General features: G+C 36.9%; 11 protein-coding genes and 1 long non-coding RNA gene across 23 annotated transcripts; 6 read left to right on the forward strand and 6 right to left on the reverse strand.

The window, feature by feature from the left end:
- Nucleotides 1-6,512: 6,512 nt before the first annotated feature.
- On the reverse strand, nucleotides 6,513-140,525 carry fdl (fused lobes). Of its 3 annotated transcripts, XM_067775837.1 has the most exons (9): nucleotides 128,768-128,835; nucleotides 83,964-84,103; nucleotides 23,852-24,034; nucleotides 22,955-23,739; nucleotides 17,604-18,339; nucleotides 17,308-17,531; nucleotides 17,145-17,239; nucleotides 11,591-11,685; nucleotides 6,513-11,524 (listed from the first exon to the last, which is right to left on the reverse strand). In XM_067775837.1, the coding sequence occupies exons 3-9, from the start codon at nucleotides 24,013-24,015 to the stop codon at nucleotides 11,365-11,367; spliced, it is 2,259 nt and encodes a 752-aa protein (XP_067631938.1). In that variant the 5' UTR covers nucleotides 24,016-24,034; nucleotides 83,964-84,103; nucleotides 128,768-128,835; the 3' UTR covers nucleotides 6,513-11,364. The 3 variants fall into 3 exon arrangements, with proteins under 3 accessions (XP_067631938.1, XP_067631937.1, XP_067631936.1); XM_067775836.1 differs by lacking the exons at nucleotides 83,964-84,103; nucleotides 128,768-128,835 and adding an exon at nucleotides 139,963-140,525; XM_067775835.1 differs by lacking the exons at nucleotides 83,964-84,103; nucleotides 128,768-128,835 and adding an exon at nucleotides 92,388-92,595.
- On the forward strand, nucleotides 23,878-80,214 carry s-cup (stanley-cup). Of its 2 annotated transcripts, none has more exons than XM_067775838.1 (4): nucleotides 23,878-24,055; nucleotides 54,540-55,260; nucleotides 60,850-60,997; nucleotides 78,625-80,214. In XM_067775838.1, the coding sequence occupies exons 2-4, from the start codon at nucleotides 54,764-54,766 to the stop codon at nucleotides 80,128-80,130; spliced, it is 2,151 nt and encodes a 716-aa protein (XP_067631939.1). In that variant the 5' UTR covers nucleotides 23,878-24,055; nucleotides 54,540-54,763; the 3' UTR covers nucleotides 80,131-80,214. The 2 variants fall into 2 exon arrangements, with proteins under 2 accessions (XP_067631939.1, XP_067631940.1); XM_067775839.1 differs by lacking the exon at nucleotides 23,878-24,055 and adding an exon at nucleotides 51,416-51,561.
- LOC137247065 (uncharacterized) lies at nucleotides 125,769-126,566 on the forward strand. The gene is made up of 3 exons (XR_010951769.1): nucleotides 125,769-125,908; nucleotides 126,036-126,195; nucleotides 126,251-126,566. It is a non-coding gene; the product is annotated as an uncharacterized lncRNA (long non-coding RNA).
- Nucleotides 140,526-145,519: 4,994 nt separating the features above from the next.
- Nucleotides 145,520-151,328, forward strand: LOC137245339 (probable cytochrome P450 4p3). Of its 4 annotated transcripts, XM_067775843.1 has the most exons (9): nucleotides 145,520-145,870; nucleotides 147,938-148,138; nucleotides 148,197-148,278; nucleotides 148,491-148,591; nucleotides 150,137-150,226; nucleotides 150,278-150,401; nucleotides 150,465-150,682; nucleotides 150,739-151,053; nucleotides 151,115-151,328. In XM_067775843.1, the coding sequence occupies exons 1-9, from the start codon at nucleotides 145,672-145,674 to the stop codon at nucleotides 151,276-151,278; spliced, it is 1,494 nt and encodes a 497-aa protein (XP_067631944.1). In that variant the 5' UTR covers nucleotides 145,520-145,671; the 3' UTR covers nucleotides 151,279-151,328. The 4 variants fall into 4 exon arrangements, with proteins under 4 accessions (XP_067631944.1, XP_067631943.1, XP_067631942.1 ...); XM_067775842.1 differs by having other exon boundaries at nucleotides 147,941-148,138; nucleotides 150,137-150,401; XM_067775841.1 differs by having other exon boundaries at nucleotides 145,521-145,870; nucleotides 150,137-150,401.
- A 3,149-nt stretch (nucleotides 151,329-154,477) lies between these two features.
- Nucleotides 154,478-167,664, reverse strand: LOC137246121 (uncharacterized). The gene is made up of 4 exons (XM_067777214.1): nucleotides 167,527-167,664; nucleotides 158,906-159,138; nucleotides 154,703-154,813; nucleotides 154,478-154,628 (listed from the first exon to the last, which is right to left on the reverse strand). Exons 1-4 carry the CDS (start codon nucleotides 167,662-167,664, stop codon nucleotides 154,478-154,480), a joined length of 633 nt encoding a protein of 210 aa, XP_067633315.1.
- Nucleotides 167,665-172,329: 4,665 nt separating this feature from the next.
- On the reverse strand, nucleotides 172,330-173,188 carry LOC137247066 (putative uncharacterized protein DDB_G0279653). Its single transcript, XM_067778134.1, has one exon. The coding sequence runs from the start codon at nucleotides 173,059-173,061 to the stop codon at nucleotides 172,570-172,572; it is 492 nt and encodes a 163-aa protein (XP_067634235.1). The 5' UTR covers nucleotides 173,062-173,188; the 3' UTR covers nucleotides 172,330-172,569.
- Nucleotides 173,189-175,614: 2,426 nt separating this feature from the next.
- Nucleotides 175,615-179,798, reverse strand: d4. The gene is made up of 3 exons (XM_067775845.1): nucleotides 179,084-179,798; nucleotides 178,687-178,953; nucleotides 175,615-178,622 (listed from the first exon to the last, which is right to left on the reverse strand). The coding sequence occupies exons 1-3, from the start codon at nucleotides 179,454-179,456 to the stop codon at nucleotides 177,721-177,723; spliced, it is 1,542 nt and encodes a 513-aa protein (XP_067631946.1). The 5' UTR covers nucleotides 179,457-179,798; the 3' UTR covers nucleotides 175,615-177,720.
- A 5,499-nt stretch (nucleotides 179,799-185,297) lies between these two features.
- Nucleotides 185,298-186,687, forward strand: kune (kune-kune). Its single transcript, XM_067778135.1, has one exon. The coding sequence runs from the start codon at nucleotides 185,429-185,431 to the stop codon at nucleotides 186,221-186,223; it is 795 nt and encodes a 264-aa protein (XP_067634236.1). The 5' UTR covers nucleotides 185,298-185,428; the 3' UTR covers nucleotides 186,224-186,687.
- Nucleotides 186,514-188,329, reverse strand: Josd (Josephin domain containing). Its single transcript, XM_067778136.1, has 3 exons — nucleotides 188,107-188,329; nucleotides 187,860-188,031; nucleotides 186,514-187,791 (listed from the first exon to the last, which is right to left on the reverse strand). The coding sequence occupies exons 1-3, from the start codon at nucleotides 188,180-188,182 to the stop codon at nucleotides 187,425-187,427; spliced, it is 615 nt and encodes a 204-aa protein (XP_067634237.1). The 5' UTR covers nucleotides 188,183-188,329; the 3' UTR covers nucleotides 186,514-187,424.
- A 1,547-nt stretch (nucleotides 188,330-189,876) lies between these two features.
- LOC137245341 (ribonuclease kappa-B) lies at nucleotides 189,877-197,756 on the forward strand. The gene is made up of 3 exons (XM_067775846.1): nucleotides 189,877-190,138; nucleotides 190,273-190,392; nucleotides 196,562-197,756. The coding sequence occupies exons 1-3, from the start codon at nucleotides 190,070-190,072 to the stop codon at nucleotides 196,658-196,660; spliced, it is 288 nt and encodes a 95-aa protein (XP_067631947.1). The 5' UTR covers nucleotides 189,877-190,069; the 3' UTR covers nucleotides 196,661-197,756.
- Nucleotides 197,757-204,141: 6,385 nt separating this feature from the next.
- On the reverse strand, nucleotides 204,142-293,157 carry LOC137245342 (uncharacterized). Of its 5 annotated transcripts, none has more exons than XM_067775847.1 (9): nucleotides 288,859-293,151; nucleotides 245,026-245,151; nucleotides 243,548-243,643; nucleotides 235,508-235,693; nucleotides 233,630-233,947; nucleotides 233,346-233,543; nucleotides 232,759-233,286; nucleotides 205,374-205,500; nucleotides 204,142-205,089 (listed from the first exon to the last, which is right to left on the reverse strand). In XM_067775847.1, exons 1-9 carry the CDS (start codon nucleotides 292,687-292,689, stop codon nucleotides 204,974-204,976), a joined length of 5,526 nt encoding a protein of 1,841 aa, XP_067631948.1. In that variant the 5' UTR covers nucleotides 292,690-293,151; the 3' UTR covers nucleotides 204,142-204,973. The 5 variants fall into 5 exon arrangements, 2 of the variants coding, with proteins under 2 accessions (XP_067631948.1, XP_067631949.1); XR_010951305.1 differs by lacking the exon at nucleotides 205,374-205,500 and adding an exon at nucleotides 230,062-230,294 and having other exon boundaries at nucleotides 204,955-205,089; nucleotides 288,859-293,157; XR_010951304.1 differs by lacking the exon at nucleotides 204,142-205,089 and adding an exon at nucleotides 230,062-230,294 and having other exon boundaries at nucleotides 288,859-293,157.
- A 26,209-nt stretch (nucleotides 293,158-319,366) lies between these two features.
- Ir41a (Ionotropic receptor 41a) lies at nucleotides 319,367-337,863 on the forward strand. 2 transcript variants are annotated; one of them, XM_067775849.1, is made up of 11 exons: nucleotides 319,367-319,443; nucleotides 319,537-319,787; nucleotides 326,262-326,418; nucleotides 326,497-326,744; nucleotides 326,808-326,943; nucleotides 331,610-331,718; nucleotides 333,879-333,956; nucleotides 334,023-334,370; nucleotides 334,490-334,592; nucleotides 334,660-334,768; nucleotides 337,179-337,863. In XM_067775849.1, the coding sequence occupies exons 1-11, from the start codon at nucleotides 319,383-319,385 to the stop codon at nucleotides 337,586-337,588; spliced, it is 2,010 nt and encodes a 669-aa protein (XP_067631950.1). In that variant the 5' UTR covers nucleotides 319,367-319,382; the 3' UTR covers nucleotides 337,589-337,863. The 2 variants fall into 2 exon arrangements, with proteins under 2 accessions (XP_067631950.1, XP_067631951.1); XM_067775850.1 differs by having other exon boundaries at nucleotides 337,184-337,439.
- Nucleotides 337,864-549,327: the final 211,464 nt, after the last annotated feature.

Consider the following 549,327-nt stretch of genomic DNA (forward strand, 5'->3'; position numbering starts at 1 on the left):
AATATATTATTATAACTGTAGCATTGTCAGACGTTGCTTAATTTTGAACAACTTATTTCGTTTATACAATACTGCGTCATGAACGTAATAATTTATTTATTCTAGACAAACATGCGAATAATATTTAGTAATGCTGTATTATAAATATATAGATTTTATTGCCTTAATTGTTTTATTTTCTATCTCGTTCTTATAAAATAGTTTAGCTAACGTTGTTTTTTTTTTTGTTTTTTTTTTGTTTTTTTTTGTTATATTATACATAGAGAAAAATTTTATGAGATGTGCGTTTATTGAACTATTAGCTAAAATATATTTAAGTTATCATAATAACGTGCAATATGCATATTTATATACATACATACTTATTATATAAAATGTGATTCATACGAAATAAAAAGTTGGAAAAATGAATTTAAAAAGCAAACAACAAAAAAAAAAATAATAATAATGAAGATATACTCACGGAAAAAGCGTATTGGCAGAAGGACTTTTTGCAGTTTTCACTTATTTTCGCTTAAGAAAAATCAATTTCGTTATTTTTTAAATAAAATCGCTATATATAATATATAATAAAATCAATATAAAGTTCATCTTACGCAAAATTCGAATTCTAAAAATTGTTAGAATTTTTCTGAGCATGCAGTTTTGTAGATCATTGAATTTTAGTGTGACAGTGTTAATCTTAATCCCCTCAAAAAATTTCTGATTTTTTTCAATGTTTTTTTTTTTTGTCAGTTGAGTTCAGCATTTTCTTCCTTATAAAAAACGTAACGTTTATGTTACGTTAGTTTTTATGCAGTGCTGCTCAAAATTTTTTATAATGAAATGCAAATCACAATACATGTACAAAATTTACTTTTTTTATTTTAAAATTAAAAATTAGATTTTTAAATATTGAAAAAGCTCAAGAGTTTTAATATATCGATTGCTTAAAACATTTCGTAAATCGCTATATCAGCAATTAAACTTAATTCTCAAAATCCAGCACAACTTCCCCCAGCACCGATTGATATTTATTTCAATTGTTATTGTTATCATCTCTACAAATTTTTTTGTACGATACGTGAATTATAACCGGAATTAATGCTTCGGATTTGTGGTGAAAAACTGAGAATTTCATAATGTCAAAAAAGATGCGTATGCAAGTTTCCAAGTCTTATCTCAAATTCCCAGGTCAAACCCTTCAATGACTGGAGTAAGTTTAATTTTCTTAATGAGTAAGTTTTTAATAAAAATTTTTTTCAGTGTCATAATATATTGAATAATTTTTAGCTCTCAATTTGTTAGTGTACATTTGTTTTTTATACCGAAGTGCTCGTTCATCATATGAAAGTGCTTTTGCGTTGCACTTACATACATATGAAAATCAAAAACTTCCATATGAATTTTATTTACATGTAAGGGCATACGGGAGTACTTTGAATTTTTTTTTTATATTTGAAGTGTCAATTTGTATCTGTGCCTATGATTCAGGGCAAAACAAAAACAAAAGTGCTTTAAGTGTATAAGCGTGGAGCAGTTCTGTTTGTGTGGAAGAAAATGCTCAACTCAGCTGAATGTTGAATTTTTTTTTAGGGGATTAAGATGCATACTTTATTATGCTATAATTTAATGATCTACAAAACTGTGTACTTAGAAAAATTCTTAGTGAAAATTTACTGTGGATTTGTGTTTCGAATTTGACTTTTCACGAGTTTGCATATGATCTTGAACTATATTTTTTTTTTTGCTAATAGCGAAAATTATTTTGCTTAAGTACAACTAAAAGCCCCGACATATAAGCAGTTTTTCATATATATGAGTTTAACACAAGCCTATGCATTATGAGTACATTGTACGTATTTTTATGGAGAACGGTAGAATGAGCGATACTGGTGCTGATATTGAAAAGTGGCCAGCTCCCAAATTTTGTTGAAAGCAAATCATAAGAAGAATTTGACATTTGCTTTGGCTAAAGGCCGTGACACAATGACATTTTCACATTCATAAAGATGCGCTTAACGCAAGCTTATGCATTCCAATAACATCGCCACAATCAACCAAGATGTTGCATTTGTAAATATGAAAGAACTTCAGACTTGGCAATTGAAGTTTATTTCGCCTTGCCCATTCACATAAAAAATTTCGCAAAGCACTGGTATAAACATTATCCCTATACAACAAAGATACTTGCTAACATATTTTGTGTCGTATTCATTTGTTATATTATAGTTTTTACTTTCGAAAGATGTTGGAAAATTTACCAACTAGTGGGAAAAATAATTTCACTTGCAAACTGTGTCAACACTCTTAACCAAAACAAATGTCACATTCTTCTTCTTAAAACAAAGTTTGGGAGATGGCTACTTTTCAATATCAGATGGCGCCAGTGTCGCTCATTCTACCGGTCTCCATAAAAATGCGTGCAATCTACTCATAATGCATAAGCTTGTGTTAAACTCATCTATATGAAAAAGTGCTTATGTGTCGGGGCTTTAAGGGCGTTGGCACACTTTGCAAGTGAAATTACTTTTCCCAAATCGACCAAAACTGAAAAATACGAACTTTAAGCAAAATTTGAAACAAACAATATTTCGGTTATTTTTTTAAATAATTGCCAGAAAAGTTCATTTGAATACATTTTTGTGAGTAGTAGAAAATCGCTAGAGTTGCGGTTTTTTTTTTTTGGAAAATTTGAGAATCTTAAAGAAAATTTACGACCCAAAAGTTTTTTTAAAAAGAACATCTAAACTATTGAAATTTGTTGGAGTTTTGGAAAACAAGTGCACTTTTGAGAATGTGAAGAAACAATTATTTGAAATGATTTATATTTGTTGTTTTTTTTTTTTTGTGAAAAGCAGGAGTTGTAAAAAAATGTGAAACAATAAAAAATTGGTTACTTTTATTATGTGGGGGAAAGCGCTGCTAAAACACCAAGAGCAACACCAACGCGACTGCGATAAAACTACAACGAAATAAGAATGAAGTGGCTATTCGTCGGAAGTTTTAATTTTTTTTTTTTTTTGTTTTCGTCCGTAGTGAAGAACAATGAAGAAAAACAACATGAAATTAAATAAGAGACAACTCAACATTTTTTGTATTGGATTTTTCGTCAAGTTGGGACAGCCAAATAAATAATACGCGTTTAACAAAATTGGTCGATTTAAGAGAGAATCACCCATATTCATATACACAATTTTCTTATACACAAATCTAATATAATAAATAAAAATAAAAAATTACACTATTAGGAGTTACACATAAAATTAAACAAAACACGTGTTGAATATCAATGAAAAATTTAAAATTTTTTAATAACATAAATACATCTGCGAGTAAAACAATAGCAATACAAATTATTTCCAAATTTCGTTACTTATATTCTTCTTTCGTTTTTGTTAATTTAGCAAAAAATATAAAGAACTGCATGGCGAAAGCTTTATAAACCAACTTCGAAAACGTGAAAATAATATTTTAGAAACTTTTTGAGTATGCAGTACAGTCTATTAAAATTTGCAATGATTATTGAAAATTTTGTTGTCCGAAAGGCTTTAAAAGTTTCTTCTTATATAAAAAAAATTTTACACTCTTTGTATGGAAGTTAATCTTAAACACCTTTCGGAAAGAAATGGTCAAAAGAAATGTAAATTTCAAGGGACTTAAGCTTTATTTTTGTACTGCAAATTTACCTAAAATTGTAAATAAAAATTTGGAAATTTTCGCGAAATTTGGAAACTTTTCGAAACCTTTTTTTTTTTTGAAATTGATTTACATAGTTTTTAGCATGGTATAAATATTGGAGGGTGGGGCCGTGTGTAGAAGTCCACGAAAGTGGGGAAAGCTTCTGACCGCCATTCACCTGGGAATGGCCAGAGCGATTCTTTTGCATGCGGTTCAAGCAGCTCACTACTGCCGGTCGCTTGCGGCCAAGTATCCTCTGGGTAGCCGCTAAACACCCGTTTAGCGGTGAGCTAATGTGAGAAGGCGACAACCTGGCTAGACCACTCTGACATAATCGGTTTAAGGGCTAGCGGGGGGAGATTTCATCGGCAGCGTCTGTACACCTCTAGGTGCGGCTGCAAGCGGGCGTCTGTCTTGGAGCAAGCGGCTCGCTATATAAACGTGCCAAGTAATATTTTCACCCCCGCTGAGCGGGTTGTGCGCTGGGCTTGGGACCCGCCACGTAAAACCATACTCCAATGAAATATAACAACAAGCCTCGGATAAATACACTCTCTATTGATGACGACCATGGCAAACGTTTGAAGGACAATGAATTGAGGGCATGCACCTGGAACGTCCGCTCCCTGAATGGGATTGGTGCAGATGCCCGGCTGGTTGATGTCCTCGTCAAAGCAAAATCTGACATCACCGCCATCCAAGAAATGCGTTGGACGAAGCAAGGAAGAAAGAAGATCAAAAATTGTGACATATATTGGAGTGGCCATGCGAATAAGCGCAGTTTCGGCGTCGGATTCGTGGTGGGAGAGAGACTTTGTCGCCAAGTGCTGGCGTTCACGCCTGTGGACGAGCGTCTCGCCGCTATCCGAATAAAAGCAAAATTTTTTAATATACATATCATTCATCTGCGTCCATGCGCCGACAGAGGAGAAAGACGATGAGGTGAAAGACACTTTTTATGAACAATTAGAACGCACATACGAGCGCTGCCCCCGTCATGATATAAAAGTCGTGCTTGGCGACTTTAACGCCAGGGTGGGCAAAGAAGGTGTTTTTGGCCCTACAGTCGGAAAGTTCAGCCTACACAATGAAACTTCTCCTCACGGACTGAGGCTGATTGACTTTGCCGGTGCTCGAAACATGGTCATATCAAGCACGAGGTTCATGCATAAAAAGATACATCAAGCTACATGGCTGTCTCCTGATCGAAATACTCGCATTCAGATCGATCACGTTGTGATAGACGGACGGCATGCCTCCAGTGTTTTAGATGTGCGCACGATCCGAGGACCTAACATCGATTCGGACCATTATCTCGTTGCAGCCAAAATACGCACCCGCCTCAACGCGGCTAAAAACAAAGAACAAAAAACACAAGGTAAGCTAGACGTCGAAAAGCTTCAATCACAACAGACTGCCAATGATTTCGCAACTCGACTCTCACATCTGCTCTCTGAGGGCACAACTCATCCTGAAGGAATACCGGAGCAGTGGGAGCATATCTCCAAAGCACTTCGTACTGCCGCCGAGGAAAAAATTGGTTACCGGCGGCCACGAAAAAACAACTGGTATGATGGAGAATGTCGCGTTGCAACCGAAAGAAAAGACGCTGCCTACAGGGCTACGTTAAAAGCGAGCGCGACAAGAGGAGTGTGTGAACGCTATCGTGAGTTGAAAAGGGAAGCGAGACGCCTTTTCAGGAAGAAAAAAGCAGAAGCAGAAAGGCGTGAGTGCGAGGAGCTTGAGCTGCTAGCCACCAGGAATAACGCCCGAAAATTCTACCAAAAAATACGGCGACAGACGGAAGGTTTTAAGACCGGGGCAAACTCCTGTAGGAATGAAAACGGCGACCTTGTAACTGATGTCCAGAGAGTGCTTAGATTATGGAGGGAACACTTCTCTGCTCTCCTAAATGGAGGCAGCAATTCACCGCGCAGAGATGAAGGACCCGATCCCGCAATCGATGATGATGGAATATATGTCCCCCCGCCCGATTATGACGAAGTTAGAATAGCAATAACCAGATTGAAAAACAACAAGGCCGTGGGCGCTGATGGATTGCCTGCGGAGCTATTCAAGTTCGGCGGCGAGGAGTTGGTAAGGCGCATGCAGCAGCTTCTTAGCAAAATATGGGCGGACGAAAGCATGCCCGACGGTTGGAATCTAAGTGTTCTTTGCCCAGTCCACAAGAAGGGTGAAACTGCAAAATGCACCAACTATCGTGGAATCAGCCTTCTTAATATCGCATATAAGGTCCTTTCAAGTGTATTGTGCGAAAGATTGAAGCCCACCGTGAACCGGCTGATTGGACCTTATCAGTGCGGCTTCAGACCTGGTAAATCTACCATCGACCAGATTTTCACAATGCGCCAAATCTTGGAAAAAACCCGTGAAAAGAGAATCGACGCACATCACCTCTTCGTCGACTTTAAAGCCGCCTTCGACAGCACGAAAAGGAGCTGCCTATATGCCGCTATGTCTGAATTTGGTTTCCCCGCAAAACTTATACGGCTGTGCAAAATTACGTTGAGCAACACCATCAGCTCAGTCAGAATTGGGAAGGACCTCTCCGAGCCGTTCGAAACTAAACGAGGTTTCAGACAGGGTGACCCCGTATCGTGCGATTTCTTTAATTTGATGCTGGAGAAAATTATACTAGCTGCAGAACTTAACCGCACTGGAACAATATACTATAAAAGCGTGCAATTACTGGCATATGCTGATGACATTGATATCATCGGCCTAAACACCCGCGCTGTTAGTTCTGCTTACTCCAAGCTGGAAAAAGAAGCGGTAAAGATGGGTTTGATGGTGAATGAGGGCAAAACGAAGTACCTGCTGTCATCGAGCAAAGAGTCAGCGCATATGCGCCTTGGCAACCACGCTACTGTTGGCAGCCATAATTTCGAAATAGTAAAAGACTTCTTTTATTTGGGAACCAGCATCAACACTAGCAACAACATCAGCACTGAAATCCAGCGAAGAATCAATCTTGCCAATAAATGCTACTTTGGACTAGGTAGGCAATTGAAAAGTAAAGTCCTCTCTCGGCGAACGAAAATCATACTCTACAAGTCACTTATCGTACCCGTCCTGCTATATGGGGCAGAAGCATGGACCATGACAACAGCAGATGAAGCGGCTTTGGGAGTGTTCGAGAGAAAAGTTCTTCGAAAGATTTATGGACCTCTACGCGTTGGCGATGGCGAGTACCGAAGAAGATTTAATGATGAGCTGTACGAGCTATACGCAGACATCAACATAGTCCAGCGAATTAAAACGCAGCGGCTGCGCTGGCTAGGCCATGTTATGCGAATGAAAGATGATGCTCCGGCCAAGATAGTGTTCCTATCGGAACCCGCCTATGGAAGCAGAGGTAGAGGGCGGCCCCCACTCCGTTGGAAGGACCAGGTGGAAAACGATTTAAACTCCCTTGGTGTGACCAATTGGCGCCGGTTGGCGGAGCGAAGGAGCGGCTGGCGCGCCTTGTTGGACGGCCATAACCGTTTAGACGGTTAAGCGCCAATTAAGTAAGTAATAAATATTGAAGGTAGTTTCACTTAAAAAAATTTTACGTACATAGGTAGCTATATAATACAAAAAAAGTTTAAAAAATCTTCCTTGATTCAAGAGATGTAGTACAATTTAGAATCTGGGTCATTTGTTTACCGATTAATTCCCATTTTGCACTGAATGATAAAAGTTTATGTCAAATTGTGGATTAATCTTCAAGTGGGTACCTATATATTGTAAAACAAAAAACGTTAGCCTTTGCTTTGGTTGAAGAGATATACACAAATCGGCAGTAGTTAGCGATAAACTAATTAGCCCACGTAGCGCCTTAACCGTTGATGATAGCCTTAAATCAAATTGAGGTTTAATGTACTGTAATGTAATTGTAAGAATACAAAAATTTTGAAATTTTGATTTGTTCATGAGATCCCTGCAAAAATCGTTGGAGCATGCGGTCCACTGGAGTACTTACCATAGTACTCCACTGTAATGCAGCAATGGACCAACTCATATTTCTTCACGAACATATTGTAAGCCGATCATTGCTCGTTTTTAACGATTTTAATCACTACACGATGTTTATTGGACTGTGGGTACTCCATGGATTACTCCGACGTAATGCGGAGCTGGAGTATATGGTCCCATCCTAGGACATCGCAATGTTAATTGGACCATATTTTTTGTATGAATTGTGGTTAATTTTGGAACACTCGGTTGGTCCATAGCGAGTACTCCATACATGCATGCATGGAGTACTCGCGATTTTTGCAGGGATATACACAAAAATAAGTTAGTAATCAGCACTGATCGATCAACCAATCAGTCGCATATTGAAATTGAACCTTTAACAATAGAAACGTAAATTGTGGATTAATCTGCAAGTAGGGTGCTATATATCACTAACGGTTAAGGCACTACGTGGGTAATCGGTTTATCGACAACTACTGATTTGCAAATAATTTTTACTGCCATTTGCATACTCGCAGGCATACATGCATTTCTTTACATAAAAAATTCCAACAAGCAGTTTAAAATTTGTGCTTTGATGGACTAAAATTTAATGGGAAGAGCAAAGCTAGGGATACAAGTTTTAGTTTTTTAAATTTTGTACAAAAAAAAAAACATGTAAGTTTTTAAATTTTATTATTTTAAAAACTAAAAAAAAACTTTAGAGCAGGGCCCATATCCTGTTATACGATCACGGACGAAAAACATATTTGACTCAAATGATAAATATGAAACATTCAAACTATTTATAAATATTGTAATAAAACATGGGTCTAGTGCGTGAGTATGGTAACTAGTAAACATATCGTTAGCTTAATGTGAAAATGTGCTAAGTCACTTTTTACGAATTTTACAAGAGACGAAAAAAAATTAATAATTTTTGAAATAACCTTTTTTTCAAAACTGTGAATAAAGATACCTTAGTTCCAATACTTTTGAATGTAGAAGATTTGAAAAAGAAAAAAAAAATCATGTATGCTAACCCAGCAGCTATTTTATGACTTAGCACAATTTCCTCACTCAAAACTAATTTTTTCTCCTGACTTAGCACTTTTTACTCAATATGTTTCCCCATCACTCATACCCTTTAATGATTGAAATATAACACTAAAACTATATATTTCACAAAAAGTACTTTTTATTTGTCAAACTATTTCTAACTATTGGCGACCACCGTGGTGTGATGGTAGCGTGCTCCGCCTACCACACCGAATGCCCTGGGTTCACACCCCGGTCAAAGCAACATCAAACTTTTAGAAATAAGGTTTTTTAATTAGAAGAAAATTTGTCTAAGCGGGGTCGCCCCTCGGCAGTGTTTGGCAAGCACTCCCGAGTGTATTTCTGCCATGAAAAGCTCTCAGTCAAAACTCATCTGCCTCGCAGATGCCGTTCGGAGTCGGCATAAAACAAGTAGGTCCCAATTTGTGGGAAAAATTAAAAAAAGGAGCACGACGTAAATTGGAAGAGAAGCTCGGCCTAAAATCTTCGGAGGTTATCGCGCCTTACATTTATTTATTTATTTTATTTCTAACGGTTCTGATCTGGACTCTTTTGCCGGATAGTGCGCAGACAATAACTTATTTTTAAATTCAAACAAATGCTGTGTTGTGTCTTATTCCATAAAGACAACTGCCACATACTTTATCTACAAACTAAATGCTAAATCTCTTAATCGTTGTCAAGAGAGGAAAGACTTGGTTGTAATTTTTGACTCCAAACTCTCTTTTTCTAGACACAGTGATTTCGTTGTTTCAAAATTTGTTGCAATGGTTGTGTTCAGTAGACGTAACACCAGTGACTTTAGAGTCCACGGCGAAGGCACTTTATATATCCTTCGTCAGAAGTGGTATTGAATATTGCTCAATAATATGGAATCCTTTCTATGAATCCAACTTCTATAAAATTGAAGAAATTCCAAAAATATTTACAAAATTGGTTTACGTATGCTTCACTGGCCAGACGGCCTCCCATAATATAATAGGCTTTGCATGACAGAAGAACTTTTATCTCACTCATGCTTGCCTATAATGTAATAAACTTGAGCATAAATTGCTCTGATTTATCTACTTTGTTTATTCCATATATTCCAATGCGTGATCTTCGGCATAATAGATTATTTATCCAAATAACTCAAAACGAATTATGCTATGAATGATCCTATAACTAGGACTATACATTTAGCAAATCGATTCAATAATGTTATTAATTTTAATAACAGATTATATAAGTTTAAGCTGGAATTGTTTTCTATTTTTAACTAGCCTGTAAGAAAGCATGTAGTTATCGACATGTAAGAATTGAAGTAGATTATAGTCAGCGCAAAGCATTTATCATACACCAAAGGCATGTCTCAATTGGGTAAATCCAGTTTCAAGGGGTTGCCAGCACAATATATAGCTTCTCCAACCCAATTGTCAACTCACCTAACCGTGGCGAATACTGTTTTATTGACAGCCGAGGCTCTGGCGACCCCAAGTTCCTCATGGAGCTAGGGGGTGGGGAGGGCGGGATGGCCTAGAAGGTTTAATGTGGTCATATAAATCGTTCCCGAGATGGTCGAGCTAGTAGTACCTTAATGATGCTTTGTTACCGAAAAGTACCGGATCTATATCCGGCAAAGGGACATCAACATCGGTAACTCTCCCCAAAGCCTTCGACTTAGCACATTTATACATCATTGCCCACAGAACGTAAAAATTGTAAATTTAAATATTTTTTTTTTTTTGTGATCGATGTATTTTGAATTCAGTTTTAAAACTACATTAAAATACAATTTTTCAAAAGAAGTAACTTAGCACATTTTCACATTAAGCTAACGATATGTCATTCAAAGTATTCTCCATTTCAGAATTATTGTGATTTAAATAATGGATTTCGATCACGGATCGTGTAACACGATACCGGCCCAGATAATATACAAATCTTAAACTAAATAAAATAAATATTGAAAACATGTCAATATGAATGCGTGCTTATATTATTGCAAGGGAGTATACCGACTGCTGAGAGAAATATCATCCCATCTCGGCTGTCAATTCGAAAACGCCCTATCTCTCAAAACTTGTAAATAACGTCCATTTAGAAGTGATGTAGGGAGAAAAACATAAAATGGAGTTTATTTGTCTGAATTGGGGCGTAGCGGTTTTTTGAAAAATATTTTGTTATATGGCGTTTTCGAACTGGCAGCCAATAATATGCATACTCAGCCGTTGATATGTTGCGCATAAACCAAATATATAACAAGGCCAAAAAAGTTGATTAGTTTTGTTTTGCTGATTTCCGACAGGGTGGATAATTGATGTATATTGGAACCATTTTCCGGCTTGCCTTGACAAATTTGGTTTTTATACAAAACGGAACGAACGAAAAATTACACTGATGATGGCACAATGCCGAAACCGGTTTGACAATGGATAACGGAAAATCGTTTCAATATATACCAAAAAAGTTTGTTGTCATAGCTTAGTAAAATAAATGTAGTTGCATAAAATTAAAACCTAATAGTAATTTCGAAAACTGTGACATACATTTTACACACTCTTTTAGGCACATATCGATCCAAACTGAGAAATAAGTTAGATATTCCATTATTTTCTTACGCACCATATGCGCGTGTTCATAAAAATACATATATACAAATGCAAATTTTAGTTTTGTTTTAGTATCTGGCAATTAGAAATAATATCAAATACATTCGCCTGGATGTTGTGCACAATATTTGGGAAATATCGGTTCGGCCTCTAAACCCAATTCCACAAGTCGATTACGAAATACGGACATACGTTTGAAGACATCGCGTGGCACAACATCAAATTCACGATCATCATCCAAATCGCTCCATAGTCTAAGTGTATAGAATTGGAAATTTAAAATAATAATACTAATAACTAAGGATTATATAGCTTTTTACCTCTCACCCAGCGCCGCTGCACGTGGCCATAATCGATTATCCAATTGATATTCATCGGTTTGTTCGGTCCACAGGCACGCCTCGCCGCCAAGTACCTAAAAAGATAAAAAAAAAATGTAAAGGTACTGAATAAAGAGTAGCCCCGCAAGTAAAAAATATGTATATGGAAGAAACTCGATAGCACCCTTCAATTAAAATAAGTGGTCAAAAACCTATACGAATTTTGAGAGACTTCAATTGAACTTCTAATTTGTCAGCCTAAGATTAGTCGAACTATAAAGCTGCAATAAAAATTTAGAAATTATCATCAAGGCTTTTAGAACCTTTTCGAATTGTTAGAATTTTTTCGAAATCCTTTTCGAAATGGGATTACATCACCTTTCATGATAAGTCAACTTATACGATTCCAGAAATTTAAATAAAACAAGTAAAGGTGTCCAAGTTCCGGTGTAACCGAACATTATATACTCAGCGTGAGCTTCAATTGTATATTCCATTTCAGATAAATTACTTTTCTACATAACACGTGGCACCGCCCATTTAAAAAAAACGTCTCCCCATTTCCTCTTACAATAAAACTTGATAAGTGAAATATCATTGATTCAAAACTATTTTTATACTCAGTTGAGCAGAGCTCACAGAGTATATTAACTTTGATTGGATAACGGTTGGTTGTACAGGTATAAAGGAATCGAGATAGATATAGACTTCCATATATCAAAATCATCAGGATCGAAAAAAAATTTGATTGAGCCATGTCCGTCCGTCCGTCCGTTAACACGATAACTTGAGTAAATTTTGAGATATCTTGATGAAATTTGGTATGTAGGTTCCTGAGCACTCATCTCAGATCGCTATTTAAAATGAACAATATCGGACCATAACCACGCCCACTTTTTAGATATCGAAAATTTCGAAAAACCGAAAAAGTGCGATAATTCATTACCAAAGACGGATAAAGCGATGAAACTTGGTAGGTGAGTTGAACTTATGACGCAGAATAGAAAATGAGTAAAATTTTGGACAATGGGCGTGACACCGCCCACTTTTAAAAGAAGGTAATTTAAAAGTTTTGCAAGCTGTAATTTGGCAGTGAAGATATCATAATGAAATTTGGCAAGAACGTTACTCTTATTACTATATGTATGCTTAATAAAAATTAGCAAAATCGGAGAACGACCACGCCCACTTTTAAAAAAAAAAAATTTTTAAGTCAAATTTTAAGAAAAAATGTAATATCTTTACAGTATATAAGTAAATTATGTCAACATTCAACTACAGTAATGATATGGTGTAACAAAATACAAAAATAAAAGAAAATTTCAAAATGGGCGTGGCTCCGCCCTTTTTCATTTAATTCGTCTAGAATACTTTTAATGCCATAAGTCGAACAAAAATTGACCAATCCTTGTGAAATTTGGTAGGGGCATAGATTCTATGACGGTAACTGTTTTCGGTGAAAATGGGCAAAATCGGTTGAAGCCACGCCCAGTTTTTATACACAGTCGACCGCCTGTCCTTCCGCTTGGCCGTTAACATGATAACCTGAGCAAAAATCGATATATCTTTACTAAACTTAGTTCACATACTTATCTCAACTCACTTTATCTTGGTATAAAAAATGGCCGAAATCGGACTATGACCACGCCCACTTTTTCGAAATCGAAAATTACGAAAAATTAAAAAAATGCCATAATTCTATACCAAATATGAAAAAATGGATGAAACATGGTAATTGGATTGGTTTATTGACGCAAAAAATAACTTTAGAAAAAAACTTTGTAAAATGGGTGTGACAACTACCATATTAAGTAGAAGAAAATGAAAAAGTTCTGCAGGGCGAAATAAAAAACCGTTGAAATCTTGGCAGGAATACTGTTCGTGGTATTACATATATAAATAAATTAGCGGTACCCGACAGATGATGTTCTGGGTCACCCTGGTCCACATTTGGTCGATATCTCGAAAACGCCTTCATATATACAACTAAGGGCCACTCCCTTTTAAAACCCTCATTAATACCTTTAATTTGATACCCATATCGTACAAACATATTCTAGAGTCACCCCTGGTCCACCTTTATGGCTATATCTCGAAAAGGCCACCACCAATAGAACTAAGGCCCACTCTCTTTTAAAAAGACTCACTAACACCTTTCATTTGATACCCATATCGTACAAACAAAGTCTAGAGTCACCCCTGGTCCACCTTTATATCGATATCTCGAAAAGGCGTGCACCTATAGAACTAAGGCCCACTCCATTTTAAAATACTCATTAACACCTTTCGTTTGATACCCATATTGTACAAACGCATTCTAGAGTCACCCCTGGTCCACCTTTATGGCGATATCTCGAAAAGGCGACCTCCTATACAACTACTAACACTCCCTTTTAGAACCCTCATTAATACCTTTAATTTGATACCCATATCGTACAAAGATATTCTAGAGTCATCCCTGGTCCACCTTTATGGCTATATCTCGAAAAGGCGACCACCTATAGAACTAAGGTCCACTCTCTTTTCAAAAGACTCACTAACACCTTTCATTTGATACCCATATCGTACAAACAAAAGTCACCCCTGGTCCACCTTTATAGCGATATCTCGAAAATGCGTGCACCTATAGAACTAAGGCCCACTCCTTTTTAAAATACTCATTAACACCTTTCGTTTGATACCCATATTGTACAAACGCATTCTAGAGTCACCCCTGGTCCACCTTTATGGCGATATCTCGAAAAGGCGTCCACCTATAGAACTAAGGCCCAATCCCTTTTAAAATACTCATTAACCCCTTTCGTTTGATACCCATATCGTACAAACAAATTCTAGGGTCACCCTTGGTCCACCTTTATGGCGATATCTCGAAACGGCGTCCACCTATGGAACTAAGAATCACTCCCTTTTAAAATACTCATTAACCCCTTTCGTTTGATACCCATATCGTACAAACAAATTCTAGGGTCACCCCTGGTCCACCTTTATGGCGATATCTCGAAAAGGCGTCCACCTATAAAACTAAGCCCACGCCTTTTAAAATTCTCATTAACATCTTTCATTTGATACCCATATCGTACAAACAAATTCTAGAGTCAGCCCTGGTCCACCTTTATGGCGATATTCCTAAATGGGGTCCACCTATAGAACTACGGCCCACTCCCTCATAAAATACTCTTTAATACTTTTCATTTGATACACATGTCATACAAACACATTCCAATGTTACCTTCGGTTCATTTTCCTACATGGTTATTTTCCCTTATGTTTTCACCATAGCTCTCAACGGAGTATGTAATGTTCGGTTACAACCGATATTAACCTTCCTTACTTGTTTTTTTAAGTTATAGCTTATTATTCTAGTCTACGACTCTTTTAAACTTGTTTTATATCTAAGTTGCCGTGGTCTTTAAGCGATCCCGTCCATTTTTACTAAAAATATTTCCCGCTATAGGGAAAATTTGTGTACCCAATTTTATTACGATCCGTTAATTTTTCGTGGAGTTATGGCTCCCGCTATAGGGAAAATTTGTGTACCCAATTTTATTACGATCCGTTAATTTTTCTTGGAGTTATGGCTCCCGAAACATAGAAAATTGCTTAGTCATAAAAGGGGCGGTGTCACGCCCATTTTTTTAAGTTTGAAGTTTTTCCTATTTACTGTTATAAATCCACTTAGGAAATGAAATACCATTGATATAAATCTCTTTTTTCCAAAGATATAGCTTATTTTATTCGTCCACGACACTTTTAAATATCTTTTATATAAAAGTGGGCGTGGTCCTTAAGCGCTTTCGTTAATTTTTCTTCAAAGCATTCCTTATAGGAAAGGTAACCCCTCTGCAAAATTTGATTACGATATATTTAACGATTTTTGAGTTATGATTAATAATATTTGTAAAATTGATTTTATCACAAGTGGGCGGTACCACGCCCATTTAAAAAATGTTTTTCAAATTTTTATCAAGAGTCTCAATATCAGTCCACATGTCAAATTTCAACATTCTAGGTGTATCATTTACTAAATAATCAGGTTTTTTGTGTTTGTTATATATATAAAAAGTGGGCGTGGTTATCATCCGATTTCGCTCATTTTCAATACCAATTTATTCTGGGTCCAGATAAGCTCATGTACCAAATTTGGTGAAGATATCTCAATATTTACTCAAGTTATCGTGTTAACGGACGGACGGACGGACATGGCTCAATCAAATTTTTTTCCGATACTGATGATTTTGATATATGTAAGTCTATATCTATCTCAATTCCTTTATACCTGTACAACCAATCGTTATCCAATCAAAGCTAATATACTCTGTGTGCAAATCACGCTGAGTATAAAAAGCCAAAAGCGGAGTCCATACGCGTCGAGTCCTTCTTCTCATTGCCCCTCTCCACGGAAATTTTAAGTAAAAGGCGAAAGATTTATTCAAAAACTGTAGATAAGACAGATTGGGATTCAAGCGGATGCCAGCGCAATTTACAGCTTCTGCAACCCAATTGCCAACCTCGTCTACCCGTGGAGAATCTTGTTTCTTAAGCAGGCGAGGCTCTGGCGATCTAAGCTCCACACCGTAGGAGGGTGTTGTATGGCCTGGAGGGTTCAACGTGGTCATATCAAGTCGTTGATGAGATGGTCGGGATAGTACCTTAATGGTGCTATATATCAAAACGTACTCCACTATTACTCCATGAGCATCGATTAAACTCCCCACAACGTTCGGGGAGTCTCCCTGTCACTTCAAGAAGAAGATGCAACTAATGAATGAGTAAATCTATTTACATTTCTTTCCTACAGCCAAGCTGCCATAAAATCACTGAAATGGGGTGATACATCGCCACTAGTTGCATTAAAGTACAGGAAAGCTCTAAACAAGCTAGCTGATAAGTGCAGCATGAGCATAATAAGGGTCACAGGCCACAGTTACATCTCAGGAAACTGTGAGCTATTAAGGGAAGGCGCCAGCTTTAAAACAATCATCTTTGCTGGCTGGGTGAATTCTCCTCTAAATAACTTCAAGCTCTGGTTTCGATCGCAGTTGACGGAATAAGCTAACGCGAGATGGATCATGGAACCAACAAGTAGAGTGTTCAGACAAATCTGGCCCCACCTGGCCGAAAGAGATCGCAATCGGTCATACATCTGAATCGTCTCTTTATTACCCCATTAGTGGTTATTCTTACACTGTCTTATGAGCTTCCATAGTGCTTCTGCCACAGCTACAGGGACGATAAAGGATAGAAAGCGTAGAGTATTATCTATGCCATTGTCCCGCTCTGTCGAAGACCAGCTACCGTTGTCTCAACGGACACTTCATTGGATGCCTCGCGGAGCAAGAACCGGCAAATATAAACGAAATTCTACTACACATTAGGCAAACGCGCTGATTTAGCTTAATGAGAGTATGAACCACGTTTTACAGAAGAGAAACAAGGGCTCTTCGTGGTATCACAACGGTCCACAATGGCCTAAGTGAGTCTCCGCGGGCAACGGAGGAGGCCATTTTAACCTAACCTCACCTACTAATGAATGACCCATGAATGAAATACGTACCTGCTTTCTCTGCGCTTTATTTAGCCTCATACGCTCCCATGGTCTATGTTTGTAGACATTCTGCCAAGTGCGATAAGGCGAACAAGCGCCCTCACCTGTATAAAAAAATTTGCCAGAGTTAATAACGCAAAATATGAGTTATAGATTTTTATTAAACACTCACCCGTTGAACGCCAATTACCGAAGCCACAGTCTAAATACCATGCATCCACATGTGAAAAAATCACATTAAAACCATTATCGATGAGATCATAGTTCTCCTGCCACGTACTACCGCCCCACACTTGCACAGCAAATCGGCTATTTGGAAGACATTTTGTATTTGTCAAACCACTTGACCAAACACTCACCACGCGCGGCTCCAAATTATTATTGGCAATTTTCAGTCTAGAAGAAATAAAAAAAAAAAAGGTAAACGCAAATTTGGAAAATTATAACGCTTCTTCCTCATTTCCATACCTTGCCAATGCATTGTGCATAAAATCACACCACAGTCCACGCATATCTGTATCATTAAAATATTGACTCCAGCACTCAAGATTCACTTCATCACCACCAAGATGGAAATAATCTGTTGGACCGGTAGCATTTAAGAGCTCCTCATAGAGTCGCTGTAATATCAAATAAGTATTGTTGTTTTTAGGATTCAATTGTCCACAAGGCGGTTCACCACAATAAAAACTCCAAGGTTGCTGATTTACACACAAAGCTAATTCACCCAGTCCATGTTTTGGCCCCCATTCCCAGCCATTACCAGAGTGCGCAGGCGCATCTATCTCTGGTATCACTTGTACACCATGTATACGCGCAAATGCCGCCACATCACGTACATCATCCAAAGTGTACATCTCACGTTCCGAGTAAGCGCCATGTATGGCCATTTCAGGAAAATGTTTCGAAACGTAAGGAAAACTTTGCGAATCGGTGATGTGCCAATGAAAACGATTGAGCTTCGCATGCGACATACCGATTATAGTGCGTTTTATAGATTCTATTGAAAAGAAATGACGCGAGGTGTCCAACATGAGCCCACGAAAACGAAATCGTGGTGTGTCGACTATGATTGCCTTCGATAGAATTCTCAAAAGATTATCATCGTCATCATACCAAATGAGCTGCTGCAAAGTTGATAAGGCATGGCGAGCGCCAAAGAAGGAATTGGCTGTGAGTTGAATTTTAATAGTACGTTTCTCATCTGGAATAGTTATTTAGTTTTTTGATTGGTATCGTTAATTTAAATTTAAAAATTTTGTACATTAATTGCATTATTCAAGATATAAAATGTTTAACCGTATATCACACTTTGTTTCAGGGAGTATACATACCAGAAACTGATATAGCCGGAAAAATTATATTAAATAAATAGTTCGAAACAGGGAAGGGAGAGATAAAGAGAGAGGAACAGACGCCGTGGGGGAGCGTGAGAGAGCTCTCAGGAATGACTGAAGGAGATGGCAAAGAAAGAGACGGATATGTCGTTGTAGAGCCAGAAAAAGAGAGAGGTATAAAGAAAGAACTGGGTGAAAGAGAGAAATGCAAGAAAAAGTAGATATGAAAAGGTAGATGGAAAGGAGTAAATGGTAGATATTTTTTGAAATTCTCTTAACATTATGCGGGTGAGTTACAGCTGCCGAACCCGACTAGTGTGAACTAATATTATTCAGAGAAAATATTTGTTTGTTATTATTGAATAGGTTTCGAAACTACTGGACAGATTGTTATAAAGTTTTGTACGTATATTCATAAGGTCAGTAAATATATTCTTAGCTAGGGTATTAAGATCAAAGCGTGGACCCAGATAGCCGTAGAATCTGTCCATATAATATGGGTATCAAATGAAATGGTCGGGCTAGCACCCTTATTGTGCTGTGGTACCAGAGCGTACCGGATCTGTATCCGGCAAAGGACCATTACATCGATAACACTCCCCAAAACCTTTGGGGAGCAACCTTATCGCTACAACAACAACAACATGAGGGCTTTAATGTAGAACACAACGCCGAATATAAATGAAACTTTTTATGTATTAGTATGTGTTTACATCGAGAATGCTTGAGAAGAAACATCCCCCCATGAGCGATTTACTGCTTAAAGTAGCAGCTAGAACTGATTGACTGCTTGCTTCCCTGAATCTCTGTCGCTATGCTCACATGGCATGTATGGAGGCAAACGTCGAATAGTTTTCCGAAGCTCTACGAAGCGCTCGAGTGCAGCACTGATGTATAATGACTTTTGTTTTGATATCTCAATCCTTTTCGTGTTGAGAACTAAATGGGGACCATGGGTACCACTCGACGAGTCTTAGCGATATGAGTATCACACAGGGATATTAAAAGGGGAAGTATTTTAAATTCAGCCAGAGGTGGCCCTAGATAATGTTTTTACGGCGTGGGTATGAAACGAAAGGAGTTGACGCAGGTAAAAAATTGGGAGGAAGATGGAGATGGAAAACGCAAGAAGATGAAGGAGGGAAGGGAAGAGGCAGTTGGAGAGGAAAAGGGAGATAAAGAAAGTAAGAAATGGTTTTCAAATAACAAGGTAAACCAAAATTTCGTGTCGACAATGTATGCGGGTCTGCTATTATAAATTGAAATCATTGAATAAACCCAAATAAGAACAGAAATAAGAATTTTAGTATTGACTGAACCGTAACGGATATCCTCCCGAGTCATTGAAACTGGCTCTACACAGGCGGGGTCTGCTCACCAAGACAACTCTCAATATTTAGCACTACACGATCCAACGAAGAGATTCCAACTTATATCTCCTTCCGCGACAACCACAACTAAGGTGATCTATGACGAAGTAAGAAAATAAATCTGTCCACAAGGAGTATGACGGTAAGTTAAATATGAGAGGGACATTTAGGAAAACATTTACGTCCATTGTGAATGCTCTGAGTGAGGTCCGGCTTTTTAATGCACTTGTTTAATCCACAACCTACTTTCCCATTGAAATAACAATTTCCTTTGCTTCAGATAGGTTACCGAGAGGACGTATCCGCACAGATCTGGTTCGATTAGCCTGTGACCTTAGACACCAAAAAAGGAAGTGACCGACTCCGACTCCGTGCGCTATTCATCCCTAGATCTTGGTACCATACGCCAACGTCCTATTTCAGGTAAATATTCCGGCAAGTGCTTTCATCGATTTGTTAAGCTTGAGAAGGAAGCTCTATCCTTTCCTAGCCATACCTGCTCACAGTGACCCTGAGACTTCGTTATTATCCCTATTGCCAAATTGGCAAATACAACAAACCTCAAACGGGCCGCGGACCATGAAATGCGCATGCGAAGCAGCTTAAGGATAAATCATTCCTCCTGATCAATGGAACGTTGTCAAACTTGAAATACTGATACATCCTTAGCGGAATACACAGGTGACATTGAAGCAATCATAGCATAATTGTAATCAGCATGACGAGCTTCACGCAGATGTGAAAGTAGTGCAGTTAATGAAAGTTCAAAGCCTTCGATGACTACGCCATGGAAACAGAAGACGGGGGTACCTCCGCTAAGCTTGGATAGGCAGGTGGGGGAGGAGTTGACTTTCCTTGGTGCTTCCAATCGGCGGCGACAGTTATCGCGAAACAGGGATAGCTGGTGTGATTTGTTACGAAACGGCCAAAATCGCTTAGACGGTTAAGCGCCAATTATTATGATGATGATAATGCGCAGTTAACAGTGGCTACACTCGTACAGTGTAGCTGACAAAACAGAGAAAACAGAGTTGATATTTCTAACAATATGCACATACCGCTAGAGGTTGGCAATTCTGGTTCTTGTAGCGATAAGGTGAGTCCTCGTAAGTTTAAGTTGGCTGAACACTGCAGCATCTTCCAAGCGGAAATTGCTGCGATTAAGGATGCGGTAGATGAAATGCTATCCAGTGCTACTACGGTTAGGGAACTCAACATCTACTCTGATATTCAAGCGTCTATCAAGGCTTTGAGTTCAACTATCTAGGGTGGTATAGGAGTTCCTGACCTCGCTTGTATGGGAAGCCGACCTCTTAGCCCGCATCGGTACAATGGAGTCGGATGAATATGGCTGTAGGGATTTCGAGATTCCGCTGGCCACCTTTGGTCTGCTCCAGCATAGATGGACCTCGTGTCAGCTCAACAAGCGTTTGGTAGCAAGATCCTTCTAGACGGAAGTGGATGGCAGGTCTGCCGTAATAATTGGGTTCAATGAGTCTCATCTATCAATGGTCATTGGGGTTTTGACAGTGCACTGTCCAATGGGAATCTATGCGGTACGTCTCAATATACTGGAAACCCCATCCTGTTGCAGCTGTATGGAGGATTGTGAAGTGGAATTGAGTCACTTTATGCTTGATTGCCCAGCTTTTGCCAGAACTAGGCGAAAGTATTTCGGTCGCGACTCACTAGGATCCCCCGGAGATCCTTATCTCATTAGAAATATATATTGTTGCTACGTAACCATTCTCTATGTAGCTATAGTTACGTCACCGTCATTTTATGTGGTATCAAAACGGACCTTCATGCTGTCCAAGTGAGCTTCCCCTACCAGGGCAGCTATAATCTAACCTAACCTCAGGTACTAGCCCTACCATCATGGGAAAGATTCGCTATGACCACGTTAAGTTTTGTAGGTCATCTAACCACATTCTTCTGTGAGGAACTTGGGGTCGCAAGGGCCGTGCCTGCTAAATAAATAGGATTGGTCACCGGTAGGTAAGGTTGACAATTGGTTTGGAGAAGCTATAATTTGCGCTGGCAACCCGTTAATGGCGTTGTGTTACACAACTAATTAAATCCCTAAAAGTTTGGATCGAACCATTTCTGGAAACATAGCCCCGAGTGATAGTTACCTACGTAGGCGTAAGATTAGACTCCCAACTAACATATCTTCCGCAAATTTCGCCTGAAGCAGAGAAGGTATCTCGGCAGAAATCACATAATACATACTTCTGAAGAATAATTTTAAACTTGTAACCCTAATATAATAGCTCTCAAAACAGTCCCTACTATCGCACTGGATCAAGACCAGCCGTATAATGAATCACTAGAACAACTCCCGTTGACCTATCATAGCTGGCAAGAACAATCAAAATAGCAGACGAAAAACGAGCGCACGCAAATCGTTAGTCAAGTAGGAAGAAACGTTTAGGCTTTGGTAAAACCGTAATCCACTACGTTACCTTAATGGTCTCAGAGACGGCATAAAACATGTATGTAGGTCCCGACCCGTTAATTTGTACGAAAAATTAAAAAGACAAGCTCTGCCTAAATTTTTTCGAAGGTGAAAAGGATTTAGTTTTTTTTTTAATAACACAGTTGAAAGTAGTCGACGGTTCCAAACAGGATATGTGTTTTATGCCACGGACATGCAGATGCCGCGTCTGTAGCAATTCACCTCACACAGAAGCCAGTTCTATTTACCAGAGTGACTCGGACTTTATTTTCCGGCCAACAGCTGCCATTCCAGTGTAAAACAAACAACTACAGCAATTACGGTGCGTTTGACATTTCTTCCGATCTATGCATCGAAAAGTGAAAAACCTCGAAATCTGTTTCGACTAAGGCAACAATTTGGAATGATGCAAAGATTTGGCCACTAATCTGAAATATAGTAAAACGAAAGCAAGACTCGATGAACAAAATTTTAATTCTATTGCCGATCGCCACTCGAATTATGGAGTACGTTTGTGTTTTTCATATAAAATGTTTCATAAACCTGCTGAGGACTACAGACGAATGATAAAATGAAATGAATGAATGAAACATAAAACTTCTACCTCAGAACGCTTAGTATAAAAATAAACTCACATCAGTGTAATTTACTTACGTGCAACAGAAAGTTTGTAACTCTCATCGGTGTCTAAGTTCAAATTTATATCACCGGATTTATGCACCTCCACCTGCACCAACAGTTTGTCTACATCCAAATGATGACGTGTTTGGAATACTTTGCCAAAAACGGTAGCTGGTGCTATTTTCTCAGTTAAACTATTACCCACAACATTGCCAATATCGACATGACGACGTTTGTGCCGATGATAGGAAGCATCTGGCGGCTGATGCACACTCTGATCACTCCCAGCACCAGCACCAGCGGCGGCGGCAGTAACGGCAGCAGAATGAGAAACATTATGTGACGCCTTCGAAGTATCACGGCGCTGTCTACTGGATTGCTGCTGCTGCTGCTGTTGCTGCTGTTCAGGTAATGGAGAGCGCATAGCTGCATCGGCACTTGGCTCACGACTAAAACCACCACCACCTTCATCCTCACCAGCGACACCTTCCGCACCATCATCTGGACTGGGCAGTCGTTGAATGCGTCGCAAATCGCTAAGAAAATAGGCAAATGCATGTTTGAATTGCGTTTCTACGTCGCTATGTGGCGTATCCATTTGTAGTTGAACATCTTCCATTGTGAATTTCAACGATACCGAACTTATGGCAGTTTTTATAGTTGGATGCGGCCAAATATTCACCTCGCCGCATGTCATTGCACATGTCATGAAGGGTATGCGACGATCGGTGGGCGTTCCACCACCTTCATGGGTGGAATATGAATGACGTACGCAACGTTCATTTTCGCATTTATATGTCCAGAGTTTTTCGTCAGGTCTGGCGGAGAAAGTTATAAAAATACAAAATACAAAATACATACATACATACGTAAAAAGTAGAAGCAGAAACCGACAAAAATTTAAAGGATCGGAAGCGGAATTCAACTTACATTGGCGGTCGCTTATTTACATCCACTCGACGTTTCATCGATTTTTCTACTAAAAATGATTGCGGCTTCATGTCATCCTGATTCCAATATAAAAGCATTAGTATGAATACCGTTGCAGTCAGCAGCATTAACAAAGCGCGGCGCAATGACACAGTTAAGGCCATTTTAAGGATGTGACGAAACCTGAAAAACACGATGGAAATGGTAAATTTATTTTTTTTATTATTTTATTTCATGTACTACATTCCTTTTCATTTAGTAAAAATCACGATAAAATAAATTTTTTGAACTTTAAATCAATGGCAGAGAAACTAAGTCACCATAAACCAAATGTATTCCAAGAATGTTTTATTCAATTCCTAATATTTGTAGGTAAACGATGTTATAAGTAGTAAATGGAATCCAATTACAAATGTTACAAGCTCTCCAACAAAACATTTTAAATTGCAATAACCTATAACCACTTAATATCCAAACGGGGGGAAAAAAGGGCTTTGTGGTATCGGTTTAAAACAAATCAAACAACTGAAATAGGACACAATAGCAATAGTCAAAACGCCGGCTGATTAAAGTAAAACAATAAAACATAATTAAATGGCGAATATTATTGAATATTAAAATTTATGATTAGATACTTCATAAAAGGAGTTGAATGAACTTGGTAATGTCTCTAGACCTTTTCCGGTTTAAGATCAGAAAATTACAATTCAAGTTCAGAAAATTACAGTTCAAGTTAAGAATTTCCAATTTAAATTCAGAAATTGACTACACTCAACGAAAAAAATCGTTCTAAAACGAACTTAACAAGTTCAAAACAAGTAAGAAAGGCTAAGATCGGGTGAAACCGAACATTACATGCTCAGCTGAGAGCTTTGGAGACATGTGAGAAAATTAACCTATGGTAACCCTGGAATGTGTTTGTATGCCATGGGTATCAAATGGAAGGTATTAAAGAGTATTTTAAAAGGCAGTGGGCGTTAGCTCTGTAAGTGGACGCCTTTTCGAGATATCGCCATAAGGCTGGACCAGGGGTGAATTATAGATATTATATATGTGTTTGTACGATATGGGTATCAAATTAAAGGTATTAATGAGGGTTTTAAAAGGGAGTGGCCCTCAGTTGAATATGTGAAGGCGTTTTCGAGATATCGACCAGAATGTGGACCGGGCCGGGTATCGCTAATTTATATACATATGTAATACATATGTAATACTACAGTATCCCTGCCATGATTCCAAGGGCTTTTGATTTCGCCCTGCAGAACTTTTTCATTTTCTTCTACTTAATATGGTAGGTATCACACCCATCTTACAAAGTTTTTTCTAAAGTTATTTATATTTTGCGTCGAAAAACCAATCCAATCACCATGTTTCATCCCTTTTTTCGTATTTGGTATAGAATTATGGCATTTTTTTCATTTTTGGAAATTTTCGATATCGAAAAAGTGGGCGTGGTCATAGTCGGATTTCTCCCATTTTTAATACCAAGATAAAGTGAGTTCGGATACACTGAAAGAAATGGTGCTAGTAAAATCAACAAATCGGTTCTGTTGTTCTTGACTTAAAGGAGAAACGGTGAAATTGATCGAATTATGGTTAATTCGACCGAGTTCTTTGTCAAGCGAACAAATTAGTTTAGTCATTTCAACAGACGACAAATTATCGCTCTTAAGTTAACAAAATTCTGTAAAATTGACAGATTCCTAATCAATCTAACTGATTTTTTTGTTAACACAACTGATCTCACTGGTCATTTCAACAACGATCAACAGTCAATACATGAGCAAATTTCAACGAGAATTTTACGCTCACTGCGCTCTCTACTTTGTACTTATGTATGCGGTGTACAATATGTATGCATATATTTACGTATGTATATGGCGGCCGCCGTGGTGTGATGGTAGCGTGCTCCGCCTACAAAACCGAAGACCCTGGGTTCACACCCCGTGCAAAGCAACATAAAAATTTTAGAAATAAGGCTTTTCAATTAGAAGACAATTTTCCTACGCGGGGTCGCCCGTCGGCACTGTTCGGCAAGCACTCCGAGTGTATTTCTGCCATGAAAAGATCTCAGTGAAAACTCATCTGCCTTGCAAATGCAACATAGGCACTTTCGTACAAAGCTGTCGCAACAACTTTTTTTGTTCATTTGACTACTAAAACGGTCAATTACGAATCAACGATTTGTGCGCAGTTGATTCAACATCTTGTTGCGATGGATAAAAATTTACAGAAATTTCGGTTGATTTTACCAGTCTCTTTCTTTCAGTGTAAGTACGTGAACTAAGTTTAGTAAAGATATATCGCTTTTTGCTCAAGTTATCGTGTTAACGGCCGAGCGGAAGGACAGACGGTCGACTGTGTATCAAAACTGGGCGTGGCTTCAACCGATTTCGGCCATTTTCACAGGAAACAGTTATCGTCATAGAAGCTTATGTCCTAACTTCACAAGGATTGGTAAATTTTTGTTCGACTTATGGTATTAAAAGTATTCTAGAAAAATTAAATGAAAAAGGGCGGAGCAACACCCATTTAGAAATTTTCTTTTATTTTTGTATTTTCTTGCACCATGTCATTACTGGAGTTGAATGTTGACATAATTTATTTATATACTGTAAAGATATTCAATTTTTTGTTAAAATTTGACTTTTAAAATAGAGATCTACATACCAAATTTCATTAAGATAGCTCAAAATTTACACAGGTTATCGTGTTTACGGACGGACGAACGGATGGACATGGCTAAATGAATTTATTTTTTCGCCCAGATCATTTTGATTTATATAAGTCTATATCTATCTCAATTAGTTTGTGCCGTTACGGGGTACCGTTATGCGAACAAAGTTAATATACTCCGTGAGCTCTGCTCAGCTGAGTATAATAAAATTAATTACGAATAGTAATGAATATTAAAATTTATAATTAGATACTTCATAAAAACTTAAGAGTTCAGTGAACTTGGTAATGTCTTTACACCTTTTCCAGTTTAAGAAAAAAAAAAAATTACAATTCAAGTTCAGAAATTCCAATTAAAATTCAGAAATTTACAATTCAAGTTCAGAAAATTATAATTCCAGTTCAGAAAATTACAATTCAAGTTAAAAAAATTTGTCAGGTATTTTTCTTTCATCCAATGGAAATGAATGTATATAAGATGGTATCTATCTGTTAAGGATGCATTGGACTTCTTAAATCGTTTAAATCAATTTTTCGAGATAGCGAAGAAAAAAACCCTTTCCCCTCTACTCTCTCTTCCGCTCATAAGAAGTCAGTTGCAATACCATCCAGCTATATTCTTAGGGTAACAACCACATTGTTAGGGTAACAAGCATTGAGTATGACGGCAGTGATGAAGATATGACCACTTAAACAGTCAACGGAGCGTCCACACTTCCGCAAGTAAGCTTAAGCCTTTTAATTTCAGTTGTAGAAAAGCAAAGCTTTTTACACCATAGAGAATTATTCTACTCAGGAAAAATTTACACAAAGGGATTACGATGATCAATTGAATATTCAATAAAGCCAGTATACCATTTTTTTTTCAGCCTTCTCAGCAGGTAATGCTGCTATACTACAAAGACTGGGAGCCCATACAATATGACAACTATTAAAATTATGATCCCTCACCAAACAATGAATGCTACGAGCTACACTTTTCAGAGTAAAAAATTATGAGAAGGTAAAACCATTGTGAATTCATAAAAGTGAAAAATCTTGCTATTCCTCCATTGCCGTACCTACCTGTCAAATAATTGCTGACAGGGAGAATAGCTGTCGCGAATGGCCAGAGAATGGAAGAAAGGTTTGTTTTTTGCGCGCCGTTATTAAATTGAAAAGCCGTGAATGGCCCATTTGTGTTTCAAATCAGCTTTTCCTTTAAATGTGTATACAGAAAATCAGACTACATATTAATATTCAATTCTAAAATCTAGTTAATAGATTAAATGTGAGCAGCGAGTTAAGCAAACTGTTTAAAATATGTAAATAATGCAGTGTACCAGTCCTCTACAAAAATGTTTGAAAAACACTATTCAACAAATCATCTAAGTAATCGAACAGCGATTGAACAGGTGATCGAGGCCGTTTACTATTGTTGAATTCATAATGGGTAAAACCATTCTCTCTTCTAGGCGACCATAATGGTCATTGTGAATTCATACAAGTTCCGAATGTTTGATAAAAACGTTCACAATAGTAAACAGCCTCGATCACCTGTTCCATCGCTGCTCGATTACTTAAATTATTTACTCAATAGTGTTTTTCAAACAATTTTGTAGACGATTGGTTTATTACATTATTTATATATTTTAAAATGTTTGCTTAATTGTCTGCTTAGATTTTATCTTTTAACTAGATTTTAGAAATGAATATAAATATGCAGTCTGATTTTCAGTAAAAGAAAAGCTGATTTCAGACACAAATGGGCACTTTATGGCAGTTCAATTTAATAGCCCCGAGCAAAAAACAAACCAATCTTCCATTCTCTTGCCATTCGTGACAGCCATTCTCTTTGTCAACTATTATTTGACAGGTAGGTATGGCAATGGAGGAATAGAAAGATTGTTCACTTGTATGAATTCACAATGGGCGTGTGTATGGGATAGAGCTGGCAAAATTCTCAGGCATTTTGATTTAAAATCAATGACCGCAATCAACTACATTGCTTTTATTCTGATATTGAAATTTAGACTCTACAATCACTTTTCAATCATCGATTGCAATCGATTTGTTTGTAAGCCTATTGTTTGCAGTCAAGTTGATTGCAATGAATTTAGAGATTGAATCTACCGTCAATAAAAGTCTCTCATCATATTCAGAATTATAGACATAAAAGCAGATGGCATGGTTTAGTTATTAAAGCTTATCCTTATTTCAGATAATTTTTGAATAACTCCCTATATTCAGAATGGCTTTCAAAGACGCCCTATTAAATCGGGAGTGACATTTGACATACCTTTTTTGGTCACATTCTCCAACTACACTTGATCCAAGGCAATTTACAATAATGACCTGCGAGTTGGCTCAGAAACAGGGTGATAGGATCTGACCCTTTGGTCAGACTTTTTAAAACTACGTTGTAACGTTGAGCATCTATCCCTTTTACTGTTAGCCGACATACAAGACACACATATATTGTCCCATCCCTCCGTATAGTGATCGATCTAATCTTGTTGTCTATATTTTACTCAGTTGATTTTAAAACAAAATATTTCAAGACTTATTGGTCTGAAATATACCGGCAAGGAGCATATAAAACGCTTGTTATCTTCCACGCCCTTGGGATAATTTATATTAAGTGGGAAATGTGAGATACATAGAGCCCGGGTGCTCGCAACTTCACGGAATAGGCTGGTCAGAACGTATATTTCGTAATTGAGGTTTTGAATTTGTCAACTCTCTAGCTAACGAGCAATGAAAAAAGCGTTCCCTTCAAAGCTTAAGCAAGTCCTGAACGTCGGTTACCAGGTCGCCATTATTGTTTTTCCTTGGGCATGTGACCTTCCACCAACCGTGGAATTTTCTTTTAGAATTTTTCTTTCATATATTCATCGCATTTGTTTATTCGTCACTGCTCATTTTAGATTAAATAACTACTTTAAATTCAGTTGTGAAAACGCTGTCTGTTAATATATCGATTGACTTATCCTCTGAACTTGGGAGTTGTTGAATATATGTATGAATGCATATTAAATGTATATGTACTTACGTATGTATATGTTTTTCAAATTTATAATGGCTAAAGTACGTTTGAGCAAAATTAATAAGGTTCGATAAGCGAAAATTCTCTTGAGAACACAACAGGTGTTATAACTGTAATGACCTTGGTTTTATGCTCACAGGATAGTAGGTTTTAGCAAACTTAGTCAGGGACATCAACTGAAAGGAGGATAATTTCGCTAACCTTGTTCTCTCCAATAGTACATGCAGTGGCATGTGGAAAAATGGCTACCACATTCAAAAAGTACAAATTAAAACTAAGTATTTATAATTTTCTTTAATTTTTAGTTTAAGTAAAGGAAGTTCGATCTATAACAAAAACTTATACAAGGTTCACAAAAACTAAGCAAACTAAAAACTAAAAAATTAAAAATTGTTTGCCAAGGTTCTTAGTAGTTTGTTTGATGATACCCGGTTACGCAAACGCCTGGGTAATTCGAGTAATACCCGGGTACCCACTTAATACCGGGGTAATAGGGCGCCCGGGTGCTTTTTGCAGAACTCAAGTTCTAAATGAACCAAGCGTGGATACAAATATTCTCTGCAATTTTGGCACAGATAACTTGATCGGCATGAAAAAAATAAAAATAGGGAGTGGCATCGTCCACTTATTAAGAGGGTTTTTGATCAGCATGTGTTACCGATATCGGTGAAAGATATAGTGATGCAATTTCGTATGCACCTTATTGAAAGATGATCTTCTCTGAATAAAATTTGGGTACTTTGTCCCGAAAGGGACGCAAACAAAACCTTAATTGCTGTCAAATGCTCACAACAACTAACCCGAAATATACTTATGTTAAACAAGTGAGGGTGTTTAAGTTCGGGTGTAATCGAACATTATATACTCAATGTGAATTTTAGTTGTACAATTCATTTCAGATAAATTACTTTTCTAATCCTACGAAGGCATATTTGAAACACAAACTAATCCCAAAAAACTAAGGGAGTCTAAGTTCGGTTGTAATCGAAGTTGGATTTGCGCTGCTCTTTATTTTACATATTTACATACATATCTACACCTCTGCATTTTAAGGAAACGTACCTAAAAATTGAAGCTTTCGATATGATTCAATATTATGAATGATAAATGGGTTTTTCCAAGAAACATTAACTAACTGTTTTCACGCCATTTCATTTTTTTTTTTTCAATTTCCCTTTTTCTTATTATAATGACACTTTGAAAGTTAAATATCACTGATATAAAACAATGCTTCGAATAGATTTTGCATATTAAATTCATCTACGAACTTTTCCAAAATTTCTTAAATAAAAGTGGGCCTGGTCTTTAACCGATCTAGGCCATTTGTACTAGAAATATTTCTGGTTACGAGGAATTTGTTTGTTTTTTTTAGGCTCTCGAAATGTTGTGTAAGCTTGATCGAAATAGGGGTGTGGCACCCATTTAAAAAAATGTCTTCCAATTTCCTCTTACAATAAAACTTGTTAAGTGGAATATGATTGGTGTAAAGCTAGTTCTTGCTAAAATATAGCTTATTATTCTAGTCTACGACTCTTTTAAACTATATAAATGTGGCCGTGGTCTTTAACCGATCCTGCTATTAGGAAACATATGTACCTAATCTTTTTATGATCCGTTAATTTTTCTTCGAGTTATGGCTCCCGAAACATAGAACTTAGTCATAAAAGAGGCGGTGCCATGCCCATTTTCAAAAATTTGAATTTTTCCTATTTCTTGTTATAATTCCACTTGGGAAAAGAAATAAAATTGATAAAAAGCTCTTTATGGCAAAGATATAAAAAAAAATAAATGTAAGGCGCGATAACCTCCGAAGAGATCTAAGGCCGAGATTCCCTTCCAATTTGCGTCGTACTCCTCTTGATTTTCCCTACAAATTGGCCGGACGGGACCTATATCTTTTATGCCGACTCCGAACGGCATCTGCAAGGCAGGTGAGTTTCCACTGAGAGCTTTTCATGGCAGAAATACACCCGGAGCGCTTGCCAAACACTGCCGAGGGGCGACCCCGCTTAGAAAAATTGTCTTCTAATTGAAAAACCTTATTTCTAAAATTTTTGATCTTCTTTTGCGTGTGGTGTGGACCCAGGGCATATGGTGTGGTAGGCGGAGTACGCTACCATCACACCACGGTGGCAAAGATATAGCTTATTTTTATTCATCAACAACCCTTTTCGAAATATATTTTATAAAAGTGGGCGTGGTTCTGAGCCGATTTCGGAAATTTTTGTTCGAAGTGTTTCTTATAGTAAGGTCAACCTCTCTGCCGAATTTTGTTGTAATAGGTTTAACGGTTTTTGATTTATGATTAATAGTTTTTGTAAAATTGATATTATCACAAGTGGGTGGCGCCACGCCCATATTCAAAAAAATGTTTCAGTTTTTATTAACATCAGTCCCCACATCAAATTTCACCTTTCTGGTGTATTATTTACTAAATCCGATTTCGTTTATTTTAAATAGCGATGAAAGTGCCAAGGAACCCATATACCGAATTTCATTAAGATATCTCAATATATACTCAAAGTATCGTGTGTACAGACAGACGGACAGACATGGCTAAGCCAATTCCTTTTTTCATCCTAAGAATTTTGATATATGGAAGTCTATATTTATCTCGATTCGTTTATACCGTTACGATCAACCGTTATGTTACGAAAGATAATATACTCCGTGTGCAAAACACGCTCAATATTGCTTAATTAACCCCAACTCAGGCAAGGTGGGTGGATTCAAGTTTTTTCTAGCTTAATGCAATTGTTATCTTCGAACCACTTTTGGTTGATACAACAGTAATGTGCTGGAAGGAATATCACAAGATGTTTTTGAAGAACATTTTTTATGAAAATTTCTGTGTTGATGTTTCCCGCCATAGGAATGGAAAAATGTTCTATCTCCATGTTTTCCCCGAATGAGCAATGTCTGCTTCATACTACAAGCAGTAGAACCATTTTCATGGTTTTATGTAGCGACTAATCAGGGAGAGATGCTGTTACATAAACAACAGCAGGATACATTTGTCTACCGTATAGAATGAAGTTGTTGAAATTTGATGTATAAAGAAGCCTGGAATAAGCCTGTGAACACAAAAAACCAGACTCTGTGTCTTGTCAAAACTTAACATTGATCCTCATAAATACTTTAGGGCCCACTTGCAGAACGGCAATTTATCTTTTCACCTAAGAGTTATTTTTAAAATTGTCCGAAATGTAAAGCGTTCAACCCCTTGTGAGAAGATAACTTCCAAGTTCTGCAAGTAGACCAAAATGGACAAAAGTTACAAACAAAATTTTTGAACTCGTAAGCACATGATATCATGTTGATGAAAAACAATCAAAAAAGCCTTATGCCCCACTTGTAAACGCACACTAAATAAAGTTTTGTAAACACACATTAAGTTTCACGTGTTTCATGAATCGCACACGCATACACACTCACTTTTGTTTGCAGCACTTAATAAAAATCAGCGCAGAAATATACGGCATTCTCGGTAGTAAATTTGTTGCCGCAAAACAAAAAAAAAATTGTTGTTACAATATTTCGAATTGTTGTTGTGCTACGAAGAAGCACCCACCATATGCAATGATAACAAAATTAACAACAATAACAATAATAACTCCATTCATAGATGCGAAAAAACTGGAGTTCACTTGTGTATCCCATTCGAAAAAACGTGTTATTTTTTTTTTTACCAAGTGCGTATTTACTTCATCATCTTCAACAACACTGAATATTTGCCGCTCAAAGGTGCTTATGTATGATTCGAGTATATTTTTTTGCAAGTGAATCGAGTCCTTGTTGCCGCTGTCTGTGGTGTTAGCGAGTGCGCGCCTTATTTAACTTTGAACACGTTGAATGCATACAATCGACACAACGAACGGCAAGGCACAGCATATCGCAATGCCATTCAGCGCTTGTTAGACATCGCGTGCAACAAAATTACTAGCACGCCAAATATGTTAGCCACCAACAACACCAAAAGCGTAAAGCAAACGCACACATTCACACATTTAAATTATGTATGTATATTCCCAGAAAACATTTTGTTGCACATGAAAACGGGACGTATTTGGTATCAAACAAATAGTTTGGTGATTTTTGGGAAGAGCGTTTCCGAGATGTAAATGTTTTATTATCGATAGCGAATTATTACCGCTGAATCTCTGGGAACCAGCAATGAAATCAGCCAGCTTGGGATTCAAACGGAGAAAAACTCTTGGCAACAAGTGCTACGTTCATAACTATTCTGTAATCGAGTAAAGAATGGATCGCTCTTGGAGTGTCCGAGAGAAAAGTCTATCTAAAGATTAATTATGCTCCTTTCTGTGATCCCGACGGCGAGTATCGAAGGATGTATAATGAGCTGCATGAGCTTTTTGCAGGTATGAAGATAGTCCAGCGAGTAAAAGCGCAAAACCTTCTAATGTTAGGTAATGTAATGCAAATGAGCAAAAAGCACGACCATTTAGAGGCGGAAAAAGGGTGAATTCTCCACTTGAGTTAGGATAGACAGGTGGGGGAAACTTGTCCCCCTTTGGTGCTTCCAATTGGCGGCTATAGCTGGGGTGACCTGTTACGAAACAGCAAATTCGCTTAGGTGTCAATTAGCGATGAATGATGATAGCACCCCGATAACTTTTCGATATCAAATCGACAACTTCTAGAAAAAGATATCGATAACTTTTCAATAAATGATGGAGACATTTTCGACAATACATCCATAAATTTTCGATAAAATAACGAATCTCTTGCATAGGACGTCTGACGCTGCCTTGGCGTGGTGAAGGTTCAACTGAAGGCATTTAAGACGCTTTGATTTATGGGCATTTACTGGGAGAAGATACAGTATTTGCGGTGTTTGTGGCCATCGGCTGACCATACACCTGTAAGTCCTTCATCAGTTCCGCCCTTCAACCACTAATTGTTCTACCATCCACTGTTTATCATCAAAGAGCCCCACCATGCCACTTGTGAAGGGTATGAGCTGGGTTATGCAAAATATGATCCACTTTGAATATTTTTCGAAGCGATTAAAGGGATTTTCGAGCGCATTTCATTGCCTAACCCAATCTACACGAGGCGAATCCTGCTGAATGCTTACGTTCATATGTTTGTTCACCAGGCGAGGTTCTGTCAACCTCAAGTTTCTTACCGGCATAATGGTTGAGGGTTGGATGACGTTGAAGGTCAAATCATATAGTCGGGAAAGTACTTTAAAATGCAACTTGCAGAGCGTACTGGATATAGTTAAATCCAGGAAAGGACTTTCAACATAGATAACACTGCTGAAACCCTTCAGAGACTCGTCTTATCCTTTATATAGGCACAATATCAACTAAATTGATTTTAATTCCACTTAAACTAAATAGCGTTGGCTTTGATTTAGCGGATAACGAAAAGCTTTTGTATTGAATTCTAGAAGGAGGTTGATCTCATAAAGAAAGCTTAACGTAATCATTGCAAAAAGATTACATAGTGACAAGAAAAGGCCAGTGTATATTTCGCCGGTCTCTGCAAGAAGGGCTGATTCAGAGCAAATCTGCATGGCATTCGAACAAGCTATACAAAGTACGACCGCATAGATTCTTCCTGATGAAGGAAAGTTTAAGTTTTGCAGGAGCACGTTTGCGGAAAGGCAAGAAGAATTCGTATAATAATAAATATTAGGAAAGGCTGAAATAAAAGTTGAGAGTTAGTGTTAAGAACTGGGCTGCGACCATTGGTATGCTGTGCCATCATCTCCTTTACAGCATCTCATGCAAACCGACTTCCCTGATGAAGTCAAGCAATTCCTTTGGCTTGAGGGTTTTTCTGTGTTGATTGCTCAGGCCATGGCGAGCCCACAGCTTGAGATTGTGTTGCAGTCAGCCGTCTTCTCTGCTCGATCGCAGAATCGGCAAGTATCCCTTTATTTTATTGCCATGTGACTATTGATTGTGTAGTGTCGTGTAAGAATACCTGTTGAAATTCTTAGTTTATTTTTTCAAAGGCCTATGAATGTCCTGTAGCGATTTGTGGTATAACCCTCCAACGGTAATTTATATTGTCTTAAACCAGTATTCTTATCGCTTCTCCCTCCCTTCTAGCAATATGCGCCCCATAATTTCCTGTGGAGCAACTGGAAACAGCGGCACAGGCCCAAAGGCTCGTACAGTCCTAGTTGATTCAGCTTTTCCACTCACTTCAAGACAAATGTTGATTTGATTTCGAAGGGCGAAATTTCCTTGAATGCGGATTGACTGTCGCTAAGTATGGCGATGGTTTCGGTAGAATACTCACGTTGCAGGTTCATGTGTACCATCTGGCTACATTTCATACTATCTTATATCCCACTGTTAATTCATATCTTTTCTGAAAGACTACCTGCTCGAGACTAGCATCCCTCAGAAGTTTAGAGATTGAGATCTTCTCTCTCAATACCTTTATGTTGCGGGATAAAATAACCTTTCCTTTGCCCGAGCGCGCCTTTGCGATATTCATGAGGCTCGGGATTGACTGACTGCGCCATCACTACGTGTAGCGTGGTTAGGTCGAGAATAGCTTCCAATGCTAAGCCCCACGTTATTCTTACACACGCCAGTCGTTGGAGTTTTTTCAGAGATTATACCGTTGTCAACCGAGTTGTTCTCGAAACCCAGGCTACCAAGCCATAGGTTATAATGGGTTTTACTACCATGGTATACATCCACCTTGGACTTTCGCGAATTCATAAAAAATGTAAGAAGCTTTTTCTTATGCTTGTTGGGTTACATTTATCTACCTAAAAACAAAAACCTTTTGTATACAAGTGTGAGAGTCAAAAGGCCAAATACATGTGTGTTAGAGGCCAATGAATTGTAGGAGCAAAAAAAAAGCTCACAGGCCCAAGTGAATGTTTAGCACACTAAATAATAGCCGAGCAGAAAATGAGCATACAAATTAGACCGATTTTTTTACGAGCTTAAGTTTCGTTTTAGTTGTTATCGGTTTGTTATCGAAGGGTTATGAATGTGTTATCTTCTTTTTATAGACGAGTTATAGATTTGTTATCGAAGGCTAAAAAATTTGGAATCGATAACAAAATTTACCGTTCAGTTATCTATTTTTTATCGAAGAGTTATCGTTTTGCCCAATTATCGAAAAGTTCTCCATTCATCTTTCAAAAGTTATCGATGTTATCAAAAAGTGATCGATTTGTTATCGGAGTTTTGTCAATTTATTATCAGCACATCATCGCTTTTTTATCGAAAAGTTGTATGTATAAGAGTTATCGGTTGAGCGAGCTCTAGTTAATTTAACTAGAAGCTATATTTTACTTTTCTATCGCATTGAACTTCACGTGTATTTGGTACTCACGCCTTTCCTTATTTTTTATACTCAGTTGAGCAGAGCTCACAGAGTATATTAAGTTTGATTGGATAACGGTTGGTTGTACATATATAAAGGAATCGAGATAGATATAGACTTCCATATATCAAAATAATCAGGATCGAAAAAAAATTTGATTGAGCCATGTCCGTCCGTCCGTCCGTCCGTCCGTTAACACGATAACTTGAGTAAATTTTGAGGTATCTTGATGAAATTTGGTATGTAGATTCCTGGGCACTCATCTCAGATCGCTATTTAAAATGAACGATATCGGACTATAACCACGCCCCCTTTTTCGATATCGAAAATTTCGAAAAACCGAAAAAATGCGATAATTCATTGTCAAAGGCGGTTAAAGCGATGAAACTTGGCAGATGGGTTGACGTTATGACGCAGAATAGAAAATTAGTAAGATTTTGGACAACGGGCGTGGCACCGCCCACTTTTACAAGAAGGTAATTTAAAAGTTTTGCAAGCTGTAATTTGGCAGTCGTTGAAGATATCATGATGAAATTTGGCAGGAACGCTACTACTATCACTATGTATGTGCTAGATAAAAATTTGAAAAATTGGATGAAGAACACGCCCACTTTTTTAAAAAAAATTTTTTTAAATTCAAATTTTAACAAAAAATTTAATATCTTTACTGCATATAAGTAAATTAAGTCAAAATTCAACTCCTGTAATGATATGATGCAACAAAATACAAAAATAAAAGAAAATTTCAAAATGGGCGTGGCTCCGCCCATTTTCATTTAGTTTGTCTAGACTACTTTTAATGCCATAAGTCGAACAAAAATTTACCAATCCTTCTCAAATTTGGTAGGGACATAGATTCCATGACGGTAACTGTTCTCTGTGAAAATGGGCGAAATCGGTGGAAGCCAAGCCCAGTTTTTATACACAGTCCACCGTCTGACCTTCCGCTCGGCCATTAACACAATAACTTGAGCAAAAACTGATATATCTTTACTATACTTAGCCCACCTACTTATCTGAACTCACTTTATCTTGGTATAAAAAATGGCCGAAATCCGACCATAACCACGCCCACTTTATCGATATCGAAAATTACGAAAAATGAAAAAATGCCATAATTCTATACCAAATACGAAAAAAGGGATGAAACATGGTAACTGGATTGGTTTGTTGACGCAAAATATAACTTTGGAAAAAACTTTGTAAAATGGGTGTGACACCTACCATATTAAGTAGAAGAAAATGAAAAAGTTCTACAAGGCGAAATCAACAGCCCTTGGAATCTTGGCAGGAATACTGTTAGTGGTATTGCATATATAAATAAATTAGCAGTACCCGACAGATGATTTTCTGGATCACCTGGTCCACATTTTGGTCGATATCGCGAGAACACCTTCACATATACATCTAAGGGCCACTCGCTTTTAAAACCCTCATTAATACCTTTAATTTGATATCCATATCGTACAAACACATTCTAGAGTCACCCCTGGTCCACCCTAATGGCGATATCTCGAAAAGGCGTCCACCTATTGACCTAATGCCCACTCCCTCTTAAAATGCTCAGTAACACCTTTCGTTTGATACCCATATCGTACAAACATTCTAGAGTCTCCTCTGGCCCACCCTAATGGCGATATCTCGAAAAGGCGTCTACCTATAGACCTAATGTCCACTCCCTCTTAAAATGCTCAGTAACACCTTTCGTTTGATACCCATATCGTACAAACATTCTAGAGTCACCCCTGGCCCACCCTATTGGCGATGTCTCGAAAAGGCCTCCACCTATAGACCTAATGCCCACTCCCTCTTAAAATGCTCAGTAACACATTTCGTTTGATACCCATATCGTACAAACATTCTAGAGTCACCCCTGGCCCACCCTAATGGCGATATCTCGAAAAGGCGTCCACCTATAGACCTAATGCCCACTCCCTCTTAAAATGCTCAGTAACACCTTTCGTTTGATACCCATATCGTACAAACATTCTAGAGTCACCCTTGGTCCACCTTTATGGCGATATCTCGAAAAGGCGTCCACCTATAGAACTAAGGATTACTCCCTTTTAAAATACTCATTACCACCTTTCATTTGATACCCATATCGTACAAACACATTCTAGAGTCACCCTGGCCCACCCTAATGGCGATATCTCGAAAAGGCGTCCACCTATAGACCTAATGCCCACTCCCTCTTAAAATGCTCAGTAACACCTTTCGTTTGGTACCCATATCGTACAAACATTCTAGAGTCACCCTTGGTCCACCTTTATGGCGATATCTCGAAAAGGCGTCCACATATAGAACTAAGGATTACTCCCTTTTAAAATACTCATTACCACCTTTCATTTGATACCCATATCGTACAAACACATTCTAGAGTCACCCCTGGCCCACCCTAATGGCGACATTTCGAAAAGGCGTCCACCTATAGACCTATTGCCCACTCCCTCTTAAAATGCTCAGTAACACTTTTCGTTTGATACCCATATCGTACAAACATTCTAGAGTCACCCCTGGCCCACACTAATGGCGATATCTCGAAAAGACGTCCACCTATAGACCTAATGCCCACTCCCTCTTAAAATGCTCAGTAACACCTTTCGTTTGATACCCATATCGTACAAACACATTCTAGAGTCACCCCTGGCCCACCCTAATGACGATATTTCGAAAAGGCGTCCAATTATAGACCTAATGCCCACTCCCTCTTAAAATGCTCAGTAACACCTTTCGTTTGATACCCATATCGTACAAACATTCTAGAGTCACCCTTGGTCCACCTTTATGGCGATATCTCGAAAAGGCGTCCACCTATAGAACTAAGGATTACTCCCTTTTAAAATACTCATTACCATCTTTCATTTGATACCCATATCATACAAACACATTCTAGAGTCACCCCTGGCCCACCCTAATGGCGACATTTCGAAAAGGCGTCCACCTATAGACCTATTGCCCACTCCCTCTTAAAATGCTCAGTAACACTTTTCGTTTGATACCCATATCGTACAAACATTCTAGAGTCACCCCTGGCCCACCCTAATGGCAATATCTCGAAAAGGCGTCCACCTATAGACCTATTGCCCACTCCCTCTTAAAATGCTCAGTAACACTTTTCGTTTGATACCCATATCGTACAAACATTCTAGAGTCACCCCTGGTCCACCTTTATGGCGATATCTCGAAACGGCGTCCACCTATGGAACTAAGGATCACTCCTTTTCAAAATACTCATTACCACCTTTCATTTGATACCCATATCGTACAAACACATTCTAGAGTCACCCCTGGTCCACCTTAATGGCGATATCTCGAAAAGGCGTCCACCGATAGACCTAAGGCCCACTCCCTCTTAAAATGCTCAGTAACACCTTTCATTTGATACCCATATCGTACAAACAAATTATAGAGTTAGCCCTGGTCCACCTTTATGGCGATATCCCTAAATGGCGTCCATCCATAGAACTATGGCCTACTCTCTCTTAAAATACTCTTTAATACCTTCCATTTGATACACATGTCATACAACCACATTCCAGGGTTACCCTAGGTTCATTTTCCTACATGGTGATTTTCCTTATTTTGTCTCCATAGCTCTCAACTGAGTATGTAATGTTCGGTTACACCCGAACTTAGCCTTCCTTACTTGTTTTAATATAGGCCAGATCCTGAAAGAAAAGTATGCTCTTTAAAACTCACACTTACATAACCCGGCGCCTGACTTTGTTGAAAGAAAAATTGGCTGGAGCTTATGTACACTTGTGAGAAAAAAAATAGCAGCAACAATTGTTAACAAATTGTATCATTCTTTTCTGCTTTTATTGTAAAAGCTGTAAAAAATATATAAAACGGTCTAATATAGTACATAAAAATATGTATGAATAATTAAACAAGTAAGGAAGGCTAAGTTCGGGTGTAACCGAACATTACATCCTCAGCTACCAAATTACAGCTTACAAAACTTTTAAATTACTTTCTTTTAAAAGTGGGCGGTGCCATTGTCCAAAATTTTTATAAATATCTATTCTGCGTCATAAGGTCAACCCACCTACCAAGTTTCATCGCTTTATCCGTCTTTGATAATGAATTATCGCACTTTTTTGATTTTCGAAATTTCCGATATCGAAAAAGTGGGCGTGGTTATAGTCCAACTTCGTTCATTTTAAATAGCGATCTGAGATGAGCGCCCAGGAACCCACATACCACATTTCATCAAGATACCCCAAAATTTACTCAAGTTATCGTGTTTACGGACGGATGGACGGACGGACGGACATGGCTAAATCAATTTCTTTTTTCGCCCAGATCATTGTGATATATAGAAGTCTATATCTATCTCGATTGGTTTATGCCGGTACGGGGTACCGTTATGCGAACAAAATTAATATACTCTTTGAGTTCTGCTCAGCTGAGTATAATAACGTACATATGTTATTCATCCGCCATGGCACACCAATATTGTAGTTTAATTTGGATCTACATACTTAAGGTGATACGAATGATTGTAGTTTCAAGTACATTCTTCCGTTCTTACTTTGGGAGTATACAACATAAAAAATTACATCTCATTAGAGCGAAGGCAATTAAAACAAGTAAGGAAGGTTAAGTTCGGGTGTAACCGAACATTACATACTCAGTTGAGAGCTATGGTGACAACATAAGGGAAAATAACCATGTAGGAAAATGAACCGAGGGAAACCCTGGAATGTGTTTATATGACATGTGTATCAAATGGAAGGTATTAAAGAGTATTTTATGAGGGAGTGGGCCATAGTTCTATAGGTGGACGCCATTTAGGGATATAGCCTTAAAGGTGGATCAGGTTGACTCTAGAATGCGTTTGTACGATATGGGTATCAAATGAAAGGTGTTAATGAGTATTTTAAAAGGGAGTAACCCTTAGTTCCATAGGTGGACGCCGTTTCGAGATATCGCCATAAAGGTGGACCAGGGGTGACCCTAGAATTTGTTTGTACAATATGGGTATCAAAAGAAAGGTGTTAATGAGTATTTTAAAAGGGAGTGATGCTTAGTTCCACAGGTGGACGCCGTTTCGAGATATCGCCATAAAGGTGGACCAGGTGTGACCCTAGAATTTGTTTGTACAATATTGGTATCAAAAGAAAGGTGTTAATGAATATTTTAGAAGGGAGTGATGCTTAGTTCCACAGGTGGACGCCGTTTCGAGATATCGCCACAAAGGTGGACCAGGTGTGACCCTAGAATGCGTTTGTACAATATGGGTATCAAACGAAAGATGTTAATGAGTATTTTAAAAGGGAGTAATCCTTAGTTCCATAGGTGGACGCCGTTTCGAGATATCGCCATAAAGGTGGACCAGGGGTGACCCTAGAATTTGTTTGTACAATATGGGTATCAAAAGAAAGGTGTTAATGAGTATTTTAAAAGGGAGTGATGCTTAGTTCCAGAGGTGGACACCGTTTCGAGATATCGCCATAAAGGTGGACCAGGTGTGACCATAGAATTTGTTTGTACGATATGGGTATCAAATTAAAGGTATTAATGAGGGTTTTAAAAGGGAGAGGTGGTAGTTGTATAGGTGGTCGCCTTTTCGAGATATCGCCATAAAGGTGGACCAGGGGTGACTCTAGAATGCGTTTGTACGATATGGGTATCAAATGAAAGGTGTTAATGAGTATTTTAAAAGGGAGTTATCCTTAGTTCCATAGGTGGACGCAGTTTCGAGATATCGCCATAAAGGTGGACCAGGGGTGACCCTAGAATTTGTTTGTACAATATGGGCATCAAACGAATGGTGTTAATGAGTATTTTAAAAGGGAGTGGGCCTTAGTTCTATAGGTGGACGCCGTTTCGAAATATCGCCATAAAGGTGGACCAGGGGTGACTCTAGAATGTGTTTGTACGATATGGGTATCAAATGAAAGGTGTTAATGAGTATTTTAAAAGGGAGTAATCCTTAGTTCCATAGGTGGACGCCGTTTCGAGATATCGCCACAAAGGTGGACCAGGGGTGACCCTAGAATTTGTTTGTACAATATGGGCATCAAACGAATGGTGTTAATGAGTATTTTAAAAGGGAGTGGGCCTTAGTTCTATAGGTGGACGCCGTTTCGAAATATCGCCATAAAGGTGGACCAGGGGTGACTCTAGAATGTGTTTGTACGATATGGGTATCAAAAGAAAGGTGTTAATGAGTATTTTAAAAGGGAGTAATCCTTAGTTCCATAGGTGGACGCCGTTTCGAGATATCGCCACAAAGGTGGACCAGGGGTGACCCTAGAATTTGTTTGTACAATATGGGCATCAAACGAATGGTGTTAACGAGTATTTTAAAAGGGAGTGGGCCTTAGTTCTATAGGTGGACGCCGTTTCGAAATATCGCCATAAAGGTGGACCAGGGGTGACTCTAGAATGTGTTTGTACGATATGGGTATCAAATTAAAGGTATTAATGAGGGTTTTAAAAGGGAGTGGTGGTTGTTGTATAGGTGGTCGCCTTTTCGAGATATCGCCATAAAGGTGGACCAGGGGTGACTCTAGAATGTGTTTGTACGATATGGGTATCAAATGAAAGGTGTTAATGAGTATTTTAAAAGGGAGTAATCCTTAGTTCCATAGGTGGACGCCGTTTCGAGATATCGCCACAAAGGTGGACCAGGGGTGACCCTAGAATTTGTTTGTACAATATGGGCATCAAAAGAATGGTGTTAATGAGTATTTTAAAAGGGAGTGGGCCTTAGTTCTATAGGTGGACGCCGTTTCGAAATATCGCCATAAAGGTGGACCAGGGGTGACTCTAGAATGTGTTTGTACGATATGGGTATCAAATTAAAGGTATTAATGAGAGTTTTAAAAGGGAGTGGTGGTAGTTGTATATGTGAAGGCGTTTTCCAGATCGCGACCAAAATGTGGACCAGGGTGACACAGAACATCATCTGTTGGATACCGCTAATTTATTTATATATGTAATACCTGCCAAGATTTTAAGGGTTTTTTATTTCGCCCTGCGGAACTTTTTCATTTTCTTCTACTTAATATGGTAGGTGTCACAACCATTTTATAAAATTTTTTCTAAAGTTATATTTCGTGTCAATAAACCAATCCAATTACCTCACCATGTTTCATCCCTTTTTTCGTATTTGGTATAGAATTATGGCACTTTTTTCATTTTTCGTAATTTTCGATATCGAAAAAGTGGGCGTGGTCTTTGTCGGATTTCGTTCATTTTTCATACCAAAATAAAGTGAGTTCAAGTAAGTACGTGAACTAAGTTCATTAAAGATATGTCGATTTTTGCTCAAGTTATCGTGTCAACGGTCATGCGGAAGGACAGACGAAGGACTGTGTATAAAAACTGGGCGTGGCATAAACCGATTTCGCCCGTTTTCACAGAAAACAGTTAACATCATAAAATCTATGCCCCTACCAAATTTCAAAAGGATTGGTTAATTTTTGTTCGACTTATGGCGTTAAAAGTATCCTAGACAAATTAAATGAAAAAGGGCGGAGCCACGCCCATTTTGAAATTTTCTTTTATTTTTGTATTTTGTTGCACCATGTCATTACTGGAGTTGAATGTTGACTTAATTTACTTATATACTGTAAAGATATTAAATTTTTTGTTAAAATTTTACTTAAAAAAAAATTTTTTTTAAAGTGGGCGTGGTCCTTCCCCGATTTTGCTAATTTTTATTAGGCGTACATATAGTAATAGGAGTAACGTCCCTGCCAAATTTCATCATGATATCTTCAACGACTGACAAATTACAGCTTGCAAAAGTTTTAAATTACCTTCTTTTAAAAGTGGGCGGTGCCACGCCCATTGTCCAAAATTTTACTAATTTTCTATTCTGCGTCATAAATTCAACTCATCTACCAAGTTTCGTCGCTTTATCTGTCTTTGGTTATGAATTATCGCACTTTTTCGGTTTTACGAAATTTTCGATATCGAAAAAGTGGGCGTGGTTATAGTCCGATATCGTTCATTTTAAATAGCGATCTGAGATGAGTGCTCAGGAACCTACGTACCGAATTTCATCAAGTTACCTCAAAATTTACTCAAGTTATCGTGTTAACGGACGGACGGACGGACGGACGGACATGGCTCAATCAAATTTTTTTTCGATCCTGATTATTTTGATATATGGAAGTCTATATCTATCTCGATTCCTTTATATATGTACAACCAACCGTTATCCAATCAAACTTAATATACTCTGTGAGCTCTGCTCAACTGAGTATAAAAAGGATATCAGTATGACCCAAAAGCTCGTTTGTTCGAAATTATATAAATTAGCATTATTATCTGGTTGTCGCAATAATAACATTTTGTAAAGGGGTCTACCACGTTATCCCTAAAATCAAAATCCCCAAAACAAAATCCCCAAATCAAAATCCCACAAAATCAGAATCCCCAAAATCATAATCCGTAACACAAAATCCCCATTTTATGTGTGAAATAAATTCAAATTCGGTTTAAAATCGCCGCGACCAAACATACCAACTTTCTGCATAGGCGGCCTTCGGCCGCGCTTATAAAAAATAACCCTGGGCTACGCCATGCCAAGTCCGGGTGTGTGGTATAACTGTGGCTACCGCCTTCTGCGTAGTACACGCTTCTGTTAGCTTGTTCGAATTAGAGCGACTAGCAGTACTATATATGGATAAGTAAAAATATGTATTGCCAAAACGTGAATATATAGTTATACATACATAAATATGATGAATGATGATGTTTATCATAGCACTGGGATTTTGATTTTGGGGATTTTTATTTTGGGGATTACTTATTTGGGGATTTTTTTCCTTGGGGATTTTGTGTTTGGGGATTTTGTGGTACTCCCTTTGTAAAGTTTTATCGAATACTTCAATTTTGAAGCAAATGTATATAGGTATATTTATATAAAAAATATAATTATTATGTAATAAAACTATGTTGTGCATTAAAGAAGTCCTTTCTTTGCGTTCAAACTCATGCATCAAAATATTTCCCAACCTATATAGTACATACATACATCTTCATCTAGCTTATATTATTTCATACATACAATGTTAGTATGTAGATATGTCTATTCTCAGGTAAGTAGTTAAATTTTACGACAGCAACAATAGTAAAAAAAATTGCGCCTAATTGAGTATTAATACTTAACGTGGCAACACACAAAAGAGAACAAGCTAATCTATAGACTCTCTCTTTGTTTAATCATTTTCCATCAAAATTCTACTGTTAAAATCAAAAAGTAAAACTGTTATTCATCAAAAAAAAAAAAAAAATATATATACATATGTACATAACAAAGGAAAGCCGACACAACATTTAGGTACTCGCCTATACCGTTAGCTTGCGAACGACGAAAGTGATTCTCGTTGATACCGTTAAGTGTAAACGATTGTTATCTGCAAGAGTTGCGTGTCCTTTGTAAATGAGTACAAAATAAATGGTAGGAAGGTCGTTTGGGGGAGGCCACAGAAATACCAGGAAATGGGTGCCTATGCATTTAAGTTATTCATATACCAGTACATATGTGTTTGTAAAGGATATTTGTCTACATATATATAAACATACATACATGTGTGTTCATAGAATGAATGTTTCTGCTTTGCATTGTCGAAAACTGCAGATCGTTCGAAATATTTAGTATTGTTGATGGTCGGACGATTTTAGTTGTACAAACGGCGGCCGAGAGTCAAGTTGTACGATTAAATAAGGATAATCGGTTTTTAAGAAAGTGTTTCAATTCTTAAGTGCGTGTAAATATTAGAATTGTATTGGGTAAATTGAACAAATTTTAGTGTATTATTAATACGTTAAGGGCCGTTTTCTCATGACAACTTTGACATTTAGCTAAATAGAATAATAAAGCAAAAATACAACATAGAAGGCACTTGTATTTAACAACGGTTATAATGTTGGTACATGGGATCTAATCCCAATACCCATGCATCGCTCTGTTAGAAAAAAGAAAAATTATTAAATTTAAATAAAACAAAATAAAATAAAACTAAATATATTAAAAACAAACAGAAATAAGAAATAAAATGATATGAAACAAAAAAGTTGAATAAAATGAGATAAAACAAAATAAAATAACATAAAATAATAGATTGTAAAATGAAATGAAATAAAGAAACAAAAGGTGATTTAAGTTTTATTTGCACCAGCATAAATCAGATCAGACTAGCCTACCAATCATAATAAATACAAATTGTTGAACTGATCGCAAAAAACAACAAAAAAATAAAAATAATATAATATAATATAATAAAGTAAATGAAATAAATAAAGTAAAATTAAAATAAAATAAAATGAAATAAAAAAAAACTAAATATAATAAAAATAGACAGAAATAATAAATAAAATAATATGAAACAAAAAAGTAGAATAGAATGCGATAAAATAAAATAAAATAAAATAAGAGAATAGATTGTAAGGTAAAACAAGTAAGGACGAGACTGTCTTCGGCTATGCCGACTTCATACCTTTCATGAATGGGGCTGAACAATAATCTTATCCCATTCGTAATCTCCAAATAATGCGCTGTATAAGATAAGAAATATATAATGAACAGATGTACATACCTAAACGATTTTAAGATAAATATAAAAAAATGGCAAAAAACCCCCTTATCTGAACGATCGGTTGTATGGGATATATATTATATATAGCTCCGATCGAAATGATTTTTTCATGAAATCTTCTATGATATATTAGAATAAATATCACCAAGTTTAACGTTTTTATATTGGAAATTAAGGGAGAAATTGCCAAAAATCTTTCTATCTGAATGATCGGTTGTATGGGATATATACTATATATAGCTGCGATCAAAGTGATTTCTTCACAAAATCTTCTATGATAATTAAAATATATATCACCGAGTTTCACGTTTATACTTTCTAAATTAAGGGAGAAATGGCCAAAAATCTTACTATCTGAATGATCGGTTGTATGGGATATAACTATATATAGCTCCGATAAAAGTGATTTCTTCAGGATATCTTCTATGATATATTAGAACACGTATCGTCTAGTTTCACGTTTATACTTTCTAAATTGCGGCAGGAATGACCAAAATCATCTTATCTGAACGATCGGTTGTATGGGAGATATATGTTATAGTAGTCCGATCCTACCGGATCCGACAAATGTCTAACATAATACAAAAATACATCCTTGTGCCAAATTTCATTGAGATATCTCATAACTTGAGGGACTAGTTTGCGTTCAAACAGACAGACGGACGGACAGACGGACATGGATATATCAACTCAGTTCGTCGCCCTGATCAATTCGGTATACTTAATGGTCAGTCTATCTTCTATATTTCTCAACAATACAAACATCGGACCAAAGTTATTATACCATTTCATGTTCATGAAAGGTATAAGGAAATAAAAGAAACAAAAATAAAAATAATATAATATAATAAAGTAAATGAAATAAATAAAATTAAATTAATATAAAATAAAACAAAATAAAAAAACTTTAATATTATAAAACAAAATAAAATAAAAAAATAAAATAATATAATTAGATTAATGTTCAAAAATACAAATACATGTAATGAAATCTTTGGCAGGATGGATATAGTTATAATGTCAACCGGTATGTTTGATTCTTTTCAGTTTTTATGTTCTGATAACGAATAAAACTTTAATACATAAACAAATTATTGTGAAAGGCGTATACAACCCATTAAAAGTTACAAAAGTATTAAAAAATTAAAATAAAATAAAGTAAAAAAAAAAGAAACAAAATGAAATAGAATGAAATATAAAATCTCATAAAATAGAATAAAATTAGTTTGACAAAAAAAAAACAATAAAAAACTTAAGGTTATAAAATAAAATAAAATGTGATAAATAAATATTAAAAAAAAATCAAATTAAATAGAAAACAAAAACAAAAAAAAAAAATAATAATAAAAATAAAAATAGAAAAAAATAATTTAACAAAATCGAATGAAAAAATTTTTAAATTTTGGGGTTTCTAGTTTTCATATTGCACCTCGATAACTGATACCAATTGAGAGTACCAAGGAAGTTCAAGTCTTCCACCTGTCCCTTCAAGCTCATTGGAGATCTCTCGCTTCCCCTGCTTCCATATATGGCTATCGATAGAAAAACTTTGTGGACTGGCAATTATTTTATCGTTCGCCAGCATAGTCTTTGGGATTTTATTCTTTCCACTATTTTCACGTCTCCATAAAGCTCATACACCACATTATACCTCCTTCGATACACGTTGTGGATATAATGGACACGACAATAAATCTTTTGAATACATTTTCTCTCGAATACTCCCAACTTCTCTCGAGACCGTCCATGTTTCCGAGCGATACATCAGGAGAGGTCTTTACTTGTCAATAGTATACTCAATGCAAAGTAACACTTGTTGGCACGAATGATTCTCAGTTTGATTTTCAAGCTGATATTATTTTCGTTATTAATGCATGCTCCCAGATAGACGAAGTCTATCATTTTGTCGAATTAATATCCCTAAGCAATAACAAGCTGTCAGAGCGCTAATGTGCCAATTCTTTCTGTGATGACAATAAGTACTTCGTTTGTTTCGTCTTTTATCGCAATAACGTCAATATCGTCAGCTTACGCCACTATTTGTATGCTCTTATGCTTGGTTTTCATAAGGTCGAAAGTGAAATTTTAATATCAAATTCGCAATGCCGTCGGGTAATTGTCGTTTTCACTTATGCGTCGATTTAAGTTTGCTTTGCAGTCAAAACGGACGGCAAACGAATTTGACGTTTTATTACAAGCCGTTTTCAAGATATGGCCAAATCTCTGGTTAAATTTGTCCTGGTGAAAACCAAGCATTTTAATAGATCGCGGTGTGGATCTGATGATATAATTATCTTCTCCAGCATCAGGATGAAAAATTACCCCATGAGCAGTCGCCTTGTATAAATGTATGTCTAGTTTGGTTTCGAATGACGTAAATACGTCCTTCTTTATCTTTACGGAGCTGGTAGAACACTGCTAAAAGTCATTAGGCAAAGCTTACATCGATCTTCTGACCGGAAAAAACTCTGCCACCAATTTTCCATTCACTGTTGGTTCACAACGGACTGTCCGGACTGGGATAAATAGCTGGACGCACGTTCAGCACTATGTATATTCGGGGCCATGGTGGGTGTTTTTCGCGGAACGCGTTCGTTGTACAAACACCAACATTTCGGTACCCCGCAATCCCATTTATCTCCTTTGCCTACAGTGGGATTTAATTGATACTCTCTAGTCCCTTTATGGATTCTCACGAACAGTGGGTTCGGCAGAACAGAAAAATATTCTGAGATAGGGTTTTCGTCAAAATACTTCTGAGATAGATTTCGAACCAGCAGCCAAGAAAGATTACACCACTCAGTCGTCGAAATGTAAATAAAGTATGTCGAATTACTTGGATTGGAAAATTGGTAGGAAAGGAGATATTATTAGTCAATCAATTGCACTCCACCTTTATATTTTTACTTCTCATAAATATTTTTGCAATTTCCATGTCAAAATTTAAAAATCAAAGTTTAGCAAGAATATGTCTTTATATAAGGAGACATTTTTCGCTGATTTTTTTCCATTTATATAAAGTGCTTAAAATTTTTTTATTTTCCCTTTTGATCCTTTGTCACGCTATCTTAACCTGTCTCTGAGGTTTCATGTTTGTAGCTCAATGAAGTTACTTCAAAATCGATCTCAAAACACCAAATGTCCAAATTCTTATCTAAATATTTCGATCCATGCGCCATCTAACGGAATTTTTTTATCCTTTTCTTACATTTTCTCGGTGTCTTATCCTATCTGTGAAGTTTTACAGTTGTAGCTCAATGAGAACTTACATACAAATCAATCCCAAAATTCCCTCCGTTTCGTACGATTTTTCTAAATATCGCATTCCGTGCGCCCCCTAACGAATCCTTTTGTATCGAGTCATATCGGCTGTCATCGACCTCTGAATTAAGTTTGAAATGTCAAGTCTCTAGCTCATCGAGAAGTTGCTTAAAAGCTGGTTTGAAAATTTTCAAATTCTTATCTAATTATTTCGATCCGTGCGCCACCTAACGGATTTTCCCACTTTTGTTGCATTGTCCCGGTGTTCTAACCTATATGTAAAGTTTCACGTTTGTAGCTCAATGAGAAGTTACTTAAAAATCGATTGCAAGATTTGTATGAAAAGCGGACAAACATTCAACCGACCTAATATAAAGGAAGTAAAAAATTTATATCTTCCAAATAAAATCGTTATAAAAAATTAAAAATAATCAAAATTTTGCACACATACAAAGAACTGTTAACACACATGTACGTATAATTAAGTGAACTTAAGTAATTACAATGCAATCGTGTCTATTATTAGGAATGGCGTGAGAATATCAAGGTATGCCAGCAAGTAAACTAAAAAAGTAGAACACCGTTATTTAGACCAACATTCGGACAATACAACTATAAAGTAAATATATAAAAAGGAGAATAATAAGTGTGTATGTGTGTATCTGTGGGTTATGACTTCGTAACGGACATTCGTGTTAGACTAGACTAGACTAAATAGACTTGCTAGAATGCGTTCGTTTGTTATCCTGCACGTTTAGTTTGGTAAATGTGAGCGAGCTGTGCAGTTTGAAAGAAATAGCGCCAAAACGGAGAAAGGCAAATAATTTTGATAATGTTTTAAAATTTTATGACATGGAGAATGGGTAAAAACAAAATTGAAATAAATATTCAAACAAGATTAGGAAACCAAAACAAAGGTTAGGAGAGATATGTACAATGACGATTTTATAAAATCAAAAATAAAAAATTTTACTAAACAAAAAATAAAACATAAAATAAGTGAAATATCCATTAAACCAGTGAACAAATCGATGACAACCAATTTTGTTGGTGTGATTTTATCACATTAAAAGGATTTCGTAATCAATTACAAAGTTAATGGAAAAATTGCCCAACGCAAAAGGATTTATGTTGCAAGTGATTAGATAATGTAGTTGTTCTCACTTTTGTTCTACATTTAGATTCGGTTTTTATACTCAATGTGATTTGCACACTAAGTATATTTACTCTGATTGGATAACGGTTGGTTGTACGGGTATAAAGTAATAGAGCTAGATTCGATATATCAAAAACATCAGCATGGTAAAAAAATTTGATTAAGCCATGTCCGTCCGTCCGTTTGACCGTCCGTTAAGACCATTACTTGAGCAAATATTGAGATATTTTTACAAAATTCGGTATACGGGCTTGTCTGGACCCAGAATAGATTGATATTGAAAATGAGCAAAATCGGATGATAACCACGCCGACTTTTTACATATATAACATTTTGGAAACACACAAAAACCTGATTTTTACTTCCTTTATATTATTATTTTTATATATTTATATTATCGGTTGAATGTTTGTCCGCTTTTCATACAAATCTTGCAATCGATTTTTAAGTAACTTCTCATTGCGCTACAAACGTGAAACTCTACACATAGGTTAGAACACCGTGACAAGGAAAAAAATCCGTTAGGTGGCGCACGGATCGAAATAATTAGATAAGAATTTGAAAATTTTCAAACCAGCTTTAAAGTAACTTCTCGATGAGCTAGAGACTTGAAATTTCAAACTTAATTCAGAGGTCGATGACACGATACAAAAAGATTCGCTAGGGACGCACGGGATGAAATATTTGGAAAAATCGTACGAAACGGGGGGAATTTCGGGATTGATTTTTATGTAAGTTCTCATTGAGATACAACTGTAAAACTTCACAGATAGGATAAGACGCCGAGAAAATTTATGAAAAGGAGAAAAAAATCCGTTAGGTGGCGCACGGATCGAAATATTTAGATAAGAATTTGGAAATTTGGTGTTTTGAGATCGGTTTTTAAGTAACTTCATTGAGCTACAAACATGAAACCTCAGAAACAGATTAAGATGCCGTGACAAAGGAACAAAAAAATTCCGTTAGGTGGCGCACGGATCGAAAAAACTAGATAATAATTTGGAAATTTGAAACCAGGTTTTAAGTAACTTCTCGACAAGCTATAGGCAAAAAATTGAGAGCTTAATTCAGAGTTCGATGACAACACAAAAAGTTTCGCTAGGTGGCGCACGGACTGAGATATTTAGAAAAATCAAACGGAACGGAGGGAATTTTGGGATTAATTTTTATGTAAACCGTCATTGCGCTGCAAGCGTAAACCTGAACAGATAGGTTAAGACACCGATAAATTGTTAGAAAAGCAGGAAAGAATTCCGTTAGATGGCGCAGGGATCGAAATATTTAGATAAGAATTTGGAAATTTAGAATTTTGACATCGATTTTTAAGTAACTTCTCATTGAGCTACAAACACAAAACTTCACAGATAGATTTAGACGCCGTGACAAAGGAACAAAAGGAGAAAATAAAAATAAAATGAAAAAATTTTAAGCACTTCCCCTATATAAATGGACAAAAATCAGCGACAAATGTCTCCTTATATATAGAAATTGCAAAAATATTTATGAGAAGTAAAAATATAAAGGTGGAGCACAATTGATTGACTAATAATATCTCCTTTCCTATCAACTTTCCAATCCAAGTAATGTGTGCTCCACTTTTATATTTTTACTTCTCATAAATATTTTTGCAATTTCTATGTCAAAATATAAAAATCAAAGTTTAGCAAGAATATGTCTTTATATCAGGAGACATTTTTCGTTGCTTTTTGTCCATTTATATAAAGGAAGTGCTTAAAATTCTTCAGTTTTATTTTTATTTTTTAGCAAATAATACATCTAGAATGTTGAAATTTGATGGTTGGACTGATATTGAGGGTCTTGATTAAAATTTGAAAAACATTTTGAAATTGGGCGTGGCACTGCCTACTTGTGATAAAATCAATTTTACAAATATTATTAATCATAAACCAAAAACCGTTAAAGCTATCATAACAAAATTCTACAGAGAGGTTGCCTTTACTATAAAGAATGGTCCGAAGAAAAATTAACGAAATCGGTTAAGAACCACGCCCACTTTTATATAAAAGATTTTTAAAAGAGCCTTGGACGAATAAAATAAGCTATGTCTTTGCAAAAAAGAGCTTTATATCAATGGTGTTTCATTTCCCAAGTGGAATTATAACAAGAAAAAGCAAAAAAATTCTGGCACCGCCCCTTTTCTGAACAAGCAGTTTTCTATGTTTTGGGAGCCATACCTCGAAGAAATATTAGCGGATCGTAATACGATTGGGTCCACATATTTTCCTTGTCAAATTTGGTTTCGCGACAAACCGGTTTCGGCATTGTGCCATCATCAGCGTAAATTTTCGTTCTGATCTGATGTATTTATAGTTGGTAGGTATAGTTCAGGTATTGTCAAAATAGCTGTTTGTGTATGTGTGTTCATTCTAAAAAATTACGCAGATAGATCAAAACTAAGGCAGAACTACACCTGCCAGGTCTGCTAATTTATATATATTTGCATATGTAGACATTAAATTTGGAATAAAATGTAGGGGACAATAACAACACAACACATAGGTCTAAAAAATTGTGATCCCTGCCTTTACATAAATGCATAAGAAAGCCAGCAGGAAATGTGTCCCTAAACAAAGACTTGATAGATCTCACTTTGCAGTAGAGTAGTGGTGTGCAGGGCCGATCGGACAGAGCCGTTTTGTTAACATTTTTTTTTTTTTTTCATAGAAAACACCTTCAAGTGAATGGAAGTTCTCGACGACCGGTTACAAAACGGTTTAACTCAGGATTTGTTTCGAAGACTCTCAACTTCAGAAATCAGTTGAGAAGCGCCGTATCTCAGAATTTACTGAGCACAAAAAATATTTAAAGTCCATGGTATTTCAGAATAAATTAAGCGTTTTTCCACTGACAGCGAATCTTTGCAACCTTTTATATGCAACATTTTATAAATGATATCCCCAAGACGTTTGGCTCTAATTGCACCATTAACACTAAAGCACAACAAACAAAACAAAACTACAAATGTTAACAATTCAATGTCATTTCAAATGACAACAACAATAAATGAACATGACCGCGGTGTCACAACAACAACAAGTCTAGATATTAAGCAAACAGCCCTAACTAAAAGTTCCCACAAAACCAATATTCATCGAATTATCAACAATAACAACATCGATAATGATGATGATGATGATTTTGATAGTTACACCGACGAAAGCAGTGACAATAGCACCGATGACAGCAATGAAGCTTATGCAAATATAATTCATACATATTCAACCAGCGATGGTTTGCAAACGATACGCGCTAGTTTTGGTATAAGTGGCCTGATCGGTCATAATCCAGGTGGTGGTATTGGTAGTATTAGCAGCGGTGGGAATGATGGCGGACATCAAACATATTCTCATACAATTAAAGGAAATGCCAATTTACTGTTATGTGGGTGAGTTTTAAAAATATTTTTGTTAGTATATATTAAAGTTAAAGCAGAACGTTAAAAGATGCACAACAGCGAAAAGACAAATAGCAGCGGTAAAGTTTTATCAAATTTCTTCAATTAAAACCGTCTTCCTTTATTTTCGATATTTTATGAAAAAACTTCTAGGAATTCTTTGCGGAAACTACTCAAACCAATCTCGAAAACGTTTTCGAAAAAAATTTAAAACTAGGGAAAATTAAACGAAAATGTCGAACTTTTTATTTGGAGTTCTCTGAATTTTTTTTTTTGAGTATGCAGTTCTGTAGCCAGCCATAGACATTTTAGTCTAGCAAAAAACAAGTTGCAGGCTTCTCGGAATTCTCATTGATTCACAAAAAAAAATCAAAAATCAGTACGAATTTTGAGAACCTTTCAACTTGTATTTTGTTAGACTAAAACGTCTATGGCTACAGATGCGTACTAAAAAAAAATTCGGAAGCCTCCAAATTAAAAGTTCGAAATTTACCTTAAATTTTCTTAAATTTGCAAATTTTGAGATTAATTTACATGGTTTCCCTTTCATTGAAACTTTTTCTTGAAATATCGAAAATAAAAATAAATTAAAATAATTGGAGAAATTCGATAAAAAGTTCCACTGCTATTTTTCTGTTCGCTGCTGTATATCGTATATCTTCTATACTAAAATATGTTTTTCCGGATGGCAAGCGATGTAAATAGAAACGCAATATGAAAGGGACAGGTAAAGAGGAAGAAAAATGGAAGGAGAAAAGGAGGTTGATAAGAAAGGAAAGGGGACGAGAAAAAGAAAAACACAGGAAAGGGAATGGGAAAGAAAAATGGAAAGTGGAAGCAAAGTGTAAGAGAATTTGAAAGACAAGGGGAGAGGGAAGGCGAAGGTGAAGAAAAAATGGCATAGCAAAAGGGAAACAAATTTAAGGAAAATGGAGAAAGGTGAAAGGGAAAGGAAAAGAAAAAGGAAATGGAAAAGGAAAAATAAAAGGAAGAGCAAGGGAAAGAAAACCAAGGCTAGAAAGGATGAAGACTCTCGCGAAGGATCGTATACTATCAGATAATAGTCAAGCCAATTTCGCTTAATGCACTACCCAACGTCGGTTTTAGAACGAATCCAACCTTGGCTTTGAACGTAATTCTGAACAAATATGCGGTCAATGTTGTGGTCATGGAGGCTGCAGGACGAACGTTAATGAGGCTCCAGAAATCTTACCAACTTTGAATTTATTCCAGGCGGCCGCCGGGGGGTGATGGTAGCGTGCTGCGCCTACCACGCCGAAGATCCTGGGTTCACGCCCCGGGCAAAGCAACACTAAAATTTTAGAAACAAGGTATTTCAATTAGAAGAAAATTTTTCTGAGCGGGGTCGTCCCTCGGCAGTTTTTGGAAAACATTCTGAGTGTATTTCTGCCATGAAAAGCTCTCCTCAATCTCTAAACGAACTAGCCTCTTCGTGCAACGCAATGGTGATGATGGTGCCGGTTCACATTGGTATACCTGAAAACTGTGTTGCTTATGAACTAGCGAGAAAATCCACTGAACCAACCGAGTTAGTTCAGTTGAGAAAGATGGCTCGTCCGCCATAAATGAGAACCAAAGTAGGTTCAATCTCATTGTGTCCATTGATCGGTGTATTAACGGGACAGTTTTTGATTGTGGTACACGACAAACGCATAGGAATCACAGCGAATGACTTCTGTCGAGGCTAAAGGGATGAGGTGAAGATAGAGAGTGTTGAACATTTCCTCCGTAGATGCCCTCAGTAGTTCCTTGCATTTGCTCGCGAGATCAAATATGAGTAAAACGCAGTTCATTTGCATGAGGCTTGCTGGCTTTCTTAACACAACAAAATTACTCACATAGCATCCGTAGTGTGAGTGTAAAAATTGTTTAAATAGGTGTTAGGCATTTTTAATGGTACAACGAAATCCTCGAGACCTTATTGTTTATACCTTCGATTCATAGTTTATCCGTAAAGCAAAGATCTTAGAACTTTACATTCTAAAACTTTAGTGAAAATGGAAGTTCTTTAAAAACGTTCTGTTTCTATATCTGCTTTGAACACTTCGAATGAAAGTTATTTATTTCAGCGATTGGTATCTACTCGTTTATTTATTTGTACACAAGAACGTAAATATAAATAAATTCCGAGCACATGAGAAGGGAATGACCGCAAGAGACACGCAAGCAAAAAGTTTAACGTTGTATCGATTTTGTAGCTTTTTTATACAAGTAGACAATAGAATGGTATAAAAATGTGACGTCAATGAATTTTTTTTTAACTATTTAGCATATCACTAATTACCATTTAAATTTATTATTTGTAAACGACCGAAAGTGGAAGACAATAGAAATTTTTGTTTAATGCAGCTGCTTTACTCAGAAAAAAATGTTTAAGAATATTTAACTTCAAATTACAAATATATATTTACATATACGAACGGTCGGCAGTGAAAACGAAGTTTGTATTAGGAGTGAATAAAACCGAATATATCCACAAAAGTGCCGTAAAAGCAGAAAAGGGCCGGAAAAACGGAACTTGTTTCCATTTCCCGTAATAAGAAGCTATAACAGATCATTCAATTAAAAGTGGGGACATCATGTTATTCAGTAAAGAGGGGTATGTGCATGCATATCAACTATTATGGAGCTAATCCCACCTTCGTCCGTGCGTAACGAGTTGGCGGACTTTGATAAAAATTTGAAGGCTGTGGAATTATATAGTATACTAGCTTTATCCGGCGTACGTTGTAACGCCCGAGATCGAATGAATGTTGCGTTATTTTTTCTGTTTTGTTTGTTGATAATTAAGTTTATTGTCACGCCCGCCGTGGTGTAATGGTAGCGTGCTCCGCCTACCACACCGACGATAATGGGTCCACGCCCCGGGAAAAGCAACATCAAACATTTTAGAAACAAGTTTTTTTAATTAGAAGAAATTTTTTCTAAACGGGGTCGCCCCTCGGCGGAGTTTGGCAAGCCCTCCGAGGGTATTTCTGCTATAAAAGTTCTCAGTGACAACTCATCTGCCTTGTAGATGCCGTTCGGAGTCGGCATAAAAAAGTAGGTACCGTCCCGCCAATTTGTAGGAAAAATTAAAAAGGAGCATGACGCAAATTGGAAGAGAAGCCCGGCCTAAAATCTCTTTGGAGGTTATTGCGCCTTACATTTTTGTTTTTTTTTTTTTTTGTTCTGTAAATTGAATTGAATTTTGTACGCATATTTGGTGAAGTTTTCGTTTAACACATTTTATTATTGTATCTTAGGGTACACAATATTTTTGGTTTTTTCGTTCGGTGCAAAGATAGACAAATTTTTTGGCGTTCCAACTCTAGAGAAAGCAACATATAGCTGGCCATGGGAAAAGCACGGACTCTCTAAATTTAATCCTGCAACAGTAAGCGATTGTCCTTGTGCTTTGTTGATTGTAATTGCGAAAGCAAGGCGTACAGGAAACTGTAAGAGCTTAAAATTGAATGGCAAATCTGTAGGAATTATTGGGATCCGTGGTATGAGCACTTCTTCACCTTTGCTTTTACCGCTGATGATTGTTGCTTCGATTACATTCGGCATTAATTTCTTAACGTAAAGTCTGGTTCCATTGCTCAATTTTGGTGGGTCTAAATTCCGAAGAAGCGTGATTGGTGAGCCAATTAACAAAGTTAATATACGCACAGGCATTCCAGGTGGTTCTAAAGAGTTTAGAAATTCAATTGGATAATTCACAATTTGATCTTCATCTGTAACTGTGTCGATCGATTCATATTTCGTTACTTCACCAGGAATTTAGTTTTGAATGCGATCATCGATTTTGTTAACATGATCATTTTTGGGAGCTAAGATTGCTCGTTCGCATAGTCAAAAAAAAATTAAATTTAAAATTCTTAATTCTGAAATATGAAAAACCTTCGTCTTGATCGAAGGAACCTATAGCCAAAATTTGGTGATGATGGAAGTGCGGGAAATACGTTTCCATAGCGAGTACACGCACAGAATTTGATTTTTATATATATAGATTCAGGGATCATAGTGGGACTACTTCGAAACTGTTTCGTGAACATTTCTCAATGGCTTCAGGAAGAATTCGGGACTATTTTAAGGACAATTTCGATGCAATTTCGGAACAAATTCAGCACCAGTTCTTTTTTTCAGAATAATTTTGAGACTATTTTCGGACCAATTTAGAATACTACGAAATAATTTTTGGTAACATTTCGGGACAACTTTTTTATAGAAGTACCATCTCGAAGCTAATTTGAACTAATTTCACGACAGTTATGGAATCAATTCAAGTGATCCTTCGCGACTCTTTTTAAAAATAACCTCGATTTCGACCATTTGGTCCTGTAACAGTCCTGAAATTATTTCGAAGCAGTCTCGAAACGATCCAAAAGTTGTCCCGAAACGATACTTAAAATAATACCGGAGTGATCTTGAAATTTGGTTAAATTGGTTCCGAAATAGTCTCGAAGTAATTTCCAAAAAATAATTCCTAAGTGACGCTGACATGGTGCTGTAACTGTCTCGAAGTGCGTTCGAAATAGTTTCCAGAAGTTGTACAGAAATGATACCTCAAATGATATCGAAGTAATCATGAAATTGTCCTGAATTGGTTCCGAAATAGTTTCGAAATAATTCCGAAAACAATAGCGAAGTGATCCTGTAACTGCCCCGAAATGATACCTGAGTTAATTTCGAAGTGATCCTAAAATTGTTCCAAATAGTCTCGAAATATTTCCGAAAATAGTCCCCAAGTGACCCAAAATGGTTCTAGAATATGTGACCCCTACAAAATTTGATCGAAGTCCGTTAATCCGCATGGACAAAAGTGGCAATAAGCTTCATATTAGCTCATATGCATGCGCATCCCACCTTTACTGAATAACATGATGTGTCCACATTAAATTGATTGATTTGGTATATCGTCGGCTTATACTCAATACCCTCCATCAGAAATTTTTGACGAAAATGAGGTTTAGATGGAAAATGTTCTTTGACTCACCTTCTTTGACTCACCTTTAATATATGACACATTTCATACATATATGACCGTCCGCGGTTATCGTTTCTGATAATACCTGCTTTGAGAACCAACTCTAGCTTTATGCACTATTATAAGGAGTCATTTTCAAAACATGTGTCAAAATAAACGCTATATCCAAAAATCTAATATTTGCCTTCCCTTACAATAACCTCTATCAACAAAAGTTTTTATAAAAATAATTACCATTTGAATGGCAAAAACATCTATCTAACTAAATAAGGCCGAACTTAAAAAAAAACTGATTTGAATACACAACTGGACTTTTCATCCCCCATTGGGATACTCCATATTATTAGCAAATCCCAATCTAGCTGTAAAAATGGTTTCTTTGCTCTCCTGAACTGAATAAAGGCCGACATTATCTTTTTCTTATGGAATAAAACGTTGATTTATTGTATGAATTAGTGTGTGCTCATTTTATGGAAAAAACTATAGGTCCTGTTTTTACTGTCTTTTGGTGCCTTAATATAAATCCCGTTTTTACTTATATGTATTTAGTAGTTAATTGATTTTTTATTTCATATTTTTCCATGCAGCGCTATGCTGTCAGTTGTTACGACGATATTATGTGTTGTTTGTTATTGTTGCCATCGTAACATAAAAAAACGTACGGAAGCCGCATATCGCCAGCAACACCAATGGCTCGATAATGATCCAAATATGGAAATTTATAGTGTGGAACAGGTGAGTAACTAAATATGAAATATGTAAATTTGCTAAGCTAAGTGAACACAAAAATTCTTGCCCGGCAATGTTATTATTGTTTAAGCAGAAATATTAATATCATAGCATAGTTAATAGAAATCGTTTATTATTAGCTGAAACCATTGGGGAGAAATCAATCAAATCAAAAAACACCTTCCAAAGATTAAGTATACGAGCCGTACCCGTACGCATCTTGCGCAACCAGTCTAAAAGTCTCTTATCAAATATCAACAGAAATCAGATGTTCTATCAGTCAATTAAAACTTACAGCTTGCGCTGCCATCTGGCGTATGAGAGCAACTGCCGGTAATGCAGTGCAAATATATATTAATATTTACTAAATTATATATACATATAGCGGCGTCCACCGTGGTGTGATGGTTGTTTAGAAACAAGATTTTTCAAATAGAAGAAAACTTTTCTAAGCGGTGTCGCCCCTTGGCAGTGTTTGGCAAGCAGTGAAAACTCATCTGCCTTACAGATGCCGTTCGGAGTCGGCCAATTTGTAGGAAAAATTAACAAGTAAGGAAGGCTAAGTTCGGGTGTAACCGAACATTACATACTCAGTTGAGAGCTGTGGAGACAAAATAAGGGAAAATCACCATGTAGTAAAAAGAACCTAGGGTAACCCTGGAATGTGTTTGTATGACATGTGTATCAAATGGAAGGTATTAAAGAGTATTTTAAGAGGGAGTGGGCCATAGTTCTATAGATGGACGCCATTTAGGGATATCGCCATAAAGGTGGACCAGGGCTGATTCTAGAATTTGTTTGTACGATATGGGTATCAAATGAAAGGCGTTAATGAGTATTTTAAAAGGGAGTGGGCCTAAGTTCTATAGGTGGACGCCTTTTCGAGATATCGCCATAAACGTGGACCAGGGGTGACTCTAGAATTTGTTTGTACGATATGGGTATCAAATGAAAGGTGTTAATGAGTATTTTAAAAGGGCGTGGGCCTAAGTTCTATAGGTGGACGCCTTTTCGAGATATCGGCATAAAGGTGGACCAGGGGTGACTAGAATTTGTTTGTACTATATAGGTATCAAATGAAAGGTGTTAATGAGTATTTTAAAAGGGAGTGGGCCTTAGTTCTATAGGTGGACGCCTTTTCGGAATATCGTTATAAAGGTGGACCAGGGTTGACTCTAGAATGCGTTTGTACAATATGGGTATCAAACGAAAGGTGTTAAAAAGTATTTTAAAAAGGACTGGGCCTTAGTTCTATAGTTGGACGCCTTTTCGAGATATCGCCATAAACGTGGACCAGGGGTGACTCTAGAATTTGTTTGTACGATATGGGTATCAAATGAAAGGTGTTAATGAGTATTTTAAAAGGGAGTGGGCTTTAGTTCTATAGGTGGACGCCTTTTCGGAATATCGTTATAAAGGTGGACCAGGGGTGACTCTAGAATTTGTTTATACGATATGGGTCTCAAATTAAAGGTATTAATGAGGGTTTTAAAAGGGAGTGGCCCTAGTTGCATATGTGAAGGCGTTTTCGAGATATAGCCATAAAGGTGGACCAGGAGTGAGAATTTGTTTGTACGATATGGGTATCAAATGAAAGGTGTTAATGAGTATTTTAAAAGGGAGTGGGGCTCAGTTCTATAGGCGGACGCCTTTTCGAGATATCGCCATAAAGGTGGGCCAGGGGTGACTCTAGAATTTGTTTGTACGATATGGGTATCAAATGAAAGGTGTTAATGAGTATTTTAAAAGGGAGTTGGCCTTAGTTCTATAGCTGGACGCCTTTTCGAGATATCGCCATAAAGGTGGGCCAGGGGTGACTCTAGAATTTGTTTGTACGATATGGGTATCAAATGAAAGGTGTTAATGAGTATTTTAAAAGGGAGTGGGGCTCAGTTCTATAGGCGGACGCCTTTTCGAGATATCGCCATAAAGGTGGACCAGGGGTGACTCTAGAATTTGTTTGTACGATATGGGTATCAAATAAAAGGTGTTAATGAGTATTTTAAAAGGGAGTGGGTCTTAGTTCTATAGGCGGACGCCTTTTCGAGATATCGCCATAAAGGTGGGCCAGGGGTGACTATAGAATGTGTTTGTACGATATGGGTATCAAATTAAAGGTATTAATGAGGGTTTTAAAAGGGAGTGGCCCTAGTTGCATATGTGAAGGCGTTTTCGAGATATCGACCAAAACGTGGACCAGGGTGATCCAGAACATCGTCTGTCGGGAACCGCTAATTTATTTATATATGTAATACCACGAACACAATTCCTTCCAAGATTCCAAGGGCTTTTGATTTCGCCCTGCAAAACTTTTTCATTTTCTTCTACTTAATATGGTAGGTGTCACACCCATTTTACAAAGTTTTTTTCTAAAGTTATATTTTGAGTCAATAGACCAATACAATTACCATGTTTCATCCCTTTTTTCGTATTTGGTATATAATTATGGCATTTTTTCATTTTTCGTAATTTTCGATATCGAAAAAGTGGGCGTGGTCATAGTCGGATTTCGGCCATTTTTTAAACCAATACAAAGTGAGTTCAGATAAGTACGTGAACTGAGTTTAGTAAAGATATATCGATTTTTGCTCAAGATATCGTGTTAACGGCCGAACGGAAAGACAGACGGTCGACTGTGTATAAAAACTGAGCGTGGCTTCAACCGATTTCGCCCTTTTTCACAGAAAACAGTTATCGTCCTAGAATCTAAGCCTCTACCAAATTTTACAAGGATTGGTAAATTTTTGTTCGACTTATGGCATTAAAAGTATCCTAGACAAATTAAATGAAAAAGGGCGGGGCCACGCCCATTTTGAAATTTTCTTTTATTTTTGTATTTTGTTGCACCATATCATTACTGGAGTTGAATGTTGACATAATTTACTTATATACTGTAAAGATATTAACTTTTCTTTTAAAATTTGACTTAAAAAAATTTTTTTTAAAAAAGTGGGCGCGGTCGTTCGATTTTGCCAATTTTTATTAAGCATACATATAGTAATAAGAGTAACGCTCCTGCCAAATTTCATCATGATAGGTAGGTTGAACTGGCCGGTCCATGAGGACCTCACATAGACTGATTGAGTCCGTAGTGTTACCAGAAGTTTGTTTTAACGACCAAACTGAAAAACCCTATCAAAAACCAGGACCTATGTTATAAAATAACTCCGTCCTCTTGGCAAATACTAGAAGCTTCCTAGGACTTAAGCCACTTGCTGCTTCTAGATCTGACAGCTGTATCACTCTTAATAGCTGGAGTCTTAGCCTGGCAAGTGCAGGGCACGAGCACAGAACGTGCTCGATCGTTTCCTCCTCCAACCCGCACTTCCTACACCTGCTATCACTGACCAAGCCTAATTTAAAGGCATGTGACGCCAGAAGGCAGTGTCCAGTCAGAATACCCGTCATGAGTCTACAGTCCTCTCTTTTTAATGATAGAAGCAACTGTGTTAGTCTAAGGTTGTAAGACCTACACATAATCTTCGACACTTTACAGCCCCGCGCTTGAACCCACGCCTTTTCTGCTTGGTCGATCATGTGCACCTCTCGCCTTCGCTTAATCTCGCCCAATCTAATTGGGACGTCTACGGAGCAAGCTTCAAGGGATGCGCCCTTTTTAGCTAATTCGTCCGCTTTTTCATTCCCATCTATTCCCATATGCCCTGGGACCCAATATAGATGTATGCTTCTCCCTGTCCCGATTCTCTCCAGAGACTGCTTACACTCTAACACGCATTTAGATGCTGTGCTATGCGAGATTATTGCCTTAATTGCTGCTTGACTGTCAATATAAAAGTTAACACGGTTGCAGCTTAAGCTATTCTCTTCCAGGGTTTCTACTGCTTTGGTTACGGCTAATATTTCCGCTTGGAAAACGCTACAGTAATCCGGCAGCCTGTAGGATCTGCTTAATTCCGGATCAGCGCAGTATACCGCAGACCCTACTCCTTCCACTATTTTGGAACCATCGGTGTACACATGTATCGCCTCGTCCGCCATTTGCGCACCCTTGCGCCAACCGTCCACCTCTATTGTGGCCTTAAGATCTCCCTCAAAGTGCAGGTAGGGAATCATGTAGTCTGTTCGTCTTGTGACTGAGGACGCTATACTACTATGGCCATATGGTCGGCGCTCAAGCTGCCCCGAAGCACCGAGCCTGGTTGCGGTCGTTAATGCTTTGTTCTTTGCTACCAGGTCTACAGGTGGAATGTGCAGCATGGCATACAGTGCAGCCGTCGGGGTTGTTTTCAGGGCTCCCGTAATGCAAAGCATCGATAGTCTGCATACCCCCTCTAATTTTTTGAGGTATGTTGTTTTTTGTGTGGCTTTCCACCAAACAAGAACTCCATAGTATAGAATAGGGCTTACAATCGCTGTAAAAACCCAATGAGAAAGAGAGGGCGATAGGCCCCACGTACACCCCAGCATTCTTTTACATGCATAGAGTGCCGTTGAGGCCTTCTTGACCATCTCCTCCACGTTGAGCTTCCATGACAGCTTACTGTCTAGGATGATTCCTAGATATTTTGTGCAAGGTTTCTCCTGTAAGGTCACCGCTCCTAACTTAGGCCTGGTCCAATTTGGGACCTTGTACCTCTTTGTAAACAAGACCATATCCGTCTTCTCCGCATTGACTTTCAGCCCGACATTAGATGCCCAGGTATGAATATCCCGAAGCGCCCGATCCATCAAAGAACTAATCGTTGGAAGGCATTTTCCACTTATGACAATTGCAACGTCATCTGCGTAAGCCGTAAGTTTTACGGGTCCCTCATCGAATTGCCTGAGCAGTTGGTTGATGACCAGTGTCCACAGCAGAGGTGATAGCACCCCTCCCTGCGGCGTGCCCCTGTCCACTGATTTCGTGGCCTCGTACAATCCCCATTGTGATGTAATCTTTCTGCAATTTAACATGCAGCCGATCCATCTGATTAAGGCAGGATGTACTTTAATGTAATTAAGACCATCCATAATCGCCCATTTTGCAACATTATTGAAAGCCCCGGCAATGTCCAAGAATACTCCTAGAGCATACTCCTTATATTCCAGGGATTTCTCTATGCTTATTACCACCCTATGCAATGCGGTGTCTACCGACTTGCCTTTGGTGTACGCATGCTGTGTTGTGGAGAGCAGCTTTCCATCCACGTTGGACTTTATGTACACATCTATCAGCCTCTCAAAGGTTTTGAGCAGAAATGATGTTAAGCTAATGGGTCTATAGTCTTTGGGATACACGTGACCGATCTTCCCCGCCTTTGGTAGAAAAGCTACACGAGCAGTTCTCCAAGAGTGCGGAACATGATTCAGTCTTATGCACCCATCGAATATTATTTTAAGCCATTCCACGACCGCCCTGCTTGAGAATTGTAGCATGGCCGGGAATATACCATCTGGGCCCGGCGATTTAAACTTAGAAAACGTCTTCACTGCCCACTCGATCTTGGTATCGGTCACCAAGCCCGGCACCACTAGCTCCGTGATCGAAGTGTGAGTGATGTCTGCTGGTTCTTCTAAACCGTCTCCCGATGGGAAATGTGTATCGAGAAGCACCTCAAGGGATTCCTCACTATCACGTGACCATTCCCCGTTCTCTTTCTTTATTAGTCCCTGGACTATGTTTCCCTTTGCTAGGACTTTTTTCAACCGTGCTGTTTCACTGGAGCACTCTATGTCCGTACAGAAACTTTTCCATGAGTTTATCTTTGCCCTGGTAATTTCACGCTTGTAGATCCTCAGTAGATCCCTGTACTCGTCCCGACACGCTTCGCTTTCCGCGGTCTTTGCGAGTTTAAACATTTCTTTTACCTGTCTTCTTAGAAGACTCAGCTCATTGCTCCACCATGGCGGCTTTGCTTTTCCTCTGAATCTTCTTAGAGGGCAAGCTTTGTTATACGCAGTCATAAGCGTCCTTGTTAGGAATTCATTCGACTCCTCTAGTTCCTCTACATTAGCAACCTCTTTGGGTTGTCCCAGTTTCGTTTCTACATGTTTCTGGAATTTAGTCCAATTCGTTGCCCTAGGGTTTCTAAAGGTTCCTCCCTTCTCTACCCTCTTTAGTGGGATGCTGAAGCTTATATACGCATGGTCGGAGAAGGATGGTCTATCGAGAACCATCCAATCATACCTTGATATATCACGCTCGGAGCTCAATGTAATATCCAGAACATTGCTGGATGTTGGACCAATGTATGTAGGAACATTTCCCCTGTTGGCTATCTGCAAATTGGTTTGCAGGATGTAACAAAATAGAGATTCGCCTCTCTCGTTCGTATCTGCTCCTCCCCACGCATTGTGGTGCGCATTTGCATCTGCGCCTATGACCAACCGCTCTTTGCGCCCTTCCTCCTGTACTAGCCTTTTGCACTCCATCGGTGGAACCTCCGCAGCATGGGCCATGTAGCAGGACGCCAGGATAAATGCCTGCTTATTCTTTTGCTCAACGGCCACCGCTACGAGATCCTCGGTGGTGTAATTAGGCAGCATATATGAATGCAGCTGTTTCCTTACCATTACTACAGCTCGCACCCGTCCTTCCGTTTGTGCGTAGTAAACGCCAAACCCGCGCGCGCTAAGTCCAGAAACCTTTCCTCCCGATGAGAGCCACGTCAAACGAACCCTCCTCAAGGGTTAGGAGGAGTTCGCTCGACGCCACTTTACTGTGTTGGAGGTTTATCTGTAGGACTCGCATTGGGCTGTTTGTCCCCCTCCAGCACCTTCGTCTTGACGTCGTCGTCCTCCTCTTGCCCTTTTGGTTTAGAGTATTCGAGGCCCCCTTCAGCCCCTCGTGAATGTTGTGCCGTGTGTTCCTCTGTGCGAGTCACAGCACCATTTAGCGGTTGGTCCTCTTCTAGCACGTTCGTGGTGACGTCGGGGACCTCCACCTGTCTTTTTTCCCTTAGGCTTCTGAAGTCCTTTTCGACTTCGCCCACTTCCACCGTGTTAGGATTTTTATCCTCGGGACTTCTTTTCCTGAGTCGCATGTAAATTTTGCCAGTGCCAAAGGACATTTTGCCAAGCTGCGTGTACAAAATATCCTCCGCCTGCTTGTTTATTTGGAAGATGTAGAACTGACCATCCTCGGTAGGCGGAGATACAGTAAGTACCTTCCAATCCTGTGTCGGTATGTTCGGATTCTGATTCTGCAGAAGTCGCAGTGTATCCTCCGACTTCATCACGCATGGTATCCATACCTTAACTTTTGGTACCGTGGGGATTTGCGCTTTATCCACCACCTCAAACCGCGCGTTCGTGCCTTGCCTTTGGAGGTTTGGAACGACTTCCTCCAGCCACCGCAAGCTCGCGATGTTGTCGCACGCTATCATCTTCACACCATTATACCATCCCCCCGAATCAAAGGTTGGAAGGGGCTTACTTGGTTGTTCCCGCATCATCTTAAGCATTAAGCTAATAAGCTCCCTTTCCACAGATCTCCACCTTTCAGTAGTCATTTGTCCGAACGGACTGCTACGATCAACCAGCGCCACAGTCAGTGACTGCTTTGCCACATCACTCATCTTCTCGGGAAAAGCAGGAGTCTTAGTGTTATCTCCCTTTAGAACCTCCGAGAACACCGGAGTCTTCGCGTTAACTCCCGTTAGCGCCTTCGAGAAAGCCGGAGTCTTAGCGTTATCTCCCTTTGGCTTATCTCCTACTTCCGTAGTTGGAACTTCCCTCTGACTGGCAGCTTTCGAGATAGTTGCTACCTCGCTATTGGAACCCATCTGTCTTACAGCTTTGGGCCTACTTGTCTTGTCTATGCGACTGCCCTGCCTCGCGGCTCTAGGACTGGGTCCTTTCTGCCTCTTGAAAGCAGGCTTGTCGCCTTCTGCCGAACGTTGCCTCTTCATTCTGCCATTCGACGCTTCTTCCTCCTCGTACCGGTTGCAGAACCGAGGGTTTCTCGCAGCAAACCTTTTGAACTGCCTTCGACCTACTTCTAGCGCTTCATGGGCCCATTCCAAGCGCTCGATCTCCACTTCTGTTGGGTCGACCACTGCTCCCAAGCGTTGTACAATTCTTAGTGCTGCACGGTACTGCGAGAGAGCTCTTTTACTTCCTCTGCTCCGTACCCTTCTCCACTCTTCTACTCCGTTTTCATTTGTGTGCTTCTCCAACACGGAGTTCATTGAATCAGCACTACTCTCGCTCCCCGAGTCCGACGCATCGCTTAATTCGTATTTGTCGTCCTTGGATTGCGACTCAGTCCTCCTCTTTACATCCTCCTTATTACATTCAGGTAATGAGTTGTTCATCTTGGTCGTACGTCTTGGTCGTTCATCATGATATCTTCAACGACTGCCAAATTACAGCTTGCAAAACTTCTAAATTACCTTCTTTTAAAAGTGGGCGGTGCCACGCCCATTTTCCAGGCTTTTACTAGTTTTCTATTTTGCGTCATAAGTTCAACTCACCTACCAAGTTTCATCGCTTAATCCGTATTTGGTAATGAATTATCGCACTTTTTCGATTTTTCGAAATTTTCGATATCGAAAAAGTGGGCGTGGTTATAGTCCGATATCGTTCATTTTAAATAGCGATCTGAGATGAGTGCCCAGGAACCTACATACCAAATTTCATCAAGATACCTCAAAATTTACTCAAGTTATCGTGTTAACGGACGAACGGACGGACGGACGGACATGGCTCAATCGAATTTTTTTTCGATACTGATGATTTTGATATATGGAAGTCTATGTCTATCTCGATTCCTTTATACCTGTACAACCAACCGTTATCCAATCAAAGTTAATATACTCTGTGAGCTCTGCTCAACTGAGTATAAAAAGAAGCACGACGCAAGTTGGAAGAGAAGCTCGGCCTAAAATCTCTTCAGAGGTCATCGCGTCTCACATTTATTTATTTTTAAATTATATACATATGTAAGTAAAGTAAGTTATATCATTGGACATATCTACAAGATTACTTTTCACTTTACCCAACCCTAACTAGCAACGCGAAAATTTGTTACATCATCTACATTAACGCGACCACATTTGTTGTAATTTGACCTGTCTTTTTTATTTCCCTTTTTTTTTGATACTAGTACTTTCGCTTTCATAAGTAAATATAATTAAGTTTTATGCGGCATTTAACTTTCGCCTTAAAAATGTCAACGCTAAAAGCTGCCATAAGAAATTTCTAATAAATCGGAAATTTGCTATCATTAAATCAGTAAATTAAGACCACAATAAAACTTGTGCAATATGTCCATGGCATTGATTATTGTTTATTTAGCACTGCTACAAAGAAGTCATCCCTTTGCAAACAATTTTAGGTGTTAACCAGGGGGGGGGTTGAAATGAAAGTTGTGGGAGCCCAATAAGATTTATTGTTGTTGTTACTGTTGTGCTAGTGCTTCGCCCCATCCAATTTGTGCGATCACTTACAAATTGTCGTCAATATCCTCAAATGGAAGTCCAGGCAAACTTACAGTCTCAACAATGTTGGAGACGTGGGTGTTAGATGCGTTGGTTCCACATTGCAATTGAAAAGATGGTTGGTGTAGAGACACATTACATGCAGCACAAACATTGGGTATGTCGGTGTTGATTCTGGATAAGTAAGAGTTAAACCTATTAAAGTATCCAGATCGAAGTTATGCCAGAGTGACGCGCGTTTCCTGAGGAGACCGCTTTTCTCAACTGCGAGTTTCGGTTACTTGCATTAAGAATGGGTTGGCCATGTATTTATCGGCATATGACTTTGGAAACTCTTTGTGGACGACTCTGAGCGTCTTTCAATATTATTTTCGTCATAAACGGCCGAATTGTTTTGTGCCGGATTTCTTCGCAGTGCTTGCGGAGATTACTCCTTACAATCGAAAAGTCTGTTGAGATTTGGAGTGATATCAAAACCAAGCCGCTGTGGTGTGGTGGTAGCGTGATCCGCCTTTCACACCGAACGTTCTGAATCTTCAAGTGCCGGCCGAAGCAACGTACACATTTTTATACCCAGCGTGCTTTGCACACAGAGTATATTAACTTTGATTGGATAACGGTTGGTTGTACATAAACGGCTAATTAAGATAACAAAAGCCAAGTACATGGAAAACAAAATCAACCATAGTGCTGGTGATAGTAAGGTTATGTGGAAAAACTTGAAAAATTCCATAAGCATGGCTAAAGAAAACGATGGTATTAAAAAAATTAAAATAAACGACCAACTCTACACAGAGGAAAATGAAATAGCGCAGTCTTTGAATAACTATTTCATTGATAGTATATTGGAGATTAGCATGAATATTCCTACTTCTTTTAGTAATGAAGGTACTATAGATGGGCAAAATGGCCCTAATGTTTTTAAGTTTCAGAAAGTATCCACCTCAGAAATAGTTGATATAGTAAGTTTAAAAATAAAATTGGAGGGAAGAAACTTGTATCGGAAGGAGTCGTTAAAGACTCCATAACGTATACAGGTTTTTTCTATTCTGTGCCATTAGAAAAAGTTAAAAATACCATCAAAGCTGAGGAGATAAGACCTATTAACACGTTACAATGTGATGAAAAGATTTTGGAAACAGTGGTAAAAAATCAGCTGGTAAAATATTTAGAAGATAATGTAATTATTATACCTCAACAATCTGGTTTTCGAAAGAAACATTCCTGTGAAAGTGCTTTGAATTTGGTTGTACCTAACTGGAAAGAACACTTAAGCAGGAAAAAACACATATTAGCTGTGTTTTTGGATTTAAAACGTGCATTCGAGATGATCGACCAAAACTTAATGCTGAAAAAGCTTTCTTACATTGGCGTTTCTGGTATAGAACTAAAATGGTTTCAAGACTTCCTAATTAACAGATACCAAAGAACAGTGATTGGAACGTCCGTATCGGATAAAAGGGAGGTACCTGTTGGTCTACCTCAAGGGTCTGTGCTGGCACCCATACTGTTCAATATATATATTAATGATATAACTAGCTCCATTAAGCACTGTGAAATAAAATTGTTTGCTCATGATACATTGCTGATGATAAGTGGGAACAATATTACTGAAATATATGCTAAGCTGCAAGAAGATCTTAACAGCGTAAATGGTTGGTTATGCGTAAACCGACTAAAAGTGAATGTCAATAAAACGAAATTTATGCTTATATATCTAGACGCAATTTTCAAAACAGTGAGTTACAAAATTTAAATATAAATAACGAAGTAATTGAAAAAGTCAGCACCATAAAATACTTGGGAATAAAAATAGATGATAAGCTGAATTTCAACGAGCACGTGGATTATACGGTAGGAAAAATAGCGGAAAAGTTATATTTTACACAACGAACTTGCAAATATTTAAATAGAAGCTATAAAATCATCGTCTACAGATCTGTAATCGAACCTCATTTTATTTATTGCCCAACTATATTTTTCATCTTGCGAGATAGTCAGATATACAAGCTACAAAAGCAACAGAACCGAGCTATGAGATTCATTCTCAAAAAACGGTATGACACACCTATCAGAGACATGCTATGCTCTCTTAATTGGCTTAGCATTAGACAGCAACTTTTTTATTATACCATAAAATTTATTAAAAACATAATAGAAGGAACTTTGCCAGCGTATTTGAGTACTAATATAAAATATGTAAAAGATATGCACTCTGTAAATACTCGTAATAAAAATGATTTTAATCTGCCGGCTTATAAAACTGAAGCAGACAAATGTAATCTGTATTATAAAGGTCTTAAATCCTATAATGAACTACCGAATGATATTAAATCATGTCATTCCAATAAATTTAAACAAAAATTGTACAATTATTGCAGAACACTACCAATTTAGTGCTGGACAGGCGGGCTTCCATAGCATCGATAGAAGTGCAGCGAAACTATACTGCTATGTAGCGCCAAGACTTCCAAGCTCTTGTACGCATACAAAAAAGGTTGACGAAGCACATACTGAAACGCATCACTCGATTAACTCAGTGCATTGCCGTGCAGATGTTGCCTTCGCGCTTTACTAACATGAGTAAAATGCCTACATACTACACAAGCACAACACTTTGTTCGCATGATCTGGAAGTCTCCCATCCATAGTACTCCAAGGTAGGACATAGATGTAACTATTCTAGATTGCATAGTCCAGAAGACAATTATAAACATGTAAAATAGATTTAAGTTAGGCTTAGGAAAGCCGTAATAAATAAATATATTACATTACAGGTATAAAGGAATCGAGATAGATATAGACCATTCCATATATCAAAATCATCAATATCGAAAAAAAATTTGATTGAGTCATGTCCGTCCATCCGTCTGTCCGTTAACATGATAACTTGAGTAAATATTGAGGTATCTTCACCAGAATAGATTGGTATTGAAAATGAGCGAAATCGGATGATAACCACGCCCACTTTTTATATATATAACATTTAGGAAAACACAAAAAACCTGATTATTTAGTAAAAAATACACCTAGAATGTTGAAATTTGACATGTGGACTGATATTGAGACTCTTGTTAAAAATTTGAAAAAATTTTCAAAAATGGGCGTGGCACCGCCCACTTGCGATAAAATCAATTTTACAAATATTATTAATCATAAATCAAAAATCGTTAAACCTATCGTAACGAAATTCGGCAGAGAGGTTGCCTTTACTATAGGGAATGCTTTGAAGAAAAAATAACGAAATCGGTTAACGATCACGCCCACTTTTATATACAAGATTTTTGAAAAGGTCGTGGAAGAATAAAATAAGCTATATCTTTTCAAAACAGAGCTTTATATCAATGGAATTTCATTTCCCAAGAGGATTTACAACAATAGCAAACACTTCAAATTTTAAAAAATGGGCGTGGCACCGTCCCTTTTATGACTAAGCAATTTTCTATGTTTTGGGAGCCATAACTCCAAGAAAAATTAACATATCGTAAAGAAATTGTGCACACTTATTTTCCTTATAGCAGAAAATATTTCTAGTAAAAATGGACGGGATCGGTTAAAGACCACGGCAACTCAGATATAAAACAAGTTTAAACGGGTCGTAGGCTAGAATAATAAGCAATAACTTAGCAAACAATAGTTTTGAATCAATATATTTCACTTATCAAGTTTTATTGTAAGAGGAAAAGGGGAGAAAATTTTTTTTTAAACGGGCGGTGCCACGTGTTATTTAGAAAAGTAATTTATCTGAAATGAAATGTACAATTGAAGCTCCCGCTGTGTATATAATGTTCGGTTACACCTGAACTTAGGCACCTTTACTTGTTTGTATTGCTATTATAATTGAATTCCATTTTTAGAATAGTTTTTCTCACCACTTTTTGGCGATAAAACTCACAATATTTTGGTTTTTATAAAGAACAACACCACAAAGCAATCTGGACAAGTGTGATATCTTATCCGTCAACTGCCTGACAGGATGTTCAATATGGCTCCTTTTTAGCGTTTTGGTAGCGTTTTGACAGGATGTTCAACATAGCGGGTCATACGGGGGGTGATAGGAAGAGATACAGGATGAGGGCAAGATAGTCACTTTGAAAATCAGGTGATCCATTCTATTTGTAATTTTTACGTCGACGAAGATATGACACTTGTCTTATCCACAATGCCAAAAAAAAACCGCAGGCCAACATTTTTTTGCTTTAATGCAGTTTTCGTAGTTTGATTTTAGACTTATGGGGGGCAATCTGTACAGCGAAGGCCAAATGAAAAATTATTTTATTCATAGAAGCGCACGTTTTCGAAATTCTAAAGAAAAAGTGTAAATTTTAGACCATAGACTGAACTTTGATTGCTGTGTTTGCTTTTAAGATAACAATTTTAATTTATTTAAAAACTATTAAGTCTAAAGCCAGTGGAAGTTCTCAGTATGTGAATGTGCCCATTTCCCTATTCACAAACAAACTTTACGAAAACAAAAAAAAATAAATAAATACATATAATTTTTCTTTTCAATATTTACTTATTTTAGCTTAGTTAGTAATCAAATGTGACAATATTTGCTTAAATATATCAGCGCAATAAAGCATGGTGTTAAATGTTGACTTCACAGTTAAGTAAACAAACAAAAAAAAAAAACGCTTGCTCAAGCGAGAACGATATTTGATTGCTAATTTTATACTTGCATATTTTTGTTAAATTGTTTGCATTTTAAACACAATTGACGTTTGAGTCAATTTCAAGAATAATAAAATATGGGAGCTATAGGGTGACTCAACAGCTAGAGAGCATAAGTATGTTCCGATGCTAGGTCTCAATAGCAACAATTTACAGGTTGCTAGTGTTGCTTGGGAACAAAAAAAAAACACTTGGCGGGATTTACCCTCAGAGGACAATTGGGCGAAGTTACTCTTCCAATTTGCGACGTGCTCCTTGTTAATTTTTTCTTACCAATCGGCGGAATGCTATCTACATCTTTTATGCCGACCCCGAACAGCATCTTCAAAGCAGACGAATTTTCACTGCGAAGCATTTTGTTGCAGAAATAAACTCGGAGTGTTTTCCGCTGCCTTTTTACTAAATTTTTAATGTTGCTTTGCTTCGCGCGGGGCTTGAACCCAGGACCTTCGGTAAGTTAGGCGGAGCAAGCTAATAAAACACCACGGCGACTGCGTACACTTAAAAATTGCCCTCTAAAATAATTTAAAAGTTCCAAAAATATTCTTTGCATTTTCATGTTAATAGATGTAAAAACTTATACACATTTTTCATTATTCAGGGGTTAAAGCCAAGGAAACATTAACAGTGTCCATAATTTAACTATTACAAGAGTCAACATTTTACAAGCCTTGGGACCGGGTGTACTTCTCTAAAGATGTAGTTTCGAATTACTCAAATTTAAATTCGATAGGTTTACTCATTAGCTTGGGTTTGCCAAATGTATTTAAAGTAAAATGTATCCCTTTGTTCTTATTCAAGCCCGTGTCTTTTTAAAATCAAGAACGATTTTATTTTCCGACGCATAACCTCAACGTTACAGTTTCTTAGAAAGTTATGAAGCGATACGAGACTCTTAAATTTTAACGGCCTTAACAATCTATGTTAATTAAAAAATCGTTTCAAAGGCAGACAATGTTTTTTTATTTACTATCAGAGTCGGCGGCCACCGTGGTGTGATGGTAGCGTGCTCCGCCTATCACGCCGTATGCCCTGGGTTCAACTCCCGGGCAAAGCAACATCAAAATTTTAGAAATAAGATTTTTCAATTAGAAGAAAATTTTTCTAAGCGGGGTCGCCCCTCGGCAGTGTCTGGCAAGCGCTCCGATTGTATTTCTGCCATGAAAAGCTCTCAGTGAAAACTCATCTGCCTTGCAGATGCCGTTCGGAGTCGGCATAAAACATGTAGGTCCCGTCCGGCCAATTTGTAGGGAAAAATCAAGAGGAGCACGACGCAAATTGGAAGAGAAGCTCGGCCTTAGATCTCTTCGGAGGTTATCGCGCCTTACATTTATTTTTTTATTTAGTCGGCGGAAGTTGCCTGTTTGATTCACTTGGATAGTTTTTTAAGAATTTCAAAAATTTTATAATACTCATTCCTCCTCTTCTCTCTCCTTCTTTGTTTCTCTCCTATATAATATCCTACTACTTTTCTTGTGCCCTTTTTTATTTTCTCCGTTTACCTAACTCTACACTTAAACCTCTCTTCCCCTCGCTCGCTTCCGACACCACTCTCGATTTGTATACCTATCATGAAAATGAAATGGTATATTAAGTTCGTCACGAATCTCAAATTCTTAGTCCTTAAAGGAGAAGAGATATACCCAATAAGTATGCCGATTTGATCAGAATTACGATCTGCGTCTATCTGTACGTCCGTCTGTCTGTTTGAACGAAAACTAGTCCCTCAATTTTTGAGATATTTTGAAGAAACTTTGTCAACGGGTATATTTAAGTGTCGAATTAGACATTTGTCGGAATCGAGCGGATCGGACCATTATAGCATATACCCTATAGCTTCTGAGGTTTAAACCGTCTTCAAAATTTTTTTGGGGAAGTACCATGGAAATTATATATACAACCGATTTTTCAGAACAGAGGATTTTTGTAATATCTTCCTCCATTTATCCGTTGGAAGCTTCAAATTGGACCTAATACTTTCGTATATGGCACATATTGTTGCCTGAAGAAATCGTAGAGATCGGTCGTATATGTAGCATATATTCCATGCAATCGATTGTTCGGATAAGAATATTTTCGTAATTTCTACCACATTTTAACAGCTAGCAGCTTGAATTTCATCAAATACTTACGAAGACGTTAAATATTAGTGATTTATGGTCATAGCTATCTCTTGCAGACCACAAGAAACGTGAAACTTTTATCGTCACACAAAATACTGATCTATTTTTTAATTTTACATCTTTTCTCTATAAATAACATATCTTACACGGTCAATTTTTTGGATATTCGTCTCTACTTGCTTCTCTAAAGATTTGTATGAGTGGTGTCCCGAGGTTCATGTTTCGCAACACGCAACAACGAGAATTATATGAACAACAAGAAATAAAAATTGGTTTTATTCTAAGAGAGGAAAATGGGGCAACTCATTAAAACCTTATATGAAAGTTTTATGGGGAGTCCCGGTTTTACTGAACTTTTTTTATTTCGTTTTCTATGGATATGTTAAGTGTTTCCTTTATCGACTCCTAAAATAAATCCAGTTTTAATGCCGCCCGTTCATATATGCGGTAGATACCGCAAATTTACAGGAAATCGTGCAAAATTCGTATTATTACTATTTTATTGCCTATTCGCTGAAGATAAATAACAAGTTTTTTATAATTACAAAGGGCTGATAAGTTTTCGGTCGAATATTAAGGTTTGATTATGGTGGATATATGCACGTTGGAACAGGTTCCCGCCATACCAGTTTCAGCTTTGTGCATGAAAATTGTTTTTATAAACCTCCCAACTGGCAATTTATGCTGAGATAGAGTAGTGAAAAAGGCGGTTTCCAACCAAATGGGATGGAACGTCTTTTAATAAAATCTACTGTACATAGAATTTCAACTCTGACGTTTTTCAAAAGTTGTCTAAAGACGCTGTCGATATAAAGCAATCTTGCGCTCCGATATTGGTTCACAGAACAATCTAACAAAATATGGGGAAGTTGAAGTATCTGAGTATAATGGTGTACTACTTCCAAAATTTGTCCTAACATTTGGCAAGTTTATATAGTTTTGCGCTTACTATGAACGACAACTTTCAAGGCATATACCTAGGCTTTGATGTCTTTTTTGGGTTTTGGGCTTTGGTGCATAAGGTAAGCACACTACTCAGCGGACACAATTAGAAAACACTTTTTTAAGTGGGCTCGTCCCTCGGCAGTGAGTGCGAAACCACTCCAAATGTATTTCTGCTGTAAAAAGCTTCTCAATGAAATGATTCTGCCTTGAAGCAACGTTTATGGCATAAAACAAGTAAGCCCCGTCCCGAAAATATGTAAGGCAAAATTTAAAAAATGGAGTACCACGAAAATTGTAAGAGAAGCTCGGAGGTAAATCGAGTCATGTATTTTTTATGTATTACATGCCTCATGTTATCTTTTCCAGTATTAGTTGGATTTACAGAGTATACCACTCAACTTGGTTCTTATCTTTTCATTATTCCACTTCTGAATTAGTTTTAATTTTCTTTATAAATAAGATTTTCATATATACAAATTTCTTACCTGTTTTTTTACAAATTTCCTTGCAGAGCTACGAAACATCTTGTCACTTCTTGCCTGAGTCTAGTGATGGATTCACTACAATGGCTACGCTGCATCACGAGCCGCCTCCATCATACGACGCCGTGGTTGCAATGCAGGAGCAACAGTTGTTGCAACAACAACTATATCAACAGCAATATCTGCTGCATCAGCAACAGCAGCAGCAGCAGCAACAACAGCCACAAACACATATGCAACACAACTCCCCACCACCAGGCTATCGTTCAACGCTCGCTGTTAATGTAATGACAACACCAACAATATCAGCATCTGCAGCTGCCAGCAACATGACTATAAACGCTCTGACCAATGGCAGCAACAATGATTTAAATGGAAGTTGTAACCTGAGCATAAGTGGTAACAGCGTTGGTGGCAACAGTTGTAATAATTTTTTTGCTTGTAGTAAATCAAACGCACCTATCAGCAGATGCAATGTCAACAACAGCGACACATCATTTTTAAATATGAAAAAGGCGCTAAATGCACAGTCCTGCTGTTCTCTGCAACGCGCTGAAGTGGAGAATATGTGGAACGCAGCGGCTGCTGCAGTAGCAGTGCGCGCCTCAAGAGCCACCTCATCGCCATGTGGGGCGGCCAGTTTAACAAGCGGCAATTTTTCAAGCAGCAGCAACACCAACAATAACCGCAGCCACATATCACCCATGCTTCTGACGCGCAAAACATTGCCTGCCAAATTCACAACAAAAACAAATGGTCGACGTTATCAACCACATCATAGTACTTACTATCGCCGCGGTTGCCCACTTTGTGGTAAATTTCGCTATGATGGCGATGAGACACTTACACTATCGATGGAGAGTGCATTGGATGCACCTACTACTAGTTCGGCTTTAACAGTAGCGACTAACGCCACAACAGTAGCACCAAAACCTCCGGCTATTGTTGACGCAAGCAACAATAATGTGTTAGTCTTGGATGACAGTTGTCCGAAGTTAACTACAATGGATGAGGAGCAAAACACCAATGTGATGACGACGCAAGCAAGCCAACAGGTCGCAGGTGAGCATATTATGGCTAAGGTAATTACGCCGGGCGCACCGCTGACAAGTGAAGATGAGCAATGTGCGTGTGTTGTCAATATTTTAGAGTATTCGACAAAAGGTAGTGATAGTGATTTTAATGGGAACAACAACAACAATAGTATGAAGGTGATACCAGCAAGCACAAATGGTAATGAAAATTGCACAATGATAATAGATCAAAACGCAAACGGGCAAGCAATGACGGAAGAGCTAAAGAAAGAAATTAAAAGTTCAGCTAGTGATGCTGGCGTTGCTTTAATTAATGAGAATGCAACATCATCCACTCCTAACGGTAATATTGCACCTACTGTTTTACCTGAAGATACAACATTGGATGATCTCAATAGCAGCAGTGGCTTAATACGTGTTAATATGAGCAAAATAATCGATGAAACCGGCCTACCCACCTACGAAGCATCCTCCACGTTGGAATCAAGTGGATATGTTTAATGATAGACCGAATTGTTTAATTGAAAGTCAAATGTGCTTTATTAGGTTTAGTTTAAAATTTAAAAGACACTACAAGTGCAACAAAAAAATTAATAAAAAAAACACTACACATTTATAAAAACCACAGAATAAGGCGTTTAAAAAAAAAATATGTAAAAGATAAGATAAAGGCATTGAGTTTTTTATTTCAAAAATAGTAGAATATCACACTATTTCGGCTGATAATTCGAAAACGCCCTATCTGAGAATATTTTTCAAGATATTTCTCAAGAATTTTTTTTAAACCCTTATCTCAGAGTTCCGTTGAAGAACGTCTTTTCTCAGAATTTTTTATAAACCTCCCAGCTAATGTCAAAATGTATTGAAGTTAGGCTCAGATAGGGATTTTTTTAAACGAATTCTTAATTAGGACGTTTTTGAAACAAATCCTTGAAAACAACTCTAAAATATATTCTCAAAAAGAGCGTTTTCCAATTGGTATATGAGATAGTGTGATACTCCACTCAGTAGTCGATATTGGATATGCCTGGAGGGCATAGGAAATTACTAAAAAAAAATTAATAAGACCTTAAGATTACCTTAAATATTAGAATATTTGAAGTGCCTTCGAAGCTTAGCCTCAAAATGCAGAAAGCTCAGCGTGTATCTAAAGAGGTTTCCTACCTTTTTCGGGCCTTGGGTGCCCACGATTTAGATCTGTATATATATATGTTATACCTGAACTAACTACTTATCACTTTTATGTGTAGGTTGAAGGACCTCACATAAACTAATTGTGTCCATAGTGTTACCAGAAATTTATTCGAAGACCAACCTGAAAAGTCCCCTCAACAACCATAAAATATATATTAGGCCGGGTCGATTTGTGGGGAGGCAAAAAAATCGCCCATTGATATGTGAAAATCATATTGTAGGGATCAAAATAAGAAACTTTGCCGAAGGAACCTTTGGGTCGTAGGGGCAAATTTTGAAAAATCCCACTTTGAAATGCCTATGTTTTTTCTTTTTGGAGTTTATTTTTCTCTTTAGAAATTTATTTAATCAGAACATATGTAAATGAAAAAATTAATTTAACTTAGTAATAGAAAAGAAATTAAAAAAAATTATTAGAAATTAGCGTTTTTACAACCCCTTTTTAAAACCAAGGATCACTGTGATGCATTTGCATGTCGTAAACATAGTTGTGTGGGTTTTTTATTCAATCGTTTTAAAAAATGAAGGTATCACTTTGACACAATTGCAGATCGTAAAATTGCTTGTGTTGTTTTTTTTAAGCCACCACAAGACACAGCAGGTAGAATTGAAATTGCTCCTACCCAAAAGTTCGACCCAAAGGGGGGGACATCAGAATTCGTTTTAGAGGTATGTTCCTTCGGCAAAGTTTCTTATTTTGATCCCTAGAATACGATTTTCACAGAGCAATGAGCGATTTTTAAATCGACCCGCCCTAATATATATGTATGTAGCCTTGCGAAAATCTAGAAGTTTCCTACGCTTGGTTTTACACCTTTTCTACTTGGTTGATCAGATCATCAGCCTTTTCGTTACCATCTATGCCCATATGACCAAGGCCCTATGACGAACACATACAAATTGTGCATTCTTTTTTTTTTTAATGGAAAACAATACGAAACATTTTTTGGAATAAAAATTTTGAAAAATCAATGCGTATTTCGAGAGATCAATAACTTGTACTTTTCTAGACTAATATTGAATTGGCTGAAATATTGCATACTCAAAAAAATTAAGAGAAAAGTTGAAATTTTCTCGAATTTTTTCGAAAACGTTGTTGAGATTGGTTTGCACAGTTTCGGTTACAAAATCCAAAGAAGTTTTCTGTAAAAGTATCGAAAATAAAAGAAGAATTTAATAAACGACATTCAATAAAATTGTCCACTACTATTTTTCTGCTCGCTGCTGTTCATACTAATATCTAGCATATTTTACGAAATCACTCTTCTATCTTTACCTAGCATACACTTTATTGATTTTGTTAAATGAACAAGAAGAAAACAATCAATAATAAACGCCTGACTATGTGTAACATTAAAAAACTCAGTTACCGACAGGTTTGACATATTTACACAGATGGGCGTTTTAATACAGGGTGATGCGAATCAACAGTAAAATTCTGGTTTGTGACAACTGAAAGTTTGTTTAGTACAGTTCTCATTAAAATCTTGATTTCCAGCGACAGTAATGAAATGAAGAACCCTTTACCGCCTCGGAAAAGGAGCCACACAACAGACTTAACGAGGACTTGAGTCAATTTAGCTTAGCTTCGATCTGTATTGGAGTAAACTCTTACCTGTCTTGTCAGTTGCTAAACAAATAATTCACACACTGCCCTTCGGAGGCATTTTTCTCTGTTGAGGGTGCCGTCGGGATTGCCGGGGGTGGAAGCATATTCGTCCAACCATTATTCGTCAGTAAACCACTTGCTTCCCCACATGAACTTAAGTAGATGCGCAGGATACACCTTACATATCTGCGCCAAACTATCTAAAAACCGTCGCAGAAGTCTGAGTCGTGTTGTTTAAAGTCCAGAACATCGGAAGACTAAGTGATAAATCGACTCGTTTTCTCTTAATCCCGCTTCTGCAGAGGGACTTTGTTGGTGTACGCCATCGCTGCGATGGCCCAGTGTCCTGTGATGTAAATTGTAATACCCCGGCCACTATCTAAGCCTTCCTCTTATTCTTCCCTAGAAACATACCTTAAGTTGTGTACCTGGAAGTCAGAAAATGCCCTAATATTGTCCGCGTCAGACATAAGATTAGTTTCCTTTTCTTTAAACGTCCTACTGCGGTGTTATGAGATGAAATCAGCGTGCATATATTCGGCTTATTTCTATTGCTTGGATTATTTTAGTCTAAGAGCCCTTTTTGCTGATGTTCATGCAGGTCACACGCATATGCTAAAGGTCTTATATAAGGTTTAACCCTTCCTGAGGTGCAGCTCGATGCTAGCTCTCCGCCTCTAAGCCCTCACTGCATTTCTATTTTCGTCTAGCACCTTACACCATACTACAGCACCATGTTTATACCATAGGAAATATACGAAGACAGTTCCTCCTGAATGCCCTTTTGCTGGTATAATACGCTGACAATACCTATTTGTTTTATTTCTCCTCATTCCGGGTTGATTTAGAGTCGATAATAAAGCCAATACAGATTTAGTGTTTTCTTGCTTAGTGTCGAACAGGACTAGGTCCGTTTTTTTGGAATTCACATCTAACTCGTTTTCCCAATCATTCGAAATGCATTAAATTGCCGTTTCCAATAGCTCGCCAAACGTTTCAAGTACTTTAACAGTTAGCAGTATTACTAAGCCGTCAACAGATCCGACAACCCTCGTCCTACATTAATGACAGTATCGATGGGAGAGGAGACGGTACGTCGTAGCTCTACTGCTGAGCATAGAATCAAGACATGAAACTATAGAACAGCCGGCTTCCGTTTTAACCTTATTGACGATGAAGCCTACCAGGGTGTGCTCCTTGAAGTTTAAAGACTTCTCAAAGTCTTGTTAAACAGATTCATGTTTCTAGTATGGGTATTGAGTTTTGTCAATCCGGAAGAAGTTAGTGTTTTGCCTTATGTGCAAGTAACTACTATACACTTTAGGTCCTTACAGTGTTTTCAGCATAAAGAGAATAAAGCTGATTGGATTGTAGTCTTTTCTGCTGTTTGGTTTAGTTTACAGATAAACTAAAAGCTGTGTCTTTTATTATTCATTCTGTTGTTTCAGCGGTTAGGTCAAAATATATTCAGACCAAATATCTGAATTTTATTCAGTGCTTGGACAAATATCTTTCTAGGTAAAATACTCACCTAATATCTGGCACATCCGTTTCATGATTTCATTGGAAATCAGAACATTTAAATTTTACGACTAAAATCTTCAATGCAAAGCTTATTTTACCACTTTAATGATGTCGAGAAGCTTCTACGGTATTTTGTGATTGTCTTACCTGAAAATAAAAAGAAATTTAAATAAAAATTATTATACATGTTTAGAATTTGTTTTTTAATGACTAACAATAATAATTTATAATTTTTTTTTATCATCTGTTTTTTATTAGCGATACGTGTTCATATTGCTTTATACAATTGTTTTTGTTATTGATATTAGAGAAAACAAAAAAAAAGCTAGCTGATGAAGAAGTGAAATTCAGAAATATGTTTTAGTAACCATCGCTGTTTGTAAACTTTGCACTTTTTTCGATAGTTTTCTTCAATAAATCGATAACACCACCACAACCAATTGGTAACACTCCAATAACTTTTCGATAGCAAATCGATAAACTTTTGACAATGTATCGATATTATTTAATAAAAATTGGTTAGCTTTTCCATAGTAAAACTATAATTTTGAGTAACAAATCGGTAAAAAATCAATAACACGCCGATAACTTATTGGTGACAATCCGGTAACAAATCGATAACAAGTCGATTACTTTTTATAGTATATAAATATTTTTTTGATTTAAATTCGATAACTTTTCGATAGTAAATCGATAATTTTTGGGTAACAAATCGCTTACTTTTTAGTAACAAATCCATAACTTACGATAACAGTCTGATAACACGCCAATAGCAAATCGATAGTTTTCTGATAACATATCGATAACTTTACTACAGATGATCGGTAACTTTTCGATAATGAATCGATATCTTTGCGATAAAAAACCGACAAATATCGCGTTATCGAAAACAAATTTATAACACTTCGATAACAAATCGATAACTAGTCTAGACCCAGTCGAACACACACGTAACAAACCTCTTCTGTGCTTTCCTTTGTTTTTTTATACCTTTCATGAACATGAAATGGTATATTAACTTTGGTCCGATGTTTGTAACGTTGAGAAATATAGAAGATAGACTCACCGCTAAGTATACCGAATTGATCAGGGCGACGAACTAAGTTGATATAGCCATGCCCGTCTGTCCGTCCGTCTGTTTGAACGCAAACTAGTCCTCAAATTTTGAGATATCTCAATGAAATTTGGCACAAGGATGTATTTTTGTATTATATTAGACATTTGTCGGATCCGGTAGGATCGGACCACTATAACATATATCTCCCATACAACCGATCGTTCAGATAAGACGATTTTGGTCATTCCTGCCGCAATTTAGAAACTATAAACGTGAAACTCGGTGATATATATTCTAATATATCATAGAAGATATCCTGAAAAAATCACTTTGATCGGAGCTATATATAGTTATATCCCATACAACCGATCGTTCAGATAGAACGTTTCTTGGCAATTTCTCCCTTAATTTCCAATATAAAAACGTTAAACTTGGTGATATTTATTCTAATATATCATAGAAGATTTCCTGAAAAAATCACTTTGATCGGAGCTATATGTATATAGTATATACCTATCCCATACAACCGATCGTTCAGATAGAGATTTTTGGCCATTTCTCCCTTAGTTTGCAATATAAAAACGTGAAACTTGGTGATATGTATTCTAATATTTCATAGAAGATTTCCTGTTAAAATCATTTCGATCGGAGCTATGTATAATATATATCCCATACAACCGATCGTTCACATAAGGGGGTTTTTTGCCATTTTCGTTTAGGTATGTACATCTGTTCACTATATATTTCTTATCTTATACATCCGATTATTTGGAGGTTACGAACGGGATAAGATTATTGTTCAGCCCCATTCATGAAAGGTATGAAGTCTTCGGCACAGCCGAAGAAAGTCCCGTCCTTAATTGTTTTCTTTTCCTTTTATTTCATAGCATCGAACTTTAGCTCCAATTAGGCGTTAACTTGAACGATTGAAACTTTTTGCGTCTAATTGCAACACTCTGTATGTCTAGTCTAATGTGTTGAGGATTATCGCCTTTGAATAGAGTGTTAACCAACAATTTGGAAACACAACAACTAATATGAGAACCTGCATATATCGGTAAGTGGCACGTGTTATTCGATTGTAACTCACTTGCGTGGCAGCTGTCACACTTGACGGCACACAGCAGGTGGCAACAATGGATATTTATACTATGAAGCAGGTCATTGTATGATTTTGATATTGGGAAAGACTACAGACTATAGTCCAAATCTAATTCGCTTCATTTGTATGCGAAAATAAAAACGCTACAGATTACGTCCAAAGAATAATCACAGAAAGTTAGAAAGTGAAATCACACATGAAAATGTTTCAATTTCCATAAATTCAAGTACACGACAGTCAAAATGACCTTTCTATGCCAGCGCACAGTTTCTTTATATCAAATTTAATACGTCGTTTACCAAAGAACATAATGCAATGCATGCACTGCCTACTACATTAATATGTATTTAGTTATAAACATATGTTTTCGTTAAGTGTGCCAAGTGCAAAAAAGAAAGGAAGCCAAACAAACGGCTTAGCGGAAAATGATGACTACAAACAATTAAATCGACGTTGCAGCGACGCTAGCACACAGGTAATAGAAGACGTGAATGACCTTGAAATGTAGGCCGTGTGCGCATGATTGCAAGGCATTGTCCATATGACGGATGAGAAAGGTAAGCACAAGAAGGTGGAAACTTGCAACAAAGCGCACAATAATTTTTTATTGCAAAATAAAAAACATGAAAATAGTCTATAATCATGCATATATGTATGTATGTGATATAGTTTTAGTTATCCTCTCAAGGATAATAAGGCAATGTATCATGATGGTTGCATACAAAATAACAAGCAAAGTCAACATGGTAAGAGTATGAAGTAGCTTTATTATATTACGTGAGAATGAATGCAACATACAGGCAAATAACAAATGCATAGACGCTCAAGCTTTTTGTTTTTAAATTTTTATTTTTATTTTTTGCCTCACTGGAAAACTATCGTGCAGAAAGGAAGTGGTTTGCGAGAAACGGATACAATGTACATATATGACAAAATGACTAAGAGATTCAACGTTCAGGTGGACATTAGTATTTTATACTCGGCTGCGTATCTGCGCTATTAAGTATACGGCTCTGTTTAAAAGTGGGTTTGGCATTTCAATTCTTGTCCATATATATACTAGTAAACGTTCCTTTGCAGTAACTTTGGCCTAGCCAAACAGGATAAATATAATAAGAGCCACCAGTCTGCTACGAGTGGCGAGTAACTCGCTTGGAATCAAAAAATTGATGCAGAATGTTTTCTAAGAGGGACATTTTTGAATTGTCTCGCATTTATCCATGCGGTGTAGGCACCTTGTGAAACTGTGATTTTTGAAAAGAGAATTAATTAATTAGACACGAATACCTCACGAAAATGTATAGAAAACATTTTATGTACATCTCGCCCAAAAAAAAAAAAAAACCAGAGACTACCTCTTAGAAAACATCGGACAAATGGCTGCGAGTAACGAGTGACGTCTCTTATCATAATTTATCCTGTTTGGCCTAGCAACATAACTTTCAATAAGTTTTTACCTCTTACTGTCCTCCTTATATTCACTCCAGTGCTTAATAATATACCTGCTGTAAACTAATAATATACCTATGGAAATAAAAGTAAAGGAAGGAAGGAAGAAAAGGAAAAATAAAAAATTAAGGATATGAAAAGTAGAAAAGAAATAAAGAAATAAGCGAATCGGGGAATGGAAAGAAAAAATGAGAAACCGAAACCAATCAGAATATTATCCGTATGTTATCAGCGGCCACCGCGGTGTGGTGGTAGCGATCTCCGCCTACCACTTTGAAGATCTTGGGTACAATCCGCGGACAAAGCGACTAAGCGGGGTCGCCTTCCGGCAGTGATTTAGTAGCAAGCATTCCGAGTGCATCATAGGACCATCAACATCGATAACACTCCTACAACCTACCAGTGTATTTCTGCCATGAAAACTCATCTGTCTTGCATTTGCAGTTAGGAGTCGGCATTAAAACATCCCTTTCATATTTGTTATAGACTAGGTATAGATGAACTACCTATTTGTAATTTAAGTAGGTTACATTTTTTATCGATAACAAAGGTTATCGATGAGCTATCGAGTCGGATTCAAGGAGTTGATAAGCGCAATTCACAGCTTCCGCAGCCCAATCGTCAACGTCATCTACGCGAGAGGAATCCTGTTACAAATATGAATGTATCATACACACATTTAACATAATCTGGCTACCCCAAGTTTCTCATGGCATTAGAGAAGGTTTCCCTACAAAAATCGTTGGATCATGTGGTCCACTGGAGTACTTACCATTGTACTCCACTGTAATGCAGCAATGGACCAACTCATATTTCTACACGAACATATTGTAAGCCGATCATTGCTCGTTTTTAACGATTGTAATCACTACACGATGTTTATTGGACTGTAGGTACTCCATGGATTACTCTGATGTAATGCGGAGCTGGAGTATATGGTCCCGTCCTAGGACATCACAATGTTAATTGGACCATATTTTTTGTATGAATTGTGGTTAATTTTGGAGTACTCGGTTGGTCCATATTCCGTATTCATCGTGGTTGTACGTGTGGTCCATGTATGGAGTACTCGCGATTTTGCAGGGTTTATTACCGTTTAAAATTTTTTGAATCAGGAAAGTAGGGGACCATTGCACCCACTCGTAATCAGGCCCATTTTATTTGGATACAAAAAATGTTTACCGAAATTTCACTGAGATTAAGTGATGTAACGTCCTGACTTCTAAATTCCACTAGGTATAAAAAAGTTACGTTTTTCACTACCAACCGCGGCTTATACATAACCTAAATTGTGCGAAATATTTCGGTACAACGACACGGTTACAATCATCACTCATACCACACGTACAACCACGATGAATACGATGAGAGAAACAAACTGCAATACAATGAACTACACGTAGAATTATACATATTACGATGTAGCAGACGCAGTGTATTATTATTTTGTTATTTTTGTTGCACCGTGCATAATGCGGCTTAATGAAATATGCATAATGGGTTAAATTAGTGAGATTCACACATGGGGCTGTACATTCTTAGACTATTTTCATGTATAATTGTATGTACATATGTAGGTATGGTACTATGTACTTATTACCGGCTCCAGTTTTGAAAAGGATATAGGAAATTGCATTTAATATCATTTTACCTTTAGTTGGTTCAAAAGAATATCTCGTTCTTGGTAAAGTCAAAAGCCGTATTTTGTTTTCATGGTTTTCAGTATAAAACATTTTAAAAACATGGCACATACGACCTTGTTAGCTCTCTAATTATATGTGTCAATGTTTTAAAAACCAAAACGTGAGTATCAAGCACTCTTAAAGTTCGATGTGTAAAAATGCTGTTAAATAGATGCTACTTTCCCATAGACCAATAATTTCGGAGTTTTTGAGAAGAACTTCGTCGACTTCTTGTCGATAACAACCGATACCGACATGTTATTGTTTTATTATCGGCCTATTATCGAAAGCGAAATATTGGCTTTTTATCGACGTTTTATAGAAGAGTCATCGATTTTGTATAGAAATTTTCTCGGTATCATTTTCAGAACAAACCGATCATACTTCGTTAACTAATCGATAACACGGCGCTAAAAAAACACGCCAATAAGAAATTGAAATTTTTTAGATAGAAAAATCTCAACCTTTTTGATAGTTAATCGTTAGCTTTTCGATAACATACCGATAATAAATTGGAATGACTCCAAAACAAATTCGATAACTTTATGAAGCAAGTCTAAAACTTTTCGATTACAAATCAAATGTTTTTGAAAACAAATCCATATTATTTCTTCGATAACTTTTTTATAACAAATAGATAGTACGCTGATAACGAAATGATACATAGTACTTTTTTAACACATCGATACCACTTCTAGATAGCCGTTACATTTCCCTAATAAATCGATAGCTTCTCGAGAACAAATCGATACGCTGATAGCAAAACGATAACACTTAAATAAAACCCCGATAATTTTTGGATAACAAACCCACAAATTTTTGTTGACATATCGATAACTTTTCAATAAACAACCGACAATATATATATATTATAATAAATCGATAACTTTTTGATAACAAATCTATACCTTTTTATAAAATATCGATAAACTTTTGATTATTTTTTTAAATCATGGATAATTTTTCGATAAATAATCGATACATTTTTGATAACAAATCGCTAACTCATCGATGAAAAATCGATAACTCTCCGATAACATTTGGCAACGATAACAATTAAATAACTTTTCGATAAACAAATCCATAAATTGTCTATATATACCTCGTCGATAACATAACTATAACAAACTTTCCTTTCTTTTCATTGCCTTCTTGCTTTGCCTTGTATTGTTACCACATTATCCTAAATTATACTCAATATATTTCCGCTTACGCTTACATACTGTACTGCCCACGCAGTGAGCTAAGATGTTTAAACATCAAAAACTTATCTCTGACTGTGAAGGCGAGATTTCCCTTCACTAGAATATCCGATTACAAAATTTTATTCTGCTATATATGTATGCATATTGTAACGAATTTACTTGCAAATCCTCTTATTTGCCCTTCTGCTAAGTTCGAATCACTAAACTGTTGAATAAATAACTCCAATATTGAATAATGGAAAAATGGCCGTTATTAAAGTACTTCACAATAACACTTATACTTTGCAACAAATAGCTTGCTTAATAAACAAACTGATTGATAGCTCAAATGAAACTCTACTTTCAAAATAATACTGTTATGGCTTGCTAGATAGCGCCTTAATCGAAACTGCTTGATAGCTCAACTCAAACTGAATTCCAGCGCCTCTACATTTGCTGCCTTTTATACTCTCTGATTTCAACGTTCGCATCTTCTAGGCGCCTCCAGAATCTACTAGTTGCCATCAGCTCTCAAACTTCTCAGCTGTAACTACAATTGCACGATTTTATAGCTTCTCTCATTGCATACTTTTAGAAGTATCTCAGATGTATGCATGTGTTTGTGCATTGATTCTCCGCTGCTCGTATACGTACATGGTACATATGTGTAGACGCAATTTTGTTCGTTTATGTAGATACATAATGATTGAATTATTGATGTGAATTCACGTCACTGCTTATCATCGGCTTAGAGATAGCAGCACCCCTTAGTTTTGCTAATATTCGTTACAATATATTTTCTTAGATACATATGTATGCTAGGTTGGAGCACATCATATAAAAACATTTTTTGATGAAAGCAACACTAAGCCTCGTTAGTAAGAGTCTGGTCCGATTGCAGCTAGGAATTATTCGTATATTTCTTTGAGTGTTTGGCATTGGCCAGTTAAGGAAGAGCAGTTTGATCATAATTGCAGTTCATAAACAAGCAGCGCTCTCCTCACAGCAGAAGATGTAAGCAAACAGCTCTGCTCGTGCTTTACTATCTCGGCCTCAACAAACGATGGCAAGGAAATCGACACAGCTCAGCTAATGGATTCTCCAACCTTCCTTTTCTTCTGCTTTATTTTAAAGCAATCACGACACCCTAATTAAATAATTGTTTTCACCGCTATTTTTCCGTTCGCTGCTGTATGTTGTACAATAGAGTTTCAGATGTATGTATAGTATCATATGTGCGATTCTTAGAGCGGATGTATCGACAACAGAGTTGGGCATTATTCGGCTAAATTGTTATTTAGATATTTATTACCTTGAAAATGTATTGTACGAAGATTATTCAAAGCTATTTATTCATGAAAGATTTATCTTAGAATGAATTCTCGATGGTTTTTTTATTTTTGAATAATTTATTTTAAATTTTTAGTTTTTTTTTCAAAAACTGAAATAAACTACTCAAAAAAAAAAACAAAAAAAAATTATTTTGTTGAATTGATTTGAAACACTAATGGGCAATTCATGGCACTTCAATTTATTAAACGCGGACAAAAACAGACCTTACTTCTCCCAGTCAACTATTATTTGACAGGTAGGTATGGCAATGTAGGAATAGAAAGATTTTTCACTTGTATGAATTCACAATGGAAAAAACTGAAGAGTTTTTTTTTCGCTTTTATTTATTACCAAATGTTTTATCTTTTATTTGTTATTCCAATAAGTTTTGCCGAACTCTTATCGACAATAATGAATTTAATTTTCTTGATAAAATAATTAGTCAATCTATAAGGTATGCTTGCCGCCGTATGTGCTATGCTTTAATCAAACGTTATATTCGGAACCATGAAAACTCTTGTGAATTGCCCAGATGTAATTTGTTTTAAGTTATTTGTATCTTTTTTTTTGTATATATAGTAAGAGGTACTTATTCTATATTTAATTTTCAATATGTCCCTCCTACCTGCGCGTTAATAGCATTTTGTTCACACTATGCAACTTAGCCAAGACAAATTTGACACACCAAAAAATACACACAAACAGAAGTACAATACGGATTAAATTTTTCTAAAATTTGGGAACGTCATAGACCATGTCAACAACAAAATTTGCTACCGCTTCCACCGTTGAACAGCTGACATTATTTTTTGAATAAAGATTTGAATTGATAATAATTATACAAATATTTACACCACCACCAATTGGATTCGCGCGTTAATTACAACTGAAACATTGACGAAAGTGACGCAGTGTAAAAAGCAACAGCGCAGACATTCTACTTATGTGTGTCACCAGACACAGTCACCAGCCACCATCGACACAAACGCCACCAATACAAGTGAAAATGCAAAATAAAAATAAGGCAACACCTCAGTGATGCAACATGAATAGGCTGAAACAGCTGATGCTCGGTAGCCCTTACAGCAGCCGCCAACCGCTAATCGTTCGGTTTGAACAACAGCCAAGGGTCGCTGGGTCAAGGGGGCCAAGTGGTAATCGAATAAGGTGAGCAGTGTGCATGTACATACTTTGTTATTTGTTTAAACACATTTATAGATTTACATATATGTAGATATGTACAAATTAATGGACGCACATCACTGATGGCCAACACCGGGTGTAGCTTTTGTTAGCGACAATAAATCCTCATTCATACTACACCACGCTTTGCCGGTATATCACACACATACATACATACATACATGTTTTTAAGTATGTGAGTAGGAGATTAAGTGCAAATACAATTGCCGTAGTGAGCTTAATTCTATGCATCGCACTATGGGCAAAACAATTACCGTCTTTGGTCAAAAGTCAATAAACACTCACAACTGTTAAACATTTGTTGGTGATTTCTTTTATAACTAGTATATAGTTTTTAAATAGGTGATTCTAATATGGCGCATAAGTAGCGACTTTATTCGAGAGCTATTGACCGTGTCGTATGAGTAACTTGCTGGCCCGCAATTTAAGTGTAACCAACAAAAATACAGATATTATCCGTTATCAAGCTAAATCAAAAAGAAATATTAGTGTAAGTGAATTTTGAGGTTTGTTTACTTTTTTTGTGACCGCAAATTGATACTTACCTCAAAAGTGCTTCTCTGTGAAATCCAATAAAATTGTTTTATTATTTTAATATGGAGCTTTTACAAAATAAGGCGATTAATTATTTTATATTATATTTAAAATAAAATCAAAACTGTGTTTTATACCAATGAACGATCAAGAATAACTCACTGGTGCCATATATCGATACTGAGTCTGAAAAGACATATTCTGGGGAATTAGAAAACGAGATATGCGTTGGAACAAGAGTGTACAAGAAGAAACGAAAACTTCCTAAAAGACTTCGGGGTAAACAACGAAAGCTGTATGAAGTTAAACCAAATCTCTGCGTAGGTAAAAAGTGTGGAAACAAGTGTTGTAAAAAGCTTAGTGAGCGACGTTTTTTAGTCGCTCAAACGAATCTCTAGCCTCATCAGTCATCGTAAACCTTTTTATTTTGTCTTTAGTGAGATAGTCGTGCAGCGGAGCTGCAATGATTGCGTAGTCTTGAATAAAACGACGGTACCAGCCTGACATCCCTAGAAACCGTCGGAGCTGCTTTGGTGTTTTCGGCGGAATTCGGAGAAATCCCTCACAGCAGCAACTTTGTTCGCATCGGTACGGATGCATCCATCGCCCACTACATAACCTAAGTACCTAACTTCTTTAAAACAAAATTTACTCTTTTCCACGTTAATGGTAAGGTTAGCCTCACGTAAACATCTAGCGACCTTTTCCAACAACCATAAATGAGACGAAAAATCTACGGAACATACCAACAAATCATCTAAATACACAAACACGGAATCACGTAAAGAAGCGGGTATAACCTTGTCCATAAGTCTACACATTCTTTGCGCTGCGTTACACAGTCCAAACGGCATGACTGTGTATTGGTATAGGGGACGCCCTGGCACTGTAAATGCTGTCTTTTCCCTAGATTTCTTTTCGAGCGGGATCTGCCAAAAGGCATCTTTTAAATCAATGGCCGAAATGAACCTAGTGTTCTGCAGTCGGCTAATGATCCCGTCGATATTTGGCAGTGGATATGCATCTTTGATGGTGCGTTCATTAATTTTTCGTGCGTCGAGGCACAGACGCTTCTTTTCTTCCTTTATCACCAGCGACACAGGAGAGCTCCAGCTACTATTGCTCTCCTCTATCACGCCTAAACCAAGCATCCTATCGAGCTCTTCAAAAACTAGCTTTTGAATCGCTGGTGATATAGGGTAATGCCTTTGCTTGACTGGGAGGTTTTCATTTGTGACTTCTATCACGTGTTCCTCCACATTCGTTTTCCCTAAACCTAGGACCGCAAATGAGGGAAACTGCGCCTTGACCTTCTCCAACGCCACACTTTGCTCTCTTGTCAGAACATGCTGTACCGCTTCAAATGATAAGTCGCCCTCGGCGGGTACAAGTTCTGCAACGCCAGCGTGAGTTGGATGCGATAGAACCCCACGACTAACAACCTGCAGATCGAAAGCCTGCCAAAAGTCTACCCCTAAATACGACTAATCGCCTTTCATGGTGACAATTGTCGCTACTATTTTATTAATAAGTCTTCTCATATTTTTTTTCTTTGATTGCATCTTCATTATCTTTTTAAAATTTCTATTTCTTTTCTTAGCAAGAAACTCTTCGCAAAAAATTCTTTGTCTAGCTGCTTCGTACTCCAGCTTCCTTTGATGTAGACTTTTTGGCTCGGCTTTCCCTACACATAACTTGACTCTACACGCATTGTCGTCCGCCCTTTCTAAAATTCTGAAGCTGGGTTGGTCTCCGAGTAGTCTGTCCCCTGGCGAGATTTCCCGGCAATCTCCGCCAGTTGGGAGTTTCCCTTACCCGCTTTGTAAACACAAAAAGATATATCACCCCCACACGCAAAACATAACATATCATGAAAGGACGATTTACAACGATTATCTCTCTTCAATTCGGACGGATTCTTGACAAAAAAATCTACAGGCATTCCACACGAAAAATATAACATGAGGTGAAAGGGGACGCACAAAACGAATTGGTGGTGGGTTTGGAGTTGCTCAAAGCTTTGTGTTGGTTCGTAGCTCCCGGTACTGGGCGATATGGTTGTTGGTTTGGCCCTCTCGGTTTGGCCGGATTCGTGATCGCCTCCACGGGTTGACTATTGATCCCCTCATCCCCAGGTGTCACTTCGGGATATTCTAATTCGTTGACCGGTTTGGGACGGGTTCGGTTCTCCTTTATGAGCCGATCTGCCCTCCTACACTCAGCCTTCAGCTCCGCCAACGTGTTAATCTTTGATGCGAAGGTTAAGTTCGCAAGGTAGGGTTTCAGGTTGCCCCTAATGATCCCCACTAGCTCCTTCTCCTGGATCTGATCTTTTTCCGCAGGCGGAATGTCAGGTTATGGACCTCACCGTAGAAGTCGTCGAACCCTTCTTGTGACTGTTGTTTGCGCTCCATAATTTCTCTTATAATCTCGTAATCGGACTCTGCAGTCTTGAAGTGGGCTAGCAGTTCTGCTTTGAGCTCAAAATACCCGAACTCGGGTTCGTCGGCGTGATATTCAAGAACTTGCCAGTACCACTTCAAGGCAGAGCCCGTTTCGAGGCAATGGAAATCGGTGAAGAGCTGAAAGTGGGATATGTTGTGTTGTTGCCTCAACTTTTCAATCCTAAAAATGAAGCTCTCCACCGTAATTCCCTTAGTCGTCCCGTCAAACTTCACATGCCACTTATCCAGGTCCAACTTCTTCCATCTCGGTGGGTCCTGGGTGTTCCTATCGCTACCTGAAACCCCCCCTGCTGCACCTGGACTGACACGCTGGTTGGCTGTGTCATTTCTCGCATCTCTAGGCTCGGGTGTAGACGCGCGCTCAGCCCGGTGCCCTAACGGTTGTGCCTAGTTCTCCATATCAGCGACGCGGTTGCTGAGGTTCGACACGTTATCCCGGATATGACGGACCTCGTTCATGTATTGTGCCATCACCTGGTTTTGCTGTGCCATCATCGCCATCATCTGGCTTAACTGTTCGATGCTGGCGGCTGTGGAACTAGGTCCGCTTCTCCGGGGTTCCGCTGCCCCAGCACCCGCGTTTGCTGGTGGCTCAATTCTCCTAGGGACTGCCTCCCCAACAGCACCTGGCTCCTCCGTATCCGTCATCTCAAATAGTTGGTCTATTTTCCTGGAAAAACTTGAACTCTTTTCCTCCTCGCTGAAATAGAAACTGTCTGATCTCCTAATCGTAACCGGACGTATCACCTCCTCCCGACTAGTCGACCTAAAAACCCGCGAAGTGCACCTGTTAAAAATCCCTGTTGGCAAAAAATCTACGGGATGGGGTACGCCCGTGTCGATCTGCGTAAAGATTGATCCGACCACCTGGTTCTGCAGCGCTCTGCTCACACTCCTTGTGACCCTCTGGTTCTTGTTGAACAACCCCAATCCACCAGCAACTCGTTCCGGTGCGTCTTCCTCCTCCATACACGACAACAATCGCTCAGGAAAGGAAAACTTTCTTGACCTACAGGGATGTGGTCGCCAAACAGAACTAAATCCCAAATACAGAGTTGATAGAGCCTAACTATAAAAAGACTCCAACAGTCACCACTAGTGTGCGAGTTAAGGTTGGGGAAATAAGGGTGGTTAGCAAAAAAAAAAAAAAATAATAATGTTCTTCCTTGTGAAAAGAAAAATCGAAGGAATTAAACAAAGAAATCCAAAAAGAAAACGGTTTAGAAACTAAAACTTTACACCAGCCCACGGGGGGTTAAAGCCGAAGAAAGGACCCTAGATTTAAAATTCAAACAAAACTCAAAAAAGGAAATTTCAAAAAAATTTGTTGCTACGCAGTTAAGGGTTGATAAACTCAAGAGTAAAAAAATGTATCCAAACAACTATAATGTTAAGCTTGCCCCAAAGCAAGTAAAGTGTGTCGTTCTTAAAGCAATCGGCAACTCGATGTATGAACTCGGCGATACCAGTGGCAAGAAAGTCGGCGTATACCACGCTAAGGATATTTTTGTTGCTTAATCACATGTTGAATGTTAGTCTTGGTGACCTATGTTAAATGTAGATGTGTGCAACGTTTTCTAGCTTTAGTTTTAGCTTGACCATTAGAGTAATTATTTATGCAATTATTTATTTCTTTGACTATGTTTATAGTTGACCTTATTTATTCATTTATTTATTGTTTTTTATTATTTATTTATTTATTTTTTATTATTATTTTTATAGATTCTGTGATATTTTATTACTAACATACTAAAAACTGTGACATAGATTTAGGTAGATAGATATCTGTGATATAGGCTTAAATACTTACCAGTGATATAACTTTAGATTTAACCCGCATGCCATTCTAGTCATTAATATAAGTAGATATCTGTGATATTAGGTTAGTAGTAGAAACACTTTTTTTATTCCGCGTGCTGCCCTTATACGAGTTAACATAAACCCTACATCATCGGAAGAATAGGCAATAGCCCGGCTTTAGGTCGTGGGTCGAGGCCACACGTTAGGCGTTTGAAGGTAGCTTTAGGACAGACTGCGCATTGAATTTTTTTTTTAAGCCCACGCTCCATGTTGCATGCAACATCGGCGGTTGCGAGCCTGTAGCGGCAGCCTGTGGGTTAATGCGATGGTAAGGATGTTCAAACATTTACGTATGTATCTGTGTGCGTATACCAGCATAGCTACGTTTACATGTGTTAGTAACTGGTAGAAAGCAAACACTTGGATAGATGTTCGAACATGTATCTGTTAGTATGCGTGAAGTTAGTTCGTGTTAGGCAACAAGATACGACAAAGAGATTGGCTTCTATCGTGCATGACCCGGAAATGCGTTCAAAGGAGAACATCAGATAGCCTTAAAAAACAGTGGAGCTATGCATATTTCATTACCTATAACGAAAAGCGTTTTAAAGTTTGTCAGCAGTTTTTACTGAAAACACTTAATATTTCCCAAAACACCTTAATATGTGTTAGAAAAGAAAAAACTCTTCAAATACCTCTTGCCTAACAAAAAAAAAAGACCTCCTCCCCATAATACGTCTGACGAAATAAATGTGGCTCTTTTGAAATCATTCATTGAACACCTACCAGCAGTTCCTTCCCACTATTGTAGGAACAAAAGTACTAAGTTATATCTTCCACAGTACTTTCAAAACGTGCCAACTTTGTATAGGTATTACATGCAGCACTTGATAAATACAAATCAGGAGCAAGCTAAGTTATCCCTAAGAGTTTTTCGTACCATTTTCAAAAATGAATACCATATAGGCTTCCATTTGCCAAAAAAGGACAAATGTATTATTTGTGAAAAGTATAAGAATTCGGTCATAGAAGCACAAAACCTTTTACAACAAACTGAGGAAAATAAAATGCACATACGGGACAGAGATAAATCAAAAGAAATTTTCTTAGAGGACCAAAGAAAAAGCAAAGAGAATGGGACGTATATCTGCGCCAGCTTCGACCTTCAGAAAGTATTGAATACACTACACGTAAAAAGCGTAAACCTTTTCTATTCAAGAAACTATGCTTTTTATAATGAAAGCGTTTACGAAAACGGCACAAGAAACGGTTATTGCTTTTTATGGGGTGAATCGGATGGAAAACGTGGATGTAACGAAATTTCCAGTACAATTTTCCAATACTTAAATACCGTGGATGAAAGGGGGACTCATTCTGATATAAGTCTATATTGTGATAGTTGTGTTGGGCAGAACAGGAACAGAGCTATGCAAGCAATGATAATATATTTCTTAGAGAAGGCTGCTAACATAAAACACATTAAATTAACTTACCTGTTGCCTGGGCATACCATGATGCCCGTGGACTCCATACATAGCACTATTGAGTCTTATTCGCGATAGAAATGTTTGGGCTCCAAGTGAATGGTATACAATTATTTCGAACGCAAGAACTATACCAGAAAATTATACATGCATTTCAATTCATAATTCGGATTTTAAAGATTGGAAAACCTTTTCTCAAGCTTTGCTTCCAGCTTCAGTTAAAATATCATTTACGTCTTTGTGTTGCGCTATCTTCGAAAAAAATTCTCCATTGGTTAAACTACACTATGATTATTTTGACGATAGCGCAAAAAAGGTATACGATCTCAGTACAATTGTGCGGTCAAGACGAAATTCTCTCATACTTAGTAAGGGTCCTGTTACCTTGTATGATCACTGCTTACACATTTCATCTTCAAAATATAACGACCTAATAGCTCTTTGCGAAAAAAATATCATACCAAAACAATTTCACTATGAATATATTAGCCTTTCCCATACTGGAAACATAATAGATACATTGCCTGAGACAGACGAAGATGAATTATTTTGTTTACAACAATACTGTTTAATATAATGTGTTCAAATTTGGAATTGTATAAGTTTCCTTTAATTTCAAATGTATGTATGTACTGAAAAATTACAATAAATACGCCTTTAATGTGCCCCTATGTAATCTGAAAAATATAATTGAATAACTTAAAATTTAAGGTAACCAACAAAATAGTGTTTGGAAAGTGAGCCAACATGACAGCAAAAATAGCGTAAGTACAGATAACAGGACTTTCGGTACAGTGTGGTCAAAAACCGAAGTCTTAATTGTAGGCTCAAGAAATATTTTATACACATACCAAATTTCATGGTAGTAGCTATATTTTGTCAGAAGATAATTACAAAAAACCTTCTACTGTAAAATTTACTTTTTGTTGGTTACACTTGAATTGCGGTAAGGGCTCGATTTATTGGCAATTTATTACCGCAAAAAAAAATTTATAGCTACGTCTCGTTCCGAGAAAAGTGAGTGTCTGCCGGCTTAAGTCTCAAGCCAGCAGACACTTCGTGAAAACACGACGTACATCGTCCGAACGATTACAATAATTTATACCACATTTATTAGAAATTTATTTCCGCAAAAAATTTATTGCTGCGTCCGTTTCCGAGAAAAGTGAATGTCTGCTGGCTTAAGTTCCACTTTTTTTCCATCTCTATTTAACTAAGAAAAGGCAAAACTCATGTCGCATTTGTTAAGACCAATTAAGTCAATTTTGGCAGCACCAGTAATAGTACGTTCTTATAATAGATTGGGCCATCACGGTTTAGTGCTAGAATTATCTTCTCCAAACCCTCGGAGAGGTCTTTCTAAATTCTTAAGAAGCAAGTGGTATTGCTCAACATCATTTGGTAGAGCGTTATTTACTTATTTACTAACAATAAAAAGAAATTGCAAGTTTCGTTTCTCTTATCGTTAGTCTTCTCGAGGATGTGGCGCATCGTGAAGATATGGTCGATAGTGGATTTACCAGGACTGAAGCCGCACTGATAAGGTCCAATCAGTTCGTTGACTTTGGACTTCAATCTTTCGCACAGTACGCTAGATAGAACCTTATACGCGATAATAATTATCTTGTGGATTCAGCTGAGCATATTTGATGTTCAATCTGAAGGCATGCGCTCATCCGTCCATGTTTTGCTAGGAGCTGATGCATGGTCTTTACCAGCTCTTCGCCTCCGTGCTTGGAAATAATGAAAAAACTATAAACTCCTCATAGCACTCCGGAGAAATACTTAAGCACGTTTTATAATCAGCAAAAAAGTATCGAACAAGTCAATGGACTTGCAGGCTTTGGTCTTCCAGATAGTTTCCTGATACACCGAAGTAGAGAGGAGAAGATTGCGTCATTCGTCCTTATGCCTGTGTCCACCGAGGTATACATAATTACGGACTTATCATGAAGTTTCATTGAATTGAACAAAGATTTAACTTTTTCTTTTTTTTACGTTAGCACAGAAGAAGCTACAGGGCCCTACATTAAGTAAAGAAATGTGGTCATATTGCTTTAAGCGTAGACGTAGCGAGTAACGTTATTGCACAGAACTAAAATTTTATGAGACGAGACAGAGTCCAGCTTACTATATACAAGATCGGAATATGTAATATAAGGTAGGATTAATTGCACAGCTAATTTTTTTCTTGTGTCTAACGGTGTAAACGAGGCTGACATTCTTAGGCTGCGCAACACAGTGTACACGTTGCTTACAACTTTCCTTATATGGTTCGAACAGCGAAGAATTCATAATAAAACCTAAATTTTGTATCTTGTCAGTAAACATGAGACAGTTATTCCAACAAAAAGCTGGGGAATGTCTTCAACATGAACAGTACTATTACTGATGGGTAACACATACGACCAAGTATAGACCCCTGTCGAACCCCGGATTCAACAATACTTGACGACGATGACCCAGCTCTACTCTTAACCTTTTGAGATCTTCCTGTAAGATAGCTGGCCATAGGTTCAACGAAACTTGACGACGATGACCCAGCCCTACCCTTAACCTTTTGAGATATTCCTGTAAGATAGCTGGCCATAAGTTTAACAGCACTTTTAGACAATGCAAAGTAATATTTCAGCTTTTTACAAAGTAGATCAAGGCTTACCAAGTCAAATGCATTGAAATAATCCGAAAGGCAAAGAAGATTCAGATCTCCATCATCAAATTTTACACGAATATCGTAGCACAGCTATGCTTAGATCTAAACTCTGAGTGTAAAGGAGACAAAATATTATATTTTTGTATAAACGATGATATTTGAGAGGCTATTAAAGACTCACACACTTTAGAAAAGGTCGGCAAAATACTTGTCGGCCTGTAATCAGAAGGGTTAGTGGGAGTATTCTTCTTCGCAACGGGGACTATGATAGCTTTTTTCCATGCAGAGGGAAAAGATGATACAGTGAACGCTTCCCAAGGCAGTCGGTTCTATGTACCGGAGCGACTCGGGATTTTTCCCGAACAAGGACTGTCATTTCAGTGTGACCCCATCTAATTTGCTTCGTCCCTCCCACAAATTGTCATCCACCCAGCAGCTCCTTGCAGCAGGACTGCTCCATATTCTCTTACTCCGGGAAGGCATCGAATCCAATGCGGGTCCGTCTCCTGACCCCGGTCCTGAGAAATGGTTTTGCTGCATCTGCCGGAAAAGAATCTTTTTAGGACGGTCATACTCTGTTCAGTGTGTCTCGTGCAAGGGATGGTTGCATCGGACAGGTTGTTCTGGGCTTGATCCCAAAACCCGACGTCCACGTAACTTTTATAAATCTTTTGTGGCTCCTTGCTGTTCACGCCCAAGGGCGTCCTGTAGTCTACGCCTTAGCGCCCCCCCCCCCCCACTACCTTCCAGCAGCCCCGCTGCTCAGCAAGCCACAGCAAGTACCCGCTGCTGCTCGCGCCGCACGGCGCCAACAACTCAAACAACTGATACCACTCATAACTAATACCTTCGTAGTAGAGTTGGTAGCAATGCTGAGCATCAGCCCCTGCCCCCGTCTTCTCCCCCCCCTCTTTTCCGGCAGCAATCGTGCAGGTCAGGGAAACAGACTCTTAGTCCCTACCTCCGTTTGCACCGTCTGCCAGCACAGAATATATAGGTTTGCGACATCCGCCCAATGCAGCTCCTGCCTTGGGTGGTGCCACTTCCCTAGATTTTCTGGTCTCCGCGACGGCAACCCCCCGACGGGTTTCATCGCGCCATGTTGCCAGGTCGCAAACCCAAATCATCCGGGTACCCCAATGCTTGCCCAAGGACGCCCAGTCCCAGGGCCACAACAGCAATTGCGTCCTGGCCTTCCACAACCTAGGCGTAATCACCCGTCACTTCCCCCAGAGTGGCGACGTCTCCCCTTATGCACTTCAGAATCCTACAGTTAAACTGTAATGGACTAACTGGGAAGATTAAGGAGATAGTCGATTTCATGAAGCGGCACAACATCCGCATTGCTGCGATTCAAGAGACTAAACTCACAGCAAGATCTGCATTGCAGACCTGCTCTGGGTATAACGTCCACAGGAAAGACCGCGAGAGCGGAAATGGAGGCGGTCTCGCGTTTATCATACACTACTCTGTGCAATATTATATATTTGATCCTGGCATCGACCGCAGGGACAATGTCTTAGAACGTCAAGGCCTATCTGTCCGGTCAGGCGATGCAAACCTAGAAATCATCAACATCTACATCTCTCCTGCCACCTGTTGCCCCAGTGGATACCGCCCTAATATCAGGGCCTTACTCACTGGCAACAATCGCATTATCTTAGGCGATTTCAATGCCCATCATGATCTATGGCATTCAAACTTGCGGGCGGACAGTAGGGGTGAGATGTTGGCGGATCAAATAGACGGTAGAGAAATGCACAATAAACGGAGACGCCCCCACACGTATGGTAGGAAGCTGTCACAGCTCGCCAGATATCTCAATCGTGAGCGCAGAACTCGTAAACTGCGTCAACTGGCAGCCGATGGTAACATTGGCATCCGACCACCTGCCAATCGCTTGAGCGTACCGCCGACTTCATCGTCACTGAAAAACGCACTTTCATAAACTTCAAAAAAGGAAAGTGGGAAGAATATAAATCCTTTACAGACAGCCGCTTTGCTGCCCTCCCTATCCCGACTGATGCCCGCCAAGGGGAGCGTGCCTTCCGTAAGGTCATTAAATCCGCCTCGGCACATTTCATTCCCGCCGGGAGAATTCCCGAAATCCGGCCCCACTTCCCGGCGGAGGCCGCAAACTTAGCGAGAGAACGTGACCTTATAAGACAGCTTGATCCAGGCGACCTCCAAATAAGGGATATAAACCAACGCATCAGATTGCTTGTGGATGAACACAAGCGGGCGAAATGGGAGGAGCACCTAAGAGGTTGTAACCTCTTTACCGGTGTGGGTAAACTTTGGTCCAACGTAAAGTCCCTATCGAATCCGACTAAGCACAAAGACAAAGTTTCCATCGCCTTTTGCGACAAAGTGCTGTCGGATGCGAAAAAATGCGCGAGCGCTTTCTGCCGACAATATATAATGCATCCTACGGTCGACAAAGATAGACGGAGAGCCAATAGACACGCACATAAACACAAATTCAGCGCGTCACCAATCACCACCACCGCTAAAGAGGTTGAGGACGCCATTGGTCGTGCTAAACCATCTAAAGCAGTGGGCCCAGACGGCATAGCCATGCCGATGCTTAAAAGCCTAAGGAAAGAGGGTTTCAAATATTTAGCGCATGTCTTCAATCTGTCTCTTTCCACCTTTGTCATACCTGAGAAATGGAAAATGGCCAAGGTGGTCCCGCTACTAAAGCCTGGGAAACCAGCTAACATAGGTGAGTCGTATCGTCCGATATCTCTCCTATCGCCAGTGGCAAAGACGCTTGAAGCCATTTTGCTCCCTTATTTCCAAGCAAATTTGCACCTAGCCCCTCATCAGCATGGCTTCAGAAAACTCCATAGCACTACCACCGCGCTAAATGCCATTAGCACCCAGACAAATTGCGGTTTAAATCAATACCCCCACCATAGAACAGTACCCGTAGCGCTAGACCTATCAAAAGCTTTCGATACGGTCAACCATGGCTCGTTACTGCAGGACCTGGAAGGGTCTACCCTTCCCCCATGTCTTAAAAGGTGGACCGCAAATTATCTGGGTGGTCGGCAGGCATCGGTGCAATTTAGAAACGAAACATCAAAACCAAGGAGAATTAAACAAGGGGTGCCACAGGGTGGTGTCCTATCCCCATTTTTGTTTAATTTCTACATATCTAAGCTACCTTCACCACCGGAAGGAGTCACAATCGTTTCCTACGCCGATGACTGCACAATAATGACCAACGGCCCAGGCCCAAAGATCGATGTGCTATGCAATAAAATAAACGGCTACCTCCCTGATCTCTCCAGTTTTTTCGCCTCGCGAAACCTGGCATTATCACCGACTAAATCTTCCGCGACCTTATTTACAACATGGACGCCCCAAATGTCGACCATTTTGAACATCCACGTCGATGGCACTAAGCTACCGACTGTCCTACACCCCAAAGTCTTGGGAGTGACGTTTGATCAGGATCTACATTTTGGTGAGCACGCAGCCGCAATTGTTCCGAGAATTCAGAGCCGTAACAAAATCCTCAAATCCCTCGCTGGCAGTACTTGGGGAAAAGATAAAGAAACGCTCATGACTACATACAAATCAATTAGCCAGCCGACTACGCGCTACGCGTCACCCATATGGTCGCCAAGCCTAAAAATCACCCACTGGAAGAAACTACAGGCCTGCCAAAATACTGCTCTCAGAATCGCCACGGGCTGTCTTCTTATGTCCCCAGAACACCATCTGCATAATGAGGCGAGAATACTCCCCATCAGGGAGAGAAATGAGATGCTTACCAAACAGTTCCTGTTGAATACCCAGAAACCTGGGCATCCCAACAGACATCTGATTGATGAACCAGCACCGGAGTCATCTCCGTAAGCATTTTGAGGAAATATGGCACCTGAGAACCCAGTCGTATGAAGTGAAAAAACACAAGCAGGTCCTTGGTGAACTCCATAAACAGGCGTCGGACCTCTATGCCGGGAATTGCCCGGTGAATCCAGTGCTTAACGAAAATTACATAAAACTTGCGGAAGAGGAACGCATACTCCCCAGGGAAACGCGTGTCACTCTTGCTCAACTTCGTTCTGGATACTGTAACAGTTTAAACTCTTACCTATCCAGAATCAACCCCGACATACAAAATGTATGCCCCGCTTGCAACGTGTCCCCACATGACACCAACCATCTCTTCAATTGTAATGTGGAACCAACGCCTCTAACACCCCTTTCCTTATGGTCCACCCCCTGTTGAAACGGCAAGTTTCCTTGGACTCCCGTTAGAGGATATTGATGACAATTTGTGATCGGTCGCGGCTATTAGGTGGGGCGAGTATTGCTACAACAACAACAACATGATACAGTGAAAATATGACTAATTACATGCGTTAGCGTTCCCAGGATGAAAGGCAATACCAGTTTAACAAATTTTAAGGAAATTTCGTCATCTCCAACTGCAACGGACTTAATGGCCATGACTGAAGTAACATCTCCTGTCTCAGTGACGCCAACGAAATTGAGCTCCCCACTCAGTTCATGCTGCAATATGAAGTCTTGGGCCGGAGGACTATCACTGTTTTTACAGGCGCTATTAAAATATTCATTTAGTACATTAGGGTCAATACTACATTCTGACTTCAGTCTTCCATGTATGTACATCAAAGTTTCTTAGATTGCGTCATAAATCTTTTGATGAAAGGGAAGGGTTCAACTTAAAATTACAGTATTTACGCTTGGCCTCCCTGGTAATGGCAGTAGCTATGTTTAGGGCAGCCTTGTTCTGTGCTCAAGCAACGTTAGTTTTGATTCTCTTCCATTTCGAATGAAGTCTACTACGCACTTTAATAGCTAATTTAACACCATGATTATACCAGAGACAAGACATATTCTTAACATGACCACTACGAAAAGGAACATGACTACAAAAACCGTTATTTAACGTCTTATTTACAAAATCAAGTTTTTCGTCTAGTGACGGAAGAAACCAGCAATCACCCCAGTTAATATTAGACAGGTCATTGAATAGTACACCATCGTTAACATTTTTCAAATCGCGATACAAAAAGTTTACATTCTCAGGAGAATAGTTAAACGCAACATCGAATGCACAAAAAAGAAGATGGTCAGAGATAAAACACATTTGGTCAAATTTAAGGACATGGTCAAGATTAGAGCTGATTACAAGTTCCAACTGCGAGGAATAACAATTATTGGAGTTCCTTGTTGGTATAGTCATGTTTACTACTTCAAGGTCTGTAGTAGAGACATGGTTCGATAGCTTCGTGGAATAGGGGTCTGTCACAAGGAGATTTACGTTAAAGTCCCCACATATACCATATCGTTCATATTCAAGTAAAAACACAGATAGCTCAGTAAAAAAAATAATCTAATATGAAACACTTATGAGGGTTATATACACAAGCAACTAGTACCATCTGAAATTTCAGCAACAATAAATTCGATTTCTAGGCTATCCGGTGTTGATAGAATATTTATATTAAGGCTAGATTTGCAATTCGGTCATGTCGTACGAGTTTAAAATTTGGTATATTATAATAAAAGTCGGGAATATCAGATGTAAACCACGTTTCTGAAACACATATGATATCAATATCCAACTCTTCAAAAATGCTCCTTACATAGTCAAGTTTGCCACCACTAAGGCTTCGCGCGTTAAAATGTGCTACCTTACGGCCTTTTGAATCTTTGCATGAAAAAAATAATTAAAAAAAAATGTTTAAGTTAAACGGTTTTATTGAAAACCATACTTACATGAAGTAATAATAATACTAAAAGCTAGAAAATAATTAGGTAGGTCCTAGGTACTAGTCATCATACTCCTCATCAATATAGGGCGTTGATCAGACAATTAAATAAAAGCGTTGGACGCGTAAATTTCTATTGATAGTCATATATCAGACCAACTGAACCCTAATCAGGTTATGCTACGCCTCACATTTTTAGAAATTTTACGCGCCCAACGCTTTTATTTAATTGTCTGATCAACGCCCTATATTGATGAGGAGTGTGATGACTAGTACCTAGGACCTACCTAATTATTTTCTAGCTTTTAGTATTATTATTACTTCATGTAAGTATGGTTTTCAATAAAACCGTTTAACTTAAAAAATTTTTTTAATTATTTTATTTTTTCATATGTCGCTTTCTATTCATGTATGTATTATGTGTTCCAAATATGAGCCAAATCGGACCACAAATACGATTTTTGTGAATATCTCGATCCTTGCGCCACCTAGCGGCGATTTTTTTCTTATTATTGCATTGTCATCGGGTTCTGAACTATATTCCAAGTTTCAACCTTGTAGCTTATCGGGAAGTTACTTAAATTTAAATTACAAAATTCGTGCCAGCCAGCCAATCAGCCTGTCAATTCAAGCTAAATAAAACCGTTTAAAAATTATGTGGTTGCCTTCAATGCCGGAGATATATTTCCTACTGGTGCTTAAGACCATCAAATTATGAGACAACTACAAAATACATACAGCACAATAAAAACTTTGTCAACAATTAAAGTAAGAAACAAGTAAGGAAGGCTAAGTTCGAGTGTAACCGAACATTACGTACTCAGCTGAGAGCTTTGGAGACAAAATAAGGGAAAACCACCATGTAGGAAAATGAACCTAGGTTAACCCTAGAATGTGTTTGTATGACATCGGTATCAAATGGAAGGTAGTAAAGAGTATTCTAAAAGGGAGTGGGCCTTAGTTCTATAGGTGGACGCCTTTTCGAGATATCGCCATAAAGGTGGACCAGGGGTGACTTTAGAATGTGTTTATACGACATGGGTATCGAATGAAAGTTGTTAATGAGTATTTTAAAAGGGAGTGGGCCTTAGTTCTACAGGTGGACGCCTTTTCGAGATATCGCCATAAAGGTGGACCAGGGATGACTCTAGAATGTGTTTGTACGATATGGGTATTAAATGAAAGGTGTTAATGAGTATTTTAAAAGGGAGTGGGCATAAGTTCTATAGGTAGACCCCTTTTCGAGATATCGCCATAAAGGTGGACAGGGGTGACTCTATAATGTGTCTGTACGATATGGGTATCAAACGAAAGGTTTTAATGAGTATTTTAAAAGGGAGTAGGCCTTAGTTCTACAGGTGGACGCCTTTTCGAGATATAGCCATAAAGGTGAACCAGGGGTGACTTTATAATATGTTTGTACGATATGGGTATCAAATGAAAGGTGTTAATTAGTATTTTAAAAGGGAGTGGGCCTTAGTTCAATAGGTGGACGCCTTTTCGAGATATCGCCATAAAGGTGGACCAGGGGTGACTCTATAATGTGTTTGTACGATATGGGTATCAAATGAAAGGTTTTACTGAGGGTTTTAAAAGGGAGTGGCCCTCAGTTATATGTGTGTAGGCGTTTTCGAGACATCGACCAGAATGTGGACCGGGGTCGGGTATCGCTAATTTATATACATATGTAATACTACAGTATCCCTGCCATGATTCCAAGGGCTTTTGATTTCGCCATGCAGAACTTTTTCATTTTCTTCTACTTAATATGGTAGGTGTCACACCCGTTTTACAAAGCTTTTCTAAAGTTATATTTTGCGTCAATAAACCAATCCAATTACCATGTTTCATCTCTTTTTTTCATATTTGGTATAGAATTATGGCATTTTTTTTATTTTCTCGTAATTTTCGATATCGAAAAAGTGGTCATAGTCGGATTTCGGCCATTTCTTATACCAAGATAAAGTGAGTTCAGATAAGTACGTGAACTAAGTTTAGTAAAGATATATCGATTTTTGCTCAAGTTATCGTGTTAACGGCCGTGCGGAAGGACATACGGTCGACTATATATAAAAACTGGGCGTGGCTTCAACCGATTTCGCCCATTTTCACAGAAAACAGTTATCGTCATAGAATCTATGCCCCTACCAATTTCACAAGGATTAGTAGATTTTTGTTCGACTTATGGCATTAAAAGTATTCTAGACAAATTAAATGAAAAAGGGTGGAGCCATGCCCATTTCGAAATTTTCTTTTATTTTTGTATTTTGTTGCACCATATCATTACTGGAGTTGAATGTTGACATAATTTACTTATATACCGTAAAGATATTAAATTTTTTGTTAAAATTTGACTTAAAATTTTTTTTTTAAGTGGGCGTGCTCTTCATCCGATTTTGCTAATTTTTATTTAGCACACATACACTAATAGGAGTAACGTTCCTGCCAAATTTCATCATGATATCTTCAACGACTGCCAAATTACAGCTTGCAAAACTTTTAAATTACCTTCTTTTAGAAGTGGGCGGTGCCACGCCCATTGTCGAAAGTTTTACTAATGTTCTATTTTGCGTCATAAGGTCAACCCACCTACCAAGTTTCATCGCTTTATCCGTATTTGGTAATGAATTATCGCACTTTTTCGGTTTTTCGAAATTTTCGATATCGAAAAAGTGGGCGTGGTTATAGTCCGATTTCGTTCATTTTAAATAGCGATCTGAGATGAGTGCCCAGGAACCTACATACCAAATTTCATCAAGATACTCAAGTTATCGTGTTTACGGACGGACGGAAGGACGGACATGGCTAAATGAATTTCTTTTTTCGCCCAGATATATTTAGAAGTCTATATCTATCTCGATTAGTTTATGCCGTTACGGATTACCGTTACGCGAACAAAATGAATATACTCTGTGAGCTCTGCGCAGCTGAGTATAAAAAGGTAAAATAGGATGATAATAAGTGACATGAGAACGATAATAAACAGAAAACAGGTTTACATACAGCGAATGAGGAAAATAGAAACAGAATAATAAGCAAGGAACATTTGAATAGAAAAGGTGAGATTATAATATAAAAACAATCATAACATAATACAAATAAAGCATAGGACTAACTAAAGAAGACATACATATATCAATTTTTTTTTATTGGGTGTGAGTGCTAATAAGAGCATTCACCTCGGATCTGCTAATTAGAAGCGAAGCTATTGATTTATAATGGAGAGCAAAAAAACAAGATTATCTTAGTATAGCTTTAAATTAAATTTAGAAGCATATATGTAATACTCCTATATTGCTAATAGAAAATGCTCGCAATGTGTTTAGAATTCGAAATCAAAACAAGACAGCCTATAAAATTTTTGTGATTGTAGCAGCATAAGTGTGACAAGAAAAATTTTAAATTTAGGTACTAGCCTTTTGTAGCAATATAGGAGTATTACATATATGTTTAGAAGTATCTTTATTATTTCAAATTCCTGAAATCTTGAAGAAAAATTGTTTGTGTATATTTTATTCACACAACCCAATATTATACAAATAGCGCCCACAAAATTACTTTCGGTGTATTTTATACTTAAAAAGTGTCGAAAAAGTTCTAACGTAAAATGTTTCGGGAATCATATCGGAAGGAATGCTACCGAATATTTTTTAACTATGTATAGCCGTTGTTTTCGGAACTATTTCAAGATCATTTCCAAAGATACGTTTTTCAGGGCAGCAATTAACCATTAAGCAATCTAGTATAACCTTTCTTCTGTTTATCACTGTGTGCTTATCGCCGCGACTGCGAATATTTCACCATTTTTTGGAACTATTTAAAGATTGTTTTCATAAGAAATTAACCTCTCATTTACACTTAACCCAAGATCTTCATTATGTTAGCCCACTTAAGTTCGAGCAGTGTTATGGTTCTAAACTTATGTATGGTTTTGTTGCAGTATACAATAGAACATATTAGGAGCTTGGAAACAGATAAACCTAATTAAGTGTTCCACTATACTTTTCTGTATTTATTCATCAAAAATACAGCCGCTGCACGGTGGGGTATTTGATCAATCTAGCTGGCCAAAAGTAGATTTTTAAAATATTTCAATTTTTTTTTTTTAATATACTCCCTGACCTTCCTAGATGCCCACTAAAAGTATGCATACCACAAAACCCATCTGCAACGTATACGGAGCTAACCGCGCACATCTAAAGTTGTATAAAAATTGTATGTAGTTCGATGTATTTTTGGATTAAAAAGCAATATACCCTTCTAACCTAAATACTTGTTCACTTGTTTAGCCTTAATCAAATCTAGTTACATTTGCTTTTAGGACAGGTATATGTGTTTTTAATTCGTATGTTAGATGTTTTATACCGCATGTTTTAACTGAGTTAAACCACTTGTAATACTATTATTTTTCAATATTCAATTTTTTAAAAACCTTGTAAACAAAAAGATATATCTCTTTTTCATTGCATATCATGTCAGTAATTTTTTGGCAATACATAAGCTTGTGTTTGTTTCAAAGTTTAATAACAAAAATGGCTGCGCATACCCACGATTTTTTGAGTGGTGATCAATTTTGTAAGAGACTGATACCCCTATTGGCAAAAGGTGGCAACCTTGTGAGAACATCCTCAGTGGCAACATCTAGGTTAAAAGTCTTCAAATGTGATACTATAACGATGTACCAAATTTGATTCAAATCGGTTAAGCCGTTTCCGAGATGGTAGTGGATATACAAAGAAATATAAAAAAATAAGGTGAGGTGGCAACCCTAAGTGGCACGCCTACTTAAAAGTGTCAATAGAAATGCGGAGTAAAATACCTTTCGTTTGATACCCATATTGGCATACATATCTCATGTAGTGCTCCCTCCGAAACCGGGCTCGATCCATAATAGTTCTGCCCGGAACAGCGTGAATTTACTGTCAAATATTTCCTTTCATAACAATGATCACAACCACTTTTTTAACAGAAATAACTGCTGTTTTAGTTTTGGTCAGCTAGATTGATTAAATACCCCACCGTGCGCTGTACACATTTCAAATTAATAACACAATTCCACTCTGCGAATACATATATAAACAAACAAACAATTACAAGGAAAATTTCTTTTGAAAAACTAAAGCAATTGTTTTGTTAAAGCTGAGCTGTTTGTTCAACTAATTAAAAAAACAGATTTTTTTTTTGTATAGCTTTAATATCAATTTAGAAATATTCCTGAAATGCGTAAGAAAAAGATTTTGTTTACTATTTACTCACACGACTCAATTAGGTATAAATAGAGCCCCCAAACTTTATCACGCAGTAGTTTATACTTAAAAAGTAGTGCAAAAGGTGTTAAAATAAAAGAAATGAATTCAAGCATTAATTTTTCGATCCTGTTTATCATGCTAAGCTGTCATTTGACTTCTACGAATGCGCAATTTCGTCTTAAAAATGCCGAAGATATAAGAATAGAGCAGAGTCGACATTCGGTAGCAATTTTTTATAAAAACATGTATGTATGCGTTGGTTCATTAGTCAATATGAATTCGGTGGTAACAGCTGCGCATTGCATACAAGATCGAGCTCGGAGGGAGTTTGTCCTTGTAGCTGGTGTAACCGATATATGTGAAACAGAAGAAGGGCAAAAACACATTGTGTACGAAATTCATCATCCTCCTGAATATAATAGAAGAACAGCATATATGGATATAGCTGTGATTAAAGTGGTGGGATTTTTTTTGGAAACAGATCAAGTAAAACCAATATCTCTTTGCGAAAGTCAATTAACAGAGAACACGCCACTTCAAATTAGCGGATGGGGTTCGGGAACACTAAATACTAGAGCTCATAATCATCCTCTCCAAACTATTCAATTGTATATAGTAAACTTAAAACGATGCAAGCGTATTTATAAGCATAAACAACTACCGCATGATTTTCCAGAAACATTCATTTGTGCTGCATCTCCTGAAAAAAATACATGTGATGGAGACTCTGGAGCAGGGGCCCTTGTGGAAGGAAAACTTTGTGCGGTATTATTTGGTGGTTATCAGGACTCCAGTACTCCGAGTTTATATACAGATATAACAAATCCATTAGTTAACAACTATTTAAGATGCTTGATATGAAGTCATTGAAGGGCGTTGTTATAAATTGAGTGTTGAGTGGAATATCACCCTAACTCGACTGAACGGCGAATTACGAATTATTTTGAGATGGGGCGTTTTCCAAACAGCAGTTGAGATATGGTGATATTCCACTCAGCAGTCGAAAAAGCGATATTTTTTTTCTTGTATCATGTACAAATAAATTTTTATGATTACGTGTCAATAAATATTTTTGATTATTTGCAATAAAAGTGTGACGCATGTAAATGCCTTTATTTGTGAGACCAAACTTTGTTCACGACTGTAAAGCTCAATCATGTATGAATTGATCATGAGATAGAAAGAAAGTTGCGAAATAACTACCAAACTTATGGAAATTAATGTAATAGGCTATTGAAGCCATAGAATAACGCCTTTGTAATAACGATACCATAGCCAACCAATGAGTTTTTGGTTTTCCGCCATATTCATAATCTATAAATTTTTGGGTTGGCAAATTTATTCACATTTTGGAGACTTTATTTTTTGTTTTAAAATTTGTTGACGTTTCCTATTTTATGAAGTTATCACATTTTTTAGGTTGAGGCACCAATAACAGATACCAATATATATATACATATGTGTTATGAATATGGCAAGTTTTCAGGGCCTTTAAAGGGTCATATTAAAAAAAAATTATAGCTGCGTCCGGTTCACTTCGTGAAAACACGACGCACAGCTTACGAAAGACTTGAATAATTTAAGACTTAAGCCAGTGTGTCTGCCACCTTAATACGACCCAAGGTTTATAACATAGCATTATCATCATCTACATAGAGCGTCCTCTTTAAGAAATGATACAATTTTAAGAACATAATAAAAATGTATTTTGAGAGCTATTGAGCATATACATATTTCATCAATTAATTCGATTATGTTGACTGTGGCTACAGGCAGCACCCCCGGTTGTCCCAGTCTCAGAAAAATATACATATTAAGTACAGCTGGGACTGTCCGCATATTCGAATATTCGGACGTCTATACGTATAATCCGCTGACACGGATAAAGTCCAGGAAGCGTGGATATCCGGTTCATACTCGTTTGTGAAACTATACGCCAGCCGGATTTATGACGATACGGTTAATAACCTTATTTTGGGATATTCAGTGAAAGCAAAAAATGTATGTACTATATTCGTTTATTTAATAGTACACGGTTAGAAATGAACTTTGAACTTTACCGTTCACTGCTCTAAGCAATTTTTCTAAAATTTTTCTTAATTAGCGAGACCTGCTCATATTGCTTTATACAATTGTTGTGTTATTGATATTATTATTTTTTTCTCTAATATCAATAACAAAACAATTGTATAAAGCAATATGAGCAAGTCTCGCTAATTAAATACAGATGATAAGATTGATATAATAGTTAACACGGAAGCACTGCTAATAAAACAAGTAAGGAAGACTAAGTTCGGGTGTAACCGAACATTACATACTCAGCTGAGAGCTTTGGAGACAAACTAAGAGAAAATCACCATGTAGGGAAATGAACCTAGGGAAGCCCTGGAATGTGTTTGTATGACATGGGTATCAAATGGAAGGTATTAAAGAGTATTTTAAATGTGTTTGTACGATATTGGAATCAAATGAAAGGTGTTAATGAGTATTTTAAAAAGGAGTGGGCCTTAGTTCTATAGGTGGACGCCTTTTCGGGATATCGTTATAAAGGTGGACCACGGGTGACTCTAGAATGGGTTTGTACGATATGGGTATCAAATTAAAGTATTAATGAGGGTTTTAAAAGGGAGTGAACCTTAGTTGTATATGTGAAGGCGTTTTCGAGATATCGGACCAGGGTGACCCAGAACATCATCTGTCGGGTACCGCTAATTTATTTATATATGTAATACCACGAACAGTATTCCTGTAATGATTCCAAGGGCTCTGGATGTCGCCCTGATAACTTTGTCAATTTCTTCTACTTAATATGGTAGATGTCACACCCACGCCCATTTTGAAATTTTCTTTTACTTTTGTATTTTGTTGCACCATATCATTACTGGAGTTGAATGTTGACATAATTTACTTATATACTGTAAAGATATTCAATTTTTTGTAAAAATTTTACTTTAAAAATTTTTTTTTTAAGTGGGCGTGTTCGTTATCCGATTTTGCTAACTTTTATTTAGCACACATATAGTAATAGAAGTAACGTCCCTGCCAAATTTCATCATGATATCTTCAACGAATGCCAAATTACAGCTTGCAAAACTTTTAAATTACCTTCTTTTAAAAGTGGGCGGTGCCACGCCCATTGTCCAAGATTTTAATAGTTTTCTATTCTGCGTCATAAGTTCAACTCACCTACCAAGTTTCATCGCTTTTTCCGTCTTTGGTAATGAATTATCGCAGGTTTTCGGTTTTTCGAAATTTTCGATATCGAAAAAGTGGGCGTGGTTATAGTCCGATTTCGTTCATTTGAAATATCGATCTGAGATGAGTGCCCAGGAACCTACATACCAAATTACCTAAAAATGTACTCAAGTTATCGTGTTTACGGACGGACGGACATGACTAAATGAATTTCTTTTTTTGCTCAACAAATCATTTTTATATATAGAAGTCTATATCTATCTCGATTAGTTTATGCCGTTACAGGGTTCCGTTATGCGAACAAAATTAATATACTCTGCGAGCTCTGCTCAGCTGAGTATAAAAAGTATTGCTGTAAAAATCCAATGTTACTAAGCTTTTAAGCGCGCCTAAAATATTCCACACTATTTGGATTAAATATCGTATAGAATTAGTATGTACCTAAATGGTGAATGAAAGGAATAACAACAAAAAGGCAATACTTAGAGACCAATTGCAAAGTGAACAGCGGGGCATTCATATGGCTGAGTGGTTAAAGGCATTTGCCTTTACACTGGTATGAATGTTGGAGATTCGAGTTCAATACTCAGTTCCCGAGAAGCTAGCTGATGAAGAAGTGAAATTCAGAAACATGTCCTAGTAACCATCGCCGTTTGTAAACTTTGCAATTTTTCTCTAATATCAATAAATTTGAAACCTTGTACTTTACTACTGAACTTTTCAGTTTCAGAAGTAGAAGCAGAGGTGAATTTTTTTCAAAAAAAAGTGGCAAGACATGAAAAAGGCAAGGCGAATTCAGTACCAGGTGTTGTCATCCCAACAGCTGATTGATTCTTCTTGATTATTTTCCATACAACGCCTTGTCAGTTAGTCGAAATTAATTAGAATTTTCTTTTGACTTGACATTCCTCTACACGGCGAATCGGTTGAATTCGCTTTGTCAACACCTGGTATAGATTCGCCTTGAAAGCAGTTTAAAAATTTGTCGGAATTTTTAATTTTTATTCGAAAGTGAATAAATATTTGAGCCTGTAAATGAAAATCAACATTTGGAAAGAAAACAGGCAAGTATTTTATTTAGTCCTTCAATAACAAATATTCTTATATTTTACTGTCCATCTGTTTTGCTTGAGCTACTTAATTCGCTATGAGTGGTATGAGTTTCGGACCTCTCGCTGTACTCTTAATTAACTTTACAACCATTAAGGGCCTAGTTGTAACTTCTGAGCAAGACCGTTCATATAGGCGATGAAAATGCTAAACATTTATGGCGATGGTTAAAACTAGTATGTGTTTTCGTTATTTATGGTAAAACAAACAATTAAACAATTCTGAAATACGTTATCCTTCTGCGGCTCCACCTTTTCCTTTTACGACTTTCAGAACGCTGGTTACTAATAGCAAGAAACCGCCGTTTTGGTGTTAGCCTCAATAGATGTTTCTGAGCGCCAATGCGCTAATTGGTAATATTTATTGTAAATTTATAATAAATAAAATAAAGCTATGTACATTAGACTGGGTCGATTTATTAAACGATATCGCGCCATCGATTTTTCGATAGGATTTGGGCTCAGGAAAAGAAAGTTCCACTACGCATACCTAAAAAAATAATTTTCGAGCCAGCGCAAAAAAATGGTGAAAGGGTCAATTTTTCGACCAAAACACTCCCCAAAACCTAAAAAATATTTTTTTTTTTTTTTTAAAAACTGTTATCGCCAACGTTTTTACAACAGTTTTTTGAAAAAAAAAATTATTTGTTGGATTTTGGGGAGTGTTTTGGTCGAAAAATTTAAATCGAAACTGAGCTGAGCCCATCACAATCCACCAAGGAAATAGGCAATAAGTCAATAGCAATCATATTAGCCAACACTTGTTTAATGCCGACTCCGAACAGCATCTGCAAGGCAGATGAGTTTGCACTGAAGGCTTTTCATGGTAGAAATACACTCGGAGTATTTGCCAAATGCTGCCGGGGGCGATACTGCTTAGAAAAATTTTCTTCTAATTGAAAAAACTTGTTTCTGAAGTTTTTGATGTTGCTTTTTACGGGGCGTGAACCCACGATTTTCGGTGTGGTAGGCGGAGCACGCTACCATCACACCACGGCAGCCACCGATTACGGAAATATGAAGTTACGTGCAGGATAATAGCACCTGCGGCATGCATTTTTTTTTTGTGGGAGGGTTTATTTCCGTTTCCTGAGAGAAAAGGAAGAAGTTATATTCAACGGAACTGAATGGCTGAATCCTTAGAGTATCACATTGTCCACAACTAAGGTATATGGAAACATATTAATGACGTCAGCGAAATGATTGACGATCTGGAACAATATCATGAAATTGGGGATTAGTTAAAGTTGGGAAGCTTGTAATACGAAAACTCGAGATTGACGGTATACGGTCTCAAGACCCAACATTTATCTATGTAAACCAAGCGTTCAAGTAGGCTCATTGAGCAGAAAGAGGTGACTGGTGTCAAGATATATAGCGGAAGAGATTTTACAGCAACGTTGCTTTAACAATTTTTTTTTTTTTTTATTATTATTCAGTATTATCTTCTGAATGAAATTTAACAGATTTTAACATTAGTACATTAGTGAACATACAATAAGTAGATACAATAAGATAATAGCTAATGGCGTTGAGTGATCAAAATGAGAACAGTGATAACGCCATTTCTTCTAATGATTACAATGGAAGTTAGAATGCGAAGTGCAATCAAATAACATTTAAACGGAGTTAGAAAGGTTTAATATTGATGATGAATAAAATATTAAAATAAAGTAATTAAAATAACTAGAAATAAGCACATCGGTTCATTACGTAGCAAGCAACTTAAAAGTGAGCTTATTGAAAATCATACACGATACTATGGTATAGAAGTTTCGATAAAGAGTTGTGCGTGAGGCAGGAACAGTAACAGTTGCATTAGAATTGCTCCTTAACATACGTGACGTGTATATTGGACTATGTAGATAACCACTTCTCATAAAAAAAATGTTTAATAATTTAAAGTAGTACAAGTGTCTTACAGGGAGAATATTTAATCTTCTAAAGAGAATCATCGAGTGCGTTAAACGGTTAGCATTAAAAATTCTTCGTATAAGACACTTTTGCAACATTAAGAGTGGTCGAATTCTACTAGAATATGCACTGCCCCAGCAACTTATGCCATATTGAAGTTTTGACTGTACAAGTCCATAATACATCATTTTCAATACACTATTTGCATATAGTTTTTGCAGGCGATAAAAAGAGCGAACAGTTGCTAGCAAGTAAACTTTCATAGCTGAGATATGCGAAGACCAGCTTAGGTTATGATCGACTATAACACCTAGATATCTAAAATTATTGACAACTTCGACGTTGAAACACATTGCGTCACAGTTTAAATAAGGAAAATAATTAACTCGAGACTCGTTTTCAATACAAGCACTAGTACAAAGTTTATGCCGCAAACAACTTGCAGAGTGAAAAATAATATCACCACTAGTTGCTTCCTTTCCACCAAGACCAAAATACATTAGCTTAGTTTTATTGCTTACAATAAGCTTATGAGAAGCGATCCATTCTCTTAGGAGGCTCACATCGTGATTTATATCCACATATAGATTAAAAGTATTGTTTGATCTATATGCGATTGCCAAATCATCGGCAAATGCTGCGACTTTTCCTACAAAAGATATTGAAAAAGCGAGTTTATATAAATCAGAAATAAAATTGGTCCTAGGACTGAGCCCTGCGGAACACCCAAATCAATTAGTCTAGGTGAGCTTAGATTATTGTTTACTTTCACTTTTTGACTTCTTAAATTTAGATATGATTTAAACCAATCTAGAACGTTTCCACGGAAACCTGCTGAGTGCAACTTACTTAAAAGAATATTATGGTCAACCATGTCAAAAGCTTTTGTAATATCAACAAAAGGACTAGCACAAGTCCCTTTTACATCCATTGTTTTATAAATAAACGAGCATAAGTTAAGAAGAGCGTCTTCAGTAGATACTCCTGACCGAAATCCATATTGCAATGGACTAAAAAACTTGATTTTATCCAAATATTGCAAGAATCTGCATTTAACACTCTTCTCAAACACCTTAGAGATTGATGGCAAGAGGGAAATAGGTCTGTAGTTATTTTTATCTTTCTTATTACCTTTCTTATGTAATGGTATGACAATAGCACATTTTAGATCGGCTGGAAACACACCTGTGACTATACTTAAGTTGAATAAATGCTTTAAAACGTCAACAACATAGAAAGCAATGTTCTTTAAAGTACGATTTGAGATACCATCATTCCCAGAATAATCAGTACTTTTTAAAGAATTTATTAAACTTAAAATCTCTGACCCAGAAATTGGTTCACAGAAGAAACTACAACCTGGAGAAGTATCTACAGAGTAAATTAAGCGGTTATTGCAAGTGCAGCGTATATTATTATTATTTGGAGCGGACTCTTTACCAATTGTAATGAAAAAATCATTCAGGTGAGTGGCAATTTCTAACGGGTGAGAAACAAGTTTACCGTCGATATCTAGAACAAACGAATTAGTTTGGTCTTCCTTATTCCGATTAAGAATATCGTTGACGACATTCCATTCTTTCTTCACGTCACCCTTCGCAGCTAAAAATCTATTTTTATAAAAACTGAGATGCCTATAACGACATTCTTTATTTATACTGCATGTGAGGTGTTTTACACGCTTCCGGAGGCGAGTGTTTGTAGGATGCTTGCGACATTTGACGCGTAATTTATTTTTAAGTTTAATTTTCTTAAGTAGATCGCGATTGATCCAGGGTTTTAGAATAGTCTCAGAACGTTTAGGTGAAGTAACAAAGCTAGAATTTGTTATGTGCGATTGAAGCGTAGTCAAAAATAAATTGTAAGCTTTACTCACATCCATTTCAGCATAAACAGTTTCCCATTTTTCATAACGAAGTGAATTATAGAGAGCGCTAAAATTTATTTTTTGAACGACTGCCGGACTCTTATTCTTAACATTAGACACATTATTTAGACAACTGATTTTCAATCCAGTCATACAATGCTCAGAAACTCCAAGATCAAAGTTCAAAACAGCAGATGGGCTAAGTGTACTATTATCAAATCAAAGCTTATAGATTAACCTTAAGGGAAAAGTCTTTGGCTTATCAGAACTTTATTTTAAACAGTTCTGGGTAACCCTGGAAACGTTTAAACAAACATGAAATACTCCCAGATGTATGATCAAACCGACAGCATTGTTCTGAATTTCTCTATGTATCCACCTGCCCGTCCTCTGTTCGGCTCATTAAATTTCCCTATCCCTTTTATTCTTCCGTAAATCTTCCCGCTCCTGCTCCTATCCAAGTCTATCTCTCACCATTACCATAAATCTTATCCTTATTCTTAATCTTTCTGTTAACCTCTTTTTACTACTTTGTCTCAAAACATTGCCGTTATTCTTACTTTTACTTTCACTCCCAAAATGTTCCTTGTTCTTTTTAGTTTTCCGATTTGCCTTCAACTTCCTCTACTTTTTCTTCCCATTTCCTCTGTTTTCTCCTTTTATGATTTCTCTCCATTCCACCCGCCCAAAACCAACACACAGATTTTGAAAATCGGTACAGAGGTATGCTGTTGCTGTTGAGATGAGCCAACCATATAGTTGAACCATGGTTCTGGTATCCGGATATTCAGCTATTGTATTCGTTTATCGGGATATGCGGATTTCTGGATTTTCTGTTTACGTAGCCGGAGATATTTTGATAGCCAGATTTTTTTCTTAGCTATCTAAATATTCGAAAATTCGGTTTATCCAGATAGTTGAAAAAGCCGGATGAAACTCCCAGCCCTAATATTAAGTATGTACGTACGGCATACAGAACTAGCACGATTTAAAAATAACTAAATACAAAAACACAAAACTTATTAATAAACTTCCAATTGAGAAGTGAAAGAAATATTACGGGAAAAGGCAGAAAAAATGGAACTAAAATGTGAGAACTTGCGTATCCAGAAAAAAATGGCACAAACCTTATCTAAGCCTTATTTAAATACGTTACAAAAAGTAAAGTTTGTTACGGAGAAAGAATGCTATGTCAATGCATTATGTTCATGTTTTGATGAGTGTAAACTGGTTACTAAGCAAATTTTCTAAAATGGGCTAATGTTTTTAAAAATCCAATTTGTTTTACACTTATTCTGCTGATTCCTTCAAATAAAACTAAAATGCTATATTTACTAAATTCTTTGAATTTTTTTTTTGAAAAACTTGTTTTCTAAATTGTTTGATTCTTAGTTGTTTTCTGATGAATAGTACTTCAAATAAATATGCCTTATACAGCAGCTTGTTAAATGCTTATTAGATGGATTCATGCCGCGATTATATGACCCATACTGCTGTATGGAATAGTCGTACGGTGACTGGCCTTAAGCAATGCGGGTAAATTCCACAGATCTAATATTATCACGATAAGTGGTGTTCTAAGAACAATGCCTAGTGAAGCTCTTCAAATAATGCTTGACATTCTACCATTGAATCTAGCTGGTTTTCGAGCAGCGACAACGTTAGCCCTGCGTTTAAGAGATTTGTCCAATTGGAGTACTAAAACCATAGCATGCCTAGCAAATACAGTTTACTTCTTCCTAGCACAGATCGCTGTACGATCACAACGATTGCGGAAGGCAGCTTTATAGCAAACATTCCCAGTGTTCATGGTTTGGCTGAGTTGGATAGGTGACTTGTTGTTGCATTTTCATATACACCGACGGGGTTCTCCTAAACGGCAGAGTTGGAGGCACCTAGATCTGGAGGCACCTATACCTCCAACTCTCCTTCAGACTACCTTATCACTTTAGTTTCTTCCAGGCAAAAGTATAGCCCATCATGCAAGCCGTAGTTAGGATAGGAACATACAGTATCGGCAACGAAATCTTTATTTTCAGCGACAGCAAGGCTTCTATCAAATTCCTTGGATCTTACTCATTCAATTCTGAACTAACACTAATCTGTCGCAGATTTCTTCAAGATTTGGCCCAATAGAACCATATTTGCTTGACATGGGTCACGAGACATCGTGGAAAACTGCATTGCAGATGAACTCGCTAAGCAGGATACGACCAGGAAGACTGTTCCTCACCCAGAACGCTTAGGAATGCCCCTTGCTATATGCAGAATAATGCCAAGCCGACGAAGGATGGCTACAAACATCGGAGTGTCCGACATAGAAGAAAACCTGGCCAATATGGGATCTTTAAAAACCCCGTTATCAGAGATCACCACAGCATACGTAGGGGTATAACTTTTACACTTGTAGGAGGACTAACTGAACACTTCCTTATGGGTTATGAGCGCCTTGATGCAGGAGTTGTAAGGAGGAAGAGAAGGAAACGCTGGTTTACCTCGTCTTCAACTTCCTGGCGTTCATTGGCAAAAGGCAGCGCTTTCTGGGAGCTCACTTTCTGGACAATATGTGCCAGGTCGTGGACTATCGAGGACTTGGAAGCCTTCAGCAGGTTCCAAGAGGAAAGGTAATGGTGACTTTTAGTGGTAATAAAACGGACCCAATGTTTCTGCTCTATGTGTACCCTGCACTCCAACCTAGCCTAAGACCTACATAATGTAAAGTTGTTAATTCTTATAATGATCCGTTATGTAGTAATATTAGGTTCAACAGATATTCTTTGCAGATTTTAGGTCTCGTGCTATAGGAATTTTGGCCCAAAAAAAATAAGTATTTTCTAAGGTTGAACATTTTTTGAAGTGAATGCACGTACATTCGCACTGACTCTTTAACAGTTCGCATAGAACATATTAAGTAAAAGATAAATGAATATGTGCTAATAATAGATTTAAAAGAAATTAGGCAATTAAGTGGCTGAGCTGCTGAATGATTATGCAAGACACCAAACACACACAGATTAGGCGGTACAAGTTGTATAGGGGACGGCATGGTGGATTGTATTTTTTATCCAAAGACTACGTGATCTTGGGGTTGGAACAAATCAGCTGCAGCTTTTGATTGTTCGACCATTGTTGTTGTTGTTGTAGCGATAAAGACCCTTCCCGAAGGTTTTGGGGAGAGTTATCGTTGTTGATGGTTCTTTGCCGGATATAGATCCGGTGCGTTGCGGTAACAACAACATTAAAGTACAAGCCCAAACATTTCGGGAACAATTCAATATGACTATAGTGAACCTTCTAGGCCATCCCACCCTCACCCCCTACTTACATCAGGAACTTGGGGTCCCCAGAGCCTCGGCTGCTTAAGAAACTGGATTCGCCACGGGTAGGTGAGGTTGACAATTGGGTTGGAGCAGCTAAAAATTGCGCATGCAAGCCCTTGAACCATTTTAATATTTTAGTCACCTCTTACGAAAGGCGGGTATATTCTAAGCTCCCTAACCCGCTGGGTTTTTATTCGACCATCGAATAACTTGGTTATTATACTGAGCTAATAATAAAAAGTATAGGAACAAGATCTAAAACTTAATGGGTAGGGAAGACTAACTGGAAGGAAAGACTAACTGGTCAATCCTTCCTTTGTGCTGCTATTTTCGTGGTCGCTGTGGTGTATGGTAGCGTGCACCGCCTACCACACCGAAGATCCTGGGTTCAACTCCCAGACAAAGCATTATGAAAATTCAGAAACAAGTTTTTTCAATTAGAAACAGATTTTTCTAAACGAGGTCGCCCCTCGGCAGTGATTTGGCAAACACGCAGATTGTATTTCTGCAATGGAAAGCTTCTCAGTAAAAACTCATCTACTTTAAAAAAAAACCCCGTCACATAAGCAGTTTTTCATATATATGCGTTTAACACAATCTTACGCATTATGAGTAAATTGCATGTATTTTAATGGGGAATGGTAGATTGGGCGATACTTGCGCCATCTGATATGAAAAAGTAGCCAACTTGCAAACTTTTGTTGCAAGCAAGAATTCGAAATTTGCTTTGGCTAAAGGTGCTGGCAACTTGGCAAGTGAAACTATTTTTAACGCTCGTTGGTCACTTTTCTAACATTTTTCGCAAGTAAAAACTGCAATATAACAAATGAATACGACACAAAATATGTAGGTATGCCTGTCGTAAGAGGCAACTAAAATACCAAATTGATTCAAGGGATTGTGTAGCGCACCCCTCTCAATGGGTTGCCGGCGCAATATATAGCTTCTCCAACCCAATTCTTAAGGTCACCTACCTGAGGCTCTGACGATCCCGAACACCTGATGTATCTAGGAGGTGGGAGGGCAGTATGGCCTAGAAGGTTGCATGTGCTCATACCAAATCGGTCCACACTCAAAAAAAAGTATCACTATCAGTTTAATACCGGTTGTGCTAAAATGACATTTTTAGCAGTATCATATTTTTATTATCAATGTAAAGATGAATCATATAAAAATGATAGTGAAAAGTATTAAATCTATATCTTGCTTATTGAATTGCTGAGGAAATATATTAATTTTACATCTCAAAAATGTCAAATTGAGACCAGTGTAATATCTTCAGTATTAATATAGCAGTATAAATCATCAAATAGATCCTCAAAGATATTAGATTACAACTTAGCTTATTATTTTGATAACTAATTAATTAGATTTTATCTTCAAAATGTCAAATTGATATTCACCTAAATATTTTCATAAGCAATAGTATCAGATTGAAACTGACTGTTGGAAAAGTCGAACTTCGCTGTTCGCACGCGACTCGATAGTTGTTCGGGGTTAATTATTTGTCGTTTGTTGCCGCGAATAGTGTTGTCGTGATCGGTTGGTGAAAAATAAAAAATTAAAAATTGCCTGCAGGAATTGCAACAAAACAGAAAAGGTGAGTAATATTAAGTTTGGTTGCAAATAAAAAGTGATATACAGGTGTAAATGTTTGTGATAATTCCATTTTTGTTAAAAATTAGAATCAACACAATACTAACTCACATATGTACATATTTTTTCAGTTTGAAGAAGATTTTAAAGAACTTTAACCTGAAAAACAATTCATATTAACGTCGAAATAGTGTGAAGCATTTCCAAAGCTTACTGCTTACTTTGAGCACAACATAAAGGACAAATACTACAGGAATCTATTGACATCTGCAAAAGGCGAGGTCGACATAAGTAAGTCCTATAATCTCCTATTTATAATTAAATACTCGACTAAATCCGCGAAAAGTTCCATTTTACATATAGCAACGATAAATGATTTACAACACCAAATAGAATTGCGTACTAAAAATTCCACAGAGTCGAAATCGCCAATGCAGCCATTTATAATTGTAGTGGGTCTTGATCTTTTGAATTTAACAGATTTTTACGTGAGCTTTGGTTATCACAAATTTAAATTTAGCTCGATTGTAGTTTCATTGGACATTTGCTTTAAAATTTATTAAATATTTTCCTTGAAATACCCAGATGAATCCTATCATGTATGGAGTTTTTACAACATTTTTTTTACGATATTTCGACTTCTTACGATGTAGAAAAACCATTTGTAACTAATCTTATTTCTAATTTAAGCCATTGTATGTAAATGCAGTAACACTGTTCAGTTTATTTGGGCAAAAATGTTTTGTTTTAAATACCACAGAGATTTTGTTAACTTGAGAGATTTTTACTCACATTTCAATTTACATCATAGGTTAAATGAAGTAGATATTTACAAATGTACTTACAATAATTTTAATCAAGAATATACAAGTTTAAAAAGATTTAAAGTACACATAAAAAGACATATGAATTTAAAAGTATTCAAAAATACTAAAATTGTAAGCAATACTGAGCTATTGAAAACTAATATTGACACCAGTGTAACACATAAACAATCCAATAATAATTTTGAAAGAAAAATGTACTCATGTAATGAGTTAGTAATCTGTTTTCAGACCACAACTAATAGTAGTGAAGATGAGAATGATATCACTATATGTAAAGATGAAGTATTTTCAAAGTTTGAAAGTCTCATCACCAAAGCTTGTTAAGATATTTTAATGAAATGTTACGCAAAAGATAATTTTGTAGAAAAGACGTATTGTTTATACAAGAAAAACTATAAATTTAACTATTGCAGACGCTTTAAAACAAATTTTTTTTTTTTTTAATTATTCCAGAAGAATTGCATATAAAAACAAAAAAGTCCTACATTTTTGCTCTAAACGTTTTACTAACATTGACACGGAATACAAGTTAAACAAACAAAAAAAAAGCTTCAAACCTAGAGAAGCTAAAATATATTCCCGAAATGTTATGTGTAGAAAGAATATTACATACTCGTTAAGTATAAAAGCTGCATTGAAATTTACAACATTTTTAGAACAATATGCGAATGGTATTCCAAATACATACTAGATCTTCCAAAAAAATATTGTAACATAGAAATGTAAGATTTTGCTTACGTACTGTCTAATGTCAATATTAATTTTGAAAATACTACAACACCGCACTTAAATTATAATGGATTAATTTATAAAGAAGATTACTTCTTAACTCTTAGAACAAATATGTTAACTTTGCACAAAATTAAACATATTCTGATAAGTCATAGTAATGAAATCTATATTTTAAGTCAATGTTATAATATAAAAGGTTTATAATGAGCACTAGCAGTGCTATGAAGTTGGAATTAAAGAAAATGTTTTACAAATAAACAATATAACTGAATTCGAAGGACCCCCTATTCGCATGTACCACAATGTAAAAGGAATTTGCTTTATAAGAATAAAAAAATTTTAAAACCGAAAAAAGAATTTTCTTTTTGTGAAATGGTTGAACTTATGGAAGTATAAAAATGATACTAAAACTGGTATGTTTTATAAAAAGTAAATATCATATTAGAGCGCAAAAACTATCAATTTAATTAAAAAATAATTTCAAACTGATACCAAATAGATACTATGTTATGGCAGAAATAATAGGAGAGAGCATCAAGTTGATAACACATACAAAATATCAAATTGATACTTGTTAGTTAGTATCAAACCATAAAGTTCGAAAATATCCAATTGCCAATTTCGAAAATATCAATTGCATAACACGGTTGATGAAGAAGAATTGATACTCCAAAGTTGCATATTGATGATTATTTAGCATCGCTCTGATACCAGCTTTTTTTTTTTTTTTGAGTGCAGAGATGGTCGGGCTAGTACCTTTATGGTACTTGTTACCGGAACGTACCGTATCTGCATCCGGCAAAGGACTATGAACATCGATAACACTCCCCAAGGCCTGTGGGGAGTGTGCTTATCAACAACAACACAAAATATGTTAGCAAGTAGTTTTGTTGTATAGGGAGAATGTTTATAACAGTGCTTCGTGAAATTTTGTATGTGAATGGGTAAGGCGAAATAAAATTCAATTACCAATTCTGAAGTTCCTTCATATTTATAAACGCAACATCTTGGTTGATTGTGGCGATGTTACTGGAATGTATAAGCTTGTGTTAAACGCATCTTTCTTTGAAAAATTTCATTGTGCCGCGGCCTTTACAAATTGCGTTCGGAGTCGCCGTAGAAACATGTAGAGCCCTACGCGCGTATTTGTAGGAAAAATGAATAGCAACACTACGCAAATTGGCAGAGAAGCATTTATTTTCATGTTCACAGCTGTGTGTGACTTGTATAGGATTATTTGACTTTAATGATAATTACTTTCAAATCAGCTCATTGAAGGTATAAACTTATATCTAATAACTCACTATTAGTTTGAAGCCAGGTCTCAAGCGAGATCTAGAGAGCTTCCCTTACAAAAGTCGGTTTACCGATCGATTTTTCTCTTTCCGCCCTCAACTCCTTGCCGTTTGGGTTCAACAGCAAAAAATCGAACAGATGGAGTTTATATAACATTTTTCATATACATACATACATATGTACGGTTTTAATACAGCAATAAAATTTAATTAGGTTGACGTCGAGACAATAGACAATTTCAAGACAATTACACATTTTTAATCAATTCTAATTGTTATCAAGCGCATAACTTAATAATGGAACCTAGCCTAAGTGCGCAACGGCCTCGCTTTCTCTTTTCTTCTTTCCGTCCAATTCGCCTTATGCATTAGAATGTATTTAAATTTAATCTCAACTCAATACTTAGTGTTATCAGCAGTCAAATTATCGCCATGTTCACATGTATGTAAGTATATACATTAGGGTGTCCCTTTTAAATTAAATTTCCAATTTTTCCAGTCTCAATTAATTTAAATATGAACTTTAACCACTGTGTTCCAAAGTAGTGGAAGGAGTAGGGTCTGCGGTATACTGTACTGATCCGGAAATAAGCAGATGCTATAGGCTGCCGGATTACTGTAGCGTTTTCCAAGCGGAAATATTAGCCGTAACCAAAGCAGTAGAAGCCCGGGAAGTGAATAACTTAAGTTTCAACCCTGTTAACTTTTATATTGACAGTCAAGCAGCAATTAAGGCAATAATCTCGCATAGCACAGCATCTATATGCGTGTTAAGAGTGTAAGCAGTCTCTGGAAAGAATCGGGACAAGGATAAGCATACATCTATATTGGGTCCCAGGGCATATGGGAATAGATGGGAATGAAAAAGCGAATGAACTAGCTAAAAAGGGGCATCCCTTGAAGCTTGCTCCGTAGACGTCTCAATTAGACTGGGCGACATAAGCGAAGGTGAGAGGTGCACATGATCGACTAAGCGGGAAAGGCGTGGGTTCAAGCGCAGGGCTGTAAAATGTCGAAGATTATGTGTAGGTCTTACAACCTTAGACTAACAAAGTTGCTTCTATCATTAAAAAGAGAGGACTGTAAACTCATGACGAGTATTCTGACTGGACACTGCCTTCTGGCGTCTCATGCCTTTAAATTATATTTAAACTCAGAACAAGTTTTCATCTATAAATAAAAAAAATCAATGCAATGCAGACATTTAGTGCCCTGTAACCCAATGTGAATGAAATTTGCTGGAAGTTTGGGGGACTTGTTGTAAAAATTTTCATAAATTCTAATATTTGTGCGACATATATAATACGTAAGTGTGTAATAGCACGAAACTGCAATAAGCAAAAGACAATAATAGCGCTGCCAACCAGCTGAAAATATTAAGGTGACCAGAAGTTGTACGTGTTTTTGTCTCGCTCCGAGGTTTTTGCTTTTTCTTATTTTTTCATATTATCATATTTTTATCGTTGCTGAGTGTTGCTGCAATGGATGATTTTTGTGGTAAATGCAATAAAATGCTTAAATCGTTATCATCGTCATGTCGTGTTGTGTAAACATTGCTACATACGAGGTAAATACATATGCTTAAAGCTAATCGCCATTTATTGTATCTATGTGAGCAGTGTGTTGGCATGCCTACAATGCTTGCTACAGCTTTGGAATCAATGCTTCTGAATCACAAATTCGGTTTTGATTTAGTTACAAAAGCTTTCGACAATAAATTTGATGCTTTATCGAAGCAGATTGCAGATTTGGGTGACCAGCTAAATGCTTTACAATCGTCCAATAACAATAACAGTGCGGGTGCTACTGAACTTGTGCCATTTGATATAAGCAATGATAACAACAAAGGAAATGCTCCAGTTAGTGCTAGTGTTAGTGCAAAGGAGAAAAAGAGCAAGAAAAGTAAGAAAACTCGTAACTACAATGACAAAACCGGTGTATCAGCGACTGATCTCAGTTCACTTATGTCAGCTTTTGTTAATGCTGGTGCCTTAAATGCAAACTACCACCAAAATGCTGCTGACTGCTGTTTGCCTCCGAATTCTGATCTTTTTACTTTTTCGCCCATGTCTGTGGCTGATAACCATAATTCCAACACTGCTGCTGCAGCTTCGCTCACCGTTACCCATACTGCTCTTCAACCTGCTACTAATAACAATGGCAATGCGCTCTCTTGCACCCACACAATGGATACTGCTGATGCTGCTTCTGCTGGTAATACCGCTACCACTATTCCTACTGCAATTGTTTCCGAGATTGCTGCTGCTGATACTGTTGAGTCTTCTACTGCTGCTGCAAACTCTGCTGTTTCTAATTTCATGTCCACTGACGCTGCTGACCCTATAAATGTCAATAGTAACAGTATTTTCACATCTGTGCATCATAACAATAGCGCACCATTGTTTACGGCTGTAATTGGAGCACTGAGCTAGAAACCGTAGTTAATACGAAGTGGCTTCACATCTCATCGTTCAAGCCTACTGTATCTGAGGGCAGTGTTATCAATTTTGTTTCCAAGTACGCAGGCATTGATCCTAAACATCTTTCATGCGGAAAGCTCGTCAAAAATGGTATCCAGCTGGATAGTCTACAGAGCGTAAACTTTAAGCTTGGTGTTGCTACTGCCTATTATGAATCCCTTCTAGACCCTAATGTATGGCCTTCCGGTGTTAATGTTCGGCCCTTTCGATTCATGCATGACATCTAATGCTTACAATAATAATATAACTTCTGAAAGTTTATACATTCCAAATTCCTTTGTACCGCCTACTGAATGTTTTGGAATTGGTACTGCTTCCCTGGACGGTAGCCAGACATATCTAATAAACTACTACCAAAATATCTCCGGTATGCGCACTAAAACCAACTCATTCTTCAATATAACTTCGCATGCCGACTACGATATTTTTGTTCTAACCGAGACCTGGCTCAATCCTGAATTTCTGGATGGCGAGTACCTCGGCTTAAATTTGTACACGTTTATCATAAGGATCGTGATTTTTCAAAAACTGGACTCTCCAGGCGTGAAGGGGTTTTAATTGCCATTCGCCGTCATCTCCAATCATCGCTTGTTGAGTTATCCGAGGTGGATTCACTTTTGGATCAACTTTCTGTCTCAGTTCGTGGCTGTTCCGAAATGTTTGCGTTTCATACATTCCAACTTCTAGTATAGAATCTCTCTACAAATCACATGTTAACAACGTTATAGACCTTGTTCGTAATCATGATGGTAGTAACTTTTGTATACTTGGTGACTTCAATCTACCCAATATTGAGTGGTCCTATCATTGATAATTTCTTAAGTGTCAATCTTTCCCAGAAAAACAGCCTCACAAATCAGTTATCGAGAACTCTGGACCTTGTCTTCGTTAATGATAATGTCAACTGTACTCTTAGTGAATGTCTTGACCCGTTGTCTTGAGCAAGTTTGCATCACATCCCACTAACCCTGGCCATGGAATTCTATACCTTTTGTGGTATCCGTCCATATGACGATGCCCATAGCTTTTCATTTAGACACGGAAATTTTGGTATGATTTTTCTGGAAGTTTCGTCTATTGACTGGGAGTCTCTTTTCTGGGAAAGGATCTTTCTAGTTGTTTCAACATTTTTAAAACTGTTGTTAACCAAATTTGTATTGAGAATATACCTCGGAAAAAAGCGCGTTGTTACAAGATTCCGTGGTATACCAGAAAGCTGAAGCGGCTAAAGAATTTGAGAAATAGATTCTTCAAAAAATTCAAACTCACTAAGTCCTTGGTCTATAGATCTAAATTCCTTCATTATTCTAAAAAATTTAAAGTATTGGGCAAAAGACTCCACAGGAATTTTGTTCGTAACTTTGAACTTGGTAAGACGTTTTGGAATTACGTATAATCCAAAAAGCTATGCTCTAGTATTCCAGCATCAGTTTTTTATAATACTGAACATACCTCTTCACCAGCTGAAGCGCCTAATCTTTTTGCAGGAGGTCCCCTTTTGGGCTGACTCTTCTATCAACTTTGGTGCTTTGACCTTATCCCTTAAAGATGTTGTGGAAGGAATCCAAAACATAAAATCATGCACCTTTACCGATATTGGCGGCCTATCGTCTTATCTTTTTAAAAATTGTTTGGCATTGGCGATCCCACTCCTTCTTATTTTTAACAAATCTCTCGAGTGTGGTGAATTTATCGATGCATGGAAGATAACTTTCATTAGCCCAGTTTTCAAGAGCGGTAATAAAAATAACGTCGACAATTATAGACCCTTAGCAAAGTTGTCGACTATTTCTAAACTTTTTGAGTATATTGTGAAACAAAAAATGTATTTTGCCTTTAATCAGTAACAATCAGCATGGTTTCATGTCCGGTAGATCCACTGTGACAAATTTAGCAATTTTTTCTGACTATTGCCTATCCGCGTTTAATAATCGTTTACAAGTCGATGCTGTATACACTGAATTCTCAAAAGCGTTTGATAAAGTTAGTCACTCGATCCTAATTTCTAAATTGCTTTCTTTGGGTTTCCACTCAACATTTCTTTCCTGGATAAGGTCATATCTTCAACAGCGTAGTTGTGTTGTCTTAATTGACAATACTCACTCTAACACTTTTATTGCCACCTCCGGCGTGCCGCAAGGTAGTATTTTGGGGCCACTGCTTTTTTAATCTTTATAAATGATATTTCGGCCTGCTTTCAGCGCTCTAACTTTCTTTTGTACGCTGATGATTTAAAGGTTTTTGGAACCATCTCGAATGTCACTGACGCGGAAATGATTCAATCTGATCTCGACAATGTCGGTGTGTGGTGTAATACCAAAAATCTGCCACTAAATGTTGGGAAATACTTTCATGTTACCTTCTCCAAAGTCCGCGATAGTCTCCCCACCTCTTATTTTATTAGAGGCACCCGCCTCTCAACCCTTAGTGAGATAAAAGACTTAGGGGTAGTATTCGACTCGAAATTTTCTTTCACTACTCACTTAAATACTACCATTGCTAGGGCATATTCAGTGCTCGCCTTTATTCGGTGCTTTAGCTCTTATTTTACAGATCCCTATACTTTAAAATTATTCTTCATTGCGCTTGTTCGCTCTAAGCTTGAATATCCTTGCTTTATTTGGAGGCCATATCACGAGTGCCATACTAAGAGGCTGGAACGTGTACAAAAAACTTTTGTTCGTTTCGCATTGCGATTGTGCAATTTCTCTGATCCGATTCCCTCGTATGAAGACAGGTGTGCACTTATTAGCCTACAGTCTCTTCAATGTAGAAGAACCATTATCTCTCTTACTTTTGTCTATGACATTAGCTGTGTTTTTTTTCCCATCTATATACGTTTACGCTTAAACTTTATATGGAATGCTAAGCGACAAACTTTAAATACACCTCTGAAATTGCTACGTATAAAATTAGTACTACTAAATTTCAATGCGCATTATACTCAGATGTAACTGAAATATGTGTCTATGTTTCACCCTCTGCTCTAATTCTGTGTATTCTATGCGCGTCCACTATTTATCACAACTGATTGACCTATATGTTATACACAGAAATACAACAAAGGGTTGTGTCTCCGCTTTTCGCTACACCCTGTTGCTGTAGCTAGTTGTTTAACCACAGCCGCTAGATGGGTCCCTAAGCATTATCTAAGCGAGGATAGGCGTTTTTTTCACGCGCAAACGAAACGTATACGCGTGTAAAAAAAACACGGCTATTTTTCGCGGAGCAGTGGTTGCACCTTGCCTCCTCGCGAGTATACGTTTTTGTATCCCGAGCAGGCCGCTTCGTAACAGAGTTACTTTTTATACGGACAATGCCAGGACCCTCTATGCCTCTAATGCACCTTTGTTTAGAGCCATGACCGAGTTTAATCTATTCTCAAATTCTTTAACCATCGATTTTTCTTTGCCAAAGCAGACTTTTAAATCAACACTCAGTGATATTTGCTCTGTGTAATCTGTAATTTTATTGTAGTACAAGTGGTTTGTAATTATCTTAGTTTATCATTAGCAAAGCTAAAATCTGTTAAATAGTCTGTAAAGCCTGAAACACCATAGACTGTAAATAAATAAAATAAATTAGGCTTGGTCAGTGATAGCAGATATAGGAAGTGAGGGTTGGAGGAGGAAATTTCTTCATCGATAATACTCCCTAAAACCTTGGGGAGTGTTTTATAGCTACAACAAGAAGAAGCCTAAAGATTTTGCAGTGATATTCTCCATGGATATTATGGATAAGTCACTTTAAAATCATATATTTCGCGAGATATATATAAATTTACAATAGTCAATTAAATTCTACGGAATTTTTTTAATTTTAAATAAACACAACAATGCTTGGTCTGGTATCAATTGGTTTTTTTTTTTTTTCAGAGTAAAACTTTAGTTGAAGTTGACTGGAATTTATTAAACCTTCAGGACATCCCTCCCTCCCCACCGCAGAGCCTCGTCTGTTAGTGAAACAGGATTGGCCGCGGATAGGTGAGGTTGACAATTGGGTTTGGAGAAGCTATATATTGCGCTGGCAACCTGAAAGGGTTGCGCTGCAAAGCCCCTTGAATCTTGTATTTTAGTCGCCTCTTACGACAGGCATACCTACCACGGGTATATTCTGACCCCCTAACACGCTGGGGCAGTACAATGTTACGTTATGGACCAAAGTTGCATAAATAAACTGATCTCAACTTTAACTGTTGTTTAAACCCATACTATATACAGAAACGGGCCTCAGTAACTTAGATATATTCTACTTGATTCGGGATGGCCTAGAAGGTTGATGTGCTGATATTAATCGAGATGATCGGGCTAGTACCGCAATGGCGCTTGTTACCGGAAGACGCCGGAAGGTTGATGTGCTGATATTAATTGAGATTATCGGGCTAGTACCGCAATGGCGCACCGCATCTATATCCGGCAAAGGACTTTCAACGTCGATAACACTCGCCAAAACCTTCGGGGAGTGGCTTTATCGTTACTACAACAACAATGATGCTCCGTCGTCACGGGTAGGACAATTGTATCCAATATTTCGCCCTGGCTCTCATTGTTTGGTTTTTAACTTACTTACTTTTTTTTATCCACATTGCTTACTTATCTCACCTTCCCTGCAAAAATTGTTGGATTACGTGTTCGTTCATGTTGGAGTACTCTAACAATACTCCTTTGCAATGCGTTTGCGGACCACCATCAGCCGATCATTGCTCGTTTTTTAACGACCGTGATCACGACACGATGACGATCGAACCGAGTTGCCAAAAGTAAAATATTGCATACAAATAACTGATAATAAAATTTTACTATGGCAACTCTGATAAAATGCAACCACGCACTGGCTTTAGGTATACATACTATAGTATAGGGAAATATTAGTTTCTTTATTCACGCAAATGCTAAATAACATAAGAATATTCGTAGTAAAAATATAAAAGTTGTATTGCCCCTCCTCATTTACTTTCATTTTAAATTTAATTCACTCCGATAATTCTTTCCGACACAATTCCTCTTTAGTACTTTGGCATATGATCCTCTGTGGGTGCTCCATGGAGTACTACAGTGAAAGTACTCTCACGTATGTACTCTATAGAATACTCACAAACAAAGCGAGAGTGGGATCACCTCCTCCTCTCCTAGGACATCGCAGTGTTAATTGGAGCACATTTTTTGTATGAATACAGATTAGGTTTGGAATACTCCTATACTCCCAAAGGAGTATTCCTTACATTATTTATGGGGTACTCGCGTTTTTTGAAGGGTTGTACTTTACTAACCCTACTCCTAAAATTTATCGACTAATCTTAATATCAAGGATTCATCAGCACTATTTGTTAACCATCACTACTTTTCACCAAACAAAATATATCAGCAGCAAAACTTTAATCGTGTTGAGTTTTTATTTATTAATGAGCTAAAATCACTGTAGTAAGTTCTTTTTTTCTATTAATGTATCCAACACTCATAGATAAGCTGAGACACTTAACATTCAATAATTACTGTTGTGTAAAAAAATATATATCGACTAGTTTCCAAAACACCCTATCTCAGAAAATTTTTAAATAACGCTCTATTTCAGAAATGCTTTCAAAAGCGCCCTATATCAGATTTCGGTTGCAGAACGATCTATCTCAGAATTTCAAATACACTCTAACTGAGCTCAAATTCAGTTGAAGAAAGCAACCTCCCCAGGGAGACAGGCGTCACTCTACCTCGGCTTCGATCCAGATAATGTAATAGGTTAAAATCTTACTTATCCGAAATAAACCCGGACACAACTAATGTACGTCCCACTTGTAACGTGTCCCCACATGACACCAACGATCTTTGCAATTGCAATGTGAAACCAATGCCTCTAACTCCCATATCTCTCTGGCCAAGCCCTGTCATAGGTGCACATTTCTTCGGACTCCCGTAAGAGGTTATTGATGAAATTTTGTGCGTGATTGCACCTTTGGGATGGGGCGGAGCACGGCTTCAACAACAGCAATGTAACGAACTCAACTTTGCCAATGTAGAGTGTGTCGCTAGAAGCAAATTTGGTTTTCGTGTTTTGAGCTATTTCAAATGGTTTCTCTATGAATCGAACACAGAGAAGGCTGATATATGTATTTGGGTTGTTTCTATGATGGCTTCCAGTTTTACCACATTCTCACAAGACACATACTATGTAAGTTGGTATTTTGTCTGCCTTCAGACTTGTTGTTGTTGTTGTAGCAGTGCTTCGCCCCATCCAATAGGTCTGACCGATCACAAAATTGTCATCAATGTCCTCTAACGGGAGTCCGAGGAAACTTGCTGTTTCAACAGGGGTGGACTATAATGACAGAGGCGCTAGAGGCGTTGGTTTCACATTACAATTGAAGAGATGGTTGGTGTCATGTGGGAACACATTGCATCCCGATCGAAGTTGGGCTAGAGTGACTCGCGTTTCCCTAGGGAGTGTGCGTTCCTCTTCTGCAAGTTTAGGGTATTGTTCTATGAGTACTGGATTCACCGGGCAATTCCTGACATAGAGGTCCGACGCCTGTTTATGGCTTTCACCAAGAACCTGCTTATGTTTTTTGACTTCATACGGCTGTGCTCTCAGGTGCCGTATTTCCTCATAGTGCTTACGGAGATTACTCCTTAAGCCCCTGGGCGGTGTTGGCTCATCAATCAGATGTCTGTTGGGATGCCCAGGTTTCTGGGTATTCAACAGAAACTGTTTGGTTAGCATTTCATTTCTTTCCCTTATTGGGAGTATTCTCGCCTCATTATGTAAATGGTGTTCTGGGCAGATAAGGAGACAACCCGTGGCGGTTCTGAGGGCAGTATTTTGGCACTTAGGTAGGCTGGTAATTTACCATACTTGATATAAAATACAAATTTCATACTATGGTAAAATATCAACTGTTTCACGCTCAGCCAGTTTAGTGCATCAAGCATACTCTTTATGCTTTGTTTTGCATAATTTGTAACCTGTCTACTTGTGTTTCATTGGCAATAAAGAATATTGTAGGGCAATATAAGAAGTGCGGTTCTATGATGGATCTATAAACTTTCAACTTATATTTCTTACTAATAAGTTTACACGATCTCTTCCAAAATCCAATTTTTTTGCCCATTTTGGCAACAATATAATCAATATGATCCGTAAACCTCAGTTTATTGTCAGGATCCCTAAGTACTTAAATATTTTGACATCATCAATGCTCGTATTCATTATTTTTAGATCTAAATTAAGTGATTCTCTATTAGTCGTCCTAGATAAAACCATGAACTTAGTTTTGTTAACGTTAAGCTTGAGTTTAGTAATGCAAAGCCATCTATACAATGAGTCTAAATCTTCTTGCATTTTGCTCCTTGCTATTGAAATGTCCGTTTCTTTTACTTCAAGTAGCGCATCATCTGCAAACAACCTGACTTTACTATATTTCAGTGCTGATGATATATCGTTTATGTAAATGTTGAACAGGATTGGTGCTAATACCGACCCTTGTGGTAAACCTATGTCCACTTGTGCCTCGGATGAGACTACTGACTCGATGGTTGTTCTTTGTTTCCGGTCTGATAAGAATCTTCTAAACCACTGCAATTTATTTTCCCTAATACCAATTTTTTGTAGTTTATCGAGCATTATATGCCTATCAATTATTTCGAACGCTCTTTTCAGGTCAATGAAAACTGCTACTATATGTTTTTTTAGGCTCGGCTCTTCCTTCCAGCTAGATATGACGTAATTTAACGCCGTCTCGCAAGAGTGCCTTTCTCGGAAACCGGATTGTTCCTTTATAAGGATTTTATTATTTTCTAAGTAATTAAGCAGTTGATTTTTTATTACAATTTCCAGAATTTTTTCCCTGTTCGGCAATGTATTTATCGGCCTTAGTTCTTCTGCCATTATTGAATATTTTACTATCCTAATTGGTACTATTGTCGAAATTTTCCACATATCTGGCACTATTCCAGTAGTCATGGATTTGTTTATAGCGGTTGCATAGAAGAAACCCATGTACGATACCGAATCTTTAATTACGCCTTCTGAAAGTAAATTCCCCCCCCCCCCCCCCCAGTTTTATTTTTGAACCTGACCTGTAGCTTCTTCCAGTGGGTAATCTTTAGGCTTGGCGACAATATCGGGGACGCGTAGCAAGCAATCGGCTGGCCAACTGCTTTGTAAGTGGTAATGCGGGTTTCTTTATCTTTTCCCCCAGTACTGCCAGCAAGAGATTTGAAGATTTTATTACGGCTCTGGATTTTCGGTACAATTGCGGCTGCATGCTCACCAAAATGTAGATCCTGATCGAACGTCACTCCCAAGATTTTGGGGTGTAAAGACTTGTGGTTGTTTAAAGCAAGTGATTTCTATTTCGAAGAATGTGTACTGATCTTGCCTATATCGAATAGCTCGTCAAATTAATATTGACATTGTTTGCTTTTGAATATCCTCGCAAAAAGGAATCATTAGAGCTAATACCAATACTCAGATAAGATTAGCTTGTATTGTTTTTGAATTCAAAGAAAATGTTTTACAATATCTGTAAGTACTTTGAATAGCTAACATTGCCATAAAGGACTTTTTTTGCAGTGTAATTACATTTTTATTCATTCGTTACTATTCAGCTGTAAAAGTAAATATGCCCGAGTGCCGACGCAGAATAGATTTTATATAAAGTGTTCGATGGCTCAAGCTTGGAAAACGCAAAATACTGTATACAAACATGCATAAGCATATAAAATAAATGTTTACCTTGGTGGAGTCAATTCGAGGCAATTAGAAAACTATTTGCATATCCTAAAATTTCACAGTTGAAGGCACTCTCACGGCTGATGCCCGCTGTCGCCTCTTTTGCCTTTTTACACAAGTAGAGCCTTAAGGCAAAGACAAAGACGCTACATTAATTTGCACGAGATGCAATCTTTCGTCATTGAGTGGGATCAATCCGGTCACGAAATGTGGCTAAAGCCCAATAAGTTGTTCGATTTCATAGATTTTCACTGTTATTACATTGCTAGACACTTCAGTTGCAGCGCGCGTGTAGCATTTTGTTAATCAAACGTTAAAAAAAAAAAGCTATAAAACAATGGCAAAGGCAGGCAAAGGGCAACCTACAGATTCTCGGTATACCAGAATCACTTCAGCACGAAACGATCAGAGCGGCTGAAAAACCCCACTTTGCTTTTACTTATTTATCTAAGGATTATTCATTATTTGTGGTATAATTGATTAAACACTTAATTTTGTTTAGTTTTAAAAAATTACAAAACTTTGTTGGACACCACAAATAAATTCCAGCCACTAATCGAAGCACTTCACTCGGACATTGTAGGAAAGCGATGGTTTTGACATTTTGCTTTGGTGTGCTATTTCCGTTTTTGTTTTCAATCGATTTGACAGTATCGTTTTGCTATAGACGATGCTGCCACCATTTTAGAAAGCAAAATTATTTTAACCACAAAATGGGGAACATTTATTTATGACGGCAGTGACATGCTATGAAGAGCGTCGGCAGGCGTCGGTTGAATTTAGGAACGAAATTTCTAAAACTAGAAAAATTAAACAGGGGGTTCCACAGGGTGATGTCCTATCCCCGCTTCTGTTTAAGTTTTACATTTCAAAACTCTCTTCCCCACCAGAAGGAGTCGCAATAATGTCCTATGCTGACGACTGCACGAATATGGGTACAGGGCCTGGCTCTTCAGTTGATGAATTACTTTCTAAAATAAACAGCTATCTCCGCAATCCTTCTGGTTTCTTCGCCTCGCGCAACTTGGCGTTATCACCGACAAAATCCACGGCCATCCTGTTTACGACGTGGGAGGACCAGATGTCGCAAATATTGGACGTACGCGTCGATTGTGTCACACTAAAGACTGTCAGTCACCCAAAGATCTTAGGGGTAACGTTCGATAATACACTAACCTTCAAGGTTCATCCCACCGAGATTGTTTCTAAAGTACAAAATCTCAAAAAAATCCTCAAGTCCCTAGCCAGCAGCACATTGGGAAAAGATAAAGAAACGTTGCTAACCAGGTACAAAGCAATTGTCCGGCCGCTCATGACCTACGCGTCACCAGTCTGGACGCCTAGTCTTAGAAATACACACTGGAAAAGGCTAAAGGCCTTCCAAAATGCTGCAATCAGAACTGCCACCGGATGTCTCCTTATGACAATGAAATACTGAACAAACAGTTCTTGCTTAATTGTCACAAACCAGGACATCCTAGCAAACAACTGCTTGATTTAGCACCGCCTTTAAGGGGATTAAGGGAACATCTCCTAAAGCACTATGACGAGATGCGGCACCTGCCAACACTGCCGTTTGATCCAGGCAAGCATAAGCAGGCCCTTGAACGCCCGGTGAACCCCCTTATTAATATGCAATATCCCACCCTTGCAGAAGAAGAATGCACACTATCAAGGGAAACACGAGCCCAACTTCGTTCTGGATAATGTAACAGGTTAAACTCTTTCTTGTCTAGAATGGACGCCGACATACGTAATGTATGTCCTGCATGAGATGTGGAACCTACGCCTCTAACACCCATCTCCCTATGGTCCGCCCCTGTTGAAACAGCCAGTTTCTTTGGACTCCCGTGAGAGGATTTTGATGACAATTTGTGAGTGGTCATGCCCATTGAATGGGGCGAAGCACTGTTCATACACCAACAAACACGACATTCCCATGACAACCAGTTTGTGCCGTTCATAACCGTCATCCTCCGGGCACCTCCTGTCAGCTTTCATGCTCTCTTGCCCCGGGAAGGGTAAATGTCTACATAGAACAGCGGTCTATGCTAATACATGGTTGGCAGGGTTGTCACAAGGCTCATTTTGACCTCTTCGGAACCGTGGGGTGGGATCCATAGAATTATATAAAAAGAAAGGCTAAAATGTGTGTTAGTTGGTCGCCGGTGTTTGAAGAGAGTCATACGGAAAAAGCTTATTAAAATGTATGCAGATAGGCCAAATTTAGGGCAGGACAACGTCTGCCGGGTCTTCTAGTGAATATATAAAATAAGGTCGATGAGATTAAATTTAAAGTGTGCTTTGCGTAATCTTGAAAACAAGAATTGCATTCCTTTTAGCCTTTATAATAGCATTTAAGGTTTAATCTGAGTTATTGTGCGATGAACAGAGGGCCAAGGATGACGAGCGGCTGGTACCTAACCATGGTAGATTCAGACCTGTTAGGCATGCCAAAAACCAGATTTTTCGATACCAATTGAAAGCTATAGTTCTCGCTAGAAGGTGAAAAACCTTTCTCCATGAGACTTCCATAATTCATATCCTGATGTGCGTTTCGAAGTCACCGATGATGTCGAGGAAAGATAGATTTACGCTTGGAGTATTCGAGAGAGAAGGTCTTCGGAAGATGTAAGGATGTATGCCAATGTACATATGTATGGGTGCGATAAGCTGCGTAAACCTTACGCGGGTTCAGGGGTTGATTAGCGCAATACAAAGAATTAAAGTTTTCTCTAAATGGTGGGGCTTGTTACCGAAATGCACCGGATCTCTATCTAACAACAACAAGCTTTACGCAGATATACATAAAGATAATGCACACAGATGCTACGTTGGCTAGGTCACGTTTTTCATCCGTTATGAGATTTTTATTAATTTTTTATTCCTCTTCCATTGCCAGTATAAGCGCTTGATTTTGAGGGAATGCTTACAAATATTTTACTAAGCCTACTCGTGGTATCCTTTTCTAATAAAATGACTCATTTTATGCCGCCAAACCTAGTGCGGAGCTGATGACCGTACATATTATTTAGCACATAGCTATATTTTTAAAGCTGGGTGTTTTAACCCCGAGCCGTCCCCCCCCCCCTCCCCCCGTTTGTATAATATCCGCCCATTGTAATACTCCGAACGTATAAGCATGTGAGTTTATATTCAACCCACCCCGTGATACATATTACTAAATGAAAGATATACGGGAACTTATTTTATTAATATATAAATATACATACATGCGACATAAGAGGGACGGTCAACAGATCTTCTTCGATTTTCCGGCATGTATGATGCCCGTAAAGTAGTTCTCACTGTGTACGAGAGCAGGTGTGATATCTTCATACAGGAAATAAAATGAAGCTCAATAGTGTAAGAAATTGCCGCTCCGGCGTGACCATTTTTGCATATAAAACCGTCCAGTTATGGACTTCGGAGAGTAGACCACAAATTTAGCCAACCGGTATTACATTAGTCTAATTTGTGGGACTAACTAGCCAAAGGTCTGAACAACCAACATGATGGGACTGAACAACGAAAATCAAAATTACTTTCGAAAAGTTTTACAAACTTGGAAAGCCCTTGGTTTGTCCTTCTGCCAAGGAAAACTTCTCAGCATGAATTCATCTGCGTTGCAGCATAAAACATGTGGGTCCAACAATGTCTGGCGAAAAAGAGCCAACACACAACAAATTGAAGAGGTCGGTCCTACTCTCCCCGGGCGTATATCGCGCCTTTATATTATAATTATTATTATTAGGCATTTACGAGCCTAAGGCCAACATGATTGGACTCATTCGAAATAACCCCATGCTTGTTTAGGATTGAAGATATGAACAGAAAACGAATACCTAAGAATTACTAAATGCAGAAAAGTTATTACAGATGGTGCCGACTTAACTGACAGTGATTCCAACACGCATTATACTCAGTGGTAACTTGACCAGATGGATGCTGCTGCAATAAGTAGTAAATTGATTTCCAGTATCCAGTCCATGTCCGTTGTACATTTGAAGACAATTGTCTAAGCCATTAACATTGCTTCAAATCATGCGCTATTCTGGAAGACTTCAACGACGTAATCCTCTTAATTTGGACTATATTTTTGCAAAAAGAGACTGAGGATAAGTTGAACCACTTCTACCAGCAAGTTGCTTGGATGAAGTGCACTGGGATTCAAAGATGTGTTAAGCACAATGCATAGCTTCTTCAGCCAAAGCTCCAACTTCACTACTTGAGGTAAATACAGTTATGAATGTGAGCAAGGAATAAAGGCTCCATTACTGATACTTAGCATAGACTTGACTTGGCTTGCGAACTGTCACTTACAGTTCTGTTAAATTAACATTGCATGTTACTGATTACTCAAAACTTAACTTGACTTAGAAGTCTGTTGAATTTTGATTTTCTATGTAAGTTCTAAGTGACGTTTACATTTTGAGATGCCATTTGTTTGTTTCCATTTCATTTTGACATTTTGTCATACAAATTGACATTTATTTAAAAATTTATTTCAACGCTGATTATGATGCCAGATTTTATGCGCCAAGTGGAATATAATCGTGGCTAAGTTGCCAAGTTTACGCCAAGTCAAGTCAAGTCAATGCTAAGTATCAGTAATGGGGGCTTAAGAGTGTCAAAGCTTCACCTAATATGGCAGCATATATGTATGGCAGCTTCTAAAGAGCAAAAAATCCGCGTTGCCAAGATGTTATGCCTTCGGGAGCGAAAAGGCAATATCTATCTATGAGACACTTGTTATGTGTTTGAAGCGATCTCCTTGCACAAGATGTTATTTGGGAAGCGTAAGGGCAATAAAATAAACTGACTCATTTGTTTTGTTGATTTTCCGACAGGGTGGATGAATGATGTATATTGGAACGATTTTGGTTTCGAGACAAACAAGTTTCGGCGCTGTGCCGTTCTATACGAAAATCGACACTGAAACGCCGAAACCGGTTTGTGTCGAAATGAAATTTGACAAAATAAAATAACGAAAGAAACTCGAGAACAGCTTCTATAAGTTACACTTAATCCTTCCGTTTTTTACGGGGAATGTATGCGTACAAATATTTATCAGGAGAGGATATAACGACTACACCTTTCTTAGGAAAGAAGTGCTGGGTGATCTAGATGGTTCGTCGTTGTCATATAAAATCGTCAGTTGATAGCACCCGAGCGTGTCGATCAACCCATAAGGGGAATTATGAAAATGCTATAACGAAGATGTTTAGCTGCTATTTACGAGAAAGTTTCTTTGCAGTCGATACAAACATTTCCAGCCGAGAGGTGGAGCTGAGACTGAAATTAAAAAAAAAAAAAACCATATACACAGGACGATTCAAAACATCTGAATGAATATGAGGTTACAGGTAGCTAGGTTTTGAAAAAGTATTTAGTATTTTTTAGTTAGAAAGCCTGTGTTTTCCGAGATCAAAGTAAAAAAATTAATTCAGTTTTACCTAACGACGTGTGATACGTTTTCCAGTATCTACAGTTATTGACCGATCCTCGTGCTTCGAATTATTTATCTTAAAAGCAATGCAATTGCACGCTACTTGTAAAACTAAAGTTTTAGTCATGTTTTTATAGCTTGGATATCTGGTATTGTTCACCGCGAAATTCTTAACATAAAACACAAAGTGCTATTAAATACAATTTTGAGTGCAAAACAATTTTATGACAGCATAAGGAATAGTTAATAGTCAAAAACGCTCAATGTTACTCAGCATATTCATCGTAGGGCTGACGTTTGTTGTTGTCTGGCTTTACAAGCTCAATCGAGATTATTGTGTTATGGCATGTTTTGCGAAACGTTTGAAGACCGTAGACGGCAGACCATTAGAGCAAGTTGTACCGCAAGCGAAACCCGAAACAATATTCGCGAATGTTTTCGATTGTTTTGGTGCTGACAATGGTAATAATCCAGGAAATTCTATACGACAGCATGACACTCTTAATAAATGTCCAAAAATATCAAGAAAGGGTAACAAAAGACGCGGTTTGGATCCAGGATCGCGAATCCGAAAGGTCAAAAATTTTGCGTCTGCGATCCTGGATCCAAAACGCGTCTTTTGATACCTCTCTTGATATTTTTGGACGTGTACAAGTATTAAGAGTGACATGCTGTCGTATAGGATTACCAAAATCCATTCAAATACTTGAAAGCAAACTGTGGTGCGAATAAAACAAAAGATTCTAGTAAGTTTAGAATATTGCAACACATTTTTTACAGTGTAGTAAAGTTTTCTTTGGTCTCGAATTTGCGTATGGGCAACAAGGTGCTTTATTCGCCGCATGCGCGGTTTTTATCAAATTTTGGTAGAGTGCCTTAAGGTCAACTTCCATTAGTTTAATTGGCCTTATGACCACTTTAAGTGACCACAGGGGGTCAATAGACTATACGCTCCTTAAGCCGAAGTCATTGGTGCCGTATGCCGTATCGCTGTATCCGTATCCCTAACGTAATCCGCTGTTTATCGTTACGACGGTAAACCAAAACCCAATACGGTTACGACCTTAGCGGCACCAATAATCGATTGCATTGATTCTCATAATTTGTCCAACCATGCGTTTCAGTCACCAAACACGATTTCGATGTCATGGCTGCTTTTTAGTTTTTCCTTAAATTTGGCCTGACGGAACCGACATGTTTTATGCCGAGTCCGAATGGCATCTGCAAGGCAGATTAATTTTCGCGAGAAGCTTTTTATGGCATGGTTTGCCAAACCACTGTCTAGGGGCGGACCGCTTAGAATATTTTTTTATTATTGAAATAACTTTTTCCTAAGTTTTGATGTTGCTTTGTCCAGGACTTGAGCATAGGACCTTTGACGTAGTGAATGGAGCATGCTACCATCACACTACGGCGGCCACCCGGCCCCATCAATGCTTCCCATTTTACTGTCGCAACCAATTTTACCACACGGGCTTGTTACCGCGTCATACGCCAAGATTTCACACGTTGACCAACAACGATCTCGATCCCTCGAAAGCAAATCGAAAAGTAAATATTATTGTATAATTTTTCAAATAAGTTAGAATACTTTACGCCATATAAGAAAACTTCAGTACACTTTAAAAATCTTAATATATATAAATTTCGAGTCACGTTGTTTGTCCACGATGGACTCCTAAGCTATTTAACCGATTGCAATCAAATTTGCACACCGTGTGCAGTTTAGTCCAACTTGAAAATAGGAAAGCGTTCCTATGAAGTTTCTTTCGGGGAAGTGGACTAGGAACCGATCTATTCGAACAAATTCTATTCACGGTTCGATTTGCCTGAAAATTGCCTAGATTAGTATATTAACCATATTTTTTTTTTTGGGAAACGGGCCAGGGACCGATCATTTCGAACAAATTCTGTTCACGGTTCGATTTGCCTGAAATTGGGCATATAGATAGCACTTATTAGTATTTATATACTTTTTTCGGACTGGGACTGGGAAAAAGTGATGGAGAAGAACAAGAATAACTACAGGGAAGAGAAAAGATGGAAGAAGAAAGAGATAGAGTTAGACGAAGATAAAGATATATTGATAGTTGGAGCGGAAAAAAAATTGAGGGAAAAGACGGACAAGAAGAAATAGACGCAGAAATAGAGAGAGGCAGAAGGAAGAGTGAATAGAAACAAAAGGAAAAGGGGCAGAGAGGGGAGGGGAGAGTAAGAGGTAAAAACCGCTTAAAAGATATGCGGATAGCCCAAAGCTAGGGCTTAGCAACGTCTGCTGGGTCTGCCAGTTTAAAAGCAAAATTGTGTTAAAACAAAAAAATTTTAAATCGTTTAAAAATTATGACCTGCAAAGAGGAATGAAAAAAATTAAATTTCTCCCCACTGAGCGTCAGTTAAAAAAGAAAAACCACAAATTAAGGGTACCACCTCTCAATAAGATTTGAATATCGTCTTTGGCAGACAGAATAAATAAAAAAAAGCTGCATTACAATATTGTAATCTAAACTTTTTTAAAATTTTATTTTACAGTAGTTCTATTTAATAGTTGTCGCATTTCTGCTGCCAATTTACAAAAAAGTTACGTTGAATATGGACTATTTATGACTTTTTACAATGTGATAACCGCCGAAGATGCAGAATTATTGCTGAACGATAAAAATCTAATTACAAAGGGTATCGCATATTATTTCCTTGAGCCATTTTTACATACGGGCTTGTTGACATCAGGGGGTAATACTTCATAAAGATAACAAAACAAAAACAGATAATGGAATTTATCTTATTTTAGGTACAAAATGGCATACACGCAGAAAATTACTGACACCCGCTTTCCACTTCAATATACTGGGACAATTTGAAGAGGTTTTTAAGTAAGTGAGTTAAGAGGGGAAATAATGATAAGATTATAACAACGTGATACATACCTATACCGATTATACCTCGACTATGATTCTAATCAGACCATTTGAAACGGAACACCAGAGGTTGTATTCATTATAAATAATTGTCCCATACTTCGAATATTTGTTCTACATAGTATTGCTGTCTTATTCTTCACAAGCATTGATCTCTTTTCTTTCAGAGAGGAAAGTCAAAAATTCGTGGACCACTTTGAAGACATTGATATGAACTCAGTCACGTTGAATGAAATAATTCCTAAATTTACACTAAATAGCGTGTGTGGTAAGTAATTAGGTCGGTGTTCAAGAAAATAGCCAATTAGGCCATATTAAATCGTTCCCTATATGGTCGAGCTAGTACCTAAAAGCCTTACGTTCGTACGTACAGTCGGTTCTAAAACTGAAGGGCATTCAACATCTCTTCCCACTTGCTTAAGTTTAACCGAATGCAAATAACTATTCGGTGACTACACCTTTTCCAGTTGAAGTTCAGAAAATTACAATTCAAGTTCAGAATTTCCATTGTTAAATTCACAAATTTCCATTTTTAATTCAGAAATTTACATTTCAAGTTCAGAAAATTACAATTCAAGTTCAGAAAATTGTATTCCAAGTTCAAAAAATTACAATTCAAGCTCAGAAAGTTGGTCAGGAATTTTTTCTTTCATGCAATGGAAATTTAAGTATGTAAGATGGTAAATGTTAGCGCTAATAATTTGATACAAAGATATGAAGGTCTACTATCTGTTAAGGAAGCATTGGACTTCTTAACTCACTTAAATCAATTTTGCTCACATGAAGGATATAGCTAAGAAAAAACACTTTCCTCTCTTGTCTCTCCTTCTCTCATAAGAGGTCAGCTATATTCTAAGGGTCACAAGCATTTATCCCCATTAAATATGACAGTAGTCATGACGAAATCAACGGAGCGTTCACAATCCCGCAAGTAACGTATAAGTACTGTGTGCACAGATCAAGTCTTCCCCCACCCACCTCTCGCAACTCTGTGGAGGTCTCCTCTTCCACTTTCTTTCCAAGTTCTTTCATGGCCGGAGCGTCCTCATGCGACTTGTTGCAAAGAGTTATCCTCCGTTTGATTTCTTAGCTCGGGATGTACACGCCTCAGAGAAAACTTAGGGTACAGTATATCCAAGCCACCATTGTCAACGAAGCATCAACACTTCCGCAAATAACATGTTAGTACATATTACATTACGTAGTATGAATTGGAATAACTTTTGAAAAATACACCCTACTTATAATATTCTGAATTTGAATTGTAATTTTCTGAACTTGAAATGTAATTATATGGACTGGAATTGTAAGTTTCTGAACTTGAATTGTAATTTTCTGAACTTGAAATGAAAATTCTGAGCTTGAATTGTAATTTTCTGGACTTGAATTATATTTTTCTGAATTTAAATTGGAATTCCTCAATTTTAATTGGAATTTTCTGAACTTGCATTGTATTTTTCTGAATTTAAATTGGAATTTCTCAATTTTAATTGGAATTTTCTGAACTTGAATTGGAAATTCTGATCATGAATTGTAATTTTCTGAACTTAAAGTGTAATTTTCTGAACTTGAATTGTAAATTCTGAACCTGAATTATAAATTTCTGAACTTCAATTGCAATTTTCTGAACTTCAATTGTAAATTTCTGAACTTAAACTGGAGAAGGTATAGTGTAGTTCTGGCATATTGGTATATCAAACTAAATCTTCGAATAAATGGCAGGCTCTTACTTTTTTCACGGATTGAATACGATGACAAGGCTTTATGTAGAGACTTATTCTTGGAATATATTATGCAGTATATCCTCTTACAGAGGCCTCTCTCGGTGTGAAATTAGATGAGCAAATGAATGATGAACAATATCGCGCCAGTTTCAAAATGATTGAAGAAGGATTTATAGCACGTATAAGCAATCCTTTCTACATGATCGATATAATCTATAATATATTTTTAGCGCCGAAGATGGAAAAACACTTAAAAACTGTACATGAATTCTCAAGTAATATCATTCATAGGCGACGAAAATTATTCGCTGCTGAGTTGGAACAAGATGAGAATACAGAAATCATGGAACAAGAGTAAATAGGATGGTATGATCTATGCTAAACATTTTAAGGCTAGCTTCTTTTCGACTATCGTAGATTTTCAAAAAAGAAACGATATGCCATGTTGGACACTCTGTTACAAGCGGAGCGTGATGGACTAATTGATCATGAGGGCATTTGTGAGGAAGTGGATACATTTATGTTTGAAGGTTTCGATACTACATCAATTGCGCTAATATTTTCTTTGATGAATTTATCGTTGTATCCCGAAATGCAAGAAACTTGCTATGAGGAGATACTCGAGCATGTTGAGGGTTTGTAGTTTGTTATCCCAAAATGTATAATATTGTTAGCTGTGATATATTTGCAGATGACCTCACGAAGCTAGATATAAATCAACTTGGTAATTTAAAATATTTGGAGTGTTTTATTAAAGAGACATTACGTCTTTATCCATCTGTCCCGGGTATAATGCGTAAGGTGTTGCGAGACACTGCCCTTTCGAATAATGTGTTTATGCCAGCGGACACAGAGATTTCCATACACATTTTTGATATTCAACGTAATCCGAAGTATTGGGAAGATCCGGATAGCTTCAAACCCGACCGTTTTACTCCCGAAAATTCTGTAGGCAGACATCCTTATGCATTTATACCCTTTAGCGTAGGTCAGCGAAACTGTATTGGTGAGTTTGTGTTGAATTCTTTTTTTTTTTGTAAATTTCTTAAATTTTATTTCGTTTTTAGGTAAAAAATTTGCATTGCTGGAGATGAAAACTTTATTAGTTTTCATGTTGAGGAAATTCAAGATTGTGTCTTTAATGGATCCAAAGGATTTGAGATTTGAAACTGGTATTATTTTAAGAACACCAAATGCAGTGCAAATCAGATTGGAAAAAAGATCCTGTTAAATGTTTCGAAAAAACGAATAAAAACTAAAGCTGATATTTACATCTGTCTATACCCATGGCTGTTCTAGAAATTTTGAAATGCGTTTTTTTCTGAAATGTAAATCTCGAGAAGAGCTCAACCGATTAAACTGAAATTTGTGGGTTTCGTCCAAATCGCCAATTTGTGGACCCTTATAACCCTAAAACTGTTTTATTCGAAACGACAATGAAAAGAAAAGTTAGGTAAGGTTGAACTGGCCGTTCAATGAGGACCTCACATAGACTGGATGGGACCATAGTGTTACCAGAATTTGTTTGACGACCAAACGGAAGAACACCAATCGGGTGGCAGGACTTATGTTAAAGAATAACTCCGTTCTCTTGGCAAATACTAGACCATTTCTAGGACCTAGCTTAATTGCTACCTTGAGATCTGACAACTCTGCCGTCCCTAAAACTGGAGCGTTGTCCTGGCGAGCGCAGGACACGATCACAGAGTGTGCTCAACCATTTCTTCGTGCAGCTTGCACTTCCTACACATGCTGTTACTAACGACGCCTAACTTATAAGGATGTGACGTCTGAAGGCAGTGTCCAGTTAGTATGCCCATCGTGAGCCTTAAGTCTTCTTTTCTCAGAGATATGAGCCACTTTTTGTGTGTAATAACATAGGCTTTGCACATGATCTTAGAAATATCGCAACCTCGCGCTTTTGTCCACACTTTTTCTGTTTGATGGATCATATGCAACTCCTGTCTCCTTTTGATTTCTCCCAAACGGATTGGGACGTCTATCGCCGATTCAGCGAGTGCTGCACCCTCCTTTGCCAGCTCATCGGCCATTTGGCTGCCATATATCTATCTTTGGTCTGGCCTGAGCGAACTTTTACAATGCTTCTTTGCATTCCAGAATCCTTCTTGATGAAGTACTGTATGAGATTATTGCCTTAATCGTCGCTTGATTATCAATATATGTATCAACGCGACTGCAGCTTAAGCACGCTTCCTCCAGAATTTTTGCTGCTTTCTTCACCGTTATAATTTCCGCCTGAAAGAGTAGTCTGTCTGTAGGATCTATTTATTTCTGGATCGACACAGTAAACAGCAGACCGAACATTTCCGTTAACTCGGAGCCATCGGTATACCCGCGAATAGTATGTTCTTAGATTTCTGCACTCTGTCTCCGATTCAATTGGGGCACCAAGATATTTTTCGAAGCCTAGGCACGAGACCGTATATTCCTTTTGCCCGATATCAGATGGCGCTATACTGCTATGGCCATACGGCCTCCACTCAAGCTGACCAGAGGCCTTAAGCGTTATTGCAGTTGGGAGCGCGATATATTTAGACCATTATGTGTGCATGCGGGATGTGTAGAATAACATGCACTGTTGCTGTCGGCGTAGTTTTTAGGCCTCCCGTTATGGTAATCATTGATAATCTGCATACACCCTCTAGTTTTATGGTATTCGTACATTTTTGTGCAGCTATCCACCACATTAGAACCCCGTAGCAAAGCATGGGTGTGAGAATTGCTGTAAATACCCAATGAGAGAGTTTGGGTGATACGTTCCACATGCAGTATTCACGACAACATACTGTTTAGTATAACTCTTTTGCAAAATTTTTCTTTTAGGGTTTCCATACCAAGCTTAAGTTTGGTCCAATTAGGGGCCTTATATTTCCTATTAAATAGTACCAGATCGTTTTTTTCCACGTTGGCGGATAACCAGACTCCAGATGCCCAGGCATATACATCCCGAAGCGCCCTATCCATCATAGAGCTGATTGTTGTTAGGTATCTGCCGTTTATGATGACGGAAACGTCAGCTGTATATGCCGCTAGTTTGACTGGCTCTTAGCCGAACCGCCTATGCAACTGGTTGATGACGTACAGTATTGGTAATAAAACCGCACCCTGCGGCGTTCCTCTGTTTATGTCGTATATACCCCATTGCGACGTGATAATTATGCAGCTTAACATGGAGTCGGACCAATTTGTTAAGGCCGGATAAACTTCAATCGAGTTGAGACTGTCCAAAATTGTTCGTTTTGAGGCATAGTTGAAAGCTCTGGCAATGTTCAGAAAAGCACCTAGAGCATATTCCAGGCCTTTGTCTATGTTCAAGACTACCCTATGCAATGCAATATGGACTAACTTACCTTTGGAGTCAGCATATTGTGCTGAAGAGAACAATTCCTCATTCATATTTGCCGTTCTCCAATATTGTGGGTCGGGGTTATGTTTTATGCAACCCTCAAAGATTATTCTAAGGCATTCTATAACCCAAAAAATCTGAATGGAACTCGATAACATTAAATGAAACTACTCCAAGACTTACACTGAATAGTATACGCGGTAAGTTTTCATTTATATTCTATTTTAAGTATACGGAGATACAGATTGACTCGAAAATGGTTTTTTGAATTCTCCCAATGTGTGTTGGCTGGTGGCATCTTACATTCTTACCAAGATCGAATTTATCCCAATCCGAATAGAAAATTGTGCATATTGTGCATGGGCAACTGCTTCCAGTGTGGGCTTCAACACCTTCGTACCCTCGTGACAGGACCCCGGGCGAGAACCTCTGCTGCAGAAGTGGACCAGCTAACTTATTAGGCCTCGATACGCTGCGATCTCTATTTAGATCTATTATCCGTGATCTTGCCGCCTTTTGCACTTTGTGGAGTACCTGTTGTTGTTGTTGTTGTAGCGACGATGACACTCCCGGAAGGCCTTGGGGAGTGTTATCGAGTTGATGTTGTCCTTTGCCGGATGCAGATCCGGTACGTTCCGGTACGATTTTTTATGACCACATGCGACCTTCAGGCCATACCGCCCTCCCACCCCCGAGTGAAAAGGTTGCGCTACACAACCCCGTTGAATCTGGTAATTTAGTCGCCTCTTACGACAGGCATACCTACCGCGGGTATATTCTAACCTCCTAACCAGCTGGGGAGAGTACCTCTTTAGGCTTTTTACTCCATATTACAAAGAGATTGGAAACTCTTTTAATTTTAAGGCCTTTTCTATACTAATAAGGATCGTTTTCTCATGTTAACTTTAAATTTTATAACCCCAATTTTTTTTTCACAAAAAATTTTATTATTGGACATATTAACTATAATGTCTACCTGAGAAAAAGATCCTTATGTTTATATTATGATGTTGAAAACTTAGTAGCTCGAAATAATAAACCAAACATAATATCCAATATTTATTTAGGGGTAAATTTTCATCACGCTTGATATCCAATTTAGCAAACTTATTTTACAATCATAAAAACCACAATCACCAACACCTTTGCCAATTTTCTCAGCTTGTTTGTAATGTGAACTCTCTGGTGTTTCCTTGTCAGCTGACTTACTAGGGCTAAATTTGAATATATGTATAAGTAGATATGCAATAAAACAATTAAAACGAGTGATATTTTTGAAGATAAATACCTTAGAAAGATGTGTAAAAGCTCTGCAAAAATATTATGACGACGTTCGAAGCTTATTGAGCTCGCTTCACAGATTGCTTTCAGAACGCATTCAAAGCCCCTATAGCCATAACTGTGTAAGAGATTATGAAAAAAAAAGTTTAAAAAAAATTTTAAGTTCAACGGTTTTATTGAAAACAATATTTACATAAAATAATAATAATACTAAAAGCTAGGAAATAATTAGGTAGGTCCTAGGTACTAGTCATCACACTCCTCATCAATCTAGGGCGTTGATCATACAATCAAATAAAAGCGTTGGACGTGTCAAAATCCCTTTTTTTTATTTTATTAACATCTCGATCCTTGCAGCACCTAGCGGGATTTTTTTTCATAAAGCGATTTCTATTTCTGTATGTAATATGTGTTCCAAATATGAGGCTAATCGGACCACAAATACGATTTTTTTTAATATGTCGATCCTTGCACAACCTGGCGGCGATATTTTTCGTATGTCGCTTTCTATTCATGTATGTAATATATGTTCCAAATATGAGCCAAATCGTACCACAAATACGATTTCCGTGCGCCACCTATCGGAGTTTTTGTTATCTTATTATTGCATTGTCATCGGGTTTTGAACTATGTTCCAAGTTTCAAGCTTGTAGCTTAAATTTTAATTACAAAATTCGTTCACAACGGCCTGTCAAGTCAAGCTAAATAAAACCGTTTAAAAACAGGATTGCTCTGTATTGTTTTAAACTATTCTTGTCTACCTCATAGAAGCCGATTTCATTTGGAAAGCTTAATTTTATGTTAAACGCGGTGAAAAAGCGGGCTTATTTACCTTTGGTTGTACATGGTAAGTCAAGCCATTAACATATGCCTTGAGTTAGATTTGCTCTATATGAGGTTTCTCATTCTTGTACTTGTGGGTTTGATATCTTCAATGCAAGCCTCCTAACTTGGCGGCCACATTACTGTTTACGGATATAAATTCCAAACTGTGAAAGGCTACGCCCATCTGTGAGCCAGTGTTAACGTCGAAAACAATGTCAGCATCGAAATCATGCGGAGAATAATTCTTGCAACAAATACTTCTTTGAACTTAGCAGGATATGGAAAAGCAAAGTCATCCCTCAACGAACAAATATCATACTCTATAAGTATGTCACCAAACCTGCCCTGATGTATGGCTCGGCACCATAGACAGTGTCGAGAGGCGATGCAATTGCTCTTGGAGTGTTCTTGATAAAACTTCTTCAGGAAGTTTTATGATCCTATCCGTGATGCCCAAAGGAGGTATTATGATGAGCTATATGAGCTTATGCCCGACACGAAAGTATTCTTATCGATATTCGTATTTGGAAGCAAATGATAGGAGGGATAGATGAATGAAGACTTTATCTACCTTGGTGGTCCCTATCAGTTGACACAAAATAGGGATGCCTGGCATGGCTTGTTACGCAACAGCTAAAACCACCTAGATGGTTTAAGCACAAATTAGATATGATGATAATGATATTTATACTGAAAGCGGCTGTAAATACCTTAAAGCTTGGGCTGAATTTCCAGTGCATTTAGCTTCTGATGTACTTCAGCCATGATTATGTCATAGCGGAAATATCAGAACAGTGAAAACTCTCAACTCGGGCATATTTCGATACAGTTGGTTTTCATGTTACAATTATTAATCGTGCGCACTTATTATCAACCCCGACCCACGCATAACTAGATCACCGGCCATATCCTTTTCTTTTAATCTGCGATGCCTCAGCAACCAGATTAAAGAAACAATATATTCTCCTCTGCATTCATGGCCTACTTTCTACAATGCATAACAAGGTGGGGTGCTATAACCCAAACGGCAATAACAAAAAATTTGTGTTATTTCCCATTCAAATGAGAAATAACACCAAATTTGGAGGTTTGCTTTATTACCACTATGGAAAAACTCGAATTTTGGCTTATTGCTCAAATATACTATTTTTTTGCCAGAGTGGAAGATCGCCATCGCTGGGCGGTCTTACTTCGAAAACGTCGTATCTAGCAACGTTCTATTTACAAATTGACTGGCTTTAGGCGTTTGCTAGAATAACAGATTGCAGAATAATATGCATATTTAAGAAAAAATACTTTAATGAACATAAGTTTTTTTTTAAGGGTTGGAGCTATTTCGGTCGATATATATAAAGAAAAAACCAAGAGTTTTTACTTTTCTCTTCTATGCATTAGTTGCCATTCTCGTTCGCAGCATATAACGCAAAGAATATAATTCTGCAGACTTTCATCTTCAGGTAAAATTTCTGCAGTATCTTCATCACCCGATTCACTGTCAGATGTGTGGATTTCGTTTAAGAAATCATTAGAAACCTTAACTGATTTCAGAACAAGTGCAGAATACATACATTTGTCAAAAAATAAATAAAAAATCGGACTATATAGAGATTTTTATGCTGATTCCAACGGTATATTTCTTTCTTGTGCAAATGAAAGGTTTGGGGTAATTCCATGTCAAACGGCGAAATTATGAATTTTTCAAATCAAAATATCTCCGAAACTAGTGGATGGATTTAAAAAATTAAAAAATCGAAAAATAACTTATAAAATTACCTTTCATCTGATGTATATATATCTTTAACTTTTCTAGTCTTTATTTACCAAAAATTTGAAAAAGCTCTTTTTTGCATTCGTGAACGAGCTGATATTACCTTATAACTCTTATGTTTATTGTTATGTTAGCCGATCCAACACCGGCTGCCATGCATAGTAATTCTACGTAGAACACCTTTCTGCATAGGCGGCCTTCGGCCGCGCTTATAAAAGACAACCCTGAGCTACGCCATGCCAAGTCCGGGTGTGTGGTATAACCGTTCCTACCGCCACGGTGATGTCCTTCTGCGTATTATACCCCTCGGCGCAGCCGGTGTTGGATCGGCTAACATAACAATAAACATAAGAGTTATAAGGTAATATCAGCTCGTTCACGAATGCAAAATTTTCAATAGTTTACCTTTGACGTATATTTTAGCAATAAAAAATTAGCAATGTTATACATTATATATTTTTGCAATTAATTAATACAATGCATAAAGCCATCATCATATATATACCTACATCGATAAAAATAATTTAACTCATATGACACCTTCTTTGTTTTTCGCCCCTAAATAATCAAGTTATACCTTCTAATATAAAGATATATATACCAAATTAAAGGTAATGAAATTATCTTCAACATGATAGTATTAAAGTATTTTGTCAATAACACATTTTTTCGACTTATTATTCGATTTATGATAAGTTAGCAATCATTTTCCCATAAAAACCTAATTTAATTATAGAAATTTCTTCTAAATATAGATGTTTTATATATCAAACAAAACTTTGTTTTATTACCTATCTATAGACTATACAATTTTCAAGATTGACTCAACAGTTTCAAAGATATTTTGTTTTAAAAAAATGTAAAATTTACCTTTTGACGTGGAATTACCCCTATAGTTATTATTTGCACAAAAAAGAATTATACGGTTGAACTCACCATAAACACCACTACCGATACTCATATACATTTTTTTAATTTGACAAATGTATGTATTCTGCACTTAAGCCCTGATTTCATGTATTATATTCCAAATTTTCGCCTGCGGCGCTTTTTACAATAAATTCCAAATTCATAACATAAAGTTTTTTTGTTTTGAGGTTATAACAAAAATAAATTAAAAAAATTTGGATTATAAAATCGCTTTTGGCATGCGAATTAACGTCAATGAGAAATAACAAAAATTTGGGTTATTGCCGTTTGGGTTATAGCACCCCCTCGCATAACAAGACCTGACGCTATCGTATTTGAACCAAGTGTCCAAAAAACAGTCCGGCTATCCGGTCAGATCGTTACTAGATTACCGAAACTATCAGTGGGCAGTTATGTCTGACATGCTTTCCTTATATCGAAGTACAGGTCGAGAGCATTTTTGTTCACCCTGCAAAGTTTGATGGAAGAATGGAAGACAGTAATTGGATAATACTTTAAAATAACCAGTCAAGTTTTTTTAATATTTTTACTATATACTAAAAGCAAATTTCTCACTGAGTGCTACTTCTTATCTCTTAAAATGAGTTGGTTAAACTCACTGGTTTGGATCCGTTCTCCCACTTCATAAGTAACGACGCTTCTCATCCAAGACTCACATACATACATAAATATACTTTTGATACTCACCTATCTAGTCGATCTGCTATATAGGAATACAAGCTCCAACGCAATGTTGATTTTCTTGAGTTAACTGCATACGTACCAAGCGAATCGTTGTATTTATTTCTATACTCTGGCCAAAACGGATTCTCACGAAAAACTGTAGCGTTATATGGCAGCCAATATTGTGCCTTTAGCACATAACCAATGGTAAGAGATTCATATTCAAGATCCGCTGGTATACCAATGCCACCAATAAACTATTGAATTATTAGTTATTAACATAGTGATGGTCAAAACTTGTGAAAAAATTCAATATTCATGAGAATTTCAGGCTTAGAAAGCCATCCTTTAACTAATAAAAGCGTCTGATCCCAACTCAATCGGGAAAGCTACCACTCATAAGATATGACTCCTGAGATTCTCTTTTGTCTCAATGATCTGGAGAAAATGAGCATATTATGGGAGCATTCTAAAGGAGTTTCCGTTCATGAAGGAACTAATTTGGTTTTAAGGAATGTCATTCACATTCTTCCTAAAAAGGCTTTGATTTGAATGTTAGGTTAGGTTGAACTGGCCGGTCCATGAGGACCTCACATAGACTGAATGAGTCCGTAGTGTTACCAGAAGTTTGTTTTAACGACCAAACTGAAAAACCCTATCAAAAACACATATGTTATAAAAGAACTCCGTCCTCTTGGAAAATACTAGAAGCTTCCTAGGGCTTAAGCAACTTGCTGCTTCTAGATCTGACAGCTGTATAACTCCTAATAGCTGGAGTCTTAGCCTGGCAAGCGCAGAGTACGAGCGCAGAACGTGCTCGATCGTTGCCTCCTCCAACCCGCACTTCCTACATCTACTTCCTACATCTGCTATCACTGACCAAGCCTAAATTAAAGGCATGTGATGCCAGAAGTTAGTGTCCAGTCAGAATACCCGCCACGAGTCTACAGTCCTCTCTTTTTAATGATAGAAGCAACTTTGTTAGTCTAAGGTTGTAAGACCTACACATAATCATCGGCACTTAACAGCCCCGCGTTTGAACCCACGCCTTTCCCGCTTGGTCGATCATGTGCACCTCTCGCCTTCGCTTAATCTCGCCCAGTCTCTGATTTGAATGTAATACCAATAAATGTTCACTGAGTGTTGATCCCCCCAATTCACCCTGAACTTTTTATTTAACCCATGAAAAATATCGGAACATGAATTGCGAATACTTAAAAGACGGAATAGAAGTATTGTTCCTCTAAATATTCTGTCCAGTTCTATTGAGTCTGTACGAAAAGTACATAGCCCAATGAATATCTTAGACTCTATGGATAGGTCCATCGTAATAATGAACCGTCTCTTATAATACTAAAGCGCGATAAGAGCAAGCTACTCTGGTGACATATATACGGACTTGTCTTCCAACTCTATTCTGAATAATATCTTAAAAGTACCTTTTTGGAGACGCTGTCTCTGTAACGTAACCGGTATACCCGAAGGAGCACTTCTTTCTAACCCATTTAACTGAAGTGTGTCAAAAAGAACCCTAAATATTTCTATTTTAAATCTTATCTGACCTAAAGTCATAAGGAATTCATTTCGTAAAGTTAAACCTTAGGCTGGATTTACTGAATTTCTCAAACTCTTGAATTTTAATAGACCTTTGAACTTATCAACTTTTTTGTTGACGAAACTACACAATAACAACACGTGCAAAAACTACACTCAGGCTACGTATCATTCATTGTATTTTTCTCGTGTTCCTTTTCCTCTTTATTAAGTATATTCGATCCAAATTTATCTATTTTCAAAATCTAGTTCTGACAATAGGGAAGGTAGCGCAGTAAATGCCCGTCCCTTTAATTCTCCTAAGTATAGAGCCAGGACTTACACATATTAACCAACAACCTGATGTTGTCTTAGCAGTGCTTCGCTTCATCCAATAGGTACGACCGCTAAGGATTTTTATTTTAGTCAGGTTTAGATCAGAGGAATGTTGCTATTAGAGGCATTCGATACACATTACAATTGGAAAGAGGATTGATGTCATGTGTACGCCGGAGGTGATTCGGGATATGTAAGAATCTAACCAGTTGCAATATCCAGGTCGAAGTTGAGCCAGAGTTTCACCCTGCATACTTGCGTTTCTCTTATGCAAGAATTTGGTGTTAGACTTTGATCACCGGGCTCAACGGGAGTGAATCAGCAAAAGAAATTTACCGACTGTGAGAAAAAGCTCGAACCCCACTTCGTACCTAAACAGTTGGTTTGTAATCTGTCGAATCGCATCAGAGTGCTTACGACTATTTCACCATATGGGCGGGGAGAAAATGTTTGTTTAGATGCAAGGACGCTAATTCCAATTGCGGCAGAAACAAGTGTAAATAATGCAATTGAAACTTTTCAATTCACCGACGTAGAGTTAGATGATATAATGAACATTACTAAATCTTTTAGAAACAAATATGGTGGAAAAAAGCTTTTGTCGGAGGGGGTATTTAAAGATGCCATGATTTACATTGCTCACTTCTACAAAGATATAATAAATGAATCAATAAACAGTAGGATTGTTCCAAATTGCTGGAAAGTATCAACTATAGTACCTGCGGAAAAAGTCAAAAATACAGTAAGGCCAGAGGAACTGCGCCCAATTAATACGCTACCCGTGAAAAAATTATGGAAACGGTGGTTAAAAATCAATTAGTGGCATATCTAGATAAATACCAAATTATTATACCTGAACAATCTGGGTTTAGGAAAAGCCATTCTTGTGAAACCGGACTGAATATGGTTATTGCGGAATGGAAAGAGGATATAACTGATAAGAAAGTTGTGATCTCAGTCTTTTTAGACTTAAAACGTGCTTTTGAAACTGTGGATAGAGAGGAACTGCTGAATGTTATGTTTAATAATGGGATAAGAGGAAAATCCTTGGAATGGTTCAGAAGCTATTTGAGTAATAGAAAACAGAAGACGATAATTGGACCGGTTGCTGATGTACATATTGGGCTACCGCAAGGTTCAGTATTGGCACCGCTATTGTTTACAATATATATTAACGATATTAAAGAATGCTTGAAATATTGCAATATTCGACTATTTGCGGATGATGCATTGATAACCATTAGTGAAAGAAGTGCCGGCTTTGCGGTATCGAAAATGCAAGAAGACTTAGACTCCCTTTACAAATGGCTATGCCATAGAAAGTTGAAAGTGAACGTGGATAAAACCAAAAGTATGATATTTTGCAAAAATAAAAGCATTATGGGTGCCAATAACCGTAGCAATATTACTCTGAAGATAAGAAATGTTGAAATTCAGCAAGTAGACAAGATCAAATACCTAGGAGTCTGGATCGACAAAAACCTTAGATTTGGAGAACACATAAGTTATTTAGAAAACAAAATTGCAAAAAAAAATTGGTTTTATGTACAGAACTTGTAAATATATTAGTCAACGACACAAATTATTAGTGTATCGATCAATTATTGAACCGCACTTTATCTATTGTCCAACAATCCTGCTATTAGCAAATGACACACAAATAAAAAAACTGCAGATACAACAAAACAAGGCAATGCGATTAATTTTAAAATGTTCGCTTAGAACACCAAAAACTACAATGCTAAATATGTTAAACTGGCTCAGTGTAAAACAGTCGATATATTATTTCACATTGAAATTTATACATCATATGAAATTAGGAATAACACCGAATTATCTGAACGGGAGAATACATTTTAATCATGAAATACATAACTATGGAACTAGAAGCAGCGGAAATATAAGACTGCCTAGAGTAGGAACGGAGTTCGCGAAGAAAACTTTAGAATATATAGGTTATAAAATGTACAATGAATTACCAAATGCGATAAAAGACTGTGAAAATATTAATAAGTTTAAAGCAAAATTATTTTTATTCTGTAAGTCATTAAGCATGTAATGTATATAATTTATTTATATAGATATATATATATTTTTTTTTTACCTTGAACTAGGTCTTAAGGCCGTAAATAAATAAATTATTATTATTATTATTATTATAGTCTTATAACTAATATTTGTGAAAGTGGGACAGATGCACACAAGATAATCAGCCATCTCATCTTCAATAAATCAAAAGTGTAGTAAAGGCACAAAATTTATGGGCAGAAGGGTATACAAATTGGATAAACAAGATCTTAATCATCTTACGACAATCCTCACCGCGAGTATATTGCATACCTTAAGTCATTGGAATGAAACCACCATTTAATATTAAATGGCACTTTGTTGTTGTTGTAGCAGTGCTTCGCCCCATCCAATATGTGTGACCGGTCACTAATTGCGATCAATATCCTCTAACGGGAGTCCAAAGAAACTTGCTGTTTCAACAGGGGTGGACCATAATGAGAGGGGTGTTAGAGGCGTTGGTTCCACATTACAATTAAAGAGATGGTTGGTGTCATGTGGGGACGCATTGCAAGCGGGGCATATATTTTGTATGTCGGGGTTGATTCTGGATAGGTAAGAGTTTAACCTGTTACAGTATTCAGATCGAAGTTGAGCTAGAGTGACTCGCGTTTCCCTGGGGAGTATGCGTTCCTCTTCCGCAAGTTTTGGATACTGTTCTTTGAGTACTGGATTCACCGGGCAATTCCTGGCATAAAGGTCTCCGGCGCCTGTTTATGGAGTTCACTGAGGACCTGCTGTTGTGTTTTTTTGCTTCATACAGCTGAGTTGTCAGGTGCCGTATTTCCTCAAAATGCTTACGGAGATGACTCCTTAAGCCCCTGGGAGATGTTGGCTCATCAATCAGATGTCTGTTGGTATGCCCAGGTTTCTGGGTATTCAACAGGAACTGTTTGGTTAACATCTCATTTCTCTCCCTGATGGGGATATTCTCGCCTCATTATGTAAATGGTGTTCTTAGGACATAATGGCACTTTGTATTCACTGTTATCGCATTAGGGAACCATTATCTCTGTGAAGATACTGCTCTACTGAGAAATATTTAAACCGCGTCATCTTAAATTAATGGGCGCCCTAGGAAAGGCAACAATGGGAGATAAAATATGTGGCCCGGCCTATGAAAAGGTGGCTTATGACTAAAAAAAACAGATGTTTCTCGCAAAAAAAACAGCTGTTAACAGCTGTTTCTCGCAATTTATTTTTTGAGTCATAAGCCACCTTTTCATAGGCCGGGTAACATATATTGCCTTCTACAAAATTTAGGGCTTACCTGGTAACGTGTTGGTGCCTGTCGAGGAAATATGAGAAATCTTTTATTTCTTAGTAATCCTGCACTTGAGTATTTTCCACGATGGTGCTACTTATTAGGATGCCAACAAATAACAAGAAGATGAATAAACAATTCATTGTGATCAACTGAAGTCAAGTAAAGCAGCCAAATACTGTTAGACTAAACCAGTTATGACTGCCTTCATTTCGTTAAACCTGGAATGTTACGATTTTACTAGCAGATACGTTGGCATAGATGAAAAGGGCAAGGAATAGCACATGAAGTGGCAGACAGTAGCAAAGTGTGAATGCTAATTGCATTATAATGATTTCGCACCTCATCATGAAGCAACACCAAAACTTTTTTCTGCAAACCATTTATGCTTTCTTTATCCAACTCTGATCAGTAAGTTAGGGTGAGTATAACAAAGACAGCGTAAAATTTTACCTACTCAAGATCTTAACGCGGGAGTTAGTCTTATATATTCCTATTTTTGCCAGCTGTATCTAGATTCCAGAAGAAGGTTCTGGAAGCAGAGGTCTTAAACTTCATCTTAATGAATTCTAATATTCAACACCCTTTATGCAAAGTTTTCTAAAATCACCCCAGCAACCCGACACCAAAAGGTCCCTTAACCCCAATAAGTTGCATATTCCACTAACAGAAAGAATTTCTAGAATCCCACCCTTAACAATTCTTTCACCTCATTAGTCAAATGTTAAAACTCATTCCCAAATCGATAAGGGATGACAAAAATTTCTTCATTCAAAATTGACCTAGAATGATCGTTCAAGACTCCATCTCCGCTACGGACTTACAGTATTGCAGAATACAGTCTTTTTAACTTCTTTTCATTCCTCGAATCTATTTTAATAGTCCATACGCTCTAAAGTTAGATGTGTAGTAAAAACTTCAAGAGAAAAACAAGTAAGGAAGGCTAAGTTCGGGTGTAACCGAACATTACATACTCAGCTGAGAGCTTTGGAGACAAATTCATGTCTCATTTCATTCTCTTTTACTTAATATGGTAGGTGTCACACCCATGGTCATAGTCGGATTTCGCTCATTTTTATTACCAAGATAAAGTGACTTCAGATAAGTACGTCAACTAAGTTTAGTAAAGATATATCGATTTTTGCTGAATTTATCCTGTTAACGGCCGTGCAGAAGGACAGACGGTCGACTATATATAAAAACTGGGCGTGGCTTCAACCGATTTCGCCCATTTTCACAGAAAACAATTACCGGCATAGATGCTACGCCCTTACCAAATTTCACAAGGATTGGTAAATTTTTGTTCGATTTATGGCATTAAAAGTATTCTAGACAAATGAAATGAAAAAGGGCGGAGCCACGCCCATTTTGAAATTTTTTTTTTATTTTGTTGCATCATATCATTACTGGCGTTGCATATTGACATAATTTGTTTATATACTGTAAAGATATGCAATTTTTGTTAAAAATTTACTTTAAACAATTTTTTTTTTTATTCTGGGTCATAACGTCAACCCACCTACCAAGTTTCATCGATTTATCCGTCTTTGGTAATGAATTATAGCACTTTTTCGGTTTTTTCGAAATTTTCGATATCGAAAAAGTGGGCGTGGTTATAGTTCGATTTCGTTCATTTTAAATGGCGATCTGAGGTGAGTGACCAGGAACTTACATACCAAATTTCATCAGGATACCTCAAAATTTACTCAAGTTATCGTGTTTATGGACAGACAGACGGACGGACATGGCTAAATGAATTTCTTCTTTCGCCCAGATAATTTTGATATATAGAAGTCTATATCTATCTCGATTAGTTTATGCCGTTACAGTGTACCGTTGTACGAACAAAATTAATATACTCTGTGAACTCTGCTCAGCTGAGTATAATAATAGCAAGGACAATGTTTCTAGCTAGAAAAATCGAACTGTAGCAGAAGCTACTGCTGCTAAAACTACGAATGGAAGATACTACAGCAGTATCGGAGTGAAAGCAGTTCGCCCTACTTAGTCGACTCGTCTATTCATGAATTATCACCGAAAGTTTCTAATTTATAGGATACTTGTGGTTTGGACCACGGAAACGTTAGTGTTAAAAAACTTTCGATCGCTGAGTATTTTAAAAGGGGATATTGAGTCACGATATTAAGACTCCTTGTAGATATCGTTGATGTACAGCATGAGATCAAACTTTGTGCTTACCGAGGTGTTCCGGTAGCAAAGGTGGAGGGCAGAAGCAAATTTATTTTGTGGTAGAATAATTTGGCGTCATCGAACGACAAAGTTTCCAAGGATGTCGGAAGCATCTATAATAAAAAGGACTATTCTTTCAAGGCTTTGAAGAAGCATGGCTTGGTTGACCGCTTCGAGCTTTTAATGAAAGGAGAGCATGGGTTGGTCCAGCAGCTTCGATGTGATAACAGCTTAGGTAACTGAAATATTCGGAGCTAGTATTTATCGCCTTCCACTCTCCCATAGTAATGGAAGGAGCAGGGTCTGCGGTATACTGCGCTGATCGGGAAACGAAATATACAGATTCCACAATATTCCAGATCACTGTATTGTTTTTCAGGCGGAAGTAGTAGCCATGACCAAAACAGTAGAAGCACTGGTGGAAAATTGCTTAAAATGCAGCCGGGTAAATTTTTATATTGACAGTGAAGTAAGAGTGTAAGCAATATCTGAGAAGAATCGGGATAGGAAGAAGTATACATCTATATTGGGTCCCTGGGCATATGGGAATATATGGAAATGAAAAAGCAGATGAGCTAGCCAAAAAAGGCGCATTCTTTGAAGCCTTTACCGTAGACGTCGCAATCAGATTGGGCGGCATTAAAAGAAGGCGAGAGTTGCGCATGTCCGACGAAGAAGAAAAGGCATGGAACCAGCAAGGAACTGTAAATTATCAAAGATTATGTACAGGTCCCAGAACCTTAGACTAATGAAGTTACCAGGTGCCGTATTTCCTCAAAATGCTTACGGAGATGACTCCTTAAGCCCCTGGGAGATGTTGGCTCATCAATCAGATGTCTGTTGGTATGCCCAGGTTTCTAGGTATTCAACAGGAACTGTTTGGTTAACATCTCATTTCTCTCCCTGATGGGGATATTCTCGCCTCATTATGTAAATGGTGTTCTTAGGACATAATGGCACTTTGTATTCACTGTTATCCCATTAGGGAACCATTATCTCTGTGAAGATACTGCTCTACTGAGAAATATTTAAACCGCGTCATCTTAAATTAATGGGCGCCCTAGGAAAGGCAACAATGGGAGATAAAATATATGGCCCGGCCTATGAAAAGGTGGCTTATGACTAAAAAAAACAGATGTTTCTCGCAAAAAAACAGCTGTTAACAGCTGTTTCTCGCAATTTATTTTTTGAGTCATAAGCCACCTTTTCATAGGCCGGGTAACATATATTGCCTTCTACAAAATTTAGGGCTTACCTGGTAACGTGTTGGTGCCTGTCGAGGAAATATGAGAAATCTTTTATTTCTTAGTAATCCTCCACTTGGAGTATTTTCCACGATGGTGCTACTTATTAGGATGCCAACAAATAACAAGAAGATGAATAAACAATTCATTGTGATCAACTGAAGTCAAGTAAAGCAGCCAAATACTGTTAGACTAAACCAGTTATGACTGCCTTCATTTCGTTAAACCTGGAATGTTACGATTTTACTAGCAGATACGTTGGCATAGATGAAAAGGGCAAGGAATAGCACATGAAGTGGCAGACAGTAGCAAAGTGTGAATGCTAATTGCATTATAATGATTTCGCACCTCATCATGAAGCAACACCAAAACTTTTTTCTGCAAACCATTTATGCTTTCTTTATCCAACTCTGATCAGTAAGTTAGGGTGAGTATAACAAAGACAGCGTAAAATTTTACCTACTCAAGATCTTAACGCGGGAGTCAGTCTTATATATTCCTATTTTTGCCAGCTGTATCTAGATTCCAGAAGAAGGTTCTGGAAGCAGAGGTCTTAAACTTCATCTTAATGAATTCTAATATTCAACACCCTTTATGCAAAGTTTTCTAAAATCACCCCAGCAACCCGACACCAAAAGGTCCCTTAACCCCAATAAGTTGCATATTCCACTAACAGAAAGAATTTCTAGAATCCCACCCTTAACAATTCTTTCACCTCATTAGTCAAATGTTAAAACTCATTCCCAAATCGATAAGGGATGACAAAAATTTCTTCATTCAAAATTGACCTAGAATGATCGTTCAAGACTCCATCTCCGCTACGGACTTACAGTATTGCAGAATACAGTCTTTTTAACTTCTTTTCATTCCTCGAATCTATTTTAATAGTCCATACGCTCTAAAGTTAGATGTGTAGTAAAAACTTCAAGAGAAAAACAAGTAAGGAAGGCTAAGTTCGGGTGTAACCGAACATTACATACTCAGCTGAGAGCTTTGGAGACAAATTCATGTCTCATTGCATTCTCTTTTACTTAATATGGTAGGTGTCACACCCATGGTCATAGTCGGATTTCGCTCATTTTTATTACCAAGATAAAGTGACTTCAGATAAGTACGTCAACTAAGTTTAGTAAAGATATATCGATTTTTGCTGAATTTATCCTGTTAACGGCCGTGCAGAAGGACAGACGGTCGACTATATATAAAAACTGGGCGTGGCTTCAACCGATTTCGCCCATTTTCACAGAAAACAATTACCGGCATAGATGCTACGCCCTTACCAAATTTCACAAGGATTGGTAAATTTTTGTTCGATTTATGGCATTAAAAGTATTCTAGACAAATGAAATGAAAAAGGGCGGAGCCACGCCCATTTTGAAATTTTTTTTTTATTTTGTTGCATCATATCATTACTGGCGTTGCATATTGACATAATTTGTTTATATACTGTAAAGATATGCAATTTTTGTTAAAAATTTACTTTAAACAATTTTTTTTTTTATTCTGGGTCATAACGTCAACCCACCTACCAAGTTTCATCGATTTATCCGTCTTTGGTAATGAATTATAGCACTTTTTCGGTTTTTTCGAAATTTTCGATATCGAAAAAGTGGGCGTGGTTATAGTTCGATTTCGTTCATTTTAAATGGCGATCTGAGGTGAGTGACCAGGAACTTACATACCAAATTTCATCAGGATACCTCAAAATTTACTCAAGTTATCGTGTTTATGGACAGACAGACGGACGGACATGGCTAAATGAATTTCTTCTTTCGCCCAGATAATTTTGATATATAGAAGTCTATATCTATCTCGATTAGTTTATGCCGTTACAGTGTACCGTTGTACGAACAAAATTAATATACTCTGTGAACTCTGCTCAGCTGAGTATAATAATAGCAAGGACAATGTTTCTAGCTAGAAAAATCGAACTGTAGCAGAAGCTACTGCTGCTAAAACTACGAATGGAAGATACTACAGCAGTATCGGAGTGAAAGCAGTTCGCCCTACTTAGTCGACTCGTCTATTCATGAATTATCACCGAAAGTTTCTAATTTATAGGATACTTGTGGTTTGGACCACGGAAACGTTAGTGTTAAAAAACTTTCGATCGCTGAGTATTTTAAAAGGGGATATTGAGTCACGATATTAAGACTCCTTGTAGATATCGTTGATGTACAGCATGAGATCAAACTTTGTGCTTACCGAGGTGTTCCGGTAGCAAAGGTGGAGGGCAGAAGCAAATTTATTTTGTGGTAGAATAATTTGGCGTCATCGAACGACAAAGTTTCCAAGGATGTCGGAAGCATCTATAATAAAAAGGACTATTCTTTCAAGGCTTTGCAGAAGCATGGCTTGGTTGACCGCTTCGAGCTTTTAATGAAAGGAGAGCATGGGTTGGTCCAGCAGCTTCGATGTGATAACAGCTTAGGTAACTGAAATATTCGGAGCTAGTATTTATCGTCTTCCACTCTCCCATAGTAATGGAAGGAGCAGGGTCTGCGGTATACTGCGCTGATCGGGAAACGAAATATACAGATTCCACAATATTCCAGATCACTGTATTGTTTTTCAGGCGGAAGTAGTAGCCATGACCAAAACAGTAGAAGCACTGGTGGAAAATTGCTTAAAATGCAGCCGGGTAAATTTTTATATTGACAGTGAAGTAAGAGTGTAAGCAATATCTGAGAAGAATCGGGATAGGAAGAAGTATACATCTATATTGGGTCCCTGGGCATATGGGAATATATGGAAATGAAAAAGCAGATGAGCTAGCCAAAAAAGACGCATTCTTTGAAGCCTTTACCGTAGACGTCGCAATCAGATTGGGCGGCATTAAAAGAAGGCGAGAGTTGCGCATGTCCGACGAAGAAGAAAAGGCATGGAACCAGCAAGGAACTGTAAATTATCAAAGATTATGTACAGGTCCCAGAACCTTAGACTAATGAAGTTACCCTTATCATTGAAAATAGGGGACTGTAGGCTCATTATGGGAATATGACTGGACAATGTGTTATGGCGTCAGATGCTTTAAATTATACCTATTCAGTGAAAACAGATGTAGAAAGTGCGGGTTGACTCCAGCTACTGAAACTTTCCATCGATATTAAAATTTAAAGTGTTTGCCTTTTCGCATACGCAATGAGAGCACAATTGTGCTATGGAATGCAGATCGCTGATAGTAGACTATAGATTAATAAAGCGATCTCGTTCAAACTATGCACTTTGACTACCATTAGGCTTGTTGTTGTAGCAGTGCTTCACCTCATCCAATAGGTGCAATCATCAATATCCTCTAATGGGAGTCCTATGTAGGTAACCTATTGTTTCAACAAGGTTGACCAGAGAGATAAGCATTTTGCAGGCATTGGTTCCTCATTTCAATTAAAAAGATGGTTGGTGTCATGAGGGGACACGTTACAACCAAGACCTACTTTGATTATGTCGGGCTAGATTCTGGACAAGTAAGAGTTTAACCTAAAATCTCTGACATAGTATGCCCGACGATTGAGGGCCTTTTCATGCTAATTTTCTTCATAGCGCTAAATTCTTAAGTGCGGGTTTCTTGAAAGTGCTTAGGGGAATGCTTTTTTAATTTTCTGGAACGTGAGGCCTCTTCAATCAGATGCCTGTTGGGATGCCCAGGTTTCTGTGTATTCAGCAGAAACTGTTTGTTCGGTATTTCATTTCTCTCCTTTATGGGAAGTATTCTCGCCTCAAAGTGTAGATGATGTTGCGGAGACGTAAGAAGACATCCCGTGGCGGTTCTGAGCGCGGTGTTTTGACAGGCCTGCAATTACCCCCAGTAGGATTATTTTAATCTCGGCCATGGAATTTGTTGTTGATGTTGTTGCAGAAGATTTTATTATGACTAGATTGAACCTTCTAGGTCATAATGCCACCCCCTCCCCCCCTAGCTATGTACATTAGGAACCTGGGGTCGCCAGAGCCTCGCCTGACAAAGAAACAGGATTCGCCACAACAGCGGCTAAACATTTTTATAAATTAGAGTTTCTCCGCCTCTATGTAGACTTTTTCTCACCGCAATAAGCTGGAATTCCGGTAATAATTAACGTACCGTTAAAAAAAACTTGGTGAAGGTAACTTACTTCCAACAGTAATGACTACTGCCTCGAAGTACATATGTATGTACATATATATATCCCAAGCCTAGGTCAGTCAGTGCGTAGGTTACGTAGGTACCTGTCTAAGAAGACCTACCCCACGCTGTAACCAAACACAGATCAATGTCCGTTGATCTTCGGCCCAACAAGTTGATACCAATCGGTGAGCTGGGTGTTCAGGTCGACCAGCCTTGGTTTGGCCGGGGAGGACTATCCACCCTCCCCTTCCATTTCGGGTTGATGGCACCCGGTTGCACGGCAACTCCACCGCGATTAACAAGTTAATCAGATTAAGATTTGTGTTTTAGGAAATGTGACCAACCTTTTCTACCCCGCGGTGTCACAACAATTTAAAATACATTGTTGACGACGGAGCTGGTTTTGCTTAGACATTGCTTAAAGGTGGCACCTCCCTCCAACGCTATGCATCATTTTGATATGATCAAAAACGCCCGTTCGCTGTGAACCAACTACCGATGTAATCTGTCATTGCAAGTGTCTTTCCAGCATGAATAACTACTTAAATGTTCCATAGAGTGGGAGCGTCCCAAACCCAGGTCAGGTAAAACAAATTTATTTAGAAAGTCACGTTTTATTTTCGCGAGCTTTTCATCAACACAATGAATTTATCGACGATTCAGTTGACGCCGAAAAAAAAGGATTAGCTAAAAGCTTTGTATGCGTACGGGAGGATGAATACATGAAATCGGGATGAAAAAGGATCCTATACTAATACACACATTAATGCAAAAAAATAATCACATTAATGCAAAAAAATAATCACTTGAAATTTTTTTATAATCGATAAAAAAAAGGAAATTACTACCAGTTCACGAAATAATCACAATAACTAATTACAACAATTTTAAAAAAAAAACGTTAATATTTTGTTTAGCGCCTAATGACATTGATAAGAGCAGCACCACACGTTCAATAATTTCGCTGCAAAATGCGACGTTTCGCTTGGTCCTCCTCGGTTTTTAGGCTGCTCTTCTTTACATGCAGCTGCCATGCATCGCTCAGCTGAAAAATGTCCACCAATGTTTTGAAGGAAACACTCTTCTTCGCACTATATTGACGATGGGAATGATTATAAGTGTTATTGTTGTGATGATGTTGATGATATTGAGCATATTGCTGTTGATAGTCCAATTCTTTTTCTTCTTCAGCGTCGCCAAGGTCTGGTTCTCGCAAAGCACCCTCACTCTCAAAACTATCTTGCTCGCCCTCCTCTTGGACGCACATATTGCTTATCGTCTCATGCTCTTTTATGATTGCACTCGAATTGACCGAAATATTCTCCTCCAATAAGGAGGCCATATCCACTGATTGGTTATCATGTTCATGTTGTTGTTGGTGTTGTTGAACTTGTTGCTCTTCCTGCCGCTGCATTTGCTGTTGGTTTTGAGTTTTATTCTCCATAACGATGGTGCTTGAGTTTTGTATTTCCGAATTTTTTATAGATTTTATGTGTTTAAAAAAATATTAGAGATTAAACAATTACAATTATAATTAAGTACATGAAAAGCGATTTTTCAATTAAAAAAATTAATTTTTTCGAGTGCAGTTGTGAAAATTCAAAAAAACCGACAAGTTTTTGAGAATTTGAAAAATGTCATACAATTTATGGAGAACATTTTTTTTATAATGGGTGTCTCAAAATTTTTTATCGATCGTTAGAGATTACATATCGAGAGCTGAGTGTAATATCGCTCTATCTCGGCTGTCAGTTCGAAAAAGCCCTACCTCCGAAGATTTGTATAAATGTCATACCTCATGTCAAAATTTATAGAATTTACGCTCAAATAGGGCAATTTTGAAACTAATTCTGAGTTAACACGTTACTGCATTCTTCAAACAAACCCCGAAATAGGTTGATTTTTAAAACTTCTCTGAGATGGGGCGTTTTCGAAACGGCAGCCGAGATAGGGCGACATTTCACCCATATCGGCGTTTGAGTAAATCCTTTTATTGGTTTTTCAAAAACGCGGTCTCTTAGCTGAAAATCTGGTTAAGTTTTGGATGTTCAGTTCTGGTTAATTTTTTAATGTTCAGTCATCAATTTTCTTGTAATTTGAGGGAGTGTCAGAACAAAGTAACCAGAAAATCAATTCGTTGAAAAGATTGTTCAGGGATTAAAATGCTTGGATTTGATATCATACGTTGTACCAGGCTCTAGATCAGGTCTGTTAGAAGTCTTACACAGACCGTATGGATGAGTTGTCACTTCCTGCAACAAATGCTCTGTGATATTGTGCTGTGCTCAGGGGCGGGAGGACTCTGTAAAAATCTGTCAAAATCGGCAAACACAGGCGACAGTATCGCTTGTTATGGGACTACAAACATGGTTTTAATACTATTGGGAACTTTTGGCCTTGTAGGCGTGGTGATGCTCCACCTCCCTAGTTTAATGTGGAACACAATCAAATTGACTGACCAACCAATTAACCAGAGGTCGGTGTGCGGATATACATCCGGGCCCGGTTAGCAGCCAAACAAACAAACTTTTGTACAACATGACGAGGGTAATGTAAGGACGAACCGGGTAAATGAAATGAAGAGTGAAGGTCAATGTTGCATCACTGAAGATATCACAGGCGCCATTTGGGAACAGGATGGTGACGCAGAGACTTTAGATATAAAAGATGGCAACGATTGTAGAAACGAACGCAAAACCTACCACAACAAAGGAACAGATAGACCTGCGAAACATGTCTGTGTTAGCCGTGGAAACTGCAGGAGGCACAAAAAGCCCGACTATGCTCATCAAAATAGGGGTTCGAGTCCATACCCACTGAGTGGCATAGGCAGTTCGGACCACGAAGGGGAGTCGAACCGACACCAAATACCGGCCCATCTTCAGTGGGGTGGGCCACAATCGATAATAATATGTGCAACGACACGCTGCAGAGGAGGTTTTGTCTACTTTACTGTGGGTTGTGGTAGATAGCAAGCATCTGCTGGTTGCTCACGTCGATACCCTGCCAACCTTGTCAGTATTAAGTTTCTAGTCACGCTGCGCGATACTTTGCATCGATATTTGGACACCGTGGCTAGGTCGGCTGAGTCTTCTTGTAGCGATAAAGACATTCATTCTCTCAAGGCTCTGAGAAGTTTATCGATGTTGACGATTCTTTGCTGGGCATCGACCGGCTACCTGGGAAGCGATTTCATATGACCACGTTGAACCTTTAAGGTCATCCAAACCCCTTCACCCGTGAGGAAGTAGGTTTTGTCAAAGCCTCTACTGCTAAATAAACAGATTTCGCCACGGGTGGGTGTGTTTGACGATTGAGTTGGATAACAGTTGACACTGTCATTGGTGATTGGCCATGCGTAACAAATAAGAGGGCGGAATACTTCCAAGCAGGATTTGGCCAGGCTTCTCTTCCAATTTGCGTCGTGCTACATTTGCATTTTTCCTAAATATTGGCGCGACGCGACCTACATGCCTTATACTGACTCCGAACTGTATCTTCAAGACGGATTTGCTGCTGAAAAGCTTTTCAAGTCTTTATATACTGGAATACCGTAGATTTTGCAGCTGCATGGAGATTGGCGAGGTGGCATCATAGAGCCATGCTTTTGAGATAACTAGCCGATTTCAGGAAGATTTGTCCATTATCTTAATCGGAAGTTTATCGTGCGTTTTTAAAGTGCTCCGGACTTTTTCGGAAGCGGTTTGAAATTGGCAACTTTGTGTGTTCTAGGATATACAACCCTCTCTCTTTGTAAAAAACTTGGAGTCAGAATTCGGTTGAAGAAGCTGACAAGGAGAAAGCTCTGTATTGCCCTGATAAACATAGTTTCTATCCTTTTTAAAGATATTCAAGTATCGCTCAGCTGTCGACTATTTACTGCGATTAAAGATTATTGTTGCTGGCGTTTCTTTTGGCGGGGCGAATAGAAACCCGCATATTCCACTTACAAATTTTACACATAGAAAGAAAAACACATTTGCATATAATGTAATCAAGTATATGTGCCCAATGTTAAATATTTATTCCGAGCATATATTTTAGTAATGAATTACATAAGTTCTATTTTTAAACGTAAAGCCTTCTCAAATGCATGTTTATACGTATGCTTTCATGTTACCAATAATTTATAGCAGTATTATCAGATGCATTAAAGTAAATACTGAATTTTTGCTTTGCTTTTGAAATTTTATATATTATAATTTGTTTGTATTTTTTTTTTTTGTTTTTTTTTTTTGAGAACTTGGTAGTTAATTGGAGTAAAAAAAGTTATTACATATAAGTTTTCTAAAATTTTACTGAAGCAACATACTGCACATACGAATAAATGGGCTCTTAAAATAAATACTATTTTATACTACACATATTGGAAAGCTTTTAGAACTTAGCGGCGGTATGAATGATTTGATATCCATTAAAACTAGTACAATTTAAGACCTAATATACAAAATAAAAACAAAATTGCTTTGAATCTTTACGCTTAAACTAATACAAAAATTTAAAAAAAAATTACATACAATAATATTTTCTGTAAATTGCCCTGTGAAACCAAAAAAAAATAGGCACTAATGATATAGGTGTACCTAAACGTCCGCAGCTTTTTACTTTTAATTGAAAGCAGAGGTTCGTTCGACGCGCTATGAATTGAGTTTCCTCCAGTTATGTTTTTAATATTACCGCAAATAATTGAGTACTAAAATTCCGAACGAAGCGTAAAAAATAGAATAAAACCGGACGACTATCTCCTGTGCAAATAATTATCCTCAATATATTTCGAATTAAAAAGTAAACATAATTAATTATGCAACACAGCAGTGATGAGCGTAAAAATCCATTAAAGAGTGACAAATGATCGTGTGCCCATGGTTCAAGATATGTTGAGTTTATTCAAAAATAATGATTCAAATTTGATTAATCATTATTTTTGAATAATACGTTTGCGAACTCCAAATGGTCCTGAATGATCCCCAGAGGGTATCGTAGTTAATTTCGAAATGTGTTTAAAATATTCGCTGAATAATACTGATTGTAATTTCTAAAAAGTTCGAATATACCACAGATGTTATCTTGAAAATCGTTCAGAATTGTTTCCAAAATTACCTATATCTAGGGCTCGAACATAAAACCAAAATGATTTCGAAAATGTTTCTAAAATTATCTTAAACGTATTTCTCACTTTCACCGAAAATGCCCCGGTAAGTCTAGAACAGGGGTCAACTGCTAATACGCGTCCAAAAACATGGGGAGAGGTGTCAAAAGGCGCATATTGACCTCGACAACAATAATCCGAAAGCCGAAAAGAAACATTTTATCTCTGTTTGGAGATATTTGCAATTGAAGTTGGCAATTTTCATGTGGTTGTTGTAATGTTGTTGTGCACTGAAAAAAATTGTGTGTACAAAGGGATTTTGCACACATTTAATTTTGGTCCTAACCCATTGGTGGATCGGCCAAGGTAATTTTTTATAAGCGCGGCCGAAGGCCGCCAACGCAGAAATTTGGTCTTCGTAAAATTACTATGGATTCCACCGCCGGTTTCGGAGAGACCCCTGTTCTAGACTATTACCAATGTCCCCTGATAATATAGATGATTTTATGGACCTGTGGTGTGTTTGAATTTGTTACGAGTTTGGTCGCAAAAAATTTGTTAGTCACCCGAAATTCTAAAAAACGAAAATATATATATATTTATTTTTAAATATTTTCTTCAAAAGCGCCCAACACTGCAATGTAGCATTTTTTTTTTTTGTGCAACGCATTCAAACTTTCAAATGACTTGTCTTTAGCCATGACAACTTCGTAAATCAGTTATCTTTCACATTACGAGGTTGAAAAGGTTTTTTTTACAAGTTTGAATGAGTTGTGCCATTGCAACTACCTTATGAATTAACCTCAATACCACGATTTTCACGGAAGTCCACAATAGTATTTTTATATAAAATTATGCCATTCCACAATTATTCCCGCCCTCTCTTTCCTTCTTAAACAACTCAGTCTAATTTCTTTGTTAGTTTAAACGGGAAGTTGAGTGTTTCTTATCATCATTGCCACCAATATCATTGTCACTATTATACTTATCAACGCATTTTAAATTTAGATTTTATTATTTCTCATCTTTATGAAACTCATCCATACAAAGTTTGCAACTCCATGAACCTTCAGGTGGCGTTATCAACGGTGGTGACAAACAATACATATGATAACCACGATCACAATCATCGCAAAATAGTAATTGATCATCATTGTCTGATGTACCACAAATGGAACAATATTTGCATTCAATGCACTGCCAACGATAACGTTTTACAGAAATGATCATATTTGGTGTAAATTGTAAACAAGATGGATGTCCTGAACGGCCACAATCTGAACATGATACCAATTCCTCCGGCAAATTGGTCTTTTTATTCTCACGTTGATCACCCAAACAGAAATCGCAATAGGTTGAAGGTGTTGCCACCTCGCGGTCTGGGCGCAATTTACATTTCAAATCTTTTTTCAATGCAGCATCAGCAGTAGTGGCGGCGGCGGCAGCGATTACCGCTGTAGGAGCAACAGTTGCGGCTGTAGTTGTAGCTGTTGTTGTTGCTGTGGTTCCAGTTGTTGCTGCAGTAACGCTTGTAGGTGCGGCGCTGCTTGTACTAGCTTGTGCAGTTGTTGCTGTGGCATCACTTGGGACAGCAGCGCCAGCACTGGCACTTCCTGAGCTATTCTCGCTTAATGTTTTGTGAAATGTGGTAGCAGTTGTTGGTGTACCTGGAGGGATAACTATAGCTGATTGTGAAGTTTCGTCATTAGTACCAATTGGTGAAGCTGAGTTTGAATTGCTGGCTTCCATTGTTGAGGCTACAGCACTGGCAGCGGCAGCAACGGCTGCAGCCGCGGCAGCTGCTGCGGCAGCTGTATTTGCGTTGCTACTACTTGCACCACCACCTGCACCTCCACCACGACGACGACCACCGCCACCACCACCTTCACCATCAGCATTATTACGCCGCCGACTACCTGTGAACGTGAATAAAATATATAAGTTGCATAAACAGAATTGCAATCTCAATATATATACTACCTGATTTACGTCCGCGTTTTGGTGTGCCATCAGTGGTAACTGTGCTTCTGCGCCCCGAGCGTGTACCACGTTTACGTTTACCACGACTACTATAGGATTCGTCGAAGTCATTGTCCGATTCAAAATCCTCTTCGAAGTCATCCACATGATGATAATGTGACATATCAATATCTTCATGGAACCAATCTTTTTCAGCGTTGGCGTGTGAGTCTTTGCTATCGTTATCGCCTGAAGCACTCATAGAATTACCATCAGCAGCAACAATTGCTGGAAATTAATTGTTTATGGGAAGTGTATACCATGTAAATTAGCAAATTTCATTCAGTGTGCGAAAGTTGCAACATAATCTATTATTTTTCGAAAAGAAACTACTACTACATTTAGCTCGTATACATACCTGCACTTTCTGCCGATGAATTGCCCGTTGATTGATGGTAATGTGGCTCACGATATTGATACGCTCTATAACTGTGATGATGATTTAGTAAGTACTGCCGCTTTGGTTTACGCCAACGTGCAGATGGATATGTGTATATTTGTCCATCACGAAATCCGGGCATTCGTTGGCGTTGTTTCATGAATAGAGCACAATGTGTCTGTGCGACACCAGTCTGTGGATCCAAAAATGGCATACGTAGACGACGTTCAATACATAAACGTGTATTAAAGTTTTCGCTATTTTCTAGAATTTCTTTATAAGCCGAATCGTTGAGGAAATTCTGTATTTTCTCAAAATTATTGATGTTTCCAATTTCTATATCAGAGGCCATTGTCCCTTTTATAGGTGCACCTATACAATGCTTTGTGATTCTCGATAAAAGTTGAATGGACTACTTTTGCGTATAATTGGATGTGTTTGTGTCTCCGTTTTCACAATCTGGCTGGCTGCTAGCACAGATATCGAAGGTTAACTTCTTCTGCACCTTTCAAAGTTTTCAATTTATAGCGCCTTCGCGAACTTTATCTCTTACTAAATATTTAATATCTAAATATGTAAGCGCACTTTTTTGTTAATAAATTAAATTCTTCACAAATTAGAGTATACCACAAAGTGGAAAAAATGCAGCTGCGTCTGAAACATTGTAAATTTTACCAAGTAGCGCAACTAACAGCTGATCGGTGAAAATTCGCACATTCACACGCACAGTTTTCGACTCAGTTTCAAAAAAAAACTTTAGATTATTTAATTCAAATTTTAAAGTAAGATAATCCTTACAAATGTATGTATACAGAATATATATGTCGTTTTTGTTGTTATTAAGACAATAGTTTTATTTATATTAAAGCTTTTGTAATTTTTTTTTTAACTTTGAAAAATCTCCGAACACCATTCCTTCATTATATGACATTCGACTGCCTAGTCCACTGCCTTCCACTCTATTCGCAACATAACCTCCACTTAAGCTGCCAAACTTTATAGTAAACAATGGTCTGAAACGAATAAACAACGAGAATGGCGGAGAAGTTGCCATATTGTTCAAAAACCGGTTCAAATTTTTTTCCTTCCCCCTGACTTTTCTACAGGAACAGGAGTCGAAAAAGTCCTGGTCAAAAAATTGTCCTAGGTGAAAATGTTTGAGCTCCCAGGTATCCCTATAGCAATATCATGTCGAATCATGCATCCTTTTTGCTTTTTGAACTTTTTCCATAAAAGTCCACATATAAAAGTAAAATCTGTATTTTAATTTTTTGAGTTAGTTATACTCGGACTTTTAAAAATAAAAGTCCGACAATAAAAGTTAAATCCGGACTTTTATTTTTTAAGGCCAAAATAAAAGTCCGGCTTGATAACAAAGAAACAGCTTATCCGAAATAAAAAAATGTATTTTGGCCTTAAAAAATAAAAGTCCGGATTTAACTTTTATTTTCGAGCTTTTATTTTTAAAAGTCCGAGTTTAACTAGTTCTATCGGACTCAAAACACAAAAATTCGAAATTAATTTTTATCTTGATCCAAATATATTTAAAGTCCAAACTTAACAGTTTTGCAAGGAATGATGTTATAAAAGGAATAACAGTTTCAGCCCCTGCTTTTCTGCACAGTGGATTCAACGTGCAAGAAATTCCACTCAATTGGACCACACGTTTTTTCTGCTAAAATTGCACAAAAAAGCTATTGAAAACATTAAATAGTGGCTATGTATCAAAATAAAAATTTCCCAAAGGTGAATTACCTCTCAAAGGTGAATTACCTACCCAGGAAATGATTTTTTAATGCTTCTCACTATTCCTTCTGTGGGCGGATCTCTTCACCTTTACGTCTCTGAAGGAAATATATATACCTATTCTTTTTGATAAATGCTCGCCGCACATATGATGTACTCACTGCATGAAAAGATGCTGGCAAGGTGAATCCATACCAGGTGGTGCCAAAGCGAATTCAACAAATTTGCCGTGCAGAAGAATGTGACGTCAAAAGAAAATTTCAATTGATTTCGATTAACTCACATATTAAAGTACAAGGCGCTGTATGGAAAATAAGAAGAAGCAATCAGTTGTTGGGATAAAAAAACCTGGTACTGAATTCGCCTTGGATACAGCATAGATTTTCGAATATTAGCTGTGTTTTTTTAAACGGTTTTATTTAGGTTGAGTTGACTGGCACGAATTTTGTAATTGAAATTTAAGTAACTTCCCGATAAGCTACAGGCTTGAAAATTTGAGTATAGTTCAGAACCCGATGACAATGCAATAATAAAAAAAAATTGCCGCTAGGTGGCGCAAGGGTCGAGATATTCACAAAAATCGTATTTGTGGTCCGATTTGGCTCACATTTGGAACACATAATACATACAAGAATAGAAAGCGACCTAAGACAAATAAACACCGCTAGGTGGCGCAAAGGTCGATATATTAAAATAAATCGTATTTGTGGTCCGATTTGGTCCATATTTGGAACACATAATACATTCATGAATAGAAAGCAACCTATGATGTCCGATTTGGGTCATATTTGGTACAAATATTACGTACAGTCCGGTAGAAGTGACATCAAAATATTTTGAAGTTGGAGGAGGGACAAGCATACGTGGTGCAGAGTCGAGTAAAATCTTTGGAAGGATTATGTATTCAGGATTTAGATTGTAAAAACTTGTTAGGAAAAAGTCCTTATAATAATGAGTTACTAAATGAACTGAATAGAATGAGAAATTATAGGCAATTAAATAAAGACTAAACATTTGAAAATAAAATAATAATAAAAAAAAATTTAGTTATACGGTTATATTGAAAACAATACTTACATGAAGTAATAGTAATACTAAAAGCTAGAAAAAAATTAGGTAGGTCCTAGGTACTAGTCATCACACTCCTCATCAAAATAGGGCGCTGATCAGACAATTAAATAAAATCGTTGGACGCGTCAAATTTCTATTGATAGCCATATAAAAGACCAACTGAACCCTAATCAGGTTATGCTACGCCTCACATTTTTAGAAATTTCACACGCAAAACGCTTTTATTTAATTGTCTGATCAACGCCCTATATTATAATAATTTATTTATTTACGGTCTTTAAGACCTAGTTCAAGGTAAAAAAAAAATATATATAAATAAATTGTTTACATTACATGCTTAATGACTTACAGTATAAAAATAATTTTGCTTTAAACTTATTAATATTTTCAAAGTCCTTTATCGCATTTGGTAATTCTTTGTACATTTTATAACCTATATACTCTAAAGTCTTCTTCGCGAACTCCGTTCTTACTCTAGGCAGTCTTATATTTCCGCTGCTTCTAGTTCCATAGTTATGTATTTCATGATTAAAATGTATTCTCTCGTTCAGATAATTCGGTGTTATTCCTAATTTCATATGATGTATAACTTTCAATGTAAAATAATATATCGACTATTTTACACTGAGCCAGTTTAACATATTTAGCATTGTAGTTTTTGGTATTCTAAGCGAACATTTTAAAATTAATCGCATTGCCTTGTTTTGTTGTATCTGCAGTTTTTTTTATTTGTGTGTCATTTGCTAATAGCAGGATTGTTGGACAATAGATAAAGTGCGGTTCAATAATTGATCGATACACTAATATTTTGTGTCGTTGACTAATATATTTACAAGTTCTGTACATAAAACCAATTTTTTTTGCAATTTTGTTTTCTAAACAACTTATGTGTTCTCCAAATCTAAGTTTTTTGTCGATCCAGACTCCTAGGTATTTGATCTTGTCTACTTGCTGAATTTCAACATTTCTTATCTTCAGAGTAATATTGCTAAGGTTATTGGCACCCGTAATGCTTTGATTTTTGCAAAATATTATACATTTGGTTTTATCCACATTCACTTTCAACTTTCTATGGCATAGCCATATGTAAAGGGAGTCTAGTCTTCTTGCATTTTCGACACCGCAAAGCCCGCATTTCTTTCACTGATGGTTATCAATGCATCATCCGCAAATAGTCGAATATTGCAATATTTCAAGCATTCTTTAATATCGTTAATAAATATTGTAAACAATAGCGGTGCTAATACTGAACCTTGCGGTAGCCCAATATATACATCAGCAACCGGTGAAACTGCACTTCCAATTATCGTCTTCTGCTTTCTATTATTCAAATAGCTTCTGAACCATTCCAAGGCTTTTCCTCTTATCCCATTATTAAACATAACATTCAGCAGTTCCTCTCTATGCACAGTTTCAAAAGCACGTTTTAAGTCTAAAAAGACTGAGATCACAACTTTCTTGTCAGTTATATCCTCTTCCCATTCCGCAATAACCATATTCAGTGCTGTTTCGCAAGAATGGCTCTTCCTAAACCCAGATTGTTCAGGTATAATAATCTAGATATGCCACTAATTGATTTTTAACCACCGTTTCCATAATTTTTTCATCTGCGGGTAGCGTATTAATTGGGCGCAGTTCCTTGTTGTTGTTGTTGTTGTTGTAGCGATAAGGTTGCTCCCCGAAGGCTTTGGTGAGGTTGACAATTGGGTTTGGAGAAGCTATATATTGCGCTGGCAACCTGAAGGGTTGCGCTACACACCCCTTGAATCTGGTATTTTAGTCGCCTCTTACGACAGGCATACCTACCGCGGGTATATTCTGACCCCCTTACCCGCTGGGGCAGTTCCTCCGGCCTTACTGTTATTTCGACTTTTTCCACAGGTACTATAGTTGATACTTTCCAGCAATTTGAAACAATGCTACTGTTTATTGATTCGTTTATTATATCTTTGTAGAAGAGAGCAATGTAAATCATGGCATCTTTAAATACCCCCTCCGACAAAAGCTTTTTTCCACCATTTTTGTTTCTAAAAGATTTAGTAATGTTCATTATATCATCTAACTCTACGTCGGTGAATTGAAAAGTTTCAATTGCATTATTTACACTTGTTTCTGCCGCGATCGGAATTATTTCAATGCTATCATTAATTTTAGCTATGCTCTGTACAAAAAATGTATTTAGGGCATTGGCTATATCGTGTTCCTTCTCGAGGCATTCACCGTTAATTACTATTTTGCTAACGACCTTTTTGTCATTGGTGAGCTCAGCAAGATCTTTTAAAGACTTCCACATCCGCTTCATGTCTCCTTCACTATCGAGCACTTTATCTTCCATATATTTCTTCTTTTTATACATAACAGTTTTTTTTATATATTTTTTTAACGCCATTATAATCCTCCCAGTTGCCAGTATTTCTAGCAGTATTATAGGATTCAAGTTTTCTTTTGTGCAGTTCCCTTAGCTCACGGTCATACCACTTATTGCTCAGTTGTATTTGGATCCTCTTCTCATACGTCAGTGCTTGCATAGCTTCAGTTAAAATATTGTTCAGGAACTCAGTTCTACGTTCTACTCCTACATGAGACACAGAGCTAAAGCCGTATGTTCGCAGCAGATTTAAAAGATTTTCTGCGCTATAGTACTCCCAGTTGGTGACAGTAGCAACTTTTCTCAATTGTTTCATGATCGGAAATTCTATATTCACTTACATGTTCAGTTTTAACCTGCTCATTATTGCTGAACAATAAGTCTATTTTCGTAGAAGAGTGCTCAGTTATTCTTGTGTTGAAATTTATTCTTTGTACCATAGCCATTTGATGAGGAGTGTGATGACTAGTACCCAGGACCTACCTAATTATTTTCTAGCTTTTAGTACTATTATTACTTCATGTAAGTATTGTTTTCAATCAAACCGTTTAACTTAAATTTGTTTTTTTTTTAATTATTTTATTTACATCTATCTACGTTTACACTTAATCTTTATATCATGCTAAGCGTTAAACTTTATCTACTCTTCTGAAATTGCTGCGCATAAAATTAGTACTCCTAAATTTCAATAAGCATTATACTCACATGCAACTGATATATGTGTCTATGTTCCACCTCTATACTAATTCTATGTATCACCTCTACAAATGGTGTGTTTTCACTATTCATCGGAACCGATTCAGCTGTATGTTATACACTATGGCCACCAGAGGTTTGTGTCTGCGCTTTTTGGTACAACATGTTTTGTAGCTTGTTGCCGCTAGAAAGGCACCCTAAGCATTATCTAAGCGAGTACAACCGTTTTTTTCACGCGCAAACGTAAACGTATACGCGTGTAAAAAAAACACCGCTATTTATGCAAGTTGTTTATACCGTTACATCTGGCAACGTCAGTGTGTCATCAAAAATTTAGTAGTTGGGCGTGGAAAAGTAAAAACAAATTTTTTACTAGTTTATTGAATTTATGTTTAAAGAGCCTTACTTAAAATTTTAATTTACGTACAAATAACGCAAACGAAATGGGGGCCAGTAATCGGACCACACGCATAGCTGTAGGAATCTCCGCGGTGTCCTTCCTGCTATTTCTCATTGCTTTCGTCACACCGTATTGGTTGGTGACAGATGGACGAATTGCTAATCCACGCTTTACAAATCTAGGGCTATGGGAAGTGTGCTTTAATCACTTTCGAGATATTCATCGGTTTTATGACACCGTCTTCAATGGTTGCATGTGGGTTTTCGAAGAGGAATATTACATTATACACGACTTCCTGCTGCCAAGTTTCTATGTAGCCGTTCAAGCATTTGCTACACTCTGCCTCGTTATTTCTCTTCTTGCTCTGCCACTGACATTGGCTTTCTTGCGCACATCACGCGACGATGACCGCTACGTTCTGTTGCTTCTTGCCATTGGATCGTGTCAAGTGATTGCATCTATATTCGGCTTTATTGCTGTTGTTATATTTGGTGCCAAAGGCGATTCACGTGATTGGATGCCTGGATGGCAGAATAATGATATCGGTTGGTCATTCGCATTGGCTGTAGTAGGTTGTGTAATGCTTTTACCAGCTGGTATACTGTATATAGTAGAAGCAAGACGAGAACGTTATCGCCATTTGAATGAAATTAGTAATCGTGATGTTGTGAGTGAATATGGTGGCGCTACAGATGATTATTATCAACAGCAGGCACAACAATATTTCGCACCAGAGCCATCAAGACCAAGACGTCCACCACCTGGCCAAAGTACTTCAGCAGCAGCGGCCGCCGCTGCAGCTCAGCCCGTAGCGGGTGGCATACAAACAGATATTTGAGGAGTGAAGTGGTAGTTTAATATGTACTCCAAATCTTCAAAGGAAAACAGGAATCTCAAAAAACGCATTCCCTTAATCTAAGTCGATCCAAGTCCGTCCATGGCATTCGATGTTTTATGTTAAAATTTTTATGAACCATATATAGATGGTACACAAGAGTGTTCAACGATTTTTAATGCTAAAACGTTACCTTGTAGATATAAGTATCAATCACATAATTAAGCACAAATTGTTAACCTTAAAAGTAGTATTTGCCTCAAACTAGTAAATGACAATTACACAAATCGCAGCAATGCCAACCTTTAAATTTAAGTCAAAAGGTGACCAATTCGATATATATCAATTTATTTCAAACTGTTTTTGTACTCGTACATACATTACATGTCTTTTATTACTATGCATAATTTTTACAGAATCTAATAAAGTTTTTACATACAAATTTATATCTACGAAAAAATTACAAATAGTTTTACTTCACATGATTGAATGAATGTTTAGATCTTACTCGAATCTACATAGTATATATCGTCGGCGTTCAAACTAAAGTCATTAAGTTCGTTTTTGGTATTTGAGTTAATGACAATGAATATTCTTAAAAATAACAATTTCGACAGGCAAATCTAATTAAGTCCGTTTCGGCATGTATAGCTGCTGACATACTTTAGATTTAATTATCTGGTCACATACGAGCCTTTTTAATGACAGGCTAAAGTCATTTAATCATTTTGGACTTAGGGTGTTTTCTAGAACGTCGACGATATATTATGTATCAAATATTTATAAAATTGATTTTTCGGTTTTGTTTTTACCTATTGCCGTACATTAGCATAAGCCTCGTAAAATTTTTTTGTTGCAAGCGATATCATTATATGCTTCAAGTGATATCACATCGTTATTTGCATGAACGATGCCGGCAACATTGTGCAAACATCCAGGGTGTTCTAGAATCGGATTGCTAACATTGTCTCAACAGAAAGTATGAACAATTTCTGCATTGGCTCTTTTCGGTACTATTCGGTTGAAATAGTTCACCAAACCAAGAATTAAGCAGGTTAAAACTAAAATGTTTGTTTCCAGAACAACGCCGATTGAGGTATGTATGATGCTATTGCTATAATTTTTGTACTTAAAAGTATTTCTTGTGTACAAACTTATGTAAACATAAAACGACTAGAGGAGTTTTAAGAAATAATTTTCTTATTTAAGTTGCTCCATTCAAACTGTTGCTTGTAAGTTTGTCATGCTGTTTAGTCATCGTATCAACTTTTAGCCATTTCGCAGTTTGTTGCTGCTCACCAGGATGCGCTTTCGATTTCTCCACTATTACAAATAGTTCCCGTTTATTGGTATCCAATTGTGCTCGCAGATATGTCAACAAATCTGTTTCTCCACCAATGCATTCTGGTTCACGCAATTTGGAATCTAAATTATAATATTTTCCATCAATATATCGTATTGCTATCCAATGTCGTTTCTGTAGGGGCAACGTAACGAACGCAAATTTATAATCTGAAGGCACGTTTAGTATGAAACCTACTATTGCATGCAAATTAATGCAGGACGGATCCCTAATTGATAAAAATGAACGAAAAAAGGATTGCACAAAAGTTTTTGCAAATATTATTTTCATGCTTACTTGCGTTTATCGAACCATACAGCTTCACAGTTACGCATTTGCAACGCCGTCATTATTACGTTGATATCATAGTTGCCCAAGCCCAATGGCGAGCGATGGGGATTAATCCAAACGTTAGGACTGAGATCATTGCATATTTGATCCAATTGCTCTTTTGTAAATGCTGGTTGACCTGAAATTGTGCAAAATATATTTGTATTTATATTAAAATGCTTGCGCTGCAGAAATTTTGTTCATTTTTGCTTACCTTGGAAGAGATTATTGAGCGTATGGAGGGCACACAATTGGCGGGTCTGCCTTTCGTGATATATATTTGTTGGCATTATTGTAAACTTCGTTCGCTTCAGTTCTGCACAAGCATTAATACATTCCCTGCATAGATTGTTGTGTTTTAATTTTAGACGCGTATCTTATTTTTGATTATGTTATTCTAGGTTTTATATTTATTATTGTCACGTTATTTATGACATTTAGCCATTTTTGCTCTTCTACTGAATGTAGTTCAGTGCTGGAAAGGTGTTGAAAAGCCTTTTGGTCATTCTTTACTTTAAGGACCCGTCACATAAGAAGTACTTCATATAGAACCGTTTAATACAATCTTAAGGGCCAATTACATTCGTAAGTATTCTGCCGCAGCAAAAAATCGTTTTTGTTGAAGATGTCCGCGTAATTATACATATTCGTTTTTATGTATATGTGTTTGGTTCAAGATGTGAATTGTGTGACTTAAAAAATCATGCTTTGTCTGTTTAAATAAACTTTCGTTTATAAAAATAAAAATTTGGAAAAATGTGCAATATAAAAGTTGAATTTACCTAAATCATCATAGTCGTATGATATAACTTAAGATAAAAAATGCAAAATGTCGCCATATTGCTAAATAAATTTGGTATAATGATATATAAGAACTGTACTTAAAACGTAATATCATTATGTATAATATACAAAACGGGAATTACCCAAAACGGTGCATGATATAACGGAACACACATATATTATATTGGAAAAAATTTAAAAATTAAGAAGAAATTAACTGAGTGACTAGTTATGGACAACATTTAAGGTTCATGCACATTATACGACGCAACATGTAGCGACACGTTCCGATAAAATTTTCGCGGCATTTTTGCCTAGTTCAACTTGGTCGTGTTATGTCGTACGACTGTCGCTAGCTGTGCATGGCATCATAAGAAAACATGCAAAGTCGCTACGGCACCAATGACTCCAGCTGTAAATACTCATTTGAAATTGCTGCGCATAAAATTAGTACTACTAAATTTCAATACGCAGTCTACTTAGATGTAACTGAAATATGTGTCTATGTTTCACCTCTACACAAATTCTATGTATCACCTCAACAAATACTATTCATCGCAACCGATTCAGCTATATGTTATACACTATGGCCACCAGAGGTTTGTGTTTATGCTTTTCGGTACAACATATGTTGGGTAGCTAGTTGCCGGTAGATGGGTCTCCTAAGCATTATCTAAGCGAGGATCGTTTTTTTACGCATAGACGTAAACGTATACGCGTGTAAAAAAACACGGATAATAAATCAACCACAAACCACATCACCTTACTTGCCGTCTTTCAGTGAGTTTTACAGCTCCGGCTCACGCTCAATTCTCACGGGAATGCTCTGGATCATTGAGAGACTTGAGAAGCAGATGTCGTGAAATTTTCGCACACGTGAAATGTGATAGGCAGATGTCGCCGCTGTTTTTCATTTAACTCATACGGCGAAGGGCTAAGCAGCGACATCTATTTTTGAAAAAGTAGGTATATTAAAGGCCGCGCTGCCAACCTAAAAAGAAGTAATTAACAAATTATCTGGCTCACAAATTGAACCACACTTCTATCTGGATTTATCTGGCTCAAATCGTTGTTGTTGCATTTCATGCAAAATTATTTATCTGGCTTAGGATTTTGCCACCGGATGATAGCTACTGTGCGCACTTAAAAATTCCTCCAAAAATCCACTAAAAAATCAAATGTCAAATATTAACACATATTTTCCTACTTGAAACTGTCATGTGATTAATAAATTTTTCACCTGACTGACATTTTTCTTCGCGAATTTCTTCAATATATTTAACGAGGACTTGGAGAATTTTCTAACTTTTCCTGCGTGGAAAACTATTGATTCAAGAAGAAAAATCTAAGTTTCTCCTTTCCACTCGGATTCAACAAATTAAATAACAGCAAAAATGAAAATCTGTGGACCAAAATTATCGCTCTGTGGTTTGATTATCTCCGTATGGGGCATCATACAATTGGTGAGTTACCAATGAATTTCTTTATACTGCTAGTAATATTAATTTCTTTACAATCGATAATACATAGTGGGTTTTAAATCTAAAACATGTATTCAAGTTCGAAATTGACCTCATTGGTACGTGCTTCGTTTTAGGTGCTGATGGGAATTTTCTTCTTCATACATAGCGTTGCGCTGATTGAGGACCTGCCTATATTGGAGGAATATCATTCAATGGATGAGTTCTACAATGCAGCAAATGCTGCATATAACCAGGTATTATTCGATACAATGAAAAATCGCGGTAATTCTATACGACAGCATAAAAATTCTAATACGCGTCCAAAAATATCGAGAGAGGTGTCGAACGACGCGTGACGACGCTTGACATCTGTATTAATAATCCGAAACCGGAGAGGAAAAATTTTAAGTCGTTCAAAAGATATTAACGAAAAACCTAAAAATGACCCACGGGTCCCTCCGAAACCAGGGGTGGTATCCATAGTATTTATGCGCAGAACACCTGGTGGGTTCCCCTCACTAGGGTATGCACCTTGTCGTTGGTGTGAACTCCATAGCCCCCAACTATGAAGCGGAGCTGTTTAGGACTGACATCTAGGCCGTTTCGCCTCATAGGAGGGCGGCGGGATGTCGGTGACCAAGAACTGCCAACCCCCTAATCCAGGGTGTCATGCGGACCGTGCCTATTGCAGCCAGGGGATAAATTCGGCTGTATTCGAACGGAGATTCCCGATACCGGGCCACCTTGGGAAGTATTGATGGCCTTACCGTAGTAAGGGGCGCTGCTGTGGCGGACGGTTCTTTCCCCGTATATAATACTGAACCGCCGAGCCCGCCTTGTCGGGCAGGTGGTCGTACAACCAAGATGAACGACTCATTACCTGATTGTAATAAGGACGATGATAAGTGGAGGACTGAGTCGTAAGCCAAGGACGACAAAAACGCATTAAGCTATGCGTCGGACTCGGGGAGCGAGAGTAGTGCTGATTCAATGAACTCTGTGTTGGAGAAGCACACAAATAAAAACGGAGTAGAAGAGTGGAGAGGGTAGGGAGCAGAGGAAGAGTAAAAGAGGTCTCTCGCAGTACCGTGCAGCACTAAGAATTGTACAAACCTTGGGAGCAGTGGTCGACCCAACAGAAGTGGAGATCGAGCGCTTGGAATGCGCCCATGAGGCGGTAGAAGTAGGTCGAAGGCAGTTCAAACGGTTTGCTGCGGAAAACCTCGGTTCTGCAACCGGTACGAGGAGGAAGAAGCATCGAATGGCAGAATAAGGAGGCAACGTTCGGCGGTAGTGGACAAGCCAGCTTTCAAGAGGCAGAAAGGACCCAGTCCTAGACCCGCGAGGCAGGGCAGTCGCATAGACAAGACAAGTAGGGCCAAAGCTTGAAGACAGATGGACCCTAAAAGCGAGGTAGCAACTACCTCGAAAGCTGCGAGTCAGAGGGAAGTTCCAAGAAGGAGATAAGCCAAAGGGAGATAACGCCAAGTCTCTGGCTTTCTCGGAGGTGCTAAAGGGAGTTAACGCTAAGACTCCGGCTTTCTCGGAGGTGCCAAAGGGAGCTAACACTAAGACTCCGACTTTTCCCGAGAAGATGAGTGATGTGGCAAAGCAGTCACTGACTGTGGCGCTGGTTGATCGTAGCAGTCCTTTCGGACAAATGACTACTGAAAGTTGGAGATCTGTGGAAAGGCAGCTTATTAGCTTAATGCTTAAGATAATGCGGGAACAACCAAGTAAGCCCCTTCCAACCTTTGACTCGGGGGGGATGGTATAATGGTGTGACGATGATAGGGTGCGACAACATCGCGAGCTTGCGGTGGCTGGAGGAAGTAGTTACAAACCTCCAAAGGCAAGGCACGATCGCGCGGTTTGAGGTGGTGGATAAAGCGCAAATCCCCACGGTACCAAAAGTTATGGTATGGATACTATGCGTGATGAAGTCGGAGGATACACTGCGACTTCTTCAGAATAAGAATCCGAACATATCGACACAGGATTGGAAGGTACTTACTGCATCTCGGCCTACGGAGGAAGGTCAGTTCTACATCTTCCAAATAAACAAGCAGGCGGAGGATATATTGTACACGCAGCTTGGAAAAATGCCCTTTGGTAAGGCAAAATTTATATGCGAATGAGGAAAAGAAGTCCCGAGGATAAAAATCCTAACACGCTGGAAGTGGGCGAAGTCGAAAAGGACCCCAAAGCCTAAGGGAAAAAAGACAGGTGGAGGTAGCCGACGTCACCACGAAGGAAGGAGTTAGAAGAGGACCAACAGCCAGATGGTGCGTACAGAGGAACATCCGGCACAACAGTTGCGAGAGGCTGAAGGGGGCCTCGAATACTCTAAACGAAAAGGGCAAGGGGAGAACGACGACGTCACGACGAAGGTGTTGGAGGGGGACAAACAGCCCAATGGTGCTGCGAGTCCTACAGATAAACCTCCAACACAGTAAAGTGGCGTCGAGCAAACTCCTACTAACCCTTGAAGAGGGTTCGTTTGACGTGGCGCTGATCCAGGAGCCGTGGCTCTCATCGGTAGGAAGGGTTTCTGGACTTATCGCGCGCGGGTTTGGCGTTTACTACGCGCAAACGAAAGGACGGGTGCGAGCTGTAGTAATGGTAAGCAAACAGCTGCATTCATATATGCTGCCCAATTACATCACTGAGGACCTCGTACAGGTGGCCGTTGAGCAAAAGAATAATCAGACATTTATCCTGGAGTCCTGCTACATGGCCCATGCTGCGGAGGTTCCACCGATGGAGTGCAAAAGGCTAGTACAAGAGGAAGGGCGCTAAGGGCGGTTGGTCATAGGCGCAGGTGGAAATGCGCACCACAATGCGTGGGGAGGAGCAGATACGAACAAGAGAGGCGAATCTCTATTTCGTTACATCCTGCAAACCAATTTGCAGATAGCCAACAGGGGAAATGTCCCTACATACATTGGTCCAACATCCAGCAATGTTCTGGATATTACATTGAGCTCCGAGCGTGATATATGAAGGTATGATTTGATGATTCTTGATAGACCATCATTCTCCGACCATGCGTATATCAGCTTCAGCATCTACTACTGGACTAAATTCCAGAAACAAAGCTGGGAGAACCCAAAGAGGTCGCCAATTTTGAGGAACTGGAGGAGTCGAATTCCTAACAAGAACGCTTAAGACTGCATATAACAAAGCTTGCCCTCTAAGAAGATTCCGCCATGGTGGAGCAATGAGCTCAGTCTTCTAAGAAGACAGGTAAAAGAAATGTTTAAGCTCGCAAAGACCGCGGAAAGCGAAGCGTGTCGGGACGAGTACAGGGATCTACTGCGGATCTACAAGCGTGAAATTTCCAGAGCGAAGAGAATCTCATGGACAAGTTTCTGTACGGACATAGAGTGCTCCAGCGAAACAACAAGGTTGAAAAAAGTCCTAGCAAGGGGAAACATAGTCCAGGGACTAATAAAAAAAGAGAACGGGGAATGGTCACGTAATAGTGAGGAATACCTTGAGGTGCTTCTCGGCACACATTTCCCATCGGGAGACGGTTTAGAAGAGTCAGCGGACATCACTCACACTTCGATCACGGAGCAGGTAGTGCCGGGCTTGGTGACCGATATTTGTATTTAAGATCGAAAGGGCAGTGAAAACGTTTTGTAAGTTTAAATCGCCGGGCCAAGACGGTATATTCCCGGTCCTGCTACAAGTTTCAAGTATGGCGGTCGTGGAATGGCTTAAAATAATACTCGATGCGTGCATAAGCCTGAATCATGTACCGCACTCTTGGAGAACTACTCGTGTAGATTTCCTACCAAAGGCGGGGAAGATCGGTCACGTGTATCCCAAAGACTATATACCCATTAGCTGAACATCATTTCTGCTTAAAACCTTTGAGAGGCTGATAGATGTGTACATAAAGTCCAACGTGGATGAAAAGCTGCTCTCCACAACACAGCATGCGTACACCAAAGGCAAGTCGGTAGACACCGCATTGCATAGGGTGGTAATAAGCATAGAGAAATCCCAGGAATATAAGGAGTATGCTCTAGGAGTCTTCTTGGACATTGCCGGGCTTTCAATAATGTTTCTCAATGGGCGATTATGGATGATCTTAATTAAATTAAAGTACATCCCGCCTTAATCAGATGGATCGGCTGCATGTTAAATTGCAGGAAGATTACATCACAATGGGGATTGTATGAGGCCACGAAATCAGTGGACAGGGGCACGCCGCAGGGAGGGGTACTGTGGACGCTGGTCATCAACCAACTGCTCAGGCGATTTGATGAGGGACCCGTAAAACTTACGGCTTACGCAGATGACGTTGCAATTGTCATAAGTGGAAAGTGCCTTCCAACAATTAGTTCTTTGATGAATCGGGCGCTTCGTGATATTCATACCTGGGCATCTAATGTCGGGTTGAAAATAAATGAGGAGAAGACGGATATGACCCTGTTTACAAAGAGGTACAAGGTCCCAAATTGGACCAGGCCTAAGTTAGGAGGGTGACCTTACAGGAGAAACCTTGCACAAAATATCTAGGAATCATCCTAGATAGTAAGCTGTCATGGAAGCTCAACGTGGAGGAGAGGGTGAAGAAGGCTTCAACGGCACTTTATGCATGTAAAAGATTGCTGGGGTTTACGTGGGGCTTATCGCCCTCTCTTTCTGATTGGGTTTTTACAGCGATTGTAAGCCCTATTCTATAATATGGAGTTCTTGTTTGGTGGAAAGCCAGACAAAAAACAACATACCTCAAAAAGTTAGAGGGGGTATGCAGACTATCGATACTTAGCATTACGGGAGCCCTGAAAACAATCTTGACGGCTGCACTGTCCACCTGTAGACCTGGTAGCAAAGAACATAGCATTAACAACGGCAACCAGGCTCGGTGCCTCGGGGCAGCTTGAGCGCCGACCATATGGCCATAGTAGTATAGCGTCATCAACACACGGCGAACTGACTACCTGATTCCCTATGTGCGCTTCGAGGGAGATCTTAAGGTTGGATCAATGGTGCGCAAATGGCGGACGAGGCGATACATGTGTACGCAGATGGTTCCAAAGTAGTGGAAGGCGTAGGGTCTGCGGTATACTGTGCTAATCCGGAAATAAGCTGATCCTGCAGGCTGCCTGATTACTGTAGCGTTTTCCAAGCGGAAATATTAGCCGTAACCTAAGCAGTAGAAACCCTGGAAGAGAATAGCTTAAGCTGCAACCGTGTTAACTTTTATATTGACAGTCAAGCAGCAATTAAGGCAATAATCTCGCATAGCACAGCGTCTAAATGCGTGTTAGAGTGTATGTATGTATGTATGTATTTATTTGAAGTGTAAGGAGTCTCTGGAGAGAATCGGGACAGGGAGAAGCATACATCTGTATTGGGTCTCAGAGCATATGGGAATAGATGGGAATGAAAAAGCGGACGAACTAGCTAAAAAGGGCGCATCCCTTGAAGCTTGCTCCGTAGACGCCCCAATCTGATACAGCTGTCAGATCTAGAAGCAGCAAGTGGCTTAAGTCCTAGGAAGCTTCTAGTATTTGCCAAGAGGACGGAGTTATTTTATAACATAGGTCCTGGTTTTTGATAGGGTTTTTCAGTTTGGTCGTTAAAACAAACTTCCGGTAACACTACGGACTCAATCAGTCTATGTGAGGTCCTCATGGACCGGCCAGTTCAACCTAACCTTACCTAACCTGGTGGGTCCAACACCGGTTTGGAGACCAAAACTATATCTGCGCAAAACACTTATGTTCACAATTTTTTTTGTGGGTACACCAACATTACAACAACCACATGACAATCGCCAACTTCAACTGCAAATATCTCCGGACAGAGGTAAAATTATTTTTATTTTCCGGCTTCGGATTATTGTTGTCGAGATTAATACGCGTCTTTTGACACCTTTCATTTTTGGACGCGTATTAGCAGTGTCATGCTGTCGTATAGAATTACCAAAATCGCTTAGTGGTGTTTGATAAAATCAATGAAATGGACACTCCCTAAGGGAAAACCGAACGGTAGCGAAATTTGAATATACTCCTGTACTAATTAAATCGCTTCAACAATGATTAGGATGTCTCTTACCCTCCACTCGATAAATCGGTGGTACCATGACCTAGAAGTAATTTTTTTCGAGACTAATTGCTGTTGTACGCGAACTTCGCCCTGTTCAGCTATCCCGCAGAATCTCCAAGCCATTCTGATACATAGATCCATCTGTCTATGGCACACACCCCATTTAATTTGTTGTCACCTTCGGAGCGGTTCATTGTAGCTGGACTGAAAACAACCCATTTACTTATCTCCGAAAACGTAGATATGTATCATGACAGGGTGCCCACTAAGCAGAATTAAATGTATACTGCAACAACAACTTAGCGAATAATAATAAAATTGTTTTACTTCTAAAAGCATTAATAATTTTTTTTACAGAACGCCTACAATTGCTGGATTGCGGCATGCATTTATGTGCTTACGCTCCTATTATCCGCACAACAATTCTATGTGAACAGCCGAGCGACTGCCAATTAATGTTAGAGCGTCAGTATAAGTCATGAAGCAGCAAAAACAAAAAGAACATGTGCATAATAAATCCAATTTTCCTTAAAATCTTGTTCAAGTTAAGTTCTCTGACCTACATCACGCTGGTCTAAATTCATCAATAACCGATCAGCAATTGCATGTGCGTGTGAGTGAGCATATTGTAGCTGGTAGAAGATATTCTTATATGAATATATGAACATGTACTACAAACTGTACAAATCTAGCATGCCAGATAAACCAAAATAAGAAAAGAACCCTGAAACAGTCGCACTAAGGCAACGTCATCGTTTTACATTACGTTATCCCTACATCATAACGTATTATTAAAAAAAAAAAATACTAAACAATCATATCGCTAATATTCTTACAATATTCCTAAAAAATGCTGTCTTGTGTCTACCTTAAACTGCTCCAAGCTGTTGGCTAGCATATGAAATGGTCGTTAAAAATTAAATAATAAAATCAAATCACACATTCCATTATCGTCAGAAAATATCCAAACCAAATTACATAACTTTTTCTTCTGGTATTTTAATTTTGCTGTTTTTCTTAGACCTAATTTGCTTAGGCAAGTATTTTAAAGTATTTTTTTTTAAATATTTTTATTTGTATATTATTTTTTATTTTATTTTTTTTTTGCAAAATACAATTTTTTCCAAACATGTTCATTCTAACTTACATAAATTTAATACAAAATCATCGATTCTTTAATGCTTCTTTTAGCTAAGGAAAAATGCCGATATGCAAAAATCAAATCTTAAATTTGGTATATGGGAAACATTGTAGATGGTATTTTGAAAAATTTGAGTACATTCAACTTTTTTGTTTAAGTTATTTGTTTTTCAACAAAAGCACGCAATATGATGTAAATTAAATAAATCTTTCAAAACTCCTAAAACTACAACTACACAAATAATGTTTGTATATATAAAAAGCAGTTTCGGGCGAATCTATAAAAACTATGTAATATTACCTGTTCCAAATGTTGTAGAAAAACACATCAATCTGTAAACTTCATTTAAAAATGTTTATATTAAATAAATATAATTTACGTAATAAAGTATTCTAGAAAAATGAATATAAAGTATTGAAGCATTCTTGTACTAATAAACTATTATAAACTATTTTATAAACCCTAATAACCGATAAACGATGGAAAGTCTTCTTCTCTGAAAAGTTGTTTACTTTGAAAGACTCAGAAATGTTTTTTAAATTAATGTTGAAACTGATGATAGAGCTCAATCTCATTTGGGGTAGTCGTATAATTTTGGCAGGGAGACTATAGTGTGCCTTTCAAATATACACAAAAGTGCCGTTAGAATCAGGTCGGTAAAAGGTGTGAAGTTGAACTGATGAGGTCTAAGTCTTATGTTTCTCAGACTCACTTTTCTTGTTACTTAAAGATGTATCCATTTCCTCTGTGCTCGTTGTCAAACGGCATCTTTTCGACCGCGAGGTAGTGTGATTAGATGGGATCTTACTTGAATGCGCTGAATACGCTTTCACTGATGGTCGATGGCAATTCTTCAGTCGTAAGCTGCCGATTCGCTGGAAAACTTTAATATTCCAATTTGGAGTCATCCGCTCGTCTGACCATATTCGGACGTCAGTCTGTTGTTGTAGCAGTGCTTCGCCCCATCCAATAGGTGCGACCAATCAAAAATTGTCATCAATGTCCTCTAACGGGGGGAGTCCAGGGAAACTTGCTGTTTCAACAGGGGTAGACCAGAATTAGAGGGGTGTTAGAGGCGTTGGTGGATGCCAGTCTTTTGTTTAACGGCGCTTTGTTATTTCATCGTAAGAAAATAATGTTTTCCCTCCATAACTTTAACATGCTCTGGAAGTCGGTTACCAGGTCTTCTCCTTGAAGCGATAAGGTGACTCTCCGAATGTCTTAAGGGATTTTGTCAATGTTGACAGTCCTTAGCCGGATATTAATCCGGTACGTTCCGGAAAAAGCACCATAAAGATATTAGCCCAACTATCTCGGGAACGATTTGATAAAACCACTTTGAACCTTCTACGTCATCCAACCCCCTCCTTCCGTGAGGAGCTTGGGATCGAGAGAGCCTCGTCTGCTGAATATATAGGATTCGAGACGGGTAGGTGAGGTTGATAAATGGCTTGGAGAAGCTAAAAACTGCGCTGGTAATTCTTTAAAGGTTTAGGCTTCACAAGCCCTTTGCAGCCAGGTCTGCAGAATTGTTTCTAAAAGAATTTGTACCGGTCTTGAGATATCTTGCATACACTTCGGGCACAATCCTTTTAGTCACATCTTAAGCTCATTATATACTACAATATACTATAAAAGCGTGCAACTACTGGCATATGCTGATGAAATTGATATCATCGGCCTAAACACCCGCGCTGTTAGTTCTGCTTACTCCAAACTGGAAAAAGAAGCGGTAAAGATGGGTTTGATGGTGAATGAGGACAAAACGAAGTACCTGCTGTCATCGAGCAAAGAGTCAGCGCATATGCGCCTTGGCAACCACGCTACTGTTGGCAGCCATAATTTCGAAATAGTAAAAGACTTCGTTTATTTGGGAACCAGCATCAACACTAGCAACAACATCAGCACTGAAATCCAGCGAAGAATCAATCTTGCCAATAAATGCTACTTTGGACTAGGTAGGCAATTGAAAAATAAAGTCCTCTCTCGGCGAACGAAAATCATACTCTACAAGTCACTTATCGTACCCGTCCTGCTATATGGGGCAGAAGCATGGACCATGACAACAGCAGATGAAACGGCTTTGGGAGTGTTCGAGAGAAAAGTTCTTCGAAAGATTTATGGATCCCTACGCGTTGGCGATGGCGAGTACCGAAGAAGATTTAATGATGAGCTGTACGAGCTATACGCAGACATCAACATAGTCCAGCGAATTAAAATGCAGCGGCTGCGCTGGCTAGGCCATGTTATGCGAATGAAAGATGATGCTCCGGCCAAGAAAGTGTTTCTACCGGAACCCGCCTATGGAAGCAGAGGTAGAGGGCGGCCCCCACTCCGTTGGAAGGACCAGATGGAAAACGATTTAAACTCCCTTGGTGTGACCAATTGGCGCCGGTTGGCGGAGCGAAGGAGCAACTGGCGCGCCTTGTTGGACGGCCATAACCGTTTAGACGGTTAAGTGCCAATTAAGTAAGTAAGCTCATTGCACCACTATTTTTTCTAACTAGACCCTTCTCTTTGCTCGTCACGATAACACTCACATACAACGCGTGTTGCTACTCCCGGAAACGGCGGTACCCGTAGCCTTATTCCTCCTAGCAGGAGTTATTTCTCGGATTCGATAGAAGTCTTTGATGGCCGCCGCGGCGGTACGTAGTAATTGATAGTTCTCAGTGAGCAGATATGAGAGCCGTGCGGACATGTCACCAGCAGTCTGTTCATGTGTCATTACAGGAACATAGCTTACGATTCCCTAATTTATTCGAGAATAAATTTCGCGTGAGAATCGGCTAATCACGAGCTATATAGAGCTTACCAATTCTTCTGGAAAAATCACAAGTAAAAACAGTGGAATGCATATAGCACTGCCAATGCAGCGGCTCAGTTGAGTAAAGTAAAGCTCGTTAGATTTAAGAGTATTTCGATATATGTACGAGAATGTCATGAGAAGCCATGATATCGGTTTCAAGAGCTTCAAAGTACTCGTTTGTGTTCAAGCAAGAATCAGAAGCTCGTAGCCCAGAATACCCGAAAGAAGGCGTAACAGTGAGGATTCATCATGGTGGCTCTTTTGGACTACATGCTCAGCGGCACAACTACACCTCATTTCACGCCTTTGAAGACATCTAATTTGTTAATTATGAATGAAGAATATCGACAAACAGGCATAGTTAAGAATCCGAAAAACGCATGAATTAAAATTTTTAAAAATTTATTAATTAAAAAAGGTTATTTTTAGCTAACACAATTTTTTTAGTTCTTAGATTGTTTCCGAATTTCGAAAAAATACCGATCCGAAATATTTATTTACCTCGAGAGTTGTTAATTACCGCTGGTGAGGAAAATAGCCCACTGTGCATTGCCAATAACTCGATTTCGAGACAATTTTCCCCAAAATAGCCAATAGTGAGCCTTTGCTTAGATACTAAAACATCTAACTCAATTATTACAGATTTAATAAAAAGGAGTTAAAATTTTTTTTTAAACATATTGGCGCATAATCATAGTCAAAATAAAATAGGTTTTAAATTTGTTGCAGCTTTTTGACATAATTTTCTATGAGCTATCTGCCAAAACAGCTGCAACTAAATTTAAAACCTATTTTATTTCGACTATGAATATGCGCCATTTAGTTCAATCAAATCGATTTTTATATTTTTGTATGTGTGTAGCCTGTAGGGAAAATCTCTAGTTCAAAACTTATGTGATTGTAGTGCATTCCGAACCACTACTAGTTCCCACCCATCTCTTTAACATGCTTTTAATTAGCGAATTTTAACATGGTGATGTCCTAGGCGGTGGAAATTGTCGCCGCTGCATTATCTTTTCTCCGGTCTCGAACTAGATACAACTTTCCACTTTAGGACTCGCGCGCTCTTTTGGCACCTTTTCCATAGTTCAGAATTAGCGTAGAAATGTACAGTTTGGATCTAGTTATTTTCTTGGTACTATTTCGTTATCTCCGAACAGGACCGAAATCCTACATGTTGCTTTTAATATTATTTAATATTAACCCCTTTTTCTATAGTTCCGAACCGATGGGAAGAAAAGGTATACTCATAGTCGATGCTTCTTAACACTGGGAGTAGTTTTTTATGTAGGTGACCTATTTCTCAAATTGTAAAATATGAAATATAAAAATCCAAACTGTCTATTTTATAACTGGAGAAAATCTAGTTATTTGGCACTTTAGGTATATACACCATTTCCAGTTGTAAATGAGAAAGCGTAACTTGGAAATAAGAATAATCAATTGTAAATGAGAAACCGTCATATGAAAATAAGAAAAAATACTTGTAAATGAGAAAGCGTTAGTTGGACATAACATTTGTAAATTGTAAATTAGATTATTCAATTGTAAATTACGGAGCGTCAAATGTAAATAAGAATACGTCATATGAAAATGAGAATAGTAAATTGTAAATGCGAAAGCGTCACTTCGGTATGAGAATAGTAATTCGTAAATAGTAGAGCGTCAAAAGAAAATGCAAAACTGTAATTTGTATTTGAGAATAAGCGGTTGGTAATGACAAAGCGTCAAATGTAAATGCGAACGAAAATCGACACTGATGATTGCACAACGCCAAAACCGGTTTGTCTCAAAACGAAATTTGACAAGGGATGACGGAAAATCTTACAGCTTTAAACGAGCAATTCTTGTATGTTTGTATGTTTGTATAGCCGAACGATCTCGGGAACGGCTCAACCGATTTAAATGGAATTTGGCACAGAGTTAATGGATCACCTTCTAAGACTTTCTACCTAGACATTGCCTCTTGGAATGTTTCACAAGGTTTCCACCTATTCGAAATTAAAAAAAAAAATTGCATGAGATATGCCGATATGGGTATCAAACGAAAGGTATTTCACTCCGCATTATAATAGGGACATTTTTGAGTAGAGTTGCCATTTAGGGTTGCCACCTATTCGAAATAAAAAAAAAATTGGTTGAGATATGCCGATATGTCTATCGAACGAAAGGTATTTCACTCCGCATTACAATAGGGACATCTTTGAGTAGGGTTGCCATTTAGGGTTGCCACCTATTCGAAATTAAAAAAAAACTGCATGAGATATGTCGATATAGGTATCAAACGAAAGGTATTTCACTCCGCATTACAATAGGGAAATTTTTGAGTAGGCTTGCCATTTAGGGTTGCTACCTATTCGAAATTAAAAAAAAATATTGATTTAGATATGTCGATATGGGTATCAAACGAAAGGTTTTTCACTCCGCATTACAACAGGGACATTTTTGAGTAGGGTTTCCATTTGAGGTTGGGGTAGTTAGACGAAATAGTACTTTACTTACTCATATTCTATTAAAGCTTTAAAGGAGAATATTAAAGTTAAAAATCTTCGTAAAAAAATCTTACACATTCGAATTAATTTTCTTAATTTCACAGACGCTAATAAAATTGAAATGCAATATCAAGGCACCGTGGCAAATTCTAGCAAAATATATTTATATGCATATTTTTGGCAAATATGAAATGAATAATTGCAATTTCTCACAGATTACTATTAGAAAGATTTCTCACCATAGCAAAAATATACCTCACCATGGTAATTTGCTACCGTTGAACACTAGAGGCATATGTTCAATTTGAAAACGACATCTAACCATTTAACTACTTACCAACAGATGGCGATTAGGGGAGTAAGTGGACATTTAAGTAAACTAACTGATAGTTGTCATTCGTGAAATTTACAAGTTTTTGGAATGTAATAAAATAATAAATAATTTGACGCTTTCTCATTTACAATTGGATAATCTCACTTCCATATGACACTTTCGTATTTAAAATTGTCTATTCTCATCTACAACTGACTATTCTCACTTACAATTACGCTTTCGAAATTTCATTTGATGCTTTTGGCCGTGGTGTTATGGTAGCGTGCTCCGCCTATCACACCGAAGATTCCGGGCTCACGCCCATGGGAAAGCAACATCAACATTTTATAAACAGATTTTTCAAATAGAAGAAAATTTTTCTAAGCGGGGTCGCCCCTCGGTAGTGTTTGGCAAGCTCTCCGAGTGTATTTCTGGAAAGGTTAGGAGCGCCTTATCGTCGATGCTGCAGGAGTTGTAAAAATGATGAGGAAGAGGAAATGGTGGTTCACCTCATCTGCAACTGCCCGGCACTGAGCCATTTCTAGATAGTCTGAGCCAGGTTGTGGAGCATGACGTCAAGGACCTAAAAATTTGCATCAGGACTCAAAATGGTTCGAAGAGGAAACGTAATGGTGTATTTTTGTGATATCGTAATGGGCGTTATATCACTGCCATAAGTGTGCCTTCGGGCAGCCACTTCTCCTAACCTAACCTAAGAAAAATTTTGAAGTCGTCGTTCATTTAGATGATCCGTTCCATAGTTATTGGGGCTGAATTTTATTCGACCTTAAAAAATAAAAGTCCCAATATAACTTTTATTTTCGGACTTATAAAATTTTGAAAGAAGCCCGAAAAATATAAAGGATGCATGATTCGTCATAAAAATGCTATGGGGATCCCCCGGATCCCCGGAGGGAATTTTTTAACACGGACTTTTTCTATTAAGGAAAAACAAAGATAACTATTTAAATGGGTCCCTGTTGTTTTGTATATTTTCGGCCAAATTAAAAAATTATAAAAGTATACCCCGACCTTTCCTTCCTAATACCTTTGACTATAAAATTACCGTTTCAAGGGAGTAGGAGACAGATATTTGATATTTAAAGACCACCATAATGTACATTAACATCACACACCTACCTGTGAAAGGCGCCTGGTCGAAAATAAAATAAAAATTTCGCATTTTCGTTTTTTATTTTGTATGTATTTCAATTTTAGAAGTTTTTAATTAATAACATTATTTTTCAACATATTTCGATACTAATTTCTTATTCAACTTAATTCGTAATAATAATATAATAACTAAAAACTTATTAGAGAAATAAAATATTTAATTTGCTACGAACAACTGCATTTTTTACAGTGTACTCAAATAAAATATGTATGTATATATGTACTTATTGCATAAGTTATAAGACTAGATGTAAAAACAACATTTTTCAATTGTGTAACAACGCAGTAAACGTAACATTTTCGAAATTCGGTTGAAAATACGCAACTTATATTTAAAAAAAAAATTTCAATATTTATGTTATCCTAAAATACGCCTAAAATTTAACTTATATATATAAGTACTAGCATAAATTGATATTATTTGTTTTTTTTTTTTTAATATTAATTTTTATAAATTTTTGAAGCTTCTGCTCTAAACTTGATTTGCAATTTTTAAGCCCTTTTATATTTTCGATATTTTTTTTTTTTCAAAATGTTTTTTCAAAATTTTTAATATTTTTTTTTGACTCTCAAAAAGTTTTTGTTGTTTTTTTTTTCAATAGAGTAAAGATTTGTAGCAAATTGTTTATTAAGAGTTTTGTTTTGGTTTAATATCAATTGATTTCCTGTTTCTGTTTCATTCATTATATATTTGTGTTAAATTTTATTTGTATATATGTATGTATGTAGATATTTGTATTTATGTATATAACATTATTTAATTTGAAATTTCTGCAAAAAATTTACAAAAAAGGCCAACACATGCTTCACTTTATCATTTTTGTTTTTCTCTCTGCTTTCCTTACTCGATATATTTTGTTAAATTTATGCGTTCCTGATTGCGGCTCGAGCTTCGAGAAGATTTTCGATTGAGCGGTTCCAAATATGCCGCGGGCGTCCAACCCTCTGTATTGGCTTCTGTACGTTGTAAAAAATCGGTCGATATGCAAGGTGGGTGGGAGATAAGTGAGAAAAGAATAATATTAAGAGTTAGTATAAATGTCATTAAAAGCTGTTCTGATAAATTTTAAACATATGTACTATATATTTATTTTACAGTTCTAGGGATGCAATTGTTTAATTCGAAAGCTTATATACAGCTATATTAACTATATATACATCTCTATACATGCTTTAGCATACTTAATTGAAGTAAATGTATATAAATGCAAATGTGCAAATAATATATACAATTAAATTACCTAAATCACGCACAAACCACCATCCAGCACATCCAACTTTTAATAATTCAACAGTACCACCTTCTCGCATCGAGACCTCCGAATGACCCATAGCCGTATAGTCGGCAAGGGCAACAAATTTACTGCCCTAAAATTACAAATTTAGCTACTTTAAAAATCGTTATAAATACATACGAAATTTTCATTCACTTAAAAATTTGAGTTTCAGTGTAGTTCTTTATTCTTGTGTGAAATTTAGCTTGAAATGTTTAACCCTTTGGCTGCCTGAGTGTACATTTTCATATTCGTTTTTTTTTTACACTACACGCGGTTGATATAACTTTCGGAGGTCAAAATGAGCCGAGAACGAAATTTTTTAACGTAGTTCGAACAATAGTTTACCATGGCGCTAACATCAAAACCAATTCTTCAGTCGTTTCCAGTTGATGACAATTAAATTAATTAATTTTATCAATCAAGGGAATGCTGGTAAATCAGTAAATAAACGCGCTCTAACATTTATTAACTCAATTAATACTAAGCATTGTATTGACTTATCTTGTTTGGTTGATTTTCCGACAGGGTGGATAAATGATGTATATTGGAACGATTTTCCGTCATCCCTTGTCAAATTTGGTTTTGAGACAAACCGGTTTCGGCGTTGTGCCATCATCAGTGTCGATTTTCGTTCTGATCTGTTGTTGTCATTTGTCCTGTATTTATAGTTCGTAGGTATATGAGCAGGTATTGTCAAATTGATGCTTGGGTATATTTAGTTATGTGTATGTGCTGTGTGCTCGTTCAGAACCGAGGGTGGTTTACTAATCGATTTGTGTGGCTGACTGGGGTAGGTAGAAATCTGTGATTTTAGTCGTTTGACCTTCTTTGTCGGTTTTTTGTTTTGGTGTGTTAATTGTTTTGTGTTTATTTGTTGTTGTGCGTTTGTCTGTTGTACCTGTGTGATTAAGTTGTTTCCTGTAAACAAGTTTTAAAGGCTCGAATATTGTGTCAGAAATGGTGTTTATCTGTTCGTTTATTATTCTACCGTCGAATGTTTTCTGTTTGTAGATTTCCATGTTTTCGAGTACGTTGAGACGTCGGCCCTTTTCTTGTATGTGAAGAACCCTAACTGTTTTATTGATGTTTGCTGGGGAACATTCATTCTCGACCATGTGATTCGCGAAGTTAGACTCGGGTATAATGTTTGGATTCCGTATTTTTTTGTTGTAATCTCTAATATGTTCTCTGAACCTCGTTCTTATTTGCCGTCCTGTTTGTCCTATGTAACTATGCTGGCATCCGCAGGTAAGCTTGTATACGCCGTGGCTGCTAAACGGATCCTCTGAGTTAATGTTAGTTCTTAGTTTTCGCCCTAGATTGTTCGATGTTTTGAATGCTGTGTTAATGTTATATTTTTTAAAGAAATTTGCCAATTTATATGTTGCTTTTCCAGTATATGTCAGAGTCGTCCAGCTATTATTTTCTTTTTCATTATTTCTTTTTGGTTCTCCATTTGTCCTTCTGAGCTTAATAATAAAATAACTACTAATAACGAAGAGCTCGTACTGGAGTACCTCAACAAACAGCACGGCAATATAAAATTTACAATGGAAACCGAAAAAGACGGAGGAATCAACTATCTAGACCTCACGATAAATATTGATAAAGAAGCCAAAAGATTTAACTATGACATATATAGAAAGTCAACGGCCACCGACACAATAATACACAATACCTCAAATCACCCTCAACATCATAAAAATGCAGCATTAAGGCACTTGGTACATAGACTTGAAAGAACACCTCTTACACAAGAGGCATATAAGAGAGAACTTGAGGTCATATATAATATCGCTGCAAACAACGGATATAAAAAAGCACTAGTAGATAAGCTCAGAAGAACAAATGGAGAACCAAAAAGAAATAATGAAAAAGAAAATAATAGCTGGACGACTATGACATATACTGGAAAAGCAACATATAAATTGGCAAATTTCTTTAAAAAATATAACATTAACACAGCATTCAAAACATCGAACAATCTAGGGCGAAAACTAAGAACTAACATTAACTCAGAGGATCCGTTTAGCAGCCACGGCGTATACAAGCTTACCTGCGGATGCCAGCATAGTTACATAGGACAAACAGGACGGCAAATAAGAACGAGGTTCAGAGAACATATTAGAGATTACAACAAAAAAATACGGAATCCAAACATTATACCCGAGTCTAACTTCGCGAATCACATGGTCGAGAATGAATGTTCCCCAGCAAACATCAATAAAACAGTTAGGGTTCTTCACATACAAGAAAAGGGCCGACGTCTCAACGTACTCGAAAACATGGAAATCTACAAACAGAAAACATTCGACGGTAGAATAATAAACGAACAGATAAACACCATTTCTGACACAATATTCGAGCCTTTAAAACTTGTTTACAGGAAACAACTTAATCACACAGGTACAACAGACAAACGCACAACAACAAATAAACACAAAACAATTAACACACCAAAACAAAAAACCGACAAAGAAGGTCAAACGACTAAAATCACAGATTTCTACCTACCCCAGTCAGCCACACAAATCGATTAGTAAACCACCCTCGGTTCTGAACGAACACACAGCACATACACATAACTAAATATACCCAAGCATCAATTTGACAATACCTGCTCATATACCTACGAACTATAAATACAGGACAAATGACAACAACAGATCAGAACTAAAATCGACACTGTTGATGGCACAACGCCGAAACCGGTTTGTCTCAAAACCAAATTTGACAAGGGATGACGGAAAATCGTTCCAATATACATCATTGTATTGACATTGTGGCGAATATTAGCAGTTTCGGTATGTCACTATGCCGTTGAAAGAGAAAACAGCCACGCATACATCTATACAGCAAAAAACAGCGCATATTTTTGAGCCATATTAACACATAGGCATAACAGGGATGATAAATGGATTTTTTCATTTTGTACCAAACGAGGAAAAAAAAATGTACCAAATCATCCAAAAATGTAGCAAAAGTCTTCGAATGTGAATTTGAACAAAAGTCTTCGGATGTGAATTTGAACCAAACTAGAGCTATATTCTGCTTCTTTATCCAAAAACTGTTTTTAGTCAGGAAACTTTCTAACACAAATTAAAGGTAGTATAACAGGGAAATATGATTTATGAAGAAATACTTTTCCATTAAAAATAATAAAAGAAGTTTATCGATTGAAGCGTAAAATTATGTGCATATATAAAAACATTTCTTTATTGAGTACCAGTAAGGACCATAAAATTAATATTAAAAAACAAAAATAATAGCTGCATTCAATGAAAAACATTGCATAAAAACATTTTAGGTACAAAAGATTTAGACTCAGGTATAAAAGTTGTCAAATTGTCGCCTACATCTATACTAATAGCTCATGTTTCAATCACAACATTAACAGTTCTTCTGCTTTTAGTTCTTTAAATACCTCAGTTGACATAAAGATTTTTTTTCGTATCTATATTATGACAATTACTGTTAGTTCATTTCATCAAGCCTCTAGAAATTCGAAACTGGGTTATTTGAAGTCTATTTCTGCACTTAGTTTTAATTAAATTTTAAATAGAAAATATCCTTTCTACGTTTCTAGATGAATGTGGAATCGACAATATGCCTTGAACTATTCTATAAATATTAAGTTAATTTAGTGACCTTTAATAATGTATCTGTGAGTTAAGCTGGCTCGAGGTCAGGTGTAATAAAACACTAGAAGTTCTTGTATAACCGATATATTTCGATTACCTTCGGTAATCGTCCTCAGGTTAACTATTAACAATAAAAAACAACATGAAAATTATAATCAAACAATATACCACAAATAACAATAATTTTTCTAATTACATACATTTATTTCACTTTTTCACTGTCTGACGTGGAGTATTATACTGTTTATTTTTTGTCAACAAGTGTCTGTACGACTGTGCAGTATTATCAATATCTGTTTTGTAGTTAATTCGTATGTTTGAAGGTGTGTTAACGATATGTAACATTTCTAATGTGTACCTCTTCCTCCATTTATCTTCTTTCTCAATAACTGAAGCGTCGTCGAAGTTCGGACTGTGATAACTGCTGGCACAGTGGGACATGAGAGCTGTTTTATGGTTCTTAGTAGAATAACATTGTTTGTAATCAGATTTGTGTTGTGACAGTTGAGTTTTTAATTTTGCTTTGCTTGTGCCCACATAAATCTTATTGCACGATTCTTTATCATTACCTTTGCAAGGAATTTTGTATACAACATCGCTTTTTTCGGTTTGGTATTTTTGATTTTGTTTTATTGAAAATATGTTTTAGAGTGTTTATTGGTTTATGGCCAATTTTTGTTTCTTCGCTATTATAGCAATCTGATTTGGCAAGTCGCTCTGATAAACCAGGTACGTAAATAACAGATTTAAATGTTTTTGGGGTTTTTGGTATAATATCTCGGTTTGTTGATCCCGTTCTTCTTATTAAACTTTTTACAATATTCTCTGGAAAATCATTACTTCTTAATAGTAATTTAATTTCTTCTATAGTTTCTTTGTGGTAAGTGTCGTCCGATATTTGTAGCATTCGTCTTATACAGCCCGTTGCTGTATTGATAATCATCGTCTTTGGGTGTTTGGAGTTAAATTGATGATGCGTCCTGATGATATTGATTTCTTATACCACTTCAATTTAATTTTATTGCCTTCTCTTATTACAAGTGAGTCCAGGTATGGTAATTTTCCATCTTCTTCGAATTCCATAGTAAATTTTATGTGTCGATCAAAGGAGCTTAATACGTCAAGTGTGTTTTGTACCTCGGTTTCTTTTACTATCGCAAAAATGTCATCAACATATTTTGCTACAGATCTTGGCTTTTGTATTAGCTTTTCAATGCTATTTTCCAACAACTTTTCCATTAATATGTCTGCTATGATAGGTGAGGTCGGTGATCCCATTGGTAATCCTTGGAGTTGAGTATATATCTTGTCATTAAATTTAAAATATCTATTTTCCTCAATGCAGAACTTTACTATTTCCATAAACATTTTTCTAGGTATTTTAGTGTACTCTTCTATTATTGTCCATTTTTCTCTTATTACGTCAAGTGCAAGTTGTGTGGGTATGCTAGGGAACAGTGATACAACATCGAAGGAAATAAGTTTTTCATCGTCACAAATAAATGTATTGTTTATCTTTTCTTTAAAATTAATGGTATTTTTTACGTTGTAGCTCGAATTTAATGTTAATTTCTTTAAAATGTTTGAAATATATGTACAAAGGCCGTAGGATGGCGATGTTATAGTTGAACATATGGGCCTGAGAGGTGTACCTTCTTTATGAATTTTAGGTAGCCCGTAAATCCTCGGTGGTAATGCCGTTGTTGTAATCATCTTGTTCCTCTCAGGCTTTGAAATAAGTCCCATTTTAAACAATCCGTCAACTAAAAGATTATTTTTAGTTTGAAGTCTAGACGTAGGATCTTGCCTTTGTACTCTGTACATGGTCAAGTTGTTAAGTATATCGTTCATTTTATTGTTGTAATCGTTAATTTCCATTGCTACTGTTTTATTGCCTTTGTCAGATGTTAGAATTCTAATATTGTCATTTTGAAGGTAATCGAAATATATCTGTTATACAAGAACTTCTAGTGTGTTATTACACCTGACCTCGAGCCAGCTTAACTCACAGATATTCTATAAATATTGGAAAACATTTGCGCATTTAATTTATTTTTAACTGATCTTAATTCTTCCCAAAAGCTGAATGTATTTAAATTCAGAATTAATTTTCTCTATTTTATCAAATGCAGATTTCGGAAGCAAGTCCATAACTAAATGCACAATACTATTTGTTTCACCGCTTAAAATACTTTCTGGTGAAAGCTTTGCAGCCCACAACAAAGTTTTATCATTCAAATTTACTTTCTTTAATAAATTACTACAAAATTGTATCAAAAATTGTTAAGCACAGCTCTTAAATATGTGTACGTCATCTTTTTCGAATAGGTCGTTTGATAGAACAATATTCACATTAACACCGCAGTAAATACGTCTGGGGTTAAGTGATTTTCGTCTGAATCAATATTTAACATCCAAATAGAACTGGAGTCTAAATAAGATTTTTTTTTATAAAATTTTGAATTTGGTAATAAGTCAATGTGTGCGAATATCTTCAGACTGCATTTTTATATTCACATTATTTAATTCATTTAAAATATAAGAAAGAAATGTAAAATATACTTTATAAATAAGACTTTGAATTTCAGATATAAGATTAGTATTTGGATTACTGCTTTTATTTTCAAATACGTAAAGATTAAAATAATACTTGAGGGCATCCCATTGCTCAAGCATTCTATCTAAGACTGCTTGTCTAGAAATGATAGCTGTTACAAAAATGATAGTTTACGTCTTTTAAAAATGTATCAATTTTGTTGGGAAATACATCACAAGCGGCCGTTGAAGCTAAATTTAAAAAGTGGCAAACACATCCATTAACATGCAGATTTGGAACAACTTGCGTCAGCCTTGCTTTCACTCCACTTTTTGCTCCCATTATAACCGAGCAATTGTCGGCAGTGAAACCAATCATTTTTTCAAGTGGTATTGAATGGTCTTTCAAAGATTCAATAATGACATTAAAAATACCCTCCGTGCTACTATCGGATAAATGTATCAAATCTAGAAATCAATGCACTCTTTATCAAAAATTCGAATCAAAACTGCCAAATTTTTTGATATATATATATAAGTTATCACACCCATATTCCTAATACCCCCAATGGCGCACCCTTTACTCACGTTGCCGTGCATGTGAGTTTGTTGGCCAATATAGAACTTTCGCTGACGTAGTCCACGCGCAAGCGAATGGTAACACAACACGATCAACAACGCGTGAGAAATGCAGCATAGGCAATATTGACGTGCACACATAACTCATCGATTGCGAAATATTTGATGGTGGTGGGATCTGCAACGTTAACATAAGTAGCGTAGAGTTAAAGGTTTCATGGGAAGAAGTAATTATGTTTAGAGTTAGTTATGATAGTGAGTGCCACCAGTGCACAATAAATTTGTCTTGCGAAATTCAATTGAATTCTTGTGTTTGATTTAACCATTGGCGAACTGCTGGTTCGTCACAACTTTAATTTTTTAAAGGTTCCTATACTGGGAACCGTAAGTGGCGCCCGAGCAATCGGTGCGAAGTGCTTGTTCTAAGTGAAAGAGGAAGTGAACTAAAACCCAGATAAAGAAAAAACTGGGTAAAAAACAATAAACAAATCTTCAACACGTTGAAAAAGTTCTAAGTGAAAAAGAGTGAACTAGCAAAGGGAAAATACAGATAAATACATTTTTTCCTTACAAAAATCTCAATAAGTTTCAACCAGAAAGTTCCAATGAGATATTGGATCTTGTGAGTATAAACTAATCCCTTCTGTATATTTATTTTCTTATTTTTTCACAGAGATAAAACCATGGACGCAGCCGAGGTGAAGAAATCGCTTACGGAACAGAATGGCGCCATTAACGCCATACTAGCCCAACTCAAAAAAATTGACCAACGACTCAAAGGTGTAGAATCAAAGAACAGCGATGAATCCTTGTCTGGATTGAGTGATAATTTGGAAAGGCTAGAAGCCCAAGTGCGGGAAGTGCGAAGGCAGTCTTCGGACACCAGGGAAGAACTAATAGTAGAGCCATTAGTGAGTCCTCGGACAGAGAGTGAACTGGCGGAGGTCGCCAAGTTACCCGACTGTGTAAAAGAATTACAGGTATTCGATGGATCACGGGAGCACTACGGCTCCTGGGTCCATAGCGTCGAACAAGTTATACGTGATTATGAAATAGTGCGGCATAAGCCAATATACACTGCTATCTTAAGGCACATTAGAGGGAAGATTAGGGGCGCGGCAGATTCTGCGCTGCTGGCGCACAATATCCTAGATTCGGACTGGAGGAGGATAAAGGAAATCCTCTCTCTGCATTATGCAGACATTAGGGACATAGAAACGTTAGAGCAACAACTGACACTAATGTCGCAAGGACGGCAAAAGATGTCCGATTTTTATGCTCAAGTGCAGAAACAGCTTTCTTTAATGATAAATACAATAAAGATAGACAAATACGTACACGGAGAAACCATAGAGGCATTGGCCGAGGCTCACCGCCGAAGGGCGTTAGACGTCTTCATAAGAGGGCTAAACGGAGATCTTCCTGCCCTGCTTCTTGTCCAAAACCTAAAAACCCTACCTGAGGCATACTCTGCATGCCTCAAAATCTTGAATGTGGATCGCAGGAATGCAATCTACCGCCCACCCGTCCACAGGGATAATAGAAATGACAATTATCAACCCTCAGCCCCAAAATTTTTTTCCCGCAATGGAAGAAATTATCCTAATTTAGACAATTCGGGCCGCAGCTGGAGAGATAACAACCAAACAGGGCAACGGCCCTCTTACCCAAGCTCAGGTCAAACGAAATTTAGCAATCAGTCCACCCCAAGTTGGAGAAACAACACGGTAGTAAGAATGGATGCCGAACCATCTTCACAGAGCCGACAAAGAGGCAACAGCACATTCTCTAGATACGACAATACAAAAAGGGGGGCAAGTTCTACAAGCTACCAAGGATATGCAAACAAAACCCCGAGTAAGCAACAGAAATTATTCCATCTGATTCCAGTAGACGAAGAAGAGAGCCCGAGCACCTCAACCAACAACAACAGCGAACAAACAACAGGCGATCAGGTAAATTTTACCATGGGAGCCTCGTGTCCGGCGTACCGTATTTAGAATACGCTACACAAGATTTGGGTATTCTAGAATTTTTAGTGGATACGGGGGCGAATAAAAATTATATAAGTGAACGAATAGCACAAAATACTTCACCGGTAGAAAAGCCGTTTCATGTAATCTCCGCTGGTGGAACTATAAAGGTGGACAGGAAAATATGTGGACACTTCTTTAAATTTGTAGGCAAAGACCTACTCACCACCTTTTTTGTTCTCCGAGGCCTCAAATCGTTCGACGGAATAATAGGCGACGATACGTTGTCAGAAATCAAGGTAGTCTTAGACCAGGAACTGAATGTTCTCATTTTAAAACCAGACATTCTGCTGCCTCTTAAACGAAAAAAAGCGCAGCAGGTGAATAGTATCAGTACAAATATCCCCCTTGATAATAATATTACCCACTTTAGAAGAAATAAGCTATACCAGATACTAGAAAAATATGAAATTTTGTTCGGACCGGTCGACCGAAGCATGGAAATCCACACCAATCTCCAGGCAGAGATTAAAACTGTAACCGAGAACCCCATCTATACAAAAAGCTACCCCTACCCCGTTAATATGCGCGAGGAGGTGGAAAAGCAAATCCGGGACTTACTATCAGAAGGCATCATTCGTCCTTCCAAGAGTCCCTACAATTCACCCATATGGATCGTACCAAAGAAATCTCAATCCGATGGAGAAAACAAATATCGAATGGTCATTGACTTCAAGCGGCTAAACGCCGTAACAATCCCCGATACGTACCCTATCCCTGATATCAATGACACTATCGCGAGTCTTGGTAATGCGAAATTTTTCACGACACTCGACCTTACTTCGGGATTCCACCAAATCCCAATGAAGGAGAGCGACATCGCAAAAACCGCATTTTCCACAATGAATGGAAAATATGAATTTTTGCGGCTTCCTTTCGGTCTGAAAAATGCACCCTCTATCTTCCAGCGCATGATAGACGACGTGCTAAAAGAATACATAGGTCGTATTTGTTTCGTATATATCGACGACATCATAATTTTCAGCAGAGACGAAGCTACATATTTAAGGGACATCGACACTATCCTTGCCAGGATTTTGATTGCGGGTCTTAAGGTCAACCTTGAAAAGACGCAATTTCTGAAAAGAAGTGTGGAATTTTTGGGGTACATCGTGACTCCCGAAGGAATACTCCCTGACCCAAAGAAAGTCAATTCCATTAAAAACATGCTGCCTCCATCGAACCTAAAAGAACTCAAGAGCTTTCTAGGGCTAACTTCATATTGTAGGAAGTTTATTTGCGATTACGCGAAGATAGCAAAGCCACTTACCAACCTTACGCGAGGGGAACATGCACAAGTAAGGGCAACTCAATCGAAAAAGGTGCCGATTACCTTGAACGATGAAGCCCAAGAAGCATTCGCGAATCTCAAGGAGATATTGACGACCTCCGAAGTCTTGACCTTCCCTAACTTCGATAAATCCTTCAACCTGACGACGGACGCTTCCGATTTCGCTATTGGTGCAGTACTATCACAAGACCACGATGGCAAGGACAAACCCATAGCGTTTATATCGCGGAGTTTATCCACTACGGAAGAAGCATACGCAACAAACGAAAAAGAAATGCTTGCTATCGTATGGGCTTTGGACAACCTCCGGAACTACCTCTATGGTGCTAAAAAGATACGTATATTTACTGACCACCAACCGTTAACTTTCTTTCTAAGCAATCGTAATTACAATACCAAGCTAAAACGTTGGAAGGCTAGGATTGAGGAATACAATTACGAGATAATCTACAAACCAGGGAAATCTAACGTCGTGGCTGACGCTCTGTCTAGACTCAAAACTCAAGCAAACCCACTCACAACATCAACATCCGAAGCCGCCAGTCGGAACGCAACCACAGGATCAACAGCGAACTCTGAAAGCGAGGACGATGATACGATCCACAGTGCAGAACAGGACAATTCTGACCTCATACCGTTCGTTGAAGTGCCCCTTAACGTATTTAGGAACCAGCTTGTATTTAGGGGCAGACTAGAAATATTTGAAGAACCTCATCCAGGTTACTCGAGACACTACCTAAAGATAGAAGGTATCACTGAAGAGGAGCTTATTAGGGTACTCAAAGAGAAGCTTAGGCCGAATGTTGTCAACGGCATTAAAATGCCAGAAGGTAATCTAGGGCTGCTCCAAAAAGTATACCTAGAGAATTTTATGCAATATAAAATCCGTGTAACTCAGTCTATTGTAGAGGATTTGGGAGATCCTGATAGGATTTGCGAGATAGTGTGGGCAGAGCACAAAAGAGCTCATCGCAACGCCACCGAAAATAAAAAGCAAATCTTAGAGAAATACTACTTCCCAAAAATGAACAGCATCATCAAGAAATACGTCTCGTCCTGCGAGACGTGTAAAATTAACAAATACGATAGACATCCAAATAAACCAGAATTACAAAACACACCTATCCCATCACGTCCTTGTGAAATTATTCACGTGGACATATTTGAAATACAAGGAGAGAAATTTCTCAGTTGTATTGACAAATTTTCAAAATTTGCGAAACTCTTTCACTTGAGAAACAAGTCTACTTTGCACCTTAAGGACAAAATAGTGAAACTCCTACACTATTTTACGACCCCAGATATCCTAGTGACCGACAACGAGCGCGGTCTGATTAGTCCAATTATACAGAACCTCTTGGAATCATTAGGGGTTAGGTTGTATCGCACACCGACCCAGAGAAGCGAAGTGAATGGTCAGGTGGAAAGACTACATTCCACTTTAATCGAAATCATCAGGTGCCTAAAGGCAGATAACGCAAACCTAAAAACAAAGCAGTTAATAACCATAGCAGTAGATCGATATAACAATTCTATCCATTCTGTTACAAACCGGAAGCCCAGCGAAATATTTTTCAACCGCGCAAGAGCTTCCAACTACCAAGAACTTCTAGAAAAAAGTAGGAAGACCAATGAATATTTGAAAACTTTGTTGACAGAAAAGCAGCAAGCCCAGATTGAACGACATAATAGGAAAAGGTCTTTACCTGAGCGTTATGACGAAAATGATGTCATATACGTGAAGGACAACCAGATCAAGGGTAAACAAAAACCCATATATAGAAAAGAAATTGTCGCAAAGGATAACAGGGTATCAGTAACCACAGTCAGTGGTAAAAAAATTCACAAAATCCACATTAAAAATGTCAAACGCAGGAACACACATCCTAGCACATAACTGAGAAAAAAAGCAAACATCGTTGCAAAAATAAAAAATATAGAGAAAAAATCACAGAAAAAGAAATGAAAAAATTATAATAGCTCAAAAACAAAAACGAAAAGAAATCGAAACAAAAGGAAATGATCATTACTACAAGAGCGGGCTTGTTAGTGGGACAAATCGTGCCTTAGTAGGTTGTGACGCCATCGAATTTGACAAATGGCTACGCCACTCCCAAACCGGACTCCACGATCCCCCATAGCTGGTTCGAGAACAGTATGATCCTCTAGCCTATAAAAACATTGAAACTTAATCCTAGCGCCTAATCCGCAGGAAGAAAAAATATGAGAAATTATCCTCTTCGCCTAATCCGTTGAGTGAAAAAAAAGAAAAAATTATCCTCTTCGCCTAATCCGTTGAGTGAAAGGAAAAGAAAAAATTATCCTCTTCGCCTAATCCGTTGAGTGAAAAAAAGAAAAAATTATCCTCTTCGCCTAATCCGTTGAGTGAAAAAAAGAAAAAATTATCCTCTTCGCCTAATCCGTTGAGTGAAAAAAAAAAAAAAGAAAAAATTATCCTCTTCGCCTAATCCGTTGAGTGAAAAAAAAAGAAAACACTTTTTTAAATTTGCCTTTTCCTTTTTTCTTTTATTTTATTGCCAAAGGAAAAAAGGGAAATGAAAAATTATAGAACAAAAAAGTATAAATAAAAACAATAAACCATTCTTTTTTATCCTTTCATATTTTTAAATTTTGTTTCCCTTTCCCCCACTAATCAAAATTACAACTTACAAATCTTTTAACCGTAATCTAGAGTCACATTTTTTGCTCACCGCACAAGAAATGGGGAATACACTTAAACAAGAAAACAAATTATTTTTTCCCATTTTAAAGACGTAATAAGGGAAAAAATAATAATTGAAGAAGAACTACCACTCTTTTATTTTTTATCCTTTTTTTTCTCTCTCAACTAATCACAATGGCAATGAAAACTATTCCTATAGATATTGTACTAAACATGTATCGAAATTTTTAATTATAAAAACATAAATAAATAAATAAAAGCTACTAACACACTAAAAAATAATTTATCTAAGCAAGAAGACCAAAGCTATGCACAATAATAAAATGTCAAAATAAAATACCTTTCTGTAAACCTAGCACTAATAACTACATTTACAGCCCTAAAGGCAAAATTAAATTTTTCTTTCTCACACTAGTTAGTAAAAACTACAAATCCTAACAAAATTTTTAAGTAACTTAGGAATTACTTTACTAACACACTAACAAGAATAACATCCTTGCAGATTCCCACTGCTGGCACCAGCCATCAGCGCCCTTCATATTTTCCACTATAAAGAACCCATCATAACCATCCAGGACGGAAATGGGTGGATCATTAGCGGATCATTCAAGCTGATTCACGCTATCAACCTCCAACAATATGCTACAATTACCATGCAGATGGAAGAATTGACAAGCCGGCTAATGAAGCGAACCGACGACAAGATTTTGGCTCAACTCTACATTAACCAAACACTAGAGCGACTCCAGGAATTAACGGGCAACACAAGCAAAGTTAGGAAAACCCGCTCAATCGATTGGCTGGGCTCAGCATGGAAATGGTTGGCAGGGTCACTCGACGCAACCGACTGGAATAATATTCTCCGCATCCAAAACGAAGTAATTGAGAGCAATAACCACCAATATAAAGTTAATAAGAAGCTTTTTACGGCCACCCAAGACATCGTGAAGAAAATTGACGAGGTGATGGACCGCACAAACTATGTTACAAAGGAGAACGAGGCAACAGAATTTGATCAAAATGCACTGCACAATATCCTGCTCGTTCGCGAAGAGGTCAACGAAATAGTGCGGGCATGCCAGCTGGCAAAAAGTGGTATTGTCAACACAAACTTACTTGACAATGACGAGATCAATCAGGTGCTGTCGGCAATGGAGACCCTTCCGTACGAAAATGTAATCGAAGCAATTGAGTACGGTCAACCGTCAGTATATACAAATGGGACACTGCTTCTCTATGTGCTCTCAATGCCGAAGGTAACAGCCAAAAAATATAATATGCTGATCACTCGCGCCGGCATATACGGACACAAACAGCTGGACCTACCGTTTGACAGGATGCTCGTAAACCAAGAGGAAACTTACGGGTTGACGGGTAATTGTATACTAATCAGTTCATCTACAGTATGCAGGTCCTCCTTATCAAAATTGGATGAAGATAGCTGCATACCACGATTACTAAAAGGGGGAGACGCTAGCTGCCAATTCACCAGGAGAAATGGATCGACTATAGAATTGGTAAACGACAATACGATATTCCTCTCGAATTACCAAGGCGTGATCAGGAGCAATAATTCCACAAACACCATCAACGGCACCTACGTCATCCAAATAAACAACGAAACTATCAAGATCGGTGACCAAGTTTTCTCCAGCAACCAAGCCATAACAGTGCAGGCTCTGCCTGCCATCCTTTCCAAAGTTAAAAATCATACAATGAAGATAAACCTGGAATACGTCCACGATATCACAATGGACAACGTAAGGTATCTGGGATACGTTAATGAAAAAATCAATTTGTCTATCATTACAGAAGCCCTAACAGTATGCGGAATAGTAGTGGCCGCTGCTATCCTATGGAGATGGTACACTAGAAAGCTAAACCTTCCAGAAATATTCGAACACGGGGCATATCGCACAAAGGCCAATACGATCACGAAGGACACATCTACATTTGAGCTTGATTACTCAGGAACTAGCCAACCAACAGGGAGCCTTGACCACTCCATACCTACCATAAACCTTTCACGTTTTTCGTTTGATCTGCGGGACGCAGATTTTTAAAGGGGGAGGAGTTATCACACCCATATTCCCAATACCCCCAATGGCGCACCCTTTACTCACGTTGCCGTGCATGTGAGTTTGTTGGCCAATATAGAACTTTCGCTGACGTAGTCCACGCGCAAGCGAATGGTAACACAACACGATCAACAACGCGTGAGAAATGCAGCATAGGCAATATTGACGTGCACACATAACTCATCGATTGCGAAATATTTGATGGTGGTGGGATTTGCAACGTTAACATAAGTAGCGTAGAGTTAAAGGTTTCATGGGAAGAAGTAATTATGTTTAGAGTTAGTTATGATAGTGAGTGCCACCAGTGCACAATAAATTTGTCTTGCGAAATTCAATTGAATTCTTGTGTTTGATTTAACCATTGGCGAACTGCTGGTTCGTCACAACTTTAATTTTTTAAAGGTTCCTATCCTGGGAACCGTAAGTTATATATATAAGTCGTTTCATCTATTATCAGAGAGTAATAATTCTTCTGACAAAATGCATTTATGGATTTATAATTTTCTGGCCCTGTTATTTGAGTTATTATTTTCTGTGCTTTAATTCTATTGATGCAAATATTGTTCACAATCTTAGAATCAGTTATGCTAATTTTCATAAGCATACATATTTAAATGATCCATAATTACAAATGGCAAATTGTGCTCGACAACAAAACAACTTAATTATATATTTTCTTCGAATAATTAAAATTTTTTTTTACATTCAGAGCTGGCTTGCAAATGACTTGAAGTGTAGTGCTGTATTTTACAAAAATGTACCAAATATGTCAATGTAGTACCAACGTACTTTCGGGAAGCGAAATGTACCAAAAAAAAAGTACAAATGTACCATAATTATCATCACTGATGCATAAAAGGCAACAGTTAGAGCGCATAAGAGCTCAGAAGTTATTACAAATGCTGTTTACAGCAGCAGCGCAGAAGTTATTACTCACTCATATATGTATGTACATAGAAAACCGAAAAGAGTAATAAATAAGTAGCTTTGAGATACAGAAACGGGAAGTAAATAAGCAAGTGTTCGAAACAACTTTTCGGAAAAGTTCTGGACCCGGGAGAAATAAGTGAATGAGGCGAACTGAGAGTATAAAAGCAGCGCAATTTAAGGGATGAAAAATCAGTATGATTTTTAACACATAAGTGAAGTACGCGAGTAATTTATTTGTGAAGTACTACTATCAAAGTAGTGTTGTAAATAAAGAACATTTTCTATACTAAATATTTGAGTTATTTATTTGACAATTCAGCTATTCGAACGATAATAAAAGGTGCCAAATAGTCAAGATTTCTAAAGTTCGCTACAATATTCTTTATCTCGGCACTGCTTTAGAAATATGAAATTTTTCCCTTTAGGCTAAGTTGTTCTTTAGTATATATATACATACATATATATGCAGTCGTATGTAATCTAGTCTGTAAGGCAGCCAAAGGTTTTATTTAAAAATTAAATTGTGTTTGTGTCATTAACAAAAAGCGTTTCTGCAATATGCACTAGCCAAGCTACTTAAATACTTTGATTTATCAAATGTGATGTGTCGCAAGACAAAACACGTAATGCGAAACTCTATACAAAAAATGGACAATACTTAATTGCCTTTCAAGCATGTTTATAATTCTGTTCATTCAATAACGAAAAGCAGTATTTATAAGCACATTGTTAAATATAACACTGTGTGAATCCAAAAAATACTTGGGAAAACTTACCATTTTTCTAGTATATCTTGAAGATCTAAGAAAGATTGCATACAAGTTTTTCCTAGGCACCCCAAAGTGGTGAATTATAGATAAAAACCCGGTTTGTAATACCTTTTGGACTCTTGAGGGCCTATACATTTGTTGGCTATGAACCGATTTTTAGTTTCTATCCGGATCACATAAGACATCTCGTCTTAGACCCTTAGACCTTTTTAACGAAATATATACTACCTGAATACATTAATTTATATGAAGACTATGCCAATCAATGAATTCCTTTTCTTGTATATGGTAGAAACTGACTGTGTTATTGAAATTTTGATAAAAACCAAATCAAAAAAAAAAAAAAAAAAAAAACGTAAAAATGTATCCAGTGATTGAAATTCTAAATTTCTCTGGAGTGTTTTTTTGCTATTGCTCCGGCTCTGAACATCAACAGAGCATAGAGCATAGCCGTAACAAAAAAAAAGTGATAGTATTTCTTATGCTCTGCTACGAGCTATGTCGTGTTTTAGAGCGGAGCAAATAAAAGAGTAACAACTCCAAACGAAATGCTATTTGTAGTGGAGCGAGAGCAAAAAAAATGTATTGCTACTTGCTCTCTTGGATTTCATGCAGAACTTTGATTTTACCCCGTAGCTCGTAGCAGAGCATAAGAAATTATATAATTTTTTTATGCAACGGCTCTGCTCTATGCTCTGTTGATGTTCAGAGCCGGGGCAATAGAGAAAAGAACTCCTGAGTAATTCAACAATTTAAATCACTGGATACAATTATTAATTTGTTTAAATTTTGCTTTTATAAGAATTTTAGTAACTCAGTCATTATAAACATATATAACAAAAGAAATACTCATTGAACTAATAATTAAATTCCAGTTTTGATGCGATGCAGGCTTGGTGTAGTCTTGCTATAAATTAGTGCATACAGAATTAGGGCATAAAGACTGAAAAAATGTTTTTCATTGAAAAATTTTAGCAGTTGTGCTATGGTTTCCTATTTGGTATATATATCGTTAGGAAATTTTAAATCTCTCTTATGTGACCCGGAGTAACTGAAAATCGGCTCACAGCCTACAAAGCTATAGGTGTAATACACGATTTTGGTTGTGTCAGGGGAAAATCTTGCATGCAGTAATTTCTAGATTTTCAAGATCTACTTCAGAAATGATACCATTTCCCAAATATTTTCCCTTTTGTCTTCTTTGTGACACTGTGTTATTTATATATTTTAATTCTTTAACAACAAAAATATGAAAATAAATAAAATTTAATTAAACTTTATCATTAAAAAATATGAAACAAAATCTAGAAGCAAATTTTATGCACTCAAGGATATTTGTTTGTATTTAACGAGAGACTCGATTGTTGTGGTGGTGGTGATTGTGTGATAAATCGAAAATGTAGGCGTGTTAATTGTAATAGATTATGTATATTTTTTTTACGAAAAATTGTGGTAATTATTTAATGAAATCTGGCTAAACTTGACACGTTGCCATATATAACAAATAAGAAAGTCTAAATTTGGGCACCGAACATTCTATGGCGGCTGCCGTGATGTGGAAGTAGAGGGCTGCGCCACAATAAATCTTTATACGTGTTATACGGCTTTATAACGAAAGTACAAAAAAAGTAGCACGGAATAATGCATTATCGCATTTTTTCCATTTTTTTCAATTTCAATATTGATAAAGGAAGGACAACATCCATGCCAAATTTCAACAGCGATATAGGGCTTGAAAAACTTGAAAAATTTCCTCTTCATTTTCCAAAATTTTTTCAAATTTCTATTTCTTGTCATACAGTCAGCTCACATATCAAATTTCATCACCGTCGATCTATGGTAATGATCGGTCGACTTCGCCGGTTTCGGTTTCGATTTTAAATACCAAGATATCTAAATTTTTACTCAAGGTAACGTGCTGCCAGGCGGGCGGACATGCCTCAAGCAAACAAAATCTTCTTCAATATTGATAATTTTGTTATAGGGAAGTATGTATCTTTCTCGATTATTCTTTCTATACCTTTTTCAAGATATTCAAAGGGGTTCAATTGGAAAAAAAAAATACCCAAGTCTTAGTTATTAAAACGAATTCCGAAATTATCATTTATATTTTTGAACATGCTGTGTTTTATTGCCCTATCAACTTTACTCCAAGAAAATATAAGTTATAGGACTTTAAAGATTGGTATTGATTTTTATACTCAGCGTGCTATGCACACAGAGTATATTAATTTTGATTGGATAACGTTTGGTTGTACAGGTATAAAGGAATCGAGATAGATATGGACTTCCATATATTAAAATCATCACTATCGAAACAAATTTGATTGAAAAAGTACGATAATTCATTACCAAATACGGATAAAGCGATGAAACGTAGGTGGGTTCACCTTATGACGCAAAATAAAAAATTTGTAAAATTTTGGACAATGGGCATAGCATGATGCAACAAAATACAAAAATAAAACAATATTTCAAAATGGGCGTGGCTCCGCCCTTTTTAATTTAATTTGTCTACAATACTTTTAAGGCCATAAGTCGAACAAAAATATACCAATGCTTGTGAAATTTGGTAGGGACATAGATTCTATGACGGTAACTGTTTTCTGTGAAAATGGGCGAAATCGGTTGAAGCCACGTACAGTTTTTATACACAGTCCGCCGTCCGTCCGTCCTTCCGGTCGGCCGATAACACGATAACTGGAGCAAAAATCGATATATCTTTACTAAACTTAGTTCACGTACTTATCTGAACTCACTTTATCCTGGTATAAAAAATGGCCGAAATCCGACTATGACCACGCCCACTTTTTCGATATCGAAAATTACGAAAAATGAAAAAAATGCCATACTTCTATACCAAATATGAAAAAGGGATGAAACATGGTAATTGGACTAGTTTATTGACGCAAAATATAACTTTAGATAAAACTGTGGAAAATGGGTGTGACACCTACCATATTAAGTAGAAGAAAATGAAAAAGTTTTGCAGGGCGAAATCAAAAGCCCTTGGAATCTTGGCAGGAATACTGTTCGTGGTATTACATATATAAATAAATTAGCGGTACCCGACATATGATGTTCTGGGTCACCCCGGTCCACATTTTGGTCGATATCTGGAAAACGCCTTCACATATACAACTACCACCACTCTCTTTTATAAGCCTCTTTAATACCTTTCATTTGATACCCATATCGTACAAACACATTCTAGAATCACCCCTGGTCCATCTTTATGGCGATATCTCGAAAAGGCGTCCTCCTATAGAACTAAGGGCCACTCCCTTTAAAATACTCATTAACACCTTTCATTTGATACCCATATCGTACAAACAGTCTCTAGAGTCAGCCCTGGTCCACCTTTATGGCGATATCTCGAAAAGGCGTCCTCCTATAGAACTAAGGGCCACTCCCTTTTAAATAATTATTAACACCTTTCATTTGATACCCATATCGTACAAACACATTCTAGAGTCACCCCTGGTCCACCTTTATGGCGATATCTCGAAAAGGCGTCCTCCTATAGAACTAAGGGCCACTCCCTTTTAAATAATTATTAACACCTTTCATTTGATACCCATATCGTACAAACACATTCTAGAATCACCCCTGGTCCATCTTTATGGCGATATCTCGAAAAGGCGTCCTCCTATAGAACTAAGGGCCACTCCCTTTAAAATACTCATTAACACCTTTCATTTGATACCCATATCGTACAAACACATTCTAGAATCACCCCTGGTACACCTTTATGGCGATATCTCGAAAAGGCGTCCTCCTATAGAACTAAGGGCCACTCCCTTTTAAATAATTATTAACACCTTTCATTTGATACCCATATCGTACAAACACATTCTAGAATCACCCCTGGTCCATCTTTATGGCGATATCTCGAAAAGGCGTCCTCCTATAGAACTAAGGGCCACTCCCTTTAAAATACTCATTAACACCTTTCATTTGATACCCATATCGTACAAACACATTCTAGAATCACCCCTGGTACACCTTTATGGCGATATCTCGAAAAGGCGTCCTCCTATAGAACTAAGGGCCACTCCCTTATAAATAATTATTAACACCTTTCATTTGATACCCATATCGTACAAACAGTCTCTAGAGTCAGCCCTGGTCCACCTTTATGGCGATATCCCGAAATGGCGTCCACCTATAGAACTATGGCCTACTCCCTCTTAAAATACTCTTAATACCTTCCATTTGATACACATGTCATACAAACACATTCCAGGGTTACCCTAGGTTAATTTTCCTACATGGTGATTTTCCCTTATTTTGTCTCCAAAGCTCTCAGCTGAGTATGTAATGTTCGGTTACACCCGAACATAGCCTTCCTTACCGACCTACAGGTTTTTTGCCGACTCCGAACGGCACCTGCAAGGCCAATTAGTTTTCACTGAGAGCTTTTCATGGAAAAATACACTCGGAGTGCTTGCAAAATCACTGTAGAGTGGCGACCCAGCTTAGAAAAATATTCCTATAATTGAAAAAAAACTTGTTTCTAAAATTTTGGTGTTACTTTGCACGGGGCGTGAACACAGGACCTTCGGTGTGGTAGGCAGAGCACGCTTTCATCTAACCGCAGCGGCCGCTCAACTAGTAAATAGTGTTAATATTTATTTAGTGTATTATGGAGTTCGTGTTCTAAAAACATTTCTATAAAACAGCTGTGATATTTATTTGCAACTTCTGCCAATTCCAAATGACGAACAAATTTCGTAAAGCTGTCAGCATTCTATTAGGAAAAATCTAAATTAAAATGCAGTTAATTCAGAGAGATTTTCCTTGAATGTAAAGTGCGATTGCCTTCGAGCACAAGATGTGAAGAATTTAAAAGGTAAGTGTGAACATTGTGCAAAAATACGTTTTTCTAGCATATACCTATGTGATGTTTACTATTGGCTCATTCCATTTCAAGACACCCGGTCCGCACAGGACATGATTTTTGATTTCGATGATATTTTAATATGTTGTTCTTTAGTCAGAATAATGAAACACGTATTTTTTTTTGCCTCAAAAAATTTTTTTTTCGGATTGATCGGCAATTGAATTCGATAAAATGCAATCGATATTTTATTCGCCTATTTTTCAACTGTCAATAACTTTGTCAAAAATTAACCGATTCTCATGATTTTTTCTTTGAAATGTTCGCTATTACATTTACTTTTATATAATTTTATAAACAATAGCATATAGTTAAAAAAATATTTTTTTTTTAGTATTTAGTAAAAATTTATGACTTTTTTCAAAAATTAATATTTCAAAAAAAGTAAATTTTTTTTGCTTAAGCTTTTTCTATATCGAGTGAACAGTTTATATTTCAACTTGGGTAAATATCTATTATCCAAAACAAGTTTTTTTCGGAATGTGAATTTTTGAATATTAAACTTTTTTTCGCCATATATTGATGCAATACATATCAGCATAAAGAACCATCAATGACAAATGCTAAAAATTAATTAAAATATCACATTTATTATTGAAAACATTCATTTGTTAAAAAAAAAAAAATAAATGTAAGGCGCGATAACCTCCGAAGAGATCTAAGGCCGAGTTTCTTTTCCAATTTCCGTCGTGCTCCTCTTGATTTTCCCTACAAATTGGCCGGACGGGACCTACATGTTTTATGCCGACTCCGAACGGCATCTGCAAGGCAGATGAGTTTTCACTGAGAGATTTACATGGCAGAAATACACCCGGAGCGCTTGCCAAACACTGCCAAGGGGCGACCCCGCTTAGAAAAATTTTCTTCTAATTTAAAAACCTTATTTCTAAAAATTTGATGTTGCTTTGCCCAGGGTGTGAACCCAGGGCATACGGTGTGGTAGGCGGAGCACGCTACCATCCCACCACGGTGGTCGCCAATTTATTGTTATTTTTCAGAATATTGCAAAATATTTCACTAAACCTCCAATACCGTCACAAGAGCCTTTGCCATGTCTTGTTACAAAATCACTGTAATTCTGAAAAATAATAAGAAATGAATGTTTTCAATATTAAATGTGATATTTTTATTAATTCTAAGCATTTGGCATTGATCGCCCTTTATGCTGATATGTATTGCATCAATATATGGCGAAAAAAGTTTAATATTCAAAAATTCACATTCCGAAAACAACGAGTTTTGGATAATAGATATTCACTCGATATAGAAAAGGTTTAAACAAAAAAAAATTTACTTTTTTTTTGAAATATTAATTTTTGAAAAAAGTAATAAATTTTTACTAAATACTAAAAAAAAAATATATTATAAAATTAAAGGTAATAACGAACATTTCAAAGAAAAAATCATTAGAATTGGTTACTTTTTGACAAAGCAATTGAATGCTGTTATGCATTGCATCAATATATGGGGTAAAAAATGTTTAATATTCAAAAATTCATATCTCGAAAACAACGAGTTTTGGCTAACAGTTATTTGGCTAATGTAATAACGAACATTTCAAAGAAAAAATCATTAGAAACGGTTAACTTTTGACAAAGTTATTGACAGTTGAAAAAATAGGTGAATAAAATATCGATTGCATTTTATCGAATTCAATTGCCGATCAATCCAAAAAAAAATTTTTTTGAGGGAAAACAAAAAACACGTGTTTCATTATTTTGACCAAAAAACAACATATTAAAATTTCATCGAAATCAAAAATCATGTCCTGCGCGGACCGGGTGTCTTGAAATGGAATGAGCCTATTGAAAATTACGATTATATTGCAGCAACTTATTTTTCTTTGATAAAACAACAAAACCGTACAATATATATTGGCTTCAAATAATAATGCTATAACTTAACATAAACATAATTTATGATATTATTTTACGGTGAAATAACTTACGCAATATATAATTGACAGACAGCATCCATTTTTAAACGTTTACATGTAGAATTTTATATGTATATTGACGAAACGTAACTAGTATTTATTAAATTACTTTTAAATGCACGATGACGAAAGAATGATAACGGCATACACGTATGACGATGAACGATCACGATCGGTGGGATGTTGTTGCGAAAGTAAGAGAGAGGCAGAATTAATGAGAAGGCGAGCGAAAGCGATATTATGAGCGAGACAGAAGTTGAGAAGTCATTCATTGTAGACGCTTATACTTTGAGCAGGATGTCTATATGAACGAGAAGAAACACATATGCACATATACACACACATGCATATGTATGAAACGAGTAGATTACACAAATGTGTGTACAGGAAACGCAATAGGTAGACAGATTGGAGTGAGTGAGAAAGATTGTGTGCAAGCAAAGGTGAAGGACTTTGTTAACTAGCAAATAAATGAAAGAAACTGAAGAGCATAATAAAAAGTAGAGTTGCGTAAGGAAATCGTCTTGCTTTGTGTGCTGCGCTTTGTGGGATGATGAAAGAGAGAAACTGTAGAGTGCTTGCTAGGGTGATTAACGCGTATCTGCCGCTTGTGTCCAATTTGGCACAAAATCAAAATGTCGCGAATTTTCCTTTGATTTTATATATATTTTAATGGCATTCTGATTTATTGTTACATTTTAGCGTGATTTGCAACAAAAGTAACTTTTTGAAGCACTTATAATTACAGATGCTTGTTAAATATATTCATGTTTGTTTATTTAAGGGAGTTTTGTGATTCTGCGTTACTTATATTCGTTTTTTTTTTGGAAATTAAAGCGACTGAAAAACGATTTTCGTAAACTTTACTTATCAAGCGTTGTTTAGTATGATAATGATTCTTACGTGCATATATTCTAGTTTTTGTGCTAATGAATGGTTGTTGATAATATAATGTATCAATATAGTCGGATTTTTAACTACACATTTCTTTTTAAATGTTTTTATATTTTCTACTTCACTTTCAAGTTTTTACATTTCTACATTTTTTTTGTTAGAGCAAATATGTTTTTAAAATATTTATACAAATTTATATATCTACATGAGCGTTTTACTTGCATACGGCAGAGATTTCTCTATTGCACTCTATTATAAAGATTTTTTTGTTTCTTACACGCCCATTTTCTAGCGTTGACTTACACTAAATGCTAAATATTATTTGTACTATAAATTAAGCGATATTATTATTAACGTATTTTTATTAAATTTGTTTTCGTACTTTTTATTTAGTTTTGCTCAGCGGTTTAGTTTTCTATTTGTTTTTTCGTTAATTATTATTTTATTATTCTTGCTTATTTTTTTTTTTTTCATTCTCCTTTATTACTGCTCAGCTACTCAGTGCTCAACGGAGACGTAGAATTTTGAATTGGATTTGCTGTTACGCGGATAAGAGCCTCCACCATTATTATTATCGCCGTTATAGCTCAATTGGGCTAAAAAATTCATAAAACGCTGTGATTTGAAACAAGAGTTTTTGATGTTTTTTTAAAATAATTTTTTATATTTCGTATGTATATTAGTAAAAAAGGTTTTATTGCAATATTTTTAAAATGTTTTAAATAAATGTATTTTTTATGTTGCAGTTTGTATTTTTTGTTGGGTCCAATTTTTTATTTTAAGTTTTTTAGGTTATTTAAGTTGTATTTATGTTTTTATATGTTTTTTAAATTTAAATTTAAATTTTTTTTTAAATTGACACAGTTTTATTTTTTAATTAAATTTTTAAAATAGTGCAGGTAAAATAAAATTTTGGAAAATCGTATTTTTTTAGTTTGTAAATTTGAAATTTAATTGTTTTTAATTAATTTTTATTAACAATAAAAAAAATATATTTAGAGTGTAATTAATTTTTTTTGTTTTATTTATAATTTTTTTAATTGTAATTTTTTTAAATTTCAAGATTATACATTTAATAAGGTATTTTTTGTTTGTTTATAATAGTGTTGGTTATTTAGCCATTTTGGGTTAAATTTTTTTTTAAGTTTTTTAATTTTAGTTTTTTCAGATTTAACAGTTTGTGTTTTATAATATTTTTATTTTTTTTATTTTTGTGTTATTAATTTTTTCAATTAAAATAATGTTTTTGTTGTAAATTTTTTTGTTTTTATTTCAGTGTTATACATTTTTTTTAATTTGAAATATTTTTTATTTTAAGTATGCAGTTTTTTTAAATCAACATTTTGAAAGTCACACATTTTTGTAATGAGGTAAAAAAAATATTTTATTGTTAAATTTGTTTCAAATGTTTGTAATTTATTAACAAGTTAGTTGATACATTTTTTATTTGAAGTTGTGAAAATATTTAAATGTTTAATTTATTTTGTTTTTTTTCAGTGTATAATTTAATTATTTTTTGTTTCAAGTTTTTTATTATGTTGATTTTGTAATAAAAAACATATATACATATATACATATAGTTATAGCAAATTTTATGAGTTTTTTTTTTATGTTTTGTAATTTGTTTTCATATATTTTAATATCAACAGTTTTGAATTTCAATATTTTTAAAATTTTTTAAATTGAATTTTTTTAATTTTAAGTTATTTTAATTTTATTAATTTTGCATATTAATATTTTGTAGATTTTTAAATTTTTTTTCATATTAGTTTGTGTTAAATAATTTCACATTTCAAATAAATTTTTAAGAGCAGTTAGATATGTTTTAATCAAATCAGTTCAAATGAATATTTGTAATTATTATAAGGTATTACGAAAAACCGATTTTAAAGTTTAACGTTTGGATATTTTTTTTAAGAGTTTGGTTTTGTTAGTACACGATTAACAGTTTCTCATTTTATATTATGTTTTTTGTTTTAATTTTTTTATATGAAGTGTTTTGATAAAACAATTATATTTTAGAATATTTTTGATATTAAAGATTGGACACAATTTTGCAGAAATTGTTTAAAAAAGTTTTTCAGTTATATTTTGGCCATTGCCATTTATATATATTTTACGATTTAGAGTTATATATTTATAATTTAAATAAAAATTTTTTGAAGTATAATTTTAATTAAGATTTTATTATTTTTGAAACAAATTTTCGTAGAGTTTTTGATTTGAATATATATTTTTTTATTTTTAAATTTGATATTTTTTATTTTTTTTGATTTAATTTTTTTAAATTTATTTAATTTAAAATTTTTTGTAATAGATTAAATTAAAAATTTAAATCAAATATAATAAATTTGTTTACATATTTTTTATTTTGTATTTATATCAATAATGCAAATAATCACGTAAATATTTGGTATTTATTTAATTTTTTAATATTTCGAATTAATAAATAGTTTTGGTTTTGTATACACATTTGAATATATAACACGACACCATTTTCAATAATTTTTACAGGGTTGCATTTTTCAATTGCAGTTGTTGATATTTTCGATTATGTTTTAAGACAAAGTGTTTCGTGCATGAAAGTAAAAAAGAGAACCCAAAAAAATTAAATAAGACAAATAATATAAAACATATAGTAGTAGAAACTATACAACATGATGGATGATATGCAAACATAAAAACAAAAACAATAACAAATAACATAATTTTCACAAAACAAACAAAAAAATGGAAAAGGAAAGAAATTTATTTATTACAATAAAAAAAGCAGCTAAGGCTTATTGAAAAATTAATATACCCAATTTCCGAAAATATAAAAAAAAAAAATTAAACCAAAACCAGAAAATTCTTAATTAATTAAGCTAATAATAAAACCATTTTTTCTTTAAACTAATAAAAATAAAAAATAAAGAAAAATGTTAAATAATAACGTAAATAATCCCTCATCCTTAAATATCTACTCAATATCCATACATACATAAAAATAGATCTCATATTTAAATAGTAAAAATATCAAGACAAGGCATTAGTGTAGCCCTTCCGCCCTTTCAAACACTAGGAACCACTTATAACTTACCGGCGCACTGCTATCTTCAATGATGGACATTTCGTCCTCACTATTTGAATAATCGGAACTCCAGCCGCAAGCCTCTTGCTGATCCTTATCTGCGCTAGCAGCGCCACCAACTCCTCCACCGCCACTTCCATTACCATGCGCATGTGCATTACCATTGCCGGTTGCTGTTAGTGGCATTCCATGCGGATATGCATCATCACCGCTACTACTACAGTTCGAATTACGATTGGATGACTCTGATGATGCATCACAGCTAACAGCACGTTGCGTCATACCCAATAATATGTTTGGAGTATCCCATGATGTTGTCTGTCTAAGGCCATGATGACTCATGCTATACTGTTTTATTTTTTCTCCTTTCAATTCCTCTAACTGATTGAGTAAAAGACGTTTAATTTCTGTAACCCATTTATTTTTTACATCTTCGGTGGTTGCTTGTAGGGTGTGCACTTCTTGACGGCCCTGCAACCAAACTTCGAAACGCGTTATGTCGCCACGCACCGATTCCGTGAGTCCAATTTGTGACAACTAATTGATTGGAGAAAGTTAATGGTAAAGTAATTGGTATGAAACTGAATCCGTCTTACCTTCAGTTGATGCTTAAATTGATAGGTACTCTTATTGTGTCCAGGTTTTGAGGTCTTCTTACAGAAGATCATCGATTTTTGGTAAAGAAATATATGTCGCTGTTGTGGTTTTTTGCGTAGTCGTAAATCCTTTTTGGACTCTGTCCACACTTGAAAGGGATCCTGTAGCAAAAGTTCGCCTTGCTGCGAAAGATTGCTCTGCGCGTTTAGTAAAATGTATAGAAAATAAATTTCGTTAGATCACATGTTATAATTTCCACCTACCGCCTTTCCACACTACTTACCGGAAATCCTGTTATCGCCACCTGGTGCATCGAATCGTTGACGCAACGCAATACGATCAGCATACAATCTAAAGCTTTTTGTAATTCTTTGGTACAACTGCCACTATCGCTGGAACTAAGCAGATTCTCGAGTAATAATTTGTACTTTGTGATCCGTTGCACTGGCTTGAGTAGATAAGCGCCCAAGGGAAGTTTATGTCCGAGACGCTTTTGACATTCTTGGAGGAACAGATGTGTGTCGACGAGAGTCTCACGCAATCGATCGGAACGCGGTATATTTTGGCAGTAGAAGGAGTACAAACGATAGAAGGTGTCACGCTGGAAAGGCAAAGGTGGTTGTTCTGTAGTCATGTGTGGGCAAATATTAGGAAAACAAGAGGGAAATTATATGCATAAATGTAAGATTTGGAGATTATGTTGAGCTAATTTTTAAGGAGGGTCAAAGTTTTGTTTGATATTCAAAAATGACATTCGAAATAGTATTTGAGTCTTTAATTTAATATTTTCGGGAATTTGTCTAGGGTGTACGCTGGTGATACACCGGTTGCGATTTTTCTTCAAGACTCTCCAATGAGCTCACTCAAGGTCTGCATCATTCCATTGAGTCAGCAGAAGAGTTTATGCAGTATTTCATATTCATTGCTATTTAGCCTTTGTCTTAAAAAGTTATAAAGTATCATTGGTCTCCCATTCGCAAAGGGTAGGATACTTCGCGCCTGTCTACAACTCAAAATATTTATACAGATTGATTCATAAGGTAAGTAGGGAAATCACTTCAAATCAATCAGTTACGACTGGCTGCGTTCCTAAATGTAGACAGGCCCATCAATAATTTTCACCAGGAGGTTATATAAAATTTCCCTCTGCCCTTGGTTACTGGAGTCCACATTCGTAAAACGTACGATACTTTGGAGCTGTTATCAGCTTACATATTCGTCTTAAGGACCGCTCAACATATACCATGCATGAAAATTTGTCCACAAAGTGGAGGAGTGCCTTCAGAGCTGTGTTTCTTGATATACAGACAGCTATCCTTGGTGGGAGGCTACAGAAGATTTCATTTTCTTTGGTATCCTTACAGCAGTGGTCGACATTCTCATAGATGCAAACAACGTGCTATGAATGTACATGTCAAATCTATATTTTAGATTCTATCAAGCACAAAGTTAAAATTGTACAATTTAGATCAATAATGAATGAACCATGGAAAGAGCGTGACCTTAGTTCATTTATGAGCGGCAGCCATACTCGCATGGAGGTTTTTTTACCACTAATCTGCTTTGGGTAATGACATTCTCGTCTAGAAATGAACCACTAATATTCTCACAGCAAGTTCTATGACCCATGTCACGCCAATAACTACTCAGCAGACCACAATCATATGCGCCAAGCTCATAAGGTTACAGCACATTCAAGTTGGGGACCCCATAGGGTGGTATCTTGTTACTATTGCACTGAGTTTGTATTATAGACCACATACTTGGTAAACTCAACTGGAATTCAGTTTAGGAAGTACCAACATTGGTCTCACATCTCACATGATCTGATAATCTCAGTGTGTGGGCAGAGAACTCAAGGCTCTAGACGAATTCCTCAGGGTTGAAGATAGGTTGCGAATATTACTCCATGTATCAGGATCATATTTTACTTTAAATTGACTTAAATATCAGTCCCAAAATTTTTAATTTGATATTTCTATATTTCATTTGTGCATCACCCAGTGAAAGATTTTCCTAAATGTTGAAGGACCATTCGGAAACATCTCGTAATTTGTGGCCGTATTTCTTATTATTTATGGCGTTTTTGTCAATAGAGTTCGTGTTTCTTAACCGCATATTGAAATCATATAATACATGGTGGCATAGAAGTGGTACTCACCCTTTGTACAAAACACAGCGCCACTAACTCAGTGGTAGATATACAATTTTCAAGATCTTTAAGAAATACATCATTGTGAAATGTAAATAATTCGTGTAAATTGCCAAACAAAATATCCTCTTTGCCTTGAAGGCTGGCGGGTACAAGATGCATCATTTCTTCAGATAGCATTTGATCACGATAGCCCTGAAAAGAGAAAAGGAATATGATAAAGTTTATGTCTAAGTGATAACCCAGCGATTGTTAGGTTTTTCGCGAATTAGTCGGTCTCTAAGGCCTTAGCGCTCTTTCTTTTATAAAATGTTATGGGCCATCCTGAAATATTCCTCTATTCAGATTCAAGAGGTTGTGTAGCGCAGCGCCCTTTATAGATTTTCGAACCCATTTGTCAAACTCACTCACCCGTAGCGAATCCTGTATATTCAACAGGCGAGTCTTTGTCGATACCCAGTTCCGCACGAAAGGAGGGGGTTGGATGACCAAGAAGGTTCAACGTGGTCATATCAACCCGTTCCCGCGATAGATGGGCTAACATCTTAAACGACCTATTTTCCGGAACGTTCCGGATTAATATCCGGCAAAGTCCAATCAACATCGACAAAACTTCCTAAAACCTTCGAGGAGGCACTTTATCAGTATACGAAAGAGAATAAGACGTTTTTTTTTTATTGAGATTAACAGTTTCTGCATTATAGCACTGTAACCCGGATAATATTTTGTAATTGTATTAATATTAAAAACATAAATAAATCAATCATAAAGTCAAAGATCACGGAGTTCCCTTAAAAATAGTGGGATTTGCCTCTAAGAGAGATTCGCTGGCACCTACCGTGATATCGAAGGTAATCGCCCGCTCTATGATCAGCGTGCTATTGAAGGTCAACCGTTGATCTGCTACTAGTTTTCCTTACGCCGTTCTAAAGTTGCCATTCGCGACAGCCGTGTCGCTGCTTAATTGTCTTGCCTAGATAGATTCTCTTATCCTGTGATGACTCTCAATTATCTGGTCTGACATTCCCTCTACAGTCCCAACAACGACAAACCCAGGCTTCCCACGGCAGCCGGTTCCTTGTACCGGAGCGACTCGGGATTTTTTTTTTCACGACCAAGGGCTGTAATTTTAGTGTAACTCTATTTAATTTAATTTGTTGCGACACCAGGTCACTTCTAGTTCCTCTGATATGCTCCAAGTATTCTACATCTGCTTAGCTGTTCAGGAATACTAATGGTCTCAAAAGAGAATATCCATTAAAATCTTATCTCAACAACGTCACATATATATAAACCAAGATATCTCTTCGTCTTATTCCCTCACTCCTTTGGTATGGAACACTATTGCTATATTAACAAACCCTTCCAGGAAAACTAGGGGACCAACGGGCTTTCCAAGGTGGTCCTAAAAACTTCAACTGCACCGAGCTATACTATACAGCTCGCTGTATCACTTCTTGGAGCATTTACTCACCCCTTAGGAGTTCATAGGAGCATAAACCTATTCGGAAAATGCTGAATACCTATGTAAGATTCAAACGCGTTAATTAAAAAATGGACAAAGGCAAAGATAGTCTTCATATCCAAAAAAGAAAGGCTTTCACATACACAGCAGGGGAAACTCCTGCCAATTAGCCCTACGTCTTTACTCCTGAAAAAAAGCTTCTCAGTGAAAATTAATCTTCCTTGCAGATGCCGTTCGGAGTAGGCATAAAACATGGACCCTACATGTTCCCCGCTAATTTGTAGGAACATTTAATGCAGCACGACACAAATTGGAAGAGAAGCTCGGCTTAAAATCTCTTTAGAGGTTATTGTGCCCGGCACCTTACTCCTGATGACCTTAAAGATATCCATTGATATGCACATTAAAGGTAGTGCAGATGCATATGACAATATAGGGTGCTATAGCACTCAGCCTACAATCTAAAGTCTGCCACAGGCACCAGAACGGCACGGTAACAACCGCCCAAATTTTCTGCGAGTATTTCTATCACTGCAGTTATAATAAAATACCGTATAATACTCTAAAGCTTCATCCCCTTCAGTATAGACTTTGAGTTGAGACCATATTTACCGTATTTTCATTCACATGCTCTGTACGATCCCTACACATCTTTCCTTTAACAAATTCCATGTTAAAAAACTGACCGAATTTAGCCTCAACATAGGTGTCCACCGATGCAAATCCTTGCGCGCTCACAAACTCGCGCAATATGCGATCATAATTCGCTTGCTTGAATTTAGTATTCGCATTAAATTTTGGTAAATCAAAGCCAGATTTTTGCTGCAAACTCTCAGCAAAATATTCTTCACAAAATTTCAAAATCTCACTATAGGAATTGGAAAAGAAATTCTTCTCATCAATCGGTGCTTCATTGGCTGGAGAAATTGTGTCATGATCAGTGCTGTCATTGGTGAGATTATTTGAAGTAGTGGTGGTGGTGTTGATGGTAGTCGGTCCACAAGACGAAGACCACTTAAGCGCTTCATTACAATCGACGCTTATGCGACACGAATTGCAAAGTTTTCTTCTTAATTCGAATTTGTCGTGGTCGCGTAAATGCAATGCTTTGGGTGTGGCTAAATGTTTAGTGCGGCTTAGGGTGTGCTTACTTAGCGCCGATTGTGCTCGCGCCACCGATGATGAGATCGATGTAAGACTCTTTGGTTGCACGTCATCTAAATATTCCAGTATGTCGTTGTAGTTTTTACGGTGTAAATACTCTTTGAATTCCGAATCGTTTTCAATTTCTGAATAAGTATTGTATTCTAAGTAGTCTTTAACCAAACGATACTCCAGCGATTCGTCACAACTCGAAAGTTCGATAAGTTCTTTAAATATCGTTTTTCGATCGTTCTTCAAACGTTCCAAACTATTCGATACAATTTCGTTATCGCTTAAGCTATGATGCGCTTCGAGTTCTTTGAAGGTGTTAATGATTTTTATTGTAGATTTACCGTTTAACAAATTATGTGCTGAAAAATTGCATAAATTTGTGCCGAAAATATAATTCGGTGGCGAGTTATTTACCGTTGTATTTTGACTATCGTTAGTCGAGCGATCGATGTCATAACGTGCGCTGTAGTTTGTGGTTGAGGACGTGGCACGATAACTGCCAGCACTACAATGATGTTCGAAGAGCGAACCACGAAAGGATAAAGGCGATTCACAAATATGCGCTGAACGTTGAAGATTTAGACGTTTAAGTGAATCGCTAATTTTCAAATTGAAACGTCCAACAATATTGCAAGCCGTATTTTGTACTTTTTTTAAACGCAACGAATCATGCGATGAGGGCGATTTGGATTTTGATGCCTTGCGTAGATCGTAGCCGCCGTAACGCATATTTTGGCGATGCACGAAGAAGGCTTTCGTAATTTTTTGCTAAACCTTTCTTTGCTATTCACTTGAGATAAAAGTCGATGAAAACTAACACTGAAGGTATTTGTTATCTTTAGAATTTTTCGCGATTTTGAATATACTTTTCGACTACTCAGCGCGGCGGTTTAGTAACAAATGAGTTGCTGTTTCATATTTTTGAAGCTCAGATCTTATTCATTAATTCATAACGTTAAAATAATTCTACTTTTTATAAATATTTTATGTTCGTGCCAAGTAAAAAATTATGTTTATAGTTTAATGCACCAATTGCAATCGAATGCATTCAACTGTTACAACAACTGTAAACTGCAGTACAAACCAAGAGAACGGACTGAAGGAGGTATATGAATAAAATCTTTAAGTTTGCATTGAAATGAAGATTATATAGCCAGCTGCAGGTAAGATATTGTAACGCATTTTATGGGGATTCCGATTGTTATACACCTTCTACTAACGTTCGAATCGCTGAACTGTTGAATAAGTAACTCCAATATTCAGTATTGCAAAATGGGCTTTATTAGACTACTTTGGGAGTAGTACAATTTTACTTAACTTGGTCACTTCCCTTCATAACTAATCGCGTCCTTAAATCAAACTGATTAGTTATTCCTCAGCTTGCGCTGCTTTTATTCTCTCTGTTGCCTCGTTCGCATATTTCTCCTAAGGTCTAGACGTTTTACCCTCTAGAACAGTTGTATCTCATACCTGGTTACTTAGCTATATACATGCATGTGTGACTAACAACATCTTCTCTTAGCTGCTGACAACATATGTGTATGTGAGATATTCTTCGTCGCCTTCTATGTACGTACATAATTGTTGCTTGCTTTAATTTGTACATGTATATAAGAGTGGGTGCTTGCTGTTTTTGTTGTTGTGATTATTTACTAACGGGATAGTGATGCTAATATTCGGCACAATATTAATTTGTCAGCTCTTAAGAAATGATCTCTTGTAGACAAAGCTGAAAGCATATGTTCTCTGTAACAGACCCAGTAAATCTCTTAGAAAAATTTTCCATTTCTAAGTTTGAGCTTGGACCAGTTGGAGGCCAAACATATCCACTGCTGAGTAGACTGTCATTCTGTATAAGCTGTCATTTTGAAAAGCCTATCACAGAATATTTTTCAAAAAACGCCATATTTCAGGATTGATTTCCAAAAATGACCTGCCTCAGAATTTCCTTGAAGAACGTCCTAGCTCTGAATTCTAATTCACTAAAATTCAATATATTTTCACGTTGGGTAGGGTGTTTATGAAAAAATTCTAAGATAGGGCGTTCTCCAACCGAATTCTGAGACAGATCATTTTCGAAAATAGTCCTGAAATAGTGCATTTTTGAAAACTATTTTGAGCTAGGGCGTTTTCTAAGTTACAGCTGAGATAGGGTGATACTACACTCAGCAGTCGATATGTTTTGGCTCCAATTGGGCTAAGCTGACATCACCGCCAGTTAAGAGGTGCGATGGAGAAAATATGAAAAGAAAATGATCAAACAATGTGACATTTACTGGAATGGTCATGAAAATAAGCGCAACATTGGTGTCGTATACGTGATGGGATAGAGACTTCATCGCCAAGTACTGCCGTTCGCCTATGCGCACGAACGTCTCGCCGCTATCCGCATAAAGGCGAAACTCTTCAACATTTCATTCATCAACGACCATGTACCGAGGGAGGAGAAGGACGTTGAGGTGAAAGACGAATTCTTCGAGCACCTAGAACACGAATAGGTTACATTTAGTACCAGCTGCTTGCATAAAAATATTCATCAACCTACATGGCTATCTCCCGATCGAAATACACGCATTCAGATCGACCACGTTCTGATAGACGGACCGCATGTGCTCATCGGAACCAAAATAATTGTTCGCTTCTGCGCGGCTATAGGCAAGAAAAAAAACAAAAAACAAAAGGAAAACTAGACGTTGGAAGAGTGCAATCGTAACAGACTACCAATGATTTTGCAACTTGCACACCTGCTCTCTGAGAGCACATACTCCCACGGCTCCTGAATTCCATGGAGTGTATCTCTACGATGAGGAATGCCGAATTGCAACGAAAGAAATGACGCTACCTGCAGGGCAATGTTGAAAGCGAACGCAACAAGCAAATGTTACGGCGAGCTGAAGATCTAAACGAGACACCTTTATAGGGAGAAAAAAGCAGACGCAGAAATGCGATGAGTTTGAGTTGCTAGCAAACGGACAGAAGAATGGTTTTAGGTCCGGGGCAAATTACTCTAAGAACGAAAACGGCGACCCTGTAACCGATATCCGGAGAATATTAAGATAATGGAGAGAATAGCTTTCTGTTCTACTAAATAGAGACAGTGAAGCACCCACAGCGAAAATGAAACCGACGCGCAATTGGTGATGATGGAATAAATGTGCCCCCACCCGACTATGACGATGGCAGAGAAGCTATAACCAGATTAAAAACAGTCAGGCAGCGGGCGTTATTTCCAAATACGGCGGCGAGGAGTGGGCTGTGAATCTGGTGACCTTGCAGCCAGGCGGAGAATATGGTCTTTGGAATGGCAGTCGTTAAATTTAAACTACAGAAGAAAAAAGGGTTAGGCAAAGCGAAGTGAGCACGAAAAGATTAGATGCTGGCTGATAATAAAATGCCCTAAAGTTGACCAATCTGACTGACGACTTAAGGTTTTAACCGGGGGAAGATTCCTGCAGGAAAGATAATGTCGACCTGGTAACTGATATACCGAGAGTGTTTTTCAAAAGTAGTTACATATATGGCGAGAGTAAACATAGAACCGATAACCCAATCGTAGATGGAAAGTCTCTCATCATACCGGCCCTAGGGTTAAGGTAGAAGTACGGACGGTTCCGAGAGATGTCCCTGGACGTGTTCGAAAGAAAAGTTTACATATCTGAGATGCAGAAGGAGAGAAATATAGGAGGTTTAGTGATAAACAGGCATGAAGATAGTGCACCGAAAAAACCGAAAAAATACACTAGCTATGTCATGCGAAGGTGCTCGGGCGCCCGCTTTTGGAAGCAGCGGAAAGAGAAAATGTCCACTTAGTGGAGGCAGGTGGAACAACATTTGATCCCCCTTGGCGCTTCCAACTAAAAAAAGAAGGTTGGCGCAATTTGCCTCCGAAGAGAGTTACTCAGAGCTTCCATTTAATTTTGTGTCGGGGTCCAAACGGCAACGGCAGTTGAATTTTCACTGAGATACTTTTCATGACAGAAATACACTTGGAGTGTTGGCCAAACTACTGCCGAGGGGCGACACCGCTTAGAAAATCATTTTTCTAATTGAAAAAACTTTTTTCTAAATTGCTTAACTAGGGACTTGAACCCACAACCTTGGGTGTGGTAGGCGGAGCAATCTACTATCACACAAAGGCGGCCAACAATCGGCGTCAGTTATTGCGAAGCAGGGCCTGCAGAAAGTAGGAGAGACAGTCATATAAAGCACCAGTTTTGCACTACAGGTTTAGTGACTACCTTCGAACTTGTCAAATCGGTTGCAGAGCAGGACAGTTGGTAGACAGGACTAGTGTCAGGGGAATATGTATTTAAATTTTATATTGAAAGGCTACGACTGGTTGTTATGCAAGGACCAAATCGCCTAGGTGGCTAAGCGTCAAATAATAACGAATAATAATAGAAACTTTCCCCTATTCAACCCTCTCGATTTAATTTCGTTCCTCCGATGTTTTAGATTGGTATAAAAAAAATGAAATTTCTCAATTTGAGAAGAACGAGAAAATTATATTTTAAGAGTGTGCTTTTTAGTTTGAGAACGCTTTCAACAGTTATTTGAGATACATTTGACAACTAACGTTTAAGCTATGACAATAAAATTGAGTGGATCTAAATTCAACCGCAAATTGAGATTTAATTAAAATTATTATTGGATATCTTTGATAGTGGCCGCTGTGGTATGAGGGTAGGCTGCTCCGCACACCGCACGTTTTTTCATTTAGGAAAACGCTTTTCTAAGCGGGGGGACCCCTCAGCAGTGAGTAGGCAAACTCTCGGAGCGAATTTTTGCCATGAAAAGTTTCTCTGTGAAAATTCATCTGCCTTTCGTAGATACCGTTCGTAGTCGGCGTAAAATATGTAGGTCACGTCCCGCCAATTTGTAGGCCTAAATCTCTTCGAAGGTAGGTAAATCGCGTCAAGTGTTTATTTACTATCCCCTTTGAAAACTATTCTTGTTTTGTTCAGTATATTCTCTTATCACAACTGGGTATGAACAAGTGCTTTTAATTAATTAATTTATAATTTAAATTGGCTTCTATCTTTTTTGAAGGCGTTTGAGTACCGCTATAGTTATTTCTATTTTACTTCTTTCCGCTTTCGTGCTGCTAAACGTTAACTTCATTGAGAAAATGCAAGTATTCGGACAGACGGTTAATGACCAACATGCACTGTGCCAGTATTTAGCCACTTCATTTTGGCCAGCCATGAGTATTGACCACTTAATTGGTTGCATGTTGCATGGTTATGGTCATGACTTTTTTCCTGGAGTTTATTATGTTAACCGCTACATAATCTTTTATAATCGTGTTTAAGTGAGCACTTAAAATATTTACATATGTACACATTTAGTGGAATTCTAATTATTGATATACATAAAGAAATCAGTACTCTTGGATGGATAGTGGCTCAGAAGTAAAGATAAAGGCTTACCTTTAAAATAGACGCCATTTCGTTTACGTATATTCGTTCCGTCTCCAATAGTTCGGTGAGTACATGGCCTCGATGTATACGTCGCGCTTCAGCGTCCTGGAAATAAATGGAAAGTACAGCATAAAGCATCTAGGAATTATGCTAGTTGTCGTGGAAATTCCTTGTGAAGGAGATAGCGAAGAAAGCCTCCGATGCAGAGTAAGCAAGCAAGAGCATTATAGCAAGTACGTGGGGTTAATCACCCAAACTCTCCTTTGGGTATTTGCGGGAACTGTCAAGCACATCCTTACTATGGGGTCCAGGTTGCTGAATAGCCACACAAAAAAGTACGTTTATCAAAAAACTTGAGAAGGGACGTAGATCATCCACGATTAGCATAATATGAGCCTTGCAAACTACCACGACAGCAGTATTGTATGCCATTCTGCACAACCCACCTGCAGACCTAATGGTAAAAATGTAGCGCTATAAACTGCAAAAAGACTCAAAGCCTCGGTGCAGCTTGAGTGCAGGCCGTATGGATACAGCAGTATAGCTCCATTAAATATATTGCGAGCGGACTACATCCAGCGCCTATTCTTCGAAAGAGATATTGGCCACAATAGAGCCGGAAGATTGACGCAAAGGTGCAGAAACTACTATGCAGACTATACAATATACGTGTATACCGATGGTTCCAGATTGGCGGAAGAGGTCGGGTGTGATGTTTACCATATCGATCCAGAAATAAATGGATCCTACAGATTGACAGATCACTGCTAAGTCTTATCGGCCATTAAGGCAGACCGTCATCAAGAAGTATCCTGGAATACATACAAGCACTGGAGAGACCTCGCCAGGGCGGACCATACATCTATATTTGGTTCCCGGTCAAAAAGGGGTAGAAGGTAACAAAAAGGCCGGTGAGTTGCCAAAGGACAGTGCAGCACTCGTTGAATCGACGGTAGACGTCCCAACCCGTTTGGGAGAAATCAAAAGGAGACAGGAGTTGCACATGAGCCAAAAGCACAAGATCATGTGCAAATCCTACGACGTTAGACTCGCAAAGCTGCTCATATCTCTAAAGAGACAAGACTTAAGATATAGCATACCAACTGAGCACTGTCATCTGGCGTCACATACTTATAAGTTAGGCCTCGTCAGTAACAGCAGATGTAGGAAGTACATGCTGCAGGAAGAAGCGGTTGAACACGTTCTGTGTTCGTATCCTACTAGGAGTGGTAAAGTTATAATTACGCTAGGTCCTAGAAAACTTCCACTATTTGCCAAGAGAACGGAGTTATTCTATAACATAAGTCCTGGCATTTGATTAGGGTTCTTACGTCTGGTCGTCAAACAAATTCTGATAACACTATGGACACATTCATTCTATGTGAAGTTTATTGACCTGCCAGTTCAGTTAATTTATCGCTAGGCGAATTAAATTAAAATACTCCCGCTTAGTTAGGTGTTTTCTAATATAGGTTTTAATAGCTTACCTGTTGATTTTGTGGATGATTTAAGCTATCTGGACTCGAACCGGTATTATCGCCATTTAATAAGCCCGTTGTCGAGTCAATAACACAGTCCATTGATCTTGGCCGCAACTCATGTATGACATCAGCCTAAAAATTAAAGAGAAGAGTGTGCTTATTAATAAAGAAACACGATTCATACAATAACAGTGATATTGCTTCAACATCATATATAAATTTCAGAGGAGATTTAGACCAAGCCTACAAGCAGATGAACCTTCGCAAAGAAGGTTTTCATTGAAGAAATACATTCGGAGTGTTTGCAAAGCAACTACCAGAAGCGATCCGACTTAGGCAACTTTTCCAGTTGAAATAACTTTTTCCTAAAGATTTTGATGTCGCTTTTTCCGGGCTTTCTTGCGGGACAAGTGTTGCCATTTAACCCCTAATATCTAGGATAACATTTATTCTTTTATACATCCGTAAGTGACTCGAGAACGGCTAACATGATTTCAAAAGCATTCAGAATGTACTAAGTAATTACATTACAATCTCTTTTATTGAGGTGTTCCCACTAAGGATATTTCAAAAACAGTGTCACATATTTTGAAAAACCTTCAAAAAAAAAAAAAAAGCAAGTAAGGAAGGCTAAGTTCGGGTGTAACCGAACATTACATACTCAGCTGAGAGCTTTGGAGACAAAATAAGGGAAAATCACCACGTAGGAAAATGAACCTAGGGTAACTCTGGAACGTGTTTGTATGACATTGGTATCAAATGGAAGGTGTTAAAGAGTATCTATTGTGGACGCCATTTCGGGATATCGCCATAAAGATGGACCAGAGGTGACTCTAGAATGTGCTGGTACGATATGGGAATCAAATGAAAGGCGTTAAAGAGTATTTTAAAAGGTAGTGGGCCTTAGTTCTATAGGTAGACGCCTTTTCGAGATATCGCCATAAAGGTGGACCAGGGGTGACTCCAGAATGTGTTTGTACGATATGGGTATCAAATTAAAGGTATTAATGAGGGTTTTAAAAGGTAGTGGGCGGATCCATGCCCATTTTGAATTTTTCTTTTATTTTTGTATTTTTTTGTACCATACCATTACTGGAGTTGATTGTTGACAACTTACTTATATACTGTAAAGATATTAAATTTTTTGTTGTAATTTGACTTAAACAATTTTTTTTAAGTGGGCGTGTTCGTCATCCGATTTTGCCAATTTTTATTTAGCACACATATAGGGATAGGAGTAACGCTCTTGCCAAATTTCATAATGATATCTTCAACGACTGCCAAATTACGGCTTGCAAAACTTTCAAATAACCCTCTTTCAAAAGTAGGCGGTGCCACGCCCATTGTCCAAAATTTTACTAATTTTCTATTCTACGTCATAAGGTCAACCCACCTACCAAGTTTCATTGCTTTATCCGCCTTTGGTAATGAATTATCGCACTTTTTGGGTTTTTCGAAATTTTCGATATCGAAAAAGTGGGCGTGGCTACAGTCCGATTTCGTTAATTTTAAATAGCGATCTAATACGAGTGCCCAGGAACCTACATACCAAATTTCATCAAGATACCTCAAAATTTACTCAAGTTATCGTGTTTACGGACGGACGGACGGATATGGCTAAATAAATTTCTTTTTTCGCCCAGATCATTTTGATATATAGAAGTCTATATCTATCTCGATTAGTTTATGCCGTTACGGATTACCGTGTGAACAAAGTTAATATACTCTGTGAGCTCTGCTCAGCTGAGTATAAAAAAACAAAAGGAATGCCAATATGGGTTTCAAAAGAAGGCATATTTAATACATATTGTGACGAGTATGAGTGACACTAAGTGATACTCACATCCCTAGTCTGATGCCAAGTAAATGAAGTGACAACAACAATAAAGCAGACAGTCACTTGTATCTATATAAATAAATCAATCATTATGTCTACACATATGTACGTACACGCAGCGGAGAAGCAACGCACAACCACTGCATATAGCTGAGATACTCCCGAAAGTATGCAATGCGAGAAGCTATAAAATCGTGCATCTGTAGTTACAGCTGAGAAATTTGATAGCTAATGGCCAACTAGTAGATTCTGGAAATGGAAGCGCCTAGAAGATGAAGAAAACGGAGAGTATAAAAGGCAACATCACTAGAGGCGCGAAAATCAGTTTGAGTTAAGCAAGCTATCAGTAAGCGAAGTATAAGTGTTATTGTGAAGTACTTTAATAAAGACCATTTTGCATTATTAAATATTGGAGTTATTATTCAACAGTTTAGTGATCCGAACGTTATCAGAAGATTGCAAATAAGAGGATTTGCACTAAATTCGACATCGGCGTCATCGAACCACCATGGAGCTCACCTGTGGTACTTGTGAAGAAGAAGGATGGGAAAATGAGGTTTTGCGTGGATTACCGCAAGTTGAACGACGTCACGAAAAAGGATAGCTACCCATTGCCAAGAATTGACGACACTCTGGACTCGCTCTCTGGTACGAAATGGTTTTCCACACTGGACTTGAAAAGTGGCTACTGGTAAGTGGAGGTGAAGGAGGAAGACAAAGAAAAAACAGCCTTTAGCGTCGGAGATGGTCTTTGGCAATTTACAGTAATGCCTTTTGGACTTTGTAATGCACCAGCTACTTTTGAGAAACTCATGGATCAGGTATGGAAAGGACTACATTGGAAAACATGCTTGGTGTACCTGGACGACATCATCGTATTGGACCAGAACTTTGAAGAACATCTTAAAAACTTAGAGGAAGTTTTCCAGAGAATATCTGGCGCTGGTCTGAAGTTAAGTCCCAAAAAGTGTGCGCTGTTTAAAAAGGAAGTAAATTATTTGGGTTACAAGGTAACGACAGAAGGTATCCGTACAGCGAATGAAAAGATCGAGGCAGTAAAGGATTGGCCAAGACCACAGAACTTGCATGAGTTAAGAAGTTTCCTTGGGCTGTGCACATATTACCGGCGATTTGTACCAAACTTTTCCATAGCCCATAGCCTCCATGAGCTTACAAGAAAAAATAAAGCTTTTGAATGGAAGAAGGAGCAAGAAGTGGCTTTCCAAACATTGATAGAGCGTTTGTGCACTGCCCCAATATTGGCATATCCGATTCCAGGAGCAACCTTTATTCTAGATACAGATGCGAGTGTATATGCTATAGTAGGCGTTTTACCACAACTGGTCGATGGACAGGAGAAGTTAGTTGCATACTACAGCCGTTCGATTGGAAAACCAGAGAGGAACTATTGCGTTACACGGAGAGAGCTGTTGGCATTGGTAGAGTGTATTAAACATTTTCACAAATACCTCTACGGCCAGCGATTCCGCGTCAGGACAGATCACGCAGCGTTGGAAAGGCTTCTGCAGTTCCGTAATCCAGATGGACAATTGGCACGGTGGATCGAGCGGCTACAAATCTATGACTTTTCCATTGAGCATCGGAAAGGTAGTACCCATGGGAATGCCGATGCAATGTCACGAAGACCATGTAGTTTGGAATGCAAGCACTGTTAAAAGGCCGAGGCTAAAGAAGACATTATAGATGTCCGGCTAACGACTATAACGTGTATGGATGAATGGGACAAGGAACAACTAAGAAAGTGTCAGCTAGAAGGTACAGATCTGTCACATGTTATGCAAGGGCTCGAACGAAATGAAAGACCAAACAGAGAAGAGATGTCAGCAGAGAGTCCCATTGGGAAGTCATATTGCGCACAGTGGAACAGTTTAGAATTGATATCCGGTTGCTTGCATCGAGTATGGGAGAGTGAGGATGGTCAATGCAAGAAGAAGCTGATAGTTGTTTCCAGAAAGACGATTTCTGACTTGCTCAGCGAGCTGCATAATGGTCCAACCGGAGGTCATCTTGGAATCACGAATACGCTCAAGAAGATTAAACAGAGATTCTCTTGGGTTGGTTGCCGTCAGTCGGTCACTGAGTGGATTGCGAATTGCGAGGTTTGCAGCAGAGCGAAAGGACCCAAAACCCAAAGTCATGGCCAGATGAAGCAATATAACTCAGGTGCGCCATTTTAAAGGATCGCTATGGATGTCTCAGGTCCATTTCCCACTAGCAACTGCGGAAACAAATATGTACTGGTGGTTATGGATTATTTCAGCAGGTATACCCAATCCCAAATCAAGAAGCTGAAATAGTAACAGAAGTGTTTATAAACAATTGGTTGCAAGGTATGGTGTACCAATGGAGTTACATTCTGACCAAGGCAGGAATTTCGAATTAGCTGGGTTCCGGGAAATGTGTAAATCATTGAGAATTCGAAAAACGCGGACAACTGCATTGCATCATCAGTCCGATGGTATGGTGGAATGATTCAATAGAACATTGGAGGAGCATTTAAGGAAAGTAGTAGACAAGTACCATAAGGAGTGGGATACACATATATTATTATTCTTGATGGCTTACCGATCGGCAGTGCATGAGACAACGGGCCAAACTCCCGCAAAGGTAATTTTTGGCAATGACCTTCGACTGCCAGGTGATTTTAAATTTGGGATAGATGCCGATGCGGAGAGAAATGTCAAGAAATCCACTGGTGTCTTGGAAGAAGAGCTGAGAGAGATACACGATCTTGTAAGGCAACGATCAAAGATTATGAGAGACAAGATGAAAGCGAGGTACGATAAAGCAATTAATTCGGAAGGGTTTCAGGAAGGAGATTTGGTGCTGTTATACAGCCCACAACGAAAAAAAGGTTTGTCCCCGAAATTGCAGTGTAATTGGGAAGGCCCATACAAAGTTGCAAAACGGATCAACGATGTAGTATACCGCATACAAACCATTGGCAAACCACTTACCAAAATGAAAGTGGTTCATTTGGAAAGGCTGGCAGCGTTTAGATCGAGAGATTTGTCTGATCGGGACGATCAGACTTAGGTGGAGGGCAGTGTGACGAATATGAGTGACACTAAGTGATACTCACATCCCTAGTCTGATGCTAAGTAAATGAAGTCACAACAAAAATAAAGCAGACAGTCACTTGTGTCTACATAAACGAATCAATAATTATGTCTATACATATGTACGTACACGCAGCGGAGAAGCAACACACAACCACATGCATATATCTGAGATACTCCCGAAAGTATGCAATGAGAGAAGTTATAAAATCGTGCATCTGTAGTTACAGCTGATGGTCAACTAGTAGATTCTGGAAATGGAAGCGCCTAGAAGATGCGAACGAGGAAATCAGAGAGTGTAAAAGGCAACAACACAAGAGGCGCGAAAATCAGTTTGAGTTAAGCAAGCTATCAGTAAGCGAAGTATAAGTGTTATTGTGAAGTACTTTAGTAAAGGCTATTTTGCATTATTAAATATTGGAGTTATTATTCAACAGTTTAGTGATTCGAACGTTAGCAGAAGATTGCAAATAAGAGGATTTGCACTAAACTCGTTACAATATTTTCTTTATGAAAGTATAATTATATGAATCAGAAGGCAATTAGCAAAAAATTTAACAACAAAAAGACGTGGCTTTGGTTGACTCTGCGTGTCAACAGATTTATTATCGCAGGAGTGTGGGTTCAAATCCCACGCTAGGAGAAACAGCTGTTTACCTTGTCTGTTCTGTTGTTGCGTTGTTTAAATTTTTGCCGAAATATTAAATATGTTTTTAAGTAGAGTTGTCACCTATTATTATTAGGCCTATAAGCACTGCGACATTTGTGCAGATCTATTGTGCATGACCTTTCAGCCTAATTTTCTATGTGGAGGCTTTTGATGTATCTAAGTACCTCTTCAGGCTTTTTACTCCATATCACATAGGGATTAAGAGTCACACCACCTAGATGGGAGAGTCTCTGCCTTGCCAGAGCAACGCATACGCAGAGAACGTGAACCGGCGTTTCACTCTCCAGCTCACATAAACGACAAATTTGAGTATTGGATAGATTTAACTTGCTTAGGTGATATCGTAGACCACAGCGTCCCGTATAGTACCCAGTGAAAGTTCTTAGGTCCTCCCTGTTTTGATTAATGAGTTTGGCTAATACTTTCCAGTGACGTCTGAATTTTTTTGTTTCCCAGTTACTTATGGTTTCCCAGGTGTGTGCTTTTATGAGTCCAAAATGATTTTATTAATATTTAGAAACTATGCAGCTTTAAATAAAAATAGTTGCGGGCATGGTTGCCATATAACATTAACTTTACATATTTATATAGTGCATCTTTTGAGTTCCAAGGCATAGATAAATAATGCCGAGCTAAGCTGGATAACAAAGGTACTATTTGTACGATCTTGACATAGTTAACAAAACTAAGGCCTTTCAGATTACATGGTTCTTGAAAAAATTTATCTTTTTTGACTGTAGGATATCTATACAATTTGGATTGAAGACCACATATCGGGTATAGCCATGAAAACAAAAACAATAACAATAAAATTAGGACATAAATTCAATACACTCCAGCATAGCACCTGTTAGTACTTGCTCGAACGCTATGCGAGCGATTTAATAAGACCACATCCAACTTTACGGTCATCTCGCACCGAGCTTCTCTACCAAAGTCTCGAAACGGGCCATACCGTGACCAAAATTCTCTATATTCACGTGGTAACTAAGCCTTTTCTTACAATTAATATGCGACAGATGAGTGGGCCAAATAGGGTAATTTCTGACATGTTGACGAGGAAGATAATGCAAGAAAATTTCGCTGAAAAAAGCTTTGAAGATGACTGACAAATATTTTAAAAAGGATGGAATCCCGTCCTACGATATCCGGGTTGCAGTGCAGTTTAAATATTTCAAAAGCTCTTCAGGCCTATATCCTCGAGTTTTGGGAGGTTCATGATATATTGTTTTTCTGGCAGTCGCACAGTAGGTGATTCCGCGTTTCATACGACACCGGAAAATGTGTTCCAATCTCATCAATACCGTGTGAACTGCAACTGTTCAATGTCTGGAAAATACCGCAACTAATCTCAGTCAGATTAGTGATACTTTTGTCACTTACCAGGTTCATGGCCTACTTCCTACACTAACTAATCGTATAAGTATGGCGTTATCGCTGTTGATTTTAGATCCCGAAAAGCCACTTGGTTATCGAGGAGAATGGCTACTCTTTTACGGGTATCTATTGTTTGTATCCGTGTTGCTTTACATGCTGTATGAATAGCAAAAGGCAAGAAGATCGGCAGACTCTTGCATATGATTGTAGAGGAAGTATAGCAAAGTTTAAAGTTCTCACTCCACTGCTTTGTGGAATGGAGGGTGCTGTGGTTTTTGTCGCAGATTGTCATGGAAAAATTGTAGTACGTTATTGCTGTGATATAGGAGCTATTACAATTGAGCAGTATATATACACTTAATGGTGATGGGTAGTAATTTGAAAGCTTATACCACTTAAAGAAAGGCCTAACAGTACTTACTTATTTTTCTATAAATATTTAGTTCATTTACTTAATCAATGAAGGGAATAAAAGGTAAATGTATTATAAAGAAACCCCACATAAAAAGAATTATAATAAAAAAAACTATGAAACAAAAGAAGCAACGGTTGACATAGATTCTCGTATTCTTTGATCGAGGCTTTTGAAAAGCAAAAACCTTAAACATAGAGTGGCTAGTGGCTGCATTAGTTCGACTATTTATGTTAGCTATTAAACTGTGCATTTTATTGCCGGTTGACTGCTTTTTTTGTATAAATACAAGTTTGTATTATTGAGGGCTTTCGTACGAGTAAAACACCGGATGATGTCCATGAATGGTTTTGAGCAGATACGCTGTTTGTATGGCATAAGAAAACTTTAAGCGACCTTTTGTTTTGTATACCTCAATTTGTATGCATGTATGTCAATGCTCTGTTTATTTGTTAAACTGTGAACAATTTTATAAAACTTTTTTGATTCACATATTTTAACACGACACAAACAGCAATAAAATTTGATATTTAGGTTTGCATTATGAAAATGGTTATTTTAGACATTTTTTTGTTTTACATACGAAAAGTTTTATGTTGTTAAGGGTCATTCCACGTTCGAGACTTGCCATCATTTGTCGGCCCAATACACATTGGGGACGAACTTTTCAAAACCACCTACATATCACAAATATTAACCGATTTTAATCATTTTTGTACAGAAATTTTTGTAATTGAATTCTTAAGAGACTCACATCGCCCGATTTTTAAAATTAATTAGAAAAAAAATATAGAAAAAAACAATTTTGCAAAATGTTCTTTAAAAAATTGTTTAAACAAATTAATTTTGCAAAACGAATGTCAATTAGCAATACCTACTATCTTTTAAAGTGTATATCATTCTCTTAAGTATTGAGCAAAAATTTTATGTCATGAAAGTGATACATAAATACGTATTATAATATAAATTTCTGCAAAGAATAGGCTGTTTTGCCACAAAATGTTTAATAAATAACTTAATTTGAAGGAGCAAGCGATGTGAGTCTCTTCAGAATTCAATTACGAAAATTTCTGTGTAAGCATTGTTGAAATCGGTTGATTTTTCGAACCTGTAAGTGGTTTTGAATGAAATTAGTGCTTAATCCCCAAATTGCAATAGTTCGTAGTTCCATTTTTCTTAGAAAGTTTTCCTCTAATGGGGATCCAGATCGATCACTTATGATTTATATTCAAAATAGTATTATATCTAGAGTATAGGCCATTTTTTAAAACTGGTTCAAAAATTCTCAACCCGCGTACTCCAAACTCAAATCCGTCGCGACAGATCTCCACACGAGCACCACTACCATAAGATAAATGGATTCCATTCAATGACTTCACTCTAGGCATCCTTTTCGACATAGATGGACTGTCTAACAACCGCAGCCCTTAGTCAATCCTTTATTTCACACAGGGTTGGATCGCTCACATGTGAAATTTGTTGAACAACTTTTAACGAGAGAAACTACACTGTCATATCTGGGATACTCCTCTATAGGACGGTACGCATCAAAGAGAACTTTCCAAGGAGGAGTTACAGCTTACGCCGCTGACATAGCTCTAACAGCAACCGGAAAACATGTTTATACTCTATGAGAGCTACAGAAGACCGCATTAATCCTTGTAAAGTACTGGTCCAATGCAAGCAGCATAAAAGTGAATCCTGCGAAGACTGAAATACATAGTTTCATTCACAAATTTCAAACGAACGCAATTGAACGGGATAAGCTTGAAACTTATATTAGAGGTTATATAGCTCGAAGCTATTTTAGACAGTAAATTGAACTGGAACAAAAATGCCGAAGATATATCTAGAAACGCCATTGCTACCTCCACTTCTCTTAAGTAAGCTTGGGAAAAATGTGAGGTTACAGGCACACATTATGCATTGGTTGCATACCGCGATTGTTAGACCCATCATATTATATGGCATTAGGGTTTTGTGGACGGCACCCGGAAGAAACAGCTCAGTCAGCAGAATGACTAGATTGCAGTGCTCAGCCGCAATGGTTATATCATTGTTACTACCTTCAGCACCTTCAAAAGCTCCAGAGGTTATGCTCAATCATCTATCAATAACTAGTGTGGTAAGGTTATTTGTAAAGCGGTTAGATTAAATACAGTCCTGCCATCGAGCGACACCTCTAAGTTGCAAACCTTCCCGAAAAACTAGATTCGTCAACCAGGCTACACGCCACCTACCCCTAGACAACAGATTTGCTTTATCAGAATTCCAGAGAGCACGAATGAGATGATAATGAGTTTTCTCTGAGAAGCTTTCCATAGCAGAAATACACTCGGCGTGTTTGCTAAATCACTGCAGAGGGGCGACCCTGCTTGGAAAACATTTTTACTAATTGAAATACTGGTTTCTAGGCTTTTTATGTTGCTTTGTCCGGGACTTGAACCCAGGATGTTCGGTGTGGTAAGCATAACATGCAATTTCAAGATCACTCTGCACTATTTTATGTATCAGTTCGAGAAACTTCAGAATCATTTTGAGACTGCTTCGGGACAGTTTCGAACAGTTTTGGCACTTCGGAACTATTTTTGGAATCATAGTGAGACAATTTCGAAACTTCGGGATTAGTTTAGGCAAAATATTCGGGCAACTTCTGGATCATTTCGCATCAATTTAAGGAATGTTACAGGACCACTTCGGGACTTTTTCCAGAATTGTTTGGAAATAATTTCGGGACGGATTTTGAACCATTTTAGGACCACTTCGGGATTATTTTGGGTACCATTTTGGGGTCACTAATGTAAACTATATATAACGTAAACGTAAGTATTTTATGAAATTTAAAGCGTCTAGCTGTTAAAATGGGGCAGAAATTATGAAAAGTTCTATGTCTGAACAATCGGTTGACTTGGGGTATGTACTTTATATACGCCCGATCGCTATGCTTTTTTCAGAGAAAAATACATTCTACATATATACGTAATCATTTGACGAATTTTGAAGCTCCTAGCTGTCAAAATGGGGCAGAACTTACGAAAAGCCTATTAGCTGAACAATCGGTTGTAGAGGATATATGCTATATATTAGGGCTGTGAATTTCATCCGGATTTTTCAACTATCCGGATAAACCGGATATTCAAATAACCGGATAGCTAAGGAAAAAATCCGTATATCCGGATATCCGGATTCGTAAATGGAAAATCCGGATATCCGTATGTCCGGATACTGGAATATAAAAGTTTAATATCTGCATATCAGAAAATATGTTTGTAGATTATTAAATTATTAGCCGTGTTTTTTAACACGCGTATATCCGTTTACGCTTAAACTTTATATTGACTGCTAAGTGACAAACTATAAATACACCTCTGAAATTGCTGCGCATAAATTTTGTCCCACTAAATTTCAATACGCATTATACTCAGATGTAACTGAAATATGTGTCTTTGTTTCACCCTCTACACTAATTCTATGTATTCTATGTGTGCCCACAATTCATCGCAACTGATTCAGCTATATGTTATACCCTATGGCCATCAGAGCGTTGCGTCTCCGCTTTTCGGTACACCCTGTTGCTGTAGCTAGTTGTTTAACCACAGCCGCTAGATGGGTCTCCTAAGCATTATCTAAGCGAAGATAGGCGTTTTTTTACACGCGCAAACGAAACGTATACGCGCGTGTTAAAAAACACGGCTATTATTAAGAAAATAGTTTAACATCATATTGTATATTTCTTAATACGGGTCTTTTATGTATTCACTGTTAATTGATTTAAATGCCCCACAAATTTATTGTTATTAATGTTAAATAAACATATATGGTACATCGATTTGTTGCTTTCAGTGGATATCCAAAAATACGGTTATTAACCGGATCTCCATAAATCCGGATATCCGGATAGTTTCACAAACGAATATTAACCGGATATCCATGCCGTCCGGATTTTATCCATGTCAACGGATATCAGTATGGATACCCGGATATTCGAATATGCGGATAGTCCCAGCCCTACTATATATACGATTGCTCTTTTCGATTTTTTCAGACAACAATATGTGCTATATACGAAAGCATATGGTGAACTTTGAAGCTTAAATATGATAAATTGAGGAAGATACGACAAAAATACTCTTTTCTTTTTTCTGGGTCTGACAAATGTCTAATCGGAAACCTAAATATACTCGCTCACCAAATTTAATCAAGATATCTCAAAAATTTAGGGAGTACATAGTTTGCGTTCAAACAGACAGACGAACAAAGCTAAATCCACTCAGATCGTCAATTGATCATTTCAGTATACTTATTGGTAGGCTATCTCTGCTTCCTTAAGGAATTAGAATTTTGAGATTCGTGGCAAACTTAATATACCATTTCATTTTCATGAAAGGTATATTTAAAACGGTTAATGGAGTAACATAATAATTGGAATTTTGAAAAAAAAAAAAAAAAATTTATTACATTAAGCAAAAAAAGGTGGATAAAAATTCACACAATTTTAAATGCAACTGATAGCCAATTTACAAAAGAACGACCCATATGTATAAATGTTTGTCAGCTTTGATTGTTGCTTTTGTTTGCTTAGCTTGTGTTTTATTTGTTAGGCAGCTGCTTTGACTAAGCATATTTACATTGGAATTCATATACAATATTTCTTAATATTTTGTTTTCCGTAGCGCTGATTACACACTTCGAAATGACTGGCACCACTTTCGCTTAATTACATACATATATACGAATGAAAGAAAAAAATATTGCAACTAACACTAACTGGCACACATACAGATGAACTAACTTACACACACAAACAAATCAAATAAAATTTCTTGGAAATATTGGAGTAAGTTATGGTTAAAGTTAGCGCTTCTTCATTTACAAAATATGGCTTTTTAATTTTTTGTCATGAAAACAGTAAGTGAATAAGTCAGCTATACATACACACACATGCACTTAAAATTTGTTTTATGCACAGTGTTAGAAATGTTATTGTTGTATCTACTGTCGACGGCACTCTTATACCTAAGTCAGTATTGTTTGCTATCAACTTCGTTGTTGATCGTGTTGACGTCTACTGACACCTCATGCGGCTCTTAGCTATGGATACCCCACCAATGTGGTCTGTATATCATTGTTTGAATATTTGTATATAATTTCTTCGGCTTTGGTAGCTGGTATTCTTTTTGTACGACTTAAATATCACACACACCACAAGTAAAAAAAAACAACAAGAAAACACATTGGCAACAAAAACAACGGAGAAATGAAAACAAAAGCCTAGTCAGCACACTAAACTAGTTGCTTACTCTATTAGCTCGAAGTGAAGTTAAAAAGGTAAAGTAGAATAGAAAACAATTAAAAAAGAGTTACGAAAATCGACAAAAAGACAAAACAAAAGCAATTAAAAAGGCGAGCAACCAACAGATACGGTTCTAAGCTTTAGAGTAGCAAGACAGATAATTGAAGTCTTCATACGCGGGGTTCTTTTATATGGGGTGGTTAGATTGAGAGCTTGTGCTTGAAAACTTTTCACATTTCTACTCGGATACATTTAAGTCCGTTCTGAATGCGGGGTGGGGGATTTATCCGTACAGATATTTCCCAAACTTCTCTTTTTATTAGATTGAGGCATTATGATACACGTTTAAATAGCGCATATACTTAGGAATAACAAACCATGAGTATATAGTGGAAAATATAGGGGGCGCTAAAAAAGACTAGCAATCTTCTACGTTTTCTTCATGATGGGTGGAACATAAGCTACAGAGAAGCCTGAAAGTTTGATGTGGTCAAATCAAACAATGCGCGCGAATGTCACTCCAGGACCTAAAGGTGCTAAGGCCTGAACGCATTGGATAGATATATGAAATAGGATTGTCACTTCGGCAATACTACCCAGGTATTTAGGGAAAAGTTTTGGCTGTAACACTTCAATGGTGAGTGGTCGTTAGTATAAAGGCTTTCAGAGAGTTCTAGATATCAGAAAGAGTGTTAATCTACTTATACTTTTACGTTTTCTTTGTTCCTACCAGGCATTTTTTTCACTACATCTCCATTTCAATTATGGTATTCTGTAGTTTCTAAATACTAAGTACATCATTAGCTACTAATTTACTAACTGCTACTGATTCCACTTGTTGACAGACTGAACAAGAGTGAAAATTTTCATATAAATTGGTGAGCAATTAAAAGTAAGAATAGCGAGATAAGCCTCTTATTTTGTAGAGACATAGAGATATATGTGCATGTGTATAAAAAGTTGCAAGCTAAATGCTTAATAGAGTATAACATTCATTGGCTTCTAGATCTTTTCAAATATATAAAGAAAAGTATGTCTGCAACAATTAGTTAGCCTATTGAATTGACAACTTCAAATTAAGGTGGTTAGAGTGCAAACATGCGAGATAAATACAAATGACATAGAACGCAGTGAATTGTTAAATGCACCCCCGCGGATTAGGGGGCTTCGAATATACCCGCGGTAGGTATGGATGTCGTAAGACGCGACTAAAATACCAAATCGATTCAAGGGGTTTTGTATCGCATCCCTCTGAAGGGGATGCTAGCGCAATATATAGCTTCTCCAACCCAATGGTCAACCTCACCTACCTGTTTCATTAACAGACGAGGCGACCCCGAAATTCTGATGGATCTAAGGGGTGGGAAGGCGGTATGGCCTAGAAGGTTTCATGTGCTCATATCAAATCGTTCCCGAGAAGGTCGGGCTAGTACCTTTATGGTGCTTGTTAACGGAACGTGCCTGATCTGCATCCGGCAAAGGACCATAAACATCGATAGCACTCCCCAAGGCTCCCGGGTATACAGTTATTGGATCCAACACATGGCATTGTCCTCCAGAGCCCTCAAAGTCTGGCTATGTTTTGAAACTTCATAGGCCTAACCAAACATTTTTAAATATTGCAATCACTTCAAGTTTCTCAGACCCATAAAATTTCGCATGAAATTCCGCCCTACTTTATATATAAACAAATACCCTCGTTCGTGAACAAGCAAATTTTGCCCCAACACATCCAATATACTTAGTTAATTAAAATTTATTTAAGTTTATACAAAAAAGAAACTTTCTCTTGAGATAATAAGTACTAACGATGATGATAAAGTGATAGTTCCAAAAAGGTTTTACATCTGAGTTATGTTTTATTTGCACTTAACGATTAGGGGCTGACAAGAGATCCTCGGTCAAGTTTTAAAAAATCTTTGATGTCTAGTGCTTCACTGTACATGCCAGCTCTTCAACTCTCTAAAATCTCTAAATCTTTGGCAACATGTTGCATCAGTACGTAGCAACTTCCTGATGCCTCCGGAAAAAAAATTTAAAAATGGTGGAAGGAGAAGTGTTAGAGTTTCTAAGTATTGGTCTGAAATATTACTCATTCTATAATGACCTCCAATCTTTAAGAAACTAAACTTAAAGCCTACAGGATTTTGCGCACATGGCCAAAGGATACATTGTGATTAGTTTGGACTTTAAATTAAAATTAAATGTAAACTAGATGAGCGGGACTATATGTTTACAAAAAAATTACGGTTACTTTGTTGCAAAATTGCTGGTGAATAGTGTTTGAAGTCCCTGGAACAGGAGTTAGTTAAACCCATCGGTGAATGTATTATCTCGGGAAACCTGAAATCTGTTTGAATTTGGAATAAACGTCAATTAGAGAACAAAGAATTTTTTGGACAAAGGGTGTTTTAATGAAATACACTAGCGAGGAAGAGAAATAGGGAGATTGAATGTGAATGCGGTTCAGATAAGGCCAAGAGAAAGGAAAATCGGAAACTACTTTTAAAATATTGATTTGTTTTCCTTAGTAAGAATAATGGCAAGAACTTTAATACAAATTTTATTACCAGATCGAACTTTTGTAAGCTTCCTCCTCAAAAGTCGGTAAAAGTAGATAACAATAGATAATATTTCGAAATACTTCAATTAACTCACGCATTGCGCACCTTCCAGGTAAAAACAATAGCTGCTTTGGTTAATGTCCCATACATTTCGAACTCATTGTTGGACAATTGTTTATGGAGTAAGAGTGTAGTGCTTTTTGATTTCATTTTCATTACATTCATTGGAAGTGTCAAGTACTTTGTCATGGTTGAGAACTATAATGCCCTCGGGGTTTACACCACTGTGCATTGTAATTAATTTCACTTACTTTGATATTAATAAGTTGTAGGACGAATCAGAAACACAAAAAAAGATAAAATAAAAAAAGAGTGTGTGTACTGATGTACGCGCGTGAGAAGTTATACTTCTTTGGCATCATTAAACTGCGGTACTTTCTTTGGGCGAAGTGGACCAGGGACCGATCTTTTCGAACAAATTCTATTCACGGTTCGATTTGCCTGAAATTTGGTATATAGGTGCCCTTTCCCTAAATTAGTATTTACAATACTTTCTTTTCCGGGAAGAGGACCAGGGACCGATATTTTGGAACAAATTCTGTTCTATGTACCTGAAATTGGGCATATAGGTAGCCCTTTAGTATGTATGACACCTTTTTTGGGAAATGGAGCATGGACCGACTGGGACTGGGTCTTTGCAACGTCGCCGGGTCTGCTAGAGTCTATATATATAGGTAGATAAAATCTTCTTAATGCGTAAATATAAGCATATTTGTACATACAAACATACCAACAAATAAAATTTATGTTTTTAGAGCTTAAAAGAAGTTTCAAATAAATTTTAACGAAAGGGTATTTTTCAAGCGATGTGTGTATTCTTAACCATTAATAACATTAACACCCATAAATATGTATGTATGTAAAACGCGGTTCTATTTTCTCCTAATAATTAAAAAATTATATGTATACTTTTAAGCTATTGTATTTGTGAATCTATATTTCTCAGCTGATGAGTTTCTCTGTAGCTGAGCAGTTTTAGATCTCGGCGCTTAAAAAGCCACTGCCTCTCAAAGACTCGGTAACAATAAAAATTATAAATAAAACATAAATAAGAATTAGAATAAAAAATTATGTTTTAACAAAAAAAAAAAAACAGGATTAGCCTGGTTTCATCAGGCCACTTGAGAGCAGTGCGCTGCCACAACATCCGAGAAAAAAACCTCTGTGCTACGGTGATATCAACACCATATATCAAAGTGGATTGTAGATACTATTTGCATGTTCTTTAGTTTTTTAATCTATATTTATTACGGTGGTGTGATGGTAGCGTGCTCCGCCTACCACACCGTATGCCCTAGGTTCGCACCCCGGGCAAAGCAACATCAAAATTTTAGAAATAAGGGTTTTCAATTAGAAGAAAATTTTTCTAAGCGGGTTCGCCCCTTGACAGTGTTTGGCAAGCGATTCGGGTGTATTTCTGCCATGAAAAGCTCTCAGTGAAAACTCATTTGCCTTGCAGATGCCGTTCGGAGTCGGCATAAAACATGTAGGTCCTGTCCGGCCAATTGGAAGAGAAGTTCGGCCTTAGATCTCTTCGGAGGTTGTCACGCCTTACATTTATGTTTTTTTTTTTTTAATTTATTTATATTATTTCGAATACATTCATGAATACATAAACATACATATATCCCACTCAGAGCAAGTTTGCTTGTACAATTCAAAAGGAACATACACACGAATTGCATTTTCAACCTGTGACTTTTGCGTCACATTTTTTTTCAAAACTTCATTCTCATAATTTTTTCATAACGCGCCTAAAGAAGTATAACTTCAAAAAGATATGAAAATAATAACGAAAACAAAAAGTGTCACCCACAACTGGTCACGATCACCTTAACACAACCCGGTCGTGATGGTCAGTGGAACGAATAGATAAATTGAGGTGAAAAAGCACATCAAAACTCAGTCAAATCTTTTAGACACACTTTTTATTGTACAACAGCTATGTATATGGTAGCAGTTATGTATATCTCTTACGTGTTAGGTATAATTATGATTTCGTTTTCGTTGCGATTAAGCAAAAAAGAAAAGTTGTGCAAAAATAAAGTGAGTTTGAAGCCAAAAGGGATTACTTGGTTCATAGTTGGATGCAGGGTCTAACCTTTTTCGCACTCGTGCTTGCGTAAAAATGGAATATTTGCAAGTTGTGTAATCTAATTTTTTTAACACATCTATATTAGCTTCACTTGTATGTATGCTTGTTTGGAACTCTCTAGGCTAGGCGTGCAAAGGAGAGTTGGACCCATCTAGCGGCAATTACACTGGTCGACGGCCAAAATTTACCAGAGACGCCGTTGTGAAATTCGTATGTAAAACTACCCCCTGATTTCGAAAATCGAGTTCATTTTTGATTTTATGGTACCGTTTTTGAGATATTTGCAATTTACCGTTATTCGAAAAAACCAAAAAGGTGGCTCCCTTTAATTACGTATATCTCACGAACGGGTAAAGCAATTGCAAAAAGTTTACAGAATCGCAAAGACAATAAAATTTTCTATAAATGTATAATACATTGTTTTTCGCTCAACCAGATAGTTTTCGAGATATTAGCTTATAATTTCAGATTTTTGTTTTTTTTATGAAAAAATATGAAAAAAATTACTATTTGCGAGGGCAGCATTCCAAAACCACAACTTTTTTTCCAGATGTTTTTTCTTTACGTAAAGCTCTGTCTAATTAAAAAAAAGATAAGCTACCATCGAAGAAAATCGATGAAAACTACGTAAGTTATAAGCGATCAAATAAAAATACCCAGGTTGGGCAATTTCAACCTATACCTCAAAACGTATGTATGGTATAAAGAAGAGTGAAATATCTAGCTATGCTCTGTTTCTATTTAGTTAAAAGTTCAATTTATGAATGAAATTTCCCATATTTTTAACTTTTTTCTTAATTTATTTATGTTTATACTATATTCCAAAAATCTTTATCTTAATTTGATTTTACTATGTAGTCGAAATAATTATGTGTTCTACTTTGACGTTTATTCAGTTTAGGATCGGTTTCTCTTATGAGAAACCAGCAGTAATCACCCATCATTGCGACGTCCCAGAATCTTTGATATCGATTCTCAATTAATTTCATTTGCTGATGAAACCTTTCGCCATGTTCATCACTTTCGTCGCCAAGATTTGCCGGAAAAAAGCTCAAATGTGAGTGCAGAAAGTGAATTTTTAAGGACATATTTACGCCTGGAAAGAAAATATTAGTTAGGTAAACAAGTTATAGAATTTTGGGAAACTAATTTTAATAAGCCTTTAAGCCATTTTCGCATAATTATTGATTAAGTCGTTCACTATCTGCTCGTAGTTAGGGCTTTTGTGTCTACCGAGAAAAGAAGCAACGACCTTTTCAAAGGATTCCCACGCTGCTGCCTCAACTGATGAGAGTAGTCTTTTGAATTGATTATTGTTGATCAACTTTTTTATTTGTGCTCCAACAAAAATACCTTCATTTATCTTGGCTTGGGAAATATCTGGAAAAATTGTTTTCATATAGTCGAATGCTTCGCCTTCTTTGTCCAAAGCTTTAACCAAGTTTTTAATGAGACCGAGCTTGATGTGTAAGGGTGGAAGTATGATTTTCTCTTTCTTGACAAGAGGGGTGTATTTGATGTTATCCACACCAACGGTAAACTCGACCCTTTCCGGCCAATCCTTTCTGACGTAGTGGTCCCTACGAGCTCGGCTATCCCACTTGCAAAGGAAGCAGCAGTGCTTGGTGTAGCCACTTTGTAGACCGCACAGCATTGCAACGACTTTGAGATCCGAACATATTTTCCAACCATGCTCTTCATATTTGATAAATTTGAGTAGTTTTTGCGTTTCCTCGTAGGTTTCCTTTGTATTTACTGCATGCACGATCGGGATAGAAGGCTTTTTGTTACAAATATGCAATAATACAGCCTTCAAACTCAGTTTATTGCTGTCTATGAACAATCTCCAGTCTTTTGAATCATATTTTTGACCAAACTCTTTGAATAAACCAGGAATGTCGTTGCAGTAGCATATACTGTCTTTCTTGGTATAGTGTTTGGAAAATTGTTCGTGACGAGTTCTACAATATATCATCTTAACATCGGATGACACAAATTTAAATTGTGGCATACGAGAAGCGTGGCCTTTTCCTTGGATAGTTCCAAATCTCTTATCCTACATTAATTTGTGCTTGTGACAGAACGTTTCTCTCGTTTGCCATGCGAAATTCAGTACAACCCGCACTCAGATATTACTGTTGACAATGGAACTGGATTCGCAACTGCCGTTGAATGTAGTACTGGTAATGTCACTGTAGGTACGCTGGCATAGGTTACTCTTCTTGATCTTCCAATGCCAACTACTTTTGTTTGACAAATATAACACTCTATTGAATGGCAAGTAGGTTCTCTCCATATCATTGGTGTATCAAATTGTATTTGTTGTCCTGATTCCGACTGAATCAATTCTACTCGACACGATGTACACAAAGTGTTCGGTGTCCATGGTTTTTCAGCATTTTAGGCTCAATGCCAAAATACTTGGAGTATAAAGTTTTCATATGATCTGAGAATACTCGTCGTCGCCTTATGATAGTATATTGACCACACATGAAACAGAACATACCTGGATCGTTATTACAAACAAATTCTCGCTTCCTTTTACTCATTTTATTTTTTTTAATAAATCACGGTTTTGAAATTTGACTTATGAACTAAACTATCTTCGGCGAGCCTTGCAGATGTTATGAAGTTTCAAGGCGCATTAACTCATATTTATACTCGGAACAAGAATAAAATTAAAAAATCAAATCTTACCTAGACAGAAAGGTTCCTTTTTATACGAAGCCGGGAAAAGAAAATACTACCTGCTTTAGATGTGGGCTTTAAAAATTTTTTTGTGTCTTATAATTTTGAAAATCTACCTGCATACTTACCCATAAGTGACGGAAATACATGTTTATAGCTATATGCCTACAGGAGGTTTCCAACCCAACCACTCTTCCCTTCGATGCAACCTCTCTACCTAATATAAAACAATTTGAGTATTAAAAGTGCTATTTGATTTATTTAAAGAAAAAGTATTATCATTGTTATGGTGTTATTCGTTTATCCGATAATATTCCATTTGCACTTTATACCTTTAATATATGTATGTATACATACATTGAAGTTGCGCAATCTGGGTATTTTTATTTGATCGCTTATAAGTTACGTAGTTTTGCATCGATTTTACTTGAGGATAGCTTGTCTTTTTTCTAATTAAACAGAGCTTTACGCAAAGGAAAAATATCTGGATAAAAAGTTGTGGTTTTGGAATTTTGCCCTCGCAAAAAGTAATTTTTTTCATATTTTTTCATAAAAAAAAACAAAAATCTGAAATGATAAGCTAATATCTCGAGAACTGTTTGGTTGAGCAAAAAACAATGTATGATGTATTCATAGAAAATTTTATCTTCTTTCAGATTCTGTAAACATTTTTGCAATTGCTTTACCCGTTCGTGAGATATACGTAATTAAAGGGAGCCATCTTTGTGGTTTTTTCGAATAACGGTAAATTGCAAATATCTCAAAAACCGTACCATAGAATCAAAAATGAACTCAATTTTCGAAATCAGGGGGTGATTTTACATACGAATTTAATAACGGCTTTTCTGGTAAAGAGAAAAAGTTGAAATTCGTGGTCCAGTGTTATTGAAGACTGGCAGCAGTGGTTAAACAACTCGCTACAAAACGAGTTGTGCTTAATAGCGGAGAAGCGATACTCTGTGGTCGGTGCTATCAACATCAAATATCTAAGTGGTTTGTAGTTTGTAGATACTAATTTGCTTGTTTTTTAGTTTTTTTAAACTTATTTATATTATATAATATTTCATCGTACATACACCAAATTCAAATCACGTCGCCAAAATCAGACCAAGTACAAAATCAAACTGAACGCATATGCATGACATACATACATGTCAATGAGAAACCCATCTAAAAAAATTTCAAAGTTTTCAGTGCAAAATACTCTTTTGCAAATAAATATATATGTATATAAGACAAGATTATATTTTGCAAAAAAACGTAAACTTATCCACTTTCAGTTTGAAATCAAGTAATTTTGCGAACTAATGTAATTGTATATAAATGAAGCGAAATGAAATTATGTGCATTAGGGTGCTCCTAATCAATCAAAATGAACTGTTTGCAGTCTCACCTCTTCAGATGGTAACACATAGGTTAAAAAAAACACATATACATCTCCGATTGGATACGGTTAAGGGTTTGGCACAGTGGTTAAAGCACAGATTTCAATAAACCGAGTATTAGTAGAGTAATTTCAGCTTGGATCCCTGTACAAAACACATTAACCATTTTCTGCTAGGACCTAAACTTATATGTGGTTTTACTGTCTGGTAATCTAGGTATAACTGTCTGAAGGGGTAGCCTAGAAAAAAATCGTATATTTGATATAAGGAGCACCCTTAAAGACATTCTTACATGTGTAGAAAACGTCAACCAAAATCAGAAAGCAAAGATTTTTTATTATACTTTTATAGTTTTAAATCGTAAGCCATATACATCGTCCTCTACGAAGCAAATCATTGGCTTACTTAGTTCACATACAAAGAAGATACGGCAAATGGGACTGCTAAACTTCGCAAAACTTTATCGGCATCAAATGTAGCTTCAATTAGGACATATAAGACTGATAGCTCATGGAATGTCTGCAGACAGAAAAGTTTCAACTTAAAGGTGTTTTTAAGTCCCTCGAAACCTTTAAATCCGAACCAGCTAAAGTGTAATAGCTTATATTTCCAAATGTTGGTAACAATTTAATAGCCCATCTGCAAAGGTTCTCCTCAAGATGTTCACGAGATGTTTATATACCAGCAGCGTGGACAAGTGCAGCTATGCTTTTCAGTTATAACACAGGAAAAGTAAGCCACTCAGAAGCGAGAGGCTACCACCCAATAAGCATCCTTTCCTTTGTAGCGAAAACAATGGAGATACTTCAGCCAATGGTAACATCCAGAATGACAGATCGGTCCAAGTACAAGTCACGAGATAGTAAGCTCCATCAAGAAATCTATGAACTGTCTTCATTAACGTTAAAATGTAGGTAACTTGCAGACAACTTAGACCCCAAGTTAAACTGTTAAGGAGCATGGAAAGCTCTGGTAGTAAATTATTAAAGTAGCTTTAGGAAGAGCTGCTGACTGACATCATGTGTCGTTTATAGTAAACAATTATTCCATCGATACCACACTCAAAAAAAAAAAAAGTTTTTTAGAGGTTTTCCGGTCAATTTTATATTAATTTAAATTTTTTGAGTTAGGCTCTTTTGATCATTAACTGTGAAGTGCAAATAAAATAATTTATTCCACTTTTCCAACCCAACGTTTCGCTAGACTTCCTATCATCATCAGGGGTGATCTATTTATTTAAAAAACAACAAGAAATAAACAACCGTGAAAAACAATAATAAGCCTTATATAAGACACTTATTAACAAATTTACGTGTAACAACATTAAAAACAAGAAGAAACAACACTTACACAATATGTTTAGTTAGGATCTAAAAATTAAAAAATATAGTACCATCACCGTTTGGTATCATCGTCATACTAAATTATAATTATAAACATAAAAGGTAAGCTGCTGCAATGTTTTGTGTGTCTTCTCTTTTGTTTACCGTATTTTCTCTTTTTTCTAGTATTCGCAAACTCTGTAATGTGTATCGCGTTCTCCCATATTTGTTGCGGTCTATTATCTTTGTGTTTGCTTGATCAGCTTCGTGCAACCGCCTTATCACAACACATCACGGCAATTGGCCACGAAGCTGATCTAGCAAACACAGAGATAATAGACCGCAACAAATATGGGAGAACGCGATACACATTAGAGAGTTTGCGAATACTAGAAAAAAGAGAAAATACGGTAAACAAAAAAGAAGACACACAAAACATTGCAGCAGCTTACCTTTTATGTTTATAATTATAATTTAGTATGACGATGATACCAAACGGTGTTGGTACTATATTTTTTAATTTTTAGATCCTAACTAAACATATTGTGTAAGTGTTGTTTCTTCTTGTTTTTAATGTTGTTACACGTAAATTTGTTAATAAGTGTCTTATATAAGGCTTATTATTGTTTTTCACGGTTGTTTATTTCTTGTTGTTTTTTAAATAAATAGATCACCCCTGATGATGCTAGGAAGTCTAGCGAAACGTTGGGTTGGAAAAGTGGAATAAATTATTTTATTTGCACTTCACAGTTAATGGTCAAAAGAGCCTAACTCAAAAAATTTAAAAAAAAAAAGTTCTTCAGACATTGGAAAATAGGATTGATTTTTCATCATAGAAATTTTTCAGGTGTGAATTTGTAATTGTGCCTATTCGTCAAGGCACAAAAAAAAGTGCTATAAGTGTATAGGGGTTGAGCAGCTATGGTCAATTTAGCATACCAATTTTGAAAAACCAAAAAACTTTCAATGTTTATAAGACAGATTTCCTTGCCCTAAGAAAAATTTATTTGTTCTAAGGAAGAAATTCCTATTTAAAGAAATCATTTGCAGTTTGGATATAAAGTTTCTTAGGTGTAACATATGGTCTGGAATGTGCTAGACAAAAAGAGTAATCAATCAGAGCTTGTGGAAATGCAAGTGATAGTGTACCTGGGAGAATCAGATACAATTGCATTTTGTGCCTGTGGCATGTGTTCGCACAGGGTTTTCAGACACACAAACTAGTAATCTGAGAGGTCAGGAGTATGATTGAACGGTGTCTAAAGTGGCCTGACGTCTTGTTTTAGCTATACAGTTCTAGTTGCTGACTTCCAAGGACAGAAAGTCAAGTTAGGATAGGATAGGTTAGGTGGTAGCTGCCCTGATAAGGATAGCTCACTTGGACAATACGAAGGTCCGTTGTAGCTACTTAGAGAATCGCTGGGTAGCAACGATAAAGCTCCGAATGGTACCGATCTCAACTTTGGATAAATCCTCGGAAGATCCAAGTGAGTCGCGACCAAAGTACTTTCCCTAGTTCTGGAAAAAGCTGGGCAATCAAGCATAAAGTGATTTGGTGATTCCACCTCATTATCCTCCATACAGCTGCAGCAGGATGGAGTTTCCAGTATAAGAGAAAGTCAAGTTAGTCTGGAGACAAAAATGGGAGGTGGGAAGGCATAGACAGTGGCTAAAAGCATTGGTCTGTATATAGTTATATCAGTGCCTTTTATGAAGAGTTCCTTGCAGTAGAAAGAGTAGCTAACCTTACCTGACCGTACAGCCTTAGAGACCTTTAACAATCTTTGTTAGAAGTCAGGCTTTCCTGAAAGCTTTAGAAAGCAAGTTAATAAGACTTGTTGCTGTACAGAGGTGCTGAGTCTCATTGCCGTCATACCTTGAACGATTATCACTGGGTTGTCTGCGAAACTATTGCGAGATCTCAAGGCCGATATGGGTACGCTAGGATAGGAAAGAAACCGTTCTGCTTCTTTAATCAAATAAAACTGCAAAAAGAAAGGTTACCGGCTTCATTGCAGGTTACAGTTCTATATTGTGTTCGGAGAAATGGTCATAGGTAACCATCGTCCGAACAATTTTACAAAAGGGCTTTAAGCTGCTGCATTCCGGGCACGATAAAGACTAGCTTGTTTCTTATTGAAGCAACTTTTGTCAGCAACTTTTGATGTTGCTTTGGCCGGGACTTAAAATTCAGGTGGACATGACCCGCGGGACACACTAATGCACTTCACTTCACTTTAGTAAGTGTATGAAGATGTTGGCGAAAATGAACGCGTAAACATATTTTATTTTTAAATCAAATGCAAAAAATTAAACCGGAAATCAGCAAATTTTAATTTTGCTTTCGTCAAAAAGGTTTAATTAACCGAAGTGAATGTGATAAGTTTGCACAGTTTATAATCATTATATAACAGATTTATTAAACATTGCAATGCATCAAAAAAAAAAAAAAAAAACAGGAAAGGTATAAAAAACAGTGGCAAATGTGTTTCTATGGGTAATATGTATGCGTATGAACCTAAATTTGTACAAATGCACGCAAGAAAAGTTCCACTACCGTTTAAACATATGCCCAGTGATTGAAAATGCTAACTTACTCTGGAGTTCTTTTATGCTATTACTTCGGCTCTGAACATGAACAGAGCATAGAGCAGTGCTGTAGCATAAAAAAGTGATAGTTTTTCTTATGTTATGCTGCGAGTTACGTCGTATTTTAGAGCACAGTAAATAGCAGAGTATGACTCCAAACGTAATGCTATTTGTAGTGGAGCTAGAGTAAAAACAAAAAAATCGCTCCCCTACAAGTAGCATTTCGTTTGGAATTTTTATTCACTTTTAAACACGACGTAGCTCGCAGCAGAGCAACAAAAATATAATCGCGGTGTTATGCTACGGCTCTGCCCTACATGCTCTGTTCATGTTCAGAACAGAGCATAGTTTTCACTGACACTGCTACTTTGGCGTGACAAATGCCAGCACTGAATTTACACATACATTTAAATTAGGTCAGCGCAATTTTTAGTTCAAAGAGAAATGCTGAATAAACTAAAAAAGTAAATATTATTGTTATGAAATTTGGTATATTCAAACTTATTGTGTAGTAGGGTTGTACCTCACCTTGGTTTTAGGTCTAGTCAAGCATATCAATAGCATGCTTAGGATTTGGAAATAAGAAAAGGATATAAAGGATATAAAACCCCTTTCTCATAGGCTCCAACTTCTATTGACCAGTGCTACCGCTTCAAAAATTATATCCCTATTTCTTCGTGTGTTTCCCCCCATTACCATGCTATTTTAATATTATTGTTTTCTGAAAATTTCTTTTCTAATTCCCGCAGCCCTTGGGGAGGATTATCGATGTTGATTGTCCTTTGCTGGCTGCAGATCCGGTACGTTCCGGTAACAAGCACCACTAAAGCACCAGCCCGACCATCTCGGGAACGATTTAGTATGACCACATGAAACCTTCAACGCCATACCGCCCTCCCACCCCCTAGGTCCATGAGGAACTTGGGTTCGCCAGAGCGTCGGCTATTAAAGTAACAGTATTCGCCACGGGTAGGTGAGGTTGACAATTGGGTTGGAGAAGCTTTATTTTGCGTTGGCAACACTTTGAAAGGGTTGCGCTACACAACCCCTTGAATCAATTTGGTATTTTAGTCGCCTCTTACGCAGGCATACTTGCCGTGTGTATATTCTAAGACCGCTAACCCGCTGGGGGGGGGCGACACTACTTTCGGTGTTCAAATTAAGAGACAGAGTTTTACTTTCCTATGAGGACCGATGCAGTCGAATACGCAATACACCCGCAAGTCAACCGCCTTTAAGTTTGCTAAATTTGGCTCTTTCAATAGCTAGTTCTTCCGATCGAACGACTGATTTTGGGTCGATTCATGGTTTTGTGAAGTCATTAAATTAAAAGTTTTGAGTGAATGAAAAATTTTTGTTGTTATATCGGCCTACTGATTTTAAAGATCGCTGAGTTCAAAACGAGGTCAAGGGCTAACAATAATTATCTTATATATTATTTCTAATTGCTGTTTTTACGTACATGCCCCTTTTTCGCTCTTATTTGGAATCCAAATCTATAAATAAAGTTTCGGTTATAAAGATGGGTATTCGTGCTATTAGTGAGCTTTGGGAATTATTAGTCGTAGTGCTTTTGTTTAGCTATATTTTATTAACATAATTTGTTAAAAATTAACGATTGTGAGCACACATATAAATCTATTTGTACTATGGCATATAAATAAAATCTATTTGTACTATTGTGAATATTTGATTAGAACTAACACTGCATTACCGGCAGTTGTTAACATTCGCCAGATGGCGTATGTAAGTTTATAGATGTTTGATTGATAGAACAGCGGATTTCTGTTGATATTTGATATGAGACTTTTATATTTGTGACGCAAGATGCGCACGGGTTCGGCTCGTATTATCTTATTAATGGTGTGATAAATTTTTTCTTAAATAATTTTTTTTTTTGTAATTCGAATAGAATAAAAGAAGAATAAGGGTTTCATTCTCTATTGCGAGGCGAATCGCTGGTGTATTTGCACTATGTTAAACGTTGGTAACATATTGTTACGAATATTAGCAACACTAAGTGGTACTTTCATCTCTAAGCCGATGCTAAACAGTGATATCATGCACATCCATAAATCAATCATTATGAATCTACATAAACCAATCAATCATTATGTCTACACATATGTTCGTATACGCCGCTGAGAAGCAACGCACAACCAAATGCATATATCTGAGATACCCCCGAAAGTATGCAATGAGAGAAACTATAAAATCGTGCAAGTGTAGTTACAGCTGAGAAGTTTGATAGCTGATGGTCAACTAGTAGATTCTGGAAATGGAAGCGCCTAGAAGATGCGAACGAGGAAATCAAAGAGTATAAAAGGCAGCGACAGATAGAGGCGCTAAAAGCAGTTTTGATTAAGACTCTATCTGGCGAGCAATAGCAGTATTATTTATTGTGAAGTACTTTAATAAAGGCCATTTTTCCATTATTCAATATTGGAGTTATTTATTCAACAGTTTAGTGATTCGAACTTAGTAGAAGATTGCAAATAAGGGGATTTGCAAGTTAATTCGTTACAATATTATTTGACAATTGCTTTCACCTTCCGGTTTGGCATAAAGTAAGAAACGTAAAGGCCGATCTTTTGGTAACCGTTGTCAAGTTGACACCATCTATACACGGACTTTTCGAAAGCTTTTGATAAAGTCACTCGCTCTTATTATCCAAACTACCCAGTTTGGGATTTTAGTCCATCTTTTTATCGTAGATAAGATCATATCTTTCATCTAGAAGCTGTGTAGTAAAAGTTGACAATACTTCATCACGTTCTTTTATTGCCTCCTCTGGTGTTCCTCAGGGTAGTATTTTGGGTCCGTTGCTCTTTGTTATTTTTATAAATGACATATCAAGCTGCTTTAGATACGCAAGATTTCTTTTATATGCTGATGATCTGAAAATATTTACGGTTGTCACCAGTCACCTAGACTCTGTTAAGTAACAAGCGGATCTTAATAACGTTGTAGCCTGGTGTAATAGTAACCGATTACATTTTAACATAAAAAGTGTTTTCATATTTCGTTCTCAAAGTCTCATTCTCCCATTCCCACCTCATATTGTATCGAGGACTCGCAACTTTGCTCCCTTAGAGACATTTCGGATCTCGGTATTGTCTTTGACTCCAACTTCTTATTTCTTGGTCATATAAATTCCATAATTGCTAAATCATACTCAATGCTTGCATTTATTCGCCGTTTTGGCTCAGATTTGAAGGACCCTTACACAGTGAAATTATTGTATACAAGTTTGGTACGTCCAAAGTTAGAATATGCTGTCTTTATCTGGAGACCTTATTATGATTGTCATATCAATGGGATTGAACGAATTCAAAAATCCTTTATACGATTCGCTCTTCCGTCGCTTGAGTTCATGGATCCGTTCCTTTAATTCTCCTATTCTAAGAGCCTTAAGAGAATTTAATTTGTACTCAAGTGCACATGATGTTGATTTCTCTCTGCCAAAAAGTAATTTTAAATTGTTATTAAATAGGATCGTTAACTAATTTGTAATTTAATGTTTTTATTCTCCTTAGTCTGTATGAAAATGTATATTTTCTATATGTCTTCAATAAATAAATAAAAAAGATAAAGAATACCATTGCTAGACGGAATCGTTTGGAGGCGAATCGTTCGTTTGAGCTATCGTTCACAACACAGAATGGAGCCCTAAATTTTGGACAACTGCCAAAGCTCGTTGTATAGATCCATTTCGGGAACTGCTAAATTCCTTCAACAGCAACGTTAAGCCGCCTCTGCTATAACCAATCAACTATCACAGCGGTTGTTTGTTTGTCTTCATTATTTCTACTTCTATCCTGTTTCTTGCCAACTGAAATTTATCATAACAATAATGAGATAATATAATTTTATTGTTAGGCCTTGAGCTCGATTCGAACCCGTGAATGAATTTATTTACAAACAGTTTTCGCCCTACGGAACAACTCAAAATATAAACTTAGTACTTTTGCTCTTTCGGTTTTGATTTGTAACTCGTCGAGCAACAAACTTTTGATTGGAATTTGCTCAACTGTAACGACAATTTGATGAGTCGTTTTTCTCCACTAAACTAATTGACATTTCTTCGCTGCTCATAAAATAACAGAAGTTGTAACAATAAACAAAAACAAACAAAAAAACTTCCTAACGCATGTCCACATAAGCAAATTATGAATCGAAAATCAATTGATGCGTGAACCAATTAAGTTGGCCAATGATAAATATTGCACATTGAAAATATTATTAAATAAGGAAAACAAATCAGTTAGGTCTTCATTCAATCAATTGGTAGATGATATTGCACATTCACGATACAATGGCTTAAATACGTACATGCATATGTACGTAAATATAGATGATTGTTTACTTTTTTAGGCTAAATGCCATAAATGCTGCAATCTTATACTCATTTACGCCTGTGAGTTTTGATTTAACCATTTTTGAAAATGTCATATTAGAGTATGCAATTTATTGCATCATTGTGATTTTATTACAGTTTTGATAATTGAAAATTTATTAATTTAGTTTTTTTGTTAATATATGCACAATTCAAACGAGTTATGTTCAATATTCATGAAATTAAAGATGCATCACGCATTGAAACGGAAAGTGTTGATGCTTCTGATAAAATTATAAAAATAGCTAAATCTGACCGTCGCACAGTGGCACCTCTGCCGTTAAAGCATGGCAAAAATCAAAAAAATCATGAAAGCGTTCGCTAAATCTAATACATGTTTCTAACAGAGAATTTTCGAGGGATCAAGAATATACAACTTTTTTTTCACAGAAAATTATAGTTTACCAGGTAGAGCCGCTCAAAGTTGACCAATTTGCAACATTGGGAAAAATTTGAAATTTTTCTTCTTTTTCGTTGTATTTAAAATGGTTTTGTGAGTAAATAAGACGGCCGGTTGTCGTTTTCTTGTATAGCAATGAAAGATAATTTAATTTAGGATTGAACCAAAAAAAAAAATTTTTTTTTTTTTTAAAAGTTGGCGGATATACCTGTTTTTCAAAATACCTATTTTTAGGCCCTTTTTAAAACTTTGATGGAAAAAAAAATGTTAAAATATGTGCTCCGTCAAATTAACAGTAGTTATTTTTGAAATATTCAGTTACCTAGATTAATAAAGTCTACCTGTGTCCAGCTACGACTTCACTTTTTACATCAAATAAAGTTAAACAACCTTGGGCATAAATACGCGCCTGAACAGGTATATATAATTCAGTACGGCCGTAAGGTCGTTTTTGTTATTGGAACATGTTAACACCATACATTTTTTTAATTACGAATTGTATACCTGAAATTCATTTTAATAATTTGAGTAGGTATATAAAGCTATCCATCATACAATGCACATTATCATTCGTCATTTGGAGATTAAGGAACTAAGTATTCTGTTTACTTAAATAAAGTGAATAGTATTTTTAAATATAGTTCACAGATTAATATTTAGTCAGATACACTCGAAGCGAATTCTAATATGTATCTAGAAAAATTGAAACTATTTGCGGTGTTTAAATCTACAAAGCCAAGACGGGACTTCGTTGAGGCTATTATGAGTGAATTAGCGAGTGAAACAAGCATTAAAGAAAAGGAAGGCCTGGAAGAAAAAATTGGTTTACAATACATTATGATAGGAAGAAAATGGAAGGACGTCTATCGTAACAATTCAAAATTTCTAAGGAAGCATGAAAAGTCGCTAGCTGACAAACCCAGGTTTTTCAGTAAAACTGTGAACTTTAGCCTATATTTTCTCTATTATATATTAACATTTTTTTAATTTAACTTAAGGAAAACTTTTCGTTATTGCATTTCTCTAAAGTTTATCAAATTTATTTTAAAGCTTAGAAATTTCGCCTTCCAACGAGTATTAAACTCTTATAGAAATCAATACGTCTATCGAGTTTGGTACAAATTGGTAAAGCGATTAATAAAATCAAACTTTTTAGCATAAATGGGCAGTGCCACTCCATTTTTCCAAAATTCGTTGGCTGTTTAATCTTTAGCTCAAATAAAATTTCATTGAACCACTTGCAATAACTTTTTGGTTATTAATAAAATACATATTTAGCTTGTAAATTAAAAAAAAAACATGTAAAATTTTACGATGAATTTCGAAGCACCTTGTTATTGTGGCACCAAAAACGGACATTTGAGTTTTATAAGAGTATTGCCATTTAAAGGAAACAATACGTCTATCGATTTTGGTAGTTATTGATTACGTGATTACTTAGATACAACTTTTTATTATAAGTGGGCAGTGCCACGCTATCTTATCAAAATCATTAGTTTATCTTATTTAATGCTTAAATACGTCATTATAAGACAAGTCTCATTTTATTTTTTTTTATTTTTTACTAAAAACATTTTGTTTTTGCATTTTTCTAAAAATTTTCGACTTTGACGAATTTTTTTGAAGCACCCTGTATCTGTGACGTTCTGAGCTTTCACACAATAAAACCTCATTTGCATTTTAAATTTTTAAAATTTCTTCATTGGTTCAAAATTTATGATTTTTGTAAAGAAAAAACTCAAAAGGCGCCACTGTGCGTCGTTGTATATGCCAATAAGGGTATAAAGTACTAAAGAAATCTTAAAATAAAGTGGAACCAAATCGGTGAAGTGTGTATTGAAATGCCGTGAGTTTGCTGGATTTCGAAACGCTGTTCAACAAGATAAAAAAGTTTTAATATATACAGTCATGTTCTGCAATCGTCTTTGATTGTTTTTTTTGTCGAGTTTTTCTGTTTCGAAACCGCTTGTCACAGTTTTTGAATCGAAGTTTCACTTTGCTTTCCAGCAGAGAAACCCCTTTGGTTATTTTGAGACCAGTTTGGGTTTACGTTCGAGACATTTTTAAATAATTTTTGGCACATATTTATGAACTATCACGAAATTAGTGCTTTAATAGATCCGTAATTCCAAAAGCAATCCCAAAATGGCCCAAAAACGATTTAAAACAGACGAAAATGGTACCACTGTGAACCAGGAAACAATCTTCATATGATATCGGTATACTCATGAAATAATGCGAACAGTCTCTAAAGTTGGTAAAGCGCATGCATCAGCTTCTTTGCAATATATGGTCGGACGAGTGCATGCCCGACGATTGGAAACTTATGGCGTTTTCTTTACTGAAAATAATGTCGGTCTATTGGTTCATCTAAGCTATTATGTGAATTTGCGTATTCCCTTCAAAAAATATTTTCCATTGAATAAGAAAAGAGGTCTCATTACCTACAAGTAGAGAAATTTTGCATAGTGGAAGGTGACTCAGTTCAAAAGTTTAAATTTAAGAGTGCAACATGAGGGGAACATTTTTTCCAGAAAAGAAAATGCCATAAGTGTTCTTTGCCCAGTCCACAGGAAGGAGGATCCTGCAAACTGCGCCAAATATCGCGGATTTAGCCTTCTTCTTGGGTGAAAGATTGAAATCCACTGTGAATCGGCTGATTGGACCTTATGCTTACTTTTAGCATATTCGTATATTCGTTTTTAGTAAGGTCCTCAGCATAATTGATTTACTTGTGCCACTGCGCCTTTATTCCCGGTAGTTGCCGCTACTTTCAGGTTCTTGATGTCCTTTTCCTTGCTTTTAGCGTATTGGGGTTATTGTCCTAAGCACTCCTCTTTTTAAGGTGCACAAAAATACTGCCTGTACCCCTGGACATTTTTCCAAGCTATGAGTGCAACAGATCCTCCGATTCCTTATTAATTTGGAGGATGTAGTACTAGCTCCCTCCACGGGTAAGGATACATAAAGTACCTTCCTGTGTGGGTATATTCGGGTTCTGCCGCTGCAGCATGTTAAGCGTGTCCTGCGCCTTCACCACTCGGGCTATCCAACTTTGGTCTTTGGTATTGTGGGGATGAGTGCTGTATCCACCACCTTCAACCTTGCGCCTATTTGTGCCAGACATTTTGAGAGGCCTCTCTTAAGCTCCCTGTCTCGTTGTTATCGTTCTAACGTTAGTTATTTGTTCGGGCTAGTAGACCGCTCCCTTACCGAGCGTACAGACTGCACACTATCATCGCTATCCGGGTCGGGATCATCGCTTATAGCGATTTTCTCTTCCTCGGCTTGCGAAATCATCGCCTTTTCCTTCTCATCATTACTCCTTCTCAACTTTAGTTTTGAATTCATCTTGGTCGTACGACCACCTGTCCGACAAGGCGGGCTCAGCGGTCTAATGTTAAAAATGGCTCCATTCAAATACATCCGAAAATACGCCCTGACCGCAAATCATTCAATAGGCACGGTCCAAATCTATCTATTCTCACTTATTCTTATTTTTTTCGTCGATAAAAGCTGAACGTAGCCAGATAGGTTGATGAGTTTTTCGGTAGAATTCGGTCATGAACGTCTCACTCATTCGAATCAATGATCAAATAGATAGGTTATAAAGAAACAACTAGTTTAGTTGCTTTTACAGGGTGCTTAGGAAAATTATGTTTCTTTTACGAAACGGCCGCTGAGGTAAGGTTATATTCCACCAAGCAGTTGTTGTTGTTCGTGCACGCTTCATTAATAAAAAAACCTTTGGCATTTGGCATCAACAATTAAAATGGTTTAATTTGGCAAATTGATTTTGCTCAAGGTAATAAAATTTGTTGGCGCTTGTTTGGGTGTAGTGGGTAGATTGCGTACTTGACTGCCACTCAAAAAGAGCAAAAGTGTTCATCAAAAAAACAAAACAAAAAAATTGCTTACTTACGTAAATGCTGCACACAGTTGAATTATTAAAAAAGCATCAATTGTCTGCATGACGCAATAAAACCAGACAGGTTAAGTCATAAGTACAAAAACAAAAATTTTACGGCCCTCATAATCCGATAATGAATTTCAAAGTAGTAGGGAGGGCAGGCTTGATGCTATTTTGCTCCTTTTTTACTACGTCAGCAATCTTATGGGCGGAGAAAAGACAAACTCAATCTCAATATCTCCACATTGGAAATGTGTGGAAGTTGGAGGGTCATCGGAAAAGTAAGGAGAACAAGAGAAAGACGAAGAGTGAGAGTAAAAGTAAGAATAAGGGTAATGGTTTGAGACAAAGTAGGAAAAGAAGTTAACAGGAAGATTAAGAAAAAGGATAAGGTTAAGAGTAATAGTGAGAGATATACTTGGATAAAAGCAAGAGCGGGACGATTTACGGAAGAATGAAAGAGATAGGGAAATTGAATGACCCAATTATAGCTCCGACACATTAGCAGTTTTTCATATAGATGAGTTTAACACAAGCTTATGCATTATGAGTAGATTGCACGTATTTCTATGGAGAATGGTAGAATAAGCGACACTGGCGCCATCTGATATTGAAAAGTAGCCATCTCCCAAATGTCGTTCCACGCAAAGCATAAGAAGAAGAATTTGACATTTGCTTTGGCTAAGGGTTGGCACACTTTGCAAGTGAAATAATTTTTCCCACTGGCTGGTAAATTTTCTAACATTTTTTGCAATTAAAAACTGCAATATAACAATCGATTGCGACACAAAATATATTAGCAAGTAGTTTTGTTGTATAAGTAGAATGTTTATAACAGTGCTTCGCGAAATTTTGTGAATGGGCAAGGCGTAATAAACTTCAATTGCCACGTCTGAAGTTCCTTCATATTTACAAACGCAACATCTTGGTTTATTGTGGCGATGTTATTGGAAGGCATAAGCTTGTGTTAAACGCAACTATATGAAAAATGTCATTGTGTCACCGCCTTTAAGGTAGACTAGAAAATGCAGAGGGGAGAGGAAATAAGAAACGAAGAGTATTAGACAGAAGAGAGGTAGATAAATCAATAGACAAAGTCAGTACAATGTCTGTCGCGTTTGATCATACGGCTTTGTCTAAACGTTTCTAGGGACAGTCAGAGCTGTTCAAAGTGAAATTCTGATAAGCCAGAATTTTTTTTTGCGCCATCAGTTAAATCTATAAGCTCTGATATGTTGATGAATTGTTGCTGTAAAACCTCTGCCGCTTTATATTTTCACACCAGCCGCCGTTTTCTGCTCAATGAGCATACTTCAACACTTGGTATATAGATAAATGTTAGGTATTGCGACCGTATACCGTCACTTCCGAGTTTTTGTATTACAAACCTCGCAGATAGTCATCCGCAACTTCATGTTATTGTTACAGATCGTCAGTCATGCGGTATCTTTCCACATTCCTTAGTTGTGGGCATGGTGATACTCTGAAGGTTTAGTCATTCAGTTCCGTTGACTAAAAATTTTCCATTTCACCTCAGGACAAGGAAATAAACTCTCCCACAAAAGGAAAAACAGACCGCAGGTGTTATTTTCTTGCACGTTTATTCATATTTCAGAAAGGCATCAATGTAATATTTTTTTTATGATACTGAAAAAATCAGTGCTGCTGATAATTCAAAAAGCAACACTTAAATTTATAAGGGCGAGTTTTATCGCTTCCCAAGGCCGCCGGTTATATGTACCGGAGCGACTCGGGATTTTCCCCCACCAAGGGCTGTCATTTAAGTGTAACCCCATTTAATTTGTTGCGACCCTCCCACAAATTTGTTATCCTCCCAGCAGATACTTGCAGCGGGACTGCGCCATACTCTCCTGCTCCGGGAAGGTGTCAAAACCATTCCAGGACCTGTATCTGACCCCGGTCCAGAAAATTATGATTCTGCGTATGCCGGAAAAGAATCTTTTTAGGACGGTCACGTGCAAGGGATGGTTGCATCGGACAGGATGTTCTGGGCTAGACCCCAAAACCCGACGTCCTCGTAACTTTTATAAATCGTTTGTGGCTCCTTGCTGTTCACGCCCAAGGGCGTCCTGTAGTCTGCCAACGCATCAGATTGCTTGTGGATGAACACAAGTGGGCGAAATGGGAGTGGCATTTAAAGAATCGTAACCTCTCTGCCGGTGTGGGTAAGTTTTGGTCCCTATCGAATCCGTCTAAGCACAATGACAAAATATACATCGCCTTTGGTGATAAAGTGCTGTCGGATGCGAAAAAATGCGCGAGCGCTTTCTGCCGACAATATATAATGCATTCTACGGTCGACAAAGATAGACGGAGGTCCAACAGACACGCACATAAACATAAATCCAGCGCGTCACCAATTACCATCACCGCCAAAGAGGTTGAGGATGCCATCGTTCATGCTAAACCATCTAAAGCAGTGGGCCCAGACGGCATAGCCATGCCGATGCTTAAAAAACTAGACAAAGACGGATTTAATTATCTAGCGCATGTCTTCAATATGCCCTTATCCACCTTCGTCATCCCCGAAAAATGAAAAATGGTCAGGGTGGTTCTGCTATTAAAGCCTGGGAAACCAGCTAACATAGGAGATTCTTATCATCCGATATCTCTCCTATCGCCAGTAGCCAATACACTTGAAGCCATTCTGCTTCCATATTTTAATCCAAATTTGCAACTAGCCAATCATCAGCATGGCTTCCGAAGTGCAATTCAGGAACGAAACATCCAAACCAAGAATAATGAAACAGGGGTGCCACAGGGTGGTGTCCTATCCCCACTTCTGTTTAACTTCTACATATCAAAGCTACCTTCACCACCAGAAGGAGCCGCTATCGTTTCCTACGTCGATGACTACCCAATAATGGCCACAGGCCCAGGCCCACAGATCGGTGAGCTTTGCAACAAAATAAACAGCTACCTCCCTGATCTCTCGTTTTTTCACCTCGCGAAACCTGACATTATCACCGACTAAATCATCGGCGACCTTATTTACAACGTGGACGTCCCAATTGTCGACAATTTTTAACATCCACGTCAATGGCACCGCGCTACCGACTGTCTTACACCCTAAAATCCTGGGTGTGAAGTTCGATCAGGATCTACATTTTGGAGAGCATGCAGCCGCAATTGTACCGAAAATCCAGAGCGGCAATAAAATCCTCAAATCTCTTGCCGGCACCACTTACAAAGCAATTGGCCGGCCGAGTGCATGCTACGGGTCCCCGATATGGTCGCCAAGCCTTAAGGTTACTCACTGGAAGAAAACAGAGGCCTGCCAAAATGCTGCTCTCAGAACCGCTACAGAACACCATCTACACAATCAGGAAGAAAAATAAAATGCTAACCAAACAGTTTCCGTTGAATACCCAGAAACCTGGGAATCCAACAGACATCTGATTCATGAGGCTACACCGCCCAGGGGCTTAAGGGGCCATCCCCGCAAGCATTATGAAGAAATACGGCACCTGAGAACACAGCCGTATGAAGAAAAAAAAACATAAGCAGGTACTCAGTGATATCCACAAACAGTCGTCGGACCTTTATGCTAAGAATTGACCGGCAAATCCGGTACTCGAAGAAAAATACCTAGAACAAGCAGAGGAGGAACGCACTCTCCCTAGGGAAACGCGCGTCACTCTAGCCTAACTTCGAATTGGATATTGTAACAGGTTAAACTCTTACCTATCTAGAATCAACCCCGACATACAAATTGTACATAACACCAACCATCTCTTCAATTGTAATGTGGAACCAACGCCTCTAACACCCCTCTCATTATGGCCCGCCCTGTTGAAACAGCAAGTTTGCTTGGACTCCCGTTAGAGGAATTTGATGACAATTTGTGATTGGTCGCACCTATTGAATGGCGCATAGCACTGCTACAACAACAAATACCGGGCGATTTTTATCAAATGACGACTGCATTTTGTAACATTGACTTCACCGTCTGGTTTATTGCGTCAGGAGTTGTATGTAAACATACAAGGAAGTGCAAGCCACAATTGTGACGTAATGACTTAGCCACACACCTGGTAACTATGTTTCACTTACATACAATCGGTTGTAAATTAAATTGGAAATTGAGCACAGTCTTAAGCCGAAGAGGTGGTGGTACGACCTGTACCGACCTTAGTAGAGTCCACTTGAACATAAATAAGTATATCTGTATCAGTATGCGCCGTTTAAACACTTATGCGGGAAAGATTGGTATACTGCACTTCGACCACTGTAGAAACTTTTAAAATTAGCTACCAGAAAGAGTTTATAGTTTTAGTGAAAATGGCGAGAAAGAAGTTTGTCATGGATAAGGTCGAGAGGATGATAGGGTAAACAATTTTTTTTGAACATTGGTCTGATTATTCCAAATTCAAAGCAATAATTATTACACTGTAAGGAAAATGATTTGCTAAGTGATTTTCTATTGAAGGCTATCCACGCAAAAAGGGGGTAAGCCGCGTAGCTAGAAAAGTGATATATTCCGTTTTGCTTGATATACTACTGAGCCTGTTTACTCCTTAGGCGAATATCATTACTTCTAGCGCCATTTACGTATGGGTACAAAAAGTTGGCCAATACTGTGTAAAAATTAACAATTTAAGGAAGTATTTTTCACCAGAATCGCAACCAACATAACTGATAGCTTCATATTCTTATTTGTGAAATACTTTTGGTACAACATAAAACAATTTTTTTTCTACATGTCTGTCTAATGACTATTTCAATTGTAGGTGTTAGTTGCAACAAAAAAATTCTTAAAGGTAATGGTATGCCAAATATGTATGCATGAATGTAGGTGAAATAGTATATGGTGGTACCGAAGGTGAATATTTTAAGGTGTGAACGAATATATCGCAAGTGAGTTGAAATACTTCAACATTTACGTAACACAGTAATACATAATACTTAAGTATAAAAACACTGATCCTAAACGAATGATAGTTCACCAAAAAAATGACAGCAAAAACTGAAAAAGTCGCTTCGTTACCGTTCCACCTTCTCTTTTATTCCTTGACAAAAGTGTATATATCCCATACCCTATATCAGGGCATTTTTTAAGTATTACGAACGTGGCCAAATGGCCACGTAGTAGTCCGCCGTGGCCACGTAGTAATCATAATCTGGCCACAACTAAATTTCGAAAATGCGTGAACAACACCTAACTGAAATAATGTCAGAAATTTTCTGAAAATACATGATTTCCCCAAAATGTCAAAAAATATATAACTTGCTAATTCTAATGAAGTTTTTGGTACTAATCGAAGAAATTTATCAACGAATGAATGATAGTTAGAGATGGGAAAGGGGTAAATACCCAAATGGTAAATACACGGTAAATTGGTTATACATGGTAAAAATGGGTAAAGTCCCAAATATTTACCCAAAATAAATACCCACGACGGCCACCGTGGTGTGATGGTAGCGTGCTTCGCCTACCACACCGGATGCCCTGGGTTCAAACCCCGGGCAAAGCAACATCAAACATTTTAGAAATAAGGTTTTTCAATTAGAAGAAATTTTCTCTAAGCGGGGTCGCCCCTCGGCAGTGTTTGGCAAGCGCTCCGGGTGTATTTCTGCCATGAAAAGCTCTCAGTGAAAACTCATCTGCCTTGCAGATGCCGTTCGGAGTCGGCATAAAATCATGTAGGTCCCGTCCGGCCAATTTGTAGGGAAAATCAAGAGGAGCACGACGCAAATTGGAAGAGAAGCTCGGCCTTAGGTCTCTTCGGAGGTTATCGCGCCTTACATTTATTTATTTATTTTTAAGGGTAAAAATTATCTTTTGGAAAATATGGGAAACCAACACACAAATTCATTCCAAAATGTATCCAATTTGTCCTATATTGGTGGGTAGTTATCCATTATGCTATCGGTTGAATTAGTTTTAATCTGTAATCCAGCGTTTTTCAAAAATATTTAGCCAATAATGCATGCCGTTGCAAATATTTAAGTTTACCCAGTAAACATTTTGACTCGAAAAAGAGTAGGAAAAATATCTAAATTGGAGCCTTTACAGCCGGTATGTGCTCATTTGGGAGGCCGAAACCAATGTATTTCCTTCTTGCAATGGTCGTCCTATATGAGCCTATTAACGTAAATCATTTGAGCCTAAAAAAGATGCTTATACAATAGGGCGGGTCGATTTAAAAATCGCTCATTGCTCTGTGAAAATCGTATTCTAGGGATCAAAATAAGGAACTTTGACGAAGGAACCATACCTCTAAAACGAATTCTGATGTCCCCCCTTTGGGTCGAACTTTTGGGTAGGGGCAATTTTAATTCTACCTGCTGTGTCTTGTGGTGGCTTAAAAACAACAACACAAGTAATTTTACGATCTGCAATTGTGTCACAGTGATACCTTCATTTTTTAAAATGGTTGAATAAAAAACCCACACAACTATGTTTACGACATGTAAATGCATCACAGTGATGCCTTGCTTTTAAAAGGGGGTTGTAAAAACGCTAATTTCTAATAATTTTTTAATTTCTTTTCTATTACTAAGTTAAATTCATTTTTTCATTTACATATGTTCTGACTAAATAAATTTCTAAAGAGAAAAATAAACTCCAAAAAGAAAAAAAAACATAGGCATTTCAAAGTGGGATTTTTCAAAATTTGCAAGTTCGACCCAAAGGGGGGGCATCAGAATTCGTTTTAGAGGTATGGTTCCTTCGGCAAAGTTTCTTATTTTGATCCCTAGAATATGATTTTCACAGATCAATGGGCGATTTTTTTGCCTCCCCATAAATCGACCCGGCCTATTATACAATAAAAGAATAGTAAGGGTAAAAATAATGTACAAATGTAATTCATTTTGTATTAAAATGAACAGTGATCGTAACAAAGTTTCAAAATTTGTTCCAAACTCGCTGTGACGAACATAAATAGTTGATAAATGATAATTTTTGCATGCAAGATTAGGAGCTTTTAGGCCGTTAAATAAAAGGCAAAAATTAAATTTTCTTTTACCCTCCTACTCGTTTCGACGCTTTTCTGATTCCTATATTGCCCACTTATTTTGGATTCGTTTCGGATTCTTAAATTATGAGCGCCGTGAGCCTGTTTGTTTGGGTAAATATGTGTCCCTTATAAATATTCTCTTACAGTTCTGGAGTTTAATATGGTTCAAAAGCTTCAAAAATGCTATCACCTTAGAGTCTTCTATGACTCCGATTTGATGAAATTATAAACAAACGAAAAATATTAGAATTAGTAAACTAGGCAGCTCCGGAAAAAAACTCTGAAATTTTTCTGCGACAATTTATTCTAAATAAATAATTAACTCAACTAATACTTATTTCATTTCTATCTTATCCTCATGTGAGTTTTATCACATTCTCCCCTATGTTTTCCGCTTCCGATATATGTCAAAAACCTTCCTAAAAGCCCTGAAGTAGTGTCATTAAAAGGCTCAAAATTAGCAGTATATGACGCCAATAAGGCTCATATATGATATCGGAAGGTCTGTATAAGACTTATGTTAGAGACAAAATATAAGCATATAGCATTCGCTTCAGGTTCCTAAATGAGTTCATAACGAGTGCAAACGATCCAAAGTTTGGACTCCTTTCAGACTAATTGTTGACTCCGAGTGTTTGCTGGGTTGTTTGTTTAAAATAAAAACGAAATTTTTTTAATTTCAAATGGCATATAAATTTAATTGCTGAATTGTAATTCCAAGCAGCCTCGATTCAAACGATTTTTAAATACGCAAAAAAAGATACAAAAAAGGAATATTCCGGGTATTTTCCCGGTATTTACCCATAAAAATGGTAAATACCCGGTAGAATCCCAACTCTAATGATAGTTCAACAAATATACTATCAATGAGGATTTATATGGAAAAGAACATAGGTACTCACGACTTCCGTGACATATATAAATTCTACAAATTCTGCACGTGCTCGAGGGTTTTTTGTCAGCATATAATAAAAAAATTTTGGCCAAGTATATAATAAGTTGGATATGAAAAATAACTACTCCTGGGATTACTTGTTTTATTGCAAATGTTTTGGTATGAGTGAGTCGCAACCACGGTTGCCACAGCATGTTTTTTTTTTTTGACCAAAAATGGCAATATTCAAAAGCTGACCGGTATGGTCAGTCATGTCGAGGAGATATTTTTCTTTTGGCCACCTAGTGAAAAATCCTTAAAAAATGCCCTGCCCTATATTATTGATGTACATAGACATCAAAGGTTGATGTATTGAACAAAATAAATGATGTTGCGATTCCGAATGGTAGAATACATTTATTCAATAATACAAATAGTAGCAATCAAAATCAGAATGTAAAGTTGCAAAGGGCACAGCACCAAGACAACAGCCAAATTACCTATTTCTATTTACTAAAATCAATTAGTATAAGAACAAGGCAGATCGAATAAAAGGTATCAAAGTTCTTGCAACGTTTGTAGAAGCCTGGTAAAATGTTGACTGGTCAATTTTCCACTCTGCCCTAGAAAGTATTCCGCAGGAAGTGGAGGACTTCCACTGAGTTGAAAGAAGCCAGTGGGGTATTACTTGAGTGCTCGCAGTTGTCGCTCGCTATCTGAAAGAAGTTTCAGCAGTGACAATATTTTGAAATACGAAGAGAGAAGGCAGAAGAAAATGAAGCTAATATCTAAGCAGAAAATTAACAAACTGTCAAACTATTGGAAGATTGTTTTCGTTTCTTCGATCTACTTAAAAAATTTCAAATATCCCTAGTGTTTGTTTGATTGCTTAATTGGCTTACAAACTTCATTTCTTATCGACAACTAGAAAAAAGTTCCGAAAGGTCAACACCAACATGCAAACTTATTTTATTTCAACTTTACCCTTACCGTAAGCCCCACAAGGCTTACATGTTATTAAAAAAAAAAAAAATTCGAAATTAAACGATGAGACTATGGCTTGGAAACACGTACCTTCCAACCTTCCCATCAGTGTGACACCTAGCGATGCTCATTCTAAAAGCTATATCGGAATATGCATCATAGCTATGCTTGTCGATAATATTCAATGGAGTATTTAAAATCGCGTCCTTTCCAAACCTCCTAATGAAGCGGTAGTAAAAGCATCTCATTTGAAAGCGAATAACGGTAAAGGTACACCCCTATGCTTTTCGGGGAGTGTTATAGATGTTGATGGTTCTTTGCCGGACATAAATCCAGTACGCTGCGGGAGCAAGAGTCATTGAGGTACAAGCATGGCCAACTTGGGAACGATTTAATATGAGCACATTAACCTTCTAAGCCATCTCGCCTCGGTTTGAACAACATAAAACAGGAGCTCGGGCTCATATCGTAATCACATCCTTAAAGGGGTTTACATGGCACAAACGTAACATTCGTATGAATAGCTTCTAAAATAACATAACTGTGCTAATAATTGGTAAGCACCTAAGTCTTGTATAAAAATATAAGTGTAGGGAGCAATATTGGTCTACAGTTTTACACGCTAATACATTGAATTGTAAAATACATAATTTTAGAGCATTCCAATGCAACGAATACTAACAGAGCTCTATACAAATATGTTGGGCGAATAACTTCCGCGTAATATTGGACAACATAATTAGGGTATGAATAATTAGCGTTGAGTACAACAGCGTATCGGATACAAGTTAAACCAAACATATCATTAGCGCGAGCCCGAATATAAAATTGAAATATTATGAAGAAAAGTAGAAAGAAACTAAAAAAAAATTATAAAATTAAATAATTTAAAAAGTTCTTCAAACTTGCACACAACTTACCATTCTCAATAACTTTTTATTACGTATTAACATCTCCTCAGCGCTACTATTTCTTATAAATTGCATTTGTCGATTGCAATCGCGTTCGCGCATGCGTTGACGCAGCCATTGCTGTTCCTGTTGTTGTTGTTCACGCGCAGCGCAACGTTCACGTTCTCTAATGCGCTGTATTTGCGCTTCGGTTGCTGAAGTACTTTTCTTATCAGCACACACACAATCAGCACTGTAGAAATCATCGTTGTTTTTATTGTTGTTGCTAATACTTGCAATCATGCGTGTTTCATCCTTTTTAACACCACCGCTGCTATTGCTACTGCTGTGTGGAGCATGCACGCTGGCATGCACTTCAATGCGCGATACGCAATGATCATCGTCATCTGCTGGCTGGGATTCGACAACAATACCGCCATCACACTCATAAAAGGAGCAATTGTCTTCATCGCAACTGGTCAAACTGCAGCCACAGTGCTCTTGTTCGTCGCGCTCTGCTAATGTTTTTGTTGGAATTGGACTTTTGTTTTTAAACACTGCACAGTTTTGCTCTGGCAACGGCTCATTTATGAATGCATTATTCCAAAATATACCGCCACTACTACCGATACCGCTGCTTACACTACCTATAGAGTTTCTCGGATTCACCCCTTCTTCTTCATTGCACGTTACCTCACCACATTCAACGCAGCTTACTTCACAAAAAGTATCCGTCGAAGGCGTTGGTGAAGCAGCGCATGCGCGTATCGTTTCGTTTCGAGCACCATTGGCGCTTTTATTCATGCATGCTGCACGATTAAAGAAAATACCTGATTTTGCCATGCGATCTAAGCTGCCAAAGTAATCAGCGACCTCCTCGAATTCATCATCATTTTTTCGACAGCGGCACTTACATTTACAATTGTTACTTGACGCGCCGCTTGAAATGGTTGTATAAGAGCTCCCAGACGAAGAGGATTTGCTAGAATTCGAGTGCGATGATGACTCAGATGCGCGCGAGGTGTAAGAGTTTATAGAAATGGATGAAGCGCGCGTTGAATTTTCATCTACTCCTGCGCTGGTGGTTGAGCTGCGTACAAAGATTTTCACGCTGTGCTTATCGCTATCGCCACTGGGGCTGCGTATGCCTCTGCTATTGTTGTTGTTGGCGTTGTTGTGTAAATGTTGAAGCGCACTTGCAGTCTTCGCTATGATAGGCGGGGGAGGCGATGATGACGCCATTAACGTGTACGCATCGCAGTTATTTTGCTCGCTTACCCAATCATCATCAATTTTTATTGTCGTAGCGCATAACGGCTGGCGCTCACCGCTTTGGATATTTTTCTTATTGTTGTTGCAATTTGTGTTGTTGTAAATGCGTTGTTCATTATTTTTGAGGTCGATTTCAATGTTACACTGTTTCGTATTGCTAGCGCTTGCGGCTTCTGCTGTCGTCCGGTTAGACAACTTATCACCATCACCCAACTTTTTGCCATTGCTGTTGTTGTGGGGTTTTGCTGTCGCCGCTATTAATAACTCATCCGTTGTAGGTTTGGTGAGACTCTTTTTTGCGAAATTTTGCACATCGTTCGGGTCAACACTTGGCGCAGTTGCTTTCCCAACATGAATTTTGATTTGTCCCTCATTTAGCTTGTCGTTAGGGAAATCTTTTAGTTTGGACGTTGCAGCAGTTGAAGATAGTTGAAGTTTGTGCTGCTGCATGATTGTTGGCTCGTTGTGTCCTTGACAGAGAAAAATTTTTACGCAGTCCTCACACTTTTCCAGATTTTTCATATTATTTTCTTTAGTTTTGCGCTCTTTCGCATCAGCGGAGGACGAGACGCCAGAGTCTGAGCAACAACTCTCGATCGATAAGCGTTTGCGCGTATTCAGTTCCTCGTCAGACAATTGTGGTGTGCTAGCGCTGCTATTTCCGCTGCTGCCTGTTGCATTACTCGTCGCAGATATGGGACAGTTAGTGAAATTACAGTTTTTATAGCCACACGTACGCCGACGGCTATCCGTAGGTGATTTGTGCTGAGCCGCCTTTGTCGCATTTTGTGCACTAGTGCATTCCATATCTGCTCGATTCCCTAACGCTTCACCTCCTGCCGCTACCGCTCTACTGTCGTTTCTTTCTTTCGACTCGTTTAATTGGTTAACAATCAAGAGCGGCTGGCGCTTTTTCCGTATATGTACACGCTCAGTTTTAAGCTTTTGAAAATTTGCTAACGCTTGCAAGCGCGTTTGTTTCAGCAAGCTATCTTCAGCGCGCTCCTCACAATCTGTCTTCTTGGCGCTGCTGCTACACATCGGCTTATCTGTCGTCTCAAGCATGGTTGTAGGTTTGGTGGAACGCAGTTGCATTTTTTCGCCGGTGCATTGCATACGAAATTCGGCAGTTATCTGGCGCTGCAACTGCTGCCTGCGATCTTCATCTTGATCAAAAATTTGGCGTATGCGCCGCTGTAGCTGCTCGTTTGTTTCACTGTAGTGCAACGCCGAGCTCGTGGATTGCCGCTGTTGCGCTTCTGTTATAAGTTTTGGTATGCGCGACACTTGCGCCCGCTGTTGATCGGGTGACGCGCGCTGACTATTAACACCTTCGTTCCGCACCAAGCTGACTTCTTCCATGGCAGTGCTTCTACTTTCTACAACGCAGTCCAAGCAATCACCAGAAGCGCTAGAGTTACTAAAACGTTTTACACGTTCTTCAATGCTAGGCAGTGGATCGCGTGGACGCATACGCATATTTGGCTCCTTTTTCGGTATTGGCGCAAGGCGTAGCGGCTGCTTAGGTAGTGCACCTGCGCTGGTTGTGGATTTAACAGGAGCGACTGTTGGCAGCAGTGGTGGTGCAGGCGCACGATATTGTTTTGTAGAACGCCGTTGCTCTGGTTGTTTGACTTGCTCGAAAAGTCGATTGATTTGCGTCACCACTTCTGGCATTTGCGCCGCCGAATGTGTAGATGGCGGCAGCGATAAACGCTTCAAACCCACGCTACTCGCCGTAGCACCCTGCTTTAATTGATGTGCGCAATCAGTTTTCTCAATACGCGCTATACGATCAGCGCGTGACTTAACACCTGCGCGTGCGATATCGCGTCGTATATCGCAGGTAGTAATGCGCGCGCGATAATTCCAGCTGTTTGATTTTTCACAATCATGATAAACTGTAGATGTACCATCGCAAGTATCCTCATCGGAGGAGCAAGATGATTGCGTAGCAGAATTGCAAGCGGAGGTACAGCACGATTGTAGGTCGGCATAATCTTCAGTGTCGTCGTGAGTGTCTTTAGCGCGTGTGCATGTTATGCTTGCGCTTGCAGCAGTGAAGGCGACATTTTGCGTTGACGCTGCTGTTGTATGATATTTATGCGTTGTAGCATCTACGCAGCAAGATTGCTGTTGTTGTTGTGTTTGCGACTTTGCTTGCGGCAGTTGATGTATAAATTTCCATGATTCTATAGTAGGCGGCGGTAATGGTTGCTGGTGTGCTGCGCGAATATTATTCGAAATGGGGCGCTGTACAATCGCGCTTTGACGCTTGTTACCATTAGTTGCGCCCAATTTTGAGTTAGCATGTTGTTTGTGATCTATGTTGTTAGATTGTATATAACCTTGGTATTTGGCAGGTGCATCCACAAAGCTGTGTCGCGTTGGTTGCTGCCGCTGTGGCTGAAGCGCGCCAGTTGTAGAACGCGGCTTACGCGCTTCCTTGCACTGTTGCACATAGTTGACTTTAAGCAGCTCCATTTGTGGTATTTCCGCGCTGGACATGCGAGAGTCTAATGTGCTATCCAATGCAAGGCTAGCTAGCGTTTCATTGGAAGGTTTGCGTTGCGTTTTATTGAGTGGCATTATTAGAAATTTTTAAACTTTTTATTCAATTTGAATTATTTAATATTTTAAACCTTTATTTCACAATTATTTTCTTATTACAATATTTTTTTTTGATTTGGGTTTGTTTTTTATCTCACTCACTGTATTGTTATTAAAATTATGTATCTTGCGCGCCAATAAATTACTGCACTTTGAGTTGCGCCGGCGCGGCGCCTCATTCCTATAAAGTAAAAATCATGTGTGCTTTTAACTTGAATAATTTCGATTTCATATGAGATATTTTTGTATTATATTTTTTTAAATTAATTTATCACTTATTTGTATCTTCGAAATTTTCGTTTTCTCACTACTTGTTCACATTTTCATTTCGTTTCTCATTTTATTCACTCAATCGTACTAAATAATTATAAACAATTTTCTTTCAAACAATGCAAAGCCACTGCTGTTGGTCATTGCCGTTATTGTATCGCATTCACCAGCATTCATTTATAATTAGTTTGTTTTCATTTCATATCGGTATGTCACTGATTGTTGTTGTAACATAATACTTACTAACAAAACACATTTGATCCGCTAATCGTTGTTGACTCGTCAAAGTTTCGGCTTAAACTGTTCGTTGCAATAAGCCAAGTTTATAGCCATAAGCTGGCTGTTGAAGCTAATAAAGTAATTTCGAATATGTTGCGGTTGTAAGGTCAGGCAATCAACATGACTAACGCAAAATGTCTAACGCAACATGTGTCATGCAACATTTGCGCTCCAACATGCTTGCTCAAACTGATTCGTTGTTTGATGCTGTTTCAAGTTCAGCTGGCTATTTGCTTGTACTTGGTAAACAGACGAGCGTTCGTGTGCTTGCAGGCTATATTTTTTTTTTAAATATTTTTTCCTTTAAGTTTTATTGCTTGTCTGACAAGTTCTTGGCCAAATTCAAGTCTCCTTATTACCTGGTTTGTTATTGGTTCGGTTTTAGTGTTGTGAGACTGCACTGCACATTGAATTGTTAGTTTACAGGAAAATTTATTTCAGGTTACGAGATCAATTTTTGATATTTTATGGGGAATTCAAAGTAGTTGCTTGAGAAGTCCTTTTTATTTAAATTATTCCTACAGCTGTAATCTGCTGAATCATAAAAAATCAACAGACCATGATATTATATTAGGTTTCAGTATGCTCTAAAATTATTCAGGGAAGAGCTAACGAGCTCCCTAGGTATTCTGATGAGATTTTGTGTTGCAGTGGTCCATAAAGTTTCAGGATATGACGGACCTTTCGTAAGTATTATATAGATTGTTTAACTTGCCGTGAGTCTTAGGAGACTTTGGGCTGCTGTGCTCTAACAAATGTTGAAGGGAAGTTCTGAAGTAGTTTTAAATGAGTCTGATGAGTTTATTTAGTTGCAGTCAATTTTGGGATATTTAGTGTTGCAGTGTTCATTTGCATAATTTATGAGTGAAATGTGGAAGCCCTTCTAAGTTATTTGATAAAAATTTGGGCTACAGTGCTCTATAAAATTTACGAAAGTAGCTCTTTGAGGAGTCTCCGGAGTATTTGGTTTGTAGTACTCTATCAAATTTGGAAAGGTTGTACTAAGGCAGTTTTTAAGGAGTTTGATGAGTTTTTGGGTGAGATTAGGTTGAACTGGCGTGTCAATAAAGACTTCACATATACTGAATGTGTTCATAGTGCTCGCCAAATTTGTTTGACGACCAAACGAGAGAACCCCGATCAGGTACCAGGACTTATGTTAGAGAATAACTCCGTCCTCTTGGCAACTTGGTACCTAGCTTAATTGCTGCCTCCAGATCTGGCAACTCTGCCGCCCCTGGTTACTGGAACCTTCACCTGGCGAGCGCAGGACACGAACACAGACCATGTTCAACCGTTACTTCCTGCAGACCGCACTTCTTCCACCAGCTGTTACTGACGAGACCTAACTTATAAGCATGTGACGTCAGAATGCAGTGTCCAGGTAGTATGCCCATCGCTTAAGTCTTCTCTTATTTTTGGTAATCTATAAAATTTCCGAGAAAAGGGCTGAAGGAGACTAAGCAGTCTGAAAAGATTTCGGGAGAAGCTCTTTGAGTTCCCTAAGGAGCCTTTGTAGCTTTTGGCAGGTAATGGCCTATACAATTTCGGAGGGAAGCTCTAAGGGCGCTTTTAAGAAGTCTGGTGAGTTTTTGGGTTCCGTGCTCTATAAAACTTTCGAGGAAAAAACATAAGCATAAGAAGTCTGAGAGGCTTTCTAGAAATGGAGATGAGTGTTTGGTTGATTTGTTTGCTTTCAGTTCAGCTAGTTGAGAGCATGGGGGACTACTGTCCTTTTCAAGTTAAAAGGTTCTGCTGTGTTCACATTGGACGTTACCAGATTACAATTAAGTTTTTTTCTATCATAAAAAAAAAACCGAGATAAGTTTGCTGGCCTGTGGCAGTCTTCGAATCCTCACCTATGCTCATCGTTTCATGCTTCTCAAGAACAGAAGGGTATATTGGGTTTCCATGTATTGTGATCACAATCATGCACACCACCTGAGGTGACCTATAAGAAATCCCACAAGTTGCGTAACGAAAGCAAAAGGCACTATCTGAGGTTGATGACATTACGAATCTTGCCGAACTTCAGACTATCAATGTTTCCCGGTATCTACTCCTGACAGAATATTTACAAAATTTCTATCCATTCCCTCAAGAGGTAGCGCGGACCCATAAAAGGCTGTTTGGACCCTACAGCTGTAAGTCCATTAGACGAAGTGCATACAAAAATTGGTTGTTAACACCGATAAGTAAGAGGTGGTTGAAATTTAAAGTTTTCTACAACCGTTCGGGACAGACGTGCCACAAAAAAGAAAAAGTAATAAGTAAACATTTTAGTTCATTGACTTGAATTTTGGGCTCCTTTTCATACTAGTCAGTTTTTGAATAGTTCATTGACTAGAATTTAGTCTGTCGGATTCAAAGAAATCTGCCTGGTGGCAATAAGCAATGCATACTTTCAGAATAGATGCCTTACAAATCAACGGGCACATAAACCCAAGCAATGCACGGTTGTACCTCACCGTTACTTCAACATAGTTTAAAGAAGCCACTGAAAAGGCTAAGATCTCTATAATAATATGCCCAGATGGAATAGCTTTGCCGATGCTAAAAACCTAGGCCTATTTCATTCCAGAATAGTGAGGGATGACAGGTATCTGTTAGCAAACCGATGCATCGATAATGCGCCGATACCAATTTGGTAACACTACAGTACGAAATCGCTTACTTTTTGAAATCAAATCCATAGCTTTTCGGTAACAGATTGAAATCACATCGATAGTAAATCTCAAATAACTTCTTGATAAAGTATCGATAACTTTCGGTAAAAAAGGTCAACCTTTCGATAACAAAACTACCATTTTGCGCAAACAAAATCAATATAAATTTTTAAAACATTTTGATAACTTTTCTACAAGAAATTCATTTTGCGATAGTAAATCAACAAATTTTCGACAGCAAACCGATAAGTCATCGACAATAAATCGGTAACTCATTGATAACCTCTGTGTCCGATAGAAAACCTTTGTCACTTCGATAACTCCGGTAACTCGTCGATAAGTAATGGACAACACTTCCATAATCCGTTGATACCAAAACCGCTGAATCATCGATAATTAGTACATTGATAACATTGTGATAACACGCCATCAGGTTTTCCTACATTACGCAACAATGTAGTGATTACACTTACGCTGATACTCTGGGGATTTATTACGTAACTCGATTCGAATGGAAATGCGGTTAAATCACATAATTTTTTTTTTAAATCCGTAATAAATTTCAATCGAATCGAGTTATATAATAAGGTTCCTGTATTTTCCCATACCGAGAGCAAATATGTTTACATATCGAAAATGAAATTTGCTGTAATTTGGTGCGACTAGTGACTCGCCCATCTTTACGTAGCTATAAGTTATCGTTGTTGACAATAGCCGTGTTTTTTAACACGCGTATATTCGTTTACGCTTAAACTTTATATTGACTGCTAAGAGACAAACTATAAATACACCTCTGAAATTGCTGCGCATAAATTTTGTCCTACTAAATTTCAATACGCATTATACTCAGATGTAACTGAAATATGTGTCTTTGTTTCACCCTGTACACTAATTCTATGTATTATATGTGTGTCCACAATTCATCGCAACTGATTCAGCTATATGTTATACCCTATGGCCATCAGAGCGTTGCGTCTCCGCTTTTCGCTACACCCTGTTGCTGTAGCTAGTTGTTTTACCACAGCCGCTAGATGGGTCTCCTAAGCATTATCTAAGCGAAGATAGGCGTTTTTTAACACGCGCAAACGAAACGTATACGCGCGTGTTAAAAAACACGGCTAATATAATACTTGGCTGCAGAAGTATTATCACTTTTCCCCTGGTAACATTCATACATACATATGCATACCAACTTCGATATATTAATTTTCAAACGGATTGATTTTTCCTACTTAACCTTGCATCCCTGTCGTGGATTAATCTAACGCGTACACCCGATGAATATTCACACAAAATCGATTTGACAACGAATTACTAGTAAAGCATTATTTTTTTTACAATTTTGATTTAAAATCTAAATTGAATATCAATATCCAGATTAAGATTCAAATACCAATAAAAATCAAAATAAAGATATGCCAATAGATAAACACATTAATTGGATATTAATTGCCGCTTAAAAGAAAAATATTACGAGTAATTTACATAAAACTTAAAAAAAAAAAAATAGCACAAAAAACCAAATCCAGTAAAATGGCGCCAGTAAAATTAAGAATTTCTTTCGCGTTCAATGGAAAAACTTATTGTTTACTTGCGCAAAAGCATTTACTTGTAGCACAAGACCCTCAATCGCAATCCAACAATTTCTTAGAGCTTTTCCTCTCGTATTCCATCGTCAACGATTTGCTTCACGCTTGACACCTCAACTGTAAACTGTAGTTAATTAAATAACTGCCGGCATGCGTACATACATATATGCATGAAAACAATCAAAGTATAAAGTACTACCCCCCGTAGGAAAAGTAGGTAAATTCATGCATTAAAATCGAATATTTGACTATGCGAGCAATTTGGTCTTTTTGTTTGGGTTGTTTCACTTTGCACAGCGTCAACTCAAAACGTCATAAGTCTGTGGAGCTTGCGCATGGTGACAACTGGTAACGCTTTGGCGGTGAATTTGTGAGGTTACCTTCTCCCCACTCCTCCTACCATAAACCTGCTTCAGTTACAGGGTGAGGCTGCGTCTTCTTCTAACTGTATCGTCATTGTTTAAGGCGAGCGATAGCCAAGTGCTGTTTTTGTTTTAACGCCGTAAAGTATTTGGAATGTTTTCCGGGAGCAGGGCGTTGAGACTGTTTTCCTTGTTGTGGTCTGCAGATAAGGGCTTTTGTTTTTCCCATAACAGTATTGGTCGAGTTGGAGGCATTTGTAAGAAGAAGAAGCTTAAAAATAAACTCTGGAGAATGGAGGCGAATTAAGACCGTAGGAAATTGATAGGGACAATCTTATATGTAAATGGACAACGAGACAAGAGGGTACATAGTCCATGAATTGTGCTGAAATTACCGATTCTTCACCCAAGTGCGCTCCTAGAAGCCTAGCATAGGCCAATCAGGAGGCTAGTTTGAAGTTCTATATTAGGTCACAGATGGGAGGTTTAATTACCGATGACACAAACGCCGAGACTGACAGCAAAGTGCTTAATAGAAAAACCGATTTCTCGAAATCTGTGGAGGCCAAGGTAGAAAAAATAACAAAGGGGCCACAACAACCCTTCCCACTACCTTCAGAAGACGGGGAAGGAAGATTCTTGCAATCTCACTGTGAGGGACAAGGAGCTTATAAAGAAACACCTCAGGATTTTGGAGAAGATTAAGGAAGCAAACTCAACGAAAGTTAAGTACCAGATGGAGCGCCGAAAGATCAAGGCAACGATGCAGAGGAAGCTACGAATTTTTCCACATCCGTATTAGCGAGCACCCAAGTTCGGAAAAGTCTTAGGTCTGACGAGGATTTGACCATTTGAGGCTAGTAGCTTTCATAGATCAAGCTGACTTAGATGGAAAGAGGGATGGCTGCTAGTGTTGGAAAATTGATACAGCTAGTGCTCGAAGCCGGCAGCTAGGAAGTATCCATTGGGGGAGCTATCTGGAAAAAGTACATCAAAGTTGTATGCTGCGATAACAATGAATCATTGGATTTGCTAACAAAAGCAGTCTGCCATCTCAGCGGGACCGGTATATCAGTTGGAGGTAATTCCTTCAATCAAGACAAAGCTCTCGTAACTTCTTCACTAAAGCAATGTCACGTTGTTTAAATTTTTTTCAACTTATTAAATAAATAAAAATTAAAAAATTTATCAAAAAAATATTTTCATACATTGAAATCACTAAGTGAAATTTTGGCTTGATTAAAACTAATAGACAACATTGGTTAAATCTTTGTATTTCTATAAATAGAACAAAGCAAAACAAGTTCTAAAAATAAACCGCCAATAAGAATAAGTATAAGAATAAGTATTTGCAAAGAAGACAACTGAAACAAGTAAGGACAGGACTGTCTTCGGATGTGCCGAAACGTCATACCTTTCATGAATCGGGCTGAACAATAATCTTATTCCATTCGTAATCTCCAAATAATGCGCTGTATAAGATAAGAAATATATAGATGTACATACCTAAACGATTTTAAGATATATATAAAAAAATGGCAAAAAACCCCCATATCTGAATGATCAGTTGTATGGGATATATATTATATATAGCTCCGATCGAAATGATCTTTACAGGAAATCTTCTATGATATTGTTACGAATTTACTGCAAATCCTCTTATTTTCCCTTTTGCTAAGTTCGTATCACTAAAATGTTGAATAAATAACTCCAATATTGAATAATGGAAAAATGGCCTTTATTAAAGTACTTCACAATAACACTTATACTTTGCAACTAGCTGGCTTAATAACCAAACTGACTGATAGCTTAAATGAAACTGATCTATTGCCCGACAGATAGCGGGCTTAACTGAAACTGCCCATAGCGCTTCTACCGCTGATGCTTTTATACTCTGTGATTTCTTCGTGGCATATTCAAGGCGCTTCCAGAATTTTACTTGGTTAGTTATAATTTTCTCAGCTACAACTACAGATGTGTAATGTTTATAGCTTCTCTCATACCCCATGCACTTGTATGTGTGAGCGACAGTTCCACAATCACAATTGCATACCTTTAGGAGCATTTCAGATAAGATATCTACATGTGCTTGTGCGTTGCTCTCAGCTGCGTGTACCTACATATGTGTAGACATAATGATTGATATATGATGTGCATGCAAGGCGCTGCTTAGCATCGGCTTAGAGATGGCAGCACCCCTTAGTTTTGCTAATATTCGTAACAATATATTAGAATATATATCACCAAGTTTCACGTTTTTATATTGGAAACTAAGGGAGAAATGGCCAGAAATCTTTCTATCTGAACGATCGGTTGTATGGGATAGGTATATACTATATACATATAGCTCTGATCAAAGTGATTTTTTCAGGAAATCTTCTATGATATATTAGAATAAATATCACCAAGTTTAAGGTTTTTATATTGGAAACTAAGGGAGAAATTGCCAAAAATCTTTCTATCTGAACGATCGGTTCTATGGGATATATACTATATAAAGCTCCGATCAAAGTGATTTTTTCAAAAAATCTTCTATGATATATTAAAATATATATCACCGAGTTTCACGTTTATACTTTCTAAATTGCGACAGGAATGACCAAAATCGTCTTATCTGAACGATCGGTTGTATGGGAGATATATGTTATAGTGGTCCGATCCTACCGGATCCGACAAATGTCTAATATAATACAAAAATACATCCTTGTGCCAAATTTCATTGAGATATCTCAAAATTTGAGGGACTAGTTTGCGTTCAAACAGACAGACGGACGCACAGACGGACAGGGCTATACCAACTCAGTTCGTCGCCCTGATCAATTCGGTATACTTAATGGTGAGTCTATCTTCTATATTTCTCAACATTGCAAACATCGGACCAAAGTTAATATACCATTTCATGTTCATGAAAGGTATATAAAGTTGCACAACAACAAAGGCATGGCTTTGGCTGAATGCGTCTAACTATCGCATGAGTGCCCGTTTGAGTCCCATTACCGGGAGTTTTTGACTACTAATACATAAATCTGGAAAAAAGCTTAATCAAAAACTAAAAAACATTAGGCCTTATGCATAAAAAGAGTATTTTCTCAGAATCTATATCTGAAGTTACTCAGAAACTCTCGTCCGAGAAAATGCTCAGATTTTATGCATAAGGCCAAGTGTCTTACCTAAACTCAATGTTTTGTGGTACACTCCCGTGATAGAACAAAAATATGTAACTATTTTTTGAACATTGTGGGAAATTAAGGATTTGCGTAGAAGTCCATATCTCCCTCAAATATCAATCTACTTCAAAGACGTTTATCTTTTGATGGAGCTTCTAAGGATATTCGAAAATTGGTCTGTGGTAATTTTTTGAACAAAAGTGCAATATGTGCAGAAATAACGGGGATTCAAGTTACTTTGTTTTATTTTGGTTTGAGTTTAAGGTACTTAGAAATGAGAAAGAAAAAACAAGGGTTGAAGTGAAATAGATTTTTTCCTTGGGATTCCGAAAATCAATAGCAAGACAAAAATTCGTAAGTAAGAGTTACGTGTTTCTGTTCTATCACGGAAGTACAGAAGATACTTACAGAGCAGTTAGAGCAAAGTTTTCACTGTTGAAAGCTCTCATAAGCTTTCAAATAATTAGTTTCTAGAAATGTTTTTCTAAGTCCGAGAAAATTTGCATATCAAACGAAATTGCATTTCCTACTGGGTCTGTACGCATTTGAAATTAAAATTAAGTTACTAATCTATACTTAAGCTAGTGGAATGTATACAATTAATATTGTAGACAAGCAAATAAGCATATTTGAGTATCAGTACACATCAAACAACAACATAGCCACGCGAGTATATATAATCACGTTTCAGGCAACAATGTCAGGCAAAGCTCAAATGAAAGTAATTTGATGTCACTGCGGCTAACTAACCACATCGTGATATGAAATAGGTAGCTTCTCAGCTTTGTACAAGTAGCAACCACAAATGCAAAATGTAGTGAGACATAAACCAAAAAGCTAACTAACTATCAAATACATATCGCTCAACTTCTATTTGCTGTATCAATGCATCTATATATGTATGTGGACAAGGTAAGTGTATGGGTAAATTGTGTTACACTAGATATTGCAGATTTAATATAAATTTATTAACATTTAAGAGCATGCCCTACATGTTTGTACATATATCTGTGTGTTACTTGACTTTTTATTTAATATTTCCATCTCAGATACATAAATAAAGATAGCCGTAGATATGTCACTGTGGGTTGCATGAAATTGAAATGTACTGATCTAATCACAAGGCATGCATTGTGATTTTTTCTAATTTTTTTTGTTTTTGTAGTTATGATTTCACAATTGTTATGAAGATATTTTTATTTTGTTATCAAATAATAATCTCTTTCATGTACTTGTATAACCACAATTTGTTGAGTAAAGCCCTTCGAAATTCAGCTCTCAAACTTGCTAAAGTCCATACGCACTACGTGCTTGATTAGTATGGAACAAGTTTAAGGTTTTAGTGATACATTTGACAAAGTAGTGGCGTCAATTTTTGGGGTTTGGTCTAGGAAAAGAAAACTTTTACTTGAGATATATCCAGCGTTGACAAATTATCGACTGAACAGCTGAGAAAAAATAAATAAATTGTGTTTTCTAAGCATCCACTTGCGATTCTTGATCATGAAGAAGGTATGTATATATGTATGTAAGTGAGGTTTTATTGAGTACAGCTTTGAATCAAGAGTATATATTTTTTATACTCAGCTGAGCAGAGCTCGCAGAGTATATTAACTTTGTTCGCATAACGGTAATCCGTAACGGCATAAACTAATCGAGATATATATAGACTTCTATATATCAAAATGATCTGGGCGAAAAAAGAAATTCATTTAGCCATATCCGTACGTCCGTCCGTAAATACGATAACTTGAGTAAATTTTGGGGTATCTTAATGAAGGTTCCTGGGCGCTCATCTCAGATCGCTATTTACAATGAACGAAATCGGACTACAACCACGCTCACTCTTTCGATATCGAAAATTTCGAAAAACCCAAAAAGAGCGATAATTCATTACCAAATACGGATAAAGCGGTGAAACTTAGTTGGTCGATTGACCTTATGACGCAGAATAGAAAATTAGTAAAATATTGGACAATGGGCGCGGCACCTCCCACTTTTCAAAGAAGGTAATTTAAAAGTAGAAAAGAAGGTAAAGCTGTTTTTGGCAGTCGTTGAAGATATCATGATGAAATTCGGCAGAAACGTTACTTCTATTACTATATTTGTGCTAAATAAAAATTATCAAAATCGGAGAAGGACCACGCCCACTTTAAAAAAAAATTTTTTTTAATCAAATTTTAACAAAAAATTTAATATCTTTACGGTATATAGGTAAATTATGCCAACATTCAACTCCAGTAGTGATATGGTGCAACAAAATACAAAAATAAAAGAAAATTTCAAAATGGGTGTTGCTCCGCCCTTTTTCATTTAATTCGTCCAGAATACTTTTAATGCCATAAGTCGAACAAAAATTTACCAATCCTTGTGAAATTTGGTGGGGGCATAGATTCTGTGACGATAACTGTTTTCTGTAAAGATGGGCGAAATCGGTTGAAGCCACGCCCAGTTTTTGTATACAGTAGACCGTCTGTTTCATCCGCTCGGACGTTAACACGATAACTTGAGCAAAAATCGATATATCTTTACTAAACTTAGTTTACGTACTTACCTGAACTCACTTTATCTTGGTATAAAAAATGGCCCAAATCGGGCTATGACCACGCTCACTTTTTCGATATCGAAAATTACGAAAAATGAAAAAAAAAAAAATGCCATAATTCTATATCAAATATGAAAATAGGGATAAAACATGGTAATTGGATTGGTTTATGGACGCAAAATATAACTTTAGAAAACAACTTTTTAAAATGGGTGTGACACCTACCATATTAAGTAGAAGAAAATGAAAAAATTCTGCAGGGCGAAATCAAAAGCCCTTGGAATCTTGGCAGGAATACTGTTCGTGGTATTACATATATAATTAAAGCAGCGGTACCCGACAGGTGATGTTCTGGGTCACTGTGGTCCAAAATTGTCGACATCTCGAAAACGCCTTCACATATACAACTAAGGGCACTCCCTTTTAAAACCCTCATTAATACCTTTAATTTGATACCCATAACGTGCAAACGCATTCTAGAGTCACCCCTGGTCCACCTTTATGGTGATATCCCGAAATGGCGTCCACCTATAGAACTATGGCCCACTCCCTTTTAAAATACTCTTTAATACCTTCCATTTGATACCCATATCATTCAAACACCAGGTTTACCCTAAGGTTACCCTGGGTTAATTTTGCTAAATGGTGATTTTCCCTTATTTTGTCTCCAAAGCTCTCAGCTGAGTATGCAATGTTCGGTTACACCCGAACTTAGCCTTCCTTACTTGTTTTTGGTTTGAAATTTATATCTAAAGACAGATCAGTGAGCAGTGTGTTCTAGGCAACCTGCAGTGAAGCGAGAATTTTGATAAAGCCTTGGATGCAAATATTTCGGCACGTTCAGTTCCTACCTTTAAAGGTATCCGCATCCAAAACAGTATCCGGTTGTTACTAAATAAGAAAAAATATCAGGTTTTGAAAAAGTAACCGGCTAAAATACCCGGATCCGAAAAAATACATCTGAACAAGTACCCGATTCTAAAAGAGTGCTTAGATCCAAAAAATAACCCGGTTGTAAAACACTACCTGGTATTGACGAAATTGCAGGTTCTAAGAAAGTATCAGGATTTGAAAAGATCCTAAAAAAGTATCCATATCCGCAAAAGTACCCGGCTCTTAATATGTATCCTGATCAGAAATAGTACCCGGTTTTACAACATTACTTGGTAAATAAGTACCCAAATTAAAAAGCAATCATAAATTAACACACGAAAAAACTTTGAATCCATATTTTCAAATAATAAAAAAGTTGCTTCACTCAAATCGCTGTAACTTGTAAACAAATGACATGAAAATTTAACAGGAGACGTGCGAATATGGATTTTATCATCAGCTATTTAGTTTTAAGTTCAAAGGACTTTTCCATCCACGTGCTTTTAGTGAATTCAACGTTAGCAATCCAGTTAAGATGGTTTGTGCGATTTTATAAGTGAATCGCACATAAAATGATCATCGAAAAAGTTCGTGTCCTAAGTCTTTCGTCAACACTTACCAGAAATTGGCGTGGAAGAGTGGGTAAAGGCAGAACTCCAAAAGTAGACTTTCGGGCATTTCAGGCGTTACGGAATTTCATTTTGTTCGCCAGTCTTTTAATATAAGGGAGGTGAAAATGTGTACGCGGCCAATTGATTCTTAAGAAGTGGTAGCTTTAGACCTTTAAAAATCACGGCACTGATATGCAGGGCCGGCGAAACACGCAAAATCTGAAAATTAGGTATGATCAATAATGAATCGACAAGCAGTAATGTAATGAAGTTTTTATAGTAATTTTGATCGACTACTTCTGATTCCAGGGTGGGTAGTCCCTCCCACCATACCCATGCCTAACTGAATGGTTGGTTGCATTTTAAAAAGTAGGCATACTAATTAGTCGAGTTTGGGATGCATCCCATAATATAATGTCTTTATGTCAGTCAGTTATAGATAAACTTTTTATAGTAGAATATGAAATAGTATATGCTTGACGTGAGAACGTAGAGCGACATTCCAACAAAGGCGTCACGTTTACACCAAAACAGTTCAGTGCCCAACGTTGGAACCAAATTAGTTTGTGGTCGAGTATTCAATCAGAAAATCTGACTTTCGTAAGATATGAGGCCCATCCAAACGCTCTTCCATGCTCAACAAGGAAAACTTGTTTGTCAACTTCGAGAGCAGATGAGACCGCATAGCTCTTAAAAGAGAGCTTTTTGTCCAATTCTTCAAAATTGAACTCGCCTCGCGTTTGTGGTGGAACCTCGTGATTCTCCGAACCCGGAGATCAAACTTGTATGCAATTAATACATATTACAACTGGCCTTTCTACTCGCCGCGGCAATTTTAAAGAGAGTGATAAGGTCGCACAGGTGATGGACAGCGCCCATATTGCTCCCTTCTATGTAACACACCACTCTAGACTGTTAAGCCATGTTATTTAATTTAATTTAGAATAAGCTCCAATGTTTAATATCCTGATTCAGTTACTAGAGCTTTGTTCTCTGACTGACAGCAGCACTTTGACACTCCCGAAATATACAATCAAGACGGGCTACGTTTACGAAGCAAGGAAAAAGGGGAATAATGCAATTATCGCCAGCCAAACTTGTGGTTCTGGGTGCTGCTTTTTTGTGGCAGCTCGATACGACTCGCTGCATAATTAAGTGTGATTATGCTTTTAGACACTTTTAACTCTATCATATACTGAACAAAACGTTTTAGTTAAAACCAAGTACATTACTTCGCATGACACTGCTTCTATTCTGCATCTAACCTCCAAAAACAAGACCTCTGGAATACGCTATGATTGAGACCCTAGTATAGCGGCATTGCTGGCATTTTAGCTAAAAAATCCGTAAAATTTTCATGTTGCTTGGCATGCTAATATAATATTTTCAAATTCCATGCCAGAAGCGTGAATATCCAAACTATCCAACCTTGAGCTAGAGGGTATCGTAAGGAATATAATCTATACATTTAATAAACTTCTAACACATTGATGTCTCTACATTGAAGATATTTCAGAAAATGTGATAGGAGGGGTTCATAATGGATCCTCTGAACTGACTTATTTTTGAGATATTTAAACCTGTTTGCGAGATATTGGCCAAATGTTTCATTTTTTCAGACAACAATATGTGCAACATGCGAAAGCATAAATATGGTGAAGTTTCAAGCTGAAATCTGATAATATGAGGAAGATATGACAAAAATCCTCTTTTCTAAAAAATCGGTTGTATGGGGGATATATGCAATAGTGGTCCGATCCGGCAAATGGTTATTCGGACACTTAAATATACGCGCTCACGAAATTTCATTAAGATATCTCAAAAATTAAGTGACTAGTTTGCATATATTTGGCGGCCACCATGGTGTGATGGTAGCGTGCTCCGCCTACTACACCGAATGCCCTGGGTTCACACCACGGACAAAACAACATCAACATTTTAGAAATAAGGTTTTTGAATTATAAGACAATTTTTCTAAGCGCGGTCGCCCCTTGGCAGTGTTTGGCAAGCACTCCGATTGTATTTCTGCCATGAGAAGCTCTCAGTGAAAACTAATTGGTATTGCAGATGCCGTTCGGAGTCGGCATAAAACAGGTAGGTACCGTCCGGCCAATTTGTAGGAAAAATCAAGAGGAGCACAACGCAAATTGGAAGAGAAGTTCGGCCTATAATGTCTTCGGGGTTATCACGCTTTACATTTATTAATTTTTTAGTTTGCATATAAACAGACAGACGGACATGGCTAAATCAACTCAGCTCTTCATCCTGATGATTTCGGTATACTTATTGGCGGGTCAATCTATTTTCCTTTAAGGACTTACAATCTTGAGATTCGTGACTAAGTTAATATACCATTTAAATTTTATGAAAGTTATAAATATAGCAGTTTAAAAAAAATAGTTTCCCCTTTTAGCTTGTGCAATTTAATAATTTTTTCCCGAAGTTTCTAACAATAAAATAAATTATTACATAAATTAATTAGCTAAACATAAAAAGCAAGTGCGAAAAAAGAGTACAAGTAAAAAACTTTAAACACAAGAAAAACCAATATTTGAACTGCAAATAAGAGTTCTCTAGCAGTAATTTTTTCCACCAATTTTTACGGATTTATTTTATAGTTTTGTTTTTCATCTCATTTTGTGAGACGTGTGCTGCAAGTCATAATGATTAATTTCATTTCAGTTGCAATCTAAGCTGCCATAAATGTTTTTTATGAGCCAACTAAATATATTGGTTTTTAATTGACGCTTGGCGGCTGACGCTGATTGATAGGCCGATAGCTGCACCGCTGCACGAAGCACTTAAAGCCCCGTCACATAAGCAGTTTTTCATATAGATGCGTTTTACTCAATCTTATGCATTATGAGTAGACTGCACGTATTTTTATGGGGAATGGTAGATTAAGCCACACTGGTGCCATCTGATATGAAAAAGTAGCCAACTTGCAAACTTTTGTTGCAAGCAAAGCATAAGAAGAAGAACTTGAAATTTGCTTTGGCTAAGGGCACACTTTGCAACTGAAATTATTTTTCCCTCTCGTTGGTAACTTTTCTAACATTTTTCGCAATTAAAAAGTGCAATATAACAAATGAATACATCACGAAATATGTTAGCAAGCATTTTTGTTGTACAGTAGACGCTCACAAATTAGAACCACTTTGTTTTTAGGGTGATTCTAATTTCTGAAAAATTTTAATTCCTGGACGTTTTTTATTTGTATACAACCTTAAAAATTAAGTCCATTTGCATTAAAAAACTACAATGAAATTTTGTCTTATTAAATTTTTTTCATATAAACGAGAAAAAATAAGGTAACAATCCAGTACAATACATATCACATGTTTTTATACTCAGCGTGCTTTGCACACAGAGTATATTAACTTTGATTGGATAACGGTTGGTTGTACAGGTATAAAATAATCGAGATAGAGAATAGATATAGACTTCCATATATCAAAATTATCAGTATCGAAAAAATTTTATTGAGTCCGTCCGTCCGTCCGTCCGGTAGCACGATAAAAAAATAAATGTAAGGTGCGGTAACCTCCGAAAAGATCTAAGGCCGAGCTTCTCTTCCAATTTGCGTCGTGCTCCTCTTGATTTTCCCTACAAATTGGCCGGACGGGACCTACATGTTTTATGCCGACTCCGAACGGCATCTGCAAGGCAGATGAGTTTTCACTGAGAGCTTTTCATGGCACAAATACAATCGGAGCGCTTGCCAAACACTGCCGAGGGGCGACCCCGCTTAGAAAAATTTTCTTCTGATTGAAAATCCTTATTTCTAAAATTTTGATGTTGCTTTGCCCGGGGTTCGAACCCAGGGCACACGGTGTGGTAGGCGGAGCACGCTACCATCACACCACGGTGGCGGCCGTTAGCACGATAACTTGAGTAAATATTGAGATATCTTCACCAAATTTAGTACACTAGCTTGTCTGGACCCAGAATAGATTGGTATTGAAAATGAGCGAAATCGGATGATAACCACGCCCACATTTTATATATATATAAGTTTAGAAAACACAAAAAACCTGATAATTTAGTAAATAGTACATCTAGAATATTGAAAATTGACATGTGGACGGATATTGGGACTCTTGATTAAAATTTGCAAAAGTTTTTTTAAATGGGCGTGGCACACCGCCAACTTGTAATAAAATCAAGTTTACAAATATTATTAATTATAAATCAAAAACCGTTAAACCTATCGTAACAAAATTCGGCAGAGAGGTTGCCTTTACTATAGGGAATGCTTTGAAGAAAAATTAAAGAAATCGGTTAAGGACCACGCCCACTTTTATATAAAAGATTTTTAAAAGGGTCGTGGACGAAAATAATAAGCTATAACTTAGCAAAAAATTGTTTTGAATCAATGATATTTCACTTATCAAGTTTTATTGTAAGAGGAAATAGGGAGACATTTTTTTTAAACGGGCGGTGCCACGTGTTATGTAGAAAAGTAATTTATCTGAAATGAAATGTACAATTGAAGCTCACGCTGAGTATATAATGTTCGGTTACACCCGAACTTAGACACCTTTACTTGTTTTTAATATACATATATGTACATATACATATATGTACATATACGCTAAATCAAAGAAATATCAAAAAAAAAAAAAAACAAAAACTTTAATTACAATAAACATATTTCTTCATTAAAAATACATAAAAGGTCGATTGAAATACATAAAAAAGCCAAAAATGAATCAAAACCTTACAACTAATATTCAGCGATGTGCAATGATTTTTTGTCAGCCTCATGATAGGTATTAGAAACAGAGTTTAAAATTGATGATTTATTCGATTTGATATAGCTGATTGCAGATGGCGCCACGTCCAATGCCAGGGCTAACCGCTACCCTAATACCTTTGTTAAGCTTTTCTAAGATCTGAACTTTGGTTTCCAAGGACAAAGTATTTTTCTTACGTTTATTTGGCATTTCAGCGAATTGCTTCTACATTTAAACAAACAAATGCCAAAACACGTGCACGCGTATCGAATTTCACACAAAAATTAACAAAAACTGTACAGAACAGCGACGAAAATCCTACGACTACCGAGTGTAACATGAATAAATTGGGGATTCCCCTTTTTTTCATCTATTTTACCACAAAAAAACAAAATACGCTCAGAAATTAGAATTTTCGATTCTAATTTCAGATCGTGTAATGTATTGAAAAAGTTGATTCTAATTTCTGGAAATTCTAATTACTGAAGGTTCTAATTTATGAGCGACTACTGTATAGGGAGAATGTTTATAACAGTCTTTGCGAATGTGATTGTATGTAAATGGGCAAGGCGAAATAAACTTCAATTGCCAAGTCTGAAGTTCCTTTATATTTATAAACGTAACATCTTGGTTGATTGTGGAGATGTTACTGCAAAGCATAAGCTTGTGTTAAACGCATCTATATGAACATTTTCATTGTGTCGCGACCTTTGCGTAGTGAATGACTTAAATCAGTGTTAAACGCAGACTTTAATTCATTGTTTTTCAAGGCGTTTTATGTGCCGCACATGCGCATGCCTATTTGGATAAAGCAGAGCATCATTTGCACTGTGATCGGTGTAACGAAAGTGACGCAAAGATATAAATATAGGTTAATACATACATCTCCATTCGTATGAAGATGTGCAAAAGTATTAAGATAACGATAAACGTTTATATCTGCCTTTAAAGCCTTTTTAGTTTGATTATGGTTTATCTTCTATAAAAATTTCATTTACTATATATATTATTTTCTCATAATCAAAAATTATCTGTACTTACAGTTGCAACGCGAGATTTATAGTGTATTTTTATACGCAGGTATTTGTAAGTGTATATTATTAACAAATTATTTAATATATTTGTTTAGTAAATATATTCATATATTTTCCATAAAGTTTAACTTTTGGCTGTTTGCTAACTTAGTTCGACAGCTAAATGTTTTATAACGAAAATTTAATTGCATGCGATTATTTATTTTCTATTTGGGTTTAAAGGTTTCCGTTGGACTATTTACTTCGCAGTAAAAACTATTATGCTTTTTAAGCACTTTAGCAATTAAGTAAATATAACTTTCACAAGCAAACAACGAATCACATGAATGTGGTATGGTGGTAGCGTGCCCGCTTACGACACTGAAGCTCCTGCGTTCAAGATCCGGGAAATGTACGATCGTAATCTTTATAAAAAAGCTTTAAATCCAGCATCTTGTTTTTAATAGTTTTAACATGTATATTGATATATGGTTAGACTGGGTTGAGGGGGTAGTGAATGCAATTCACAGCACTTGCAATCTAATTTGTTTATGTTCATTGAGAACACCTTCAGTGAGTGACAGAAGGCGGTACCTAGACCAGTCATTTCCTACCCTATATCTATAAAAACACTTGCTTACTTACTTACTTAATTGACGCTCAACCATTAGACGGCTTCTCTCCTGCGCTAACTGGCGGCAAACGATAATACCAAGGGAATTTAAAACACTTTATACTTGATCCTTCCAGCGGAGTGGGGGTCACCCTCTTGTTCTGCTTTCGTACGCGGGTTCCGATAAAAATATTTTTTTAGCTTGAACATCATCTCTCATTCGCATAACATGGTCTAGCCAGCTAGACTATGTTTATTTTTGCGTAAAGGTCCTACAGCTCATTATTAAATCTTCTTTCTATGCTTCTGCGCCATATAGCTGGAGGACAATTAGTGACTTGTAGAGTATGATCTTCGCTTGATGAGGAGTACTTTACTTTTCAATTATCTAGTTAGTCTAAAGTAGTATTTATCAGCAAGAGTGAATCTTCGCTGGTTTTCAGAGCCGATGTTATTGTTTGTGTTGTAATGCTGGTTCCCAAGTAAACGAGGTTTACACTATTTCGAAATTGAGGCTGCCAATAGTGGCGTATTTGTCAAAGGCGCAAATGCCCGCCTCATTACTTGATGACAGCAGGTACTTTATTTTGTCCTCATTCACCATCAAACTCATTTTTCCACTTATTTTTTCAGTTTGAAGTAAGCAGAACTTACGGCGCAGGTGTTCAGGCCGATGATATCAATATCGTCAGCATACGCCAGTGACTACACGCTTTTATCGAATATTGTTCTACCCTGTCTGAAACCTAGTTTAGTTTCGAATGGTTCGGAGAGGTCCTTACCAGTTCTGATTAAGCTGATGGTGCCGTTCAACATTATTTTGCACAGCCGTATAAGTTTTGCGCCAAACCGTATAAGTTTTGCGAAACCAAATTTAGACATAGCGGCCTATATGCATCTCCCTTTTCGTGTCGAAGAAGGCTGCTTTAGAAACGACGAAAAGGTAATATGTGTCAATTCTTTCTTCGCGGGTTTTCACTGAAAAGCTTTTAATGGCAGAAATATACTCAGAGTGCTTGCCAAATCACTGCCGAGTGGCGACCCCACTTAAAAAGGCTTTCTTCTTATTGAAAAAAGTGTTTTTACAAAATTTTGATGTTTTGCTTTTCCCGGGGCGTGAACCCAGGATTCTGGTTGAGGTAGGCGGAGCACGCTATCACCACAACACGGCGGCCGCTAAGGCTGTTGACCGACGCAGTTTAATATTCGAAATAAAAGGACGATTAGTTTAACTGGACCTGATGATGTAAGTAGACAGATTTTTCTTACTTCAACTTTCAGATAATTTTAGGCTTTGAACAAGTCTAACAAATTTAAGCATCCGAATCATTTGGGAAGACATGGAGAAAATCTAGCCGGGACCCACCAAAGATAGCTTTTGCAGACTAACATTGGCAACCTAAGGCTTCCCTGTAAGCCAGTGCCATTAAAAACCGGAACTTATTTTTTGTACCGCAATTTCTATTCGCTTATATTTTGGTAGCAGCAAAAACACTAAGTTTTAAAATTTTTTTTGCCATAGTAAAACCATAAACGCATGCCATGATGATCATTATAATTGTATATAATTGTTATGATCGTAATTATAATTGCTATGTACTATGTTTAGTTTCTGTAGTCAACAACGACATTGGTCATATAAAAAAAGGAAAATCAATCAAAATGTGATTTATGTTTGCAAAGTTTCCCTTTTTATAAAATGACGACCCTTTACGTATAAAATTGTAGAAAGTAAGTTTATTGTAACAAATGAGTGGAAAAGATAGTAGTAAAATGCGTATAAAATAGCTTGATTATTTAATAACACTGTACAACATCAGTTTTGCAACAAAGTAGCCGTTGTATCTTTCTGAAGGGTGACATAGCGCAAACAAATTTTTTGTGTACAAACTCATAGCCCAGCTCTTCTAGTTTCTTTTTAGTTTACATTTAAAAGTAAACGAATAGTGCTCGTTATAAAATAAGTAACATTTCATACTAGCAGTTGGAAACTCCATTATTTCACCTTCCACTACATTTCTCTTGAAGCCACCAGAAAGTTACTATGTGTTGATGCAACATGTTGCTAAAGATTTACTCTTCAATTTCACTTCTGTCTGGTAAAAATCTATGGAAGGACTAAAGGTGGAGTATTGAAGTGTGAGTATGAAATTTTAAGCTTTGTACTTACTTACTTATTTATAAGCTTTGTAATATAAGTAATATTTCCTAGGATACCAAATTTGTAACTCTTCCAGATTTGTTGTAACTTGATCAAAGCATTCTTGAGACTTTTTACTTTTTAAATGCAAATAGAAAATTTATCAGACGTGCTGGACTATAAGGAAATATGCTCAGAGAAAATGAGCTGCATAGTACAGGTTTACAAGTAGGATATGTTTGTTTCCTTCACTTTCTAACACACTGCCGTTTGACACTGACCGAAGTGTCAAACTAGCGTGGAACCCAGTGGAACCAGCGTGGGACCTGAGTTTGACACTGAACGAAATGTCAAAACTATCGGGGTTGCTGCCAGCGACATCGACGCAGGGAAACAAAAAACGGAGCGGAATATCATATATATGGAACCTACAGAAAATTATATAAAAGTCTTTGAATGAGGTATCAGAAGAAGCGTACTTATGGCAACATTAAGAAAAAAAACTCGGGTGCTAAATTTTTCTACCCGTTCAACAGCTCTTCGCGAAAAACAGTTTAAAACAGTGGCAGCCAAAATATTTCCAAACATGTGGAAAGACGTATGAAAAGGCGCGGTTTGTCCTGGTATAAATAATCCAAAGGCGAAAACGTGTTCGGATTATTGTAACCGTGGCCAAAACGCGTCTATTAAAGCCTCCGCCGACGGTTTTGGTCGTGTACTAGCAATCGTCCCCAGTAATAAAGTATCGCAATTTGTTAACTAAAATTGTCCAAAACATATGGATTTCAGTGAGAGATGTAATTAAGTGATCGTTTTAAAATAAATAAGGGTATTTCATTGTAATTTTACAATTAAATTTTTGCGCAGTTTTCGTTAGCGGCTACTACGCTTTTTTTGAACCTAAGTACAACAGTGCCAAATAGGAGGGTTTGCCAAGCCACAAAATCTATTTGATATAAGTTGTTTGCCCGCTTTTCAAATAGGAAAAAAAAATGTTCTCCAAGAATTTGACCCTAACTCCGGTGTAGTCGTCAAGTCCTATTAATTTAGGTCCGGTATAGGGCTCTGCATTATTCTTAAATAATTCGATTCAATCACCTGTAATCCTTTTTATTTTACACATTTATTTGCCGTTTTTTTAATATTTCTTAAAATGGGCTGCATAGATTTCCAACTGACTAATCCGAACTGTACCCGAAAGGGACTAAAGGGGATCAATTATGCCCAAATGTAGACAAAAGAGCTCAATCTGAGACCAATCTCTTTAGGGATTAATACCACGATTTATTGCAGGGTACTTGTAAAACTTTACAATGAAGAAGTTGTACTAATCTGTTTTATGAAAAAAACCAGGGTCACTCTGTTGTAGAGGTTTACGCCGATCACTATATCGGCGGCGGCGGCGTGGGCGGCGCGCCGGTGTACGCCGGTGTTCTTGCTTTAAAAAGCTTTTTTATATTTAAAAAAATAATATTTAGGAAAGGTTTTGTTTGTATGTATTTAAGGGAATCAACGTATTGGCGAGGAGGGACTGTCCTTCATTTACTAATCCAGGGACGCTTCGAACCTACCCCCGGTCTAAAGGACTGGTACTGCTGCGGTACTTAAAATGGTGACACTTTTGTCTTTATGTCTCTTACAAAGCGTAGTTTCACCGAAGGAGATGTTCTGGTGTAACTTCTAATACTCGTTATCGACACGATTTCTTTAAATTATTTGTGACCCCTTGCTGGTCACGCACAAAGGTGACTAACGGTTGCTATTAATGGTCTTTTAATACTCATGGCTTTCATGGCACAGTTTTAACGATGAGCACCAACGCTGGCCTATTGTTGATCGTGCCAAAGGGGGCATTATAGTTTTTTTCGGCTGTTTTAAGAGCTAGATTTCCCGAAGTGCGAACAGTAGCAATTCTGTCCACCACCAGTCGCACAAAAGCTATAGAATTTTGACTTTGAACTCATATCTTCGTGAACGTCACCAGAAGCTCTATGTATAGCTCCGAAGACTTTTTTGTCGCGCTATACTGCCGAGCACTACAGAGAAAGACCTTGCAACAAGGAGTAACTATTCGGCCAAGGATGCCGCCCTCGAAATCATAAGCAGTCCAAGTGGATATTATTGCGTAACTCATGGGTGAAAATAGTATAATCCTACATAATTTTACAAGGACGCTGGATACCTGTTTTTTAATGTAGACCAAAATTTGCAGACGCTTGTGTTCGAAACATTGATTTCAATAGTGTTCGCTAAACCAAAACGATATTTTAGACTGAAAGTCGACTGATTTTAAGTTGAAAGATGTTAAGGTTATACGCTCAGTTCAAGCTGTTCCGGCTTTTTGATACGAGAATTCATTATGAATAACCGCGTAGCTTAAGTTTTCAAACTAGTTCGACTGTCCACTACGTTAGAGTAGTAGCACACCCGGTCATTTGTTAGACTATCTGGGGAAAACTTTTGCTTTACCACTTTTAGTGTTCTTGCGAAGGACAAAGCCTCACCTGGTAAATATATGTGCCTACGTATTCACATTTGTAAAAGGAGCCGTTACGCGTAGGTTATACTTAAACAGGGTTGATAGGCTATATCCAATGTGATTCACTCGAAGTGACTAGTTGGGATAGGGCCGCCAACTTTAGGAAATGTCAAAACGGGAGACTTGGGTGTTGAATGATGAAGTGTGAAAATCAAAATTAACACATCAGACGCTATTTTAAAGTTTCGCAAATAAACAACAGATGTTTGAATATAAGGCGTGAGTAAAGAAAATAATATTTCTCTATACTATAGTATGCATACATAAAACCAGTGCGCGGTTGCATTCTATCAGAGTTGCCATAGTAAAATTTTGTTATCAGTTATTAGTATGCACTATTTTACTTTTGGCAACTCTGTTCGATCGTCATCGTGTCGTGATCACGGTCGCTAAAAAACGAGCAATGATCGGCTGATGGTGGTCCGCAAATGCATTGCAAAGGAGTATTGTTAGAGTACTCCAACATAAAGAAAATGGAACACGTAATCCAACAATTTTTGCAGAGAATGCAACTACATACGTAGTTAATAAGAGGAAATTGGAAACTTTGCTGATTAAAAATTCATCAAATATTACTTGAAAGGGGACTCCGAATAATGTTAGGTGTATATAAGTGTATGTATATATATGTAAACATTATTCTGAATAGGATAATTTTCTTAAACACTAATACTTGTACGATAGCCTTACTTCTTAGGCAATTTGGCAACCAAGATTACCATTTCATTAAAATTGCAAATTACTTTATTAAGCAACAAATAGCTTTAATTGTTAAGTAAACAAAAATGAATTTTTTGTTTTCATGGCTAAACCAAGATTACTTACATACATGTATGCTTAAGGCTTAGAACACACTGCACAAATTTTGTTTAAACTAGATAAGGGATAAAATAATAAAGAACAAAGAATATATAAAATTTTGAAAATATTATTTTCATGAAAATGCATATGAACATTGGCTAAAAATTTAATTAATTTAATACGTTATGTTGAACAGACCGATCAATAAGGATCTCACATAGACTAAATGTGCCCATAGCATTACCAGAATTTGTTTGACAACCAAACGGAAAACACCCAATTAGGTACAAGGACTTATGTTATAGAATAACTCCATCCTCTTCACAAATATTAAAAGTTTAATAGGACCTATCTTAATTGCTGCCTCGAGATCTGGCAACTCTTCCACCCGTAGTAGCTGGAGCGTGGACGTCGCGAACTCAGGATAAGAATAGAGACGTGCTCAACCGTCTCTTCCTGCAAATCGTACTTCCTACATTTGCTGTTACTGACGAGGTTTAACATATCACCTTGTGACGGCAGAAGGTAGTGTACAGCTCTCTCTTCATAGATATGAGCCACCTTGTGTGTCTAATATCATAGTATTTGCACTCGATCTTAGACATTTTGAAGACACGCGCTACTGTCCACGCCTTTCCTGCTTTTCCTACTGTTCCGTCTTTTTTTGATTGAAGTGGGATTGGAACATTTACCGCTTATTCAACGAGTGCTGCACCCTCCTTTGCCAACTCATCGGCACTTTCCTTACCTTCTATCACGTTTCAATGCTTTTTTGCATATCAGGACACTGCTTGATGAAGTACTATTTGAGATTATTGCCTTGATCGCCGCCTGACTATAAATATATATATTGACGCAACTGCAGCTAAAGCACGCTTCCTCCAGAATTTCTGCTGTTCTACAGTAAATCCATAAAATTTCCGCCTAAAGTACTCTGCAGTAATCTGGAAATCTGTAGCATTTACTTGCCTGATTTGCTGCCTGCTTACGCTCTTATCAATCAGGAACAATTCTCCCACTACACTTATGATAACATTCTGTTTTCTCTCATATAGCACACCAATGCCACACACACTTACTTACACTTACTTTACATTTACATTCTATATTCCATATAGCATACCATTTCCAAACACTACAACATGCACTAACCATCTTTGTTCATCAAAAAAAATGTTTACAGGTGACAGAAACTTAATGGCTACACTATGAGCTCATTCAGTCTATGCGAGGTCCCCACGGACCGGCCAGTTCAACCTACCCTGACATATATGCATTTGCGTATCCCATATGTTTTTGTATTACACCTTTCTTATTTTGACCAATGTTATACATCCGATAACAAATCATCGCAACCGAAACTGGAATCGGAAATCTAATTCAGTCGAAAGTTTCAACGCATCGGAATCAGCATATACGCTCTGTAATAGAAACGTACGAAAGGCAGTTAAGCGCTTCTTCTCTGGAATGCTACCTTTATAACTACTAGAGTGTTGAAAATCATTTGGTTAACAGTTGATCACTAAAGACCACAAAAGTGATGATTGTAACCCTAGGTTTGCCAGAATTTGTTTGTTAACCAAACGGAAAACCAACTAAGTACCAGGACTTGTTCTGTAGAATAGCTCCGCCGCTGTGCGATCACTCTGCCAATCTGCAATCTTACGAGTGCAGAACATGCGCTTCGAACGTTCTCAACTTGTCTACACCTCGCACTTTTTCTGTCTGCTGACGAAGGCAATTTATAAAAAAGTAAGCATGAGCACCAGAAGGAAATGCGCTATTAGCAACGTTTGGTAAGACTGGTTTGTTTTTTTCCTTTCTGCTTATGGAATATTTTTGGTCTTGCTTAATGTTAGCATTGTTCGTGCCACTCGTTTCATTTTAGTTTACGATTAATACAGTAATAAGCATCGTCATATGCAAATTAATAACGGTCCAAGCCATTGTCTATGCCTTTACGGCCCACACAGCTGACATTTTTACGCTAATTATGAACGCAGTCAAATAAATAGAGAAAAAATACGCAATTAGCGCTAACTGGAATGCATTTTGTTTGAAACGAACAGCGTATTTAAGTATAAATTAATATGTATCTACATATGTATATACGATATAACATAAATTTTCAAAAATCATTTCACGGAATTCCTTGTAGCGTAATAGAAACAATATGGAATATTTTCTGCTTGTCATTACAATAATCCGAAATGACCGAGTTTGTGCAATGATGCGTGATTTATAGAAAAAAAAAACAACAAATTGTCAATAATGATTTTGATTTGAGCAAACGTATTAAAAGGTATGAAATATATTTTTTTGTTAAACAAAAGAAGTTCCATTTTTAACAACGTGTGTGTACAGCCTAAGGTTTGATAATATAAAGAAATTGCTTTATAAGGCAAAGTAAAGTCTCCTTGTGCATTTCATTTTACTACTTCTTACGTTCTAAAGCATATCCTTTCAAAATGTTAGGGGCAACAAATTTATTGCCGAGCATTTATTGGGCGCGCATATTGAATGTGATAAGTACGCATATATGTACATATATTAAAATACAGTGACTGCAATCATAAAAGTGAAACATTAATTTTGAAATTTTTGTTAACTAATTTTCTGTAGTGCAAAATTATCTTCTTACAACTACAACATGCATAATTTGGCCTGAGAGCAACGATTTATCCAGCGTTTGGGAAAATATCCATCTGTCAGCTGGCGCAGTCATAAATATTCATCAACGCGATTTAGAAGCATCTTTTCTTAACGATGTTGCAGATTTCGAAGCGAAACGTAAGGAACTATCGAAGGACTTCATTATTATGAATGCTTTGGTTGCGAAATTAACATTGTCTATAGAGAAATCACATTGTGAGGTAAGCGTGAAGGTATTTCTAAGGTTTATAAGCTACTAAAAATAGGTTTTGTTTATTTTGTTTTTGTTTCGGGTTTCGTTTCGTTCTTCAAAGATATTCTTTTATTTTGTAAAAAAGTATTTTAGGGAAGTATGCCTCACCTTTTGAAAAATCCAGCATAATATTTCTTTTATGTATCAATGCTGATTTATCTCCGCAATATATCGCGATTGGGTGCGCTTATACTTTGGGATCTTTTAAGGACTGTTTAAAGATTCTACGTGCGGCCGGCAGGACTCCGTATATTTGAATTTTTATTGAAAACGTTTTGTTCCACCTTTGAATGTATTAGCCCAAGATGCCACCGAGGCTAGATGTTACGTTTGGGACCTGAGCCAATTTCCCGGTACGGGCCGCTGAAGGTGCGTAAAAATAACGCTAACTTTACTCAAAGTTTTAGCGCTGATTTTTATAAATATGGTCGATAATATCGTTAGAAATTAAAAACTAGTATTTTCAGACGCTTTTCATGGGCGGTTACTTCTGCCAGACATGTCAATTCTGTAGAAAAGTTTTTATCCGAATTTTTTCTACAATAAGTTACCAAATATGTAAAGTACTTTTTTTAAATTAATTTGACCTATGAATCAGAAGTATTTATCGCTTTTGTCAATATCATTTGAATTGGTTAGATAGAGACCAATTGCCAGCTTTCGTTAATATTGCCGACACTAATACTATCCTTTCCGACATACTTTGCCTGCGGCTCTGGGATCTTGCTATATACTAAGGGAGTTCAGAATTTTGTGTATTTGACGTCGTAAACGTTAAAACACCAATCATGAGACATTTTTCTCATTTTCATTTGTTTCTTTCCACATTTTGTTTTGTATTGACAGATGCGGATATGCTATTCAATATTGAAAAATTAAACTACGGTTTTTGATGTTCGGTATACGCAATGAAGTAGGAAAAGCATTGCCGTGCATTTTGTTAGTGTATTGAAAATAATATGCTACGCAATTTTGCAATTGAATGCTAGCCCATTTGCATAAAATCCTAAACTCCCTTACTGAATTTTTGTTAAGCTAGAACATTTTTGAAAAAAATTTTACGAAACGGCTGCCGATGAAGGGTGATTATTCGTTCAGCTGTCGATTTGTACGTTTGTGAAGATACTTTGCCATGGCTGAAACAAACCGCTCCAAGATCTCTGTTATATCGATGCGGCAGCTGTCAAAAGCAGATGGGATGACTCTTGGAGATGGGAAAACCCCTCTAGAAACAGTCATCCAAGAGATTACGCAAGCTTTTCGTTATGCCACTCAGCATTCATCAGCCGAAATTTAAGGATCTTATGCTCCAACGCGGCAGCTGCCATAAGCAGATGGGATGGCCCTTGAAAATGGGAAAACCCCTCGAGAGACAGTAATCCAATAGATAAAACCAGCTTTTCATTATACCAGTGCTGAGTATCAACCGAAATTTAAGACTCGCATGCTCTAACGACTGAGCTAGCCCCAACGGGTAAGAGGGCTTAGAATATACCTCCCGCAGGTATGCCTGTCTTAAGAGGCGACTAAAATACCCAAATGATTCAAGTGGTTGTGTAGCGCAGCCCTTTCAAGGGGTTACCATCGCAATTTGTAGCTTCTCCAATACAATTACCAACCTCACCTATACATGGTGAATCCTGTTTCTTTAGCAGCCGATGCTCTGGCGACACCAAGTTCCATGAAACCTTGAGGTGGGGAAGAGATAGCCTAAAGGGTTCAATTAATGGTGCTTGTTACAGGAACGTACCGGATCTATATCCAGTGAAGGATCAATATCGATAGCACTGCCCAAAACCCTCGGGAAGTACAGCAACAAAAATAACAACAACGGAAATTTAATGATGATGTGCGAGTCGTATTTTCGCTGGCTATATCATATTATACGAATGAATGAACTCTTGTCTGGTTTTTATAAACCAAATGAACGATTCTTTCTAGTCTCACTCCTAAAGACGGCAATACCTAGATAAAGAAAATTACACATTAATTTAATAAAATTGGATTTTTTATTTTCCAATACCAAAGATCGATAATGCTACAGTTTGAGATATGATATATAATCTTTGGTCTCGACTGCAAATGTTAAAGGCGTGTTGTACATCGATCCCAGCTTAAATTGCAAATTGAAGACTTAATATATTAAAATCTAGACCTTAACCACTGTGCGGGACCCTTTATTTGTCGCCAATACTACCGGATTGGCATGAGAAGCTCTCTTGCTGGATATAAATCCACAACTTACCGGTAACACCAAAACCGCGGGAACAATTTCTTTGGTCTCTAGAGCCTTCAGCCAATTTTGACAGGCATATCTTAACCTGTAGTGTGATGGTAGCATTACCGGGAAAAGCATCATCTGAACATTTTGAAAAAGGTTGCATCAATTAGAAAAAGGTTTTCTAGGCGAGGTCGCCCCTTCGGTATTGGCTTTGCAACTACTCCGAGTGTACTTCTGCCATAAAAAGCTTCTCAGTGAAAATTAATTGTCCTTGCAGTAGCTATTCGGTGTCGACATATAGTTCCTGTCGCGCCTATTTGTGGGGAAAATTAAAAGGAACACGACACACGTCGGAAGAGAAGCTCGGCGTAACCTTCTCGAAGGTAAATTGTGCTAAGCATTTTTTTTAACTAGAAGAAGAGACGACTAGCGCCATGTCGATATGAGGCTAAATTTGACATTGCAGTTGAGAGCCAACTCATCGAAATTAATGATGAATACTAACTATAGAACAACCCTGTAGGGAAAATCTCTAGTTCAAAACTAGTTAAAAAAATCTTTTGTATTTTTGTTACTAGTTACTGATCTCGCGAAAGCGTCAAGGAAAGGCATATGAAAGCCCTGCTTAAATATCCACACCACAAGTACGTTTCTAGTTATGTCGAACCGAATATTTTTATACTCAGATGAGCAGAGCTCACAGAGTATATTAACTTTGTTCGCATAACGGTAATCCGTAACGGCATAAACTAATCGAGATAGATATAGACTTCTATATTTCAAAATTATCTGGGCGAAAAAAGAAATTCATTTAGCCATGTCCGTCCGTCCGTAAACAAGATAACTTGAGTAAATTTTGAGGTATCTTGATACAATTTGGTATGTAGATTCCTGGGCACCCATCTCAAATCGCTATTTAAAATAAACGAAATCGGACCATAACCACGCCCACTTTTTCGATATCGAAAAACCGAAAAAGTGCGACAATTCATTACCAAAGACGGTTAAAGCGATGAAACTTGGTAGGTGGGTTGACCTTATGACACAGAATAGAAAATTAGTAAAATTTTGGACAATAGGTGTGGCACCGCCCACTTTTAAAAGAAGGTAACTTCAAAGTTTTGCAAGCTGTAATTTGGCAGTCCTAGAAGATATCATGATGAAATTTGGCAGGAACGTTACTCCTATTACTATATGTGCGCTAAGGAAAAATTAGCAAAATCGGTTTACGAACACGCCCACTTTTGAAAAAAAAATTTTTTTAAAAGTCAAATTTTAACAAAAAATTTAATATCTTTACAGTATATAAGTAAATTATGTCAACATTCAACTCCAGTAATGATATGGTGCAACAAAATACAAAACTAAAAGAAAATTTCAAAATGGGCGAGGTCCGCCCTTTTTCATTTAATTCGTCTAGAATACTTTTAATGCCATAAATCGAACAAAAATTTACCAACCCTTTTGAAATTTGGTAGGGGCATAGATTTTATGACGATAACTGTTTTCTGTAAAAATGGGCGAAATCGGTTGAAGCCGCGCCCAGTTTTTATACACAGTCCTCCGCCTGTCCTTCCGCTCGACCGTTAACACGATAACTTGAGCAACAATCGATATATCTTTACTAAACTTAGTCCACGTACTTGTCTGAACTCACTTTATCTTGGTACAAAAAATGGCCGAAATCCGACTATGACTACGCCCAATTTTTCGATATCGAAAATTACGAAAAATGAAAAAACTGCCATAATTCTGTACTAAATATGAAAAAAGAGATGAAACATGGTAATTGGGTTGGTTTATTGATGCAAAATCAAACTTTAGAAAAAACTTTGTAAAATGGGTGTGACACCTACCATATTAAGTAGAAGAAAATGACAAAAGTTCTGCAGGGCGAAATCAAACGCCCTTGGAATCTTGGCAGGAATACTGTTTCTGGTATTACATATATAAATAAATTAGCGGTACCCGACAGATGATGTTCTGGGTCACCCTGGTCGACATTTTGGTCGATATCTCGAAAACGCCTTCACATATACAACTAAGGGCCACTCCCGTTTAAAACTCTCATTAGTACCTTTAATTTGATACCCATATCGTACAACACATATTCTAGAGTCACCCCTGGTCCACTTTTATGGCGATATCCTGAAATGGCGTCTACCTATAGAACTATGGCCCACTCCATTTTAAAATACTCTTTAATACCTTCCATTTGAAACCCATGTCATACAAACACATTCCAGGGTTACCCTAAGTTAATTTTGCTAAATCGTGATTTTCCCTTATTTTGTCTCCAAAGCTCTCAGCTGAGTATGTAATGCTCGGTTATACCCGAACTTAGCCTTCCTTACTTGTTAATACTCAGCGTGCTTTGCACACAGAGTATATTAACGTTGATTGGATACCGGTTGGTTGTACAGGTATAAAGAAATCGAGATAGATATAGACTTCCATATATCAAAATCATCAGCGTGGAAAAAAAATTTGATTGAGCCATGTCCGTCCGTCCGTCCGTCCGCTTGTCCGTTAACACGATAACTTGAGTAAATATTGAGATATCTTAACCAAACTTGGTACACGAGCTTATCCAGTCCCAGAATAGATTGGTGGTATTAAAAATGAGCGAAATCGGATGATAACCACGCCCATTTTTTATATATATAAAATTTTAGAAAACACAAAAACCCCGAATATTTAGTAAATAAGGCACCTATAATGTTGAAATTTGACATGTGGACTGATACGGAGACTCTTGATAAAAATTTGAAAAATTTTCTTAAAATAGGGGTGGCACCGCCCACTTGCGATAAAATCAATTTTATAAATATTATTAATCATAAATCAAAAATCGTTAAACTTATCGTAACAAAATTCGGCAGAGAGGTTGCCTTTACTATAAGGAGTGCTTTGAACAAAAATTAACGAAATCGGTTAAGGACCACGCCCACTTTTATAAAGAAGATTTTTAAAAGGGTCGTGGACGAATAAAATAAGCTATATCTTTGCAAAAAAGAGCTTTATATCAATGGCATTCCATTTTCCAAGTGGATTTATAACAATAAATAGGAAAAACTTAAAATTTAAAAAAATGGGCGTGGCACCGCCCCTTTTATGACTAAGCAATTTTCTATGTTACGGGAGCCATAACTCGAAGAAAAATTAACGGATCGTAATAAAATTGGGTACACAAATTTTCCCCATAGTAGAAAATATTTCTAGTAAACATGGACGGGATCGTTAAAGACCACGGCAACTTAGATATAAAACAAATTTAAAAGGGTCGCAGACTAGAATAATAAGCTATAACTTAGCAAAAAAATAGTTTTGAATCAATGATATTTCACTTATCAAGTTTTATTGTAAGAGGAAATGGGGAGACATTTTTTTTAAACGGGCGGTGCCACGTGTTATGTAGAAAAGTAATTTATCTGAAATGAAATGTGCAATTGAGTATATAATGTTTGGTTACACCTGAACTTAGACACCTTTACTTGTAGTTGATAAGCATTGTTAGCAAAAACTGCGTCATACCGTGTAGTGAATAGGCTCCAAAATATCGTTATGTTTGCTTTATGCTGATAATACTCGAAGCTTTTGTGGAGTGCTGGTGGGGTGCTATTATATAGTTTTAAGCACGCTTATATTAGCTTCACTTGTATGCAGCTCGCTTTTTTCATACCAAATAATAAAACAAAAATGTTATATATACGCAGCAGTACCCCTCTTTACATGTGGTGACGATATCCTTGGGTGTAATTGCTTGGTTTTTGATAAAACAATATGCGTTATTTGTTGAGCGTCTTCGGTTAGGAAAGGCATATACATTCCCGGTAATTAGTACTTGATAGCGCATATTCGTTAGGAACCACACAATACGAATTAATAGCTCATAGTTATTCATTGTCGCACTTTAAAAAAATAGTATGTAAGTACTTCAAAGTCGAAACGTGATTCATGCGTATCAAGAAAACAAAAGAAAGAGGAAGTGGGCACCACAGCTAGAAATGGTAGCACAAACAAAAATTTCTGTGCCACAGATGTTTTAAAAAAATTGACTAGATTTATTAACTATGTTGGAGCCGGTTTGAGACTAGTTACTTTTCAGACCAAATTAACGGTTACGGTTTTACATTTCGGTTTCATTACTTTATATTCTTCCTTAGATTTCTATATCTGTAATAACAATTATTAAACGTTTAAAAACTTTATGAATTTTAGAGCTTTCTAGCCTTTCAAACAGATATACCTTTCTTTATTGAATCGATTATAAATGCAAGCCGTTATTCGATTTGGCGTTCGTTACATAACAAATTTGTGTTTGCCTACAATAAGGATGAATTGAATGAGGATTATTTTCAGCATACTTTTTTTGAAGGTATCATTAAAAAGAGATTTCGCAGTACCTGAAAAGTTTAGCAGATTAAGTAATCTTTAAGATTTATTTTATTCACAGTGCAATCGAACATACTTCTTATAGAAAGTTCCAACTCGAAACCAGAAGTTTTCGATTTGAAAACAAATAAATTCGTCGGCCCACATTCAGACAATCCCAAACAACTTTATATACTGGATCGTTTCAATGCATCAAGTAATACTTTTTTGCATGGAAATAATCTTTTTCCTGATAAATTTGCTGATTTGCAAGGACGTGAAGTGATTATGGCAGCTTTTGACTATAAACCGGATATAATTTTGAAATATGTAAGTACGAATTTCAAGCCGTTCTTTAAAGGTTACTTATTTCTCCCATAACAATATATTTAGTATCCTGGCGCACCTTCGCGTGATAGAGCCTTTGCACCTGATGATGTCGATGGCGATGTTGAAATTGACGGTACAGAAGCGAGAATATTGCAAACATTTTGTGAGCTGCACAATTGCTCAGTGTGTATCGATACATGTAAGTAAGAGTTTAAGTTGGAAAGTAAAAGAAATTAAATAAAGCGTGGAGCCATGAAACGCCAATAATATAGCCACACATAGTAAGGCGGGAGTACTCCCAATATAGGAGGTAAACGAAAGGCTGAACAAGTAGTTTCAGTTAAATACTCAGGAGCCTGGAATACATACAACTAATTGATGAGGTCCCACCTACCATTGGTATAAAAAGTCATCTCCGCATAAACAGGCCCTCAGCCTCAAACACAAAGAGGCGGCAAAGTCTTACGCCGATAAATGCCCGACGAGCCCCGTTCTCAGTGTTCAGTACCGGCAACTCGTAGTAGAAGAAAGCAGATTTTTCATAGAGGCGCCCATATCTATGGCCAAACTTCGATATAGATACTGTAAAAGGTTAACCTCCAACTTATCCAGAATGAACCCGACATACTCAAGGTATGTCCTGCATGCAATGTGCCCCAACATGACATAAATAGTTTTTATAACTTTTGAAGAAAATGAAATGGTATATTAACTTTGTCACGAATCTCAAAATTATAAGTCCTTAAAGGAAAATAGATAGACCCGCCAATAAGTATACCGAAATGATGAGGATGAATAGCTTATTTGATTTAGCCATGTCCGTCTGTCCGTCTGTCTGTTTGTATGCAAACTAGTCCCTCAATTTTTGATCTATTTTGATACAATTTGGCTAGCGGGTATATTTAGGTGTCCGATTAGACATTTGTAGAAACCGGCCGGATCGGACCACACATATATCTTCCATACAACCGATTTTTCAGAAAAGAGGATTTTTGTCATATCTTCCTCAATTTATCAGACCGAAGCTGCAAACTTCACCATATGTTTTCGTATATTGCACATATTGTTGTCGGAAAAAATTGATGAGTTCGGTCGTATATATAGCATATATCCCACACAACCGATTGATCAGATAGGAAGCTTTTCGTAATTACTGCCCCATTTTAACAGCTTGAGGCTTCAAATTTCACCGAATGCTTACGTGTAGAATATTCACTGATGCCTGAAAAAAATTTATAGATCAGTGGTACATATAGTATACATCGCATACAACCGCTTGTTCAGAGAAGAAACCAAATTTCATCAAATACTTACGTTTACGTCATATATTGTTGAGATAAGAGATTCATGGTCATAGCTGTTTCATGCAGATGACAAAAAACGTGAATATTTTTATTTTATATTTATTTTAAAGATCGCTTAATTATGTACATCTGATCGCTATATATTTCATATCTTATACAGCCGATTATTTGGATATTACGAATGGGACAATATTATTTCAGCCCCATTCATGACAGGTATGAAGACAGTCCCGTGCATACTTGTTTTAGTTACAATGCGCACTAACGCTCTAATAGCCATTTATCTCTGGTCGAACCCTCTTAAAAGTGCTAGTTTCCTAGGACTTTCATAAGAAGATATTGATGTCAATTTGTGATTGGTTATTCCTATTGCATGGGGCGCAGAACGACTACAAGAAGATGAAAAATACATACATTTCGTCGGATCTGCAGTCTTCGGAGTTATATCTCCTATGTATTCGACAGAATAAGATGCCACAAGGCTCCGCTGATTACCCGATTTATTCGATTGTTCCTAATATACAGAACAATGGAGTGGGTGACGACAATCGAGATGAACTATATGAATAACATGCTTTGGAAATCTCAATCATCTATCTGTGATGCGATCACAGGGGAGATAAGATCATGCTCTTCAGAGCCTTTAAGCATAAAGTAATGATATTTGGGAGTTCGGCCTCTGGGAAAAATCTTTTGACAGTTTTGGATAGGACTCACTTTATTACAAAACAAAACGGATTGACAAGATCGGGAGCTCACTCGAAGACTCTACATTTCAGTTTCCATGGACGGATAAAGAACAGCGACGATAACATCAACTCTGGTTGCTCAGTGTAGGGAGTGGGTCTTAAATCCGATGACCCAAAAACATCGCATTTTTATGATTTGAGTGCCAGTGCATCGGTTCACACAGAGCAACGAGATGGCCGCTAATTTGGCATGGATGGGTTCCCTCTTAAGATTGGCTTGGGAAAATTTAAATATGTCTAGATTTTTGGATATTTGAATTTCCATACTTAGATAAAATAAGGCACATAGTCGCTAACAGTTTTAAAGGAAAAGTGAAGAATCTCACGCGCTTGTTCCCAGTGTGAAATGTTTCCATTTATGGTTCCGAAAACTATACTAAATCATCCCGAAGCGGTCCCCAAACGAAACGATCCTAAACATAGTCCCGAAATGATAACGAAAGCACTCACAAAAGTATTACGAATTACTTTCGAAGTGGTGCCGCAACTTTCCTTAAGCAATTCCGATGTATTCCCGAGCTGATCCCGAAACGGTCCCAAAATTGTACCGAAATGATCCAACAACGGTACCAAAATTTTCTCTACGGCATTCTTGAAAATACCGGTAAAACAATCATGAATAAGTTCCAAAACTATCTTGAAACTGACCAGAACAAAATTGCTTAAAAGTTCCCGAAAAAGCCAGGAAACCAATCAAATGAAAAAATTTCGAAACAGTTCTAATATTATTTAGAAAACAGTGAATTCGAAAACATTCCTGAAATGCCTCTGCACAGTCCAAAAATCTCGAAATGGCATCAAAATAATAGAATTCTCAAACTCTTTTCGAAACCAATATTTCCGAAACAGTTAAATAATTTCAATATGATCATTAGTCGCGAAATCATTGCTTAATTGGGCAATTGGGGCTCATGCGACACGAATGGAATTGGAACAAATACCTCATGGCACAGCTGCTATTTTCCAGGGCTGAGGAAGTGTTAGAGCAGCTGCTGTGCAACTGTTCAGTGCTCTATCGTAGCAAATTTAAGTTTATTGGAAAATTTTTTTTTTAGTGCCTACCAGAACTGAAAATAAATAGGCAAAATTTAGAGTCCCATCGAAATAAAAAATATTAAGTTAGGTCCTACTACCTAAAACAGATGCGGTTGTCAGTCATCAATTGCAGTTCCATAAAATTATGAATTGGAATATATGACACATCTATGTGCCACCTCTATAACCGACCTATTCTAAAACTATGTTATTTATCGGACGAGCGATTTGTTTGAAAATCGGTACAGGCGTACCGCTTCTAATCAGTTAATATTTGAGACGCTTCTTTTCAGGGGAGTGGACCCGAACCCTTCTATACAAATTTATTTATGGTGAGATTTGCTTAGTATTTTGTACAGGGGTTTCTCCTCGACTAGGTTAATATTTGAGAAACTTTTCTTTCCAGAAAGTGTAGCAGGAGCCGACCTATTCTAAGAAATCTTATTAAATGTACGATTTGCTTGAAATTTGGTACAGGTAAACTTCTTTGACTAGGTTTATACTTAAAACGCTTTTATTTCCAAGGACCGACAAATTCTAAAAAATCTTATTTATGGTGCGATTTGTTTCAAATCTTTTGTTTAGATAGCCTTTCGAGTGGATAAACATTTGGAATACTTTTTCTTCCGGGAAAGAGGCTATGACCGCGAGAGATATAAGAATAAGGGAGAAGCAGAGCAAGCTGGAGAAGCAGTGAAGCACTTGATCTGTCCGAAACAGCATGGGTTGGTTTCTGGGCGCTCTACCGTTTCCAATCTTGTGGAGTTCAGTGAATATTGTATCTCTGCCTTTTCATCTGGTCATCAGGTCGACTGTATTTACACCGACTTTTCCAAAGCTTTTGATAGGTATCGCATGATATTCTAATTCACAAACTGTACTGCCTTGGCTTTCACTCAACCTTTTTGCAATGGCTAAAGTTCATTGATTTCATCATTGCCAAGGCCTATGCTATGCTAGGCTTCATTCGGTGTAATAGTTCCGAGTTTTCTGACCCGTATACTTTAAAAGTACTCTACTCCTCATTCGTGCGTTCTCATCTTTAGTATGCTACCATCATTTGGAGACCTTTCCAACAATTCTCAATCAACAGGCTTGAGCGAGTTCATAAAGTTTTTCTTAAGTATGCTTTACGGTCATTAAGGTTTACATACCCTCTTCCTCCATATACTGCTCGTTTACTTCTTTTGAATCTTAAATCCCTGGAAGCGAGGAGATCTATTCTCTCATTGACTTTCTTGTTTGGCATTATTCACGGAGATGTAGACTGCGCTGCCCTCCCTGTGGAAATTAATTTCAATGTTCCAAGGAGGGATCTTCGTAATATTTGCCCGTTTTATGGTATCAATATCAGAACCAATTATGGAAGGAATGCGCCAATTGCACGCGCGCTGAACGAATTCAATAAGATTTAATCTTCTATTGAGCTTGATTTTTCGTTGTGTAGGGACGCTTTTATAAATATTTTAAAGTCAGCTATTTAATTGTTTTTAATAATTTGTTAGTTATAAGGACCTATTATTTATTGTAAACTATATATTTACATATATATGTTGTTATATTTGTCGTAATATTTTTTGTATCTACCATTATTGGCAGTCTGTACGAACTGTATGTTCATAGACTGAATAAATAAATAAATAAATATTTGAAAAACGGAAGCGAGAAGGTAGCGGAGGGAAGGAGAGCATTGATCATAAATTATAGCTAAATAACATAGATTTCTCAAATAAAGACTTATTTATATCTGTGGCACTACTTTATTTTCTATTTGTAGCTGATGCTGATGACTGGGGTGTCGCATTTAGAAATATGACTGGAGATGCTGCTTTGGGTATGATAGCTACAGGAAAGGCTGAAGTCGGCATGAGCGCAATGTATACGTGGTAAGTAAAGATGAGGAAGAAACAAGTAAGGAAGGTTAAGTTCGGGTGTAACCGAACATTACATACTCAGTTGTAACAACATAAGGGAAAATAACCATGTAGGAAAATGAACCGAGGGAAACCCTGGAATGTGTTTGTATGACATGTGTATCAAATGAAAGGCATTAAAGAGTATTTTATGAGGGAGTGGGCCATAGTTCTATAGGTGGACGCCATTTAGGGATATAGCCATAAAGGTGGATCAGGGTTGACTCTAGAATGCGTTTGTACGATATGGGTATCAAATGAAAGGTATTAATGAGTATTTTAAAAGGGCGTGGACCTAAGTTCTATAGATGGACGCCTTTTCGAGATATCGCCGTAAAGATGGACCAGGGGTGACTCTAGAATGCGTTTGTACGATATGGGTATCAAATGAAAGGTGTTAATGATTATTTTAAAAGGGCGTGGGGCTTAGTTCTATAGGTGGACCCCTTTTCGAGATATCGCCATAAAGGTGGACCAGGGGTGACTCTAGAATTCGTTTGTGCAATATGGGTATCAAACGAAAGGAGTTAATGAGTATTTTAAGAGGGAGTGGGCCTTTCTGGACCAGGGGTGACTCTAGACTTTGTTTGTACGATATGGGTATCAAATGAAAGGTGTTAATGAGTATTTTTAAAATGGAGTGGGCCTTCGTTCTATAGGTGTTCGCCTTTTCGAAATATCGCCATAAAGGTGGACCAGGGGTGACTCTAGAATGAGTTTGTACGATATGGGTATCAAATTAAAGGTATTAATGAGAGTTTTAAAAGGGAGTGGTGGTAGTTGTATATGTGAAGGCGTTTTCCAGATATCGACCAAAATGTGGACCAGGGTGACCCAGAACATCATCTGTTGGATACCGCTAATTTATTTATATATGTAATACCTGCCAAGATTTTAAGGGTTTTTTATTTCGCCCTGCAAAACTTTTTCATTTTCTTCTACTTAATATGGTAGGTGTCACAACCATTTTATAAAGTTTTTTCTAAAGTTATATTTCGCGTCAATAAAGCAATCCAATTTCGTAATTTTCGATATCGAAAAAGTGGGCGTGGTCATAGTCGGATTTCGTTCATTTTTCATGCCAAGATAAAGTGAGTTCAGATAAGTACGTGAACTGAGATTAGTAAAGATATATCGATTTTTGCTCAAGTTATCGTGTTAACGGCCATGCGGAAGGACAGACGGACGACTTTGTATAAAAACTGGGCGTGACATCAACCGATTTCGCCCATTTTCACAGAAAACAGTTAACGCCATAAAATCTATGCCCCTACCAAATTTCAAAACGATTGGTTAATTTTTGTTCGACTTATGGCGTTAAAAGTATCCTAGACAAATTAAATGAAAAAGGGCGGAGCCACGCCCATTTTGAAATTTTCTTTTATTTTTGCATTTTGTTGCACCATATCATTACTGTAGTTGAATCTTGACATAACTTACTTATATACTGTAAAGATATTAAATTTTTTGTTAAAATTTTACTTTAAAAAAAATTTTTTTTAAAAGTGGGCGTGGTCCTTCTCCGATTTTGCTAATTTTTATTAAGCGTACATATAGTAATAAGAGTAACGTTCCTGCCAAATTTCATCATGATATCTTCAACGACTACCAAATTACAGCTTGCAAAACTTTTAAATTACCTTCTTTTAAAAGTGGGCGGTGCCACGCCCATTGTCCAAGATTTTACTAATTTTCTATTTTGCGTCCTAAGTTCAACTCATCTACCAAGTTTCGTCGCTTTATCGGTCTTTTGTAATGAATTATCGCACTTTTTCGGTTTTTCTAAATTTTCGATATCGAAAAAGTGGGTGTGGTTATAGTCCGATATCGTTCATTTTAAATAGCGATCTGAGATGAGTGCTCAGGAACCTACATACCAAATTTCATCAAGATACCTCAAAATTTACTCAAGTTATCGTGTTAACGGACGGACGGACGGACGGACATGGCTCAATCAAATTTTTTTTCGATCCTGATTATTTTGACATATGGAATTCTATATCTATCTCGATTCCTTTGTATATGTACAACCAACCGTTATCCAATCAAACTTAATATACCCTGTGAGCTCTGCTCAACTGAGTATAAAAATGGTAAAAAAAGAGAGAAAAAATTTAATTTTCACTAATGCAGGTATATCGATTATGTATCACTGGACATGTCGATGTATATGGGACGCTCGGGTATCACTTGTGTAGTACCCGCACCAAAGTGAGTACAACAAATGTTCATCTGCATGAAAATGTTTAACATTTGTATTTGCATTTATTCTTGTAGGCGCTTAGCTAGTTGGCTATTACCCATTGAACCATTTCAGCCTGTCCTATGGGCATTTGTTATCGCTTGTTTGTGCTTAAAAATATTGGCTTTAACATTTTTGGATCATTACAACCCAATTGTTCTACCGTTTAGCACGAAATTACATAAGAATATTGGAAAAAGTTGGTGGGGGAATTTTGAATATGCTTTTTCGACTACGTTGCAATTGTTTGTCTCACAATCCAATAAAGGAATTATGATGAGTTGTATACCATTAAGAATAATGCTATTTGCTTGCTTTCTGAATGATATAGTCATAACAAGTATTTATGCTGGCGGGCTGTCTAGCATACTAACGGTGCCTAGGTAAGTTTACTAGAAAAGGATGAAAAACAATTTCTTATGGTCTTCAAAACAAATCAAACCAGTTTAATTTCTTCTTAGAAAGCCACTTTTCTCTAAATTTGTTTGTTTATGTTTTATAGTTTTGGACCAGCAGCTGATTCGGTGGAACGTCTTTACGCTTTCCAACTCAAATGGGCCGGCGATTCGGAGGCATGGGTATCATCAATACATTATGATGAGAGTGTGAGCTAAAGCTTTTGATTTATAAAATTTGTTCAGCATCAAAAACGTCTACTTGCTTCAATTGCAGGAAATTATTCAAGGTTTACTGCGAAATTATAAAATTTATAGCACAGAAGAATTGGCAGAGTTGGCAAAAACGACGGAGATGGGCTTTACTATTGAACGTTTGCCATTTGGTGAGAATACAAATTGTTACAGTTGTAAAAAATTCAAATTTAAATTTAGGATAATACACAGTTATTTCATGGATAGGACACTACGGGAAATACACACCTGGGTGTCTAATACTGGGTTGAGGGCCAAAGCGGAAAACGCGGATGTGGTCTTGTTTATTAGAAAGTATAAGATCCGGAAATAGACTAGGCCTAAGCTAGAAGCGGTGACCCTCCAGGAGAATCTTTGTACAAAATAACCATTCTAGACAATAAGTTGTCGTGGAAGCTAGAAGAAGTGGAGAAGAGAGCGAAGAAGGCCTCGACGGTACTATATGCATGTAAATGAATGCTGGGGTGTACGGGAGCATATCCGCAGTCACTCTCTTTGGATACTTACAGCGATTGTAAAGACTCTCTTAAACTATGGAGTCCTTGTTTGGTGAATGCAACGAGAGCCCTGAAAATAACACCGACATATGCATTGTACGCCATTCTGCACATTCCACCTACAAACCTGGTGGCGAAGAACTGTGTTAACAACTGCAACGATACTCAATGCCTTGGGACAGCTTAAGCGCATACCATATGGACATAGTAGTATAGCATAGCGTCTACCTAGTTCACAACCTGCGCCACAATAGAGGTGGATGGAAAAGCGCAAGGGAGCTGAAATGGCAGACGAGGCTATAAATGGTTATACCGAAGATTCCAAAGTATAGGAAGGAGTAGGGCCCGCAGTATAATACGCAGATCTAGAAATAAACGAATACTGCAAGCTCCCAGATCAGTAGTAGTCGCCTTAAGTGATTTAAGGGGTTGTAAAGTGCAACCATTTCAAGGGACTGCCAGTGCAATTTATAGCTTCTCCAGCCTATTTGCCAACCTCAACTTCCCGTGGTGAATGCTGTTTCTCAAGCAGCCGAGGCTCTGGCGACCTCAAGCCGAGATGGCCGAGCTTGTACCTAAATGGTACTTATTATCGGATCCATATCCGGCAAAGGACTATCAACATTGATAGAACTTGCAAAAACTTTCGGGGAGTGTCGCCTCCCTCGAAGCTTGTACCGTAGACGTCCGAATAAGAAAGGGCGAGATTAAGAGAAGGCGAGGAATGCACATGATAGAATAAGCTGGAAAGGCATGGACCCAAGTACGGGTGTGTGAAGTATCGAAGAACATGTGCAAATCCTACAACGTGAGACTAACGAATTTAAATATAATAAAATATAAGGCGCGATAACCTCCGAAGAGATCTAAGGCCGAGCTTCTCTTCCAATTTGCGTCGTGCTCCTCTTGATTTTTCCCTACAAATTGGCCGGACGGGACCTACATGTTTTATGCCGACTCCGAACGGCATCTGCAAGGCAGATGAGTTTTCACTGAGAGCTTTTCATGGCAGAAATACAATCGGAGCGCTTGCCAGACACTGCCGAGGGGCGACCCCGCTTAGAAAAATTTTCTTCTAATTGAAAAATCTTATTTCTAAAATTTTGATGTTGCTTTGCCCGGGAGTTGAACCCAGGGCATACGGTGTGATAGGCGGAGCACGCTACCATCACACCACGGTGGCCGCCAACTAACGAACTAACGAATTTACTGCTATCATTAAAAAGACAGAGCTGTTAGTGAGGTAGCAGTTGTAGGAAGTGCGAGCTGGAGGAGCAAACGAGCAAATAGTTTGGTGCTCGAGCACTGCAGTCGCCGAGTTATGACTCCAGCTATTAAATCTAAAAGCATAGGTCCTAGAAAGCTTCTAATATTTGCAAAAAAGACAGAGTTATTTTATAAGATAAGTCCTGGTTTTTGATAAGGGTTTTCAGTTTGAGGGTTACAGCAGTTGCTAATACGAAAAGAGAAAGAACAATTTTTATCTAATTTCTTCAATTAAATTCTCACGCTTTTCGATAATTTTAGAAAAACTTCTATGTACAAAATACATAATTGAAACTATGCAAACGAACTTAAGAAAAGTTTTCAAAAAAATTCGAAAACTGGAAAAAATCTGACGAAAATTTCGAACTTTTCATTTGAAATATTCTGAGCTTCTTCGAGTATGCAGCTTTGTAGCCCAATCAATTTTAGTCTAAGTGAAGTAAAAATTATAGGAATCTCAAATTTTGCATTAATTTTTCGCATACTTTTCCCTAAGGGAAGAAATAGGATAACAAAAACACACTTCGAAAAAAAAAATTGTTAAAAATTTAGCCGAATTTTGAGAGATCTATAATTTATACTTAGTTTAGACTAAAATTTATTGAGCTGAGAAACCAAATACACAACAAGTTTAAGAAAACTCTAAACAAAAAGTTCGAAATTTTCGTAAATTTTCTCGAATGTTGGATGTTTTTCAAAAACGATTATTATCTTGGAATTTAACAATCCCTCTCTTTAATTAATCAGAAGTTCTCTATTCAATATTTTTACATTCAAGGCCAGTTTGCGGTTCAAGAACATTTAAACAGTCGTGTTTTGGACAAAATGAAAATTATGATCGAAGACATCTATTTCCAATATACCGTCGCATACACGTCACGCAATTGGCCACTATTGGAACGTTTCAATATAATGGTTAGTATGTGGCATTCTTCGGGTTTGGATAAATTTTGGGAATGGCGCATTGTTGCCGATAATTTGGATGGCAATGTACAAAAAAAATTAAAATCTTCACAACATGAAAAATTCGAAGATAGTGGACCAGTTAAATTGGGAATATCTAATTTTGTTGGTATGTTGTTGCTATTGGCATTGGGTTTAATTTGTGCTATGTTGGTGTTTTTGGCAGAATTGCTGTTGGATTATATGAAACGTAACAATGTTAAAAATGTTTATAAGAATGCATAAAAAAAAGAAAGAATATTGTTGGAATATAAATCCGTGTGATTATTGTAGTTCTTAGAGAAATTTAGTAGTATTGCTTTAATGTTAGAGTCTAAAACTTAGCGAAATAAGACAAATCATAGGATAGGAGAGGTGAAATTTATATGCTCATCGCGGCAAGCAATCAACAACACCACGAATATGTCAAACATTTATTTAAAAAGTCTGGCGCAGGAAATTCTACATTAAACAATCGCCTCAGTAAAAGTAATGATAGCATGGAATTCTGTGGGATTGAAGATAAGAACGCCCCCCTCCACCAATATTTTTTTGCAAATCTACCACTAGTTAAAACTTTCAAGCCTGAAAACTGTGACTAATGAAATATTCGAAACACCTCTGTAGGAAAACTATACACGATGCTGCTTTTTTTTCAATTTAAGTGCAGAAGATTACGGTTTACATTCGATTTACTCTTGTATAAGTAAGAAATAAAAAAAAATGCAAATCTAACCGTCAGTACTTGCAATAAAGACAAGTTATAATGATTAAAAACAGCAATTTATGTTCAAAATAATTTTATACTTTAATTATTATTGGATGGTATTTACTTTTTTGTAGTAACTGTTGTTGTTGTCTGAATAATTATAATAATATTAACTTGCGGCTGCATTCATACATATGGATGTAATACATATTTATGTATGTAGCTAAACTAAGCCAAAAAATTCAATGAGTGTATAATTGGCGGCAAAAGCGACAGTCATTTGGTACCTAAAAGGTAAGTAAGCATGTAACGATGAAAGCATAACACTACACACACACACACGCAATTTATTTGTCTGTTTTCATTTTTCATTGCGCATGCGTGCAGGTTATACTTTTAATTTATTTTAATTTTTATACTCAGTTGAGCATAGCTCACAGAGTATATTAACTTTGATTGGATAACGGTTGGTTGTACATGTATAAAGGAATTGAGATAGATATAGACTTCCATATATCAAAATCATCAGTATAGAAAAAAATATGATTGAGCCATGTCCGTCCGTCCGTCTGTCCGTTAACACGATAACTTGAGTAAATTTTGAGGTATCTTGATGAAATTTGGTATGTAGGTTCCTGGGCACCCATCCCAGGTCGCTATTTAAAATGAACGATATCGGACTATAACCACGCCCACTTTTTCGATATCGAAAATTTCGAAAAACCGAAAAAGTGCGATAATTCATTACCAAAGATGTATAAAGCGATGAAACTTGGTAGGTGAGTTGAACCTATGACGCAGAATAGAAAGCTAGTAAAATTTTGGACAATGGGCGTGGCACCGCCCACTTTTAATATAAGGTAATTTAAAAGTTTTGCAAGCTGTAATTTGGCATACCACGCTCACTTTAAAACAAATTTTTTTTAAGTAAAATTTTAACAAAAAATGTAATATGTTTACAGTATATAAGTAAATTATGTCAACATTCAACTCCAGAAATGGTATGGTGCAACAAAATACTAAAATAAAAGAAAATTTAAAAATGGGCGTGGCTCCGCCCTTTTTCATTTAATTTTTCAAGGACACTTTTAATGCCATAAGTCGAACAAAAATGTACCAATCCTTGAGAAATTTGGTAGGGGCTTAGATTCTAAGATGATAACTGTTTTGTGTGAAAAAGGGCGAAATCGGTTGAAGCCACGCCCAGTTGTTATACACGGTCGACCGTCTGTCCTTCTGCTCGGCCGTTAACACGATAACTTGAGCAAAAATCGATATATCTTTACTAAACTCAGTTCACGAACTTACCTGAACTCACTTTATATTGGTATAAAAAATGGTCGAAATCCGACTATGACCACGCCCACTTTTCCGATATCGAAAATTACGAAAAATGAAAAAAAATGCCATAATTTTATACCAAATACGAAAGAAGGGATGAAACATGGTAATTGTATTGGGTTATTGACGCAAAATATAAATTTAGAAAAAAACTTTGTAAAATGGGTGTGACATCTACCAAATTAAGTAGAAGAAAATGAAAAAGTTCTGCAGGGCGAAATCAAAAGCCCTTCGTATCTTGGCAGGAACACTGTTCGTGGTATTAAATATATAAATAAATTATCGGTACCCGACAGATGATGTTCTGGGTCACCCTGGTCCACATTTTTGTCGACATCTCGAAAATGCCTTCACATATACAACTAAGGGCCACTCCCTTTTAAACCCCTCATTAATACCTTTAATTTGATCAATCAAATTCTAGAGTCACCCCTGGTCCACCTTTGTGGCGAATTCTCGAAAAGGCGTCCACCTATTGAACTAAGGCCCACGCCCTTTTAAAATGCTCATTAACACCGTTCATTTGATAGCCGTATCGTACAAACAAATTCTAGAGTCTCCCTGGTCCACCTTTATAGCGATATCTCGAAAAGGTGTCCACCTACAGAACTAAGGCACACTCCCTTTTAAAAACTCATTAACACCTTTCGTTTGATACCCATATTGTACAAACGCTTTCTAGAGTCACCTCTGGTCCACCTTTATGGCGATATCTCGAAAAGGCGTCCACCTATAGAGCTAAGGTCCACTCCCTTTTAAAACACTCATTAACACCTTTCATTTGATACCCATATCGTACAAACAAATTCTAGAGTCACCCCTGGTCCACCTTTATGGTGATATCTCGAAAAGGCGTCAGTCTATAGAACTAAGGCCCACGCTCTTTTAAAATACTCATTAACACCTTTCGTTTGATACCCATGTCGTACAAACAAATTCTAGAGTCACCCCTGGTCCACCTTTATGGTGATATCTCGAAAAGGCGTCAGTCTATAGAATTAAAGCCCACGCTCTTTTAAAATACTCATTAGCACCTTTCATCTGATACCCATATTGTACGAATAAATTCTAGAGTCACCCCTGGTCGACTTTTATGGCGATATGTATCTCGAAAAGGCGTCCACCTATAGAGCTAAGGCCCACTCCCTTTTAAAATACTCATTAACACCTTTCGTTTGATACCCATGTCGTACAAACAAATTCTAGAGTCACCCCTGGTCCACCTTTATGGTGATATCTCGAAAAGGCGTCAGTCTATAGAATTAAGGCCCACGCTCTTTTAAAATACTCATTAGCACCTTTCATCTGATACCCATATTGTACGAATAAATTCTAGAGTCACCCCTGGTCCACCTTTATGGCGATATCTCGAAAAGGCGTCCACCTATAGAAATAAGCCCACTCCCTCTTAAAATACTCTTTAATACCATTTGATACACATGTCATACAAACATATTCCAGGGTTACCCTAGGTTCATTTTCCTACATGGTGATTTTCCCTTATTTTGTCTCCATAGCTCTATGTAATGTTCGGTTACACCCGAACTTAGCCTTCCTTACTTGTTCATTTTACAGTAGCTCATTTAAAGTGAAGAAAACTGAGCTTTGCGACATGTTAAGCATGCAAACAATTTTTAATTCGCAACATTTTTTTGTTTGTTATTACGAAGTATTATGCAAAAATATATGTAGGAATGCTTAAAAGTATGATTGTAGTGCGTACCACCTTTGTACTCTATACTTATAAATATAAAGCGGCTAAGAAGTGAGTGAGTACAAAGTGTATGACTTTTATGGTATGCCACCACGCTCTGTAGACATTGGCCAGCAGAAACATTTTTCAGCGAATTTTGGTGTTTTTGCTTCCTCAGGCACCAGTGAAAAGCTTTGCTACTGACACGCATTGAAAGTGTTTCCTTTTTTGTTTTCGTTCATTTTGACAAAAAAAAAACCAAAAAAAAGAAAAAAAAAAAAATACTTTCCTCCTAGACAAGTCGTCTGCCTCGTGGCTTATAATGTGTATTAACCTTTCAATCAAGTGCCACCTTGTGTTGGTCATTAGCTCATCAAGTGTAGGCCCGCTGCGTATTAAATCTAGTGTTAAGGCCTTCGAGTGCGAAAGTTTCACTGTAATTACATTCTTTAAGAAGCTTTTTATACTCAGTTGAGCAGAGCTCACTCGAAAATTTCGAAAAACCGAAAAAGTGCGATAATTCATTAACAAAGACAGATAAAGCGATTAAACTTGGAAGGTGAGTTGAACTTATGACGCAGAATAGAAAATTAGTATAATTTTGGACAACGGGTGTGGCACCGCCCACTTTTAAAAGAAGGTAATTTAAAAATTTTGCAAGCTGTAATTTGGCAGTCGTTGAAGATATCAGGATGAAATTGTGCAGGAACGTTACTCCTGTTACTATATGTACGCTTAATAAAAATTAGCAAAATTGGAGAAGGACCACGCCCACTTTTAAAAAAAAATTTTTTAAAGTAAAATTTTAACAAAAAATTTATTATTTTTACAGTATATAAGTAATTTATGTCAATATTCAACTCCAGTAATGATATGGTGCAACAAAATACAAAAATAAAAGAAAATTTCAAAATGGGCGTGGCTTCGCCCTTTTTCATTTAATTTGTCTAGGATACTTTTAATGCCATAAGTCGAAAAACTTATCCAATTTGAAATTTGGTAGGGGCATAGACTTTATGACGCTAACTGTTTTCTGTGAAAATGGGCGAAATCGGTTGAAGCCACGCCCAGTTTTTATACACAGTCTTCCGTCTGTCCTTCCGCTTGGCCGTTAACACGATAACTTGAGCAAAAATCGACATATCTTTACTGAACTTAGTTAACGTACTTATCTGAACTCACTTTATCTTGGTATAAAAAATGAACGAAATCCGACTATGACCACTCCCACTTTTTCGATATCGAAAATTACGTAAAATGAAAAAAATGCCATAATTCTATACCAAATACGAAAAAAGGGATGAAACATGGTAATTGGATTGGTTTATTGACGCAAAATCAAACTTTAGAAAAAACTTTATAAAATGGTTGTGACACCTACCATATTAAGTAGAAGAAAATGAAAAAGTTCTGCAGGGCGAAATAAAAAACGCTTGAAATCTTGGCAGGTATTACATATATAATAAATTAGCGGTATCCAACAGATGATGTTCTGGGTCACCCTGGTCCACATTTTGGTCGATATCTGGAAAACGCCTTCACATATACAACTACCACCACTCCCTTTTAAAATTCTCATTAATACCTTTAATTTGATACCCATATCGTGCAAACAAATCTAGAGTCAACCCTGATCCACCTTTATGGCGATATCCCTAAATGGCGTCCACCTATAGAACTATGGCCCACTCCCTCATAAAATACTCTTTAATGCCTTTCATTTGATAGACATGTCATATAAACACATTCCAGGGTTTCCCTCGGTTCATTTTCCTACAGGGTTTTTTTCCCTTATGTTGTCACCAAAGCTCTCAACCGAGTATGTAATGTTCGGTTACACCCGAACTTAACCTTCCTTACTTGTTTAAGATGTGTATGTTTGCTTTGATCATTTGTGCGTTTTCTCTCACTTTTTATTTCTATGCGTATTTTCGTAGTTTTTTCACTGCTTTTTATATTCCTTGCTGCAAATCTACATAAACATCTACAAATGGTCATGACCCACTGAAAGAAATCTAAACAAGTAAGGGTGTTTAAGTTTGGGTGTAACCGAACACTATATGTGACCCGGTCTATGAAAAGGTGACTTATGACTAAAATAAAATTTTCCACTTTTTTCTGGTTTCGATAGTTTTTGAGACGCTCTTTCACGTGGTGAAAACTAGAAAGTCCTAACTTGCTTAGAAGTGTACTAAAAATGTAGAGAAAGAAGAGCACAAATGAAAGACGATGAAGCCGTTGGTTCCTTCGATGCCACTTTGGTGGCTGGTGAAGCATCCTCAGATTTTTTTGAAAGCATTTTTTTCGATGGCAATGGAGCCAAAATATCGGTCAGAAACTGGTTTGTGCTTTGCCTTTGGGGGTCATGACTGTTCATAATGCAAAAGAAAAACTACTAAGAAACTGAAGAAATGCATTGTTTATCTTTAACAGCTGTTTCTCGCAATTTATTTTTGGAGTCAGAAGCCACCTTTTTATAGGCCCGGTCACATATACAGCATGAGTTTTAATTGTACAGTTCATTTCAGATAAATTACTTTTTCGAATTTCGTTACGAGGGATTTATTTTTTTTAGGCTCTAGAAATGTTATGTAATGCTTGATCGTAATAAGGGCGTGGCACCGCATAATAATAAAAAAAAAATCTCTCAATTTCCTCTTACAATTAAACTTGATAAGTGAAATATTATTTATACAAAACTATTTTTCGCTAAGCTATAGCTTATTATTCTAGTCTACGACCATTTTAAACATATTTTATATATAAGTGGGCGTGGTTTTTAACCGATCTCCATTTTTTCTAGAAATATTTCCTGCTATAAAAAAAGTATGTCTTCTCAATTTAATTACGATATGTTAATTTTTCTACGAGTTATGACTCCCGAAAGGCAGTGCCACGCCCATTTTCAAAAATTTTTATATTTTCTAACTTTTTGTTATAAGTCCATTTAGAAAGTAAAGTATTGATATTAAGCTCTTTTTCGCAAAGGTATAGATAGCTTATTATATTCGTCTACAACACTTTTAAGTCTTTTATATAAATATGGGCGTGGTCCTTTATCGATCTCTATATATATAAGGAAAATATGGGTATCCAATCTTTTTACGATCCGTTAATTTTTCTTCGAGTTACGGCTCCTGAAACATAGACAATTGCTTAGTCACAAAGAGGCGGTGCCACGCCCATTTTCAAAAATTATAATTGTTTCCTATTTTTTGTTATAATTGAACTTGGTGAAGAAAATACCATTGATATTAAACTCTTTTTTTGCAAAGATATAGCTTATTTTATTCATCCACGACCCTTTTAAACATATTTGTATATAAAAGTGGGTGTGGTCCTTAACCGATTTCGTAAATTTTTCTTCGAAGCATTACCTTTAGTAAAGGAAACCTCTGACGAATTTCGCTATGATACCTTTGAAGGTTTTTGATTAATGATTAATAATATTTGTAAAATTTATTTTATCACAAGTGGGCGGCGCCACTCCTATTTTCAAAAAAATTTCAATTCAACATTCTAGCTGTATTATTTAATAAATAATGAAATGTGGGCGTGATTATCATCCGATTTGCACATTTTGAATAACTTTGGGAGATGAGTCCCAGGAACCTGTATACCAAATTTCATTAAGATATCTCACAGACAGACGAAAGGACTGACGAACTCATAAATCGAAGTCTATATTTATCTCGATTCTTTTAAGCAGTTACGATCAACCGTTATGTTACCAAAGCTAATATACTCTGTGTGCAAAACACGCTGAGTATAAAAACTGCTTTAGTTGTTTTAGCTACAACAACAAGTAATAAAAAAAAAACGTGATGATGGGCAGTAATTAAAGTTACTACGTGAATAGCATACGGGCGCCTCGCAGTCACTGTATGATGATGAGCTATCGAAAATAGCAGTCCCAAGTATTTCTTCGATGGCAGGAGTTAACGTTCAGTAGAATAATTAGCAATTAAAACTTGTCTTATCTATTCGTAAGGGCTCCTACATATCCATGTACTGATATGTGCTAAATGCTGCTTCCAACGGCGTAAACGCAGTAGGACGAGCATTTCGGTCGAGTAAGTCTTAGTGGCAAACATTTAAAAGACAGAAGCAGTGGATCATCTTTGCAATTGGAAACGATCATTATATCAATATCATAGGCATACGATAGAATTATCTTCTGCCGCATTGGTAACCTGGCGGAAGAATGCCTTTTAGAGCTCTCATATACCATACGAACCAGCAAGGATACATGAATTTAGCGACCAATGCAGGCATACGTAACAAATTCAGCATGACTACTATAACCCAATAAAGAAACGCTTATTGACTGACCAACCAAATATGTGGCAATGAATTGCGCATAGCTAGCATACAACTCCCGTTAACTGCATTATTGCCCAATAACCGGTAGAGTCCTGCCTGCCTTTGAAACTCCCTTCACACAAAATAACCACACCAATTCGAGAGATGCGGCATACGGTTAAATTACTTTTCTGGAACATACTCTTGCTATTTTGCAGAATAGAGTGTCAACTTACTAAATCCATACCATTTCCTCTCCGATATATTTAAGGCACTCTGCGTAACATGAACAACTCTTGATCGAGAGACTTTATCACCTGAAGTAAAGCTCTATGGTGACCACAATAAGGGTGGCTGCTTCAGTGACACCCTGAAATACATTCGACATAAAGGTCCACTAAGCCTAGAATAGAGGCTGCAGGTGTAGTGTGTTCAAGCAAGCGGCGTGCTATACAAATGCAAACATCAGCTGACAACCAAAACCCCATGCAAGTTCAATGCAATGGTCGGCGCAAGCCGGCGGAAGTGGACCCTTTAAAGCACTCGTAAGTCCTTTTTACTAGCTGAGTGGAAGGCTCCCTATATTGCATAAGCGCCCTCCACTTGGCGGATGCCTTTCAAGCTGTTTTTCCCTCGTCGACCGGCTTCCAGCTGATAGCTTGGTTTACGGAATCATAGCTGGTAGAACCTGTAGTTTTATTCTGGCACGTTCAATACACCGAGGAGACGTGGGTGTGTTTAGAGAATGAGCCAGTACTAAACCAAGTCCTTGCAGTTCTCTTCATAGATGACCAACGTGTCAAAAGAAGCCCCTACCATCTACGAAATCGCCTGAAGAGGCAGCTATAGTTGAAACGGAAACACCAATCTACACAACCACTCCGTTACGCAGACGCGACGCTCTCATCCCTTCGGCTCCTCTACTGGTACGCACTCCGTCACCGCACCGCCACCAATCCTCAATTAGATGTTTGTTAAAATGCCCAGATCTCTGAGTATTTATCCTTTAGGCCCGTTGTGTAATTGATTTTTTAGGGACATAAGAATACATTCCGTGGCAGTTCTGAGTACGGTGTTTCTTTCATTGTGTTTTTTTCAAGTTCGGCGACCATATCGAAGATACGTAGCATACAAGCGGCTGTCCAACCGATTTATAGATAACTATGAAAGTGTCTTGTATTTTACCCAAGTGCTGCCAGCGAGAGGACCGATTTGTTACGACTCGGACCTTTAGGTATATGCTTCCCAAGATCTACATATGCTTTCTAGAACTCACAGTTGAGTGCTGGGTATTCGGTAGCGTGATGCCATCAATGTGGAGGTCCGTTTTCCGACATTTGCCTCACCCACGCGGTGATTAATTTCACCGAGGACTTGGTAGGTGATAGCGCCAAGTTACTCCAGGCGAAAAAAGCGGAAATATCAGGGAAAGAGTAGTTAATTCGACAGAATAGCTCATAAATGAGAGGACCAAGACTCAATAGTGGGGATAGGACACTACCTTTCGACCCCCTTTGTTTAGTTCTACTTAATTTTAATGCTATGCTCCTGAACTGAATCGCTACTTGCCCACCACACAGATAATTTGCGGTCAACCTTTTGAGACTAGCCGAAAGGGTGGACGCTTCCAAGTATTACAGTAAAGTGCTGTGATTGACCGTTTCAAAAGCTTTTGACAAGTCTAGCGCTATGCGTACTGTTCTGTATTCTTAGTTTAATTCGCAATTCATTTATGTGTTTATAGGTAGCGGGGCTATGTCATTTTCGGAACCCATGCTAGTAGTTGGAAAGTCGCAGGGTGGGGAAAGCTGCTAACCGTCGTATGCCTCAAGCCGTTTGCGAATAAGTGCATTACATCTTAACAAATAAAAATTGTGTTTTTAATCAGTGGGTATTTGTGGGACCATTACTTGCCTTGAATTTGTTTATAATGCTTTGTGCCACATTCGGTTAGAAAATGGTTATGCAGATGGCATTGCGTCGGCTTGTGCGATGTTTCTGATGAGACCAAGCTTTTTAGGTTTTTTTTCTCTCGGCAAATATGTCAAGAAAAGTTGAAGGATTAAACAAATAAATTTGAATTCAAAGCGAGAAAAAATCTACCAAAAAGGCAATGCCATATGAATAAAATACAAATTTGATTGCGAAAGTGACTTTTTTCGACATCAAAAGGGCAATGAATGCTGGCAAAAGCGCAAATGAAGTTATTTATGTACGAGACGAGATATATGTAATAAATTTCAGTTGACTGAAAGCAAAGAGATGAAGCAACAACCCGCAGTTTGAGGTTTATATAAAATGCACCTTTTTGCATGCAATCAACGTATTTTCAACATAAATTATGATATGAATACCTATTCAATTAATTTTTGTTTACAATCACACAGAGAGCAGTGGACCAGCATGTCAAGAGTGCAATAAGTGCGAATTTTTGCGGTGCAAGTGCAACTGCTGCCAAAAAAAAAGCGAAAAATCGAAATCAACCATTATGAAAGTGTGAATGCGCTACAGAAGCAGCAGTGAGAAGTGAAAAACGACAGTGGCGTATTATTATGTTGGTATTCAATTACAAATTACATACGGTTAAATGATGAGAAACAATTTTTGCTTTGTATCATCGTCATGTAAAAAATCCAGTAAACCTGCTTGTGATGTGTGTTTATGAAAAAATCGGAAAAAACAAGCGGGAATTAATGCAGCCACTGCAACACCGTGTGCAACCCCTACTTCTGAATGGACGCCTGCAAATGTTGTTGTATGCATTTTGAAATTCACTTGCAACAATAATTTTTTAGCAGCAGTCGGCAACAATTGTAACAATCGTTGCTATATTCATATATATTGAGTATAGTAGATATTAGTGACAATCTGTGAATTTGTTTTGCGCATGCGCGACCGTCTACGAAATCCATTCCCTATGATCAGTGTTGCCATTTTGGTTCTTTCGGAGTCAGATCTAGCCCTTTTTTATGTGTTTAGCTCCAAAAATACCGGTTTAGTTGTAACTGCTCCATACGAACTTTTAAATCATCGATTTCTGTCTGAAATTGAATCATTTTAGCATCCTGCGCTTCCAGTTTCCATGACACCCTTGCTTCATGTGCTTCTAACTGCGAAGACGTATGTACCACGTGCAATGATAAGCGCTCCTCCTGGGCTTCCAATTTAGATGCCATATATGGCTTTTGGTTTTCCAGTTGAGATGATATTAGAGACGACATTTCTGAAATGCGTGCCTCCTGTCGTGTATCCTGGTGATTCCACTTGAGATGCCATTATCGAAGTTTGTGCAGATATTGCAGCCAACGTCATGTTCAAGTTTGTGCTCGTAACTGTCTGCGATGTTTCATTTTTCTCCTCCATTTTTGTTGTTGCCTCTTTCCCATCAGGTTGAAGACATACTCCTCAACATTGATTCCTTCCGATTCCATAAACACTCGTGGTCGTGCCTGAAGTTCGGATTTATTGCCGGTAGTATTCCATCCACGGCTCTCCAACTTCTTCTTCAATTGTTGGATCTTCAATTCACTTAACTTTGCCATGTCCAATTCGAAATCTTAGGAATTTATTCAAAAATTCCTCTTCTGGCACCAATTGTAACGAATTTACGGTAATTCCGATTATCTATAAAACTTCTACTAACGTTCGAATCGCTGAACTGTCGAATAAAGGACTCCAATATTCAGTAATGTAAAATGGTTTTATTAGGCTACTTTGGGAGTAGTACTTCATAATTATACTTCACAACCAATAGCGTGTTTTAATCAAAACTGATTAATCATTCCTCAGCTTGCGCTGCTTTTATACTCTCAGTTGCCGCATCCGCATATTTCTACTATGGTCTAGACGTATTTTCGTCTAGAACTGTTATATCTCCTACTTGGTTATTGAGCAATATGCGTGTGTATGTGTGAGTAACAACTTCGGCTGATGAATACACGTCTGCGTGTGAGATATCTCTTAACTGCGTGCCCATAAGAGTGGCTGCGTTTTAAGCAACAACAAAAAAACATGAAACAGCCAATCGTATATGCATGTACACATTAAAGCTAGCAACATTTATGTGTATGTGTGAGTAACAACTTCGGCTGATGAATATATGTGTGCGTGTGAGATATCTCTTAACTTCGAGCTGGTTATGTGTGTGTAAGAGTGGCTACGTGTCACGCAACAACAAAAAAACCTTAATCAGCCACTCGTATATACATGTACACATTAAAGCTAGCAACACTTATGTACAAGGCAACGAAGAGACACCTCACACACAGATGTGAGCCGAAGTCAGCCGAAGTTGTTACTCACACATACACACGCATATATGTAGCTCAATTACCAAGCAGAAGATACAGCAGTCTCTCAGAAGGTGAAACGTCTAGACCTTAGTAGAAATATGCTAATGAAGTAACGGAGAGTATAAAAGCAGCGCAAGCTGAGTAGTCAGTAACCAGTTTGATTTAAACACGCGATCAGTTGCGAAGTAAAGTATAATTGTGAAGTATAATTGTCCTACTCCCAAAGTAGTCTAATAAAGATCATTTTGCAATACAGAATATTGGAGTGATTTATTCAACAGTTTAGAGATTCGAATGTTAACAGAAGGTTTCAAATAAGCGGAATTTCCCAAAATTCGGTACAATATGTATATGTATTATTGCGAAGCCTTGTAACACTATTAAGCAAACAAAACAAACAAAATATTAAAAGTTTTAATATACATGATATGAATATATTTCAAGTGCTTTCTCTAATAATTCAAAGCCTAACCTAAATGTTCGCTATCACTTTTTCTTTTAGTATTTAGCTCTGCGTTGATTTAAAATATGTATTAGGGCACGTTTTTTTCATAATGCCAGTCTGCTATTTGACTGGCCAACATTTTGCTCACTTTTCCTCTTTAACTTTTTTTCTCTTACTACTTTCAATTATTACAAATGAAAATTATTTTTGCAGCTACCAATATTTTCGCACAACTTTCGTCCTATCATGTCCTACGAATAACACCGTATTTTATTATTTCTCAAACCGTTCTCTAATCGAATTATAACCTAGTAATCAGACATAGTTTTCGATTAGAGATGCACTAGAGAACTAAATTGGAACTCTAATGCAAAATCAAAATATTTCTTTAATGTTAGATACTGTGTTCGCTGGTATGGTGGTAGCGTGCTCCGCTAAACTCACTGAAGGTCTTGCGTTAAAGTGCCGCGCAAGGCAACATCAACAACTAAGAAAAACGTTGTTTCAATTAAAAATTAAGTTCTTCCAAGCAGGATCGCCCCTTAGATGTAGTTTTGCAAGTACTTAGAGTGCATTTCTGTCGGCGTTAAACATGTAGGACCCGCCCCACAAATTTGTAGGATAAACTAAAAAGAAGCACAATGTAAATTGAAAGCGAAAGTAACTATTACATCTCCTCGTAGGAAACACGCACCAAGTATTTTTTTTTTAATAGCGGCTCCACTTTCTGCGGGTTTTCAAAACAGTTCGATCAGTGCGCCATCCAGCAACACCTTTTGCCAAAGTAAAATGCTATTTGGGTAAAATATCAGCTCTTTAACGCCCTTAAAAACTTGCCATATTCATAACGCCCAATTCTTAAACATATTTTTACTTAAACATAAATATATGTATACTGGCATCGGTTATTGGTGCCTTAACCTAAAAAATGTGATAACTTCATAAAATAGAAAATGTAAATAATTTCAATATGAAAAATATGTGAATAAATTCGTCAACGCATAAATTTATAGAATATTTATTTATTCGCAATAATAACAATTTATAAGTACACTATACAAGAAAAAACATCGCCATTTCGACTGCGACTATGGAATATCTCATATCTCAACTGCTGTTTCGAAAACGACCTATCTCAAAGTGTTTCGAATTTCGGTGTTCAGTCGAGTAAGCGCGATATTCCACTCGACAGTCAGTTTATAACAATACTCTTCAATATACTATATGTAGGCGTAAAAATGCTTGAACTTGTGTATTTGATACATCTGTAAATAAACACGGAGCACCGGGTCTCTTAGAACCACCTTCTACCACCGCACAAAGCCGGTTATTCACAAGGGCTCCTGCTCCAGAATCTCCAACACACACGCTACTTGCACTACATCCAGCACAAATGATTGTGTTTGCTAGATTAATCGGTGTCGGTACATTTGAATAATGATTTTGGCATTGACGCTTTTCTATTATAGGCATTTTAGTATATTGGAGAAGAGGACAAGGAGTCGTATCACTTGCAGTTACCGAACCCCATCCACTAACCTTCATTTCCATGCGCGGTACTAATCTGGAATTGCAAATCTGTACTGATCGTACTGCCGCTTTCCTATCAAATTTATTCACAATAATTACAGCTATATCCATATATGTTGATTCTGGATCATAATCAGGAATACAAATAATACTCTGCACATTGCGTTGTTGCCCTCTTCCTGTGTTTAATAGACCGATATCAGCTACACCAGCTAGAACGACGAGTCTGTTCTTTGGTTGCTTGAATACGCAATGCGCGGCTGTAACCACCGATTTCATAGAGACTAAAGAACCAACGCAATGATACTGGGAACGAAGAAATATTGATACCGTATGTGGACTCTGCTCTATTTCTATAGAATTTCCATTGCTTATGCGAAATTGCGCATTCGTATAGGACACAAGGCGGCTAAGAACGACACACAGTATCGCGAAATTAATGCGTGAATTCATTTTTATTTAAGAACTTTTGCACCACTGTTTAAGTATAAAATACACCGAGATTAATTTTGTGGGCCTTATTTATACCTACATAATTGAGTCATGTGATTAAAAAGTAAGCAAACAAGTGTTCAGTCAAAATTTCACGAATTCTAAGTAACAAAAATAAAAATTAAAAATTAAAGAAAAAAATGTTAAGCACTTCCTTTATATAAATGGACAAAAATCAGCGAAAAATGTTTCTTTATATAAAGACATAGTCTTGCTAAACTATGATTTTTAAATTTTGACATAGAAATTGTAAAAATATTTATGAGAAGTAAAAATATAAACGTGGAGCACATATTACTTGAATTGGAAGGTTGGTAGGAAAGGAGATATTATTAGTCAATCAATTGCGCTCCACCTTTATATTTTTACTTCTCATAAATATTTTAGCAATTTCCATGTCAAAATTTAAAAATAAAAGTTTAGCAAAAATATGCCTTTATATAAGGAGACATTTTTCACTGATTTTAGTCCATTTATATAAATGAAGTTCTTAAAATTTTTTTATTTTATTTTTATTTTCTCCTTTTCTTACATTTTCTCGGTGTCTTAATCTATCTGCTAAGTTTTACGTTTGTAGCTCAATGAGAACTTACATAAAAATCAATCCCTCAGTCCGCGCGTCCCCAGCGAAACTTTTTGTATTGTGTCATGGGCTGTTATCGACCCCTGAATTAAGCTCTAAATTTTTGGCCTCTAGCTCATCGAGAAGTTATTTAAAACCCGGTTTCAAATTTCCAAATTATTATCTAATTTTTTCGATCCGTGCGCCACCTAGCGGAATTTTTTCTCCGTTTGTTCCTTTGTGACGGTATCTTAACCTGTCGCTGTGGTTTCATGTTTGTAGATCAATGAGAAGTTACTTTAAAATCGATCTCAAAATACCAAATTTCCAAATTCTTATCTAAATATTTCGATTCGTGCGCCACCTTTTCTCGGCGTCTTATCCCATCTGTGAAGCTTTACAGTTGTAGCTCAATGAGAACTTACATAAAAATCAATGCCAAAATTCCCTCCGTTTCGTACGATTTTTCTAAATATCTCATTCCGTGCGCCCCCTAGTGAATTTTTTTATATCGCGTCGTCGGCTGTCATCGGCCTCTAAATTAAGTTTGAAATTTCAAGTCTCTAGCTCATCGAGAAGTTACTTAATAGCTGGTTTGAACATTTTCAAAGTCTTATCTAATTATTTCGATCCGTGCCCCACCTAACAGATTTTTTCCCCTTTGTTGCATTGTCACGGTGTTCTAACCTATGTGTAAGATTTGTATGAAAACCGGACAAACATTCAACCGACCTAATATAAAGGAAGTAATAATAAATCTAAATAATAGCTATGCAATAAAAAATCTTGTTTGTTCGCACTCGGTACATTTCAAATAAATACATAAATACAAGGCGCGATAACCGAAGAGATTTTAGGCCGAGCTTATCTTGCAATTTGCGTCGTGCTCCTTTTAAATTTTCATGTTTTTACGCCGGCTCAGAACGACACCTGCAAGGCAGATGAGTTTTCACTTTCAAATTGAAAAAGTTTTTTTTCTTAATTTTTGATGCTACTCTACCCGGGAGTTGAACCCAGGACCCTCGGCGGCAGCATCGACCAATTATAACTTGTTAAAGTGTGAAAATTTTATCTGAAGCAGATACAGAGAGCTTATTAAGAGTTATATTGACATTTCCGTATACATTTTTCATTATAGGAGCCTAATTAGCCTATTTGATTTATAACTATAATGGAAATTTTTAATTTGTCGTTTTACGTCTAAGCCATATTTTTGTTCGTCACACGTAAGCAAAATATATGAAATAAGCAAACAATATTTCCTCAGATGATAAACATCGGTATTTTTGTAATAGGTAAACACATTTTCCTCAATTTATTATTTGAATTGTTTTCTTTTGTTTTTAGAAAAATAAGAAATTCCTATCACGAAAAATCATTCCCATTATTTTCTAGCTTTTAGTATTAACATTTCTTAATGTACGTATTGTTTTCAATAAAACCGTTTAACTTCAAAAATTTGTATACTCAGCTGAGCAGAGCTCACAGAGTATATTAATTTTGTTCGCATACCGGTACCCCGTACACATAAACTAATCGAGATAGATATAGACTTCGATATATCAAAATGATCTGGGCGAAAACAGAAATACATTTAGACATGTCCGTCCCTCCGCGTGCCCGTAAACATGATACATTTTGAGGTATCTTGATGAAATTTGGCATGTAAGTTACTGGACACTCATTCCAGATCACTATTTAGAATGAACGAAATCGGACATAACCACGCCCACTTTTTCGATATCGAAAATTTCGAAAGACCGAAAAAGTGCGATAATTCATTACCAAAGGCGGATAAAGCGATGAAACTTGGTAGTTCGGTTGACCTTATAACGCAGGATAGCAAATTAGTAATATTTTGGACAATGGGTGTGGCACCTCCCACTTTTAAAAGCGGATAATTAAAAAGTTTTGCAATCTGTAATTTGGCATCGGAGTATGTAATGTTCGCTTACACCCGAGCCTAGCCTTCCTTACTTGTTTGTTAATTATTTTATTTTCAAGTTCGAATAAAGCCATTAACTCTGAATATGATGAACGTGCAATTCTCTGCGGTAATATTAGCTGTTGATTAATTGTATTAAAGGATGTTGTTCATTTTCGGACAAACGATCTTATGTATTTTTGCATTTTAACTAGCGGAGAGGGTTTGCCTGCTTTTGGCGACTAACTTAAAACTGCTTCTCTGTCAGAATTTTAGACGCTAAAAGCTTCTTTTTGGTTGTAATCCTTAGAAAACATAGAAACTGCTAGCAACATGACGGAAAAAACTTTTCAAAATATAATTTCTTTCTACCTGTTTTAAAAAAAATTAGCCACTGACCAACCATTTTGGGTATGCTATTATTAACAGACGATATTAGTTGAAACCTGCATGTAAGTTCTCTGTTGAAACTGATTTCTTTTGCAATTCGGAAGTCACTTTACTTTACGTATGCCTTGGAATACATGGGTGGCTTTAATTCCTTTAAAGTCTGTCTCGCCTCGGCAAGTTCTCGATCGTTTGGATGTTTGGATGTTGAGTTGCAGGAAGATTACTTCGCAAGAGGGACTATATGAAGCCACGAGTAGTGGAACACGGGTGGTATCACTCTGTTGTGGACGGTGGTCATCAGTTAACAGCCGTTCGCCGAAGGGCTCGTCAAACTTATGGCGTGCCAGGAATTACCCCTTTGGGAGATCTGACGTTTCGGCAGCTAAAGTCGGGCTGGCCATCAAGCTGCAAAGCCCGGGATCTCACTAGACCTTACATAAAAGGGTTCGCCGGTATGCGAAAAACCGTACTAAACACCTAGGGGTAACTCCATACAGAAAGTTGTCGTGGAAGCCCAATTTAGTGGAGGGGGAGAAGAGGCGGGAGAAATTCTTCTTGGCACACGATCGCTCTACTTCTCTCATTGAGTACTTACAACGATTGTGAAGCGTAACGTGTGCTATGTTGTACACCCCTATAGCAAAACTGTGCAATTCTGCACATCCACCTGTTTACATAGCACCCACAAATAAATAAAAAGTATACAAGGCGATTTAAGTTAAAGAAAATTTATGTCGAACTTTTGCACCATGATTTTATGGCCGAAAAAAGGTCGGGACTGTTTTCCAAACCATTGCCGAGAGCCGATCCGCTTAAAAAATTTTTTTCTAAAGTATTGGATTTACCTGGGTCTTGAACCCGGACCTTCAGTATCTTCAATTGGTCAATTTGAGACGCTTTGTTTTTTTTTTGCTGCCTCGCAGCTGCCGTTCTGAGTCGGCATAAAATATGTAGGTGAGGTGCAGTGTTACCATTTTGGTATTTTTGGAGCCAGATCTAGCCCTTTTTCCCATTCCGGTTTAGCCCCTAGCTCTTTTTTTGGCCCTCTTTGTTTGCACATTTTTCGCTCCAAATCTATTTCGGCAATACGTATTGTGAAATTTGTAATGTGTTTTATGTGTGTCGAAGTTTTATTTTATTTGTTTCGTTATGAATGATGTGGCAACTCGGTACTCAACTGATAACAAAAACTTTAATCGATAAACTGTGTCATGAGGTTGTATATTTGCTCTCCAGCTTGTGCAACAGCATAGTGTTACCTTCTAAGAGTCTCGACCCTTTAACTTCAGATTATAATAAATTTTTGTCTCCCGTACCTTATTTTCATTATATTTTTGAAGAATATATACGAATTAAAAAATAAGATAAATTTATAGACGAATTCATTGAAAGAAAGATACGTAATATATGTCGCGACTTCATAATTAAATTAATAGAGCAATTAAGGCAACGCTTGCCGCACAATATAGAAACGCTTATCAAAATAGATTTCTTCTCGGTTGAAAACACATTGAGAATTGTAAAACCTCAAAGGTTTTCATATTTTCTTTTTTTCACAAAAGAAACAAAAGGATAGGACTGATGAAATAACGATATTACAAATGCAGTGGAAAAATATTTATATCCAAAATTAAAAAAATATTAAGTTTTTAGTTTGATGTTAAACAGCAAATTTCCAAAAGCTTGTTCATTTTGTGCTCCCTCTAAGTAATGCTGAAGTTGCATGAACGTTTTCAATCATGAGTTTCATTAAAAGCATGAGTTTAGTTATGTTGAATTCGCTTCTGACAATAAGAAGTGGTCTAAAACGGCTGAAGAAATGCTGTCATGACTTTGAAATAAACAACTTGAATATCGCACACATGTATTTTAAATGCATAAAAAATTGGAAACAATTTTAATTACTTTTCATCAGCCCACATTTTGACAAGTCGTAAATTTGGCGAACGTATAGCCGTGCCGTCATTGTAGTAGTGTGAAAAATACTTCTTACATTTACCTTACCGCCAAATGACAAAACAAAAGTAAAAAAATGTATTTTTTTTTTATTAAAAAACATTATATATTCAGCGTGAGCTTCAATTGTATATTTCATTTCAGATAAATTACTTTTCTACATAACACGTGGCACCGCCCGTTTAAAAAAAATGTCTCCCAATTTCCTCTTACAATAAAACTTGATAAGTGAAATATCATTGATTCAAAACTATTTTTTGCTAAGTTGTAGCTTATTATTCTAGTCTACGACCCTTTTAAACTTGTTTTATATCTAAGTTATATGGAAATATTTTCTAGTGTGTACACAATTTCATTACGATCCGTTAATTTTTCTTCGAGTTATGGCTCCCGAAACATAGAAAATTGCTTGTCATAAAAGGGGCGGCGCCACGCCCTTTTTTTAATTTTAAGTTTTTCCTATTTACTGTTATAAATTCTCTTGGGAAATGAAATACAATTGATATAAAGCTCTTTTTTGCAAAGATATAGCTTATTTATTCGTCCACGATCTTTCTAAAAATCTTTTATATAAAAGTGGGCGTGCTCCTTAACCGATTTCGTTAATTTTCCTTCAAAACATTCGTTATAGTAAAGGCAACCTCTCTGATGAATTTTGTTACGATAGGTTGAACGATTTTTGATTTATGACTAATAATATTTGTAAAATTGATCTAAATTTGAAAAATTGTATTTTGTTTTTTTCGAATAGTAAGTAGAAAATTTTTCAAACAACCTGCCATAGCTGCGCAGATAGATCCATTTCGAAGGGTGCTAAGCCTTCATCATCAGTACGCTTTAGGCATGTTGCGCTAACCATTTAGCTATACAAATTGATTTTATCACAAGTGGGCGGTACCACGCCCATTTAAAATTTTTTTTTTATTTGTATCAGGAGTTTCAATATCAGTCCACATGTCAAATTTCAACATTCTAGCTGTATTATTTACTTAATAGTCAGGTTTTTTGTGTTTTCCAAAATGTTATATATATAAAAAGTGGGCGTGGTTACCATCCGATTTCGCTCAATCTATGCTGGGTCCAGATCAACCCGTGTACCAAATTTGGTGAAGATATATCGGTATTTACTCAAGTTATCGTGTTAACGGACGGACATGGCTCAATAATTTTTTTTTTTTCGATACTAATGATTTTGTTTTTTGGAAGTCTATATCTATCTTGATTCCTTTAAACCTGTACAACCAACCGTTATCCAATCAAAGTTAATATACTCTGTGTGCAAAGCACGCTGAGTATAAAAATATACATATACTTTTAGCTCTTTTTGCAACGGTTTGGTTTTTTCTTGAAGAAATTTAGCTCTTTCTAGCCCTTTTTTTCTAGATTCTAGCCCCAAAGACATGTTTTTTTTCTCGCACTTGTGCGCAATGATTGTTTTGTGTTGATTATGCCGTAGTGACAGTTGTTTAATTTTCAGCTATAATGCACATGTCAACACTTGATGGTGCCTATTAGGGTGTGTCGATCTTCATACCAATGATTTATTTTACTAACTACGAGATCTATTTAGTAGATCATGCTTGAAAACGGCGAGGAATTGAATCATTCTGTGTCTGTGTCTGTGTTTGTATCTGTATATATATATCAGTATCTGGATCTGTATCTGTATCTGTATTTGTGTATTTGTATTTGTGTCTGCACTTTTTTTGTATATGTGTCTGTATTTGTTTCTGTAACTGCATCTGCATCTGTATCTGGCCTTGTATTTGTATCTGTATGTGTATCTGTATACGTATATGTATTTTTAACTTTATCAGCTGCTGTATCTGCATCTGCATCCATATCTGTATCTGTAAAGAAAAGTCAAAACCAAAACGGCCGACATTTTATCAAGTTATCAAAGTGTTAACCATTTCATATCAACGAGTTACGGGTGTGCTATCAATTTTTCATCGGAAAATTGCCGGTCTGTTATATGTAAGTGTGTTATCGATGGGTAGTAGACGAATTAACGATTCGCTATGGAAGAGTTATTAATTTTCTATCGACAAACAAGATTATCAATATGTTATCGAATTTTATTGATGAATTATCCGCTTGTAATCGAAGTTATCTTAGTGTTACCGATTTCCGCTGGGGGTTTTATCAATTTTTTATAATTTCTTATCAAAAAGTTATCAGGAGGTTATCGATAGTTATCAAAAAGTTATCAATTTACAATCGGAAAGCTAATGATTATCAACATGTTATAAAGAAATTTTCGGTTTGTTATCGAAAAGTTACCGATTATGTACTTTTCAAAAAATAATCGATTTGTTAAAAATATTTAACTGTTTCATAACGATTTTTAACCGGAGTGCCACCAATTTGTTACGGGCATGTAGTCGATTTGATAACGTTGATTCATCGTTTACAAACCGGTAACTCGACGATTATAATTTGATATCGATAATAAACCAATAATATAACAATAGCCTCTCGGTATCGGGTTTTAACGATAAAAAACCGACGTAGTGCTTCTTAAATAGCCTAAAATCATTTGTAAAGTAGAGCCATCTTGGTTGTGGTTAAACTTCGACCTTGGTGCGAGCTCTGGTTGACCTTAAAACATAAGTTTTCTAGACGTTCACCTGTATGTTTATACATCGAACTTTACGAAAACTTAATACTCACGTCTTTTTGAACATTTGTGAGTTTGTCTTAAAGATACCTCTGTAAGGTCTTAATATTAGCTATACAACATAATCTTTTCTAGCTTCAAAGATCAACTCATCTGACGTTGTCAACAGCCATGATCTCAAACCGTAGTTTTCTTAACTATCATTTTAACTGTGCTATTTGTTGTGACCCAATCTAATGCCAATTACCTTAGCCCAACAATTTGTCAAACGAAGCAGCTGCGCGGTACTAATCTGGAATAGGAAAGCTGTACTGATCGTACTGCCACTTTCCTATCAAATTTATTCACAATAACTACAGCTATATCCATGTATGTTGATTCTGGATCAAAATCAGGAATACAAATAATACTCTGCACATTGCGTTGTTGCCCTCTTCCTGTGTTTAATAGACCGATATCAGCTACACCAGCTAGAACGACGAGTCTGTTCTTTGGTTGCTTGAATACGCAATGCGCGGCTGTAACCACCGATTTCATAGAGACTAAGGAACCAACGCAATGATACTGGGAACGAAGAAATATTGATATCGAATGTGGACTCTGCTCTATTTCTATAGAATTTCCATTGCTAGTGCGAAATTGCGCATTCGTATACGACACAAGGCGGCTAAGAACGACACACAGGATCGCGAAATTAATGCGTGAATTCATTTTTATTTAAGAACTTTTGCACCACTTTTTAAGTATAAAATACACCGAGATTAATTTTGTGGGACCTACTTATACCTATATAATTGAGTCATGTGATTAAAAAGTAAGCAAACAAGTGTTCAGTCAAAATTTCACGAATTCTAAATAACAAAAATAAAAAATAAAAATTAAATAAAAAAATGTTAAGCATTTTTTTTTATATAAATGGACAAAAATCAGCGAAAAATGTTTCCTTATATGAAGACATATTTTTGCTAAACTTTGAATTTTAAATTTTGAGATAGAAATTGTAAAAATATTTATGAGAATTAAAAATATAAAAGTGGAGCGCACATTACTTGAATTGGAAGGTTGGTAGGAAAGGAGATATTATTAGTAAATCAATTGCGCTCCACCTTCATATTTTTACTTCTCATAAATATTTTAGCAAGTTCAATGTCAAAATTTAAAAATCAAAGTTTAGCAAGAATAAGCTTTCATATAAGGAGAAATTTTTCGCTGATTTTTGTCCATTTATATAAAGGAAGTTCTTACAATTCTTTTATTTTATTTTTATTTTCTCCTTTTCTTACATTTTCTCGGTGTCTTAACCTATCTGCTAAGTTTTACGCTTGTAGCTCAATGAGAACTTACATAAAAATCAATCCCTCAGTCCGCGCGTCCCCAGCGAAACTTTGTGTTTTGTGTCATCGGCTGTTATCGACCTCTGAATTAAGCTCTTAATTGTTGGCCTCTAGCTCATGGAGTAGTTACTTAAAACCCGGTTTCAAATTTCCAAATTATTATCTAATTTTTTTCGATCCGTGCGCCACCTTTTCTCGGCGTCTTATCCCATCTGTGAAGCTTTACAGTTGTAGCTCAATGAGAACTTACATAAAAATCAATCCCGAAATTACCTCCGTTTCGTACGATTTTTCTAAATATCTCGTCCCGTGCGCCCCCTAGCGAATCTTTTTGTATCGTGTCAGAGGCTGTCATCGACTTCTAAATTCAGTTTGAAATTTCAAGTCTCTAGCTCATCGAGAAGTTACTTAATAGCTGGTTTGAAAATTTTCAAAGTCTTATCTAATTATTTCGATCCGTGTGCCACCTAACGGATTTTTTCCCCTTTGTTGCATTGTCACGGTGTTCTGACCTATGTGTAAGATTTGTATGAAAACCGGACAAACATTCAACCGACCTAATATAAAGGAAGTAATAATAAATCTAAATAATAGCTATGCAATAAAAAATCTTGTTTGTTCGCACTCGGTACATTTCAAATAAATACATAAATACAAGGCGCGATAACCGAAGAGATTTTAGGCCGAGCTTATCTTGCAATTTGCGTCGTGCTCCTTTTAAATTTTCATGTTTTTACGCCGGCTCAGAACGACACCTGCAAGGCAGATGAGTTTTCACTTTCAAATTGAAAAAGTTTTTTTTCTTAATTTTTGATGGGAGTTGAACCCAGGACCCACGGCGGCCGCCTCGATCCATTATAACTTGTTTAAATTTTTGAGTGAAAAAATAAAATTAAAATTTTATTTGCAGCAGATACAAAGAGCTTATAAGAGTTATATTGACATTTCCGTATACATTTTTCCTTACAGGAGCCCAATTAGCCTATTTATTTTATAATTATAATGGAAAATTTTAATTAGTTAAACAAACAGATATGTCGTTTTACGTCTTAGCCACACGTTAGCAAAATATATGAAATAAGCAAACAATATTTCCTCAGATGATAAACATTGGTATTTTTTCAATAAGCAAAAATTATCGCTATTTAAAATGAACGAAATCGGATATAACCACACCCACTTTTTCGTTATCGAAAATTTCGAAAGACCGAAAAAGTGCGATAATTCATTACCAAAGGCGGATAAAGCGATGAAACTTGGTAGTTCGGTTGACCTTATGACGCAGGATATCAAATTAGTAATATTTTGGACAATGGGTGTGTCACCTCCCACTTTTAAAAGCGGATAATTAAAAAGTTTTGCGAGCTGTAATTTGGCATCGGAGTATGTAATGTTCGCTTACACCCGAGCTTAGCTTTCCTTACTTGTTTTTTAATTATTTTATTTTCAAGTTTGAATAAAGCCATTAACTCTGAATATGATAAACGTGCAATTTTTGCTGTAATTTTTTCTGCTGTAAGTAGCTGTTGATTAATTGTATTAAAGGATGTTGTTCATTTTCGGACAAGGGATGTTACGCATTTTTGTAATTCATATACGAAATCCATAAATGTATTTTAAGTAGCAGAGAGGGTTTGCTTGCTTTTGGCGACTAACTTAAAACTGCTTCTCTGTCAAAATTTTAGACGCTAAAAGCTTCTTTTTAATTGAATACCTAGAGAACGTTGGACTTTTACATTACTTTATTTTATCTGTTAAAGGTTTTACAGTTGTTCGGATTTTGCACTGCTTGCAACAGAAAACATAGAAACTGTTGGCAACATGACAGAAAAACTTTTCAAAATATAATTACTCTCTACCTATTTTAAAGAAAATTAACCATTCACCACCCATTTTGGGTATGCTATTATTAACACACTTTAACGAATTCTGGGGAAACTCCGCTTATTCCAAACCTTCTGCTAACGTTCGAATCGCTAAACTGTTGAATACATAACTCCAATATTCAATAATGCAAAATGGTATTTCTTAGACTACTTTGAGAATAATTCACAATAACACTTATACTTCTCCTACTTGGTAATTTATATATACATATATATTTGTAGTTTATCTTATAGCCATATGCGGGTGTATACGTGTGTACGTCTTCGGCTGATGATTACATCTGTTTGTGAGTATCTCTTCATTGCCTTGTATGCAGGTGTGTAAATGATGACTGATTTGTTTACGTACATACGAGTGGCTGCTTAGTATCAGATTAGTGATGCTAATATTCGTCACAATACGATATTAGTTGTAAACTGCATGTAACTTCTCTGTTGAAACTGTTTTATTTTGCAATTCGGAAGCCACTGTACTGCTTAAGGTAGGTACAAACGTAGAGGATGCCTTGGAATATATGGAGTACGCCGGAGGTGTCTTGATCGTTAGGGATTTCAAATATAGGCGATCATGGGTGGCTTTAATTCCTTTGAAGTCTATCACGCCATGGCAAGTGCTGGATCCTCATATATCAAAATCATCAGTATCGAAAACAAATTTGATTGAGCAATGTCCGTCCGTCCGTCCGTCCGTCTGTCAGTTAACACGATAACTTGAGTAAATTTTGAGGTATATTGATGAAATTTGGTATGTAGGTCCCTGGGCACTCATCTCAGATCGCTATTTAAAATGAACGATATCGGATTATAACCACGCCCACTTTTTCTATATCGAAAGTTTCGAAAAGCCGGAGAAGTGCGATAATACATTACCAACGTCGAATAAAGCGATGAAACTTGGTAGGTGGGTGTACCTTATGAGGCAGAATAGAAAATTAGTAAAATTTTGGACAATGGGCGTGGCACAGCCCACTTTTAAAAGAAGGTAATTTAAAAGTTTTGCAAGCTGTAATTTGGCAGTCGTTGAAGTTATCATGATGAAATTTGGCAGGAACATTACTCTTATTACTATATGTCTGCTAAAGAAATATTAGCCCACTTTTGAATACAATTTTTTTAAAGTAAAATTTTAATACAAAATTTAATATCTTTACAGTATATAAGTAAATTACGTCAACATTTAACTCCAGTAATGATATGAAGCAACCAAATACAAAAATAAAAGAAAATTCCAAAATGGGCGTGGCTCCGCCTTTTTTCATTTAATTTCTCTAGAATACTTAGAATGCCATAAGTCGAACAAAAATTTGCCAATCCCTGTGAAATTTGGTAGGCATAGATTCTATGACGATAGCTGTTCCTGTGAAAATGGGAGAAATCGGTTGAAGCCACACCCATTTTTTATACACAGTCGACCGTCGTCTAAACATAGTTCACTTACTTATCTGAACTCACTTTATCTTGGTATACAAAATGGCCGAAATCCGACCACTACCACTTTTTCGATATCGAATTCTATACCAAATATTAAAAAAGGGATGAAACATGGTAATTGGATTGGTTTATTGGCGCAAAATATAACTTTAGAAGAAACTTTGTAAAATGGGTGTGACACCTACCATATTAAGTAGAAGAAAATGACAAAAGTTCTGCAGGGCGAAATCAAACGCCCTTAGAATCTTGGCAGGAATACTGTTCGTGGTATTACATATATAAATAAATTAGCGGTACCCGTCACCCTGGTCCACATTTTTGTCCATATCTCGAAAACGCCTTCATATATACAACTAAGGGCAATTCCCTAATTCCCTCATTAATACCGTTAATTTGATACCCATATCGTACAGACACATTCTAGAGTCACCCCTGTTGCAACTTTATGGCGATATCCCGAAATGGCGCCCACCTATATAACTATGGCCCACTCCCTTTTAAAATACTCTTTAATACCTTCCGTTTGATACCCATGTCATACAAACACATTCCAGGGTTACCCTAGGTTCATTTTCCTACATGGTAATTTCCCCTTATTTTGTCTCCAAAGCTTTCAGCTGAGTATGTTATGTTCGGTTACACCCGAACTTAGCCTTCCTTAGTTGTTAATAAATTTGTTTAAGTTTGATTTGAAATAAATGTGAAAACTTATATTGAAAAATATACATATACTTTTAGCTCTTTTTGTGACGGTTTTTGGATTTTCTTGAAGAAATTTAGCTCTTTCTAGCCCTTTTTTTCTAGGTTCTAGCCCCAAAGAAATTGGCAACACTCGCTATTTGCTTTGCGCTCGCACTTATGCGCAATGATTGTTTTATGTTGATTATGCCGTAGTGTTGCTTGTGACTGTTGTTTGATTTTCAGCTATAGTGCACATGTCAACACTTGATGGTGCATATTAAGGTGTGTCGATCTTCATACTGATTTACATTACTTACTACGAGATATTTTTAGTGGATCATGCTTGAAAACGGCGAGGAATTGTATAAGTCTGTGTCTGTGTTTGTATCTGTATATATATATCAGTATCTGTATCTGCATCTGTATTTGTATCTGTATCTGCATTTGTATCTGTAACTGCATCTGCATCTGTATTATCAGTACTTGTATTTCTATCTGTATGTGTATCTGTATATGTATATGTATTTTTATCTTTACCTGTACCTGTAAAAAAAGTCAAAACCAAAACGGCCCACATATTATCAAGTTATCGAAGTGTTAACCATTTGTTGTTAATGAGTTACGGGTGTGCTATCAAATTTTCATCGGAAAATTGCCGATCTGTTATATTTAAGTGTGTTATCGATGGGTAATAGACGAATTAACGATTCGCTGTGGAAGAGTTATTAATTTTCTATCGACAAACAAGGTTATCAATAAGTTATCGAATTTTATTGATGAATTATCCGCTTGTAATCGAAGTTATCTTAGTGTTACCAATTTCCGCTGGGGCTTTTATAAATTTTTTATAGAAAGGTTATCAATTTCTTATCAAAAAGTTGTCTGGAGGTTATCGATAGTTATCCAAAAGTTATCGATTTACAATCGGAAAGTTAATGATTATCAATATGTTATAAAGAAATTTGCGGTTTGTTATCGAAAAGTTATCGATTTTGTACTTTTCAAAAAATAATCGATTTGTTAAAAATATTTATCTATTTCATATCGATTTTTAAACGGAGTACCACCAATTTGTAACGGGCAAGTAATCGATTTGATAACGATGATTGATCGTTTACAAACCGATAACTCGACGATTATATCGGTTTTTAACGATAAAAAACCGACCTAGTGATTCTTAAATAGCCCAAAATAAATTGTAAAGTAGTGCCATCTTAGTTGTGGTTAAACCTCGACCCTGGTGCGAGCTCTGGTTAACCTTAAATAAGTTTTCTAAACGTTCACCTGTATGTTTACACATCGAACTTTACGAAAACTTAATACTCACGCCTTTTCTGAACACTGATAGCGGTTTGTGGGTTTGTCTTAAAGATACCTCTGTAAGGTCTTAATATTAGCCATACAACATAATCTTTTCCAACTTCAAAGATCAACTCATCTGACGTTGTCCACAGCCATGATCTCAAACCGTAGCCAATTACCTTAGCGCAACAATTTGTCAAACGAAGCAGCTGCGCGTTGCGCATGCGTAGCTACAATTATTTGGACGCTTGTAAGGTTTGACTATTTGCTTTTTAAAGCTTTTGTATAAACTCCTTTGGTGTATTAATTTCACAAATAGAATTGTTTAGGTTGTAAACATCACGAGTAATTCTCAAATATATGCGAAAGCTAAAACAACAAGATGGTAAATGACAAAACATTACTTCTTTGTAAAAAGCTCACAATCGTTTTCTGCAAACCTATGTACATTTGAATGACTTTCGTGCGTTGAATGGCCGAAAGATTTATCTCGCGGTTCATTGATTCCAAATCTACACGTGCAGTTTGTGTTTTAAGATAAAACGTATTGTGAATATAAAATTTATTGTTATTTAATCTTGAAGTATGTACTATAGAAATACCCTGTCTATCTTCAGTATCTTTGTTTAAAGCACGTGATGCGTAGGTAATAGAGATGTACGCCGCCGATAAACGCAGCCGATTTTGGTCGTTTTTCGCACGCCGCCGCCGAATGTCAAAAATGTTGGCGCGGCTGCGGCGGCGTCCGGCGCGTTACTACATTTTCTACTCGTTTAAGCTTATTTAGGTCATTTATTGTTCATTCGAAAATTGGTCGGATATGGTCGAAAGTGGTATCAGCGGATGCGCATCACTGCCAGTTATAAGAAACTAATTGCGAATTTTAACTCTTTCTAACTGTTCAAGAGTTATTTAAAAAACAGGCGATTTCGATGTCAGCTGATCACGGACTTTGCATCACCCAATTCACCAAGTTATTAAAACAAAACACTAAAAGAAAAGTTATATAATAAATTTATATGCTCACTTTGCATATATATTTTTTTTTTTTTCAAAAAATTAATAACGAACAATGAATTCAAATAAAATGTCCCAAGGCGAACATGTTTTCAAATTGTCCTCAAGTTAGTAAAAAAAGCAAATTACCCAAAAAAGGTGCCGCTTTTTAAAAAAAAATGTATATTGCGATTGGCTGAAAGAATAAGCGAAATCAGTAATGCAAAATCCTTTAATAGTTTCTAGGGGCATAAACACCCCTTTGAAATGATTCTTACCTCATACTTAAGTTGAGGATATACATATGTACGTATGAGAAGGGTTTGAAAAATCACTTGGGCTTACATTCAAACATCTGTTGTTTATTTGCGAAACTATGCAATGGCGTCTGAAATGTTAGTTTTGAATTTCACACTTCATCCTTTAACACCCAACTCTCCCGGTTCCCATCGAGTGAATCACATTGATTATAGCATATCAACCAAGTTTATTTATTACCTACACGTAGGCACATATATTTACCAGGTGAGGTTTTGTCCTTCACAAGAACACTCAAAGTGGTGTAGAAAAAGCTTTCGCAATACAGTCGAACTAATGACCGTGTGTGCTACTACCCTAACGTAGTGGACAGTCGAACTAGTCTGAAAACTGAAGCTACGCGGTCATCCATAATGAGCTCTTATACCATAAGGCCGAAAAACAGCTGTTAATCTTTCAACTTAAAATCGGTCGACTTTCATTCTAAAATATCGTTTTGATTTAACGAAGACTATTGAAATCAATGTTGTGAACACAAACGTCTGCAAACTTTGGTCTACATTTAAAAAATTTTAATTATGTAGATGTGCCGAGGATTATACAATTTTCACCCATGAGTTACGCAATGACATCCACTTAGACTGCTTATGATTTCGAGGGCGGCATCCTTGGCCGAATAGTCACTCCCTAACGTTTCAAGGTGTAGCTCGGGAGCATAGCGCGACAAAACATCCGTTAGAAAGTCTTCGGAGCTACACCTAGAGCTTTTAGGAAAGTGACATCGACGAAGGTACATATGAGTTCGAAGTCGCAGTCCTATAGTTTCTGTGCTGGCATATGGTGTGGTGGTTAGGAGGCGTGGATTTCGGATCTTTCCGAAATGTCCAAAACGTTGATTTCCTTAAATACATACAAACAAAACATTTCCTAAATATCATTTTTTTAATAGAAAAATTAAGCTTTTTAAAGTAAGAACACCGGCGTACGCCGGCTCGCCGTCCACGTCGCAGCCGCCGATAAAGTGATCGGCGTAAACCTCTAGTAGGTAATGCAAATTTACTCAATAATAGTAAGCCATAGACTTCTATACAGACACCCAGCCGAATTTAACAATGGTTTTCGCATTGCATATTTATTGGAATAATTTCTTACTCAATGGCCATCGGCATGTGTCTAATTAAGCATTTAAGATAATCCAAATCAACTTTCCTAATCTGACTAAAATAAGCTGGAATAAATGTTTTGGAACTCCGTTCATTAATTCCTTGTAAGTCCTAAAGCTCTTTTCAGCGAGTTGCATTTTGGAAAGGGTCCAGTAAATAGAGCTTAACAATTAAACTACCCTTATAATTAGGCATACCGAGAAGCTTATGTAGCTTAGCGTAAAATTTTACCAATTTAAAATATTTTATTTATCCTTCATACAATTAAGCCATCTACAAAGAGTTGTAGTGATTTGATGATCATACTGAGAGATTAAGCTTTGGGTATGAATGAACTCTCTTAGGAATAAGTTGGCATCCTTCCCTGCAGGGAGTTTCTGTCGACTCAGAGGTGAACAACTAAGTGGTGGAAAGAGATACACAGTAAGTTTAGAGCTTCCAGTAGAAAGCCTTGCGACTGCGAAAACATGAAAAGGTGTATCAAGCGTTGGAAGATCGAGCTTTAACAGATTATCTCAAGGGATCCTGCTCTATTGGGGTGCTAAGGAGATATGGATGGAAGATGGGCGAAGAGTGGTCAGGAATCCTTAAGGTTTCTGATGGACAGTTTCCTAACTCTCACAACTCTCACAACTTTCACAATATTTTAGACCAACCAGCTTAATATCGTTCCTTTAAAACAAACGAATTGAATCAAGAGTGGTTTTAGCCATTTCAACACCACTATTGCAAGGACAGATTCCTCATTAGGTGTTCGTACTTATAGAGATGCTACTGGAAGGCAATGAACCCTTATGCAATGTCCCAACTACGGCGAGGGTCATACTATTAATGGAAGACGAATCGAATTTTAAGCAGACTGCTGATTTACGGAAAGATCACATCAGAATGATCGGAGCTAAGGATTGTAGTTGCGGCGTCTTATGCCTAACTTTACTTGACCACGATGACAATTCACAATATGAGTGAAAAAAAAAAACAAATAATGTTTCTCATTCGAATATTTTCGAAGCCTACCATGTCCCTCACCTTTATCCAAAATATTCGATTATGATCCGCCACAGAATTACCAGTAGTCTAGCAGCAGACCTCAATATTTAAGGATTGTAGTTGCGGCGGCTTATGCCTAACTTTACTTGACCACGATGACAATTCACAATATGAGTGAAAAAAAAAACAAATAATGTTTCTCATTCGAATATTTTCGAAGCCTACCGTGTCCCTCACCTTTATCCAAAATATTCCATTATGATCCGCCACAGAATTACCAGTAGTCTAGCAGCAGACCTCAATATTTAAGGGTAATATTATACTGCTTTCGAAGGCAACATATTTATAATGGTAGGCAGTGTTCAAGAAACAAGAATTTTACCTGTATGCAAAAACAACTTTAGTAAAACATTTTCACGCCCTGCTGAAATGGAGTTCAAACCTCTGAAGCCCAAATTACGAAGCAAGGAACATCAAAATTTCAATTTTGAGGGACCGCGGTATACCTCGCGTTCATGGGGACGCGCTGTAAACATAAATCTTAGCTCATGGAAACCATTGAATGCATATGTGTATGAAAAATAAAATTTGGAAAAACGGCAGTTACCCGTATTTTGAGTTTAAATGCAAATTAGCTGACATTATAGCTAAATATTGTTCGTCAAACAATGCGGGCTATAACAATAACACCTTACACACCAAAAAAAAAAAAAACATCCAAAATCACCTGCCCACTATCACCAAAATATCCAGCAGAAATATGTGCGTGTCGTCTAAATGTAAACACTGCGACGCGCAATCACAAACAACACCAACAAAACAAATGCCATTACAATAATTGTCATTATGCCGAGGGCTATTAAATTGCTGGCGATCATGGTGATGGTGATGGTCATGCAAATTAAATTTCACACGATTACCCACTAAGCGAATTACACAATTTCCGTTGTCACTCAAACAATCGCGTATTCGTGTAGCAATAAGTTTGTACGTATGCCTGCAAGTTTTGTAATAGAAATGTTACGAAGTTTCTAATCCGATTTCGAAAATTCGAAACTACCGATTGATTTAAACCAGTAGTGTGTGTCATATCTACATGCTAGGAAATAAAAAATGCGAACAGTATCAAAAAAATTACGTATCGGGCGTAACGATAGTTCGATTTTGCGCAATGAAATCATGCAATATAAAGAGATTTCTTTTTGTTTGACCACTGGAGCTAAGGAATGAATATGCAATAGCTTACACGACAGAACTTAAAGAGGAACTTGAGACCTTTGAGCTGACAAAGACCAGCAAACTGGTATCTCTTCATATAAAAGACCTACACCCATCAATATTAATCGGAGACAGAGGACATAGTTAACTCAACAATACTTCATAATACAAAAAAAAAAAAAAAGAATAAAGTGTTTCTATTCAAATCGTTGAAAATATTGAACAATTTAGGTCAAAAATGAAGAAGACGATCCGTTTAGCAACCACGGCATATACAAGCTTAAATGCGGATATCAACACAGTTACATAGGAAAAACAAGACGCCAAATAAGAACAAGGAGAGATTCCATCATACCGGAGTACAGCTTGGTGAATTGCATGTTCAAGAATGAATATTTCCCAGCAAACATAAATGAAACAGTGAAGGTTCTTCACATACAGCAAAAGGCCGACGTCTGAACGTACTCGAAAACAAGGAACATATACCAACAGAAAACATACGACAGTAGAATAAAAAACGAACAGACAAAAACCATTTCTGACACCATATTTTATCTTTTAAAACATGTTTACAAGAAATAAAGTAAACACACACTTACAACAGAAAAGCACAAAACAATAAACGCAACAAACTCATAAAGAAAGCCAAACGACTATAATAACTAACTTCTACCTGCCCCAGTCAGCCACACAAATCGATCGGTAAAAACCACCCTCGGTTCGGCATGAATACACGACACACACACACACACACACACACAATACCTGCTCATGTATCTACGAACTATAAATACAAGACAAGCGACAACAACAAATCACAAAACGAAAACCCGGTTTCTCTCGAGACCAAGGGGTGACGAAAAATCAATTTCCCCATTATATTTACCAAGATGTGTGTCTGCCTCTTCCCTTTAACCATTTCCGATTTTGCTTCCAATTTCGATTAAGCAAAACTTAAAAATTCGATTCCGCTTCTGGTAAACTCACTTCCGTGACAATTTAGTTTGTTTGTTTTTGTTTACCATCATTTTTTTACGTACATATATAAATACTTATGTATAAAAGATTATTCAAGTGCACTTTGAACTGATAACTGCTTTTGAGACAATACAAAGGAAATTACCGATGTTTACAATGAAAATATTTTCTTGTATGATTGTTTTATAAAATGTGGGTAGACATTATGGATTCATTTTTTCATTAGATTGAGTGGACCTTTGTTGGTTTTGGAAATTTTATACCTTTTTGTTTACGAAAAATTGTAAAATCTAAAATATCATTTTAAATTTTAATTGTACACCAATTGCGCAGCTCAAGGTTTTGTCTAAATGTTTATTGTTATTGGTAGCATTGACATTACAATTTAGTATTTTAATGTACTTCAAAACTTTATTCGAAGTTTTTTCCAATTTGTTTTTCCGATTTTGCTTTCTAGAATTTTTCCCAAAAACGAAATATAACGCCCTATTTTAGGATTGCTTTAAAAAACTTTTATTTGGCAAGTTTTTTAGAAAATTCAAATTTTCTTTTTCAAAAAGAAAGATATTTGCATACTTGAAAGTGTTTAAATCTTTGAGTAAAGACCGAGAGCTCAAAAATGGATATTAAATTGAATCCCAAAGCGTTTTGGCGCTATGTTAGATCTAAACAAGTAAGAACGGGACTGTCTTCGGCTGTGCCGAAGACTTCATGCCTTTCATGAATGGGGCTTAACAACAATCTTATCCCATTCGTAATATCCAAATAATCTGCTGTATAAAACAAGAAATATATAGTGAACAGATGTACATATCTAAGCAATTTTTAAGATAAATATAAAATAAGATAAATAAAATAAATATAAAATATAAATATAAAATATACGACCGATCTCTTCGAATTTTTCAGACAACCATATCAGCTATATACGTAAGCATTTACTGAAATTTAAAGCTTCTAGCTGTTAAAATGAGGCAGAAATTATGAAAAGTTTCTTACCTGAACAATCGGTTGCATGAGATATATACTATATTATACCACCGACTATACATTTTTTCATACAACAATGAATACTCTATAGGTAAGCGTTCGGTGAAATTTGAAGTCTCTGGCTGTTCAAATGGGGCAGTAATTACGAAAAGTTTCTTATCTGAACAATCGGTGGTGGGGGATATATACTATATGCTATATAAGTTTGAAGCTTCAATCTGATAAATTGAGGAAGATATGACAAAAAGCCTCTTTTCTGAAAAATCGGTTTGGGGGGGATATATGCTATAGTGGTCCGATCTGGCCGGTTTCGACAAATCTCTAATTGGACACCTAAATATACCCGCTCACCAAATTTTATCAAGATATCTCAAAAATTGAGGGACTAGTTTGCATACAAACAGACAGACGGACATGGCTAAATCAACTCAGCTCTTCATCCTGATCATTTCGGTATATTTATTGGTGGGTCTATCTATTTTCCTTTAAGAACTTACAATTTTGAGATTCGTGACGAAGTTAATATACCATTTCATTTTCATGAAAGGTATAAAAATCATGTTCTAATGTTCCCTTTGCTATATTTTACAATGAGACATAAGCAAACTGTTTACGGATTTCTTTAGCTCAAATTTTTATTCAGATTCAGACTCTGAAGTGATAACTGATATGTTTCCAGCTATTGATTTTCCTATAAACTTCGAGCTTACAATGGATTATGTCATCACATACTGATGTGAATGGCATGTCATAGCGCCAATTAAGTAAGTATGTAAGTAAGTTGTAGTATGCGCATACGACAGAGCAGTCTGTTGTACATGCAATATAACTGGTTCACATTTGCGGTAAAGATTTTTCTTCCTGCTTGCGGATCTTGCCATGCTTGATCAAGCTTTAGCGTTTAATGATCGTATAATGCTAATTTGCATAAAACACGTGAATGTACATATGTATCTACATATGTATGAATCTGTATGTACCTATTTAATAACGGTATGCAACAGAATTTGCATCATGCAGCCGCTTATAAGTTCCGGTGGCTTGCAAAAGCGTACAGTTGTAATTCTTGACCATTAGTGAGGCACAGTTAAGGGCGATTAAAAACGGTGCTATATAAATGCAGATACAGTAAAAAGTATGTTTAACAAATGTGTTTTGTATAAATTAGAAAATGATGATACAAAGAAGATTATGTTATGGTTAATGTTAAGTTAGTAACTGGAAATCGTAAAAAATTAACCACCAACACTATAGAGGTCTTGTTTTTGTTACAACATTTAGCGAGTGAGCTTATGGTTAGATGGATGAGCGTATCTATAATTGCAACAGTTGGTTACTGTGCCTTAGCATTAACCGTTTGATAGTGCGGAAATAAAAAAGAAAAACTAAAACTGCATATGATTTACGTGCAAACGAGTTTATTGTTTATAACTTTATTTATTTAATTATTTATTTGAAATCGAATTGCCGGCAGCGCATAAACACAAAGTAGGCAGGAATTGTGCATAATGTGAGTAAGAGGTGTGAAAATTAACTCTTGAATAATAATGCAGGTAAACAGGTAAAAGAGCGGCATTGTATGTATCCGCAAATTAATAACTGTGTAGGTATGTGGGTATGTGTGGCGCAAAATATTTCTTCAATATTCACATACACAAATACTAAAAAATCATATTAGCAGTATTGCATAAGAGTTTTAGTAAAATTATGAATGTAAGCGGTGCAACATCTTTTGCTCAGCACACTTCCTAGACGTGCAGAAAACGGCATAACATCATAACAAGAAAAAGTTATACAAACCCTGCAAAAAATGCGACTAGTCTAGAATGAATCCGGGTGAGTCGCAAAGGAATATGCGAATATAGCCAGTTCTGATCTCTTTGCATGGCTTGGAGGAGATCCCTTTTATTTAAACATGTCCTATGAAGAGACCAATTGTACCTTTTATGCTTGAACGGGTAGTGTCGGACTGGTCGTCTTTAGACCCCTACGGGTTTCGCACAAATCCTTTTTGTAATGTTCGACACATCCTCTTTGTACCACTTTGGGTGCTGTTCGACACGCCCTCTTTTTACTCCTACGGGTACTATTGGACAGATCGTTTCTGTACTGTTCGACGCTTCCTCTTTGTACCCCTATGGGAAGAGTTTTTTTAAACTCTTATATAATATTCTTAATTTTTTTCGTACTGAAGTTGTAGAATAATAAAAAAAAAAACAAATATTACGAAAATGGTACATATGGTCCTAGTATTTTAGGTGCGGTATAGAGGTCCGCACTTTTCTTAAATAATTCTATTCAATCACATTTAATCTTTTTATGTTATTCATTCCGTTGCTGTTTATTTTTTATAGTTTTTTTTCAATTGGATACGTAAATTTCAAACTGATTGATGCCAAATATACCCAAAAGGAACTATAGGGGATCAATTATACCCCAATTTGGGCAAAAGAGATCAATCGCAGACCGCTCTCTTTGGAGATATATCGCAAGATATTTTGCAGGGAACACTTATGTACGTAGGTATGTACTTTATACATATCTATATATCTGTGAACAAGTAGTAATTTTCACCTACATAACATATGTACGGTAACACACGCCCACTCGTACCTACATATGTACTATGTATGCCCTAGACAATAATTTTGCCTTGATTACTTCCCGTTTCCCTTTTTTCGCCCTACTTCAATTGTAAAGCTATGTTATGGTGCTTTTAATCCAAACTTTTCCTTTCTTTGTTAACGTCAAATATATATAATTTATTGTAATTGTGTAAAGAAGTAAGGCACTGTTACTTCACAGTTTTCTCACTACTGCCAATTCCAGGTTTCAATTAACTTAATTAATATTTATTACTTTTGAATAAAGTATTTGACAAATTTGCATACCTACATTGGGATGTCCGTTGTATCTTAATGGTTAATAAGCAATGATGATGTTGCAACGTCCAGTTTGGCAAATGGAAGCACGCATCCAACGCTAACCTCCGTATACCTTATGATGTAGAGGGACCTCCCTCACAAATGATTTTGAAGAATATGGTGGCTGATCTCAGCAAGGGTCGCTTACTCTTCGGTACGGATGTTAACTCACACCACGTCCAATGGGCATGTTCCCATATCAATGCTCGTATTGAGTCACTTTTTAATGACCTTGTGAAAACTTACCTGGTGGTTGGAAATGTTTGTAGACTTTAGCATTTGTAGCGAAGTCGTTTATGGGTGGCTTAGAAAATGGCATGCTCCTGAGGAGCAATCGTTCCAAGACCACAGTTACACTGAAATAGTGTTAGACCGGCGTTATACAAACTGAGGGCTTTATAATGAGCGGTTATGTAGAGAATTGCTGGAAATGCCCTCAAAAAGCACGTGACTGACGTAGGATTTGATAGCGCCCTTTAAATCGGCACTTTCAAATGTTATATAACACACTTGTCCAGGGTCAAAGGGATTGGTGAGAAAAGGAAACTTTAGAGCTGCTCTTGAATACACATTTTTCGGGTATACAACGCAACATAAACACCAGAAATAGCAAACCCGGTTGTAAATATGCTCACCTTTTAAGCCGTAATACTGCTATCGGTTCGTTTGACATGCTCCGTAAGAATACATTCAAAAACTGTCTCGTTGCTGTTGTTGTAGCGGTAAGGACACTCCCCGAAGGCCTTGGGGAGCGTTATCGATGTTGATGGTCCTTTGCCGGATGCCGATCGGGTACGTTCCAGTAACAAGACCATTAAGGTACTTGCCCGACCATCTCGGGAGCGATTTGGTATAGTGGCATGAAATATTCCAAGCCATACCGCCCTCCCACTCCCTATTTCTATGATGAAATTGGTGTCGCCAGAGCCTCGGCTGTTAAAGAAACAGGATTCGCCACGGGCAGGTGAGACTGCCTTGACGTGTCGTAAACTGTCGGGTACTGTCACGTTGTGTCACCAGGTGTGGCCTTTTCTGAAAAGTAAAGTCATCTCTCGATGGACAAATAACGTTTTACAAGTCGCTTATCATACCAGTCCTAATGTATGGCTCGGAATCATGGACGGTGTCTTAAGAAGATGTGGTGTCTCTTGTAGGGTTCGAGAGAAAAGTTCACTGAAAGATTTATGTCCCTGTCCTTGATGGCGAATGCGGGTATAGAATAAGTTATATCGGATATTTCTCTTACTTTTTGGAGCAAAAACTCCCTCACAAGCAACAAAAATCGAAAAAACGGACACCCTGCTTTACATAATAATTAAAATCGAAGTAACTGGGATGTGAAGATAGCTATTGTTTGACTCTTCTTCCGTGGTATGATTACAACGCCCAAAATTATTATTCCGATTAGCCAGCCCTAACATTTGATTTGCCGTGGAAGTCGATTTAATTGCAGTTGTTACAATAACACAATTTTTGAGAATGACTTTCTTAATTTGTTAATTTACATAATTTACAACAAACATAATTATATTGCATAAGTCGAAGTATGACCTGCCAATGAATTTGTGGTTATATAACATATTTTTTTATGAATACTTGAGACTTTATACAGGCATTTTTTCTATAATGTGTCTAGATTTAATGATGACCAGTAGAAGCTTAACGCAGACATCAACACAGTCCAGCGAATTAAAACGCAGCGGCTACGCTGGCTAGGCCATGTTATGCGAATGAAAGAAAGCGTTCCGGCTAAGAACGTATTTTTTTGGAGCCCGCATATGGAAGCTGGAAGGACCAGATGGAAAACGATTTAACCTCCCTTGGTGTAACCAATTGGCGCCAGTTGGCAGAGCGAAGGAGCGAATAGCACGCCTTTTTGGACGGCCATAACCGTTTAAACAATTAAGCGCCAATTAAGTTAGAAGGTAAGTATATAGGAAAGGTTTTCCGTAGGTCAGGTTCTTTACACTTCAGTGTTTTCATTTATCAGTATTTTTTAGGTTTATATAGGTTATGGTGTGATGGTGCTCCGCCATCACGCCCCGGTCAAAGCAACATCAAAATTTTAGAAACAAGTTTTTTCAATTAGAAGAACATTTTTCTAAGCGGGGTCGCCCCTCGGCAGTGTTTGGCAAGCACTCCGAGAGAATTTCTGCCATGAAAAAAAATAAATAAATGTAAGGCGCGATAACCTCCGAAGAGATCTAAGGCCGAGCTTCTCTTCCAATTTGCGTAGTGCTCCTCTTGATTTTCCCTACAAATTGGCCGGACGGGACCTACATGATTTTATGCCGACTCCGAGCGGCATCTGCAAGGCAGATGGGTTTTCACTGAGAGCTTTTCATGGCAGAAATACACCCGGAGCGCTTGCCAAACACTGCCGAGGGGCGACCCCGCTTAGAAAAATTTTCTTCTAATTGAAAAACCTTATTTCTAAAATTTTTGATGTTGCTTTGCCCGGGGTTTGAACCCAGGGCATCCGGTGTGGTAGGCGGAGCACGCTACCATCACACCACGGTGGCCGCCAATGAAATGCCATGAAAAGCTCTCAGGGAAAACTTATCTGCTTTGCAGATGCCGTTTGGAGTCGGCATAAAAAATGTAGATCCCGTCCCGCCAATTTGTTGGACATATCAACAGGAGCACGACTCAAATTGGAAGAGAAGCTCGGCCTAATATCTCTTCGGAGGTTATCGCACCTTACATTTATTAATTTTATGGTGTCCAAACGTTATTGTCTCAGATCACGATATGGGATTCAAGGAGTTGATAAGCGCAATACAAAGCTTTATAGCTTCAGAACTTCCGCAACTAAATTGTCAATCTCACCTACGCGAGGGGAATCTTGTTACAAATACGAATGTAGCATACACATATTTATCAGGCGGAGCTCTGGCGACCCCAATTTTCTCATGCAACTAGGGGGTGGAGGGGCGGGTTGACCTAGAAAGTTTAATGTGGTCATATTAATCGTTCTCGAGATGGTCGGGCTAGTAACTTAATAGTGATTTGTTACCGGAGCGTAACGGATCTATATCCGGCAAAGGATCACCAACATCGATAACACTCCCCAAAACCTTCGGGGAGCGTCTTTATCGTTAATAAAACAAAAACAACAACAGTATCACAATCTCTTCCGAGAAGGGCTTTGAGTTTTAAATATATGCGGCTATTTCACAATATTTTTCGCATTGTTTTTAGAGTAAAGTCGGAGCCACTTCGCGACTATTTATGGGGTCGTTTGGGTACTATTGCAAAATGATTTCCCCGATTCATTTTGGGATTGTTTTTGAGACCATTTCGGAGCCACTTAGGCATCACTTTGGGTTTACTTCCAGATTTCGAAATGAGGACTGTTTGCACATTCTCCGCTTTTATTTGTACTAGATAAAACGCTATTTAGATTATCAACAGTCGACCAAAAAACGGGCACTATTGTGAACGAGTGAACGATATGTACATACAAATCATGGCGGAACGATACAAGGTGGCAGCATGGTGACATACCTACAAACATAAATAACAATTTCATGTACTTTGTTTTTGTAAATTCGATGGACCAATTTCAAAATCGTATTGCGCCTGAAGTTCATGTATCAAATCAAATAAAAAAAGTTTATAATCAGCTGTCCCGTGCTGCCACCTTGTATCGTTGCGCCATGATACAAATGTGCAGAAAAACGAAAATAACTAAATTACAGGATCACGACAGGGTGACAAATATCCAAAAAAACACACGCATTATATCTATCTTGTTTTTGGAGTTCCTTGGTTTAAAGCCCCGACACATAAGAACTTTTTCATATAGATGAGTTTAACACAAGCTTATGCATTATGAGTAGATTGCACATATTTTTATCTGATATTGAAAAGTAGCCAACTCCCAAATTCTGTTACAAGCAAAGCATAAGAGAAGAATTTGATATTTGTTTTGGCTAAGGGTGTTGGCACACTTTGCGAGTGAAATAAATTTTCTAACATTTTTTGCAAATAAAAACTGCAATATAACAAAAGAATGGGGAGAGAGAAAAGGGAGAATGTTTATACCAGTGCTTCGCGAAATTTTGTATGTGAATGGGCAAGGCGAAATAAACTTCAATTGCCAAGTCTGAAGTTCCTTCATATTTACAAACGCAACATCTTGGTTGATTGTGGCGATGTTATTGGAAGGCATAAGCTTGTGTTAAACGCATCTATATAAAAAAATTTCATTGTGCCGCGGCCTTTAGTGTCAAAATGTATTGCGCCAGAAAATAGAAATGTCAAAGCAGCTAAAAAAAGTACAAATTAGATGATTTGCTTTCAACACCTGTATGGTTTCGCCATGATGAAACTATTTAGGTAGTTGAAACGTTTTTGTCAAGTTCGCTTGCAAGAAAAATCAGTTATTGTTGGCTGTTTCAGACCAGGCATGCTTAACGAACGAAACGATATCATTTCGTTACGATAATCAACGTTAATAAACGAAACGAAGTCATTTCGTTTCGTTTATTAACGTTAAGAACGCCAAATTAACGTTAATTTGACGATCTTAACGTTAATAAACGAAACGAAATGACTTCGTTTCGTTTATTAACGTTGATTATCGTAACGAAATGATATCGTTTCGTTCGTTAAGCATGCCTGTTTCAGACATAGATGAATGGATTTGCAACTCTTTGTTTCGAGAGAGCGCTGTCAAAATGCACATTTTTTATAACATTTATCAATGATGCCACTCCAAACAAGAATTAATAGATCTGAAAATGGGGATTTTTGACATACATTTCGGCGATTATAGTTTCAATCATTTAATAAAATGATAGTCGCCAAATATTAATTTCTTTGAACTTATTTTACAATAATACGACTAGCTAGAGTCAAATATAAACAAATCTAAGTAAAACTAACATTTCGATTAAATTAATTAGTCAAATATTGTAACTGCATTTAACTCGCAGTGAAAACCATATATCCTTTTGAAATTTCAGTAACTCGGACCTATGATTTAATAATTAACATTATTTAATGAATAGGGCTTATCCTACATGTCTGGCGTTCCAGGTTCTGTGATCAAAATGGACTGGTTGCATCGGGAGTTCATATTTACAAAACCTGTTTTTAGTGATAACTTTTGAATGGTAAATAATATTTACCCTCCGCCTTCGAACTAATAATACTTACACTAAAACAAGTATTTTTATCCTTTTTCCCATAATTGTTGAACGCTATTCTACAGTTATAGGTCAAACTAAAGTTTACCAAAATTTTTGGTTCGTTTTGGCTGGCACATTTTTTGTTCTGGCACCCGCTTCAGCTGGCGCGAGGGATTTATCTGTGATTGTTGCCAGCAACAACTAGAAGATAAATCCCTCGTGAGAGCGAAAATATGAGAGCGTAAACAAAAGATTCGTATCAATCTAATCTATGGTTTCAGAGCTGTTTTAGAGGGTTATAAGGTAATAATTTTATGTTTTATTCCCTTCGCGCGGACGGAGCCGCTGGTAAATAGTGTTGGGAACTATCGAATGAATTCAACTATCGATAGTTAGTTACTGAATGATTTTAACTATCGAACGAATTTTTTCATTCATTCATACATTCATTTAATTTGTTCTTTAGCTTGCCAGAAGCCAAAAGAACAAATTCTGGATTGTTTTAGTTACCCCTCGGGGTAGCTAAAGAACAAACCTATATAAGACAAAAAACGTCGTGTTCCAATGAAACGTGATCCAGATACGGCTAGAGATTTAACATGCAAATGCGACAACAATGTGAACCATATTGATCAATTTGTTGTTGCATTTGTATGTTAAATTTCTATCCGTATCTGGATCACGCTACATTTGAACGTAACAAAAACGTTAAATATGACTAAAATGGTGTAAATTGTGCTTCAAGTAAATAATGAAAATATTCAATTTAAATGCCTTTGTTACATGTTATGCAAAGCGCATGAATGATATGCAAATGACCTTGGTTCGCAACCCACAGAGTTTTTTGGTCTCCCCAAACCTGTGGGGAGAGTTTATGCCTCTACAACAACAACAACAACAGGAAGTAAGGTTACTTAAAATGGATTTTTATCTGTATTATTCAAATCTGTTTCAGAGGCATTATTGATTGCCATAACTTATACATAAGCTACTGTTTTTTTTTTTTCAAAATTCAGGTCACGTTTAATTAATATAAAAATTGCACATTAAATTTCACTTATAAAAGAAACGTAAAACAAATATTTCAAGCACTTAAATACTAAAAGTCGCTATAGTTGTTCTAGCCAAAATCGGATAGTGCATGAGGGTCTATATTAAATTTTCGCCGCAGATATGGCAACTGAATGTGTTATTAAACCCCTAAAAAAATTTATTGTAAAGTAAATAATACAAGTATGTACATCGAGTTGACATGAAAAATACCTTCAATGTTTAAATTGCTGTTCAAAAGTATTATCATATCCAGTTTATCTCCTTTAAGTCTGTTTCTCCTGTCGTTAATTATTTGCCCTGCTTTCGAGAAAACTCGTTCTGACGGAACCGATGTTTCGGGTATACATAAATATTTTTTCGAAAGCATATATAGTTCCGGAAATGTTGACTGGCTACGATTCCAATAGTCTAGGGGATTATTTGAGCGATCAACAAAATTTTGCCTTAGATATTGCTCCAACTGAATATTTGCATTGACATTGGGCGCGTTTTGACAAATTGTTTTTGCTTCAGCAACTTTTTCATCGCGAAGGTCCCAGAGAGATACTTCGCTTTTATCGACCGATACTTCTCTTGGGGTGTTGGTAGAAACACTTGTGTTTTGTTGCCGTATTAGGGAAGTTACTTCTTCCACTAGCCTTTTTGTTGTATTATTTGCATTAATTTCATTACCGAACGCAATTTTTTTAAACCAAGGATCTAGGAATGATGATTTTGCGAACATTTTGTCAGACTCCAACTGCCCTAATCGTCTCCAAACTACCTCTAACAATCTGCTCTTCAAACTTTCTCCCTCTACAGTTTTCATTTTGCGATTTCGTACTGCGTATTGAAGACCTCTGATTAGGGGCACTACCAGTGACATCGTGGGATAATTTTCTCCTGACAATTCGGTTGTCATGGCCTCTACGGGCTTGAAAAGATTAGTGTAGTCCAACAATGTTTCCCATTCTGATGAATTGAGGAAATCAGGTGCATTTGGTAAAGAAGTTATTATGGCAGAGAGTGGTTCTTTTACCAAGCATATGCGCTCCATCATTATAAGGGTGGAATTCCACCGGGTAGGGACATCTTGTTTTAACCTCAGTTCAGTAACGCCCATTTGCTTTTGCATATTTTTTAATTTTTCCGTCGCTTGAGAACTATGGTTAAAGTAAGTGACTATGGCACGACACTTGTTTATGAGCACAGTAACTTGTGGAACAGCTTTGACGGCATCAATTACACATAAATTTAATGTATGCGCTACACATGAGAGGTGGTGCTTCTGTAGCATTTCAATTATATCCTTTTTAATATTAGCCCCGTTATCACTTACTACAGTAACTATTTTGTCAAAAACGGACCACTCATCAAATATTAACTTCAATTCTGTAGCTATATTTTGGGAGGTATGATTTCCTAAGATTTCCTTTGTTGATAAAACTGCAGAAATCATTTTGTTATCCCGAACGAAATGACTAGTAACTGACAAAAAAGATTTTTGACTATCAGAAGTCCACATATCAGTTGTAACTGAAATATGTGTTACAATGTTGAGCAAGTCATGCAGTTTCTTTCTTACTTCATTGTATTTAAAAGGAAGCATTGTATTTGATAAAACTTTTCTGTTTGGCAAGGAATATAATGGCTGAAGCTTTTTTGTATATTCTACAAATCCTAAATTGTCAACGATGGAAAGCGGCTGCAAGTCTTTTGTTATCATCTTTAAAAGAGATTCATCAGTATTATTTTTTTCTTGCTCTGAGAGCTCAGAACGTGTGCTGGTAACAAATAATTTTGTTTGAACAGTCCTTCTCAAACACCCACTATTGGAAATGTCTTCGGTAGGTACTGTTAACGAACTGCGCGCTGCACTCCCTGCAGTAGTTGACGAAAGAGAAGTGGAACTATGTTCCTCTTCTGAAATTACTGGCGCTATTTCTCCTGAAGTTAGATTCCTATGTTCTGAGGAAGACGGATGCTTACGGCGTAGATGGTCATTTAAATTTGATGTGTTGCCAGAAAATTTAAAAATTTTTTTGCATATATGGCATTTAACTTCATTGCCATTTTTGGTAAAAAAAAACTCCCAAACAGAAGATCTCTTCAATCCAGGCCGCATTATAAATATCTACACAAATTAAATCGTTAAAATCACTTCCTCAGTTAAAAATATTTAACAATTACCACGCTTAAAACGTTTGTCGATTAGGTTGACGTATGCTAAATTTATTTTAATATCTTTTTCACACTGATATATGCACAGCAAAAATTTAAATAGAACGAATGATTCGAAGAAATAGTAATAAGCGAATCATTCATACCAAAAACTAGTAGTTCGATAAAATAGTAATGAACGAATCATTCATATATAAAACTAGTAACTCGAAAAAATAGTAGTGAACGAATCATTCATGCCTAAAACTAGTAATTCGAAAAAATAGTAATGAACGAATCATTCATACCTAAAACTAGTAACTCGAAAAAATAGTAGTGAACGAATCATTCATACCTAAAACTAGTAACTCGAAAAAATAGTAGTGAACGAATCATTCATACCTAAAACTAGTAATTCGAAAAAATAGTAATGAACGAATTTCAAATGACTATCGAATGAATGAAAATTAGTGAACTATCGAATAACTCGATAGTTTTCATTCGATAGTTCCCAACACTACTGGTAAAGGCTAGTTGGTAAATATATTCAAAGAAGTATGTAGAAGAATAAAAAGAAATGCCGAAATTTCGTAAGTGTTCTCAACACCGAAATATGTAGAAACATTCATATGCGCACTGGTGGATAACACCTCATGTTGTGCTAATAATTGCTGGATAAGTAAAGATAATTAAGCTGAAGCTCTACTTGATTGAAAGTAATGGGTCATGCTTCTGAATGAGTTGTTAAAAATGTGTGACTGCGCACCTTCGAACGTGAAAGTGAGAGTGAATACGATTTGTTATGGGAATCTATGGAGATCACTTCAGTTTGTTTATTTGTATTTCATGAAGTTCATTTGCACTGCTCTCAGCAGGGCTAAATTTTCCTTCAAGTTAAATACAAAGAAAGTCAAGCAAACGGTACCATAAATAATTAGCTAAATGTAAAATGAAAAATAAAAATTTTACTTCAGGCTAAAAACTGCATCTACTACCAAAATAAAAACATTTCACAAATGTTAGTTGAAATTTATATGCGAAGGAAAATTTGTTTGTTGCAACAATTGGAAAACTTGAAGCCTCAATTCGATGCGGGTGCATACGAGTGAAAAGCCAGCTCTTTTTTTATGAACTCTATTTTCAGACGAAAGTAAAATGTTTAGTTATCATTTGCCGACCTTTGCTTTTGTTGTTGTATTTTTTACAGTTGACATTAAGCTGATTTAACACTGAGAATATTTTTATTTAGTGACGAAAAATTGTTAGGGTCGAAAAGGAAATTTATGTATATGTAAGTGTTTACAAAAAGTGTAGTGGAAGTCGTTTTAATGAACATAGTTAATGTTGGTACATATCCGGCATTTCCTCCTAGGGGGAAAGGCTATGTACTATGTACTTATTTAGATAAAACAAGTAAGGCTGTCCAAGTTCAGGTGTAGCCAAAAACTTAATACTCAACTGAGAGCTCCTATCGTATAGTTCCATTCGCTACAGCTTTATGTTTTTTGATAAAGGAAATATGTAAGTGTACGAAAATGTTAACGAGAGGTAAATTCCTCTTCCAGTCCTTAAAACGTAGAAGAATGGTTGCTCAAAAAACACACTTTAGAAAAGTTATTGCCAATTACATTTGCCTAAGATCTCTTTAAAAAACTATAAATTAAAAATGGGCGTCGCCTTTTACTTATTTCGTAAATTTTTTCCACACTTATTTCTTATGACAAGCTTATAACTAAGTTTTGTAATGACAACATAAACCGTTTTTGATTTATGACCAATAAAATTTGAAAAATTGACCCTTTCAGTAGTGAGCGCTGCCACGCCACATGAAATTTGGTTATTATTGCTCATTATTTGCTGAATAATTACTTTTTATGCTTTCCAAAAACTCATACATACAAAAATTTAGCAACGTTTACTTCCGATTTCGCTCATATTAAATAGCAATAAGAGATGAGTGTCGAGAAACCCACATACTAAACTTCAACAAGATATCTCAAAAGTTACTCAAGTTATCATGTTCACTGATAGATGAACGGACGGACATGGCTAAATGAAGTTCTTGTTTCAACCTACCGCATGTAAACAAAAGTAGTATACTCTGGCAGCCTTGCTCAGCTGGCACAATATTTGATCCTTTAATACTGGTACAAGAGACAAACACAAAACAATAAACGCAAATAAACCAAAGCAACAAACCCACAAAAAAGCACAAATTACGAGAATTACTGACTTCTACCTGTCTCAGTCAGCCATACAAATCGATCAGTAAAAACCACCCTCTGTTCTGAATAAACACACAGCACTTCCACATACATATACACAAAAAGCCATTTTGAAAATACCTGCTCATGTATCTACGAACTATAAATACAGAACAAACTACAACAGATCAGAACGAAAATTGACACTGATTATGGCACAACGCCGAAACTGGTTTGTATCGAAGCCAAATTTGACAAGGGATGATGGAAAATCGTTCCAAAATACATCAATTACTTTCGCACTAGTTTTTTTTTCTACTAACTTTAAGAACATTAAGTTTAAGTTAATGGCTAACTTAAGCAAATGCAGTGACAATCAAAATGTAGAGATTTAAGTGTGAGCATAAAGATGAAAAGCGCAGGATTATAATGCACGGAGTGAGTAAATTTAAAAACAATAATAAATACATAATTGGTAGTCAGTCAATTATGACCAACTAACCAAAATACACTTTTATGTTATCAATTTTTAATGCCTTATAATCACTTAATCTTTAACTAATGTCTTCTTTACATTTATAAATTGTCCAAATGCGGTCGCATTTCATTCGCATGCTGTGAATGTCAAAGCTCATCTTAACGATTTGCCTGAAAAAGTTAATAATGTCGTTGACGTTAAACAAAATTTGTTGTAATTGTGTTTCTTTTTTTCAACGACTTGTTAAATAACTCAAACCATTTGCAAAAACCATGATTCAATTACTAGAGGTTTGTTCTCCAATGATGACGGATCTTTGACACTCCCAAATTGAAAAATCTGGACGGGTTGCTTTTAAGAAGTAAGGAAAAGGGGGAATAATTCAATCCCCTTCAGTGAAAATTGTAGTAGAAAAGTATCTTTGGTAATATATTAGTTTTTAAGGAAATGATTTATTTTCTACTAAATATTTCGTGAATTGATAAAGTTATGTTGGTTTGGTCATTCTTTCAGAAATAGTTTGAAGATTGTCGTACGTTAGAATTTTAACTAAAAATGCACTATCTCAAAATTTGTTTCAAAAACTCCCTATATGAGCATATGCATTATGTCCTAAGAGGGGGTTAATGAAAAGCATTCTGAGATGAAGCGTTCTTCAATCTAACTCTAATATAGGGCGATTTTGTGACAAATCCTGAATTGGGAAATTTTTTAAAAATATTTTGAGAAAGCACGATTTTGAACAGGCAGCAGACATGGGGTGTTACGCTACACAGCAGCCACAATGAACTGACAAAAACAAAAATAAAAGAAAATGGCTTATTGTCTTAGAACTTTATATTCCTATCTTTACTTTGACAGAAGATTTAAGCTTTTGCGCGGTCCTGCTACACAGGGAGTATTCACCTATTTATTTTGAAATTTCGGAAAGCTCTTTTCCGTTAAGTATTCATGGAAGCGTTCCGGATAAACCGTTAATTTAGAATATTCGGGATACGTTCATTTGATACTACCTGACGAGATCCGAATATATTAAATAAGTATATACAAAATATTCCAAATATAAACCGATTTCCCAAATTCTTAAATGGAGACGAATGTTCCGAACATACGGAAAAAAGGGCAAAGGCAAAGGCAATGAGTTGACTGGTTCTACAAGCAAAATTAACTCGAAAGCTGTTAAGGCTGCGAAAACAATACAGGCAGCCTCTCTCGAAAATGAAAAAGCAATTCAGTCAGGCGTAACAAGCAAATCAACTTGCGAAGATGATACGACGGAAAATACAAAACAACCAGCAGATGATAGCACTAACAACAACTCAGCTGTGCCAAATGTTCATTGTGCTATTGTTGATTTGTCTTCCTCACCCAGTTCTTTTAGTGGCGCTGCCGCTTGTTCTACTAGTGATGCAAATATCAGTTCTGCTGCACCTGCCAATAATAAAACTGGGTATTCCGGGGTTGTAGCTTTTGGCCGTCAGGGATCAGTCGCTACTAACCTAACATCTATTAATAATTCTAGCTTAGAATTTAACAATAATAATAATACTTCAAATAAGTTCATAAAAGCACCCATCATTGTCGTAGGTAGCAATTCAAACGCAAATCTTAGCTTAGCTGTTCGATTGAAATGGTTGCATTTGTCGTCTTTTAAGCCGACGGTAAACGCTAGCGATATTGTCGACTATGTCTCACATAATGCAAACATCTCGCCTTCATTAATTCATTGTTTTAAATTAATAAAGAAAGATGCAGACTCGAGTTTGTTAGCAAGATGTAATTTTAAACTTGGAGTCTCGCCTTCAATATATAATAAGCTTCTTGAGTCTTCGCTATGGCCATCGGACGTCAAAATTAAACCATTCCGTTTTTTTCAAAAAGCACAGGGCTCAACTGCAAAACCTTAGCTATATGCGGTAATATTAAAAAAAGTATAAATATCTATTATCAGAATATATCTGGGTTGAGAACGAAATCTAAAGATATATTTTTAGCCACTTCACGGTGCGACTATGATGTCTACGTCATTGTTGAGACTTGGCTTAATAATGACTTCTCTGACTCAGAATTTTTTGATCAAAGTCTGTTTCAAACTTATCGAAAGGATAGAGACCCTATTAAAACAGGGCGTCTCAGAGGCGGTGGGGTGTTAATTGCTGTAAGGCGTTCTCTTCTCTCTTCTTTTGTGCCGCTTTCTAACGATGACTCTCTCTTGGACCAGCTTTGTGTCTGTATTACTGGGCCTTCTGGCAATTTATTTATCTGCGTTTCTTACATTCCGCCTTGCAGCACAGATTTGCTGTACTTTGCTCATGTTAATAATATATTTGACCTATATGAATATAATGTTGATAGTAATTTTTGCGTCCTGGGAGATTTTAATCTCAGCAAGGTTGTTTGGTCGAAATTACTAGAAGATGATATCTTAACACCTACTAATGTTCATCATCCCCATGTGATTAATTTCTTAGACACCCTTTTTAGTGCCAATTTAATTCAGATTAACAGTTTCGTGAACCAGTTAAACAATATTTTGGACCTAATTTTTGTCGATGAGAACCTCATAACTCACTTGACTGAACGTGTGTTTCCTATATATAAATCAGATATGCATCATGTAGCCCTATATTTATCTATTGAATTCTTCGACCTAGTGCCGAAAACCAATATAAATAATAATGAGCGCGCCTATAACTTTAAGGATGCAAATTACGAACCCTTAAACTCTCTCATATCTGCAATAGACTGGACATCTATTTTTTGGCTAAAAATGCAACTGAATGTTTCGACATTTTTCTGCTAAAGATGGCTGACATATTCAGTAGGAATCTTTCTCTCCTACCAGTTAAAGTTCACAAACTACCCTGGTACAATACTAGGTTGAGAAAGTTGAAAAATCAAAGAAATAAGTACTTTAAATTATACAAGGATACCAGCGATACTGTTTTTAAAAATCAGTATACTTCCTATATGGCGCAGTTCAATGTTCTTGATAAGTTTTTGTACAAAAAATACGTTTCTAGAGTTGAAGATGAGTTGAAAGTTAATCCTAAATCTTTTTGGAACTATGCTCGTTCAAAGAAAGGTTGTTCTAATATACCTACCTGTGTCAAATTTAATGACATTTGCTCCAACAGTTTGGTCGATTCGGCAAATCTTTTTGCTGATTTTTTCAAATCTGCGTTTGTTGTTGAGGCCGATAACCTTGATAACAGGTATCTTACTGATATCCCCAAACCTTTAGACTTTGGGTCTCTGTCCTTGTCTGAGACCGATATTATCTTGGGTATATCCTCCTTACAGACCTCAATCAAAAATGATATTGATGGATTGTCCTCTTTTTTATTTAAGAAGTGTAGTATTTCTCTTTGTGTGCCACTGTGCCACATTTTCAATATTTCGCTATCGTCTGGAGTTTTTGTTGATCGCTGGAAGCTGGTGTCTATCACTCCTATCTTCAAGTCAGGCAATAAAAATGAAGTAAAGAATTATAGGCCAATATCCAAACTGTCAACATGTTCAAAACTTTTTGAAAAGGTAGTTAAAAACAAAGTATCATTCGCTATAAATAAAATAGTCGATCCATGTCAGCATGGTTTCATTGCGGGACGTTCGACTGCTACAAATCTGGCTGTTTTCTCTCAGTTTTATGTCTCTGCGTTTAAGGATGGATGTCAAGTTGACACCATATATACGGATTTTTCCAAGGCTTTTGACACAGTTTCGCACAAATTACTTCTGTGGAAACTTGAAAACATGGGCTTTCACTCAAGCTTTCTGTCGTGGCTGAAGTCCTATTTGGAAAATAGAATATCTTTTGTTGAAATCGAGAGAACTAAGTCTTATGAATTTTCAGCAACTTCGGGTGTACCACATGGTAGCATCCTTGGTCCTATTTTGTTCTTAATGTTTATTAATGATGTTGGCTCATGCATAAACTATTCGAATTATTTGCTTTATGCTGACGACTTAAAACTCTTTCGGAGAATCTCCTGTACTTCTGATGCATTGCGTCTGCAAGAAGATCTGAATGCTATAAATAATTGGGCCTGTCAAAATAATCTGCGACTCAATATTAGTAAATGCTGCCACATGACGTATACTAAGTATACGAATGTGGTTTCATTCGCGTACTCGATTTCAAATGTAACTCTTGCGTCAATTAATGTGTTTCGCGATCTTGGCGTAATTTTTGACTCATCTTTTACTTTTTGTAATCATGTAAACTTTCTCATACCAAAGGCTTATACCAACTTAGCTTTCTTGCGACGATATGCCAAGGATTTCAAGGACCATATACCAGGAAAATCTTATACAATGCCTTAGTGCGTTCCAAGTTAGAGTATGCATCAGTCATCTGGAATCCCATATACTCCTCACACTCTTTAAGAATTGAAAGAATTCAGCGCAAGTTCATACGATTTGCTCTTCAACCTCTGCACTTTGTTAATCCCCTGCCACCCTACAATGCAAGATGCGTGCTTATCAATGTCTTGCCACTTGAAGTTAGACGTCTTGTTCAAAACGTAATGTTTATTTTTGACATAATATCCGGTGCCATTGGCTGCTCAGAACTACTTGGGCAGTTGAATTTCAATGTCCCTAACAGAGCTCTCCGCTTTCACAGTACATTCCACGTTGAAGTACTGCGTTCGAATTACTTCAGTTTCGCACCTCTTATAAGAGGTCTTGTAGAATTTAATCGCCTATCCAGAAGCCTTGACCTGGACTTTGCCATGCCAAGGTCTCTGTTTAAGGCACGCATTGAGTCCTATTACTTATCTCAGTAAATCTTACTTTATTAAAATTGTTAAACTAGTACTAAGTTAACCTGTAATCTAGTCAGTAAGGTTGTTACCATATGACTTAATAAAGATATGAAATATGAAATTGAACAGAAGGTCGACTTTTAATACTCACCCAAAAATATCGAGAGAAGTGTCAAAAGATGCGTATTGACCTCCATAACAATAATTCGAAGGCGGAAATAAAAATTTTAGCTCGTTCACAATATATTGGCGAAAACCGAAAAATGGCCCCGGGTTGCGTTGGCTGCCTTCAGCTGAGCTTATAAAAAAATAACCCTGGGCGGTCCACCAATGAGGTGGGATCAAAATTAAATGCGTGCAAAATCCATTTGTACACAATATCTTTTTCAGTGCACAAAAACATTACAAAAACCGCATGAAAATTGCCAACTTCAACTGCAAATATCTCCGGACAGAGATACAATTTTTCTTTTCCACCTTAGGATTATTGTTGTCGAGGTCACCTCTCTCGATATTTTTGGACGCGTATTAGCAGTAGACTCCTGCTCTAGACTTTTACCTGAATAAGTTAACATGCCCAATGAGTACATTTCGTTATGACATCTCCATTAGGTAGGTAGGTTGAACTGGCCGGTCCATGAGGACCTCACTTAGACTGATTGAGTCCGTAGTGTTACCAGAAGTTTGTTTTTACGACCAAACTGAAAAACCCTATCAAAAACCAGGACCTATGTTATAAAATAACTCCGCCCTCTTGGCAAATACTAGAAGCTTCCAAGGACTTAAGCCACTTGCTGCTTCTAGATTTGACAGCTGTATCACTCCTAATAGCTGGAGCCTCAGCCTGGCAAGTGCAGGGCACGAGCACAGAACGTGCTCGATCGTTCCTCCTCCAAACCGCACTTCGTACATCTGCTATCACCAAGCCTAATTTAAAGGCATGTGACGCCAGAAGGCAGTGTCCAGTCAGAATAGCGGTCATAAGCCTACAGTCCTCTCTTTTTAATGATAGAAGCAACTGTGTTAGTCGAAGGTTGTAAGACCTACACATAATCTTCGACACTCTACAGCCCCGCGCCTTTCCCGCTTGGTCGATCATGTGCACCTCTCGCCTTCGCTTAATCTCGCCCAACCTAATTGGGACATCTACGGAGCAAGCTTCAAGGGATGCGCCCTTTTTAGCTAGTTCGTTCGCTTTTTCATTCCCATCTATTCCCATATGCCCTGGGACCCAATATAGATGTATGCTTCTCCCTGTCCCGATTCTCTCCAGAGACTTACACTCTAACACGCATTTAGATGCTGTGCAATGCGAGATTGTTTCCTTAACTGCTGCTTGACTGTCAATATGAAAGTTAACACGGTTGCAGCTTAAGCTATTCTCCTCCAGGGTTTCTACTGCTTTGGTTACGGCTAATATTTCCGCTTGGAAAACGCTACAGTAGACATCTGCTTTATTTACTATTGACATTTTTATGTGAATCGGATTGGGTTAGGTTTCGTATATTCATAGGTTTACGTAAGTGCACGATTTCTTGGTGTCCTCTCTTTTCATAAAATTACATATGTTCAATGTTCAGCCATACTAATGGATCGAGGCATAGTTAATACATTCACTATAAAAGTAAAAAAAAATGTTCTAAGGAATTATGCAGTTTAGTACGTATCCGGTATTTGTAAACTGATTGCTTCCTATTTTTACTACTAATATTTTTCGAAAATTCGCAAAGAAACAACACAGTTAACGGATGTCAATTCGATTTGGGAGCAAAATGGCCGCAATTGTCAAAAAATGTGTCTGTCGAGCAAACCTCTTGTGATTGAATCATGTGCAAAAACATGAAAATCACGACATTTCGCTTAATGGAAAAGACGTACCATTTTGTTTGTTGTGCTGTAATGACAAATTTATGATTAAGAAATTCGAATTTGCTGGCATAGCAAAGTTTGCATGAGAGTACATGAGTATGAGGCCACATACTAATTGGGTCAACGGGCAAGACCATAAATCATCTTCACCGGAAAAAAGTAAATATGTATGTGACCTGGAAGATGCAACATGCTGCTAGTACTTCGCTTTATATATATTTTTTTCAATTTGGATGATTAAGAGTAAAAAAAAGCAACACTTTTGCTTTGAGCCAGTGTGTGTTTTTTTAAGTAAAAAATGGAGTTAAAAGCTTAGGCGTTTGTAAAAAAATTTATTTTTTCTGCGCCGGCCACAACTGTTATGTGTTTTCCCAGTAGAGCAAAAATTAGTTTTTACAGAGCATTTATACCAGTTTGAGCAAACAGTAGCCTTTGATACCTTCTTAACCAAATTAAAATAAAAAAATAAATGCAAGGCGCCATAACTTCCTAAGAGGTTCTAGGCCGATCTTCCAATGTGCGTCGTGCTCTTTTTATTTTTTGTATGCCGACTTCGAACGGCATCTGTAAGACAGATGAGTTTTCAGTGAGAAGCTTTTCATTGTAGAAATACACTCGCCACGCTTGCCAAATCACTGGCGAGGGGCGACCCCGCTTAGAAAAACTTTAACTAGGCGGAGCATGCTGCCACAACACCACGGTGGGCACCAAAAGAGATATCAAAAAATGGTAAACAAGGAAGTAGTAATACTACCTATTACCTTGCGAGTAACCGCCACAAATAATCGCATTCCATACTTCAATCTCTAGTTAAAAAATGTTTAGCAAAAACACATAAATGGTCGCCTGAAAAACCATTGCTAGTCCCATTTTGTGCGCACACTCTGAAAAAACATTTACCTAACATGAGGAAAAACATTTCCTAATATCTTTTTAATTGAGCAAAATTTCCACGCAATGAGTAAAAATTTCTTATTTCTGGATTAAATTTTTCATTAATTTGAAGAAAATGTTTCATTTTTTTCATCAAGGATACATTTTTAAATATTTTTTCAGAATATTTAGCTCAGTCAATAAGAGTACTCGACAATAAAGATGCGGACTTCGACTAAAAATCCACTTCTTTGTATACAATTTTCTACTTGTAGTTTACCGCTAATATTGCAATTTTCTTTGCTCAAATATTGATTGTTCCAATCTCGTATTTTCTAACTATAAGCCGCAAACTCTATCCTTCTATCTACACCTTTTCCAGTTTAAATTCAGAAAATTACAATTCAAGTTCAGAAATTCCAATTTAAATTCAGAAATGTACAATTCATATTCAGAAAGTTACAAATCAAGTTCAGAAATTCCAATTTAACTTCAGAAAATTATAATTCGAGCTCAGAAAATTAAATTTCAGGTTCAGAAAGTTACAATTCAATCTCAGAAAGTTTGCCAGGAATTTTATCTTTCATGCAATCGAAATAAAAGTATTGTTACAAATATTAGCAACACTAAGGGGTACTGTCATCTCTAAGCCGATGCTAAGCAGTGACTTGATACACATCAATAATTCAATCATTATGTCTATACATACATATGTACGTACACGCAGCGGAGAAGCAACGCACAAACACATGCATATATCTTATCTGAGGTGCTCACAAGGGAGGGCAATAATTTGTGCAAGTATTACTCACGCGCATATAAGAAGCTATAAACGTAGTTGTGGCTGGTGATTTTGTAGCTGATAACTAACTAGTAAGTTCTGGAATTGAAAAGCCTAGAAGTATGCAAAGAGGAAACCAGACAGTATAAAAGGCGACAATAGTAGAGGCGCGAGAATCAGTTTCGATTAAGCACGCTATCTGTCGAGCAATAGAAGTTTTATTTTGAAAGTACTTGAATAAAGGTCATTTTTCATTATTAAATATTGGAGTTATTTATTCAACAGTTTAGTGATTCAAACTTTAGTAGAAGATTGCAAATAAGAGGATTTGCAGTAAATTCCTTACAGATGATGGTTAATGTTAGCGTTGTAAGAATTGGACTTCTTAACTCACTTAAATAAATTTTGCTAACATGAAGGAGATAGCGAAGAAAACCCTTTCCACTCTGCTCCCTCCTCCTCTCATAAGAGGTCAGTTATAAGGACATCTAGCTCACAAGCATTGATCTGCATTGAGTATGACTGCAGTGATGACGACGATATGACCACTTACACAGTCAACGGAGCATCCACAATCCCGCAAGTAACGTATAAGTAATGTATGCTCAAGTCTTCCTCCACCTGCCTCTCGCAACTCTGTGGAGTTCTCATCTTTCAACTGCTTCGACTGGTGGTGATGTCGACTGAAGTACTTTCGTGGTCAGAGCGTGCTCATGCACTTGTTGCAAAGCGTTGTCCTCCGTTTCTAAGCTCGGGATGTACACGCCTTGGAGAAAACTTGGGGTAAAGTATGTCAAGCCACTATTGTCAACGAAGCATCAACAGTTCCGCAAATAAGATATATTTAAGTATTTCACTGCGTAGTATGAATTGAAATAACTTTTGAAATATAACACCATACTTATAAATTTTTGAATTTAGAAATTTCTGAAATTGAATTGTAATTTTCTGAACTTGGAATGAAAATTCTGAATTTGAATTGTAATTTTCTGAATTTTAATTGTAATTTTCTGAACTTAGGTTGGAAATTCTGAACTTGAATTATAATTTTCTGAACTTGTATTGCAATTTTCTGAACTAAAACTGGAAAAGGTATAGAGATGCTGATCCAAATACAATCCCTTTTTAAACGGTTTTATTTAGGTTGACTTGACAGGCTGCACGGCCGTTGTGAACGAATCTTGTAATTAAAATTTAAGTAACTTCCTGATAAGCTACAAGCTTGAAACTTGGAATGTAGTTCAGAACCCGATAACAATGCAATAATAGGAAAAAAATCGCCGCTGGGTGGCGCAAGGATCGAGATATTCGCAAAATTCGCATTTGTGGTCCGATTTGGCTCATATTTGGAACACATAATACATGCAGGAATAGAAATCGACCTGTGAAAAAAATCGCCGCTAGGTGGCGCATGGATCGAGATATTCACAAAAATTGTATTTGTGGCCCGATTTGGCTCATATTTGGAACACTTAATACATACAAGAATAGAAATCGAACTGTGAAAAAAATCGCCGCTAGGTGGCGCATGGATCGAGATACATGCAAGAATAGAAATCGACCTGTGAAAAAAGCGCCGCAAGGTGGCGCATGGATCGAGATATTAACAAAAATCGTATTTGTGGGCCGATTTGGCACATATTTGGAACTCATAATACATGCGAGAATAAAAAGCGACTTATGAAAAAAAATCGCCGCTAGGTGGCGCAAGGATCGAGATATTCACAAAAATCGTATTTGTGATCCGATTTGGCTAATGCTTGGAACACATAATACATACAAGAATAGAAAGCGACCTATCAAAAAAAGCGCCGCTAGGTGGCGCAAGGATCGAGATATTCACAAAAATCATATTTGTGGTCCGATTTGATTTGGTCCATGTTTGGAACACATAATACATACATGAATAGAAAGCGACCTATGATGCCCGATTTGGCTCATATTTGGAATAAATATTGCATACAGTCCGGTAGAAGTGACATCAAAATATTTTGGAGTTGGAGGCGCGTGAAATTTCTAAAAATGTGAGGCGTAGCATAACCTGATTAAGGTTCAGTTGGTCTTGTATATGACTATCAATAGAAATATGATGCGTCCAACGCTTTTATTTAATTGTCTGATCAACGCCCTAGATTGACGAGGAGTGTGATGACTAGTACCTAGGACCTACCTAATTATTTTCTATCTTTAAGTATTATTACTACTTAATGTAAGTATTGTTTTCAATAAAACCGTTTACCTTAAAAAAATTTTTTTAAATTATTGAATAAATTTGTTTACAGAAAAACGATATATGTAAAATTTACGTATTAATATACATACTATGTATGTTGTACGCTTTATTGTTCAAGTTAAATGTACCGTTTGCTCTGATTTTTCTTACAACAATAGGTCAGAATCTTAAAAGATAATGCGATTTATGGTTTTTATTACTTTGAAATATCCATAACCATGTGTATATCTTTTGTGTGAGTTTGTTAACTTCAACTTGTTAGTAATTCAGTTCAAACAAAAAAATGTAAATACCTATAAAGGCAGAATTTCAAATTTTTGTATATACATAGCTATTCATATGTATCGCCATTAAAACTGTACTAAGAGTGCTTATGGCATTCTTAACAATGTCGGTCATACCTTCGCATAAAACTTATGCATGTTATTAAGTAGAAAGAAATAATACATTTACTGTTCATCGTGATCAGTGACTGGATTGAAGCTCGCAAAGAGAATATCAACTCCATAATATAAAGTACAATGCAAAAAGGTAGCAATAAAAAAGCTCGTCTTTGTTAGTTATGATCTTTAAATGTGTTTGAGGGTATTTTGTTGGTATATATCTTTGAATATGTAAGCATTTTTGGCTAATCTACAAGTCTACGATTCAAGCTGTTCTTTGCTGTAGTTAATCGCTGATCACAGTTTATATTTGATTTCAGCTACAGAAGTCGCGGTTTTGTGTTCATCTCAGTTCTGCATTTACCCATTGTGCTTTTTACCATTATTCACTCAAATAATATAAAATTTTAGCACTTACCTTATGTTTTCTTCTTAGTAAATGTGGTGCACCGCCTTGGGGTTGTAAGGGCACTGCTGGTTCTGGTGTAACAGTTTGTACCGGACGCGGTGGTTTCAAAGCCAATTTTTTGAGACTCGCAATACGTTTATCACACATTAATGACACATCATCGATTCTTTGGAGGACCTAAGTGAAAAAATAAGACAAGAAAGAAGTATACGAAAAATAAGTTTAAAAGATTAAATCGACTGATTTTTGAAATAAGATTAAATGGGGCTACATTTTATATCCCCAGAACACCGACACACAGTGCAGCCAGAGTACTCCCCATTAGGGAGAGAAATGAATTCCAAATGCTGAACAAGCAGTTTCTGTTGAATACCCAGAAACCTGAGCATACAAACAGACATCTGATTGCAAAGGTCCCGCCCCCAAAGGCTTAAGGAGCCTTATTTGAAAGAATCATGAGGAAATACGGCACCTGAGAACACAGCTGTATCTAGAAGAAAAACACAAATAGGTCTTCAGTGATTTCCACAAAAAGGCGTCAGACCTCTATGTAAGGAATTGCCCGGCGAACCCCGTTCTTAAAGATAATTACCCTGAACTCGCAGAAGAGGACAACATTCTCTCTATGGAGGCGCGCATCACTCTAGCTCGATTTCGATCTAGATACTGTAATAGGTTAAACTCTTAACTATACAGAATCAACACCGACATACATAACGTAGATCCTGCTTGCAACGTGTCCCCACATGATACCAATCATCTTTTTAATTGCAATGCAGAACCAACGTCTCTAAGACCCCTTTTCACTCTGATGCACTCCTGTAGAAACAGCAAGTTTTCTTGAGCTCCCGCTAGAGAACATTCATGATAATTTGTGAATGGTGGCACTTTTTGAATGGACAAAAGCACTGCTACAATAGCAACAACAACACTGCTTTTTGAAGAGCTAGTGCCATCTCGAAAATGGCATGCCCCAGAATTATACAATCAGCGGTTCCTCAAAAAAACATTTTATCAGAAATTTTTTCGAAAATATCCTATATAAATTTCGATACGCTACTTACAGCAACGAACACGAAAGTTGCACTGGAAATTTTTATCAAATCAAGTCAGTTAAATTATCCTTCTTATACCTTTTAAGAAAATGAAATGGTATATTAAGTTTGTCACGCATCACCCCACCAATAAATATACCGAATTGATAAGGTTGACTATATGGTTTGATTTAGCGATGTCCATCTGTCTGTTTGAACGCAAACTAGTCCCTCAATTTTTAAGATATATTGATGAAATTTGGTCGGCGGGTATATTTTGGAGTCCGATTAGACATGGATCAGTTAGACGTAACCATAGCAGTAGAAACCTTGGAAGAGAATAGCTTAAGCTGCAACCGTGTTAACTTTCATATTGACAGTCAAGCAGCAATTAAGGCAATAATCTCGCATTGCACAGCATTTAAATGCGTGTTAGAGTGTAAGTCTCTGGAGAGAATCGGGACAGGGAGAAGCATACATCTATATTGGGTCCCAGGGCATATGGGAATAGATGGGAATGAAAAAGCGGACGAACTAGCTAAAAAGGGCGCATCCCTTGAAGCTTACTCCGTAGACGTCCCAATTAGATTGGGCGAGATTAAACGAAGGCGAGAGGTGCACTTGATCGACCAAGCGGGTAAGGCGTGGGTTCAAGCGCGGGGCTGTAAAGTGTCGAATATTATGTGAAAGTCTTACAACCTTAGACTAACACAGTTGCTTCTATCATTAAAAAGAGAGGACTGTAGGCTCATGACGGGCTTCCGACTGGCCACTGCCTTCTGGCGTCACATGCCTTTAAATTAGGCTTGGTCAGTGATAGCAGATGTAGGAAGTGCGGGTTGGAGGAGGAAAAGATCGAGCACGTTCTGTGCTCGTGCCCTACACTTGCCAGGCTAAGACTCCAGCTATTAGGAGTGATACAGCTGTCAGATCTAGAAGCAGCAAGTGGCTTAAGTCCTAGGAAGCTTCTAGTATTTGTCAAGAGGACGGAGTTATTTTATAACATAGGTCCTGGTTTTTGATAGGGGTTTTCAGTTTGGTCGTTAAAACAAACTTCTGGTAACACTACGGACTCAATCAGTCTATGTGAGGTCCTCATGGACCGGCCAGTTCAAGCTAACCTAAGACATGGATCAGACCACTATAGCATGGGCGATGTATATACAAGCGATTTTTTAGAAAAGAGTTTGGGATAAGATTAATCCTCACCTCCATTCATGAATGATATAAGGTCTTCGGCACATCCGAAGACAGTCCCGCCTTTACTTGTTTCAATTTATGATAATGTAAGGAAAAACTTCCGTACATTTTTAAACTGAGACTATGCACATATAGCTCAAAAACGTCATCGAAAATTTCCAAAATTCGGGAAAGTTTTACGAAAATCTCGAGCTTTTTATTTAGAGTTCTCTGAATTTTTTCGGGTATGCACTTTTAGTCTAAAAGTGTACCTCCACAGCACGCGAAGACGTATGCGTGCATTTGACAAATGAGTTAAATAATTTTTTTTTTACGAGATGGACTTGATAAGCACGCACGTTTGATGAAAATTGCCACTGCTAGTAATTTGGGATCCACAAAACGTCATTGTAGACAGCTTGGTTCAATTATTATCAAGTTGTACGGAACGAGCCGAACAAAAATTTTATCTAACCTAATTGACGAACCAAAAGTATTAAACGGTCTATTCAAATTTCTTATTGTGATGAACATCTTTTAATGGGGCATTCATATTCCACGCTTCAGACAAAATATCTAACTGCGATTTTTTATTCATATTTTTTATTAACGTGACCTTAATCAAGCGTTTTTCTACATTCTCTTCTGTGACATTTTCTATTAAAATGTATGCTCACGATTATCAAATCATATCCGTTATTGTGATTTCATTGTATTATTACATGATTACCATCAATTCTTTGCTTAGTTTGTTTTGTTTTAGTACAGCGCTAGAAAAAGTCTTTTCATTTTCAATACCGTTTTTTATGAAGGTAATAAAAATTCTACAACCAACAATCGTCTAATAATAGTTAAAAATAATAGATCAAGAGCAACACGTCACAGTGAAAGCGTAAGAATCGCTCACCTTAACACCTCAAGGTGAAAGAAAATTAGTTTTTTCCTTTCTAGGCACAAATGTGGTGTGGCGTATGCGCCCGGTGTGAAAAGTTCAAAATAGTATAACAGCAACAATGAAAGTAATAGCATAAATTTGTAAGTGATAAATGTCAGATGAACATAAACTAAAGAATAAGCAATAATAATATGCAAGAAAATATTCTACTTTCATTAGTTTAGGAATGCGTTTGGAAAAGCGTGCATAGTTGGAGCACAATGTTCCATGTGGAGAGTAAACTAATGAATGTCTATAATCAGAGCTGATCAACCCCTATACACTTATAGCACTTTTGTTTTTCTGATAAATAGGCACAGATATAAATTTACACCTTGAATATAAAAAAAAATTCCATAGCACTTTCATATGCCCTCACATACATATTGTAACGAATTTACTGCAATTCCCCTTATTTGCAACCTTCTGTTAACGTTCGAATCACCAAACTGTTGAATAAATAACTCCACTATTCAATAATGCAAAATGGTCTTTATTAAAGTACTTCAGAATAACACTACTATTGCTCGCCAGATAGCGTCTTAAATGAAACTGATTGTTGCTGCCTTTCATACTGTATGATTTCCTCGTTGCATATTTCTAAGCTTTTCTATTTCCAGAACTTACTAGTTAGTTATCAGCTATACAATTATTCAGCTGTAACTACAGATGCATGATTTTATAGCTCCTCTCAAACCCCGCGCGTATGTGTGAGCGACACTTGCACAACCATTGCATACTTTCGGGAGTATCTCAGATTTTTGCATGTGGTTGGGCGTTGCTTCTCCGCTGCGTGTACGTACATATGTGTAGACATAATGATTGAATTATTGATGTGCATACAAGTCACTGCTTAGCATCGGCTTAGAGATGATAGTATCCCTTAGTGCTACTAATATTCGTTACAATATAAATTTGATTCATGTGAAAGTGCCTAAATTTCATATGAAAGTGCAAAGAAAAAGCACTTCCATATGAAGCCAAGGTACTTCGATATGATATTAAAATTTACACTAACAAATTGACAACAAAAATATTGTAGCACTGATAAAAATTGTTATTCGAAACTTCTTCACCCATCTAGGCCTAATATCTATATAATTTAACTTTGAATAAACCGCCGACTTTCTCGCATATGGAGAACCTCATAGGTAGCATAAGTGGCAGGAGCAAATGTATCCACGAATAAATCGCTTGAGTAAATATTTGACCAACAAAAACCAAAATTTTGAACAAAACTAACTGTCAATCAATCGGTATAGCTTTTTCGAGAAATAAATATTTACCTACATACATACATAAAACCAAATATTTGCATGTTATTATCTCGTTAGTAACAAAGAAAAAAGTTTTTCTATTGTATAAAGCAAGTCCAAATGGATTCAGTGGTAACTTGCATTCAACTAAATCTAAGATCTGACACTTGCAACAATTTTAAATACATATTCAATGAAGCGATATATTTTTGATTGGAGAGTAGAAAAAATGCACGTTGTTATACCCAGCTGTACCAGTTCACAGGGTATTATAACTTTGATTGGATAACGGTTGGTTATACGGGTATAAAGGAATCGAGATAGATACAGACTACCCTATATCGAAATCATCAGTATCGAAAACAAGTAAGGAAGGCTAAGTTCGAGAGTAATCGAACATTACATACTTAGCTGCCAAATTAACGCTTGCAAAACTTTTAAATTACCGTCTTTTAAAAGTCGGCGGTGCCACGCCCATTGTCCAAAAATTTACTAATTTTTTATTCTGCGTCATAAGGTCAACCCATCTACCAAGTTTTATCGCTTTATCCGTCTTTGGTAATGAATTGTCGCACTTTTTCGGTTTTCCGAAATTTTCGATATCGAAAAAATGAGCGTGGTTATAGTCCCATTTCGTTCATTTTAAATAGCGATCTGATATGAGTGCCCAGGAACTTACTTTCCAAATTTCATTAAGATACCTCAAAATTTACTCAAGTTACCGTGTTTATGGACAGACGAACGGACATGGCTAAATGAATTTCTTTTTCCGCCCAGATCATTTTGATATATAGAAGTCTATATCTATCTCAATTAGTTTATGCTGTTAGGGCGTACCGTTAGGCGAACAAAATTAACATACTCTGTGAGCTCTACTCAGCTGAGTATAAAAAAAATTACTAAGTTATGTCCGTCCGGCTAGTGGTATTGAAAATGAGCGAAATCGGATGATTTCCACGCCCACTTTTTCGACATCGAAAATTTCGAAAAATGAAATAATTCAAAAACGAATACCGCTAAGCTAATACAATTTAGTAGGTAAATTGGTTTTATGACGCAAAGCATAAATTCCAAAAAATGTTGGAATATGGGCTTGGCCACATTTAGAAAAAGCAAATTTGGAAGTTTTACAAGCCTTAAATCAAAAGCCGCATTAGTTAGACCGATACTAGAATACGGATCAATAGTATGGAATCCGCGATATCAAGTTCATGCAGATAGACCTGAGTCAATATAGAAGTAATTTTTACTTTTCTCTTTCAGGAATTTTCATTGGGAGTCTGCGTATATTTTTCACCTTATACTAGTATGTTAAAACTTATCAATCTTCCAACTCTCGCAAGTCGTAGAGAAATGCTAGGTGTATTATTTACGGCTAAACTACTGAATGCACTGATTTCTAGCCCCTTTCTTTTGAACGAAGTAAACTTCGATGTCCCATCACGACCGTCAAGACATTACAAACCTCTTCTTTTGAGGCAGTGCAGAACTAATTTCGAATTAAATGAACATTTTTGGTGTTTGTGTCATGATTTTAACCTTCATTCGAATTCATTTGATATAACGGATTCACCTTTTACTATAAATAAAACTGTCCTATCCTATCGTGCAGGTTGGGTGGGCTGTGGAAGGTATTAATCAGTTGAGTTTATTATTATACTCAGTTGAGCAGAGCTCACAGAGTATAATAACTTTGATTGGATAACGGTTGGTTGTACAGGTATAAAGGAATCGAGATAGATATAGACTTAGATATAAACTTATTAAAATCATCAGTATCGAAAAAAAATTTGATTGAGCCATGTCCATCCGTCCGTCCGTCCGTTAACACGATAACTTGAGTAAATTTTGAGGTATCTTGATGAAATTTGGTATGTAGGTACCTGGGCACTCATCTCAGATCGCTATTTAAAACGAACGAAATCGGACTATAACCACGCCCACTTTTTCGATATCGAAAATTTCGAAAAACACTAAAAGTGCGATAATTCATTACCAAAGACGGATAAAGTGATGAAACTTGGTAGGTGAGTTGAAGTTATGAAGTTATGGGCGTGGAACCGCCTACTTTTAAAAGAAGGTAATTTAAAAGTTTTGCAAGCTGTAATTTGGCAGTCGTTGAAGATATCATGATGAAATTTGGTAGGAACATTATTCCTATTACTATATGTATGCTTAATAAAAATTAGCAAAATCTGAGAACGACCACGCCCACTCTAAAAAAAATTTGTTTTAAAGTCAAGTTTTAACAAAAAATTTAATATCTTTACAGTATATAAGTAAATTATGTCAACATTCAACTCCAGTAATGATATGGTGCAACAAATTACAAAAATAAAAGAAAATTTCAAAATGGGCGTGGCTCCGCCCTTTTTCATTTAATTTGTCTAGGATACTTTTAATGCCATAAGTCGAACAAAAATTTACCAATCCTTGTGAAATTTGGTAGCGGCTTAGATTCTAGGACGATAACTGTTTTCTGTGAAAAAGGGCGGAATCGGTTGAAGCCACGCCCAGCTTTTATACACAGCCGACCGTCTGTCTTTCCGATCGGCCGTTAACACGATAACTTGAGCAAAAATAAATATATCTTTACTAAGCTCAGTTCACGTACTTATCTGAACTCACATTGTATTGTTATAAAAAATGACCGTAATCCGACTATGACCACGCCCACTTTTTCGATATCGAAAATTACGAAAAATGAAAAAAAATTCCATAATTCTATACCAAATACGAAAAAAGGGATAAAACATGGTAATTGGATTGGTTTATTGACGCAAAATATAACTTTAGAAAAAAACTTGGTAAAATGGGTGTGACACCTACCATATTAAGTAGAAGAAAATGAAAAAGGTCTACAGGGCGAAATCAAAAGCCCTTGGAATCATGGCAGGAATACTGTTCGTGGTATTACATATTTAAATAAATTAGCGGTACCCGACCGATGATGTTCTGGGTAACCCTGGTCCACATTTTGGTTGATATCTCGAAAACGCCTTCACATATACAACTACCACCACTCCCTTTTAAAACACTCATTATCACCTTTCGTTTGATACCCATATTGTACAAACGCATTCTAGAGTCAACCCTGGTCCACCTTTATAACGATATCTCGAAAAAGCGTTCACCCATAGAACTAAGGCCCACTCCGTTTTAAAATACTCATTAACACCTTTCGTTTGATACCCATATTGTAAAGACGCATTCTAGACTCACCCCTGGTCCACCTTTATGGCGAAAAGGCGTCCACCTATAGAACTAAGGCCCACTCCCTTTTAAAATACTCATTAACACCTTTAATTTGATACCCATATCGTAGAAACAAATTCTAGAGTCACACCTGGTCCACCTTTGTGGCGATATTGCGAAATGGCGTCAACCTATAGAACTATGGCCAACTCCCTTTTAAAATACTCTTTAATACCTTCCATTTGATACCAATGTCATAGAAACACATTCCAGGGTTACCCTAGGTTCATTTTCCTACATGGTGATTTTCCCTTATTTTGTCCCAAAACTCTCAGCTGAGTATATAATGTTCGGTTACACCCGAACTTAGACATTCTTACTTGTTTTTGTCTACAATTTGTTTGCCAAAACGCGTGTTGCTTGTTACGAGATTGACAATGTGTTGCAAAAGCACTTTTATTGACAAAGCATGTACTCGAGCGCTTTAAGACCCCCTCTGACATTCAGAGCAATTAATCATCATTTTAGCTGACGTTTGACGATTTGACTAATGCAAAAGTTGCAACTAACAAATTTTATTGCACGCAGACGGGAATTGGTTGTACATTTGTTGCAATTTGCCGTGCACTCACACCAGCATGAAATATCGTCAATTAGTGACGCACAGTAGTTTTTGCGATGAAATGTTTTTGAAAAAACTGCGCATGCGTCGTAATATTGGTCAAGTGCAGATGTGTAGGTCACTTTCGCTAATTATGACGATGACGATGCAAATATTTAGATTGCATAGAAAGAGTTTACCATCGGATTAGCTGCCGTGCATGTTTTAGGCATGATCATTTTTAGAGTATGTATTGGTGTTCCAGACATAATTTTACAATTAAAAACTAGATTAGCAGCTCTTGAGTCGCAGTAAGAGAAGCCTGTCGGCGAATGCAATAGAAGTGTGGCAGTAGATAAATAATGCATAATGCGATTGGTTATCCATTCGATAAACTATGTATTTTTTAGTTCTATTGTATTTGGTTAGTTCATTTCATAATTACTTTTAATAGATATGACTTATGAGGTGGTCTTATCCGCCTAACTTTTCTCTGGGGCTACTGGAATATGCATAGAATATGTTAAAAATATCCTACCAAGCACTTACTGTCACTTGCATTGCAGGAAGCTGGAGGAGATGTTACACCCGAGGCCTGTTTTAAGTTTTGAGTTCACGCGAACTACGATACTCGCTTAGTTGAAGAGCTTCACTTTTTAAGCGAAAGGTGAAGCCCCCAATATAATTACAGTCTTTCGACGCCCTTGTGTGTTTCAGTAAGTGGCTCTTTAATAGAGCTGGGAGGAGCTCCCTGACTAATACCACTGCAAGGTGGGCTTAGGTATGTACAAATTTGACATAAGAATAGCCAACCGAAATTCGTTGAGAAGCTTGAGCGAATATATGGAAAGCTGTAAATGAATCTGCTGGCTCATAATAAATTCTGTCTTTCTCTTGTGTGAATGGTAGTGAAATATGGCTGGACGTTAACTAGTCAAATATCCCCTAAGCTCCTGTTGAAAAATCATTCCTCATTACATAGCAATTTCTATATGTATTGCCGGCGACTGTTGACTTTGCAGGAATGCCTGTAATCTCACTGCAAAAAAGCATACTTGTGTGGGCTATTATTTTTTCCGGGTGAAATAAGAGAGGGTTCCTAGAGTACAAGTAATTTGTTCTGGGTACCTTTTCAGCCATCGATCTGTCTTTGTTTTTAATTATATTCTGTCTGAGGGTTAAATTTTGAACTCCCTGGATGATGCCTTAGAAGGCTGTCTGCGCACGGTGATGCCTCAATTTCAGGACTCCGTTGATTGCGCTGGTACTTTTTGACAGCACATTTGATTTTGGGCGTTTCAAGTTTTTCACCATCTGCCTCATCTAGCTCAGTTGAGGTTTCCTCTTTCCATTGCTTCCAAATACGGTTGTCGATTGAAATACTTTCTTGATCGTAGCGTCTACATCGCTTTGCATAGCATGACATAGCCAGCGAAGCATTTGGGCTTTTATTAGTTACACTATCTTCATATCTGCGTAAAGCTCATGCAGCTCATCATTAAACATCTTCCTTTATTCGCCGTCGGTATCACAGACATGACCATACATATTACGGAGAACATTTGTTTTAAACACTATAAGGGTAATCTCATTTCTCTCGATACCGTACATTGGAGCAGGTATGATGAGCGAATTATAGAGTTTGGTTTTTGTTCACTGAGAGAGGACTTTACTTTTCAATTGCCTACTCAGTCCAAAGAAGCACTTGTAGGCATGAGTTATTCTTCGTTTGATCTCGAAGCCTTCCGAGATAGACGCAGACCTTCTAAGTTGTTTCAACAGTGAAGTCAAGTACTTCGCCTTATAAATATCAGGGGATTATTTTGAAAAGGGAGGGCTGAAAGACCGCACCTGCTTTGCATTCAAGCAGCTAGGAGCTGAGAATTTTCGACAAGGATTGTAAACTGGCTTTTTGAGATGGTAGGCAAACCGATACGCTCTCTGGGGTGGGATCTGGGTGATCAGATTGGGCACAGCGAGCCCTACCAAAATGCTAATGTCAGAACAATGGACAGAGCTGGCTATTATCAGCACAGCTCATAGAACAACAAATGCTGAGGCGTTGAATATCATGCTGAACATACAGCCGGAGAATTCTTCCCCTTCAAGCTTCAACACAGTGCTAGAGAATTGGGAAGACTAAATTTTTTTAGGGTAGTGAACTAGTTAATTGGTTCACGGATGCGGTAAAGTTTGAAGAAAAAGTTGGAGGATTTTCTCTGAAGAGCTCGCTTTATGTAGTTTGAAGTTTCAGGGTGTTCTGTTCTGTTTCTGTACACATGGCCTTTGGGCCGCCTATGCAAGAACTGGACATATACTTCACTTAGCATTGTTGCGATATCCTACTAGCAGGATATGGTAGGCGACTGCACGTAAGTTAACCAAGACTCATAAATAAGTGGTGATTGGGGTTCCTAAAGGTTACTAAAAAAAAACCTTCTTGCTACTGCTGCATAGAGAAGGAAAAATGGATAAAATTCCTGCTTAGCTGTAGAAAAAAATTACGCGATTCACCTCCGAGGATTTTTATGCCGACTTCGAACAGCATCTGCAAGGTGGCTGAGTTTTCACTGAGAAGTGTTTCATGGCAAAAATACTCTCGGAATGTTTGCCAAATCACTTCCGAGGGAGCGAATCCGCTTAGAAAAACTGTTTACGCCCAGCTGCACTTGTACACAAGCTTCTCTGGTCCCTGAATAGATTGGTACTAAAAATGAGCGAAATCGGACGATAACCACGCCCACTTTTTCGATGTAGAAAATTTGAAAAAAAATGGAAAAAACTAGATAATTCAAAAACGAAAACGGATAAGCTAATAAAATTTGGTAGGTGGATTGGTTTTATGACGCAAAAGATAAATTCTAAAAAAAATTTTGAATATGGGCGTGGCACCACCCACATTTATAAAGTTTTTAACAAGCCGTTAAGATATTATATTGAAATTTGGCGGAGACACTAGCCTTGCCAAATTATATAGACTGAGTGAAGATAATAAAAATCACTTAAATACCACACTAACTTTTCCTAAAGGTCTTATCTTAGCAAAGTTTGCAATAACTCTATGGTATTTAACTAAATTTGACTGATATTCAAACAACAGCGTTTCAAGTGCACAGCTGGGTATGTAATGTCCCGTTTTTCCCGAACTTAGACTTTCCTAGTTATTTCTAATTGAAAAAAAAATCTTTTTTCTTAGTTTTTGGTGTTACTTTGCCTAGGAGTTGGCCCAGGATCCTCGGAAAGTTTGGCGGAGCACGCTACCACCACACCATGCTGGCCACTTGCTTGACTGTAAAGCTTTGGTCAAAACAAACCAAACGTTTACATTCTCGGCTCTCTTGGATTTGCCGAGCGTGTTACCAAAGTCAAGATCGATCTCATTCCTAATTCTATCCTTGCTACTCAAAGATTTTTATAGACTACCTCACGTTATCTCATATGGTAGCACAACTTATCTGTATGCTGTTGCAGTGTGCGTCGCCTACCGGGGTAGCTACACTTAGCCCTACCTTACCTAGCTTACAGCTAATTAGTTATTACTCTGATAAATTATTATAAATGCAAATTTGCATACGCAGGTGATAACGGTTACTGCTTGTGCAATATTTTGCCTCATCGTTGCATTAAAAGCCATCCGCATTACATATTTCACTTGCTTTCTATGCACAGTTATATAATTTCGGAATCCCTGCTATAATCAACTAAAATTTGTTTTTATTAGGAATTTTCTTCACTTTGCTTTTCCGAATTCCTTTTGCAACTCGGATGCTGCCCATTCATTAGCTTTTTCATGCATACATTTGTGCCTGCCACTATCATTTATTCCGGTAATTGAAATTCTGCTTATGCAATATCTTGCCTTTGAACTCTGAGCTGCAACAAAGCTAAGAGCATCTAGTCACCTTTTTGGCTACTTCCGGCCTAATCAACAATATAGTAGGTGCAGTATTTGCTGCATCCCAACGTTCGGCGTCGCTTCATGCCACGCAGCGCTTTCACTTTTCCAAAAACTGTACGTACATTGTATACAATTGTTTAAGATGTTATTTATAATAGTAAATTACTTCATTTTGTTTTTTTTTTTTTTTTGTAATTTTTGTTTTGTTGTTGTTCAATAGTGTGTCAATACCAGCTGCAGCAGCATCTTTATTCTTCTGATATTTGTTGCATTTTTTCAACTATCTCATATTGATGAACTGTCTTTTGGCGCCGTTGCTCTGCAGTTTTCGTTTTCATTACGTACATTGTAGGGGTAATGTCAAATTTTGTATCTCGTTTTTGAACATCATGCCGCAGAGTTACGAAATTTTCCAAAGCATCACTCGCAAATATTAGTTGCATAGGTTTTCATAAATTTTAGTTTTAATGTGGACTGCATACTTAGAGGTTTTTTTTAAATGAGTGGGTTACCAACTTTGATTTTATTTTTATGAGTTTATGATTTCGGACTTAACTCTATCGCTTATGAGGAATAATGCACTAAGGTGACAAACGATACTAGTTTTTTATTAGAACATATTTGGTACCATAGTAAGACTGCTGGAAGAAGCAGCTATCTTTATTAAAGGGCCCTTTCCCAAAAAATCGAAATTTCATTTTCTTCTTAACCTATAGGAGCAATTTATAAATGGGAGTAGCTTTTTTACGACCTCACTGTGTTAAACGCCGTGGCACTTTATATACTTAGCGGCGCTACTTAACACCAAATTGTTTAGCAAATCCAGTAAGTATTGTTCATTTAGAGAAAATAACACATTACGTCTCGTTGCGTTATCTTTACTATACGTATATAAAACTTAAAGCCGTATCTTCCTTAGAGCAAAACAACCCGTCTACGAGACTTATTTTCGTAATTCAAGCTGAAAAATGTTATACGTCTGCTCCAGATTGCTATAGGATTATTTTTTTAATAGTTTTTTTATTGAAAGCATTTATTGAAATTGGTCATATTTTCCGCTTTGCCCAGCATTGCCTAGCTTGCTCGCCATATAACCGCGTATGCTTGGAAAAAATAAACTAACGATAATTTGCGCTCTTACCCAGCAAGCACAGTTTCTAACGTTAGAGAAATATTGTAATTTTACATTAGAATTCTAATGTAGTTCTCTAATGCATTTCGAATCGAAAACTAGGTTAGAGAACTAGGTAAGAATTCGACTGTAAAACGATTCGAATAACACTAGAAATGCGATGTTATAATTATTGTCACAGTTATTATTTTTAGTATTTCTCTAAGATAGAAGGTTAGAGGACGATTTGCGAAACAATCGTGAGTTATAGCATTCTCGACAAAAAGGGTACTTCGTTCTCGATATCGAGAAAAAGGTTAGAATTCTAATCGAATTCTAAAGTCAATTTCTAATGGGTTTCTAATGAGAATTTTGAAGTGATGCGCAATTAATTCAGTTATTCAAAATCGGCGAAATTTTCATTGTTTCATTATATCAAATACTTTTATTTGGTTATAAGCTTATGTATTAAGAATGAACATATTTGAAATTACTTAAAATTTAAATATATTCGGTGCACACATATAAGACAGTTGAATTCAGTCTTTTTAGATTAAAGGTACTTTTTGCACATTTCATAATAAAAACTTAAATAAAAATAATTCAAAATCCTATCGTATGTTTCACAGTTTTCAGTACCAGTTATTGTGTTGAAATTTTCGCTTCCACTTATTTCCTCAGGATTGAGCTCAGCGTTGGTTTGAGGTACGGATGAGGAAGCGTTTTCTTCATGCTATTCAAATAGCACTCAAAATCTGCTCACTTTCCTTTTTTAACTTCTTTTGATTCATTTTCAATTACTAGTATTTATTATTATAAATAAAAAATCTTATTTCGTAACTTATAATATTTCTTTCAACTTTTCACTACTTTTATTTTGTTTGTATAACACTAAGGATGAATGATCATGTCGTGCAAATAATCGATAACTGTGACAATGATCATAACATCACATTTCTAGTGTTATTCGAATCGTTTCACAGTCAAATTCTAACCTAGTTCTCTAACCTAGTTTTCGAATCGAAATGCATTAGAGAAGTAGACTAGAATTCTAATGTAAAATTACAATATTTCTCTAACGTTAGAAACTGTGTTTGCTGGGATGAAGAAAACGCTTCCTCATCCGTACCTCAAACCATCGCTGGGCTCAATATTTAGGTACGGGTTTAATTTATTATATTAGAAAAAGCCTTTGAAATATGTTCCTTCTTAAGACAAAAGCTTATAACCAAATAAAAGTATTTGATAAAATGAAACAATGAAAAGTTCGCTGATTTTAAATAATTGAACTTAATTGCGCATCACTTCGAAAATCTCATTAGAAACCCATTAGAAATTGACGTTACAATTAGATTTGAATTCTAACCCTTTTCTCGGTATTGAGAACGAAGTCCCCTTTTTGACGAAAATGCTATAATTTGCGACAGTTTCGCAAATCGTCCTCTAACCTTCTACCTTAGGGAAATACATTAGAATTCGATTCGTCTTCTAATCGTTTTCTAACATAAATGTTTGTTGGGTACCCTCTCTTTTTTTTATTGGTCAATGTAACAATGTCGAGCTTCACACAAATAATTTCCGGTAACAAACTTTTCTTTTACCGATAGTGTAGCGAGAGAGCGAACTCAAGGATTCTTGCTGAGATAGCTTCGGCGAACCACATTTTGTGGGTTTGTTTGTGTTTTCGAGGAGAAGCTTCGGATAAATTTTCGATAAGAAATCGATAGCTTTCCCATATTAATGTTGATAGAGTTTTTGTAGGTAAGGTTAGGTTGAACTGGCTGATCCATGAGAATCTAACATAGACTGAATGAGTCCGTAGTGTTACCAGAAGTTTATTTTAAAGACCAAACTGAAAAACCCTATCAAAAACCAGGATTGACCTATGTTATAAAATAACTCCGTCATCTTGGCAAATACTATATGCTCTATAGGACTTAAGCCACTTGCTGCTTCTAGATCTGACAGCTGTATCACTCCTAATAGCTGGAGTCTTAGCCTGGAAAGCGTAGGGCATGATCACAGAACGTGCTCGATCGTTTCGTCCTCCAACCCGCACTGCCTACATTTGCTATTACTTACCAAACCTAATTTAAAGGCATGTGACGCCAGAAGGCAGTGTCCAGTCAGAATACCCGTCATGTGTCTACAGTCCTCTCTTTTTAATGATAGAAGCCACTTTGTTAGTCTAAGGTTGTAAGACCTACACACAATCTTCGACACTTTACAGCCCCGCGCTTGAACTCACGCCTTTCCCGTTTGCCAGCTTGTAGGATCTGTTTGTTTCCGGACCAGAACAGTATACTGCACGCTCTACTCCTTCCACTACTTTCGAAACATCTGTGTACATATGTGTCGTCTCATCCGCCATTTGAGTACCCTTGCGTCAACCATGCACCTCTATTGTGACTTTAAGATCTCCCTCGAAGCGCAAATAGGGATTTTTGGTAACATGTCACAAAAAATGTATCAAAAAATGCTTGATAACTATCATTTATATACCGAATTTTTATTTTCATATATTTTACAACGTTGAAACGTTTCTGTTACTGTGACACCTTTTACAATTTCAAATCAATTTTTTACAAATTTACAATATCTATTCAAAAAATCATTTTCATAGCTTTCTATTTTTATATTATAGCAGCGTTTCTCGCTTCCACTCTGTCGTCAGCCTTAACTTTTCCATAACATGTCGTTCGATTTTTGATAGCAAATCGATAACTTTTCTGCAACAAATCAATAACTTGTCGACATCGATTAAATGACTTGTTGATAAGCAATAAATAACTCTTCGATAAACTTTATTATTGATAGCTCTTGCTATAAGAAAATCGATAAATTGTCTATACCTTGTTTATAAAACACCGATTAAAAACTATTAACTCGCCCATAAGAATTTGATTACACGCTCATTTCTTGCCGATAACAAACCGATAACTCATCGATAGCAAACCGTCAACACTTTGATAGCAACTTTATCGCACCTCCAACGAGTTTTGGTATTGGTTTCGGTTTATTGACAATGAAGTAGGCAGCACTCGAAGAGTTTACTGTGGATGTCCCAATCTGTTTAGTTGGAATAAAAAGGCGACATGGGTTGCATAGATTAAATTAAAGAGGGATGCGTTGGATTGAGATGTCCGGTTTGCAAAACCTCAAAACACATGCAAGTATTACGAAGCTGGAAAGATTACTTCATTAACTGTGGATATCTCAGCCGACAATGAGTAACGTAGGATGTTTGTGATGAGACGTGCGAATTATTTGAGCTTTGCACATCCAACGACTTAGTTGAGTGGTTAAAATTTGAGCGGTGGTGGTGGCTAGGACCTACTAAAGAGTTGTGATGCTGCTTTCAGTGCTACACATGCTCACACTGTAAAAACCTTTTCGCTTGGGAATGAAATACACAAACACAATGCAAGTGAGCACTTTAATGCATTTCATTCGCGGAACAGCCTATTGCGAGTGCGTTTACTTCTCAAATAGTTTATAATGACTTATAATTAAGTAAAGAACTTAATAAATGGTGGAATGCATGATTTTCGATAACTACTCTGGTTGGTGACTTCGGCTACTAACTATTTTTGATGTGACAGGGCACTTTGAACGAATGTAACTTATTGTTTGTACTTCCCTCAACACTACACTGGTACGTTCGTCGACACTGTAACAACGGCCAGACTAACAAACGCGGGTAACTTTTCACATTCCACCGATCCATCTGTTATTGAAAACTGATCCAGTGGTAACTTTAGGTATCCAAAAACCGATTAACCGCTCGCCACTTATCTCTCCTCTGTAGCAGAGACTTCGTCATCTACTGCATATCTTCCATCGAACAGTTCTTGGACCTCTTGCCTCAATAAGCGTTATTTCTTTATCTCAGTTTAACTTTAGTAGGCAACTCTACCCAACAACAAATTTTTAACCTTCCCACCGAAAAGTTTATAAAACGTACATAATTTTTCAATCGATCACCAAGGCACGATGTGCATTCGTAATGTGCAACATGCGACCGGAAGTGTATGGCATAGTGTCGCATGACCGGTTAGACATGCGCATCTTCAACAGATTAGCCCGCAAGCGCAAACATTGTCGGCAACATTAACTTGTACGAGCACTTTTATTGTGCTGAGTGCAATAGATGTAGCAGAAATAAAAACAATTAAATGCAGACTCGTCTTTACTTTGCTTAGTGAAAAACAAAATTTTCGGCTATCAAAGCAATAAATTGTTGGCGTTCAATGCATTCAAGCGAGCCATTTTTAGTTTTATTTATTTCCTAATTTTTTTTTTTTTTTTGGGTTTGTTGACACATTGTCAATGTCAACAACAGTTAAATAGACAATAACAATAACTAGCAAAGATTATTGTTGTAATTGCATTTACGGTTCAACACCCTCAAATTAAACAAACGACAACGAAGCAAAGTCGTCGCATAGCATCATGAAATGCAGGTGGGCGGTGCAAACTAAAAAATTGCGCAGGCCTACACTCAGATGTTTGTTGTCGAAATATTGTTCATTGGTTGTATGGTGTTGCATTAGGCAGGAAATATCGATGATGACCTTTTTGACATCGCTTTCTGACACCGGCTGCTGGCTAACATGTTGCACAAACGAAACGAATCGACTCGCATGCCATTTATCCAAGTTTAGCTAGCGTGGGATTGAAGATGCGCATTGTGCATGCGCACGTCACTTTGGCCTTTGCTTCAGCGTGCAAGAAAAGTTTTATTTTATTCTTTTTTTTTAGCTACTTTTTGCATTAATTCATTTGCAATTGAATTAAAGTATTTTGCTGTGCTGCTTTCTCAGTTGGTGGGCGTCTTCGTTTTGCACAAATCTTTGGCACATTTACAATATTGTGTGTTTATTTGTTTTTTTTACAACATTTGAAGAAATTATTTGCCACACTCCTGAGCGTGTATTTTATGTATGTAATTTTCATTGCCTAGAGATGCAATTGTAGTAATTTGCATTTTACTTGCTGCAGGATATTTTATGGGAAGACTGGTAGGCGATGTTTTTATTGAAGGTGAAAATAATGTTGATTCGAAGATTACATTGGAAAGAGAAATTTTGTTTAGATTTAATGCAGTCTTGCATTAGGAATTATCTGCTGTCATTACTAAAGAGCTAAATGTATGGAGCTGTAGCTGTATTGAGGGTGTAGCTTTTTGATTTTAATTTACTTCTAAAGAGAATTTAAGAAGCCTTAGGCTAAAGGTTGCTCATGAGGAACTCTTTTTTTTTTTGTTAGAAAAATAGGTATATAACTGTCAACGTAAGCAATTATAAGAAAAACTTTTCCGGTGGTAAGTACATTGATTTGTAATCAAAATGACTGAAGACCTCGAAGTGAAGAGTTAACGCGTTGCACATCATCATTAATTGGCGCTTAGCCACCTAGGCAGTTTCGTAACAAGTCACGCCAGTTATCCCTGTTTCGCGATAACTATCGCCAATTGGGAGCACCAAGGGTGGTCAAATCTTCCTTCACCTGCCTCCCCCAACTTAGAGGAGTCTCTCCCTTCCTCTGCTTCTAAACTGCTGTGTTGACTGAAATACTTTCATGGCTGCAGCGTATTCGCCCATAATAATCGCATAACATGATTTAACCAGCGAAGTCTTTGGGTTTTTATTCGCTGCACTATTGTTATATCTGCGTAAAGCACATACAGGTCATCATTATACCTCCTTCGGACAAGACCATATATCTTCCGGAGAACTTTTCTCTCGAATACTCCAAGAGCTATCTCATCTTCTCTCGTTATATCTGCGTAAAGCACATACAGGTCATCATTATACCTCCTTCGGACAAGACCATATATCTTCCGCCTACCAGCTATCTCATCTTCTCTTGAGTGGAATCTTTAGATCCATATCTTATTATAATTTTTACGAATAGCTTGACAGATTCGTAATTATTGTTTGAGTGAAATTGCTTTTCGATATGTCATCGTACAATACGATATGGTCCCTGAACGCTGCGTTAAGTATTTTTGATCCACCCAACGGTTGAGATTTTACGTCAAATTATTGAGCAGAAATTTGTTTCCCTACATTCACTCAACGTGTTTATTCCACTGTCTGGTTGTTCTTTGACGTTTTAAAGTGTTGGTTATGAATACAGTAAATATTATAGAATAGTGTGAGAAACAATTAAGAAAGTCTTTTTCTTAAAATTTAATTATAACTATTTCATTTGGCAATTGGCCCAACTCGCCATTCAGAGAACAAATTTTCAGCCCAATTCTAAACGAAAATTCCGTGCGACTTTTTTCCCTTCTCCCATTCCTCGTATTCTGAATAAAAATTCCTTGTGAGTTTTTTCACTTCTCCCTTTCCTCCTATTCTGAACAATGTTCGTGAAAGCGGAAACCAGTTTTGAGAGAAAAGTAGGTATTATGAATGTGTGGTAGAGGGAGATTTCTCTGTCATTTCATAGGAGTTTTTTCCTAGTTAAATTAAAGGGAATGCATCGAAATAGTTAAAGGAAATTGGTTATTTTAAGAAAGAACAAATTTGTGCTAAAATATGTATTTACATTCTACCACAATATTCTCACTGTTAATACAACAACAACAACAACCACAATATTCTTTAAGTCGAAAGGTATATCATAAGCAACGGAAGAGCTCTTCGTTTATTTGATGCAGCCATCCAGAAAATGCGCAAAGATTTTTTAAGAAGGCTTAAATAGATTTGGCATATGACGAATGACGAATTCGACTCAACTTGGCCGCCAGAAAATTGCTTTGCTGAATGGAAAGAGGCAACTCCGGCGGATTTGTGTTATCCCGCCGGTCTTCTTATGCTCCTCTGTTGATGTTGCTGTGGCACCAATTCATTACTCATTTCAGTGAATACCACATGAAATACAATAATGTGCATTGTTTATACCTTATTTCTTAATTTCAAACAAATTGGCAACAATAATTAAACTTTAACATTTTATAAACAAAATAAGAAATGCGCAACGAAATTTCAATTGACAAAACAGCTGACTTCGAAAATTAGAAATGCCTCATGATTCAATTACTAGAGGTTTGTTCTTCAATGACGGCAGAGCTTTGACACTCCCATATTGAAAAATCTGGACGGGTTGCTATTACGAAGTAAGGAAAACGGGTAATAATTCAATCCCCTTTAGCGAAAATTGTTATAGAAAAGTACTTTTAGTAGTATATTAGTACTGATAATAAATTTGTAAATGCCAACAGGTTTTGGAGGAAATAATTCATTTTCTACTAAATATTTCGTGAATTGATAAAGAGCTATGTTGGTTTAGAATTTTATTCAAAAATACACTATATCACAATTAGTTTCAAAAACTCTCTATATGAGCATAAGTTCAATGTATTTTGACATAAGAGGGAGTTAATGAAAAACATTGTGAGGCGTTCTTCATTATAATTCTAATATAGGGCGTTTTTGTGACAAATCATGAAATGGGAAGTTTTTGAAAAATATATTGAGATAGGACGATATTGAAAAAGCAGCCGACATGGTCTGAAAAAAAATAAAAGAAAATAGCTTATTGTCTTAGAACTTTATATTCCGGTCTTGACTCTGACAGAAGAGTTCAGCTTTTATGCGCTCCTGCTACACAGGGAGTATTTACCTTTTTATTCTTACATTTCGGAAAGCTCCTTTACGTTAAGTATTCATGGAAGTGTTCCGGATAAAACGGTAATTTAGAATATTCGGAACACGTTCGTTTGATACTACCTCATGAGGTCCGAATATACATAATTTTCAAAATATAAACCGATTCCCCAAATTCTTAAATGGAGACAAATGTTCCGAACATACGGAATGAATAAGTTAACATGTTCAATGTACCAATATATCGTTATGGCATCTCCATTATTTACTAATGACATTTTTACATGAATCGATTTACTAGTCGAGTTTTTGTCGTTGAAAGATGAATTTTGAAGTGGTTTAGGTTCCGTATGTTCATAGATTTACGAAAGTGCACGATTCCTTGGTGTCCGTACTTTTCATAAAATCTATGTTCAGCCACACTAATAGATCATGGCATAGTTAATAAATTAATCATAAAATTAAAATAAATGTTCTAAGGAATTATGCACTTCAGTACTTATCGGGTATTTGTAAACTGATTGCTTCCTATTTCTACTATTAATATTTTTCGAAAAATCGCAAAGAAACAACACAGTTAACGGATGTCAATTCCATTTGGGAGCAAAATGGCTGCAATTTTCAAAAAATGTGTCTGTCGAGCAAACCTCTTGTGAATGAATCATGGAAATGCCTATTCCCCAATTATTCTTCTCCCTAGGAGAAAATAATTGGAGGAATTTTTCCGCGGGAATAAAAAAAATCCGCGAGAACAAAATTCCGCGAGAATATTTAGAATTGGTCTGTTTATATCACTCAACTGACGAAAACATTTTTTCAACGTATCAACAAAAATAGTGTTCGCTGAAAGCGCCTAGTGTGAGATACAAAAGAATAAAAGGTAAATAGATGATCGATGATTCGGGAATGTGGTGCTTGCACGATTCAGAGGCCAGATGAGACATCAATGTATGTGTATCTAGATATCTATGAAAGGGAGCGCAATGCAAAGTATGGCGATTAGTTTGATTTTAGATCGTTGCCGGAAAAGTACAGTAAAGACATATATTGGATTTAGTAAAGGCCAAATTCAAAATACCTCATATATCATATAGCTATTAAATAACCTATAACTTATGTATTAATTGAAAATTCTGCCTGAAAACGCCATATTAATCAGTTTATCATTTACTTATTTGCTTATCATGTATTTTTTTTTTTTTTAAATTAATATTTTATTATCATAACAGAAAAACTCTTAATACCACTTAAACAAATTTACTTCCACTTTCATCCTCCAACAAGGCCTAATAAAATAAAAATTACCATGATTAGCGATAAATAAAAATGAATTTACATGAAACATAAATCATTTTGTACGCACCTGAGCTGCAGTTTTCACACACTAATTCGCCACTTGATGATGTGGTAAAACGCCATTAGGCAGCTATAAATTTTATAGCCGTCTTTGTTTTTGTTACAACATTAGTTAATCGTGTGTTTATGTACATTTACCAATAATTGTCTTTTTTCGCTAAATGCACTTTCAAATGCCTGCAAAATTTTAAAGCTTCTTTTTTAGACAAACTGTTGCAAGAAAGCAAATGTACATTAAGAGGTCTTAAATCGATTTATGGCTACTCACATAAAAACTAAACGAAGTATGCATTGAAAATCTGCCAAAGCATTGTAAACAAGTAAAGTTTACAGCCTTTTAATTATCTCGTGGGGGATCGTTCTATTTGTTGACTTATATTAAGTGACTTTTTTGATTGGTCTGTTGTATTCATCTAAGTGAGCCTTGTTCTTAATTTCAGCAAGGTGACTTTACATCTAATGGAGCTGTAGCTGTATTGCCCCAAATTGCCCTCCATCTGATTTTAAAGACAGGAGCTTCATAGCGATAATATCTAAGAGTTGCTTGAACGAAATACCATAATGACTGGAGTTTTGTTTTCTGATTGCCGCCATAGTAGATTTGATAGATTTATTGATACACTTATAAGGAGATTACAACACCTCTAGAGTAGAGATGTGAAGAACCTTTAGAAACTCTTGCTGAACGAACCCAAAATATGAAGAAACAAAACTAAGACAGCCCAATGAGTTGCTTTTATGGACGAACTGGATCATGGGTCTCCAAAAATTTTAAGTGCTTGCCTTTTTGCATACGCAATGAGATCAGACGCTATTAACTGCGTGTAAACACAGCTTACGCCGTAGGAAGACTGGAAATTAAATCCGCCTTGCTAAAGAAAGAAGCTGTCTGTTTTTAAGCGTTTAAGCTGACAAGGGACGTGGACAGCATAGAATGAAAAGATGAGTATAGGAATTGGTTTGAAAATTACGCGAGTGAAATTCACCGCGCGAATAAAGTCTCACGAAAAAGTTTCTGTGCAGACATCGACTGCTCCAACTAGACAATGAGATTTAGAAAAATCCTATTTAGAGGAGATATAATGCAGGGACTGATATTGAAAGGTAACGGGGAATGGCCGCGTAACAGTGAAGAGTCGCATGTGATGCTTCTCCACACACATTCCGCATCGGGAGATGATGCGTAACAGCCAGCGAACAGCACTTACACTTCGACAACGGGGTGAGTAGTACCTGCTGTATGCTAAATAGCAGGAAGATTACTTCGCAGTAGAGGTGAATGAAGAGCACGCAACAGGGCGGAGTATTATCACCTTTGTTGTGGGCGCTAGTAATTTACCAACTTTCAATGAGGTTCAATGAGGAACACATAAAACTGGCGGTATACGAAGATGACGCTGCAGTTGTCAAACAAAAAATTTCATCCCAAAAACTTACCCATTCATGCATTGGGCGCTTCGAGATATACATACCTGTTTATCTAATTTCGGCTTGACTACCAACAGGGTGGTCTACTAGGTGGCATAAGAGCCTGAATTGGACTAGCCCTAAGCAAGGAGGGGTGACCCCGTAAGATAATACCTGTGCAAAATATTTAGGAAAGTGTTGTGGAATGCTATCGATGTTTACGGTCCTTTCTCGTATATATATTCGGAACGTTGCGGTAACAAGCACCGTTAAGGTTTATGCCCGACCGTCTCGGGAACGACTTGACATGACCAAATTGAACCTTCTACGCCAGTTATTCCTATCAATAAAAGGAGAGGATTACGAGCCCCATGTCTTGACACTGCCTTCAGATGCCACATGTTTATACTCAGTTGAGCAGAGCTCACAGAGTATATTAACTTTGATTGGATAACGGTTGGTTGTACAGGTATAAAGGAATCGAGATAGATATAGACTTCCATATATCAAAATCATCAGTATCGAATAAAAATTTGATTGAGCCATGTCCGTCCGTCCGTCTGTCCGTTAACACGATAACTTGAGTAAATTTTGAGGTATCATGATGAAATTTGGTATGTAGGTTCCTGAGCACTCATCTCAGATTGCTATTTAAAATGAACGATATCGGACTATAACCACGCCCACTTATTCGATATCGAAAATTTCGAAAAACTGAAAAAATGCGATAATTCATTGCCAAAGACGGATAAAGCGATGAAACTTGGTAGGTGGGTTGACCTTATGACGCAGAATAGAAAATTAGTAAAATTTTGGACAATGGGCGTGGCACCGCCCACTTTTAAAAGAAGGTAATTTAAAAGTTTTGCAAGCTGTAATTTGGCAGTCATTGACGATATCATGATGAAATTTGGCAGGAACTTTACTACTATTACTATATATGTGCTAAATAAAAATTAGAAAAATCGGATGAAGAACACGCCCACTTTAAAAAAAAAATTTTTTTAAGTCAAATTTTAACAAAAAATTTAATATATTTACTGTATATAAGCAAATTATGTCAACATTCCACTCCAGTAATGATATGGTGCAATAAAATACAAAAAAAAAAGAAAATTTCAAAATGGGCGTGGTTCCGCCCTTTTTCATTTAGTTTGTCTAGAATACTTTTAATGCCATATGTCGAACAAAAATTTACCAATCCTTCTGAAATTTGTTAGAGGCATAGACTCGATGACGGTAACTGTTTTCTGTGAAAGCGGGCGAAATCGGTTGAAGCCACGCCCAGGTTTTATACACAGTCGACCGTCTGTCCTTCCGCTCGGCCGTTAAAACGATAATTTGAGCGAAAACCGATATATATTTACTAAACTCAGTTCGCGTACTTATCTGAACTCACTTTATCTTGGTACAAAAAATGACCGAAATCCGACTATAACCGCGCCCACTTTTTCGAAATCGAAAATTACGAAAATTGAAACAAATGCCATAATTCTATACCAAATATGAAAAAAGGTATGAAACCTGGTAATTCGATTGGTTTATTGACGCAAAAATAACTTTAGAAAAACCTTTGTAAAATGGGTGTGACACCTACCATATTAAGTAGAAAAAAATGAAAAAGTTCTGCAGGGCGCAATCAAAAGCCCTTGGAATCTTGGCAGGAATACTGTTCGTGGTATTATATATATAAATAAATTAGCGGTACCCAACAGATGATGTTCTGGGTCACCCTGGTCCACATTTTTGTCGATATCTCGAAAACGCCTTCACATATACAACTACCACCACTCCCTTTTAAAACCCTCATTAATACCTTTAATTTGATACCCATGTCATACAAACGCATTCCAGGGTTACCCTAGGTTCATTTTCCTAGATGGTGATTTTCCCTTATTTTGTCTCCAAAGCTCTCAGCTGAGATGTAATGTTCGGTTACACCCGAACTAAGCCTTCCCTACTTGTTTTTAATTAGGCCTAGTCAGTGATAGCTGGTGTTGTTGTTTTAGTACACCAATTGGCGTGATCACTCACAAATCGTAATCAATATCCTCCAATGGAAGTCCAAGGAAACTTGCTCGTTCAACAGGGTTGGAGAAAAGAAATTAGGGCGTTAGAGGCATTGGTTCTACACTGCACTTCAATGGATAGTTGGTGTCAAGTGGGAACACGTTAAAAGCAGGGCATAGATTGTGGATATCGGCGTTGATTCTGAATAAATAAGAGTTTAATCTATTACAGTATTCAGATGGAAGTTGAACAGGAGTGACACGCGTATCCTTGGCTGGGTTGTTTTACTCAACTACGAGTAAAATTGTTATCATAGTAATCCCTTTCGTTCTAAATTTCTTCATACGGCTGACTTTTTAAGTGCCGGATTTCTTCATAGTGCTTACAGATTTCTATGGGAAGCCCCAGGTTTCTGGGTATTCAGCAGAGACTGTTTTTTCACCATTTCATTCCTTCCCTCTATGTAGAGTAACCTCGCCTCACTATGCAGATGATATTTTGGTGATATAAGAATCGACAGGCCTACCATATCCTCCAGTATTAGATTTTGCGATCGATCGACAACGCTCGTTTCCTGCGCTCACCAAGCTAACACTCCAGCTTTTAGGGCTGGCACAATTATCAGATTTAGAAAGCTTCTAATATTTACCAAGAAACTTCAAAGGTTTCAAAAGATCTAGTCAAAATGCCTATTAGCCAAATCAATTCTTAAAATTGTAATTTCAAAAGCCGTAAACAACACTGTTGCTGCAAAAAATTGCTCGATTGTATGTAACACAGTTACTTGTGCTAATTACTGCTTTTTAGATTTTTTTTTTTTCAATAGAAAAGTGTTCACATTCTCATCTTCAAGTAATGCATTTTTAATAGTTGGTAATAAAAAAATTTTCCACATTGTAAATATAAGTTGACCTTGTCGATGAGAGAGTTGACATACAAGAAAATTTTTTTTGTTTGTTTTATTTTGGATTTTTTAACTATTCAATTTGACACCACTTAGACTGGCCACATACTATAAAAAATATATATATAAATACTATACCAGTGGTGCACAACGCCGGTAGAGCTTCGTATACAGGTAGTATACAGCCCAATTCTAAATATTCCCTCCAAATTTTGCTCTCGCGGATTTGTTTATTCCCGCGGAAAAATTCCTCCAATTCTTTCCTCCTAGGGAGAACAATAATTGGGGAATAGGAAGTCAGCTATTTTGTCATTGTCATTTCTTATCTTGTTTAAAAAATTGAAGTTTAATTATTGTTGCAAATTTTTTTGAAATTAAAAAATAAAATATAAACAATGCACAGTATTGCATTTTATGTGGTATTAACTGAAATTAGTAATGAATTGGTGCCACAGCAACATCAACAGAGGAGCATAAGAAGAAGACGGCGGGATAACACAAATCCGCCGGAGTTGCCTTCTTCCATTAAGCAAAGCAATTTTCTGGCGGCCAAGTCGAGTCTAATTCGTCTTTCGTCATATGCCAAAATCTATTTAAACCTTCTTAAAAAATCCTTGCGCAATTTCTGGATGGCTGCATCAAATATACCAAGAGCTCTTCCGTAGCTTATGATATACTTTTCGACTTAAAATAAAGAATATAGTGGTAGAATGTACATATTTTAGCACAAATTTGTACAAATAAGTGTTCTTTCTTAAAAGAACCAATTTCCTTTAACTATTTTGATTTATTCCCTTTAATTTAACAAGTGAAAAAACTCCCAAGAAATGGCAGAGAAATCTCCCTCTCACTCATATTCATAATACATACTTTTCTCCCATAACTGGTTTCCGCTTTTTCGCACATTGCTCGGAATAAGAGGAAAGGGAGAAGTGAAAAAACTCACAAGGAATTTTTATTTAGAATACGAGGAATGGGATAAGGGAAAAAACTCGCACGGAATTTTTGTTTAGAATTGGGCTGATTGTGTATGTTTACATGAAGAATGTTTGAGCATATAATTTAATCATGAGATGGGTACCGCCTGAAGTATTGTAAAGGTTTACAAGTAAGATACATATGTATCAGCTGTTAGTACACAGCTGCACTCACCTGATCATAATGCTTGCCCTAGTTCCTGTTTTGTGGACGCTATTCGGCAGCGTTGTACTACTTTGGCAAAGATTATCGAAAATAAAGATGTTTCAGGCGCAAACTTCGGTGGAAAGCAGCGGAGCGTAACAAAATTCTAGTAGGTCACTTTCACCATACCAAAAACACATAATTTAAGCACAGAAATACACTGATTGGAGTTTTAGAGAGTAAAAATGTGAATTCTGAACACAAAAAATAAAAAGTGTACAAATAATTGTTAAATAACAAATACAGACAGTGGTAGTTTAACAAATTCTGCTGTGGTAAGTGGTGAATGTGACCTACTAGAATTTTGTGAAGCTTGCTTCACACGACTTTTCGTCCCTGCAACATCTTTCTTTTCGATAATATTTGACTTTGGTACAAAATAGTGTAGTAGCTGCAGTGTATTAATGTGTGGAGTACCTGTAGTACTGTGTTTCGCGGATAACTTTTAAACGGATGAAAAAACTTCATTTCTGTGTTTGTATTTTTAATTTTGATATATCTACGCGTCTCTGGATACCCCATTCAACGACTGTTGTAAAATTTTCAATAGCTCCTGTATTATGCACTATATATGTATTTCATACTAAATTCGTCCAAAAAAGTTAGCATCACAGCACCCCATATCTGAAATTCTGCTCCTCTTTTTGCTAATACAATGCATCAGTGCTTCGATCCTGATGGCAGCAGCCCGCTCGTTTCACAACGTTCTACACAGTTTTGACACAGTTTGTTCAATGTCAAAGGGAAGTGTGTTAGAAAGAGAAGGAAATAAACATATCTTACATGTAAACCTATACAATGGCCTAAAGTATAATCTAAAACCATGACGGAACCATACAAAGTGCCAGCTTGGTGACATACCTACAAACATAAATAAAAGTTCCATGCACTTTCTTTTTGTAAATTCGATGGACTAATGTTAAAATCGTAGTACGCCAAAAATCAGCTGTCACCGTTGCCACCTTCAATAGTTCCGCCAGAGGCAATTTTAAGATAGAGATGTTGCAGGGACGAAAAATAGTGTGAAGCGAGCTTCACAAAATTCTATTGGGTCACATTCACCAATTACCACAGCAGAATTTGTTAAACTACCACTGCCTGTATTTATTATTTAACAATTCTTTGCACATTTTTTTTCAGTTAATCTGTTCAGAATTTGAATTTTTACTCTATAGAACTCCAATCAGTGTATTTTGTGTTCTTAAATTATGTTAAAAATTGTGTTAAAGTTTGTGATGTGGTGAAAGTGACCTACTAGAATTTTGTGAAGCTCCGCTGCTTTCCACTGAAGTTCGCGCATGCAATATCTTTATTCTTCAATGAATATTTGGTTCCGCCATGGTTAAAACTGTTTGAATGCTTGATTTATTGATTCTCTGTCGCTGCGCTCACACAACATGTATGCCGTCTTTCAGTGAGTTTTATAGCTCCGGCTCACGCTCAATTCTAACGGGAATGCTCTGGATCATTGAGAGACTTGAGAAGCAGATGTCGTGAAATTTTCGCATACGTCAAATGTGATAACTCAACCTGCAAAAATTGTTGGATTACGTGTTCCATTTTCTTTATGTTGGAGTACTCTAACAATACTCCTTTGCAATGCATTTGCGGACCACCATCAGCCGATCATTGCTCGTTTTTTAGCGACCGTGATCACGACACGATGACGATCGAACAGAGTTGCCAAAAGTAAAATATTGCATACTAATAACTGATAACAAAATTTTACTATGGCAACTCTGATAGAATGCAACCGCGCACTGGTTTTATGTATACATACTATAGTATAGAGAAATATTAGTTTCTTTATTCACGCAAATGCTAAATAACATAAAAATATTCGTAGTATAAAATATAAAAGTTGTATTGCCCCTCTTCATTTACTTTCATTTTAAATAAAATTCACTTCGATAATTCTTTCCGACACAATCCCTGTTTAGTACTTTGGCATATGATCCTCTGTGGGTGCTCCATGGAGTACTACAGTGAAAGTACTTTGGAAAGTACTCTCACGTATGTACTCTATGGAATACTCACAAACAAAGCGAGAGTGGGATCACCTACTCCTCTCCTAGGACATCGCAATGCTAATTGGGGCACATTTTTTGTATGAATACAGATTAGATTTGGAGCAGTCCTATACTCCCAAAGAAGTATTCCTTACATTATTTTGTATTTGTATTTGTATTTATTAGGCAATTCATCCCAGCACAACAATTTGACAAAAATTATTTTACAGTGCTAGTCGGTAAAAGGCATAAAATAGGAACAATCTAATCTTGAAACTTAAAGCTAATGACTATGGCTAAGAAAAGGTTACAACAAATAATATATTTAATAAATAGTAAATAGATAAATAAAGGAATGATAGAGTACATTTGCTTAGAAGGAATCAGTATTTTAATTGTCTAGGTTATTATAGAAACTTGTTAATTCTTTATTGAAGAGCAGAGCATTGCTTATAAGCCTAAGTCTAGAAGGGAGCGAGTTCCAAAGACGTATGGAATTAATGAAGAACTGGCGATCAGATATTAGCATACGATGTCTGAAGTGGGTAAGGAGAACAGATCTAGACGACTGGAGAAAATTTAGCCTCCGATACAGATAGTCAGGTTCCTTCATATATATTAATTTATGTAGCGTAGTGAGCGTTTTAAGTTTAATAAGGTTATCGAAAGAAATGTTTAGCAACCTGTAAGCATGTTGAGAGACGTGGTCAAGTCTTTTCAACCCATAGACGTATCTAGCAATGTTGTTATACACAACATTAAGTTTCCTATTACATACATAGTCACAATTGGAGTAAACCTCACAACCATAAAGGAGCGTAGGTATTAAGTACGCTTTTGCTATTAGTAGACGAATATGTAACGGAGTAAAATATTGTGTAAGCCAGAGTGTACGAAGCATCCCATACACTTTTCCCACTGTGCGGAAGATGTGATCTTTCCATGTCAGGGTTTTGTTAAAAACTATACCTAGATTTTTTGCCGTGTCAACGTATTCTATAATAGTGTTGTCTAAAATTAAATTTTCCATTCCACTTTTATCTAGTGACCTTCTATGAATGACTATACATTTCGACTTCTTAGGGTTAAGACATAAGCCGTTCATAGAAGCCCACGTACCAATTTGACACAAATCGTAATTTAAGTTATTAATACATGAACTGGTACGATCACTAGGACAGCACATATACAATTGTACGTCGTCAGCATAAATGTGAATATTACAATACTTGAGAACACCAGGGAAATCGTTTATATACAAAACAAATAACAGGGGACCAAGGATTGAGCCTTGTGGGACTCCTCCTAAAACACTGACGAAGTCAGACTTTCTGCCACCAACACTTACTGCCTGAGTTCGGTCGGCCAAATACGATCTGATTAGGGCTGTTGCACAGTTGGAGAAATTAAATAGGTTGTCCAGCTTCTTGCAGAGAACGGTGTGGTCGACCGAGTCAAACGCTTTTGAATGGTCGAGAAGAGTCAGGAAAGCAGTAAAATTTTTGTTAACTTGTTCTCGAATATCCTCTATCACCGATAGGAGCGCCGTTTTACAGCTACGATTTGACCTGAATCCAGACTGGGAATCTGTGAGAAGGTTATTATTCTGCACATAAGTATTTATCTGGCAGTGCAAAATTCGTTCGACGACCTTGGAAAGGAAAGGCAGAATAGCTATAGGCCTATACTCCTTGTTTTGCTTGGGGATTGGGATTACCTTAGCAACTTTCCAACATTTGGGAAATACACAGGACGTCAGCACAGAGTTAACCAAGTAGGTTAAGTGAGGAAGGATTTTAGGAAGAATTATTTTTAAAAATTTTGGACATATACCATCGAACCCCATAACATTAAACTTTACTGAAAGAATGGCTTGAACGACATCACAATCATCGACACTAGCAAACTCAAGAGGACCAAAATCAACATTAGCGCGAATACAATAATTATCAGCACATATATTGTCAGTTGAGATTGGCAGATTTACAAAATTTATATTTATCTCATTAATGTCTACATCAGGGAGGACAGAAATATCACATTTGGATTTTCCGATACCAATATGTTTAATCGACTTCCAGGTTTCCTTCGAACTCAAAACAGCACTAAACTTGTTATTATAAAATTTCTGCTTAGCTGACCTAATGGCTTTGTTTGCAGCGATCCTAGCTGTTTTGAAGCAGTTCTGAGCCTCCAGGGTTTTGTATCTTTTCCATCGTGAGTAAGCAAGGTTACGCTGGTGAATTAAGTGTTTTAGATTGGCACTAAACCAAGGGGTATTATTGTGTGTAGCAGCTTTGAGTTTCACTGGCACATAGTTGTCGAAAAGCCTAATAATATGGTTCTGTAGGAATGATGCCTGATCATCGACCGATGTCAGTGTACGAATCAAGCTCCACTCAACCGACTCCACCGCTGCATTAAGGGAACTGTAATCTATGCTTCTAAAATCACGATATGTAAAGGAACATTGTATGTGTGACGTTTGAAAGTTGTAACTAAGAAATATCAGATCGTGTTTTGAAAAGCAAGATGCCGACAATTGATCGTAGTGGAGCAATTTCAGGGGATCATTCACAAAAAATAAATCCAGCAAAGAAGAATTTGAGTCAGTAAAGTGTGTAGGTGAAGTTAAATTGGTGGGAAAAAGTCCAAGAGACTCCATACTTAGCTTTAGAGTTGAGTCGACGAGAAGGTTGGAGTTGAAATCACCAGCGATGATTATATTATCATAGCTTATAAGTAGAGGCTCGAGAAATTCAATAAAGCCAGAGAAGTCAACTCCACGATTAGGTCTGTATGCACAGCCGATAAGAAGCCTTTCATTATTTACAGAGAACACGTCTACGAACACATATTCGACAAAATCACTTGGACTAGCACTGCAGCAAAGTTTACAGGATAACCTACTTTCAACATATATAGCAACACCACCACCATGACCACGTCTATCAGCCCTGAAAAGTTGATATCCATTTAGTTGCACCAAATCATTTTTGTGACATGAAGAAAACCAGGTTTCGGAAATACATATAACATCTATATCAGAACCCTCAGATATGAATCTCAATTCATCCAGCTTTTTATATTTATAGAGTACTCGCGTTTTTTGAAGGGCATACGGCAAAAGGCTAAGCAGCGACATCTATTTTTGAAAAAAGTAGGTATATTAAAGGCGGCGTTGCCAACCTAAAAAGAAGTAATTAACAGATTATCTGGCTCACAAATTGAACCAGACTTCTATCTGGATTTATCTGGCTCAAATCGTTGTTGTTGCATTTACAATTTACATGCAAAATTATTTATCTGGCTCAAGATTTTGCCACCGGATGATAGCTGTAGGTGAATGGCAAACAGTTTCCGAAGCTCTACGAAGCTTTCGAGGGCATCACTGAGCTAGACAGAAGAAGTTAACAAATATTCTTTTGTATTTATTTTGCATTGTATGGAAAGATGTACTACTTATGTAAGTGGATATATGTGATTGTAAATAAACATTAACTTTATCCAGTATATAAACTGCTGACTTTTATTTTACTCTATACAGAAGTAAGTATGAACAGAATATTCTTGATTGGATGTGGGTCAACTGAAGTTGATAGTCGAGTGGTTTGCATTGACCAATTTATGCCAAAGAAATTTTCTTCTTTCATCCAACAGGACCATATGCACACAGCATGACATACTCGTAGAATTTTTTTAAATTTTGAGGGGGATAATTGTTGCTGTTGTAAAACACGTACATTTAATAATAAGTTTGGAAATGTTTGCGGTTGCAAGCAGTCTCAGCTGCTGGTTGACCTATTTGGTGAGTGGCAAATATTTTCATTTTAGCACAAATGTTCTTACTTTTTATATGCAAATGTTTTTTTTGTTTATGTGTTAGTGTGTAAGTATATATATATTTATATACATACATATGCCATTTACTTGCTGGATGTTTTCTAAGATTTATTTAATACTATATTGATGGATTTGGTTGATTAACGAGCAGGTAAATCAGGGCAGTCGTGATCGCAAGATATTGCTTATTTTCTTCTATTCGCTCAATAATGGGCAATTATTCTGATCTAAGGATAGCAAGGTTATGGTCCCAAAGACATTCTTCTACCAATTGAGGTTAATGTTAATGAATAAAAATTCTAATCTCCATTCGCTTTTTTTTTGAATGGTGGCCAAACAAAAAAATGGGAACACTTTTTTCTCTCCTAAATGGAAACAGCGATTTGGAAAACACTCAGAGTGTATTTCTGCCATACAAACTGAGTTTTTCGTACTTAAATTGATATTAAAATTGGTATTAATACCAATAGAATTTCATTGTGTTATCTCAGGCCGTTTTGTAGATATGGATTGAAACACAGAAATTTTTCCTTAATATAAGGTCATGAAACGAAGATTGTTGATTTGGGTTTCGCATTCGAAATGGCAATGTGTTGCGGAGATATAAGACTACATAAACTGGTAGGTATCCATGGAACTCCTCACAGGTCTAAATGTGTCCATAGTGTTACCAACAATTTGCTTAACGAACAAACCGAAAAGCCCTATCAAAAACCAGGACCTATGTTATATGCTTGTATCAGGGACACTCTTCACATCCACAAAGGACTTAGAGGTTATGATCAACCAAAGCTCTTCTAACTTCTTTAAAATTTAGAAAAAATATTTATTATTTGACCAGGACTTATTGGTCCAAGGTGGACACTCACCACCATAAAATGAACCTTAAACTTTGGAGCTTTATTGGACACCTGGATCAAAACAGCGACCAACTCAAAAAATCGGAAAGTTCAGAAAATGCGAAAAACTCTTTGCGTCCCCCATATGCACTAATGTAATTTTCTTTTTTACAAACTATTTTGTCGCTGCTTACAGTAGGTATTGATAAATGGAGTACAGAGCTGGGTAGTTATTGAATTGGGAAGCCCGGAGGTACGAATTGCTTCGAAATTTGAGATTTTTTAGTTAGCTTCCTATTGATTTAAGTGTACGATAGAAGGTCTGGGAGGTAAATAACGCTTAGCTTGGGAGCTGTCACGTAAAACCACGTTTCATTGAAACCAACCACCAAGCCTCGGATGATATCTCTTTCATTTTATCATTCCAAATACCGTGAATTGACTCATTGATTTGGTGACATTCAATGACAATGGGTCATTTTAAAGCCTTTATCTAATCACCAAAACATAAGAAATGTTGACTACAAAATTCCTGAAATGAGATATTTGGAACGGTTTATAATATAAAAATGAGTCGCTGAATGTGCTGCAAAACTCGATAACGGTTGGACCGATTTCGCTAATGTTTCGACCGAATTCTATTCATTTGATTTACCTGAAGGTTTGTATAAAGGCAACTATTTGCCTTGATTAATATTTATGGCACTTTTATTTCCGGGAAATTGACAAGGCTTGGAGTGGGACTTTTACTGGAACTGGGACTGGGAAAAAGGGTTGGAGAAGAATAAAAAGAATAAGAGAGAGGAGATGAAAGTGAAGGAAAAAGAGACAGAAAAAGTGATAGAGTCAGACGAAAATAGGGAGATAGGGATAGATGGAGCAGAAAAGAAGTTAGGGAAGAGACGAAGAAGGAGAAAGATAAACAGAGAACAAGAAAGACAGAGGGATGAATGAATAAAAGGACACGGAAAGGAGGGATAGGGGAAGGGAGAGTAAGAGTAAGAGGGAAAAACTTCTTAAAAGTTATGGAAATAGAACAAAGATAGGGCAGAACACCGTCTGCCAGGGCTTCTAGTGTTGAATAAAAATTGGAAGTTTCTTATTATGGTAAATATATATTTAAAATGATTTTTTATTGTTGCTGATGGAATAATCAAGCTCTTGGACTATAATTACTAATCAAAGAAATTATCTTGATCAAACAACAGCAATCATTCACCAATTACATATTGCATGCATTTCCCATCCTTTGCAACATTTCAGCATCACATCGAATAAAATTGGTTTTGTTTTAAGTTTTCTTGTTGTGTAATCAGACCGGTGATTTCAGGTTTTTCTTTTATTTACCTAGAATTCTGCATAGTATTCGTAACAATGCATAATATCAGAGTAATCTCAAACAACTTCTTATGCTGCAATAAAATCCTGTTCTACAACAAATCAGCGAAAGAGGGCAATTGCGCAGGCGCAGCTTATAGTCCTATATATGTACATCTGAACAGCTGAAGACACACGTATATATGTATATACTATAATGGAATGCGATGTATTTCAAGTTTAACTTATAGCCAATATGCATTGATACTGTCACGCAGTAGGCCGGTTCTTGTGGTGACTCGATTCGAGGTTATTATTGTTGATGTACAATAAAATTGTTGCTTGTAGATGTAAAAGAGATGCCAAATACATACGTATTAGAGGTATACGCCGATCACTTTATCGGCGGCGGTGTTCTTACATTAAAAGCTTGATTTTTCTATTTAAAAAAATAAAATTTAGGAAAGGTTTTGTTTATATGTATTTAAGGAAATCAACGTGTTGGCCATTTCGGAAAGATCCGGGGGTTTTGCATCAAAATCTCGCAGACCGTTCAAACATTTTCAGGAGTAGCTCCTTGCGAAGGGATTGTCCCTCGTTCGCCTGCTCCAGAGAGGCTTCGAACCTAACCCCGGTATTTGGAATTGGTACTGCTGCTGAAAAGAAATAGAGATACATAAAATAGTCACACTTTTGCCTGTATATTTCGTGCAAAGCGTAGTTTCACCTAGGGTTAACTCCTAATAATCGTCGCGAACACAATTTCTTTATATCATTTGTCGTTCCTTGGCGGTCACGTATAAAGGCGACTTAGGGTTGCTATTAATAGTCTATTAATACTCATGTCTCTCGTGGCACTGGGCGCCTCCAGTTTTTTCGGCTGTTTTTAAGAGCTACAATTCCCGATGCGCGAACAGTAGGAATCCCACCACCAGTCGCTACCACGCCTCCTGAGCCTCACACCATATGCCAGTACAAAAGCTATAGGACTGCGACTTCGAACTCATACCTTCGTCGACGTCACTTTCCTAGAAGCTCTAGGTGTAGCTCCGAAGACTTTCCAACGGATGCTTTTGTCGCGCTATGCTGCAGAGGTACACCAGAGAAACACCTTGAAACGTTAGGGAGTGACTATTCGGCCAAGGATGCCGCCCTCGAAATCATAAGCAGTCTAAGTGGATGTCATTGCGACATGGGTGAAAATCGTATAATCCTCGGCGCATCTACATAATTAAAATTTTACAAGGACCCTGGATAAAATTTTTAAAATGTAGACCAAAGATTGCAGACGTTTGTGTTCACAACATTGATTTCAATAGTCATCGTTAAATTAAATTTAGAATGAAAGTCGACGGATTTTAAGTTGAAAGTTGTTAACTAATGTTTTCCGGCCTTACGATATAGGAGCTCATTATGGATGACCGCGTAGCTTCAGTTTTCAGACAAGTTCGACTGTCCACTACGTTAGGGTATTATCACACACGGTCATTAGTTCCACTGTCTTGGGAAAGCTTTTGCTTCACCACTTTGAGTGTTCTTGCGAAGGAAAAAGCCTCATCTGGTAGATGTATATGCCTACGTATTCACATTTGTAAAAGGAGCCGTAACGTGTAGGTGATATTTAAACTTGGTTGATAGGCTATAATCAATGTGATTCACTCCAAGGGACTAGTTTTGGATAGTGCCGCCAACTTTAGGAAATGTCAAACCGTGAGACTTGGGTGTTGAAGGATGAAGTGTGAAAATCAAAATTAACATTTCAGACGCTATTGCAGAGTTTCGCAAATAAATAACAGATGTTTGAATGCAAGACTTTGTGATTTTTCAAACCCTTCTCATAAGTACATATATCCTCAACTTAAGTATGAGGTAAGAATAATTTCAAAGGAGCGTTTATGCCTCTAGAACCTACCAAAGGAGTTTGCATCACTGATTTCGCTTATTCTTGAGGACAATTTAAAAACATGTTCGCCTTGGGTCATTTTATTTGAATTAATTGTTCATTATTAATTTTTTCCAAAAATGCAAAGTGAGCATATAAATTTATTATATAACTTGTCTTTTAGTGTTTTGTTTTAATAACTTGCTGAATTGGGTGATGCAAAGTCCCTGTTAAGCTGACATCGAAAGCGCCTGTTATTTTAAATAACTTATAGTTATAAAGAGTTAAATTTCGCAATTAGTTTCTTATAACTGGCAGTGATGCGCATCCGTTGATACCACTTTCGACCATATCCGACCAATTTTCGACATGAACAATAAATGACCTAAACAGTCTTAAACGAGTAGAAAATATAGTAACGCGCCGGACGCCGCGCCGATATTTTTGACATTCGGCGGCGGCGTGCGAAAAACGACCAAAATCGGCGGCGGCGGCGGCGGCGGCGTTTATCGGCGGCGTATATCTCTAATACGTATCTAGGTATGTACATTTGTATATGTAAGTATGTGGTTAGCTTAATTGTTGACTGCTGAGCGGTGGTTGTTTGTGGCCTGGTTAGGGCAGAAACGGTATAATATAGAGACATTGCATGGACGAAAAATCGTGTGAGGCAAGCTTCACAAAATTCTATTAGGTCACATTCACCACTTACCACAGCAGAATTTGTTAAACTACCACTGTCTGTATTTGTTATTTAACAACTATTTGTACACTTTTTATTCATCTAATGTGTTCAGAATTCACATTTTTACTCTCTAAAACTCCAATCAGTGTATTTCTGTGCTTAAATTATGTTAAAAATTGTGTTAAAGTTTTTGGTGTGGTGAAAGTGACCTACTAGAATTGTGTTACGCTCCGCTGCTTTCCACCGAAGTTCGCGCATGCAACATCTTTATATTCAAAATTTTTTGGTTAAGGTTGATTGTTGACCGGAGCGAGGTCAGCTCAAGAGCTGTTCAGTTCGATAGAATATGCACTTAGATCTTCAACAAATACAAAGCTCCATAAAAAAGCAACGAATTAAATGCATGCAACTTGTTGATTTGCAACATGCAAGCAACGAACTTACAACATGTTGCAGTTTTAAATAAGCAGAGTCAGGGCCGATTTGTATTATAAGAGCTCCTTGTGATCAAAGCATAGAGAAGGTGAAATTAGTGAAAATATAGTTGTTGTTGTTTTTGTTTCAACCGCAAAAAAACCATCCGAATTCATAGGGAGTGTTACGGATGTGGAAGGTCTTTTATCGGATACGAATCCGGTACGTTTCGGTATCTTCTGGTGCCTCTCGATTGCCCCGGGATCGGTTCATTTGACCCTTGAACTTGGTCTGTGGGTTTGGTTCGACTTTAATCGCAGACACGCTAAACCCTTTAATCCGGTGGGGAGATTCATTCTGAAGAGCTTTATAAAGCGATTATGACTGATCTCCTGTAACTAAATTTTAATACCACACTCGTGTAGTAATCAATGAATAATAAACTGACGAATATTTTTACTTGGCAGAACCCCGAATAATTGTACAATAGTTAATTCAGACTTTTTGACCCCAAATAAATCGCAGCTGCGTCAAGGGATATCCCAATGTAGCCATGCCATTCAAGCCCCCGTAGTCTAATATCTGATGAAAATCATAACTACTCGCACCATGTAGCGTCCAGACAAGGCTGAAGATCGCGATTTGTTGTATGAAGTCCACTAGGAAGTATGGAGGTTTGCAATAGCATCTGAGTTTCCCAGAACTGTCAGGCAGCCATCAACGCCGAGTTATCTAATCGAACATTTCTTAGTAATACGACACCAACTAGACTCATTGTTACCATTGCTCATCCAAAGACCAAAACGCTGTTTGGCCATCAGTGAAGACGATTACCGACTAACACCGACCAAAGCTTCGGCAATTTTATTTACGAACTGTACGTGTGAAATGTCGGCAAAATTGGACGCCCATGTGGATGGCATAGCACTACCGGCTGCCTGGCACCCAAAACTACAGGGAGCGCCCTAACAAAATCCTCAAGTTCCACGCTGGCAGAACTTTCCAATCAGCAACTTGTATGCAGCGCGTCTCCGAAATGATCACCGAGTTTAAAAGAAACACACTGGAGGAAGGTGCAGACCTGCAGAGCTGCCACGGGATGTCTTCTTATGTCGCCAGAACATTATTTACACAGTTAGGCGTGAGAGAAAGTCAATGCTGAACAAATAGTTTATGTTAAATGTTTAAAAACCTGGACATCCGAACAGACATCTGATTGAAGAGGCGCACAGTCTCATTCACGAAGGGTCGAACTCCGTTATAAGAGTCCAATATCCCAAACTCGCAGTTGAGGAAAGTATATTTTCAAGGGAGCGCCGCTATTACTTATCTAGAATCAGTCCCTATGTGTTGTATGTGATGTGTCCTCACATGATACCAAACATCTTTTCATTTGCAAAGCGGAAGCAAGGCCTCTAACACCCATATCTCTCCGTCCAGTCCTATTGAAACTCGAAGTTTTCAGGAGGGTCTGTTAGTGGATATCAATTTGTGAGTGACTGCAGCGATTAGATGGGGCGAAACACTATTACAAGATGAAGAAGACTAACTTCCCTGCAGACATAATGGAAGAGAGTCACACCAAGCGTCAGCTTCGCACTACTGGTTTATTGACTATCTCCGAACTGGTGCTAATCGGATGCACAGCCCTTAAGTCTGAGCTATGTATATATATTGACATTTAATGATCAAATGCAATGACTATCTCAGAACCACCTAGGACTGAATTAGATAAGGATACGTTTTGGCCGGGATGGCCTAAAAGGTTCAACGTGATCATATTAAATCGTTCCCGAGATGGTCGGGATGGTATTTTAATGGTGCTTGTTAGCGGAACGTGCCGGATATAAAAAAAAAGCCATCAACATCGATAACACTCCCTATAAACCTCTGGAGGGTGTTTTTATCGCATAGCAGAACATAGTTCTACGCCAGTTCGAAAGTAGTGGGAGTTGCTTCAGGGAACTGCTCGCACTACCCCGACTACCACGGTAACGATTTTACTTATCGTTGAACCTACCGAATGTGTACTTCGGTCGAATTTTCAGCCAGGCACGCAGGAGCTATTTAAGCTTTTAACCACGCTTGGGCGGCTTCTATGAAGTCGTCACATTTTATATAGAATTTCTTTCCCTATGTTGAAATCGAATGCATTCCAGCATACCAGAATTCAATAGTTACTATAAATCGAATCTCTGATTGACATATCAATGCAATAAGCTTTGGCTTCTGACCTCACTTTACACAGCCATTAGTTGGTTTGAATTTCAGAAGAACTAAACTCTTTAGAGTTGAGTTGCCACTTGTGACTCACGCTTTTTTTAGTGTAGCAGAACCGTTTTGTTGCGCAAAAATTTGACAGCTATACTCCGCGGAGTAGACTTACTTCTGCCTAACTATTGAAAAAGTTGTAACTTAAAATGGCGGAATGATGTCATTCTTCCCAGCCTATGGTTGCAGCATACAAAACTTTTCTGTAGTACTTACACCGCCCTTTCCTCATGGAGAGATGTATTGGATGCCGAGCGTAGAAGGCCCTAGAATTAGACAATGTCTATGTTTTTTTGCCGGCCCTCGTCGATACAACTTCTTTAGATGCAAAACCCAACTCAAGTCGAAATCCTGAGAAAACAATGTCGCATCAACACGTAAGTTCTTGAAGAAACTCAGATTCCTTTGCAATTATCTAGGGATGCAAATGATACATCGATGTTTTCGAAACATCGACATTTTCCCCATTAATATCGATGTTAACATCGATGTTTTGCTAGACGATACATCGTCGGTACATCGGATAAAAAAGTCGAGAAACATCGACATCGTCCATTCCTAACTATTTATAGAAAAAAACGCGCTTTTGCATTACCTATCATATTTGGACAGAGACAATGCAGAGTAAATCATTTGCAGGTGTTACAATACGTTTTTTGGATAAGTTTAGATCCCACAGTGGAACCCTGTGAATTTTTGAACTGCCATACATCTGCATATATACGAGAAAATCTTACAGATATTTTCGCAGAGTGGAACATTTCTATATACAAAGTTTCGGCAATCATTACAGATAATGACCACACGGTGATGAAAGTCAATCGTGAACTGTTTGGAGAAAAAAGAATTATTCCTTGCTTTGCTCACACGATTAATTTAGTCGTAACTAAATCTATTGACTAGTCAAGGGACTGCGCCGATTTGATAAATAAAATTCGAGAAATTGTAAAGGTCATGAAAAAGAGTGTTAGTGCAAGCGACGAAATAAGAAAACGACAAAAAGAAATGGGGTTAAAATAAGGTCAAATAAAAAAATTGATACTCGATGTTCGCGCACGTTGGAACTCGTCCTTTTACTTGCTACAGCGGTTCATTGAATTGGCGCCCATTGTAGGAGCACTGCTTATGACTAGACTCCTATCTCGCGCAATTATCTCAAGTCACGAAGTAGATTACCTTAAAGAAATTGTAGAATTACTTTGGCCATTTGAAAAATTAACAAAAGAAGCTTCTTGAGACAGCTACGTTACGGTGAGCAAAGTCATTCCATTCGTAAATTGCGTCAATGAAGAGTTTGAAAATATTAAACCCAAGAATACAATAATTCTGAATTTCAAAGAGGAAATTAAAAAGAATTTTCTAAAAAGATTTGCTGATTTGGAACATTCTGCAATTCTTGCGATTTCAACTGCTCTAGCTCCTAGATTCAAGTTTATGCATTACAAAAATGTCTTGGCCAAAGCCAAAGTAACTAAATATTTAAATAAATATGTACGCGAATACATCGAACCTTTAGCTGATTGTGAAACATCTGTTGGATCTGATAATCTTGACTCCGAATTTGATATCTGGAAGTATCACAAACAATTGACTCGCAACAACATGAAACATGACTCACCTTCTGTTTCGAAAAATGCCGAATGAAACTGACGTTCATATGTTCCTTTCGTCCCCTGTTACACCAACAAAATTGAAATTGGGAGGATATGAAATCCGTGTTCCCAAAACTTGCGAAGATTGCAAGGATATACCACCCCATCGTCGCCACATCTCTGCCAAGTGAACACCTGTTCTCGGAAGCTGCCGAAACCGTCACTCAGCATAGGAATACGCTTTTGGGAAGTAGATTGTCAAAGTTTGTACCAGTGCATCACAATCATATTGATGAGTGCAATTAATGTTAAAGTTCCTTGAAGGAAATTGCTAAAAAGTACATATGTACCTATATAAAAACGTTCCTATTTTATTAAGAATGTGTTTGTTGTTTTTAAATGCATTGGCTTGTAAGTATTGATAATTTTACTTCGACATTTGCGTTACACTAATGGGCTTTTCCATTCAAATCCTCCTTTCGTGTAATACCAGCTAGTATGGAAAAGCCCGTACTTTCAAAGTTAAAAAAACTTCTGGCAATACATTATATCAGTTGTTTGATTTAAAATTATGTTTAGACCGATGTTTTTTAACATCGATGTTTTTTGTGAGAATATTGATGTTGAAAAACATCGATGTTATTTTTGGCGATGTTGCATCCCTAAATTATCTCAAATGAAACAATGGCATTAATTCGGTTTTATTTTTCTTCTTGTCGATCAGAATTTCAACGCTTTTTATAGCAAACGTGCCAGTGATCAATCGTTGCGACTTGACAATTGTGATAGAAAATTGGTGCTCATTACACAATGACACATGCCCACGTAACTATGTATGTACATAAATAATACATATGAACATACTAATTCAGAGAATATGGCTACGAACTTGTCACCGTAATGGGATGTACGGTTATGTAACTGTGAGCCAAGAAGTGATATCGATTTAATACTATGCATTTATTATATTTATGTACGTACATATATCGTTGACATGCACAATTAAGTATCTAAGTAAGTACATATATCGGTCTGTATAGAACAAAATTTTATCAACGGAGTGAAAACGCCTAACCGATTGGAGGACATTTTAATAGTTTACTTCATTGTAAGATTTTTATACTCAGCGTGCTTTGCACACAGAGTATATCAACTTTGATGGGATAACGGTTGGTTGTACAGGTATAAAGGAATCGAGATAGATATAGACTTCCATATATCAAAATCATCAGTATCGAAACAAATTTGATTGCGCAATGTCCGTCCGTCCGTCCGTCCGTTTGTCCGTTAACACGATAACTTGAGTAAATATTGAGATATCTTCACCAAATTTGGTAAACGAGCTTATCTGGACCTAGAATAGATTTGTATTAAAAATGAGCAAAATCGGATGATAACCACGCCCACTTTTTATGTATATAACATTTTGGAAAACACAAAAAACCTGATTATTTAGTAAATAATACACCTAGATTGTTGAAATTTGGCACGTGGACTTCTATTGAGATTCTTGATAAAAATTTGAAAACATTTTTTTAAATGGGCGTGGCACCGACCAATTTTGATAAAATCAATTTTACAAATATTATTTATCATAAATCAAAAATCGTTAAACCTATCGTAACAAAATTCGGTAGAGAGGTTGTCTGTACTATAAGGACTGCTTTGAAGAAAAATTAACGAAATCGGTTAAGGACCACGCCCACTTTTATATAAGAGATTTTTAAAAGAGTCGTGGACGAAAATAATAAGCTATATCCTAGCGAAAAAGAGCTTTATATCAATAGAATTTTACTTTCTAAATTGAATTATAACATAAAATTTGAAAACACTAAAATTTTTGAAAACGGGTGTGGCACCGCCCTTTTTATGACTAAGCAATTTTCTATGTTTCGGGAGCCATAACTCGAAGAAAGATTACCATATCGTAATAAAAATGTGTACACATTTTTTCCTTATAGCAGAAAATATTTCTAGTAAATATGGACGGGATCGGTTAAAGACCAACAAGGTAACTTAGATATAAAACAAGTTTAAAAAGGTCGTAGACTAGAATAATAAACTATAACTTAGCATAAAATAGTTTTGAATCCATTATATTTCACTTATCAAGTTTTATTGTAAGAGGAAATGGGGAGACATTTTTCGTTTAAACGGGCGGTGCCACGTGTTATGTGGAAAAGTAATTTATCTCAAATGAAATGTGCAATTGAAGCTAACGCTGAGTATATAATATTCGGTTACACCCGAACTTAGATAACTTTACTTGTTTTACTTAGAAATTAAAAGGATCGTCGCTTTAGGCAACATCTGTTATTTTGGGCTGAGTATGCGATCGAAACGTAAAGCTTTTGAAGAATAAAACGCGCTCCTTATGCAGATATGGAAATAAAAGTCCCATGGAATAAAAGCCCAAAAGTTTTGCTGTCGGGGGTGTATAAAATAATGGATGGAGCCCTTTATTGAGTAGTGAGCAACGTTCTCCTTCTTAATGTCAGTTATCGCGAAACCCGGAAAGGATGCGTGATGTGGTACGAAAATAGTCTAAATCATTAGGCTTTTAAGCGCCAGTAAATGATAACAGTGATGTAGCATCAAAACTGTTCCGCTTCGCTACGATCCAGTCTACCCATCTGCTTGAATTGTCAGTAATGTTACTACAAGACTTAGAAGAGTCCATCCTTCCACCTATCATCGGTTCAGTTTACGAAAGTAACATCCAAACAAAGTAAAATTAAACAGTAGGATTTACCATTGTTTCCTACGCCGATGACTGCACGATAAAGGCAAAGGGGCACTAGTCCTTCCAAGGATGGGTTAAGATTTAAAATTAACAGCTATCGCCAAATGTCGACACTTTTGGATGTCCACTTCGATGAAAGGCGCTTGTGTGCTACACGTCTCAAATATAGTCACCAACCTTAAAAGAAACTAACTGGAGCTAGCTGCCTCCCAACTGCGCTCAGAACTGCTACGGAATATATCCTAAGTACGGCGGAATACTTCCCACAAAGGAGAGACAGGAAATGCTGAAAAAGCAGTTTCTTTGAAATTCTCAAAAACCTGGGCACCCTCATAGGACCGGAGAAGCAACATCATAATCTTTAGAAACAAGTTAACCCTTATCCTGTACTCCAAAAAAATATCGTACATGGCGTTCATGGGTAAATTTTTCCCAATATAAAAAAAAAAACGCCTGTTGATTATAATTCAAGTTTGAAATCAGTTCTTTTATAAAAAAATCTAGGTGGGGTCGCTCCTCAAGAGTGGCCTGGCAAACACTTCGAGTGTATTTCTTCAATGAAGAGCTTCTTAGCGAAAATATTTTAAGGTCACCTCACGCCAATTTATTGGAAAAATTAAGACCACATTTAAATCACATCTTAATATATAAAAATCAAGTGTCACTATGTTGGTTCCCGATGGACTCCTAAACAACTGAACCGATTTTGAATTCGTTTTGCACCCCGTGTGTAGTTCAATCTAACTTGAGATATAGGATAGGTTATATCTCAGTTTATAGTCGCAATATTATTTTATTGCAATTTTTTGTATTTGTTTATACGTAATAATAAAATGTTACGTATAGGCACCGGCATTCACATTTTCTGGTGGCAAAGGTAGCGAGTGATATCAAGTATTGCACAACACCGGGTCCACCGAGAAGGTGGGGGGGGGGGGGGATTAGCCCGGGCCCGGGGCTTCTGTGGGGGCACGCGATTTATATGAAGGGCTCAGAACCAAAAAGATCTAAGTGAAATTTTTTTTAAAATTGAGTTATACCCATATTTGTATATTACCTATAGTGTCTATTTGTTGACAATGCTATCCAAGCCATTTTGGACATTTTAGTGCCATATATTTGCCAGGCCAAAAACGTACATAATTTTATTGCATTAATGATTGGAGCCAAAAGGATCTAAGTGCGCTCCTCCAAGCAATACAATTCAATTGCTCGGCCAAAAGAACATATAGAATTTTTTCGGGTATGCAGTCTTGTAGCCAGTTTAATTTTAGCATAACAAAGTGCTAAACTTAAGTTCGCAGGAAGTCTCGCTGATTTTTGGCAATTTTTTGTATGGATCCAAGCGCACTTAGACCCTTTTGGCTCCAAAAATTGTTGCAATAAAATTTCGAACGTTGATTGCTCGGCCAAAATAACATTTAAAATTTTTTCAAGTATGCAGTTTTGTAGCCCGTTTAATTTTAGTATAATAAAGTGCTAAACTTAAGTTCGTAGGAAGTCTCGCTGATTTGAAAGAGGTGAAGAAGCCTCTCCCCTCTCTCGTCTATGCCAGACTTGGGCTCAATACTTGACTAATGTAAAAGCAGGCTTACATGAAAATCCATCTTCGTATAGTGTTTAGAAAGTCAGCTGTTATTACAAAAAATTTTCATCTAATTCGTGGTATCAAATTTACATATTTTGTGTGCTTACGACATTTGAGCCAAAAGGGTCTAAGTGCGCTTGGATCCAGAAAAAAAATTGCCAAAAATCAGCGAGACTTCCTACGAACTTAAGTTTAGCACTTTGTTACACTAAAATTAAACGGGCTACAAAACTGCGTACTCGAAAAAATTTAAAATGCTATTTTGGCCGAGCAATCAACGTTCGAAATTTTATTGCAATAATTTTTGGAGCCAAAAGGGTCTAAGTGCGCTTGGATCCAGAAAAAAAATTGCCAAAAATTAGCGAGACTTCCTACGAACTTAAGTTTAGCACTTTATTATACTAAAATTAAACGGGCTACGAAACTGCATACTTGAAAAGATTTTAAATGTTATATTGGCCGAGCAATCAACTTTCGAAATTTCATTGCAACAATTTTTGGAGCCAAAAGGGTTCAAGTACGCTTGGATCCAGAAAAAAAATTGCCAAAAATCAGCGAGACTTCGTACGAACTTAAGTTTAGCACTTTATTATACTAAAATTAAACGGGCTATAAGACTGCGTACTCGAAAAAATTCTACATGTTCTTTTGGCCGAGCAATCAACGTTCGAAATTTTATTGCAATGGAAAATAACTGTAAATTTCCATCTGCAGTAAACATCCTTTGAATTGACTAACCTGCATTCATTTAGACAGGAATCATTTCAAACGCATTTACCCAGAATTTACAATAAGTAATTTACATTAACCTTAATTATCTCAATTCAACGTCGATGTTACTTAGATCCTTTTGGTTCTAAGCCCTTCATATATAAAAAAAGAAAGGCTAAAATGTGTGTTAGTTGGTCGCCGGAGTTTGAAGAGATGCGTCGGTCGATTTTGTTCAAACAACCACATAAGTTGCGTAAACCTCACGCAGTGGATACTACATAGGCTTGGTTGCGATCAACGTACAGGGTCTCTAGACATAGGCCGAAACGTGGACCCGAGTACCCCTAGAATGTGTTTATAGAATATGGATAACAAATAAAAGCTGTTGACAAGTGTTTTAGTACAGAGTTATATATTATCCAGAGACGGACTGGGACTAGGATTAGGACTAGGATTGGGACTGAGACTCGGAGTGGGACTGGGACTGGGACTGGAATAAAATACATACCATCCTCTGGCACAGGCAATAAGGGATGTAGAAGAATGAGAAGAAATTGAGAGAAGAGAAAAGAGAGAAGGAGATTGAGAAAGAGATAGAATGAGACGAAGATGGAGACAGATGAAGCGAAAAAGACGGAGGGAGGAGTGAATAAAAGGATTATGAAAAAGTGGAGAGGGCGGGAGCGCAGAGTCAGACGGAAAAAGCTTATTAAAATGTATGCAGGTAGGCCAAATTTAGGGCAAAACAACGTCTGCCGGGTCTTCTAGTTTATATATAAATTTGGCCTTAAGCTGAAGGAAATCAACAACCTATAGACTAAAAAGAATATCTACTTTAACAAAAATGAAAAAATAAAAAAAGGACGCCACAGATTATTCTCACTTCAGCCTATTCTCCTTAATTTTTTTTTATTTCATTTCCATCATTCCGTTCCTTCGCAATTTTTCTCCTTTCCCACTGTCCCTTTCTCTGTCGCTATCTTCGCTGTTCTTAATCCGCTGTTCACACTTCTCCTTCTCTATCCATTGCCTTTCCTTCACTCCTTTTCCTACCTTCCATATATCTTTCTCTATTTCTCTTCTTCCCCCCAAAGCCTCCATATGACTTTTCCTTTCTTTCTTTCTTTTTGTGGAGATATAACGTTCAGTTTTCTATAATTATATTCCTCTCTATCTATAAGACCCATATAACTAGTTGCGTGGCAACGCCCAGTTTGCATGAAATTGGCAAAAAATGGGCTTGTCTTTTAAATAGTTCTAAATTAAAAGCAGCTACCAAGTTTGGTCAAAATCGGTTCAGTACTCTAGAGGGTCATCTGCCCGAAAATTTGAAAAGTGGCGCTGTCTTCCCTATTTATCACTCCTTTCCTTGTCCTATTTTAACTTCCATTTATCCTTTTTATCCCTGTCCTCCCTCATTCGCTCCAGAGAGACCGGAGTTTGAATATACCCAAAGAAGCTGTAGGTATATCAGTCGTACCAACTTTCTGACTCAGACAGTGTCTTCCAGGCGGAGGTCTATACCATAGGAAGAGCAACCAGACAACTTTAGGACAGTACTGTTTCAGACACCAATATAACGATCTTTGTCGACAACCAAGCCCTCCTAAAGGAATTTGAATCCAATGTAATAAGTACGGATATCGTTCGGAGGTGTCAAACCTCACTGGCGTCCACAAGGTATCTCAGCATCTCTTTTTTCTGCGCACAGCTATATTAAAAGGAATGAATTTGCAGATGAGATGGCTCGAAAAATTTCCGAAATGAACCGAAACGGACTTGCTGTAGACCAACCGGGATGATTGTGGAGTCTTAAGGTTCTTCGGGCCATGTTTGGAGTGGGAGTTCTTACGGATGCCGAATACCAACAACCCCCTTCGGCAGAACTTGTCAGGATGAGTAAGAAGAGGAGTCGATTCATCATATCAAATGGTGGCAGTGGATCAATAGATTGAGCTTTAGCCGGAATCGAATTAATCGTGGTATAGGGCTTACTTCAGTAAACATTTCATGACAGTTTGCCACTCAAACTTTCCTCCGCTCGGTCTCTTTCACACCGTCAGCTTAGTTAAGAACCTATTGCGCATAGTTCTCGATATGCACTCATTAAGTAAAGTGCTATTATGCAACTGAAGACCACCAAGAAAGGTTAACTGCGTAAAGTGAATTAAGAACATGAATAAAAAATCAACGCTCAAAATCTACTCAGATCTTATTTTTTGCAATTAATAATACAATTACAGAAATTACCATAACGGCTGGCCACATGCCACAATCTAATTTTGGAGAACTGAAGAAATGTTGCAATTACAACATAACAAAAATCCATAAACAGCCATACTTCCTTAGAGGAAATAAAAGCGCATGTACATATTTAAATAGACGACTTGCAAGAGTTGGGAAAAAAAATATTGCAAAACTAACAAGGGAGGGTGTCCACATTCGGGTGTAACTGAAGATTATATACTCAGCGTGAGTTTCAATTGTACAGTTCAGTTCAGATAAATTACTTTTTCGAATTTTTTTACGAGGACTTATGTTTACGTTTGAGGCTCTAGAAAAGTTGTGTAAAGCTTGATCGGAACAGGGGCTTCCCATTTTCCACTTACAATAAAACTTGGTAAGGGAAATATCATTGATACAAAACTATTTTTCGCTAAGACATAGCTTATTATTCTAGTCTACCACCATTTTAAAAATCTTTCATATAAAAGTGGGCGTGCTCTTTAGCTGATCCCGTCCATTTTTTCTAGAAAAATGTCCTGCTATACGGAAAATATGTGTTCCCATTTTTATTTCATACATTAATTTCTCTTCGAGTTATGGCTCCCGGAACATAGAAAATTGCTTAGCCAAAATGGGGCAGTGCCACGCCCATTTTCAAAAATTGAAATATTTTCTAACTTTTTGTTATAACATCATTAGTATTGTAACGAATTTAGGAAATTCCGCTTATTTGAAACCTTCTGCTAACGTTCGAATCGCTAAACTGTTGAATAAATCACTTCAATATTCAGTATTGCAAACTGGTCTTTATTTAGATTACTTTGGGCTTCACAATTATACTTCACAACCGATAGCATGTTTAAATCAAAACTGAATCGTTATTACTCAGCTTGCGCTGCTTTTATACTCTCGGTTTCCTCGTTCACCCATTTCTCCTAAAGTCTATTAATTTCGCGAACAGTTGTAGCTCATGCTGTGTTAGTTACCAGCTATATAAGTGCATGCATATTTGTAGTTTATAGCCATATGCGTGTATGTGTACTCACACTACTACTTCGGTTGATGACTACATCTGTGTGTGTGAGATAGCTCTTCGTCGCCTTCTACATAAATGTGTACACGTACATAAGAATGGCTGCTTCATGTTTTTTGTTGTTGCGTGATTATTTAAACAGCTTAGTGATGCTAATATTCGTCACAGTACTATGCTCTTTTTCGAAAAGGTATAGCTTATTATATTCGTCTACAAACCTTTTAAGTCTTTTTTATAAATATGGGCGTGGTCCTTCACCGATCTCGTCCATTTTTTTCTACAAATACTGCCTGCTATAAGGAAAATATGTGTACCCAAGCTTACTACGATCCATTAATATTTCTTCGAGTTATGGCTCCCGAAACAAAAAATAGCTTGGTCACAAAAGGGGTGGTGCCACGCCCATTTTCAAAAATTTTTAATATTTTCCTTTTTCATGTTTTAATTATAACATCATTGATATAAAGTTCTTTTTTGCAAAGATATAGCTTGGCGGCCACCGTGGTGTGATGGTAGCGTGCTCCGCCTACCACACCGCATGCCCTGGGTTCGCACCCTGGGCAAAGCCACATCAAAATTTTAGAAATAAGGTTTTTAAATTAGAAGCAAATTTTTCTAAGCGGGGTCGCCCCTCGGCAGTGTTTGGCAAGCGCTCCGAGTGTATTTCTGCCATGAAAAGCTCTCAGTGAAAACTCATCTCCCTTGCAGATGCCGTTCGGAGTCGGCATAAAACATGTAGGTCCCGTCCGGCCAATTTGTAAGGAAAATCAAGAGGAGCACGACGCAAATTGGAAGAGAGCTCGGCCTTAGATCTCTTCGGGGGTTATCGCGCCTTACATTTATTTATTTTACTTATAGCTTATTTTTATTCGTCAACGAACCTTTTCAAAAGCTTTTATATAAAATTGGGCGTGGTCTTTAGGCGATTTCGTTAATTTTTCTTCCAAGCATTTTTTATAGTAAAGGCAACCCCTTTGTCGAATTTTGTTTGATAACTTTAACGGTTTTTGATTCATGATAAATAAAATTTGTAAAATTGATTTCATCACAAATGGGCGGTGCCACGCCCATTCTCAAATATTTTTTTAAAATTTTTATCAAGTCTTAATATTGAAAATTTCAACAGTGTAGGTGTATTATTTACCAAATAATCAGGTTTTTTGTGTTTTCCAAAATTTTATATACGTAAAAAGTGGGCATCGTTATCATCAGATTTCGCTCATTTTGAATAGCGATGGGAGATGAGCGCCAAGGAACCCATATACCAAATTTCAATAAGATATATCAATATTTACTCAAGTTAAAGAGTGTACAGACAGACGGACGGACGGACCTGGCTAAATCAATTGCTTTTTTCATCCTGAGCATTTGAATATATGGAAGTCCATATTTATCTTGATTCTTTTATGCTGTTACGATCAAACGGTTATGTTACCAAAGTGTGTAAAGCACGCTGGGTATAAAAGTAATTGATTAGACTCGAGTTCAGTAGCCGTCAGCTAACGGAACAGAGAAGTAAAGAAAAACAAAAATAGTCACAACTGATTGCCAATACAAATAGCTTGAAGTAATAAAACAAGTTGGTTGTTGTCTTTTATTGGTGCAACGTGATATGCAACATTTAGCATTGCTACCAATAACCAGTGCACCAAATATGCGAACACCAACAACAAACAAATTCGCAATCGATTTGCTTTTGTTGCAATAAAAGAAACGTTAGGCCGAATTTGATATCAACTTGCACCAAAACGAGATTAACTGTTGAATGAACGAATGTAAATAACCAAATGTACGAGAACAACTTGCCAATGGTGAACATTTTGGTGGGCGCAACAAGTTAGGCAATAAAACCAAAAACAATACTGCAAAGGCGTGCATTTGTTGCACTTTAAAGGCCAAGCAAGGCAAATGAGCTGGTGTTGAAGGAAATTTTATTATTTTTTTTTTTTTTGGGTTTTTCTTTTTGCTTTAACGTGTAAGTTTGATTTTTTATTGTAACACTTGCGAGTTGCCACATGCCACTTGTTGCCGCTATGGGTGTGTGCGCTTCTGTGTACGTGTTGACGCATTGCACAAATATGGGTTAAGTAGTAGCGGACACTGGAGATTTTTAGTTTATTAGTTGATAAAGTGTAACATAAATAAAAAATGCTGTCAAATTGTACTTTTTGTTGTTGTTGCTTTTCCGTTTATTTGGTCAGCGGCATTTAAAAGTGTCTGCATCAGCGGAAATTCGTCTTGTACAAAATTAAAGATTTTTTTTTAATTTTATTTTAATAAATGACCATGAAGATAAATTGAATTGGGAAATAAAATAAAAAAAGATGTTGGAACAAACTTGAACGAAAAAAGCAGTAGTTGTGGAAACAACTAGTTCATACTTTGGTTAAAACCGTTGCTTTGCTTGCTCTTTCCCTGTTAAATCTACGGGGAATTTTGAAGAAATAAGGCATGGATAGAAACCATTTTTCTTAAGGGAAGCAGAAGTGCGACGAACTTGAGCTATTTTCGAACATATCAGGCTTAAAAAAATTAGAAGACATATTGCTATGGATTAAGAAACATAGCCGCAGTTGATATTATGATTGCGTCCTTATTAGCAATGGCTGCAAATTTAGAACCAGTAATCCTTTTCTTGTCGTCTAAGATAAAACTAATTATTTTGTAATGTATTAAGCTTGAATTAAAGGGGTACTCAATCCAGAGTAAGGTGCATTGCGCAAGCTGCGACATTGTTTACCTAGTTGTTTATATAGTTGTATACAGAACTCAATTCCAGTTTGTGGTAACGGATCCTTTCAGGGAGTTTCGCCGTGAATATTGTTACCTCATATGTAGGAAGAGTTCACTTTTGATTTCAAACTATAAGTTGACAGGTTCGGATTTATCTCTGACAGGACGGACTATTGTGGTTCCATAACTGCAACCTTCACCCCGGTCATTCCCCCGAGAGAGGAATGTGTGCGGGAACTCATCTGGGGCAGGGGACCGGCTAACTTCTTCACGGAGGGGTCGAAGTTGGAAGGAAGGATTGGTGGGGATATTTTGTCAGGAGCTAAATGTAAGCCGCAAGTTAAAGTTGGCTGATCACTGCAGCGTCCTCCAAACGAAAGTTTCGTCGATTAAAGATGCGGTGGATGAACACATATCCAGTGCTAATACGGTTAGGGAATTTAAATCTACTTGTTGCTATTGTTTTTGTATTAACGATAAAGACACTCCCCGAAGGTTTTGGGGAGTATTATCGTTGTTGAGAAAACAAATCCGGTAAGTTCCGGTAACAAAGCACCATTTAGTGACTAGCCTGAACATCTAGGGAACGATTAGTACGACCACTTTGAAACTTCTAGGCCATAACGCCCTCCCACCCCATATATCCATGAGGAATTTAGGGTCGCTAGAGCCTCACCTGCTAAATATGTGTTTTAGACTGGGTCTCCCGAAAACCCAAAAAATATTTTTTGTTTTCAAAAAACTGTTATCGCCAACGTTTTTATAACAGTTTTTTGCAAAAAAAAATATTTTTTGGGTTTTCGGGAGACCCAGTCTAAAACACATATTTAGCAGGTGAGGCTCTGGCGACCCCAAATTCCTTATGGATATATGGGGTGGGAGGGCGTTATGGCCTAGAAGGTTCAAAGTGGTCATACTAATCGTTCCCTATATGTTCAGGCTAGTCACTAAATGGTGCTTTGGACGAAAAATTTACCCTTTCGCCATTTTTTTTTCGCAGGCTCGAAAATTATTTTTTGGGTATGAGTAGTGGAACTGTTTTTTCCTGAGCCCAAATCCTATCGAAAAATCGATGGGGCGATATCGGTTAACCTTCATCCATACAAATCGACCCGACCCAATGTGTATGATACACTCATATTTGTAACAGGATTCCCCTCGCTTAAATGAGGTTGACAATTGGGTGGCGGAAGCTTTGAAGCTATAAAGCTTTGTATTGCGCTTATCAACGCTTTTAACATCTACTCTGATAGCCAATCTGCTATGAAGGCCTTAAGTTCGACTATAGTGCAATAGAGTGTGGTCTGGGAGTGCTTCACCTCGCTTGCTTGAATCGAATTACTTTATGATTTACATTACCTGGCCCTACCTTAGCCCGCATCTCATTGGACCTTCATGTTGTCCAAATGAGCTTCTCCTACCAGAGCAGCTACCACCTAACCTAACCCAAGCTCGTGCATTTTTTTCGAGTGCTTTTGACAAATCCTATTGAAATATTCAAATTGTCTTTTTAAATCATATTATTCAACTCTTTAGAACGACTTACAATGCAAAAGGCACTTTCAACAAAAAAATTTTCTCACACAGGTCCTTGGCATTGTAAGTCGGCTAAACGCTATGTTGATTCGTTGCTATCTACTAACTGATGGGGAGTAAAAGAATATGTATCTCAATTGGACTTTGCGAAGACCATGCCTGATACTGATAATGGTAATGAAAACATCTTTTTTTCCAAAGGCTCAAACGTTGAGTGGGCGTTAAGCGCCATCCTTTCTCACCGTTTGCAAAAGTGCCTGTCTTAATTGGGACTGAAAGTCCCACATCATCACACTGTTTAGTTAATACCTTACCTTGGCATAAACGCATCGCACCAATCCTATCTAAGTTAGTTCCCAAATTTGTGGAAATGATAGAACGCTATGGGACTCACACATAAAATGTAGTTTTTGTTGAGGCTTAATTTATGTGGTAAAAGATGAGCCTTTTGTTTTTGTATATTTATGTCATCAAGCTTTTGATATTATCGGGAAACAAAATTTTAGGGAGATAATAAAAATTATCCTGGTGAAAAAAGTGATCAAAACAGAAAAAAATTGGTTTGATTTAGAGTTCTATTAGTTTTCCTTTGGAATAGGTATTCATAGCAAATGCTGTATGCTCAGCATGCGAAGAAACCACCAAAGTTTTACCTATATTAAGTGGAAGGTATGCTCTTTTCAAGGTTGGAACATCAACCCAGGCTAATATCTTGACTGAAAGCGCTAAAGCTAGTTCAGATACAGATTAGATAAAAACCTTTCTTTATCCCAAAAATGTTTGCGATAACAACAAAAGGGTAGTGATTAGCACAAGCTATTTAAACGGAACTCCAACCAAGGCAACTCTCTACCGTTGCCATAACTTGATTATAAAGAAAATCGCAATTGGATGAGGAAGCATAAAAACGTCGTCTAGACGAAGACGACAAAGTAAACGTACGAACAACAATCACATTACTCACTGGAGGCTCCGCGGTGGTGTCGTTGTTAAAACTGCTATTTTGCATATTTTCTTCATGAGCCTCCTTATTGGGCTTTTCTCGCATTTTTACAATTTTAAGATCACATTCTTTTTTGTTTTTATTTTCATTTTGTTGCTCATTCTTATCACTGTTACAACTTGGACTATCTATATCAACATCCATCACACTTTTACAATTATTACACAATCGCGCTGCGCTGCTGGCCATTGCCATATACGAACTGGACCAACGTTTGAAAAAGCATATATCACTTGCTATGACGGACATAATTTTTTTTGTTAATTTTTATTTCTTATTTTTGTTGTTAATTTCGGATCTTTTTCTAAAAAGAGTCTAACAAAATTTTATGCTATGAAAATAAACATAGTGATAAAGCAAAAAAAAAAAAATCCATGGAAGTTCACAAAACATAAAAAGATTAAAAAGTGTAGAACGCCCTTTAAAACGGCGAATGTGCGAAAACTAAGCTTGTGCTTTACTTTTCGCGTCTGACTGATCGGTAAATATGTATCAAAAACAACAACGGCACACACACAGCTGATTCAATGCACAAAGCAATGCTATCATAAAAGGTAAATTATTATACTTTTACAGTGGCGCGTCGATATGTGAAACGGTGTTTTGAAAGTTGTCGTCACGGTTTCGGAAGCCAATGCAAGACAAGCAAATTTACCGGTTTCGATGTGTTATTTTTATTACAAATTTGTTATCGGTATATAGGTGATCGATAAATTGTGCAAATTAGAATAGAAGAAAGACAAAATATAGAAAACTGCCAAAGCTCGTTGTATAGATCCATTTCGGGCCTAAACATTCCCGATGAAGGAATTTAGCAGTTCCCGAAATGCATGTATCTATACAACGAGCCTTGGCAGACCAATTTATTCTCGTTGAGTTATCGTCGAGTAATTTATAAGTTATTGAAAAGTTATCGATTTGTTTTTGAAAAACTATCGCATTTCTACCAAAAAGTTAACGACTTGTTATGAAAGAGGTACCTCTGTTGTTTTTGCTTAGCTTCAACTCCTGGGCGAACTCTGGTTAAAACATTGGTTTTCTAGAAGTAAACCTGTATGCTTACACATCAAACTTCACGAGTACTTGGTACTCAAGACTTCTTTGTTGTGTCTCCTTTCTTCCTTCGAAACGGCTATTGGGGCAAGTAGATCGGAGGTGATTCTATTTACGAAGAGGTATAAACACCACGAGCTTAGACCATTCTAATCGGTGGGGTATTACTTGTAGTGTTGGGAGGGGCTAATCACTTGTGGTATAGATCTTAGTATGGATACCTTGTTCACGGTTTGGTTGAGTGCTGAAGGACAGTGATAAAGTCTACTATGTAGTATTCCAACTTTGAACTCAGACTGGGTTTCAGGCAGTTTTTACTAAGTAAGTTTAAGGTAGAACTAAAATCCCAGCTTACCAGGCTCGGAAAACGGTATATTCTTCAGTGAAATGTAGTCTCGCTGCTAGCTAGATTATCCATGATAATAACGGTGCTTATGGTTATCGGCATGGTTGTTGCATGGCAATGAAATTTATCATTCTGTTATCGGGTTGTTATCTACGAGATTTAGACGAATTTTTGTTTTACAAATGTTACAAATGCATGTTGATTGGAACGAAGCAAAATGAATCAGTGTTTAATATTCGCTATCGATAGAAAGGTGATCGATAAATGATATATTATTTATTCTTTTGCCATCGATATTTTATCGATAAATTATCAATATTGTATAAAAAAATAGATTAGCTATCAGAAAATTTTCGATTTGCTATCGAAAAATTATCGGCATGGTTGTGGAGGCTTTCATCGTCGAGCTGTCTATTAGTTATTGAAAAGTTATCGTTATCAAAATCTTAGGTTAGTACGTTTTATTATCGGAAAGTATTAGATTTTTTTTAGAGAAGTTATCGAATAGTTATTAAATTGTTATCGAAGTATTACCAATTTTTTAATTTACCATCGAGTTTTCGCCGTTTTTTTACAAAGCATTTACTCATAAAACTTAAAATAAAATCGATGGCACTTTCGTAGCTCATTGATAGGGCAATAAGAAGCCGATGATTCGGCTAGTTAATAATAAACGGAAACCAGTTCTCTTGTCGAAGAGGTATAATAACCTTAAGCTTAGACCATTCTAATTGGGGAGTATCGCTGGTACAGTTTGAGAGAGCTAAGCACTTCTTACACGATATTAAGTAACCTTGTTATGGTTTGGATCTGTGTGTAAATACAGCGCTAAAGTCTACAATGCATTATTCCAATTTTCGACTCAGTTTTGAGTTCAGGCGGTTTTAGTATGTAAAGCCCAAAGATGGGCCTGACTTCACAGCTAACCAGGTTTGGACAACGGTATTTTATTCAGTGAAATGTAGTCCTCATGCTAGCTGTGAGTACAGTTTCGAAAATTCTAAAGGGAAGTAACTCCATTTTTATTGGAGAAGTAAATTCAGGCCTTACTCGGTAAGCGAAATGGTAAAATGCAATTGATATTAAGGCATACCAGGTAGGAGGAGAGTTAAAGTCTACAATGAATTATCAAAATTTTTGACTCATAACTTAACTAAAGACTTGCTTGACAAGCAAACATTTAAGGTAGACCTAAGCTCACAGTTTATCGGGTAAGTGAATAAAATTACTAGTAGCCATTATATATATTTCAAGTTATTCTGTATGAAAAACACTAGCAACTTTATCAAGAAGTCATCATTAGGGCGAACAGTTGAAAGAATTGTTACTTTACTGAGACTTTGGTAGCAGACCTATGATGGGTCATGGTTTGGAGGAATGCAGACATTGGTATGTGAACTCTGGAAATATTGGGTGGACTTTTTACATCGTTAAGATAAGGTTTAAACTCTTCTGAACAATTTCAAGACTGTTTCGCAATCAACAGATTAATTTTGAGATGGTTTTCGGGACTATTTTCGAGACAGTTTGAATTCCTCCAGCATGCATTTCCGGATTGTTTTGGAATCTTAATGAGGATCTTTTGAGACTTTTTTGTTATTGTTTTCGAACCATTCGACTATTCCATAATCATTTACGGGATGTTTCAACGACTATTTCGAACTATCTTCTAGATTTCGGGTTATCTGAGATCATTTCAAAACTTTTTCGAGAACAATTATAAAATATTCCAGGAATTGCTTTCGCTATACTTCATGCATATATTTATGGTCGTTCGTGGTCCCATTCGTGAGTTCAATTTGTTTTTACGTGAGGCTACATCGTAATCAATGCGATAGTCACGGTTATTACACAAAAATTGACTATACAAAATTGAGAATGAAATAGTCGAATTCCTCCAGCTAAATCTATTTTGCAGTAAGCAATGAAAAACGTGCTGGACCCGTATTAAGCGCTACGAACACTGACTGAAAACCATTTTCAATCAAGCGATAACTATGCAATTGTCAAACTATTTCTAAAAATTATAATAAGTTATGGATCTTCTCTGCTTGTGAACGTGGGAGGTTGGGATGGGCAGTGCATCCGTGGGACTGTCTTAAGGATACATTTTGTCCTCCCAACATGAAGTGACAAATATATACTTGAAATACATCTTGCTTATTTTGTGGCTGGCGTGGTGCCATTTAAAAACCAAAAAACTCAACATATCGAGAAATAATGGAATTTAAATATTATTGAATAACAGAGCTACTGTGAATAACGAAGCTATTGTGAATAACGGAGGAACACATGAAATGAAAGCAACATCTAGAAAGATCATTTTGATTTTATACCTGGCGCTATGGTCATAGAACACTGCCATTAATCCCAAATCCCAAAAAAGTGATGGATCTAACGAGTACTATTTGTCGCTAGTTCGCATATGTCAATAATCCGAGCCACCATTTCAGAGCTATTGTAATTTAAAAAATGAGTTTCGATCATGGATTGTATCTCTCTTCTGAGCTAGCTGAGTACTCAAAAAGTTGCTCGTATATATATGTATAAACATTCTTTTTCACATCTGTTTTCTTACGCCTCAGTGGAATTATCTTAAATTGTACTGAAAACATGTGAGTTATTGGCGATATTAATTTCTAAATGTTAGAAATGAAAAAATGTTTTTTTTTTTTCATTTTCTGTGTTGGCTGGCTGTTATCAGTCAACTGGCGTGTTATGCATTTCATATGTGTAGTATTTTAGAATTCCGCAATTGATGCTGATTTACTATGTGCATTTCCCTTAAAAACAAAAAATGCAATTTGCATGAATCACAGATGCAAGCTTTTATGCAGTTTTGAATAATTCATGTTGAGATTTTAATTATTTATCACATGTGCATACTATACCTGTAAGTTGCTTTGTACTTGGTCGCATGAGCCTTCTCTACCTATGCTAATTTTAGATGAATAATGTAGGGGAGGATAATTTGCATTAAATCTGTGTGTTTTCCCGATCTTGGCGCAAGCGGTTCGCTACATTAGCTTCCACATCAAATGAAGCAGATATGAAATATGCTTAAGTAATCTATATATATGTATGTAGATATGACCACCCACAATGGCAAGGTTGTTGGGTGAAAGTTTCTCAAGTGGGCCACCGCAAAATTCTAAGGTCTTCAGTTTTTTGCGAATACGCTATTTCGACAAACTTTGACGACCCTTACGCATGTGCCAAGCGATTTCGATGTAAACAATTTTTTGTTGCTAATATCTACAAAGTTTTTGTTGTATTTTTCTGCAAAAATCTCTAACATCCGCTAGATTTGTTCAATTTTAAATATTCAAACGGCTTCCGACAGAGAAGTTGCCGTTCTTTTTTTTTCCACGGCGGCCGTCGTGGTGAGATGGTAGCGTGTTCGGCCTACCACAAGATCCTTTGTTCACGCCTTGGGCAAAGCAACATCAAAATTTTATAAACAAGTTTTTTCAATTACAAGGTTTTTCTAAGCGAGGTCTACCCTCGGCAGTGTTTGGTAAGCGCTCTGAGTGTATTTCTGCTATAAAAGCGTCTCAGTGAAAACTGATCTGCCTTACAGATGCCGTTCAGAGTTGGCATAAAACAAGTAGGTCCCGTCCCACAAATTTGTAGGAAAAGTTAAAAGAAGCTCGACGCAAATTAGAAGAGAAGCTCTTCTTAAATCTCTTCGGAGGTTGTGATGCCTTACATTTAATTATTATTACTTTTTTTAATATATTTAAATGTTCTTCATAGTAAATTAATGAGTCTCACGGTGGAAACAGTAATGTACCAACGCAGAATTGAAAAGGGGTTCGCATATAAGCATCCTCCAAATAAACAAGGGGCGGAGTATATGTTGTCCCCATAGCAAAAAAATAGGCGGAGAGTTCGGTGTTATTCTAACATACTATCTATGGCTCTGCTCTGAATAGAAGGTTTCTGGGAAAAATGAATTAAAATGAATTGGTACTGTTATTCAAAGTTTTTCGATATCGGTAGTTTTGTATAGTTTTATAGTATTCAATATTTTTATTTGAAGTTTTTTCCAATACCCGATTTTTCTCACATCTCTAAAAGCCTTAATCGTTGCGGAACAATTTGATTTTGAGACAACTTTTTCCAGGTTACCCTATAGTATCCCCCGAATAGTTCCACGGCAAACCATCAGCGCCCGCGACCTTATTGTTTTTAAACTGGTTATTACCATTCTGACTTAGCCATAATTCCATATCATCTTCATGTAGAAGAGCAGAGAAGTGTTCTCTCCATAATCTAAATACTCTTTGGACAACCAGGGATCTAATTGGATAACGGTAGTATGTAATGGCATAAAGGAATCGAGATAGATATAAACTTCCATGTATCAAAATTGACAGCACCTAAAACCTGTTAACAGGCTTAATAGAGTAGAACTTGATATATGATTACGCAATTTGATTAACTGGCTTATCTGAGCTCTAAAGAGATTGGTATTGAAAATAGGCGAAATCAAACCATAACCACGCCCAATATTTGGATTTCGGAAATTGTTAAAATGCGATAATTCATTACCGATAAAGAGATGGACATGCGTGTTGACTTTATGACAAGATACATATTTATGGAAAAAATTTTAAAATAGGCGTGGCACCACCCACATTTAAAAAAAGAAAACAAAGTAAGTTTTCCAAGCCATAAAGGCATACAGATTTTCCTTTCACTTATTTTATAAAAATTAACAAAATGGATTAGCGACCACGCCCACTTTAAAAATAATCAATATGGAAATAAAGGGAAAACGTGGCAATATAGTACCAAATATAGATAAGGTGCTAAAACTTGATATTTTGGTTTACTTTATGGCATTGCCCATTTTTATAAGAATAAACTTTAAAGTTCTCAAGCCGCGAATCAAAAGCCGGACTTGGAGGTTGTTTTTACTAATATATACAGACATTGCGAAAATAAATGGAATCGGTTGGCAACCACTACCACTTAAACAAAAATCGATATCGACAAAGACAATTCATTACCAAACATAGGTAATGTGATGAAATTTGATCTGTGGGTTGTTAAACGGTTTTATTTAGCTTGAGTTGACAGGCAGGCCGCATGCACGGCCGCACGGCCGTTGTGAACGAATCTTGTAGTTGAAATTTAAATAACTTCCCGATAAGCTACAAGCTTGAAACTTGGAATATAGTTCAGAACCCAATGACAATGCAATAATAAGAAAAAAATCGCCCCAAGGTGGCGCAAGAATCGAGATATTCGCAAAATTCGCATTTGTGGTCCGATTTGGCTCATATTTGGAACACATAATACATGCAAGAATAGAAATCGACCTGTGAAAAACATCGCCGCTAGGTGGCGCATGGATCGAGATATTCGCCAAATTCACATTTGTGGTCCGATTTGGCTCATATTTGGAACACATAATACATGCAAGAATAAAAAGCGACTTATGAAAAAAATCGCCGCTAGGTGGCGCTAGGATCGAGATATTCACAAAAATCGTATTTGCGCTCCCACTTGGCTCATGCTTGGAACACATAATAGGTACATACAAGAATAGAAAGCGACCTATCAAAAAAAATCGCCGCTAGGTGCCGCAAGGATCGAGATATTGTGGCGGTTCACACCGACATCTATCCGTGAAGTCACGAAATTGACATAAAATATTTATGTACACAGCTGATGCAATTTGTGCATTCTATTGTATTGTATTTTGTTTGTATTATATGTGTATGAATTTCTAGAATCTTCCTGGAATAATAAAAGAATTGTTCATTCTTGTTTGTAAATCCAAAATATTCACAAAAATCGTATTTGTGGTCCGATTTGATTTTGCCCATATTTGGAACACATAATACATAGATACATGAATAGAAAGCGACCTATGATGCCCGATTTGGCTCATATTTGGAACAAATATTGCATACAGTCCAGTAGAAGTGACATCAAAATATTTTGGAGTTGGAGGAGGGACAAGCATACGTGGCGCAGAGTCGAGTAAAGTCTTTGGAAGGATTATGTATAGAGGACTTAGGTTGTAACAAATTTTCAGGAAAGAGTCCTTGTTATAATGAGTCCCTAAATGAACTAAATAGAATGAGAAATAATAGGCAATTAAATAAAGACTAAAAACTTGAAAATAAAATAATTAAAAAAAAATTTTAAGTTAAACGGTTTTATTGAAAACAATACTTACAAAATAATAATAATACGAAAAGCTAGAAAATAATTAGGTAGATCCTAGGTACTAGTCATCACACTCCTTATCAATCTAGGGCGTTGATCAGACAATTAAATAAAAGCGTTGGACGCGTCATATTTCTATTGATAGTCATAAGTAAAACCAACTGAACGAACCTTAATAAGGTTATGCTACGCCTCACATTTTTAGAAATTTCACGCGCCCAACGCTTTTATTTAATTGTCTGATCACCGCCCTAGATTGATAAGGAGTGTGATTTCTAGTACCTAGGACTTACCTAATTATTTTCTAGCTTTTCGTATTATTATTATTTCATGTAAGTATTGTTTTCAATAAAACCGTTTAACTTAACATTTTTTTTAATTATTTTATTTTATGAATAAAAATAGAAACTTGGTAAAATTTTGGAAAATGAGAGTGGCGCCGTCCATATTTAGAAGAAGAATAAAATTACAGAGAATACCTTGGCAAATTATCAAAATCTGTTGGCGGCCTCGCCCACTTTAAGAAACCCCAGTACCGAAATTTGGAAAATTGCGGCAATTCATATCAAAGATAGGTAATGTGATGAAACTTGATCCGTGGGTTAACTTTATGACAATAAATAAAAAATTTGGGAAAATTTTGGAAAATGGGTGCGGGACCGTCTACATTAAGGCCCGGTTTTTCAGTAGTTGGTTAAGCCAAGCTTAATTTAAGTTTGCTTAAACTCTATTCAAATTCAAACTCCGGTTAAACTACTGAGTAGTTTTTCAGTCACAGTTTAAGGTCTCAAGGCCGCCTTTGGGGTGGCAACACTGGTTTTCTATTATCTAGAAAATTTGTAGATACAACTGCTGGATTTGCTTACCCAAAAAACATTTAAAAGATATTTCTCCAGCGAAATATGTATCTAGTTCCGGAGGTGATGCCCAACATCATTATCTAGTTATTCTTAAACCAGATAGTTCTCAAGTAAATATCCATCTTCATTCTCCAATCACTATCCAACCTTTGAGAAATTTTGTAAAATGTCTCCAATGTCATTAGCATTTTCAAATTATTATCCAACCTTTGGCAGATTTTGAGAAATCTACAGTTCTCAAATGAATATTCATTTCTCCAGTTGATATCCTTCATTGGATATCGAGTTGAGGTGAAGTTGAAAAAAAAATCTCCAAGGTTATACCACCAAAGCCAACAGGTATTTATTGAGAGAAATAAACAACTGATTGGTAGCAGTAATGAAGCGTAATTTATCAAAAATAAATCATATATATTTTAAAAAGTATATCTTTACTAAACTCAGTTCACGTACTTATCTGAACTCACTTTGTATTGGTGTAAAAAATGGGCGAAATCCGACTATGACCACGCCCACTTTTTCGATATCGAAAATTACGAAAAATGAAAAAAATGCCATAATTATATACCAAATACGAAAAAAGGGATGAAACATGGTAATTGGATTGGTTTATTGACGCAAAATATAACTTTAGAAAAAAACTTGGCAAAATGGGTGTGACACCTACCATATTAAGTAGAAGAAAATGAAAAAGTTTTGCAGGGCGAAATCAAAAGCCCTTGGAATCTTGGAAGGAATACTGTTCGTGGTATTACATATATAAATAAATTAGCGGTACCCGACAGATGATGTTCTGGATCACCCTGGTTCACATTTTGGTCGATATCGCGAAAACGCTTTCACATATACAACTAAGGGCCACTCCCTTTTAAAACCCTCATTAGTACCTTTAATTTGATACCCATATCGTACAAACACCCCTGGTCCACGTTTATGGCGATATCTCGAAAAGTCGTCCACCTATAGAACTAAGGCCCACTCCTTTTTAAAATACTCATTAACACCTTTCATTTGATACCCATATTGTACAAACGCATTCTAGAGTCACCCCTGGTCCACTTTTATAACGATATTCCGAAAAGGCGTCCACCTATAGAACTAAGGCCCACTCCTTTTTAAAAATACTCATTAACACCTTTCATTTGATACCCATATCGTACAAACATATTCTAGAGTCACCCCTGGTCCACCTTTATGGCTATATCTCGAGAAGGCGTCCACCTATAGTACTAAGGCCCACTCCCTTTTAAAATACTCATTAATACCTTTCGTTTGATACCCATATCGTATAAACAAATTCTAGAGTCACCCCTGTTCCACCTTTATGTCGATATCTCGAAAAGGCGTCCACCTATAGAACTAAGGCCCACTCCTTTTTAAAATACTCACTAACACCTTTCATTTGATACCCATATTGTACAAACGCATTCTAGAGTCACCCCTGGTCCACTTTTATAACGATATTCCGAAAAGGCGTCCACCTATAGAACTAAGGCCTTTTAAAACACTTATTAACACCTTTCGTTTGATACCCATATCGTACAAACAAATTCTAGAGTCACCCCTGGTCCACCTTTATGGCGATATCTCGAATAGGCGTCCACCTATAGAACTTAGGCCCACTCCCTTTTAAAATTATCATTAAGACATTTCATTTGATACTCATATCGTACAAACAAATTCTAGAGTCAGGCCTGGTCCACCTTTATGGCGATATCCCCAAATGGCGTCCATCTATAGAACTATGGCCCACTTCTTCTTAAAATACTCTTTAATACCTTCCATTTGATACACATGTCATACAAACACATTCCAGGGTTACCCTAGGTTCTTTTTACAACATGGTGATTTTCCCTTACTTTGTCTCCACAGCTCTCAACTGATTATGTAATGTTCGGTTACACCCGAACTTAGCCTTCCTTACTTGTTCAACTTAAGTTTCGCTTTATAAAAAATTCCCTCTTTTTCTGAGTACACCATGATTATCAAGTTGAGCCACTGTTTCGTAACAACTCTTGAGATTATAGAGGTATTCTAGTTATCAACATGAGCTCTAATGGTACTCAAGCCCAAATGCTTAAGCGCAACTTAACCTTCAGTTAAATTAGACTGAACAACTGCAGAATAAGTTTAAGCGTAGTTTAACTGAAAAACTGAGTTGAACTTGTACTGAAAACCCGGGCCTAAGACGATGAAAATTTTAAGTTTTGCCAGCCGTAAAAAAAGCCATACAAGTCTAGTAATGGAGGATGTCTTTGCTATTAAAAGTACAGCTTGGTAAATGAACAAAAAGAGATAGTGGCCACGTCCACTTTCAAAAAACTGTTTTAAAAGTGTAATAGCAACAAAAACCACCCTTGTGGTATATTTATGTATAACTCAATTATACAGTTAGTATCACTTTGCAATTTATATTCAGATCTGAATTGGGAATAGATTTATAATACATACATATGTATAACATTACCATTACAGATATGTATGTTAGTGCAAAGCACGAAACCTAAGAAAGAACAGTATACGCTCGAGGTCCGCTCTTTTTAGTTAGGCTCCTCACAAAATCTTCAATAACAAAGTCGAAAAATAAGCGACTTAATTTAGCGAGATTTATTAAGAACATTCTTAGTATGACTAATACTTATTTTGTAGTTTATTACGACAGACGATATTTGCATATGAATAGGCAGTGTTCCAGCTTTTGTGTCATTAAAGTTTTTGAAATTTCTCTTTAATATATATATGAGAACACACGCTATATACATATTATAATATACTATATAAGCGTGCAACTACTGGCATATGCTGATTACATTGATATCATCGGCCTAAACACCCGCGATGTTAATTCTGCTTACTCTAAACTGATAAAAGAAGCGGTAAAGATGGGTTTGATGGTGAATGAGGACAAAACGAAGTACCTGCTGTCATCGAGCAAAGAGTCAGCGCATACGCGCCTTGGCAACCACGCTACTGTTGGCAGCCATAATTTCGAAATAGTAAAAGACTTCGTTTATTTGGGAACCAGCATCAACACTAGCACTTGGCGGCCACCGTGGTGTGATGATAGCGTGCTCCGCCTATCACACCGTATGCCCTGGGTTCAACTCCCGGGCAAAGCAACATCAAAATTTTAGAAATAAGGTTTTTCAATTAGAAGAAAATTTTTCTAAGCGGGGTCGCCCCTCGGCAGTTTCTGGCAAGCGCTCCGAGTGTATTTCTGCCATGAAAAGCTCTCAGTGAAAACTCATCTGCCTGGCAGATCCCGTTCGGAGTCGGCATAAAATCATGTAGGTCCCGTCCGGCCAATTTGTAGGGAAAATCAAGAGGAGCACGACGCAAATTGGAAGAGAAGCTCGGCCTTAGATCTCTTCGGAGGTTATCGCGCCTTATATTTATTTATTTATTATTTATTTATCAACACTAGCAACAACATCAGCACTGAAATCCAGCGAAGAATCAATCTTGCCAATACATGCTACTTTGGACTAGGTAGGCAATTGAAAAGTAAAGTCCTCTCTCGGGGAACGAAAATCATACTCTACAAGTCACTTATCGTACCCGTCCTGCTATATGGGGCAGAAGCATAGACCATGACAACAGCAGATGAAGCGGCTTTGGGAGTGTTCTAGAGAAAAGTTCTTCGAAAGATTTATGGACCTCTACGCGTTGGCGATGACGAGTACCGAAGAAGATTTAATGATGAGATGTACGAGCTTTACGCAGACATCAACATAGTCCAGCGAATTAAAACGCAGCGGCTGCGCTGGCTAGGCCGTGTTATGCGAATGAAAGATGATGCTCCGGCCAAGAAAGTGTTTCTATCGGAACCCGCCTATGGAAGCAGATGTAGAGAGAGGGCGGCCCCCACTCCGTTGGCAGGACCAGGGGGAAAACGATTTAAACTCCCTTGGTGTGACCAATTGGCGCCGGTTGGCGGAGCGAAGGAGCGATTGGCGCGCCTTGTTGGACGGCCATAACCGTTTAGACGGTTAAGCGCCAATTAAGTAAGTAAGTAAGAGAACACACGCTGGGTATAATGGTCGTTTTGGTCCGAACTTAGACTTCCTTACTTGTTTTATTTTACTTACTTGTGATACGAGTGCTTTGGTTTCTGGCGTTGTACTCTCTAGGAAGATTTTCTTAAATTCACTGGGACTAGATAATTTAAACTCCGCTGCCGACGCAATAAATGCCTGTATCTCTTGTAGGCTTTGTTCAGCAATTTCCGGCGAAGAAGAACATTTCTCGATGCGCTGTGTAGCTAAAAGCTCAACACCATTGGCACACCATTGATTAGCCTGAGAACAAAATACGAAAATTTGTAGTACGTGCATATAGAAAACAAAATTATTAAAGAAACAAAATCTTCGCTTGCTCACCTTTTCTACTCTCTCCATGAGCTCACGATTCTTAGCTAGAATCTCAAGACGTTTGCATAAACGTTCTGCTATTATGTCACACACACGCTGCAGTTCGTCACATTTGGGTTGCACAATTTCCCATGGGTAAACGCCACGTACACCAAGTAATTGTTGACCAGCGCCAATTACTTCAGACGCACGTTCGATGTCGACCTGACTGAGTTGTTGATAGTGTTTCGTATCGGCCATAAGGATATCAACACGTTCAACACTCTCGCCAATTTCTGTCATTTCAGCAACGCATTTTAAGTGTGCATCGAAAATTGTCTAAAAAGGAGAAAGTGTATAACAGTGTTTAAGTATAAAAAGTGTTTGAAAGGGATTTTCTTAAAAAAAAAAAATTATAAAAAAATATACGCACTTGCAGCTCACGAAAATCTTGCTCGAATCGACGCAGCTCCAAACACTGTTGCAGTCGATTACGATGCGTTCGCCAAAATTCGTCAAAACGTCGTTCGGTCTCCTCCAATTGCACCAAAAGTCTACGATAATCGCGACAATCATCAAAATGTTGTGGTTTTTTGAATGTATATTGTTGATGATAGATTATTTGATGAGATGGACGATTGTTAGTGTTCCCTGCACTGGGTCTGCACATGAGTGATTTAATTAGGTAACCATGCAAGCGCACGGTTATTTTTTACGGTATTTTAACAATTTTTTTTTTATGAAAAGCATACATTTTGTGTTGATCATTCAAAACGATTTTTGCAAATTTTTTATTCACGAGTGAATGTTATTTTATGTGTTAAAGAATAGAGCGAAAGGGAGAGAGAGAAACAAGAGACACAAAATGCTTTAATGAGACCCATGATAGAGAACAAATGGAGAGCGAGTAGTTTGTTCAAAAATTTATAAAGAATCGATTGAAAAGAACTGAAATATTTAAAAAATGTTTTTTGGTGAAATTTTAGTGCAAGGTTATTCTTTTCGGTGTAATGAAATGTTGTGTACATGTATGAGAGTCAAATTGGCTGTGATTCTTATTTGGCAGTAACATTAGAAATTTTGAAAACAAGATGGTGGAGAAGGTCTAGTATTTTCAATGTTGCTGCTGGAGAAGAATTTTTTTTATACAAAACTGAACTGTGCTACATAAAGTATTTTTTGAGAAAACGAAAATTATATTTAAAGTGTTAGCTACTGTTATATTAAGAGTGAATAGAAGCGAAACTTATAAACATACCCGTAAAAATGCGGTAAAAGTAAAAGAGGGCAGTAAGGATGGAACTTTTTAGTATTATGAGGACAAGTCGATTCATAAAATAAAACAGGGTCTCATACTAGATATATCTAACGCATCGTTAATTTAAAGGTGGTCACATCACGTTATTCACTAAGGCTGGTATGCGCATGAATATCAACGTGCCGAAACAGTTTCGAAATGATTCGGGTGTTTTTCCGAAATGATACTTAAATAATCCCAAAGAAATCCTGGTACATTGCTAAAATGGATCCGTAATAGTCTCGAAATAATTCCAAAGATAGCCTGATATTATTCTGTAACTATACCGGAATGAGTTCCAAATTGTCTCAGAATGATGCAGAAGTTGTCCCGAAATTATACCTAAGATAATACTGAAGAAAACCGGAAAATGTTCCCAATTTCTCAAAATTATTCTGAAAATAGCCCCGAAGTGATCCTATAAATGATCGTAAAATAATTCTGAAGTGAACCCGAAATTGATCCAAATTGGTCTCGAAATAATTGCAAAAATCATCCAGAAGTGATCCCTCAAACTTGCATCAAAATGATCCCTAAAATAATCCCGAAGTGTTCCTGAAGACAACCCGAAATATTCAGGAAACAGTCCCGAAGCAGTCCAACATGGTCGTAGAATATGTTATACAATTCCATCCCATTCACAATTATATGGAAGTCCGTCAATTTGTTACGCATGTACAAAAGTGACGCTCACCTCACCTGAATAGCATGATGTGTCCACATTTAATTGTATTATTTGGTGTCTCTTGTTATGAAAATAAACGATGTGTCCTCATTTTAATGAAAAAACGACAAGTACCGTTTTAACTGCCTTTCTTTTCTTTTCCCGTATTTATAAAGCAATACTTAGAGAAATATGTATTCAGTTCTGCAGTTAATATCCACCATCATTCCGTAATTATTCTAAAATTTGATAGTTCTCCAGCTGATATCAATATCTTTCTCCTATCACTATACAAGCTGAGAAATTTTGTAAAATTTATAGTTCTTGATTTTATAACATAGGTCCCGGATTTTGAAAGGTTTTTTTATTTGGTCGTTAAAATAAACTTCTGGTAAGACTACAGACTCATTCAGTCTATGTGAGGTCCTCATGAACCGGCCAGTTCAATCTAACCTTACCTATATTTCTTGAGTTGATCAATTACGCCATTCTCGAAATATTCTCCAAGCTTTGAGAGATTGATTGTCCATCACATTTCTCTAGTTGATATCCTACATTGGATATTGAGTTGAGGTGAAGTTGAAAAAAAATCTTCTCGAAGGTGGTACCACCTAAGTCAACAGTTTTTTATTGTGAGAAATAAACACCTGTAGTATTGGAATCTTACATTTGAGTCCAATTAGAGAACCATGCTTGAGTACAAGTTGGGAACGATCTTTTTCTCAAGCATTTTTTGATTTATTAAAAATTACCGTTTATGCTGACAAGGCTATGATACTCAAGTTGAGCCATTGTTTCGAAACCACTCTTGAGATTTTAGAAGTATGCTAGCTATCAACACGAGCTCTAATGTCACTTAAGCCCGAATGCTTGTTGGGTATAATAGACGCCATTTAGAACAAACGCAAATAACAGATAGGTTAACTAGAGTTTAACCCTACCATATCGGTCGCTTAAGCTCAGCTTGAACATCAGTTGAAGTAGACTGAAAAACTGCAGAATAAGCTTAAGCGTAGTTTAACTGAAAAACTGAGTTGAACTTTGCTTTGACAACAAATTGTGGACAGTTGATTCAACAGCTGTTAGCGATGGATAAAAATTTACAGAAATATCGGTTGAATTGACTCGTAGCTCAATAGATTTTGCCAGGTTTTTCCTTTCAGTGTAATCAATGACTCATTTCAACAGAAAGACCCTATATTCATTGTAGAAACATGCAACATTTAAAGCTACTGAAGTGGTAATTTGTAATATCGACATAATATTAAAATCTTTGAAGTGATATATATTAAGTTAATAACATCGAACACAAAAAGCGCATGGGCTGTGGCATGCATATTCATTAATAATTAAATAAACATACATAGATATAAAATAAAAAAAAAAACTTTATTTCCTCAGCAAGATGAATGCTACCATCAATACTGCTCTTAATAATATTTGTCCAAAAAAGAGTCCTTTTTGTTAGAAAAGGTTTGTCCCACTGATACATTTTATTTTGGTTTGGTCCTTTTTTAAACGGTTTTATTTAGCTTGACTCTGTGTAGCGACCGGCCGGTCGGCCGACACGAATTTTGTAATTAAAATTTAAGTAACTTCACGATAAGCTACAAACTTCAAACTTGGAATATAGTTCAGAACCCGGTGACAATGCAATTATCAGAAAAAAACTCCGATAGCTGACGCATGGATCGAAATATTTCAAAAATCGTACTTGTCCGATTTGGCTCATATTTGGAACCCATTATACATACAGGAATAGAAAGCGACATATGAAAAAAATCACCGCCAGGTGGCACAGGGATCGAGATATTAAAAAAAGCGTATTTTTGGCCCAATTTGGCTCATATTTGGAACACATATTACATACAGAAATAGAAATTGCTTTATAAAAAAATGCCGCTAGGTGCGGTAAGGATCGAGATATTAAAAATACTCATATATGTGGTTCGATTTGGCTCATATTTGGAACAAATATTACATACAGTCAGATAGAAGTGACATCAAAATATTTTTGAGTTCGAGGACTTAGATTGTAAAATTGTCTGGAAAGAGTCCTTGTAATAATGAGTCACTAAATGAACTAAATAGAATGAGAAATAATAGGCAATTAAGACTAAAAATTTAAAAAAAAAAAAATTACAAAAAAATGTTTAAGTTAAAATGTTTAAACTAAATAATTAGGTAGGTCCTAGATACTAGTCATCACACAACTCATCAATCTAGGGCGTTGATCAGACAATTAAATAAAAGCGTTGGGCGCGTGAACTTTCTAAAAATGTGAGGCATATCATAACCTGATTAAGGCCTCGGGGTTATTGAATGCAGGAGGATTTCGTGGCTGTAAAGGAAGCAACACAAATTTAAGAGGAATCTTGCTTGAGCTGCAGTCACATCAATGTAGGCATATTGGGGCTATTAAAGCAAACATCTCACATAGCATTTCAACGAAAAGTGTTCTGGAATGCAGAGACTTCGCTTAGGTTGGACCACACATCTATACTGATTTCCCGGTCATAAAGAGAGAAGGTAATGACGACGGTAGACGTCCGAATACACTTGGGAGAAATCAAAAGAAGACAGGGGTGCATATGATTAATCAAGCAGAGAAGACGTAACTAGTAGAGCGGGATTCCAAAGTTTCTAAGATCATATGCAAATCCCAGTTCATGGTGGTCGTACTGACTGTACACAGCTTTCAAGCATCACATGCTAGCGTGAGTATTGCGGGCCGTACAAAAAAGTGTTTTGTGTTCGTTTCCTGGACTCTCCGAAGACAAGACTTCCACATCTATTTGCGGAAGAGGACGGAGTTATTATATAACATAAGTTTTGGTACATTAATGGAGGTTTTCCGTTTGGTTGTCAAACAAATTGTGGCAGCACTATGGAAACATTTTTTTTGCTTTAACCAAATTTTTAAGTTGATTTCTATTTCTATTCTTATTATGTTCAAACTATAATATAACTTAAATTAGTACATGTTAATTAAGAAAAAAAAAACAAAGTTTATTTATAAATTAACATACATTTAAGTTTATAAATTTCTACCTTTTTTGTATATAAATATATATTAGTAAACTTATACGTGCTAGTGAAATTCATGTATGCGTGTATTTGTCGGAATGTTTTATGTGTGTAGAAATTGTAAAAACGTTTTTGTGAATTTCATCTTAAAAAACACCAACAACAACGAACTCTATTACCGCAGTTACGTAACTATTAATTATAACCAAAATTTAAAAAACTCTTTTACAAAACCAGTGCAGAGCTAAAGATATGAATATTATGCAAAATAACATTAAACTTTAGAAAATTGTTTATAAAGTGAAATATACAGAATAATGATAGAATGAATAACTGAACAATGTTAAGGGAAGGATATTCCAGGGAGAAAATTAAGGAAGAGATCTACGTAGGAATGGATCTACGTAGATAAATAGAAACTCAAATTTTAATAATTTGTTAGATACATAAGCAAAGAGGATAAATTATAATAAGAGACGTCACTCATTACTCGTAACCATTTGCTCGATGTTTTCTATGAGGGAGTCGCTGTTTTTATACTCAGTTGAGCAGAGCTCACAGAGTATATTAACTTTGATTGGATAACGGTTGGTTGTACAGGTATAAAGGAATCGAGATAGATATAGACTTCCATATATCCGTCCGTCCGTCCGTCTGTCCGTTAGCACGATAACTTGAGTAAATTTTGAGGTATCTTGATGAAATTTGGTATGTAGGTTCCTGGGCACTCATCTCATTTAAAATGAACGATATCGGACTATAACCACGCCCACTTTTTCGATATCGAAAATTTCGAAAAACCGAAAAAGAGCGATAATTCATTACCAAAGACGGATAAAGCGATGAAGCTTGGCAGGTGAGTTGAACTTATTACGCAGAATAGAAAATTAGTAAAATTTTGGACAATGGGCGTGGCACCGCCCACTTTTAAAAGAAGGTAATTTAAAAGTTTTTCAAGCTGTAATTTGGCAGTCGTTTAAGATATCATGATGAAATTTGGCGGTAACGTTACTCCTATCACTATGTGTATGCTTAATAAAAATTAGCAAAATAGGAGAACGACCACGCCGACTTAAAAAAAAAATTTTTTTACGTCAAATTTTAACAAAAAATTTAATACTTTTAGTATATAAGTCAATTATGTCAACATTCAACTCCAGTAATGATGATATGGTGCAACAAAATACAAAAATAAAAGAAAATTTCAAAATGGCCGTGGCTCCGCCCTTTTTCATTTAATTTGTGTAGGATACTTTTAATGCCATAAATCGAACAAAAATTTACCAATCCTTGTGAAATTTTGTAGGGGTTTAGATTCTAGGACGATAACTGTTTTCTGTGCAAAAGGGCGAAATCGATTGAAGCCACGCCCAGTTTTCATACACAGCCGACCGTCTGTCCTTCCGATCGGCCGTTAACACGATAACTTGAGCAAAAATCGATATATCTTTAATAAATGGCCGAAATCCGACTATGACCACTCCCACTTTTTCGATATCGAAAATTACGAAAAATAAAAAAAATACCATAATTCTATACCAAATACGAAAAAATGGATGAAACATGGTAATTGGATTGGTTTATTGACACAAAATATAACTTTAGAAAAAAACTTTGTTACGCCTTCACATATTCAACTACCACCACTCCCTTTTAAAACCCTCATTAATACCTTTAATTTGATACCCATATCGCACAAACACATTACAGAGTCACCTCTGGTCTACCTTTATGGCGATATCGCAAAATGGCGTCCACCTATAGAACTAAGACCCACGCGCTTTTAAAATACTCATTAACACCTTTCATTTGATACCCATATCGTACAAACAAATTCTAGAGTTAGCCCTGGTCCACCTTTATAACGATAAGGCGTCCACCTATAGAACTAAGGCCCACTGCCTTTTAAAATACTAATTAAGACCTTTTATTTGATACCCATATCGTACAAACAAATTCTAGAGTCACCCTGGTTCACCTTTATGGCAATATCTCGAAAAGGCATCCACCTATAGAACTAAGGCCCACGCGCTTTTAAAATACTCACTAACACCTTTCATTTGATACCCATATCGTACAAACAAATTCTAGAGTCAGCCCTGGTCCACCTTTATAACGATAAGGCGTCCACCTATAGAACTAAGGCCCACTGCCTTTTGAAATACTAATTAAGACCTTTTATTTGATACCCATATCGTACAAACAAATTCTAGAGTCACCCTGGTCCACCTTTATGGCGATATCTGGAAAAGGCCTCCAGAACTAAGGCCAACGCCCTTTTTAAATACTCATTATCCTCCTTTCATTTGATACCCATATCGTACAAACAAATTCTAGAGTCACCCTGGTCCACCTTTACGGCGATATCTCGAAAAGGCGTCCACCTATAGAACTAAGGCCCACGCCCTTTTAAAATATTCATTAACACCTTTCATTTGATACCCATATCGTACAAACAAATTCTAGAATCAGCCCTAGTCCATCTTTATAACGATAAGGCGTCCACCTATAGAACTAAGGCCCGCTGCCTTTTAAAATACTAATTAAGACCTTTTATTTGATACCCATATCGTACAAACAAATTCTAGAGTCATCCTGGTCCACCTTTATGGCGATATCTCGAAAAGGCCTCCACCTATAGAACTAAGGCCCACGCCCTTTTAAAATACTCATTATCCTCCTTTCGTTTGATACTCATATTGTACAAACGCATTCTAGAGTCAACCCTGGTGCACCTTTATAACGATAAGGCGTCCACCTATAGAACTAAGGCCCACTGCCTTTTAAAATACTAATTAAGACCTTTTATTTGATACCCATATCGTACAAACAAATTCTAGAGTCACCCTGGTCCACCTTTATGGCGATATCTCGAAAAGGCGTCCACCTATAGAACTAAGGCCCACGCCCTTTTAAAATACTCATTAACACCTTTCATATCACAAATTCTATAGTCAGCCCTGGTCCACCCTTATGGCGATATCCCTAAATACGGTCCACCTATAGAACTATGGGTCACTCCCTCTTAAATACTCTTTAATACCTTCCATTTGATACACATGCCATATAAACACATTCCAGAGTTACCCTAGGTTCATTTTCCTACATGGTGATTTTCCCTTATTTTGTCTCCATAGCTCTCAGCTGAGTATGTAATGTTCGGTTACACCCGAACTTAGCCTTCCTTACTTGTTTTCTCTTTTTTTTTGGCGAGATGTGCATAAAATGTCTTCTATACATTTTCGTGGGTTATTTGTGTTTATTTTTCCGACTGTATTTAATTAATTAATTAATTCTCTTTTCAAAAATCACATTTGCTTGCAAAAAAGTCCCCCATAGAAAACACTCGGCACTTGTAGCAGACTGGTGGTTCTTATTATATTTAACCTCTTTGACACAAGTACTGTGTAGTAAGCAAATAAGCACGAAATAATGAAAATAGAGGGCAACAGCTGCTATGTGAGAGAATAAAATAAAACAATGTACCGTTCAATTGCGCTAACATTGCCAGTGCGTTCTGAAAATTCCTTAATTTCTTCATTGCCTTTTATATTATTCAGCAAAGTTTCACCGTGTTTGGCGGCGGATAAAATTTCTTCCTGTAAGTGATAAAATGTGTTTAGATATGAATTTATTCAAAGAAACAAAAAAAGATTCAATAACCTTCAAACGTTCATAATCATTGCCTTGCACATCAATCAGCTTTTGTGTGGCTTCCACAGAGTTGGGGAATTCCGTATCATGAATGGTTTGTATAAAAATATCCAATTCAGTGGAAACTTGATGAGTAAGACTAGAAAATTTCTCAAGTGCCTGTGAAGATTGGTTTATAGGTTAGTAAATAAAATAATGAATCCCTGTTTCTCAGTGTAAGTTTAAACTGCAGTTAAAATTGAGTGGAGTTTAAGCCTGCCGCAACGGTCGCTTAAAATGAGATGGACAGTAAACTGTTATGTAAACAGCAAGGATGGTCAACAAATGAATCCATTTCGCTTCTTTAAAAATCAAAATTATTTTAACGAAACGAAACGTTAGCTTTATAAGCGTTATGAAACGCTCGCCCTTAACGTTAGTTTCACTCATACGCAACCGACACGTGCTATGGCTTTGATAGCACACTTTTTAAAGTTTAACGTTAATATTAACGTTTCAACATAAATGACATTATTTCGATTCAGTTTAAAACGAAATGAAATTTATTTTCATAACTGCTTTAACGATTAAAATTTCTTGATTAACCTGAAACTTGTGGTTAAGATGCATCCTTTGTAAACAGCCAAAGTGGAGCTTAGCTCAACTTTAACTGCAATTTAAACTTACACTGGAAACCAAGCATATTTTTCAAACTTACTATCCGCTGTTGTATCCACTCGTGATGTGAATAAATTAACGTTCCACCCATTTCGAGTGTCAGCTGACTTTTGTCTATATATTCATGTAGATCGGTGAGCGCCGAACAAATGACGAGTCGAAAACGATATTCATCTTTGGAAAATTTTGTGCTCACTTCGGATATGGCTTTCTGGAAGAGACCCGACGGCCGGAGTACATAGACCACATGTATTATACCAGGGAAATATATCTATGAGAAAAATACAATAAATCTTAAAAATGGGAAGTACGCGCATGCAAATGAAAATTCAGTTGTAAGCGTTAGTTCTGTTGTCTTTATCAATTTCACTTGAAGCTTGAGCTATGGTACCAAGATAAAATAGTTTGGGATCAGGTGAAAACATAGTTTAGATTTAGGGTTGCCTACAACAGAAAACTATGGTCTTTTAGCCTTCTTGCATGTCAGCCAACTGGAACGTACCGTATCTGTATCCGGTAAAGGACCATCAACATCGATAACACTCCCCAAAACTTTCGGCGGTGTCTCTATCGTAAATACAACAACATAGAGTAAGCTACTAAAATTCTATGCCAATAGGGCTGACTACATTCACGACGGCGCTGTAGCCGCCACATCTGTCATATTTTTTTACACATGTTCCTATAAGCGTCGTTATTTTCGGCGCGACAGAGCAGTACGACAATGAATCACGAAAGCCGTTGTAGCCAGATTAAACCTAATTCTATTTTTGGGAAGCGACAGTGAGTGGCGTCCTTTTTATTTTGCCAATAAAAACTAAAATAGAAGTAAATAACATATAATAAAAGCTAAAATCGTTCTTTTGGACATTTTTTAAACATAATTAATATTTGTTTCTAAATTTTTCGTTACTCTTTGCTGTAATTTATATTGGTGGCTGCCGCGTTCAAAGTAATCAAGAAGTCAATGCTTGGCATTGGTTGTCGTCAAGCTTTACTTTATGTGGTTGTGGTCTGTAGACGCCGTGTTGAATGTGATCAGCCCTCATCCGAGCTAGCTGTTGTGGTTGTTGGAGTGGACAGGATATTTTGGAATCAAGTTTCTTATAAGTATTTATTTTATACAGATTAAAGATTTTTCATCCTATAATTTTAGCAACAACGATGCCTCTAGCGAGGTTACCTTAACCTGTGGGTAGTTTCGGCGTTTATGCGCGAACGCCGTGAAAGAGGGCCGCCACCTGCCATCTTGAGCAAAATAAACGCTGAGTTAAGACGGAGAAAAGTTGATCTGATTATTGGTGCCAATGCGAATGCTGGCCAAAGCATCTGGGGAAGCTTATAAAAATGTATGAGAGGTGCGTCTTTCTTTTACTTGTATTGTTGCAGAAGAGGGGCTTAACTTTTGTTTAGGGGTTATTATCTTATTTTTATGGAAGAATGTTTTAGACCTTACTTGGTTATTAAGGAACTGATGTACCACATATCGGGTTGGAGGACTCTTAACGAGCACAACTTCTCTGATCACCGATATATGCAGATCTCTTTGAATCTGAATGAAGTGTGTCTTATAAAATATCTTTTAGAACCCCTACAAGCACTAAGCGGAGACTATTTTGCAGGGAGTTAAAGGAGCTACGGGCGAATAAATTCACATCGGCAAGAAATAGGGCCTTTAAAAAAGCTGTCCGATGAAAACATACTGGGGCGAGGGCAAGCTAGCAATCATCAGTAACTCTCAATAAGTTTTGGGGGATGCAAATCTAAAACAACGATAACCAAGCGATTTTGTGGAGAAGCGTCAGCAAATAAGTGGAACGCGTAGATTCAGAAAAATTCTCTGAACAAATGTCGCTGCTTTGGGGTATAAGAGGGATGTGTATGGTCGCTTAGCGATGAGAATTGAGCAAGCAAGCCTCCAGAGTGGGATGACATTGTTCTTGCCTATCTTAAAAGTTCCATGGGAATTTACTGTTTCGATTTGACCATCATTTACTCTAATTGTCGTAAGTTACATACCGAAGTCTTGTCAAGTTGCCAAAGCTAAGTTTATAAGACAGGCCAATAAAAACTCTCTCGTGTTATCTAAGAACCTACGACTAATCTGTCCCTCGTCGTTTTTCTTAATTATATAAAAGACTGTAGGCATCACAGCATGCTCATTGTAAGGAAAACTGCTCTTCTATTGGGCTCCTAAGAATGTAAATTGCAAAATCACTGCTTTGCTTAGGAATCGAGGGGCCTCTGGTTTAGTTCAGCCGAGTGCAAAGGGGTCAGACGATAAAATGCGAAGCACTACGGACTTTGGCAAAGTTAACTATTACGAGACTCAAATACTTTCCGGGCGCGAGTTCTTCAAAATTACCTCTACAGAAATACAAAAGCCTAGAAGCTGAAGAATGGTGTAGACGAATGCGATGGTGAACAGATAGCACATGTGTTTGAAACAGACACCTGCTAAGCGATCATATACGTATACGAAGAGCGAAAGTACAACGACGACTTCGTCTAAATCAACGACAGCTCCTTTAGTTTGGTTTGGTGCTCGTGCAGTAACGAGGGGTTGCACGCGCGTTTTAAACAGAGTACCAAAAAATGTGTCTGACAAGTGCTCACCGTAAAAGCACTGAAATCAAACTAAATAAATAAATACTAAGGCATTCTCAATTTAGTAACCTTGTATATGTAGTGGTGCCCACGGCTTTTTTTTTGGAAACTGCAGGAGGAGATCACTACGGAGTTGAAATAGACAGGTGGAGGAAGACTTGATTGTCCATGGTGATACCAAACGCGATCCGTTAAGCTGTATTTAATAATGATGAAGATGAACATAAGAGAAACCGCGCAGGGACAACAGAAGGGTAAAAAAGCGAGATTTATGACAAATCATGATAATCCCTTGTGAGCTGGGTCCCCAAATGGACGAAGCCTTTCAAAAGGAATTTTTTTATTCAGTCTAGGAAGAACAACTGCTGTGGTACGTTAGGAATGTTAAGTCGCGTCGGTTTGTATATTTGCATCAACTTGAGAGAGTTCTATGCTTTGAAGCACTATTCAAATTACCGATATTCTATGTAACGCTGTTTTTACCGACGTCCATTTATCTTTCCGTCGATCAATAATTAACTGAAAGCCCAGATCGGTATCTTGCAGCCTAGAAATTAAAAAATAATTATCATCAACGATATAAAATAATAATATTTCGTAACATTCTTACGATGGCACTGATGTGAGATATAAAATTAATTTTTGATAATCCGCCTCCTCTAACAAACTAAAATTATTATTGTCCGGAAATATGATAAGCGGACAACCGCCATGTGAACGACCGCCTAGAAGTATAATAAGAAATGTATACATACATTAATTGAAATTCGTTAAAAACAATATATAGCACACACTAACCCGTTATGATGGCATGTTGCGGATGTAACAAATCAGCAACATCTGCTATATTTAAAACACCTTCACCGCTCATAGCAGCTGCTGCCGCTGCTGGACTTATGTGCTCTAACAGTGAATTTATACACTCAGCTGGTTGTAATTGTTGTTGTTGATGTGTTGCCTGGCTTTGCGGCAGTAATGTTATTAAAGCTTCCGTAGCATATGAAACACTCTGTGGCACTGTTGACATTACGTTACTGTTATTTGAACTATTACTGTTAGCTTCACTGTTATAACTTGCTACACTACTGTTAATTTGCTGTTGTAGTGTTGCTACTTTTGTTGGTGTTGTTGCTCTATGAGCCGGTGTATTGTTACTACTTGATATGCTGCCGGTACGTAGAATATTTTGGTTTTGTTGTGTTGGTTGTGTACTTAATGTACTTGTTGTGCTGCCGTACATTGACTTTTGGAGCACAGTTTGTATTGAAGCGCCACTACTCACAGATGTTTGAGAGTCAAGCATATGTTGATTTATTAATTGTTGTTGACGGTGTTGTGAGGCGCTCATAACAATTGCCTGCGATTCGGCGAGTACACTCTCAACGTCATTATCTGCAAAGAGATAGAGTAAAAGTGAGTAAAATTTTATACAAAGGTATATGTGTAGCAGGGTTGGTTTTTGCGATACAATTGTACTTTTTTGATACAATTTGACTCAAGAAAGTACTGAAGTACTACGCTGCTATTTCTGGTACAATTTTGCTTACAGCTAATATTCTAATTTAAATATAATTTCATAAAGATGATTTTTTTGATAAATTAGTTTTTTATTACTAGTTCTCATGGCTGGGATACCCAGGTACCACTAGTAGTTCTCACGTATGAACTGCCTTGTGGTACCCGTGTACCCAGCCATGCGAACTAAGAAGAAAAATTATGCATGAGCAGGACGGTTAAGCACGTATTTTTATTTTGGTACTAAAAAGTAAATGAGTAAGAGTGCAATATATGTAAATCAGTACAATTTGAACGAAAAAAAGTACGATTTTTGAGTGGATTTAGTACAATTCATGAAATGTCATTTCCCAACCCTGATGTGTAGTTCTAAGTATGTAAGAATATATATATGTGCATATTAAAGCAGATAAAAAAAGTACACTGGGCAAAATTTTCAGGGTCATTATTTCTCAGTAAGGTATGGTATCTACGGTTATATGTCGGTATAGCATGATGATCATGTCCAAAGGGGTTTTATTTGCTAAAAAAAAAGTTTCCCCCATACAGCACTCTTAAATTGTAATTATTGAACTAACTAGGTGACTCGGCGGTCTGCAGAATGAATTAATTTGTAGATAAGGATTCTTGGTTTCATCAGTTTGTGTCTCATAAAACCTTGACGCGACACTTGACATTTACAACTTTGGAGGAAAACTGCAAATGGTAAGTCACAATCAACGCTTTATCTTATAAATAAAAATTGATGTGTGTGTGTGTATTGTATAGGCGTTCAAAGTACCCAACCGATCTTTCCGGTTATTTGCTGGCTAATCTTAGAAAAGTGGGCGGTGCCACGCCTACAGCCAATAGAAATTTCATTTTGTCGAAAATCCCAGTCTATTCACCCAAACCATTGACAATTGAGTATGTGTACTCTATATATTAATCTGTGTAAGATTTTAGAAAAGTGGGCAGTGCCACGCCCACGTATATGGGAATGTATAGGTTTACGTTGTCACCCCGTACTTTTCTGGCTACATAAAATTTTGATAAAGTAGAGGTGTCAGCACCTATAAGCAAATATTTGAATTCCCTTTACTCCCGTATTATTTGAAGCAGGTACCCAGTTATTGGTATAGAAATGCCAAATATCGAAAGAAAAAATAAGCAGTATAGGTGGGAGGAGTACAAATGAAATGCAAAGCACGAGCAAGAGTGAAACAAATTTGATTTGGGTGGGAGAGAAGGGCTAAAATCAGAGTGAGGGTTGCTGTGAAAAGTAGTAATGAACAGTGATGATAATCATGGTACATTTGTAATTTTTTTGGTACATTTCGCTTCCCGAAAGTACGTTGGTACTACATTGACATATTTGGTACATTTTTGTAAAACACCGTACTACACTTCAAGTCATTTGCAAAACAGCTCTGAATGTACAAACAAATTTAAAAATTTTCGAAGAAAATATATAGGTAGTTAAGTTGTTTTGTTGCAGAGCACAATTTGCCATTTGCAATTATGGATCATTGAAATTTGCTTATGAAAAACAGCATAACTGATCCTGAAACTTGCATCAATAGAATTAAAGCACAGAAAATAATAACTCAAATAACAGGGCCACAAAATTATAAATCCATAATTGCATTTTGTCAGAAGAATTATTACTCTCTAATAATAGATGAAACGACTGTTATATGTATATTAGGGAGGGTCGATTTGTGGGGAGGCAAAAAAATTGCACAATGCTCTGTGAAAATCATATTCTAGGGATCAAAATAAGAAACTTTGCCGAAGGAACCATACCTCTAAACGAATTCTGATGTCCCCCCCAATTTGGGTCGAACTTTTGGGTAGGGGCAAATTTTGAAAAATCCCACTTTGACCCATTTAGAGTGCAACCCCACTAACTTTGGAAGCCCGACCCACCGATGCCAGTGGCACACCCCCTGGAACCCACTGGGGGTTCACCATGCAAACATTTATGGGAACCCCACTAACTTTGGAAGCCCGACCCACCGATGCCAATGGCACACCCCCTGGAACCCCCCTAGGGGTTCACCATACAAACATTTATGGGAACCCCCACTGGGTTCCAGGGGGTGTGCCACTGGCATCTGTGGGTCGGGCCTCCAAAGTTAGTGGGGGTCGGTCATACATTTGGACTCGATTGGAGCACTCTAAATGGCTCAAAGTGGGATTTTTCAAAATTTGCCCCTACCCAAAAGTTCAACCCAAATTGGGGGGGGGGGGGCATCAGAATTCGTTTTGGAGGTATGGTTCCTTCGGCAAAGTTTCTTATTTTGATCCCTAGAATACGATTTTCACAGAGCAATGAGCGATTTTTAAATCGACCCGCCCTAATGTATATCAAAAAATTTGGCAGTTTCGATTCGAATTTTTGATAAAAAGTGAATTGATAGATTTTTAAATTTCATACCTTTGACCGATAGTGGCACGGAGGGTATTTTTAATGCCATTATTAAATGTTTGAAAAACCATTCAATACCACTTGAAAAAATGATTGGTTTCACTGCCGACAATTGCTCGGTTATGATGGGAGCAAAAAGCGCAGTGCAAGCAAGGCTGAGTTGTTCCAAATCTGCGTGTTAATGGACGTCTTTGTCACATTTTAAATTTAGCTTCAATGGCCGCTTGTAATGTATTGGCAAAATTGGTAAATTTATAAAAGACGTAAACTATCATAGTTGGATAAACTCCCGTTAGGAGGGCAGAGTTTCAGAGTTTTCAAGAACATTTCGGTACAGAAATGCATGTTATACTAAATTACGCCCCCACAAGCTTTCTAGACAAGCAGTCATAGATGAATTCTTGAGCAATGGGATACCCTCAAGTATTATTTAAATATTTACGTATTTGAAAATAAAAGCAGTAATTAATATATTAATCTTATATCTGAAATTTTTCAAAGTCCTATTTATAAAGTATATTTTACATTTCTTTCTTATATTTTAAATGAAATAAACAATGTGAATATAGAAATGCAGTCTGGAGATATTCGCATACATTTACTTATTACCCAATTAAAAATTTTATAAAAAAATCTTATTTAGACTCCAGTCCTATTTGGATGTTAAATATTGATTCAGACGAAAATCACTTAATTCCAGGTGAAGTTTACTGCGGTGTTAATGTGGATATTATGCTATCAAACCCTAAAACGTGGAATTTGTCCTTCTGCTTGGAAGGAATCTTTTCTCATACCCCTCCACAAAAGTGGCAGTAGATCGTGTATAGAAAACTATCGAGGAATTGCAAAGTTATCGGCCATCCCAAAGTTGTTTGAAGCTATACTTAGTTACCAACCAGCTAACTTTTTCCAATTCTACTTTGATTGCAGAACAGCAACATGGATTCTGTAAAGGAGAATCTACCATTACTAATCTACTTGAATTCCCAACTCATGTTTCTAATGGATTTAGAGAAAATCTTTACACCGATGATATTTATACTGATTTCAGTAAAGCATTTGACAAAGTATCACACTCCTTACTTATCTACAAGCTTAATCGGCTTGGTTTCCAACGTGGTCTCACCCAATGGATCTCGTCGTATCTCTGCGGTCGAACGCAAAAAGTTATTTTTAAAAATACTCTTTCTAATGTCATTGATGTTCCCTCTGGCGTCCCACAGGGCAGCCATCTAGGTCCAATTCTGTTCTTGCTATTCATTAGTGATAGTTGTACCACAATAAAATATTCCAAAATCTTAATGTATGCCGATGATGTAAAACTTTTTAGGTCTTATGCGTCTATCGAAGAACGTCCCTTGCTTCAAGCAGATTTAAACTGCCTAGTTACCTGGTGCAACGTGAATTCAATGCCGCTTAACCTCAATAAATGTAAATTCATGTCCCTCTCTCGGAGATCTTTGCCAGCAGTCTCTTATGTAATTAATAATTGTTGTCTTCTATCAGTAAACTATTTTGTGGACTTGGGAGTCGCGATAGATACTAAACTTAGTTTCAACCTTCATATTAATGGACTGTCAATAAGGCTAGAAATGTTCTTTCATTCGTGAAACGGTGGTCCAAAGAATTTAGTGACCCTTATGTAACTAAAGTCTTTTCACCACTTTAGTTAGACCGATACTAGAAAACGGTTCAATTGTCTGGAATCCTAAATATCGAGTTCATGCAAATAGAATTGAATCAGTACAAACTCAATTTCTACTTTTCTCTTTCAGAAATTTTCAGTAAGACTCTGCATATAATCTTCCTCCTTATACTAGTCGGTTGAAGCTTATCAATCTTCCAACTCTTGCAAATCGTAGAGAAATGCTAGGCGTAATATTTATGGCTAAACTACTGAATGGATTGATTTCTGGCCCAATTCCCTTAAACGAAGTAAACTTTATCGTCCCTTCACGAGTGTCAAGACATTACAAATCTCTTCTTTTGAGGCAGTGTAGAACTCATTTCGAATTAAATGAACCTTTTCGGTGTTTGTGTCATGATTTCAACACTCATTCTAGTTCATTTGATATAACGGATTCACTTTTTACCATAAAGAAAACTCTTCTATTCTCTTAACTCGTAACAAAAGAAAAAAAAAAAAAAAATTATAATTTCAGGTACTAAAAAGTTCACTTACTTAAAAATGTAGTATATGCATAATTTCTAACTGTTATTTATAATACCCAGCTGATGATTTTTATTCTGAAGCTGAGCAGTTTTAGATCTCAACGCTTAACAAACCTCCGCCTATCAACAACTCGACGAAAACAAATCCGCGCGTCATGCGGAGGATCCCCTCGTGTCGGTTGGGCGGGTTTTGGAGGGTATTAATCCGTTGGTTATTATTATTATTATTAAAAGATGACGTACACATATTTAAGAGCTTTGCTAAACAATTTTATATACAAATGTACGACTTTATTAAAGAAAGTAAATTTAAATGATAAAACTGTTGTGGGCTACAAAGCTTTCACCATAAAGTGTTTTAAGCGGCGAAACAAATAGTATTGTGCCTTTAGTTATAGACTTCTTACCGAAATCTGAATTTGATAAAATAGAGAAAATCAATTCGGAATTTAGAGCTTTAGCAGAGAATGAGAGCCTTAAAAAATTCAAGAATTTAAATATATGCAGCTTTTGGGCAGAATTAAGATCAGTTAAAAATGAATTAAACGCGCAAATGTTTTCCAATATTTATAGAATACTTCAAGGCGTATTGTCGAATCCCAATTCATCCACAAACGTAGAAAGAATATTTTCTATACAAAGTTTAATTAAAACTAAGAGCAGAAATATACTTCAAATAAACACAGTTTCGAATTTAATAAAATCTAAAGAATCGATGAAATCAGCTAACAGTAGTTGTCATAATATACATACGAAAAAATGCTTTTTGTCAACTGAGGTATTTAAAGAACTCAAAGAGTTTCCTGACTAAAAACTGTTTTTGAATAAAAGGCAGAATATAACTCTATTATTATTATTATATTCCTAGATAGAATTGAACATCTAGTTGACAAACGCAAAAGTTAAAACTAATACCATAGCCATCCAGAAGCACAACTTATCGCTCCTAGTCGGAGCATAGGGCGGAGACAAACGCTCTCCAGCAATTTATATCAGTCGCTAAACGTTTTATTTCATTCATTGAAAATCGTACGCATCCAAGTTTGTCGAGGACGTCCCCTGCGCCGGCTTCCTTGTGGGTTCCATTGGAAGGCCATTTTGGCAACGTTGTCATCTTCTCTGCGGAGAGTGTGCCCGGTCCAACCCCACTTACGTTTTTTAATTTCAGTGTAGATTGGGGGGTTGTTTGTGAGTGCCAGTAGATCGGCGTTGCTGGTTGTTCTTGGCCAGAAGATACGACAGACTATTCTCAGACACTTGTTTAGAGACAAGCCAGGTTTCGGATCCGTATAACAGAACTGATTTCACGCTGGTGTTAAAAATCCTCAGTTTTGTTTTCATCGACAGTATGCGAGAGCATCATGCTCGGCCTAACTTGTGGAATGCAGTTCGTGCCTTACAGATCCTTGCAGATACATCCGATTCTGCGCCGCCATCTTTTATATAATATAACTCTAGTTTGTTTCAAATTCGCATCCGAAAACTTTTGGTACATTTTTGAATGATTTGGTACAAAATGAAAAAATCCATTTATCATCCCTGGTAATGAAACAAAAATTATATCTGTGTAATTTTCTTAAGGGGTATACAATATTTAATATGTATATAAATTCTCTATATGAGGTTATTGAAGTGGAAGAGGGAGTAAAAACGCGAGTGGTAGGGGCAATAAGAGTGCGAGTTAAACAAATATTTAAATTCGCTATATCTCCGTAATTATTTGAAGGAGGTGTCCAATATTTGATACATATGTAGAGTCACCTCTCTGAAGTTGGCAAGACACCTTTTACGTGGAAAAAAATTACCTATTGGGAAATGAATTTGCCGTAATTTATCCGTGAAACAAAAAAATTGTCCGCGACTTCACATGAAGTTAGCGTGCCACCCTCAGAAAGCCACCTTAGAGACCAGCTAGGAAAATAATTCTTGAACGTGAATTTGCCGTAGATAAGCGGCACATTTTATAAATTCGAAAGAAAAAAAAAATTATTTAACTTTTTTTATGGTGCAGCGACAGGAGAACATCTGCCGGGTACGCTAGTAAAAATATATAAAATAAGTGTGCAATAGTTAGTTTGCAAAAATTACAATTTTTGGATTTTTGTACTTCAAATTGAAATCACGCAATAAATGACCAAATTAAATCGTCTGTTATGTTAACGCAACGCAAAAAGATACGACTTGGTAACGTCTCCGCATTGACGCGCGTCAAACACATTTTATGATGCAAGTGTGCCAGCACCCTTAGCCAAAGCAAATTTCTAACTCTTATTCTTATGCTTTGCTTGCAACAGAAGTTGGAAGTTGGCTACTTTTTCATGTCAGATGGCGCCAGTGTCGCTCGATATTCAGTTCTCCTTAAAGATGCATGCATAAGACGGAGTTGAACGCATCTATATGAAAAACTGCTTATTCGAAGGGGCTTTAACTGAAGTAAGAGAGCGCAACGACTAAAGGCTCCAAAGCTTCGTTGGCTAGGTTATGGTTTGCAAATCGATGTAGACGTACGTACAGCACAATGAGGGTCATAAGAATTAATTCCTTTTTACACTCAGCGTGCTTTGCGCACAGAGTATATTAACTTTGATTGGATAACGGTTGGTTGTACAGGTATAAAGAAATCGAGATAGATATAGACTTCCATATATCAAAATCATCAGTATCGAAAAAAATTTTGATTGAGGCACGTCCGTCCGTCCGTCCGTCCGTTAGCACGATAACTTGAGTAAATATTGAGATATCTTCACCAAATTTGGTATACTAACTTATCTGGACCCAGAATAGATTGGTATTGAAAATGAGTGAAATCGGATGATAACCACGCCCACTTTTTATATATATATAAAATTTTGGAAAACACAAAAAACCTGATAATTTAGTAAATAATACACCTAGAATGTTGAAATTTGACATGTGAACTGATATTGAGACTCTTGATAAAAATTTGGAAAAATTTTTCAAAATGGGCGTGGCACCGCCCACTTATGATAAAATCAATTTTACAAATATTATTAATCATTAATCAAAAATCGTTAAACCTATCGTAACAAAATTCTGCAGAGAGGTTACCTTTACTATAAGGAATAATTTGAAGAAAAATTAACGAAATCGGTTAAGGACCACGCCCACTTTTATATAAAAGATTTTAAAAAGGGTCGTGGACGAATAAAATAAGCTATATCTTTGCAAAAAAGAGCTTTATATCAATGGTATTTAATTTCCCAAGTGGATTTATAACAATAAATAGGAAAAACTTCAAATTTAAAAATGGGCGTGGCACCGCCTCTTTTATGACTAAGCAATTTTCTGTTTCGGGAGCATTAACTCGAAGAAAAATTAACGGATCGTAATAAAATTGGGTACACAAATTTTCGCTATAGCAGGAAATATATACAAAAAAAAAAAAAATGGACGAGATCGGTTAAAGACCACGCCCACTTTTATATAAAAGATTTTTGAAAGGGTCGTAGACGAAAATAATAAGCTATATCTTAGCGAAAAAGAGATTTGTATCAATAGAATTTTACTTTTTAAATTGAATTATAACATTAAATTGGAAAACACTATAATTTTTGAAAATGGGTGTGGCACCGCCTCTTTTATGACTAAGCAATTTTCTATGTTTCGGGAGCCATAACTCGAAGAAAGATTACCATATCGTAATGAAATTGTGTACACATTTTTTCCTTATAGCAGAAAATATTTCTAGTAAATATGGACGAGATCGGTTAAAGACCAACAAGGCAACTTAGATATAAGACAAGTTTAAAATGGTCGTAGATTAGAATCATAAGTTATAACTCAGCAAAAAATAGTTTTGAATCAATGATATTTCACTTATCAAGTTTTATTGTAAGAGGAAATGGGGAGACATTTATTTTAAACGGGCGGTGCTACGTGTTATGTAGAAAAGTAATTTATCTGAAATGAAATGTACAATTGAAGCTCACGCTGAGTATATAATGTTCGGTTACACACGAACTTAGACACCTTTACTTAATTTAATTTGCTTTGCTTTTAATATATTTGTACATACATATATTTAGCATCTAAATGCCCTGTAAATTCTGATGCAATAAAAACTAGTAATTAGGTCTATACAATTACAGTTGACAGTAAAATTACTTTTTTGCGACATTTGCCATTACATATACATATATACATATATTTATATACCTCAAGCCTACTTGAAATAATTTTAAACTATCTCCAACATTTCCGTCTATTCACTTAGCCTACAGCCCTCGAATGATCCGCAAAACAATTGTGACGATCGAGAAAGGCGGTAATTAACAGACCTTCCCATCACAGTAGTTCAGAATTTGTCAGGTTCATATATGGATGATTGTATCTGCTATGTACGCTTACTTCATATTTGTTTTATTCGACAGCAGAGACGTAGAGAAATGGGCGCGTAGAAAATTCGAACCCTCAATTAGAAAGGTAATAACAAGCTATACGAAACGTTTGTTACAACATTATAGCACAAACCGACTTACATATGTACATAGATGTGTATGTATGTACAGTACAGTCGGAAAGTATTAGAACAAGATAAAAAGGTGTTGATGTTGAAATATCCTCAGAATTGTATTTTTCCAGATTCTAAATGGTCAAGCGAAGGGAATATTCGTTGAAATACGAGCTCAAATCATTATTTTACAAAAAAAAGACTGGGAAATGCTATCGACAAATAGCCAAACTTTTGAAAATATCTCTGTGTTCAGTTCATACGGATATTAGAACATGTCGGGAAACTGGACAAAGTACTAACAGAAAACGATCTGGCCGACCAAGAAAGACAAATCAAAGAATCGACAACAAAATATATGCAATAAGTAAGGCCAATCGACGAAAATCTGCATCATAAATTCCTGCTGAAATCAATGAAGACTTGGATTCACCAATATCGCTCACGACAGTCAAAGGCCGGCTTAAAGAAAAAGGTATGATAGGACGCATTGCTGTCCGAAAGCCACTTCTAAAATAAATAAACAAATATAGGGCGCGACAACCACCGAAGAGATCTAAGGCCCAGCTTTTCTTCCAATTTGCGTCGTGCTCCTATTTTTTCTCCTACAAATTGGCGGGATGGGACCTACTTGTTTAATGCCGACTCCGAACGGCATCTGCAAGGCAGATGAATTTTCACTGAGAGCTTTCATGGCAGAATAACACTCGGAGTGCTTGCCAAATAAACAGAAAAGACTGAAGTTCGGTCAAGAACATATTGACTGGACGATTGATCGGTGGAAATCAGTTTTATGGTCAGACGTAGTCAATGAAAGATTCAAAGCAGATTGCATTATGCCAACTGTGAAACATGGCGGTGGCTCAGTGATGGTCTGGGGCTATTTCAGCTACGTTGGCGTTGGTCAACTAAAAAAAATTGATGGAATTATGAAAAAAGAGCAGTATCACAGTATACTCCAACGCCACGCAATACCATCTGGCATTAATTTGATTGGTCGTGGATTCATTTACGAACAAGATAACGATCCGAAACATACATCAAAACATTGTACTTCTTACTTCGAACAAAAGTAAGACGCAGGTGACATTTATAGAATGGAGTGGCCACCAAAATACCCAGATTTAAATCCCATCGAGCTATTGTGGGGAGAATTGGATCGAAGTGTGAGAGTTCTAAAGCCAACAAGCCTTCGTGACCTCTGGGATTGTTTGAACGAAGCGTGGAATAAGAACTTTTTTTTGTTATTTCCTTTCGGGCCACCATAATGTGCAATACATAAAACCTACGTACCTAGCAGCAAGCATCATTGAGAGGCAGTAAGCAGGCTAACGAATCCCCTATAAATTAAAATTTTTCATAAATATTCATTAAGTACAAATACTAAAATAGTTCCTATTAATTTCTGTAGCACTTTATTGTTTTGATATACATATTTTCATTTAGCTATTGTTTAAAAGGCTTTTTGAGAAAGTTTGTTTAGTAAATAAGTACATATGTATATAAACTTAGTTCCGTTTGTACAATTGTTTTAGCATACAATTTTGTATAGGGTTTAAACTAAAATATAAACGGGGTATTCCAAAGCAACGGGCGGGACATTTAAACTCAATGCTCAAATTTAAGGTAATTGAAGAAGGTTTGAAGTTATGACTTAGCGGCAAATATCTCTTTGGAAGGAAACTTATAAAACTTAGCTACGCGAAAAATTAATGGTTTCCAACATTGATGGTTGGGACAATGAAATCACCGTTTATGATTGTGATTTCACTTAGCAATACCAGACAAAACTCAAACTAGTTTTTTCAAGCTTGGCTCTACTATGTGGTTAATGGGAAACTAAGATTCAGCTTGTAGTTCAACTAAAATAAAAAAAAAAACAAAAACATATTTTAGAACAGAAAAATAAGCTCATTATGGCTTGTGAAAGGTAGGAAAAGTCACGTAAATATTAATAAATAAATATGTATTTTATTTTTAAAAAAACTTAATAGAATCTGATCCAGCATAGCTGCTTCACATTTTTCAGTGATTAAAATAAAACCGTATACTTGATCCTTTACCCGTTCATGCCCATCAATGGGTTAATATGTTCTGTGCAGAATCTAAATTTTCGAAAAAAAATAATGTATTTTTTTTTTTTGAATATAAAAAGAGTCGCAAAGGGAAAAATTTATCTGAGAGATCCTTTCTTTCGACGTCAGTACTGCCTGAATTAGAGTTTTTTTGGATTCTCGAGACAATTTGTTTGGTGCACCTAAGTACCATCTGAGCTTGTAGCATAGCATATTTTATTTTTCCAGAAATCCGAGTTTGCTTGGCGCAAATGTAATCAATATATCATTCTGTATAGAATTTTGGAAATGTGAACGGTGCCAACGCCCTCCATTAGGAAAAATTGTCCGTCCTGATGTCACGTTGTTTAAATTTTTCCCAAATTATTATTAATTAGATTCCATATATATATAAGGAAGTTGACGTGGGCGGGGTTGATAGCATACAAGTGGGATTGGAACGGTAGTTGGAGCGGGAATGAGAGTGAAAGTGGGAGCAGGAATGGGAGGGGGAATGTGTGTAGTAGTGAGGGTAAGAGTGGGAGGGGGAGAAGAAAAGTGAGAAGTTTGTATAGACAAACGAAATAAGCGGAGGACATGAATAGGATAAGAACTGGAAGATAGAAAAGGCGAAAATGGGATGGCAATAAATACTTGGCGCCATATACCTCCGAGAAGATATTGGCTGTGCTGCTATTCCAATTGTGGGCCTACATGTTTTATGTCGACTCCGAACTATATCTGCAAGGTAGATTAAATTTCGCTGAGAAGCTTTTCGTTTCAAAAATACACTGGAAGCGTTTTGCGAGCCACTGTCGAAAGGCGACCCTACCTAGAAATAGATTTTCTAAAGAATTTGAATGTAGCGTGCTTTGGGACTTCAATTCAGGTCCTTCAGTGATCCATTCTTTAAGTGATCTAATTGCAGATGATCTATTCTTAAATAACTGGAAAAAAATTTTGTTTATAAGTGTTAAAAGGGGTTAAAATAATAAAAATCCTCTTCGCTAAATAATCTCTTGTATCGCTGACATAAGTTATAAGGGTCCGATGCCATCGATTCCGGCAAATAGTAAATGGGACTTTAAAATTCAATCCCATTCTGGTTTGAAAAAAAGAGACGGAGAGATTCAGCTTGTAATTGTGAAGAATGTGATAATTTTATTTTACTCATTGAGTAGTATATCGCTTTTTCTTACGGTAGAAAGATGCATCACTTGTCCACACTCACATTAGGCACACCCTTATGTACAAAATACTCTGTAGGGAAGTCAGTAGTTAGTGACCAAAATTCTAGTTCAGAATTACACCAAAAGTATCAATTAAGTACTGCCTCGATTATAACTAACTAGATTTTCTCTAGTTCCAAAATTGCTGGTTTGGGTTTTTGTATTTCATATTTAACTTGTATTTGATAAATAAGCATCAAAAAGCTTTGACTTAGGGGATGCCTTCTTTTAGATCTTTTCCTTATGTAAACTCTATAGCACATATTTAGGTAAGCAAACTGACAGGAAAGCGGTTCCCATCAACTCCTACAGAGGGCAATTTCAGGGAAACTGAAATATTGCATCGAAGCTCGAAAATTGTTTTAGCTAAAAATTTCCAATTTTTACCAGAACTTTCTTAAAATGGGAGTTAACATTTATGGAGTAGTTCGAGGTTGTCGAAAAAGGCGATAAAATCGTATTAGATGCAACATGTAGAATTTCGGTCTGCTTCGGAACCAACGAAAAAGTACCAAAAAAGAACTAGATCTAAACTATACATTTTTAAACTAGTTCGTAACAATCCAAATAGTACCAATGAACGGACCTAATCATTGCTAACGATTTTTTAACTAGTTCGGAACTATCGAAAAAAAGCCAAGAAAAGAAATAGTTCTAAAGTGGGAATTCGTATCTAATGCTCAAAGCTACAGAAAAGTTAATGCAGTGGGGGAAATTTCTAGCACCTAGGACATGGCCATGTTAAATTTGCCAGTTGAAAGCATGTGAAAAGATAGATAGGGAACTAGTAGTGGTTTGGATGGCACTAGAAGCGCACAAGTTTTGAGATAGTGCTATTTATAAGGAATAGTGAGAATAAGTAATTCATTGGTGAAAGATATGGACGCACATAATTTTAATGCGAAACTTAATATTATCCATTACGAAAAAATGTATGTAATATTTTTTTTGTATATCTATAGAATTTTTGAGTAACTTTGATGATTAAATTTTAAGATTTTTAAAAAAATTAACAAAGAGATTAGAGCTTACGATTTCTAGAAAATGTTCGAGAAGTGATTTCTCGCGAGTCTCGCCTTCTTGCGAGATTCTCGAATCTCGAATTACTCGTAAGGCTCGCGAGCTTCTCGAAATTCAACTTAATTGATTCATTGCTGTTTTATATAGGTCTTACGATTTCTTCTGGAACACAAGCCAAAATGTCCGCAAAACCACAAGTAAAAAACCCCGAAATGTATAGAATATTGCCAATGCAGCGACTGAAATGAAAGTCGAGAAGATCGCGAGTATTACGAGTAATTTGAGATTCGAAAATCTCGCGAGCCTTACGAGTAATTCGAGATTCGAGAATCTCGCGAGAAGCCGTGTTCCTGATGTCTCGTTGAAAAATAAAATATTGCGAACAAAATTATGTATATGTATAATAAATATGTTTTGAGTTAAATGTCATTGAAGCAATATAATCAACAAAAAAGTTACAAGTAAAAAAAAACAAGTGTATAAATACTGTCCATACAGCGATTAAGTAAGAATGTCGAGAAGCTCGCGAGATTTACGAGGACTGCGAGACACGAGAATATCGCGAGAAGTCGAGTTCTCGAATTCTCGGGTCTCGAAAATCTCGCTTGTGTTCGAGAAGAAATCGTAAGCTCTAAAGAGAATATTAAAATATGTATGTATGTTTGCTTTTGTTGATCAAAAACTGAAAACGACTTTTCATTAATTTCAACAATTTATATTTATTTTTCAATCAACTTTCTTAATCTTTTTAGACTACCTTTTTGACTAAATAAAGAATTTTATACTTGTTAAAATTATACTTCTCATTCAAGGCGAATCCATACCAGGTGGTGACAAAGCGAATTCCACCAATTCGCCGATCAGAAGAATGTCAAGTCAGAAGAAAATTTTCATTGATTTCGATTAACTAACAAATTGGCTTGTACTTTTTTTAAGCCGAAATAAAATGCAATTTTGGAACAGGCTAGAGGGTTAAACCCGGAAATTACTTTCCATCGAATTTCACAATTAATCTATGTAAAAGTTGCAAAAAGTTTCGTAACCTCCATATGTTTCTTCTAACGAAAATTTAAGATTTGGCATTTTGCTGACTAGTGTATATTTTATTTCCAGTTGCGATTATTTTCATGGTCAATCAACATTACTGCCCGCAAAAGTCTGGAAACCACAATAAAAATGTTGTACACTAACAATGACATTACGAAATAAAAAATCATCCAAAAAAGTATGAACGAAAGACTCTAAGTTGGTAAAAAATAAAAAAAATAAATGTATTTTTTGTTTTTACAAATTTAAGAATTAAAAGAAATTTCATACCGTCAGCGATTGTACTGAAACTGATTCCCATGCTTGCTTGGTGTTGATTGCAATAAAGCGACTGGGAGGTGGGAGGTGATCGAAGTTCGCCTCTACTGGCGCTGCTGCCCTTGTCGTGTTTAGTATTTATGAAGTTGACACTAACCAATTATTAATATTTTTGTTGTATCTACTATATGTAAATATATGTGGGTAAGCATGTTTGCACTTTTGTTTTGTATGGTTAACCGCGCGTAATTTATTATTTTTGATTTGTCATTAGGTATTCACTCTTTTTTCTTTTCTTTGGTGTTTTGCACTGGAATTTTGGTGGTTTTGTTGATTTTGCATAATTTCAGGAAAAGATAAAACAATACAGAAATAATAATTTAAAACACAGTAAAAACGTGAGGAAACCACTCAACAACAACAGCCAGTCAGTTGAAGTGCACAGCTGCAGAGGATTTCTTTGAATCGAGAAATTTTATTTCACACGCTGTTACCTAATTTATAAAACACAAATTATAGGAAATCAGAGAACAGCTGGTTTACATGTAGACTACCACCACATAGACAAATAATGGGTAATCTTTTATAAAATAATCACACACTTTTAGCAACTGCAACAACAGTGATCTAAACGAATTTGCACGAAAAGTATACTCAAATACAAAACAGCAACAAACTTAAACAATAAATCCCGTAACACAAACTTCACGCGTCAACCGCTTCAACCATTGTTCACTACGAAAAGTTCTGTGTGCAATTGAATCACTTGGTTGGCGCGAAGTTCATGCTTCCGTCAGCTGCTCCATTACAAACTCGAAAACGCTCAGGCACACGACACCTAGAGCGGAGCGGACCTTGTTTGGCAGTGGAGAAATGTGTAGGTAAGAGCTACTTGGAAGTTTGAGTAGTAAACAATTGCTACCAATGTCGTGAAAAACTTATTACGATACAAAAACAACAAGAACAAGATTAACAACAACAACAACAAATAACAACAGCACCTTCAATTGTTGTTCGTGACGTTTTAACATTGTCAACAAGCAGACGGTTGCAGTATTTGCACGTAATAGTAGATTTGCGACACCGTAAAAAGCAGACAGCACTAAAGAAATAAGCAAATGTAGGTCTGGGTGATACCGAACATAAATAATTATAATCAGTTGTGTCAAGTGTACAAAGTTCTCAATTGATCTTGTCCAAAGTTTTCGCAGCAGATTCACGCTATCCAACGGTACATTAAAGGGTATATATATAAGACTTTGGAGAGACAATTACATATTTATTTATAACGGAGTTGGGGTGTTAGTGAGTGTGGGGGTATGTGTGGAATTGCGAACGGGAATGGGAATCGTATATCGATATAATAATTAAAAAATAAAATAATTAAAAATAATAATTTTAAGTTAAACCGTTTAACTTATAATAATTTTTTTTTTAATAATTTTAGTTTCAAGTTTTTAGTCTTTATTTAATTGCCTATTATTTCTCATTCTATTTAGTTCATTTAGTGACTCATTATTACAAGGACTCTTTCCTGACAATTTGTTACAATCTAAGTCCTCAATACATAATCCTTCCAAAGACTTTACTCGACTCTGCGTCACGTATGCTATTTTTGTGAATATCTCGATCCTTGCGGCGATTTTTTCATAGGTCGCCTTCTATTCTTGTATGTATTATATGTTCCAAATATGAGCCAAATCGGATCACAAATACGATCTTTATGAATATCTCGATCCTTGCGTTACCTAGCGGCAATTTTTTTCATAGGTCGTTTTCTATTCTTGTATGTTTATGAGTTCCAAATATGAGCCAAATCGCATCACAAATACGATTTTTGTGAATATATCGACCCTTGCGTTACCTAGCGGCAATTTTTTTCATAGGTCGTTTTCTATTCTTGTATGTTTATGAGTTCCAAATATGAGCCAAATCGGATCACAAATACGATTTTTGTGAATATATCGACCCTTGCGCCACCTAGAGACGATTTTTTTCTTATTATTGCATTGTCATCGGGTTCTGAACTATATTCGAAGTTTCAAGCTTGTAACTTATCGGCAAGTTACTTAAATTTTAATTAAAAAATTCGTTCACGGCCGTGCAGACGTGCAGCCTGTCAAGTCAACCTAAATAAAACCGTTTAAAAAAAGAGCACAATTAATGCACTAGCCGTTCCTCACATGAAAAACCTAGTATTGTGATGGTGATTCTATACACCGCAAGAAATTAAATTTGTAAAATCAACAAATCAGGTTTGTTGATCTTAAATTAACAGTTATTCAGTAAAATTTATTGCATTATGGTTAATTCAATGTAATTTTTTTGTCAAGAGCTTAAACATGTGTGGTCATTTCCACTGTTGGTCTGAAGTTGACAATATTTGGTTAAAATAACGGATTCTCAATGAATCTAACAGAATTTTCTGTAAAAAGAGCAATATATGTAATATCAACAGCCACTACTATATTTGAAATGTTTTAATAGGTGTCTTAAGGGCGGCATTAATAATTGTTTGTTAATACACCAGAGCTAGGCCGCCACGGTGGTGTGATGGTAGCTTGTTAGGTCTACACACCGAAACCCCTTGCATCAAGGCCTGAAAAAAGCAACATCAAAATCTTAAGACAAACGTTTTTTTATTTGTATTTAACACAGCTGTGGCTTTTATTTGATGATTTTTTTTTGTTTATTTGACTATTAAAATGGCTCATGCAGAATTTGTGCGAAGTTGATTCAACAGCTATTTGCTAAGGATTAAAATTGACAGAAATATCAGTTGAATTGAGCTAAAATTCGGTTGGTTTTACCAGTTTCTTTCTTTCAGTATATGCGCTTGCATGATGACGCTCATTATAAAACGAGATTTTGCCATAGCTTCTCACAAAACAAAAGTCAAGTACTTCTGATATGATGAAAAACAAATGTAATTATAGTAAAACATATTGCAAAACTCTGGTGGAAAAAGTGCTTAGATGAGAAGTTTCAGGAAAAGATGTGTTCTGCTATTTTTTTTTAATACTGAACTTTTTCTTAGCCGATATGGACAATTTTAAACATAGCGCCACAGATCCCTCCAGAGCCTAATTATTTGGGTCTTTGTGTGTAAAATTATTATCTATTTGCGATTTCCAATCATCTTAACTGATGCATAGTTTTTCGCCATTTGTTGTACAAAATATTAGCAATTGTCGATTTATCTTGAGGATGTTGGACACATCGAAAAAGTCAAATTTAGCTGTCTGAAGAATTTTCTACATATATCTGACCTACATACCAAATATAACTGGTCTTGGTGACAATTGCAGCATTAGAAAAAAACCTTTCAGCTTTGATATCCTGTTATAGAGCCGACATAAGCTTTAAAACAAGAAAGCAGTTCTGGAACTTTTTAGAGAGATCCCAAACCAGTCACATGCAATAGCAATTCAGTTTGTAAATATTCCTGAAATTATTCATAGATTATCCCGAAATGATCTATAAACTGCCAATATTTCTGAAAACAGTGATTAAGACATAGTCCCAAAACTGCACGAAAAACTACCCAAGTTGATTCTGAAGAAAGTCCAAAACTTTCCAAAGATGGACCTGAAATGTCCCTAAAATATTTCGCAAAACAATTCATAAAGTCTTGAAATTATCTGGAGATAAACGATCTGAAAATATTCCCATAGCGCACTTGATACAGTCACTGCTGATGCCTCGTATAACTCGATCAATATGATGCATATATATCAATGCATAGACCTCGATATATCAATTGCTGTGTAGAATATAAGATACAATACAACGGCAAGCCCTGCGTCAAACATCTTTGGATGAACTCACTACCTCAGAATAATTTTCGAAAATGCTCTATCTGTAAATAAGTATCAAAAACGTGCTGTTTGAATATCCTTTTCTAGGGAAGTTGAATTTCTTGCTTGAAGAAACACCAGACCCAAAAAAAGGTGAAGGTATCAAACTGGAACAGAAACATAAATTGTAGAACAAAAGCTTACCTTTCTTATCCAATATGATAATGGGGTGATCGTACATTTTTATATATAAAAACAACGTATAACTTAACTCTGGTTTCTAAACTTGCAAATAAAAACAAATAGACGTGATAGATAATATTGAATGTCAGCTAAGTAAATTCGAAAGCAAAATAGAACAAAGACCAAAAGAATAAAAAACGCAGAAAGCACTTATGCCAAAGGCGGATAGCGCAAAATGTACCAAGGTGCAGAAAAAAACATACATTCATACATTCACAAGAAAAAGAAAGAAAAAGTGTTAGTAAAGCTAAGCATACAAACACGTGAGATAAACAAAAATAAGAAAGAATAAAACTGGTTTATTTGCCTCCATCACCAACACTGGAGCAAAGTCAGTGCGCATTCTAAGGTAAATTCGAGTAGTTTGACTTTGTTTCCTCTGTGGCCTCAAAGAGAGTAACGTTTTTCTTTTTAATTGTGTATGATAATTCCCGTTGCAAAATATCTACAGACAAAGATCAATTAAATAAATTAACAACGATCTCGGTGCGTACACTAGCGTCAGAATGACTGCATGCATCTTTAACCGATGCATAGGCCAATGACTGGTTTAAGTGATTCTCGGACCAAGCGATCATCGTGGCATTGATCAACACGTTTATTCGATGTGAAATGACTTGAGTGGTTTTGTTGTTTTTTTTTTTTTTTTTTGTAAAACATCTTTACAGTAGTTTATTACATAATTGTTAATATGTACATTGCTCAATAATTGGTGCCAATTCAAAACAACTTTAGCATCTGAGTTCTTAGTTGGTGTTGCTCAAAGATTGATTGGTATTGTCTTCAGTTCACTGTGCGATTTTTTTATATCTGTTGACCACTTTGTCTTAGCACTTGTTCTTACTTTGTTTTGGTAAATTTTTATTTTTTTGTCGTTATTCATTTACTTCTACTTCTTACTTTTATAGAAAGTTTCCTGGCCCAAAAGTTTCGAAATGTTGTGGTAATCGAGTAGAGAATTTCTTAAGGAAGTATCCAAGTTCAGAATTAAGTTGAAAATATTTTCCAAAATATTTAATCACCTTGCTAAGGGTATGAGTATGGAATCAGCGAGTTTCACGTAGCGGTATTGATTTGACATGAGCGTAATTAGATCCCAAGAAGAAAGCGCAATTAGCGGACAAGCCGGACTAACAAAATCGGAAAATCAGGAATGAGAAAATGGTAACTAAAAGGAATTAGAGAAGAAAGGGTACGCAGTGAAGTGAGAATCGTGACAAACTTAATATACATTTCATTTTCATGAAAGGCATTAAACAAAGCACGAGAATCAAGCGCTCGTGAAGTTCGAAGTGTGGACATAAAGATGAACGCCTAGGAAACTAATGTTTTTAAGTTACCTAGAGCTCGCCCAGGGGTTGAAGTTAAATCATAACTGTACCAGAAATAAAAAGTTTCAGCCATTTTGAGAAGAGCACGGTCGGCTTCTTATCGGAAATAACCGATACAGGGAAGTTATTGTTGTATTTTCGGTTTTTTATCGAAACAAAATTATTATGTTGTGTTATCGGCTAATAAAAACCCAGTCATATACTTCTAATTGGATTATTATCGGCTTGTATCAACTTCATCTAGATGTGTCATCGATTCTGTATTCAATTTTTAGCTCCAATTTTTTCATAGCAAAGCAATGAGTCGTCGGTAACAAGCCGATAACAAATTGATAACTTTAAGAGAAGAAATTGATGTATTTTCTATATCATATCGATAACGCTTCGATAACATACAGGAAAGAAATTTATAACATGTCGAAAAAAATGGCAACACTCTGGTAACAAATTCATAACATGTCATTGTTATTGATAACAAATCGAAAAGTTTTTGATGACATATACGTAAATCATTAGCGACTGAACTATCCGAAATTCGAGACACTCTCTGTGAAGAAATGAGATATTGATATAGTAAAAAAAAAAATATTTTGTCCCGGGCGCCACTGAATACACGTTACGGGTACGGCTTACAGGTCCGACTGAAATAAGTGCAGTTACAGTTATATATAATTATAGTTACCGGTACGCTCGCTATTACCGGTAAGCTTGCACTTTCGGCTAAGGTTGCATTCAGAGTTCCGGTTATAGTAACAGTTGGGATTATGGTTCCAGAACCCGCGAAAATTGTGATTAAGGTTTTAGTTACGGTTATGGTTCGGGCGTCAAACGCATTTGACGTTGTATGACAAGCCATTTTCATTAAATGGCCAAGTCTACGGTCAAATTTGACCTAGTGAAAACCAAAAATTAGCATATGTACAAATATCTACACACCAAATTTTACAAGTGCCCTTTATCCAGTCAACCTAGATTGACCTTAAGATTGACATTCTCACTACTATAAAATAAAACCAACTCTAAAGCTGCGAATGCGAACCCAAAAAGTTACATAATAGGAAGATCTTCAGAACCTCCAGTGGGTTAAATTGCTTAGAATATTTTTGCTGTTGGCATGTACGTCATAAGAGACCACTAACATAAATCCACAAATTTCGAATGGTGTTAAATTCAAGAGCATGCCGAATATCCGGCGAAGGACCATCATTATCAATAATACTTCCCAAACCTTCGGGCAATGTCATTGTCGCTACAAAAAGAATAAGAAGTAGGACAAAAAACAGAAGATCTTTAGATGCTTTAGCCATATAACATTAGATAAAAGAGTCACAAAAACGATCACGTACGTAATTACAGGTCAACCTACCCAAGGAGAGACATATAAAATAGCTTCTCAAATGCAAGGATTATACACCATCTGAATAAAACGCAACTCGAGTACTTTTCAGTGCCCTGAGTTTATCAAACAAGCATATTTTTGATTCTCTTTTCATTCAGAAACAGGCGTTATTGTAACGTGAAAATAATCACTACACCTTTCCCATATTGAATTTAGAAAACAAAACTGTGAGCTGATTTTGAGCGTGTCCACATCACAGTTTTTATTAATCAATTTAATCAATTGACTCTATCAAAATTTTAAATCCAATAAACGTGAATTAAATTTGCATAAATATTTAAATTTATGAGACATCAGTAATAGTGCTTCTTTTTTCTTGGACTAGACTGGGCAGGTTTCAGAATTGAGGTTAATGGTGACAAAATTCAAATATATTTATAGCTACATACGTATCTTTGATTTAGTACGTGAGTGAGTACGAATTAATATAAAAACCCCTGAAAAATATATCTCTTTACACCATTCTAATTTGGTTCAGATGAATTACCAGCCACTTTTCCTCTAAAGTTTCTAATTTTTGTAATAATTTCAATTAAATAAGTATATATTTAGGTATTCAATAGAACCACTTAGCATTTTTAATAATTTACTAGATGTTGGCTCACACAAATTCAGAATCAGCTGCATAAACAATTTCACTTTTTTGGGTACATACATATGTATGCATGTGTATTCAAATATGTGTATCAGCTAATTTGAGCAAAAATGATGAAAAAGTCATGAAAGTATAAAAATATTGACAGCCTTGGAGCAAATCAGAAGCATGCCAAAGAAAATAGCCAAAAACCAAAATAGAAAGCAAAGCGTGTAAGAACACTTTTACTTTGGTTTAATTAAAAATCGAATTTCTACAGTGATGGATAAAACAAGCATTCTCCTCCTCAAAAAACAAGGATATTTCAAAAGTGAAATTTATTTGTGTATAAGAAGTTAGTTGTGTACAGCGAGTTAGGTGGCTAAGAATACCGCGGCAGGTATGCTTGTCGTAAGAGGAGGCTAAAATACCCAAATGATTCAAGTAGTTGTGTGGGGCAACCCTTTCAAGGGATATATTCTCCAAACCAGTTGTCACCTCACCCACCCGTGGCGAATCATCTTTCTTTAGCAGCCGAGGTTCTGTCGACCCTACGTTCGATTGAATTAGGGGGTGGGGGACGGATGGCCAAGAAGGTTCAATGTGGTCATATTAAATCGTTCCTGAGATAACCGGGCTACTTAATGGTGGTTCTTACCGGAACGTACCGGAACTATATCCGACAAAAGTCCATAAACATCGATAACACTCCGCAAAATCTTCGGGTAGTCTCTTTATCGCTACAACAACTACAACATCAACAACAACGATTACTGAAACCATGCCAACAAATCTAAAAAACATTTTTAAAAAAAATCGAAAGTTCGAGTTAACTTTAAGGAAACTTTGAACCTTGTTATTGAGCGTATTCAAAATTGGTTTGAGTATCCGATTTTGTTGCCAAATCACTTTAAGTCAAAGAAATTACCAGTTAGAAGCCTCCCGAAATTCGCATTGATTTTTGAAAAAAATTTTCCGAGGAGTGTTTTAGATTTTTCTCCATACAAAGAGTGTTATGTTATTCTTATAATGAAGAAAAGAAGAAACAAACTTTGAAAAGAAATTGTGGAAAATCAATGGTAATTTTTATACACCTATAACCTTCACTTTGAGAGACGGAAATTGATTGCGCTACAAAACTACATACTCAAAAAAGTTCAGGGTACTCCAAATAAAAAGTTCGCAATTTTCGTACACTTAACTCGAATTGGTGGCCACCGTGGTGTGATGGTAGCGTGCTCCGCCTTCCACATCGAATGCCTTGGGTTCACGCCCCGGGCAAAGCAGCATCAACATTTTAGAAATAAGCTTTTTCAATTAAAAGAAATGTTTTCTAAGCGGGGTCACCCCTCGGCAGTATTTTGCAAGCACTCCGAGTGTATTTCTGCCATGAAAAGCTCTTAGTGAAAACTCATCTGCCTCACAGATGCCGTTCGGAGTCGGTCCCGTCCCGCCAATTTGTAGGAAAAATTAAATAGGAGCACGACGCAAATTTAAAGAGAAGCTCGGCCTAAAATCTCTTCGGAGGTTATCGCGCCTTACATTTATTTTTTTTAAGCTCGAATTTTTGAGTTTTTTCAAAAACGCTTTTTATATTGCTTTGCATAGCTTCAGTTACGAAATTAGTGAAATTTTTTTCTTAAAAGCAAAAAAAAAATTTACGAAATTTGCAAAAATGTTCGCTACTCTTTGTTTGTGCACAGTTAAATTGACGAAAGAAAATGCAGAACTTTATGTAAAATTTTACTGAAAAATATACCTTGGCCAATATTACATTTTACGATCCCTATGATAGATAGATGTCTCTGTATATAACCTGGATATGTTGTAGTATGAAAAACGCGTATCATGTAGAGGGCCTAGCTAGCTCATTCTGTGAGTTGCCGGAATGGCAAAATCCTGTCTTGGCTATTCCATATTCTGCCTTGATATTAAATTGTATCTTTATAATGGGTTAGCTTTTCTGCATTATTCTAGATGATGCCTGGTATAAAATTCTATGCAGGCTTGGAAGGGATCCTTCTTATTTTTATACTCAGCGTGCTTTGCACGCCTTCACATATAAACCTTCACATATAAACTTCCTTTTGAAACCCTCTTTAATACTTTTAATTGTATACCCATATCGTACAAACACATTATAGAGTCACCCCTGGTCCGCCTTTATGGCGATATATCGAAGCGATATATCGAAAAGGAGTCCAGCTGTAGAACTAAGGATCACTCCCTTTTAAAATACTCATTACCACCTTTCATTTGATACCCATATCATACAAACGCATTCTAGAGTCACCCCTGGTACACCTTTATGGCGATATCTCGAAAAGGCATCTACCTATAGAACTATGGCCCACTCCCTTTTAAAATACTCTTTAATACGTTCTATTTGATACCCATGTCATACAAACACATTCCAGGGTTTCCCTAGGTTCACTTTCCTACTTGGTGATTTTCCCTTATTTTGTCTCCAAAGCTCTCAGCTGAGTATGTAATATTCGGTTACACCCGAACTTAGCCTTCCTTACTTGTTTCTGGAGTAATCTATATTCTGCTAGAAAACTATACCTTTCGCGGGCAGAAAACCATATTAAAGTACTTTTATTGACCGCCGTAGCTAGGTAGCTAAAATTCAACAATACTTTCTGGATAGGAAAGTGTTTTTACCTTGGTGCGGCATAAGATGATCTTTGTCGTGACTATGGAATATCAAAATTCAATAAGTATAATATAATATTATAAGTACTAATATTTTCGCTAGTTTTTTCTCCAGATCTCTAATTGTATGTTATTCATGTAAGTGGAAGAGGCCGTACTCCTAGAAAATGTGGCTTGTCATTTATTTGTGCGTTTCGCATAACCAACGAAACTGTGGAAGTACCGTAGGCGATAGGATCCTGCGAAGTACAGGGCTGAAGCTCGTTTTAATGAAACTGCGGCTTCATTCAATAAAATGAAGTAAGCTATAAGATTTGAAAAAAACGATCTATCTCAGAAAACGTTCGAATATTGACAAATTTTTTAATTTTTTCAAGAACGCCCGATCTGAAATAAATTCTGAAATAGGGTGTTATTAAACGTTTTCTCAGTAGGCCGTTTTTGAAACGGCAGCCGAGAATGGGTGACATTCCATTCAGAAGTCGATATAGGCTAACCATCGAAACGTAATGACTCTATTGCACGTATTATTCTCTTTTTTTGAGTTGTGGATATAAATTTGACTTAAAGTCAATTTATCATAAGAAAATAGTTTTAATGGAAACCTAAACGAAAAGCTTCTACAAAAGCATTACTCTATACACCTACAGCAAGCTGCATTTCATTAGTTTCGCAAACTTTTCTTTCCTCATATTTATACCTTTCATGAAAATGAAATGGTATATTAATTTCGTCACGAAACCCAAAATTGTAAGTCCTTAAAGGAAAATATATATACCCACCATTAAGTATACCGAAATAATCAGGTTGAAGAGCTGAGTTGATTTAGCCATGTCCGTCTGTCCGTCTGTCTGTTTGTATGCAAACTAGTCCCTCAATTTTTGAGATATCTTGATAAAATTTGGTGAGCGGGTGTATTTGGGTGTCCGATTAGACATTTGTCGGAACCGGCCGGATCGGACCCCTATAGCATATATCCTCCATACAACCGATTTTTCAGAAAAATAGGATTTTTGTAATATCTTGCTCAATTTAACAGATTGAAGCTTCAAACTTCACCATATACTTTCGTATATTTAGATTTAGATTTATTTATTAAGTCTATGGTTTAGAAACCTTACAGAACATCACGAATAAAAACTAAGCCAGATATCAATCGCCTACTGGCAAGAGTATGCAGACTGATCAGTCTGCACCGCGGAACATAAGATGGAATAGGCATATTAAACCTAATACTGGATAATGCAAATTTTAGAAACTTTGTTTGTATACGTTCAAGTCTATTGGAATGCACATCATAAAACGGATTCCAGATTATAGAAGCATATTCCAATTTGGACCTTACAAATGTACTAAACAGCAATTTTTTAGTATAAGGATCCTTAAATTCAGAACTATTCCGTCTAATAAAGCTAGAGAGGAATATGCTTTAGGTATAATGTAAATCAAGTGATCAATAAACGTGAAATTCGAGTCAAAAACAACCCCAAGGTCTTTGATTTTGTAACTAGAACTGAGGACAGAGCCAGAAATAGAGTACGAAGATATGAGTGGTAATCAAATTTTGTTAAAGGTGACCGAGCAGTATTTTTCGATATTGATCATTAGCATATTTCGATCACACCATTCCTGGAATTTGTTAACCTCATTTTGCATAATTTGAATATCAGAGAAGCTTGTTATTTTTTTAAAAATTTTTAAATCATCGGCATAAAGTAGATGTTCACACAAGGAAAAACACTCTGAGCAATCGTTGATGAAAATAACAAAAAATAGACGACCAAGGATACTACCTTGAGGAACCCCAGAGGTAGCTCTATATGAAAATGATTTTACGCCATCAACAACAACATAGTTAATTCTATCTATTAGATATGATTTTACCCATGACAAGAAAGTAGAATGAAAGCCAAAATTTTCAAGAGTTTTAATTAATAAGTCGTGAGACACTCTATCAAAAGCTTTTGACAAATCAGTATAGAGTGTATCTACCTGAGAGCCCTCAACAAAGGCTGAAAAACAAAAATTAGAGAAAACAGTTAGATTAGTGACCGTAGATCTGCCCGGTATAAAACCATGTTGAGTATACGAAATATAGGGCTTGATAGCAAATGACAATTTAGAGCTAATGATTATTTCAAATAGTTTAGCAATATTAGTAATTTTAGAGATAGGACGATAGTTAACCAGATTCTTACTCCCACTCTTAAAAACTGGAGTAACAGAAGTCACTTTCCATTCATCTAAAAAATGACCTGACCTAAGAGACAAATTAAACAACAAAAGTAGCGGATACACTATAGATGACGTGCATTGTTTGAGAAAAAAAGCAGAGATATTATGAGCATCTAATTGCTTGGAGCATTTTAGGTCTTTTATAGCTGCGAAAATATCATCCTCAGTTAAAACTAGGGAGCCAAAATCAAGCGAGGAAGCTAATTGCCCAGCACTAGAAGTATCAATCTGAACACAATTATCAACAAAATTACTTACTTACTTACTTAATTGGCGCTTAACCGTCTAAACGGTTATGGCCGTCCAACAAGGCGCGCCAGTCGCTCCTTCGCTCCGCCAACCGGCGCCAATTGGTCACACCAAGGGAGTTTAAATCGTTTTCCACCTGGTCCTTCCAACGGAGTGGGGGCCGCCCTCTACCTCTGCTTCCATAGGCGGGTTCCGATAGAAACACTTTCTTGGCCGGAGCATCATCTTTCATTCGCATAACATGGCCTAGCCAGCGCAGCCGCTGCGTTTTAATTCGCTGGACTATGTTGATGTCTGCGTATAGCTCGTACAGCTCGTCATTAAATCTTCTTCGGTACTCGCCATCGCCAACGCGTAGAGGTCCATAAATCTTTCGAAGAACTTTTCTCTCGAACACTCCCAAAGCCGCTTCATCTACTGTTGTCATGGTCCATGCTTCTGCCCCATATAGCAGGACGGGTACGATAAGTGACTTGTAGAGTATGATTTTCGTTCGCCGAGAGAGGACTTTACTTTTCAATTGCCTACCTAGTCCAAAGTAGCATTTATTGGCAAGATTGATTCTTCGCTGGATTTCAGTGCTGATGTTGTTGCTAATGTTGATGCTGGTTCCCAAATAAACGAAGTCTTTTACTATTTCAAAAAATTCAGCAAACAGATTTGCCCTTTCATTAGCGGTGCTTGCACTCATGCCATTGTAAGACACTATGGACGGAATAACTGACGAAGAACGTTTTGAATTTATAAAACTCCAAAAAGCCTTGGGATTAGATTTAATATTCATTTCAAACCAGAGTAAATAATTTTTATAAAGAAATTTAGTTAAAAAGAGTTAAACTCAGTCAAGTATTTCTCATACATTACTCTGTGCTGCAAATTACCAGAACATTTATAAAGCTTATGAAATTTATTGCGAAGATTCTTTAATTTTTTTAAGCTCCGATTATGCCAGGGTAGTTTATGGGCCCTTGGCGGTAAACGTGGAATATTTCCGAAAGATATACTACTTATTTTACTCTTAAAAATGTCAAAACAATCAGTTAGGGACCGATCTGCGAATAGGGTTGGCCAATTATCACTTAATATTGGATCATTAACAAGATCAAAATTACACCGCGAGTAATCGAATTTAAGCATCGAGTCAGTGCGAAGATTTGGATATTTATAAAACTCAAGATCCAAGATAAGTGGAATGTGGTGTTTATCAGTCACCGATAAAGGAACCTCAGACTTATACAATTGAAATTTTAAATCAGGACTAATGAAAATAAGATCCAAAATCCTTCTCAACTCATTTAGAAAACCATTAATTTGCATTAATTGTATACCAAATAACCCATCAATTACGCATATTTCACTACACCTATTCACATTACTTGGAATAAGCATATCTTCATCAGCAATAGTAGACCACGCAATTCTATTTAAATTAAAATCACCCAATACACAGAGTTGCGCATTATCCTTGGGGAGATTTAAATTTAAAATATTATCAATATGATCAAAATACAAATTATCAGAGCTATTAGGAGGAATATAAGAAACACAAATGAAAAGCAAATCATCACCATTCGAAATTGACACACACAATTGTTCAATACAGGAATCAATATTACTTAAAGTTACTTCAGCAGCACATATAATGGACTTTACTGCTATCAAAACACCTCCCCCACGCATAGTATTCGTTGCCACACCATCTCTGTCTCTTCGAAAAACAGAATAAAAGCTCCTATTAAAGAACTCCTCACTGCAGAAATCAGCATTAAGCCATGTCTCTACCAATATGATGACGTCATAATCACATTGAGATGTAGCAGCATAAATAGAATTGGCTTTTGTTCTCATACCAGATATATTTTGATAATAAATTTTGAGATTTTGATTAAGATGAATATTACGAATTCGCTTATTATGACTAACATGTAGGGTCTCAATTGTATCTATGTTTCCTGTATATTTTGGTCTCGCTTTGGAAAAACCTAAAAGGTCTAACAGACACATTTGTTGGCCACAGAGAAGCATCAAAAACTTTGCTATAGTCAGTAGATAAAACACGTAATTTGAAAGAAACTCTTACGAGAGAGTTAAAGTCAGCATCTCTTTTGATCAGTTTAAAGCAAGCAATTCTTGATGGATCGATGTTGGTATGTTGAGAAATATATTGAATAATGTTATCCTCTTTAACAGACGGCTTAAAAGAAGATAAGTGAATCCATCTATACCGCACGAAAACATCCAAATCAGCATTCGCATTAGTACCACTAACAACGTTATATGGCTTATCAGCGTTTGATTTAAACGTAATTTTTCTCTATCCCTGTATACCAACTTCATTCGATGGAAAACGATCAGCAGCAGAGGCAGCGGCACCAGCAAATGTTTGAGAGATAACACCAATAGAGTTAGCAGCATCATTATTTGTAGTAACACAAGCAGAATTATTATTAACACCCTCAAGTAGAGTAGGTAATTTATTTGTCTCAGCGATCTCTGCAGAATGCACAGGTTCATTATTTGCAGTCATACAATTAATATTATCATTAGCACCCACAGGTAGAGTAGATAGTGAATTTCTCTCAGCGCTGTCAGCAGAATGCACAAGCTGAGCAGCAGGCGATGGCAGAGGAGATGATTGTTTTTGCATTGACTTAGGTGCGCCAACCTTAGTTTGTGAGCGCGTACGGATTGCATTGTTGGAATCGACAGTAAGCTCAGATTGCCTCTCACTTGCTGTGAGAATTTTAAAGAAATCTTGTAGCATATCAACACTTTTGAAAGCTTTGAATATTTTGGCGCGCGAAAATAAAGCAACACACTTGTCACATTTATACACAATATTTTTGTTGTTTTTGAGCAAATTAATTGCATTACCCATAATATTAGAGCAATTCACATGAACTTTGTTAGAACAAATGCCACATATATTGCATATATTGTTGCCTGAAAAAATTGATGAGATCGGTCGTAAATATAGTATATATTCCCCACAAACGATTGTTCAGATAAGAAACTTTTCGTAATTACTGCCCTATTTTAAGAGCTAGAGGCTTCAAATTTCAACGAATGCTTACGTATATAGCATATATTGTTGTCTGAAAAAATCATAAAGATCGGTGGTATATATAGTATATATCTCATTCAACCGATTGTTCAGATAAGAAACTTTTCGCAATTTCTACCCCATTTTATCAGCTATAAGCTTCAAATTTCACCGATTGCTTACGTATATAGTATATATTGTTGTGTCAAAAAATCATAGAGATCGGTGATATATATAATATATATATGATGGTATATATGGTATATATATAGTATATATATTTTTTTTTGCGATTTCGGCCCCATTTTAACAGCTAGAAGCTTCACATTTCACCGAATGCTTACGTATATATCATGTATTGTTGTCTGAAAAAAATCATAGAGATCGGTTGTATATATAGTATATATCTCATTCAACCGATTGTTCAGATAAGAAACTTTTCGCAATTTCTACCCCATTTTAACAGCTATAAGCTTCAAATTTCACCGATTGCTTACGTATATAGTATATATTGTTGTGTCAAAAAATCATAGAGATCGGTGATATATATAATATATATATGATGGTATATATGGTATATATATAGTATATATATTTTTTTTGCGATTTCGGCCCCATTTTAACAGCTAGAAGCTTCAAATTTCACCGATTGCTTACGTATATAGCATATATTGTTGTCTGAAAAAATCATAGAGATCGGTTGTATATATAGTATATATCTCATACAACCGATTGTTCAGATAAGAAACTTTACGCAATTTCTACCCCATTTTAACAGCTATAAGCTTCAACTTTCACCGATTGCTTACGTATATAGCATATATTGTTGTCTGAAAAAATCATAGATATCGGTTGTATATATAGTATATATCTCATACAACCGATTGTTCAGATAAGAAGCTTTGCGCAATTTCTGCCCCGTTTTAACAGCTGCAAGCTTCAAATTTCACCAAATGCTTACGTATATAGCATATATTGTTGTCTGAAAAAATCGTAGAGATCGGTGGTATATATATTATATACCCCATATAAACTGTATTTTTTTGCCCCATTTTTACGGCTAGAAGCTTCAAAATTCATCAAATTTCATCAAGTAGTTACGTTTACGTCATATATTGTTGAAATACGTGATTCGTAGTCATAGTTTTTACACGCAGACCACAAAAAACCTGAAACTTTGCATCCTCACACAAAGTACCTACCTATTTTGTATTTTATATTTATCTTAAAAATCGTTTAGGTATGTAGATCTGTTTATTATATATTTCATATCTAATACATCCGATTATTCCTAGATTACGAACGGCATAATATTGTTCAGCCCCATTCATGAAAGGTATGAAGTCTTCGGAACAGCGGAAGACAGTCCCGTCCTTACTTGTTTTGTTTTGTTTTGGGGAATAACAAATATTTTTATTTTTATTTTTTTACGTTCAATTTTTAAGGTGATGTTCGCCAAGGTTTGAATACTTTCATTTTTTTATATACCGCATCATGATTCAATTACTAGAGGTTTGTTCTTCAATGATGACAGATCTTTGACACTCCCAAATTGAAAAATCTGGACGGGTTGCTTTTACGAAGTAAGGAAAACGGGGAATAATTCAATCCCCTTCAGTGAAATTGTAGTAGTCAAGTATCTTTGGTAGTATATTAGTAATGATAATAAATTTGTAAATGCCAAAAGTTTTTGGGGAAATAATTCATTTTGTACTAAATATTTCGTGAATTGATAAAGTTATGTTGGTTTGGTCATTCTTTCAAAAATTGTTTGAAGAATGCCGTACGTTAGAATTTTATCCCAAAATTTGTTTCAAAAACTCCCTATATGAGCATAAGTTCAATGCATTTTGCAATAAGAGGGAGTTAATGAAAAGCATTCTGAGATGAAGCGTTCTTCAATCTAACTCTAAAATATCGCGGTTTTGTGACAAGTCCTGAATTGGGAAATTTTTGAAAAATATTTTGAGATAGCACGATTTTGAACAAGCAGCCGACATGGTGTGATACGCTACTCAGCAGCCGCAATGAACTGACAAAAATAAAAATAAAGAAAATGGCTTATTGTCTTAGAACTTTATATTCCTACCTTGACTTTGACAGAAGAGTTAAGCTTTTGTGCGGTCCTGCTACACAGGGAGTATTCACCTTTTTATTCTGAAATTTCGGAAAGCTCTTTCTGTTAAGTATTCATGGAAGCGTTCCGGATAAACCGTTAATTTAGAATATTCGGAATACGTTCATTTGATACTACCTTACGAGGTCCGAATATTCATAATATTCCAAATATAAACCGATACTCCGATTGTTGTCGAGGTCACCTCTCTCGATATTTTTGGACGCGTATTAGCAATAGACTCCTGTTCTAGACTTTTACCTGAATAAGTTAACATGCCTAATGAGTACATTTCGTTATGGCATCTCCATTATTTACTAATGACATTTTTACGTGATTCGATTTAATAGTCGAGGTTTTGACGTTGAAAGATGAATTTTCAATTGGTTTAGTTTTCGAATGTTCATAGGTTTATGAAAGTTCATGACTCCATGGTGTCCGTACTTTTCATATAACCTATGTTCTGGCACACTAATAGATCATGGCATAGTTAATAAATTCATCATAAAATTAAAATAAATGCTCTAAGGAATTATGCAGTTAAGTACTTATCGGGTAGTTGTAAACTGATTGCTTCCTATTTCTACTACTAATATTTTTCGAAAATTCGCAAAGAAACAACACAGTTAACGGATGTCAATTCAATTTGGGAGCAAAATGGCTGCAATTGTCAAAAAATGTGTCTGTCGAGCTAACCTCTTGTGATTGAATCATGATACCGCATATTTTTCTATTGCTGTCGATTTTGCACTGCCGGTTTGAAAATTTATTTTTGGACGCATGTGCTACAGGGACAGGCAGATAAATTATTTAAAAAAAACTAGAAAGTTGAGGGAGAGCCAAGCTAAAATTGCTACGATGCATAACGTTAAAAAAATATAATTTCGTAAATGAGTTGAACAAATCACCTGAGTGGGACTGGCAGAAAATACAGGATATGGAACGAGATATTAAAAAACTTCAAAAATGGAAAATGCCAAATACGTATGTATGAATTTTTTAGGGAATTAGTTCGTTATTTTGCATTTGCGTGACGATACGTATATCTGTATGTTTGTATTTACACCGCAATTTTCTAAGCACATACACACATACGAATACAAATACATTCACATACCGCATAGCCAAAAGCGTAAAATAACATAGAGCCGTTAATTTAATTATAAGTCAACGCTTGTGTACGTCATTAACCTGTAACATTCTAAAAAAAGTCACTATGAAAAATGCGAATAAATATGTGCGATAGATGCGCACTAAGAGATGCAAGAGTAACCCTGCAAGAAATTTATAGAGTTGTGTGCTACATGTTTGACATTTTCAAAATGTGTAAATACCCATGCACTGTTATACGCACCGAAATTTGTTCTTTGCTCTTGTTCGTATGGTAAGGAAAAATAAAATTGGTTGTCAATATACATATGTTTCAAGCTATAAGAAAGGGGCTGGGGGTTACTCACATTTAAAGAATGTTCTCAAAATTCTAGGTTTGATGCCAGTATAGTTGCCATAAGAAAAGCGAAAAATAAGCAACTGAACAGAGAAGCGATAAAATGGTTCTATAATTCACGTGAAGGAAAAAAATGTCTGCAAACTTAGAAGAAGGGGAGTCAAGGAAACGAAAGGAAAGGAAGGGAAAGGAAAGTGAAGGAAAGATTAGAAGTCCGAACATAAGCTATCGGTTTTGTTTCAACGGGAAAGGACGTGATATCCATTTCTTAACGACTTATTGGTTTGTTATCGGTGTGTTATAGAGGAGTTATCGATGAGTAAGCGAAGTGTTAAATTTATCGATTTTTTTTGTTGACGAGTTATCAGTTTGTTATGGATTTATTATTAAAAAGATTACCGAATTTTAACCGAAAATGTAATCAATATGCTTTCGAAAAGTTATTGATTATTTATCGAAAATGTGTACACGTGCTATGAAAATATTATCGAAAATATAGCTTTTGTTATTGACATGTTATCTATTTTTTATCGACAATATATCGATGCGTTGTCGATTTTTCATCGTTTTGTATCGGTGTAGTCTCTGTTGTTGTTGTTGTATCGATAAAAACACTCCCTGAATGATTGGGGGAGTGTTATCGATGTTGATTGTATTTTGCCGCATATAGTTCCGGTACGTTCTGGTAACAAGCACCACTCAGCTAAAAGCTCGACCATCTCGAGAACGATTTGGTATGGCCACATGAAACCTTCTAGGCCATAACGTCCTCCCACCCCTAGATCCATGAAGGGGCTACTAAAGAAAAAGGATTCGCCACGAGTAGCTTAGGTTGACAATTGGTTTGTAGAAGCTGTTAATTGCGCTGGTAGCTCCTTTAAAGGGTTGCGATTTTCCTGTGGACGATTCATCAATAAAAAATCGATAACCCCTTTGTAAGCGGTATATTACAAGCGGAAACAAACCGATAATTTCGCTTTCGATCATAAGCCAATAGGAAAGTAATAACTTGTCGGTATTATCGATAAGAAGCCTACGCAGCTCTTCTCAAATAGATATTCCAACATTATTTGGTCCTGATAAGGTTAACTTTGTTAACCCCTGAGCGTGCTGTTGTCAATTAAAAAAAAAAAGTTTTCTAGACGTATACATGTACGCTTATACCTCGTATGTTACACGCTTGTTTTAATTTTTTTAACTTTTTGGAAAATGTTGGTAATTGTCGTAATTTTGCAATCCTTTTTTTTTTCTCTTATCAAAAACTTAACAACTTTTTTTACTTTAAAAAATATTCGACTCTTTTGAAATACATACGGTTATGAGCACGAAACTTTTTAGCAAATTTTATTTCTTTTCATTACTTAAAAAAAATCAAATTAAATTGGGCAAATTAAACTAAATTCAATATAAAAGCCGTTTTTGAAATATTACTAAAATGAGAGAATGTTTAACATTTTCGTGAAAATTTCAAAATTTTTATTTAGAATTTTTTCCAAAAGTAGAAAATAAAAAAGATAAAAAAAAATCAAACATTACTCTGTGTATTTTGTCACGTGCTATTTCCGAATTTGTTCAAAAAACGCCATAACTCAGAGTTCGTTTTAAAAACACCCTATCTAAGCTCAAACTCAATACATTTTGACTTTAACTGAGACGTTTATAAACAAAATTCTGAGACATGACGTCTTCAACCGAATATTGAAATAGGACGGTTTTCAACTTATTCTGTAATATGGCGCTATTCAAACGAGATAGGCTGATTTTCCTCTCAGCTATCGATAGTAACATTTTTCCCAAATGTTGAAAAAGTTTAATAGCTTCAAAAAAATTCTAAAAACATTTTGTCAGGAGGTTCGGCTACTCGATCAATGAATATACTGTCAAGCGAATGCCGCTGCTATGATGTTATTTTAGCTATGAAGCTCAGCAAGCGCTAGATTGGTGCTACCCATAGCAGGCTTTTTCTAAACCTACCGCTGCCGGTTCATCTTTGATGTAGATGGTAGGTACACGCACCTAAATAGCATAGATACCTATTAAGAAATGGTGTTGGGTATACTAGCAACACAACAGCTCAGAATAAGAGTTTTTTCCTACAGGGGAACTTCGAAAGAAGCGCACTAACAGATACAACAGTCAAGCCAACGATTATACACACACAAATAAAGATATTTAAACACATTTTTTTTCAAGCACATATATGTACTATACATTGGTTAACATGTAGTATCATTTAAATAATAGGCGCATTATTTTCTCACTATTTTTTTTTTTAATTTTGTTTTGAGATGCTAATACTTTTGGCAACATTCATTCACATGAAAACTTTTCACACGCGATCACAATCTCAGAAGCATAAGAATACTCGCAACATGTTAGTATATATCACAATAGTAAGCTACATATAATCGCTTTTACACGTGATCTCTATTGATGTTAATCACCTTACTGATTTATAAGAGTTTCTATAACTATGCAAACTTCGTAGAACTATAAATGTAAACACAAAACTTTCATACCGACGAGAACAAGCGTTTCTAAACTTCTTTCGTCGTTCGCATTTGGCACTCAACTTACTTGCATGTGGGGTATCGAAACAGTTGAGGCATATGAGCACTGAAATGCTTGGGAGCTGATTATGGTCTGTGCTAGTGAGAGGGCGCTGAGTGCTAACAGTTGGTGCAGATCATTCAAGCACTCATCAAAATGTTAGCGCGTTTTGAGAAGCAGTGATACTTTTCAATTGCTCAGCAAATGTTGTCGGTTCTCTTGCACAGAACGCTAGCAGTTAGTTTCTTTTTTGCAATAGGGGGACTCATGATAGCATATAAACTTATAAGGTGTAAAATTATATCCATTTACACACGCGGTTATATGAACGCACCTAGTAATACTCTTGATAAACTTGATTGTTTTTCAGCTGTATTATTTCCAAAAAAATTTGTTTGATTGTTATACAAATTAAAAAATACCAAGATTAAGTGAAAAATCAAAACTAAAACGCCTTTACTTGCTGATGTTGGAGATTTTTGATGAAAATGCCGTCTGTAATGTCTGCAAGGTTGCATTCCTTTGAGTTTACCGCGTTTACACAATGAAATGTGCGCGTAAATTTATACAAATTGTGTAAATGATTTTTCATACAAAATTTGACAGCTCGTGCGTAAACTAGATAAATTTATATGTTTACACACTTTATAAGGCATTTATACGTTTACATGAGTCCCCCTAATATTGTTTGTTGAGATGATGATGATTGTGTTTTGACTAGAGTTGCCAAAGCAATATTTTACAATTTTCTGAACAAAAATGTTTCATGTAAAAGTTTAGCCATAATAAATTATTGCAACCTATATGAGTGAATCCGCCCCTCTGCGCTATCAAGGTGGAATACCCTCATCTAGCTCAGTGTAAGGGGTCGGGGCCCTTAACCCTTGTCCGCCTTGATTCGGGGTGGATGTTACAATCATCATTATACTTACTACCATGCGCATACCTCACAAGAAGCCCACCCTACCTTGGACCGCTCGATTTTTCTGCCTTGCAGCAGGTCCCCTTTTCCGATGCTCCATCTGACTCCTTTTACCTACCCTACTGTCATCTTCACCCTCCCCAACCGATTAAATTTCAGCTAAATATGCATCCAACTTTTATTGCATATTTTTGAAACGAATTATGGTGTACCACCTATGTTAGTCATGTTATCAAATGGGGAATACGGCAAACAAATTTTAAAGCACAGGGTTCGTCAATAAAACTGTTTGCTGAATATATAGTTTTCGAATCAATCGCCGGAATGTGGTATAATCCAATTTCTGATTCCATAGTCAAATTGCTTTACTGTCAGATTATGGCCATCTTGATTTCATTAGCATTGGGAAAGATGTGCTCTGAAATGTTGGTAGAAGTGATTATACTCAGCGTACTTTGCACACAAAATATATTAACTTTGATTGGATAACGGTTGGTTGTACAGGTATAAAGGAATCGAGATAGATATAGACTTCCATATATCAAAATCATCAGAGTGGTTGGACCCAGAATAGATTGGTGTTGAAAATGAGCGAAATCGGATGATAACCACGCCCACTTTTTATATATATAACATTTTTTAAAACACAAAAAACCTGATTATTTAGTAAATAATACACCTAGAATGTTGAAATTTGTTTGACACGTGGACTGATATTGAGACTCCTGATAAAAATTTGAAAAAAAAATTTTTTAAATGGGCGTAGCACCGCCCACTTGTGACAAAATCAATTTTACAAATAGTATTAATCATAAATCAAAAATCGTTAAACCTATCGTAACAAAATTAGGCAGAGAGGTTGCCTTTACTATAAGGAATGCTTTGAAGAAAAATTAACGAAATCGGTTAAGGACCACGCCCACTTTTATATAAAAATTTTTTAAAAGGGTCGTGGACGAATAAAATAAGCTATATCTTTGCAAAACAGAGCTTTGTATTATTTCATTTCCCAAGTGGATTTATAACAATACATAGGAAAAACTTCAAATTTAAACAAATGGGCGTGGCACCGCCCCTTTTATGACTAAGCAATTTTCTATGTTTCGGGAGCCATAACTCGAAGAAAAATTAACGGATCGTAATAAAATTGGGTACACAAATTTTCCCTATAGCAGGAAATATTTCTAGAAAAAATTGAAGAGAGCGGTTAAAGACCACGGCAACTTAGATATAAAACAAGTTTAAAAGGGTCGTAGACTAGAATAATAAGCTACAACTTAGCAAAAATTAGTTTTGAATCAATGATATTTCATCACTTATCAAGTTTTACTGTAAGATGAAATGGGTAGACATTTTTTTAAACGGGCGGTGTCACGTGTTATGTAGAAAAGTGATTTATCTGAAATGAAATGTACAATTCAAGCTCACGCTGAGTATATAATGTTCGGCTACACCCGAACTTAGACACCTTTACTTGTTTTTCTTTCCTGTTAACTATGGTGCCCAAATATGCTAATGAAGCTGCTTACACTTTCTGAAGCTCAAGTGCGCAGATACTTTTTTTAATAACTTTTTTCTCGTTCACAGCACCCTCTTTATACAGACCAGAGAATGAGAGTTTCTAGCCAATGAAATCGACATGAGTATACGTCAGAAGTTCTACGATATTGTATTAAATTGCACCTGCATGTTTGAGTGCTAATTATTTCTCTGGTATCAGAGTGTCTAAAGCTTTGCTGGGTTCCGAAAGGCTCGGAGAGGTTCTATCCAATACTTTCCGAGATATTAGTGATAACAAGGCGAAGTTTGGAAAGTTTAAATGACCGAAGATCATAAGAGGTGTCTAGAATGGGCTAATAAGGTTCTTACCGCTAGTCACGAGCGCGGGGTGGAATAAAGCTGTAAGGACCAAAAGCACTTCACCGTAAAGGACATCATTGGTCATTCGTTGGTCCTTTGGCTGCAGTCTGAAAATATATGTGCCCAACTCCTTTACTATTCTAGAAAACAGGTTTAATAAACCTGAGCAAGGTCCATCGGGATATGCTCGACAAAAATCTCGGTACTACACCCGCTGGATATAAAATTGGTGCGTGGGCTGATGGAGTGTTCGTTGCAGCTATGAATATAAGAAATCCAGCGACACAGTGTGTTAGCTGTAGTTTATAGCAGACATACTTAAAGTGGTATAAAATTCTTGGTTGGGTAAAGCCTGTAATAGGAACAACCTGATTAATTTTAGAAGGGGAGTGAGGGTGAGTGATGTCTGGAAGAAGAAGTACGATATGACCTTCGTCAATAGCCATGAATCACTGACTGGTATCGAGGCTTGTACTTGAGTTCAAAAACAACTACTTGCAGTCCATCACACAGAGAATCCAAGAAAGGAAATGCTTAAAATTTGAACATGTAGAAGGAAATTCGGGAAACTGTTTTAAGTTTAGTTTGTGGTGAACCATCCGACAGCACCTTTAGTAAACCTGGGCAGGGCTTGGCATTGGTCGGATATGACCGCTGTCAACTCCTAGACCGACTCGTTCTGGTATTTAGTTGAATTGGGTCTCAGCAGATGGTTGCATATGACGTTACAGTTTTAGCTGCTACTGAAAGCGAAGACGAACTAGATATGACCGAAAATTCAACCTTATTAATATAGTATATTAATATAGATCCGAAGGCTGTTGGTAATAAAAGTTGCTGCCATGAATTCTCACAACACATTATAACTAGTCTCCGAAGTGAGGGCCAATTAGACTTTATCATGCTCAATATTCTAACATTAAGCAATCTTAGTAGCAAAGGAAACATTATTATCGTAAATGGAAAAGAAGCCCTGGATATTTTATACCCGACCTTCCAATCGAGTTTTATCAATGAAAGACGAGACTTATTTTCCGATATATGTATAAGTTCTTTATTTGTTTGTTTGAATATAATTGCAGCTTACAAAGCCACGAGATGAATTGGTTGGTCCATTCTACCTGCAGACCTGGTGGCAAAGAACAAAGAGTTTATAAATGCAACGAGGATCACTGCCTAGGGGCAGTAGTAAATCTACTACGATCAAAGTGAAGTTCTAACACTGCTAAGTAGCGACTGCTTTAGCTTATGTTAAATATTGTGAATATGTGTGTTTACTGAAGAGTAAAATGGCCACAGAGAATTCATATTAAATTTCAGATAAGCTCTGCAATGTTATTGCTCTCTCAGTAAAATTGTTTGAACATTTTGATAAGATTTGTAAACAACAAATGCTACTATCACAAATATGTAGCTAATATGACGATGATGTCTTGAATAGAAATGTTTGTACTGCAAAGGCTGCTAACTTAGACGACGCTATTTTCTGGTCGATCCTTTGAAGTACACTTATCCCACCAACATAACAGCGACAGAAATCAATAAGAACTGTGTTTTTTTGATAAATCTAATAAATTGGCAGGTATTGTTAAATTGGCTGGTATCCCATCATTATCACCATTCACCTCTAATTGGCGCTTAGACGTTCAAACGATTTTGGCAGTTTCGTAACAAGTCACGCCAGTTATCCATGTTTCACGATAACTGTCGCAAATTTGGAGCACCAAGGGAGGTAAAGTTTTCCTTCACCTGCCTCTACCAACTCTGTGAAGGTACCCCTTTCTGTGCTTACAAACTGCGATACCGATTGAAACACTTTATTGGCCGGGGCGTCTTAGACACTTCGCTTAACATGACCTAGCCCGCGAAGCCTTTGGATTTTTATTCGCAGTACTATCGTCATATTTGCGTAGAGCTCATACAGCTCATAATTATACCTCCTACTCTCGAACACTCCAAGAGCCATCTCTCCTTCATTCAACACCGTCCATGATTTCGAGCCATACATCAGGACAGCTATGGTGAGCATGTTGTAAAGCATGGTTTTTATTTATCGAGAGAGGTCTTCACATTTCATTGGTCTACTTAGCCCAAAGTAGCTCTTGTTGGCAAGAGTTATTCTCCATTTTATAGTTAGATTCCACGATCGCAAAAATAAAAAGTATAAGTACCTTTTGTTTATTTAATTTGGGAAACATTTTTAAACAACGTGACATCAGGGCGGTCAAGGCGACAGCTGTTTCGATTATACCTTGGATTTGAACCCGCACTCCTACGATGGTTGAAGTGTTACAAACGCATTCAGCCATGTCATGCCTTAGTTGCTGTAAATTTTACTATAATTAAATAATTTATCTTTAATACATAATCAATCAGCCATTAGTATGAAATAATTTATATGCATTTGCTGCATTTATATAACTACTACAATCAACTCACAAAACACAAACAAAATTTAATACTTGTACATACAAATTACAAATTCTTTGAAAGCCTCATTCACTTGATTTGCATTGCGTTAGAAATTTAAGATTTCGCTCACAATCCTTGTAGGCCACACCTAATCCAAAGCTTGCCCCCAATATGGGTGCCCAACCACGACCACCAATTAAAATTCTGCACAAAAGTCCGAGTACAAAACCGGCACCACCTTTAAACATAGCGCTCGTCATGCAATATTCCATAAGCTTATCGACCCTTTCCTCAGGCAAAAGATCCATTGAATCATTTGTGCTATAGCTGAACTGTTGATTCACATTTTCCGTGCTATAGTCTTGTGAAGCACTTTTGCTGGATGCCATTTTACTTTAATGTTTTATTCTTTTTTTGTTTTTCAACAATTTTTTTTGACTTTTTCAAATTTGACTAATGAAGCGCTTGCCAAAATTTTATGTTTTTGTGTTTTTTAAATTGTTTTGAAATAAAGTGACTAATAGTCAATACTGAATTTATCTTACTAGTTATTGGACTAGCATGGTCCTTCGGATGAGACGGTTCAACTGACAATGTGATGTATACTTCACGCTTGACACGTTCCTATGTCATGGAGGGGAACGTGGAGGATATACTGCTTAAACAACGAAATCTCGAAGCTGCAGAAAATATGCCACAGGATGCGAAGGCTAGCGACCCGTGCATATGCCAGGGATGACGCTTTCAAAAAGTCGGAAGCGAACAAAGAAAGCTCCCTCACCTGCTGTTAAGCAAAGCAAACTTAAGTACGGGGAAGCGCTTTCTGATGAAGTGTATCGATAACCTCTGGGATCAGGAGCATATAATAGTAACGAAGAAGTTCCGCCTACCCAACCAGCTGATGGACGAGGACAATATGAGAAACATAGTTGACGTACTCCTCCTCACTTTACCAGCCAAAGAGGATGCCTGTTATCCAAGAAGACCGCGACGTAGATCCATTCCATGAAAAAGAACTCAAAACTGTTCTCCGAACTATGTAACCTGGAAAAGCTTCAGGGCGTGACGAAATATTCGCGAAGGCTCTTATGCCAGCTATAAATAACTTTTGTTGGGCATGAAGAACAAGGTAAGTCTTAATTTCAAAATGGAAAGATGAGCCAAGTTCTCTAAAGTCTTTTCGCCCGTTGTGCAAGTTGGAAATCGCTGGCAAATTGATGGGGAGTTTCCAGAAGCAACGCTCACCGGAGTAGTAGATAAGGCGTGAGTACTGGTCATGCTGGACGTTAAAAAAGCTATTAACTTAGCCAGGTGGAAGGGTGTCTGTGATGCACTAGAGTGCTTTTTAAAATATCTATTAGAAATCTTGACGGAAAGATCTAAGAGACCGGTATCTTTTTTTTTAATGGACGTTGGGGTAGGGCACTACCCTCAAGTGGCCCAATGATAGCCTGGTTTTCCTGTTCAAGTGTCCGCACTCCGTGCGACCGCCGTTAGGCATAATGTCACGGGGGGACAGGCGATTTAGTCGCCACTAATTCGTATGCGCATTTCCCCTTCAGCATGCATCAATTTCATCATAACAAAGTGAGAGACCGATATCTAACGTACGCAACTATTCACGACAAAAAAAAGTAAAAATACCTGGAGGAGCTGCCTAGGGTATAAGGTCGTGATCTCTGGAATAAAACTTACAACATCCTACTACGGTGAGACTTGTCAAAAATCACCTCCCTATTCGCTTTCGTAGACGATATGGAAGTTGCTATAACAGTACGAACCAGGTCATATGCAATGTAAGGAAATGGATGGCTGATCATGGCCTCTAGCTGCTAATAGCAAGAACGGAGATCGTCATCCCCACAAAGAAGCGGGCCCCCACTATTATTGAACTGATGGTTCTGAAGTAGCAAAGAGAAGCATACAACTCAACGAAATATCTAGGGATGAGAAAAGATAGTAAGCCTACATTCTCGGAGTGCATCCGCACACAATAGCGAGTCTGAGTAAATGAATGGCAAACATAGGCGGTCCAATGCCATGCTTTAGAAAGCTGCTTGTATCAGCCTCGGATTCTATACTATTATTACTTACTTACTAAATTGACGTTTAATCGTGCAAATGGTTATGTGCGTCCAACAAGGAGCTCCAATTGCTCCTTCCCTCTACCAACTGGCGGGACGGTCTAGAAGGTTTAAGGTGGTCATATTAATTGTTTCCGAGATGGTCGGGCTAGTACATTAATGGTGCTTTGCTACTGGAACGTACCGTATCTATACCCTATAAGGACCACCATGCTCGATAACGCTCCCCAAAATTTTCGGGGAGTGTCTTTATCGTTAACTAGCTTATGCCCCTGGGTTTTACCCCACGTTACTTTAAAAATATGCAGGCTACGCGTAACTGGCCATGGGTAAAACATGAGTTGGTAAGATTAACTTCTGCTACAGCTAATGACTGTTGTTGTGTGATATATTCATATTTGTAACAGGCTTCCCCTCGCGTAGGTGAGGTTGACAATTGGGGTGCGGAAGCTCTGAAGCTATAAAAGTTTGTATTGCGCTCATCAATCCCTTATTCGCAGCTAATGATCGTCCTTGATTTTCATTGATAGGGATAGAAAATTTGAGGTATTTAAACTTGAGAAGACAAATCTATCGGTATCAATGGAATCCTTGGTTTTAAACTTTTTTGTTTTCGAAATTTTCCGATAAAGTCAAAGGTGTTCTACGCAGACTTATTCCTTTTACTTTTTACTTTTAATAAATTACGTTAATTTCATAAAACAGAATGCGATTTTTTAAAATAAATTACGTTAACTTCGACGACACTATTAAAGTTTTCTTGTAATTGTAACTTTTACATATGGACATAATAGTTTGCTGTATGTAATATGGATATCAAATGAAAGCTGTTGATGAGAGCTTTAAAGTAATTTTCATTGTGATATTCCATTTAGTCGCATCGACCAAGCAAAACTGATAAATATGCATGCGAAGCCGAAATTAAGACATAACCCAGCCAACATTTCTTGAAAATTTTGATCAAAAAATATTTAAATATCATACCCCAACATGATTAAAAACGCTCAAATTTAAAAGCATTTTCTGTTCGAAAATTAAGGTATCGTCCGGAAAAAATGTACCTTAAATGTGATTACCTATTCTTGTATAATCATTTATGATTCCAATTTCGAAACGCTTTTTATTCATATTTGATATCATTGTAAAATTGAGCTTTAATAGTTTTAGAGTAATATTTGACTGCTTTTCAGTCATTTTCTGATCATATCCGTGAACATATTTCGATCGTTTTGATTGAGATTTTTGAATAATTTTTGAATGCGATTATCATGCATTTATTCTTCATATCTCATTCAAAATAGGATACTACATAATAATCTTATTTCATCAGGGGAAGTAAGCATGCAAAAGTGAGCTATTCGAACCACAGCTAACTCGCAAATAAACTTGACCGATATACACCTGCGACTACAACATCCAACATCAGAATTATCGCCTGGATCTTAAAATACGGATACGATACGGGATGTTGAAGCCGTATCCAGGTATGTCAAGATAGTTTCACAAATAGCTAGTCCAAAATAGCATTTACTGACTAGCGTGATATTTCGCATTTATTGGCAAGAGTGATTCTATACGTGTATACGGTGCAGAAATCTGTGCGGATGCAATTCAACACCGAAAATATCGAACCGCACTCACCTCGGTCCAACACAGAGGGGTGCTGCGAATTGCTTTTGATTACCGCACGATATCGGCACAAGCTTTCCTGGTCGTTGCGTGAACCATACATATGTATATATTCTAGCTGAGTAAATAAAGGCAAAATACGATTGCGGATTGGAAGAGATTAGAAATGCTCTTGCCATACAAAAGGAATAACGGCCCAGATCCTATGTAGAAGTATAGGAGCTAAGATGTTACCATGTGACCATAGGTACTAAATGTTGCATACTTTTCTGCTTACTTAATACTGTTTTAGATATTTTTAGGCGGCGAAGTTTTAGCGAAAGTTGGAATTTAGGAGCAGAACTGCCTCTTCTGCGAAAAGTTATACGATTTACGTCACGCCTTCTTTGACTGATAGCACTTCGCGCAAGAGCAAAGGCGGTTAGAAGAGATACGGACAGCGTTTCAATAACATGACATATGGGACACGGTCAACACATACGTGCGACTTATACTCGTCACCAAACAAGAAGTCAGTTGCTCAATCCGTTTACGTGAGAGCAGCCATGGAATTCCGCACCCTTAGCTTAAGTAAAGCGAAGTGCTATTCTAGGTACAAGAAATCGGGCGGGCTGTGAAAAGTTGAGTTTTAGGGGGGTAGCTCCTCAAAAGAAGAAGGAAGTCCTTCACTATGAAAGTTTCGTATCGCGGCGTTTAAAATCCAAAAAACAGAGAATGCATGTTCTTTCACTGTCTTCCTCATTCCAAACGCTGGCTTACAAGGTCAAAGAGAGTTCAGTTTTCTGGTGAAATATCGCTAAGAACGTCCGTTCAAAGATCTACGTCAGTTTGTATGAAGCTATGTACGTCGACAGAGGAAGTGCTGCATCGAATCACGCTTCTCCTTGCATTCACAAATTCTTGCCGAGGGACTTGTTGCCAAACATTTTGTGTCCAAGTGATGTCTCGTATATTGGACACCTTCAGACTACAAAATCATTAACCGTATTTTTAGATCAAACGCCGTATTTTACTTAATAAAAATCCTTTTATAAAGCCATATAAAACATACATACATTCAAACACATTTTCATAAGAGTGGCAAACCAATGAAGCAATTTATGAGCCTTTATGTTAATAACTTTTTTAAGCCATTTCACTTTAATATGCTTTTCTACAAGTAAGGCCCACAAGTGCAAGCGCATATGCATATATAATCTATGATGTAAGTCTAAAGCCTTACGCTGCTGTCATATTCATACAATGTACTTGATTTACATACATATGTATTGAATGTATGTAGTTACCCACTTACCCAATCCTCCAAATGTCAACAAGATGCATCAGGAACTGTCACGTTAGACACTCAATGAAAGGGTTTTGTACTTCAGTGGGAATGGTATTGTATGTCATCATCATTGTATATAGTTAGCTTAATGTGAAAATGTGCTAAGTCACTTTTTTTGAAAAATTGTATTTTAATGTAGTTTTAAAACTGAATTCAAAACACATCGATCACAAAAAAAAAATATATATTTAAATTTTTCATTTTTACGTGCTGTGGGCAATGATGTGTAAACTACATTCTTTCTTACAGACTAGTTAAAAATATAAAACAATTAAAGCTTAAACTTATATAAGCTGTTATTAAAATTAATAACACTACTGAATCTATTTGCTAGATGTATAGTCCTAGTTATAGGTTCATTCATACATAATTCGTTTTATGAGTTATTTCGATAAATAATCTATTATGCCGAAGATCACGCAGTCGAATATATGGAATGAACAAAGTAGATAAATCAGAGCAATTCATGCTAAAGTTTATTACATTATAGGCAAGCATGAGTGAGATAAAAGTTCTTCTGTCATGCAAAGCCTGAAGACCAAGCAATTTGTCACTGCTGATATATGATGGGAGGCCGTCTGGCCAGTGAAGCATACGTAAAGCATTTTGTTAAAATTTTTGGAACTTTATCAATTTTATAGGAGTTGGATTCATCGATAGGATTCCATATTATTGAGCAATATTCAATAACACTTCTAACCAAGGATATATAAAGTGCCTTCAACGTCATAGGGTCCGTAAACTGGTGTTACGTCTACTGAAACCAACCATTGCAACAAATTTTGAAACAACGAAATCAATGTGACTAGAAAAAGAGAGTTTGGAGTCAAAAATTACACCCAAGTCTTTACCCACTTGACAAAGATTAAGAGATTTAGGATTTAGTTTGTAGATAAAGTATGTGGCAGTTATCTTTATGGAATAACACACAACACAACATTTGTTTGAATTTAAAAATAAGTTATTGTCTGCGCACCATCCGGCAAAAGAGTCTAGATCAGAACTGTTAGAAATAAAGTAAATAAATAAATGTAAGGCGCGATAAGCTCCGAAGAGAACTTCGACCCCGCTTAGAAAAATTTTCTTCTAATTGAAAAAACTTATTTCTAAAATTTTGATGTTGCTTTGCCCGGGGTGTGAATCCAGGGCATTCGGTGTGGTAGGCGGAGCCCGCTACCATCACACCACGGTAGCCGCCAATAGTTAGAAATAGTTTGACAAATAAATAGTATTTTTGTGAAATATATAGTTTTAGTGTTATATTTCATTCATTAAAGGGGAGCAGTAACATATTGAGTAAAAAGTGCTAAGTTAGGAGAAAAAATTTGTTTTGAGTGAGGAAATTGTGCTAAGTCATAAAATAGCTGCTGGGTTAGCATACATGGTTTTTATTTATCTTTTTCAAAGATTCTACACTCAAAAGTTTTGCAACTGAGGTATCTTCATTCACAGTTTTGTAAAAAAAGGCTATTTCAAAAATTATTCAGTTTTCTTCGTCTCTTGCAAAATTCTTAAAAAGTGACTTAGCACATTTTCACATTAAGCTAACGATATGTATAATGGTATGTTAGGTAAATGAATACTCATATTGCATAAGACAGTTATGATAACCACGAACGAAGATGATACCACTGATGACATGCTACTCACTTGGTAAGGGAATATTGTTATCGTTATGTCAATTGTATTATTCTAGAACATGCCGTTATACAGGGTGTATGACGTATGTCATGTTCATATAGATTACGTATTTGTAATTTTGTCAGTGACAATTTTGCAGCAAAGTAGATACCAACATTGAACGAATGATATTAAATTAGGCCAGTTAAGGTCACAGCAACTGGATCATATCATACGGCAGTATATTGAATTGCCATACAATATCACTAAATATCGAGGTCTTTCTACCCTATAGACTCAAATAAATTGTTTTAATGACGCTCTATTAGTGTAAACCATAACATGAAACCCCAATTAAATTATATCACATCGTATCGTGTTAGATCACATCAGATCAAATGAAATCACTCATTTTATAACATATCACTTTAATCTTAATAAGTCTATTGATCTTAGAGAAAAATTACAAAATTTACACACGGTGATAGTTACTATTGCTTGTGAATTTTACTTCTTCATTAGTTATATTTTCGGGAGCTGAGTATTGAACTCCAAATCTCCCACATTTATACTGTATACTGGTGTTAACGCAGATAGATGCCTCTATTCACTCAGCCATATGAATGTTTTTCTGCAATATCACAAACGAAAACAATTGTTCAAAGCAATATGAGCCTGTCTCGCTTATTAAATGCACTAAATGCGTTCTAACCAATTGCTCAGATAAGATATTAAACGAGTTAAGATTACATCAGACAAGTTAAAATCATCCATATGATATCAGATAACTTTTAACTAGATCAGTTTAGGGCAAATTTCGTTAAATTTTCTTAAATCAGATCATATTTCATAAAACTCAATTTGGTCTTGTTACATGTTAGGCGATAGTTAGGTTTTAATGAGTTGTGAGGTATGACGTGCGGATCAAAACATATGATAACATATCAAGCGAGTTAAAATCGCAGCATATCAAGAAATAGATTATATATCATATCATAACATATCACTTTACTTCAAAAAATTTCGTAAATCAAGTCATATCTGATCAAAATCAATTTGATCTTGCTAAAGCAGATCATGTAGGGTCTTGTTACATGTTAGACGATAATAAGGCTTTCATTAGTTGTAAGATATGATGTACAAATTATACGATAATATATGAAGCGAGCTAACATCACATCATATCAAATAATAGTATATATATCATATCATAACCTATCACATTACACTAAATAAGTTCCGTCATGTAAACTTCATACAATATAAGATCATATTTCACCAAGCTCAATTTGATCTTGGTATATCAGATCATGTAAGACCATATTTATGCTTTGATTAGTTGTGAGGTATAATGTGGAGATCATATCACATGATAAGAAATCAAACGAGTTAAGATAACATCAGATCATATCAAAACAGGCAGTATGAGATAAAATCAGATAATATCGAATAGAATCTTCGATTTATATCATATCAAGCCAATTTTTACTTTATAATTTCATATCATACTACGTTAGATCAGCTATACTAAGTAGTTATTTAAAATTTTTTCGCATCAGACTATTTTGCACGTAATGTTTTTTAAGAATAGTTTTATCTTATACATATATCCTATTACATTAATAAGGTCGAGAGTTTATATACAAAGTTTTGAAATCAGATCATATCGTGTCGTGTTATGTGATGTTTAGTATTTGATATAATATGATATTCGATCTACTTAGATCGAATAGATGGCCATTTTGGCATTTTATCCAACAACAACAGTAACGATTTTTAGTTATGACTTTGTGTATAATTTCATATACGGTCAAATAAAATTATATTATGTGAAATAAATAAGTCAGCATCATATACTCCTTCCTTGCCCACCTTAGTGTTAAGTCCGCAAAAGCTGTCTTGATGTGATGACAGCAACAGCGAATCAAGCCATAACCAACCATTAAGGTCTTGAAGAACTGCAGTATTAAGATGCCCTACTGGATGCGAGTTTTGAAACCACAATGAGTCACCCTTTACGTTTTTTTTTTTGTTTTGAAACTCTGTTATGTCGTTGGCAACATTTGTTTGCAGTGATTGCCCACCGATGAATGAACGAATGAATAGTATTGAAATAAATGACTTGTCTATCACAGGAGTTGCCGTTAACAACGATTTATATATATAAAGCTCGTGTATTGTTCATTTTTATAGTACTTATACATATATAACTTTTACCATATATGTATTTATATGTAAATATTTATATAAAGGCATATGTGTATGTATTAGTACTTCTCAGCATATATATTGGGGAGGAATAAAAATGCAGCTTTGCCGCCTGAGTGTAGTATACCAAAGTTACACCCTACATAGCCATCGTCGTAGTAGAGAAAATACAAAGCCTAATATAGACAGCTTATGGAAGTTTGCTATGAACGAAAATTGAGCGTAATTAATTAATGAAATAGCGGAAGCGTTATATGACAATAGTAGAAAACTCGAAGGTCTTCAAAGTAAGCAGGGGCATCAGGGACATGTAGGCAATGAACTGGCAGATTACCTCGCCAATTAGGGTGCGTCTGTCGACTAACAAAGGCATACAAGGGAAACCATAAGTAACAACGAAACAAAACAATTCAGTCAGCACTGGATCGAATGCCCTAAGCAGAGGATCTACGAAGTTTCCCTGGATACTATACGAAATACTGTAAGTCAGATCTATCTGATACACAAATCTGTTGCTTTTGTGAGCTGAATGACTTTTAATCCCATCTTGTTGTGGTTGTTATTGTAGCAGTACTTCGCTCCATCAAACAGGCGCTACCGATCACAAATTGTCATCAATCTCTTAATCCCTTCGTGATATGGAGTAAAAAGCCTGAATATATTATTTATAGAAGCCTCCATATATAGTAATAGGCTGAAAGGTGAAGCACAATAGATCTAAATAAAGGTCACATTGCATCGAGGCCTAGTGATAATAATAATAATAAATAATTAAAAGGGAGATCCCGAAAAGTTCAGTCTGCCGAATATTTATAAGAACAAAAACATTCGATAAAAAGCAAGCGTTTTACTGTTTAAGAGGAACAATCTGTTTTGCATTGCTTTTTTTTTTTACTCGCTACTGTACTGGGAAAGCCTTGTCAGCTGCTATGCTGAGAGCAGTATTAAATATTGGGCATAGATAATGTTTTGTATTGCATTTTTTCATAGTTTTATGATAGCTTTTAACATAACGTCATTGTCTGGTGAATATAGTTAACTACACTTGTTTTCCTTTTAGTATTATCTTCCATTGAAAGTTTGTTTTTTTATATTTTTTTCTTCATCCAGCTTTTATAATCGAATCCGTTTACCCGTTGACATAAAAACATGCATGCGATAAGCATAGGTATGTAAAGTTATGCTCAAAATGCAGCAAGGGCCTATAAATATATATAATATAAAGTCCAAATACCTTTAATGTTTGACGTGTAAACCTATATGTGGGCGTCTAAAATTAACTAATAACTAGAACTCGTCCAGGGATAGAAGACAAAGCAGAACAAAGCTTATTTTACCAGAAACAAATAGTTTCGCGTTAATTGAGAAATGCTTCCCCGACTTCTTACCGCTGAACACGTATAGAGAAAATTTATCGTTTTATTAAAGGCTTGTTATTGAAAGCATAATTTTCTCGTCGCAGTTATCGGTTCGTTATAGTCTTGTAATAGCGTGTTCTTTTCTTATCGGATTTTGGATAAAAAACTGATATTTCTACGATAACATATCGATAACATGCCGACAATGAATTGATTTCGATCGAATTTTTTGTTCGATAATAAATCGATATCAAATTGATAAGTTTTCAAAAAAATCGATAACTATACGCGTCGAAATAAATCGATTACTAACTCATAGCAAATCGATACATTTTTGTTAGTATATCGATAAATTTTCGATAGTTAGTCGGCAACTTTTCGGTAGTAAATAGATAAATAAAAAACAAGAAGCCGAGAGTGCGCCTATCCTTAACACATCGTTAGTCTTTATTATCGATAGCAAGTTTATAACACTTTGATAACAAAACGATAACTCATCTATGCCTCAACGATAATAAACCGTCAACTTATCAATAATAAATCGTGAACATTTCGACGACAAATTGCAAACACTTCGAGAGGTTTCGGTTCCGGTAGCGTTTAAATCAACTACATAATTATCCCTCGTCTTCTTTTTTGCATTTACTTCCTTTCATTGGTGTGCCCACTTTCTCTTTTATATATCGTTGATTTATTTTTCCGTCTCCGTTAGCTTCCTTTACTTGCTTTGCTGTCTGATTTCCAACTCTACCACGCATATTGGTACAGGCTATCCTGCAAGCACTAACGATTACATTCTATACCCCCTTATACAACATACCAGTCCCGCACAATACGCCTTATCCAACATTCTATATTCCCTTATATAGAATACCATTTCGAAACACTACTTCACTTACACTTATATCAAAATATTATATACATATGCAAAAACTGCTTGAATCTATACCTATGTTAGTACCTAGTAATTTCATGAAGTACCAGGTGGAAATCGAATTAAATTATTAGAACATAAGATTGTGGCCTTTTATAGTATACCTAGGAGATCCGGCAGACGTTATTCTGCTTCACCATTGGTTTGTCTGTATAACTTTTACGAAATGTTTCCCTTATCCGGTCCTAGTCCCAGTCCCAGTACCAGTCCCAGTGCCAGTCCCGAAGGCAAAGGTCTACCTATAAACCAAATTTAAGGCAAATCGAGCCATGATTAGAATTCGTTCGAATAGATCATTCCGTTGTCTACTTCCCGGAAAGAAGCTTCACAGGAACACTGTCCGAATTGTTGTGAAGCTATCCTGCAAATTGAATAAGATCGGCGGAAAAGTTTCGGAGTCCATAAACTGCATACAGACATGCATTTTGTTTTATACATACATGTATATATATTAAGAAAGTAAAGCCTTGCTTTTGTTGAGAAAATTTTAGCAAAAATGTTTCCAATAATAGTTAAAAAAAGAGAAGATGTTGTTAGTGAAGAAGTAAATGCAAGAAATATTTCATAGGCAAAAAATATTTACACACCCAGTTACTATTGAATTTAACAAGAATAAAGCACACCCTTAGCATGGCTGGTGATAACCGAAAATTTTCCTGCAGTGATGACCGAAGGCCGAACGACTTAGAATCCTTATAGTCCTTTCACACACATTTGACTAATTTTCACTTACTTGGAGCAACCCTTTTCCGCCTCCTAACAAATTCGCTGAAACACTTGAGTTTTTGCACAACTATCCGTTTTTGTTTGTCCATTTTTGAGATTTCGGAAAACCTCGACTCACACTTGTCAGTAAGTTCCATTTAATACGATTTTTTTTAAAATTTGGAATATTACTTGCGAACGAATTCAAAACTGGATTTTTATGTCTTATTAAGAAAATTTTTTTAACGATATGCTCTTTTCAAACTTTATTTCAGTATTTTTTTAAATTTTCATATAAACTTATTATTATAGTAAAATTGTAAGCCTAGTAAGCCGTTCAAAATCACAAACATAACTGATTGAAATCCATTAAACATTTTGCAGCAAATGTGTCAATCAATAGGGCAATTGTTTTATACCAGCACCGAACCAAAACAAAAGGCAATTATAAAATTAATTAAAAAAAGTATTAAAAACACCTGCAAAATATGGAAATGCCAACGCACTTTGCAGTTATTTAAAAAATAAAAATAGTACATACTAACGTACTTGGAAAATTATCAAAAGGAACTTAAAGCAATTTTACTTAAAAGAGACTTTGTTTCAGTGAGAAAAAAAATTTATATACCCGGATGCAGTTTCTGTACTCAGCAAAAAAAAAGCTAACTACTCTGAGGGAAAGTCAGTAACTAGAGGCACAAATTTCTGCTTCAGAACTAGACCTAAAAAGCACAATAAGTACATGTTCGTTAGTAGCTATATATTCCACAGTTATAAAATCACCAGTTTGGCTTTTTATATTTCATATTTAACATTTATTTGAAAAAGAGGCTTCGACTATGAGTATGCCTCTTTCCCCCACACTTTCCCACCAGGAACTTTCGATCGTACTAGAGCAACACGTATAATTTCGGTCCTATTCGGAGCCACAGAAATAGTATCAACAAAAGGTCTTAGATCTTAGCTGTAAATTTTTACACTAGTTCGGAACTATCGGTAAAGTGCCAATAAAGAATTAGTTCTTAAGTGGAAATTTTTATTTAGTTCGGAACTATTGAAATGGTAATGCAGCGGCGACAATTTTCGCCGCCTTGGATATGCCATGTTAAATTCGCCACTTGTTGTTTGTTTGTTTCTTTATTCATTATTTTCTTATAATAGTTAACAGTTTTCATAAAAATATTACTAAAATAATAACAACAAGAAAATAGTTAATGGCATTAAATGTTCATTTTAAGAACAGTGGAAATCTCATATCCTTAATTTTTTATTATATATGCTTGTGGAGCGCATACTGATAATACAAGAACATATCTTAATATATAAAAATCACGTGTCACAATGTTTGTTCCCGATGGACTCCTAAACTACTTAACCGATTTTGAATTTGTTTTGCAGCCCACGTGTAGCTCGATCTATCTTGAAATATAGGAGCGGTTATATCTCAGTTTATAGTCGCAATATTATTTTATTGCAAATTTTTATATTTGTTTATACGTAATATAAAAAAGTTACGTATACGCACCGGTACTCACATTTTCAGGTGGTCCGTATAATTGGTTGGTGTTTAACAACGTGCTCATCAATAAACAAGTAAGGAAGGCTAAGTTCGGGTGTAACCGAACATTACATACTCAGTTGAGAGCTATGGAGACAAAATAAGGGAAAATCACCATGTAGGAAACTGAACCTAGGGTAACCCTGGAATGTGTTGTTTGTACGATATGGGTATAAAATGAAAGGTGTTAATGAATATTTTAAAAGGGCGTGGGCCTTAGTTCTATGGGTGGACGTCTTTTCGAAACATCGATATAAAGGTGGACTAGGAGTGACTCTAGAATTTGTTTGTACGATATGGGTATCAAATGAAAGGTGTTAATGAGTATTTTAAAAGGGAGTGGGCCTTAGTTCTATAGGTGGACGACTTTTCGAGATATCGCCATAGAGGTGGACCAGGGATGACTCTAGAATGCATTTATACAATATGAGTATCAAACGAAAGGTGTTAATGAGTATTTTAAAATGGAGAGGGCCTTAGTTCTATGGGTGGACGCCTTTTCGAAATATCGATATAAAGGTGGACCAGGGGCGACTCTAGAATTGTACGATATGGGTATCAAATGAAAGGTGTTAATGAGTATTTTAAAAGGGGGTGGGCCTTAGTTCTATAGGTGGACGCCTTTTCGAGTTTTCGCCATAAAGGTGGACCAGGGGTGACTTTAGAATATGTTTACGATATGGGTATCAAATGAAAGGTGTTAATGATTATTTTAAAAGGGAGTGGGCCTTAGTTCTATAGGTGGACGCCTTTTCGAAATATCGATATAAAGGTGGATCAGGGGTGACTCTAGAATTTGTTTGTACGATATGGGTATCAAATGAAAGGTGTTAGTGAGTATTTTAAAAGGAGGTGGGCCTTAGTTCTATAGGTGTACGACTTTTCGAGATATCGCCATAGAGGTGGACCAGGGATGACTCTAAAATGCGTTTATACAATATGGGTATCAAACGAAAGGTGCTAATGAGTATTTTAAAAGGGAGTGGGCCTTAGTTCTATGGGTGGACGCCTTTTCGAAATATCGTTATAAAGGTGGACCAGGGGTGACTCTAGAATTTGTTTGTACGATATGGGTATCAAATGAAGGTGTTAATGAGTATTTTAAAGGGGAGTGGGCCTTAGTTTTATAGGTGGACGCCTTTTCGAGATATCGCCATAAAGGTGGACCAGGGATGACTCTAGAATGCGTTTATACAATATGGGTATCAAACGAAAGGTGTTAATGAGTATTTTAAAAGGGAGTGGGCCTTAGTTCTATGGGTGGACGCCTTTTCGAAACATCGATATAAAGGTGGACTAGGGGTGACTCTAGAATTTGTTTGTACGATATGGGTATCAAATGAAAGGTGTTAATGAGTATTTTAAGAGGGAGTGGGCCTTAGTTCTATAGGTGGACGCCTTTTCGGGATATCGTTATAAAGGTGGACCAGGGTTGAATCTAGAATGCGTTTGTACATTATGAGTATCAAACGAAAGGCGATAATGAGTATTTTAAAAGGGAGTGGGCCTTAGTTTTATAGGTGGACGCCTTTTCGAGATATCGCCATAAAGGTGGACCAGGGGTGACTCTATAATGTGTTTGTACAATATGGGTGTCAAATTAAAGGTATTAATAACACTTTTAAAAGGGAGTGGTGGTAGTTGTATGTGTGAAGGCGTTTTCGAGATTTCGACCAAAATGTGGACCAGGGTGACCCAGAACATCATCTGTAGGGTACCGCTAATTTATTAATATATGTAATACCACGAACAGTATTCCTGCCATTATTCCAAGGGCTTTCGATTTCGCCCTGCACAAATTTTTCATTTTCTTCTACTTAATAATGGTAGGTGTCACATCCATTTTACAAAGTTTTTTTCTAAAGTTATATTTTGCGTCAATAAACCAAATTACCATGTTTCATCCCTTTTTTCGTATTTGGTATAGAATTATGGCATTTTTTCATTTTTCGTAACTTTCGAAATCGAAAAAGTGGGCGTAGTCATAGTCGGAGTTCGGCTATTTTTATACCAATACAAAGTGTGTTCAGATAATTATGTGGACTGAGTTTAGTAAAGATATATCGATTTTTGCTCAAGTTATCGTGTTAACGGCCGAGCGGAAGGACAGACGATATACGGTGTATAAAAACTGGGCGTGTCTTCAACCGATTTCGCCCTTTTTCACAGAAAACAGTTATCGTCCTAGAATCTAAGCGCCTACAAAATTTCACAAGGATTGGTAAATATTTGTTCGACTTATGGCATTAAATGTATCCTAGACAAATCAAATGAAAAAGGGCGGAGCCACGCCCATTTTTAAAATTTCTTTTGTTTTTGTATTTTGTTGTACCATATCATTACTGGAGTTGAATGTTGACATAATTTACTTATATACTGTAAAGATATTAAATTTTTTGTAAAAATTTCACTTTAAAAAAAATTTTTTTTTTAAAGTGGGCGTGGTCGTTCTTCGATTTTGCTAATTTTTATAAAGCATACATATAGTAATACAAGTAACGTTCCTGCCAAATTTCATCATGATATCTTCAACGACTGCCAAATTACAGCTTGCAAAACTTCTAAATTACCTTCTTTTAAAAGTGGGCGGTGCCACGCCCATTGTCCAAAATTTTACTTATTTTCTATTCTGCGTCATAAGTTCAACCCACCTACCAAGTTTCATAGCTTTATCCGTCTTTGGTAATGAATTATCGCATTTTTCGGTTTTTCGAAACTTTCGATATCGAAAAAGTGGGCGTGGTTATAGTAGATTTCGTGCATTTCACATAGCGATCTTAAATGAGTGCCCAGGAACTTACATACCAAATTTCATTAAGATACCTCAAAATTTACTCAAGTTATCGTGTTCACGCACAGACGGACGAACATGGCTAAATAGATTTCTTTTTTCACCCAGATCATTTTGATATATAGAAGCCTATATCTATCTCGATTAGTTTATGGCGTTGCGGGGTACCGTTATGCGAACAAAATTAATACACTGTGTGAGCTCTGCTCAGTTGAGTATAAAGATAGCTGGGGAACTAGTAGTGGTTCGTAATGCACTAGAAGCGCACCAGTTTTGTACTAGAGATTTTCGTTATAGGTATAAGTTGTTTATCAATAAACCTACGTACACTTTTATCTGTATATTTTCTTTGAAAAAAAGCCACTTTTTGTGACAATTTGATTATTTTTGCACTACTTATCAACTAACGAGTAGTTAACTAATATTAATTCAAACATAAGTTAGCATGTTACTAACTTTTATATTTTGCTGTTATAAAAAATAGCTAACCAAAAAAAAACCAATAGCATTGACTCACCATTAAGTATACCGAATTGATCAGGGCGACGAACTGAGTTGATATAGCCATGTCCGTCTGTCCGTCCGTCTGTCTGTTTGAACGCAAACTAGTCCCTCAAATTTTGAGATATCTCAATGAAATTTGGCACAAGGATGTATTTTTGTATTATATTAGACATTTGTCGGATCCGGTAGGATCGGACCACTATAACATATATCTCCCGTACAACCAATCGTTCAGATAAGACGATTTTGGTGATTCCTGCCGCAATTTAGAAAGTATAAACGTTAAACTCGGTCATATATATACTTTAGTATATCATAGAAGATTTTCTGAAAAAATCACTTTGATCGGAGCTATATATAGTATATATCCCATACAACCGATCGTTCAGATAGAACAATTTTTGGCAATTTCTCCCTTAATTTCTAATATAAAAACGTTAAACTTGGTGATGTTTATTCTAATATCTAATAGAAGATTTCCTGAAAAAATAACTTTGATCGGAGCTACATGTATATAGTACATACCTATCCCATACAACCGATCGTTTAGAAAGAAAGATTTTTGGCCATTTCTCTCTTAGTTTCCAATAATAAAAATGTAAAACTTGGTGATATATATTCTAATATATTGTTACGAATATTAGCAAAACTAAGGTGTGCTGCTGTCTCTAAGCCGATGCTAAGCAGTGACGTGAATTCACATCAATAATTCAATCATTATGTATCTACATAAACGAAACAATAATTGCGTCTACACATATGTACCATGTACGTATACGAGCAGCGGAGAATCAATGCGCAAACACATGCATATATCTGAGATACTCCTGAAAGCATGCAATGAGAAAAGCTATAAAATCGTGCAATTGTAGTTACAGCTGAGAAGTTTGAGAGCTGATGGACTAGTAGATTTTGGAAGCGCCTAGAAGATGCAAACGTTGAAATCAGAGAGTATAAAAGGCAGCAAATGTAGAGGCGCTGGAATTCAGTTTGATTTGAGTTGTCAAGCAGTTTCGATTAAGACGATATCTAGCGAGCAATAGCAGTATTATTTTGACAGTCAGTTTCATTTAAGCTATCAGTTTGGTTATTAAGCCAGCTAATTGCAAAGTATAAGTGTTATTATGAAGTACTTTAATAAAGGCCATTTTTCCATTATTCAATATTGGAGTTATTTATTCAACAGTTTAGTGATACGAACTTAGCAAAAAGGCAAATAAGAGTTTTTGCAAGCAAATTCGTTACAATATCATAGAAGATTTACTGTAAAAATCATTTCGATCGGAGCTATATATAATATATATCCCATACAACCGATCGTTCAGATAAGGGGGTTTTTGGCCATTTTTTATTTTATATTTATCTTAACAATTGTTTAGGTATGTACATCTGTGCACTATATATTTCTTATCTTATACATCCGATTATTTGAAGATTACGAAGCGGATATGATTATTATTATTGTTCAGCCCCATTCATGAAAGGTATGAAGTCTTCGGCACAGCCTAAGACAGTCCAGTCCTTACTTGTTTTTTCATTACTTTATTGAATGATAAAAATAGGAAAACAACAAAACAAATTTAAAAATTTATTTTCGCTGTACTTGCAGCATAAAAGGCATATATTTGGTTGGTTGAAACATCTACGAGTAGTTGCGCATGTATTTTATTTTCATTGCCTTACTAGTTGAGGAAACGGTTTATATCCATTATAACTAGTTTTTGTAAGAGCATAATGTTTTTTGGTGCTGCTGACAGATGCTCGCTTAATGAAGTAAGTGGCCCTGTGTGAAAAGGAAAACTTAATTATTTCATTAAACAAAATTGTGACTCGATCAAGTTTTTATGTGAAATTGGTATTAAAATTTTTTTTCGACAAACAATTCTCTCTACGTAAACAAAAATAATAATCGAATATTCAATTAACATAAGTAGACCGGTGTTAAGCTCATGAATTCAAAAATATTAAGTGTAAATGAACGCACCTTTAAACACACAAGCAAACAATTTCCTGACTTTGAAATATTTCATATATTGTAGTCAACTCAAAGTCAGCCACTTTTCAGAATACCATAAAATAGTAAGTTATTACTTAGCTGATTGATACGGTTTTTCTGAATATGTCCTATCTAGGAATATTTTTCAAAAGCACCCTACCTCCAAATTCGGTTGAAGATCCCCCTATCTCAGAAATTTTTTTTTCGTAAACGTCTCACCTAATGTCAAAAAGTATTGTGACGAATACTAGCAACACTAAGGGGTACTATCATCTCTAAGCCGATGCTAAGCAGTGACTCGCATGCACATCATTAAATCAATCATTATGTCTACCCATAAGTCCATACGAGCAGCGGAGAAGAGACGCACAAACACATGCATATATCTTATCTGAGATGCTCACAAAAGAAGGCAATAATTTGTGCAAGTATTACTCACGTAGCTGGTGATTTTGTAGCTGATAACTAACTAGTAAATTCTAGAATAGAAAAGCCTAGAAGTATGCAACGAGGAAACCAGACAGTATAAAAGGCAGGAACAGTAGAGGCACTCAGTTTGATTTAAGACGCTATCTGGCGAGAAATAGAAGTGTTATTTTGAAAGTAGTCTAATTAAGGCCATTTTGCATTATTGAATAGTGGAGTTATTTATTCAACAGTTTAGCGATTCGAACGTTAGCAGAAGGTTGCAAATAAGAGGAATTGCACTAAATTCGTTACAGTATTGAACTAAACCTCTTTGATGGGCCTCCTTCAGCTGAACTCTGACATTGGCCATTTTCGAAATGGCAGCATAGATAGGGTGATTTTCCTATTTTATAGGGTGATTTTTGAATTTGAGGAAAAAAGTGGGCGCGGCCTTTAAACTATTTCAACTTGTTCTTCTCTACAAAAAAAGTAGCAAATTTGATAAAAATATTTCAATATTCATTCAAGTTATTGTGAGTCAGTCCGGACGAATGCATTTTGCTTAAATGGTTCTAAGAAGTTCGATGTAAATATGGAAATCTACCTTTTTCTTGATTCCTGTAGTCCTCGGTGCTCATCTGGGTATACATAATTCAAATTTTTTTAGTTTACTTTGAAAGACAAAGAAGATTATTTGTTTGCAGGTTTGTATTTGTTAGTATGCAAGTCACACACGCTTTGTCCGTTTTTGGCATGCGTTTTTACTTTTTTCATACATAGGTGAGTATGAACTGCCTGAGTCACTAAGACGCCACTGTGCCTGCGCCTAAGACAGTTTTGTGGGTAACCGACCATAGGCTGCTAACCGGAAGAATTGAACTGTGTATGTAAATTGCTGACTTTATTGCACTAAACAAATAACGATTTTTCTTAACGAGCATTTAGTTTGCTAGTTCTCAGTCTGCTGGCGTTATTATTTTGAAGGTGAGATTTTACGGATTCAGTCTCCGGGCTGATTAATTGAACTTTAACATTACATGTTGGGTCCAAGCACAAAAGCAAACGTTGACGAACTGATATGGATGGAATCGTAATTCATCCGATTGTTATGCCGGTGAGATTCCAATGGATCTGACCAAATAGATTTTCTTGAAATGAATATAGCACATGATACTCACCAGCTATTGTGATGTCATGATTGTGGTAGCTTCAGAGTTTTGTTTATCATTTGTGAGTGGGGAAGAGGGGGGAGATTTAGAAAAAAAAAACACGCAAAAATTTGGCTGGTTGAAAGTCATTAACTACCGCCAATTTGGTTAGTAACTAGCTAGCGGTTCCCAGAATATCAGAATAGATTATAATCCATTTAGAAGGAAATGCAGCATAAGATCGAAAAATACCAGCCCCTTGCTAACCAGCTGACGGTGCTGGGATCGAGCTCGTACAAATCTATACCGAGATGTGAACGCCCCGTTTTTGCAAAAGCCTCACAGTTAAGCCTGAGATGGCTAGATGATTCACCTCCTCATCTTCCATGCTTATAAGAGAGGTGGTGTTGTCCAGAATACTGAGCTGCCCAACATGGATCCCCATCGGGCCTTACGATCACCATTGGGAGACGGGCTTTAGTGAGTCACAGTCGCAAGAAGTGGTTTCGACCTAGTGCTTGCTAAGCCGAGGCCTACATTTCAGACGCATAATACAAGTGGACAGTGGTATTCTAAAACCCCTATTAGCTGTTAACAGCGGATTGCAAGCACTGGCTCGGGCTGATAATTTCTAGGGATGTCGATGTGTCATGGCAACCAAATAACCTTTACCGAAAGGGTTCATATTCATATTTTATATTTCATTTAAAGCTAGAAAGAGTATTGGGCGAAGGGCCGATCTTATTCAAACCAGAGCATATTTTGTAAAAAGTTGGCATTCTTGACCGATCGTCTTCGTACATTCGCATAACACAACATAGCTCGCGACACCTTTGGGCTTTTATTTGCTGCTTTTCATATCTATGTTAAGCTCATACAGCTCATCGTTATACCTCCTGCGATACTCGCCGTCGGCACTACTGACAGGACTATAAATCTTCAGGTGAACTTTTATCTCGTGCACTGCAGGAGCTACCTCATCTTCTCACGACACCTTGGATGCTTCCGAGCTATACAACAGGACAAGTATGACGCGGCACTTCTAGAGCGTGATTTTTATTCGTCGAGAGAGGAATTTTCTATTCAATTGTCAACTGGAAACTGTCATATTTTCTTCGTAAGACATGCTAAGGAAATTGTCTGATAAGTTGGGTAAGGTTGAACTGGCCGGTCATTAAAAATATCACATTTACTGAATATATCCAAAGTGTTGCCAGAAAAACCTCTATTGTACACGACATACAATTTAGACCTTACGTTGACTTAATGTGTCCATAATTTTACCAGAATTTCTCTAACGACAATACTAAAGAACCCCAATCACACACTCATCCGTAATATGCAGCACCCCGGGATATCAAACCACACTCACCCAAACATTTTATGTTTATGTATGTATGTTTATTGAACCCGGCAGAATCAGACAAAATCAATAATGAGATAAACACGCACACAAAAGAAAATAAATACACAAACAACCACATTCATTTCAAGTGGTTGCTGCTAATTTAATTTCCTGCCATCGAACTAAGCACTCGCAGTTTTCCAATATACATACCTAGGTATATTTATTTTTTCCCAATGATGAGATTAATATTTTAATCAATTCTCAAACCAAAAAGACATTCAACAAATGCATAAATACAGATACAGAGGCATTTTCACTAAAACTTTGCTGACCACTTACGCGTATCAATTTTTTTTTCTTAATCCCTATTGCATTTAGTATTTGTGTATTTGTAGAGGAACCATTTTAGTTAGCACATATTTTCAATAGGAACTTCCGTTTTCACTTTGGGTTTTTTTGACTGTATTTTCACACCCCTTAATTAGCACAATATGCAATACCATTCTACATTTTTAGGTCAAATTTTTTTATTCAGGAAAGATATTAAATTTAGAAAAATATTCACTTATCACAACCACGCGAAGTATACTTTTCCTATGGGTGTTTCCGCTACGGTCTGCTGAAGTGTAGCAAATAAATTTTGACAAATGAAGGGAACACGCTCTCTTTTTTCACACTGTCTCTCTCCACTTTCAACAGTTGTCTCTTTAGATCTCTTATGTTTCAGAAGCCGGCTTCAAAAGCATATGTTGTCAAATGCAATCAACTACTGAATTTGATGCAAGCATATGTGTGTGGGAAAGTGTGTGTATCTGAATTCGTCCTCCACAGATTAAGTATCTGACAGATGCAGTCAAATATGTAAACAACTGTTATGTTGTTATGTAATTTTATTACCATTAAAATATCAAGTTATGTTATGTTAAAGCAATGTTCCGTATTCTTTTATTAACATAAACACGGCAGCTAGAGGTGGAAAACTATCGACGATACTATCGATATATCTATAGTTTTTACGTATCGATGGTACTATCGATGTTTTATGACTATCGATACTATCGTTTAAAGTATTGAATTGTAAGTTTATATAATATAAAAACGCATTGGTAACTCATGTTATGCTGGCATGTGTGTAGCACTTATTTTGACTTTTTAAATGAGCGGAAATTTCAGAAGCGATAGAAGTCGCATTGTTATACTCTTATAAATTTAATGTTATATAGAAGAAGTTCAAGATTCTGTATATAAATCGTCAACTTACGCACACTCTGAACAAAATGGAGGTAATTCTATACGACAGCATAACACTGCTAATACGCGTCTAAAAATATCGAGAGGGGTGTCAAAAGACGCGTATTGACCTCGACAACAATAATCCGCAGCGGGAAAAGAAAATTTGAATCTCTGTCAGGAGATATTTGCAGTTGAAGTTGGCGATTTTCATGTGGTTGTTGTAATGTTGTTGTACCCACAAAAAAAAATTGTGAACATAAGTGTTTTGCGCGGATATAGTTTTGGTCTCCAAACCGGTGTTGGACCCACCCAGGGTAATTTTTTATAAGCGCGGCCAAAGGCCGCCAATGCAGAAAGGTGTTCTGCGTAAAAATACTATGGATCCCACCCACCATTTCGGAAGGACCCGCGGGTAATTATTCGGTTTTTCGTTAATATCTGTTGAAAGACTGAACATTTTCCTTTTCCTTTCAGATTATTAATACTGATATCAAGACGCGTCGTTTGATACCTCTCTCGATAGTTTTGGACGCGTATTAGCAGTGTCATGCTGTCGTATAGAATTACCAAAATGGATAGCGTGTCCCCAAAAAGAAAGTAAACATATCTGCTATTTTGAATAATTTTTTCAAATCGAATAAAAATAAACCCACGGCGATTTGTTCCTATTGAAAAAAGGAGTTCAAATCAAGCGGCAACACAAGCAATTTGTGGGATCATCTCCACGTCGCTTTGTAGTTGACTTCAAAAGAGAAACATAATGGCGAAAAAGAATCTTCTGCCTCAAAAGCTGGACTGGCTTCGTTAGCAAGTGTGCTAATACACGTCCAAAAACGTTTAGTAAAAATCTAGAACAGCGGTCGACTGCTAATACGCGTCCGAAAATATGGGGATGGGTATCAAACGACGCGTCTTGACACCGAGATATAAGCGTAGAAAGAAAATTGGTGTAGAAAAAGGTTTTGCACGTATTTAATTTAAATCCCAAAAAGGTGTTGGACCGGCAAGTGTAAATTTTTATAAGCGTGGCCGATGGCGCCAATTAAGAAAGATGTTCTGCGCAAAAATACTCTGGATCCTACCCTTCGGTTTGGGAGTGGTCCGGGGTCATTTTCCCAGTGTAATTTTTTATAAGCTCGCACAAAAACCGCTAATGCAGAAAGTTTTCTGAATCCCACAGCAGGTTTCAGAGGGGTGCATGATAATTTTTCGGTTTTCGAAAGATGATACTGCTTTCTCTGAAGATATCGTCAACTAAAACAGGAACTTTAATTTTCCAAACTCCTCTAAAATCTTTACACACCTGCAATGACTTGAATTTCTTATTTAAAAGAATTTATACGTATGTACATTTATGTCCACACAACTATACGCATTTCTTTTCAAGTTTTTTTTCGACCGCCGCATAGCTTTGCGTCAATCTTTTTGAATATAAAAACCTATTTTTACAGGTAACTCGAAACTTTGGAATTGTTTTGAAAATTAGAATTCTTTTTTTAGTCGACGATAACTACAAAAATAATAGCATCAATTCCCAAATATCTTCACTTTTATCTTTTTGTAAAGCTCAGGTGTGTTCAATAAGATGTTCTCTTCCGCTACGAAAATTTCTCGATAGTATCGATATATCGATAGTACCCTTCGATACTATCAGCGTATACCGATAGTCTATACTATCGATAGTTTTCCACCTCTAACGGCAGCCACTCTGTTCCATTTCAATCAAAAAATGGTTCTTTTTGGGTACACATCGTTCGTTGTTCCGTATTTTTTGTTTGAATACCTTTTGATGTGTAATCGTAACCAGTGAATTTACACCTACTGTTCTGTTTACATGGTCTGGTGTTATCAAACTAAGAGAACGACTTGGCATAAACCAAATAACAATAGTAAAATCAGACAAACGGGGAAAAGAAAATTAAACTAATAAGGAAACGGTTGAAGGTTGCTCAATTGCATTGTACTCATAAAGATTTCAGAAGTTGGCCACCTATTTGAAATAAAGAAGTTAAAATAGTTATGGCAACCAAAATTGTTTTCCATACTATTGTATTCCTTTGTTTATCGTTAAATGCTTTGAGAATGGTTTAAATATTTAAATCTTATCTAAGGTACTGATAATTTCAAGTATTTAGAAAGTTGCCATCGGTTATATAAATCAATTAAGGAGATTTTTAAGCAAAGTTGCTAGCAAATTCTAATTATTTGTTTATTTAAGGGCTGATGATTTTGCCCGCGTAATTCATTAACCGGGTATCCGCGTATTTTACTTACCGATTAGTTGTTGTTTTCTACACTTTATGAGGATTTGTAGGGAGTATTATCGATGGTAATAGTCTTTTGGCAGATATTGATCTCATTAATTGCGAAATTTACGCGCTTAAGTACTTGCCCGACTATCTAGTTATATAACCGCTTAAGCGATTTTGACCGTTCTGTAGCAAGTCACGCCAGCTATCTCTGTTTTGCGATAACTTGTGCCAATTAGAAGCATCAAGGGAGATCAAGTCTACCATATTTCTCCCAACTCACTGGAAGTCTTTGGGCTTTTATTCGTTGCGCTACCTTAACATATGCCTAAAGCTCATATAGCCAGCATCACGGATTGGACCATAAATCTTCCTGAGAACTTTTGTCTCTAACGATCCAACAGCTTAGACACTTCAATCCAATCTTCTCTATATACTGTCTTTGATTCCGAGCCGTGAAAGAGAACAGGTATGATGAGCAATTTGTATATTTTTATACCTTTCATGAACATGAAATGGTATGTTAACTTAGACTCACCATTAAGTATACCGAATTGATCAGGGCGACGAACTGAGTTGATATAGCCATGTCCGTCTGTCTGTTTGAACGCAAAATATCCCCTCAAATTTTGAGATATCTCAATGAAATATGGCACAAGGATGCATTTTTGTATTATATTAGACATTTATCGGAACCGGTAGGATCGGACCACTATAATATATATCTCCCATACAACAGATCGTTCAGAGAAGACGATTTTGGTCATTCCTGCCGCAATTTAGAAAGTATAAACGTGAAACTCGGTGATATATATTCTATAATATCATAGAAGATATCCTGAAAAAATCACTTTGATCGGAGCTATATGTATATAGTATATACCTATTCGATGCAACCGATCGTTCAGATAGAAAGGTTTTTGGCCATTTTTCCCTTAGTTTCCAATATAAAAACGTGAAACTTGGTGATATATATTCTAATATATCATAGAAGATTTCCTGTAAAAATCATTTCGATCGGAGCTATATATAGTATATATCCCATACAACCGATCGTTCAGATAAGGGGGTTTTTTGCCATTTTTTATACTCAGCTGAGCAGAGCTCACAGAGTATATTAATTTTGTTCGCATAACGGTAATCCGTAACGACATAAACTTATCGAGATAGATATAGACTTCTATATATCAAAATTATCTGGGTGAAAAAAGAAATTCATTTAGCCATGTCCGTCCGTCCGTCCACTGTAAACACGATAACTTGAGTAAATTTTGAGGTATCTTGATGAAATTTGGTATGTAGATTTCTGGGCACTCATCTCAGCTATTTAAAATGAAGGAAATCGGACTACAACCACGCCCACTTTTTCGATATCGAAAATTTCGAAAAACCGAAAAAGTGCGATAATTCATTACCAAAGACGTATAAAGCGATGAAACTTGGTAGGTGCGTTGAACTTATGACGCAGAATAGAGAATTAGAAAAATTTTGGACAATGGGTGTGGTACCGCCCACTTTTAAAAGAAGGTAATTTAAAAGTTTTGTAAGCTGTAATTTGGCAGTCGTTGAAGATATCATGACGAACTTTGGTAGGCACGTTACTCCTATTACTATATGTGTGCTAAATAAAAATTAGAGAAATCGGATGAAGAACCCGCCCACTTTTAAAAAAAAGTCAAATTTTAACAAAAAATTTAATATCTTTACAGTATAAAAGTAAATTATGTCAACATTCGACTCTAGTAATGATATGGTGCAACAAAATACAAAGATAAAAAAAAATTTCAAAATGGGCGTAACTCCGCCCTTTTTTCATTTAATTCGTCTAGAATACTTTTAATGCCATAAGTCGAACAAAAATTTACCAATCCTTGTGAAATTCGGTAGGGACATAGATTCTATGACTATAACTGTTTCCTGTCAAAATGGGCGAAATCGGTTGAAGGTACGCCCAGTTTTTATACACAGTCGACCGTCTGTCCTTCGGCTCGGCCGTTAACACGATAACTTGCGCAAAAACGATATATCTTAACTAAAATTAGTTCACGTACTTATCTGAAGTCACTTTATCTTGGTATAAAATATGGCCGAAATCCGACTATGACCACGCCCAATTTTCCGATATCGAAAATTACGAAAAATGAAAAAAATGTCATAATTATATACCAAATACGAAAAAAGGGATGAAACATGGTAATTGTATTGGTCTATTGACGCAAAATATAACTTTAGAAAAAACTTTGTAAAATGGGTGTGACACCTACCATATTAAGTAGAAGAAAATGAAAAAGTTCTACAGGGCGAAGTCAAAAGCCCTTGGAATATTGGCAGGAATACT

The sequence above is a fragment of the Eurosta solidaginis genome, chromosome 3 (genome assembly GCF_040869045.1).
Source record: "Eurosta solidaginis isolate ZX-2024a chromosome 3, ASM4086904v1, whole genome shotgun sequence".
Lineage (NCBI taxonomy): Eukaryota > Metazoa > Arthropoda > Insecta > Diptera > Tephritidae > Eurosta > Eurosta solidaginis.

What these genes read in the sequence shown, in the direction of transcription:
- kune (XM_067778135.1), top strand. Translation starts at nt 185,429, where the DNA reads ATGGGGGCCAGTAATCGGACCACACGCATAGCTGTAGGAATCTCCGCG.
- LOC137247066 (XM_067778134.1), bottom strand. Translation starts at nt 173,061, where the DNA reads ATGGAGAATAAAACTCAAAACCAACAGCAAATGCAGCGGCAGGAAGAG.
- LOC137245341 (XM_067775846.1), top strand. Translation starts at nt 190,070, where the DNA reads ATGAAAATCTGTGGACCAAAATTATCGCTCTGTGGTTTGATTATCTCC. An exon ending in TATGGGGCATCATACAATTG is followed by an intron (nt 190,139 to 190,272) that starts GTGAGTTACCAA and finishes GCTTCGTTTTAG; the next exon opens with GTGCTGATGGGAATTTTCTT. An exon ending in CAAATGCTGCATATAACCAG is followed by an intron (nt 190,393 to 196,561) that starts GTATTATTCGAT and finishes TTTTTTTTACAG; the next exon opens with AACGCCTACAATTGCTGGAT.
- LOC137245339 (XM_067775841.1), top strand. Translation starts at nt 145,672, where the DNA reads ATGTTACTCAGCATATTCATCGTAGGGCTGACGTTTGTTGTTGTCTGG. An exon ending in GGGCTTGTTGACATCAGGGG is followed by an intron (nt 148,139 to 148,196) that starts GTAATACTTCAT and finishes ATCTTATTTTAG; the next exon opens with GTACAAAATGGCATACACGC. An exon ending in GATACTCGAGCATGTTGAGG is followed by an intron (nt 150,683 to 150,738) that starts GTTTGTAGTTTG and finishes ATATATTTGCAG; the next exon opens with ATGACCTCACGAAGCTAGAT.
- s-cup (XM_067775838.1), top strand. Translation starts at nt 54,764, where the DNA reads ATGATATCCCCAAGACGTTTGGCTCTAATTGCACCATTAACACTAAAG. An exon ending in GCCAATTTACTGTTATGTGG is followed by an intron (nt 55,261 to 60,849) that starts GTGAGTTTTAAA and finishes TTTTCCATGCAG; the next exon opens with CGCTATGCTGTCAGTTGTTA. An exon ending in AAATTTATAGTGTGGAACAG is followed by an intron (nt 60,998 to 78,624) that starts GTGAGTAACTAA and finishes ATTTCCTTGCAG; the next exon opens with AGCTACGAAACATCTTGTCA.
- LOC137245342 (XM_067775847.1), bottom strand. Translation starts at nt 292,689, where the DNA reads ATGCCACTCAATAAAACGCAACGCAAACCTTCCAATGAAACGCTAGCT. An exon ending in ATCATCCACAAAATCAACAG is followed by an intron (nt 243,644 to 245,025) that starts GTAAGCTATTAA and finishes ATTTATTTCCAG; the next exon opens with GACGCTGAAGCGCGACGTAT. An exon ending in AAATGGCGTCTATTTTAAAG is followed by an intron (nt 235,694 to 243,547) that starts GTAAGCCTTTAT and finishes TTCTCTTTTCAG; the next exon opens with GGCTATCGTGATCAAATGCT.
- fdl (XM_067775835.1), bottom strand. An exon ending in ATGCACAATGCATTGGCAAG is followed by an intron (nt 17,532 to 17,603) that starts GTATGGAAATGA and finishes TATTTCTTCTAG; the next exon opens with ACTGAAAATTGCCAATAATA. An exon ending in GCAGCGGCGCTGGGTGAGAG is followed by an intron (nt 11,525 to 11,590) that starts GTAAAAAGCTAT and finishes CTATACACTTAG; the next exon opens with ACTATGGAGCGATTTGGATG.
- d4 (XM_067775845.1), bottom strand. Translation starts at nt 179,456, where the DNA reads ATGGCCTCTGATATAGAAATTGGAAACATCAATAATTTTGAGAAAATA. An exon ending in TTCATCGGCAGAAAGTGCAG is followed by an intron (nt 178,954 to 179,083) that starts GTATGTATACGA and finishes ATTAATTTCCAG; the next exon opens with CAATTGTTGCTGCTGATGGT. An exon ending in AAAACGCGGACGTAAATCAG is followed by an intron (nt 178,623 to 178,686) that starts GTAGTATATATA and finishes TCACGTTCACAG; the next exon opens with GTAGTCGGCGGCGTAATAAT.
- LOC137246121 (XM_067777214.1), bottom strand. Translation starts at nt 167,664, where the DNA reads ATGAATTGTTTATTCATCTTCTTGTTATTTGTTGGCATCCTAATAAGT. An exon ending in ATAGCAGATCGACTAGATAG is followed by an intron (nt 154,814 to 158,905) that starts GTGAGTATCAAA and finishes TCTCTTACACAG; the next exon opens with TTATGGCTATAGGGGCTTTG. An exon ending in CTTTTACACATCTTTCTAAG is followed by an intron (nt 154,629 to 154,702) that starts GTATTTATCTTC and finishes ATTCAAATTTAG; the next exon opens with CCCTAGTAAGTCAGCTGACA.
- Josd (XM_067778136.1), bottom strand. Translation starts at nt 188,182, where the DNA reads ATGCCAACAAATATATATCACGAAAGGCAGACCCGCCAATTGTGTGCC. An exon ending in GCTCAATAATCTCTTCCAAG is followed by an intron (nt 188,032 to 188,106) that starts GTAAGCAAAAAT and finishes GCACAATTTCAG; the next exon opens with GTCAACCAGCATTTACAAAA. An exon ending in GTATGGTTCGATAAACGCAA is followed by an intron (nt 187,792 to 187,859) that starts GTAAGCATGAAA and finishes TTTATCAATTAG; the next exon opens with GGATCCGTCCTGCATTAATT.
- Ir41a (XM_067775849.1), top strand. Translation starts at nt 319,383, where the DNA reads ATGTTAGGGGCAACAAATTTATTGCCGAGCATTTATTGGGCGCGCATA. An exon ending in TAGAGAAATCACATTGTGAG is followed by an intron (nt 319,788 to 326,261) that starts GTAAGCGTGAAG and finishes TATGAATTTTAG; the next exon opens with AGCTTTCTAGCCTTTCAAAC. An exon ending in TATTGAACGTTTGCCATTTG is followed by an intron (nt 334,769 to 337,178) that starts GTGAGAATACAA and finishes TTTACATTCAAG; the next exon opens with GCCAGTTTGCGGTTCAAGAA.